This window comes from Trichosurus vulpecula, chromosome 6 (assembly GCF_011100635.1).
Source record: "Trichosurus vulpecula isolate mTriVul1 chromosome 6, mTriVul1.pri, whole genome shotgun sequence".
NCBI classification, from domain to species: Eukaryota; Metazoa; Chordata; class Mammalia; order Diprotodontia; family Phalangeridae; genus Trichosurus; species Trichosurus vulpecula.
The window spans coordinates 95,357,853-95,845,617 of NC_050578.1; the positions used below are offsets into that span (position 1 = coordinate 95,357,853).

General features: G+C 36.2%; 1 protein-coding gene across 1 annotated transcript; it reads left to right on the forward strand.

Moving 5' to 3' along the window:
- Positions 1–143,934: 143,934 nt before the first annotated feature.
- Positions 143,935–387,064, forward strand: PDGFC (platelet derived growth factor C). The gene is made up of 6 exons (XM_036762213.1): positions 143,935–144,272; positions 278,822–279,017; positions 316,685–316,865; positions 376,052–376,259; positions 381,435–381,652; positions 385,469–387,064. The coding sequence occupies exons 1-6, from the start codon at positions 144,155–144,157 to the stop codon at positions 385,583–385,585; spliced, it is 1,038 nt and encodes a 345-aa protein (XP_036618108.1). The 5' UTR covers positions 143,935–144,154; the 3' UTR covers positions 385,586–387,064.
- The last annotated feature ends 100,701 nt before the right edge of the window (positions 387,065–487,765 follow it).

Here is a 487,765-nt window from a genome sequence, read left to right on the forward strand (position 1 = left end):
TACTAAAACACACACCCGTTTGATTTGGGGATTTAAATGCTGCATTAAAGATTCTCATCCAACAAGGTGTCTCCTATATATATACATATATATATATATATATATATATATATATATATATATACACATATATATGGAGAAATAGTATAAGATCTACAGGATCATTGATTTATAGGTAGAAATGATCCTAGAGTCCAATAAACTACTCATTTTACATAAAGAAACTGAGGCACAAAGCGGTTAACTATCATGCTTAGGATTACTTAAGCAATAAGTATCTGAGTCAAGAATTTAACTCAGGTCTTCCTGACTCCAAGTCCAGTACCATATACACTATGCCATTCTGTCTCCTCATTTTTCAAAGATATAACAATTGAGAAGCAAGACCATTTACCTTCTCCTTAATAACATTGACCTAGGAATAAAACAGGGAAACGTGATCATCAAAGATGGGACAGTCATGTAGTGCAAGCAAGGAAGAATTAACATATTTCCCACGTGCTTTATACAATACCAAAAAAAAAAAAAACATGAGCAAAGTGCTCCCAACCCCCCATCCTCAGAATGCTGCATGTACCATCTGTTAAAGGTTTGAGTGAAGACATACACAAGAGTCATATAGGCTGGGCAGGCAAATGATCTACACTCTTGAAAGGAATGTCTACTTCAATGAGATGGTAATACTCATTGGAGTATTTATATATTTTATGTGTCTATGTATTTGGATTATTCCTTGAGTGATTATTTATGGATTCAGACTTTGGAGAGGATAGGCTGGATTTTATAACTATTTGAGTAGTTATTTATTTGTAATTTATAACACTATATTGATAGTTAATACTACATCATATATTTTGCAAATACATTGCATGAATTCAGTGATTTCTCCATAAAAATCATAAAATATACTTTCTTAAGATATTTGATTTAGGCATAAAATTTAGCAGAGCTATATCTACACATTGAAAATTACTTTGAAAAGCCTACATTTTTGGAGTCACCTACTTTCAAAGAGCTAAAAGCATTTGCATATAATAAATCATCAACTATAATATATTAATGAATGTCTTATTTCTTGAACTTTATTCTGTTTATCTCCTATTACTGTCTAACAGATGGAATTGTGACAAGAGGAGATTTAAACACAGATAGTGGTGCTATCCATATCATTAGTGAGTTAATTGGTTTATATTTGTTTGAAAACAGTGTGGGTGTGCACTAGTATGTGTGAGGTGCTGCTTGTCATTTTAATAGCATCCAAGAATGAAGATAAAGAAGAGAATGTTCCACATCACTCATGAATTTCTTCTTTCCTTTATACTCCAGGAATTGTTAGAGCCTGTTTGGAAATGTTTTCTTTTTATGCCTTGTCTACCTCATCTGTGCGCTCTTACATCATCCATGGCTCAAAGGAGAAAACTGTCATGAACTAGAATCATCTACTAGAGAAAAAAAAGGTAATTATAGGCCCTTAAATCTGACTATTCCAAAAAATAGTCAAAGGCTGTCTATTGATCATTGCCACAGAAGAAAACATTCGCTCTATAAATTCCATGATGGTATGTTTTATTCACTTACCACTTTCTGTAAGGAATTGTAAATGCTTTCTACTCTCATTTTTCACTGATTCGTGTCAAATTATAATTTTATGTCATATTCAAACTAAATATAATCCTAACAATATGGTTTCTTGTGCAGGCACTCCCAAGATTCCCCAGAGGCAGGATAAAAGTTTTGAAGCAGTAGTCAAAAGGCCTTGGTTATATTCCTAACTCTGATAATGACCAGACCAAGACTTAATTTAAGAAGGGAATTGATAAGCTAGAGAAAATCCAGAGAGGGGTCAAGAGGATGGTGAGTGGCCTTCAGTCCATTTTGTCTAAGAACTAGTTGAAACGATTTGCTACAAATATTTGGAGAAAAGAAGGCTTGTGAAGGACATGAGAGTTATTTTCAACTATTTAAATGGTTGTTATGTGAAGGGATTTTATTTCTTTGCCCCCGTGAGGGAGAGCCAGAAAGACAGAAGAAGTTGTAGAGAGGTACATTTAGCTTGCTGTAGAGAAAAAGGTCCTAACAATTAGAGTTGAACAAAATTGAAATGGGGTCCCTCAACAAGTGGTGGCCCCTCCTTGGAAATCTTCAAGCAAAAGCTGGCTGATGACTAGTCAGGTATGTTATGGTGGGAATTCTTTTCCTGTAAGAGTTCAACTTGATAGTACCTGAGGTCCTTCCCAACTCTGAAAATCTGTGATTATATAGGACTTAAATGTCTTGCATGTCAGTTGTGTCATCTATAAAATGGGGGTAATAAAATTTGTCCCTTTTTGCCTGGCCATAGAAATTGGGTAGAATTAAATGAATGAATAAACAATGAACAGCTTAGCATCAGGGCAATCTAAAGACTGGGGAGTCAGGATTAAGTAACTAACTTTGTTGATGGTCAATTATCTCTCCAACATCATCTCTCAAAACCTGTGTCTTTCCTCTTAAATGAGGAGGTTGAATTAGGGTACCTTCTAGAACATTTATTACTTTATATAAACACTCTGGTCCCACAGAATCAAAGTATTGTAAATCTATGGTACAGTTTTAGTTTTAGTCAAAGAGAATTTATTTCAAGCTACAAAAGCACAAAATTGTCTGTTTTCTATAAGCAAGAAAATTCAATACTTCCATCACTTTTACAACATGGCGTGTGTGGGGGGGGTGTCAAAAGTCTATTTTTCTAATATTTCAGTCAAATTTACAACTAATACATACTTTTAAGGATGATATTTGAAAGAAAATTATACCAAAGGGTAAACCTTAAAGATCTATATAGGATTGTATACAAAATAGTGCTGTCAACAAAATACTGTCACCAAAATGATATCAAGTAATAGGATTTCTGTGAGTTTGTCTGTAATATATACTGCAAAAGGTTTTTGTTGTTTAATTTACCATTGTATGGTGTCCTGCCCCCTTTAGATACTGCCCTTTTATATGGAGCTGTTTGGTGTTCCACATGGCAGGAAAATTATTTCTTCTAAAGAAAAGAATAAATTATGTAAGGTAAGGATATAAGATATTGCCCAATTCATAAGTGAATAGTTTTATGCCTCAAAGAACTGGAAAATCTCTTTGGTTTAAAAACAAGAACAACAACTTTAAATTCATATGTAAATAAATAGATTTCTAATGGGAAATGAGAGATTTGGCTCAGAAAATTAACTATGGCTTAAGTATAAAAGCTTGAATCACTTTGTAAGGGATGTAAATGCCTCTTTTGCATATGAGCTGTCTAGTGTTCAAAGGATCAGAAAAAAAAATCTTCATTAATGATTCATAAATATAAAGAAAATTTGTTTTTAAAACAGCCTATGGAAGAGGATTGCCTTGAAATTGGGGACAGTGATATTCACTAAGGCTAAAGAGAATATTGGCCCCTTAGCTCATTTATATTTAATTGCTCTAAGATCTAGAAGGGTAAAACTAACACAGTGAAAAGCCATCTAAGTGTCTAGAGATGAAAGAATGAGCAGAGAAGAACTGTGGATTTCATAGGGGAAAAACGATGTTTTTCCTCATACAAGTCCAGTCACTACAAGAGGCCATGATTTAAGCTATTGAAAGCTTAGTTGAAGAGGTAGAAGAAACCTGCCTAGATTGGTCAAGTTCAGGAAAAGGAGGGAAGATTCAGCAGGGGGTATACAAAAAAGAGGTCTGTCCATCTGAGTGAAGGCAGACCAGACAGCTTACTTCATCGCTATCAGCCATGAGATGCCTATTCAGTGAAGAAATAAAAAAGCTTATGGCCCTTCAGAGATAGATACATACTTTAAAATGGAGCCTCTCAAAAGTGCCTGATGCTCTCTGCTGCCCTTTTAGGTCTGAGAGAAAAAAGTAATAAGAGGAAAGGTTTTGTAACAATTTTGCAGCTCTAAGAAGGGTTGTTGAGGTCAAATTTGACTGCTCAGCACCCTATTGAGAGATTTACTATCTGAGGTTGTTTTTTCGTTTGGTTTGGTTTTTTATATAGCCCAAAGATATACAGGATGACAAGCTTAAAGGGAACTGCTATCAAAATCAAGAGGCAACAATTTCTTAATACCCTTTTAAGGGTGATTATTTATTAAAAGAATTTATCAGCACAAGAGAAGAGGATATGCCCAGGAGGAGAGCAGTAAGTATGAGAAGGGAGGGAAGTAATTTCATGTGGTATTACAAATATACCAGTGATCAAAGACATCAGGGAGAACTGAGTTCAAAATCAGCTTCAGGCACTAGCTCTGACTCTGGGCGAGTCATTTAACCCCTGTTTGCCTGAGTTTCCTTATCTCTAAAAAGTGGATAATAATAACCCCTACCAAAGCATACAGTCCAGCATTATGAGTTATTCCAGCCACATATAATTTCCTCAATTATGTGCTTTCTGCCAAGTTTCTGCAAATATGTACTCGTTCCCCCCACATGATATTATTTCTTTTTCCTGTATACCTCTGATATTATTATTTATTTTGCCTTTTTGTTAAATAAATAGTTGTGGTCAGGAGGTAAATGCATTATGATTGTAAGTATAAATGGAAACGTATCAGTTGCAGTTTAAGAGCAAAAGTTGTGGTTAGGAGGAATGGTTGACTCTGTGACCCTGGAAGAGTTTGAGTGTAGTTACATGATAGTGGGCCTTCTTAATAACCTATACCTTCTAGTATGAGGGCAGGTTGAAAAGAGCAACTTTTGTGAGAGTGATGACACATTAGAGTGCAGGCAAAGATAACTCACACATGCATGTACATTGTACATAGCCCCCGAGAGAGAGAGACAGAGGGACAGAGACAGAGACAGAGAGAGAATGAATTACATTTGAATGGGAAATTTGTCAAAAAGATTTTTTCTCCTTCCAGGTCATGTGAGCAACAAAGAACTAAACATTTCTCTGATCTCCACAACCTCTCAAACCTCTCCAAAGCATAAATCATGTACCAAAAATAAAGCAACTTCTGCTATCTCCCTGGTCTAGGATACCCAGAATAATTTTTTAAAAGGTTAAAAAAATTTTCCTCCTGTTACATATAATAAATGCCAGCACGTTTTGAACTCTAGTACTTACAGAGTAGACAACAATCAGAAGGGGTACAAAAGATTCCCAGTCCATTTCTTTTCAAGAACAGTATCTATTAGTAGGATTGCAAAGGAAATAGTTTAAATGCATGAGTTCCACTCTCCCTATTACAGGTCTTAAACAGCACATATTGTGACAGTTGTATATTGTTAGCTCAATTGCCAAGGATTTTATACAATGATTATATTTTCTCATTTGGAGATTTTTCTCTTTGGATTACAAATTAGAAAAGAAGAATCAGATCGGTATGATAGGCCATTGAAGTAGGAAAAAAGCAGAGAGATTTGGGAAGCTGCCATTTTCTACATGCTATAACCAAAAAAGAGAGAGTCATTATTTATATAATGTACAACTTACCTGCATCTAAACATTAGAGAATCTGTAGATAGAAAAGACCTCAAAGAACAAATTCTAGTTAAAGCTATGCCTTAACAAAAATGCCTTCTACAACACATTCAACAGGTGTTCATATAGCCTTTTCTTGAAGATATCAGTAATGGGGAACCCATTATTTTTAGGGAACCCATTCCACTTTTAGATATGCTAATTCCTTACATCAAACCAATGCTCCTCACTCCCCCTGAGAAGAAGCCAAGGAGAATAAGTGCAATCCTTTTCCATGTGACAAGCCTTCAGTGATTTTAATATAGCTATCATGACCTCTCAATGTCTTTACTTTTCCTGGCTAACCCATTTCAGTTCCTTCATTACCTTTTCATACAGCATGACCTCTTCAGTGTGAGAACAAGGCTTCAAAATTTATGAAAAACGTCCATTCCATTCAATTCAGTTCAATGCACATTAAGTGTGCCATGCACTATGGTAGGCATCAGGTTCTTATTGTTCACTAGAAAGTGAGTCAGTCAATAAGGACTTAGTGAGCACTTACCATGTGCCAGATACCATGCTAGTGTCAGAACATTTCTGCTGTCCCTGGTATTTGCAGTTATCCATTATGTAATTTCTCATCCATAAAATTTATATGGTTCAGAAGCAAATAAAATTACCTCCATTGATAAACATTTCTCTGCATGTCATAGACAGAATACCCATCAAAGGCAAAAAGTCACATTGTTTATCAAAAAAAAAAATCAAAGTCTTATGAGATCTTAAATACCAAAGTTAGAAGACCAAATAAAAGATTTAATCTCCTTTGGAACATATTCTCTCTTTACAATTTCTGACTGGTTTAAGGATGACAACAGATACTGCTTGTGATGGGCCAAGCTTGAAATCACTCTCAATGACATAAGAGCACATGAGAGGATCCAACATTTTACTTATCACACAAATCTTTTTTAAAATCACACTGGTAATCGTTCAATTAAAAAATAGAGCTGTCTTATGAAGCCCAAGATTCTCCATAAGCAGTATCAAACAAGTCCTATACTGTGAACACACTAGAAATCTCTGTGCATTGTTGGGAAAAAAAGTGGTTATATGAAATGTAAAGAAAAAATTTTCCCAATGCAGGGGGTGATCAATAAATAAGATCAAATGCAAGGGGACTTCATCTAGAGTGATAGAGGATAGTTTTTGTGTAATGGGTGCATTTAAAATGATATTTGCTATAAACATGATCAAGAGTGAGGACAAACCTAAGAATTCATGAGCAATTATTACAGATTAGATCACTTTATTAATTATAATTTTCATAATAACCATTTGAGAATGATATAAAAATTTCTCCTAATTTACAGTTATTCATTAGAAAAAATGAGAATAAAATTGATCATTAGAAGACAAGCATGTCTGACAGTCAAATATGAGGAAAGACTGATACAAAATATTATTTTGATTTTAGAAAAAAATGACTAGAATTTCATGTGGAAGGTGAAATTTCATGCCAAGTACATATTAATATTTATTCTACAAGACTACTACAAGAGTTTTACCTTCTACCTACTCTTACATGGAATTAAGTATATTAATTTACTGTGCCTTAAAGCAATATGCTATCTTGAAGCTTTATAGAACCATGCATTTCAGGTAAGTTGTCTTCAGTTCTTCAAGTGATTTCCATTTGTGTTTTTCAGATGGTACATAGAGCTTACTATAGGTGAGCCTAGTCAATTCTGGTAACAAATAGGTTTTTCAGATTGATCAAGATGAGTCCAACACCCAAAATTCTTCCTGAATAGCTACACGCTCTTCTGTAATCTGTGGAAATATAAGAATGGAATGTAAATATTTATTCCCTTGGTATGGGATCAAAGAACAGCACTAAAACAACTGCACTTATTTTTTACTTGTACAATTAACTCTCCATTATCCATCAGCATATTATCCCTGGGGAACTTGTTAATCTTTAGGACTCTGGAATTCTTTAATTCTTTTAGTAATGTAGTCTGCCTGGGTCTAACAGTACAGCAGAAAATGAATGGGACGGTCTGAATGAACTAAGTTAACTGGCATATTCTGTCACATCTTAACTGGGCTGGGCCTCTGGGAGAATTCTTTTTCTTTTCTAAAAGCAAAAACCCTTGATTACTCCCTTGTGTCCTCTTTATCTATTAGTGATGTTCAATGCCATGCAGAAAGCAAACTTTGATATATAAAAGACACCTGCACTCAGACTCATGCTTCTTGGCACATGATGGTGACAGTCCTGCTGCCCTTCCAAGAAACGGAATGAAGAATAGGAAAAAAACAGCTTTTGATCTTCCTAGCTTGTACCTAAATTTAGGTTTCATTATTTTGTCAGAAGTCATATTAATTTCCAGAATACAAGAAAGAATCATAATAAAATACAAAGGTTAATCTTAAAATCTGAATTTTAATTATTTGGCAGTTGTCTATCACTTGAGGTGCAACATGGTATAGTAGATAGAGGACAAGGTTTCGGATGCATGACAAACTTCTAAATTCAAATCCTGTCTCATACTGACTATGGGCTCATGGGAAGTCATTGAAACTCTTGGTGCACCAGGGAATTTTCTAAGACTATAAACTATAGTCAAGCTGCCTATTTGTATCAGTAAAGGGAGATTACATAATGGAAGTTCTCCACACTATGAAAATCATAGGGCTGTACATCTTCCACCTCCATACACACACATGCATACATAAATGCATACAAACACACAAATACATATGTACACAAATCTGTGCATACATATATATATATGTACATATATGCATATATACAGATGGGGTTCATATACCTATTTCATACACATACACTGTATATGTAATGAAAGAAGTATATGAACCGTATCTGTGTGTGTATGTATTTATTTATTTAGAGCTAACTGTACAATTGTCCTCTAGCAGTCATGACCAAGAGATGATCATAGGCAGAGGGTCACATAGCATTGCTCAATCGATTGACATTATAAGTTAATATTATTCTTCTGATCATGATATTTATGGTTACTGATAATGATTTTACCTTCTTTATGTGGTTATTGCACTGGCCACAACAATCACTCCAGTTAAGTTGAGTTAGGAATGTAGATGACACCAAATGTCATCTTTATTCTCAAGAGTCTTAGACCCTATGAACACAAAAAAAGAAGAAAAGAAAAACTATCAGCACATACAAATGAGTTCTATTCCATATCAACATAAATCTTTCATCATGACTTCAGTAAGAGGCTTCTAGTTAACTCACCTTTATCTCTTGTGAAGATCCTAAAGGGTATCTTCAGCATCATTTCCTGAAAGCCTGAGGTAAATGGAGTATGCATCCTATGCTTCACTTCTGGCTTGGAATTCCTTTGTTGCTCTTTCACAGCATTTGTGTGTGGGTGGGAGGCAGGGGAAGTCAGCTGGTAGTGCCATCAAATTTCAGGAAATAGTTAAGGATGGAATAATAACACCTAGTAGAAATACTGAGGTGTGGTAGCAAGGAAAGTACTCCAGGAAATAGAGTCAGAGCACATCAGTTTCAATCCCAGACTTACCCATTGCTACAAAAATGATGCTGGGCAAGCAATTTAACCTCTCTAGGCCTCAGTTTGTCCATGCATACAATGGGGATTGGATTAATAGTGGGTCCTATTTAGGAGTTCATGCTAAAATTTTCTTTAAGTAGTAAATAATTGAATATAATGAGTAGAATATTAAGTTAGCTTGGGTGTTTACAGCATATTTTGTTGTTGTTGGTGGTGGTGGTGGTAGTTAGAAAGGGTTTGAAGAACAAAAAATGTAGGGAACCACTGTAGGTAGAAGAATTGAGTTTGAGTGCTGTTTCAAACACTTATGTGACCCTGGGCAATGCATTTAACTTTTCTCAGTCTTAGTTTCCTCCTCTACCAGAGGGAGATGATAATAGCACCTACCTTGCAGTTATTATGGAAATCTAATCACAAAACACATCCAAAACATTTTGCAAACCTTAAAGCACTATGTAAATATTACTATTCTTCTTATTATTATCATTATTACTATTATTCCTTTCCAGCTTTAACTCTATAATCTTATGAATAAAGCAAGTACTGCATGCTTATGAAAAGAGCTGAAGTTGAATTTGGATTTAGAAACTATATTAGAAAATCAGACCTGACATGAATATCTTTAAGCAAGTTGGTAGATGCTCATATGACATCTATTAAAAGGAGTATGTGACATACAATGCCATTTCTTAGCAATTGTTCTTTAGGAATAATATATATTTTATGTAATAGCATGCTATGTTGAAGAAACCCAGATAACAATTTAAGTTATCAGAAAGAGTAGAAATTTAAGTGACTGAATAAACCAAATCAATTAAATATTCCATTTTTTAAGTGGCCATGATTTGAGACATGCTAAATCTAACATACACTTTGATGGATCTAAGATTTCATCAGTATAGACATTCCCACCATCAATATTTGAATAATCTTTCTATTCTTTCCAATTATTCTAAGAAATATTGACCCAACTACCTAAAGGGCAAGGGCATCCTCTGATTTTTTAAATATCTCAGGGGTATTAATATGGCATTTGGACTGATCATCTATGGTCTCTCATTCCTATATGACTATTCCATACATATTTGTGTATATGTCTATGTGTTTGTATGTGTGTGTGTGTGTGTGTGTGTATATATACATATGTTTATATGTATATGTGTGTATATGTATAGACATATATAAATAGATAGATATAGAGATATAACATATATTCAGTAATGCATTTTATGTTTCCTCTTGTAAACAAGCCAATGTTGGTATAACGCTAGAGCATACTTACATCCTTTGAATTACTTTAAATTTTGATCCTTCCAAAAACATAACATTCCATGATCTGAATCTATATAACATTACTGAGAGAACACTGGTATAGAAAAGATGAGCTTTTTGGCTAATATGGAAATACACTTTCACATGTATAATCGATATCCTATTCTTTGCCTTCTCCATGGGTATAGAAGGGTCTGGAGGGAGGAAGAGAATTTGGAACTAATCATTTTTGAAATGAATGGTAAAAATAAATAAACATTTTTAAATTAAAAAAATAGAGATAGGCTTTTGTAGCAACAGCTTGGTAATACCCAGAGGGGGAGTAGCCTATTTTAAGGTAATATCTTTTAGATTGTTGAAAGTACTGATAAACTGTGTGGTCTCACAAAAATACATGGTAATCAATTAGAAGTTTGAAAAACTCAAACTCTCTATACCATTTCAATTAAGAACAAATTATGAACAGATGTTCAAGGCAAATGGCAAAGGGATTTAAATAACAACACAGAGAAAGCTGTTCCAGAGTGTAGCAAGATAGCTGGATTAACATGCCTGGTATGCCACTTGTTCCATTGACAGGTATATTTCAATACAAAGAATTTCACAAGGCCTTTGCTGCTGAGATTAACATTTGCTTAGTGTGATGTGGAATCTTCAGGCATGTGAATGGTCTGTTTTCAAGAATGCATGTGAGGTTCAGATGTATCCATCTTTCCTTCAAGATGAACAGCAAAGGTTCAATTTATCCAACATATTCAATTACTGATTTTAATCAATTTGTTACTGTTGTTCTAAATGATGCTCCTGAAATATGATTCCATATTCATATCATTAATTTAAAATTTGACATTAAAAAGTTATCTTCATTCAAGCCTCAGCTCAGGTACCATATTTTTCTTCAATCCTTCCCTGGTCCCTGAATATCATGTATACGCGCACACACACATCACACACATATCATGTACATACATACCTCCTTAAATTTTCTTATGGCTCTTTACACTTATTCTAACCTCACCCACTGTTTTGTATGTATGTGTTAATGAATACTAAGGGATTCCCTGAACTTTGGTTACCATATGTTATATACCTATTGGATTATAAAATCACTAAAGGTAGAGACTATATCATTTTTCACTTGGTATTCCCAGAATCTAACAGGGGGCCTTATGCCTAGTAAGTGCTTAATAAATACTTGTTAAGTTGAATTGAATCGAATCTATAGATATTCAACAGCAAAAAATAAACATTCCACCACCTGGAAAATGGAACTTACACAAGACGAGAACTACATATTGTTGCCGAGATATCACATAATTAATTTAAAAGTACAAATTCTATACAGTTCTTTTATTTTTCTTAACTAGACTCCACATTTAATATAAAACAAGAAAAGCAGAGGTGGAGCCACAATGGCAGAGTAGAAGAAGCATTACCACCAAGCTCTATAAATATTCTCTTCTAAACAAATTAAAAACGATGCCTCAAATCAAATTCTGAAGCAGCAGAGCCAACAAGAGGTCAGGGTGAAACATGCTTCTAGCCCAAGACAACTTAGGAAGTCTGAAGGAGACGCCCATGACATATGAGAACTCTGCCAGAGCCCATGTGGAGGAAACACCTTGGTGGTGACCATAGTATCAGCAGCAGCTTTGGGAGATCTCCAACCAGAGATAGTAAAGGGATCAGGGAAATAGTCAAAAAAGATATTATGAAGGCCCATTGTGCCAGCACTGGGCACAAGGTCAGATGCTGCTTAGCAAATCCATTCTCTACCCCATTACCTGCTCAGAGTTCTGTATTAGGAGGGCAGAGTTTATAATCTCAAAGAGGATCATATATATGTCTGAAAGGTTCGGAACCGCCGGATATAAGAAACTCTCAAAGTAAAAGGCAGAAGAATCAAAACATATATTTAGGCTCCACAGTAACCAACCTATGAACCAGCAACCCCATTTTGATATATTGATAAAAGCTTCCAGGCCCAATAAGTATGCCTTGAAAGAGTAACCAGGAGGCTACAGAGAAGCATGATTGCATAAAGCAAAATCATGCTTCCCCCTCTATGGTAAAAAGATTACCCACTGGCCTGAAGTCCTTGTTCAGCTTCCTCCCATAGGTCAGCTCTGCCACTGGCAGCTCCGGCTTCGGCTGTGGCTGTGGCTGTGGCTGTGGCTGTGGCTGTGGCTATAGCAGCCTCTGGCTCCAACGGGAGCTGCTTTTAACCATCCGGCTTCTGCGGGGGTGTAAGGTACGCTGGGGAAAGCACAGGTTCTTTCAATCTGCTTAAGCAAGGTGAAGGGGTTGACCAGGAAAGCACAGGTTCTTTCCATCAGCTTAAGCAAGGTGAAGGGGTTGACCGGGAAAGCACAGGTTCTTTCCATCAGCTTAAGCAAGGTGAAGGGGTTGACCGGGAAAGCACAGGTTCTTTCCATCAGCTTAAGCAAGGGAAGCAAGGTGAAGGGGCCGACAAGCTTACTCCAGTCCAACATACAAACAGCATTCAGTTCAGGGGAAAAAGCCAAACTAGTCAAGGGCACTTGTTGACTAAGTGCTAAGGAGCCCATTTTTGGTTGCCAACACAAGTTCAAAGGCAGAGAGGAGCATTTTTGGTCATGAAGGAACAACATACCTGAGGAGCATTTTTGCTTACAGTGCCAAGGGAGCAGTGGCTCCTCCTAGGGAAGGACTAGAGTGTAGACTGAAACAGTAGTGACCACAAATCTCCTCAGATCACACAACCTTAGAAGTATAAAAAACTTCCAAAACTCCATAACCAGCACTGAAAACAGCAGTGTAAAAAAATCCTGAAGCTTGTGACAATGTCCCTCAACCCAAGTAACAGAGCCCAACTTTAACATAAAGTTCAAAGTCAAGAAATAGGGTAGAAAATGAGCAAATAACAGCAACAACAAAAGAACTTAAGTAAAAAATACTATAACAGTGACAGGAAAGATCAAGACATAATCTCAGAAAACAATAACATCAAAGGAGCTACTATCAAAGCCTCAAAGAAAAATGTAAATTGGACAGAAGTCCAACAAGAATTCCTGGAAGAGCTAAAAGTTGTTTGCAAAATCAAATAAGAGTGGTAGAAGAAAAAATAAAGAATTAAGAGCAAAGGAAGAAAACTACAAAAAGACAACTTGGTAAAGGAGGAACCAAAAAATAATAAAGAAAATAACACCTTAAAAATAGAATTGGCTAAATGGCAAAAGAAGTACAAAAGCCCACTAAAATAATAATAATAACAAAATCAAAGAATGAAAAAATAGAAGAAAATATGAAATATCTCATTGGAAAAACAATTGGCCTGGGAAATAGATTGAGGAGAGGTAGTTTAAGAATTATTAGGCTACCTGAAATCCATGAGCAAAGAAAGACCCTAGACATCATATTTCAAGAAATTATCACGGAAAATTGCCCTGATATCCTCAAATGAAAGGGTAAAATAGACATTGAAAGAATCAAGCAATCACCATATGATAGAGATAATAAAATGAAAACTTCTAGGAACAGAGCCAAATTCCAGAGCTCTCAGATCAAAGAGAAAATACTTCAAGCAGCCAGAAGGAAACTAGTCAAATACTGTGGAGCTATACAAGATTTATCAGCTACCACATTGAAATGGCAGAGTGCTAGGAAAGTAAAGAAACTAGGAATACTACCAAGAACAACCTACTCGGCAAAACAGAATGTAATCCTTCAAAGGGGAAAATGGATATTTACTGAAATAGAAAATTTCAAGCATGAAAAGGAGGAAGCATAATAGAAAATTTTACTTTCAAATCCAAGACTTAAAAGAAGCATAAAAAGGTAAACATTGGAGAGAAATAATAAAGGACTCAATAAGGTTAAAACAACAAAAGTAGTTAATATTTTAATTATAATTTTCTTTTGCTTCATTGTGTTGTAGAGAAGATCCTGACTTCCTGAAAGGCAAACCAGTATAATGGAAATTCTGGTAATTCTGACCAGGCTGGAAAAGCCTTGAATATGAACCCAAAGACAGATGATAATGCTATCTGTGGTAAATTGGCTTGTACCTAGCAAAGTTTGGACGAGCCAACCATACCGGTTTTAGGACAAGGGTCTTTGATTTGGAGTCTGTGAACTTTTAAATATATATATTTTGATTACTGTTACTCAATATAACTGGTTTCCTTGTATTTCAATATAATTGGTAATCTTTTGTATTTTATTTTATGCATTTAAAAACCTTATTCTTGGAAGGGTCCAAAGGTTTCACCAGACTGTCAAAAGGGTCCATAACATAAACAAAAGTGGTTAAGAACCCTTGCTGCAGGGTGATGATTTTTTCAACCATAGAAACTTCCAAGACTGTCTGTTAAGAAGTAGAGTTGTAATTTGTGACAGTGAAAAAATAACCATGCCAACAAAATGACAAATACCTGAAGTATGAATTATCATCCTCACAGTATAAGCTATTGATATTTTGATTAGTCCATACTGTACTTGAATATGTCAGCCAATCAGTAAGAAGATGAAATTAAATTCAAGTCAATGCATCCTGCTACTTTATGGCAAATCTCTTAGAAATCTGGCACAGAAGGATGTTGCCTGTAATAAATTTTAGGAAGTGTATATTCTTTTCAGGTAGTCTTAGTATTCCTGTGGTACTTTATGACAGAAATTCAGAGTCACTTGCAGTCCAAATATTGTTATAATGTACCTATTAAAAGGGGTATATTATAATTCATTTAGAAAAGAAGATAAAACATTTTTCAATATGGATGTTCGATACATTCCCACAAAAAAAGGAAAGAGTATTAACTCCATTGATTAAGCAGAACAATTCAACTTCTGGGAGCCAATATGGTGGAGTAAGCAATAAGTCGCTCTCACCCTCCCCTCCCTCATAGACCTTTAAAAACCCAGAGAATATTGCCCCAGGAAAAAATCCTAGAATAGTGGAGCCAGAAGAAAGACAAGATAACATAGTCTTTTAACTCAGGAGGCTAGTGGGATTAATGGGAAAGGGCCCTCTTGCTGTGGTTGAAGGGGACCAGTGCAGGACAGGAGGCCTCCCAGCAAGCCACCTCAGTAGACCAGTGGGAGATCCTGAGCCCCAGAATGGAGGAGCAGGCAAGTGCCAACACCAGGCACACACCAACCACCACCATGGGCTCCAGCTCAACACCTGGCAAACAACCAGACCACTACAACTTCCAGCTGCCAGCAACTGAGGCCCCAGGACACAAAACCAGTAATCAGACCCCTATCCCCTAGCACAAAAATCTGGGACAGTGCCCCCTAGGTCCCAGAAGTGGAGATAAAATTTAAAAGTGAGAAAAAGGCAAAGATCATGAACAAAAACAACAAAGAAAAACAAGGACCATAGAGAAGTATCTTGATGACAGGGAAGATCAAAACACAAATTCAGGACAGGACAACATTGTCAATATATCCACATCTGAAACCTCATAGGGGAATATGAACTGGCCTCAGGCCCAAAAAGTCTTCTCAGAAGAGCTGAATAAGGATTTTAAAAGTCAAATGAGATAGGTGGAAGAAAAATTGAACAATGCCTTTAAAAATACAATTGGAATGGGAAAAAAGTACACTAAAGAAAATAACTCTTTAAAAAGTAAAATGGAAAAAGAGGTACAAAAGCTAACTGAAGAAAACAATTTGTTAAAAATTAGAATTGGGCAAGTAGAAGCTAATGAGTCTATGAGACATCAAGAATCAGTCAAACAAAATCAAAAGAATAAAAAAATAAGAAAACATAAAATATCTCATTGGAAAAACAGCTGACCTGGAAAATATATCCAAGAGAGATAATTCAAGAAATATTGGTCTACCTGAAAGTCAATATCAAAAAAAGAACCTGGTCAGCATCTTTCAAGAAATTATCAAGGAAAACTGCCCTGAGGTCCTAGAACCAGATGGTAAAATAGTCATTGAAAGAATCCACTGATCACTTCCTGAAAGAGATCTCAAACTGAAAATGCCAAAGAATATAATAGCCAAATTCCAGGATTATCAGATGAAGGAGAAAATACTGCAAGGAGCCAAAAAGAAACAATTCAGATAGCATGGAACTGCAGTAAGCATTGTGTAGGACCTTGCAGCTTCTATGTTAAAAGATAGGAGGGCTTGGAATATGGTATTCCATAAGGCAAAGGAACTTGGATTACCACCAAGGATCAACTACCCAGTAAAACTGAGCATAATGTTTCAGGGGAAGAAATGGGCATACAATGAAATAGGGGACTTCCAGATTTTCCTGATGAAAAGACCAGAACTCAAAGGAAAATTTGATCTTCAAATACAAGACTCGAGAGGCATAAAAAGGTAAACAGGAAAGGAAAGCAAACAAACATGTCATTCAACAAGGGTAAACTGTTTACATCCCTACATGGGAAGATGATCAAGCAGAACAACTGGTACAAATAAAAACATTATATGTGCCTTTCCATTATACATTCTGCATCTATGGCAAAGCTTAAATAAGAATGGAGTCTATGCCTATAACAGTGGGTAAAAAAAACAAAGTGAAGAATAACTCTCTGTGTCTCTTTCTGTCTCTCTCTTTCTCTGTGTTCTCTGTGTCTCTGTCTCTCTCTCTCTCTCTCTCTCTCTCTCTCTCTCTCTGTCATCTCCATTGTCTCCCTTCCCCTTCCAAAAACATTTTGAACATAGTACAGCCAGGAAAGGCAAGGTTAAAATAAGCTAAGCCAACATTACAGTATGTTACTACAGAAGCAATACTTCTCTAGACCCATCTAAGGACACTTGTCATGCATTGAACATAGACAAAAATGGAAGATGGAATATTCCCAAGCTAAAGTTTCAACATCTAACATGGAGCAATTTAAACATTAGCAGGACTAGGCCCTCAGTTCATGAGCTAGCAATCCCTCTGGAGACTGGAGGAAGGGGAAGGGAAGGAAGGGAATAAGCATTTATATAGTCCCTAGAATGCATACTATTGATATAGTGCCTAATGTTTCCCCTCAACTTTTTGCAAGGCACTGTGCTTAGTGTTTTTTAAAAAATATTATCTCATTTGATCCTCACAAGAACCCTAAGAAGTAGATGCTATTATTCTCATGTTACAAATGAGGAAACAGAGGCAAACAATTGTTAAGTGACTTGCTCAGGTCACACAGCTATTAAGTATCTCAGGTTGCATTTGAACACAGATCTTCCTGACTCTAGGCCCAGCACCCTGTGCACTAATTACACTCCCAAGCTGCCTCTACATAAGGCAACAAAGGTATTGTATCTTCTAGACTTTAACCTAATGATAGAAAATATGTTTCATTAAGTTAGCATGAGTGTTTATGGCTTAGCACAAAGGACAAAGCATGGGAAGTGGAATCAGAGGACCAAGGTTTGAATGTCATTTCTGTGTGACCCTAGGCAAGTCATTTTACCTCTAGAAATTTTAGTTTCTCTATCTGTAAATTGATATGGTTGAAGGAGATGGTCTTTAAGGTCCTTTCTAGATCCAACCCTCAAATGGTTTTCCCTAAGAATAATAAAAACTACCATTTATGTTCTATTTTAGAGTTAAAAGTATCCTTCCTCAGACCTGTCCCATAAAGTAGAGAAAGTCATAATTTTACAGGAAAGAAAGCAGTTTCTAAATCAATAAATGACTTGTGCACAATCATAAAATCTTAGGTGTAACTGAACTGGAACTGGAACCCAAATTCAGGTGTTTTTTTAACTATGTCATGATACTTCTCAGAGAAGTAGAATGCCATTTTATCAGATTCCACTTTTGCCAGAAGCTTTCTCTGATAGTATTCCTCTGTGCTACAACTGGGTAGGAAATACTTAATGACTATTACGCATGAGAATATAGCATAAATGAAGAGGCATACATTTTACAAAGCTATGTAAAATCCATTAGGATTTTTAAATGAGCAAAATACAGTATGTCACATTACAAGTAAATGTTACTGAGCTTATTACTCATGGAATTAATCAGTAACCAGGAAAATAAAAGATAACTTATTTTTTTCAGCTTAAACCAGGAGACTTAACAGTAGATTTAAAAAAAAATTATGCTCTTTTGATTTTTGTTTCACCTCATTTTTTTGTAAATTATATACATACAAGATATTAGAATTGATTGCATATGGCATTACTTAACCATTGCTTCTTTCAATTTTCTTTCATGCAATATTCATTGCATGCATGCAATTGACAATATACTGTAGTGATGAAGCTATAAAGATTAAATAGGACATCATACCTGCTCTTGAGGAGTTTGTACCCTAGTAAGAGGAAAAAACCAATATATGTACTTAAATAACTTCAACACTAGATATAATGTTAATAATCCATCACAGGTACACAATAACATGTAAATTGAAAGCCACAATCACCAAAGAACTTCTGTCTTAAGGACAGAGGAAAGAGGAGAGACAAAAAGGTAGGGTTGGCAGCTGGAATTTCAAATGAGTTTGACAAAATGTATAGAGTTTCAATAGGTAGAAATGACTAGAAAAAAAACTTCTCAAGTGTAGGGACATAACAAAGTTTGGAAGGAGTCTAGAAAGCAGTGAGTCTTCCAGTTTAGTTGATCCATAGGGTTACATAAAGAGTTGTGTGATAAAAAGATAGAAAGTTATATAGGAACGCAGTTAAAGAGGGCCTTAAATGATTCTTTGGACTTTGGATAGTAGGCACTGATTGGGATGGTGTGCGGAGTGGAGGAAGGAGAAAATTGCTGAAAGTTCTTGAATAGAGAAGTGATGTGAACTAAGGTAGATTACCTGTCTTTCTCACTGTTTTCTAATTGGTAAAATACACAAACTAATGCTTAAACTACCTACCTTAAAGGTTAAAGAAATCACTTTGCAAACCTCAAAGTACTACAGGAATGGAAGCTATTAATTATTAAAAAGACAAGAAGCACAATGTTTTCTCCTGCTTTTCAAACTACTGAGATAGGTTATATGAGAAGTCTTCAAGAATTAAAATAAGAAATTTGATAATTATAGATTTGAAAATTAATTTGGAAAGCTTTTCATCAGTTGTAATTTTAGAAGACCTTAAAAAGTATATGAGTTGTATCTTTTTTCCCCATACATAGAAAATAAAATTAAAATTTTAAGCAAATACAATACTAAAGCTAGAGCTATTCCAAAACTGGATAAAATAGGGTTGCCAAGATGGAGGTAATACTTCATAGTCACATGGCTGGAATAAAACTTGAAGTGTTATGATGACTTTCACTGAAGTAAGGATATATTTTATAGTTCCACAACTGGGTCATTGTGATTACATCTAAATACTGCAGACAGCATTCTGGAAAAGAGTCGCTGGGCTTGTAACATATAATACAGAAGGTTGAATGAATAGATCCCAGCTACATTTGGTCTTCTTCTTTTTCTAAATAAAACTTACCAAAAAAGACAATTATTCAAAAAAAGCAAGAATATTAGATGGATGGTCTATATTTTTAATCCTGAATTCTTCGATTGCTAATTTAAGGTTGTCTGGAATCTAAAGCCAAAGTCAACATTTGCCATCTTTCAATTTTATAAATATTTTGAGCTTAGTTAAGGCAAATAACTTCAAAGTCACAAAGTCAAAAAATCCCCATACATCATAATTAAACCAATATGTTTTTAGAATCTTTGTTGAAAAATATGGAGTATTGTGCCAATGGGTCTTGCCTGAAGTGAAAGAATTCTTGTTTCAGAGGATGAGCTCACATAGAAGAGGCAATGCAATAGAAAGGACATTAAAACAACAGTCAGAAGACTGGCATCTGGTTCAAGATTCAGCTCTAGCATTTACCAGTTGTGTGACTTTTAGGAAAAATCACTTAACATCTCTGAGATTCAAGATCAACATCTGTAAAATGAGGAGACCTTTACCTGCCCTGCCAAATGTTTAAGGTCATTGTGAGCCAAATGGGATACAAGATCAAAATGAAAACATTGAAAAAAATATTTTCTTCTTTCACATCAAGATTATTATGCACATGTCTTTTAAAAGCAAGGATTTGGTAAACATATGTGATTTACATCAAGACCAACATTAATATTACAGGCTTGAATTTAAGTAACCCATGCAATTTTTGTGGAGGGCTTTTAATATTTTTTTCAGTTTATGGCCTTTTCAAAAAGTTATTCAAAGTAAAATTTTAAAATTTCATTTGCTCTGTTTTTCTTTGCTAATACAACAAATCACTGGTTTTAGCAATTCACCCAAAAGTCCCAAAGAATCTCTCTACCAAATTTACAGAATACAATTATAAAGTGTTTACATTTCATTAAATACGTAATCATCTGTTTATTACACTATTTCACAGGATAACAGGCAGCATAGTGTGATGGATAGAAAGCCAGCCCTGGAGACAGGAAGACCTGGATTCAAATTCTGCCTCTGACCCATAGCTGCTGTATGAGCCGGTGCAAGTCATTTAACTTCTCTGTGCCCCAGGCAATTCTCTGAGAAGTTAAGTAAAAGAATAGCTGTTGATCTGCATTGGTAGGGGAAGTTCCCTTACTGGAAATTACCTCTATCAACAAAATCACAGGTTCAGACATTTCCTTCCCCTCCAAAAAAAAAATCAAAATTTAATCCTATCAAAAATCAGAAGTGATTATATTATTGTCCGATACAAATTAAGCACATAATCCTTCCTACCATTAATAGGGTTCTTGATCTTTGTGGGTATTCATGTGTTTATATGTATGTGATGAATCCCTTTGTCAATCTGGTAAAGCCCATGGACTTAGAATTTTCTAATTTCTGTTACCTCCATTCATAATTGAAGGAAATGCATTTTAACTAGCAGTTAGTGAAATTAATTTTTTTCTATCCAGAGCACATAGAATAATAGTATAACATGTATGATATCAAAGAACTTTATTTTGTGATCTGGAGCAACTAGACATATTTTATTTAACCATAGCCTAAGAAAGTAAGAGTCCCCTTAAATTCAGAGAAGTGTTCAATGAAAATGAAATCAGAGACTTTCTTAACACTATGGTCAATGCAAAAAGAAGTGACTCCAGTCTATGAAATATTCACACAGGTTTATCACTCTATAGCTACACCTGTATACAGTCATTAACTTTTTAAAATGAGTAATTCTGCAAATGAAATTTTATTCTTCAAATGATATCATCAACTATGTGGCACCTTTTATTGTTCTGAATACAGGCCTACATAAGAATTACCTATGAGTCCCACCAAAACATTTCAAAGTATGGGGATAAGTCATAGCCTCAAAGATCCATTGTCACAAACATAATAAAAATACTAAAGTTGGAGTTTGTCACATGATTTGTCAAAATTTCAAGTTGAGGGTTTTCATAATTACCAAAACAAGGTTATTTCATCTTATATTTACTCAATTTAATTGTAAATTTGTGCCCAACAGATGCTATATTTCCTTAACATATATAATTACCTTTGCATGTGCTATAAAGTAATTTGATAGTTGTGTTTTGAAATGAGACAGAATGTTGGAATATGGCACAATTCCTAAGCAATTATGTAACTATTTACTTGGATAACAAATATATACACACCAAAAACAATCCTCCAAAACACAAATATGATGGTTGTAAGCCATTCCAGGGCCATCAGAGATTTGTAAAGGTTGATGAGAAAAATTCACTAGGACAATATACTGAAAGCTGACCACTTACAAATGAGTTACCATGAAGTGAAAAAATTCATTAACATATATTTACTACGGCACATGGAAATCATAATTGTATACACTTTAAATATTTGCTTAAATAATCCAAACAAGTCTTTTCAAAGAATTGCTGCTTGAGAAGAATAAAACAATGTAAGCACAAACAATAAGAATATACCATCAATTTTCTTCCTTAATGATACAACTGGGCCTGATGATAATGTTAAAATACCCAAAGTAAGAAAGGTTCCCAAAATGCTCGATAAAAGATGAAACTGACTTGTGCCCTGTATAGACAAGGTATCAAACAAGGCACATGAAGAGTATGTAGTGTATCAGTGTCTTATGATTTTTGTTCCTCTTCCATTCTAAAGAGAGTAGAAGAAATTCTGTGAACATTTAAGTCTCCTTTTTTCATTCATTCCCCTTTCCATGAAGCCTCAACCTAGGTGTCACTTCCTATGACACTCCTGAATCTCCTCCTCATTAATACCCAACCCCTCTTCAAATTACCTTGTGTTTACTCATCTGTATACACATTGTCTTCTCTTTTACAATGAGTACTTCTTGGAGGTGGGGAATATTTTTGTTTGTTTGTTTTTGTCTTTGCATCCCAAACACTTATATTACATCGTAGGAATACATTATAAATTCTTGTTGACTTGTTGAACTGAACTACAGTGGAAGGCAATATGATTTGAAGATACAGAAAATTCCCTGAACGCATAGCACATCACCGAAAAGTATATGAATTCAACAACTAACAAGCACTCTTGACTTCAGGCATTTTAGAATTACATATGAAGTGTGTATATACATAGACACATATACACATATGTGTGTATTGTAGATGTATGTATTAAACAATTGGGAAGTATCCCTAGCATTAAGCTTCTTCCCCATAAGTGAAATTGTTCCACATTTTTAGACTTTTACTATATCTCTCTATCTATACATACACATACATGCACATACACATATGCAAACCATATGTGCATTTGCCATGTCTACATGCATAATATATGTGTGTAAATAATATACGTATATATGAATATTCTAGAGCTAGTCCTAAGGTTTTTGTCTTCAAAACGTAGCCTTTCTCACATAGAACACTTTAAAAGAAGGACTCTAACATCTCTTATAGACCTTCAACATAAAAGTCATCAATGTTTTCAAGAAGTGATGACACAGGAAAAATACAATGCTGATGGCAGAATTATGGCATATTTTAAATTCATAATTGGTAATCATTTGATATTTAATACAAATTTAATTCTCATTACAGTTTTACCACACAGGTTATAGAGCTCCGTATAGGACACCTATTCTTCAGCTATTAGATCTTTATTTCACTTATATGGAAGTGAGTTTTTTGGGCAAAGCTCTTTTAGGAGGCTATTATCCAATGCTATTCACTAGTTATGGGAATCATACTAGATTTAAAAAAAAATAGTCAACACGGAAACACAAGTCAGTGCCCCAGTCATTTGTCACTTTAAATTTACATACTGTCATTGATTTAAAAAAACACTCTTCTGGAAACAACCTCATAAACTGATTTTTTCAGCATATTTTCATATATATGTATACATACATATGTGTAACATTAAAATGGTGAGTAAGGTAGCCATGGATATTTCACTGCTTAGGTAAATGCTCATTCATTACCACACACACGTGTATTTATATGCATGTACATATGTACATATATATACACACACATATATGTATGTGCGTAGATAGACGTTACACACACACACCCCACACAGATAGACAGATAGCCAGGCCAACTTTAGCAGACTTATTTTCTGCCCTATTCTAAAGAAATATGGTGCTTCAGTAACCCATGAAAAGCTTCCAATCAGAATAAGGAGGCTATGGCGCCTTTTTTACTGTTTCACAAGAAATTTTAAAGTTTTATAAGCTGATGGCATTTAATTTATAGATTTTTTTTAAATAATGAAAGCTAACCATCCCACTTAACTATCTTTTCACCTTACCTTGTTCTAAATATAAGAGAATCATGTTAAACTCCTAATGAGAAGCATTAGCTTTCATGTTTACAATATGCTCCCTTTAGAGATTAAAAAAATCAATCACAGCTTGTTTCTGCAAATAAAAATATAAACAACATACGATGGGCACAGATACTGCTTCTTTTTCCCTTTCCCTTTCTTGGAAGACTTCTCTTTAGAACAGGCTTCTTCAACCCAGAAGGAGAATAAAATAAGAAAGAGAATCCCCCAAAAGAACTTCATCTTGAATAAAGTCCAGAATGATCTATGAGAGAAAAAATAAAATGTTTACATTAGTGAAGTTAATGGCAAATACCTGAATTTCTATTCCAGCATACCTTATTTGTACCAAAAGAGCCTGTATATTATCTTCTCCTATCTTTAGAGCTCAAACCTCTTCAGTTAAAATATGAGTTCAATTACCGCATGTTATTTTCAGCCTATTTAATCTCTACTCATGAGTGTCATATTGAGAAAAAATACAATGGATGGAATTCACAAGGACTCGTAAAGGACAAGCAATCATCAAATATGTATGAAATTTTATTAATCTTAATTTTAAAATTCTAACAAATATCAGTAAAGCTAAAAGAAAAAAATATTATTGGGATAGTTTCAAACAACACTTCCACTCAAACCTATTCCTACATATAGGCTAAAATCAATATCAATCAATAAAATTTTATTAAGCTCCTACTATGTGCCAGGCACTGTGTTAAGCACGGGATTGTTAAAGTGTTAAATGCAGAAAAAGGTTGTTTTGTTTTCCCAAGGCAGATATTAGTTGGGGAGGACTTTGCCATATAGTACTAAAATAAATCATAAAAAATATTGTTCATATAGTCTCAGGTAACATTAAAGGAGACAATGAAACAACAACCATTCTGGGTCACATGCTTGATCACACTCAGTATTCCTCATGCTGCAGACTGGAGTCACATTTTTGCCCCATAAAGATCAAGATAGCTTCCTGCCTCTGCATCTTTTACTTTCAGTACCATAAACAGCTTCCTCACTGTCTACCCAAGGGTGAAGAAGGCATTCCAATTTCTTTAACGCCTTTCTTTAATGCATTCTTTCCTTTCTGCCTTAGAGATTTTCATGGTCCCTCAGAAAAAAAAAAACATTTAAATGGTCTTTTTTAGCACTGGGCCTTTTCCTTGCCCACTACCCAAGGGGAAATCCAGTAGGCCCTTTTCTTTGCTGCTTTTACAGTAGACATGGCTTATCATGACAACTGCAGGAAGGTCTCAGTTGCCAACTACAGCATTGATGACTCCCTTCCCCCATTCCAGAAGGGGTACAAGTTCATTCTAAGACACCCTCACCTATGCCAGTAGGTCTCACCTTCACTTTCATTCCCTGGGAGCGGGGGGAAGAGGGGACTACCTAAGAGCATCAGGTTGGAATGGAAGCTTTCTTCCTTCAGCTACCAACCCCCAACCTTTCCAAAACCAGCAATAACGTTTGCTGGGGTTTACTAGCAGAAAATTGCTGATGGGACATCCTGCATTCCCATTCCCCAGTCCCTATCCCTTTGCCATTCCCAAATGTGCTCAGTCCCCCCTCCATCAGCACCCCTGGGCAAGGCAGAGCACCGAAGGTGATGGAGATGCAGTGTCTCATCCCCGCAGGCTCTGATGCCCCACAGCTTCTTTCTCCCCTATACCCCTACGCCGCAGTCCTTGCTTCCCCCTACAGAAGCTTACCCCCTTTCCTTGCCCCAGCCTTTCCTTGGTTTATTTAGTCCGGTTCCTAAAACCCAACCAGCTCGCATGCGTCCTCGGCCCAGACAAGCTCTTCTCCTTCCTCTTTCTCCCCCCGCCCCCCCCCCCACCTTCACTTTGCAATGGTACCCTGGTACTCACTCACCTCCAAGGCGCCCCTAGCCCAAGCCGGCCCAGCGAGGGGAAAGCGCGGAGCAAGCAAGCGCGGGGGCCAGTGAACGTGCAGTCGGCGGAGGAGGCGGCAGCCCGGGGTCCTGGCTGGGCTGCGAGCCTAGCCAAGGGGGCAGTTCTCTCCCTGATGGCCCGAGCCCAGCTGCGGCTGACGCGCCTGCTCCGAGCAGCGGAGCCTGCGCCGTAGCGAGAGCGCCCAGCTTCCCGGGCGTCCTCCGGCGCGGTCAGGACCCCGCTGCGGGCATCGCGAAGCTGCAGTCCGGGGAGCAGAGCGAGGATGCAGGAGTGGGAGGAGGAGGGCCAGACTCAGGGCTTCCCTAGCCTAAATGGAGGGAAAGAGGGCTCCAATAGGATTTGGGGCTTTGGCAAGAAGGCAGCACCAAGGATAGCTAAGCTATATGCGGGTGCATAAAAAAGACTGTCATCAGGGGCAGAAAGGCTTGTTTCGGACGGTAGAATTGGGTGGTCTCGGTTTGTGACCGCTCAGCATCCAAAGCAGACAGAAACAGGGTGTTCTCATTTTTTTTTTCACAGTATACCTAGATCAGGGAATTTGCCCTAAATTAATCCCTCAACGTCAGTCCCTAAACGCCCCAAAGATTTTGACAAAGCTTATATCACCTAAGGTCATCCTTATTAAATTGTTCTGTATTTCATTTCATGCTGAGAAGTGAGTTCATGACACAGTGTATGACACCCATGACACCCATGAGGTTTGAACGTGGCCCTTGCTCTCCGAGGGTTGTCAATTCTGTTTGTTTGTTTTTCTAACATTTGGTACCGTTTGAGAGCAGACTGCTTATCAAGGACCCTCAGAGACAAAATGAACTTTTTTCATCCTAACCACGACTTGAGAAGACACAGTGCTTGCTTTACTCTGTCTTTTGTGGTTGAGAATGTATTTCAAGCTCTTTCAGTGTGTCAAGGTCAACATTATGAAAGTCAGTTGGCATTGTACTGGAGAAGCAGAGGAGTTCTGGTTAATAGAGATTTCCAAATGACAGAATACTGGAAAAGGCAGCTTTTCCTAATGACATTATGGCATCTAGGATAATACTCCATAAGCACAGCAAAAATAAATAAAAATAAATCATCTTCTTAAGTTTGACAGAGTACTTCATTAAAATTTCAAGTTCTCCTTGGGGCCCACAAATGAAGTGGACATGACTTTCGACTTTGAAAGTTTCTGAAGGCAACATGCAATAATAATGCTTAGTTGTTGGGATAATAGACCTCATAAGGAAATTCTAAAGGAATTGGGTTTAGAAAACCTTAAAAAAGTAGGTGAGGGAGGGATTTTATTGAAATCATTTAAGTATGTGAAATAATCTTAAGGAATGGGTGAGCAGATCTACAATTCTTAGGCAAGAGAATGAAGGTATTTCAGAAAAAAAATCAGTTTACAATTTGGAAAGAGCTCCCTCACTACAAGAACAGTTTTTTTAATGTCTATTGAGTTACGCCAATAGTCCATTCAAACAATATTATCTCTGACAAGCACCAAAGAATTTTTTCTGGCACATGATTGTGCTCCATGACACAGACTTCAAAAGTTAGAAATATTTCAACAACATCCATTACTTCTTTCTAAATGTCACAAAGCAAATTTAAAAAAAAAAATGAATTCGGGGCAATCAGAAGGAGATTTGGACATTATTGTTTTTAAAATTGCACCTATAAGTTCATGATTTTGTTTAATTCGATGTTTTTATTAATGATTTTCAATAAGCTATATTAAAAGTTCTGAGATTAGAAGCCGACTAGCACCTTAATACTGAGAATACTTTGCATCTATACTTTGTTGTACAATTTACATTATCTTCTTTGATCGTGTGTAAAAAGTAATTATCATTGCCATTTGACAGATGGGGAAACAGAGACTTGAAGGGGTAATATGACATCCAAATTCACACAGTTAATTACTGGATGAATTCACATTTAAACTCAGTTCTTCTGCTGAGAATGCTGCCACTTGCTCAAGAAATTTGCAAAGTTTCTTTCCTCTTTTGTATGCCTTGCATGTTATCCTGCCCAAAAGCAATGGAAGGAGATAGAGGATAAATAACCTTCAAAGGGTTCTTTCAGTTCATTAAATCTTGCATATAGAATTGACAGTGTTTTGCAGGGATAATAAATAATATCCTGACCTTGTTTTAGGAATTTAACTCTAATACTATCTCTTTCCAACACCCCCCAAAAGGAAATAAAAATTATTTAACAAAAAATATAAAATATTTAGTATTATAAAAAGCAGCATGCTCACTTCTAAACTACATCTTGCTTTTCTTATCTCTAAACTAGAGCATGTCTTATTTTCATTCTTATTTTATAGACACTATTCACCATGCACAGATCATACAAGGCTTCTGGTCTCAGTTTCCTCATCTGTAAAATGAAGGGGTCAGAGTTGATGATAAATTTCCTTTTAGTTCTAAATTTCTAGGGATTATATTTTCATCAAGGAGATGTCATTAACTCACTGTACAAATTAAAAAGGGCAAGGAATATATGTCTCATTCCTTCTATCCCTAGCATCTAGCCCAGTTCCTCCAGTAAAATCTGATACCTCAGCAAAGACATGATGTCATTGATTTAACTGTTCCACTAAACTGATACCATCCCTTCAGTCCCTTCACACCCCATGTGACTTTATCCATGTCTTTGCATAAATTCTCCAGAAAAAAATTTAACCAGTGTGCCCAAGGCCTTTTCCTGGTTCTTTTATTGCAGTGTTTTCTCCTTGATCTGGGAGCTCTGGAATTTGGTGACCATGTTCCTAGGAGTTTTCTTTTTGGGATCTTTTTCAGGAGGCAATCAGTGGATTCTTTCATTTTCTATTTTACCCTCTGGCTCCAGAATATCAGGGCAGTTCTCCTTGATAATTTCTTGAAAGATGATATCTAGGCTCTTTTTTGATCATGGCTTTCAGGTAGTCCAATAATTTTTAAATTATCTCTCCTGGATCTATTTTCCAGGGCAGTGGTTTTTCCAAAGGATATTTTTCACATTGTCTTCTACTTTTTCATTTCTTTAGTTCTGTTTTATAATATCTTGATTTCCCATAAAGTCACTAGCTTCCACTTGCTCCAATCTCATTTTTAAGGTAGTATTTTCTTCAGTGGTCTTTTGGACCTCCTTTTCCATTTGGCTAATTCTGCCTTTCAAGGTATTCTTCTCCTCATTGGCTTTTTGGAGCTTTTTTGCCATTGGAGTTAGTCTATTTTTTAAGGTGTTGTTTTCTTCAGTATTTTTTGGGTCTCCTTCAGCAAGTCATTGACTTGTTTTTCATGGTTTTCTCGCATCCTTCTCATTTCTCTTCCCAATTTTTCCTCTACTTCTCTAACTTGCTTTTCCAAATCCTTTTTGAGCTCTTCCATGGCCTGAGACCAGTTTATGTTTTTCTTGGAGGCTTTTGATGTAGGCTTTTTGACTTTGTTGACTTCTTCTGACTGTGTGTTTTGGTCTTCTTTGTCACCAAAGAAAGATTCCAAAGTCTGAGTCTGAATCTGAGTCTGTTTTCACTGCCTGGCCATGTTCCCAGCCAACTACTCGACCCTTGAGTTTTTTGTTGGGGTATGACTGCTTGTAGAGTAGAGAGTACTTTGTTCCAAGCTTGAGGGTATGCGCTGTTGTTTTCAGAGCTATTTCTATACAGCCAGTTGTGCCACACCAGCATTCCTCCTCCCCCACAAACCGCCAACCCTAACAGCAACTCAGATCTTAAGCAGGCTCTGCACTCCCACTCTGATCTGCCAATTAATTCCTCCCACCATGTGGGCCTGGGGCCAGAAGCAACTACAGCTATAGTTCTGTAGCTGCATTACCCTGCTGCCTCTGGGGGGGGGGGGTGGCCAAACCACGAACTCCTTTTTCTCTGTCCCCTGCAGCTTTTCCCACTAACCTTCTCTATTGTCTTTGGTGTTTGTGGGTTGAGAAGTCTGGTAACTGCCACAGCTCGGGGCACTAGGGCCTGTTCCACCCAGCTCCCAGTCTGGTTGGTCCAGGTGCAGGCCACACTAGGCCCTGCTCCTTTCCACTCCCAGCTCTGTGAGCAATAGACCTTACCCAGTGACCATCCAGGCTGTCCTGGGCTGGAGCCCTGCTTCTCTCTGCTCTTTTGTGGGTTCTGCAGTTCTAGTATTTGTTCAGAGCCATTTTTATCGGCGTTTGAAGGGTTCTGGGGGAGAGCCCTAGGCAGGTCCCTGCTTTCCAGCCACCATCTTGGCTCCATCCCCCTTTCTGGTTCTTTTATGTCATACATAGCAATGCACCCCTCAAGCTGCACATCTGTTATCATTTATTCTTGCTACATGACCTGACACTTCCTTTTCAGGTTTGACATATCCTTGATGGTATCTTTTAGAGCACTCCTCATGCACAGGTCACTGTTTATTGATAATGTACCACAGCCTATTTAGAGCCACTGTGTATGTTTGCATCCTCCTTGAGGCCTCCTATTCTTCCAATTCTTGTTTATGTAATATGATATTATATGATTTATAAATGTATAGCATCAGTGGAGAATACTGATTCTAACAGATGAGATTTTTAAGTGGCAAGCATGTCAGGAATTACCAAAAGCATTGTCTAATTTCTCAAATGAAATAATACCCCTTCTCTTTCTACTGTTCAATTTTGGGCCCACTTCATTTTCCATGTGTAGAACCCATACGAGATCTATATTTGGATTGATTAACTCAATGGGCTACCTATTCAACTGTTTGCTGCAATTTTCCCAAAAGTGGATGATTAGGTTCACCAGTTTTTAACTGACTTCACTTAGGAGGTTCTATAGTATTCTAGAATTCAATACAAGCAGCACAATATTATCCCTAGCAGAAGGATCTAGATAACTTCACCATCAATAGAATTTTTTTTATTTGGTAACTATAAGCAACCCTCCATGATATTGATATATTCCAAGTCTTACCTAAACATTAGTATCACTATTGTATATGCATGGATTGACGATGATAACCTATGAATAATGGGTAAATAAAAGTATGTCCATATTTATATCTGACATATAATGTCTCATGATTTTAATTTATATGAATTTGTTGGAAGATAGATTCCAAAGCTTCATTTTAATTTACTGAAACAAAAGTGTTGGGTTTTTTTTGGGGGGGGGAGTATTTTTTTTATCAACAAACAATATAGGCATCAAACTCTTAGGTTTTCTAAGCCTCTCACTCAGACGTGTCATCATGAAGATATAAAAATCATCTATAAAAAAATCTGCCTGATTCTTTTTCATATTTTAATCATGGGTATCTTTAATGCATACTTAGACCATTATCACAAGATTCTATGGAGGTAAGAAACTAGAGTCGTGAGTTGGTAGTTATTGATGTTGTCTGGTAAAAGTGCCAACAGAGATTTTTTTTCTTTCTTTTAAAACCATTCTCTTTATGGTTATTTTAAAAATTGATTCCTGGGGGCGGAGCCAAGATGGTGGCTGGTAAGCACGGACTAGAGTGAGCTCCCTACCCGAGTCCCTCCAAAAACCTATAAAAATGGCTCTGAACCAATTCTAGAACGGCAGAACCCACAGAACAGCAGAGGGAAGCAGGGCTCCAGCCCAGGACAGCCTGCATGGTCTCTGGGTGAGGTCTATTCCACACGGAGCTGGGAGCTGGGAACGGAGTGGAGCAGAGCCCAGCCTGAGCGGCTTGGATGATCCAGACCAGAAGCCGGGTGGAGGGGGCCATAGCGCCCTGAATATGTGAGCTGCGGCAGTTACCAGACCCCTCGACCCACAAACACCAAAGACTGCGGAGAAGGTTAGTGGGAAAAGCTGCAGGAGTGGAAGGAGTTCACGGTTCGGCTTCCAGCCCCGGGGGCAGCGGAGGTGGGGCAGCTACAGCTGTTGTTACTTCCGGCTCCAGGCCCACCTGGTGGGAGGAATTAAGTGGCGGATCAGAGCAGGAGTGCAACAGCCTGCTGAAGATCTAAGCCCAGTCTGGACTGGGGGTCCTTGGGGAAGGAGGAGTGCGGCTCTGACAGAGCTGGCACCTCCCCCCCAAACGTAGAACATAGAACTCGTTATTCTACAAGCAGTCATACCCCACTGAAAAACTCAAGGGTCAAGTTAGTTGGTTGGGAATATGGCCAGGCAGCGAAAACGCGCCCAGATTCAGTCTCAGACTTTGGATTTTTCTTTGGTGACAAAGAAGACCAAAACATACAGCCTAAAGAAGACAACAAAGTCATAGAGCCTACAACCAAAGCCTCCAAGAAAAACATGAACTGGCCCCAGGCCATAGAAGAGCTCAAAAAGGATTTGGAAAAGCAAGTTAGAGAAGTAGAGGAAAAATTGGGAAGAGAAATGAGAAGGATGCGAGAAAACCATGAAAAACAAGTCAATGACTTGCTAAAGGAGACCCAAAAAAATACTGAAAAATACACTGAAGAAAACAACACCTTAAAAAACAGACTAACTCAAATGGCAAAAGAGCTCCAAAAAGCCAATGAGGAGAAGAATGCCTTGAAAGGCAGAATTAGCCAAATGGAAAAGGAGGTCCAAAAGACCACTGAAGAAAATACTACTTTAAAAATTAGATTGGAGCAAGTAGAAGCTAGTGACTTTATGAGAAATCAGGATATTATAAAACAGAACCAGAGGAATGAAAAAATGGAAGACAATGTAAAATATCTCCTTGGAAAAACCACTGACCTGGAAAATAGATCCAGGAGAGATAATTTAAAAATTATTGGACTACCTGAAAGCCATGATCAAAAAAAGAGCCTAGATACCATCTTTCAAGAAATTATCAAGGAGAACTGCCCTGATATTCTAGAGCCACAGGGCAAAATAGAAATTGAAAGAATCCATCGATCGCCTCCTCAAATAGATACCAAAAAGAAATCTCCTAGGAATATTGTTGCCAAATTCCAGAGCTCCCAGATCAAGGAGAAAATACTGCAAGCAGCCAGAAAGAAACAATTTGAGTATTGTGGAAACCCAATCAGAATAACCTAAGATCTGGCAGCTTGTACATTAAGAGATCGAAGGGCTTGGAATACAATATTCCGGAGGTCAATGGAGCTAGGATTAAAACCTAGAATCACCTACCCAGCAAAACTGAGTATCATGTTCCAAGGCAAAATATGGAGTTTCAATAAAATAGAGGACTTTCAAGCTTTCTCAGTGAAAAGACCAGAACTGAATAGAAAATTTGACTTTCAAACACAAGAATCAAGAGAAGCATGAAAAGGTAATCAAGAAACAGAAATTGCAAGGCACTTACTAAAGTTGAACTGTTTTGTTTACATTCCTACATGGAAAGATGATGAGTATGATTCATGAGACCTCAGTATTAGGGTAGTTGAAGGGAATATGCATATATATGTATATGTGTATGTATATATATATATATATGTTTATGTATATATATAAGTGAATGTGTATGTAGGTATATATCTATGTGTATGTGTATGTATGTGTATATATATATATGTGTGTGTGTTTATATATGTATGTATGTATATATATGTAAAAGAGAGAGAGCAGACACAGGGTGAGTTGAAGATGAAGGGAAGATATCTAAAAGAAATAAAAAGAAATTAAGGGATGAGAGAGTAACATACTGAGAGAGGGAGATAGGGAGAGATAGAATGGGGTGGATTATCTCGCATAAAGGTGGCAAGAGGAAGCAGTTCTATGGGAGGAGGGGAGAGGGCAGGTGAGGGGGGAATGAGTGAATCTTGCTCTCATCAGATTTGGCCTGAGGGGGAATACCATACATACTCAGTTGGGTATCTTACCCCACAGGAAAGAAGAGGGAGGAAGATAAAAAAAAAATAAAAAAAAATAAAATAAAATAAAAATTGATTCCTCAGTGTCTGCACAATTATGTCACCTCCAGCACAGATTTGTATGTCTGTGTACTTGGTTAGGTTCAAGGGCTCTTCCTTATTTTATCTTCTTTAGTGTCATTAACAATTTAGAAGTGCAGATCCTTAAATACATTGCATTAGTAAGTAGTAAATAAGTGTTTGTTGAACTGAAATGAATTCAATTCAATTTTCTTAATACAGTATCATTTTAAAAACTGAAGATTCTAAATGACTTTTTTACTTATCCAAATGCAAGTTTTGTATCATCCAGGTACATTGAAAGTATAGATTAAAAGTGTATTTTCTATCTATACTGTCAATCTATCCTCATTTTAATATTAACATTTGATTTTCTAAGAATATATGTGAAAATATTACATAATTTTAAATTGTTTCTCAAAAGTAGGTCTTTCAGAATACTGATATAAAATAAATGAGTGCCTTGTTTTGATCTTCTATTCCCCTTTTTGCATTCTGTAACTCTATTTCTATATCATTCTTTGTTTAAAAAAGAAAAAAATGCTTGATGTTTTTAGGTTAGCTAATATATCATGTAGGTTGTGACTCTTAAAATAGGTCAGACAAAACCAAATAATTTTTCAATATAATACTTTAATATGTAAACTAGATCTAAATAATTTCTAAGCATGTTATATATTTTGGGGATCATTTTTCCTAACTAGGAAAAAGAATTAATGATGTTTTTAATTAATATGGTACTTTAGACCTTTTTTCTTCTATTGTTCCCAGATATGCAAGAATAATTATAGATTTACTATTGTTAGATGGTTCTTAGATCTCACTGGAATGAGTAAATCTCTCCACTTGGCTTCCAAGGAAGCATTTAAATGTGGTATGAATTGTGCAGACTGTTCTTCCTCTGTAGACCACTCACCCAATACCCTACAACATGTTTTGGGTTCTCTGAATTTTTTTTTGTAAAGACTTCATAAAACTCTTAATATCATAATGATTTATATATTTCCTAGTTTCACCTCCACCTGTAACTAATGTAATATGTATATTACTTTTATTATTCATGACTTTTAAAAGAAAAGTTATATTTCATTGGATCTGTGATCTCATCAGTATGAATCTTCTCTCCTCCTTCCCACTCTGACACTCACTTGCACTGGTAAACTGGTGAATCACCAAACCCCCAGATGTGCTTTCTCATTCAACATAATTCCTATCTATGCCCTTCCATAATTCCTCTATTGAGTATCTACCTAACATACTAGAGGTCTTCTTCTAGGCATTTTCATATGTTTTGGATCCCATTTCCACCAATCATTTTGGAAATTTAAAAAAAACCTGTTCAGAAATAACCATCCTTCCTTCATAATAATAGCAGATAGCATTTCTGTATCACTTTAAGGTTTGCCAAAGACTTTACAAATAATCATCTTATTGTATCCTCATGATAATCCTGGATGTTAGGTGTTATCATTGTCATCCCCATTTTATGTATCAGGAAACGAAGATTAAGTAACTTTACCTAGAGTCATATAGCTCCTAAGTGTCCTAGGAAGGACCATGATGCTAGGTTCAACGCTCTATCCACTAAACTCCCTACCTGCCTCATTGAGTGAGACAATGAACACAGTATTTGCCATCTTCCTAGAATACCTTACTGGAAACTAATTAACCTTTAAAATGTTCTTCCATGGAAGATAATCAAATTCCTTTTTTCTTTCTCTTCACCTGAGCTATGCTTCTTACAGCAGTTTTAATGCTGAATGTAATAACCACCCATGTGTTTTTTTGTAAAAGACAGCCTATTAGGTTATGAAGAATGACTATTTTTATATAAGTTCCTGGGAAGCAGTTTAACTTAGACTTCTAAGATAATGGGAGTATAAATCCAAGTGTTTATTTCTATCATAAAGTGTAGAGAGTAGCAGAGGTTGATTAGACAAATGTGTTAAATTAAACGTTCAACATCTGCTATGTACTATTCATGAATATGTGCAGCAAGAAAATATCGTTGTGTTAGGGGATTCTGGGATGTTGTCAGCTCAAATTGGTCAGGATATTTAGGGAAAACCCAGGCATGGATTACCCTGAACCGTATCTCATTCCAAACTTGTCTTTTTCTGACATAGCCCCTGCTGTCTGAAATGTTCTTTCCTTTTTCACTATGTCTTAAATTTTAATCTCTTTCAGGATTCTGAAACTTCATGAGATCTTAGAAGGACCCAGTTCACTTTTCTAAGTCATTCTTTCTCAACTGCCTTTCTTGAACTCCTTTATTTCCACTGTCACAAAGTTCCTTATATAGGTATGCAGCATTTCAAGCTCATTCTTAGCTGACAAAATGATTCTGCTAAAGTATAGGTCTGACCATGCCACCCTCATACTCAGTAAACTCCAATGGATCACTATTATTACCTCCATAATTGAATATATATCTAGTTATTTTCTATATTTTCTCTGACCTTTGAGAATAGGTACTAGCTTTGCCTTTCTATATATCCTTAGAACTTAGCAAAGTTCCAAGCACATAGTAATCACAAATAAATGTTTGTGAAGTTTCTGTCAGAGAGAGAGAGAGGGAGAGAGAGAGAGAGAGAGAGAGAGAGAGAGAGAGAGAGAGAGAGAGAGAGAGAGAGAGAAAAATGCACACATACACATTTAGGAATGTAACCTCACTTTCACCTAAACCTGGGGTGGTTTTCAATGGTGGTACTTATATTGGGGGGGTAGAGCAACATGACTCCCAACAGATGGAGAAAATGTAAGGTATCTGATATCAAAAACAACTGACCTGGGAAACAAATCAAGTAAAGACAATGTAGGAATCATTGGACTCTCTAACAACTATGACTATTTTTTTTCAATCCTGGACATTATGTCACAAGAAATCATAAATTGAGACTGCCCAGATCTTTAGAAAAAGGACAAAGTGAAAAAGAGAAAATAGAAAGAATTCATAAATCACATCCCAAAAGAAACTCCTAATTGAAAAGTCCCAGAAATATCAACCAAAATCTAGAGCTTCCATGTCAAAGAAAAAGAATGTGCCGTAAGCAACCAAAAAGAGAGTTCATGTATCAAGGAACCACAATCAGCATCACTCAAGACCTGGCAGCTTCTACTAAAAATAGGAAGGAGTCTTGGAATACAGTAAGATCTTAGCTTAAACCATGAGAAAGATAATAATCTCATTCAGAGGTGATCCTTTCTCACCTCTAAAACTGCAAATGGAGGAGGACAGGAACATTGATGAAGGCTGGCTTGCTTAAAAACAAATTATACAATAAAACAATACAGGTGTATATACGCATACATACATACACATATATACATGAATACACTAAATGGAATACCATCCAAGAACTTAGAGGAAAAGATAATTGTAGGGAGAAATATATAGCAAAACTATAATTGTTTGGAACCTCACTGGGCCCCATTCACATGGATACAAATTTAACAAAATGGTAAATAAGAAAGAAGTTAAACTGAATAGAATTTTAGAATAAATATGGTATGATAGATATCTAGTAATTACTGAATTGAAATAGAAATAAATATGTGTTCTCAGCTGTGTAAGGCATATTTAGAAAATTGCCCATGTGCTAGGATATAAAATTTTCATAAAGAAATGCAGAAGAATTTTAATTCATTTTGCCCATGTGATTGTTATTAACATTTTGGCAATATGGTTGTGGGAGGGGAAGAAGAGTGACAAAATAATTCTTGCTATTTCCATTTCTACATCTCCTGCTGCCTCCATCACTGAATGACCTCTATTCCTTTGAATTTCATTATATTGAAATTTCATCACCACATGAAAATTCTAGTAGCATTTTACTACTAACCACCAGGACATTCTCTTTCCTTATTGATGAGCTCAGCACCTAGGTCACAGTCTTTCTCTACAACCCAAACTCTTGCCCTCATATTAAGGTGCTTCTACATACATATTGATGCTCCATCAAATCCCTAATTTTACAGTTTCTCAATCTCGTCTTTTCCCAAAACCTCCTTTCCACTGTACCTCAGTTACACACAAAGCGTATCATGCCCTTAATGATTATTACAACACCCAGAGGTATTATTCCACTTCCATTTTCACAAATTCTGAAATTCCTTTACCTCACTATAATCTTTTTTTTCATTCTGTCTTTCTTCTCTTATGATCCTAAACCTATTTTTTTTGTTCTTACCTTGACCTCAAATCCTTGTTTATTTCCCAGGCTATCACCCCTCCACTGGCATATATTCTGATCTTTTACCTATCTCTACCCTTTTGTGAGCCAGTTCAATTCTATAGTGTTATCTGCACTCAAGTCCCTTGGTCTCTTTTCCTATTGCTGTTCCTGCCTAGTCAAGCCCTGGTCTAGTATCACACACACACACACACACACACACACACACACACACACACCCTATCTGCTGCCTTTGGTCCTATCTATGTACCACTGCTTGCTTCTACTACAAATTTATGTTATATAATGTCAACTGAGCCCTCGCTACAGCAAAGCAATCATTTCAGACTATTCAACTGATTCAACATCTTACTTGTTATTGTGAATATTCCATATTTTCTCATCCCTTTCCAAGCTCCCATGGCAATTTATCACTATCTCAGCTTAGGACCTTGCCTCTTATTTCACTGAAAAGATTCACTGAAAAAAATTGAGATTGTTCATCACAATCTTTGTTCATCACCACTTTTCATGTCCTCCTCACTTCAGATCACTGAGCCATCTTCCCTCACTATCTCCTCCTTCACTTTTTGGTCAATGAATAAATGACCCTTCTTGCTATCTCTAAACATACCCACCCATATCTCTTCCTTCCTAAAAAAAGCCTCTCACTTGTCTGACCATCACACACACACACACACACACACACACACACACACACACACAATATCTTTTTCTTCATGGCCAAAGTCCTGGAGGAAGCCATCTACTCTCACTGACTTCACATCCTCTCCCCTCATTCTTTTCTTCTCTTTATCTTCCTTCAGACACCGGTCATTGGTCCACATATGTTCTTTATTTCCTTTTAACACTACCTCCTTTATATTCCTCCCTCTAGAAATGAAGTTTGCTTTGAAAATGTCAATTCCCTCCTTTACTATGCTCTCACACTTCATCCTTGATTTCTCCTTTTCCTGAAAAGGAGTGCCAAGAAACTTGTAAACTGATTTTATATAGCATCATCTTCCCCAAATATGTGACTATATATGATACAAAGTTACTTATGTAACAACAATTACCAATAACGAGTTATTTTTCATTTGAAAACATTAATAGGAAGTTGTTTATGCAGTAGTTGAATTCAGGAGATAGACTAGGGATTGGATTATGTATGTATACTAATTATATAGATCTAGGAGTCATCTACTGATAATTAAACCCAGGAGTTCATGAGATCCAGGAAAAAGATAGAGAGATTGACAGGCAGCCACAGAGAGACAGAGAGACAGGTGGAGACAGAGACAGTTAGAAAAAGAAAAGGTACCAGGTAGGAGTACAACCAAGAAAGAATAGTACCATGAGAAGGAAAGTGAATCTATGAGGAAATAGTGATCAATAGTGTGTAATACTTGAGGGAGTTTAAAAAAAACAAAGATTGAGAAAATATCCAGTAATCACATCTTTGGTTACTTGGAAGACAGCAGTTTTAGTTGAAGGATAAGACTAAAATCTAGCCTACAAAGGGCTAAGAATTGAGTAAAAGAAACCAAGGCAATTAGGGTAAATAGTTTTTTTTTTTAATATATAGGTATATATATATATATATATATATATATATATATATATATATATATATATGTATATATATATATGTAATTTTCAACCTTTTATAAGATTTTAAGTTCTAAACTTTCCCCCCACCTTCCTTTCCCCCTCCCCAAGATGGTATGCAATCTGATATAGCCTATACGTGTACAATCATATTAAACATATTTCCATATAAGTCACGTTGTGAAAGAAGAATCAAAACAAAAGGAAAAAAAACCACAAGAAGGAAAAAAAAGAGAGAAAATATTATGTTTCTGTCTGCATTCAGACTCCATAATTCTTTTTCTGAATGTAGATAGCATTTTCCAGTAAATAGATTTAAAAATAGTTTATGAAAGGGAAGGGGATTACAACTTAGAATAATAGAAGAGTCAACTGAGGGTTTTTTGGTTTGGGTTTTTTTAATGGATAGGTTGCAGTTACAGGTGTGGAGAGGGAGCAAGGAAGTAGCTGATAGAGAGGCCAAGCTTTCAGAGGAGCTGAGAGGGGATCAGATCAAGGTTACTTGTGGGTTTGGCTTTAGTAGGAAGGGCCATCTCTTCCTCAAGAACTGGAGTAAAAGAAAAGAGAAGGGGAGCAGAGAGATGATGCCAAAGAATTTTGAGAAGAACATAATAGAAAGTCCAAGGCAAGCAGCCAATATTTTCTCAATGAAGTATGAATCCGGCTCCTTAACTGAAGAGAGGATGGCAGGGATGGGTAGGAAGTGGTATAGGAGGTTGGAGAAGAAAGTAAGCTTGAAACAGCCTCTAGGGAAAATGTGGGCAGGGAAGAATCCTTTAAGAAAGAATACAAGGATTGCCTTGTGTCAGTAAGGGCCCATTGTGATTAGATAAGACAAATGTGTAGTGTATCTAATCAACTGGATTATGTGGTTTCCTTCAGCTCTATTCAGAAGCAAGTGAGCAGGAGAGGAGAGTGACAAGGAACACTTACACCTCATTTAAAGCTTAACTGAAATATCACCTCCTCCAGGAAACCTCCCCAGATTCCTCCATTTCTATGGGTAATGTTATTTTTCCTTCTTGGAAATTATAGTAGCAAAGGCTGTCTTTTGAACTTTAATGCCAGTTTATGTATCATGGGGCAGACTTGCCCTGTGATTTCATTGCTATTGGGAACTGAACTAACTTCTATGCAACTTGTAGTCTTTTAAGACCTGCCTGGAACAACTCAACCTGTGCTTTAGGTTTACCACCCACCTATTATATAATGTCTTGATCCAACCATAAACATTGAGCTCTCACTTGTCTGACCATTATACCCACGTACACACACACACCACACACACACACACACACACACACACACACAGAATATAATTTTTTTCATGGCCAAAGTCCTGCAAAATTCATTAATAATCTTTAGGCAGATCTTGTACTTGGCTTGATCATTCAACAACCAATATTTATTTTTATAATTACTATCAATGTTATCTTCTTATCTGTCAGTTTCTTCTGCTTGCCACTGTTGTCCTTACTGATAATGATGACTGGGAATGCTGATGGTTGTTGGGCTTATCTTATATTCTGCTATTTTGCTAAGGCTATTCATTATTTCCATTAATTCTTATAGAGTCTTTACTTTCATAAATAAATCATAGTTTCATCTGCAAATAGAAAGATTTCAACATTTTATTTACCTATAGTCATTCCCTTAATTTCTTTTGTTTGCCACACTCATATCAATCAATAAATCAATAAACACTTGCTAAGTGCTTGCTGTATGCCAGGCATCTTGTTAACTGCTGGGGATACAAAAAGAAGCAAAAGATGGTCCCTTCCCTCAAGAAGCTTACAATCTCATGGGGGAGACAATAGGTAAAGCAAGCTATATGCAGGATAAATAGGAAATAATTAAAAGAGGAAAATCACTAGGATTAAGAGAGTGTAGGGAAGCCTTCCCATAGAAAAGATTTTAGTTGGGACTTAAAGGAAGCCAACTAACACATCTAAAATTATGCTGGATACTAATCACAAAATGATACTAAATGCTCCAATTTAACCTCCTTTTTTGCTGGAAAGAACAATAACTCTCCATCATGGATTTTGAGATACCTATTGCCAATATCCGGGGGCAGGTATTCCATCCAAGTTTAGCCTTTTACTCAGGTCTGGGGCTGAGCTTTCCTGATTGGTAGGTGAGTGAAAACTCACTTAACCTAGATCCATTCAGTAAGTAATCTCTTATATTTTAATCTTATGAACCTTATTAATCAAACCTGACTCATTAGTTCTTTGCTCATCAACTTTATCTAAAATATACCACCAAGAAGGGAAATCCCACATATAACAATCTATCATGTATACAAAGTGCTTTATAACCATAGAACATTATTTAAATGAAAGCTAGTATTATAATGCCAAAGATATTTTATTCTTTGCCCCATAGAAAGTTATACACATTCCTTTTGTAAGTGGTGAAAAGAAGTCTAGGAATTTCCAGAAGTTATAATGCATCTAATCACCATTTTGTAGTTAGCAAAATGCCTTGAAATGTAATATAAAATTCCACAAGTTTATTGGTTCATGACGAAAATTGTACTAGTACAAAACACCTCAACTAGGTAACAAAGCAAGTATGTGTGATAGCACTCAACTAGAAACAATTAGGAAATGGGGGTGGAAGATAGAGTGGGAGAATATTCTTATAAAAACAAATTCCATGTATCTCATTTTTACTCATTTCATCATTGTGATCCATGAATTGCAGGATTTTGTTGCTTTGTGTGCATTTGTGTATGTGTTATGTTGTAATCATCATTGCTGTTGTTATTATTTTCACAAGTATCTGAGCACAAATGAGTTCTTCCCAGGAAAGAGGAAGTTAGGACAAACCAAGACATATAAGAAAATCTGCAAAAATTTGAAGAACTTCAGAAGGAACTATGATGTTAACGTAAGTCAAAGAAAGAACATGCCACTTTCTACTTTTCTCTTTTCAAATGCTTTCTAAAAGAAAGATTTTCTATTTTCTTTCAAATTCAGAAAAATAAGTATGATTCCCCTGGGGATCAGCTGCTCCATTTTGATACTCTGGAGTAACTGTTTTACTTGAAGAAATCAAGTTATTGAATTACTTTTCCCCTTTGTCATTGAGTGCATTAAGTCAAAAGGAACTTTCAGTGATCATGTAGATCAGATATCTTTTTTTCTGTGTCAAAAATTCCTTTGGCAGTGTGGCAAAGCCTATGAATCGGATGTCAAAGTGTATAGGAATGTAAAGGAAACGACTTATGATGAAATACTTATCAAATTTTTTTTTAAAAAGACAAGTTCATGGATCCCAAGTAGAACCCTTGAGCTACTTTATATAGGAGAGGAAATAATAAAGCTATCCCAGAAAGCTGGTTAACTGTTGCATTTTTATAAACATAAGGGAAGAAAGTATGTTTCCTCAAAATGTCATTGGCTTCAACAGAAAATACTATTCATAAGTTATCTTTCCATAACCTAAATCTTTTTCTAATAGTTTAAGGAAAATGATGGTTAATATTCTTTAATGTTCCAATGGATCTTTAGTGCTTCACAAGCCAAAATGAAAGAGGAAGAGGAAGAAGTGGAGCCAAGTTCCCACAGCTTTATTAAAAAGATCTAGAAAATACATCAGCCCAAATAAGATTAAAAAAATTCAAGAAAAAATCATAGTGAGCAATTTTCCAAGCCCAGGCTGACATAGGGAGAAAGACAGAAAGGCCTATGGAAACTGGGTTCAGGGTATAGCCAGGAGCATACCTTTCAGAGTAATCCAGCACAACAACTGAAAGAGGACCAAGGCCTTTACCAGGGAAAGAAGACGTCCCAGACTCAAATAAAAAGGCCTGACCCAGTGCAGTGTGAAGAATCCAGTGCCAATTAGTATCTCACTCATTACACCATAGATCAGGTCATAGATCCAGGGCAAACTGGAGAGGGAACCTGGACCTAGGAATAGCAGTCCAGGGTCAGGAGTAGCCATGAAAATTAAGGAAGGAACAAGTTCAGAAGCAAGCAGCAGCTTTGTGGTTGTGAACTCAGAAGAGGAACAGGATCTCAGTTCTGCTCTAGCCCAATCTTAAGCCTTTAGGAGAACATCAGAAGCAGGAATCTCAGATCAAAAGAAAGCCGGCAGTTCTATCACTATGAACCATCAAAGTTCTCCACCTGGCTGATAGTGGCTGAGTCCAACAGTAGTCTACTAGATCTCCAACCAACGACAAGTCCATGTGTGTGTTTCTCAAAGCCAGTCCCAGGTCATAACTTTATAAAACTCAGGACGGAACTACAGGAGGGCAGTGATCATACTTTGCCATGAAGCAGACAACTCTGGGAGTACTGAAAGCTTACAGATCCCCATGCCTGTGACTCAGATCTTGGGATCAAATAATGACTCCTTATAATACCTTCTGGAGTAATAGCATTTTATACCCTTATAAAGACAGCAGAAGGACTGATCTAAGAAGACATCCACTCAGCCCAGATATTCATTCCAAAAGTGAGCCTTAGAATAATTTTGCTAAATTTTGATGATCTTTAAAGAAGAATGGAAAGGGAAAGGGAAATTAAAAATTATCTACAATACAAATGTGGTCTTTATACCTAAACCAGAGAGAGTCAAAATAGACCAATATTCCTAGAGAATATTGATGCAAAAATTTAAATAAAATATTAGCAAGGACACTACAGCAAAAATATAACAAAAATTATATACTATGAGCAAGTCAGATTTATACCAAGAAGGGTAGTCTGCCTCTATACCAGGAAAACAACAAACAAAATTGACCACATTAATAATAGAAACAATAAAAATCATATATCAATAGATGTAGAAAAGCTTTTAGACAAGATACAATAACCCTTCCTGTTAAATATGGTGAAGAATTATAATACTTCCTAAAGGATCCTTTTCATTCATAAAACTGTTATATGCCAAGGCAATCAAGTCAGAAATGATTCAAGTTGTTCCTATTGCTGTCGCAGCTGTTGTTTTTCTTGCTTTATTTTTCCCATTCATCCATGCCTGTGACTCAGATCTTGGGTTCAAATAATGACTCCTTATTATACCTTCAAAACTTCACCCTTAGTGTTGCCTTTAAACCCATTTTCATACTGTCACAGAGAGGAGAATCATAGAAATCTAATCCAAACCTTTTCTTCCAGAGATGAAAGGCTCTATGAGATTAGCTGAATTTGCACAAAATCAAACAGTGAGGTATTGATAGGGTGAGATTAGAAAGAATCCTTCTTGATTCTGAAGTGGTCTTTTCTGCCCCACACTGCCTTCTGAAGTTCTCATTTCCAGGATTTCTCTTATACCCATAAAATAAAATCAGACACTATCAGCCTCAGGAGCCTTAGTCTTCTGCTCTGTTTATGTTCCAAGTAGCTAGAGCTCTACAAGCAATTTAAGTGGTACTGACTACAGAAGTTAAGATTACTTTGTGAAAATGCCCAAAGGCTATGATGAGTACATTCAAAGACTCTAATGAATATCCTTATCCAGAAAACAGGATGACTACTTGATTATATCACCTATAAAAAGCCATGATTAGTAAAGTGTTTTTCCTCAGCTTCAGATTTTCAAATTGTTTAGATTCATATAAGCAGAATTACAAATATTTCATGTTTATTTCTTTATATCCCATTTGATATTTACAGAGGACTTGAGCACTCTTAAAATGCTCTCCTACACATAGTTTCCATCTGATGTACCCAATGATTCTATGAAGCAATTTGTAAGGATTGGAGCCTACAATAAAAACCTAATCATTGCATATATGCATGTGTAAATAATATGTAAATATGTTTGTATGTGACTATGGGCACATGCATATGTACATAATATATACATGCACACTTGAGGGTATGCATATGTATCTATGTGCATATATGGTACCTATGTGTATATAAGAATATTGACTTAGTTTTTAGTTGCAAGCTATACATACTCACATATACAAATATGTCAATAGCTAATACTTATTTAGTAAGTGCCTACTATGTGTCAGGCCTTTTGCAAAGCCCAGAAAGATACAAAGGAAGGTAAAAGAAATTCCTTGCTCTCAAATAGTTCACAATTTAATGGGACAGGAAATATGCAGATAACTATGTGCAATCAAGTGATATATAGGATAAATTGGAAATAATCAACAGAAAGAAGGAATTAGAATTACATATTTATATAATTATATATAATATATAATTAAATATATAATATAACCAATGATGAATATATACATGTAGCATGTAAATATATATTATATATACAATATATGTATGTGTTTGTTTATGACTCTCAGACAGAGAAAATTTCACACTAAATAATAAAGTTTCATTGACCAAGTAGAATTCTATTGCATGTCAGGACCCATGAACTAAAAGTAGTTGAGTCTTAAGAATCTTAAATGTCAAAAGTCGAGAGATGGAGTTTCTTGTTCATTGTGCTGGCAGGATACCAGTGTTACTGAATCTAAGAATATTTGCTGAAGAATAAGGTATAAGAAGACTGGAAAAGTGAGGAACAGACGGGATAGGTTATAAAGGGTTTCTAAAGGGAGAATATTTTATATATGACCCTGGAGTCAATAGGGAGCCACTGGATTTTATTGAGTAGGGGCTGACGATGGTGGGATCTTCACTTTAGGAAAATAGCTTTAGTGGTTGAATGGAAGATTGATTGAAGTAGCAAGAGATTTGAAAAAGCAGAACCACCAGCAGGCTAAGGCAGCAATCCAAACATGAAGTGACGAGGGTCTGCACCAGAGAGGTAGCAGTGTGAGAACAGAGAAGGGAGTATATTTGGTATATGAGGCAAAGGTAAAATAGACAGGCCTTGGTAACAGATTGGGTATGGAGAGTGAGAAACAGTAAAATTACGGATATCTAGGTTATGAGTCTGAAGGAATGGGAGGATGGCATTGCCCTCCACAGTAAATGGGAAGTTAGAAGTGGGAAAGAATTTAGGGTTAAAGATAGTGAGTTCAGTTTTGGATATGTCGAGATTAAAATGCCTTTTGAATATCTAGTTTGAGATGTTTGAAAGCAGACAGAGGTGTGAAATGGAGAGAGATTACAGCAGGAAAGATAGATTTGAGAACTATCAGCATAGAGATGGCAATTAAATCCATGGCAAGTGATGAGATCATCAAATGAAGTATTATAGAAGGAATGGAGGAGAGGTCCAAGGACAGATTTCTGTGGGAAACCTATGGTTAGAAGGCATGATATGGATGAGGATCCAACAAAGCAAGCTGAGAAGTGTTCTGGTATATAGGTGAAGGACCAGGAAGAGTGGAGTCTTGAAAATCTAGAAAAAAAAAGATATTACCAAGTAAGAGAGGGTGATCAACAGTGGTAAAGGCTGCAGAGGGGTTGAGAAGAATGAGGTTGAAGAAAAAGTCATTGGATTTGGCAAGTAAGAAATCAATAGTACCTTTGGAGGGGGGCATTTCAGTGGAATGGTGAGGTCAGGAGCCAGATTGTAAGGGGTTAAGTGAGAAGAGAAAATGTGGATGCACCTGTTGTATAAAGACTTTTATAGGAGTTTAGCCAGGAGAGGCAAAAGAGATATACAGGAATAGTTAGCCAGCAGGGAGGGAAAGATCAAGTCAAAGGGTTTTTTGTTTGTTTCTTTTGTTTTTGTTTTTGTCAAGGTAGGAGAGATATGTGTACAGATAGTAAGGAATGAGCCATTAGACTGGAAGAGATTAAAGATAAGTAAGAGAGTTGGAGGATCACTGGGGTTGGGGGAGGGGCGGGGAATCTTTTGGAAAAAAACGAGATGGAATGGGGATCAGTTGTGCCGGTAGAGGGGTTACCCTCCATGAGTCAGACAGCTTTGTAAGAGATAAGGTTGAAGGAGGAGAAAATAACAGAAAGAATATGAGTGATATGAGATGAGGAAAAGAGGGAGCTTATGGTGAATGATCTCATTTTTTCCTGTAAAATATAAAGCAAGGTTCTTAGCTAAGAGGGGAGGAGTAGGAGAAGCCATGGGAAATAAGAAGACGGATGAAAAGATTTGAAAGAGCCACTCCGGAGAGTCAGATAGTGAGTGAAGCAAGGTATAGAAAGATTGCTTTAGCAGCAGTGACTGCCCAGTTGAGGCTATGTACTACAAATTTGTAGCTGATGCAGTTAGAATGGTTGTGTGTTTTTCTTCACCTTCATTAAGCAGCATGTAGGAGTGAAGGCAATGGATGGTGGGAGTCATTCAAGGCTGAGGCTTAGTAGGGAACAATCTGTGCTATGATGAGGGGGTCTGGAATCTAAGAGAAGAAAACAGTGTACAGTCGATAATCAAAAAGAAATTCTTTTTACGTGTGCAACTGAGGACTATAAAATATATCCTCCCCAGTGGGTGGAGAGTGAAAGGAGCCAAACCAGTCTTCTGTCACCCACATTCCAAAGGTGGGGCCAAAGAAGGTCATGATTATTCTACCAATTCCTTGCAACAGCTTAAAAGGTAATTTTTTTCATCTTCAATCAAATTTCCACTCACTACAGAAATGACCCTCCCAATGTACCCCCACACACATACACACACACAATCTTCTCAACGACCTTCTTAGTACACCCAGAGCAGAGACCATGACCTCAAAGTTTTAACACTTTCATCTCTCAGTTGCCTAATTTAATAACCTTTTCTTAATCCTTATTTTCAACATCTCTAAAACCCTTGAAAGGGCAAGCAAAGTGGGACTTTTCACTGTTTTTTTTTTTTTTCCTTTTGGACAGCTTCTCAGCACCAAAGCAATGGAGTACATTCTATCGGGGTTTGCCTTTGTTTGTAGGAAGGCCCAGAACCTTTTGCTAATTATGTCATAAGAGGTGTGAAGCCCTCAAGAGCTGTGAAGCCCTCAAGGAGTGTGAAGCACTCTGACCCTGAAGAAGTATAAATATACTCTGAGGTTAGCATTTTGTTTGGGGCTCTCACTCACTGGAAGAGAGTCCCCTGGATTAGAAAACCCAGATGTTGATGCTTCTCTTTCTGGTAACTGTATGGATTGCTATACTGAGACAGTTAGAAGCCTGTCTACTGGTTTGTGTTTATTTGCTCTGTTTATATAGTGTATCCTTGTAAGTTCTGTTTGTATTTGCTCTGAAGGTCAGGGTGATGGCTTTTTCCCCTGAACTAAGTGAATTATATATGTACGTTTAATTAAAGTAAGATTGTAAACCCATTAAAGTTGCTTTCCTTAGAAAAGCAGATCAAGGGGTCAGCTAGGTGGCACAGTGAGTAGAGCACCTGCCCTGGAGTCAGGAGGACCCGCATTCAAATCCAGCTTCAGATACTTGACACACTTAACAACTATGTGACCTTGGGCAAGTCGCTTAATCTCAATTGCCCTGCCTTCCCCCCCTCCAAAAAATTAAATAAACAAGAAAAGCAGATCGAAGAAACTGTGCTATCAGCCCTCCTGTGTGCTGGTGTTATTGGCCTTACACCTCCACAGCAGCTGCAAGCAGCACTGTTGTTACAACCCTTCAACTTTTGACACTGATTACCAACATTTTATATTTTATACTCTTCAATTTTTAAAGTTTCATTTTATTTTCAATACAAATGCTCTGCCTCCCCCTCTGCCTCCTCCACACATTGAGAAAGCAGGAAAAACCATAGCCTATGAAATATATATATACATGCATATTTGTGTGTGTGTGTGCGTGTGTGTGTGTGTGTGTGTATAGAGAGAGATACACAGATGTGTTCTTGAAAAACAAATCTCCTCATTGTGTGTATGTATGTGTGTGTGTGTGTGTGTGTGTCGTGTATCTATGTGTGTGTGGAGAGAGACAGAGAGAGAGAAAGAGAGAGAGAGAGAGAGAGAGACTATCTGTAAGTAGATGGCATGTTTCACCATGAGTCTTTTGGAATGATAGTTATGTATTTTCTTGATCAGAGTTGCTATGTCTTTTGAAATTGATTATTTTAAAAACAATGTTTTTTTTAATAAATTGTTCTCCTAGTTCTCTCACTTCACTTTGCATCAGTTCATAGTCTTCCCAGGAATTATTTTTTAAATAGTCCCTTTCATCATTTCTTGCAGTATTCCATCACGTTTGTATGCCATAACTTGTCCATTCATTCCCCAAGTGATAGGCATCCTTTCAATTTCCAATTCTTTGCCACCACAAGAATTGCTACTATATGTATGTTTTTGTAAATATAGGTCTTTTTTTTCTTTATTAATCTCTTTGGGTTATAGACCTAGTAATGACATTTCTAGGGCAAAGGGAAGGTACAATTTAATAGCTTTGGAAGAATAATTCCAAATTACTTTCCCGAATGGTTGAATTAATCCACAGTTTCAGTAACAATGTATTAGTGTACCTGTTTTTCCACAATCCCTCCAGCATTTGTTATTTTCCTTTTCTGTTATGTTAACCAATCTGACAGATTTAAGGTGGTAAATCAGAGTTGTTTTAATTTGCATTTCTCTAGTCAATAATGATTTAGAGCACTTTAAGTGACTATAACTTTGATTTCTTCTTCTGAAAACTGCCTACTCATATGCTTTAACCATTTATTAATTGAGAAATAACTTTTTTAAAAAATAAATTTGGCTTATTTCTCTATATATTTGAGGAATAAATAAGACCTTTATCAGAGAAACTTAATGTAAATTTTTCCTAGTTTCTTGTCTTCCTTCTAATTTTAGCTGTGTCAAGTTCTATCTGTGCAAAAAGTTTATAATTTCATTTCATCAAAATTATCCATTTACTTCCTGTGATCCTTTCTATCTCTTGTTTTGTCATAAACTCATCCCTTATCCATTGATCTAAGAGGTACATTTTTTTCCTTGTTTCCCTAGTTTACTTCTGATATTACACTTTATGTCTAAATCATTTGTCCATTTTGACCTTATCTTGGCATACAATGTGAGAGGTTGATCTTTGCCTAGTTTCTTCCAAACTGGTTTTCTTCTGACTCAACATTTTTTTTTGTCAAATGATGAGTTCTTACCCCAAAAGTTTGGATCTTTGGGTTTATGAAACGTTAGATTACTATAGTAATTTACTGCTGTGTATTTTGTACCTAATCCATTCCACTGATCCACCACTCTATTTCTTAGCCAGCGCCAGATTGTTTTGATGATTGCTAATCTGAAATTTGGAACTGCTAGGCATTCCTTCACTTTTTTATTGATTCCCTTGATATTCTTGACCTTTTGTTCTTCCACATTAACTTTGTTATTTTTTCTAGCTCTATAAAAGAATTCTTTGGTAATTTGATTTTTATGGTACTGAGTAAGTAAATTATCTTAGGTTGAATTGCTATTTTTCCTATATTATTCCATTAAATTACTTTGTAATTCATGAGCAATGAATATTTTTCCACTGTTTAGATCTGTCTTTATTTGGGTGAAAAGTGTTTTTTAATTGTGTTCATATAGTCCCTGGCTTTGTTTTGGCAGGTAGACTCTCAAGTATTTTATGCTGTCTGCAGTTACTTTAAATGAAATTTCTCTTTTTATCTCTTCCTGCTGGGTTTCATTGCTGGCATAGAGAAATGTTGATGATTTTGTGGGTTTATTTTATATCCAGCAATTTTGCTAAAGTTCTTAATTGTTTAGATTAATTTTTAACATGACAGTATACTTACAGGATCCTAGAGAATCAAAAATTAATTGATTCTCTAGGATTCTGTAAGTATACTATCATGTTATTTGCAAAGAGTGATAGGTTTTTTCCACAATGCCTATTTTTATTCTTTAGATTTCTTTTTTCTTATCTTATTTCTATAGCTAGCATTTCTTTTTTTTAAGTTTTTTTTAATTTAAATTTACTTATTTAACATATTTGGTTTTCAGCATTGATTTTCACAACAGTTTGAATTACAAATTTTCTCCCCATTTCTACCCTCCCCCCCACTCCAAGAAGGCTTATATTCTGGTTGCCCTGTTCCCCAGTCAGTCCTCCCCTCTATCACCCCCCTCCCCTCTCATCCCCTTTTCCCTTCCTTTCTTGTAGGGCAAGATAAATTTCTACGCCCCATTGCCTGTGTATCTTATTTTTTAGTTGCATACAAAAACTTTTTTTGTTTTTGAACATCTGATTTTAAAACTTTGAGTTCCAAATTCTCTCCCCTCTTCCCTTCCCACCCACCCTCCCTAAGAAGCCGAGCAATTCAACCTAGGCCACACATGTATCATTATGTATAACCCTTCCACAATACTCATGTTGTGAAAGGCTAACTACATTTTGCTCCTTCCCAACCCATCCCGCTTTATTGAATTTTCTCCCTTGACCCTGTCCCCTTTCCAAAGTGTTTGTTTTGATTACCTCCACCCCCATCTGCCCTCCCCTCCATCATCCCCCCCCTTTTATTTTTTTTTATCTTCCTCCCTCTTCTTTCCTGTGGGGTAAGATACCCAACTGAGTATGTATGGTATTCCCCCTCAGGCCAAATCTGATGAGAGCAAGGTTCACTCATTCCCCCCTCACCTGCCCTCTCCCCTCCTCCCATAGAACTGCTTCCTCTTGCCACCTTTATGCGAGATAATCCACCCCATTCTATCTCTCCCTATCTCCCTCTCTCAGTATGTTGCTCTCTCATCCCTTAATTTCATTTTATTTCTTTTAGATATCTTCCCTTCATCTTCAACTCACCCTGTGTCTGTTCTCTCTCTTTTACATATATATATATATATATATATATATATACACACATATATAAAAACATATATATATATACACATACATACACATACATGCATATACACATAGATATATACATACATACACATTCACTTATATATATACATAAACATATATATATACATAAACATATATATATATATGTGCATATTCCCTTCAACTACCATAATACTGAGGTCTCATGAATCATACACATCATCTTTCCATGTAGGAATGTAAACAAAACAGTTCAACTTTAGCAAGTCCCTTGCAATTTCCGTTTCTTGATTACCTTTTCATGCTTCTCTTGATTCTTGTGTTTGAAAGTCAAATTTTCTATTCAGCTCTGGTCTTTTCACTGAGAAAGCTTGAAAGTCCTCTATTTTATTGAAACTCCATATTTTGCCTTGGAACATGATAGTTTTGCTGGGTAGGTGATTCTAGGTTTTAATCCTAGCTCCATTGACCTCCGGAATATCGCATTCCAAGCCCTTCGATCTCTTAATGTAGAAGCTGCCAGATCTTGGGTTATTCTGATTGGGTTTCCACAATACTCAAATTGTTTCTTTCTGGCTGCTTGCAGTATTTTCTCCTTGATCTGGGAGCTCTGGAATTTGGCGACAATATTCCTAGGAGATTTCTTTTTGGTATCTATTTGAGGAGGCGATCGATGGATTCTTTCAATTTCTATTTTGCCCTGTGGCTCTAGAATATCAGGGCAGTTCTCCTTGATAATTTCTTGAAAGATGGTATCTAGGCTCTTTTTTTGATCATGGCTTTCAGGTAGTCCAATAATTTTTAAATTATCTCTCCTGGATCTATTTTCCAGGTCAGTGGTTTTTCCAAGGAGATATTTCACATTGTCTTCCATTTTTTCATTCCTTTGGTTCTGTTTTATAATATCCTGATTTCTCATCAAGTCACTAGCTTCCACTTGCTCCAATCTAATTTTTAAAGTAGTATTTTCTTCAGTGGTCTTTTGGACCTCCCCTTCCATTTGGCTAATTCTGCCTTTCAAGGCATTCTTCTCCTCATTGGCCTTTTGGAGCTCTTTTGCCATTTGAGTTAGTCTGTTTTTTAAGGTGTTGTTTTCTTCAGTGTATTTTTCAGTATTTTTTTGGGTCTCCTTTAGCAAGTCATTGACTTGTTTTTCATGGTTTTCTCGCATCCTTCTCATTTCTCTTCCCACTTTTTCCTCTACTTCTCTAACTTGCTTTTCCAAATCCTTTTTGAGTTCTTCTATGGCCTGAGGCCAGTTCATGTTTTTCTTGGAGGCTTTTGTTGTAGGCTCTATGACTTTGTTATCTTCTTTAGGCTGTATGTTTTGGTCTTCTTCGTCACCAAAGAAAGAATCCAAAGTCTGAGAGTGAATCTGGGCGCATTTTCGCTGCCTGGCCATATTCCCAACCAACTAACTTGACCCTTGAGTTTTTCAGTGGGGTATGACTGCTTGTAGACTAACGAGTTCTATGTTCCACGTTTGGGGGGGAGGTGCCAGCTCTGTCAGACCCGCACTCCTCCTTTCCCAAGAACCCCCAGTCCAGACTGGGCTTAGATCTTCAGCAGGCTGTTGCACTCCTGCTCTGATCTGCCACTTAATTCCTCCCACCAGGTGGGCCTGGAGCCAGAAGTAACAACAGCTGCAGGTGCCCCACCTCCGCTGCCCCTGGGGCTGGAAGTGGAACTGTTAACTCCTTCCACTCCCGCAGCTTTTCCCACTAACCTTCTCCGCAGTCTTTGGTGTTTGTGCCTCGAGGGGTCCAATAACTGCCACAGCTCACATATTCAGGGTGCTAGGGCCCCCTCCGCCCAGCTTCTGGTTTGGATGGTCCACGCCGCTCAGGCTGGGCTCTGCTCCACTCCGTTCCCAGCTCCCAGCTCCCAGCTCCCAGCTCAGTGTGGAATAGACCTCACCCAGAGACCATCCAGGCTGTCTTGGGCTGGAGCCCTGCTTCCCTCTGCTGTTCTGTGGGTTCTGCCGTTCTAGAATTGGTTCAGAGCCATTTTTATAGGTTTTTGGAGGGACTCGGGTACGGAGCTCACTCTAGTCCCTGCTTACCAGCCGCCATCTTGGCTCTGCCCCCCTATAGCTAGCATTTCTAATAAAGTATTGAATAATAGTGGTGACACCTTGTTTTACTCCTTAGCTTATTGGGAAGGTTTCTAGTCTATACCTATGACAGGTGATGCTTGCTTTTGATATTAAATACCACATATCATTTTTAAAAGCTCCATTTATTCCTATGATTTCTAGTGTTTTTTTAATAGGAATGGGTACAGTAAGTGCTCAATAATTATTTTGTTCATATACATAGATATGCTATGCACTATGTATACAGAGCCATATTATATATGTGATATTTCATGTTGTTACCCATTATTATTGTTTGTTCACTTATTATTTTAACAAAATCCATGTCTTTAGTCTCCTAGTCTAGGAACTCTTTCATCTATATCACATTGCCTTGATTGTAGTTACCTTTCTTAAAGTTATTTCTGAAATGTCTGAAAAACAAAGGTAGTTTATGTCATTATATGGGGAAAAAATGGAAGTGAAAAGTTGGTAAGTCATAGTGGAAAGAGCCATCCATGTGAAGTCAGTGAATATGATTTTAAATTCAAATTCTTCAACGTGCTTTAGTTGTTACTTTAGCTACTTATACTCAGTCGAAATTTTTATTGTTAATGTCTAACATGTTACATCAGAATTTGTCCTGTTTTCCCTAAACTTTTTTCAATACTTAGATATTTTCCTCTTGCATTATTTTAAAATAACAGCTTTAATATCCTGTGCTGTGTGTCAGATGTGCAAAGATTCAAAGATTTTGGTAACTTAAGTATACCTGTGACTTAACACAACATGATTTCCCTGGATTTATTTTTATCTCAATGTAACAAATAGCTGAGATTAATTTTACTGTTAGATTGAATCTGCCCATCTGGATATTGTATCTCAGTCCAGTTGTATATGAATCAAAATTTCTGTGATGTACTTTCATGAATTACCTGCAAATACATACAAAGTTAGGTATAGAAATGGGGCAATTCATTGATTTGCAAAATAAAATCTTCTAATAAATTGTCCCATTAATTAGTGAAAAAACATGTGTCATCTCAATATTTCCTTTAATTACTTGCATATGGTCATTAAGTGGCTAAGAATTCATGTACTTATAATAGCCAAGAATTTGAACCCTTCATCAAATGCCAGAAAGACATGCATAATACAAATAATATACATATCTGTAACTAATAGTTTCCCAACATAACAAGTTCTGCACAGTATTGTGAAATAGATGGATTTTGTCTTTACGCTCTCATCTTTCCTTTCCTCCACACCCCAAATGTTCAATTACTTCATGTGGCCACTACAGTTTTTCACTCAAGTTTCTCCTCCTTCAGCATTGCCTCATGCTAGGAAATTTATCCCTTCTTCCTTCCCATCCATATTTATTTATAGTATTACATCCAATATCTATCATTTAGCTACTGTGTGATTTTTAAGGAAGTATTTAACCACTCTCTTAAGTTTCCTCATCTGTACAATGGAGAAAAAAATACCCATATTGGCCATCTTTAATGGTGGAACTTTTCTCTATGTCAAGCCTACCTGCAGGTTAGAAGACAGATGATTTTTGGGAAATACAGTTAGTTTAGTTTATGACTTATAAGCAATTACCTTTTCAAATGAAGCCAGTCATGCTTTATATCTTTAAAAATCCATAACAAGTACAACAAAGAACCTCTCTTAGAAGGAGAAAATATCCTGGTATCATAGAACTAGAAAGAGAGGGATACTTAGAAATCATCTAATCTCACCACTTGCTTTTACAAAGGAAGAGGTAAAATGACGTACTAAGGTTATATAGCTGGTAAATAACAGAACTTAGGTATGAACTTTGGTATTCTGAAGTCAAATCTACTCTTCTTTCCATCTATGAGAACCTAGGAACTCAGAGATTAAGCAGCCTTTTTATTTCAACTTGGGCCATTTCTTCAAGGATTCAGCTGATAAAATAAGTCCAGAAAGGAAATGAAGTATGTTTCATTTTAAAGTAGAAAATAACTCCTACTTTCCATCATAAAACTAGAGTACTTTTTGGGGAGGAAGGGGAGGTCTCCAAAGAAGTATATTTCTTTCTTCACCAGCTAGAGAAAATATGAAGCTTTGGCTTTGTTTCACATGTTTGAGCCAAATGAAAGCAAACTTCATTTGGATCTGTGGTTTATCTCAAGAGCCTGAACTCTGGGCCAGTCTAGTTTATGAAACTTACTAATTATCTCCAGAAGTCATCCATTTTTTTCTGGGAACTATTTTATCTTTGGATTCTGACTTTCTATAGAGGAATTTCTGTTCACCTTCAATCCTCCATCCCAATCATATGTATGTGTCTCATGTGTGATCTGCATTAGAAGGTCCTCATAGACTTTTCCTGGAAATTTCACTATGAGACTCTTTGATTTTGAATTGCTAATAACTGAGGTTTATCATGTTAGCATCTCAATTATAGGATAAACTATTATTTGTTAAACAAGAGTCTTCCTATCCCTAAGTTCCTACATAGGTACTGTTGGAAATTGAATTTACTCTTCTAGGGCTCTACTATCACTCAATATATTGGAATAGGCACTTAACATTTGTAATTTGAAATAGATCAAATTATCATGTTGTTCATTGTTCAATGATAGAGGAAGAATGGTGTAGTAGGTAGATCCCTGGACTTGGAGTTAGGAAGGCCTATATTCAAATCCAGCCTCAGTTATTCACTTCTTATGTGACCCTCAACAAGTCACTTAACCTCTGTCAACCTCAGTTTCCTCACTCTAAAATAGAGATAACAGTATTCATAGCACTTACCTCACAGAGATGTTGGGGAGACAAAATATGTAATGTGCACAAAATACTTTGCAACCTTTAAAATGTTAAATAAGTATCAATTTTCATTAATATAATTAAATTAAACAAATAGAAAGTACCTACTAGATTCAAGGTACTGCGCCATGTCTTGGTAATACAACGATGAAGATTTCTATAGTATCTGTCCTCAAATTGTTTTCCAAGTTGGAGATTACATGATTATGAATAAATATTACATATGGTAAAATATAATGAGGGCAAAAGGGAAGTCAAGACAAAGTTTTACCCTAAGCAAGTTGAGAAGCAAGATAACACTTTCTTCTGTGGGAATCAGAGAACACTCCTCAGAAATTGTTTTACATGAGTAGAATCTTGGAGATAATGCAAGAAAGAGCAAAGCATCAATGAATATCTGCTAACCTAGATACCACCAAGCATTGATCTATAGATATTTCTTTTATCACACATTTCTAGCAGTAAATTATATATATACACATGCACATATATGTACGCATACATATATATGTACACCCACATAATATGCATATTTAGTTATTTGTGAATTACATTCATGTATATGCAGACAAATTGCAAAAAAGCTTCTGATCTGCATTGACAGAAGTCATTTTCTCACCCCAGAATTATACCAAAGGAATCACAGGTCCCCATCCTTATCCCTAATCCATATACATTTTGCTGTAGCAAATAGTTACAAACATTATAAAATCTTACACTTAATTCCAAAGATGACCGTCTCAACTACTGAATGGGGAAACAAGTAAAACATCAGTTTGTCTGAAAAATATCTGGAGATTTTTATAAACTATGAGTCAGCCATGTGTTTTGGCAGCCAAAAGACCTAATGAAATCTTGAGTTGGATTAAAAGGCATAGCTTCCAGGACTAAGGAGGTAAGAGTCTGTCTGTACTCTGCCCTTGTCAGACCTCATCTGGATTATTGAATTTAGTTCTAGGCACCAAATTTTGAGAAAGGCATTGACAAATGAGAGTGGTTCTAGAGGTCAACTTTGATGTTGCACAGCCTTGGTTCTATGTCATATGAGGTCTGGTTGAAGAAACAGGGGATATTTAGTCTGTATAAAAGAAGATTCAGGGGAAACATGATGGATAAGTTCAAGTATCTGAAGGCTTTTCATGTGAAAAAGGAATTATAGTTTTCTAATTCAGCCCAAGAGGGCAGGACCAAGAGCTATGAGGAGAAAATTCAAATAATCTGATGTCAGGAAGAAAAAATAGATGACAATTCAATCTGTCCAAAAGAGAAATACATGGTCTCAAGAGGTGGTAGGTTCCCTCTCCTGGGAAATCTTTAAGCAGAGGCTAAATGACCAGTTGTCAAGTATGTGGTAGGGAGGAAAACTCCTTTGTGGCATAGATTGAACTTAGTAGCTAATGAGGCCCCTTGCAACTCTCAAAATTCTGTGATTATACAAGAGTTTGTTTATAATAAAGCTTACTGCAGAAAAAAGAAAGGGTAGAAGAGGATAAGGATAGAGATGAGCTGGAAAGGAACAAAAGTGTAAAGTGATGTAACAGTAGAAAATGAGTTTCACCTCAACAAACAAAAGCAATCAATAAGGTATTATGGGAATGAAAAAGTAGGGTTTCATTCTCCCTTAGCTGCACCAATGTTCACTATGACTGTTTGTGGGTAACAGCTATTCAGGCCATGGCCTTAGGTTGCATCCAATTTAATACACTGTTGTTAGATATAACAGACGCATAAATCAACAGCAAAGTGATTTTATTGACATTAAAATAGAACTCATTATATTTCTTCAAAACCCACATATGTCTTCTTATGTCTCTATTTCTGTTGAGTGGACCAGTGTCCTTTCGATTGACCAAGTTTGTAACCTTAGAGTCATTTTCACCTATACACTCTCCCTCACTCTCTATATAGTCAATAAATTGAGAAATTGTGCAGATACTGCCTCTACAACATCTCTCAAGTCCTTCCATTTTTTTTTTACTAGCATGGACACCTATACTGTTAATGCAATGGGAAAATCTTTCCCATTCATTAATATGCCCATGTGACCTGCTTTGAGCCCCTGAGTCATGTAGAAGCCTGAGTCACATGGAGTCTGTGATGGGAAGAGCTTGTGGAATGGCTGCAGCAGGAAGGAGTAGAGCAGGAAGTAAGGGGGTGAGGTAGAGCCGGTAAAGAGAGACAGGAGGCAGAAAAAGAGAGCAAAGCAACAAGGGGGAGTAAGAAGGGGAGTGATTTTACTTAAGAGAGCTTGTTTGACAGAGGCCTGACAGAGGGAAGGCTTGGGGATGGCATTGCCCCTTGCATTAATAATTTGCACAGACTTCTTTATTACTATGTTGGATTTGGCTTTCTAGTGTTTGAATAAATGTCTGGGTTTCATCTTTAATGAAGAGAGTGTGTTATATCTTGCAATTCAAACCTGTGAATACACCTGCATATTCATAGCAGTCACTATGGGTATTGTCCCGGTGATATACCACCATCTTCATCATAAGGGTAATAGCTCCTTAATTGGTCTCCCTGCTTCTGATCTTTCCCCCATCACTCCATCCTGCACATAGATACCTAAGTGATCTTCATAAAGCACAGATCAGACCATATCCAATAAATTCTACTAAAAAAATTCTAATGGCTACTGGTTACTTCTCAAATCAAATACAAACTCCTCTGGTTAACATTCTGAATCCTTCAAAACCTGGTTCCAACCTACGTTTCAGGCATTATAATCTATTCTTCTTCACACATTCTATAATCTTGTCAAGATTACATACTTGCCGTTCTTCACATAAGGCTCTTCATCTCCTGTCCCTGCACCTCTCCCTAAGCTGTCTCTCATGCCTACAAGATACTGCCTCCTCATCTTTGCCTCTTGAAATCCCTAGTTGCCTTAAAAGCCTGGTTAAATCTCCACATTCTTCACCAAGCTTCCCCTGATTCCCCCAAGTTGCTAGTTCCTCACTTCTCCAAAAATTTATTTTTGTATACGTAAATACACACACACACACACACACACACACACACACACATATCCCTTAAGAGACTGTAACAACAATGTTGCTAAGAGCTGTTGTGGGGATGAAAGACTAACAACAAGAGCAATCAGAAGGGCTACTAGCACAGGACCTTTGATCTGCTTATCTAAGGAAAGCAACTTTGAAGGGTTAATAATCTTAGTTTAATTAAACATACATATATCATTCACTTAGTTCAGGGTAAAACATCAGCACCCTGAACTTCAGAGTAAATATAAACAGAAACTACAAACAGATCAACAGACAGGCTTTATTTGATCAAGATATCACATACATAGTTATCAAAAAGAGAATCACCAACATCTGGGTTTTCAAGGCTAGGGGGCTCTTTACAATGGCTACCCAGAGTCTCGTCTGGTCAAATCACACAATGTTCTTCCAGTGAGTGAGAGCCCCCTGGCTTTGAAAACCCAGATTTTGGGGTTTTGGTAACTATGTACGTAAATAGTGCATGCCATTTCATTGATCTATACCACTGCCTATACTCAAAAGAGATTAAAAGGTCTTATATTGAAAAAATATTTATAGTAGCTTTTTTATAGTGACAAAAAACTGGAAACTAAAGGAATGCCCATCAATTGAGTGATGGTTGAATAAGCTGTGGTATGTGAAAGTGATGGAGAACTACTGTACTGTTAGAAATGAGGAAGTATGATTTTAAAAGATATGTAAAAATTATATGAACTGATGCAGACTGAAAATAACAGAACTGTAAGAATAATTCATACTGTAACATTAATATTATAAAAATGAACAATTTTGTGGACATTTAAAAAGTGATAAGGAATGACATTAGTGGAACAAGGAGAACAATTTATTCAATAACAACATTGTAAAAACAAACAACTTTGAATGTTGTAAGAATTATGATCAATACAATGACTTTTTATGATTCTAGAGGATATAATATATAGAATATACTATCATTAAACAGGCCTTGGATTTAGCATGCAAAATGAGATATATATTTATCTAGACAATCATTGAGGTATTTTGTTTTTCTTAGTGCATATTTATTATAAGAAATTTGTTTCACTTTCTTTTTTTAAAATGGGGTAGAGGTAGGAGGGATACAAAGTAAATTTTTCTTAATAGAAAGATGGAGGGGTGCTATAGATGTGTATTGTTGCCTGTACTTTCAGAGGGAATCATAATATAATTAGTTTTACCTAATTTTGTACTACATTACAAGAAACTTTTCATGAAGTGGAAATAATCTGTAAAATGTTTGTAATGTGAAAAAACACATCAATAAAACTTTTTTTTAAAAGTAGATACATCAAGAAATATTACAACTACTTTATTTTTTACTCTTCCAAATGTATCATTCATCAGCTTCATTGCTTCTATTCCCCAGATAGCAATGCAATCAGTAACATAAAGAAAGGATAGATAAACTGGCGAGAGAGCCATTTTAGAAGGTTGAATTTTTAAGCACACTCTAGTAGTGTTTTCTTTTGACCTAGAGGGCTCTTCTTGACTTTTTAATTCTAATAACAGATTTCAAATTTCCTCCCTATCTGTTACAGATGACTATTTTGTAGCTCTTCCCAAATCCACTTGAAGAATCACAATATCTCCCTCTAAACTGACCACCTAGGACAGTGGAGACAACGATGAAGAAAACAAGTTATTGTTCAGATGGAACTGTATCTGTGGCCAAGAACAGCAATGATTTCTCTGGTGCCATTTCTATGATTGGTATTCTTTTTCCTGGCAACTATGCTGTACTGTTTGGAATCTTATTGAACAACAAAAATAGAACTGATGAGCCAACAAAAACCACCCACCATCAGGGATTATAGAAAGTTGGAATAAACAGGGAGGAAAGAATGATTGTTCAATAATGTTAGTGCCTTAGACATTGCACGAAAATGCTTAAGGGCTATCACTTATCAACCTTCTGTATAAACAAATGATAGATTAAAAATTCCTACTAACATCCAGTCTTCCAAAGTCAGATTTGGACAGAGTCCTGGTTTATTATATCAACAAAGAAGAAAGAAGGTGTTTTCCCAATTTTGGACACTTTAGGTACCTATTAATGTTAATTCCACTGTCCTTTGTTCACTTAGAATAACTGTTATAAGCCTAGTTATAGTGTGTCTATCTTCTATCAATAGCAAAACCTTTAGTGCATTTATGCTTTTTTCCATATGACTTGTGAGGTCCTGTCCATTTCTAAATGTATGATTCATGATCCTTTGCCTAAGCTGCCTTTATAGATGGGCTGTGATCAGGCCAAGGACTGGGGGGGTTAGTTCCAGACTACTGAAATTTAGAGGGAATTGGCGATACTGTAATATATGTACTTCAGAAACAAGTGAGTTTAGACCACAGCAATAATGACTTAAAATAGGAAGCCATAAAGTTCCTCTTTGCTCCCTTCCCCTCTACCCACTCAATCAGCAAATGAGCTGCCTCAATGGCCTGGCCTGCCCTGCATTACCCTTCTCCCTAGCCTATGTTTTGAAGGCTGAATTCATTTTAGGATAATATATGTATATGTGTGTGTGTGTGTGTGTGTGTATGTGTGTGTGTGTGAGCATACGTGTATGTGTATATGCATGCATGTGTGTATGTATATATAAATATATGTTCATCGATGTGCATATTTCCATACATACATGTGTCTATTGACACATATACATGTATGTTTGTGTATATGTACTATATATATGTGTACACTACTTGATTAACAAGGTTTATGGTTATTGTTCTATTGCTAGAATTGCTAGTTAAGGATCTCATGTCCCATTGTAATTATACTAAACACATCCCTACCCTGTGTACAGTTTAAGCTGTTACTGATTAAAATGCCAGCAATGTAGCCATCTAGATGATGGTATTACTTTATTAAGGCCAACAATTACTAAGTCAGTGATTAGAGAAACAATATACTAAGAGGTCATTGGTAGAAAGTATGGTTGGTCTGCCAACAACTGTCCTATCAACTTGATTTTTCTCTTACAGAGATGACCATCTGATTGAGTGAGGACATAGCATTTGGATGTCTTCAAACTAGCCAAGACATAGTGGCTGTGTTGTTAATGCTCACCAGAAATAGCAACTCAACCACTAGGACAACTCACTCTAAAGCAAAATAAAGCTTCAGACAATTTCCTCTTAATTTAAGGAGAACGTTCCATTTGAACCATAATGCAAAGGTTTGGACATTAGGAATTAAATTATTCTCAATATTGCACCAGTGTTTTGATTCATTTTAACTGTGGAGCCCTGTCCTTACTCCTTTGCAAGAAGATGAAGCCTACAGGGTTTATATGCCAGGAAGTGAAGTGGAACTGCACATCACAACTAAATAGTCAAAGGCTGAGAGTTCTAACTTCTGCCTGAGGCCTATTCCTAACCAGAGTGATTCAGAACAACTTACCCATTCTTATGTTCTCATCTGTCAAATTAAGAGGTTGATAAGGACCAGCTCACTGCAAAAGGAAACAACATGTTGACAGAATACTATAAAATGCTGAATATAAATGGTAAAATTATTGGCTGTCCTAGAAATGATTCAGAATACCCCTTGAACCAATCAATCTTTCATTCATCTGACTATACAGTTAACCAGAAAAGGAGGGTGGACAGATTTACCCGCTAGGCTCTGCTGTGTTATATACTCCATGTATATTCATTTTCAATGTAGGTACTTCCCTTGGATGGATGCATATGTGAGATGAATGTATTTTTTTTTTGCCAAATCATGAACAGACTGGAATTTGAGAAATACAGATTGAGATTCCTAGCCTATCAGACCCATAGCACAGCCCTCTACTGCCTCCCCCACTCTCCAGTGAACAATTTTGGCATATTAGACACACTGCATACATCTTTTATTTTTGCATGCAAAATATTTTCCTCCATAATGTTTACATGCTCAAAGCATTCTATTATTTTGGGAAAATTAGGCCTTTCCTACATCAATTTAATTGGCCAAATGTATTAGAGAAAATTAGAGAGTGGCAGGTACTGGTAGCGGCTTTCTGACAGCATCAGAGATTGCATGGTGACAAATCCTTAAGAAATATGATGACATAACAAAGTCAGGTCTTTAATTAATTGCTTCAACTCACTGTGATTTCAAATGATCATGGAGCTGGAAAGAAATTTTAGTGGTCATCTAGTCCAACTACCTCGTTTTATAGTTGAAAAAATCAAGGTTCATAGAAGATCTGAACAAGGACTCAACCAAGGACATAAAACTATCAAGTAGGTCATAGGAATTCAAATCCAGGTTGTCTGACTAGAAATCCTATACCTTCACTACTTAGTTTATTAATAATAATTATTAGTCTGGACATATGATTTCATTGACATAGAGAAATCCCCCCTGAGGAAATACTCTTTCTACCAAGCCAGATCAGCAACTATTCTGCAATTTATAGTCTTAGAAAGTTTCCTGGGGCATTGTGTAGTTAAGTGACCTTTCTAGGGACAAATAGATATTATGTATAGAAATTTTACTTAAACCAAGGTCCACCTTACCCATAGGCCAGTAATCTATCCATTATGGTAGGTTTCCTTTTCAATAATAATGTTAATCAAATAACTAATTTTTATAGTGCTTTGTTATTTGTAGAGCACTTTGTATGCATCATTTCATTTGATGCAAGAAGATTGAAAAGATCATACATTTAGAGTTCGGAAAGGCCCTTCAATATTCTGATTCCAACCCCTTCCATTTACAAAGAAAATAAAGCTTAAGTGACTTTCCTTAGGGTCACAAAGTTAGAATATGAAGCAGGATTCAAATGTAGGTCTTCTTCACCTCACATCCAATGCTTTACCTGCTACACTGCTTTCCTTCTTGAAAGTAATGTTCTTTAACAAGTAATGTTATGAGATTTCACATCTAAAGAAGGGAGTATAAAGAACAAGCCAGGGCAAAAAAGAAAGAACTACTTCTGGGTTATTTGGATGACTACCTAGAAGCTATTCAGGATCTGCAGAGTGCTTTGGTTATGTAGGAGTATCCCACTATGGTTATTATTGTATTATATCTGTGTTCTATATATTATATGTGTCATTTTGGGGGATTAGAAAAAAATGCCATGAACTGGTAATGTGTCAATAACTTTCTCTACTTGCTCCTCCTCCCATCAACTTCCAAACAAGGCATTCATCACAATATAACTCTATACCACAAATTTCCCAAGATTTATTAGAAAACTGATGTACTTGTAAGATACAGGTTTTTGTTTTCATCTATTTTTGCAGAAATTTGCATAGATTATTTGACTTCATAGTCTGCGTTTATGTCTCTTTTTAGTGACATTAGGAAAACTTTTTTTATTCCCTTAATTTACAAAATATGCCTAAAACACATAATGCATCATAGCAATGAAGATCTTACTAGATAATATTGAGGCAATTGTCCTAGCTCGTATACATAAGAGTATGACCTTCAAAGGCTCCTGAAAATAGGAAGCTCAGGTTTTCTTTGGTCTCTTCTCTCCCCTACTGCAATGATTCTCCCTACTCTCACATCATCAAAAGCATGTAAGGTGCCTTAGACTTCATGCAGACTTTCCCTATCCCTTTTCTCTTCTGGGTTAGCAAGGATGGTGGTACATACATAAATACATGCATGCATACATACACACATATACACATTATATATGTATATATGTATATGTGTGTATGTATGTATGTATATACCAGGCTATTTCAACAGAAGGAGCTACCCATACTAAAAAAAAATCACTAATCCTCTGTATTTGCATATAATATAGAGATCCTGTTCAGCTGGTTCCACATGGGCTAGAGACCTGCATCACTCTCTATTCGGAATCCAGTCAGTGTGGCTTATGGACTGGGCTCAGAGGGAAGAGAGGCTTCCTCTAATTAGGAGGATGCACCTTTTTCTCGGTTCTGATACCACCACCATCCTTCTATGGACTTTTATCATGTCATGCTCAGACTACTATAATAGCCTGCTTATGAGTCTGTCTGCCTCAAGTCTCTCCCTACTCCGATCCGTCTTTCATTTAGCCACCAAAGTGATTTTCCTAAAGCAGAAGTCCTACCACATCAAATCTTCTCCCCATTCAATAAACTTCAATGACTATCTATTGCCTCCAGGATCAAATACAAAATGCTCTAGCATTCAAAGCCCTTAATATACTGCACACCTCTGACCTTTCCAGTTTTCTTACACCTTACTCCTTACTATCTACTCTTCTGCTCAATAACATTGGCCTCTTTGATGTTCCACAAACAAGATACTCCATCTCTTGCCTCAGAGCATTTTCTCTGGCTGCCCTCCATACCTGAAATGCTTTTCTTCTTCATCTCTACCTATTATCTTCCTTGGTTTCTCTGAGGTCCAACTCAAAGCCCATCTTCCACAGGAAGCCTTTCACAACCCCTCGTACTTCTAATGCCTTCCATCTCTTATTTCCAATTTATCATATATATACTATACAAACATGCATATGTATACATATATGTGTATGTGAGTGCATGTGTTATATATATATATATATATATATATATACATATACATATATATATAAAATTTGTTTTCATGTTGCCTCCTCCATTAGATTGCAAGATCCTTGAGGGCAGGGACTATATTTTACTTTTTTCTATCTTCCCAAAGCATAGCACCATGACTGGTACATTGTCAATGCTTAATAAATGTTTATTAATTTATTGATTGAATCTTCAGCTTGTTAATAATCCTTCTCCCAGTATATTAGGGCAGTTTTACTCATGGTTTAGATTATGGCTTATGTCTGTGTCACTCCAAATTGGAGAGTAAAAGAGGTACTCGGTATACACTGCCTGTAAGATTTAGAACAGGTACCTTATTATTAAATAGATAGAAATGCTAAACATAAAAAGAACTATGGCATGCCTTAACAAAATAACTTATAGAGGATTCAGTACATAACTTATAACTACTATTACAATTAACAGGGAGGTTGGTAGTTAAGCCTCCTCAGGATATATCAAGGTTTGGAAGGCTAGTAATTAGCCTTTTACATTTTGCATTAGCACAGGACAAAGAACTCTGAAGGTAAAACAAGTTGATGTGTTCAAGATGATGTTAACTGGGAGACAGGCCAATCACCTCTTCCTGACTCTTGGAGCACAGATGGAACCAATATACATGCCTCACCACTGGAAAGGGAAGGATCTAGAAAAGCCTATCAGCTTGCTTTTGTACCTCCTCTAAATCATCAGTCCTTGGTATAGCAGCCAATTAGGGAAATTTTTATCATCACACATTACAAACCCCTCAATGATAAGTCATGCACAGTTGGAAGGTGGCCTCTGTCAGGCTGCCATTATCTGCTGCTGTTGTAATGATCTGTACAAGACAGTTCAGGCACATAGTACAAATATTAAGCAGTGTTTTTTCTGTACATCTATTGTATACAGTTAGGTATACCTGTATTCTTCAGTACTTGAAAGACAGAGGTGATTTTATCTCATGAACAGTGGAAACTGGCTTTAACATTCTATATAAAGTTTTTTTTCTAAAATTCTCTCTCTAAAACACTAAATCATGTTTAAAAAAACAACTCCCTAAATCTTCTAATAAAATGGATAAGGGAAAACATGAAAGTTTCTTTTGAATCTCTTAGGCCTCCATGTGATTTCAGAAAAGAAATGCATAAATACATCATCATCAGTTTAAATAAAAAGAAGAAAAGGAAAGAAAAAAGAAAAGAAAAGAAAATCTTCTGAACTGTGTTTGCATCTAAATAGTTTGGGCAAGCTTAAAATGCAATGATATATGATATAAATAAAGGCAAATCCAATAGAAATAAATATTTTATTATTCTTAAAATGCTAGGCAGAGCACTATATAAAACGAACAGCATGGTACACAAAGAAATTTGATGACATAATTAATTAATAAATTATCTGAAAGGATGTTCTACTATCTGCTGAAGAAAATCTTTTAGATTATGTTCTCGGAAAGCTTACTCTTGATTATCCATTGCTTTTAATTAAACAATTTTTGTTTTTTGCTTTTGCTAAACAAACCATAATTTGGCAGATTTTTATAGCAGTCTAGAGTCTAGATCAAAAGTTATTGAGGTCATACAATTTAGTGAGGAAGAATTTATAATATATGTCCAAATGGAAATATTTAGCTTTAGGAAGGGAAACAAATTTACCAACATGACTGAAGAAATTCAAGTTCTAAAACTTTAGACTCATGTGCTACTGTGTAGCTGCTGTGTCAGACAATGTATTTTTAAAGATCACTTGTTTCTCCTCCAGTCTTATATTAAAATCAGGTCTAAAATAATATGAATCAGGAATTATTCAGTTTGCTGAAATTTACAGGTATGTCACTAGCAGATCTTTTCAGTAGCACCTAATTCTTGAAATTCAAGTGATTCAGAACTCAGAAGTATAAGCCCCAAAATTCCTAACTTAGCAATGACATCACTCTAACTTTTCTTTCTTATAATACTGGGAAGAGAATAAAGAAAGCTCCTCTAGACATCATCCTTTACCTTTAGAGGGCTTTACTTTCTGATGTTTGCATGAAGTAATCAATTACCTAGTTCTTCTTTATTGAGCCTTTGCAGACCTGACAAAATAAATTTTCTAAAATAGTGGTTAAAATTCTTCGTTTAATTCAAAGTCTATTTGTTGTTTGAGAATAGTATGTGAAAGTTATGACCAGAGAATTCCTCTAATTGTCACAGAATTATACCTCAAAACTAGGACGGACCTTAGAGGTAAGTCTCATCCTTAATTTAACAGATGGGGAAAATCAGTCCTAGAGGGGGTAAGTGACTTGTTCAAGGTCACATACATGGCAATTACTGATCAGGATTCAAACCTATGTCCTATGGATCTAAACCCAAAGTTCTTTCTATTCTAAAAGCCTTGCTTTGAGATCGACCCCAGCAGCCATCACTGAAGGGAGAAACCTACTGGAGAAGAGAACCAACCATTCCTGCCATCACCAATACCATCCATTGACCAACTGCCACCCATGGATAAGAAAGCATAAGAGCTCCAGGGAAAGCTATGCATATCAGGTTACCAACCTGCTATAAGCCTTGCCCCCATAGACATCATCCATAGGAGGAAGGCTTTTGGAGATGCAATCTAGGCAATGGCTTCAGCAGGTGCTCCAGATCCTCTCTTCTCAGAAGTCACAGAGACTGAATACCCACAAATAAAGTTCTCAGCACCAAAGTCCTTAATACTATCAAACACCTCAGCATCATTCAAAGATATGGTCTTATCAAAGGTAATGACATTAGTAAAGATGCATTAGCATTTGGTTTGTCATGGCAACCTAAAGATCTTAGATATCTGTTTAACTTTCAGCTAAAACCCCTATATTTTCTCCCGCATTTGAATGTGAACTCCATGTCAGAAGGAATTATCTTGCCTTACTCACTGGAGCTCCAGTGCTTCTTACACAGTATATGCTTAATCGATAAATGTTTTTTCATTCATTCATTTATATTGCATCATCACTTTTAACTATTTTCTTATTACATTTTTATTCACCTCTGCTGAAATTTGGAAAAACTGTGATCCTTAATGGTTATATTTACCCATTTAGATACAGTAAACCTGATATTTATTGACAAGATTAAATGAATTATAAAATATCACAGTGTGAAAGGAACTTTCCAAACCCTATATTTAAAAAAATCAATTTAATTGATACCTCCTGTTTTTGGATCCTTGCATTTTCCCCCAAATTTCCACCCAGAGAGTCTTCCCATACAAAAATAATATTTTTAAAGAAAGGAAAAAAAAGAAGAGAAAAATCAATTAGTGAAATCAATTCATACATAAAAATCTAAAAATGTATGCAATTATCTTGACTACTTCTTTCATTCTGTATTCATTCATGTTTTTCCATGCTTCTCTGTATTCATCATATTCCTTGTTTCTTATAGCACAGTAACATTACATTTATTTACTATTTTAGATTAATTAATTTATTTTTAGTTTTCAACATTCATTACCACAAGATTTGGAGTTGCAAATTTTCTCCCTATCTCTCCCCTACCCCCACCCAAAGATGGCATGCATTCTGATTAGTCCTTTCCCTAGTCTGCCCTCCCTTCTATCACCCCACCCCACCCCACTTACCGCCTTTCTCCTTACTTTCTTGTAGGGCAAGATAGATTTCTATACCCCACTGCCTGTATATCTTATTTCACAGCTGCATGTAAAAACAATTTTTAACATTCTTTTTAAAACTTTGAGCTTCAAATTCTCTCCCCTTTTCCCTCCTCACCCCCCCCCCCATTGAGAAGGCAAGCAATTCAATACAGGTTATCTATGTTTTGCTATGCAAAAATATTCCATATAGTCATGTTGTGAAAGAGTAGCTATATTTCCCTCCATCCTAACGTGGCCCCCATTTCTCCTTTTACTCTGTCCCTTTTGAAAAGTGTTTGATTTTCACTCCCTCCTCCCACAATCTGCCCCACCTACTATCCCTCTCATCCTCTTCCCCTCTACATTCCTGTAGGGTAAGATATCCAATTGAGTGTGTATGTTATTCCCTCCTTAAGCCGAATCCCATGGGAGTAAGGTCCACTCATTCCCTTTAACCTCCTCTCTCTTCTCTTCCATTATAACAGCTTTTTTGTCCCTTTTATGTGAAATAATTTATCCCATTCTATCTCTCCCTTTCTCCTTCTCCCAATATATTCTTCTCTCATGGTTTAACTTTATTTTTTAGATATCATCCCTTCATATTCAACTCACCCTGTGCCCTCTGTCTATATATATATATATATATACATATATATATATATATGCATATTCTCTTCAAATACCCTAATAATGAGAAAGACCTCATAAATTACAAATATCATCTTTCCATTTAGGAATGTAGACAGTTCAACTCTAATAAGTCCCTTATGATTTCTCTTTCCTATTTACCTTTTCATTCTTTTCTTGATTTTTCTAGTTGAAAATCAAATTTTCTATTCAGCTCTGATCTTTTCATCAAGAATGCTTAAAAATCCTCTATTTCATTGAATATCCATTTTTCCCTTGAAGTATTATACTTAGTTTTGCTGGGTAGGTGATTCTTGGTTTTATTCCTAGATACTCTGACCTCCAGAATATCATATTCGAAATCCTTCAGTCCCTTAATGTAGAAGCTGCTAGATCTTTGGTTATCCTGATTGTGTTTCCAGAATGCTCAAATTGTTTCTTTCTGGCTGCTTGCAATATTTTCTCCTTGACCTGGGAATTCTGGAATTTTGCTACAATATTCCAAGTTTTCCTTTTGGGATCTTTTTCAAGAGGCTATCACTGGATTCTTTCAATTTCTATTTTAACCTCTGCTTCTAGAATATCAGTGAAGTTTTCCTTGATAATTTTTTGAAAGATGATGTCTAGGCTCTTTTGTTGATCATGGCTTTCAAGTAGTCCAATAATTTTTAAATTCCCTCTCCAGGATCTATTTTCCAGGTCAGTGGTTTTTCCAATGAGATATTTCACATTGTCTTCTTTTTTTCATTCTTTTGGTTCTGTTTTATAATTTCTTGATTTATCATAAAGTCATTAGCTTCCATTTGCTCCATTCTAATTTTTAAGGAATTATTTTCTTCAGTGAGCGTTTGGATCTTTTTTTACATTTAGCCAATGCTGCTTTTAAGGCATTCTTCTCCTCATTGGCTTTTTGGACCTTTTGGACTTTTTTTTCTTTTTCTTCAGTATTTTTGGCTCTCCTTTAGAAAGCTGTTGACTTGTTTTTCATGATTTTCTTGCATCCCTCTCATTTCTTTTCACAATTTTTCCTCTACTTCTCTTACTTGGTTTTCCAAATCCTTTTTGAGCTCTTCCATGGCCTGTGACCAATTCATATTTTTCTTGGAAGCTTTTGATGTAGGATCTTTGACTTTATTGTCTTCTTCTGGTTGTATGTTTTGATCTTCTTTGTCACCAAAATAAGATTCTATAGTCTGAAGTTTTTATACTCTCTGCTCATTTTCCCGGACAATTACTTGACTTTGAGCTCTTTGTCAAGATATTACTCTGCTTGCAGAGTGAAGAGTGTTCTATCCCAAGCTTCAGGGGTTTTATACAACTTTTTTCAGAACTACTTGTAGGCATCTGCAAATTTTCAGTTCTTCTGTGATGGTATGCTCCAAGGAGAGATGTTTACTCCTCTCCTGGCCTGTGCTCTGGTTTGTAAGTGACCTCAAGCACTCTTTTCTGCCTTGGAACTGTGAGGAGGACTCCCTCTCCACAGCCACCACAAGCTCTTCCACACCAGTGCTCCTCCTCATCCCCAGGACTGCCAACCAGGATTGTGATCCAGATCTAAGCAGGGGAAAGCAAGAGAATCCTGACTGAGTACGAGTAAAGAAATTTCTGCAATCACCCTCTGATCTGCCACTTGATCCCCCCACCATACGTGGGACTGGAGCTCTGGAAGTAGCCACTGCTGCTGCCACCACATCTACTGCCAGGCCTCTTCTCTCAACCAGGTCTAACAGAGTTTTCCCACTGACCTGCTAAGTTGTCTTTGGTGTTTGTGGGTTGAGAAATCTGGAAACCATAACAGCCGCCAGTGATTCAGTGCCTTGAGGCCTGGTCTACCCACTCTGCTCCAGCCCTGTCTATGCTGGCAGGGCCCATGCTGGCCTGTGCTCGGCACCCAGCACCATGCAATAGAAATTCCCATTGACCTTCCAGGCTGTCTTGAGCTGGAGACTTGCTTCACTCTGTCATTGTGTGGCTTCCGTAGCTCTAGAATTTGTTTAGAGTCATTTTTATATTAATATGGAGACATTTGGGGGAGAGCTCAAGCAAATCTTTGCTTTTACTCCTCCATCTTGGAACTATGCTTATGTTATATTTATTTACCACCATTTATTTAGCTGTCCCCCAGTTGGTGGGTATTTACTATTTTGCTAGTTCTTTGCTACTATAAAAGTATTTTTTAAAATATTTTGGTGTATTTGAGCGTATTTGGTGTATTTCTTTTTATTGTTGGCCTCCTTGGCATATAAGGCTCATAGGGAAATCTTTGGATCAAAGGATATAGAATTTTTTAGTCATTTGATTTAAATAATTTCAAAGTGCTTTATGGGCACCTAGTTGGCACAGAGGAGAGGATACTGGTCTTAGAATAGGGAAAACTTGTGTTCCTGAGTTAAAAATCTGACCTCAGACATACACTAGCTCTGTGACTCTAGGCCAGTTGCTTAACCCTGTTTGCCTCAGTTCTTCATCTGTATAATGAGCTGGAATAAGAAACAGCAAACTACTTCAGCATCTTCACCAAGAAACCCCCAAACAGTGTCACAGAGTCAGGTATGACTGGAATAACAAAACAAACTGCATTCCAAAACAATTCATAGTTCTACCAATAGTTCATTAGTGTGCCTATTTTTCCCATAACCTCTCTATAACATTAACTATTTCCATCTTTTATTATTTTGCCACTTTGTAGGATGTGAGATAAAACCTTGGCATGTTTTGAATTGTATTTCCATTACTATTAGTGATTTGGAATGATCTTTAATATAGTTTTAATTGTCTTCAATCCTTTAAGAATCATTTGCTAATATCTTTTGAATATGACTTTAGGGGAAAATATGTGTATGTATTTGTGGAGGTGTGTATATGGGGAGAGAGAGAGAGAGAGAGAGAGACAGAGAGACAGAGAGACAGAGAGACAGAGAGAGACAGAGAGAAGAAGAAGGAGGAGGAGGAGGAGTAGGGGAGACTGGGGAAGGGGAAGGGGAGGGGAGGGATCAGAATGGAGGGAGATTTAATTATTTAATTGATCCTGGACAAGTCACTATTTATATAATCATTATATATGATTATATATAATATAGATTATGCGTAATCTATATTATGTATAAAAACACAGATAAAATTAGGTCAGCTAATTATATAATATGAATATTTGCATGACCCAGTATTTTATTATATGTAACATATTCCATATATTATAATTTTATAATGCTATAACAACAATGCTACTTGCCATGACTATGGCTGTGTAAGACCAATAACATCAGCACACAGGAGGGTTGCTAGCACAGGTTCTTTGATCTACTTTTCTAAGAAAAACAACTTTAAAGGGTTTCCAATCTCACTTTAATTAAGCATACATATATCATACACCTAGTTCAGGGAAAAAAGTCAGCACCCTGAACTTCAGAGAAAACACAAACAGAAATTACAAGCAGAAATTATATAAGCAGAGCAAAATATCACAAATCAGCAGACAGGCTTCTAGCTGTCTATCCAAGACATTGCACACGTAGTTACCAGAGAGAGAAGCACCCACATCTTGGTTTTTCAGAGATGGGGGGGGGCTCCTTAACAGCTGCCCAGAGTCTTGTCTGGTCAAAGCACTTGACACTCCTCCAGTGAGTGAGCCCCAAGCAAAATGTAAACCTCAGAGTATATATACACTTCTTCAGGGTCAGAAGGCATCACAACCATGGGACTCAAACTCATGTGACCTAAGCCTTCCTATGACTTAAGAAGATCATCAAAGACTCCTGACTCAATCAAAGACTCTTGATTGAAACAAAGGCAAGACTCAAGGACACTTGATTGCCTTAGCGCTGAAAAGTACTCCAAAACAAAAGACAACAAAAAGTCCCACTTTACTTGTCATTACAAATACATAAATGTATTATAAAAACCACAGATGTAATTACATGCCTTCTATATAATTTAATAAATATTGTGCATGACATAATATTTTATTGTTATATAATATAGTATAATCTGTGTTATACAATCTTCTATGTAAATCTTATAAAATTATATATAAATTTAAAATAGATAGATAACCTTATTTATATGAGGTCCAATGAGAATATTAATAGATCGCATATAACCGTATTTGAAGATTTGAAGAGCCTTTTGTAATATTAGTTTATTTGATTGTCATTAAAGCCATGGAAGGTACTTACTCTAAATTTATATATAAGGAAACTGAGATTCAGAAAAATTGTGACTTGCCCAATTATCACCTAAATGTGGCCAAGGTAATATTCAAATCTTAGTCTCTTTTAAATTCAAAGCCAAAATTCTTTCCACTATGCTTCCTCTTAGAAACAATGAAAAAGAATTCCATTTGCAGTATTTGAGCTTTTAGCTCTTATCCTTTAGACTTAGACTTGAGATTTAAAGTATGAATGTAGAGCATTAATCATGACTCATGGTAACCAAATGGAAAGTATGAACTAGGCAGGGCACTTAAAGTTTAGTTTATTTCTTCTCAGCACCTTTACCAAGGTTTATTCAACACAAATTAGCCATTACAAGATGTTAACAGGTTTTAAGCTCTCTGCTGTAAGCCACTCTTTCTCAGTTGTTAATGTTGTTTATGTGTCCCATTAGTCAGATGTTCTCTGACTATTATACTATCCATCTGTCAGAACTCATTACAATTGGAGGGGTAAGGAGAAAAGATTCAAATATTTCAAAAAGGAATTGTTACCAGCTGAACATGTCCATCAATTTTCTGGACATCAGTTATAGGCAAAATTAGTTACATTGTCATAAAGACACAGAAGGATGCCATTGATGGGAGTGGGAGGAGGCTGTCTATTCACTTAAGCATATCTTAGTAAACGAAGTCATTTCACACATACATCATTTTGTTCTCACAATCACTCAAGGTGGAGCACAGTCTAGGCTCCAGGACTTATCAGGAGAGAAAAGGAACAGATTGAGAAAGCATACCAACGTGCTTATTCTCAGAAGCACACTATCCAAAGAGATTCCCTCTATAATTACCAACAATGATGACCATAATGATTTGCAATTTGCAACTTGGTTTATATGTTATGAGCTCCACTTTTCCCCTCCTTCCTTGTCTGCCTACTTGGAACTAGAAAAAAATAATTCCAGAGAATGTGTCATTGTCAATTGATCAATAATATGAAATTTCAATTATTTGATTTCATTTGCTTATAAGATCATATGTTTGGTACTGAGAGACCTTAGTCTATCTAGTCTAATTTTAATAGAAGAGGAATTGAAGACCCAGAATGGTTAAGGGAATTGCCCAAGATAACATTGGCAGTGAATGGCAGAGCTGGGATTTGAACCCAACTTTATTAATAAGAGATATGAAACTCTTTCTACAATACCACACTGCCTCTTTGTCAGTAAAAGATTAAATGTGGTTACAGAAGTTGTCTTCTGTTTTTCAACCAAAATGGTGAAAACGAAAATAAAACAGTGGGGTTGGAGCGCCAAGTTATACCTCTGCATGCTTAAGTGTGTCTGTCTGCCTATAGCTTATAATTACTTCTTTGTGTCATTATAAAAAAGGGAAAAGTGGGCAGCTAGGTGGCACAGTGAGTAGAGCACCGGCCCTGAAGTCAGGAGGGCCTGAGTTCAAATCCGGCCTCAGGCACTTGACACATTTATTAGCTGTGTGACCTTGAGCAAGTCACTTAACCCCAATTGCTCTGGCTTCCCCCCTGCAAAAAAAAAAAATGTTTAAAAAAGGGAAAAGTGCAACCAGTTGGAGAAAAAAATAAGGCTATCTACATCACATAGAGATGTGAAAATAAAGTAGGGAAACTGGTTACCCAATTCATACATGTAAATTTGTCTTCTATTTTATAATTACAACTTATATACAGTAATTAATGTGTCATAAAAGGATGAGGGAATCATTGACACAATATTTGTTATTCATTTATAGCTTGTTAACTACTGTATATTGAAAGGTCCTAGTATTTACTCTATATAAAAGAGAACCTACAGATGATGATATTCTCCAGATGTTACTACTTGTAGATGATGTATTACTAATTGCATGAAACCCACTAACCTTTCAGAGCTTCTTAAATGAGAGTCATAATCGCCCAAGGGTGGTTAGTCCAGATATGTACAGAGGATAAAATAAGTGAATGAACAACGTCCATTCTCCAAAGCAAAAAATGCATTTGAAGATGGTCCATCATCACATATAACCTGGGTAGATACTACAAATGGATCATGAACTAGGCCAAGAATTAAACAAGCTCTTTTGGAAGAGAACAAGGTGCTGCCTTTGAGAAATAATGTAGTACTGTTAATGAGTTGAGGATTCTCTCAAAAAAAAAGAACAACTAACCTTTTCAATGTCAATATTCTCCAGTGATGCTATAAATCTGAGTCATAGAATATCACAGTATCAAAATAATTCAATCTAAAAACCACTTAACCAACAGTCTAGAAGTATATGGTAGGTATGAGTAAACTGTACCATGTTGCCTACAAAGCACTAGAAATCATAGGAGGAAGAGATTTTGGACCATGAGGACCATGGAACCCAGGATTACATACCAGATGTGGCAGCAAGCCCAGTAGGGAAGTCCTGAGAAGTCAAGGACCTGGAAGATGGAAGAGATTGAGAGGGCTCAAGGGAGATTTTGAACTTGCCAGAACTAATGCTGTGGAGAAACTGAGTTAAGGTATGAACTTAATCCCCTCCCTTATCAAGAAACTAAGGTTCTGTGCATGGGTGGGAGCAGGATTTTTTTTTTGGTGGGGTGAAGGATTTTTTTATGTTTTACTCTTGTTATACCTTTGAAGTAAATATTCATCTGTAAAATCTGTTAACTGGTTAAGAAGAACTACAGCATTTGGTTCCCAGAGTTTGGGAGAACATAACTGGTGGGCTTCTGGCCAGCTGCAGAGAAGACTACCTCCAAAAATCTTAGAGTACCGGACACCTCAGAGTGAAGCATGAAATGTCACACACCTGGCCCTCAGACAATGGTGTTGGAGCACCTAATTTATACTTGTTCAGCGCTTTCCCTATTACGGGCATACTGTCTCCCGATAATAACTGAAATTTATAAAACTAAATTTTGTAAAACACTTTACACATCTTATGCTGTGTAGAAAAGTCTGCAGTGAAGCAGGACAAAGCAAGTTTAGCTAAGATAGAATTGCTTCCTTAAAATGTAAGTCCTCCCATCAGCTTGAGAGAAGAATAAGAATGAGAGAATTGGAATAAAGAAAAACTTTTTCCCTGTCAACAGTATGTCATCGTACTCTCTGAGAATCAATCAATAAACATGCATTAAGTGCCTACTATATGCCAAACACTTGGAAAATTCTATTACAACTTACCCATAATTACACGGGTAGACTGAGGCAGAAAATTTCCCTTCTTAGGGGCATTAAAAAAGAAAGCTTACTAAAAGTCATTTTCTAGTTTTATTAGCAGTCAGTGATTGCTCTTTTTCTAAGTAAATTGCACATTCTATTTCAAGGCTCTTAATTCTTTCTCTTTTGAAGTCAGAGTACTCCTTTTGTGAGTACCAATCCATCTAGTCAGTCAACTAGCATTGATCGTGCCTACTATATGCCAGGACTGGTGTTAAGTATCATATGAAGTAGGAGTGTCTGTTAAACCTTTAAGTCTGAGGCCCTTGCCACATTGTTCCGGCCTCTTCAGCAACTTCCAAGAATAAATAGTAGTAACAGTACTTATTTACATGCTCAGTTCAAATCATAGAATTTTAGAGAGATTTATGAGAAACATTAGAGGTCATGTAGTCTAAAGGTCTTTTTTATATATGGGGAAAATTGAGATCCACAGAGGTGATGAGTTAAGGGAATTGCCAAAGTTATACTTGTCATTATTTACATTGGGCTAAATATTTATTTTATAGGCTCAAATGTTTGAAGTATCTATGCTTTTGTTGATTTGGATTGCCCTCTATAACTTAGTAGTTGACCCTCAGGAATTGTTGGGGCCTCAAATTCATCACCCTGAAGCCCACCTAACTATAAGCCTTTCCAACTCAGTGAGGCTAGTTTCTTGAAATATATAAATTAAGGTGGTCACTAGAATTAGTCAGCCCTCTTATTTTTTTCCACAGGTAAACAGATGAACATTTGCTTCTCCATATAAACAAGTTATAAAGTAATTTGCCTTATTAAAATAGAAATAAAAAGAGGATATTGCAAAACATCTTATAAGACTTCTTATAATTGTAGATATCTAAGTAAAATGGAATTTTTATGGAAAAGAACAGATATGCCCAAAAGTTTGTGCTGCTACATTTCAAATATCTTATTCCTAATGTCAGATAGATTGATATCAATTGGCAACTAGTAGCCTTATATTTAGTTTTTTGAGGCAAGGGAAAATCTTATATCATAGGCATAATTATCTTTAAATGAGATTTACATCTGAAAAGTCATATCAGAATCCTAAGATATTAGTAATGCATTTATGTAGTTTATGAGACAGTACATAAAAGCAATAAATCATTGCTAACAACTTTGGACTGAAGAATAAAGAAGATTTACAAAAACAAATAAAATTTTCCACCATTAAGGAATGGAGAAGCTATTTCTACAGAAATTGCATTAAATATACTTGATACAAAAGGCTCAGCTTGGGAATGAATCCCAAACCTTTCTAATTATATTAAAAGTGTAGAGTTATTCTAGACAGAGAGTTACTTTTTATCTGCTCAATTAGGAATAATCTCACAAGCTGACAAGATATATAAATGTCTAGTTACATAGAATTTTAATGAAGATGTATTTGGATACAAACAAATCTATAGATAAAACTTGTATCTTATGCTTAAATCTGTAAATACCAGCAAAATATTAGAGTATTTTACAGTATCATTAAGTGTAGCAGAATCAAACTGTTTCCAGATAAAATGAGAATTTAGACAGGCAAATGAAAAAAGCCTTTAACAATTGACATCATGAGCTCACCTTTAATTTGGAATAATGGTAGAATAAGAATTTGGTCTTGTGTTGGTGTTTTAGGGGGTTTTTTGTTTGTTTTTGAGGCAATTGGGGTTGAGTGATCTGCCCAGGGTCCCACAGCTAGTATGTATCTGAGGCTAGATTTGAATGAATGTCCTGACTTCAGGGCCAGTGGGCTATCCATTGTGCTACCTAGCTACCCTCATTTGGCCTTATGTTAATAATATATCCCCAAAGCATATTTGTGATGGATTTGATGAAAATGGTAGAGTGCCTTTGATTATGATCGTAGTTCACAATCACTGAAATTTTAATATATGCGTGCACACACTCACAAAAATCAAAATAGAGCTAAAGTCCTGCAGAGCAAAGAATTAACAAGCTAATTAAATAGGAGTGACATTTAGCTATCCATGTATTGTGTCTACATTCTTATAATTCTTGGAAGGACACCTTTGTTCAATTGCAGAATGTTCTCTATGGACCATAACTCCTACCAGGCTATTTTTAGCTTCACTTTGTGATGATTTCATTTAGCACAAACCCTGGTTGAATAGGTTTGCTTCCAGCATGCAGAGTTCAAAATTCTGGGAAGTATTGCAAAGCAAATTGCTACGGGAAGAAGAGAAGTAAGAAAATGGCAGACATAAGAAAATGTCTCCATGGTAGAGCTAGTGTGAGCTACAAAAACAGCGGTTGTGCAGGGGTGGTGAGCACATGTTTATGTTTCCCTGATGACTCCCAAGGGAAAAAAAATACCTTTTAAACTGCTGCTACCATACTTAGAAAGTCAATAGCACCATAGAAAATCCTTTCTGAGAGAAGTTACTGCATCCTGCACTCTAGCTCTTACACCAAGATGAAAAGGGAAACAGAATTATAGATATTAAGTTAGTGGGGTCAAAAGGTACCTAGTCTAAACCTCTCAATGTACAGATAAGGAATCTGAGGCCCAGAGACGTTGGGTAACTTGATCAAGGTCACACAGGTAAATAGGTCACAAAACCAATGTTTGAATCTCAGTAGTCTGACTCTAAAACCAGCATTTCCTCCATTACATCATCCCGTCTCCTTTACTAGTGCTTGCTGCTAGTCCCCAACACCTTTCTGTAAGTAAATTGGGAAAGCATACCCAAATGAGGATTCTCAGACGTACACTATTTAATGAATTTTCCTGTACAGTCACTAATTGTGTACAATTTAAGAACGTATTTATGTGTTGTAAGCTCCAATTACATTTTTTTCTCCTTCATTATCTCTCTACTTATGTCTCCCTCATGTTTTGTTGGTTGGTTTACAGCTAAGATTAGTAGTACCAGGAGATGTAGAGGTACTAACCATTTGGGAATACATGATGAGGACATTTAATACCTAATTCAATTTTTTTCCTATTCCTTGCTCTTCTGTTTCATTAGAGAAGCAAATGAGGTAGTAGACAGAGGACCAGCTTTGTAATCACAGAGACCTGGCTTCAAGGCCTGCTTCTAAGACTTACTGGCTATGTGGCCCTGGGAAAATCACTTAACTTCTTTTCAATGCCTCAGAAAACTCCCTAAGACTATACATTGCAGAAAAGTTGCCCATCTGCATTTGTAAGTTTCCTCACCAGAAGCTTCCTACAGTAATGAAATGTCAGTTGTAGACACTGCTCTCCTCAGAATTCTTTTCTTTAAACACTTTGTTTTGAATTGATGTATTATCTGGCTTAATGCTGTCTAAAAAAAAGAGACAATTCTCAGTTGGAATTTAAATGGATTCCCTAACAGTACCACGAACCAGGTTGCTGAGAAAAGAGCCAAATTAAAGTGACTTATATATATCCTTCTTCTCTGAAATATAATTTTTTGGATTAAATAAGATACCAGACTTGGTTTGCAAAGATCAGCAAATTAAAGCATTGACTGGTCTGAAACTTTGTTATGAAATGTAACATATTAAATGATAATTAAGTTATTATAGTTAATTTATATATATATATATATATATATATATATATATATATACACATAAATTAAATGCACTAATGACTCCAACAAGAATAAAGCATCTTAAAGAATCTACCAACAAGCATTTATTAATCACCTACTCTATACCGGAGGCTACTCTGCCCTAAAGGAACTTCCTAAAGGAAGTCTAGTGAAGGGAGAATACACATACATATACAAAGACATGTAAATATATATGTATGTGTACACATACATAGATACACATTAGAAATACATGCACATGCCTATATATGCACATATATATATGTACATATATTTATATAAATGTCTGTGCATGGATGTGCATATGCATGCATATGCACATACACATACACATATATGCCTATTTACATATATTTACACATGTACATATACATATACAAACATATATGTGCTGCATGTGCACACAAATACATATGTACACGTGCACAAACACTTACATATACCTAAATATGCATATACAAGCATATATAGATACCTATATACATTTACACATACACATATATACGTATATACACATATGTATATAGATATAGACATAGATATAGACATAGAAAAATAGAATAGAAAATATATACAGGATAATGGTGGGAAGGCACTAGCAGCTGGGGACATTAGGAAAGGCTTCATATGATCTATGATGCTTCAGCTGAGTCTTAAAGGAACCTAGGTATTCCAAAGGGTAGAATGGAATAAATTTCAGTCATGGAGGATCGACATTGTGGAGGCACAGAGGAAGGAGATGGGGAATAGTCAGAAGTCTGGTTTGGATGGACCATAAAATGAATGGAGGGGAAACTATGTGAAATCAGCTTGATTGGGGCCAGTTTCTAAAGTGCTTTCAAAGCTAAACAAAGGGGCTTATACTTAATCCTAGAGAAAATAGGGAGTTTAGTGAGTAGGGGACAGCTGTGGTCAGACTTCTACTTTAGTAAAATCACTTTGGCAGATATTTAGAGGATGGATTGGAGTGGGGAGAGACTTGAGGCAGGAAATTCAATTTGCTATTGCAATCATCAAGGCAAGAAGTGATAAGGGCTTGAACTACAGTGGCGGTTGTGTAAGTAGGGAGGGAAGAGATTTCAAGAGAAGGAAACAAGAAGGATTTCAAGAGATTTAGACATAGAAATGACAAGATTTGGCAATAGATTGGATGTGTGGGATAGGAAGTATAAGCAGTCAAGGATAACTCAGTGGTTGGACACTATAGTAACCAATCATTTATTAAGCACTTACTATACACCAAGCACTGTGACCTCAAATGCTACAGGGTCCAATCTTCTCCTGAAAAAGCTCTAATATTCCAAACCAATATGCTTAAGTACCTTCGATGAAGAGGAAGGAACAAACTGCCAGCCAAGATCCCATTCTACCTTTGGATAGCTCATTGTGGTTTGTTTTGTTTTGTTTTGTTTTCTCACAACAAGGCTAATTTGCTCCTGCAACTTCTACCCATTCAATCTATCAGTCAATTGAGATGCTAGGCATTGTGTTAGGTACTAATTCTCCTCCCTGAGACAAAAGAGAACACGTCTAACCCTTCTTCACATGCTAACCCTACCCCTACTGGAACAGTTATCATGTATCCTCTGAGTCTTTTTTCTAGAATCAACATCCACCACCCTTCAGATGATCTTTCTACAGCATAGCCTCAAGGCCCTTCCCATCCTACTTGTCCTTTACTGGACAGTCTCCAATCTGTGCCTGTCCTTCCTCAACTGCATTTCCCAGAACTGAACAAAGCACTCCCAATGCAGTCTGGCCATGGCAGACTCTCAGCTTCTTATTCCTGGAATTTCTGCAACTCAATGAAAGCCAGCATTGCTTTAGCATTTAGCAATTTTTTGGCTATCTTGTTACACTGTTGGTTCATATTGAGCTTGATGTCAACTAAAATCACCAGATTTTTTTTTCTGACAAACTCCATTAGGATAAAATCATAGATTTGGTGTTGTGAAGGGCATTAGAAGAAATTTAATCCAGCACACTAATTTTAGAGACGAGGAAACTGAGGTGACAGAAGGATAGTGACTTGCCCAAGACCCAGGATCACAAAGGTGCTAAGTGAGGAGTCAACAACTGGTGCCATTATTCTCATTTTCCTCTGAACCTTCCTGCATTATCTCTCATCAAATAATCTTTTTGGTCTTGCTTTGTCAATCCTTGAAGGAAAAGCATCTTCCTCCTCAGAATATCCAGCTCCTTCCTCTTCAGGAAAATCTTCCAATTTGCACTGTTGTCTTTTTGTTTCCCTTCTTTTTTGTGACATTTCACTTTTCAACGTTCTTCCAAAGGCTGTTTCCCTTTTGCCATTTATCTTTTTTCCCCACCCACTTCCATGGGATTTTTTAGGAACACATAATTCTCCTTGATAACCTGGAGTGGGTCAAGGCATTCTTCAAGTCTCTCCATCTTTTCTTCTAGGAGAAAACAAAGTTACTCTTGGAAAATATCAGCCACTATTTGGCTGTGGTAGACATAGAAATATTTCAAACTCATTGCACGTCATTGCCAAATCTGACTGCTTTGCTTCCTGATTGAGATTTTCATTCATGTGTATGGGTGTGGGTGTGTTAACTTACTTGAGGATATTTAAACCTCACTTCCTATGTGTCAGAACTTAGAAAGACCTGAGTTCAAACCCTGGCTGACACTTACTAGCTTTGTGACCCTGGGCCCGTAACTTTACCTTTACGTAACTCAGTTTCCTTTATAACCACTTCTAATAACTTGATAGCAAAACTACTTATTTTCAGGGGCAGCTAGGTGGTGCAGTGAGTAGAGCACCGGCCCTGGAGTCAGGAGGACCTAAGTTCAAATCTGGCCTCAGACACCTGACACAGGTACTAGCCGTGTGACCTCGGACAAGTCGCTTAACCCCAATTGCCCTGCCAAAAACAAACAAAAAAAACTTACTTATTTTCCTTTTTCACTAACCTTTTGTTTCACTAACTTCTACTTGTACAACTCACTTGTTTTACTTATCTTCCATTACTTACCCTGCCTTGACAATCAACATTTCCTTATCCTCACCTTGATTTCTTCTCCACTTCATACCTCAGTCCTTCAGATTGAATTTTCATTCAGATTGAGCCATTCTCCCTCAACTCAAATCATTCTCTCGCTTATCTTCCAAGTTTTCCTAACCTCCTTCCCTAAATTCAATCTCTGATCTTTTTACATGCCCAAATCCCTCAAAATCACCTTTAGAATTTCATTTACTTCTTATGCATCTGACATCATCTCCTTTTCTGTTCCATATCTTCCAAACTTCTAATGCACAAACCAAAATTATAAGACTTTTATATAAGGGGGAAGGGCAATTAATATTGCACAAAGAAGGAGACTCTAATTTGGGGGGAAAATGAGTAGATCTCATCAAACTTATAGTGATTTCTGAGGAATCTATCATTAGAAAACCCCATCTAATTTTAAAACATGGTAAGCAGACATTGAAAAACTTAACTCTTTTTAGAAAGTTAGTGAATAATACTGCTACTAGGTGAAACAATGTTTGAACTTCCACTCAGGTGTAATCCTCTAGTACTATCCCTCCTACTCAAGGAATAGGGATATAGGAGATCAATTGCAACAGCCTGAGATCTTTTGGCACCAGCTGCTATGTGATGGGGAATGTATGCAAACCTTGAATGTTTTTTTTCATTCCCAGAGAAGAAATAAGAAGCACGGCTTTTCAGTGGAAGCATTATGAAATAGAGCAGTCAGAGGCTTAATGAGCAGTATGCTGGACATGGGATTAGGTGATCTGAGTTTGAATCCTGTCACTGACACAGAATCATAAACTTAGAGCTGGCTTACTAGAGCTACATGATCATAGGGACAAGTGACTTAACATCTCAGGGATTTGTAATATGATCAGCTCCCCTCCAGCCTGCCACAGATAAATCCATATTTAAAGTTTTGGAATTCAGATACAAGGAGTGCAGTACCAAGACACAATAATGCTGGACCTATAGCAAAGGGATTTCTTAGATCAGGATACTTATATATGCTCTTACCATGGCACATTCTCCTTTCACTCACAGGGAAAATGGGGTTAAATAATGAATAACTATTCCAGTAGAGCACTGCCATATAAAACAAGGGATCACTATGTACTTTCAGAGTACCCTCCCAGTCCAATATTTCAGGATTTCAAGAGTTATAACATACTTCCTTATTTATCTCCCCACCTCTTTCCATTTATAGATTTCAGATGTTGGCAGGTGTTCTTTGGCACTTTGCAGAAGATATCCTCGTATACCTTCCAGCAGGAATACTTCACAGAATCAGCCTATTGACTCTTACCGATTATGCAATATATCAGTCCTGACAGTTCTCGTCTCACTTCCTGGAATGATGAGAATGCATTGTATTAAGTAACTGGCAATCAGTGGCACCAGAATAATACAATTGCTCAGGAAATAGTCTTTGAAGTACTTTAATGTAGTTTCAGCTGCCTTATCCCAACCTGATCTAAATATATTTCAATCTTCTAAGACAACAAAGCAATAGATTACATGATTAGAAAGTATATAGTTATTTCACTGAGGTCTTTCTCTTCATAGGAAGTCAGATTTCTGGCTATGAACCAAGTATAGAAATTTGAATTGAACTTCACAAGACACATGGAGAAAAAAGAGGGGAGAAGGGCAAAAAAGCTTTGTCTCCTGAAAGCACCTGAATTTTACAACCTGAATAACTCCTGAATTTTCTAGTCATACACATTTATTGCCAAAAAGGGCTCAAAAAACAAAAACAGGTACGGTAAGAAATCAGATACTTTATCATTCAAAATGAGATTTCACAGGGCTTATTGGCCCATTCTGCTAAATTTCTTCCAGCAAAGAAATCAATGGCCATGTAAAATAGAAAATGTGGAATTTTTAATAAAGGAGAATTTTTTTTCACTTCCTTTCTTTCAAAATTCAACTACACTGAGGTTTCAAGCAGCAAGGTGGCAAAGAGGATAGAATTATAGGCTTTCAAGGAGGAAAAACTAGTTTCAGACACTTAATAATACCATGACATTGGGCAATTCATTTAACCTCCTCCATCCTCAGTTTCTCTTATCTGTAAAATGGGGATAATAGCAATTGCGAGGATCAGAAGAGATAATATATGTAAAGAAATTTATAAACCTCCAAGTGTTATATTAAATGCTAACAATCATTCTGACCTGCCTTTATGTTTATGTTTCTTTAGTGGGGTGAGGTTAACTTAAGGGTTCATAAGGACAATATACATGTGCTTTTATGAACAAATATATTCCTATGTGCTAATCCTATGCTAGTAATTTTCTTGGCCTATCTAAATCTGCCACTAACTACCCACTGACTTTGACAAAGTCATTTCACTTCTCACGTTGTCTGTTTATCTGAACAATGAAAGGGATAGAGTAGATGATTTCTCGGTTCCTTTTCATCTGTATATACCATGGCTCTAAAATACACAAGGTTAGTTAGCCTAGTTTACACCAAACTGGTTCCCCAGAAGGCAAAATTATGCTATATTAAAGTGGCAACTGCTTTTCCATGGTCAAAGCAAAGTGTGCCTCTGAAAACAGAGGTTGCCTGGTATTCTTTCCTCCACTCATATACAGTCCTATTGGTGACATGCCTTTATGCCTTCTATATAGTGAACTTTCTGTTATCTGCTTTTGATGATTTGTGGTCATAGAATTCCAATCGTTGAGACTGTTTTCCTCACTCTGAGTTACCACACCACACCTATCAGATTGACTAATATGACTGAAAAAGAAAATGATGGATGTTGGAAGATGTGGGGAAATTTGGGAGTTAAAGCACTGTTGGTAGAATTGTGAACTGATCCAACCATTCTGGAGAGCAATTTGGAATTATGCCAAAAGGTATAATAACAGCATTATCATAGGATCGACAACTGTGAAAGACTTAGCTATGCTCAGCAACACAATGATCCAAGACAGTTCTAAAGAATTTATCATGAAAAATGCAGTATACTTCCCCAAGAAAGAGCTAATGGAGTCTGAATGCAGATCAAAGCATACATTTTTTTTCTTTTCTCATTTTTTTAACTTTCTTTTTCTTTTTTCTTCTATTTTTCCTGCAACCTGGCTAACATGGAAATATGTTTTGCCTGACTGCACATGTATAATTTATATCAAATTGCTTGACTTCTCAAAGTGGAGAGAGGGGAAGGAGGAAGTGGGAAAATTTGGAACTCAAAATCTTAAGAAACAAATGTTAAAAATCATTATTACATGGGACTTGAGAAATAAAATAGAATTAAAAAAAACTATTGTCCCAAGATCCTTATTTTATGGGATTTTGTTTGCTAGCAAAATTATTTTTATTCATGGGCCTTATTTATTGCCTTTTGGTAGGAGGCAACTGGTGGGACAGTGGATAAGAATGCCAGATTTGAAGCCAGGAAAACCTGAGTTCAATTCCAGTCTCAAACATTAATTAGATGCATGACCCTGGGCGAGTCATTTGACCTCTGTTGCGGTTTCCTCAACAGTACAACGAGGCTAATAATAGCACCTACCTTGAAGGATTATTGTGAGGGTCAAATGAGATAAAATTTGTAAAAAGTGCTTAGCACAGTGCCTGGCACATAGTTGGTACAATACTAATGCTTATTCCCTCCCTCTCTCTCATTTTTACCTCCAAAGCTATCACGTTGGTGAGGACACAAGGATTGAGAAGCTTCTTATTTATTTCTTTTATGCTTTTGTGTATTTTAAGGAGCAGATATTGGCAAGGAAAGTGAATGGAGAGGAGAAAGGTTTTTGTCTGAGTTTTTGGTTTTTTGTTTGTTTTTGCTAGTGGGAGGTAGATGGGTACAATTTCATTTTCTATTATAAATAGCATTAGAAAGGGAAGAAAACCACAGAGGCTTTCAGTTGTTTTGTTTTTGATTAAACTGATGAAAAGCATTGCTTCCTTTCCATTTCAAGTCCTTATTATGTCCTGTTTTTATTTCACTGTAGTCATCTAACTGAATGCTATCTCTATCCTCCTTGCTGCCAAGTTAATCATAACTAATTAATAATCACTCTACACCCATCACTCCTCCCTTAAACAATCACTATGTGCTAGGCATTTTGCTAAGGACCAGGAATACAAATACAAAGGTAAAGCAATCCCTATCCTCAAGAAGCTTACATTCTAAAGGAGCCAACAATCATGAATATTAAATATATGTAGAACATGTAAATATATGCAAATTAATACATATGGTTTAGAGAGGCAATGCCAGCCTGAACAAATGCACAAAGATGAGAGATAGTGAATCAAGTTAAAAAGACAAGACGTAGGCCAGAATGATGAGGGGAATTATGTATAATAAAACTGGAAAGGTACAAAGGCACCAGATTACGAAAAACATTAAATGTCAAACAGAAGACTTTATTTTTGATCCTAGAGGCAGCAGAGTCATCGATCAGTGGAGTGACATGACCAGGCTAGCACTTTGGGCAAATTTGGCCAATGTGTGAAGGATGGACTAAAGTAAAGAAAAGCAGGGAAACCAAACAAAAAGCTATTGCAAAGGCCACTTGAAAGGTGATAGATTTTAAGTTCTAAATTTTCTCCCCCTCCTTCCCCTCCACCTCCCAAGGTGGTGTGCAATCTGATCTAAGTTCTACTTATAAATTCATATTAAACACATTTTCACATTAGTCATGTTGTAAAGAAGAATTAGAACCATAGAACCAATTGGAAAAAGCACAAGAAAGAAGAAAAAAAAGAGAGAGCAAATAATAGTATGCTTCAATCTACATTCAGATTCCATAGTTCTTTTTCTGGATGTGAATAGCATTTTCCATCATGAATCTTTTAGAGTTGTCTTAGATCTTTGCATTGTCGAGAAGAGCTAAGTCTATCAAAGTTCATCATCCCACAGTGTTGCTGTTACTGTGTACAGTGTTCTCCTGGTTCTGCTCACTTCAGTCAGCAATTAGTTCATCTAAGTTTTTCCAGGTTTTTCTGGTGTGCTTGCTCATCATTTCTTATAGCACAATAGTATTCCATTATGTTCATGTACCATAACTTGTTTAGCCATCACCTAATTGATAGGCATCTCATCAATTCCCAATTCTTTGCCACCGCAAAAAGAGCTGCTATAAATATTTTTGTACATGTGAGTCCTTTTCCCATTTTTATGGTCTCTTTGGGAAACAGACCTAGAAGTGCTATTGCTGGGTCAAAAGGTAGGAATTGCTCTTAATATGCACAGGTAGGGGATAGGTGTTTTGTTAGTCATGTATTTTGATACAAAAAGCACTTCAAATGTTATTTTTCTCATGTCTCACTAACACATGCTGTCAAAAGACGGCAGTCAATAGATTACCACCATTAACTTGGTAGCACCATCCAAACCACTGATTCTAAAACTTTTGGTCTTAGGATGCTTGTAGACTCTTAAAAATTATTGAGGATTCAAAAGGGTTTTTGCTTATGTGAGTCATATCTGTCAATATTTCCATATTAGATATTAAATAGGTAATTTAAAATATTTATTTATTAACTCATTAAAATAATAACAAATCCATTATGTTAAAATACATTTTTTCTTGAAAAAATAACTGTTTTCTAAGACAAAAAGATTTAGAAGAGTGGCATTGTTTTACATTTTTGCATATTTCTTTGTCTAGCTTAATAGAAGACAATTGGATTCTTTTATTTGTTTCTTCATTCAATCTATTGGGTTTTTTGACCATAGTATATTAAGAAATCCCACATGGATATAGATTGGAAAAGTGAGGCATATTTTAAGATAATCTGTCTCTAAAAATAAGTTATATTTTCTGACAATTACATATATTCCTCTTTGATATAACACCAAAATTTGAAAAGTAGTTGTTTCTTAAAAGTCAGTTGTAATATGGAATATGAAATCATATCAGTGGCCTTTTCATTCTCAAATATTTCATTAAAATCCATTAGTATCTCTTGCACCTTGAATGGTATTTTACCAAGGCATGATTTTATAATATCAGGCATTGGTCATTTGTTAAATATTGTTTCACTGAGGCATGCGTATCTTCTATATAACAGCATATTTCATTTCACAAAAATCCACAAATATCCAAAAATCACATTCATTAATATCACTGCCAATGTCATTAGAAAAGTCATTAAGTACTGAGAGTATGTCAGGCTAACAGTAGTGGATGTACATTTTCTAAAATTCTCTTTTTTGCTTGCAAGCTTAATTTTTATCATTGGCAAAAAAAAAAGTCATTTCCCTTGAAGGTTCACTTTGTTGAAGGCTTACATCTTTATCTTTGGGAAAATGTCTGTAAAATTTCCATAGTTTATCAGTTATTCTTTCAGATAAAGACAGTGTTTCTTGAAAAAAAAAACAGAATGGCTCACAACTTAAGCACTTTATTAAAGATGCCTTCCCTCAAGACAACTGTCATACTATATATGGCAGGCACAAAAATGTTCATTGCTTACTTCTATTTTGTCACCCAGAGTATTTTAAAAAGTTGTATACTCAAGGGTCAAGATTTAGTACAATTAATAATTTTTATTACTTCATTAAGGACATTTTAAGCAAAATTGAGATTTTATTTATTTGTGCTATGTATGGAGATGATGAGTACAATGATAACCAGTCCAGTTTGGTACCACTGTCCTGATTCATGCTAAGGTACCAGCAGTTTTATCCACCATTGCTTTTGCACCATCAGCACAAATGTCAAAACAGTTGTTCCAAAATAAACCATGAGATTAAAAAAATGTTATTCAATACTTTAGCTATTTCAGCACCATTTGTGTATATCTCCAAGAATTTGCAGGAAAGATTTTTTGATGATTATTTGGTGCCGGTACCTGGTTTGATAAGCAAAGCAGCAAGTCCAACCATGACTGTAGATTTGTCAATTTTTTAAGGCAAAAGAACATTAGCTATAAATTCACTCTTCATTTTTGTAGCTAAAGCTTTAATTCTCAGGTCATGTTGTGTTGTGCAGCTGTGTTTATCCTGTTTCTAAAGAGGACCATGACATCAGGGAAATGATGACATGACTTGCAGGTGACTTTGATTTGACTAAGGGAGGATGGTGCAAGATCACCAGCCTCACTTTCTTCTCCAAAGTCATCTGGGTCCAGTGGCCAGATATTCATCAGGACAACTGGACATGGCTCAGGATTCAGTGGAAGACCCTGGCCCTTTTAGGGTAAGGACTTTTCAGGTTCTCATTTTAAGTGAATAGGCCTCTTAAAGAAGTGAGTCAAGGGATGGCACCTTTAATAATAATAATAATAATAATAATCAAACTGGGAAGAAGGGAAGACCCTCAGGAATGCCAGTCAAAATAGAAACACTTACTATTGACATTCACTCTGAGCCATGGGGGCCCAAAATATAGCCATTAAATGGTGTTTGGGCAGGGACCTATTGTGATCCAGCCTATAAGCTCCAGAGTGAAATGGGTTTATGGTTTGGGCTTTGAGAAGAAAGAAAGAAAGAAAGAAAGAAAGAAAGAAAGAAAGAAAGAAAGAGAAAAGAAAGAAAAGAAAGAAAGAAAGAAGGAAGGAAGGAAGGAAGGTAAGGAGACTGGGCAGCTTCCAACCATCAAAATTTATCTTCCTTTGGAGAGGAGAAGGAGAAGGAGAGGGAGAGAAAGAGGACAAATTGATTTACCCAACTGGCTGGGTCACCTTGCAGGCAGCTTGGCCTACTCACAGGTTGTGTTTCTCCTTCATTTTCCAGGAGGACTATGACATCAGGTAAATGATGACAGGACTTGCAGTTGACTTTGATTTGAGTGAGAGAGGTCTGTGCAAAGTCATCAGCCTCACTTTCTCCTCCAGAGCCATCTGCTTGCAATGGCCAAATATTGATCAGGAAAACTGGAGATGGCCCCGGATGTAATGGGAGACCCTGGCCTTTCTTTTTCTTTTAAATTAATATATTTTTTTTTAGTTTGCAAGATTCAGTTCCACAAGCTCTTGAGTTCCAAATTTTCAGTCTCTCCCTCTTTTCCACCCTCCCCCCACCCTAAGATGGCATGCAATCCAGTATAGGCTCTTGTTGCAACAATTTGACTAGCAGCTTTTGTGGGGGTGAAAGACCAGCACAAGCCCAACAACAACAATGTTGCCAGCACAGCTTCTTTGATCTGCTTTACCAAGGAAAGTAGCATTAGGGGGTTAAAAATCCTATTTTAATCCAACATATACATACATCGTTCACTTAGTTCAAGGGAATAAGCCAGTACCCTGAACTTCAGAGCAAATACAAACACACTAAAAACATGCATTATAAACAGATCAAATACAATTCATAGTTACCAAGAAACCATCAACATCTGGGTGAGCCAGGAGGCTCTTAGAGCAGCTGGCCAGAGTCCCCTCACCAACGCTCCCCCAGCAGTGAGAGCCTCTGCAAATAACTCTGTTCTCTCTTTTTATACACTCTTTAGCCCTCATGAAATGTCATCTGAGTGACCAGAACTTAGGCTCCTACTATTGTCTCTAGTTGTAGCAACTCCCCTTAGGACCCTGAGGGCTTCACGCCTACATAGGCTTAGCACCTAGTAGATAGGGGTTTGGGCCTGGGGCTTTGCACCTAGTAAGGCTCAATCAAAGACACTTAATTTATCATTCTAAAACAGTAAGAAAGTCCCAACTTAATTGATATTACCAGCTCTACATATACATTCACATTAAACATATTTTCACAATAGTCATGTTGCAAAGAAGAATTATAACCAATGGTATGAACCACAAGAAAGAAGAAACAAAACAAAAAACAGAGAGCAAATAGTTTGTTTCAATCGGCTTTCAGATTCTGTAATTCTTTCTCTGCACATGGATAGCTTTTTTCATTATGAGCCTTTTGGAGTTGTCTTAGAACCTTACATTGTTGAGATGAGCCCAGTTTATCAAAGTCAGTCATTGCACAATGTGCCTATAACTGTGTACAAGGTTCTCCAGGTTCTGCTCCCATCACTCAGCATCAGTTCATATAGGTGTTTTCAGGTTTTTCTGAAGTCTATCTGTTCGTCATTTCTTATAGCACAATACTATTCCATTACATTCATATACCACAACTTGTCCAGCCATTCCCCAATTGATGGGAATCCTCTCAATTTTCAATTATTTGTCACCACAAAAAGAGCTGCAATAAATATTTTTGTACATGTGAGTCCTTTTACCATTTATATGATCTCTTTGGGATCCAGCCCTAGAAGTGGTACTGCTTAGTCAAAGGGTATGCACATTTTTATAGCCCTTTGGGCATAGTTCCAAATTGTTATCCAGAATGGCTGGATCGGCTCACAGCTCCACCAAAAATGAGTACATGTTGCAACTCTCCCAAATCTTTCCAAGAATTTATAATTTTCCCTTTTTCTCATGTTAGCCAATCTGACAGGAGTGATGTAGTACCTCAGAGTTGTTTTGATTTGCATTTCTCTAATCAATACTGATTTAGAGCATTTTTTCATATGACTATAGATATCATTGGTTTTTTCCTCTGAAAATTGCCTGTTCATATCCTTTGACCATTTATCAATTAGGGAATGACTTGTATTCTTATAAATTTGACTCAGTTCTCTATATATTTTGGAAGTGAGGCCTTTATGAGAGACACTGGTTATAAAATTCTTTCCCAGTTTTCTGCATCCCTCCTAATCTTGGTTGTATTGGCTTTGTTTGTACAAAAATTTTTCAATTTAATGTAATCAAAATTATCTATTTTGCATTACATAATGTTCTCTATATCTTGTTTGGTCATAAATTCTTCTATTCTCCATAAATCTGACAGGTAAACTATTCCTTGCTCTCCCAGATTGCTTATAGTATCAACCTTTATATCTAAGTTGTGAACCCATTTTGACCTTATTTTGGTATGTGGTGTAAGATATTGGTCTGTGACCCATTTCTGCCACATTATTTTTCAGTTTTCCCAGCAGCTTTTGTCAAATAGGGAGTTCTTATCACAAAAGCTGGAGTCTTCAGGTTTATCAAACAGTAGATTACTATAGTTATTGACTACTGTGCCTTGTCTACCTAACCTATTCCACTGATCCACCACTCTATTTCTTAGCCAGTACCAAGTAGTTTTGATGATTGCTGCTCTATAATACAGTTTAATAACTGGTATGGCTAGGCTACCTTACCTATCATTTCTTTTCATTAATTCCCTTGATATTTTGGACTTTTTGTTCTTCCAGATGAGTTTTGTTATTGTTTTTTCTAGTTCTTTAAAATATTTTTGGTAGTTTGATTGGTATGGCACTAAATAAGTAAATTAACTTAGATAAAGCTGTCATTTTTATTGTATTAGCTCAGCCTACCCACAAGCAACTGATGTTTTTTCCAATTATTTAGATCTGACTTTATTTTTGTGAAAAAAAATTTGTGTAACTGTGTTCATATAATTCCTGAGTTTGTTTTGGCAGGTAGACTCCCAAATATTTTATAATGTGTACAGTGACTCTAAATGGAATTTCTCTTTCTCTCTTGCTGTTCAGCTTTATTAGTAATATATAGGAATGCCAAGGATTTATATGGGTTTATTTTATATCTAGCAACTTTGCTAAAGATATTTAGTACTTCAAGTAGTTTTTTACTTGATTCTCTAGGATTCTCTAAGTATATCATCATATCACCTTCAAAGAGTGATAACTTAGTGTCTTCTTTCCTATTCCAATTCCTTCCATTTCTTTTCCTCTCTTATTGCTAATGCTAACATTTCTAGTACCAAATTGAATAATAGGGGTGATAATGGACATCTTTGTTTCACCCCCAATCTTATTGGAAATGCTTCTAAGTTATCCCCATTACATATAATACTTGCTTATGGTTTTAGGTAGATGCTACTTGTCATTTTAAGGAAGACTCCATTTATTCCTATGTTCTCGAGTGTTTTGAATAGGAATGAGTGTTGTATTTTGTCAAAAGTTTTTTCTGCATCTATTGAGATAATCATATGGTTTCTGCCAGTTTTGTTGTTGATAAGATCAATTATGTTGATAGTTTTCCTAATATTGAGCCAGCCTTCCATTCCTGGAATAAATCCTACCCGGTCACAGTGTATTATTCTCAAGATATTTTGCTGTAATCTTTTTGCTAAAATTTTATTTACAATTTTTGCATCTATAGTCGTTAGGGAAATTGGTCTATAGTTTTTTTTCTCTGTTTTGAGGCTTCCTGGTTTAGGTATCAGTGCCATAGTGTATTGGTAATTAAGGTGGGACTGTTTTACTGTTTTAGAATGCTAAATTAATTAGATGTCTTTGATTGAGTCTTACCAGGTGCAAAGCTCCAGGCCCACACCCTTTTGCTAAGTGTAAAGCCCAAGGTACATGCCCTTTTGCTGATTAGGTGTGAGTCCTTTGAGCCCTGAACAGAGTATAGAAGCTCAAAGGTTGGTGTTCTGTCTGGGGCTCTCAGTCACTGGAAGAGTGGTGTGGGACTTTGGGCAGCTACTTTAAGAGCCCCCTAGCTCATAAACCCAGATGTTGATGCCTTCCTGGTAACTATGAATTGTGATGTGGTCTGTTTATACTGTGTATGTTTGTAATTTGTTTGTATTTGCTCTGAAGTTCAAGTTCTTTGTCAGAGAAAAAGTACAGTTCAGGAACTTTAGGGGTATGATTCCAGATTGTTCTTCAGAAAGATTGGATCTTCCCATAGCTCTAACAAAGGTACAGGAATATATGCCTGTTTCTCCTCAGTACCTATGGCTTTTTAGAAATTTGTCTCTATCATTTTTATCTGTGGGATGTGTATGAGTTGCTTTAATCTGTATTTCCCTAACTATTAGTGATTTGGCATTTTTATGTGGTTATTGATAGCTTGCATTTGTTCCTTTGGAAATTGCCTGTTTGTATTCTTTTTGGCCATTATTTAATTATGCAATGGTTTTTTGTCATAAATTTGAACATATTTTGACTTAAAAAAGAAATCATACTGGTGCTTGCCAGCAGAGTTGAGGAGAGAAAAGAGATGAGAGAGAAGACAGGAAGGTAAATAAGAAGAACTGGGGAACACTTTGCCCCCAAACCAGGTGGTATTCAGTGGGCCACTGAAAATTATATCAATGAATATCAATGACCCTTGAGCACTCATGAGGCAGGTAGCCAACAAATGCTTATGGCTGCTAATTTTGACTTGGGATTTCCTGATTTGTTTGAAAGGTTTTAAACTATAAACAAGACTAGCGTGGTTTAAGTAAGTCTAGGCTGGTCTAGTCTTCTTAGATTCAGCCCCATTCCCCCCAATGAGTACTCCTTTCTCCTTAAAATGGAAGGGAAATAGGTGGGACATACCAACACCCTGAATATGAGGTCTGACTTGTGTTCTCATGAGACTTCATTCATTTATTTCCTTTTCACCCCACCCCCCAACTTAACTCCTGCCTTTTCTTCTTTTTAATTCATACACTAGGAGAGCCAAAATCAATTCTAAAGAGAATCCAGTGAGCTTCTTGTAGAACGTTACAACTAATATTCTACAACAAATTCCATCTGAAGGACTGCCTATGTTGAATGTTCCTTATAAACCAAAACACAAGGTAATCCAATTAAAATGATAGGAGTTTGTTTTTATGACCTCAATTAGAGAAGAAAGAGTTGAAAAAATGAAGGTTTCTCCTGCCACAAGTTGATGTTTTGTGTTATAATGAGCAGTGAAGATGTTCATCTAACATTGTGTACCTGCTTATGGCAAAACACTGTTTATAGCCAAGCATCTCAAAGTCACCAATAACTATTTTATTTGAGCTCATATTACTTTTACCCTAGAGGACCTTTCTTTGTTCCACACACCAGTTCTTTTCAGAAAAGTGCTCTCTCTAGTGGCTATGTTGATAATTACAAGAGTGAGAATCTTTTCCAAGGTGGAGGTGGGAAGTTAATCTAATCTTATTTGTCAATATAATGTGGAAGACAATACTTTTTATTTTGTATACCTTTTTTCTAATGGGACAATGATGAGAAAGTGAGATAAGTAAACATAATCATTATGTGAATAAATCACATATCTAATGCAACTAATAATTATCAGCAATCTACATATAAAGAATAGTAACCCACCTTGCATCTTTTCATAAGTAGACCCTCATCCAATCATTTAACATATTTTAATAATAGGCATATTAGAATTGACTGCTCCAGCTTTAATAATCTATTGGCCTAAATAAATATTCTCTGATATATCCTAGGATTACCCATAAAACATCTGTTACCAAGAAGCCTCAGTGGCTCCAGGTCAGTAAGCTCTTACTACCTGTGGCGTGATATTTGAAATTATTTTTTAATTGTTACATTTAGCCTCATGTTTCTTAATCATATATTTTCAAATTTAGAAAAGACTTAATCTAGCCAAATCCATGCCCCTAAAAGTATTCCCACTATAGGGACACAGTGGATAAGTCATCAAACAAATTAGAGCAGTCCATTCCAGCCTGTGGATAGCTATAATTCTTTTATTTTATGACATATTTTTATTTATTTTGTTATATATATCCCACTTGCATGTAAAACATTTTAACTTTTTTTTATTTTGAGTTCCAAATTCTTTCTCAACCCTACTCTTTCTTCCCCCTCTTTGAAAATGCAAGCAATTTGATATCGATTATACATAAGAACTCATGCAAAACATTTCCATACAAGCCATGTTCAAAAGAAAACAAAGACAAAAAAGAAGAAAAATAAAGTTTTTTAAAAGTATGTTTCACTCTGCATTCAAAGTTTAGCAGTTCTCTCTCTGGACCTGCACAACATTTTTCATCATGGGTCCTTTGAAATTCTCTTGAATCATTGTGTTGATCAGAATAGCTGTCTTTCACAGTTGATCATCCTTACAATACTGTTTACTATTTACACAATTCTTCTTGTTCTGCTTACTGCACTTTGCATGAGTTCATATTAGTTTTCCTTGGCTTTTCTAAAACCATCCTGCTTATCATTGCTAGTATACCATCACAATCATATATGACAATTTTTTGAGCCATTTCCAAATTAATGGGCATTCCCTTGATTTCCAATTCTTTGCCACTACAAAAAGAACTGCTATAAATATTTTTGTAAAAAGAGGTCTATTTCTCTTTTCTTTCCTCTCTTTGGAATATAGACCTAGTGGTGGTATTGCTAGGTCAAAGGGTATGCATAAGTTTATAACCTTTTAGACATAGTTTGAAATCATTCTCCAGGATGGTAAGACTAGTTCAAAACTCCACCAACAATGCATTAGCATCTCAATTTTTCTACATCTCTTTTAGCACTTGTCATTTTTTTTTCAACATTAGCCAATATGATAGGTTCCATTTGGTGTCTCAGAGTTGTTTTAATTTTCATTTCTCTAATTAGTAGTGATGTAGAACATTTTTATGTGACAATTGATAGCTTTGATTTCTTCTGAAAACTGTCTGTTTATATCCTTTGATTCTTTATCAATTAAACAATGACTTATTTTTGTAAATTTAGCTCAGTTCCCTATGTATTTGAGAAATGAGGCTATTTTTTCCCAGGGGGAGGGGGAATTTGTGTAAAAATGTTTTCAGTTTTCTGTTTTTCTTTTAATTTTGTCTGCATTAGTTTTATTTGTGCAAAAGCTTTTTAATTTCAAGTAATAAAAAATTATTCACTTTTCTTACTGTGATTCTCTCTATCTTTTGCTTGGTCATAAACTCTTTCCTTATCCATAGATCTATCAGGTACATTTTCCATGGTCCCCTAATTTACTTATGATATCATCCTTTTTGACTTTATCTCTGCATACAGTGTGAGATGTTGGTCTATCCCTAATTTCTTCCAAATTGCTTTCTAGTTGTATCAGCATTTTTGTCAAATGGTGAGTTCTTACCCCAAAAGTTTTAATCATTGGATTTATCAAACACTGGATTACTATGGTCATTATGTACCTAATATATTCCATTGATCCAACATTTTATTTCTTAGCCAGTACCAGATAGTTTTGATGATTACCTCTTTGTCATACAGGTTGAAATCTGGTACAGCTAGGCCACATTCCTTCATATTTTTTTCATTGATTCCCTTGATATTCTTGCCTTTTTGTTCTTTCACATGAATTTTGTTATTATTTTTTGTAGTTCTATAAAATAATTTTTTGGTAGTTTGATTGTGATGACACTGGATAAACAAATCAACTTAGGTAGAATTGTCGTTTTTACTATATTACTTCAGCCTACCCATGAGCAATGACTATTTCTCCAATTGTTTAGAACTGTCTTTATTTGTGTGAAAAATATTTTGTAATTGTGTCCATATAGTCCCTGAATTTGTCTTGGCAGGTAGACTCCCAACTATTTTATGTTGTCTGCAGTTAAGATAACTCTAATTCTTAGGAAGTTTTTTTTTTTCCCGTATCTAGGAAAAACCCAAACATACAATTGCCGTTTTGTAACATCTACCTAATGATCTTAATTCTGCCCTCTGGGAATGAATAATTTTAATATTTCAAGTGTTTGGTTAAAGCGATCTAGTCACATTGAGCCACCTCATCTCCAAGCTCAATATTCTTACTTCCTTCAGCTATTCTTCATATAAGGAGAGATTCCAGGCCCTTCACAATTTTCCCCTCCCCCAATACTTTCAAGAGTATTTTTTGCCTAAACTATGCTTCCCAGAATTAAACATAATACTTAAGGTAAGGTCTGACCAGGGTAGAACACACACAATTATCATAGGCACACAGGACCATTTACTAAGCTGAAAAACACCTTAGAGGCCATCTGGTCCAACCCTGCAATTATATAAACGAGGAAACTGAGGCTTAGAGAAGTTGTGATTTCCCCAATGTCACATAGTCTTTCAAAGGCTGAGCTAGGGTCACTAACATCTCATTATTCTTGGAACCTATCCTTTCAATGCAGCCCCCAAACCCACTAGCTTTTATTGCTGCTACATCCCAGAGCTGACTCAGAGCAAGTTTATAGTCCTCAACAATCTCCGCATCTTTTTCATTCAAATTGATATCTAACCATGCCTCCTCGATCTTGCAATTATTAAATTGATTATCTGAACCCAAGATTATGTAAGTGTGCATTTCTTAAATTTCATCTTATTAGTTTTTGTCTAATTTTCTAGCCTTACTTACTCCTTTTGTATCCTAACTCTGTCATTCATTGTGCCAGTTAGCTATCCTTTTGTTCCTCTGATTGGATCTTCCAATTGAAGGGCAGAGCCATGGGCCCCAAGGTCTCTATTTAAAGAGGGGGCTTAGCACAGTTTTTCTCATTTCTCTCCAGCTACAATGCTTTCAGACTTCTTTGGAACTCTCCATCATGCCCTAGCATTGAGTTCCTCCTCCAGTAACCCCACCAGTTTTTCAGTTTCCTTTCTGTATGCTGTATTCTCCAATTAGATTGTAAAGTTTTTAAAAGCAAAGATTATCTTTTTATTTTATTTGAATTTGCATCCTCAGCATTTAGCACAGTGCCTGGCATATAGCAGTACTTAATAAACAGGATGTATGGGGTGTTTAGGGAGGAATAGCACCTCTGGTGTGAGGGCATGCTGAATCCTTTTGGGGGCTGCTTATTTAGTGTCTACCTGTCACCCAACTTTTTCTTACCTGTGGCTCCAAGAAACTGTAGCATGTGCAGAGGCCACACCCTGGCAAAACTGTCTTGGCAGACAGGCTAAACCAGATTGAGAGTGATCGACAAGTTTTAAATCCATCAGTGAGTTAGGGGGATATCTATTCTAAGCATGTGAGGACTTCCCCTGCAGAATGGATGGATGGATGAGAACAATTTGTTCCAAAGGCCATGAAGGAGGTGGAAACAGGTAGTAGGGGGAGTTTAGAACTTGGGTCAGACATCAAAGATGCCAAGGTCATCTATTGGACTTCAATGACTCTGGAAGAGAGAGTGAGGCTGAGGATTTGGTGCAACTCTGCCTCATTTAAATTCAAATCATGCAAGTAAAGATGTCACCCTGTGATGCCATTGGTCCTCTTTGAAAACAAAGGACAAACAACAATTTAATAAATATTTGACTATCACCTATAAATTTAGTAAGCATGTTATCTATTCAAATCATTGATAAAAATATTAAACAGCAAACCACAAATACTTGGTTAACTCCACTGAAGGACTTCTTCCAAATCAACATCCATTCAACAAATTCTGTATTTATTTGGTTATATTATAATCTAGCCTGTATCTCTCCATTTGTTCCACAAAAATAGACTAAGATGCTTTTATCAAGTGCTTTCCTAAAACCTAGGTAAACTATATATTTTGCTCTCCCTAATATAACAGATTAGTAACTACAGCAAAAAGGAAATAAAGTCAGACTGGGATGATATGTGTGTATGTGATTACCTTTTCATTTTTTAGAATTCCACCAACCATCTTTTAATAATTTTTTCCAATATTTTTCTAGGGATATTTGCCTATCTCTAATCCATTGGTGGGCAGGTAGGTAGTACAGTGGATAGAGTGCTGTGCCTGAAGACAAGAACACACCCTTCCTGAGTTCAAATCTAGCCTAAGACATTTACCAGCATGTAACACTGGGAAAGTCACTGAACCCTATTTGCCTCAGTTTCCTCATCTGTAAAAAGAGCTGGAGAAGGAAATGACAAACCACTCTTGTATCTTTGCTGTAAAAACCTCAAATGGAGTCATGAAGAATTCGACACAACTAAAAATTAACTGAACATGTCCATTGTTATCTCTCTTGTCCTCCACAACCATTTTTTCTTTCTCTTACGCTTAAAAATTGCAATTTTATATTGGACTGTATCATATTTTATTGAATTATGAATTTAACAATCACCATTGGACATATTTACCTATATCAAGAAGTATTCAAATATCTCTGGCAATGGTTCAGCGATCACGTATGCCAGCAACTGGCATACTGGAGGTTACAGATTATTTGGGGCAGGTGAATTAAGTTCATCAAGGGCACTGCTCTCGGTGCTTCATATTAACTACTTAATAAATGATTGCTGACTAATTGTTGACTCTTTGTCTATTTACTTATCTTGGGTGTCTACTCTTTATTATCCATTTTCACTTCTTCTTTATAATCCAAAAAGCCATTCTCCTTGGAAGACATAACAGAGGTAAAATGAAAATTGACCAGCACTGTGTTTTCTAATGTTATCAGTTATCATCACTTCTACTTTAAGCAGTGGTCTTATCTCTTCTTGATCCTCCTTTCCCACCAAATAGTTTAAATCACTAGTTCTCAAGTGTGATCTGGGGACCAGACTCTCTCAGGGGATCCACAAGGAAAAAACAAACATCATTCTAAGATGTCTTAATATCCAATACAACAAATATTGATAGATATAAACCCCACAAAAAAGCTGGGGAGGGAGGAGTGGTCTTCAATAACTGAAGAATATGAAGAAATCAAACAATTTGAGAACTGCTAGCTTAAAAAAACAGAACAAAACAAAAGCACTTTGTTCTCTTTAGATGCCTCAATCAGTCTTAGATCATTCTGAGTTTTAACACTCCTGATATTATTTTTAGAAAAGCAATTATTCTGCCTCACACCTATCAGGCTGGGTTACATGACAGAAGAGAAAAATGACAAATGCTAGAGGGGATGTGGAAAAAATGGGACACGAATGCATTGTTGATGGAGTTGGGAACTAGTCCAACCATTCTAGAGAATAACTTGGAACTATGCCCAAAGACCTATAAAACTGCATACCCTTTTGAACCAGCAATACTACTACTAGGGCTATATCCCGAGGAGATCAAAGAAAAGGACTTACTTGTACAGAAATATTTATAGAAATTCTTTTTGTGGTACCAAAGAATTTGAAATACAGAAAATGTTCATCAATTGGGGAATGGCTGAAAAAAATTGTTGTATATGATTGTGATGGAAAACTATTGTGGTATAAGAAATGACAAGTGGGTTGGTTTCAGTATTCTAATATTTTATATTTATAATGTAATGTTATTTCTTATCAATTTATACTTTATATTTATAATAAATATTATTTCTTATCAATTATGTTATTAAAATAATTTAATATTATTAGTTATTGAAATAACATCATAACAACATTCATCTGGGGATTTTGATCATAGAAATTTCAAATTCTGAAATAAAAATTGGCATAGAAAGAATTACCTGCAACCAAAAAAGCTTTACAATTACATGTTGAATTTATAATATACTTTTTAGAAAGAAAAACAGGCTTTAAAAAAGAGAGACTCTCAGTTTCATGGGCAATTAGCTCTCTTCTATTCTACAATGTAATGGGAATGTTCATTTATTTTTGTTTGTTCATAATTTTAAAATGGGAAAATACATATGATATGAAGTATTAATGGTTAAATCATGTATATCAATATGCATATTTATATATAAAAGTAAAAATCATGCATAATCATGACATAATCTAAAAGATTTTTGAAAATGTTATGCCTAAATTTACATATTCAAATTATTTTTGTCTATAAAATAGAACACTCACATGATTCCAATTGCAATTGCTCAAAACATCTTTAGAATCACTTTCAAAAACTCTGCACATTCTTGTGCATATTTTCAATGATGTCACATTTTGAGAGTATGTGTGAGGGTTTATATTTTGATTGGAATTTTGGAAAGTGCTAAAAGTTATATAGAGCCAAATATGGTGAATAAATTAAGCGATCGAGTTGAGTAACCATTTGGGATTAAAGCAAAATCAAGAATAAGGTGTGATTATAAAATAGAGATTAATTTCCTAATGTACTGTGTACACTGGTAATTAAGGCACTCCCCAAGAGGTGTTCTGAAAACATTTCCATATGGACAGTATTATTAGAAAAAATAGCCTCCTAAAACCACTTGGAAAGCAACATACATTTGAATGTACAAGTTCTGATAGACTTGTTTAGAAAATGTAACTATATTACTTTATAGTAACATCACAATTTTTTAAAATTATAGGGGGAGCAGGAGAGTCAGGAGAGGAAAAAGTAGAGGTCCATATCTATGATTTCATCTGTATAGAGAACTCTTGGTTTGGTAATTCACAACACCAGTGTAGGTAGGTCACTCCTTTGAAACTTCTGTTCTTAAAGAGTTCCTTTGGACCAGTGGAAGATTAAGTGACTCACTCATGTTTACATGGCCAATATAGGTTAGGACTAAATGAAAATCTTCCTTACCATAATGCCAAATCTCTACCCACTAAGTTTTGCTTTCTGATAGTAATAATTCACATTTCTGCAGCACTTTGAGGTTTATAAAACACTTCCCTCACTGAAAGCTATGCAGTAAAAGTATTATTTGATGATAGGACCAGACCTTAATACAAGTCCAACTCTGGTGTTTTATCATAGCCTAAAGGTGACCCTGAGCTCTCAAAGGTAATTCTAATGGAACACAAATGTTAGCATATTCTATAGAGCTGGAAAGGTTTCAGACTTTGCCTGCTGGCTAAGAACCAGCCTAGTTAAACATGGAGAGACTCATTACCAGTAAACTAGGCAACCCAACCATGGTAACCCAAGGAATAAAGAAAAAAATGTCCCTTCATTCAATATAACAACCTGCAGTTTCCACAATCAGAGTCATGGAGTGGTAAAAGAGAGGATAGAGTGTCCTAAGAATAATACAGTTTTTAGAAAATCTACAAATATAAGTTTAACTATTAGTATTTTAAATGTGAGCTAATGGTCTCATGCCCAATGAATCACAGTAAATCTTGTTATAAATGAAACCAGAAGATTTAAGTAGCAGCTAAATATGGCTGGTCACTGGTAAATAAAGGACTTAGTAGAATTACTTTTGTCTCATAGTTAAAAGTCAGCAAGAAGAATAACTTCATGGGATACTAATGATGAACATAATCAAAATGATGACTGTGGAGATAATACTAGATAATACATTGCCATGTATTCCAGAGCATGAAGATATTACAGACTTTTAAAAGAGCCTGATAACATCTTCCAAGCCAAGTCCACATATAAGTTGAAAATTGATTAATGTGATGGTGAATTCAGGAGACAACAGTAAACATTATATTGAAAAACATGATTTATAATCTTAAAAAATGAAATGAAGAAAGCCTGTGTATGACTCAGAAAGTATTAATACTTTCTTTAAGAAGAGTTACAAGGCACCAGACATGAGCACAAAATCATATTATAGAAAATGAAAGTAGCAGCATCTTAATGTATAACAAATGGTTGGCTAATAATGCAAGAGTCATTACTTGAAACTATCGACTAGCAAGAGCAAAAATCAAAATTTGTGTCAAATTAGAAGAAAGAATGTCAATTGTGTGCAGTTAGATATTGACAACTCAACCTTTTAAAATACTGAGTTTACTAGAAAAAATGAGGGGAAATAGATAAAAATAAAGATATGAACTCTGTTTACTATCTTAGAAAAGTTTAACCAATGAAAACATCAGTGGTTGAAGATACTTAGAAAGAAATATCTGACAAAGAGTACTGGGAACTTACAGGGGCATAGAAATGCAAAGGCCTCAATCTTTGATGCAGTAGGAGCTGGTTAATATCTTTCTTAGATCAAGGAGAAAAAATTAATCCTTTTCTTTTCCTTGGGAAGAAGTGGAAGAAGATAAGCTTTAGAATGAGGATCATGCTAGAATTTAAGGATGTTGCAAAAGAGGGATAGGTGTGGACTTGAGGTTGTGGGGGCAGGCAATTGTCAATTATTTCCCCAAAATCAAGGAGTTCCAGAGCACTTACTGTTCTTTTTTTAAAGAAGAAAGCTGACCCAGGTGTGATAAAAAAACCACATGTATTAAAAGGTAGTATTGGTGTTGAAAGATTGTAAGTTCGTGAGTCTGTGGGATCTGATCAAAGGAACCTGGAATCAGTTGGATGCTTTATTATTAAAGCTTAGGAAAATGACTCAGTGAAAGAGATCACCAGGTGTGACAGTAAAGAAAGAGCAATTGAATGTATTTGAATATTGAATGGAATTGAATGAGTGTTGGTACTTGCAAGTGTAGAACTAGCTAGTTCTAACCAGACACTCCCACAAGCTCTTCTCTCATACACATGCTACAAAACAATAATAAGAATATCTAATATTTATATAGTGCTTACTGTGTGCTATACACTTTAAAGTTATTATCTCATTTGATCAGCCCTGGGAGGTTCAGTGCTATTATTATACTCATTTTATTGATTATGAAACTGAAGCTGTGGTTGTGGTTGTGGTTCTTTCATTCTTAAAGATGACCATGATGTCAGGAAGATGATGACATGACTTGCAAGTGAATTGGCTTTAAGTGAGGGAGGTCAAAGTCACCAGCTTCACTTTCTCCTCCAGAGCCATCTGGGTCCAGTAGCCAGATATAGAACAGGACAACTGGAAATGGCCCAGGATATAGTGGGAGACCTTGGCCTTTTTAAGCTAAGTTCTCACTTTGAGTGAAGCAATGCTCATTCAGTGATTAAGCCTATTTAAGAAAGGAGTCAAGAGATGACCCCTTTAATTAAAAAAATCAAACTGGGAGGGGAAGACCTTCAGGGTTGCTGCTGAAAGAGAAAAGTACTATTTGCATTCACTCAGAGTCATCAGTGCCCAAAAAATAATCATTGAGTCATGCTTGGGCAGGGACCTACTGATGGCTAGTCAATGAGAGCCAGAGTGAATTGGGACTGGCGATTTTTCTTAGCCCTCCCTCACTTAAATCCAATCTAATTGCAAGTCATGTCATCATCTTCCTGATGTCATGGTACTCTTCTAGAAGGAAGGATAAACCACAACCTGTGAATAGTCTGAGCTACCCCAATGGGGACCCAGCTGGTCAGTTCCAGTGGGCAACTCAGCTCATCCTCTCCTCAACTCTCCTCTCCTCTCCTTTCCTCTGAAACTGAGGCAAACAGAGATTGTGACTTGCCCAGGTTCATATACCTTGTAAGTGTCTGAGATTGGTTTTCCTGGTTTCAGGCTTGGCACTCTATCCAGTGTGGTACCTTGCTGGCCCAATCATATAAGATTCCTTGATTAACGAAAATACAATATTATTTTGTTTATAAACCCTTAGCTGTCAGTATCATATGACACATAAAATGGGAAGACTGCTACTCTGTGTGTGAGTTTTGGAGATCATAGAAGATGGCCTGCCAGAGTTCAAATAGAATAGGAAGCTTTCCTGGATAGTGAGTTCCTCCAGTTGCTCCTATTTGCAGGTAATTCCAGTTCCAGACCTTGTGTATCAGTAAGGCAAGATTCACATTATCGATAGTGACCATGAATATGCCTGTATAGTTCTGAATCACAGAATATGAGACTCTCCATATAGAAGGCAGAAGAAGTGAAACATTTATTCAGATACCAGGTAGTTTTCTTGACCAAAATCCTAACGGTACATTTCAGCTTTGTTATTTTTGTCATAAACTCCACTTTACATAGTCATCTTGCACAGTCACTTGTAATTCCACCTGTCCATTTTGCATAGGCCATAAATCCAGAGCCAACTGTATAGCAGCTTTTCCTTGTTCAAAAGCTGTATTTTGTACAATCAAATTCGTATTTTTCCTATGTAACTTTATACAAAGGTTTCAAAATCTGTCCCGAATATGGAATGTGGTATCTCCAATAACCGAGTAGTCCTATGAACTTCTAGACCTCTTTCTTATTGTCAGGGGCAGGGAAAATCCTGAATTTTTTTTGTTGAACTTGTGGGAGAATTTCTCACAATTCTTTATTCCATTGTATACCCCAAAATTTTGTAGTTTGAGCTGGCCCTTGAATCTTTGCAGGGTTAATTTTCCATCCTTTGCTTTTTACATGCTCAATTCAAAGCTTCAAGTTCTCCTCCACTTCTTTTATATTTTCCTTCTGTACCATAATATCATGTATGTAGTGGGTAAGCTGTACACCAAGTAACTTTAATTCATCTAAATGTTCAGCTAAAATCCTATGACAAATAGGGGGAATATGTAGATATCCTTTTGACAAGCATGTAAACATATATTATTGGTTCTGCCATGTGAAAGCAAAGTAGTCCCATTATTTGGAGTCTATTGGGATCATAAAGAAGGCATTGGTTAAATCAATAATTGTATGCCAAGTCCCATCATATTTCTGGATCCTTTCCATTAAGGATCGTTTTCTAACATATGGTCAGGTTAATATGGGGTTTTTAATCATGCTGTGGAGCGGCCAATTTCCTAGTCTCTCTGAAGGTTTGACTCACTTGGATACAAGGCTTCAAGATTTATAGGATTTGTAGATCTGAAGGGGCTTCTCTTACTTCTCTACTCCATCTACTATTAAGCCCTTTATCTAGGGACATTCTGTACAGTTCATTAGTTGGAATACCATCTATCATTCCAAAATCTACGTCTACTCTCAATAGAGCAGTAAACATTTCTTTTCTTGTCACTCTATTCTGACGTTGAATCTGCTAGCTATTTGCTCTTCTCTCTTGAGGAAATGTATCTTTTCCCCAGTCTCCTAAGTCCCTTACCTATAAAATCTCCTCTAGCAGCTCTGATAGAGGGTACCCTACTTCCCCAATTAGCAGTGTCAGAATCAGGTGTTTTAAGCAGGAGAAGCTGTCTTAACTATTAAATTTCTATGAGAGACTCCCAAGGGAGTATCATAGTATGCATCTGCATTTCCCATCACAATAGCATTCTTCATTACCTCTACCTTTAACTTCCTCATACAGTCTCTAAGTGAATACCAGGTTCTATCCCTGCTGGGCCATATAGAATCAGCAGGATATTCTCTATTACATCCGTTTGCTGCTAAAACTAACAGACTAATATTGTTACTGTCTCCTTCCAGATGATATCCCTAAAAAACTTGCTGCACAAAAGGATTCTCACTAATGCTTATGAATTTCATACAATTCACATTATCAACAGATATTTCTGCAGCCCCTTGATCACTGATTCTCACCATCCAAGATGTTAATGATTCTCTCATTCTCTGGGTAAACCTGCTCAAGATATCTGTGATTTCTTGCTGTGAAAAATCTTCCAGAATTTCCCTAAAAGCTGAATTATCGTTTTGGGTTTCCTTCCTCCTTTTGCAGTATGGGGCACACTTCTGTATAAGAATCTAACAATATCTAATTCTCTGTGTGAGGACATCATGCAACAAAGTATCATCTCATGCCACAACTTCTAACATTGTTTCATTCACTCCTGACTCTCTTCCCTTGTCATTACGGCAACAAGACTGTCAGACTCAACCTGGCCTAAACTGGTTTCCTCTTTCTCCTAGCCATATGAATAGCAAAATCCTCATTCAAGTCAGTAGATTCCTGAACAATAACCTGTTCTTCTGCCACCTGAGATTCCCCATCTTGTTGTGGAATAGAAATATTCCCATTTGTCTCTCTTGACAATCTATGCATTCTTTCATGTGTCAGATGGTAAACTGATAGCAACATTCAGCCTCGCCTAGAGAGTGCTGTTGGCAATTCTCTCCCTGGCTTCTCTCACAAACATCTTCCCTAATCTCTAGGCTCCACCCTCTGTAGCTTCTGTTCCCAGCTTTCAGAGTCCACTGCCTTTATCCCATTCCCTTGCTAGGAAAGAATAGGATAAATCCTCCCATCCTGGGATATTCATCTCTTCCTCTAAAACCCTTCTGCCTTTGAATAGAGATTTTATACCCTGTTATCCCAACCTCATCACCAAGGGTATCAGCGAGGCAAGATTCACGATATCAATGGTAACCATGAATATGCCTGTATAGTTATGAATCACAGAATATAAGAGACTCTCCATATAGAAGGCAGAAGAAGTAAAACATTTATTCAGATACCAGAGGATCAAATCTCAAAACCAACAATTCCAATTTGACATGCAGCAATTGTATCCCAAAACCAGTAAATCCACTTTATTACAACAGCAAGGAAATTCAAACATAATATCACAGGAAGGAGCCAAGCCTTCCTGTAAGCTTCCTCTCTACTGGGCCTCCCTGTAAACATTCATGCACAAATTCTAGCTGTCTGCTTACCTGCCTCCTCTCCTGCCTTTGTTCTGAGAGCTTGCAGTTCTGAGAGCCCTTGCAGTTCTCTCTCTCTTTTGCAGTTCTCTGTCTCTTGTAGTTCTCTCTGTCCTTGAAGTTCTCTCTGTCTCTCACAGTTCTCTCTATCTCTGTCGCTCTGTCTCTCTCTGTCTCTGTCTCTCTGTCTCTGTTTCTCTCTCTCTCTCTCTCTCTCTCTCTCTCTCTCTCTCTCTCTCTCTCCCCTCTCTCTCTCCCCCCCCCCCACTTCTCTCTGAGCTTAATGGCTACCCTAAGGGTACACATACCCTTTTTGAGGGCCTGAGGGTTTTACACCTAATTAGCAAAAGGGTGTGGTCCTGGGCTTCCTACCTCGTTAGCAAAAGGGTGTGGGCCTGCCTACAAACAAGCCTCCCCTAATCAAGTTTCCTTTAACTAGCTCCACCTGAGTCCTATTAAATGGGAGGGGGGCAGGGTGGAATCTTCAACCACAATAACACCACACCTTGATGGAAACAGTACAGTGCAATCTGCAAATAGGAACATGTGAAAGACCTCATCATGTATGATTGAGAAGAAAATGAACAATTAATTCAATGTAGTAAGGGAAAACAGCTTGGAAAGATTCAGGATCTATGCATAATGTAATAATCATTGACCACAACTCCAGAAGATTGAAGATGAAGCCTGCTACTGTGTGGATTTGTTTTAGTTCATGATACTTATTTTTCCCCAAGAGAGGTTTGCTTTCTTGTGTTGTTTTGTTTTTTGTTTTAGGGGTTTTTGGGGGGGGGGCAGAGAGCTGGATTTGGGAACAGGGGAGAACTAGTGATACTAAACATAGTAATACTTTTTTTACTGATACTTTTAAAAAGACAATAAAGAAAAGAGTTCCATTGAATCATTTTTAAGTACATAGAGAAAAAAAAGAGAAGGAAGTTCAGGAGGAGACATAGACAAGCACAATGGGTTTTAAACAAATGTGTTATACTTATTATATACTTTAAAATATTATTAGTAGTATGTTATCAATTTGTGGCTTCATGTAATTCCCCTTTTCTATTTATTCTTTGTTTATAAAAATGTTCATGATCTTAAATTCAGAATAACAGATATATATGTGTATATATATGTATATATATATATATGTATATATATATATATATGTATATAAGAATATGTCCAAGAAAAACAAGATGTGTAAAAGAACACCTCTGATTGCCTAGAATATTAGACATATTTCAATGGGCAACTCATTGAGTTAGTCTGTCATTAGATCAAGCTTGGCTATCAAAGCAAATGGAAAATAAGCTGGGCTTGTAATAGATAGGAAGAAAACAGCAAGCTAGGTTGCATTTGGGAAGTTGCACAGAACATTCTCAACATGCTCCTTGCCACAAAAACCAATCTTTGTAAACAGTATTCTTCCAGGAATCATATATTACTGCCAGTGGCAAAACATCACAGTCTCAGAAAAATCAAAATTGTGGCTACATCAAAGGGCTAGGGAATCATGATCAAGTCACTTAATTTTCCTGAGCTTTAATTTCATCATATGAGTAATAACCAACCAAACCAATCATGAAGCATTTATTACGTTCTGGCTCCATGCCAAGCATTGGGCATGCAAAGAAATGTAAAAGGAGCTCACATTCTAATGGAGGAGACAACATGCCAATAAATTTCTATATGAGATTCATACAAAGTCAATGTAACTTGAGAGGCAAGAGCTTTAGCAACTTAGGAACCTAGGAAAGGTCTATGTTAGAAGATGACATTTGGTCTGGATCTTAAAGGAAAGCAGGGATTCTAAGACACAAAGGTGAGGAGGGAAAGCATTACAGGCATGGGGAAAGTCAGCACAAAGATGAGAGTTGGAGTGTTGTGTATAAGTGGAAGCAAATAGATTAGTATAGCTGGATTGTGTAGAATTCGTGAAGGGGAGTAAAGGGTAAGAACACTGGAAAAGTAGCAAGGGACCAGGTTATAAGGAAATTGCTTGACAAACAAGGACTTTATATTTGATCTTAGAAATAATAGGAAGCCACTAGACTTTATTAATTGGGGTGGGGCCTGAAGGGGCTCTAGGGAAATCAACTAGACAACTGTGTACAGGATGGACTGGAGTAGGGACTAGGGACAAGGAAGGGAAATTAATTAGAAAGTCACTGCAATATGGTCCGAGTGGATAGTGATGAGAGCCTGTGTGTAAAGTGCTTTACAGAGCTTAAAATAAAATTCTATTAACAAAAGTAGGCTGTAATGTGTTACCAATAATGACTTTTGTGGAAGAAGTGACACACGCAAAAATATATTGTCAAGGAAATGTATGCTGATAATATGACACGTGTGGGTCATATGGTAAGACTAAGGTATACCAGATGGATAGATCTGTGCTAACCAGATCTCCAGAAAAATTTATTAAACTTAGAGGAAGAACTCTAACACAGCAAGTCAATGTTTTATGGAGGATTTATAAGAGGACATAGACAAGGGTTAAACAAGACACAAAGATAGAGAATCAAAGTATCAAGGACTTTGAGGATCAGAGATTGAGTGGTGTGACCCAACTAAACAGCAGAACCAGAGGACTAGGACCAAGATCCTCTGACTCCAAAGACAAGTGTTATTTCCACTATACCATTTTATCTCAACTACATTGCATATTTAGTAAAGTATTTTTCTTAGGTTATAATCTCTGCCTCCCCCAAAAAAACTACAATAAAAATTGATAATATTCAATTTTTGTCACCAAACTACAATTGGCTTAAATTGATAGTCATGCTTTTTTTCTGTTGACACCACTCTCCATTTCCATAATCTTCAATGAAATTCCCAGTCTTCTGTTCAAATGGGGAACATACTTATGTCCCTGGCTTCATATTTTTGCAAGAACAAACAAGCAAACAAATACAACTATAACAAACATGACCTCTCTCTTCCAACCACAATTAGGGACATTTTCACACTCTAGGAAAACAATGGATTCTTTTTCTCCCCCTCTGCTGCTACATTACCTTTATCATACCTTCTTTTCTTCATAGTACATGAATGAGTTATCTATAATAGCTAAAAACTGATGATGTCGTAGTGGTTCTGAGAAAGAAAAGTTCCTGTTCTCATTTATTACAAGAATAAGATATTTTCTTTGCCTTAAACTGGAAATTAGAAATAAATCTACTTTAGTCTTGTTGGGTACATTTTCCTTTCACTTACCAACTAAACGTTTATTTTGGAATTTTGAAAAAAATGTCTATCAAACATTTAAAAACTCCAAGTAACAATAAAGTAAGAGATCTAAAATATCATGTATAGTTTAATATTTTCACAAGGTACTCTCCCCACATATACTTCTTTACAATAGCTAACAAATTATGGGGCAGCAAACACATTTTCTCTTCATCCTTTTATATAAATATAGAAAATAAAGAGTGCCTTGTTTTATCAGAGAATTTGGCTGCTGAGGAGCTTTTCATATAACTTTTAGAGCCCTAGACTCAAGCACTTTGATGTGTTTTGATCAGTATTTTCTTCCAAATCAGGGAGGGGAACAGAAGGAGGGCTTTTTCTATTTTAAGTTCCTTAGGGCATGTTTGTGCCGTTCCAAACTTCAAAGGACAAGAAATGTTATCATATTCAAATTCAGAAAAAAAGTATAGCTTTTAACACAGCTAAACGCCAACTGCATTTTATACAAATTGTGAGCAGGAAATAAATTTCTGAAGAATTAATGACACAATTAAAAATCTAGGAAATACTTTAATAAAAAAGAAATATAAATTTAAAATCTTTACTATTCTTCATATTTCTTTTTAGTACTTTTAAAATCACATAGGTAAGAAGACTACATTACAGTAATCATGTGAGTTGATCTCTAATACTGAAAGGATTGACCATACACAATCAAAGTTGTTTTCAGTCAAAGTAGAGTGAGATGATTACCTCCACATAGCAATGGACATTCCCCCCAGGGTGGCTGGCTTGCTTTATTGTGTCCATTCGGTAAGGAGGGCCAGGGTAGAGTGGAGGGAGGGAGCACTAGCAGCTTAGTGCATGTATTTCGATATTCTACCAATTTACTGAGTATCATGTGAACTTGCCAAACCAGTTTTGTGAAAGCTAAAATGCATAAAGCTTTAGAAAGTAAAGTACAAATGTAAGGCATCGTTATAATTATGGACTTTTCCAGAAGAACAAAAAATATGTTCTAAAATGAGTATCAAATGGATACACACATACATACACACATATACATACACAAATATATATATATGTATATATGTATGTAGAGAGAGATATGTCTATATATGTATATGCATTCATATGAATGTAGATGTATGTATGTATGTATTTGTTGAAAAGTATTACACAAAAGTAATTGAGAAGTTTTGACGTGAGGACAGACAGAAGCAATTGATATCCCTGTTTTTGAACTTCATTGTATCTATGTATCTATCTTCTTTTCAGCAGCAAGTTATGTGAAAAAAAAAACCTTAAAATGCAATCATGGAAGGATTTTTTTTTCCCTCTCTTAACTGGTCACCATAACAGTTGGTCACCATAACCTCTCTGTTCCCCCTGGTGTTCCCAATGTGAATAGCAATGAAATGTTTAATCACAGCAAAAGAAAAAAAAATAAATCCACAGCAGAGGAGCATTGGGCAAAATATTTATAACTATGAGGTATAAACAGAGGAAGCTTCTGAATATCCTTTTAAATATGGAAAATATGAATATTCATGTAACATTTATAAATATATATGCATGTATATAGATGAATGGCCTGGGTCATTAATCAAGAGATCTCATAGATGGCTCTTTAAAGTTGAGAACAATACAATCCTGGAGCTACAGAATGCCAGCAGATGTCACACTGGAACTGTGCCACAGATCTTGCAACACAAACACACACACACACACACACACACACACACACTACCAAATGCTACAGCTAGAAAGAATGATTAGAAAAATCACCAGTTGTATACATAGAGAACTTACTTAAATATTTATATTTGTAAATATGTTTGTAAGCAGAAGTATAATTAATAAACTAGATAATGTTACATACATGCCATGAATATTTCACATTAGATTTTTAACCAGAACTTTCTTGCTTCCTTCCTTCCTTTCTTCTGTCCTTCTTCCTTCCTTTCTTCCTTTCTTCCTTCCTTCCTTCTTTTGGCACCTCAGAAATATTTTAAATTCAGAAGTTTATTACTTTGTGATAAAGCATATGCTCTAGTTAGTGGCAGAAATGGAAAGATATTCAAAGGAATGATGAAAAATTTAATGTGCCTTGTGCTCTAAAGACTGTCACTAATTGGAGTCCCCAAAGGTTTGAGAAGTCCTTCATTAAATGATCAGTAAATCCTCTTCTCCATAATCAAAAGTAAGTATGGAGGAAAGAAAATAAGCAATGTATATCTCTGTTATTTTGAAAAATAAATCTGAGATTTAAAGTAAGTCTGTGGACATTCTGCTTTTAAACTATATTAGTGAAGAACATTTACAGCCTGCTTAGGGAATTCTTGTTTCCATTTTCTTCCTCAAGAGAAAAGATTGTTGAGCTACTCTGCATATCATGTTGCTTTGTTCTTGAAAATTCAATGAGTGACATTTAGCCTTTGTGGTGCTAAAGACTGCATGCCATGTTTAAAATGGTGTCAGTGGCACATGCTTGAGTCCATCGTGTAGATTACAAAAAGTACAAGGAGCACAGAGACTGGCAACGTGATAAATAAAATAAAGCATACCTTTTGTCATCATCATCAATACCATTCTAAGTAGAATATGTTTTAATGAACTTGAAGGAACAACAAAATTGGAACTATTGAACACTACTAAAATGAAAGTCTATTAATGCAATAAAGGCTTAGAGTTCTTAATTTTTTTTGGAATTTCATTTATATGAAATAAATGTTTGACCCACACTATATATTTATAATTATTACTTTGGGGGTAAGGGAAATAGGTATACAAAATAGTTTATTTTGATCCTTACAAAGCAATGCCTCTACTTCTGGTATGATTGAATTTAAATTAAATATACTATTTAATTCATTTTTCCTCTATTCTGAAGGTTTATTACTGTGGTCCTCTGGAGTTTTATCAATTACTTCTTTTAATAAAGGATAGATATCAATCAATAGCACGTGCATCACCCATGGGAGCTGTAAAATGATAGGGTAGGTTTTAAAGTTTTTATGGGACAGAAAACTAACAGGCATTGCACCTGAAATCAGATCTGAGTTGGAATCTGTAATTCACATTCACGAACTGTCTCTTAGACACCAGCTTTTATTCCCTCATCTATTAAGTGAGAACAATGATACTTACCCTACCTACCTAGGCTGGTGAGAGAGGTGAAGGGCTGCTCTCTAAATCTTAAATGGTATCAAAATGTGTTATAATAATTAATAAATACCCCAAAATATAACGAAATACTTTGTGAATTACCATATCAGCTCAGTTTACCACATTTTATTTTTATCTCTATGAGAAGATAAAAATGAGGAGCATGTGGCTGATGGTCAGGATTTGCCCAGTGTTAAAGTTCAGGAACTAAACCAGGGACTGTCCAACGCAAGTGCCGTACAATCTCACCAGAACTATGACCGAATTTGTCCTTTACTATGGCAATCTTAGCTATTTTTCAATAGCTAATAGAAATGCCAAACTTTTTTTTCTCATTCACTGTTATTGAATATATTATTTTCTTTCTCTGCATCCTCATAGCACTTTATCCTGTCCTTACAAAACTTATTTTTTGCTTTGCCATATGTATCTCTGTACTTTTGAATCTTGTAATATCATGTCTTGAACTGATCTGAATTACAGGTCCCATCAGTAAGAAATCCCTCACTAAAAGCATATTCATATACACATAATATATATGTAAACATCTAAAAATTTCTTTTCAATTTCAAGTTCCTTTTAAATATATTTTTAAATCATGTATTTATTCAAGTACAAATACAACTTGAAATGTATTTTCTTTGTTACAATAGATTGTTAAATAGATAGAGATTTGTAAATCATCTGTTACACAGGATTTCTCTTTCAAAAAGATATCAATGCATCTACATCAGACAGGGAGTGTTAGTGCAGGCTATCTGCCAGGACATGAAAATAGCCTTGTTACATAGAGCTAAATATTATCTTAGCATTTGGGAAATCCTAAATCTTTTCCATTACCGTTCCATCACATCTCTATACTCTTTTTTTGTCCTTCTTTATGCCTCACAACTTACATACAATAATACACATCCCTTATTTCCTCTGTTGTCAGTGTAACACGTAAGGCTTATCAGAATTACAGTAGAACTAAAATGAGTTTTTCAATAGTTTTTGCTTTTTTCTCTGCAAGATCCCCAACTTGAATTGATAGGCCGGCCAAAAAATGAAGTCTACTTGACTAGTCATTCTAATTAGTTCTAATTAGTTTTATCTCCTCCCACCTACCCATCCCCACCACCACTTCCATGACTGCCTTCATCATGAACTGGCAGTAATCAAACCATTGAAAGTTAAAGGCAGACAGCAGGTACGTGTGTGTGTGTGGGGGGGTGGAGGGGGCATGATTCCTAAACCTCTGACAGAGAGTAAAGAGGTGGCGGCATCTTGCTTCTTACCTAGTAGACAACACATCCCGTTGAGAAGAGAGCCACATAAATCCTCTCTAGTGGGACATAGACACGGAGAGGCAATCTTAAAGGCCTCTACCTCCCTCCAGGATGAAAAGAAGAGTCAACGATTGAAGGGAGAATTGGCCCTGAAAGGGGCTGTCTTACAGAATGCAGAAGATACAGGGAGTCCAACTGAGTAATGTGCTCATCAGCGACACTGTACCCAAGGGGAAAGAGCATGAGAGCACCAGGAGAAAGGAAAGGACATACAAAACCTCTTAATACTAGAGCCTTGCCTTATTTGCCTTGACCACACATGTTTCTTATAAATGTGCGCCACTACCAGTGTGATAGCTAAGTTTGTGCTCACTCTACCCACTGTGTATATTTGTGAGAGAGGGCACCTCAGGTTTTTGAGGAGGAATCCTTTATAGGTACTTACTATGTCTGCTTAGTAAATGCCTTTGCTCTGATCATTTCTAACAGCTAACTATTAAACTCATTGCTAGAGGTTTATGACCTACAATTTTAGGACTGTAGACCTATTGGGTACCTTAAACCAGAGATAATAGCTGCCCTCTGGTGAGCCATTCCCTGAATGTGGGTATGAGTTGGGTTGGTGATTCCTGAAAAGAGTGCTACAAAGGCATCATCGATCACCTTGGAGAAAGCATCTTCAGTTAAGTAGTAGAGCTAGAAGTCAGATCACAAAGTCTGGGAAAATACTGGAAAGTAAAATAGAGGAGGCAATGAGGAAAGACAACTTTTTCTAGGAGTATGGTTGTGAAGAGGAAGAATCATAGGCTAACTCAATAGGATATTAGGGTCAAATGAAAAACATAAGGAGGGGGAGAGACCTGTCCATGTTTGAAGGCAGCTGGAAAGGAGCCAATAGATCAAGAGAAGCTGAAAATTATTTTTAAAAAGGACAATTGAAAGGGGCACCCTGCCAAGAGAGAATAGTGGCATAGATAGATTCGTGTCAGCAAGGATAAAGGCCATCTCATCCTTTAAGATTAAAGTAAAGCAGAAGAGGATCATGCTGAGGAGAACTGAAGTGTAGAATTGGAGTAGGAAGCTCCCCACAGATAGCCTCATTTTTTTTCAGTGTTCTCCTGTACTATGCTTGGCTATGCTATGGAGAATCCACAAATGACTAGAAAAGCAGGTAAAATGACTGTGTAGCACAAATGAAAGACAACAGGTAGACAATAAAAAAGAAGATTAAAGAGTTTAGAGTCTGAAGGGTCCTTATAGATTCACATATTTCCCAACATACATAAACATATCTGGCTTCTTTTTAATTTTTTTATTATGAAATTAATAGTCATAGATAGAAATGAACATTTCAATACACAAAAAACAAGCAAACAAAAAGTGCTTACAAAACTGTGAAACTTTAAGGTACACTTTTTTCCCTTATGACATATGATTTAATTTTTTAAATATAATTCATATTTAACATGGTGGTTACAATATAATACTGCCTTACTTGTCTCTGTTCCTTTCTGAATACCCTTCTGCTTTTATCTGTTTATTGTTAAATGATTCATTAAAAAAATTTTCTTTCTAGTCTTTCACTTTTTAGTATACCTATCACCCCCTCCCAAAGGAGGGAAAAAGAAAAACCCTCCCTTCTAACAAAACTACAGTCATACAATAAAAATATACATGGGATTACTAGAATTTCTATTTCTTTTCCTGTTAATATATATGTTCTATATACAAATATTCATTCTGCTTCACTTAAGCAATAATTTTGTTGGCACTAAATAGGACTATTTTTGACATTTTTTCTTCAACCCCTGTGAATTCTTTTCATTTTTGACATTGGCATTTTAGCCTTCCTCTCTTTTTTCCCCACTTGATAGTACTCTTTTTTTCCAATTACATGTAAAGGTAGTTTTCAACATTCATTTTTGTAAGATTTTGAGTTCCAAGTTTTTCTCCCTCCATTCCTTCCCTCCCCCATCACTAAGACAGCAAGCAATCTGATATAGACTATTCATGTACAATCATGTTAAACATATTTTTCCTCTTTTTTATCAGAGTAGTTAATGTTTTATTTGTCAATTCAATGATTTTTTGTCCATTTCTTCTTGGATTTCTGAAAATTGTTCTTGTTTCTTCCTTCCTTTCTTTCTTTCTCTTTCTTTCTTTTCTTTCTTTCTTCTGATTTGTTGCTTTTCTAGTTCTTCAAGTTGCACGTCCAGTTAATTGATTTGTTCTCTCTCTTATGTTGATGGAAGTGTTTAGAGATATGTTTCTCCCCAAAAGATTGATTTTACTATCCCAACTGTGTTGTGGTATTTTCTAATTGTTGCCATTTTATTTAGAAATAATCTAATAATTATGTTTTATTCTTTAATTCATAAGTAATTAATATTAAATTATTTATTCTCCATTTAAGTTTGAATCCTTTCTTGAAATATCCTTTGTTGATTATAATTTTTATTATGTTATATTGTCAGTAAGTTATGTCTAGTGCTTCTAATTTTTCTCTATTTGTTTATAAGGTTTTTAATGCTCTAGCACATGTAAGTTTTTCAATAATAGTAACTTGTATAGCTGGTGTATACATGTACATGTGTGTGAATACTTCTTGGTATTATTCATTTGGAAATCATCAGAGATCTTATATCTAACCTTTCTAAAATTCTACTTATGGTATTAAGTTCTTTCTGATTCATCTTTTTGTTTGATTATTCTCTTTTAAAAAAGTGACACATTAAAGTCCCAGCAAGTATAATTATACTATTTCCCTCAGTACTTTGATTAACTTTTAATAAGTGTTTCTTAACCTGGAGACCAATGGATGGATTTTAAAGGGTCTGTAAAATTTGTATGGGAAAAAGTTACACATTTGTTTCCATATAATTGGCTTCCTTTGTAACTATTTTTTTTCTATTTTGTATTGAGAGATATTATTTTAAGAAGGGGTTCACACAGATTGCCAGAGATGTCTATGACATGGAAAGGTTTAAGGACCCCTGTTTTAAGTCTTTAGATAATATGACATTCAGTGCATAAGTATTAAATTATTGATATTTTTTCCATTTCAATATGATGTCTTGAAATATAATAGTTTTTCTGCTTATTTTTAAAGGAGTATATTTTTATTGATGCTTTGACTGAAATAATTACAGCTGCTTTTAAAAAAAGTCTAAAGCAAAATAAATTCTGCTCTAGCCCTATACTTTAAATCTGCATGGAATGTTACATTTCTTTTTGTTTGAATTATTGAATTATTATTTATGTATTTAATATTTTTAGTTTTCAGCATTGATTTTCACAAGAGTTTGAATTACAAATTTTCTCCCCATTTCTACCCTCCCGCACACTCCAAGATGGCATATATTCTGATTGCCCCATTCCCCAGTCAGCCCTCCCTTCTGTCACCCCATTCCCCCTCATCCCCTTTTCCCTTACTTTCTTGTAGGACAAGATAGATTTCTATGCCCCGTTGCCTGTATATCTTATTTCCTAGTTGCATGCAAAAGCTTTTTTTTTTAACATTAGCTTTTAAAACTTTGAGTTGCAAATTCTCTCCCCTCTTCCCTCCCCACCCACCCTCCCTAAGAAGGCAAGCAATTCAACATTGCCCACACATGTATCATTATGTAAAACCCTTCCACAATATTCATGCTGTGAAAGACTAACTATATTTTGCTCCTTCCTATCCTATCCCCCTTTATTCAATTTTCTCCCTTGACCCTGTCCATTTTCAAAAATGTTTGCTTTTGATTACCTCCTCCCCCTATCTGCCTTCCCTTCTATCTTCCCCCCTTTTTTATCTCCTTCCTCCTTCTTTCTGGTGGGGTAAGATACCTAATTGAGGGTGTATGTTATTCCTTCCTCAGGTCAAATCCGATGAGAGCAAGATTCACTCACTCCCCCTCACATGCCCCCTCTTCCCTCCCAACAGAACTGCTTTTTCTTGACACTTTTATGTGAGATAATTTACCCCATTCTATATTTCCCTTTCTCCCTCTGTCAATATATTCCTCTCTCATCCTTTAATTTGATTTTATTTTTCATGTATGATCCCTTCATATTCAACTCATCCTGTGCCCTCTGTCTGTATATATCTATATCTATATATACATATATATATATATACATATACATATACATATATGTATATTCCCTTCAGCTACCCTAATACTGAAGTCTCATGAATTATACACAACATCTTTCCATGTAGGAATGTAAACAAAACAGTTCAACTTTAGTAAGTCCCTTGTGATTTCTCTTTCTTGTTTACCTTTTCATGCTTCTCCTCATTCTTGTGTTTGAAAGTCAAATTTTCTATTCAGCTCTGGGCTTTTCACTGAGAAAACTTGAAAGTCCTCTATTTTATTGAAAATCCATATTTTGCCTTGGAGCATGACACTCAGTTTTGCTGGGTAGGTGATTCTTTGTTTTAATCCTAGCTCCATTGACCTCTGGAATATCATATTCCAAGCCCTTTCATCCCTTAATGTAGAAGCTGCTAGATCTTGTGTTATCCTGATTGTGTTTCCACAATACTCAAGTTGTATCTTTCTGGCTGCTGGCAATATTTTCTCCTTGACCTGGGAGCTCTGGAATTTGGCGACAATATTCCTAGGAGTTTTGTTTTTGTGATCTTTTTCAGGAGGTGATCAGTGGATTCTTTCCATTTCTATTTTACCCTCTGGCTCTAGAATATCAGGGCAGTTCTCCTTGATAATTTCTTGAAAGATGATATCTAAGCTCTTTTTTTGATCATGTCTTTCAGGTAGTTCAATAATTTTTAAATTATCTCTCCTGGATCTATTTTCCAGGTCAGCGGTTTTTCCAGTGAGGTATTTCACATTGTCTTACATTTTTTCATTCCTTTGGTTCTGTTTTATAATATCTTGATTTCTCCTCAAGTCACTAGCTTCCACTTGCTCCAATGTCATTTTTAAGGTAGTATTTTCTTCAGTGGTCTTTTGGACCTCCTTTTCCATTTGGCTAATTCTGCCTCTCAAGGCATTCTTCTCCTCATTGGCTTTTTGGATCTCTTTTGACATTTGAGTTACTCTATTTTTTAAGATGTTATTTTCTTCAGTATTTTTTTGGGTCTCCTTTAGCAAGTCATTGACTTGTTTTTCATGGTTTTCTTGCATCCTTCTCATTTCTCTTCCCAATTTTTCCTCTACTTCTCTTACTTACTTTTCCAAATCCCTTTTGAGATCTTCCATGGCTTGAGAGCAGTTCATGTTTTTCTTGGAGGCTTTTGATGTAGGCTCTTTGACTTTGTTGACTTCTTCTGGCTGTATGTTTTGATCTTCTTTGTCACCAAAGAAAGATTCCAAAGTCTGAGTCTGAATCTGAATCCATTTTCACTGCCTGGCCATGTTCCCAGCCAACTACTTGACCCTTGAGTTTTTTGTCAGGGTATAACTGCTTGTAGAGTAGAGAGTACTTTGTCCCAAGCTTGAGGGGCTGTGCTGTTGCTTTCAGAGCTATTTATGCACAGCAAGCTCTGCCACACCAGCACTCCTCCTCCCCCAAGAACCACCAACCCAGACCACGACTCAGATCTAAGCAGGCTTTGCACACCAGCTCTGATTCACCACTTAATTCCTCCTACCAGGTGGGCCTGGGGCCAGATGCAACTGCAGCTGTAGTTCTGTAGCTGCAACTCCTCAGCTGCCTCCAGGGTGGTGGCCGAATGGCGAACTCCTTTTACTCTGTGCCCCGCAGTTTTTCCCACTAACCTTCTCTGTTGTCTTTGGTGTTTGTGGGTTGAGAAATCTGGTAACTGCCACAGCTCACTGATTCAGGGTGCTAGGGCCTGTTCCACCCAGCTGCTGGTCTGGTTGTTCCAGGTGCAGCCAACACTGGGCTCTGCTCCCCTCCGCTCCCAGCTCCATGGAATAGACCTTAACCAGCGACCATCCAGGCTGTCCTGAGCTGGAGCCCTGTTTCCCTCTGCTATTCCGTGGGTTCTGCAGTTCTAGAATTTGTTCATAGCCATTTTTATAGGTTTTTGGAGGGTCCTGGAGGAGAGCCCTAGGCAAGTCCCTGCTTTCCAGCCACCATCTTGTAAAATGTTAAATTTCAAATGTCCCTCTTTTAAACATCATATTATTTGATTCTGTTTTCTAATCCATTTTTTACCCTTCTCCATTTTATGGGTCAGTCTTTTCCATTCATGTTCACTGTTATGATTTCTAGTTAAGTATTCTCCTCCTTAATAATTTCTTATACTTTTCCCCCTTTCACTTCTACCCCCTTCCTTCCAAAGAAGGGTAGAAAAAGAGAAGCAATTCAATCAACATGACTAATGCATAATTGAAGGGGTCTACTTTAATATCTCTGCCCCTCCTCTCTTTACAAGCTCAGATCCTATTCTATTTGTTATGTTTTCTTTTTCCCTTTTTAATCTCTTTATGATCAATTCTTCAAGATAAAATTTGTTTTCCTTTTGTCTGTTTCTTTCCTGCATCTAGTCTGAATGCCTGTTCAATTTAACATGTTTCTATTCCAAATGCCAGGTGCATGAGCATGTTAACCCAACCCAATTCAATCCAACCAACATTTATTAGATGCCTACAATGTTCCAGACATTGTGCTAAGTGTTGAGGATTCAATTAATGAAAACAAAAACAGCCTGCTCTATAAGAGCTTATAGTCTAAAGGGAGAGATAACACACAAAAGGAGGTGGGAAAATGAGCAGGTTGCAGGGAAGGCTAGCACACAAGGGGGCATCTTGTTCTGTGGAGTTAAAACCAGAAAGAGCAGTAAACGTAAAGTGGAATAACCTGAGAGTGCAATTCCTGCTCTCTATGAAGGAAAGCATTGGAAGGAGCTTGTTACTCCACCCTCCAGCCCTCCAGTCTGAGGGTAGAAGAGACTGAGGGAGGTGGTCAATCAAGGTTTGAGTTAGCAGCATGGTAATAAGTTTAGCAGCCATGAGTTTATCCTGAGAGGGTCACTTTGTTCCCTGGAGTTGAAACCAGGTACAGCAGCCGATGCAAAGTGTATGCAATGTATCCAGTTCAGATGAATGAATTCATGAGGCTTCTACTCCACCACTTCAGCCATCTTTGTATACTTTTCCTATAAATTCCACTTATATGAAATATCAAATTCTTCCACCTTCCCTCTTTTTTCCATAATGCATTCATTTCCCCTTCCTTTGTTTCCTATCTTAAAATCAACAAAATAAACACACACACACACACACATATACACACACACACACACACACAACTTCACCTGTGTTTGTCTTATTTCACTTTCTCTGTGACTCTTGAAATCAGTAATACAGATTCTGAAGAGACCCTTGTTCCTTCTCCTTCTATTACAATGGCAACAAACTCAAATAGAAATGAAGTGTGGGAGGGGAAAGGGCATCTTTAATCTTACATAAGAATCCCTGTAGGCTACATAGTGACTTAGAAAAACACATATTAACATTATCTATCTTATATCGTATTTTTACTTATATTGTTGAATATTGCCCAATTGCATTTTAATCTGATTTGGCAGCAAACCAAGGAAGCTAAATTTTTTACACCTTTGGTCTATTAGACTATGACATTATTTAGTTCCTTCCAGTTCCATTGTATTTACCTTTTAACGTTTCTCATAACAACTATGTTTTTATTCAAAGTTTCTACTCAGCTTTGGTTTCTTTGAGATTGCTTGAAAGTGCTCTATTCTATCAACAATCCATTTCTTGCCCTACCTGTAAGATCACTCTTCCTTGTGCAGAGCAAATTATTCTTGGTTGTTAGCCCTTATTTATTTATTTGCTTGTTTGTTTAGTTGCTTTTTGGGATACTGAACTCCATTATTTCTCCTCCTTTATAACGATTATCGCTAATTCAGGTATGGTTCTGAGTATGACTACTTACTACTTCACATTTTTCCTTGTAGCTTTTTACAGAATTATTTTTTTCTTCAGCTTGAAAGCTCTGGGCTTTGGCTATGACATTACTAGTTATTTTCAGTTTAATGTTCTTCTCAGAAGGTTATTGGAAGATTCTATTTTCACTTTGCTCTCCAGCACTAGAAAATTTGCTTAATTTCCTTTACTGATTTCTTGAAATATTCAGATAATTTGTTTTTGATAATTAGTACTTTACATTTTCTTCTATTTTTATTTTTTTAACTTTTCTCTAATATTTCTTATACCATAGGATGAGTTCTCTTTACTCCAGTCATGGAGTCTATTACTTTCTGCCTTCATTTTTAATATATTCATTGACATTTTTTCCTCCCAATTTTTACTTCATTTCTGATTTCATTTTTAAAGAATTTATTGTTTTTCTTTTTTGCTAGATATTCTTGTAGTCTTTATGACCAAGCCTTTCTCCCTCTCCCCTGCCATTCTCCACATTTAGTATCACAATTTATTAACTGTGATGCTACTTTCTCATATGTTTTAACCCCCTGAGATTCTCTTAACACATAACATTTGATGTTTTCTTATATTTACTCATATTTGCAGCCTCAGTTCTTGGACTGAGATTTTGTGCTTGGGCCAATCCTCCTTAACCTCCAAGGCTCCCGAATAAGTTGGGTGGGTGTGGTTTGCTTCTATCCCTTCTTTAATCTTGGTGCCCTGCACTGGGTTAGCTATTAGGCCTGGATTTTTATCTCAGTCTTCTGGTGATCCACTACACATTTTGTATTTTACTCAGACTTTTTTCTTTTTCTTCTTGCCTGATCCTCTTTCAGGAGTCCTGTGCTGTGGCCCTGAAAGGTATCAATGGACTTTAGAGAACGTTTTCCTCAGGCTTCCTCTGGCCTTGGCACCCAAGTTTGGTTTTCAAAGGAATTTCTGGTCAAGTTCTATGTCCTTACAAATTTACTATGAGGGCTAGTCCTGTCCTTGCTGCAATTCTATCAGGCCAGAGTCAGGATAGTTATTAGAGTTTGCCCTGGTTTGCAAAAAACCAAAAAAACAAGAAAAACTGAAGTGTTGCCTAGTTTTAGGGCCATTTGCAAGAGCTCCCTCTGACTTTCCTAGGATGGTTCCCAAATCTGCCTCTTCTTAATTTCACATTTTCCTAAGTTTGCACTGGCATTCCTTTAAGGACCCTTCTACCCAATGCTGCTATTTTCTGGCTAACTTTTTGTTCCATTCTGACCTGAGAGGAGGAGCTTATTTCTTCATCTTTTCTGTTTTCTTTATCTTTAGTCTTTCTGGGGTCCCTGTGCAGATATCCACTGGTTTACGTGGGAAGGCTGAGTTTTCTATAACCTTTATCATTGTCACCTTCATTAAAAGTACCAATACCCTCTTTTTATAACTAAGGAAACTGAGTTTCATAGAAGTGAAGTGATTTGCTCTTGATCACAATGTAATAAACAACATTGTCCAGAATGGAACTGAGGCCCTCTGATTCCAAATTTAGCATCTTTCCCATGATAGCACATTGCCTATAAAGCCTAACAGCTATCAAGATATATCTAAAAGAAATTGGTCTTTTATTGTCCTTGCTGTTTCTCTCAATTTGGATTGGTTTAACCTTATAGGGAATTTTTGCTAGAGGAACATGTAGGATTTAGAGGTAGAATGAATCTTAGAAATTGTCTAATCCAACATTCTCATCTTACAAATGACGAATGGACTCTTAGCACTGGGAAATGACTTGTCCAAGATCATATAGATAAGTGAGTAGCAAAGCTATTATTTGAACTCAGGTTCTAGTTTTAGTGATAGAATAGCTGAAAAAAGGAAAAAGGGAAGCATTTGCAAAAGTGGGGTACCCATGCAAATTCTATACCTACAGTCGGACTTGGGAAGACCAGATGAGTTTTTAAAGACACTTTTAGAGGTATCAGGAGAGTACTGATCCTTTTAGTCTCACAAATAATATAGAAACTGCGGAAGAGGGGAGAAAAATACACGGATTGCATTACTAATTTAAACATCCAAAACAGAATCAGATAAATAATGTTACATACCACCAGTTTCTTCTCGGTCTTTTCTTAAAAAGTAAAATTAAAGCAACACCAACACTCTTAATGTTAACTCCTAGGCAGTGGACTGAGACCACTTAGTATTTTTACAAAGGCCAGCAGTCAAGAAAGAGGCTGGATATGAAACAATGATCACCAAGTGAAAGGGTTTTTCTCCCATGACCTCTGAAAGAAGAGGGTCATCATTCAAGAAAGAAGAAGCTATAGCTGTGCCTTGACCCTTTTACTGTGATTTGTCATGATGGGGACAACAATCCTCATATCCTATAAGTTTATTCAACGGAGACTGGTCCAGAGAAAAATGATGTTTTAGTGACTTGGGGGTGGATTCAGTATGGCTCTCAGTAGTCAGTTGTAGCTGTTCCTGTATCTTAGGGGTGGTGTGTTACTTTTGATAACAGCACAGTTGCCATTATGCATTTCTCCAGGCCAAGTTTGCATTGGCTCTACATAAACATTATCTGTGCTTGGCCAACTAAAGCAGCATTTACTTTCAGAATGTGTTACTGTTTGCAGTCTTTGGGTTACTGTTAGATTTTTGTTTTCTTTCCTAATAATTCTTTAATGTGGCAACCACACTAATAATTTTAGCTTACTTCTTCTGAGAGATGTTATGTTGTTTCTAATTAAGCTTTGACACAGTTGTAATTTATTTTCATTAATATAGCTACACTTGGTATCATTCATATTTATACAACCTTTCTAACAAAATTCATTTGTATAATTACTACCAGTATTATGATTTCACTTGTCAAAGAAAAACAGAACATTAGATCTGGAAAGGGACCCTGGATATGACCTAATCTAATCCTCTCACTTTTTAGATGAGGAGGCATAAAGAAAACAAAGTGACTTATCTAATCCCACAGTGGCATAGTTGGCATTAGAATCCAGGATGATGTCATTTGTGTCATTTTTTGTAAGTAAGTCATCAGATAACTAGCATTATTAATCATTTACTATGTGCCAGGCACTGTGCTAAGTGGCTTTAGCAATTACACTATTACTAATATTCTAGAGTGTAATTATGCTTATCCTTTCATCATCACCTTTATGTCACATACAATTTAGATTTTTCAGATACTGTGAGTCCTTTTTATCAAAGACACATAAAATGACCAGAAGACTATTGTTTTAAAAATGATGGATTTTTATGTGAGTAACAGCTTTGGGGCACAGAAAGCTCTTCACAAACCTGAATATTAAAGGTCATCGCATTAAAAAATGCAAAAGAACAAGATCAGATACCTTCCATTGCTGTGGTTAAACAGTAGTTCAAACAGAAATGATAATAAAACATAAAAGAAATAATTTTGAGGACATGAATTAGAAAAAAAGATTTCATATGAACAAAATTAATGCAGCTAGGACTAGTATAAGTGAATCAGTCAACAAGCATTTGCTAAATAGTCTCTGCTGGGTACTGGGCTAAGCAAAAGGGATTCAAAAAAAGACAAAAGCAGGTCTTGTGCTCAAGGAGCTCATATGCTAACAATTTATAAATTTACAAGAGACAAAAGAAGCCAATAGTAAAAACCACGGATTCTAACATCAATACATAAATACCTTAAGTTCAGGAGACAAACAGGAAGTACTAGAGACTCTAATGAACCAAAGCAAATATGACATTATAGCTATCATTGAAATTTAGTGAAATGGAGGACATGACTAGAATATGACTGGATTCAAAATTCAAATTCAAATTTTCAAAAGAAATTTCTAATTCAATTCAAAATTCAAATGCATTTCAAATTTAAAAGAAATAGGATATATAAGAGGGAGATGGGGAAGCATTGCATATTAAAAAGAAAAAAAAACTTCATATGAAGGAATACAGGAATCAGAGTGAGAAGCATGTTGGAAAACATTTGAGAGAAGACCACTGGAGGTAGAAACAGAAGCAATTAAGTTGTAAGAGTATAGGACAGGCAATTTGGACAGACGGAGGAGAGTCTAAGTATTTGAGAATGTGGCCCTGAAGCATGATGTTGTAGAAATGGGATACGTCACAAGTAAACAGTGGGGGAATCATGATGCAGTAAGCCAAGCCTATCCAGATTGGTCTGATTTCTCAAGTTTGAGACTGGAATGAAATGAAACACTTAGAGAACTATTACCAGTTAACAAATGGAGGTTTATTATTCATAGAAGGGGAAAGATATTCACTGAAAATTCAGCTTTAATTCAGTTGAACATAGCTTCTCAGTATTGGTCATGATTCTGGCCTGGCAGTGAGAAGCCTCAGAGGGGAGTCCCTGACTTTTCCTGCCCTGATTTTTCTTTGTATGACCTGGAAACTTCATTGTCTGGACCTCAGTCCCCTGAGCCATCAAAGTATCAAGGGCATTTTTAATGCCTCCTAAGGGAAAAACAAAACAAAATAAAATTAGTGCCTATTGTGTTGCCAAAAAAAAGGAAAACAAGAGAAAAAACTGCTGTTGAACCATTTTAAAACAAATAAGAACAGAATGAAAGCCTGAAGAAAACACAGAAAATCAAAACACTTTCTAAAGTTTCAAGTTAAATTTATTATATATTGTAATTGAAAGGAAAAACTAAGCTATACATAGTAAACATTCTTTTTCTGTTCTCCTTTATACATGCTTGTTTTAATTAATTTTTTTCTAGAATTTAAAGAAAATTAAATAAATAAATTTTTAAAATTTTCTTCCATCACTCTCATTTCTCTTCCCAATTTTTCTCCTACTTCTCTTACTTGATTTTCAAAATGCTTTTTCAGCTCTTCTGTGGTCTAAGACCAATTCATATTTTTCTTGCTTTGGATGTAGGAGCTTTGACTTTGTTGTCTTCTTCTGAGTGTATGTTTTGATCTTCCTTGTCACCAAAGCAAGTTTATATAGTCTGAGTTTTTTCCCCCATCGTTTGCTCATTTTCCCAGTCTATTTCTTGACTTTTTAACTCTTTGTTAAAAGGTAGTGGCTCCACTTCCAGTGTGGTGGGCTTACTGTCCCAAGCTTCAGGGTTTTTGTGCACGTGTTTTCGGAGACTTTTAGAGACCTGTAAGTTTTCAGTTCTTCCAAGGTAGAATGATCTAAGGACAGGTATTTGCCCCTCTCCTGGCCTGTGCTCTGGTCTATGAGTGACCACAAGCACTCTTTTCTGCCTTGGAATTGTGAGGAGAATCGCCTTTCGACTACTGCCACAAGTTCTGCTATGCCATTGCTCCTCCTCACCCTAGGACCACCACCCAGGACTGTGATTCAGATGCAAATATGGGCAAAGCAACAGAGTCCTGCCCCAGTGCCAGCAAAGAGACCTCTGTAATCTCCTTCTAATTGTTTGATCCCCTGTCTGTGGGCTCAGAGCTCCAGAAACAACCATTATGTTACCATTATGGCTGCCATCGCCATCACCACTGCTGATTCAGTCACTCCCAAGGCTTCCTCCTGGTTTGCTGGGGCTAGGGCTGGACTCTGCTCCTCTCTCACACAGGTCTGACAGATCTTTCCTACTGACTTTCTAAGTTATCTTGGATATTTGTGGGTTGAGAAGACTGGAAACTATCACAACTTCCAATGATGCAGTTCCCCAAGGCCTGCTCTGGGTCTGCTGGGCCCAGGATGCACTGGCAGGGCCTGCTCTGTACTGTGCTCCTTACTCAGAATGGTGCAACAGACCTTTCCCATCAACCTTCCAGGTTGTCTTGGGTTGGAAATTTGTTTCAGTCTGTCTTTTTGTGGGTTCTGCTGCTCTATAATTTGTTTAGAGTCATTTTTACAGGTATTTCGAGGCATTTGGGGGAGAGCTTAAGAAAGTCCCTGCCTTTACTCTGCCATCTTGGCTCTGCCCTTAAATAATTTTTAAAGGAAAAAACTAGTCTAACATTCATAGGGGTAAGGCCTTAGAAAAAGCAAGTCCAGCCTACAGAGCAAGGTTCTGGGAAATATTGTTCCTATCACGTGCAGTTAAACAGCAATTTGTCTGTAATCAAAGACCTGGGGGCTTCAGTGGAATATAAAGCTCAACATGAATCTTCAATGTGATATGGAAGCCCTCCCAAAAAATACAATCTTACAAGAGGCATAGCTTTCATGAATATGGAAGAGATATTTCCACTATACCCTTCCATGGTCAGACCTTCTCTAGTATTGTGTTCAATTCTATATCATATTTTATTTGTGGTAATATTATATTCAACTCATACATTTTGGGAACAACATTGATAAGCTGGTGAGTGTCCAGAGGAAGGCAACAGGAATGGCAAAGGACTCTGATTTCACATTGTATGAGGATCAGTTGCTGGAACTTGAAATATTTAGCTTGGAGAGGGAGATCTCAAGCAAGGTGGGGCAGAATAGCTGTCTTAACATATTTAAATGGTTATCATGAGGAAAAGAGATTAGATGTGTTCATTTTGGCCTAGGGTAGAACCAGAAATAAAGATTCAAAGCTGCAAAAAAAAAAAAAGGTGAATTGAGACTTCTGTAATGGTAATTAAGGTGAGACTTTTTTGTTTACTGTTTTCTCTTTTAGAATGCTAAAGTGATTAAGTCTTGCTAGGTGGGAAGCCCCAGGCCCACACCCTTTTGTTAACTAGGTGTCAATCCCCAGGCCCACAACTTTTTGCTGATTAGGTGTGAAGTATTAGGGCCCTAAGAAAGGTATATAAACTCAGAGGTTAGCATTTTGTTTGGGGCTTTCACTCACTGGAAGAGTGTCATGTGATTTGACCAGACAGACTCTAGGTAGCCATTGTTAAAGAGTCCTGTGGCTTTGAAAACCCAGATGTTGGTGCCTCTCTCTCTCTCTCTCTGGTAACTATGTAATTCTTTGGTCAGACAGCTAGAGGCCTGTCTGTTGATAACTGTGTGTGTGTGTGTGTGTGTGTGTGTGTGTACTCTGTTTATATTATCTCCGTTTGTAATTTCTGTTTGTATTTGCTCTGAAGTTCAGGGTGCTCACTTTCCCCCTGAACTAAGTGAATGATATATGTATGTTTGATTAAACTGGAGATTGTTAACCCCTTAAAGTTACTTTCCTTAGAAAAGGAGATCAAAGAATCTGTACTGGCAGCCTTCTGTGTGCTGGTGTTATTGGCCTTACGCAGCCACAGCAGCGGCAAGCCACATTGTTGTTATAGCTTCATGGAAGGAAAAACTCCATCACATCATCATCCTCATTATAGCTGTCCAATGATGAAACAGACTACCTCCATTTAAGTATTGAGTTTTCTCCTCACTGGAGTCAAGCAGGAAGTGGATGACCACTCGTTTGATGTCTTTTAGTAAAGATTCCTTTTTGGGAATGGGTTGGGCATAACCATTTCCAACTCTGAAGTTCAGTTATTCAGTGGTTTATCCTTCTGTTTTATTCTATGCCCAGCTGTCTCTCAGTACTTCCTGTTACACACACACATACACACACATATAATTATGGACCAACTCAAAGGGCTGCCTATTCACCAGTGTGCATCAGTATGGATAAGAGGAATTTTTCATCCATCTTTTTTTTTTCTCTATGGATCTTTGAACTGACTTAATTTGAATGGCTGTTGAAGGTCAGAAATATTGTAAAACTTGAAGCTATTAGCCCAGATGAGTTCCCAGGTAAGAACATCTGAAAGACTTCACCATCTATAATCAATCTCTCTTCCTTTTAGACACTTTGCATCCCAAATGACAGCATTGAGTCCCTTTAGTGAGTAGAGGTCTCCCTGTTTTATTCTTTGCAAAATATTGATAATCAATAGATCATCTAATAGTTTTCTTTGCCTAAAAGAATATTGTATGATCTTACGATCATGGGAGATGCCTTACAGGAGGACTCTATTTAAAGCTTATCTTTCTATACTAAAATAATTGCTTTTAAGGATTATCTGCAAATAATAAACATATGTAAGGGGGACTGGCCAAGAGGATCCTAGTTCTCCAAGAATGTACAGTATTCTCTGATCTTCCCCAACCCATGTGAGGGGCTGGTAAAGCTGCTTCTGGCTATATCTGATGATAGACAATAACCCTATTACATTTCAGAGCATGCACAGGTATTCAGTGACCGTTTGCTGGATAATTGCTGTGTGATCATAAAAACAAGCAAAAAAAACCCACAATGCTTTTTAATTGGCTACAGAGCCAGAGTTGAGGGTACATATAGGTTTAGTTATTGAAGCTACATCTCACTCTCTTTTTCCATATGTGTTTCAAGTGAGGAGGAGGAGGAACTGCTGTGAGTTTCAGGTTGGAGAAAGAAAAAGGGGAGGAAGGGGGTGGGAAATAAAAGTATTTTCAATGCCTAGATCACACTCTTTTAGGAAAGTCCAAAATAAAAATTAATTTTACAAATAGGATGAAGATAAAATAAGAATTGGTCAGCCAACAAGCATGCATCAAGCTGTTTCTTTGTGCCAAGTAGTCCTGAGGATATAAAAAAAGCAAAAAAAAAAAAAGTAGTCCCTTCTCTCATATTCTAATGGGGGAAACAGCATGCAAAAAACTAGGTAAATAAAGATATATATAAAGAATAGATGGAAAGTACTCTGAAAAGGCAAGGCACCAGCAGCTACAAGGAATGGAAAAGACCTCTTGAGAAAGGTAGATTTGAAGTGAGTCTTATAGGAAGCCAGGAAAACTCAGAGGCAGAGGGCAGAAAGTTAAAGCATTCCCAAAATGGGGAAAGTCAGTGCAATCAATTATGAGAATGGAATCACATGAAAAGAAAAGAGTACATCTAGTCTGGATCAGATATTGTCTGGGGGTAGACTTCCACTATGGAGTCATTCAGAAGGCTCTTGGATGGCTTTGCTGTCAAAACAAAATAGAGACAAGAAAGAAATAATGAACAAAAGGAGAATATTTTGAGGTCGTTTGTCCTTCTACAAATCATAACTGATGCTTATACCTGTCACTCAAGAATAGGATCATCAGGATTTAGAGATGTAAAGCATCTTAATAGTCAAGCAATCCACTTCCATCACTTAAAAGATGATGAAACTGAGGTCCCATGAGGGGGGACCTCATAAGTCTTTAGTTCCTATGTGTTTCATAAATATTGTCATAATAGTCTGTCAACAATATTTGATAAAGACCTACTACGTGCCAGGTACTGTCCTTTGTGTTAGGGATACAAAAACAGGTAAAAGACAGTCATTGTTCTCAAGGAGAATGCAGTCTAGTGGTGGAGACAACTTGCAAACAACCCTGTACAAGCAAGAAATAAACAGGATAAATTTGAGATTTGAAAACAGAGGTGGCATCATTTAAAGAGATAATAATGACCATGATAAATATGGACTGCACCTGTAATTTCATTGCTTCAGAGAATTCTCTGATAAAGAAACTCCCTCTCTCAGTGCAGGTCAATACCTTCTTGGAGACTCAAAATCTAGAGAACTGCCTGGAACACTAACACTAAGTGACTTGTCCAGGGTTACACAGCTATGGCCTAGAGGCAAAATTTGAACTCATGTCTTTCTGGCTTCAAGACCAGCTTTCTATCCATTATACCATCCTGCCAAAGATAATTATAATTTTGCATAATGACATGTTCTACCTTGTAGAGCAATCCATGAAACAAAGACAAATTTTTTTAAAAAAAAGGTTTTCAGTCCTCCCGGACCCTATCTGCTTCTATAGAAATAATGACAGGATGGCAGAAGAATCTATGGTGCAGTACTAAGGATCACACAGTTTTTAGAGCATCTATAAACATTAACTCACCTGTGTATTACAAATATCAGATGCATGTCCAATGATCAATGAAGGGACATTCAACTAGAGGAAATGAATCATGTCAATCCATATAATATAGCTATAAATGAAGCTAGAAGAAAACAATAAAGTTACATGTAAATGAAATGATTACACACTTATTTTCCTTGGAAAGACAAATAAAGGAGCTGGTTTTATTCTCCATGCAAAGCAACAAGAAACATTCTTTCATGGGGTATTCAGGCACTTCATATTTTAGCCTTCATGGCAAATATTTGCAAAAAAAAATCATTGTAGTTTCTGTTTAAAGATCTGCTGCAGTAGGAAAGTTAGATCTCTCAGTGAGATCCTCCAAATTAAATCAAAATGTACTTTTGATATTAGGTGATTTCAATTCAAAAGTTGACATAGGTGACAAAAGCAAAAACAAATAAATAAATAAATAAATGGTGGGAAATCAGTTCAGGAGTAAGAAAGGCATCATAACCTTTCACACTGCACAGAAGCCTCACACATATGCATCAGAAATACTTTCTTCACATAAAGAACTGAAAGGTGTTATACATGGTAAGTATCAGATGTCAAAACAAAAACTGAAACTGATTATATTTTAACAGACTGGAAGTGATTTATTACAAGTCTGGAAATCATTTCTGAATCAGTTGTCTATATATGGTAAGATCACTGACTCACTTGAGCATAGATAGAAATTTATGTAAACAAACTCTTCAAACTGGCCAAGATAAGAAAAAAGAAAAGGATAATGACAAATGTTGGAAAGGCTGTGGGAAAACACGCAAATTAATGCATTTTTTGATAGAGCTGTGAATTGACCTATCCATTTTAGAAAACAATTTGGAATCGTGTCCCAAAAGTTACTAACCTGTGCATACTCTTTGACCCAGTGATATACCACTAGTAGGCTTGTACCCCTAAAAGAGATCAAAAGGAGAAGAAAAGAACCCATGTGTGCAAAAATATTTCTAGCAGTTCTTTTCCTACTATCAAAAACTGGAAACAAATGAGTTATCCCACATTTGAGAAATGGTTAAATAAATTTTAGCAAACAAATGCAACAAAATAATATTCATCATAAGAAATAATGAAAGGTAAAGTTTCCAGAAAACCTGTATGACCTGATGTAGAATGAAGAGAACAATTTATACAGTAACAATGACATAAATTAAAACAACTTTGAAAGACCAAGAACTCTGATCAGTGCAAAGAATAATCATAATTCCAGAGTATCAATGATGAAGCATGCTACCTACCTCCTGACAGAGTGATGTTAGACGCAAGATGCAGAATAAGACACACATTTTTGATATTTGTTGCAAGGGTTTTGTTTCTCTTCTTTTTTAATTTGTAGAAGGAGATAGGAAGTTTTTGTTGTTGTGTTTGTCCTTCTTTTTCAAAGAGGACCGTGGCATCAGGAAAATGATGATATAACTTGCAGTTGACTTTGATTTGAGTGAGGGAGGGCTGTGCAAGGTCACCAGCCTCACTTTCTCCTCCAGAGCCATCTGCATCCAGTGACCAGATATTCATCAGGAGGACTGGAGATGATCCATAATGCAATGAGAGACCCTAGCCCTTTTAGGCTAAGGCCTTTTCATTAGTCACTTAGAGTGAGGTAATGCCCATTCAGTGAATAGGCCTCTTTAAGAAATAAATCAAGGGATGGCCCCTTTAATTAGAAAAAAAAGGATAAAAAAATCAAGCTGGGAGGGGAAGATCCTCAGAGCTGCTACTCTAAAGAGAAATTATTACCACTAACACTCACTTTAAGGCAGGAGGGCCTAAAATACAGCCATTAAGTGGAGCTTGGGCAGGCACCTATTATGGTCCCCTTTCAGGCAGCTCGGTTTACTCACAGGTTGTGTTTGTTCTTCATTTTCGAAGAGGATCATGACATCAGGGAAATGATGACATGACTTGCTGTTGACTTTGATTTGAGTGAGGGCTGTGCAAGGTCACCAGTCTCACTTTCTCTTCCAGAGCCATCTGGATTGGGATAGGAAGTAGAAAGAAATGAAGGATATGGGAAGGCTGGAGGAAATCACAGAGAAGGAGGAAAGCTTTGAGAGTTACTTGATTAATAAAGCAAGCCATATATAATAAAGATTCACAGTTTAATGTACAGACTTCTCCTGTTCTGCAATATATACGGAAATGTTCATTGTATTTGCTGTTCATTGAGGAAAAAATAGGGAAAATTAATATAAAATCAGAAGAATAAAATGCGGGAAAAAATGACATGTAATTGAAACATCTCCAACCTGAGCTATTTAAACTAGGTATGGATGCTAAAAAAATGGGAATGGCTGAATTAATACCAAGTATAATGATTTAATGGAAATTTGGCTACTGAAATTAATTGCCATAATGAGAAGTCCAAAAGGGCATAAGAATGTCTGAATTGGCAAAAAACATTTGATCTCAAATGCTGAGATAAAGAAGGCAAGTACAATACTAGTTTAGAGTATAAACTTTTTTGCAAAGTAAAATAAAAGGAAGAAACATGATAATTTTAAATGAATAAATAAGCATTTATAAAGTGTTTACTATGTGTCATGTAATGTACTTAACATTAGAGACACAAAAGCAAATAAGGCAGTCCCTACCTTCAAGGAATTCAAATTTTAATAGGACCAAAGATTCTTAACATGGGGTCTGTAGACATTTAAAAATTATATTTTGATGACTGTATTTCAAAACAACTTGTTCCTTTAAAAATTCTAGATATCTAATTTTATGTATTTAAAATATTATTCTGAGAAGGGGTCCATAGGATCACTGGACAAGAGGTCCATAACACAAAAAAGGGTTAAGAACCCCTGTCAGAGGGGAAGACAACAAACAGCCAGAATTGGAAGGAGACAGGATATTCACAACAAGGTGATAACTAAAAAAAGTGTGATGCTATAACTGAGACTGGTGAAGAAAAAGTGAGATAATCAAGAATCAGGGCTTAGAATCACAAGGGTGCCACCTTCAATTCCAGAGAGAGGTGAAGGCTGAAGATCAGATGACATGGTAAGAAGATACTCAGGGAGTAAGAACAGTATTGGATCATAAAATAGCAAGAAGCAGAGGAAAAAAGGGACAAGTATAAAAAACAACAACAGCATATGGCAAGGGAGTTCCAAATAAGTCATTCTAATGACATTTAAGGGCAGAACTTCAAAGACCTCAAAACCGATAAAAAGTGAAAAAATCTGTACAAAATGAAGAGAAGAGAAAGAAGGCCAGAAAGAAGTAGAGACAGGGCTATATTCTTTAGGCATCTCAAACTCAGCATGCCCCAAACACAACTCATTATCTTTCTTTTGAAATACTTCCCTTTTCTGAACTTCCTCATTACTGTCTAGAGCAGAGGTAAGCAAACTAAGACCTACCAGCCAAATCTGGCCTACCATCTGTTTTTGAATGGCCAGTGAGATATAAATAGATTTTACATTTTTAATGTAAAAAAGCATTCTTAGTGTGTGAGCTGTAGGCCATAGGGGCTTAGTTTGCAGACCCTGATCAAGAGAGCACTACCTTCTTCCCAGTGACATAGGCCCTTGACATCAGTGTCATCTTCAAGTTGTTAATCTTAATTATGCTATGATATCACCTATATAATTAATATCATATTGTTTGTTTATTATATATTAAATTATACCAGGATATATTACATATATACATACATTACACATGCTTCAACTACATAATATAATAGCTTCTCAAGGGGTGGGGGAGGGGCAGGAGGGATAGAATTTGGAACTCAAAAATTTTTTAAAAGAATGTTAAAAACTTTTTTTTCTTACATGTAATTGGGAAGTATTTAATGAAATAATAAAACTATATTTATTTGAAATCTTATTTATGCCACACATAGAATCCATTACCAAACCTTGTCATTTCTACCTTTAAAATACCCTTCCTGTATGTCCCTTTCTTTCTACTCATACAGCTATTGTTGTTGTGTTTGTCCTTTGTTCTTGAAGAGGACCATGACATCAGGGAGATGATGATGTGACTTGCAGTTGACTTTGATTTGAGTGAGGGAGGGCTGTGCAAGGTCACCAGCCTCACTTTCTCCTCCAGAGCCATCTGGGTCCAGTGACCAGATATTCATCAGGACAACTGGAGACAGCCCAGGATGCAATGGGAGACCCTAGCCCTTTTAGGCTAAGGCCTTTTCATATAGTCACTTAGAGTGAGATAATGCCCATTCAGTGAATAGGCCTCTTTAAGAAGTGAGTCAAGGGATGGCCTCTTTAATTAAAAAAAATCAACCTGGGAAGGGAAGACCCTCAGGATTGTTAGCCAAAAGAGAAACAGTTACTATTTACATTCACACTCAGTCAGGAGGGCCCCAAAATAGCCATTAAATGATGCTTGGGCAGCTAGCTCTTGCTGTCCAATCTCTGAGCTCCAGAGTGAAATGTGTTTAAGGTTTGCTCTTTGAAAAAGAAATCTAGCCAGTAAACCCCAAATTAACTAGACAGCTTTCTGCCATCAAAATTTACCTTCCTTTGCAGAGGAGAGGCAGAGGCAAGTTACCCAACTGGCTTGTTCCCCAATCAGGCAGCTGAGACTACTCACAGGTTGTGTTTGTCCTCCATTCTCAAAGAGGACCATGATATCAGGGAAGTGATGACATGACTTGCAGTTGACTTTGATTTGAATAGGGCTGTGCAAGGTCACCAGTCTCACTTTCTTCTCCAGAGCCATCTGGGTCTAGTGGCCAGATATTCATCAGGATGACTAGAGATAGTCCAGGATACAATGGGAGAGCCTACCCCTTTCAGGCTAAGATATAGTTCAAGTCTTTATCACCTCTTGCCTAGAATCCTGCAATAATCTTCAAACCAGTTTCCCTTCGTCATCTCCCTCAGTTCTAATCTGTCCTTCCCCAGGCTGCCAAGGTTATTTTTTCTATATCAGAAGTGTCACCGTGTCACCCTCCTGCTCAATGACTTCCAATGGCTCCTTATTACTTGTAGCATCAAATATAGTCATCTATTTTCATTCAAAACTCTTCAAAACCTGAGCCCTTCCTAACTTTTCACTTTACTTATGCCTTGCTCCCCTCCATTAATTCCACAATCAAACTACCTTGGCCTACTTAACGTTCCTTAAAAAAACACTTATCTCCAGTCTCCATGACTCGCAATGGCTGTCAGCCATGTCCTGAACAGTACCTCACCTCTCCCTCCTAGTTTCCCTGGCTTCTTTTGGAACTAAGATAAAATTCTACCCTTATAAGGAGGACTTCTCATCTGCCCCCAGCAGCTAATGCCTTCCTCTCCCAGATTACCTTCATCTGATATGTATAAATCACATAGGTATCTGATTATTTACATATTGTCTCATAGACTATACCTTGATGGCAGGGAGGGACTGTTTTTTTGGCTTTCATTGTACCTCCATCACTTACCATGGTAACCGCTATATAGTAAATGCTTAACAAATGCTTTTGACTGACAATACTAGAAAATTAGGAAATTAGTATTTATATTACAAAGGGGCTCTGATTTCTAAAATGAATTCATCACAGTGTCTTAAATAGAAAGTTACTTTATGCCTATAAATGTGACTTGTTTTAACAAAATATATTTTCACAGTTTTATTTGCAAGGACATATATATGTATGGGTATATACATCTATGTGTGTATAACAGGTGCTTTTAGCAGTTTTGAATTTACTAGCTTTTAGCAGTTTTGTTTGCACCCTTTATCCTGACATAAGCATGCTGGACAGCCATCCTCAGTACCCAACATCTGCCTGTCTCCTAATCTCTATGGCTGAATCTCCTATCAAAGAGTCAAAGGACTCCCTTGAATTGTTTACAAATCATTAGTTATCACCTTTGAGGGTTGTATGGAGCAGCTCCATCATTTTCCATCAGGAGCCCTTCAGATCCCATTTCTGCTTCTGGGCAGAATCATTCCAGGGCATAATGGACTCTGCAGCTCTGATATCTCAGACAGTTCTGAGATGCACTCAAGGTCAGTGGCTTGAGCAGCCTATTTGACTCAATTCCTCAGACCCCTCCCAGCAGTTCTCGCTTCTCTTTGCTGCAAAAAACCCCCCAAAAAAACAAAAAAAAAAAAACAAAACTGTGAGATCATGTAAGTTTAGAAATGATCTAATCCACTTCTATTTTACTGACTGAGAAAGCACAGGTGGAGGAGAAGTGATTTGGTCAAGGTCACACATTCTGGGGGACTATAGGGAGGGGTACTATTAAAATTCATGGTCTAGATTCAACTCATAAATCCAATGTGCTTCCAGACATTTAGAAGGTGGGTGGGGGAGCAATTTTAACTACTCTTTCATTCAAATATTCTAGCCAAAGGTCATGAGGGCAGGTTTGGGGATGTCTGTCCCATTCCAATAGCCATGTCGAATTCCAATAGCCATGAGCACTAGGAGACTAGGAAAATAAACAATGAACTAAAAAGATAACCGTAAAAATCAATAAACAGCTGTGGTGACTGGTGGTGGGGGGGGAAGTTGGGCAAAAAGCATGTCCCTGTTTCCATTCTTTTGGTAACAGGATCCCCTTTGCCTTCCATAAACGTGGGGTGGGGTGAGGGAGACACACCAGATAAGAGTGGCTATTTTTTTCTTCCGCCTCCTCACCCAGCAGTACCCCCTTTCTCTTACAGCGCCTGTTGTAAAGCCAGTTGGCAGGGAGGTAGAAGAGAGACAGACAGAGAAGAGGAAGAAGAAGAGGAGGAAGAGGAGAGAGAGAGAAGAAGAAGAAGAAGAAGAAGAAGAAGAAGAGAAGAAGAAGAAGAAGAAGAAGAAGAAGAAGAAGAAGAAGAAGAAGAAGAAGAAGAAGAAGAAGAAGAAGGAGAGAGAGAGGGAGAGAGGGAGGGAGAGAGGGAGGGAGGGAGAGAGGGAGGGAGGGAGGGAGGGAGAGAGGGAGGGAGGGAGGGAGAGAGAGAGAGAGAGACAGAGAGAGAGAGAGCTGCTGCGGCCGCGGTCCCTCCTCTGCACTGCTTCCTCTCTCTCTCTCTCTCCCCCGCCCGCCCTCCTTCTCCCATCTGCCTCCGCAGCAGCAGCAGCAGCAGCAGCCTCTGGACAGGACCGCGCAGCAGCTCCTCAGCCTCTTTGCTGCAGGCTCGCCTCTGCCTGGGGCTCCAGTTTCTGACCTCAGTCAGCAGCTCCGGGCCAGGCACAGCATCCCCTCCTCCTCCTAAGCCGCGGCGGGTGCTGCAAAAGCCACGGGACTGGGGAGAAAAAAAGGGGGAGGAGAAAGCGAGTTTTCTGCATGCAAACTTTTCCTGCTCTCCCTCCCCCAATCTGAAGACAACTGGAGAGGTCCCGAAGTTTTAGACCAGGGGCAAGACGAGTGCCTCGGGGAGCAGGGGTGGGGGCGGGAGGGGGAATGGAGGGGGAGAGAAGCACCATGGGGACCCTGAACTGCTGATTTTTTAAATTTTTTTTCCCCCCTTGGACTTGAGAAGAGAGACTAAGAGGGAGGGAGAAAAAAAGCACATCACCCAAACAAGGTGAACTTTCGTCTCGCAAAACTCAAACCAGGTGCTGGAGTGAGAAGAGAGCGGCCGCTGCTCGCACCGCAGCCGCCTGCCTGGCCCTCCCTGCCGGGGAGTGAGCAGAAGAAGAGGAGTCGTCTTAGTGGGGTGGGGGGGCTGTTGCTTCACTCCGCACCCTGCCATCTGGGACCATCTTCGGCTCGCCTCGCACGCCCGCTGTCCAGCTCCGGCAGACAAACACTGCTACAAAGCCTTTCCCCCCACCACACACACACTTTTTTTTTCCCTCTCCCCCCCCCTTTGGGGGTGGGTGGGGGGGTGGGGCAGGGGCAAGGAGGGGGAGGGGGACGAGGAAGAAAAGCTGCGTGCATCCATTGGCAGCTTTGTTATTGATCAGGATCGGCTCCTTTCAAGCTCTACTTGGTTCCCCAGCTCATCTTTTTCTTGGATTTTCGTCCCTTTCTGGTTCCCAAAGCTGACAGGTGCTTGGGAGTTGTTGCAAGTGACTTGTCTTCTCTTCCCTTCCGCTCCCCCCCCCCCCCTTTACTTTCTCCCGGTCGCGTGTGCATTTTACCAGCCCTCGCCCCCCCGCCCCCCTCCAGTTCGGCACAGCTCTGAATTGTTTAAACCTTGGGAAACTGGTTCAGGTCCAGATTTTGCTTTGATCCTTCAAAACACACACACACACACACACACACACACACACGCACACACACAAAACTGGAGACACAGAAGAGGGCTCTAGGAAAAAAGTTTTGGATGGGATTATGTGGAAACTACCCTGCGATTCTCTGCCGCCAGAGCAGGCTCAGTGCTTTCACCCCAAGGCAGCCTTCTCCTGGTGGTGGTGAAAGAGAATCAGGACTTGACGATCTAAGAGAGCCTGGTGTGTGTGATCTCTCCCCCTAATCAGCCAAATGCACCTCATCGGGGTACTGCTGCTGACATCTGCCCTGGCCAGCCAGAGATATGGAACTCAGGCTGAGTCCAATCTGAGTAGTAAATTCCAGTTCTCCAGCAACAAGGAACAAAACGGTAAGACTTCCCCCCACCCCCCTCCTCTTTCTTTCTTCCCTCCTTCCTTCCTCCCTTTTCCCCCCTTTCTTTTCCCTCCCTTGTTTCTTGGTCTCTTCTCATTAAAATTATGCCTTTTGGTGTGCGTGGGTACGTGCAATACAGGCATGCCCATAAGTGATAGACTATCCATGCAAATGTGCGCGCGGTGCATTGGCACGGGATGTCCGAGGTTACGTGTAGTTTGCAACTTCAGAAGCTGACCAGGCTCTGACAATGTGATGTGAGTGCAACTGCAGCCTAGACAAAATGAGAAAAATGTTAGCAGGACTGTTAACTTTTCATTTAAACTTATTGCAAAACCTTTCGATGGCTGAGGAGAGAGTTTGAGAATCTGTCGTGGAGGCCAAAATGAATGAGACTTGGCAGTTTTGACTTTACTTGAGAGAGAGAGAGACAGAGAGACACAGAGTGAGTGTATATATGTATATATGTGTGTGTGTGTGTATATATATATATACACACACACACACATATATATATATATATATATCATAAGTATGTTACTGTCACTTTAGGAAACTTATCACCCTCATTAAGTAATGCACTATAGTTTTTTTTTTTTTAAGAGTACCAATTAGCTAACCAGAGGAGAGGAAAAAAAATACAGAGGCTTCTTGGAAAGGTTTTAAAAAAATTGAAAATGTCCCCCCCCCCAATTTTAAATGCACCTTTGTACCCTTAAGTCCTTAACTCTCTGGTGTTGTGTTTTTGTATGTGGTGTTGAATGAAGACTGTTTTGTGTGTGTGCTGGAAACGAGTTAATCCTGCATGGGAAATGAGAATTACTTTAAGCTTTCAAGTGTACCTGAAATGTTTAGAAAACTCTCAAAGGCAAGTTCCCTTGGGCTGGGACTGAGCAGAGCTGGAGAAAGGCCCCTTTCATAGAGCCAGGACAGCTTCAGGGTGTGTAATTTGCTTAGCCTCTGAACCCCATATGATTTACATTATTCCGATTTCGAAGCACCTTTTCTCTTGATCTACCATTATGAAGTCATTTTTAAGAACACTCTGTAAATAGAAATATTATACTGCCCATGAAACCACAATGTTAATGCAGACTGTCTAAAATTAGACCATTAAGCACCCTGTTTTCAAGTGGTGACTGGTACTGTTGCAAGAAAAAAAATAGGAATATACATGTTTTATATTAGTTTGTATGACATTTCTTCAGCATGCAGGAATGCCATTACTTCACATTGTCCAGGCCAAACCGACACAAATGCATACCTAGAAAATCAGGGATGGAGTGCATAATAACTTTAAACCACAATAACTGAAAAGACAGTTTAAGTACTGTGGTGACTAAAAACTTCAGCTTTGAACTTGAGACATTAGAAGTGTTTGTCTTCACTGAAGGATGATTCAACACAGTTAGCAAAATTGGATAAAATAAAGAATTTATGGGCCTTTTTGCAGATATTTGAATTAATAGAGTACATGATATAGAAGATTACCAAATTTCACTAGAGAGATTAATATTGTTGTTTCTTACTACTTTCTAATGGAATGACATGTAGCACCTGTCTGAGCTGTTGATCAAAGAGCAACCCAGGGTCAGTCTCTAATCAGAGGAATTGCAAAGGGCTGTGGGAAAAGTGATCAAAAGAATCAGAGACCCAACTATACCCTGAGGAGAATGATATCAGACTAACCTTTGTCCTCAGTTCAGTAGTTCAGTAAAGTACATGTCCCTTTAAAACTATTGAGTCTCATCCAGATAAGTTTTTTCCCCAATTCAAGTGCTCCAAATTCAAAACACTGTTGACCTCTTTTCACTCTATGGGTATGTTTTCCCCCACTCTGCCCTCCACCTGTCACCTAACATCATTTGTCTTTCTTTGTGGCCCTTTCACTGTGATTCACCCATCACTTCAGGGGTGGGGGTAGGGGAGGAGGATAGCTTGTCCTTGTCTGGCCCTTTTCTTCACCTACTATTTTCTGGTTGTTAACATACACAAGGCTATCTGATTCAGGTAAGAGAGGAGTCCATGAAGTCAGGCTACATTCTGCCCCTTCTAGAGGAGACCCAACCATTCTCTGAAGATTCGTGCCCTCTTGTATCCTAATCAGCTGGCAAGTGTTTCTGCTATGTTTAGCTCTTGGGAGTACTAGAAGCAGGGAGGGGGTTTGGAACAGTAGAGCTGGCCTAATGGCCTTTATGGCCCTAGGAGAAGAGGACCTAGGAGCACTAGGGGGCAGTATGGAGCTATTGTCCTGCACATGGTCAGGTGGATTTTCTATTTCATAATTTTAAGTTTTGAAGGGATAACAGGTAGACATCTAAAGAGCATTCTTAAATTGCATAGGCTTCCTTTTAATTTCATATGTTCCCTTTTCTTGCACCAGTGTTTCTGACTGAGCTGTTGATTTATTCCTGGTTATTGCTTTCTTGTGAAACTGATTCAATTCTATAACCACAAAACTCCCTACAGATGTTACTTTGCAAATGACATCAGCTTCCGGCTCTCTATCCTTGCCTCACCCAGTCATTGTCCTGTTCCCTGCGTGTTTTTCAAACCGCCAGACCCTAGAGGGCCATATTGATCCAGAATGGCCATGATGATCCTTTTTTGGCCTTTGTTCATTCTCAACTTCAAGGATCCCCACAAGCTTGGATGTATTCCAATAACTCCCAGGGGTTCTGGTCCCTGCTTGAACTGGCTCCAGGACTACTTCAGTTGCCAGGAAGCAGTAATAGTACATTGGATTTGGAGCCAAAAGACACGGGTTCAAATGCCAGTCCTTCTAATTTTAGTGCCTTATGTGACCTTGATGAACTCTCAGGTCCCACCTACCTGTCAGTCAACCTTATTTCCCAGTCTATACTGGAAGTTTTGTTTTGTTTTGTTTTTGTGGAAAGATGCTATTTGTGATTATCTCTTTGATTTATAGCTCTATTTTGGCTTGTGATTCTTTACCACCTTCCTACAAAAATAAATTCAGTTCCCTTATTGTTGCTTTTTATGCATTTATGGTTTCATTTCATAATACAATTATTTGTGTATTAAAAGCATGGGCTGTATCTTTCCTAAATACTCTTTGTCTCCCAATGCTTGGAAGTCTTCACACAGGTGTTTTATAGGTGATGCATGCTAAATTGAATGGGAAAAGTGACACTTTCAGTTAACTAGTCTATCCTTTCAAGTGCGCAAACTTGAAATTGGCTATTTTATATGCACATATTTCCAAAATATATTCTGTATTCTAACATATAGACTACATTCTTGCTACTTAATGGAAATCATTGAAGACACTTTACTCTTTCCTTGATGACTTAGAGGTCATTATCTATAGCTGAATTATTGTACTATGCATGAATATAGTGATGCCATCAAGGCTCTTTGTGGGCTTAGGACTTTTTATCCTGAAGGTAAATGGTCCCAGGTTCCTAAGGGTTTTACCTTCCTGTGTCTTTTTAATGTTTTGCTTTATTTTCTGCCTTTTCCCTATTGGTCCTTATTGATGCTGTCAATGTACCTGCTTCTGGCTTTGCTCTTCCATTTCCAAATTGCTGCTTACAAACTGTCAGGCTAGGAAACTAGATAACCAAGTTTGTTAGAATGTCTAAATTAAGAGCAAATAGATTCTAAATGGAATCAAGGTACTCTTGCTTGAGGAAATTGGATGGATTTTAAGGGCATGGACTTGTAATATAGTTTTATCTGTTAGGACCCTTTTTTGTGGTTTCTTGATGGGATGCTTCTTACCTCTCTCCAGAGATTTGAGGTTGCCATGTAGTTTGGGTATTACTATATTAAAAAACCTAAACAAAAACCCCTGGAAAAAAGCATGTGTTTTCCCCACAGTCATAAATCTTCTGCCATTCCACCCCAGCTTTCCCCTATTTTGTAGTAAATCTTCTTCTTTTGTTTTTATTAAAAATGCAGAAACTTTTAACATGCATGAAAACTATACTTTTCAATCAATTGATTATGTACTAGAAAAGTTTAACTTTTCACAAATGGCACATGTGCCACTGCGTGATCCCTTTCCACCTTGTGGCTGAAAGCTAAACATACAGCACGTTGGAGGCAGTGCAGCTGCATGCTTGTTTCTTTTCCTTGACCTTGTTACAGCATAGTTTTTAGGACCTCTCTCGTTGCCAATTTCTTTTAGTAGCAAGCAGATATAAAACAGTAGCCAGACATCTAACTTTAGTTATGTTATAGTGTTGTGGATTTTTGAAGTCTGATTAATTTTGTGTAGTTTGCTATCATCCATAAACTACAGACTTGTATGTGTGTATGCCTATATATTCATATCTTCTTCCTTGATAATTAAGAAAATTTAAAATGAATTTAGTTAAATTTTTAATAAATTTCAAAAATCCATTAGAATAGAGGCAAATAGATTTGGGCAAGAAAAGTGCTTTACAGATGCAAATGGACAGTGTCACACTTGTTTTTCTTCTCTCTTCTAGCCCCCTTGGCCAAACACATTTCTCTCCCTTTAAGATGCTTGTGATTTCAGTGAATACAGAATAATGAATCCCATTTTAGTTCTTGATTTCTATAGCAGATATTGATATCATTGGTCATTAATCATAAACTAACATTTGCATAGTGCTTACTCTTAAGTGCTTCAGAGATAAGTGCTTTTATTATCCCCATTTTACAGTTGAGGAAACTGAGGTAAGCAAGGGTAAAGTGACTTGCCCAGTACCATGCAGTGTCTAAAGTCGAATTTGAACTCAGGTCTTCCTGACCCCAGGTAGTCTACTGATTTCGAGACCTAGCTGCCCCAGAGGGTTGAGGTGAAGAAAGCATTGCAAATATAATAGCTGGCAAAATGTAGCACTTTAAAGTTTACCAAATGCCTTTTGGACATTATCTTATCTGATCTTTATGCTGGCTCTGTGAACTCTAAATAGCATAAGCTGATTATTAAATTTTCGGTATGAAGATCAATGCCTCAAAAATTACCAAAGATATATCAGGGCTTGATTTATTGTTTTGTTGATTGTCTAAACTTAGGTGATGAAGAAAATAAATTGTAAGGGCATTTTTCTTCCCAGACAGCTGGTTGTTAAACATTTAACAGCATACAACTTAAAAATAGTTAACTTTATTATACACATTTCCCCCCAGGGGAGGAAACAGATGTAAAGTGGTTTTCATTTGTTCAGTGTCATCCAGATAGTACATGTTCGAGTTGAGATTGTGAATTTCCATGTATCCCCCATATCACTCTCATGAAGTGAGGCTTAAACTAAACACATGACTTTGCTTACTATAAAATAAATATGCAGGTCAATATTGAGAATAGTAGTTTTCTAGTATTAAAAATGCACATTTATACAAAGTAATATTCTTTGTTGGGACCTCTCCACTAGGTATGTATGTTGAATTGGTGGTGTTTTGACTTCTGTGCAATTAATTCTAGGTCAGGCTCAAGTTATCCTATTGGGAACGCCAAGATCCAGGTCTGATGATGAAGGCACAATCACAGCTAGATAGAAAGCTAAGATGGGTGGATCTCTTGAGCTTGGGAGTTCTCAGTTTCAATGTGCTATGCTGACTGGGTATCCTCACTAAATAAGGCATCAATGTTGTGAGGAGAGAGAGAGAGAGAGAGAGAGAGAGAGAGAGAGAGAGAGAGAGAGAGAGAGAAGGAGGGAGGGGGGAGAGAGGGAGAGAGAGAATGAATATGAGAATATGAATATGAATGAGAATGTGGGTCAGGCTGAATGACCACTTGTCTGAACTTTTATATCACTGTAACATGTTTGTGTGGGGATTACTCCATCCATAACTATGATTTAAAGTATGCCAAAGGACCACATCATTCACAAAACATCTCCCATATATCTTAACTAATAACACTCCTTCTATTTGTCTTGGTTAACTTGGTTAAATGATTCTGTTTAGAAAACTGAAGATTTATCTTATTTGTTACCTGGGTAAACTGATGCATTAGGGTGGATGAGTTGATCAGAACAGTCTGTTTTTACCTAGCAGAGAGTAAGGCAATGTGGGGGTGGAGAAGGATGGAAGGCTTATGATCTAGACATGAAAGGGACCTATTTAGAAGAGGAGAAAATTGGGACAAAGAATGAGCAAGGTATTGAGGGATGGCAAGTCAAGGTATGATGCAAATCCAAAATTCAGCTGCAACACCATGTTCCTTCTACTGGACACTTTAAACATGGCTTGGAGGCTGATTCAAGCATTCTCTTTTCATATCTTGCATTTTATATCAAAATATGTCATTGCCAATACACACACTGAAGAGCATACCTTAGGGTTCTATTAATGATCAAGTCACATGTTACGAGGCAGTATGGTGTAGTGATGAACGCATTTGACTTGAATCCAGAAGGTATGGGTCAAATCCTAGCTCTCGCACTTACTGATTATGATTGAAGCTTTCTGTATCTATTTCCTCATTTGTAAAATGAGGGACTGGACTTCATGGCTTCCAGAAGTCCATTCCATCTGTAAATCTGTTAACTTCCCACAAGGTTTATCTGTCTGCCTCTTAGAGGGGGCAGTGTGATGTGGTGAATAGAATATGGACTTGGCTTCTGGAATACCATGATTCTAATCCTGCCTTTACCACATAAAAGCTGTGTGAAGAAAGTATCACATCAGCCCTTTGAGCCTCAGTTTCCTTATCTGCAAATGAGGATAATTGTGCCTGTAGTATAGACCTCACAGAGTTGTGAAACTGAAACGAGGTAATGTATGAAATATATGTGGACACACTGCCAACTTTAAAAAGCTATATAAGTATCAATTATTATTCTTGTCTGATTTGAGTATTTATATTCAATCTGTCCAGGGAGCTACTCTGATGATGGTGATGATGATGATGATGATGATTGTGATTGTTATTGTCATAGAGATTATCTCACATCAACAAATTTCTGTCTGTGACTTTGTACGTAATTAACAGCTAGGAAAATGCATGAGAAGGAGTTGTTTCTCTGAATCCTGCTAACTCAGGAGATGCTATGGTATAATCTCTATACCAAACCACTTTAAATTGCAATTCTACTTTATTTTTCCTTTGGCATGGTTTATTCAATTATATTCATGAGGTAAGTTATAAAATATACTGGATCTATCAAATAGCAGAAGTTTTCATGTTTCATAAGACCTTTTATAAGATCATTTAATTCTGTTGAGCTAAAGGGGAAAAAAGTCAGGCTGAATGGTACAAATGAGTCACATTGGAGTAATCAGATAATAAAAATGTATATTTAAATGACTTCTATCTTTCTGTATCACTGGAAGCAAAAAGAGACAGGATAGTAGAATTTTAGTGAATTGAAAAGCTATGAAAAAGTGTAAAAGGATTACATATTTGTGTCTTATATGTCTGAGAATTCCATACTGTATGCTTAAATGCATAAAAATGCTCCAAAACTTGACCTAATTTTAGATTTTCATTTCCCTTTTTTTCTATGAAGAAATAATAGACCCTCTATAAGACCATCCTTTAAATTACTCCTTTTCCTTTGCTGCTTTTTGTTTGCCTGAACCTTAGCGGTGTGAACTGTAATTTTGACTTTGAACAGGCCCAAAGCCAATGGATCTCTTCTTAACTCTTCAACAACTTTCTTCTATTTTCAAGAGGAAGATCTTGAACGTTTAGAGGACAATTTATTTTGGTCTCACCACATTCCAATTCAAACCAGAGGGTGGCTCCATACATGGTTCTATAAAAGGTAGACATTAAACAAGATCAGAGCCATTATAAAGAGGGGTCTTGAATTACTACCCTGAAAATATTTTAGGGAAATTATCAAAATGCAGCCTCTGAACGAAGCCTGATTTTACTCTTCAGATTAGACAAATTCCAGAAAAGGTGATTTAAGTGGCAAAAAATATATACATGGAATCGTATTTCCTCGTTAATTCTCTATTGTAGTTTTAATCACACTTAGTCGTAGCATTTGCTTCAAAGAACATTGTAGCTTGAATGAACAGGTCACATACATTTAATTCCTTTACATGCCTACTTTATGAAGTGATTCAAAAAGATAATCAATATGAACTTTGTGTATCCATATAGATGCAAATCACAGTACAAGAACATTTATAGTTTTCAGCGATTATCTGGGACATGTTATTTGTAGCCTCATCTTTATATCAGGGGTTTTGTATCATTTGGTTGCTAAACGAGTTTCTTGGAGATTTTTGTCGTTTTTCAGTCATGTTGGAGTCTTCATGACCTCATTTGTGGTTTTCTTGGCAAAAATATTGGAGTGCTTTCCCATTTCCTTTTTCAGCTCATTTTACAGATGAGGAAACTAAGGCAAGCAGGGGTAAGTGACTTGCCCAGGGTCACACAGCTAGCAAGTGTCTGAGGCCAGATTTGAACTCAAGAAGATTAGTTTTCCTGACTTCAAGCTCATCACTCTATCCACTGTGCCACATAGTTATCAATGGAGCTAGAGGATGCCCGTAGGCACTGGCTTGCATTGTTTCTAATGAAGACCTTATTAGTATTAAATGTATGTTTCCCTGACTAGATAACAAGATATCATTTTTGATTTTTCCTTCTTCTGTTTATGCCATAAATATTTAAGTGTCTGTTATGTAAAAAAAACACAGGAGGAGGAGATACAAGATGTGATATAAAACATACTCCTAATAAATTTTCAACCTGGCACGTATGGGAGATATCAAGTAATGTTTGACTCTAGGAAGAATGCGAGAAGTGTGAGCCAAGATTAGAGAGTCAGAAGAGAAGAGCTTTGAATGCGAGGCATAGAAGTTTTTGTTTTATTCTGTAAAAAAAAATAAGGGGCCTTTGAAAGTTGTTATTTTTGTTTGTTTTGTCAAGTGAGAATATCACCAGAACTCTGCATGATGAAGGTTATTTTGACAGCCATGTAAAGTAGAAGTTGGAGAGGAATCTGAAAAGATAGGAAGTCCAATTAGTTTATTCCAGTAGTCTAGAGGAAGAAAGGTGAAGACCTGTGATGTCTTTAGGGGCAATGAAGAGAAGGAAGGTCATGGAATATATTTTGGAGATAGAATTGACAGGACTTGCTAACAGATTGGATTAAGAGAGGGAAAGGTTAGATTCAAGGATGACTGAGGGTTTGAGCCTGAGTGATGGAAAAGAAGGAATGTTCCAGCAGTAGAAAGAGAACTGAGGAGAAAGGGTGGATTTGGGGTGAGAATGAATTCAGATTTTTGGACATATTGTTACTGACTCTGAGGTGTCAGAGGGATTTCAACGTGAAGATATCCACATATCCAGTATTTGGAGATATTGGAATGGAGCAAGCACTAAGCAGAGTTTAAGAAGGGGGCATCATAAAGGTGATGTCTGAAGTTAGGAGCTTGTATGGAATCATGAAGGGCAGAATGAAAAGAGGACAAAGGATGGAAATTTAGGGACATCTGAATTCAAATGTAATAAAGATGATGAATAGCCAGCAAAGTAAGCAGGGAAGAATGGGACAAAAAAGTAGATAGTGTAAATGGAAAGAAAGGGCAGTGTCATGGAAGCCAAGGGAGATGGAATGATAAAAATAAGGAGGGATGCCTGCTTCAGATGAGTCAGAAAAACCAATTAGTATTAAGACAAAAGACCACTGGGGCAGCTAGGTGGTGCAGTGAGTAGAGCATCGGCCCTGGAGTCAGGAGTACCTGAGTTCAAATGTAGCTTCAGACACTTGACATGCTTATGTAATAGTAATTAAGGTGGGACTTTTTGCTGTTGCATTAATAATTCTGGCCTTGGTGTGAATGGGGCAGATAAAGTGGGATGTTTTTGTATTTCTCAGCACTGAGACAATTGGGAGTCATTGATTGATTTGTATCTGATGTGATATTAGGGATGGGGAACTTTACCACGCCCAGCCCGGGTGAGGTCCAGGCTCTCAGGCCCCTGAACAGCATATATAAGCGCAGAGTTTGGTGTTCTCTCCCGGAGCTCTGCGCCACAGCAGGAGTGGCGTGTGACTCTGGGCCAGCCATTGTAATGAGCTTCCCAGCTGAACACTGAGATGTTGGTAACTACAAATTGTATTTGGTCTGTAATTCAGGGTGCTGGTAATTCAGGTAAATGGTATTTGTATGCTGGATTAAAGTAAGATTGTTAACCCCCTAACATTGCTTTTCTTAGTAAAGCAGATCAAAAGGACCTGGGCTTGCAGCATTCTGTGAGCTGGTTGTTGTTGGTTTTACACCCCCACAGCAGCTGCTAGCCAGATTGTTGAAACAACTTACTAGCTGTGTGACCTTGGGCAAGTCACTTAACCCCAATTGCCCTGCCTTCCCCCCTCCAAAAAAAAGACAAAAGACCACCAATGAATTTGGAGTGGCCTGAGAAGAGAGCTTTAGGGACACTGGAAAAAAAGTAGTTCCAATCAATAAGGAGGCCAGTATGTAAAGAATTAAGAAATGAGGGTGGAAAGGAAATGGAATCAGCCACTATAGACTACTTCTATTCTCTTCTTTTTCTTGTTTTGGTTACCAAGCCCTGATATGTTCTCATTCTTTTCCCTAGTCTTATCCACCTCACTGCCACCAAACTTATTTTTTTCCTCCTAAAACACTGATTTCATTATGTCACTTCCTTGCTCAGAAACCTCAAATGACTCAACTCTGCCTAGAGAATGAAATACAAATTCTGCTCCACTTTACAAACCTTTCATCATCTGGATATACTCTCACTGCATGAAGACACTAACCCTATGCTTTAGCTAAGCTGTCCTTCTTACTATCCACAACTTTTTCCCCTTTCCCCGAACAAAAAACTGAGCTCATTAGTGACTCATTAGTGACTTTGCCCATGTTTCCACCCATTCGTGGAATGCATTTCCTTCCCCCTACAACTATTCAAATTCAGCTGAATTCTTACCTCCCCAGCAGGGGTTTTTCCAATTGCACAGTGCATCTATATCTATATATCTATATCTATATCTATATCTATATACACACATAATTACATATATACACATGTGTACATATATATCCATAATATACACACTTACATGTGCACATATACACATGTGTACATGTGTATACACCTATATATACATATATGCGCATGCGTACATGCACATACAGACACATATATATATGTGCGTGTGAGAGTGTGTGTGTGTATGTATTCCCAATGGTAACTTAGAAAGATGGACTACTAAAAGCTCCATTTTTATTCTATTCCAATCAGTTCTACATTTGTCCCACATGTCCAGAGAGAATAGAAATCCACCAAATAAAACAAACAAATATTTCTTTAATGTTTTCATGATTTGTGTTAAATATGCCTATTCAGATATTGTCTATCCTACCTAACTTCCTGTAGACTTCCTAGAAAAAAGGGTTTGAAACTTCATAAAAAGTGTACATCTAGGTGCCATTTTGCCCAAGAAAGAGGTAACTTGAATGATTTTGGCTAAGCAGTTTGAAGTGAGGAACTTGAACACCTCTTGATGAGTAGAACCATTGTAGCTTATGCCAAAGTTACTCTCATTCCCCGAAGGTAATGGAATCTATTTGCCATGTTTGGCAGTCAGTTAATTAGAACAAAACAGCTGTAGGATTTTAGATCTGGAAGGGAGGTTAGAGATAATATCCAACCCCTTCATTTTATAAATCATAGGATCATAGATTTAGAGCTGGAAGGTAACTCAGAGGTCCTCTAGTACAACCCACGCATTTTATAAGTAGTTGAGATTGAGGGCCAAAGAATTGAATCTGTCCGAGGTCACCAAGCTAAGTTATTGGCAGAACTGAGTGCATTTGGCAATGCTGTCAAAAATATACATGGAATACTTTATGAAAGAAAATGTAAGCCACAAACAAAAGTATACCTTTCTTTAAAGAAATTATAAAATATAGACATCCTTCACTTGGGGAAAATCAATACTAAATTTTACCAAAACATAATTTACAAAACAACAATTTTACTAAATGTAAAAAGCTTGGAATAGGTTACTTGAATACTCAATTATGAAAATTTCTCATTGCTTTGGGGTCACACAGCTAACCCACATCAGTAAGACCAGGTTATACAAACACAGTACATAATAGCCACAGGACATTAATTCTGTACTAACAACTACACTTGTAAATTGCTTGTGGAAGGTAAAATCTCCCTTCTTATATTCTACCAGTCTTCTGCTTTACTTTTTTTTTGTCTCATTTTTTAAAGAGTGTGGCAGGTGGGGATTGGTGATCAGGAGAATTGGGGTCAAGAACATATGCTGCATTCATGTGCGAATTGGTGCCTTGTTAGAACTAGGAGGGACCTTAGAAACAATCTATTCTAGTTGCTAATGTGCTTATCACCAAGGTCATTCTACAACCTTGGGCAAGATGTTTCTCTTGTCTGTAAACTGAGTGGTTGCGTGATGGGATCCCTAAGCTTCCTCTCTTTCTGTTCATTTTCTGGTTCTTGAGTATTCTTAGGTTTTCCATTTCTTGGAAACTGAAATTTTAAAGCAGCAGTATTTTATCAAGATGCCAGAGTACTGAAAATGTCTACCCCGTCAAATCATGTTGATACATCTAGAGCCCATCCTATCTACACATTTCATTTTATAAACGAGGAAATTGAAACCCAGGGAAACTTGTCTGAGGTTACTTAGATTTGAACCCAACTTCTCCAGGTCTTGAGCTTTAATACTGCCCTTGTCTACACTATCAAGTGGTGCAAACATTAACTTACAGTCAGTGTTATATTCCAAAGGGCTACTTGGTGTAGTGGGTGAAAAAAGAAAAAATAATTCCAGACTTAGAGGTCAAGGTCTGGCTCTGATATTGACTAGCTATGTGATCTAGGGCAGGCCCATAATAATAATGACTCATTTTTAAATAGCATTTTTAGGTTTATGATGGGCAAAATCCTTAATTTCAAGGTTACAAAAAGCTAAGGAAATTCATTGTTATTAGAAACATGGCCTACTCTGAATAGTGGATTGATTATTGTATCTGTATTTTATTGGTTCTTTGGTATGGTGAACCTTTGACGAGTGCAGGTTTGTCAGTGCCTTGCCTTAAATAATGCTGTTCTGTCTGAGGCCTCATTTGTCCCCTGGGTGATTTAATACGTGCCCTCCCAGCTCAGAGATTCTGTGACTGACTCCAATGAGCTCACTTGCAATAGCCCCTTCCTGTTGCCATGGTGCTGAGTAATCGCTCTAACCACTGCCTGTTTCCTAAAGTAAACGTTCTCCTCCCGGGGTCTGAGTCCCTAATCCTGCTTTCTGGGTACTTTACTTTGGTCTGCCCTTACTTTCTTCTGTTCCAGCTTTCCTTTTTGACTAGTGTTTTATCCTGCCCTAGGGCTAAATGAATACTAGTAAGAGGAAAAGCCTCCTCAGTCCTCTCTCTTTTAGAGAGGGAAAATAAGGGTACTGGGCTGAACTGGGTCAAAAGTAACTACAGCAACAAAGGAAACAAAGAGTACACCTTAATTTGCAAATGCAGTGGTTCAGTATTGCCTCTCCACTTAAACTCCCCAGCATGCCCTACAGGTAGCTAGAAAGAGACCCTTGAGACAAAAAGGGAACTCTAGGGAACCAATCCAAAAATAGTGAGTGCCTCAGGGAAACTAGCTTTTCATAATTTTTTTTTTTTTTTTTTTGCCAAAAAAAAAATGTTCTCCCAGTGAATAAAATGAAGCTTCTCTTTCACTCTAGCTCTCTGACAAGCCCTAATTTGTGGTACTGTATTGTATTTTCAGAGCAGTATTGTATTCACTTCTCACTTAGGTGTCTCCTTTCAATGGAGTTATAATGAATGCGAGTTTTAATTCTGAAACCCTGGAAATTAAATGTTGTCAAACTTGAGAAGTTAAGCAGGTGTTTTTGACTTCAATGTCTGAAAGAATTTGATCACACTAAAACTTACTAAATACTACTGTTATGTTTCAGAAAAAAATGTTTATTTAAAATAAGATATTGAAATCTGTTTCAAATTTTTGAATATAGCCTTCTAGAAATTCAATTAGCAGATGTTTATCAAGGAACTGTCATGTGCAAAGGTGCTGTGATGAGAATGAGTAGGTACAATCTTTATAGGAAATGCTTTGAATGAGATCTTGAAATGATTGATGAAATCTGCAACTTGTGACAGTTTTTAAAGTCCAAAATATTATTTTGCAGTTTAGTGAACCACCCTTTTTTATGGTTGAAGGGAAAATTCAGGATCAATTGATTTGAATGAGCATGTGTATATGTACACATGAATCTAAACTCCTTTTTAGCTTAAAAAAATCAATTCTAAGCACATAGTCCTTCCTTCCTGCCTTCCTTCCTTGCTTTCTTCCTTCCTTTCCCTTCTCTCCCTCCTGCTCTTTCTCAGTTGGAATTTAAGTACAATATAGAAGTATTCTTCTGCACACCTTTTAGTTAGTTCTTGAGGGTCTTTCTTCATGAAAGAAAATGAACACTTTTTAAAGCCCAAAGTCTTCAGGGTTTAGGACTTAAATGTTTAGATTCCAAATGTGATTTGGGTTCTGTGACTCTGTGTGTGTGAGTGTGAGTGTGTGTGTGTGTGTGTGTGTATGTGTGTACTTGGTATTACACATGCACGTGTGTGCTTGATACTACATTTTGAAGATTCTTTAAAAAAATCTTATGATTTCTCATTTTTGCACCTTAAAATATAGCATTTAAATTAAGTCACTTCAACAAATGTATTAAAGCACTATTCAATTCTAATAAAATAAGCATGTATCTTGACCGTTTTTGCAGCTTAGACTTCGCAAGCATTTCTAATAACTAAATGAAACTGTTCTTAGGGATACTAGAGTAACTCTTATAGGTAGCTAAATTGTAACTAGGGTGAAGAAATTAGGACTTTGTCTCAGAGTGCTAGATTTTAGACAGTACCTGTTCTTCAACAGATAGGAAAAACAAAAACATAATAAGCTTAGTTTCTCATTAGCCAGAATAATTAGTTATGATAGGAAGAATGGTAGGAATATGGCTTAAAGATATACATACATACATACATACATACATACATACATATGTCTTCATGGGAACAAAGAGCAGTCTTTACAGAAAATAAACTTTCCTATAGAATACCTCAAGGTGGGTAAGTACCCTTAAGGATGCCCTAGTAGACAGTGACTGCCAATAATAATAATAATGATGAGGAAAATAACAACTAATTTTTATAGCACTTACCATTACTATCTCATTTGATCCGTACAACAACTCTGAAATAGGTACTAGTACTATGTCCGTTTTGCAGGTGAAGAAATTGAGACAAAAAGAGGTTAAAAACTGAGGCAAAGAGGGATGAAGTGACTTGCTTAGGTCACACAGCTAGTAAGTGTATCTTAGGCCAAAACTGAACACAGAGCTTACTGACTTCAGAGCTGTATCAACTTCCTCACCTAGATGCCTATAGATTTTGTTAGCTAATTGAACCTTTTAAAGTGCAAAAACAACATAACACACACACGCACACACAAACACACAATACAATACTAGAAAAAAATGGAGAGATGTCTAGTGAATATTAGTCACTCTCTACATATAATTAATTTAAAAGTACTCTAGCAAGGATTAATCAGACCATTTGCTTAGTACTGGAAAATTATTGCACTGTTTTATCTAAAGGCCTGGAGTGCATGCCCCTACTCTTGGTATATGAGGTATCCTGATGTCATGGCACTTGCATTTTAGGGAAGCCTTGTGCAGTAGTAGAGAGGAGGCTATTCTGAGCAGATCAGTGTTTTCACTCAATGTGCCTCAGCTGGGCTCTACATCTGCCTTTTGATCCACTTCAGAGTCCAGGACTTGTATAAAGAGCAATTGGATTTTACTATTTATCTCATGTTGCTTCTGCTGATTATTTTTGTTGAATATTTCTAGGAACATCATTTGAGAAATGAAAGGTTCCTTATTTCCCTTACAAACATGCATGGTCATAGAACCCAGGGAATTAGAAATGCGAATTGGAGGTCATTAAATTATCATTTCTTTTTAGATGACATTTGAGGATATTTTAATCAGTGAACCCAGTAAGAACATTTCTTAAAATGTGAACAAAATATAGAAAAAGCATCTCCAATTCCCTTATCCTTATTTATTTTAAAGCTGGATTCTCATTATGTTTTCATTAAAAGTTACCGTGAGAGTGTTCGATTTATATTGCTAGAATTCAAAGATAAATGATTACCAGTGGGAGGCAAAATGCCCAAGGATGCAGTAGAAACTCAATACCCTCTGGCACTTAGCAAAGTCCTTATTGGAGCACAATAGTACCTCCAGAGAAGTTCAATCATAATTGTAGTCAGTTATCCCAGGAATATTTGGAACCTTACCCCCAAGAACAGACAAGTTCCAGTATGATCTATGCCAGTAATTCATGGGAATGAGCATTAACAGTAAAACCTTAATAATTTATCAAAGAAACAGAAAACTGTGAATTTTGTATGCATAGGCAGATCATAGAGTGAATACTGGAAGGGACCTCATAAACGATGCTTAGGCAGCCCCTGCAATGCTGGAGGTGGTACACACTCAAAGGAGGGACTAACCTTCTGGAAACAGGTTTATGGTGCAAGCAATTAAAGGATGGGAGGGGGTGGGGGAAGCAGGAGAGTAAGGGGAGTAACAGGCAGGAAGTAGGAGCTCTGTTCTTTCTTTCTTTCTTCTCCAAAAGGTTTAAACTCAGTGGAGCTATACACAGCTGTGCATTTTTATTTTGTTTTGTAACTTTGTTTTATTTTGGGGGATTAATCATAGAAAATTTGGAAAGTGCCTTAGAGATTATCTAATGCGGAGGTCCTTAACCTTTTTTTTTTGTACCATGAATCCCTGGTAAAGCCTATGCACCCCTTATCAGAAAATGATGTTTTTCAATATATAAAATAAAATTCATTGACTATAAAGCAAATTATACTGAAATAACTGTTATCAAAAAAAAATTCTTCATGGGCTCTAGGTTAAGAATCCTCCCAACAACTACTCATTTTCAGAAACTGGGGCTCAACAATAATCCTAATAATGCAACTAGTGATGTTACTGTATCTTTGGGGCCACGCTCTACGATAGAAAAGACTTTGGGGTAGTTGAAGATGCCCAGAATGAAGTTTAGCTTTTTTCACAAATACTTTTAAATGGGATTTCTGACATATTAGAATGAAGTGTTATGGCCTCTCGCTTAGAGCAAGTGTTTATCTGCTTTGCATAGTTTGATGTTCAGCTGCAAAACTGTCTATGTTTTGAAGAAAAGCAGCAGCCCTAAAGCAGCAGCCCTAAAACAGCAAGTGTGTGTAGAATCAGGGATGTTTAGAGATGCAACCACAACACCTGGCTGATAGACTGATGCTTACCTCTGAGCAAGTGGTCACTGCTCTCCTGGGATTTTAGATTTGCTTGAAAGTTACTAGTGTGATTATGAAGGGGGAGCTATGGAATTAAATGATTTCTGGGTTTGAGAAATGAAAGTCCACTTTCATGGAACAAAATTTATGCTTATTCTGTATCAGTAACTTTTAATAGGCATCAGTTGGACACTCCATTAAACTAACTGCTTTAAAAATGGTTTCCTTTAGAAGTAGCATTTATGTGTTAGAAATTAAATTAGTCCATCTGTATTTTGGACTTCTTTGCCAACTCTCCCTTTGCAGGTTTCTGAAAGATCACCCATACCATAGCCAGATATTCTGAGGTGCAAATCTTTGGCAAGAGATTGCCAACACTCAGATTCTCCTTGGAAAATAAGGGGGAAGGGGACTTGTGGAATATCTTTGCTGAAAATTTAGAATGACAGAAGGCACAGGAAATGCTTTTGGTATGGGGAAATGTGTGCCCTTTCCAAACAGCAAACATTGTTCTGAAAATTTCTCCGGTAGTGGTGAGTTATATGAGGCTGCATCCATCTGAGGAGGGCTTGTTTAACTGGCTTGTGGTTCTGGGGCTCATTCAAACACTCTTAAACAAAATAAAGGGAATGGATGTAATAACTTCTTTATGGAAAGGCCATAAAAAGCTACAGGGCCATGTAAACAAATTGGGTCATTTACTAGATGTTTAAGTGATAGATTTGCAGTCCAAATTCAGGGGTGTGTATTATGTTTTACGGGCTCTTGACCATGGTTTACCTTGGGAATAAGGACTGAAACTAGTTTTTTGGTAGTATCTTGAAATCCATTGTTAATGTTTTACTCTTCTGTTGAAAGCAAACAGTTAAACTCGTAAGCATTTAGTGTCATATATTCGCTCCATCTTGGATAACGGTCATCTAGATTTGTCTGTACAACTCCTGTATGAAAATTTGTGTTATATCATAATTTTATAGTAGGACTATGTTGTGTTCCAGGGGAAACAAAATAAAAATATGATGGAAATTGAAATTTTCCTTCTGGGCACAGGCTTGTCTGGACTAATTATAAAATAACTGTCCTGGCATATAGGAGTATGCTCACAACTACAGCTATGCCAAGCAGAAATCCAACAACAGTTAGGACTTCACAGCAGCTATAACAACAGTAGTCTTGCAGTAACTGCTGTTCTAACTAGGCAGGTGTGACATTTATCTGTCATATTTGAAAAAAAAAACATGTGCTATGCCAAAGTGTTTCTGCTCACAGGAAAGCAGTTTCACTGACCTGAGCTATTCCTTTTTATTCTTCAAAGCTTCCTGAAGAGTTCGAAGGAAAAACAAAGAGAAACACAAAAAACTTACAACAAGGGGCATACCAGTGTATGTATTCTATATTCTTAATATGGAGTAGTGAAGATTCTTTCTAATGCTCACCGGCATTCATACAATAAATTCATTGAATGGATGGATCAATCATTTTTAATTGTTTAATATGTTAAAAACACTGTGAGAAGCCTGGGGATACATATGTAAGACAATCTAGCACTCAAAAAACCTCTCATTTTAATGGGGAGGCAACACATACGAATGTTTCATCTACAAGGCAGGTGGAAAAGTCCCATGGCCCTTAGGGAGTAGCACCAAAGCCAATGTTAATTCCTCCTCTTTTAGGTCATTTCTACTGATAAAATGATAAAGACAAAAATACCAACCTACACCTTCCTTCTGTGTAGCAGCAGTGTCACTAATAATAATAGCTACCACTTATATAGATATCCATATGGATCAGGCACTGTGCTAGGGATTTTATTATTTCATTTGATCCATTTAACCGATGAGGAAACTGGGGGGAAGTGACTTGCCCAGGGTCACACAACTAGAAGGTGCCTGAGGCCAAATTTGAACTGAAGTTTTCCTGACTCTAGGCCTTGTGCTCTATTCATTTGTCTCCTAGCTGCCAGAATGGTTTTTCTTCAGTGCTTCTCTATTGCCTTACTCAATCAGATCCAAACTTCTCTGCCTACCATATTGTAAAGGGCTTTTGCATCACGATCTATTTCCATCCGACTATTCAAGATTTCCCTTATAATGTACCCCTCCATGTACCCTGTGCTCCAGTTATAGGGAGAGAGAGAGGTACCTGCTTATTCCTACTAACCCTTTACTTTCCTAGCTCTCTGCCTTTACTCACTGTTTCCTGTACTTAGAAAACCTCAACCTTCTCTTGCTAAAATTCGACTCATCCTTTTAAAACCTTCTCAAATGCTTTCTCCTGTCCCCTGTCAATAATCCCCTTCCCCCTGCCCCATTTTGGACCACACACAGCATGCTATTTACATGAAAAGTACATATAAGTATGGTGTATTATTTTGTATTAGATGTATTTGTATATGTGATGTAAACTCTTCCCCTCCTCCCCCAACAAAGATGTTTTATCTAAACTCTGTGTTTTTCTGAGAACTTGACATAATAGTTGCATAATAAATGTTTGTCCAACGTTATTGAAAGTGAAGATCAGAACTAAGGAAACTCACCAGTTCCTGTCAATACGATAGAATTTACTCACCCTGTAATGTTGTTCAATAATTGTTGGCTCTTCTGTTCATCCTTTAGAGGAAATGATTAATTTTTACCATAGGTTTCTTCCAGTGAGCCTTCAAAGTTTCAAATAGTGATGGCATCATCTTGTACTGGCAGCTTAGTGCTGTGGGAAGTCTGGCAAAGGAAATAACTACAGCAGACTTAAATAAAAAGAAAAACAATGGACATTGATAGATATTACAGCTTTTCTCTGTAATTTGAGACCTAGTTCTTTTTTGAAAAATTAACAAGGGACCATTTAGCTAGACAGATTAAAATTGAAAAACAATTCCAAATTCTCATCTTAGATTTGACTTCTTTTGATCTCAGCAGGAGGCTTGGCATCCTCCTCTTTCAAATTCCCATTTACCTATGCTAGATCAGCCAGTTCATCTTGTGTGTGGAATACCTCCTCTTGTGTAGCACTACCCTAAAGCTCTGGGACAATATAACAAAGGGCAGACATATCCCTGCTCTCAGGGAATATGCATCTAGTGATTGAGGGAACACACACAAAACTGTTAAAGAACATATTTACAGAGTAACATGTCAACAAACTAATATAGGAAAAATCAACTGTTCTGATGACCCTGGGGTAGAAAGTGGAAAAGTGAAAGAAGTTAAGTTACATAAAGAATCTGAAAGAGATACAATTTAAGTTTTGAAAAAGTGAGTAAAATGGCTCGATGGGATGGGAGGCAGCATAGAAAGCAATCAGTGGGGGAAGATTCTTAAATGCTAGACCAAAGCTTTTGCCGTTATTATAGTAAACAAGAGGGTGCTACTCTGGGTGTCCTATGTGGGGAGTAAGATGATGAAAAGAGCATTTGAAAAAGATAACTCCAGAAGCTGAGTTATATGGGACTTGAGGTTACATAAAAGGTTAGTGGAAACTCCAGTAAGATGGATAGCATCTTTAATCAACCTGATTTTTCCCCTTTTGGCTTTGTAGCATATAACATGACTTCACAATCTGCAGGAGGGGGAAAAAACACCACAGGCTTGCCAAATCCTCTGCTGGAAATGGAGACCCTGTCCTCTGAGGCAGCTGGCAAACATAGGTTCCTCAGGAGCTCTTGAAACTGTTTAGGAAATCATGGGAGCAAGCACATGTTAACAGCAACTGTGCACACAAGAGAATAACTAGGTATATGTTCCATATGCATCCAAAACAAAGTCAGGTGCCAAATCTAGTTACAACTTTGCCATCATTTCTAACATCTGCCTCCTCCTCTCTACTCAAAATGAGTACCACTGTAAAGGAGGCCCTTATCACCTCTCACCCAGACTCTTGTAATGGCCTTCCTAATTACACTTTTGGCTTCTCTTTGCTTACCTCAGCAATCCACATAACTGCTAAACTAATTTTCCTGACACACAAATCTGACCATGCCACTCCTCTGCCTTCAGGCATCTAAGAGATCATATAACACAGTCTAACCTCCCTTTGTTTTTAATAAATGAGGAAACTGAGGCCCAATGAAGTGACTTGCTCAACTTTACATAGTTTGTAAGTAGCATGAACCCACATCTTCAGCAATCTACTCTCACCATGTGCCACAGTACTCTCCAGTTTTGAGTAATGCTCTCATTACTGGGATACCATTTAAATTGTTCAGAAATATTTAAAATGGCATCATCGGTATTTGACAAAAACAGCTAGCCCAGAGAAGAATCACTAGCAAATTAGTGAATTAGAGTTCTGTTTCTGTTTTTGGTTGGTTTGTTTATTTGTATTTACAGATAAGTAGTTTTTAAATCTAAAGGCAACTTGGCAAATTATTCATTAAGGCCCAGTTTACACTGCGTGTAAAATTGTGTGTGACCTGTCCACAGCAAGCAAGTAGTAAAGCCTAGATGCTGACCCAGACCTCCTGAATCTTAATTTAGTGCTTCTAAATAGACATCAGTATGGCATATTCTTTGCAAGTCCTACCGCCTACTGCTCTCATCATTGCTTTTGACTTTTAGCTGGGTGTAGCAGGTGTGATCTACAGAAAGAAAAAAAAAGACAATATTTTTTACCGCTCACTACAGATAAACTGTATTATGGGCATGCATGAAAAACACTTAAGTCAGAAATCCATGCCTTAATTTAATTGTACGAGGTCTTTTTCATACATTAACAAAGAAGAATTTTAGTGTCTTTTATATTTTTCCCCAATTAATATATTTTTCTCTATATTAATAATACTACAATAGTGTTTTATACATAATGGTCTTACTACAAGTTCTTGTGTATAGAGAGGGGGGAGGAATTGGTTATCATTGTTATTTTTTGCCAAGAACCTCCTAACACCCTGACCTAGTAAATTTTGCAAGTGAATATAAGTCTCTTAGACCTAGTGAAGCTTTTTATGTATTACTACTCTCTTATGGTGTGATAAATTGCACTTAATAGTCTCTAAAAAGAATCCCATTCCTAATTTCACTACTGGGAGATGTAATTAATGTCTGGCTTCATATTGAATAACTCTAGAGGGCTGGCTCCTTGAATCTTTTTTGCTTGGGCTCAGTAACAGAAGTGTGTAAAGGAGCCCCACTGATAAAATTTTAATGATTGTTTAAAATGTGGTCTTATTACCAAAAACAAAATATGTATAATTTCCAGAAAAATTATTTTTATAAAGGAAGCTATGTGAGTATGGTTTATTGTACAGAGAATGACTATCAGTGTCATTTGTCACTTCAAAAATGTATTGTAAATAGCATTCTCAACAAAAATAAGCCACAATAAAAACAACACAGCATAACCATATGACTAGAAATATTTATGACAAAATATACTTTGATAATAATAGCTTTTTGTTCTCTTTTCATAATTTTATATTTTAGTATGGCTTGCTTCAGTAAGTACACATACTGTTGTAATGTTGTGTTTCTTTGTGCCATTATTTTATATGTCTTTCCATCTTTAAGCAGTATTCCATAGCCTCAACATAAGGTAAAAGTTTAGTCATAACACAGATACATAGGTTTTTCCACGTTTTTAGTTTTACTGATAAAACTCACATATTTTTGTACAAATAGGTATCTTATTTTCTTTTTTCATTATATTATGGCAAAGTCCCCAATAATGTGTCACAGGGTCAAAGGTTATGATCATGATATATTTCTAATTGCTCTCCAGAAAGAAACCATGTCATAGTGTAAAATTTTCCATAATGCTTGACCAGCACTGAGTTTTCTTTCTTTTCTTTTTTGCTAATTTGTTATGTGAAATAGTATATCAAAGTCACTTTTCTTTTGCATTGCCTTGATTATTACAGAGGCCTCACAATTTTCAGATGGTTATTAACAACCCCTATCCTTGCAGTCAATAGATGATTAAGTCACATGAAGAGATTAAAGTTTATAGTTCTTCTTTTGTATTAGTTTCTTACAAATTTGGGCTGTTAGTTTTTTTTACCAGATATGTTAATCACAAATATTTTGCCTTAATTTGTGACTTTATTCATTTTCTTTTGGTTATATTGTACATTACTATACACATTTTTAAAAATGCAATTAAATCCATTAACTTGATGCCCCAAAGTTTTCCATTTGTTTAATAATAATGATAATAAATCTCACAATCATAAGTGAAGGTAACATGTCATTCTGTTTGCTTTTAACTTGTACGGTTTTGTTTCTTAAATAAAATTATCATCTAATTGAATTGATTATGTTGTAGAATAATATAGGGAGATAAGAGTTGGCATCTCTTTTTTATTGCACTGTTGTCCAGTTTTCTCAACATTTTAAAAACTGAGCAGTGATTTATTTCTTGCCTCTTGTTGCATATTGTGATATGCAATAAAATATGCAATAAAAAGTCTCCCTTTTTTGCAATGTGATCATCCGTGTAAACACTGACTATTTTCATGAATGTACATCCAACTGGCTGGCTCCATTTTGGGTTTGGGGGTAATTTGAAATTGCAGATCTCCCCTTAGGGTTTGAAAAGAAACAACTTTGACTTCCTGTCAATGACAGCAAAATGCTTGAGAGGATCTTCATTTTAGCCATCCAATAGTGTGTATATTTCTTTGGGAGCCAAAAAGAGAAGAGAAAAGAAATTAAATTGAGCTTCTCAGCTTTGGATGAGAGGAGACCTTGGGCAAACATCTTTAGTCCTGGCATTTGGACAAAACAGAAGCATACTCTAGAGAGAGAGAGAGTTCTAAACTCAAGGAAAGTACACATTCAATGCTCTGATATTTATGATATCACTTTCAAATTAAAACCATATCCCATACCATCCACTATTTACATAGGATATTTCCCAGGCTGCAAAGTTTATGCCTATATTTCCCTATAAATTTCAGGCAGCACAAACTTTCAGATTCCTTAGGGAAGAGACCCCTTCTTTTCATGTTCATTTAATTCTTTCTACAAGCATAAGTGTTTAGAAAGAGGGAGTACATTGGGAAAGGGGAATGGATATGTTAGTTCCATTTTTGTATATATTATCCTTAGCTGCAATCAACTACTAGAAATGAAAATTCTAAACATCTTACCATTTATTCCTGGATAAGGCTGCTTGGTTTCTGAGATTTACAAAGCATCATGCAGTGACAAGCATAAAAGAAAGTCAATGTATTGAACATTTAATGTAGTTTTTTATGTGAAAGGTTTTATGTGTGTATACATATATATGTGTGTGTGTGTGTGTGTGTGTGTGTACATATATATATGCAGGATATATAGAAATACAAGATACACACACATACACATGAGGGTCATAGGGTTTCAAATCGAAGGATCATTTAAAATAATTTTTTAAAGTTGAAAATGGAAGAGGTAGATAAAATTAACTTTTGGCCAGGGGTAAAAGGGTACCTTCATTTACAAAATAAGAGAATTTTCAAGAATAACTTCTTTAAGCAAATTGATTTTTGACTCTTTAAATTTAATATAATTCAAAAAGCATTTATTTAGTATTGACCGTGTACCAGACATTATACTCGGTGCCAAGGATACCTAAGTTAAGCAGCACCCGTACTTAAGGTTCTGAGGGAAAACACCAAGAGCCTCCAAATCACTGAATCCATTCATCATTCTCCTCCCCCTCTCTGTAGAATTTGATACTGATGACGACCCCTCTCCTTTGTAGACTTCAGGTATGCCATACTCTTGATTATCTTCCTAAGTGTTTTATAGTTCTTCGATGTCTCCTTCTCTTCCTGATTTTTTAATATGAGGGTTTTCCAAGTTCCATTCTTGGGCTTCCTTGTCTTGCCTCTGTTCTAATTAGTGAATTTCTAGCATGGACTTTCATTTTGTGAGGAATGCTTCTCCTTCCACTCGTAGCACTTTTCCTTCTCATCAGTCTTCTCACTCCAGAGATGCCTCCGCCCTAAGACACTGTTGTCTGATTTTCTGATTGGTGAATTTCTGATCTGGGCTTCCATTTCATAAAGTGCCCAAGTCCTTGGCTCCACTCTTGACTCTCCAGGCTTCTGCCCTTCCCTCACCCTTCCTTGCCTTACAACTTCCTTTTATGTGTCGTCCCTTCATTAGAATAAGCTACTTGAAGGTAGAGACTTTCTTTTTTAGCTTGTATTTGTATCATCCCGAGGGTTTAGCATAGTGCCTGACATAGACGTAAATGCTCTGTCTCTGTCTCTCGTATATATGAAGATATCCACATATATACAGATACATATCTACATATGTATCTTCATGACATACATCTAATATATAGAAATGTACAATCTATACATATGTATGTGTGTTTTCCCAGGGCATTGTTTGTGAGCTACTGTTGTTCCTTCTATTTTCTCTATCCTCTCTGGGTATTGTTATATGAAATAAATCAGTGATAGATTTTGATACTTTGACTATTTATATACCCCGTTCTCCATTTCTGCATACCTAGATACAAGGCATATTCAGGGATGGGCTGAGACCATATACTACTCTGCATAGGGACAAAATAAGCCAGAGAGTCTTTTTTGGGTTTTTTTTTGGGTGGACAGTAAGTTCCAATATTAAATTATGTGACATACCAGAGCTTGGGATGCTGGGACATGGGTTATATTATTAAAAGATACAAGTCATTGTGTTAAATTTCTAGATCAGGAGTTTGTTAACTTTTCATGTCACTGTATATTATATTAAGTAATGTTGTTTCTGCTGCTCATGTCATTTAGTACTCATGTTCTTAAAATGATTTTTGTAGGTCAGCATTTTGATATATTATTTTATCTATAAGGGGTTAACTCTAGTGTGGTCATACACGAGCTATATAATTAAAATCTAGAAGAGAGAAAGTCAGTCATCCAGAATTATGGTTATACATGCAGCCGACAATTTGAAATTTTAATTCTGAGAGAAAAGATGTGTTTGTTTGTATGTGTTTGTATGCAAGGTAAGTGAACAAAAGTGGCTTTTGAGGAAGAAACTTCTTAGTACATAAGCTGAGTTCTGTACTGGGAGAAGAATGAAGACTGACTGCCCTGTACTCCTCCACAAAATTAGAGCCCCAGGAGGAACTGACTGATGGGAGAAGAGAGGCTGACCTAATACAGGGATATTCCAGGGTATTAAGGGCACAGAGATTCTGAGATGTTCAAGGGCAAGAAGGTTCCAGGCAGTCAGAAAAGTTTTAGGATGAGACAGCAACTGAGGCAAGAGGGTGGCCAACAGTGTGAACAATTATAGGAAATAGGTGGAGAAAGATGATTTTTGAAAAAAGACTGAGAGATTATTGGTGACTTTGGAGAGGGCCGTTTCAACTGAGTGATAAGATTAGAAGCCAGATTGTAAAGTATCAAGGGGAGGATTGAAAAGAAAAGTGGAAGTAGTAAATGTAAATAACTTTTTAAATGAGTTTGGCTGAAAAAATGGACATGAAAACTACGATGATCACTTGAGAGACGAGAGTGTAATGAAAAATGTTTCGGTGTTTTTGTGTTTTTTTTTAATTGGAGAGACTTGAGCTAGTTTGAAGGTAGTGGGGATGGAACCAGCACAAAAAAAAGTAAGAGGAGAATTTGAAGACTTAAGAGAGGGAAGGGATGAATGAGGAGGCAATCTGCCAGAAAATATGGGAGAATATGGGATAAAGTACACATGTAGAGGGGTTGACCTTGGCAAGGAGAAGGCCAACCTCTTTGTCAGAGACTGGAGGAAAGAAGAGGCTGTTAGAAGATACCACTGGATTTTGAGAAGAAGAGAATGGAAGAAGAAAGGTTTCATGTTGGATCGTTGAAATTAGATAGGAAAGAAGAGAGAATTAAAAGCCAGGCTGTGGGCCCAGGAAAGTACTGAAAGATGGAGATACTGGAGGAATCAATAAAGGTGAAGAATAGTCTTTGGACTTTGAATAACTAGGGAGAGGTAGAATGACACAGGAGGTGATGATCAGTTACAGTAAGATCTGAGTTTAGAGAAGTCAAACACTTGTAAGTATGTGACATCTATATGTGTAACTGAAGTGGGAAAGGAGTAGTCATAGTATTTATTGAAGCTGAGGAATTGGAAAGTTAGGGAGTTTAATGGAGCATGTACATGGACATTAAATTCCCTAGTATGAAGATGTAAAGAAAGCAGTCTAGCATTTTGGCCTTCAAAGAGCTTGCATTTTACTGAGGGCAAATAGCTTGCACACAAATAAATGTGGTATGTTCTATATTAATCTGGTACGTTCCTTGAGATAAAATTTATTTGTAAAGCATTTAGCACCATACCTGACACACAGTAAGGTACTTAATTGATGCTTATTCCCTTTCTCTTCACCCTTTTAATGAAAAATGGTCTTTACATATTGAATTACTGATTCTGCTTTTACCTTCCAATTATCATGTTTCTATTTTGTCTAGTTTTTTAAGCATTTTTTCCTGTGACTTTTTTTTTGTCAATGTGGAATGCTCTATAGAAATTTTAAGAGTATGCCTGAATCTAGGTCTAGTCTTGGTATATTAATCAGATCATAGGTTTTGAACTAGAAGGAACCTCAGAGACCATTTAATCCAGTCCCCTCATTTTTCAGATGAGGAAGCTGAGGCCCAGGAGGTAAAATGACTTTGCCAAAATCATATAGGTCATAATATCATTGGTGAAATTTGAACCCAGATCTTCTGCCTCTAGTGCCTCTATTCTGTCCATTGTTCCACAAGACTACCCAGTCCGACTTGGGTGTGGTTTGTCTGTTTAACCTATTGTTACCATGCAATGAATCTCCTTTTTTTTTTTTTAAGCATTCGTTGCCCAGAAACAGAGGGGGAAAATACATTGACTTTTTTAGGCTTTTCTTGTTTGCCAGTGAACATTACCAGCTGTATTCTCTCTCTATGACCTTCCATACTTCCCTCGATCAAAGTATTATGTCTAGCACTTGAGGGAATACCAGTTGTCCTTGCTTACAGCTTAAGGCTCCTCTAACATGCACCATTATGTAAAGATTCTTAAATACCTCTGGAAATGGCATTTCCAGCACTCCATTTCCATCCCACACTGGGGTGAATTAGTAGACAAAGGTCATTCCATTAAAACTAGTTTTAAATGGAGGGAGGGAGGGGGGGAGGGAGGGGGGAGAGAGAGATAGAGAGACAGAGAGAGAGAAAGAGAGAGAGAAAGAGAGAGAGAGAGAGAGAGAGAAAGAGAAAGAGAATGTTTTCTAAGTTCTTTGGCTAGGTGGAAATTCCTATTTGAACTGCCAGTCCTAACAAAACAGGATTTCTATTCCCTTTTGGATAGGTAGTGGCTTCTTTCCTCAGACATTCTTCTGGGCTTAGCTGCTGTGTAACCTCCTAACCCCTCATTAATAATTTCCTGAGGCTGGTTTGTTATAAAGGAACATTGAAGGGGCAGGCCATTGCGGGAGTGTGTGCGTTTTATTGCTCCATAATGACCAACTTGAATGGTGTTAATGCTCTGAAGGAAAGAAACAAGTGAGCATTAGGTACTTTTCCCATTAGCTTTGCATGTTAATCAAGGAGATTATACTCTTATACCCTTAGGCAGGAGGCAACATATGCTTTTAACTTTTTTTTTCCCCATTCTTCAGATCAAATGGCTCACTTTCTGCACTATATGCATATTTAAATACTTTCCTTATTTAAAAGAAGAATAATGAAACTTTCTAGGATTCCCAATACTGGGGTCTAGGAAAACTAAGTGTGCCTGAGTATGCCTCCTTTCTTTTCTGGCCCTTGACAAAGGAGCTCTCTCTTGAGGAAATAACTAAGGCACCAACCTCGTTTAGATGTGGGTACTAGTGCTTCCACTCTTCCTCATTTAATCCTTTCTCACCTTTCTCATATTTCAGTTGCACATGCCGTTGGCAAATTCTGCACTTGTCCTGTGGCTGGCTAGCAGAGCGATAAACCTCCCTTGGGAGGATCTATTACTCAGACAAAGCCATAGTCATAAAAAACTAGTGATTCCTTACTTGCGGAATACAAGGTTCTGATTTTTTTAAACAGTCCTTTTCTAAAATAACATATTCTAGGTGTAAGATCAATCATTTGACTTCTAAAGCCAGAGAGATGAGAGCCCTGCATGAGTAGTGCTTTGAGCCTAGCCCATCAAGCTCGGCTGGAATACCTACTGGACAATGAAACTTTCAAAGCTGGGAAGGCTGTATTGCCCCAAATTCCACATGGCAGAATCATTGCACCAGTTATCTCTGTTGTTTTTGGCACCTAACAAGAGATACTGTTTTCTCAAGACCTAAGAGTTTTTGGTCTGAGAAGAAAGAAGATAGCTGCCAACATTTGGCACCATATGGGGTCTCCCCCGCCCCACCACACCACACCACATTTTTTCCCGTAGATTAGAATAATTTTAGCTTAATATTTAGCCCACACATCCTACTACTAAGCCTTAAAGATCAAGAAAATATGGCTTTTGTTCAATACTTTTAAACATCTGGAACATGCCATTGAGTTACATACTCTGAGGGTTGTGTTTATAGAAGTATGTGAGTTATGAACCATGAAAAAAAGCTGTTCTTTGCAGAAACATTCTGGGGCAGTCTCTATGGTGTGTAGAGACCTCAACTTGCTTCTTTTATGAGCACGAACAGATGAAGGTGAAGCAAACTAAGCAACAAGATTAATTGGCAATTCAGACAAAATGAAATCATTAGATACTCTAGCACCCAGTGTCTTTTAGAAAATGACCAGAGGTGCTGCAAGGCTGGGGTTTGCCAGAACAAATTCAATTTGACACTAAGACCACACACTCTTATTCTCTGAGGTCACTGGAAATGATGAGCTGGGCTCAAATGTATATCTTTTAGCTGTATTTTGGAAGCCTCTTTTATGAAAATAAAGAAAGATCAAAGTTGCTTCAGATTTCAGACGTTCTGCATAGAAGAAAAGCAGTCTTAAGTAATATGAGGCTGTGTAATGTGGATTCACCCTGCATGTCTGGAAGAAGTAAATACAGTAAATACCCTTCATCAGAACTGCAGTTAGTGGGAGCTGAATGGATGGCTAGTGGTGATGTCTTGACTTTTAGTTTGAGACTGACAGAATTCTGGCTTGAACCAGGCTCTTTGGAATTAGATGAAGAATAAGCCAGCTATCTGTGGTGACATGCGAAATTCCCTTCTGCCTATATTTACAGACAGAATTCCTTTCTTCTAGACCCTTCCTGGGATAGGCTGTCAAAAATCAGGGCTATCCTGAAAAACTAGGATATTTGGTAACACTAATTACAAAAAAGGAAACTATCAGCCAATTTTACAGATTGTTCACAGATATGGTATATTTTTGTGGGAGAATAAATATGAAGTTATTGGCCAAAGTGAGATTTTAAGATCTATGGATTTCATCTTCTCATGCTGGTTTCTTCCTCCATTGCTACATCTTAGTTTTGAAATTAATTTTTGGATTGATACGTATTTAGCAGGATGTCCTAAGCTTATAACAGCTTATGTTCCAAAAATTCATTTCTAATTTGGTTGGAACTCAGAATATGTTTTTTTTTTCCTGTAAAAGTGTTATAGATGATGGATCTTAGAACTGTACACTCCCATCCTCACCCCTACCCCTAGGAAAAAAAAAAAACTTAGCCCACAATGTACTGATCTCCCCGGCTTCTTTTAAGTCTCAGCCAAACTCTCACTTTCTACACTTCCTAACTTCTCTTAATTCTAGTGGCTTCCCTCTGGTAATTTTTTCCTATTTATCCTGCATATTGCTTGTTTTGCATATATTCCTTTACATGTTACCTGTCCCATTTAGATTGTAAACTCCTTGAGGGCAGGGACTATCTTTTGCCTCTTTTTCTATTTCCAACCATTAGCATAGTGCCTGCCCCATAATTGGTGGGGATGGGAGTGAGGAGGATAGATAGCAAAACTATACTCAGGTAATAATGGTTAGGTAGCTTTAAGAGAGGGCTTTCCTGGTCCAGGTTATAAAATGGAGCCTTGTTTGGCAAGGAAGGCAGTAGGGCTGCAGGAGTAGGTGCATGCAGGATTAGGGAAAGAGGCGGGGGTCTGTATCTATGTGGGGAAAGAGCTGGAGGGGACTGGGCAGATTCTCATAATTTAGTGAACAACTTGAGTAATGACTTACAGAGAGAGAGAGAGAGTTTTCGATTATTCCTTATTACACTAGAGCAGATAGCTTTAGCTAAAACAGTCAATCCACGGACAAGCCAATTGAAGCTAGAAGCAGAAATCTCATCTTCCCTGGTCCCTCCCCCTGCTGGTTCCTTCCCTGGGCTATTACCTTCCTTTTACAAAGATCTTATATGTTTGTATTTGTTTGCAGGGACCTTGTTTTTTGCCTTTCTTTGTGTCCTGAGTGCCTGCTTAGCTCAGTGTCTGATGCGTGGTACAAACTTAATCAGGACTTGACCATAAATGCAACACTATTTTAGTGACTCCTAGATTAAATCTGGGGCAACTAGGTGACTCAGTGGGTAAAACATTGGACTGACAGAAAGATCTGAGTTCAAATCTGGCCTCAAACACTTACTAGCTGTGTGACCCTGAGGAAGTCACTTAACTTCTGTCTGCCTTTGTTTCCCCATCTATAAAAAGAGGGTGATGACAGCATCTATGTCCCTGGGTTCTTGTGAATATCAAATGAGGTGATATTTATAAAGCACCTAGCATAGCATCTGGAACATCATAGATAATACATAAATGTAATGATAATAAAAGTTTGGTATCTATTTAATAATAATTACCATTATCCCCAATCACAGTTCTGCATCTTGCCACTTTCATATACTTGACCACATGGCTTCCATATGCACAGTGTGATACAGTGCCAGACCTGGAGTCAGAAAAACTCATCTTTCTGAGTTCGAATTTGGCCTCAGACACTTATTAGCTGTGTGACCCCGGTCAAGTCATTTAATCCTGTTTGCTTCAGTGTCCTCATCTGTAAAATGAGCTGGAGAAAAAAAAAGTAAACCACCTTAGTATCTTTGCCAAGAAAACTCCAAATGGGATCGCAAAGAATAGGACACGACTGAAAAAAACACTGAACAATAACTAGTTAAAATTTTTAAATTTTCCTTTTTAGGAGGGCCTAGATTTTAGAATTATAAGGGACCTTAGTCCAACCCTCATTTGTACAGAGAAGGTAATGGGGGCCTGGGGAAGTAAAAAGAGTTTATTAAGTTCACTTTGTAGGCATATAGATCCCCCGTAACTCCCCCACCCCAGAAAAGGTAGTATAAACAGGATTCAAATACAAATTCTTTGATTCTAAGTCCATTGGGTTTTTTTCCTGTATTACCCTTTACATTTTTTGAACACTTTCAGTGACAGAGGAAATGAAATTTTCAGTGAAATCATGTATCAGTTTTTTTTGGTAAACCTTCATTTTCCATTGCTGTTTTTATGAACTGATTTTGTATTGAATTTCTGTGAATGGGTAGAAACAGGAACAATAAATTTTAAAGAATTATTAATTGCAGTCTTTTTATTTCTGAAATACTGTGCATCCCTTATGTCTAGGTCAAATAATATCTTCATCATTATAATTTTCCCTGATTTATCCCTTCTATTTTTCTCCCCACCCCCATTCCCCAATTCTGTAAAAGAAAACAACCAGAAGTCTTCTCCCTTATTTGAATATTTGTGATACTTGCTTCTTATGTCTTTGGATCTTGTCATATTCTACCTTGTACTATATGATCTTGCTGTCTTGCCCCAGGCACCATCTCATCCTATTCAGATTCTAAGCTCCTTAAGGGAGAGAGTTGTATCTTCACCTTCCTCATATCTTCTGCACTGTTTAGCAAAGTGCATGGCTCTGGCCATCATAAGCTATTCAATAAGTATTTATTGTGTTGAATTGAAAATTAATTGCAGTTAAATTGTAGTTCACATGATATTCCTTGTTCTTTCCTTTATTATAGGACAAGTAATTCTCATGATTTCTATATATAACAATGCTTTTTTAAAGTCTATATTGTGTTATTTTATGAATAACATTTAAATACATTTAGGATATGTTTCATAAAGATCCGAGTATGCTTTATAATAGTTCAAAGAGAAGTCAGATGTATTTTGTAAATGAGTCATGAATATGGGGAAACAGAATATGAGGAAGATGAAGAAACCATTGTTTGATCTCATTAGGTTTTAGTGATTGATTTAGGCTAGATTTGATAAGTGTGTGGTAAAACTAGGAGCTCTCAACCAGGGGTCTTGAACTGGTTTCCTCTGTAATTCTATTATTTTATATTATATGCTTAAAAACATTCTATGAAGGGGGTCTAAGGCTTCATCATAACTGTTTAAGGAATCTATGACATTCATAATGATAACAACAACTATACTTATATAGCGCTTAACATGTACCAGGCACTGAGCTAAGTATTTTAAAATAATCTTATTTGATCCTCACAACAACCCTGAAAGGAAGGTTCTATTATATTCTCCATTTTACAGATGACTTCCCAGGGACACACAAGCTAGTAAGTGTCTGAAGACAGATTTGCACTGAGATCTTCCTGACTCCAGCCTCAGAACTCTCTACTATGCTCCCCAGCTGCCCTTAAAAACCTCTGGGTTTGACCTTTAAGAAAAAGATAGAAACTTCCCAGAAGTGGTACAAGCTATTGAAGGTTATTGAACCAATGTTGGAGTGACGTCCAAAAGAGAAAAGCGCTACTGTGTATATTTTTAAATACAAAAAGACACAACCACTAGTCTATGGACTTATTAAAATTCACATGGTGTTCTTTGTAAGATTATGGGTTGTTAGCATCCTGGCCAAATGAGTAATTACTCTGTCAATTCCCTTCTGCATTTTCATTTGTACAAGGTCATCTCATTTACTTCCTATGGTAAACTGTTGCATTAAGTGATAGTAGCCTTTAACCTAGAAGGGTAACCAATTTCATTAACAAACTCTTGTGAATTTATTATTGTTTCCTATGCATTGAGAGAAAGGAGAATATATTAACCTTTTTATTTTATATCAAATTTGATTTGGATTTTCCAAATCTGTAATTTTGTTTTTGGCTTGGATTCATGACTGAGAGGAAATTAATTATTTCATATGTTTCAATTATGCTTCTTTCTGGAATAATATCTCACTCCCTTTTAAATTATCAGGCAAGAAAAGTAAAGAATATCCATTATCTATCTGTGCTTTTTCTCCATTCTCTTGGGCTCCATCTAGGGTAGCTTTTGCTAGAGAATTTGGCCTTTGTTCTATATGTGACAAATTTTATTCATTTCAGAAGATTTCATGAGATGTGTTGGGACAATAAGCTTCTTATACATTCAAGGAATAGAGACGATCACAAAAAATAAAAGATAATTCTGATGACAAGAAATTGAAAAGTTTTTTCATGAACAAAATTACTTAAAGTATAGTAATAAAGGAATTAATTGCAAAAAATATTTCTTACAAATATTTCTGATGCACGGCTGATATTCTCTCTCATATACACACATATCTATCTGTCAATCAATTAATCTATCGATCTATCTATCTGATACAGGGCTGATGTTCTCTATATGCATAATGTACATATATGTGTATGCATATATTCATACATGCAACTAATAAAAATATAGAAGACAAAAAGCTCTTTCCCATCAGCTAAGTGGACAAGGGATATGAACAAACAAGTGTGAAGAGAATTGCAGGCTAATGACAAACATATAGAAGAATGCTCTAAATAATAAGACAAATTAAAATAAAAACAACTTGGAAGTTTCACTTCATACTCAGAAAATTGCTAAAGATGACAAAAGATGGGGATAATCAGTTTTGAAAGGGACATGAAATAAGAGCACACTAATGGATTTTTGGTGGTGCTGCACATTTTCCAATGATTCTGGAAAGCAATATGTAACAACAGGAAGAAAATAACTACAATTTCCATGTGTGACACAGAGATCCCTGTGTTAGGCATATATACTAGAGGTCAATAATAAAATAAAATGTCGATATACTCCAAAGGATTTACTTTTTTATCATGAAAGTACACTACAGATTAGTCTGTCATCCAGAAACAACTGATAATTTCAATGCATAGTAATAATAGAAATCTTTAAAGATTTATATTGTAATTTTCATTTTAGGAAAAGCAAAGCATCCTATACATTATTGACTTGGCTAAACATTTTCTTTCAGAAGGCAGAAGATACTGAAGGGAACTGCTGCTCTAGATTTCATTCTAACTAACAAACAACTTACTAATAATGTACAAATACCTGGAAACTTAAGAGAAGGTTACTAACACCTAAGCAATAATACTAACATAAGTAAACGAATGAATGAATGCATAAATGAATAAATAAATAAATGGAATATTAGATATAGTTTTTGTGTGTATGTGTATACATATACACGCATACATATGTACATGCACACACACGTATACATATGTATACACATACCTTAGACTTTAGGAAAATGGATTTTTAAAAGTTTCTTGGATAAATTTTCATGATACTATGGATACATACTTTCTAAAAGTAATTGTGACTTATGAGGAATGGGGAGATTAAAAATATTCTTATAGCACAATAATAGAAATTATCAGTAAAATTAAATAAGACTATGACTTTATTAAGGCTCTGTTATACACTTAGATTTTAAAAGTATATATATGTGTGTGTGTATATATATGTACACACACACACACACACACATATATATATATACATATATATATATATATATATATATATATATATATATATATATATAATAGTACAGTGCAGCAAACTTTATGAAGTAGGAAATCTTGCCTCCATTTCACACTTGAAAAAGCAGGCTCGGAGAGGTTGTGACTTGCTAGCATAGCTTGTAAGTGTCTGAGGAGGTTTTTGTGCCCACGTGTTTCTTTATCCAAGTCTTTGACACTGTCTGCTATGCTTCGGTACCTCTAAACCTCCCACCTTTAATTCTTATTATTGCAAACTAGAAAGAGGCCAAAGGATGAAAAAATTAGCAGGGACTTCTAGAAACAGCACCAACAAAGCTAAAACCTAAAATGAGTTCAAGCTCAGGAAAAATGCTAAAATCTATACAAGGCTTTTTAAAAATCATATTCAGGACTTGTTCAGAATTAATATTCATTTAGCACGTTTTTGTTAAGTGCCTACTATATGGAAGTCCTTTGCTAGATTCTGAAGATGTAAAAACAAATTATTTTATAAGTAAGCAACATGGATGTAAGTAAGTGAATACAAAGTAATTTCTAAAAGTAAGCACTAGAAATGTGGATGAGGTGGGGTTGGTTAGTATATACTTCCCGTAGGAAGAGACTCTTGAGTTGAGTCTTGAAGTGAACTAGTGGTTCCAAGAGGCATAAATGTGAAGGAAGAACATTCTAGGCAATGTAAAGACATGGAAGTTGTAGATGCATAGGGGATGTCAAGCAGTCCAGGTTAGCTAGCGTGTAGAGTAGTGAAGGAGGGTGATGTATAATCAGTCTAGAAATCCAAGAAGGAACAAGATTCTGAAGAGCTTTAAATGCCAAACAAAGAAATTTGTATTTTATCTTAGATGCAACATGGATCCAGTGAAGCTTTTTGAGCAGGGAATTGACATGATCAGAACATTTAGAAGGTCCCTTTTTGCAGCTCTATTGAAGATGGATTGTGGAAGTGAATTACTGAATTACAGGGAGACCCATTAGGAGGCCATTGCAGTAGTACAGATGAGAGATGATGAAGGTTTGAAGCAAGGTGGTTGTGTTATGAATATAGAGAAGAGTACAGATGTAATTTATGTTCAGGAGGTAGAATTGGCAAGACTTGGCAATTGATTAAATATGGACAGTGAAGAAATACGGAGTCTAGGGTGACTCCTATATTTTAAATCTATGTGACCAAGAGAATGTTAGTGCCCTCAGCATAAATAAGAAAATTAAGAAGATCAATGGGTGTAGGGGAAAAGATAATGAATTTGGTTTTGGATATGTTTAGCTTGACAAGCCTTTTTGCCATCTAAGTGGAGCAGGCAATTGGAGTGAAGCTCAGGGGAGTGAAGCTTAATTGGATATGTAGATATGTGAGTCACCTGTCTGGCCTTATGGATAGTAGTCGACCTCTGGATCTGAGGACATAACTTAGAAAGGGTATATAGAGAGAAATTCCCATAGTAAAGGGCTTGAGGATACTCATAATTATGCAGTGGATCATGAATAATGATCCGGAGAGCATTAGAGAAGAAACAGAAAGGTAGGGAGAAAATCACAGAAGAGTAACTCAAGGAGTTAAGAGTATCAATTAGCATGGATACACAGTATATCATTTCAGCAAAACATCTGCCAGCCTGTTCTTATTATGTTATGTTCTCTTGAATAATGTGATTTTGATTATAGTATCTGGTTGAGCAGTTATACCCAAAGATTATTCATTATTAATTGGTCAGTCTCAGCCAAGGTGGAGTTGTCCAGTGATAGGCCTCTATGTTCTATTCTTGGTGGTCCAGTATTTTTATCATGGACTTTGAAGTTATGGAAGGGATGCTTAACAAATTTGAAACATTTAAGATCTGGAAAGTCTATTCCTTTACTGATATGAGATTTATGCTTAACAGTAAACTATCCATCACTACATTGCTCTCTGGGCATAACTTTATAGTGTTAAATACATTTTAATATTGTGAGCCATTCACTCTTGGCCAGTGTTATGCAATAAGTCCCATGTATGCAAAGTAACTTTTTTTTGTTTTGTTTCAGTTTTCTGAATCTTCGTTCTTTACACTTGCTAATTCATAAAATTAATCTTAGGATTCCAAATTATTAGTCACTTACATAATTGATAGGGTATTGTGGCAACAGTTGATGTGGCCATTTTCTAGTGTTTTAACACAGATCTAATACCACCAGAAAAAAGTATACTTATGCAAAATGTAAGTTTTCTTTTTCTTTGTTTATTTGTTTTTGTTTTTTGGCAGGGCAATTGGGGTTGTGACTTGCCCAAGGCCACACAGCTAGTACATGTGTCAAGTGTCTGAGGCCAGATTTTAACTCAGGTCCTCCTGACTCCAGGGCCAGTGCTCTACTCACTGCTCCACGTAGCTGCCCCGAGTTTTATTTTTCTTTCTGGGATCTTAATGGGATTAATATTCAAGTGCTTCTTATGATGACATTGGTTGGATTATCATAATCTTATACTTTGTAGATATTGTCATTACTGAAAATAGTATAAATTGGGAAAATGTACCCCATGAAAGATGATCGGAAAAGTTTCAAATTCTATTTGGTTTGAATTGCTGGACTTCCTTATTCTGGCCACTTTTCAGCAGTGCCTGTGAGCACAAAGGAATGGCATGTATGCATGCTTCTGTAAATAAGATCCCATACACTTTTTACTAGAGAACATGCACCCACCCCTTTTATGGGCAATGTGGGATTTTTCTGCCTGCCTTTAGTCTGACCATATGACAAGTGATATTCAAGTATGTACTTTCATACCATAAAAAATGACTTCATAAAAGAGATATTGGTTCCCTTTTTAAAACCTTGGATATGACTCATAACATATATATATATATATACACACACACACACACACACACACACACACACACACACATATACATATATTCACATACATATGTGTGTATATACTTATATATACATTTAAAAATACTCTGTGTCTGCTTTATGCATACTATACACGTGTACACAATATGTGTATATATGTATACACACATGTGTGTATATGTATACATATGTGTATACATGTATGCACACATACATAAGAAACTTGACCTGAGTCATACAGTTCACTGGTGGAAATTTAGTATTGAGTTGAAGTCTTTTAATTCTATATCCAATGATTTTCCTATTATACTATTACTATATATGTTTTATATTATCTAAACCAGGCTATGGATCTGTAAAATAAAGTATTTATAAGCCTTCTCTGTGCCCCTTTCTGATTAGCTTTTCATTAGTGACTTTTAAATTAAGCAGTGCAATTCATTTGGCACATATACATTTCTTGTGTTGCCCTGAGGGCATTGGTAGAAAGGATCTGGAGTCTTGCAATATTGAAAAAATTTAGTACATGTGGTACCACTTCATTGATTTAGTGTTGGTACCTCTCCCCTGCTAACTCTCCCGGAATTCCCATTCCTATTTAGCTCAATGCTACTCCTTACCAGACTATTATTTGTCTTATAATGTAGCACCAGTTACTCTGCCTGTATTGTTAAAAAAAAATCACTTTCTAGTAAATGACCATAGTAATGTAGTATTTGTTAAACCCGAAGATCCAAGTTTTTGGGAAAAGAACTCACTATTTGACCAAAATATCTGGGAAAACTAGAAAGCAGTTTGGCAGAAAATAGGTAGAGACTAACATTTCACACCTTACACTAAGATAAAGTTAAAATGGGTACATGATTTAGGCATAAAGGGTGATAAAAGCAAATTAGGATAGCATGAAAAATTTTACCTGCCACATCTATGCATAAAGGAAGAGTTTATGAGTAAACAAAAGGTAAAGAGGATCAGGGGAAGTATAATGGTTAGTTTTTATTACTTTGAAGTAAAAAGTATTTGCATAAACAAAACTAATGCAGCCAAGATTAGAAGGAAAGCAGGAAATAGAGAAAAAATAGCAAATTTCTCAGATAAAGGTCTCATTTCTCAAATATATAGATAACTGAGTAAAATTTATCAGAATGCAAGTCATTTCACAGTTACAAAGGATTTGGAATTGTAAATTAATAAATGCTCAAAGGATGTGAACAAGCAGTTTTCAGGAAAAAAAATCAAAGCCATCAATAGTCACATAAAAATGCTCTAACTCACTATTGATTAGAGCAATTCAAATGAACACAACTCATATCTATCATATTGGTTAATATGACAGAAAAGAAAAATGACCAACGTTGGAGGGAATGTTGAAAAATTGGGATGCTAATGCACTTTTGGTGGAGTTGTGAACTGATCCAACTATTACAGAGAACAATTTGCAACTGTGCCCAAAGAACTATGAAAACACTTGTACCCTTTGATATATCAATATCACTACAAGGCCTGTAACCTAAAGAGATCAAAGGAAAAAGAAAAAGACCTATCTGTATAGAAATATTAATAGCAGTTCTTTTATTGGTGGCAAAAGATTGGAAATTGAGGGGAAGCCCATCGATTGGGGAATGGATGGGTAAGTTGCGATAGATTGTGATGAGGTACTATTGTGCTATAAGAAATGACAAACAGGATAGTTTCAGAAAGAAAAATAACTGGGGAGATTTATATGAACTGAAACAAAATGAAGTAAGCAGAATCATGAAAACATTGTACACAGTAATAGCAATATTGCAACGATGATCAACTATGAATGTTTTAGCTGTTCGGATCAATACAATGACCCAAGACAATTCTGAAGAACTTTGATTTTAATAATGCTATCCGTGTTCAGAGAAAGAACTAATGAGTCTGAGTACAGATAGAAGCATATTTTTCACTTTATTTTTCTCACATTATTTGGCAGCATGGCTATTATGGAAATACGTTTTGTATCCTTTCACATGTATAGTTGATATGAGTGGGAGGAAGGAAGAAAATTCAGAACTCAACAATTTTTTAAAATGAATGTTAAAAATAAATAAATAATTCATAAAAAGAAACTCCACTTTCATCCTATATCTTTTCCCCACAGTTTTACCTTTATCTTCCAGCACTCTAAGAAACCTGCACTTTTCCTGAAAATTCATCCCTAACCCCTTTTACCCGTACTAGTCATTGGTTTTCTCATGTCCTAAGACACAGGGGCAGGAAGAGGAGTCATATTATTACTTAATTCCCATTTCCACCATCACTCAGCAGACTTTTCTTTTTTGAGATTGGTTCCATCTATTTATATCACCTTGTCCAAATCCTTTTATTTTTCTTACCTACTTCAGACCATTTTCTCACCTTTTTCTACACATTCAGTCCCTAGCTCAGTGTTCCTTTTAAGTCCAATACTTACCCTGGTGTTGATGGTGGAGAAGTTGTTCATCCTTCATTCTTGAGGAGGACCAATGACATCATAAGAGTGTTCCTGACTTGTGTGTGAATTGGATTTAAGTGCGGCAGAGCTGGGCAGGACCATGTACACTTTTACCGTCCATTTAATTAACACTCTTAACTCCTACAACTTACCTTTGCACTCTACCCCAGCCATCTTTCAGAGTGGTTGTACCTCAGACTCTACCATCACTACAAATTATTTTTATCATCAAGATTTTAAATATGGAAATTACCTTCTCTGATCATTCTCCTACTTTCTTTATCTTCATCTAGCTCTTTGTTTTTACCTACCCCTACAGTAACCTTCCAATTTCTGGAAGACCTGCCTTTGTATTATCAATCATTTCTGTCCCTGACTCTTATCTTACATTGTTATCACCCTAGTTTCAGGTTCTACAGGTTGAAATATTATAATAGGTACCTGCCTACTTTTAATTCTTTATAAATTTACTTTCACCTAGTTGTGAAAAATGCTTAAAAGCACAGGTATGACGATGTCACCCCCTGGGTCAGATATCTTCATATGTATTGATTGACATCTATGTACATATGTATGTATGATGATTTAATAGCTTAAGGCTACTCTAAGAATGTTGGAATACTTTGTAACATGATTTCAATGTAATTGGTTTTCTTTGTAGATTTTTTTTTCTTAGTTTATGCACTTAAAATCTATCATAGGCTTTTTTCCAGACTTCCAAAGTGGTCTATGATACCAAAAAGTTTAAATAGATTTCATCAAATCTATACCTTAACAAGGATCCCTAAAAAATAGTCATCCATTTTTTTTTACTCGAGGGGGCAAGAGAGCAATTTACTCACCATCTTCACTTTTACAGCCAAACCAAACAAATTCTCTTTGTTTTGCCCTTATATTGCATAAATCATAGACTACATGGTGCCTTATTTTTTCCTTCCCAGAGCTGTTGATAGTTTTTGTATCTCTAGCTTTCAAATGGAAATTCTCCCTAGAACCACAGTGTCATTTCAGCTATTTCTGCCTTTCTGTACCAAAATCCTTTATTTCTTCAGGGAATTTTTTTTCAAAATTCTTATCCTTCTCACTCCCTTTGTAAGGCTTATTGTATCAATGTGAGAAGAGATTTTAAACTCTCATCAATTTAAGTTAGGCAGTCTCTATTGTATAGACGTCTATAAGTAATTTAACATCAAATAAACCATAGCTATTGTGTGTCAGTATGTCCATCTAAAACGTACCCTAGAGTTTATAATTAACCAAATGCATTTCCTCACACATGTGCCAGTTTCAATCTGTAACTATTGAACACAGACTAACTGTACTTAATCTGGATCTTATAGTGCTTAGCACATATCAGGCACTTAATAAATGCCTACTTACTGACTGCTACTTTTGGTTAGCACTTGCTAGTTCCATTGACTGTGAGGAAATCATTTATGTCAGGAATCATAAAAAGGTTTCCATATTCTAAATATAAACACCACATACTGTATTCTGATATCACATAAAGACAGAGTGGTGGATGCTTCATTTGTAACCTGTCCATGTTTATACATAGTTTGATGGCTTCAATCTCATTCAATATTTAGCACTTATGTGTGACTTTTCCTTAAAGTCATATATGCAGCTCAGGTATGAATGTAGAATTACTCCTACAGATATGTGGGTGTTTGTACAGTATTTTTACTTTCCAAGAGTGAAAGTTATGAAAGTGACCCACACCAGCAGTGTCAAAGGAACTTCAACTCATCTATGATGTTCAGAACAACATACAATGTAATTTCTCCTGAAATAATATGGATATTTTAATGTTTTAGCAAAATTGTTATTTAAATCCAGAATATATTTAATATAAAACATTCTTTATACATTTTTATTTGCTCCATACTGAACTACTGATATAAAGAGGATTTTGTAGTGAAACGAAAACTTTTTTTCCTGAATGTGTGACTTATATAGAAGTCACCTTTTCTCCCACGAAGTGATTTATAAACTTTAACTTTATTTTGAATTTGGTAAAATGGAAAGCCTATAGCAGTAATAATTGAAAACTTTGCTAATGATGATATCCTCAAGTGAAACATTTAGAATGCCCTTTTTTTGTTATTGAGGTTGACTCATTGACCATTAAATTTTTTTTTTGACTGTCAGTACTCACATTGTCAGCATTATAGGTTGTCTGTCAGAAAGAATGTACCAGTGCAAGGGTATGTTAGGTTTTCAATGAGGTTTTGTTTTGCTTTCTAGAACAAATGGATATAATTACAATAATAAGAACAGCTTATATATAGAAATGTTTAGAGGGTGCCTTGTATATCCAAGTAACTGATTCAGAAAAGTAAGTATTTTTAGATTTTAAAATCTCACTGTCTCTAGTTAATGAGTGATCTAGTTCTGGACTTTGCTCAGCCAAACACCATTAGATGACTATTGTAGTACTTTGGTGTAAATTAGAGAGTGAGACTAAACCAAAACAACCAGACCCCGAGGGAGTATGTTTAGCAGTACTTTTAAAGCTCCATTTCTATTATTCATGTCACTTTCTATTTTTTTTAAATAGAGCTCAGAGGCTCTTTTTAAACCAGCTTGCACTTTAAAAATATATACTTATTGTCATACTCAGATGGTTTCCCCAAATATTAGCACATTCCAACATCTAAAGAGAAATCTGAGTGTTTTTTATAGCAAGTTCTACTCATTGGTTTCTTGCCTGCTGACCCTGGTTCTGAAGCTTTTCCTTTCTCTATTCTCTAGAGAACTTGCAGGCAGGGAGGTTTTTGTGCTAAGAAGATTATCCCTGCTACAGCTGTCCCTTCTATTTAAAATGTGGTGGCCTACTCAGGGAATTGTCCAGAAAATCTAGACTTAAAAAGATCTAAACAAACCAAACAGTTTTTTCTGAAACATTTAAGGAGTAAAAGTGTTGTTTTAGTTTAATCACTAAGCATTTATTAAGCATTTACCCTGTGCCGGGCACTGTGGCACACAGGAATATAGACCAAAAAAAACCACCCAAATTCCTTTTCACATAGAGCTTTAATTATAAAGAGAAAAACAAATAAATATATAAGTATATAGAGAATAAATATAGGGATAATTAATAAATATAAATCTTCTGTGGTAGGAACTATAAAAAGACATGGGTTCAGATTTGCCTGCCATTTATTATCTAGGTGATCTTGGGTAAATTAGTTAATCTTCAAAAACCTCAGTTTCTTGATCTGTAAAAGAGGGGAATGGACCAAGGAACTTCTAATATTCTTGTTCTTTCCAGCTTTCAGTTCTGATACTCTGATTTCCTTCTAATCTCTTTGAGGGTGTTTGGAAACAAAAGTAGTTCTTGTTTGGAGTTGAAGTTGAGATAAGAAGAGAAACCACTGTCAGAGGTGCTGTTATACTTGAGTCTGGACCTTTCTACTATTGCCTTTGACATGTCCCAGTTGTACTCTGACGTGTGCAATCTGCCCTTTCCATTATAAATTTTCATGGGACAAGGATTTGGGCTCATGCTAACATAGTATGTATTAATGGTTATTTTTGAAAGCTCCAAGAACCACCCGGTGACTGTATTTCATATTTTCATAACTTGGGGTTTCTTAACCTTATTTGTGTCATGAATCCCTTTGGCAGTCTTAAAGTCTGTGGACTCCTTCTTAGTATGCTTTTAAATGGAAAGAAATGATAAATTTCAGGTATATGTTAGTGAAAAATAAATGTGTACTTTCCCCCATCCAAATTCATGGTTCATGGATCTCAGGTTAAAAATCTCTGCCATAAATCATTGGCAACCTTGCAATTGCATTTTTTCCCTATACAATTTTTAAACATCCTTTTCCTTTTTGCTTTTGTATGACTAGTGCCTAGCACAATGCCTGACAAATAAAGTGCTTAATAAATACTTGTTGACTGACAGATTGACAGGATCAAAGGAATCATACTAGGTTTGACCCTCTCCTACCTGCTTGCCTGTCCATAGATTGTTTTTTTTTTTTTTTTGGCAGGGAGTGTTCTGTTTGTTTGTTTGTTTTTACTGGGCTGAGGAAAAGAAAGCCTGGTATTAGATCATTTGTATTATTTTGCACCTCCTTTTTAGTCTCATTATAATCTACTAAGAGGAGGCATAATGTGAATTGTTTTGTAATTTCTTTGAGGTTGAGGAGAGAAGCAAGGTCTTCATCGTCACAATAACTCACATTTTACAGGATATTTTAAGGTTATAACGTGTTTTGTTTACAACAGTCTTTTTCAGTAAGAATGTAAGTGTTATCTTAATTTTTCAAAATAGGAAACCGAGGGTCAGAAAATTAATTCATTTCCTCATTTGTATCTGTCCATATTATGACTCATGTGCCCTGATGTCTTTGAATTCAGAACTTATTCTTTTATAATTTTCCTCTTTTCCTGTGTGCTAGTTTTAAGAGCTATCCCATTTGTAATCTTGCGTAATGTTTTGATTTATCAGGCACACATGATGCCCTGGTCTTAGGCCACTATTTTCTCACTGCTCTCCTGTATGAAACTATGGTCCTGCCATGATCAGTATTTTTAAACATCTTTCACAAAATTTTCATGCAATTTTCTATCTCTATCTACCTTCCAAAATATAGTCTACATTAACATTGCACTAGGTAAATTTCAAAGAATAAGTGATTGTCTTTGATGTTTTAAAGTTTACTATAACTGTGCAATACTTCCTATTTTGGGGGTGTTTTCTATTTTCTAATAATTGTGATTGCCCTTGCTCTTCCCTTACTCCAAATTCTAGAGGAAGCCATATCCTTCTGCAGGAATAAACTGCAATTCTGAATACAGACCATCACTTTTGTTTCAGGGGGTAGTTAGAATAGCTAATATCTGGGTGGTCTAAAGACTTAGGGGAATTTGAGAATTGAAGGGAAGTAAGGGCAAGGAAGCTTGATTTCCAGTATTAACAGCTTTGCATTTGTCCATTGTGAGTCCTCTGTCATCCTAGCTATAATAAACAGTTAAGGCGTGTTACCCTTCAAGATTCTGTTTTGCCCTAAGACTATTACTCTTGATTGATCATAAAACTTCATCGCCACTTGTTGAACTGAACTCCCGGTGATTTTATATGTCAAGTGTCCTGGAGCGAATGCAGTAACAAAAGAGGTTAATGTGATCTTGGGCAATGGAAGCTTGCATGGATTTGTGCCTGTAATTTAACTGTTCTTTCCAGTAGAAACATAATCCCCTTTGTCCTGTAGCTTGAGGGCACTCTTAACAATCTTTTTATTGTCACTCTATGTAGTTACCTTTGTTGAAGCTGTGCATTAGTCTGGTCAAGGTAATCCCCAAATGTTTTAATAACAGGAAATATTTGCCATTTTCCCCATAATACAAAAGAATTCATGTTTGTGGAGGAGTTGGGTCATACATCTGGTTTCGAGTTCTAAAGGTCAGAATTCTGAGGCTGTTACAGCCTCTGTCTTCACAATTCTTGTCAGTTTTGTCTATTCAGAATCACTTCCCTGCAGTCTCCAATTGCCTGGCAGTGGCTCCTTTTTCTATAGACATTAATAAAAGAGAGCTTGAAATATAATTATGGGTTTGCCAGACAGGGATATTAGAGGCTGTATTATTAAGGTGATAAGCCAGAAGGAGTGACTCAGGATCATTATATTACTGGATAACAGAATTTGATTTTCAGTAGAATTCTAAACCAATAATCTCTTTAGTTACCTGTATTCATCACGGAGAAAGTCAGCAATGGACTGGAGTTTTAAAATATATACAGTGATTTTTGCAATCATATCAATATTTTCATTCTTCTCTTTTAAAAAACAAGAGAAAGATAAGAAAATGTGCCTAGCACTGGACTTATTTTAGGAGGATAATGCCAACCATTTAAAATTCTACGTTTTATTTTATTTTGTTTTTAGAAGTCACATACTTACTTTGCTTTAAAAGTATTTTTAGTGTCTAACAAAATGGGGGGGGTAACTGCATACTTGATGAAGGGACAAATATGACATAGAGGTTTTAAACTTTCAGTCAGTTAAGTTTTGTTCAAGAGCTTGTGAATGTAATATTCACAATTTGTGTATCAGTGCACCACAGGCTCATCATCTAATCAATAACCATTATATCTCATGCAGGTTAGTAGTAATATTTCACTGTCTTATTTGCTTTGTAAGTAGAAATCCTAGGAAATAGGTAAAGAACTCTGGTCAGCAATTACTCTGTTCTTGATTAGAAATACAAAATTTAAAATATTTCCATTATTACATTAAAAATATCAGCCTTTTCAGGTGTTTTTTCCCTTCATGTTCAGAGCTCAAGTGCCATGGTAAGGTTTTTTTTTTAATTGATAACATTAATAACATTTAATTTTATATGTGAATGGGATTTAGATTTTCTCTTAAATATAAATGGTTTGGCTAGATATTACACATTTAAATATGAACCTGCACATTCCATACATGAACTAGCACTTTCAGCTTTTGAATGTTTCATTTAATTCTCTTGTTGCTTAGTTTAAACTCTAAGAGACTGTTTGAATAAGATAAAAATTGACTTAAATTTGAAACTAGGCTTTAGCAACAATAAATATCTGTTGACTTAAATACCGATTGATAAATGCCTGCAGTGTTTATGGCACTTGCTAGTCCCTGTTGATACAGGGATAAAAAATGATAGTACCTTCCTGCCCTCAAAGAGTTGGTTTGGAGTAGGAGGTTTGGAATTCTGCATAAGTATAATACCAAGCCAAATGTGATGAGAGCAAAGTAGAACTTTTGAGTTTGGAGAGATCATTTTTTACCTGGGGACATCAAGGAAGGATGAATTTGGCTTTGAGGAAAAAGAAGTATTTCAGTTTTAGTATTAAGAGATATAGAGAGAACATGGTCTAGGCATAGGGGAAAGGCCTGCGAGAATGCACAGAGACTGTCATTATAGAGAATGAACAGCTCTTTGGTTGATTGTGATGGTGTGTTTGTGTGTGTGTGTGTGTGTGTGTGTGTGTGTGTATTTGCATAACAAAATAAGTAAAATGGAAAATCAAGTGTGCTTTTAAAAAAATAAAGGAAAGATCTCTGTAAGTCCAACAAATCTGGAGTGTAAAGTCATTCAATTTTAAAACAATATATTTGGTAGAAGTTGAAAAAGATAAATGGGAAAATGTTATCTATCACATGGGAAATTAGTGGATTCCAACTTGTGTGGCCTGTCTGGGGAGGGATGATCTCTGAAAAGGGTGGGCTGTGTTGCCTCTGGACAATGGAAGTCTTGAATGTACCTCTGGGAAGAGGGCTGGGCTGGGCTAGGGTATATACCAGGCCTAGCAGAGAAGTGGAGATAAAGAAAGGAATGGCAAGTTGAAGTAAGACTGAGTATATTAAAATGTTGTCAAATGTCCTATAAGTCACTGATACTTAATTGTTGAGGGATACTTTTAGTCCTGTTGTGAATAAAGGTCAAGCACTGGTTCTTTCTATTGCATTCGTTGACCTGTTAACCCTGATTGAATACTTGTCATTACTTATGGGGCACTGAAGAAGGAGAGGGGGAGGAATGGGAAAGATTTTGTCTCTTTGTATGATCCTTTTCTTTTCACAATGTATTTTCAGAGAGGGCATACTAGAAAGAGTTCATGTTCAGACGTCTTGGGCAAACACATTTTTTAAGTGAAATGAGTAGGTGTTTTGTGGGTTATTATCAAGAAAAACAGAGTTCTTGTATGTAGATGAGATCCACCATAAAACCCCTCCATTATTCTATGCAAAATTACCTCCTGTGTCCCAGCTAGTGGGAGTTGACTTTTTTTTATTATTTTTTTCTTTTCTTTTTCTTCATTGCCCATATAAGTTCCACTTTATGTTATTTGATTACTTAGATCATACTTAAAAATAAGTATTTATCAAATAGTAGAAATATTATTATTTAGAAAAGAGTTGACTGGATGAGATTAAACAAACAAACTCAACTAAGATAAATAATAGCATGGAGAGGGTCACGTAAAGTGGTGCGGTTTAACTTTATACCAAATCTGACAACTCTGCAAAGCACAATTCCAGCATGAATAGACACCTTATTTCAGTGTACTTGAAATGTAGCCTACATTTCATGTAAATGGTGTGTCCTATCAATCTGTCTATAGTACCCAGCATTCATCTCAAAATTACCCCTTGCATAGACATATTTATTACCATTATCTGTCTATGCCAAGTACTTATGCATTTTCTTCCCCTTGTGAAAAAAAACAATAAAAAAGGCTTTTGCTTTTGTTGTTGTCGTCTTGCTAAGTTCTCATCTAAATAATAACCATGGATTGTTAGCATGATACATTAAGGACTATTATAGAGATAAACATTTAGTCCTTCAGTAACCACAAATTCTAATATTATGACAACCAATTGGTGAAAAATTGTCTTCTCGTGTAAGTAGTGTTTTGAAGTCGGTCCGTTTGGGTCAAGAGTTCTATTCCTTAGGTACAATGTACTATAAATCCTTTAAATCACTCCATAAAAGGATGTTGCCCATTTTTCTTCAAAATGGCAAGTATGATGTTTAGATATACATTGTTTTCTGTCCTCCATTTCTCTAGTGTATGCCTCATGTTCTGTACTCATAAAATGTGGACCTTCTCCCTTTATAATTTCTTTTGGACTTCTGTTCAATATTCTTCCTCCCCAATCTACGCCTCCATTTCTTCTTTTACCTGGATAGGTTCTAAATGGTCTCTTGGGTCTTAACATCTTCCAGAATGAAGGGATGATGTGTACAGAGTCTTATTCAAAAGGAAGATATAGATACAGTAAAAGATGGAGTATTGTGAAGAGCAGTCTACAATATAAAATAGTGTATCCAAATCATAGTCTGATTACCTTACCTTCCTAATTAAAGCTTTCATAGGCTTATCCTTTCCTTCCATAAACAATGCAGTATTCTAAGTCTGGCATTCAAAACCCTACACAATTTTCTACCTACCTAGGGTGGAAAAATCATTGAATTTGGAGTTAGAGGATTTGGGTTTGAATCTTCAATGCCTTTGTGACTTTGGTGTTCCAAATACTTGATGCCTGGGAAAGGAAACTCCATTTGAAGAGGAAATGTCCATTTTCAGCTGAGTCTCTGAGAACATGCAGACCCTCCTAATGGCAAGAAGAGCCACTGAGAGTTTTTCACTAATCTAGTGACTGGGTTAAGGCTTTTCCTTTCAAAAACAGCCATTGTTTAATCCCTATGCTTTATGATAAAAGCAAAAGATGGCAGAGTCCAGAGGTATATCGCCTTAGCTGAGGACTCTAGCTAAAGTAAGAAGCTGGACAGAGAGGTGGGGGGGAGGGAGAGGAAGAGGTGGGGCGGGGGGAAAGACAAGTGTTCCATAACTGGTACTCAGTGGAGCTATACCTATTTGCCACCAGTGGCAGCTATGGGACCAGTGAACACCTTCATGTAGCAACTGACCATGTAAGGTCAGCAGAAAGCAGTACCCAACAGAACAACATGGAACCTGTCTGGCAGAGACCATAGAGGAAGAAGGCCGAGGGGGAGCAGAGTAATGCCATCGTTGGAAAGCATCAGCAGTCCTGCAGCATAGTGGGTATAGATTGCCTCTTCCACATATAACCTTTAGCCTCCTGTCTTCCTTTCATGCACATTACCTGACCATGTCTCCCCTATATTTGTGACTCTCCATTTGTGTTTCCTATACCCTTTCATTTTAAAATGAATATTTTCTTCATAGGAAAAAATGCTATAACACATACTCGCGTTACTTTGTGATCCTTAAAATCCATAAAAAGTTAAATATGCATAGAAATATAAACACATGTATGTATGTATGTATATGCATCTCATAGCAATTTCTTTTTCCTGTGAAGAAAATGTCCAATCTTATAATGGAAGGCCATGGGGAAATATGATTTGGCATTAAGCTTGCAGACCACTTATTAGAAACATATCTATTTTTTAAGAGAAGGCATAAATGGTAATGTTGTTTTCCTCAGGTTCTTTCAGATACTTTCATATAAATAACAGTTTACGTATTTGTTTTCCAAAATGGAAAACCTTCAAGTCTAGGCCTGGGAATGGACTTCATGAATTCCAGACCACTTCAGTTTGTCTCTGTGTTCCTGATTGACTACCTTCTATGGCCATATCAGCTGCAAAAGGCCACCTAGAGGAGCAGAGGTAACTTCTTAAAGAGGCCTATTCACTAAACGGGCCTTACCTCACTCAGAGTGACAACCTGAAAAGACCTTAGCCTAAAAGGGCCAGGGTCTCCCAATGCATCCTGGGCCATCTCCAGTCATCCTGGTGAATATCAGGCCACTGGACCCAGATGGCTCTGGAGGAGAAAGTGAGGCTGGTTATCTTGAACAGCTCCCTCTCACTCAAATCAAAGTCAACTGCAAGTCATGCCATCATTTTGCTGTCATGATCCTCTTTGAGAATGAAGGACAAACACAAGGGAAGCAGAGAGGGGATTTAGCCCGTGGTGACAAAGGGTATAGCCATACAGTGAATTGAAGGGGCTTGAAGTATTTTTCACTGATTTATGCTGTCTGTTTAGCATTTGGTCTACATTTGGAAGCCATTGGACATTGTTGTGTGGGGCCGAAAAGAGGACATTTTAATTAAGAAGTGATGTTGGAAACAATTCCAAATTTTTAAGAACTAGGAAATCCCATTAGTTCTTTGTTTTTAACTTCATCTCTATATTATAGAATTCATATAGTACCAAAAGCCTTGGACAAATGAAAACTCTTAAAAACTAAAGGCAATTTATGCCAAATGTGGGTGCACATATCAACCATGTTGAGTTTTGAGTCTTCCTTTGAGTGATGACTCAATCTTTATAAAAACTTACATTAAAAATGCATCATTTCCTCACTTTAAATTTAAAATAAGGGAAAGATTTTAGGATTAGACCTATAGTTTCCATAGTATAGGGAAGTCCTGGTGAGTGAATGCCCTCTGCCTATGCAAATTGTCACTTTTCTCTGCAATGTACAGTCTTAGAGCTAGAGGTTAGAATAAAGGGATGTATTAGAAGTGGAACTTGATGCCAGGTTTTTCTAGATCCAAGATTAGTTCTCTATCTACTATACTACTGTCTGTCTCTCGGTCTCTGTCTGTCTCTCCCCTTCCCTCTCTCTCTCTCTTTCTCTCTCCCTCTACTCTCACTTTCTCTGTCTTTTCTTTTTAAAGTAATTTCAAAATTATAAAACTTTAAATAACCAACTGACAGGCAGCATGGCAAAGTGGTTAGAGTGATAGCTTCTTTGCTCTTAGGCCTATTAGCTCTGTGGTTATGTCATTTAAATCTTTGGGCTCAAGCAGCTCTCTAAAACTTTGTCATAGATGATTGGGATTTGCTTAAATGGAGTGATTTCTCACTTCTGAGTTATCAACAAAATGACAGGTCCCTGAATTACTGATGTATTGACTCAGTTGCGAACAGTGATACTTTTAGCATATGAACAGCCAAGGTGAGCCTAGAGGAGAGGGGTCCAACACACTGCGCATGGACAGCACACACTCCACGAGGCAGCTGAACTAGATTAAACTGTATTTGGGAAATTTATGATAAAATAAATTAAAAATAATAAAACATAAATAATATCATATTTTTAACTAGGTCTATATGCGGCCTGGAGGAATCTCTGTATTTGGTTTAGTGGGCCCTGTTCCTATTTGAGATTGACACCAATGGCCTAGAACAATTAATGCTTAAATGTATCATCAGGAGTCAAACAGCTAGTCAGGGACAGGCCTTGAGTTAAGGTCATCTTTACATTTAAAACAGCTCTCTAACCACTAGCCACACTATCTATCCATGTTTATCTTAGCATTTTTTAATTCTTCTGAAGCAAATCATACGAATTTCTAGAGAATGTGACTTTTCCCTTAAATCAGGACTATGAAATGCTGAGATTGTAACACTTCATTTTCATGTTGATATATGTCCCCCGGTGTTCCTAATTGTCTCATAAACTGGGTATCAGCACATAAGACTTGATAGAGGGATAATGACACACCTTTTTAAAATTAATTTTGCCCCAGAGTCACAAATTATTTGTACTAGTTAAGTTGCCAGTCTGTAAACCAATTATTCAAGAATTTCAACATCATGTGGCAGAATTCATACGTCTTTATTTAAAATTTAAACTGTAAGGTCAGGGTTGAAGTAAAAAATAGCCAATATTACCACATTTATTTATCACAATGCTAGAAATTCCAGTTATAACAAAACTATTACTTTTGTAGATGATAAAATGGTCTACATAGAAGACCCTAGTGAGTTACCTTATAAAAAATTTATTATGATAACTAGCAAAGTTACTGTGTATAAGAAGGAACCTGCATAATCAGTGACCTTTCTATATGTGTGTGTGTGTGTGTGTGTGTGTGTGTGTTAGCAACAGAACCCAGTAGGACACGATAGAAAATGAAATTATATTGAAAATAACTGTAGAATGCATAAAATAGTTAGTCAGCAACCTATCAAGGCACACACAGGAACTAGAGAATACAACTACAAAGCACTCTTTACAGAAATAAAGACAGTCCCAAAAAAGTGGACAAATATCAGCTGCTCGTGGTTGTCCTGTGCCAATATAGTAAACATGACAATACTACCTAAATTAATGTGCAGCGGGAGACCTTGGCCTTTTAAAGCTAAGGTCTTTCCCGTCTCTCAGTTTGATTGAGGCAAGGTCATTCAGTGATTAAGGCTAGGTAAGAATTGAGGCAAAGAATGACCTGTTTTACTTAGTCAAAAAACAAAACAAATCTGTTAGGGTTTCTGGCCAAAACAGAAACAATTGCTATTAACTATGAGCCATCATAGTCCAAAAAATGCCTAAGTGAGGCTTGGGCTAGGACCTATTGTTGGCCAATCAATGAGACCCAGACTGATTTTGTGTTTAAGGCATGGTTCTTAGAAAAGAAATCTAACCTGTATCTCCATAATATCTCACCAGCTTTTAGCAATAAAATTTACATTCCTTTGAATAGAGTACCCACAGGTAAGGGTATGATACCCTATGTGAAGAGAGGGAGAGGAGGGACGGAGAGGATGAGGGGAGGGAAAGAAGAAAGGAAGGAAGGAGGGAAGGAGGGAGGTACATTGCCCAACTAGCCAGTTCCAGTTGGGTCCCCAGTGGGGTAACTACTACTACTTTCAGATCATTGTCCTTCGTTCTTGAAGAGGACCATGACATCAGGAAGGTGATGCCATGGTTTGCAATTGAATTGGGTTTAAGTGAGCAAGGGCTGTGCAAAGTCACCAGCCTCACTCTCTCCTCTGGAGTCATGTGGGTCCAGTGGCAAAATATAGATCAGGATGACTGGAGATGGCCCCCATTCTATGCCTATGTGATGGTCTAATCTATAATTAAGTTACCATTTTTATTTAATGTTATTATATCTTTATTTTTAAATGTTACCAAAATATTTAGAAGTGCTGTCTTCATCAAGTCACTAAGTGTTTTATCTCGCAAAAGGATCTGCTGAGTTACGTCCAAGATGCACATATACCTAATAGTGGCACTTTTGTTCCTAAAATGTCCAGGTGCCAAACCCAAAGCCATAACTGGCAGATGTGTACTGGTAGACACAATTTCCTCATCCAGCAGATCCCTGTTAACAATGAAATCCCAGATGTGGTCCCTATCCTCTAAATAAAAATACCATCCCTCCCCCCCCCAAAAAGGTCCATTCATTAGTGTAATGAGAAATAAAATTACTTTTTGCCCAAAGTTCATTCGTAAGGTAAAATGTGCAATACCAGAAACTGAGATAATTATAGCTGACATTTTCATTGCCTTTTATGATTCAAAATGTACTTTGCTCAAAACACTCCAGGGATATGGGTAGGACAACTAATTTTCTAAACTTAAGCGCAAAATCTTGAAATGTTCTTTATTCAGCCTTTTTGGTAGTGTTACACACATATAATAGTCTTATCTCAACCATGTAGCACAGGTAAGTCATGTTCATAGTTGCTTTGTATATATTTTTTTTGCATGTTGTCTTCCCCAGTAGATTGTAAACTCTTTGAAGGCAGTGACTGTCTTTTGCTTCTCTTTGTATTCCCAGTGCTTAGCACAGTGCCTGGCACATAGTATGCTGTTAATATCATTGGCAAGTTAATATTAATTGTTAGTAAATGTTTATTAAATGAATAGATGTATAGTTATAGAGGTGCTTCATCTTCAGAAAATAAGATCAGAGAGAAAATGCAGATTACAAAAATAAATAAGTTGAAAAATATTTCTAAAAAGATTCGATATAGGATCATTTAATGGGTGCCAGGTACATTATTTGTTTACAGAAGTTAGGAGGAGATAGCAGAAAACCATAAAACTGTAGCTTTATCTGGCCTTCTATATTAAGGTTATTTGAAGCTACTAATTTTTAAAATGAAGATAAAACAGAAGGATCTCTGAAGCTATACTTCAATGCAAGCAAAATAAATTATTTGTTATTTTTTAAAATCCCTTTAACTTGTTAAGAGCACATTAGTTGTCTAAAGTCTTTATAGGTTTTGTACAAAACAAATTTAGAACTTTGCATTAACATTGAAATCTAGAACATCCTTCTGGCCCTAAAACATCAAGACTTAGGCTTTGTTTCTTGGTAAATTTGCATGTTTTTTGATGCAGGGAAGACTTTTAAAAATAAATCCATGTAATCTGATTTCTCTATCTTTTCCCTGATATTTTTAACCCTTCTTCTTTTCCCTTTGAGATTCTTGTTCTGCCAATGTATTCTCCTTCCCAGTTTCAGTCATTACTAAAGTAGTTCAACCCTTTCTGAGGATGTGGCACATTTGTCCTCTGATCCTGGAAAGAGTGGTGGGTTTCTGCATCTTTTTTCAAATTAGAGCCTATAAATGCCTTCTGTGTAGAGCCATCATGTAATCTTCTCATTGTCGAATTCTCTTCCAGAACCACAGGAAACAGGGTAAAGAGAGCGATCAGATGAATTCTAAATTCATCAGTAAGTTAAGGTTTATATTGCTGTACATAGTTCACCAATTATGAAATTTTAATGGATAGCCAAGGAAAATTGTATTTATTTTTTTGAATAAAACATGTTGTCCTTATGTACCTATGGCTATCTGCTTCTCTCTAATAGAATATGGCTTCAGAATACTGTCATTGGTTAGATTGACAAGACTCATGAGAACTTTGTACATAGTGATTTCAGCATTTTCTTTTTGTCTTCGTGTAAGTTATATTTTGATGAGAGATTTGACAAAATGGCTATCTAAAGTCTGGTAATAACTCCTCTGTGATGTGAAAGTAACTTATTTTGGGGCAGCTAGGTGGTGCAGTGAGTAGAGCACCTGCCCTGGAGTCAGGAGGACCTGAGTTCAAATCTGGCCTTGGACAGTGGACACATTTATTAGCTGTGTGACCTTGGGCAAGTCACTGAACCCCAATTGCCCTGCCTTCCCCCTTCAAAAAAAAAACAAAAAAAGAAAGTAACTTATTTTACATTTCCTTTTCTTTTTTTCCTTTCACAAAAGACATTATCACAAATTAATTTCCTAAAGAAATATCATTGATAGTGAACTAGCAAATAGAATAGACCTAATTCTAATTTAGAGAGTCATGTATTTGATGGATATTTTATTTGAATAATTCAAGAAGGTTTTTTCTTTCTTTCTGTAACTTGAGATGGATAATCTACTTGTAGGGGTTTCCAAAATTTAAGCATAAAATTTGTCCAAAATAGAACTCATTATATATGCATGCACATGTATACACACATATGTCTATGTTTATATATATTACATATATATATATATATATACACACACACACACACATATATACACACATAAATTGTATCTATCCCTGTATCCTCAATTTGTAGTATAGTACCTGACACTTTTTAAAGAAGCTAGATTTCCTTATTTTTTTGTTTATTTTTTTCTGGTGCAGTGAGCTCCTAGTAAGGAATTTGTTTTTCCAATGGAGATAGGAGTCTTCAAAGCACTTGGGTATTGAAATGGCAGAAAAGGAGCCAAGAGTCACAGATTCATTGTATCTCAGAGGTTAACTTGATTCTGAGGCCAGCTTTCTATCTACTATACCCATCACTGTACCTAGTACCTAGTAATTAATAAGTACCTAGTTAGGCACTTATTGCTTGCTTGTTGCTTCCCTGACTGTTTCTGCCACTGCAATATCTTCTGTAGCTATGGTCTTTCTATTAATATGGCCACTATCCCAATGCAGACCTTCATTATCCTTAGAGCATTGCAACAGCCTCCTAAGAAGTTTTCCCCAAATCCAGTCTATTAACCTCTTTCATTCAATCTTCCATCTACCAATTGATCTTCCTAAAGTAAGGTCATCCCCCTACAGTGGCTCCTTAGTGACTATCACAGGGTGCAGGGTATAGGGGCTATGGCCTCTCTTCATATATCCTAGGAACTAAGAATGATTTTTACATTAAAAAAAACAAAACAATAAGTAGAAACAGATTGTCAGCTGGCTGTCATTTGCTGACCTTTTGTCTGTTGGATAATTTATTAACTCCACTGACATTTAAAGCCCTTCTCAATCTGCTTCCAATCTATCTTTCCAGTCTGATTATGCATGACCATCTTACATGTTGTTTTCTGTTTCCTCTATGCCTTGAAACAGGCTATATCCTGGATTGATGTCCCCTTCTTCATAGCCACCTGGAAGAGGCCCTAACTTCCATCAAAGGGTGATTCAAATGTCACCTGATCCATGATGCCTTTTCTGATCCCCCAGTTATTAGCCCATTCTTTTTTGGGGGGAGGGAATAATTGGGGTTAAGCGACTTGCCCAGAGTCTTACAGTTAATGTGTCTAAGGCAGGGTTTGAACTCAGATCCTCCTGACTGCAAGCCCAGTGCTTTATCCTCTTCATTGCCTAGCTGCCCCTAGCTTATTACTTCATGATATTAGGTTGTATTACTTTCATATCCTTTGTGCTTGCTTTCAGGTGCACATGTTGTACCCCCTCAATAGGATATAAGCTCCTGAAGGCAAAGATTGTTTATTTCTGTCTTTATATTCATAGAACTTAGCCTTGTACATAGTTGATATTAATAAATGCTTGTTGAATTGAATTATGATAAGCTTTTAAATATAACTCCTGAGACTCAATCAGGATTAGAGAAGAAAAAAGAATAGGACACATTTAGAAGTATTATATACATTGTCAAGATAATTTCAAAGTTAATTAGCCAGCTATATTAAAATAAAGTCAGATTTGCATTTCTCTGTATTTTAATGTACCTAGCTAAAGAACAAGTTGATAACGGGAAAGTATTATTATCAGCAAATTCATAAATTAGAGGCCTGCTTATATTTATTTTATTTATGGAACTTGTAAGATAAGCCTTCATTTCCACTTAGAATTTTTTTTAAGTTCAGCAACACACAAAAAAAGGATTGTAAATCAACTCAACTTTTTTCCTCTAAGCTACCTTCTAAGAATTATTAATTATAATGCAGTGGAAAATCCAAGAAGTCACCCTCCATTACTCATTGTCTCCACTCTTAAAAAGACACTTTTGAATTCCATTCTATGTCACATGTTGGAGCAGTAATTATAAAATACAGTAAATCATGGGGGAAAGTAATTCTTTTTACTCTATTTCTCAAAAAAAGCCAAAACAATGTTAAAACACAAAATATTCTCTAAATTTTTAGGTATAAATATGAAATTGAATTACATATTTAACACAATGGAGCTTTTACAGAGGAATCTACTTCCAAACAGTATAATCCCAAATATGGAAACTTATACCCCCCAACATATAGGAGGCATAATCCCCTCCCTCCTTGAACAACCTTAGGGAGTGGAAGGGTATCAGCTTCACAGTTTAGCTCCATTTCAATAGGACACAGAATCTGTTCCAAGTCCAAAACCAACCTTGGGCTAGACTCCCAGACACCCTGACTGCTCAGGGCACCTATGCCTGGGTGGCTCCACCAACTGGCCTACAATCCTGGCTCTAAGGCTAGGATTCTCTGGGAGCACCTCCAACACCTGAAACTGAGGACAAACAACACAAAGCAGAAACAAACACCCCCCAGACCCATTTCTCTGAGCTGGGGTGAGAAAAGGAGAGAAAAGGAAGGACATTCCTTCCCTTCTCATTTGGTTCAGTTTATGGCCTTCAAGCTAGGGCCAGAAGATAGGAGGGCACAGAAGAGAACAAGGCTGAAAACATGTCAGAAAAGAAAACTGGCTGAAAAAGAGGGAACTTCTCAATTTCTCTACTTTAAAGAACCCAGGTAGCCAACTGAAGAGGCTATCCCACCTACGTGGTAGGGGACACAGTGGGTTCCATGTTTGGCAAACTAGGCATGGTCAAAAGCCAGTTACATACTTACAATCTTTTAACTGATGAATTCAATGTAAATCAGTAAGAAAATACCAAGTTTGTTTTTTTTCAGAATTTTAGGAATTTTTAGAAAAATGTCTAACTATTTTGGTTTGTTTTTGAAACAAATAAATGAAAAAACTCAATAATTTTCTGATCAAATAACTCCAGACAAAGTTTTCAGAGTAGTTGGAGTAAAAAGTTTTCAATAGAAGGAATTTCTCCAATCAGAGCCACCTCCATGCATCACTACCTGTCTCTGCTTTGACATCCAACCCTAATATCTTTCCTAAGCATCTCAAACTTATTATCTTTTCCCAAAACCCTTCTCTCTCTCTAACTTCCGTATTACTGTTGACAACATTATTCTCTTAGTTTCCAGGTCTTTAACCTCCGGGTCTTCCTCAACATGCCTGCTAAATCTTGTTTCTACCTTAACAGTTTCTCTCCCATGCATCTCATTCTCTACATTCACACACATAACCTTTATTCAGATCCTTATCTAAATCTCCTGCCAAGTCCTATAGAAAAAGACTTCCAACTGGCCTCCCAGCCTCAACTTTCTCCCCACTGTAATCTATCCTTCTCTCAACTGACAAGGTTATTTTTTTTAGAAGTATAGGTTACTAGTACCTTTCTTTCTGGTTACTTTCCAATTACTCTGTGTTTATCTTGTAGGTGCCTACTCTACAGCAGGGATTGGTTTTTGCATTTTGTCATGCCCGGGCTTAACATAATGCCTGGCATGTAGTATGTGCTCAATAAGTACTTGTTGACTGACTGACTGTTTATGTTGGAAGCTGGAAATGTTTGGAAAAGAAGTTCCCTACCATTTAAAGTTTGCAATTACATAAGAAAGTTATAAGAAATGCTGGCGTGTGTATGCGTGCCATGAGTAGTTCAGAATCAGCCCTGCCATCCAACTTGGCAAGACCTTGGGAGCCTCATTTTACTCTTTAGGTCTCAGTTTCCTAATCTGAAAAATGAAGTAGTTTGAGGGATTATTTTAAAGATGGTTTTTGACTCTAAAATTCTTTTTAAAAAACTCGTTTTTTCCTATATTAGGCAAAAATAAAAGTTTTTTTCTGCACCAGCAGGGACATGGGCTGTCTCAAAGACAGCTTGAGTAAGGCAAGAGGTTTATAGTCTATTATATTTTAACATATGACCCAGTACTCTAACATGCTACCCAGTGATAAAGGATAAGTATCTCTCTGAGACCCGAGGTAAAAACTGATCTGAAAAGTCTTTTTTCATAGTCTGCAAATGTCAAATTAACTTGCCACTGTGGGCTTTTTATTTTATTTTTCATGTCATTCTTGATTCCCTGATGTCTAGGACAGTGACTTGCTAGTAGTTGAACTCTAATAAATATGTTGAATGATATCTGCATCAGAATAGAACTTTTTCATGAGAAATGCCTGAAGGTTTTGTATACACTTTATGGTGTAAGATGAAGTTTCTTTCTTCCCCAGTCAATTTTATGACGGCTAGCTTTTTAATCTTCACCATAAAAATAGGATGAACACTTCTTTCCTTCTTCTTCCTTCCTTCCTTCCTTCCTTCTCATTCCTTCTCCTTCCTTCCTTCCTTCCTTCCTTTCTTCCTTTCTTCCTTTCTTTCTTTCTCTTTCTTTCTTTCTTTCTTTCTTTCTTTCTTTCTTTCTTTCTTTCTTTCTTTCTTTCTTTCTTTCTTTCTTTCTTTCTTTCTTTCTTTCTTTCTTTTTCTCCCTTCCTTTCTCTTTCTTTCTTCCTCTCTCTCTCTCTCTCTCTCTCTCTCTCTCTCTCTCTGTCTCTGTCTCTGTCTCTCTCTCTGTCTCTGTCTTTCAGCACCAAGGCTTTGACTTACTATTTCTGACCTCTGGGCCAGTTTGCCCTTCCATAGGCATCCTGGTGGCCTCCTGTTCCCATGGTCCAACCATATTTAGTACCTGACTTATTGCAGACACATATTTGACTTTAGCCATCCTGTAGGTCAGATCTTTAATGGTAATGCTGTCTCCAGGTTCACCTCTTACTTGTTTGACCTTTCCTTCTCAGTCTTCATTGTAAAACTTTCCTCCTTTTTCTCTATGATCTGTTTTTATGAGCCTATCTGTTTCCATGGGTTCAACTACAATCTCTGTATAGACAATTCCCAAATCTATACTGAGTCTCTTTTCCTGAACTCTAGTTAAGCATTTTCACTGTAATGTCTGATAGCTGTCTCAAACCAACATGTTGCAAACAGAACTCACTATTTTCCTTCCACCTCAACACCTTTTAAACACTTGTTTCTTTCTGTTAAGGACATCTTTATCTTTCCGAACTGGTACTTTTGGAGTCATCATGGATGCTTCCCTCTCCCTGACATCTAATTATTTGCCAAGTCCACACCCATAATATACAAGGTGCCCCAGAGTTTTAATGTTTTTTGAAGCTTTAAGTTACTAAGCTGGGTGATTGAATGGCTAGTGGTATCCTCAGTTTTCAGAATGTGGAGGCATTACGTGTAAATGGCCTTTTCAAGGAGTTCAGCAAAGAAGTAGAGAGGAAAGATACAGGAAAATGGCTAGCATGGATGGTAAGTATGGTAATGATAAGATGAGATTTCTTTTTGTTGTATTTGTTTTAGGATAGGGGAGACATAGGCGTGTTTGTAGGCAGCAGGAAATAGACAGTATATAGGGAAATAACAGGAGATATTGTGTATGATGATAATAGCAATCTCCCGAAGAAGATTGGAAGGGATAGAATAAAGAGTAAAGATACAAGGGTCGACCATGGCAAAAAAGAGGGCACCACTTCACCTGACACTGGAAGTGAAGGACATAGGAGGAGGTGACATCGGATGGATGCAAGATGAAAAGGGAAGAACAGGGAGCTCTGAGCAAATGGCCTCAGTTTGTTTTACTTGTTTTGTTTTCTTTTTCAGTAAAACGTGAAGGGAATTTTGCCAAGAAGAAGCATGTTTCTCTATGTTTGTGATTTGAAATTTTTTTTTTCATGTATTCATATAATTGCCATGAGGTTAATTAACTGCAGGAAACCTGAATAAGTTTCAAGTTGACCTAAACTAAGGATAAACTGATTCCTCACACTAAGTTTCCTTTAACTATTTTGATCGTCTCGCTTTTTAAACCATGCCATCTTCCATTTGTATAACGTCACTAAAGATGCTAGTAGTATTACATTGCTTATAAAAATTGGATTTCCACAGAACTTTTAGCTGTTGCTTTAGAACAAGTGATATTCATCATTATGTTTCATTTTAAATCCCTAATCAGAGAGGATACAAGAAACCTTAACATTTAGCTTTTATACGCATAAGTCTTGATTGGGCAGTATTTTCTCTTGTTCATTTATAGAGTATAACATGCTTTTTACTCATAGCATCCCTTAAATTGACAATTGAATGGTGATGAGAATTAATGAACTCTGTAATAGTCTCTATTGGTTATGAATAGGATACTGAGTCAGGAGCTTTGTAGCCAAAGTGGGTCACGCTTCGATTTCAAGAAATTTGAGTTACAAATCTATGATGATCTCTTGCAATGTAGGCATCTGTATGTAGAATTGCTCATTATTAGAGTGGACTGAAATTTCAGGAGATTGGCAGATGGAATCTTCCCAAGTGAAGAGAAAAGTTGAATTCAGGACAGAAAAACATACTATTTTAGAGTAGAAAATAACTTAAAATATTTGAAACTTCAAAAAATAAGTTTTAGATGAAAACAATGATTTAAAAGACAAATTAAATTTAAGAAAATACCAAAATAATTATGTGAAATAATGACAAAAGTCAAATGAAGCATTTAAATAATTAAAAATTGAGACACTGTTAGCTTTTATTTAAATATTAATTGAATGTACAACATACAAATTAATTTCACTACTTCTGAGGACTGAATCCAGCTTTTCTCTCTACTTGGCAAAACTGCTTGCCATTTTGGAGATAGGTTATCATCTAGGCAGTTTTTTATTTCTATAGACCTTAATGTTTTCCTTATAATTTCTAACTTTGTTTTGCAATTGTGTAGTTTTTTTTTCAGAGGAGTAGATTATTTTGTCTACCAACACTCATTTTTGTGAAATACAGATTCTTCACCTCAGCATTTAAGGACCTCCATAGTCTGGCACCCTACTTTCTAAACTTAATTCATTTCTCTCTTCTTATTATAACATATGTTTTACCCAGACCATTATGCATATAATGTCTCAGATACATGTAATATGTGCATCTGAACATTTTCACAGACTATTCCCATGGTTGGAAAGCACTTCTTCTTCACCCTCACCTTTTAGAATTTCTAGATTTCTTCAAGGCTCAATTCAGGTACCTTCTGTGAGAAGCCTTACTTGATTACCCCACTTCTATTCAACAGATATATACTAAGCCAAGTATTATGCTGGGGGCTAAAAATATAAAGATAAAAATGAAGCAGACTGCTCTGAAGGAGCTTATACTCCACCTTGGGAAAGAAAATATATATAAATAAGTAAATATGAAAATAACTTGGCTTATGGGAAAGACCAGTTGTGAGAAATCAGGAAGGGCATTATGTTGAAGATGGCACTTGGGCTGAACCTTAAAGGGATCAAGGATTTCCAAGAAAAGGAGATAAGATGGGGAGACCGTTCCAAGAATGAGGTTGGGGTACAGGAGGCAGAGATAAAGATATCATAGTAATCTCTGTAAAAGGTGACAAGGACTTCAACTAGGGTGATATCCATGTGAATAGAGAAAAGTATAGCTATAGGAGATGTGGAGTAACAAGGCTTGGGAATTAATTGGAAATGGTGGAGGGCAGGTTTAACTAAAAATGAAAAATTGAGGATAACTTCTGGGTTGCGAACACAGGTGACTAGAAAAGTGGTTATACTTTTCATGGAAATAGGGAAGTTAGGAAAAGGGAAAAGTTTAGGAGGGCAAATAATGACTTGTGTTTTGTATTTATTGAGGTTCATGTGACTATAGGCCATCCAAGTGGAAAGGTCCAGCAGCTAGACTGACACTAAACAGAGAAATAAGGGCTAGCTACTGGACTGGAAGTCATCCACCTAGAAATGATAGGTGAACCATGGATACTGAGATCACCAATAGAAGGTGGGTGTTTTTAGTGTTTTCAAAGTAACTCATATTTACTTATCAGTGATTATACTTCCCCAGTTATATGTAAGCTCTTTGAGGGTAAGGCCCATCTTGATTTTGTCTTCATATCCCCATTACTTTACTACAATGCCCTTGCTCAGATAGTCAGCAAGCATTTCTTTTTGAAATTTTATTTATTCTATTTTTAATTTATGGAATAGGCCAAGCATTTCTATAACATAGTAGAATTTTTAAAAAGAGATGATTGTAAATCTATTATGAACAACTTGGTTTTCCTTTTGAATATATAATAAAGTTATGTATATTTGTTCCTTCCTTCCACCCTAGAGATGGCTACCATTAGACACAAATATGTGTATATACATGTGTGTGTGTGTGTGTGTGTGTGTGTGTGTGTGTGTGTATGAAATCATTCTATACATACTTCTATTTATCAGTTCTATCTCTGGACTCAGTGTTTTCCTCATATATCCTTTATAGTTAATTTGGGATTTTATAAGGGTCAAAATGACTTATTTCCTCAAAGTTGTTCTTAAAACAATATTGCTGTTACTGTATACAATGTTGTCTTGATTCTGTCCATTTCGTTTTTCATTAATTCATGCAAGTCTATCCATGTTTTTCTAAGATCATCAGCAAACATTTATTGAGGGTTTACTAAGTGCCAGGCACTATGCTAAGCTTGGAATATAAGTACCAGCCAGCCCTCAAGGAAGTTACATTCTAACGGGGAAAGACAATGGAAGCTGAAAAGACCAAGAGTAGGGGAAAGATAAGAGACAAAGGGGAGAGTGGGCAGGGAAGTTGGGGTGTGGTAAAGAAAGTCCCAAGGGTGCCTAGGAGAGGACTAAAACATGGCTGCCCTGGCAACATTCCTTAAATGGAAATTCAGAGAGGTCTCATCCACTTAGAGTGAGAGGCTGAAAAGGCAGATGCTACTTCTCAAGTAGGAATCCTAGGGTTGGTAGAGAGCTTCAGAGTTGAAGAACTGGGGCATGGTAAAGGAAGTCCAGAATGCAACCTGGAAAGGACTATCAATTGTTATGGTGCTCAGAGTATAAAATTGTTATCTTGGTCACTGGAATTAAAAAGGTAATATAAGACATAGACGTTCTTGAACTTCTAGCCTACTGGGGCATAAGGTGTATACGCAAACAAATTCACTATAGATTAGAATACACAAACTGCATAGAAAAATGCAGTGTGTTATCGAAGCTTTGAGGAGAGAGATGGTAGGTAGTCGGGTTATAATTTATTATTGGCAAAATTTCAAATCCCAACAGTATTGATGTCTCCTGGTAAAAGGAAGTTTTTTCCAGATGCCAGAAAATCAAGTATTGCTTTTGTTTTACTCAACATTCATATGAAGCAACCTTTAATAGTTTAAAGAGTTTTCCTGGGGAGTTTATGCCAAGAAATCCGGAGCCTTTTCTGCTTGTTAAATACTTTGTTTGCTATAATAATCCCCTGTTTAGTTATTAGATTGAGTGACATTTTCATAGGACACTTTTTTCCTTCTCAACACATCGTTTTGCTGTTAAAACATTTTGGAATTTCCCAGATACTTACCCAGAATTCTGACACCTGTTTTTTCAATGATACCTCAGCTGTAATCCATTTTTTGGCTATCAGAATGAACGCCTTAGAATTTCTTCAGGTTATTCTTGAAGTGTTTAAGATAAACATGGATTTATCTAGCTTTCTATCAAGTGTTTCTTTCATGCCTCTACTGTAGAATGATAATTTGATATCCATAATGCTGACCTCAGGCAGTGAACATTCTTGAAGAGTTTCCTGATTCATCACAGAGACTGAATAATAGTCCATGTAGTTTTTGTGTTATCTATTTTCTTGTGCCTGAGTTTTTTGGAGTATCATAATTTGTGCATGGTATATTGATTTATTTTTTACATATTTTATTGACCAGAAAAATTCATTCATTAAAATAGAAAGTCTTTTTATTTTGCCTTTTTCCTATCCTCTTCTTTAGTTAGAATTTAGTAATATTTTTATATTGACAGTTCTTGTGTGCATTTGTGTTTGTGTGTGCGAGCCTATGTGTGTGTATTGAAGAGTACCTATCAATTATTCTTGGCTTACTCAGTACAAGAGGATTAATTAGTTTTATGACCTGATTTTTTGTTCTATCAGTTCTGTTTAATTAGAGTTTCCTTTTGCATTGAATATGCTGCCTCAGAAATATGGGATTGTATTTCACATTATTCTTTTATGATTTCTACTCTGCAGTGCCTCCATTCTAGTCCTAATATGGATGATGCCCCTTGTGATGTCAAAATGACCCTTAGTTCCTGAAGTTTATTCTTGTAAAACTTAAATGTCACCAGTCCTTGTCAAGCTAGAATTGCAATGAGTATGTGCCAGGGAATTAATGGTTTCTTTTTCATTTAAGAACCAGCTTGGTTAAATTGAGAGAGTTCTATCATTAGAAGGTTGACCACTAGGTTCTGAATCACTTCACTCATAATAATTCATGAAAATCACCTACTATGGTAGTGGGTTGCTTTATCAGAAGAGGCATAAATGCTGATGAAATCAGATCCTTGAAATATTGAAGTTACTGCTAAGCTACATAAATATGTCTTCTATGTTGCTATCTTTGTTATTATAGGTTCTATTCAATAGATTCATATGCTTTTAATTTGAATGTTTAAGATAAATGGTTGGACTCTAGTCATTTCAATAGTTCTTAGTGTCATGTCCTTTTGGAAACAGGTATTGACAGTCTTCCATTAAACCTCTCCTCCAATGCTGCCTTGCAGTGTGAGGGTGGCTTAAGATTCTCAATGGCTCTGCCAACGGAAAACAGTTTCTGGCAGGTTTTACCAAGCTGGAAAGACTGTGAACACAGGCCTAACAATGGACTGTTCCCCTGTCATCTGACAAACCAGCCTAACAAAATTTACAATTTATCACCAGACATGGGAATGTTTCAGTTTGTTCCAGAGAGGGAGGAAATTCAGACATGAAATTACAGTTTACTAAAATGTGGAAGTAGCAGGTTTTTTAAAATCTCTCTCTCTCTCTCTCTCTCTCTCTCTCTCTCTCTCTCTCTCTCAAGGGAGATGGGTTACAAGCTATGATTTTATCCATGAAGAGAGTAGTCATGTGGAAATTCCCTTCGCTTAATATATGGTTTTGCCTGTGGCCCCGAGAACTTGCCTATAATCATATAGGCATCATACATGTGATGAGGCCAAAATTTAAATGCAGGGATCTTTTTGACTCCATGTATTACTCTCTATCCACTCTGCTACACTACTTTTTATCTTTACAATGCTTTCTTGATCTAGCCTTCCTGAATGTATGGGTACATCTATAACTTATTTGTTGTTGTTTAGCTATTTTGCAATGTATTGGTATATCTTCATTGTCTTCAATTCCTCATCAATTGCTCAAAAATTTATCAGTAATTCACTATATGCTCTGCATGATGAAAGGTACTTTGGAGGGTAAAAAGGTACTTTGGAGGGTAAAGAAGCAGTCACTCTAGCTAGATTGAGACGATGAAGATGTCAAGCTCTTAGTGAACAGAAAACAAACAAATGAAAACCAAACAGATTACAAATGTTATTGGATTCCAGAAAAGGAGGAGATCAATAAAGAGTGGACTCATTAAGATAGAGGATAGGGTGACTTGAGCAAGACCTTGAAGGAAGGGTAAGATTTGAATACATGGAGTTAAGCAAGATAGCAAGGAAAAGAAAGCTTCCTTTTGCACATTTTCCATTATCTCATCATCATTCTGAAGAATATCTCACACAACCAAAGGGTGACATCACAGATCTTTAAGTTTAAAGTTATGAAAATAAAGAGACTTTCTGGATAAGAATGATAGCACAGAGTGAATAAATTATGTGTGAGTGACAGCAGCAAAATGGGCTACAGATTGACCTTATTTAACAACATTTCAGTCCAGTTTACACAGGATGAAAAGTAGCATGTGCTTGAGTTGGATCATGATATCATCTTTTCTGAAACTATTAATTCTGCTGGTGCCCTGGGGTTAGATAAATTGTTCTCTTGAGTGTCAGTAATATGACCATATTTAAGTATGCATGGTACAATTTTTTTTTCATTTTGAATGCTTTTTTTTAGTTCTTTTAACTTTTCCCACCCTAGAATTAAGGCCCTGAAAAGTTTATATAATTTTCACTTGTTCCAGCTCTTCATTCATCAAAAGTCTGTAGTTATGATCTTATTTGTTTTTATCAGTGATATGTTAATTTATTAGTAACTCAAGTTAATGAAAGAAAGATCGCATATACCATATGCCTTGGAACTGAATGAACTTACAGGCAATTTTCAAGAAATTCACATAGGGAGAAAACTGTCAGAGAGAATAGAATATTGCATAATTGGCAGATAGTACTATCAGTATATACATGACACTGAGAAACCTCCACAAAGCTCCCAGTCTGTTGAGTGGGCCTCCTCAGGCAAATATGCAAGAAGACACAGACAAAAGCAAGACAGGATGAGTAGGCATGGGTGGTCTGTGGTGTTTATTGTTTGAGGGAGTGCCTGGATAAATGAGATCACAGTATTGAAATAATATTTTTGGTAGAAATTAAAAATTCCATGAATAAGCTGCTAACATCTCTCAAATATTTACATCCTAAAAACAAAACAAGAAGAACCCCTCCTCTTTCATTTACGTCATCTGAAAAGTTCTTCCCCAGGGTGGCCATGTTGGTTCAAACCCCAAAGCCTAGGGACACTGCAGCTGAAGGAACAGAACTTTCCATTCTCAGGGAACTGTCAAGACTCCCCTCCTCCCATAAATATGCCAATAAACTACAGGTATTTGTGTAATCCTCCTGCAAATTATGCTTTCCACTATGAGTCCGCTCATGAGAGGCTAGCTTGTTGAAGGCCTTTCTGCACTCAGGACATGTGCAGGGCCTCTAATTACTGTGGATGGGCCAGTGACAGTGAGCTATATGGATCCCCTCCTTAAAGCCCATCTCACAGCTGGTATTTGTGTAGGGTCTTGGCAGTGTGATGGTGATGGAAATGGTTGAGCCCCTTCCTTCATTCTAGGCATGACTGAAGCTGCTGGAGAACCAGAGGACCTTTGACCAATGCTCTTGCCACACTTAAAGGCCAAGTTGAACTTCTCACTTGGGCAGGTGTACAGGTACTGAACTAGACCAGAATCATATTATGGCCATTTTCTGATGTAGGTTCTCTGTTGTGTGACCCACTGATGAATTGGGGGAAAGACCTCTGTATCATTGGAAGCCTTATAGGATTTCTCTTATGTAAGGATTTATATGTGGGCTCTGCTGGGAAGGGCAAGCACCCTACTAATTATGTTGGAAGCCTAACTGCTGGTGACTTTGGATTTGTAGTGTTATGAATTTCTCTCAAAAGTTTTGGAAGGTCACGTTACTGCAGTACTTTTGGAAGCGGCTTTGGGTGAGCTGAGTTTTGTTCTTACATCATTAAGAACAGGAAATAAAGGGGAGGGGATGATGGAAAATCATGTAGAACCAACTATGTGCAGGCATGAAAAGGAAATGGCAAACCATTCCAGCATCTTTGCCAAGAAAACCCCAAGGACAGTATTGGCATGCTGTGGTCCACAGGGTCATGAAGAGTCGGACACAACTGAACAACAACAAAAATATGCAGGCACTGGGCTAAGCACTTTATAAATATTATCTCATTTTTCTTTTTATAAATATTATCTCACAACAACCATGCAAGGTAGGAGCTATTATCCCTATTTTATAGTTCAAGAAATTGAGACATATAGAGGTTATATGGGGAAGAAAGGAGAAGAAGCATTTATATAGCACCTTCTATGTGCCAGAGACTGTGCTAAGCATTCTATAAATATTATTTCATAAACAACCTGCCAAAGGTCATACACCTAGTAAGTGTCTGAGTCTAAATTTGAACAGATCTTCCTGGCTCCAGGCTCAGTGCTCTACCCACTGCATTACTTATGCTTATAATAACCTTTTCTGATGTCCTAACTATGGTAGTTGCTTTGAACTCCAACCTCAATATTAGTTGCACCAGGGAGAGAAGCCCAATGGGTATAAACATTTTTATACAGTTTCTTATATATGACTTCCTGGGTAATGGGACTTGTTGGAAGTATTGGCTACAGCCCCTTCCACGAACTCTGCTCTTCCTCCCCCAAGGAAAGTTTACAAACTGATAGGTAACCTGTTGTATCTGTAGTGGATACAGAATTGTACCTGGGGGCAGGAAAGAATAGGGTTCAAATCTCATCTTTAATGCAAGCTAGTTGTATAACATAGGGAAGCAATTTAACCTCTTTGAGCCTCTTCATTAAAACAGGAATGCAAGACTATTTTTAACCTACTTCAAAAATTGTTGTACAGGTCAAATTAGTTAATGTGTCTAAAGTTCTATATATAGATGTCAGGTATTATTATTTTCCTAATTCTTATCATTTTTTCCAGTAGTATTAAGATAGAAAATTTTTTCTGAGCTAAGAAAAATCTCTAAATATCTAGATTTCCTTACCTCAAGTTCTTCTATTTTCTAGTTCTTTGTATTTGAGTTTATTTTCCTATATATTCCTTAAACATGAAAACATAATGTTTACATGAAAATTTCAGTACAGTGCCAAAGGATTCATAATGGAAACTGGGTTTTTAAAACAAGTGTTTTTTAAATACTGAATTCTGAAACTAAGATTCTCTGTCTTTTATTCATATTAACAGCTAAACAACCTTAAAGGATGGGAATCATATTTTACTATGGATCACATTACATTTTAAATAGTTTCAGATTTTCGTAAGTGAACGTATTTGCCACAGAAAGCAGAAAGAATGATGGACACCGGGAGTACATTTATTATTTTTATTTTTATGGCAAAAAATATAAACATTAAGTTACCTCACCTTGTTTATTTGTATTCTCTCTCTTTCTCCTAAGAGAAAAAAAATCAACTTGTCAGGCTCTGGTGAGTTTTGTACAGATTGTGAAAATGAGTTGTAAATAGCTCATAGTCATTCTTTAGTTTTGCATGGTAAGGGGATTCACAGAACTCCAAATTTCATTGGTTCCAAGAATATATGAGAATGGAAGCTAGCTTGTTTAAGATTCTACTTTGTGAGATTTCATATCATCTTTTTAGTCAATTAATGTAAAAGCAATAGTAATAACAACTACAATAATGAGTTATCATTAATCATGAGAATTTGATTTTGGAGATCATTTCAGTAATCTTAGTGTGTGGAAAAAGAATTTCAAAGATTTGTCATTTTTCTTCAGACTTTTTGGGCAGGAAAACAAACATAGCTTCTTTTTTAGGCCCTTATGTTTGTGTGCTATCTTCTTATCCCCTTTAAATACAGACAGTGGAAACTATCCTATGGGATATTACAGGGCTGGGGATGGGGAGGAGGCATGTAGGGAACAGAGCCACAAACCTAACACAATGATACCTTTTTATCTGTGGAGAATGCAGAAATGCTTTGGTGAGCACCTTTGAAGTAGAGGCTGATAGGTGAGGGTTATAGGGCATAGCAGACTTTTATTGGAGCCCTTGGTGCCCATCCCTAGAAGATCTTAAATAAATCTAGCAGATTGCTTTTAGTATCTTTTTTCCTAGCATTTTAATACTTCATTAAATCTCATTAATTCTACTTAAGCTTTCTTGTTCATTTAAGGAGTTTCTGTGGTTTTTTTGTGTGTTTATAAGAGTACAAACAAGTATTTGGATAGTGGATAGTGATTCAGGGTAAACAGAGAGACTCTTCCTGAAGTAACAGACATTGATTTATCAGGGAGCCATTTTATGGGTTCTCAAGTCAATCTCTTATGTTTCATAAAATATCATACCTTTTTGGACCAGCTTATGTTATTTCAAATTATTATTTCTCCTATGTGCACTATAATCTGAATGTTTTGCCTTAGAATTATTTGAAACATATAAAATCAGTACCTGAAACAGTGACCCTAAATATTAATCAGTATTTGTTTAATTGACTTAATTCTATTGCACAGATTCAGGATTCTGTAATCTCCTTTGATATTTGACCGTTAAGAGAAAATTTTTATCAATCATTCTACGTACCTCCAATGTTATAGGTTTTGTTGATGTGAAGTGAAAGTCACTTCAAGTGCTGAGTTAGGTCAGATCTGTCTTTATGCAATGTCATTGAGTCTCTTTTCATTTTATACTCCTAATTTTACTTGGAGTTTAACTTGCTGAAGTTGTTTGAAGAGAATTATACTTCACATAGATTAAATGCCATGGTATTACTTGCATTATATTTCTAAGATATATTGCTTTCTTATCTTTCTGGATTGCCTTGGGTAAAGAAAACTGACACTGTAGTCCACTATAACTCGTTTAGTTTCATTGTTTCACCAGAAACTAACTTTGGCTTAATTGAGCATCTATAGTGAATAAACTGGAAGAGAGCAAGGATAAATAATTTAAAAAACTTTGTCCCTATCAAACTGCCTCATAGAAAATCAGGGAGTAAAGGCAGAGACTTGCTTAAGCTGTCCCCCAAAACACTGGAAATACCTATAAAAATTGGAAACAGAACTTACAGAATGACAGAGTGAAACAAATTTCCAGCCCAATACAACCTGGAAGGTACACAGGAAAGGTCTATCATACCAGTCTGAGAGAAGAGCACAATCTAGCGTAGACTGCACAGGCACAGATGGGGCTGGAGCAGGCCTCAGGGGACAGAATCACCAGCAGCTATGGCCATTTCCAGATTTCTCAACCCACAAATGCCAAAGACTACTTAGAAGGTCAGTAGGAAAGGTCTGTCAGACCTAGATGAGAGAGGAGCAAGGTCTGACCCCAGCCCCAGTGTGGTGGCAGTAGCGGTGACTGCTTCCAGAGCTCTCAGGCCACAGACTGTGGGGGGATCAAGCAGTTGATTAGAGGGGGATCTCTTTGCTGGCTCTGAGGCAGGATTCTCTTGCTTTGCCCATGCTTAGATCTGGGTTGCAGTCCTGAGTGAGTCCTGGGTGAGGGGGAATGTTGGCATGGTGGAACTTTTGTTAGCAAGTGGAAAAGGAATCCCCTTCCCAGTTCCAAGGCAGGGAAGTGTGATTGGGGTCACTCACACACCAGAGCACAGATCAGAAGAGGACTAAACATCTCTCTTTATCATACCACCTTTAAAAAGCTGAAAATTTACAAGTCCCTAGAAGTATCAGTGAAAATAGCTGCACAGAACCCCTGAAACATGAAACAGATTGCCCTCCGCCCTGGAAGCACAGTCCTACCTTAATGAAGACCTAAAATGTCAAGTAGGAAAATTTTTCCAGTAGGCTGGGAAAATGAGCAAACAGGGTAAAAAAATCTGACTATAGAATCTTACTTTGGTGACAAAGAAAATCAAAACACACAACCGGAAGAAGACAACAAAATGAAGCTCCTATATCCAAAGCCTCCAAAAAAATATGAATTGGTCTCAGTGCTTAGAAGAGCTCAAAAAGGATTTTGAAAATCAAGCAAGAGACATAGAGGAAATATTGGGAAGAGAAATAAGAGTGATGCAAGAAAGCCATGAAAATGAGTTAATAGCTTGCTAAAAGAGACCCAAAAATGCTGAAGAAAATAATACCTTTAAAAACATACTAACCCAGATGGCAAAAGAGGGCCAAAAAGCCAATGAAGAGAAGAATGCCTTAAAAAGCAGAATTGGCCATATGAAAAAGGAGGTCCAAAAGCTGACTGAAGAAATTAATTCCTTAAAAATTAGAATGGAACAAATTGAAGCTAATGACTTTATGAGAAATCAAGAAACTAGAAAACAAAGCCAAAAGAATGAAAAAAATGGAAGACAATGTGAAATATCTCATTGGAAAAACAACTGACCTGGAAAATAGATCCTGGAAAGGAAATTTAAAAATTATTGGACTACCTGAAAGCCGCGATCAAAAAAAAATAGCCTAGACATCATCTTTCAAGAAATCATCAAGGAAAATTGCCCTGATATTTTAGAACAGGAGGGTAAAATAGAAATTGAAAGAATCTCCTGAAAGAGATCTCAAAAGGAAGACTCCTAGGAATATGGTAGCCAAATTCCAGATTTCCCAGGTCAAGGAGAAAATACTGCAAGCAGCCAAAAAGAAGCAATTCAAATATTGTGGAAACACAATCAAGATAATACAAGATTTAGCAGCTTCTATATTAAGGAACTGGGGGCTTTGGAATATGATATTCCACAGGTCAAAAGAGCTGGAATCACCTACTCAACAAAACTGAGTATAATCCTTCCAGGGGAAAAATAGATATTGAATGAAATAGAAGACTTTCAAGCATTCTTGATGAAAAGACCAGAGCTGAATAGAAAATCTGACTTTCAGATACAAGAATCAAGAGAAGCATGAAAAGGTGAACAGGAAAGAGAATTCATAAGGGACTTATTAAAGTTAAGATGTTCACACTTCTACATGGAAAGATGATATTTATAACTTATGAGACCTTTCTCAGTATCAGGGTAGTTGGAGGGGTGAGTTGAATATGAAGGGATGATATCTAAAAATAAAATTAAGGGGTGAAAGAGAAATGTACTGGGAGAAGGAGAAAGGGAGAAGTAGAATGGGGTAAATTATCTCACATAAAAGAGGCAAGAAAAAGCTTTTACATTGGAGGGGAAGAGGGTGCAGGTGAGAGGGAATGAACGAACCTTACTCTCATCGGATTTGGCTTAAGGAGGGAATAATATACACACACAATTTGGTATGAAAATCTATCTTCTACAGGAAAGTAGGGGGTAAAGCAATAAGAGGGGGGGATGATAGAAGGGAGGGAAAATTGGAGGAAGGGGTAATCAGAAGCAAACACTTTTGAGAAAGGACCGAGTCAAAGGAGAGAATAGAATAAATGGGGGGCAAGATAGGTTGGAGGGAAATATAGTTAATCTTTCACAACATGACTTATGGGTGTGTTCTGCATGAGTACACCTGTATAATCTATATTGAATTGCTTACCTTCTCAATGAGAGTGGTTGGGGAGGGAGGAAAGGAGAGAATGTGGAACTTGAAGTTTTGAAAACAAATGTTAAAAATTGTTTTTCCATGCACCTGGGAAATAAGATATACAGGCAGTCCAGCACAGAAATCTATCTTGCCCTACAGGAAAATAGAAGGAAAGGAGATAAGAGAAGGAGGGGGTGGTGATAGAAGGGAGGGCAGATTGGGGGAAGGGGTAACTAGAAGGCACATTGCAATGGGGGAAGGGGAGAGATGGGGAGAAAATTTGGAACTCAAAATCTCATAGAAGTAAATGTTGAAAACTAAAAATAAATTAATAGGAATAAAAAAGGGGGGAAAGAAAATTAATCAGGCTCAACATGGAAAAATAAAAATTCTGGAGGTGACAATATCAAATTCCATTTTATTTCATCATGTTTGATATTTCTTTTTCATATTTCAGATTCAAAATGAGAAATAATATTCTTTTCCCTTTTCCTACTTAGTTACATTTGAAAAGCTTATTAGTGAATTATTTTACAAAGTTACATAATTTCCAGTGGATCAGTCATCACTTGTCCAGATGCCCATGACTTCTTAACTTGAAACCCATGTGTAAAATGTGATTTTTGCTCCTCAGCATTAGATTTAACACCATCTGAGCCCCTGATTCTTTGCAATAATGATCTGGCCTGAAAATGGAAATCTAAGAGACCCAGGACTTAGGGCTATTATCATTCTTTGGTGTTTGGAGTTTTGTCTGTCACATTCCCAGCTGCAGCCAAATGTCTGCTTTCTGCCTCTGGCATCTTCTGCAAGCATGTAACCAGTGCAAGTGTTATGAAAAGCTTTATCATGATTAGAAAGATAATTTGCTAAATGTAAATTTTGTATTGTTCAGTGGGAAGAAAAGGTATATTTAGAAAATTTTGCATGTGAAGAAAATCAACTACTCAGTCATCTCACTCTAAGAATGTTAGCTGCAACATACTCAAGTCAGAGCCAGAACAAGGTATCTGCAAGCTTTGAGCAAGTTTCCCACTAACTATACCCCTCTAATTTTCCTATCCCCCATATAAAAGACCTGACCACATAACATACAATACACACACATCACATTATTATAGATGATAATATAGTATACATGTTTATAGGGTCACATGTAATATATAAACATAACACAGGGCACACACACATAAACATAGATGAGGTAAAACATATTTACATATTGGTCATATCTGAAAATATATTTCTCATCTCTATCTCTAGTATAATCACTTATTTCTCAATAAATGGGAAGCATGTTTCACATTCAGTCTTCTATAGTTGAAATTTATCATTGAATTTATTGGAGTTCATGTCTTTCCAAATTGCATTCCTTTTCCTTAAGATAGCCAGTATATAAATTGTGCATGTGATTCAGTTTTCTCAAGCCTACCCAGGGTGCTCCAAATACATTAAGTTTTTATTTTAAGTTCAGTAATGTCACATTATATTCATATGGCATAATTTGTTCCTCCATTTCCCAGTCAATGGGCACATGTTTTGTTTCTAGTCTGAGTCCTGTCTTTATGTCTTTGAGATACTTGCCCAATACTTGCTGATCTAGTGACATTTAGAGTATAATTACAATTTGTTTTCCAGAATAGTTTTCATCTCTCCAATAGTTGCCATTTTCCTTTTCATCATCTTTGCCAATCTGATAGGTGTGAGATAGAACTTGAGTTGTTTTAATGGACATTTCTTTTATTGTTATTGATCTGGAGCATGTTTTATACGATCATTGATATTTTTCTATATCTTTTTTGGGGGGAGAGGACATTATTTATTGCAAAGTGACAATGATGTTGAAAAAAGAAAAGAACATCAGTTAATATTATTTATATGATATATATTTAAATGTAGTTGTGGTTCCTGGAAAATGAGATACTTTGTAGCATCTACTTGTAATGTTGATGACTTTGTTTTAGTCTTCATCATCAGGGGGAATACCCAATTCTTCATTTGTCCATTTAGAAGGATCTGGCTATGGAAAATGACCTACTATAGCATTTGAGTCATGCTAAAAATGCCAGAGAATCCAAATCATATTGTAGCACTTAAGAGCTCACCTAGGAATACCTGAGATTTTATTAGTTGGGGATACTGCTGGTAGTAAGATTTAACTGTGTACACCACCTACAGCATGCTGGACTCCTTTGGACCTTCCAGGAAGCACTGGCCTCCCTTCCGCACCAATATGACCACCAGAGTCATAACTATCTGGGCACATTTATTTTTTTTAGAGTAACCTATTCATATGTTTTGACCATTTATCTTTCAGAAATGGCTTCTCTGTATTTGAATTGGTTCTCTATATTGGATATTAGTCTTTTATCAGAGAAACTTGTAATTTTTTGTCAGCTAAACGTTTCCTTTCTAATTTTTATTTTGTTTGTTCAAGTACTGTTTAAAGTTGTGTAATCAGAATTGTTTATTATATCTCCAGTGATTATTTCTATCCCTTGTTTGGTTAAGAACTCTTCCCTATTCATAACTATGAAGGCTACCTCCTTCACTGCTCCTCTAACTTGTTTATGATATGACTTTTTATATTTAGGTCCTCAATCCATTTGTGATATATTGTGGTGTATTCTTAAGATGTTAGTGTAAACCTGTTTTTGCAAGACTGCATTTTACTTTTTCCTCATGGTATAATTGTTCAAGTTTTATTGTTTTTGTTATTGGTGTGGTCTATTATGTTTATAATAGTCCTGATATTGAGCCAGCCCTACATTCTTGGCAGAAATCTAACTAGTCACAACATTATAAGCTTTGAAAATGTTGCTGTAGCCTCTTTGCTAATATTTTATTCAATATTTTGCATCAATGTTCATTAGAGATATGTCTATAATTTTCTTTCTCTAATTTCTCTCTTCCTGGTTTAGGTATTAAGACCATATCTACCCCACAAAAGGGGTTTGGCCAATATAATGTTATAAGCAATTTATGTAATATTGGAATTAATTGCTTCTTAACATTTGATGTATTTCACTTGTAAATTCTGTTCCTATTTTGGGGAAAGAGAACTAATTTACAATTTGTTAAATCTTTTTTTTTTAGCTGATGGTTGGTCATTTGAATTCTCTAATTCTCATTCTGTCAATCTGGGTATTTTATATTTTAGTAAATATTCATCCATTTCATGTATCAGTTAAGTTGGTATGTAGTTGGGAGAATAATTTCTAATAATTTCATTAATTTACTTTTCATCTCTTTTCAAGTCTCCTTTTAAAATTTTTGAATTCATAATTTGAATTCTTAATTTTTAAACAAATATAATTGTTTTAAAAATAGTTCCTTTTTATTTAGTACTTTTTTTGCTTTTTGGAGTTTCCATTTTGTTTTTAATTGGATTTTATTCATATGTTCATTTTTTTTAGTTGATTTGGTTTTGTGCCCTATTCATCAATCCAATCTTTCTCCTTTGCTAATGAAAATGTTTACAGCTGTAAATTAAGATGGCAGTAAAATGCAACATAGACAAGCCAACCAGGTCTTCACATAGCATTCTCATTTCTTTGATGAGCTCCTGGAACATTTATTTGCAGGGTTTGTCTCTCCTTAGTCAGTGGCTCTTGTTAGCTAAGGAGTGCCTAACTAAGCTCTTCACACCTCATTATCCCTCTTTCTCTGATGAGTTCCCAGAAGCTGTAGATCTCTCCTTCAGTCAAAACAATTCCCAGAGCAGTTAAAGACACTGTCTGGAGTAAGCCCAAAGTAGCTGTTCTTACATGCTGATTCTTTGCTTCTCTGCTTCTTTCTAGAGAATTAGGCAGACTCTGTTGTTAGCTTCCTTCTTCAGGTGCCAATGATGTCTTCTCATTCTTCTCATCTCTAGCTTATTATTTCATCCCTTCTGGTTTGTCTTATCTGGCTTCTAATGTCTTGGAATCAGGATCTACTTAGAAATACTGACCCTTGTCTAACTGGTTGAAAACCCCACTATCTACATTATGCATAACATAATATACAATTTTCCCAAAGTTCGTAAACAGTTTTTTGATTTATGGTTTCTTGGCTACATCCTTCAAAACCTTGGAAGGTGGCATATGCCAACAGGCTGATGGATGAAAATGTGTTGCAGCTATCTGCATATCAGTCAATGCTATTGCCTCAGAGCTGAGGTCCTCTCATTTCATTTACATGAAGGGCTATTTTCTCCTCAGGCATTAGAACTGTTTCAAGCTGATTTTCTCACACAAGTGTCCTTCACCTTCCCCCTTTCAGAAACAACATTGTTCACATATGACTGTACCTTATACAGGCTGGACCTCTAGGGCCTTTTTCTATACCAGCCAGCCTAGCTCACCTAGCAGCACCATGCTATCAGGGACCATATGCCACTTAAAGATCCAGTTTTAGCTCTGGGAAGATTCCATCCTAAAGCCAAGAACAGAAGTTGTTATTATAATGCATTGGGTGGTTTGGAGGAAAGCTTCAAAGGAATGGTAACCAAAAATGTAAATATATATTGTGCTATCAAATTGTGTACTTTATTGAAATCTTTGTAAAATTGACATGTTCTTAGTATGAAAATGGCCTTTTCTGGGACACAGACTATACCCACAATAATGTATAGGTGCCCTCCTTCAGGGTGATGCAGATGTGAATATCATTTCTTTTAATTTTATTAATGGTATTTAGAAATTTCTTTTCACTTATTTGAGTGAAACGTTTTGCTAGCATTTGTATATAGCTGCTATATTCAATCCAGGGCAGCAGGGAATGGAAGATACAATTTCCCCTCATTGGACATCCATAGATAAAGCAATGCAGAAAGTCTATCCATAAATATTTTTGTAAGGTTTTATTTTTCATCTGGTATAATGTGAGGGCTTGAAGGACATTTGCAATTATCAGTCATAAAAGCATAGCTCATAGAGTTAAAAACCAAAAGGGCATTAGAAGTATTGTCCTAATACCCTCATCTTTAGGATTACCCAACTGTATGATCCTACAACTTGACCAAGGTCACATGGCTAATAAATTGAAGAAGCAGTAAAGAATCCAGGTCCTCTAGGCTGATCGCCTCATTTCACAAATCAGAAAACTGAGGCCATGAGAATGAAGTGGTATGCCCAAAGTCACACAGGAGAAGTAAATGGCCGATTCAGAATGGGAATCCATATTTTCTGACTCTAAACACACTGTGTGTTTTTGTTTCTGTGGTTTTTTTTACTGCACTATGATATTAATGACCTGCTAAGTTTTGCGACAAAGCAGAGAGGTAGCTTTTCACCCCTCTTCTTTGAAGCCAAGCTTTGTTATAACAATTTCATAACATTAGTTCTGATTGTTTTCTTGTGGTGGTTCTTTCCATTTACATTGTTACATATTGTCTTCCTGATGCTGTTTGTTTTACGTTACATCAGTTGGACCAATTCATATATTTTTCCTATGCTTATCTGTGTTCATTAAATTCATTGTTTCCCATGGCACAACAATATCCCATTACATTCATGTTACAACATCAATGTTCTAGCCTGTCATGGCTTTTTGGTATCCTGTCATTCAATGTGTTACAATAGCTCACTCTTCCAGTTCTGTGTTACATTTACATTGATAAGCATGAAAGTCATTTATAAACACTGTTGAATAGCATAGTCCAAGCAGTGATCCATGGACCACTCCACTAGAGAATATCTCCTTTCAAGTTGACATAGCATCATTAATAACTACTTTTTAAGTCTAGTCATTCAACACTTCTAAATCTCTTGGACTACTGTCAACACATCTATATTGTTCTGTCTTTTGCATAGGGTAGCATGAGAGACTTGAAATCCTTGATAAAATATAATTAATGCCATATTTGTGGCATTTATGGCATTACTTAGATACCCAACTTTAGTTAATGCTGTCAGAAAAGAAAATGAAGTTGGTCTGGTACATCCATTGCTGATCAATTCATTTTAGCTCTTTGTGATCATAATTTCTTTTTCTAGATTTTCACTAATAATCTCCTTAATAATGTGCCCTAGGATTTTTCTTAATAAATGGAATCACTAGCTGTCAGTTGGGAGACTCTTCTCACATTAAAAAAAAATAAAACAAACAGAAAAAAATGGACATTTATCAGACTCCAAGATGTTATCTTCACTGTCCTCCATGATAACTCAAAGGCCAATTGACAGTGCCTCCACAAGCTCCTTTGGTGACCTGGCATAGACTTCCTCTGGGTGGTAGATCTTGCCCTCATGAAGGGGAACTAAGTACTCTTTTTAAAATCTCTTTGTTTATCATTTAACTCTATTGGGCATCAATCTTTAAAACAAGGTTGTCGAACTGGGTGATAACTCAGTTCGTTTTAACTTTTCATTTATTAACCAGTGATCTTGAATATCAGTTCTCTAGTAACCATTTCTTATTTCGTCCTTTCTGTCCAAGATTATTCTGCTTGTTAGAAAAAAAAAAGAAAGAAAAGAAGAAGAAACTGTAACAGCTTAGCACCATTGTCTTTGTCATTCATTAGCATTGGCCTGTCCATCCTTAGGCTCTGTCATAGATAGCCCTTGGTTGTTCCTAATCTTTTCCCCCAAAATAGCTTTTTTGTTTTTAAAAAAGTATACAAAAATGCAATCTTTTTAGTTGTTTTTAGCTTTTTTCACTAACTTAAGCTTTAGCACTCCTGAAATTGTAATTTCAGGACTATAACATGCTTTATGTTTCTTTTTTTCATTAAGAAATTAGCAATCATAACTAACACAAACTGGCCAATATTCAAAAAACAGAGGATTGTATAATAAACTAAACTTTTGTTAGGTAGTGTGTGTGTGCATGTGTATGTATGTGTGTATTATATGTATATGTATACACACATATGAGTATATATATATATATATATGAATGCATGTATGTATACACACCTATAAATGATATATGTGTATGTATACATACACATGTATATGTATGTGTATACGTACACATATATGTTCTATACAATGTGTGTATAGAATTATATATTTATGAAATAGAAATTAGAATTTATATGCATAATTGAATAATTATATATACATACATATATATGTCATGTATACATTAATAATTATATAAATATGTAATTTATAAGATAACAAAAATTACTGTGTTCCCTTTCACTGCTTCTCTTTCTATTTTGTGCTTTCTAAAAAAATTTTTTAAAAAATTAATGACATTCTTTAAAATTTTTTTTACCTATTTGTGTTTTAAATTCATGTGTTTTAAAAATCTGTTCTTGGTTTGTGAATTCCTAATGCACATTAATTCAGTTTCTTTAGACAGTTCTCCCTTCTCCTCCTCATCAGAATTGTCTTGTCTTCAGAATTTCATTCTTGAGAGCTTACTCTTCTTCTTGGTCCTTCTTAGGTTGAATTTTAGACCACAAAAGGATTTGTTTCTCTGAATTCTTTAACATCACCTCTTCAAAAATCCAGGGCACATATCAGACTATTCACAACTTTTCTTTCTTCTGTTACAGTGACTGAAATGGTTTGGTCACTTGGCTCCAAAGTTCTCCTCATTTCTCCCTTAGCAGCCAATTCCTCCCTCTTAATGTTAAAAGTAATAACCAGAACAGAAACTCCCCTTGTTGTTTTTTTTTTTTCCCTAAAGAGAAGGATTAAATTATCAGTAAGTCAATTCAAGAAATTACTTGTTGCTCTGCTTAGAATAGAAAGGGAGCTCCAGCTAGTCAGGATAGTTGAAGCCACCCCATTACTTCTTTAACATGCCTCCAGGCCAGGCTTATGTTTTCTTTCCTGGATTTCTCATCCTGTGTATTTTCTTTCTTTCTGTTTTAGTCCTCTGCAGTTCTCCAATTAAAATATCACTTATGTTTCTGCTTCTGTTGATCTTTACTCAAATGTTCTTTGCCATATCCTCCATTTTCTAGGTTTATATCAAAATGATGTAAAGCAAGTTTGTTTTGCCCGTAGAACTAGTATTTTAATATAGAGCTTTATTCCTAATTAAGGGTAATGAAAACAATATTTTGTACAAATTGTCATAAATCCTACTTTAAAATAAACTATAAATGCTAAACCTGTATACAGCATAGTAGAAGGCCTTCAGTTTAAAAAAAAATCAAATAATAACATACAGTAATTGATCATGTAACTTTAATTTAGTTGTTTTTAAATGTAAATTAGATTTCTTCAGAGAATGACTACCTACAGTGCATGGAGAGAAGTGGAAGCTTCCAGGACCAATATTTTTAGGACAGGGACTGTGCCTAAGGCTGGAAAAAGATCTCTGTAGGTTGAGATCTCCCTAAATTCCAAGCCTAACAAGACAGATAATAATAACATTTTTAATTACTGATATTTTTATAGTATTTTTAATTTGCAAAGTGCTTTAGAAACATTCTCATTTAAGTCACACCATATCCCTGTGAAGTAGCCACTACAGAAATCCAGCACTCTGATATGGAAACTTGTCTATGAAGGATTGGAAACAATATTGAGAAGTCCTTTTGTACTGTGATGCAATATTTGTTCTTTTATAATCTTTTCAATAGCTAAATTTCATTGAAAAAATGAATTTAAAAATGAGACAAAGTACTTATAATTCTAAATTTGGTCCTTTGGATGTTGTTTACTTTATAGCCCATTTGAAGATTTAAAAGTTAAGAAAAATGTTATGTACTCTTTTTGCCTATATGTCCTATTGCTCATCAATACAGTAATTTTGGGATCCCTTATATGATGTGTAGCATGAGTACTCACTGAAGATGAATGTCCTCCAGCATATCACTAAATGTAATTGGTCATTTAACTTACATGATTTTTATTAATATCTTCATTTTATTTTCTTTGATATCTATAACAAGATAGGTTACAGTACAATAGGGTTTAATTGAATGATTTTTAAAATCTTTCATTAATATATCTGACACATGTTGCTTATAGTGATGAGACCATTGGATTTTCTTTGAATGATAATTTTTTCCTACAGATTTTAAAACCTTATGTTTTGTCAACAATAAGTCTTTTCAGGTTTTTCTGAAGTCCTCCTACTCATCATTTCTTATAGCACAATAGTATTCCAATACATTCATATACTACAACTTGTTCAGCCATTCCCCAATTGATGGGCATCCCCTCAATTTCCAATTCTTGGCCGCCACGAAAAGAGCTGCTATAAATATTTTTGTACATGTGTGTCCTTTTCCCGTTTGTATGATCTCTTTGGGATACAGCCCTAGAAGTGCTGGGTCAAAAGGTATGCACATTTTTATAGCCCTTAGGGTGCAGTTCCAAATTGCTCTCCAGAATGGCTGGATCAGTTCACAGATCCACCAACAATGAAACAATGTTCCAGTTTTCCCACATCCTCTCCAGCATTTATCATTTTCCTGTGTTGTCATGTTAGCCTATCTGATAGCAGAGATGTGGTACCTAAGAGTTGATTTGATTTGCATTTCTCCAGTCAATAGTGATTTAGAGCATTTTTTCATATGATTATAGATAGCTTTAATTTATTCCTTTGAAAACTGCCTGTTCATGTCCTTTGACCATTTATAAATTGGGGAATGACTTGTATTCTTCTAAATTTGACTCAGTTATCTATATATTTTAGATATAAGGCCTTTATCAGAGACACTATTTGTAAAAATTCTTTCCCAATTTTCTGCTTCCCTCCTAATGTTGGTTGCATTGCCTTTATTTGTATAAAACCTTTTCAATTTAATGTAATCAAAATTATCCATTTTGCATTTCATGTAATACTCTCTGTCTCTTGTTTGGTCATACATTCTTGCATTCTCCATAAATCTGACAGATAAACTATTCCTTGCTCTCCCAGTTTGGTTACAGTATCAGCCTTCATATCTAAATATTGTGCCCATTTTGACTTTATTGTAAGATACTGGCCTATGCCCAGTTTCTGCCATACTACTTTCTAGTTTTCCCAGCAGTTTTTGTCAAATTGTGAGTTCTTATCCCAGAAGCTGGGGTCTTTGGGTTTATCAAATAGTAGATTACTATAGTCATTGACTTCTGTATCTTGTTTACCAAACCTATTCCACTGATCCACCACTCTATTTTTTAGCCAGTACCAAGTAGTTTTGATGATTGCTGCTTTTTTAAAATTTAAGATCTGGTATGGCTAGGCCACCTTCCCTAGCATTTCTTTTCATTAATTCTCTTGAAATTCTAGACTTTTTGTTCTTCCAGATGAATTTTGTTACTATTTTTTGTAGCTCTATAAAATAATTTTTTGTTAGATTGGTATGGCACTGAATAAATAAATTAAGTAGAACTGTCATTTTTATTATATTAGCTTGGTCTACCCATAAGAATCAGATTTTTTCCAATTATTTAGATCTGACTTTATTTGTGTGAAAAGTGTTTTGGAATTATGTTCATGTATTTCCTGGGTTTGTTTTGGTAGGTAGCTTCCCAATATTTTATAATGTATATGGTAACTTTAAGTAGAATTTCTCTATCTCTTGCTGTTGGGCTTTGTTCTTGATATATAAAATGCATATGATTTATGCTAGTTTATCTTATATCCTGCAACTTTGCTAAATTTGATTATTATTTCACATAGTTTTTTACTTGATTCTCTAGGATTCTCTAAGTGTATCATCATATCATCTGCAAAGAGAGATAGCTTAGTTTCTTCTTTGTCTAGTCTAACAAAATAACATTCTAATAAAATATTCTATTTCAATTTCTTTTCTTTCTCTTATTACTAAAGCTGTTGTTTCTGATAACATATTGAATAACAGTGGTGATAATGGACATCCTTGTTTCACCCCAATCTTATTGGAAATGCTTCTAGCTTATCCCCACTACTTGTAGTGCTTGCTGATGGTTTTAGGTAGATGCTACTTATCATTTTAAGGAGGACTCCTATTCTTGAATATTCCTAAAATTATAAGAAGAAGTGTATAATCTTCCAGAGAAGTGTCAAATCAGTTTAAACCTGGCAATAAGCCTTTCTTGGCAAGCAAAATTCTCTAGAGAATTTCACTTTTGTCAGTTTTAAAAGAATTTAAGGACCAAAAAAACAATGGGCAATCTTCTATGAAACAGTGAAAATTTGGTGATGTCAGTTGTAAAAGAATCTTGTTAAAGCATTTGAAGACCACATAAAGAATGGATAATATCATGTAAGAGTGAATATTTGGTAGTGGTTCAGATGTTTATTATATATAACTGACATGCCCATTTTTATATACACACACTTAAAGATACACATGTATATAACTACCCTTTTGTATACACAAGTGCTCATAGCTACTTTAGTAAAGTCCAACCCCAATGTAACAGGATGGTCATGGGGGCTGACCTATGTTTTATAAGGCTGTGGCAATAGAGAAGAAGCTCTGGTCCGTCCTACCAAGCTCGGAAGATTTTGAGCGTTATCCTGGAGTGGCTATGGAGCAACCTGAGTGTGGAGTGTGGAGAAGCTCTTAAGTGATGGTCATCAGGGGACCTTTTTTTGCTTTTTGGTGACAATAAGATAGAGAGGTTTTGGAAGGAATATTCATTAATACTATTGAAGAAGTTGCTTTCTTGAAGTAAGAAATTATATATATATATATATATATACACACACACACAACACATACATAACATACATATATATATATACACACATGCATGTGTATGGATGTCTATATGTGTATTTGTGAATACACGTAATGAGAAAGCCAATATGACATAGAGAATAAAATGTTAAATTTGAAGGCAGGAAGAAATAGGTTCAAGAACCTCCTCTGTCACTGATGGGTAGTCACTTAACCTTTGTGAGACTTAAGATTTAAGAGTCTTAAGAGACTTAGGAATCTAAGTTATTAGTTGAATTGTGATCTGCATGGTTAGAGATTGAGTTCCTACATAGGTGAAATCATAGGCACTTGACATATTGACCTCTGCATTTTATTAGCCAAATGATTCCAAGGTATTGATTGGTCTCATGGATATTAAATCTTTTATGGTAGTGTTCTAATTTTATCTTGTTTTCCTGGTGCTTTGTTTTACTGGGAAGAGGAGGGATATTTTGTAAGGAAAAGAGCAAGTGGAGTCAAGAAAATCAGATTGTAATATTTCCAGCAACTAGCTATGTGATTGTGGATAGGTCATTTGAACTCTCTATCCCGCTTATCTTATATTGACCTCATAGAATAAAATGCATACGAAACATCTTTGGAAATTATAAAATATTTTGTGATATTAAACATGTTTATTTTCTGTTCACCATTTTAATTTCAATGCCAAATGTATCTATTTTTTGTTGTTGTTGCTTAGTCTTCACTCCTGTCCAATGCTTTGTGACCCCATAAACTATAGGATCTCAGGCCCTTCTGTCCTCCACTATCTCCTGAAGTCTGTCCAAGCTCATGTCAGTTCTTTCCAAGACACTACCTATCCATCTCATTCTCTGCTGTCCCTTTTGCCTTTTGTCTTCAGTCTTTCCCAAGATCAGGGTCTTTTCCAATGAATTCTATCTTTTCATTATGTGGCCAAAGTATTTAAGCTTCAGCCTCAATATTTGACCTTCCAATGAACAATCAGAATTAATTATACTACATTCTTTACTGATAAAGGATTATACCTTTAACAAGAAGTTATTTAGACTACTTGCTTTTTAAAAGACTTTGCTACTTTGGGGCATAGAAAGTTTAGTTTAATGTCTCAAAAAAAGTTGACAGTGAAAAACTGTACGGAATGTCTAGAGTAATTTATTTTCTTTATAGTACCAGTACTGCTTATGTTATAGTGATAATGTTGTATATAGTCCTTTTCTCTTCCATGAAAAAAAAATCATAAAGCTGTTGAAATAGGCCACCCTGTAATACCTGTACTCTCTTAATATTCTAGTTGATACTACACCGTTCCTGATTTTCCAGGAAATATTATAATGCTATTTTTGGTATAGGAGTAGAGATCTTGCTCAAATAATAACACTCCATTTTTGTACATCGTATTAAATTAATCTTGTTAAAATATACTCTGGATTAGTTGCTAGAGTAACATTAAGACAAATAAAATAAAACTAAAGAACATTATAAAACATTCAATTATATTTGATTTTTTGGGGGTAGCATAATTGAAATAAGTAGGCCAATGTTTGAAAATTTGTTATTGTTATCATTGTTTTGGCTATTGTTGATTATGATAAACTTTTAGAGGTTAGAGTATTTGTGTTCACAAGGTAATAAATACAACATCGACGATAATTGTGAATATGCCTATATAGTACTGTATCGCAAAGTATGAGAAACTCTCCATATAGAAGGTAGAAGCAAAACATTTATTCAGACACCAGAGGACCAAATCCCTTAAGCAATAAGTCCAACCCATCCAAGCAGCAAACGACTCCCAAAACCAGTAAGCCCACTTTATCATAACAGCAAGAAACTTAAAACACAATATAGCATCATGGAGCCTCACCATCCCAAAACCATCTGCCCCACAAATACACTCACAGCACAGCCACTACATCTGCTCCCTTCCTCAGGTCTAACTGCTCTCTCTCTCTCTCTGCATTTCTTGTGGCACACTTTCCTTTTCCTCTAGGCAAGCTCCTCCCACCACATGTGACTTAGGCTTCCTGTGATATAAGCAGCTCACATGGCCTATTAATGGGTGGGAAAGATCTTCAAATCTAAATTGTCTTTGTAATATTTCAAGAAAAAATATTTTTAGCACTATTTGACCTGCTAGAGAATTAATGGAGATAAGAATTAAGGACTGAAGAGGATAGAGGTAATAGTGCCTAGGGAATTATGCCCTTTTAGAAAGAACATTCTGGAAATGGTGATAACTAATGGGATTTTGCATTGTTGGTCTTTGAAGTGTTGGTGATAAGGTTCACTTTCTGTGCACTACAGTGGTATGGAGTTAATGTAGAATTCATACTCCTACTCAAATCAATATACAGCAATTAGTCAAGAGGGCCTGGGGTTGTTTCTTTGGACTTTTGGGTAAAGCTATGGCTCTGCTACTAATTAGCTTTGTAATCTTAGGCAAATCAGTTAACCTATACTCCCATTTCCTTGCCAGCAAAATGGAAGTAGTAATGGCTATCTTACTTATCTAATAGAGTATTTGTTGTGAGGTAAATTAGATGACAGATGTAAAATTGATTTAGTCTATTAAAAGCCTTCTGCAAAAAGTATTATGGCATATTTTAGAGTTATGATGATACATCAGTGTCTCTACAATGTCATTTAAAATAATAACTTCCTTTATGTATTGATTCTCATAGACTGTTAAAGAGAGGGACAAAAAAAATCTTCCAGCTGCTAGAAAAAAAAATAATGAGTTTGATTTCATAAGCTGACAGTAGCTTGACAATTAATTAGTATAATGATACTTTTAAATATAAACTGGAAGCTATTCCAGGTAGAGGTAAATTTATATTCTTGTTACCACAGTAGGAAGGCAGAGCTGCTGGTCATAGGATCATAGACATAGAGCTGGAAGCGATCTTATAGGCCTTATAGACCAGTCTCCCCATTTGTCAGAGGAAAAACCGAGACCCAGTCAATTTAAACAACTTGCACAAAGTCAAATAGATAGTAATTCAGAGAGCCAGAATTTGAACTCAGGACCCATGACTTTAAGTCTTGCCTTCTTTACAATGTACCATACTGCTTCTATGTTATTATTTATAAAGACATAAATTCAATGTTTTAAAATATTATGTATGTGTTCTTTATCTGTGATTTCATCAATGTGAGTTCTCTTTCTCCCAACATAAGTTAAAAAGCCCTCTATTTATTAGTTGATGGTCTTCATGAGTTACTATGGCCAAAAGAAATCATCACCTGGTGGAAAGTGTATTGATGTGTTTACCTTTTCTCTACTCACTTAAGTGGTTCTTCAAAAAATAAAAACATCATTTATGTTACCAGATTCATACTTAAAGCCTTTTTAGCTTTATCAGACCTATCTGACCTTAGTTCTGTTGTCTAAATCCATGGCTTCTTCTGCATCTTATTATGGTGACACAAGATGACTTTAGTGGAAGGAAGACCAGTGGGGTGTGATATCTTTCACCCTATTCATCACCAAGGGTGATTTGTTTGACCTGGATAGTATGCAGTATGCCTCCCCCACTTTATCTTTTATGGATCCAAGGACATTCCTCCAGAAACTCTGAGCCTATTTGAAGAAGTTGGTCCTCCCTGACAGACATGTACCATTCTTTGGTTTAGGATATTTTGAGTAGTTCTGTTCTCCTCCTAGAACCTCCAAACACATATTAATTAAATATTTTTCAAATGATTAACATGGCATAGTGGCTTCTGAAATGTACTCTTTTTCTTAATTAATATACAACGTTTAATAATCTCTTTTATTTGCCTTCTATTGAACCACCCAGATGTATTTCCTACAGTTTTGTTAATATAGGGACCACAACGTAAAGATGAGGGTCATAAGGAATACTTAGAAATGTAGAATGAATTCAGATAAAATAAACTAACCTCCTCCATTTGCAAAACAGAACTCGCCTTTGAGGTTAATAAGTGTTCTTGTAAGTTGTGGTTGTTTGCTATTTCCTGCTTCTGGTCAAGTCTCTCTCAGTGGTCAGTACCTGAATCAGTAAAGACAAACATTTTCAAAGAGATTTTTCTCTAAAAATGTAGAAGGAAAACATGTAGATTCCAAAGATTTGGGTAACTGATGAATGAAGGAGGAGAGGCTTATCTAAGGTAAACGTGAATGGGAAACATGTTGAGGCCTACAGAGCCATACTTCTTTTCCAAGAAAACATAGATAAGGTAGTGTACCTTTGCTCTGACAATGAGATGATTGAGTGGGTTTTCATTGCAGTAGGTTATTCGTTTTCTATGAATATATGTGCATGTGTGTATACATTGCTTTCACTTTCAGTGCTGTGGGAGAGAAGCACATATGTAAGCCACAACATGCCTCCAGCTCAGAGCTGCATCATTGTTGAGTTCTGCTTAATTTTTTTCTGGATTTCAATCACTATTACTTTGGCACAGGAGAGGGAGGGAATATGGACAACTATTAATCTGAGGTAGGCATTTTAGAGCTTACACAGCTGTACTGACAGGACAAAACCATCTGTAGTAGATTTTTATTTATTTAGGCTGAACCGTTCCCTAACCACATGTATGAATACAACTTTTGAAGATTGCAGGCATCTGACATCAAAATATTTTGTCTCCATAAAGATTTTTGTACAGATGTAGTATTTATCACTTTGCTCCAGAACTAATTGTTGAAATGCCAATACAAACAGAGTGTGTAGTGTCTATAAATTCCAAGTGCACCATGACCTTCTCAGAACCTTTAGCACCAAAAAGGGATACATTGGGTGGATTGGATTGGAAAGACTAGCACCTCTGCCGTTAAAACCTCCCAGGCTCTTTTCAGGGCTGGTCATCCCCTTCTGGGGATCCCCTGTGGCTCTAAAACAGCAGCCACACCCCAGTAAATTGTCTTGGCAGATGGCCTAAGCCAGGTTGAGGCTAACTGACGGACCTTAAACCTGTTGGTGAGTTAGATTCTACCCCCTAGCATGTGAAGGCTTTTCCCACCGAATGGGTGGATGAGAATAATTTGTTATAAGGCCATAAAGGTGGCTGAAGCAGGTGCTGCAGAGCACTTAGAACTTGGTCAGGCATTAAAGACACCAAGGACATTAATAACTTTAACAGCATGCCATCGCCAGTCATCCTGACTTTTGTTCTGCCACTGGACTTCAGTGTTTTAGGAAGAAAGAGTGAGGCTGACAACTTTGTGCAATTATGTCTCACTTAAATCTAATTCATGCATAAGTCAAGACATCATTCTGTGTGATCATTAGCCCTCTTTGGAAATGAAGGACAAACAACAGCAACCATAACTATTAAAAGAAATAAAAGCAATCTTGTCGATCTAGAGAATTTTGCAAATATTAATTATTATATTGTTTAACCTACTATTTTTATAATTTATAACAATGAATAACATCTAAAACACATTGGTATGATCATATAAATAAATTAGTATGTTGTGAATATTCAAAAACAAGTGAATATTTAGTAATTCTCTTGGAAGTTTTTAATTTGAATTTCTTTAGAGCAGATATGAAGTTATTCATAAGATTGTAAAGATTTTAAGACTGTATTTTAAGACTGAATTTAAGACTGGAATTGAATTTTTTAAAAAAAATTAAAAGGTTGCATTAAATATGAAGAAAATGGCCATTTCATCAGAAGGAAATAAATAATATAGGATTGAGCAGCTAGAATTTGATTGTTTTTATAAATGGGAAAATATTCCTAAACCAAATGTGAAAGCTTAGCTTCATGTGAATTCAATATTGTAAACACTTAGCAATTATCTGCTTACATGCCTGGTATGTAAGCACTGAGGCTACAAAGACAGAACAAACAGACAAAAAAATTCCCTTCCCTCAAGGATGTTACATTCTGCTTGAGGGAAATGAAATGTACACCAACAAGTTAATGCAAAATATGTACAGTAAATATAAAATAATCGAGGGTAGGAACTAACAACGGGGGAGATCAGGAAGAGGCCTGATAAGAGTATCACTATGAGCCACGTCTTGAAGGAGCAGATGGATCTCAGTAGGTACAATGATGGGAACAGAAGAACATTCTAAGCATGAGAGGCAGCCTATGAAAAGGCATGAATGAATACTGGAGATGTAATGATATGTCTTGGAAATAGCAAGTTTGGCTTCAACATAGAGTATGTAAAAGGGAGTAATGTTAAATTTGTCTGGAAAGATATGTTGGAGTCAGACTGTGAAGGGCTTGCTTATTATTTGCTTAAAGAATCAGAATTAAAAGAGACTAAAGATTATACTGGGCAAAATGCTTCCAAACATGGTATTTTGCTTACAGGTACAAATGCCCAGCTGTTTTCTATTGTAAACATGGTTGCAGATGGGTAAGACTTCTATAAACAGACTCATCTGTTTTACAGGTTCTTTAAGATCATTCCACTAAATCAATTCCCTCTCAACTTTTCCACAACTATTTCTGGTGGATCAGGGTAAATAACCATTAGAGTTTACAGTAATTTCCATCTAAAGAGTGATGCCCCTTATTCCCATTTAAGTTCATAAGAAGTGGTATGTAAACGTTTAGGGTATCTTATGCTGAAGTATATGCTTTTGTAATAGAAAGGAAAACATTAAAATTTAAATCTCAAAAACTATAAATATGTATCTATTTTCTTTTATTTTGTTGTTGTGGTGTTTGTCCTTTGTTTTTGAAGAGAACCCATCGGGGAAATGAGTACATAACTTGCAGTTGACTTTGATTTGAATGAGGGAGGGCTGTGCAAGATCACCAGCCTCACTTTCTCCTCTAGAGCCATCTGGATTCAGTGACCAGATATTCATCAGGATGACTGGAGATGACCCAGGATGCAGTGGGGGACCTTGGCCCTTTTTTTTTTGGGTTAAGGCCTTTTCACGCACTCACTTAAAGTGAGGTAACGTGCTTTCAGTGAATAAGTACTGGATGGTATAGGGTGAAGTTATATCTAACAAGGCAAATAACGGGTAGTTATTTATATTTAGTTGAGTGAATTTGGACACTGAATTTAGTAACTACCTTTATTCTTATTTTTAATATTATTCTTATTATTATATATGTATGTAATGAACTCCGTGTCTTTAATTACTTTCAAAGCTGTTCTGCTTATGTATGATTCCTTCTTTTCTCTTCTCCTTTTGTGCGGGTGGAGGAGCGCACCCTGTTCCTAGCTGTCTTCTTCCTCACGTCTCCTCCCAAACTGGGAAAAGAAAAAAGACAAACAGAACTCCTCTTTTTCAGGAGGTAGGGTAACATACCTCATCATCCACATTTTGGAATTCTGATTGGTCATTACATTGATAAAAATTATTAATTCTTCTAAACTTTTTTTTCTTTACCATTTTGTTATTGAATGAATTGCTCTTTTTTTGAGTAGGTTTATCTTTAACCACTTGAAACTCTTACCTTATGGAGAATTCAATTCAGGGAACATGTTTCTGCAAATAGTTGAAGCCACTACCAAAGAGAGGCACTAGAAGAGAAGCTCAAAGGATATCTATGTTTATATACATGGTTGTGCTATTGAGAGAGGTGGCCAACTGCCTCTAAATCACACACACACACAAAATGATAAAGATCCCAGATCAGATTGGGTGGCAGAATTTTTCAGTGATGGGCAGAAAGGCCAGTACAATTTTTTTAAAATGCCACAGACTTGAAAATATCTTGCCATACCCATCCAGAAAGCTCACTGGTGCCAGATAATTTGAAATGTCCAGTAATCAATTGGAGACACAGAGTCAGAGTTCAAAAGTGACTAAGGCCGAATATGTAGCTATCCATCAGAAGTGATGAGATCTCCAACCAAGAGCACAGAGTAAGGGGTCTGTAAGATTGGATATGTGGATTTTTTTTAGTATCTTGATACTTGCATTTTCAATATAATTGGTTTCCTTCATAATCTTATTTTTTTATTTTATGAATTTAAAAACATTTTACTGAGAGAGTCATTAGGCTTCATCAAACAGCAAATGTTCTGTGACACACAAAAAAGTTAAGAACTCCAGAAGAAGATGGCAACTATTAACAAGTCTTGACTGGTTCATAAAGGGCCAAGAGAGAGAGATTTCACCTGTCTCTGCTGGGGAGACTCAGAAATGGCTTATATGATAGTGAAAGGCTTACTTATCCAAGGAAATTGAAGACAGTGCTGATTACTCAGGGGAAAAAAGGTCATTTAGCAAGCATTATGGGTAGAATCCATAGTATAGTGGTTGATTCCATAGTATAGTATGGATTGAGAATGGATTTGAAGCAATGTAAGAAGCGGAAATCCTTTAGTTTCAAGTGAGTTTTTGTAATTAAGAGAAAGAGTTCAACCAAGGTCTGCAGTTGAAAGGTAAATGAATACTGAAGAAAGATGAAGAAATAGTGAGGGTCAGCTGAGCTGGGTAAAAGCAGGATAAGAAACAAAAAAAAAACATGGAAGAGATTCTGTGGCAAATAAACAGATAAATTGAATGCTTACAGATTATCTGAAAAATACTGGTGATGTAAAATAGCACAAGCCTTGGAATTTAAAAAACAACAACTCAGAAAGCCTGGGCTTGAGACCTGCCTTTGCCATTTTCCTACCTCTGTGACCTTGAGTATGTTACTTCATCTCTGTAAGCATCTATTTCCCCAAATATAAAATTGGTTCGGGTTAGATGTTTTTCAAGTGCCCCTCTTGCTCCAAACCCCATGAGTACTACATTCGTGCCCAAGATTCCTTTCACATTATAGGAGAAACAATCTTGCATTCGATTGAACTACGGCTGTTCTTCAGTAGACATGATGGAGATGGGGTAAGGCCATTATCTAGAGAACTTGGAATCCTCTGAAAACTTTTGTCATCGTGATGTTCCTTCTTGTTCAACGTCCCAACTTGTTTTAGGACAATTTACAACATGATGGAGTGGAAAGAGGCCTGGCCTTGGAGGCAAGAGAAACTTAGGTTGTGAATTTCGATCCGTGTATTGTAACAAGGAAGGCATAGCCTTTCTGAGTCTCAGTTCAATTATTAGCAAAATAGGGGTTATATCTGCAATATCTACCTCTCATGTATATTGTCAGCATCAGTGAGTTTATGTAAAGTGCTTTGCAAACCTTAAATAATGTTAGTAATTCAGAGTTTCTACTTTTTAAACTACTTAAAGGATCTGTGATTTCATCAGGGTAGATATTCTGTTTATGGAAAGGTATCACAATGGGTGACAATTTAGTTAACCTCCGCAAAAGGGACAAATACATCAACTCCACCCACCTTCCCTCCTGCTAATCCATCATTGGCCAGACTGGTTATCAACCATTTAGGATGTATAGTGTTTGCTGGGCTTCAGATTGGTGATCTAGAGTGGTTTAAAAGACAGTGTGACCAAATTTCCATCTTAAAAAAAAAAACCCTTTAAGAGTAGCTGCAAGTGTACTGATTGTAAGCTATTCAAGAGCAAGGATTAAGTCTTTTCTGCAAATGATCTCCAAACCTTTTGAGGACCATTATGCTTATTAGCGTGCCCTTAAAATGAATACTTAAGGGGGATTTCATTAGTTGTTCATTTATTGCATCACTAAATTGTGCAATGAGGTTTTTTAAAAATAGGATCCTTTCTTTCAGGTTGATACTTTTGTATATCTTTTGAAAATGTATTTTCTTAAGAGTTTCCTTGGTTCACAGTTCTGTAGAGAAGAAATTCACAATAGTAGATGCCTGAAAGTACAAAATTTGGAGAAATTGGATAATCAAGAAAGTGATTTTCTTAGGACTTGAGTAAATGTATTAGTCATGTCAGTGACAGTGGATTTGTCAGATGCAAAGAGATTAGGGATTTAAATGATATATGTAGTTTCAGACATATTTTACAAAATATCAAAGTAAGTGGACAGCATTTTTTATTTCTATTTTACTTATTCACGATTATGAAGAAATGAATTTTTGCTTTATTTTGAGCCAGTAAAACTCATTTTAATTAAACTTCGAGTGAAAAAAAATATTTATTGCTCTATATAGTCTCAAGGATTATAATGGTAGAGAATGGTAGTTTTTATATGAACCATTTACTCAAGACCTATGGCAATTTAGTTGAAAAATAATTATATTTAGAACTGAGATCATAAACAAATGAATAAAAGATCCAGAGTTACCAATTTTTGGGAAAATCCAGTAACCTATTTGTTTTCATGACATAGATACCTCTCCAACTCAAATTACATACATTATAATATTTAATATACATAACTGACATTTAACTTTTCCAAACTATAAAATTAAATTAATTTTACATTGAAAAGTTTCATGATAATTCATTAGATTACTGAAGATACCCTAGGATTACCTTCGCTATAGGTTATCTTTAAATATATATTTAATATATAATTTTATAATAATATAAAATATAAGATAATATAAATTTAAATATATTTATGTATCATTTATTGTGTATTTAAATATAAAAATATATACACACAATATATACACACATATGCATATGAGTGTGTGTGTGTATGTTTTTTCTGTAATAGCATGTAAAGCTCTTTGAGAACTCGTTTTTGTCTTCATTTCACATAGTGCCTAGCTATATAGTATGCTCTTACTTTGATTGGTTATTTTGTTATGTGTGCACCTCCTGGAATATCTCTTATTCCATGTGGCCTTCTCACCCTGAAAAATTCTTCTGCCTCTATGACGCCATTCTCTCATTGGGTAGTTCCTCTCAGAAGTTACATTTTGAGGAGAGGGTCCTGTGTCCACATTCTTCATTCCTTCCCCAGCTTTGCTTTAAAATCTCTGGACTAGATACCCCATGCATCTTCTTGCCAAAAGGCAATTTTGTAATTTTCAAAATTACAGAGAACATGAAACTGAGCTTTCATATATCTCTGAAATGAAAAAAAAAAGTATAACATCTCTTGAAATTATTGATGAAATCTGTATACTATCCTTTTCAGCAGCTAAGAAAATACTCATAAACTATAATTTAAATATTTTGCTGGGATACTGGAATTTGGAATAAACACCTTGCAGTTTACTGAAAAGATTAAATGAGGTCACTCTGTTAGTTTTATTATTTGCTTTGAATCCAGTATATTCATTGGTTAAACCTATTTTTTTGGGGGGTGCAGTTGTTCTGTCTTGGGAGAATCATATTTTTGTTTCCCTTGTAGGGGAAGATGAGAAATTTGGAGAACAAAAAAAAATTGATAGAGAAATTCATGAGAACTGAATTAATTTTATTTGTTTTGACTTTTGGTCATTAAATATTAGTAATGATTCATTATATAATGTGTTTTGTTGGTGAATAGCCATTAAGATGAGGATTATTGCAGCCTTCTAGAAACAATGTGGTGTCAGGTAAAATAGATATTGTTTTGTGAACTAGATAAAGTAGTTCAAAAGGACAAAAAAATCATTATTTTATTTTAACAAATCATGTAATGAAAAAATAAAATATTACATGAACTTATATTTGTGAAGACAGTTGATGCCTCTATTTATACTTTAAAAATGCTCTATGCTTTTTAATGTGATCTCATTGATGCAGGCAGTCATGCTATTGCATCAGATCATAACCCATCTACGTCTTCCTATCACATGTAGCTGCTGTCCATGTTTTCTTGTAAAACTCCCAGCCTCCTGAGGTCCTGCCTTTACATGAAGTGTAACCACAATACTACTTGCTGCTACTGTGGCTGTGTAAGGCCAATAACACCAGCACACAGGAGGGCTACTAGCATGGGTTCTTTGATCTGCTTTTCTAAGGAAAGGAACTTTAAGGGGTTAGCAACCTTACTTTAATTAAACATACATATATCATTCACTGAGTTTGGGGGGAAAGCTAGTATCCTGAATGTTAGAACAAATACAAACAGAAATTACAAACAGAGACAATATAAAGAGACCGAATCACAATACATAGTTACCAGAGAAGCACCAACATCTGGGTTTTTCAAAGCCAGGGGATTCCAGCAGCTACCCAGAGTCTCATCTGGTCAAATCACAGGACACTCTTCCAGTGAGTGAGCACCCCAAACAAAATGCTAACCTCTGAGTTTATATACCCTGTTCAGAGTCGAAGGGCATCACAAACCTATGTGAACTAGGATTTCTTGTTTCTTAAGCAGGTCAAAGACTCTTGATTCAATCAAAGAAACAAAGACCAGACTCATCAAAGGCACTTGATTACCTCAGTGCTCCAAAAGAGAAAACAGTAAAAAAAGACCCACCCTAATTACCATTACAAGAACTTATTTACTTCTGTGTGTTCTGTTGTTCCATATTTAGTTTTATTCCACATAGTATTAAGTTTATAAGACTCAGAAAACATTTAATGGTAGTAGTGTTCCCTTCATATGAAATAATAATAATGCCTGAAGGAGGACACCTGAAGGAATTCTAACGTGCAAGATTACTTTTCTTCTATACTTTAGTGAAGTCATGTAAACAAACAGCTAAAGCATTGCAGGATTTGTTATTTACAAGGGCAAGCTTAGGATGGTTTTAAGATGCTCCTCTTGACACGATGAGGAAAACCGCTTCAGCCTGCTGTTTCAGGTATAACTCATCATAAATTCTTACTGCTAATATAGTTCTTCAGAAGCCATTTTCAGAAGAGTGATATTATTTCTTTGGGGTGTGTGTGGCAGTTATAGCATGCTACCACTGTTTCTATAAACCCATTTATTGACTGCAACATGCCATGAACTTCAACAGTCCTTATTATCTGCACAAAATGTTTATCTGTCATAAGCTAGGTATTTTAATTATTTTTTTAAATACAAATAGAAAACCAGTGCCAGAGCCACTGAGACCTACTAGATTCAAAGCCATCCTCTGACACGACTGACTATGTGACACAGGTCAGATCACCTGACTTCATATTATTCTCAGCAAATCTCTAAAACTATGAATCATAGAGGTGTCAGCTCTCATTGGTAGGGGGAGTTTTTTTCTCTAGGAGTTTCCTATATCATTAAAATCAACGGGCCAGTCTATATGCCTAGTTTTTCATAATGCCTGTACCTTCCTTTTAAATATTGGTATTTGGTATTACTATAGAACAATTTTGGTATAACTTTAGAATAATTGTGGTATTATTTTAATAATATTTTATTTTTATTTTATTTTTTATCCAATCATATGCAAAAATAATTTTTACATTTTTTTTTAAGTTTTGAGTTCCAAATTCTATCCCTCCCTCCCCTTTTCCCAATATGAGAAGCAATCTGATATAGGTTATACACGTGAAATCATGTAGAGCATTTCAATAGTCACTTTTTTAGAAGAAAACTAACTGAAAGGAAAGAAGGAAGGGAAAAAGTAGTATGCTTTGGTCTGTATTCTGATTCCATCAGTTCTTTCTCTGGAGGTGGATAGCATTTTTCATCATTCATTCTTTGGGATTGTATTGGATCATGGTGTTGCTGAGAATAGCTAAGTCATTCACAGTTGTTCTTCATACAATAGTGCTGTTACTGTGTATGGTGTTCTCCTGGTTCCACTCGCTTCACTTTGTATGAGTTCATGCAAATCTTTCCAGGATTTTCTGAAAACATCTTGTTTGTCATTTCTTATGGCACAATACCATTTCATTATAATCATCTACCATTTATTAATAAATATTTGTTAAACACATACTATGTGCCAGGCACTCTGCTACATTCTGGGGATACAAAAAGAGACAAAAGATAACCCCTAAGTTCAAGGAGCTAACAGTCTAGTGGGAGAGAATATATGTGACTGAGAATCATGGAATATAGTGATCATGGGAGAATGTGAAATGCAGATGATCCCAAGGGAAATGTTGGGTGTGCATAAGCAATACCTGCTCTTAATGATGGTTTGAACCTAAGTACTGGTATAAAAGACATCAACAAGAATCTATGATTAGAGGAAATATGTTCAACCCTTGATGTGGGTGTGAGAAGAGTTAATCAATACCCAAAGAAGTACTATACTGGTACCCATAACATATTCAAAGCTCTGAAAAGGATCTTCCTTTTTGAGGATGTCTTCAGATGAATTTTTTGAAAAGACATAGACAGAAATCGTCTGGGAGGAAATCATCTGGATTAACAGTTGCCTCTTCCAGTGGATGGAGCTACCCTACCTAAGAACTTAGGGATGCATTGAAGGCCTATTATGTATTAATTAAATACCTCTTGCCTCCCCAAGCTCTGTACCCCCAAGGATTGTGTAAGCTAGTAGAGGGCAGTTTTTTTGTACCTCATAGGGCTTTGCATATAGCAATTGTGAAACACACATATACATATATACATATGTATATATAGTTTAAATTTTATCTAATCATATTTTCATATATGTGAAGATGAAAATTTTAAATAGAAGATTTCATTGTCTTCCATAAGCTGTAATAATTAGAAGAAATATTGACTTCTGTTTATTTTTTTTCTTCTTGGCATGACTTAAGTATCATCATTTGAACATGTTACTTGAAATTATCAAGAGATCAGTTTTCATTCTTTTTAGTAAAAGAGTAAAATTAGCTTTCCTTAGATAAGGAGATCTTAACCTTTTTTCATTTTGTTTGTTTGTTTAACTTTGACAGTCAGGGGAAATGTATGGACTCCTCAGAATAATGTTTTTAAAGGCATAAAATGAAATGCATCGGATTACCTTAAAGGAAAGCAGTCATGTTGAAACACAGTTATCAAAATTATCCAAATTAAAGACCCTTGGTTAGATACTTACACTGTTATACATTATTAGTATAAATCTCTTTTCCACAAATGTGAATCAGAGAAATTGAAATATAACCAATGTTTTATTCTTTTTCACTGTTGAAAATCAGCAGAGGTGGGTAGGAAGCTTATATGGATCACTGAGAGAGGTGGCCTTCCTCTTAAACCCTAGGCCTCTGACAAAGCCCAAGAACACTCTGAAGTATGGCATCATTTCCTTGACCTCTTTGTTCTTGCTGTTTGTCTTTTGCTCCTGAAGAGGACCATGATATCAGAAACTTGATGCCATGCCTTGCAAGTTAATTGGACTTAAGTGAGAGAGTGCTGTGCAAAGTTACCAGCCTCACTTTCTCCACTGGACCCCTCTGACTCCAGTGGCAAGATATGGATCAAGACAACTGAAGATGGTCCAGGATGCAGTGGGAGAACTTGGCCTTTAACAGGTCTCAGTTTGACTGAGGCAACACCCATTAGGTGATTAAGGCTCACCTTATACCCTCACATGGAAGAAAGCTGGCAGGAATGGGCCAAATTCCTAACTTCTCTGTATCTTTCATGTGGCTATTCTTTGCACTGTGGAAAGCACAATATAAACACAGCTTCACTGAGTTTTAAACCCTGGTATTTTGACATCACACACAGACAAGATTATTTGCAAAAACTTTCTAGGATGAGAAAGGATTAGTGTCATAATCCATACTTTAAGATGAGGAAACTGGGACTTGTCCAGCTAACCAAGATAATCGTTGGTCTCAAAGGGGGAAAAGCTAAAAACCTTTGCAACAAAAATCACTCACTTGAATTTTTATGTAATTCCTAAAACTTAAGTGGGATTATGAACTTCGGTGATATTTATTGACTGTACCATTTATTTGGTGCTTGCTGTTTACTTCCCTCTTTTGTTAATTGTCTCTTTGAGGTTATAATCTTAATAATTATTGTGTTCTGTCTTTTCAGTTGTGTCCAACTCTTTATGACCCGATTTGAGGTTTTGTCGTCAAAGATACCAGAGTGGTTTGCTGTATCCTTCTCCAGCTCATTTTACAGATGACAAAACTGAGGCAAACAGAGTTAAGAAATTTACCCAGGGTCACACAGCAATTAAATAGCTGAGGCTGGATTTGAACTCATTGTTTAAGCAAGGGTAGTTTACTTCATGGCCGTGGGTACAAAGAGGTGAAGGTGCACCATCCCAAAAATGTATACTTTGCTTAAGTATGCATTTTCTCAACTGATAAAATTAACATTTTCCTTGGGTTCTAAAAGTTTAGGATAATGAATGGGAAAAGATATATAAGTATATGTGTGTATATGTGTGTGTGTGTGTGTGTACATATACACATATAAATACTTACACTATGTGTATGTGTGAGTTATGTAGCATATATAACTTAAGTGGCATTATATGCTTAATTTAAAATTCCAGAACTGGTTAAATTAGTCTCAATGCACAATACCATCACATCAAATTCTCTTATTTGGGATTCTGTTAATGTAAACCTCTTAAAATTATAAAGGGTCTTGATATGCTTTTGCTGGTGCAGTAAGCTCATTGATCAGATGAGGAAATGGAGACGTCTGCTGTTATGACTCTAATAAATACTCGCAGAAGTAGTGATTCAGAGGCAATGTAAGATCCCAAAGAACCTTATGTTTAGAATAGCACAGTATATTAGTATATTGCATTCAACTAAAGGGGAAAACTTATTTATTGATATCTCTCCTTTAATATAGAGAATTGGTATATGAAGCAGCTAAGTTGACCAGTGGAGAGAGTCAGCAAAGTCAGCAAGATGCAAGTCCAAGTCTGCCCTCTGTCACTTACCAGCTGTGAGACTCTGGTCATGTAGATTAAACTCTCTGAGCCTCAGTTTCCTTATCTGTAAAATGTTGATAATCATAACTACCTCACAGTTGTGAAAATAATATGAGAAAACATTTGTAAAGTACTTCATAAAAATATCAAAGTACTAGCTAGTTATTAGCATGATACAATAGAAAGGGCACTTACTATTTGTGTGACCCTGGGGACATTACTGATCCTCCCTTGGCCCAGTTTCTTTGTATATAAAATCAGGAGTTTGGACTAGTCGGCATCTAATATTCCCTTCTAGCTCTAAATTTATAGTGCCATGATGCTACTCCATTCTCTCACCACAAAAGATGAGAATTCATTAATAACAGAAAATCACATGCCATGAGCATCCCGTTTACTGGGGATATGTGCCGAATATAGGTGGCGCTATTAAAATTTAAAAGCTGACTAATGTCCACAGTGGGGAATGACAGTTCACAAAATCGTAAATGACTTCTCTGGCCAGTGCCTCACTTGAGGTGTTAATTCCACATTTCGCAAACACAGTGGATCCCAATTACCGGCTGAGGTTGGGCAAAACCTGGAGTGTTACAGATCTTTTACATGATACCCAGGAAGCCCAGTTCAGTTGACACTTTAATCTGCTGATGTAATGTTTATTTTGGTTAAACTGAGGTTTTAGAAGTAAAATATGAACATGGCAATGAGGGGGTGCCATGGATAGAGTGGTGAACCTGGATTCTAAAAACCTGATTTTAAATCTAAACTTCAGCACTTAGCTGCGAGTCACTTAACCTCTCTCTGCCTCAGTTTTCTCATCTGGACAATGAGGATAACAATAGTATAGTGTCCTACCTCTTAGGCTAAAACGACATAATATTAGAGAAGTGCTTTACAAAATTTAAAGAGCTATATAAATGCTTGCTCTCATCAACATCATTATAAAGGTACCTCATACATTGGGGTTCTTTCAATGAGGGAGTTGGTGGCACAATGGATAATAATAAAAAATAACATTTATATAGCCCTTACTATATGCCAGACACTATGATGTTATTTATAAATATTGCCTTATTTGATCCTCGCAACAACTCTGGGAGTGAGGTGCTAATGTTCCTGTTTTACAGATGAGGAAACTAAGGCAGAGAGAGGTTGCATACTGTCGAAGCCAGATTTGAACTCAGGTCTTCTCTGACTGCAGGACTTGTGCTCTGTCTACTGGTCCATGTAGCATGCTTATTGCTGTTGCTGTTCATTCATTGTTTCCATGATACTATCTGTACATGTCATCCTCTGTCATCTTTTTCTTTTGCCTTCTATCTTTTTTTTGGAGGGGGGGAAGGCAGGGCAATTGGGGTTAAGTGACTTGCCCAAGGTCACACAGCTAGTACATGTGTCAAGTGTCTGAGGCCAGATTTGAACTCAGATCCTCCTGACTCCAGGCCTGGTGCTCTATTCATTGTGCCACCTAGCTGCCCCTCCTTTTGCCTTCTGTCTTTCCCAACATCAGGGTCTTTTCCAATGAGACCCATCTTCTCATTGTGGTTCCAAAGTGTTCAAGCTTCAGTCTTAGTATTTGACCTTCCGGTGAATAACTTGAATTAATTTCTTTAAGTCTTCATTGATTTGACCTCCTTACTATCCAAGGGACTCTCAAAAGTCATTTCTAGCACCAAAATTTGAAAGCATTGATTCTGTGGCACTCAGCTTCCCTTATAGTCTAATTCTTACAGCCGTACATGGCTGTGAGAAAAACCACATCTTCCACTATGGACCTTTGTGAGCAAGGTGATGTCTCTGCTTTTTACTATGCTGTCCAGATCTGCCATAGCTTTCCTTCCAAGGAACAAGCATCTTTTCATTCTTGGGTAGCAGTCACCATGTGCAGTGATCTTTAAGCCCAAGAATATAAAATCTGACACTGCTTCCATTTCTTCTCCTTCTGTTTGCCAAGCAGTACTAGGACCAGTTGCCAAGATCTTAATTTTTTTGATGTTAATATTTAAGCTAGCTTTTATACTCTCCTCTTTCACCCTCATCAAGAGGTTCCATAATTCCTCTTCACTTTCTGCCATCAGAGTTGTATCCTCTGCATCTCTGAGATTTTTGATATTTTTCCTGGCAACCTTCATTCTACCTTTTCATTCATCCATCCTGACATTTCACATGATATATTCAGAGGGTCAATATAGAAATCAGATTGATTATATATGTTGCAGCCAAAGGTGGAGAAGATCCATACTGCCGTCAGTTAAAACAAGACCTGGAGTTGACTGTGGATCAGATAATGAGCTTCTTATGGCAAAATTCAGACTTAATTTGAAGAGAGTTGGGAAAACCATCAGACCATGTAGGTATAAACTAAATAATATCCCTTATGAATATAAAGTGGAGGTGATGAATGCATTTAATAGATTACATCTGGTAAATAGAGTACCTGAAGAACTATGGATAGAGGTTCTCAATATTATACAGGAAGTAGCAATGCAAAACATTCCACGAAAAAACAAAATGGCTTTCTGACGAGGCTTTAGAAATAGCTGAGAAAAAAAGAAAGTTTTCTTATTTTTATTTTATGTATAATGTATACGAATAGATGTAACAACAATGTGGCTAGCAACTACTGTGGCTGGCTGTGTATGACCAATAACACGAGCACACAGAAGGGCTGCAACACAGGTTCTTTGAAATGCTTTTCTAAGGCAAGCAACTTTAAGGGGTTAACAATCTCAGTTTAATTAAACATACATATATGTTATAGTTATGTAACATACATATATGTTAGTTCAGGGGAGAAAGATCAGCACGTTGAACTTCAGAGCAAATACAAGCAGAAATTACAAGTATGCATTATATAAACAGAGCAAATTACACAAATCAGTCTACCCGTAGCAATACGTAGTTACCAGAGAAGCACCAACATCTGGGTTATCAGAGTGGGGGGGTGGCGCTATTTCAACAGCTTGCCCAGAGTCTTGTCACCAACACTCTTTCAATGAGTGTACCCCACAAAGGCAAACCGACAACCTTAGAGCTGTCGTACCGTATTGAGGACCCTGAGGGTTGGGGCCAACTTAACATTTGGGGTGTGGGAAAGTTCTTCAATCTCTAGTACCACATCATATACAAATCAGTGACTCCCGATTGCCTTAGTGCTGAGAAACACTCCAAAACAAAAAGATCTGACTTAACTTGCCCCATTCAAACAAAGGCCAGACTCATTAAAGGCACTTGATAGCCTTAGCATCCCAAAAGAACAGCAAAAAGTCCTGCCCTGATTACCATTACAATAGACAGATAGGAATGACAGATAGACAGACAGATAAATAGATAGATAGACAGACAGATAGTGGAAGATATAGATAGAGAGAGAGATAGAGGAAGTCTTGAGTTCAGATTCAGCCTCAGATATCTATTAGATGTGTGATACTGGGTAAGTCATTTAACTTCTGTTTGCCTCATTTTCTCCTAATGTAAAATGGGAATATTAATAGCACTTCCTAGACTTTTTGTGAGAATCAAATGAGACAATAGCTTTAAAAAGCACTTAGAGTAAGTACCTGGCACGTTTTAGGAGTCTATATAAATACTTCTGTCATTATCATCCATTATTTTTGTATTTGGCAGTGTGGTTGTAGTAATTTATTGTTACTTTAACTGAATCTAGTTTTGTATACTTTTCAATCAATATTATAGCCTCTTGATCATTTAGCCTATTACAAAAGAGCCAGGGAATTAGGCAAGGCAGGTAATGTTATCTCCATTTTATGGCATTAACATGTGATAAATGAGATCATTTTCTGTTACGGGTCAAGTGAAATGTGCTGCGTAGGCCCTTTCAACTCCAAGATTTGTGATAATAACATAGTGGCTTTTCTTTTGAATGAGTCAGTTTTGAGTAGACCTCAGTAAGTACTCTTGAACACCTACTGTGTACCTAGAATTATGGGGCAAATGTTTTGCATATTTGTGTTTCTCTTTAATACAACGAACATTGACTGACTCCTGCTTTGTGCTCCATCTTTGAGAAAACAAAAGGAATCTATAGCATGGTTCTTGGGCTCAAAGAGCCAAGAAGACAATGATAGATACTGGTCCTGTGATAGCATCGTTCAAATTCCACATACCATTTTAGGTTGGCACTTTCTTTCCAACTTACAGCCTTAGTGAGTTTCTAGAGCACCAGACCAGGTATTTCTGACCCTTAGGACAACTCTCTATCTATTATACTACACTGAGAAGATAGGACCTAAAATAAAGGAGAGTAAGACATATAGGCTATTAAATTGCATATTGTGTATTATAAACAAGAAATGCAAATGGGGGTGAGAAAGAAAAAATAATGCACAATGGAATAATTCATGAAGGTTTTATGAACAGTATTGTGTTATTGTATTACAACAGGTATTGTGTTCATTCATCTTTGTTTCTCCCAGTTCTGCACATGGTACCTTGCACAACATAAGAATTTAATAAATATACGTTGAATTTATTTGAGGAGGATTGAGGTGGAATTTTAGATAGGCCTGAAAGAAGAATAGGGTACATATTCTACTTGACAGAGTAGGAAAGTAGAAAAATTAATAATGACAAGGTGTGTGGGTTAGCGAGAGAGAGAGAGAGAGAGAGAGAGAGAGAGAGAGAGAGAGAGAGAGATATGAGGTGAGGTAGTTGCTTGAACTAGGAATTTTTTCACCTCAGGGAAAAAGAGTAGGGGTGGTGGGAGTTGCAGATGGTGGTACTGAGGGTCTAATAAGGGGAGAGGGCCACAAAATTGCAGTCCAGTTTGCAACTGTGCGGGTTGGGGTGGGTAGTGGACCCTGGGAAAGGGGCATGATGGTGATCAGTGATAATGTGAAGTAGCTAGGTGGCACAGTGGATAGAGTGATTTATCTGGAGTTAGAAAGACCAGAGTTCAAATCTAGTTGTGTGATTCTGGGCAGGTCACTTAATGGTTGTCTGCTTCAGTTTCCTCTTTGTGTAAAATAAGATCACACCTACTTGTTAGGGTTGTTATGAGGATAAAATGAGATAATATTTGTACAGTGCTTTGCAAACCTTAAAAAGCAATATTGTTAGTGGTTACTCTCATTGTTATTATAGTAATCATTATTATTAGACCCTGGTGGTAGTGGCCCAAGATCAGTGCTGCTTAGTGGAAGATGAGTTTTAGGGACAATAGTTGCTCCAAAAAGATGTATACTCCTCCAGGACAAAGCCCCGTTTGCCTCACACTAGTTATGGCTACAGTGTTTGCAAAGATTGATAGAGAGACAGCCCGGTATAGTGGATATGGTAGTAGACCAGGGGTTGAGCACATTCTACCTTGGGTTCTTACTCCCCCTGTCACTCTGTGGCAAATCAATTATCCATTCAGCGCCTCGGATTTTGCATCTGTAAACTGAGTGTTGGATTCAGTGACCTCCACCAGTTTTATGTGTATAATCCTATGATTCATCAGATCTGTGTGGGTTTCCAGAGCTTAGCACTCTTTGTAGCTCTTCTCCTTTGCCCTGGAGTCCACTTAGTGATTTCGTTCAGAAGGAATCATCCCATCCAGAACTGCCCCCATTTCAGGTTTTCCCAGAAGCCTCTGTCAACTCCCAGCTGTCCACATCTGTGCCTTCTTTGAAATTGTGCTTCGGTGTCTTCTGAACTAGACACGGATAAAGAATGAATGAAATCAGCTGTTGACTGATGAACTAAAGTGGAGAAATAATAGTTGAGGTGGGTAGAACATTATTTTTTTTTTTTTTGCTATTTTCTCATCTACAAGCCTAAATCAGTTCTTTAGTATTACAGTGTTGTGTGTGTTTGTGTGTGTAGCCTTATTATCAAAAAGTTTCACATAGATGACATTTCTTTTTACCTTGTTCACTATAGTTTTGTTTTCTTTTTAAATTTTATCTGAAGGAGATGACAGGTATGGGGAGCAGAGAAGGGAAGACTATAATCTACCAAAGTCCAAAAGATAGCCTCAAGAATAACGTGGTATGAGAGGAAATAGAATTATAGGCCTAGTCTTGAAAAGCCTAGGATTCTACCTCTTTTCTTTTCTTGAATGTGGCTGGGAATATGCAATTGATTTACAATAATGTTTACAGAAAACTTCTCTCTTACATTAGCTCTCACAAATCCACAGAACCTATTTATCCAAGAATGATAAGATTCCACCCAAATCAAACATATGCTCTTTGTTCAGAAATTTGCTTTAAAAAAAACCCCAAAATTTTCTTAATAACTATGAAACATTAGTATCAAAGTACTAAAAATTGAGGAAGTAGCATTATAATTCACCTTTAAATGGTTTTTCATTTGAATGGCAATATTTTATCTTAATGCAGATGCGGAGATTAAGAATGCATCCATAAAGCATTGAAAATCATTATCACTAAAGGTAATTTGTGACCAAAGGTGGTAGAAATAACAAAAATTGAGATAAATTTAGTGTTTTAAGAGTTACATGAGTTGACATACTTTATCTCTTTTGAACTTCACAACAAAACTGAAATATAGGTACTATGGATATTACTGTTCCCCCGTCTTTTGTGACTAACTACACCTTTGGCTATCTTGAGTTTGTCAAATTCGTAAATAAATAGGAAAAAAAGCCTCCTAAGTAAGGCCTTTTCTTTTTTGATAAGCACAATTGATTTTTCTGCCTGTTTTCGTGACCTCCAGTCATTTCTGTGATTTTCAGATAAAAACCTTCTTGAGTTAAGTCCCTGGTTAAATTTTTCAAATCAGCTTCAACTCCTGTAATTCATTTCCTTTTTATTACCAATATTTGTACTAGGTCTTCCAACATTCCTCTCCCCAAACTCATTAAATTTTGGCCTCTTGTTATGGGAGTAGCAGCTGCTACTATAAAACAGGATTGTTAATAGAAGGCAAAGGATCATGCAGTTTTCCTTTGCACATATACCAAACGGTGCTCACGGTTGAATAAAGCATGAGAAATTGTTATTATTTTTGCCCAGTGCTTTCTCAAACTGTGTACTCACATTATTTGGTATCTTGAAAGTTTCAAGTTATAATCTTTTGAATCTTCTTGTTGCTTTTCATTTTTCCTTTGTGCATATCCTTTAAAGAGATGTTACAACTTTAAAAAAAAAACTCAGTAAGAAACTTATTGTAATAGAAATACCATGAGCAGTATACACAATAAATTTTTGTAATATGTAGTTGATTACCCATGAGGTTATCTGATCATATACCAAGAAAAATAAGATCTTAATCTTACCAGTTTTTCACTTCTTAATCTTACCAATCCATTAAATATGGCTCATGGTGCCCTTTAAGAGCTTACCTGGTTTGCCTTTTCTAAAATAGTTTAATTTGTTGAGTCACATGGGAGATAGACTTTGTAGTATCAAGCACATAAAAAAGGATAAGATTCCAAGATCCAGTCACACAGCACAATTAAGACAGTTTAGCAGGTTATAGTTATAACAAAATATATAGGGGCACTCCTTTGAAGAGGAGAAAGTGAAAATAAAATATTGTTGTGTACTGACAGGGTGGTAGCTAGAGTTGTGGCATAGTAGAGAATTTAAAGTTAAAGGCCTAGAATTTAACCTGGGTGATAATTTTTTAAGTCATTTCTCTCTGAGCTTATGTTTTCTCAATTTTAAAATGAGGTATTGGGGAGAGGAAGAGAGAAGAGCAGGGAGGAGTTAAATCTCAAATAATCTCTGAGATCTAAGATCAGTTCTAGCTCTAAAGTTTGTGATCCTGAGTTCCTTGCAGCCTTATGATTTTACATTTGAGGTAAAACTTTTATATTTATGTGCACATGTGTGCATGCATATATTTTTTCCCTCTTCTTATTTGGTGACTATTTAGGTATCATTAAAGCAAATAAAACAAGATAATAAAGAAATATTCATAATTTTAGACAAAAGGAAAAGAAGTTCATAGGAAAATGGATGGAAAATGGAAAAATGGAAGGTACGGGAAAGTGAAGAAATAAAGACATTTTCAAATCTATTTCATCTTTCCTTTATCCCATGTCCTCAGTTCAAGGAAGGAACATAAATGATATGGGAAGAAAATAGTGCCTGAGTCATACTGCTAAAATCAGGAATGACATTGTCTATCTAGCTTTAGTCCCAATTGATTCTAGTGAATGTACTTGAATCCACTGTGATCTAGGGTGATCACAGACAAATTGACTGATTTTAATTTTTAATTTTAATTTTTCAGTCAATAAAACAGGCTTCTTAATTCTTGCTTCATATATGGCAAATAATATGGTGATTTTTATACAACTTGTGATGTTTTGTGAAAACAGGTTTGTAAATTCAAAGGACTGCTGCCACTTAATTCAGGAGCTATAAAGGTATATTTTTCACATATTCATCATTGTATTAGTGGTGTTTCAGCCCATACACCTTGGGGAGGAAGAGTCTATTGCTGAAAATGCCATCAAATTATACTTTGGAACTATTTTTTCTCCTTCAGAAATAGTAAAGTTTCATGAATGTGCTCATTCAGAGGAAAAACTTTACACTTCGTAGACTGAAATCTCTAAATCAGGGCAGTGTAAACAGAAGTTATCTAAGCTGTTTTTGATTGTATTGATGTATCCTAGTGCTTTCTAGAAAATTTCTTTAGAAGTCAAAAGTCATTTTGATTTAACAATAAGATTGTTTTGACTTTAAAATAGATTTTCCTCTTTGTTCTATTATATATGTTGCAAATATAAGAAAATAATAGGAGCTTAGCTAGTGTCCAAAGCATGAAAAGAGACTCTAATATCCATGAGTCAGAATGTGTATCAAATATTAACACTTAGTTAAGTGTTTTGTAAATTATAAAGCACAAAAAAGTCAGTGATTGCTGTGATTCTACACAGAAATCTTTTTTTTTGTTTGTTTTACAATAAACTCACCAATCAAAAAGTTTTATTGCATAAGTACTATAGACTGGATAATGAATCGTTACAAACTTGTAAGAACATGAGCATGATTGTTTGTTGTCCTGGTGGATTGTGTGATAACAAAGTATGTGTGCATACTTTTTTTCTTTATTCAAAAATTATAGTGTGTATAATCTAGTAAGTAAGAAAAGATTTTAGTAGTATAGTTCAACCAAAAGAGGTATTTATTGATGGGGTTTATAACCAATATTATGAGTGTCCTATTAATATATGAGAACACAAAGATAAAATGTCAACATTTTCCAAAAATGTAAAGAATGTAATATGAAATGCTATTATTAAAAGAAAAAAAATTTCCAAAAGGAAACTGATAATTTCCTAAAATAAGAAACATGATTATTTTCATTTACTTTGTTTCCAGTCATAAACTATTATATTGTGATCTTGGAGGCTTGTTTTATTTTCTTCCTATCAAATGTACACATGTGTTCTTAGGTTTCTCCTAGTTTTTGATACTTTTTGAAATAAACTACTCTGCAAGATGAAACAAAAATCAAATGAAACCTTTATATTGAAAGGAGAAGAAAGTTAGTAGAGGAATAGTGAACCTAAGTAACTTCTAACTAAATGGCATGCAGCTGACATAAAAGAATGAATGAATCAACCTTAGCAACTGATTTCATATGAAGATTGTAATTTGTTGCATTTCAGAGATGTGTGTTTCCGTCATAAGGGCTATCAACATTAGTTGATATTTTTTCATCAATTTCTGTAGCCTGAGAGATTCCTCACCTGGTGTCCAAACTATGAATGAAACTCTAAGACCAACATAATCCAACACTAGGTTTTACAGGCAACAACATATTCTAAAAGGTTAAAAGAGAATAAAGGACAGGTCTTAATATGAATTTGTTGCCAAACTTAATTCATATGTAGAATAAATTATAGTCATAATTATAGAGACTTTTTCTGTATTGTGTTACTGGAGAAGGAGCCTGCAAGTACACATGGTGAAAACAAAACAAACAGACAAAAAACCCATGGGGAATAGAGTCGTAGGGAAATGAGTAGATGTAGCTTCTTTCTTAGTTTGCCTCCAGTAAAGCAGCATTCAGATAACATATAAATAGATTAATGTAACTTAAATGGTAACTTTATTGATGAAAAAGACTCAGCTCATAGAAGACAATTTAGCAAATTATTCATATCAACATGAAATTTTGTTGATGATGATTCATATCAACATGGAATTTTGTTGATGATACCAGTGGTAGGATCACTGAGAAATAGGAGCCCTGTTGTGAATATTTTCAGAAGTGGCAGGCAAGCATTTCTGAAAGCAAATCATGGTGGATTTTTTCCTTCCTCCCTTTTTCTGGACCACTATAGGAAAGTGTTTGTTTTTAATTACGTCCTCCCCCTATCTGCCCTCCCTTCTATCGTCCCCCCTTTTTATCTGCTTCCTTCTTCTTTCCTGTGGGGTAAGATACCCAATTGAGTGTGTGTGTTATTCCCTCCTCAGGTCAAATCCCATGAGAGCAAGATTCACTCATTCCCCCTCACCTGCCCCCTTTTCCCTCCCAACAGAACTGCCTTTTCTTGACACTTTTATGTGAGGTAATTTACCCTATTCTATCTCTCCCTTTCTTCCTCTCTCAATATATTCCTCTTTCATCCCTAAATTTGATTTTTTTTTAGATATCATCCCTTCATATTCAACTCACCCTGTGCCCTCTGTGTATGTGTGTGTGTGTGTATATATATATATATATGTATGTATGTGTGTGTATACACATATACATATACATATATATATACACACACACACATATATATGTATATTCCCTTCAGCTACCATAATATTGAGGTCTCGTGAATTATACACATCAACTTTCTATGTAGGAATGTAAACAAAACAGTTCAACAGTTCAGCCCCTTGTGATTTCTCTTTCTTGTTTACCTTTTCATGCTTCTCTTGATTCTTGTGTTTGAAAGTCAAATTTTCTATTCAACTCTGGTCTTTTCACTGAGAAAGTTTGAAAGTCCTTTATTTTATTGAAAATCTATATTTTGCCTTGGAGCATGATACTCACTTTTGCTGGGTAGGTGATTCTTGGTTTTAATCCTAGCTCCATTGACCTCCAGAATATCATATTCCAATGTTGCTATACAATAAGCAATAGTATTACTTTTTTCATTTAGTTGAAGGGAGAATGTTTCATTCTCTCTAAGTTAAATTCATAATGCAACATGCAACATGAATATTTGAAGGCCACAGTCACACCTTGTTCTGGGTATGGATAGATAAATGATCTTTTCTTTGGCAAAAGGATAAACATTTTTATGTTCAGATAAACAAAGGGAATATTTAAAAATATAATCTGGGGATATTATTTTAAAAATAGACTTTTAAATTTAAAATGCTTTGAAGATTAATAGCTTGATGAATAAACAAAAAGACATTAAATTGCCCTATAATGATTAGCATGGTGACCCAATCCTTTTAGTTTTCATCCCCCCAAAAACAGATAACTAATGCAATATTAAGAGACAGCATAGCCTAATAGAGAGAAAGCTGAACCCAGAGTTTGGAAGGTCTGTGTTCAAGTATTACTTCTGGAACTGGCTGACTGAAACTTTGAATAAATCACTTAATCTCTCTCAGTGCCCCAGACAACTCTGTGAAATACAAAATTGCAGAGAAAGTACTGATCTGCATTGGGAGAAGCAGTTTCTTTATTAGGTATTTACTAAAGTAATGAAATCACAGTATCTGATTTAAAAAAAAAGGTACAGGTATTTCATGGTAAAACCCATGAAAAAGAATTTTTGTCTGAGTGTTTAACATTAGATGGTTATGAAAATTTGTCCTTCTACAGCCCCATTTGGTCAGCATTAAAAATGTGTTTGTATTCCTTGTATGTACCAACTCACAGAAGGCTGCCCACCAGATGAAGGTTTGGTCACAGCAACATGTAGAAGTATTCAGTTGAACAAAGATTTACAAAGTACCTACTGTGTGCAAGGCTGGTCCTAGCATTTTGCATAAAAAGACAACTACAAAATGGTCCCTGCCCTCAAGGAATTTACATTGAAGAGGAGGGTGCAGTAACAATTGGGAGAAATCAGAGAAGGCTTTGTAGGATCCTCGTAGGGAGATGAGATTTTTGAGAGTTGGAGATGAAGAGGAAATGCATTGCTGGCTTTGAAAATTTTATGGCTTGTATGAATGCCTTGGAGGTGAGATAGGAAAGATTAAATTTGGGGAACAATTGATGGTCTAATGTAGAATTTCTGAACAGAAGAAATATGAAATAAGTCTGGAAAGATATGTGGAAACCAGATTGTGGAAGATCTTAAATGCCATACTAAGGTGTCTTTTTCTGTAAGTAATGAGAAATAAATTCAGGTTGAGCAGGGAAGTGACGTGATCATATGAATGCCTTAGAGAAGATTATTTTAGCAGATGTGTGGCAGAAGGATTGGAGAGACAATGGACTGAAATCAGAAAAGCAATATGGAATCTTTTTTAATAGTCCAGAAGAGATGAAATGAAGGTGTGAATTAAATTGTTGTTTGTGAAAGGGATGAGGAGATGAAAGCAAGACATGTGGAGGTACAAATAACAAAGAGAGAGAAAAGTCAAAGATTATTGCAGTGTTATAAACCTGGGTAACTGAGAAGCTACAAAATTATAGTTGATATATTGGGGTTATTAATCCACTCTCTTCAGTGGGTGAGGAGACAGTGACAGTGACTCAGAAATTTGGCTTTCAATTCCATACATTTCTTTACATTACATAGAATATAGTCTTTCTTAAATTTCTTGAACCCACTCTTCTTGGCCAAAGAAGGATAAGTTTGGTGTCACTTACTTTGGTAGTTATAGTTAAGAATAAGTGCTCATAAAAATTCTTTTTTTGTTATGAATGAATTTTTTTTCTCCATTCAGTGCAACTTTTGGTGGGCTACCTTATGGTCCCCAAAATGTATAGCTTTTCTTTTTTACCATTTTCTAACTGTTAGCCACATAAACGTATAAGGCTTTTATTTGTCTACTTAAATTCATGGTATCCTGAGTTATTCTCATTTTTCTTTACATATAAAGTATAAACTATTGCCTTGTCTTACTTTATATAAAGTTCATATTTTCTGTTAAATTTAAGGCTGTCATTTAAATCTCAGATTTACTTCATATTTACCATAGATTACCTTGCATTCTTATGCTTCCTTTCTGCCAAGGGGGCTATGATTTAATTTCAACCCTATATTTAGCATAAAAAGGGATGAGTTGACTAGATTTGAGGAAGGAGGGAGACAAAGAAGTACCCAATGCACAACATCTCCCACATTTGCTGGAGTTTATGCTTTTATAATTGTCTTCTACTTATTTCTCTGTAATATTCAACCAGGAACAAGTGCTTAACTGTCAATATATACTAGATTTACTTATCTTTTGAGTGTAGGAAATGCTACCATTTTAAAATATGTATTTCTCTCTGTTTTTCACACTTCATAGAGATATATAGACATGTAATGATACATCAACATTGACATCTGTAGATATATAAATATATACGCATATATTTATATATGCAAGCACACAGTGTTCCAGAAGGCTTATATTTATGCTTAAGTGTAACATACTTATATATCTATAAGCACTACAATAAAATTATTAAATACCATTTTGGAACCCAGTTGGTAACAGATAGAAAGGCAAGGTAATGGTGGTTAAAAGCACTGAAAATAATTTCAGATTTGTTTTGGAAGATTTATCAGTGATCATTATTTCCTGTATGTCTAGCTCCAGGATATAGCCCAGATAGCCAAAACTTCTCATATATTTGCACCCCACCTAGCCCCATGCTTATCTTTTAGCAGAAACCAAATGATGAGATCATTCATGATCTCTAGAAATTCCTCAGAAAACCAACTTCCAGTATATATCCTGGGAGTCTGTTCATATTCATCTTAGTCTTTTATAATTAATAGTCATAAGGATATTTTACATAATCTTGTTTCATCAAAGAATGATTTTAATTGCTTGTGAAGTCATACTTTTCAAAGAAAAGGTGCTAATATATTCAAAATATTATTTGAAGAAGTTTGAAAGAAAATGATATATTTGTTTAATACTGTAAGCTAGAAATTTTCATTCCCCAAGAATTCTTTGGAATCAAGGTTTTACTCATCTTTTTATATAGATGTTGAAGTGTTTCCAAAGTTACTGGGGCTTTTAAAGTTTCTTTGGGATAGAAAATCTTGTAAAATATGAAATTAAAATGATGGAAGCAGAAGGAGGAGGAGGAGGAGGAGAAAAAGAAGAAGATGAAGAAGAAGAAGATGATGATGATGATGAAGAAGAAGAAGAAGAAGACGATGACAATGACAACGACGATGACGACAACTTAAACATAATTCACTATCTGTCCCAACAACTTGATTCTTTTTTACTACTTTTCAGTTGAATGACAGATGGTAAGCTTGATTGAAAGCTCCAGGAGCTCAGGGACTGTCTTTTTTCCTCATTTTGTATCCCCAGTGTTTAGCACATTACCAGGTGCTTAATAAATGTTTATTGATTGATTGAGAACTTGTTCACGAGGGCGTGAGTTTGCTTGTTGTGAACTTTGTATCCCTAACACCCAGCACAGTCCCAGGCATACATGCTCAATAAATGTTTGTTGATTAAATGAACAGAATGCTCTATTTTCTGTACTACTGACCAAAAACACAGGTTTGCAATATTGCTTCATATGTTTTCTGAAAATTAAACTTCATCAACTAAGTAAAAAAGACAACCCTAGGACCAAGTCATGTTTTTTTTTTCTCCCTGCCTCTGTTCTTTTAAGTGTCAAGTCATATAAGATGCTAGTGTTGTATAATAGTAAATGAAGTATCAGCATTTTAGCATTGTGTATAGAAAAGTTTCTTATAGAAAATCATTGTTTTCCAGTGTATAATTCATTATAGATTACTTTATCCATAACATATAAGTGACATAAGAAATTCTTCTTGTTTAAAGATAAAAAGAATACAATTAAGTCATTTCCTCTCTTCTTGAGAGCAGGAAACTTTTAAATGTATCTTTTTAGCATGAATGAGAATGAGACCCTTGTGGCAATTAAGCCTGTTTTATGGGTGATATTTCCCCACAGAAGTTATTTGTTCTCCCTTTAAGAACATGGCTTGCACATTGCTTTCTGTATTTAAGCTGGCAAATATGTATGAAAAGGGTCAGTGCTCCCACATACAAAAAGCTTTCTGAATCTGTGGCAATCAGCCCTGCATTTGTCACAGATAGGATGCTCTAATCCATGCCATGGCTTACTTTTATGTCATGAATTCCTTTTTTCCCCAAATTGTGGCTATAAATTAATATAATTCTTTGTTCTATGGTTTCCATGTATCTATCAAAAGGGTACCTTGGTTGAAACAGTGGTTTCTGACTTTGCTTATCAGTGCTTTAGCTCAGTATTGTCTGCTTTATAAGAGAAAATTATTTAAGTACTTGAGGACCTTTCTTTAAACTCTTGCTTTATTGGCCTAAAGTAGAAAGAAAATTTCTGAAGTATTCTTTTAAAAATAGAAATCATTACTAAAGAATAGAGTATCATAGATGCTATTTTGACCAATTAGAACAATGGGTGAGAGACAGCGTGACATGTAATGCATGGAGGATTAACTTTGGTGTTAGATAAGAACTGAGTTCAGGCTCTGCCTCCAACACTGCCAGCTATGTGACTTTGGACCAGTCAGTAACTCCTCAGTGCCCCTGCAACTAAGACTATAAATTGTAGAGTTGTCAGGCTTCATCAGTGAAAGGAACTGCCAGTTTAGAAGTTTCCTACACAGATGAAATAATACATCTGTACTCAGAACAAAACAAAACAGATTGATAAGCATGTGTCTCAAAATATTCCAATAGAACTATGTCCTATTCTTTACCTTACTATATTTTCTCCATTTGTGACAATTTGTTATGGTTGATACCCTTGCTGTTTTGTACTTTGCGGATACAGTTCTTCTGTAAGCTGTACAGACTACCTTTTGCTTTTCTTTTCATTAAAAGTCTCCCAAAATGTTAAAGCATCAAGGAATATGTTGTTTAAAGAGACAAATGGTTATTTGCAGATTGGAGGGCTAGAGTAGAAAAGCATTGGGGAATGTATTAAGGAAAGGAGATTCACCTATTCACAAGCTTACATGTGTTTGGAAATGCATGCATCCTAGTTCTGTATGTGTGTGTGTATGTGTGTATGTGTGTGTGTGTGTGTGTGTTTTGTTTTTTTATTTTTCTATCCTGGGAAAACATTTTCACTTTTACCCACTATTTAGCCCAGCCACAAAACTTCCAAATGTTTTACCAAAACAATTCTACATTCAACCATCTTATTGTGAAAGAAAGGTCTCTTGTACACTCACTTGTCAACAAGGAACTAGACTGACCAAAATCAGTATGTCTGTGTAAAGCAGATGCTGAGAGGGAGTTTTGTTTTGTTCTTAAATTTGTTTGTTTTTTTAATAACTGGCTTTTGATCACAAAAGAAACAAGGAGGAGGATTCCTCTCCCAGAACTTGATGTTGCTCACAGGCAATTTGAAGGTTGCCTGAAGCTTTATTATAGAGTTCTCAAGCAATATATTGCAATCATTTCTGTCCCAGGTTTAAGAGTTAATGGTGCCCATATGACACAGAAATAAATTTTAGGATTCTGCAGGAGGCTGAAGCCTATTTTCATGTTACAGAAATATCCCTAATTAAGTCAATTTGAAGCAATGACCTTCAAATAGTAGATGTTTTCTAGGAATCAGTCCAAGTATCACCCTTTGGGTCCACCAAATCAAGGTTGCTCCTTGAAAATATCACCTCATAAACCTGGCATCTTTTTTGAGCACTTTAATGGCTCTTTCCCTTTCACTGATTTTGAAAGGGAAGTCATCTTCAGTCACTTAAAAGAATCATAAGATATCTCAGTCTCCAGTTTTCCACAAATTTATATAGACTTAACAACTTTTTAGGAGGTTTATCCAAATCAGCAAGTTACATCAAGCAAGTACAAACATAGTTGACTTTGACCCTGCTTGTCATCCGTTCCTTTGAGCAACATAGCAGTGGGAGTAGGCAAGATGCTCACAAATTCAAAGCAATCTAGGCAACCCGAGAAGTTTCCTAATGGGTCTTAGAGTTTCTAGAATCCCTGTCAGCAAACCTATTGTAAGGGGGTTTGAGGAGCCTAAGAATACCCTGGTGTTGTGCTATTAAAGAATAAGCAACAAAGGAAGGTTTATTGGTAGTTTAAGAAGTATGAAGATTGTTTGACTTTAAGATACTAATTAGGTATTTACCTCATAGCTTACAAGATATAATCACCAAAAAATAAATTGCCCTTGTGATATCTTGGTAGGATCTGTGAGAATTCTCTTAGAATGGCCTTCAATTATGGGTCCATTTAGAGACAGTTTGTCATTCAAGAATCATTATTAGATTATCCTCAATGTTACAAGATTTTTAACTGAAGCAACTCTTAAAGAACATTTATTAAAAGTGAAATATTCCTTAATGGAAGGAGGGCCCACATTGATCCTTGAGTTAAATTAAATCAATAAATTAAACAAATGATGTAGGAAGTGCGCACATATGCAGGTCAACATCCTAGGTAGGGTTCAAAGAGAAACAAACAAAAACAAAATTGTTTGTAAGGAATAGTATAGTGAAATATTAAGGTAATTATAGACTGCAAAAAGAGGAAAACATGAGAAATTAAATGATTAGATGATTTCTTTTTTGGGGGGAAGGCAATTGATGTTAAGTGACTTGCCCCAGGTCACACAGCTAGTAAGAGTCTGAGGCTGGATTTCACCTCAGGCCCTCCCAACTCCAGGGCTGGTGCTGAGATGTTAGATGATAAATTACCTAAGCCAGAATTATCTGTGACTTCCATCTTGTAAGACCTGCTGATAGGATGGATAGCATATATTCTAATAAAATATAAAATATTCAAATAAAAGTTTAATTTTACTTTACCATTTCAATCATAGTAATTTCTTGAACAAAATGTATTTTCTTCTTGTTTGGTTCTGTGTTTAAAATTTGCTTTTCCATCACATGGCCATGTTAACATCAAGAGATTTGGGGCCATAAATATAAGACAATTTAAAATGCAAATTTATGTGCTGAGGAGGACAGGAGATTGGTATTTACATGTAAAATGCATATTGATTTAAAATTTGAATACTTAACTTTTTCTGAAGTAAAAAACTCATATTATTTGACTAAAAAGTTTTGCAACCACAAGTACATAAATTCATCAGCCTTTGAATCAATACTGAGTGTTCATATTGTCATCAACATTATCAATTATTTACCCAAGTGCCCTTAAAGTTTTGGAAAATGTCAGAAAGAGGAATTATTTTTAAAAAGTGTTGTATTTTATGAATTTTTCCTTCATCAAAAACAGCTGAGGTGTCTATTTGTGCTAATCAGACTAATGTCAGTGTAAAATAAATTGGCCGGAAGTGAATAATTCTTCAACGAAGAAAATGTCAGCGCTCTTGACTTGGCACACTGTTCATATTCACCTTTGTTAGCACCAGAATAGCTGGGATTATACTATCTTCAGAAGATCCATTTCCCTTTTAGTAAAATGGATAGGCATGGACTTTCTGAACTTCTGCTTTGTATGCCTGTGGAGACCATAGGTTTTTGAAGAATGATGAAATGATGTGGGTTTGAAAAGCCAGAGATATCCATGAAAATTGAGTTCTAGAAGTCTCCAGAGCCCCTTTGAATTACTAGTTGGAAGAAGAAACTAGTTTTTTTTTTTCCCTGCTTGAATATGGAACACAACTGAGAACATCACAGAACTACAAAAAATGACATACAACTGTCTGCTAAAATAGAAAAAAAAAGTTTAGCCACCATCTCACCTTTTGTTTAAGTACTATTTTAGTACAAGATGGTTGGGGAGTTGGGAGGAACAAGAATCTGGGAAGACTGAAGAGTCAAGGGAACATATCCTACAAGCTAATGCTCTTTCTTGATTTTTTTTCTATGCCAGCCAAGAATCCCCCCTCCCTAAATGATTAGCCAAAAAAATGATAAGGTAAATTTGATTCAGTTAATCAATTTTTATGCAATTTTTCATGTCTTTTAAATAATTCCAATTGGCTTCTTCAAAGTCTGAAATGAGGATTCTGAACCACCTAAACTAGGATTTGGGGTCACCAAAAGTCTCAATTGTACTATCTCCATCTACTGGCAGGGAGGAACTATATCCAAGCATCTGGACTGGCATAGAAAATAGAAGAAAGAACATTTAAAAGGTAAGCAAAGTCTTTAAAATTATTTTGAAATATAAAATCTGATTTAAAAAAATTGCACCTTCACATAACTCATGGTATAAAGGCACCCCTCTTTACATAGAAATACAACATTCATTTTCTATTAAAGTTAGTATGTGAATTTTTTAAAAAAAAGGGTATGTCAGTTTGACAAGACCTTTAATGAAGTTGAGAAGGGTGAACTTGAATAAATTCCTAATGTAATTCAGTCTTTTTTTTACACACTGTGCTTTCAATTTTTTTTCCAATCAAGTATTAATTCAATGCAACATTCATTTATTACATCAATAATTTATACTGTGTTCATTAGGATAGCTAAAATTCTGACTTTTTTCAAAATAATTTGCCTTTTTCTTGTAAATGCTTTTGATTAATGATTTCGAGAATTCCAAAATTTTGTCATTTTAAAGAAGAGTGGTATACTCCTATTTGCTTTTTAGTCTTGCTTTCTGGTCTTTGGGCCCCAGATTTCCTTTTGATGATGCACTTGTTTCATTTTTCAAAATAATTCATATGTAGAGTCAACTCAGGATGAGTGGTTTCTTGACAAATATGTATGCTAAATAAGCAAGCATAGTATATTTAAGATATACATGTATCTTTGTGTGAGATCTTTATTAGTGATACTGATTAACTTTAATATGAATGAATGTAAAAACATGAAATCAGTTTTGATTAGCCAAAAAAGAAATACAACTGATGATCTACTACATAATGGAGCTTTGCCTTCTTCAATATAAAAATATGCTAAAGAATTTGCAATTAATCCATCTCTCTAAAACTGCCTCTGCAAGCCTAGGTATAAGATTCTATAGTTTATCAACCTCGCTTCAGAGTGCCCAGGCTATTTTTAGGGAATAGCAGTAAGTGCCAAGTGATTGGCTATGTACTTGTCAGATGATAACATTTTGGTTGTTTATATAAAAATACCAAAACAAAATCATGAACAGTTGTAACTTTCTTCGACATAGTCTGTGTCTATACAAGGATAACATTCCATCTTCTGTATCTCAGGGAAAGACTAGACCCATTCCTAGATGGGTATAGCTGTCTGAACAACAAAATGTAATTTTTCTGACAAAAGATTTTAAGGATGAGAACTATGTTAATGGCCTTTTCCAGTTCATGGAGGGGTCATGTTTTTGGCTCCTTAGTCCATTTGCTGATCTGTAGCAATCTAGCAAGACTAGATTATATTCATATAAGCAATTCAAATACCATAAAAGACGGATATCCAGAGCTTCTGTCGCTGCAGGAACTACTTTCTACAAAATGCAAATGAGAAACTGTTTTTCCAAAAATGAATAAGAAAACTGTACTGTGGGGGGAAGCTTCATTCCTAGAATTGGAGCTCCCCTTGAATCCTCAGGTTATTTCAGGCTTAATCTATATTGCCAACCAGATCTTCAACTTGAAACTCTCTTGCCTCAAAAGACTCTATTTATCCCCTCCTTTTGTTTTATACTTTGACTATTGACTTCAACCTGGTGGCTGCTGAGAATTCCTAATGTGGGACATGATTCATTCTATTTCTAAAAAGAAACAGACTTGTACTGTCCATGTGTTTTCTCTTTCTCAGTTTCATTAGCAATCATACAGGTAGTTAAAACAATATGTGCTGAAGCAAAACCAAACCAAGCCTCATAACAACAACTTCATGCTGCATATTGGTCTAGTGGACTATACAATTGCCTTTATTTTGAGAAAATCAACCAGGTTCCTATCATAATCTTGTTTTATTAAAAAAATCAAATGTTTATTAATACTTTTATTTTTTTAAGAAACTTCATATATGCATTTTATATATTCTTAGATGTAGAGTGGGAACAGATCATGTAATGGATATTGCCTGCGTGATAGGCACTATATTGCACATGGTAGGCACCATGTGAATGCTAGCCATTATGTTATTATTATTATACCAGAAACTTGTGAGTTACTAGTCTGATGTCATAGTTTTCTGAGGAAGAGTAATCTTAAGAAAGATCCTATGTCTACATTTCAAGCGTGTGCAGTATTGCTACAGAAATTCAAGTTATGTGAAAAACAAAGCATTCTGTGGGAATTAACGAGTGATGGGGCTAATGTTTCTTTTTATTTTGTTTTGTACTGAACTATGATTTCATAGGTATAAACAACATCAGTTGAGGAAATTCCTTTTACCAGGTGAAGATTTACACCTGCTTTGCAAGTTACAGTCAGAGAGGGTTGCTTGCTCAGAGAAGTTGTGAGCATCCATGATTCTTAACAGAAAAATGGAATGGGGAAGTTTAAGGGTGGAGCTGAAGAACATAGTTTAAACAATATTAGCTTTTTATAAGGACATGATGATAGGTACTATAGCTGAGATTTCATTGGTATATGGAACTGGTAGATAAGGAAACTGCCTACTATCAGTATATACTGGCACCTTGTGTACAATTTATATTCTTAGAGAGTTGCTTAAGGCACTGATAGTTTAAGTGACTTGCCCAGCATCATACAGCCAATGTGTGCCACAGTCAGTACTTAAACCCAGGTCTTCCTATCTACACGGCCAGAGGTCTGTCCATGACTCTATATTGCCTTTAGAAGACACATATAAATTATTTCTTGGTTTCTGTAATGTTCATTTTGCTGTGTCTTTGCTCATTTAATATGTCATTCACATGTACTTATTGCAGATTATTTTAGCTTTGAGGTTTGACTCTGTTATTTCATTGGTGTTAGGAACTCTGAGTGTGGAAACTTCCCTCTTCAAATGTTCGTGAGAACCAACTATAATTTACAGTTTTTAGAGATTACCCTTTGGGTTCTGAGACATTATGTGTCAGAGTTAAACTCAAAAACCATGTCTTCCTGACTCATAAGGCCAGCCCTTCACCCATGATACTTTGTTGCCTCGTTCTCTGCAACTTATTATATATGTACTTTGAAGGTATGTGTACAAGTCTAAAAATGGTGGCTAAACAAACAAGGCTGTTTTAATTTTTCATTAATACTATGTGCTAAATGTAATGATGACTATTATAAAACAATTGTGGGTCTCTATATTTACACATTCATAGGTACGCATATGTACATATATACGCATCCACTAAATTATTAGACTTCAAGCTTTTGTCTTTAAAGAATTTTAATTAGTCATGAAAGGGATGGAGAACCTTGAATTCTTCTACAGAAAGTATAGAATTTAGATTAATCTTGAGTGAACTTCTTTGGGCTTTTTTATTGACTAGACATTTAAGCCTCTTAATAGATATGTTAGCATTGTATTTGGACTTTCAAGTTGGTTGAGTCTTAAGAAGGAGGTACACACTATCAATGATGTTTGGAATTCCTGGGATATTTAAGAGTTAGAAGAATGTGAATTATTGCAAATTAAGTCAAAAGATTCTCTTTTGAAAACTGGTAAATATAATTTTAAAATGGGCATCCATAAAAAGAGGTGAAATACTATTTGAAACTAAATTCTTTTCTCATTAAATAATTGTTAGTTTCATAATATATTTAAAAATTTTGTAATTATAAGCTGTTCTTTATGTAAAATTGATAATTTGCCACAAATTAATGTTTCTTCTACAATTGTGTTTTGAAAAATATGTATATTCACATTGCTTTGTGAATTAGATCATATCTTAAATGTGAGAGAATTACAAAATTGAAGGAAACAATGGTAAATTTTTCAAATAGAAGAATTCTTTTGTAATATGAATAAGCATTCTCGCTTTTCTTTTCCTAAGTTTTTATTTGGAAATTTCAGTTGTTTCTAATGCAAGGCACATGTGTAAGTAATTTAAAATAGTAGTAGCAATATATGTAAACTGTTGTGTCTGTTTGCAACTGCGCCTTCCTTGGAATCATTCAATTTTAAACTTAGAATTCTTAAACTTGGAGACATCTTCTATGATTTATACATTGAGAGTTAAGTTGTTTGTGTCACCTTAAAATAAAAAAAAAATTATGTTCATTTCTCAGGCATAATTCATTCCCAGCAATGGCAAATCATAGTTTAAAAATGGTTTTGCCAAATAACCAAAGGATGAAATTATATAACATTGTTGTATGGTTCCCTTAAGGCATAATTAACCAAATCTTGGCAGTGTTTTTATGCTTTGCTATGTTCTGGTGGTATTTTCAGCACCAAAAGTGTTTTATTGGTATTCCTTCATTGCTAGTCTCAGCTTTTACTGAGACCTTGCCCAGACATGCCTAGACATGCCCATAAACAGTCTTACCCACTGTCAGAGGAGGACTAAAAACATCTTGCTTTATTATCATTTTAAATGAACTTTCGCCAAGGGAAAATAAAATCGTTCTGTAAAACAAAACAAAACTGGAAATCATCTTTTTAGGTTAATCTATAACAATTTAGCTTTCTTTTTCTATATGAAAAATTCTGCATTGTTTACTATGATGACAAATAATGATATGGGGGTTGGGTGTGGGGCAGTGATAACGTTCTGCATCCCACTTCACTTAGTGTCAGGACCAAGACTGTAAAGCAGATTGGTCAGATATATTATTACCATTTTACAGATAAGAAAACTAAGACATAAAGAGTTTATCAAATGGATTTCCTCAGGTCATTCAATGAGTTAAACTCAGAAACAGGACTGGAAGCCAAGAGTCAAGTATCCCTTTTCCTAGTGTGTTTTTGTTTGTTTGCTTGTTTTTGTTTGTTTTTTGTTTTCCCCCATTGCCCTAGCTTTTAAGTGTGGTAAAGTGACTAAAATACTATTAAAATAAGGGATTTAAAATTGGAAAGGTTTTAGAATGGATATTTCGTGTTTTAGGATAATTGTGCTATTTTAAAAAATAATGCTTGATGCTTTCAACCAAAATCATTTGTAAATTCCTGTGACACCATTAAGTGAGATAGTGAATTTAAGTTAGGGGAATTAGACAGAAAAGAAAGTTCATTGGCCAGAGTTTGGAGTCAGATTTGAGTTCAGTTCTCAATTTTCCACTTACTATTCATGTAATTTTGGGAAATTTTCTTAAACTTTCTAGGGAAGAAATTTCTACCTCAGTTTTCTTACCCATTAAAAAAAAAGATTGGATGAGCTGTAAGATCTTTTCCAGTTCTAAATCTGTGATCCCAGGCTTCAGTGAAATGAGGGAGAAGGAAAATTCTAAAGTGTGTATCATTACCAAGTCATCCTGATTCTGCTACTTTTAATAATATATGTCAGAGGTACATGTATTATACATGTAATAGAATTTTATGCCGCACTAGACAGTGAGAAGAATTGCTATTGGAAAAATGATCTGCTTAGCCGAGAATTTTTAACCCCTGCTAAGTAGCTATAATTACTCTTATAGGCATTCTGAAGGTATATATATATATATGTGTGTGTGTGTGTGTGTATACATATATACACACACACACATATATATGTATGTGTATATACATACATACATACATATATATACATATATATACATACATATACATACATATATATACATATATATACATACATATATATATGTATGTATGTATGTATATATATGTATGTATGTATATATATATATATATATCCTTAACCTTTGGAATTGTGGTTTTCAGCTTACTAATCCTTCTTAAAATATATTTTCTCATTTGATCCCCAAGCCCTATGGACTAAGTGCTACTATCCCCACTTTGCATTATCCCCATTTTATAGAGGAGGAAACTGAGGCTGACAGAGTTTAAATAACTTGGCAAGGGTCACACAGCTGTAAGAGTGAGTCATCAGTTGAGAATGGGCTTCTTAACCCCAAGTCTAGTGATTTATCCACTATCCCATGCCTTTTTATCCCCTACTTACCTTCTCAGTAAAATATATTATCAACAAAGACTTGGGTTTTATAGCAGTTTACAACTGCAAAGCATTTTTACATGCATGATATTTTTTGATCCTTGCAACAGTTCTCCATTTTGTTTGCCCACCTAATTAATGCCCACTTTGTTTCAACGTCTTCCCTACAACAAAATTCAGAAATAAATTTTTAATTAAAATTAAAACTATCCATGCATATTGTGGTGATTTGTTTCCTAGTTAAATGGTATTTCACATTGGTAATTTAGAAGTTGTATCATATAAAAAAGAAGTGTTATTTATATTAATAGTAAATATAACCAAATTTGTGAGTTATAGAATCACAAAAGGTCAGAGTTGGAAGATCTTTATCAATCATCCAATCCAGGTCATCCCTGAGAAGGAATCTTGTCTGCAACATCCCTAATAAGTGGTTATCTAATTTCAGGGAGAGTGAACCCACTGATTTAGTCAGTATTGTAGATTCACAGAATTTACTCTCAGGGAGGGACATCAGCCATGATCTAGTTCAACACAAACAGTCCCTAAAAAGGGATGCAATCCAAATTGTGTCTGAAGACCTCTACCATTTATGTAGGTGCCTGCTCCACTTTTGGATCACTGTGTTAGAAAGTTGTGTTGTGTTGTGTTTTTCCCCATACAAAAAGTTGTAAAAAATTGCAATTTCCACCTTTTTTTGTTCCTAGTTCTTCCTTCTGGAACCAGGAACCAGCATAATTTTCTTCTTATATGACACCCATAAAGGTGACAAGTATCATGTTCACCAAAAGTCATTCAGTCAAGCATTTATTAAGCATCTTCTGTATGTCAAGCAAAAATAGTCCCTGCCCTCAAAGAGTTCACAGTCTAATAAGGGAGACAACATGCAAACAACCATGTATAAATAAAATTGGGGCAGGGTGGGAGGGGGGTGAGAGAGAGAGAGAGAGAGAGAGAGAGAGAGAGAGAGAGAGAGAGAGAGAGAGAGGAGAGAGGAGGAGATGAGGAGGAGGAGGAGGAAAAGGAAGAGAAAAGAGCAGTGCATCTTTTTTGTATATAGTTGTTCGCATGTGCTGTCTCCCCTATTGAACTCTGTGTGTGCATTAAGGAGGATTGGGAAAAGCTTCTCACAGAAAGTGGCATTTTAGCTGGCCATCCTTTCTCCAGACCACATGTTCTCATTCCCTTTAAATGGTCCTCATGTTGAATAGACTTAAGGGCTTTTGCCATCCTGGTCACTTTTCACTGGACACGCATTTGTCAATAATCTTCCTAAGATAATAGTACTCAGAACTGAAGCCAAGACTGCAAGTGTACTTGGAGAGGGCAGAGAGGGTGAGCCTCTACCCTCCTTTTCCTTAGGCAACCAGTAATGATCATGTGATCTCTTGCTCCTGTCACTATTAACTCACATTGAAGTTCTAATCCCTTTTCTTCCTCCTTTCTGATTGCCTGCTTTTTTGGGCATTTCACTGTTCACTAATACTTCCTCTATCTAGTCCCTTATTTTCTTCTCATTTTCTAGAAACCAGACAATATAGACAATATAAATGGTACATTGAAGGAAGAAAACATTTTAGAGTATGTATTTCAGTTTGTCATGCTAAATGTGTGTGCATGTGTGTATTTTAACCAGTGTGGCATAGACTGAAGAAACCTCTATGGGATAAGATTACATAATGAGCCAACTAGCAAAAACATGACCTGTTTTAACACACTGGTACTTTTTGGTACTTTTTGAATAGTTAAATAATTCACAGATATGTCCTTTTCTCCAGAAGTTCAGTTATAACTTTAAAAAGTTGGTGCTTAAGTTAATTTAAAAAAAAAGTAAAAGATCCCAATTTGGTCCAATATACTATTGACCTTTGTGCCATTTTGCCTCCCCCCTCACTTTTTTTATTGTGTCCCTAGTTGTTTGGGTTACACACAAGACTTTGACAGTCATCTGTAAATCATATGTATGTCCTGGCAAAACCCACAGAACATTTTGCATGAATCTTTTGTGAGCAGCAATTCAACTTTAGAGAACATTTACAATTCCTTTACCACAAATAAGACTTAGATTTTCAGCCTTTAAATTATGTTTAATTACAGTCTAATGGATTCAGAATTAGAAAGAAAAGGAATATAGTATACACAATTTAAGTATATGCATTCCAGCCATCAACCTTTAACTCAAGATATAAAAATAGAATTGAGAGCCTTTAATAACACTGCAATTTACTAAACTGTAGGTGAAAGAGTAAACCTTTCTGTGTTTGTAAATAGAGAGCCATAGGCATTTAGATATTGATTATAACAGGCAAGCAAAAGCTTAAATATGAAATCACATAAAATCGTCCTGGGGCAAGTAGGAGGGGCACTTGTCCTAAAAAAAACAGTTCATTAGTTTCTTTTGTTTGCTTTAGCCTTTGTCATACATTACTTTCTGAAATAGTTAGACTATTGGAATAGGTGTTCCACAGCAATATTTTCCATAATGCTAAATTTCTCCAGTAATTTGATTTTATTAGTGATATGGGGATGGGGGTGGGATATATCTCATTCTGCAAGAAGGCTTTTTGAGATGAGACAGATTCATTGTTTAAGTTCAAGTGCTTATGATGCCCTTTATCTTAATATATTTTCTTTTGGGGGATGGGAGAAGAAGACTGGGAGTTGTTCTAATTTTATTTTCTTTATGTTTGAGTTCTTCCTTGGTAATAAATTAATAGTTATATTTATTCTTTCAGGTATTATTTAGACTCAGGTAGCAATATCATGGAATCTAGAGTTTTTTAGAGCACAAAAGATTAGATATCACTTAGCCTAATCTTTCATTTCATAGTTGAGAAAACTGAAGTCTGAGAAGTTGTGACCACATATCAATAAGCTTGGAAGAATTTAGTTCTCTTAAATTTTCGTATAATATTCTTTTAATAATTTATTTGGATTCTTTAATGATACCTGATTAGTCAATAGATCATTATCAATAATACCTCAAAAACCAATATCTAGAAGGAATTAATATGACCTAGAATTTACCCAAGTTACTGCCATTGAGTGCCTTAGGTTATAAGGAGAATAAAGTTCAATTATTTGCGTTGAACTTTTAGCTTTGCGATATTTAGGAATTTTATACTAACAATGCTATAACTTTAATGTTTATTGTAAACTGAATAGTCCTTCCAATTAATTATATATAAAATAGTTTGAGAAACATACTCCCTTCCCCCACAAAATCCAATATTTCACAGGCTTTATTGTAAATAATCAATATTTATTAAATCAAAAGTAATAGTGTATCTTTTGCTTTCTTTTTTCTCCCCTTTAGTTTCAGGAATGATTCACCCAACCCTAGCAGTGTACAAAGATGCTCTAGAAAAAAAAATGAGATACAATATCGATGCAAATTTAAGCTGCCTAAAGTTCAAGAAGTTTCTTAGTGCAGCCTTGCTTCCCACTCTAGCATATTCCAGCTAAGACTTGGGAGGCTGTTAATGTCAGCAGTAGTCAGAAATATCACCTAATGGTAACTTCAAACTCAAAACCTGGTTATTTTACTGAAATATTGGTCAGAAAAAAGAAAGGTGGAATCAGAAACTTGTTTTAATCAGGATGGATAGAGAAAACCTTTTACTTGAATGCAAGGAGGGACGTGCTTCAGGAAAGGAAATGGGGAAACAGAAGGAATTAATCTGATTGGATGAAAGGGGAGACAGTCGTATGAGAGAGAAAGGAAAAGACGAAGAAGAAGTTAGAAACACACAAATGTACACTCCCATGCATCCCTATGTGCATGTGGTCTTTATGACTTGGTACCAAGAAGCATAAGAAGTCCAGCCTTTTGATAGTCTTAAATGCTAGATCCCCACATTTCAGATTAAAAATTTTATTTTTAATATGAATAAAGGTATTGATAATATTTGCAAACCCTGTGGTCCATACTAAGTTTGTTGTATTTGTATTTCAGGATCCAATTATACCATACAAGTATATGTGTACAAAACTGGGGGTAGGGAAGGAGGTGAGTGTGTGTATCTTTGTGTGTATGTATGTGCATTGTACATGGGCACATTTTAATACGTATAAAATATTACATCTTCTGTAGCAGGCCTGCAAAATAAAAACCTTGTCATCTACCTTGTAACAACAATGCTGCTAATAGCTACTGTTGGGGCGTAAGACCAATAATGCCAGCACACAGGAGGGCTGCTAGCACAGGTTCTTTGATCTGCTTTTCTAAGGAAAGCAACTTTAAGGGGTTTACAATCTCACTTTTATCAAACATACATATATCATTCATTTAGTTCAGGGGGAAAGGTCAGCACCCTGAACTTCAGAGCAAATACAGTTAACAACAGACAGGCTTCTAGCTGGCTGATGAAAGAATTATATTGTTACCAGAGAGAGAGGCACCAACATCTGGGTGTTCAAAGCCAGGAGATTCCAGAGTCTTGTCTGGTCAAATCACAGGACACTCTTCCAGTGAGTGAGAGCCCCAAACAAAATGCTAACTTCTGAGTTTATATGCCCTGTTCAGGGCCCTGAGGGCTCAGAGCCTACTTAGCAAAAAAGTGTGGGACACTTTTTTAACACTTAGTTAGCAAAAGGGTGTGGACCTGGGGCTTCACAGTGAGTAAGAGTTAATCAAAGGTAATTAATTACTTTAGCATTCTAAAAGAGAAAACAGTAAAAAAAAAAAAAAGTCCCACCTTAATTACCATTACATACCTAGAAAAGATTGCTGGCCCTTTATTTAGAAGATCTGGATTCAAATCCTATTTTTGATGGTTTCAGCCTGTGTGATTTGGGGCAAATTACTTAACTGGTCTTAGTCTCTCCATTTGCAAAATGAGGGTGTGGTGGTAGACTAAATGGCTTCTGATGTCCATTCCCTTATATATTTTGTGTAATTATTATGTATTTGATAAATCCCAGAAATTATGGTTTTAGATTCAATGATTCTAAAGTGAGTCCTTAAGAGTTTAAAAAAAAATAGTTCTTGTTTGATGAGTAATAGAGGAATAGGAAAATAAGTTCATTTGCCTCTCAAAGTAAATATAAACACCTCTCTCATCTATATCCAGCTAAATATGTTTGTCTTTTTTATTTGTCTATATTTAAATATATAAGTATATTTCTATTCAATTTGAGTTTTTAAGCCATATCTAAGGCTAAGTGAAATAAAAGTTTAATAGAATCAATTAATATTTCTTGAGTATATTTCAATGAAGTTTCCAGAGGAAGGGTACTGTAGGGATAGAGAACAAGACTTGGAAACAGGGAAATCTGGGCTCAAGCCCCCTCTCTGTCACAGTAGCTGTGTGATTGTGCGTTAGTCATTTAAATTCTTAGAGACCCAGGTATCTCTCTAAGACTATGAATTACGAATAAGTTGAGGGATATAAAATACTGGAAATCCAATACTGATGAAATCATGTCTGGATCAAAAAATTAACATACAGTGCCTGCCTTTGAGTTGTAATTGTATTTTACTATACCAGTTGAAAAATCTATTTCTACTATATAAAAAATGAATAATGTCTTCAAATAGTTAGAGGGCTGTTAAACTACCGAGTCTTCTATTTTTGACAATATTCTTCTGGTGATGTTGTATGACAGTGAGTCATGGCCTACTACATTAAGATTTGGAAGGGATTTTAGAGGTCATCTAGCCCAACCACTTCCAACTATAGCTAAGGAAATGGAGTCCTAGAGAAGGGAAAAGGGACTTATCCAGGTAATGAGTGGCAAAGCTATGAGTTGGACCCAAGTCAAACAGCAAAAATTAAATTATATACTATCCCCTAGAAATTTGGATCAGTCTACTGAATGTGTCTTTGTGTGTGTATATTTACTTTAGGAGTACAAGATCCCCAGCATGAGAGGATTATTACAGTGACCACAAATGGAAGTATTCACAGCCCCAAGTTCCCTCATACCTACCCAAGAAATACAGTTCTGGTATGGAGATTAGTAACAGCAGAAGAAAACATGTGGATACAACTAACTTTTGATGAAAGATTTGGGCTGGAAGACCCAGAAGATGACATATGCAAGTAAGTTATCAAGTTTAAAATTCAAAAACAATTGAAACAGCTTTGATGACTTGCTATAATAGGCCTTAATTTTGATGTTATATTTATGAATGACAACATTGTCCTGGTATGCTTTTCTGTTGACATAAGACATGCACACCCATGTTCAAAGCTATGTTTGGAGCTTCCATTTAAAAAGACAAAAAAGGAAAGAGAGGGAAAGTGAGCTGTTTAGCCATCCATATGTACACATATCTATTTTCAGACAGAATATTTATCTTTCTGTCCTGACCTATCTTTCTGGCGTTTGTTGTTCAGTCATTTCAGTCATGTCCAACCGTTCATGACTCCATTTGGGGTTTTAGTGGCAAAGATACTGGAGTGGTTTGCCATTTCCTTCTCCAGCCTGTTTTATAGATGAAGAACTGAGGCCAAACACTGTTAAGCATCTTGCCCAGGGTCACACAGATAAGTGTTGGAGGCTTGATTTGAATTGAATTGAAGATGAGTCTTCCTGACTGTTGACCCGACACTCTATCCACTATGCCACCTAGCTGCCCCAACATCTTTCTGGCTACAAACAAAGAAATATTTTATTTCATAAAAGGAAGGATTTTTGACTTGCATATAACAGGTGCTTAATAATTGCATATTGAATTGAATAGTATAGAAGGGGGATAGTATCTGTCCTCTGCTATAGCATTTATATATCTGTCCACCCTGTCTTTCTGGCTACAAACAATGAAATATTTTATTTCATAAAAAATGTCTTTTTGGCTTGCATGTTATATAGGTGCTGAATAATTGCTTATTGAGTTGAATAGTATAGAATGAGGCATGTGGACATAATTGTGCTTTTCTGGGCGGGATTTCATTTTTCTAACTCTCCCAAATGTACTTGTGAACATTATGTCAGCTGGAACATTTCCCATTAGCAGACCACCTACTTACCAGATGCCACACAAATATTGCCCCACATATTTTACACGGGAATGCAGCAATCCAGGTTGGGTGGTCATTCTTTCTCTGAAGTTTTCACTTCACTGGCATTTGTTTATCATGAACATATTTAACTTTAGCTTTTATAAAACATATACTTGATTTTTTTTTCCCTTGTAGATATCTAAGTAGAAACAAAACTTGAAAGGCCTTTTATTTCCCTGTAAATTATTTTTAAATGTTTCTATTTTTACCAAACTTGTTCCCGTCATAATGGATAATAATAAACATCTACATGGGTAAATGTCCTTTAGTTTTTAGATAAGTTGAGATGTTGTATGGTGGTTTAGAGTGTGGTACATTGGAAAGAACACTGGCTGTGGAGTTAGGGGACTTGACTTCAACACCTAATGATTAATGCTTGGGTAACCTGGGGTCAGTTTCAGGATTATAAGAGCATAAGTTTAGAAGGGATGTTAAAGGTCACCTAATTCAAAACTCTGTTTTTACACATGAAGAAACTGAGGTCTAGAGTGGTTAAATGATACCTGTAATACCTTTAATTGGCAGAGCCAGTATTTGTACATATGGATAATGGATGGATGAATTTCAAATCTATCACTCTTTCTAACTCCTCCATCCCGTTGGTTCCTCACCAGTAAAATGAGGAGGTGACACTACTTGAGAGGGGAGGGAACAAGCATTTATTAAACACCTACAATGTGCTAGGAAATTTAAAAATTAGCTTGTTTGATTTTGACAACAACCCTGCTACGTGAGCGCTATCATTATCCCTATCTTACAATTGAGAAAACTGAGGCTAACATCAATTACATGACTTTCCCCAGGGTCACAGAGTTACTGTGTCTGAGGCAGTTGTGAGCTCGATCATTCTGACTCATGGGCAGTTGTTCTACCCATTCCAGCACCTACCTGCCCCCAAGGGGCTCTGAAGCTCTTCCTGTCACTGAGGCTAGATTTCTAAGCTAGATTTGAACTTGGAATGCTGGATTCTGAGTCCTCCTTCTGCATTTTTCTGCTTAATATAGGAAAGACTTGGGCAAGTCACACCAAGTGAAAGAACTGCACTAATAGATAAATAAGGTCTCTTCTAGCTCTAAATCTGCAATGACTTTTGATTTTTTTCCACCTAGAATTATATATTTTTAGAGTTGAAAGGAACCTTAGAGATCATTTAGTCTAATCCCCTCATTTTTCAGATAATAAGAAAAAAAGTGAAGAGATTGGCTCAAAAATCACAAGATTAGTTAGTGACAAAGTTGGAATCAGAAATCAGGTTCTCCTGCCTGCTAGTCTTGGGCAGCTTCTCTAAGGGATATTCAGAACAGGGGGAGTTTGCTCTAATTTCTAATTTGGTGGTGGGGTAGTAATAATGAAAGCATTGGTTTTGTTGTGGATAAACAAGAAGTATTAATACACTTTCCATTCCCTTTCTTCTCCACTTCTTAAACATCTATCCTTTCTCCAAGGTGCTGCTCCTCTATAAAACTAGTATTAACTTTTCCTCCTGATGTTTTCCAGTACATACATAGGTACATATCCACAAGGCAATACAACATATAATATTGTCTTATAGTGTAAGGTATTTGACATCTATGGCATATATGTACATATGTATATATAATATTGACTTGTGGTGTAAGTTATTTGACATGTGGCAGGTACATATGTATATAGTATTTTCTCTCTATTGTGTGTATATATACATATATATATATGTATGTGTGTATGTGTATATATATATGTATATGCATTCTCTCAATCTGCATATCTCTTTCTTTCTGTGTCTTCTCTTTGTCTCTCTCTGTCTCCCCCATCATTACCTTTCCCCATTCCAAACTGCTACCATCTTTAGGTCAGGTCCTTCCAACCTCCTACTTCATCTGTAAAAGGAGAGGATTTGGGTAAATGAACACCATAGTCCCTCTCAGCTCTACTATTCTAATTTATGTTATCACTTTCTTTGTGAAACAAAAATGTCTAGAGAATGCTGTCATCACTTTTTTGAGTCATGGAACTCTTTGGTAGTAGAATGACTCCTATGGACCACTTTTCTGAATGTTTTTAATAATAAAGTATATGGGATTACAAAAGAAACCCGTTATATTGAAGTAGTTCTCAAAATATTTTAAAAATACAGTTTATTTTATTTTCAAATCCAGATTCACTCTCTCTTCCCCACTTCCTTCCCCATCCATTAAGAAGGCAAGAAATTCAAAGCCCATTGCAAATATGAAGTCTTGCAAAACATATTTCCACATTAGATATATTCTTATGAAAATAAAAGAAACAAAGAAAAAGAAAAAAATGTGCTTCAGTCTGCATTCCGAGTTCATCAGTTTTCTATCTGCAGGTGAATATAATTTTTTATCCTGAGTCTTTTGAAAGGGTTCATGGACCTAGTGATCTAGATACTAGCCTAGTTTTCATTAGAGATGTTAAATACTTTTCTTATATAAGCATACTGGAACGTCAGTAAAATTGTTTGTCTTTAATTAATACTTCTGTTTACCAGTGAGAAAGGATTGCTCCCATAGGAGGTGAATATATTTAATGAACTGATATTACTTATGTCAGAGATCAAGAAAGGAAGAAAAGAGAGGTTGAGATGGAGAGAATGTGAAGATTAATATACATTTCATATTAACAAAAGACAGAAGTGGGAAAAATAAGTCTAGTAGAACATAGGATCTAAGAAAAGCCGGGCCTCGATCCATTTTCATTTCATTGAGGTCTTCTGTTGACCATCATTAATAAGCTTTTGAAGAAGTCTGGTAACTTAGTAATTCCCCTGGGCTTTTTATTTTTACATTTCCCTGAAGTGACTAGCAGTAATATGCTCAAAAACTCTCAAAAAGAACGGTTTGCCAAGTTTGTAAATGGGGCGGAGAAGATGAAGTTGAAAGCCAAAATTCTACAACTGGGGAGAGAGCATGGTACAGTGAGAAAAATTAGAATAGCCAGATTTTATATAGCACTTGAAGGTTACAAAGCATTTTACATGACATCTCCTTTGATGTCACAACAACCCTCTGAAATAGTTGCTACTTTACTCTCATTTTTCAGATGAGAAAACTGAGACTGAGAGAAGTGAAGTGACTTGTTGAAGGTCACACAGCTAATAAATATCTGAGCCAAGATTTAAACTCAGGTTTTCTGACTCTGAGTCTCGTAGTCTCTCCCCTGTACTACCTAGCTGCACTGACTTTGGAGTCAGAGATCCATGCTTCAGATCTTGTCTCTGTTGCTTACCACCTGTGAGCAAGTTAATTAAGCTTTGGGTTCTCAGCTCTCTAATCTGTTAAAATGTAGGGGTTAGGCTAACTCTGTGGTACCTTTCAGAACTAGAGCTGTTATCTCATAATGCTATTCTGCAGTGTTCCTGTAAAGTGGAGGGACTCAGGCAAAAGAAAGGTGGGAACAGAAGCCAAGGAAGTAATTAGGTCAACATCTGGGGCTCGAGACAGAACAAAGTAGGACATTGGGAGCTAGCCATGTGTCTCCAGGGATGTGCCAGCAGAAGAGCTGCAGTGTTTGTACTTTCCCACGGTGCTTAATAAATATTTACTGCTGCTTCTGCTGAAGCCGACACCTCCGATTCGAGGTGCAGGAACTAGCCCCAAAGTATACATGGACTAAGTATAAGGCTATGTTATAAAGGGAAATTTATGAGATTAGTTAGTTCCAAAGGTTTAATTTACTGTTGTATCACTTTATAGCTTTGAAGCATACTGCTACGTAATCATTGTAAGTTTTTTTTTTGTTGTTGTTGCTTTTGGTTTTGTTTGTTTTTAGAAGGTAAGGAAGGAATCTTCACTCTGTTTAGGGAGGAAGTGCTCACTTTAAATTTCAAATATATAATGCATTTTAGCAAAACGTATTCTGATGATGAACGTTAAAGCTTTCTTTTTTAAGTAGTATTTTATCTTTTCCAATTACATGTAAAGATAGTATTCAACATTCACTTTTAAAAGATTTTGAGTTCCAAGTTTTCACCCCCTCCCTCATCTCCCCCCCAACCCAAGATATTGTGTAATCTGATATAGACTCTACATGTACATTCATATTAAGCATAGTTCCACCTGAGCCATGTTGTGAAAGAAGAAGCAGAACAAAAGGGGAAAATCAAGAGAAAGAAAAAAACAACAAAAAAGGTGCCTCAATCAGCCTTCAGACTTCACAGTTCTTACTCAGGATGTGGATAGTATTTTCCATCATGAGTCTTTTGGAGAAAGTTAAAGCTTTTAAAGAAATCTTGGAGTATAAATACATTAAATGTTTTTAAAGGACAATACACTACACATATTGTATGCATAATGAATGCCTACTTAATTTTTCTTAATACATAAGAGAAAATTCTAACATTTGGCACTAATTAATTTGCAAAGTGCATATTTTTATGGTTTATTACATTCTGATTTGAATGTACACTTCAGCTATTTCAGAATGGTTGTGTGACCAAAAACAACTTGTAGTTATAATCATTTACCAGTAATTCACTAACATGCTCCTATATATATATAATACATATTTCCAATAATCCTACCAGAAAAGAGGTATGTAGGTATTTATATAGGTATTGGAAAAGGACTTTGTGTGTGAGTTAGTGTGTGTAAACTTTTATTCTTTGCTTTCCAAAGAAAGTAGAAAAAGAAATTAATATTATAGGTTTGTCATTTTTATTGATACTGTTGTATTTCTTATTGTTTGAATCAGGCAAAGGCCAATCCATATCTGTGACTTCCCTAATGTAAGAAACTCTTTTCTTTATAAGGCCTTTTACTAATTCTTGCCATGGAAGCTCACTCCATGGAATGCAGGTCAACAACTAAACTGTAAATTATAGTCTTATGGGAATTGCTTGGGGCAGTGAGAGGTTAGCAGGTGTGTCCATAGTTAACATAGCTGGTACTTGTAGAAGAAAGATGCTGGATGTGGGTCTTCCTAACTCTAATGGGCCTCTAGACCCTACGTTGTGCTTCTCCTCTTCAATTTTGTGGCAAATATGGCAGTTTGTTTTAACAAAGGAATTCAATTGCTCCTCATCCATTATTTTATAAAAGTGGTTTTCCTGCTAATTTGATTGTTATAGCCAACCGTTGTGTGTCTGCTTTTAATTGAATTCAAACTCAGAATTTGTTTCTTTAAGATGATATCCACCTTAAAACAAAACTCCATTTTGTTTCATTAGTTTTATAGTGTTAAAGATTTCAAAGTAAAAAAAAACAAACTAAGTGATTAGAGGCAGGCATGGTATTACCTATAACCCCTGCCACTGGCGAGAGAAGATTGGTAAGTTACGTTGCTTGAACAGAAGAGCTCTGAGTTGCATTAGGGCTGTAGATGATTGGGTATCTGCGCTAAATCCAGTGGCAGTATGGGGAACTTCTAGGAATGTTTAAAGGAAGAGTCTACCAGGTGGCCTAAGAGGAGGTAAACTGGTGCATCATTGAAAAAGGAGCAGGTCAAAGTTCCCATACTCATCAGTAGTGGAATTGGACCTTGATGGTCACTGTTTTTCCAGGCTTGGCAAGTTAGAGAGATCCAGTCTAGTTAAGTAAATAAACAAATGATTTATTTATTTTTTAATTTAAATTTTATTTAATTAACATATTTGGTTTTCAGCATTGATTTTCACAACAGTTTGAATTACAAATTTTCTCCCCATTTCTACCCTTCCCCCCACTCCAAGATGGCATATATTCTGGTTGCCCTGTTCCCCAGTCAGCCCTCCCCTCTATCACCCCCCTCCCCTCTCATCCCCTTTTCGCTTCCTTTCTTGTAGGGCAAGATAAATTTCTACGCCCCATTGCCTGTGTATCTTATTTTTTAGTTGCATACAAAAACTTTTTTTGTTTTTGAACATCTGATTTTAAAACTTTGAGTTCCAAATTCTCTCCCCTCTTCCCTTTCCACCCACCCTCCCTAAGAAGTCGAGCAATTCAACCTAGGCCACACATGTATCATTATGTATAACCCTTCCACAATACTCATGTTGTGAAAGGCTAACTACATTTTGCTCCTTCCCAACCCATCCCGCTTTATTGAATTTTCTCCCTTGACCCTGTCCTCTTTCCAAAGTGTTTGTTTTGATTGCCTCCACCCCCATCTGCCCTTCCTTCCATCATCCCCCCCTTTTATTTTTTTTTATCTTCCTCCCTCTTCTTAACTGTGGGGTAAGATACCCAACTGAGTATGTATGGTATTCCCCCTCAGGCCAAATCTGATGAGAGCAAGGTTCACTCATTCCCCCCTCACCTGCCCTCTCCCCTCCTCCCACAGAACTGCTTCCTCTTGCCACCTTTATGCGAGATAATCCACCCCATTCTATCTTTCCCTATCTCCCTCTCTCAGTATGTTGCTCTCTCATCCCTTAATTTCATTTTATTTCTTTTAGATATCTTCCCTTCATCTTCAACTCACCCTGTGTCTGCTCTCTCTTTTACATATATATCTATATATATATATATACACACACACATAAACACACACACACACATATATATATACACATACATACATATACACATAGATATATACATACATACACATTCACTTATATATATACATAAACATATATATACATATATATATGTATATATATGTATATATATGCATATTCCCTTCAACTACCCTAATACTGAGGTCTCATGAATCATACACATCATCTTTCCATGTAGAAATGTAAACAAAACAGTTCAAATTTAGTAAGTCCCTTGCAATTTCCGTTTCTTGATTACCTTTTCATGCTTCTCTTGATTCTTGTGTTTGAAAGTCAAATTTTCTATTCAGTTCTGGTCTTTTCACTGAGAAAGCTTGAAAGTCCTCTATTTTATTGAAAGTCCATATTTTGCCTTGGAACATGATACTCAGTTTTGCTGGGTAGGTGATTCTAGGTTTTAATCCTAGCTCCATTGACCTCCGGAATATTGCATTCCAAGCCCTTCGATCTCTTAATGTAGAAGCTGCCAGATCTGGGGTTATTGTGATTGGGCTTCCACAATACTCAAATTGTTTCTTTCTGGCTGCTTGCAGTATTTTCTCCTTGATCTGGGAGCTCTGGAATTTGGCGACAATATTCCTGGGAGATTTCTTTTTGGGATCTATTTGAAGAGGCGATCGATGGATTCTTTCAATTTCTACTTTGCCCTGTGGCTCTAGAATATCAGGGCAGTTCTCCTTGATAATTTCTTGAAAGATGATATCTAGGCTCTTTTTTTGATCATGGCTTTCAGGTAGTCTAATAATTTTTAAATTATCTCTCCTGGATCTATTTTCCAGGTCAGTGGTTTTTCCAAGGAGATATTTCACATTGTCTTCCATTTTTTCATTCCTTTGGTTCTATTTTATAATATCCTGATTTCTCATCAAGTCACTAGCTTCCACTTGCTCCAATCTAATTTTTAAAGTAGTATTTTCTTCAGTGGTCTTTTGGACCTCCTTTTCCATTTGGCTAATTCTGCCTTTCAAGGCATTCTTTTCCTCATTGGCTTTTTGGAGCTCTTTTGCCATTTGAGTTAGTCTGTTTTTTAAGGTGGTGTTTTCTTCAGTGTATTTTTCAGTATTTTTTTGGATCTCCTTTAGCAAGTCATTGACTTGTTTTTCATCGTTTTCTCGCATCCTTCTCATTTCTCTTCCCAATTTTTCCTCTACTTCTCTAACTTGCTTTTCCAAATCCTTTTTGAACTCTTCCATGGCCTGGGGCCAGTTCATGTTTTTCTTGGAGGCTTTTGTTGTAGGCTCTATGACTTTGTTGTCTTCTTTAGGCTGTATGTTTTGGTCTTCTTTATCACCAAAGAAAGAATCCAAAGTCTGAGACTGAATCTGGGTGTGCTTTCGCTGCCTGGCCATATTCCCAACCAACTAACTTGACCCTTGAGTTTTTCAGTGGGGTATGACTGCTTGTAGACTAACGAGTTCTATGTTCCACGTTTGGGGGGGAGGTGCTAGCTCTGTCAGACCTGCACTACTCCTTCCCCAAGAACCCCCAGCCCGGGCTGGGCTTAGATCTTCAGCAGGCTGTTGCACTCCTGCTCTGATCTGCCACTTAATTCCTCCCACCAGGTGGGCCTGGGGCCAGAAGCAGCAGCAACTGTAGCTGCCCCACCTCCACTGCCCCCGGGGCTGGAAGCCGAACCTCGAACTCCTTCCACTCCCGCAGCTTTTCCCACTAACCTTCTCTGCAGTCTTTGGTGTTTGTGGGTCGAGGGGTCTGGTAACTGCTGCAGCTCACATATTCAGGGCGCTAGGGGCCCCATCCACCCGACTCCAAGTTTGGTTGTTCCACGCTGCTCAGGCTGGGCTCTGCTCCACTCCGTTCCCAGCTCCCAGCTCCGTGTGGAATAGACCTCACCCAGAGACCATCCGGGCTGTCCTGGGCTGGAGCCCTGCTTCCCTCTGCTGTTCTGTGGGTTCTGCCATTCTAGAATTGGTTCAGAGCCATTTTTTATAGGTTTTTGGAGGGACTCGGTATGGAGCTCATTCTGGTCCCTGCTTACCATCCGCCAAAATTGTCAAAGGCTTGTGTTTTAAGAAAAATATTAAATATAATTGTTAAAAGTTTTAAAACCAAATGAAACAAAGTTTTCAAATTTTAAAGTAAATCATATTCTTATTTTATGACTTGGCTTTCTGGAAGGGACGGGGAAATTTAGGTGAAGTAAAAACAAAAGTTATCTATAAATTTAAAAAAAATCAATTCAGGAAAGGAGTTCTATTTATCATGGAGTAATTAGTCAAAATATTCATTAGCCTAATGGCATGATTCTACTATTTTGATGTTTTTCTAATAGTATATCATTAGTTCTTTATCCACTTTTTATGCTTTCTAAAAATATGTTACTGCTTTAAATAATAAAGCTCTCTTCCTGACTTTCATATGATTTTGTGGGCAAATTAATATGGTACCCATTCAGAAAGTTTAAAAAATTAATTTCTATGTTGTCTTTAATGCAGCTTCTTTTTTGAGAACTCTTAGAAAACCAAAAATTAATATTATCTATGTTGTATTTTTATTTATCTCATCAAATATTTTCCAATTGCATTTTTTCTGTTGCCTGGAAGGAGCCCATAGGACCCCAACCTAAATGACCTCTAAATGACCCTTTACCAGTACTTATATAAATGCATACACACCTATACTCCTCTTTTGGTAGGATTACTGTAAATATGTATTATGTATAGATGTCTCCATAAGTGAAAAAAATTCATGAAATAATACTTTAGTTTCTTTCAAGGACCCACTTAACTGACTTTGGGGAAGTTTATCAAAAACTTGATGGTTGGCAACCAGGGAATGATAGTTTTTCCCACCATAGTAATGAGGCACAGAGCTTAATTAACAATAATTTAATAATTTTATTTAATAATAATTAAATAAGCAAAGCTTCTTATTGCAGCTTATTTTGGTAGAAAGCATTGCCAAACCAAGGCAATCAATGAAGAAAACCTATTAGACAGGTTGAACTTGGTGGGGTGCTTGGGTGCCTGTGCTTGGACCCCAGTTCCAAAATCACATTTCTCCTTAGCCTCAAGACACTGTCTCAGGCAGTTTCTTTCCAGCCCAAGGGCAGCATGCCCTAGCAAAACATTTATCTCTCTTCCTGATACAGTAGCTAGCTGCACCTATAGAATTTATTACTTTGAACTGGCTGTGTACTGTCTGAATTGGCTGTGTACTGGCTCATAAAGATATATACTCACTGACCTATCATATGTATCCTAGACTTAGATACATGTATACTCCCTTATGTTTATATGTTTATTTTGTCTAATAAGACATCGATGGAGGGCAGCCTGAGTATTTCCCAGTCAGTCCTGACCATTAGTTGACTTAATGATGTTTCAGGCCTAAAAATATACCTCCATGTACCTACCCCCCCAACCCTGTGAGCTATTTCCCAGGGAACTCTGGGTAAAATACCTGTGCAGTAGATACAAAAGGTGCATGTTCCTTTAGAACTAATCATTCCTTAACTATTCTCTAATCCCACCATGAACCACCTAGGTAGCATTTTTGGCACATGTCTTACTATAGTTTACCCTATATAAACCTTAACTCTACCCCTCTAAGGTTGCAGCTTCCCAAAAAAATTCTTGCTCACTGAAAAGTGTAACAATAAATCTTTGCCACCTTGACTTAAAAAATGTTTGAGATCATGAATTCATTCCAAATGACCCCATCAAGTACTCTTGTCCTTGAGGGGTACCTCCCCCAACAACTCTGTCTGAGAATTCCATCTTGGGGTTCCTGGACCTCATTAACCTTATAATGCTAAGAAAGGTGGGACTTTTTTTTTAATGTTTTCTCTTTTGGAATGCCAAGGTAATCAAGTACCTTTGAGTCTTGCCTTTTAAATGTAATGGCAAGCAAAGTAGAACTTTTTTGCTGTTTTTTGTTTGAGTGCTTCTCAGCACTGAGGTAATCAAGTGCCTTTGATGAGTCTTGCCTTTGTTTCTTTGATTGAATCAAGAGTCTTTGATGACCTGCGTAAGAAACAAGAAAGCCTAGTTCACATGGGTTTGAGTCACATGGTTGTGACGCCCTCAGACCCTGAGAAGAGTGTATATGATCTAAGGCTGGAGTTTTGTTTGGGGGCTTTCACTCACTGGAAGTGTGTCCTGTGATTTGACCAGATGAGACTCTAGGTAGCCGTTAAGGAGTATACCCTGCAACCTCCCTAGGTTTGAAAACCCAGATGTTGATGCTTCTCTGTCTGGTAACTGTGTGTGTTGCTATAGTTAAACAGTCAGAAGCCTGTCTACTGGTTTGTGTTTGTTTGCTCTGTTTATATAATGTATGCTTGTAATTTCTGTCTGTATTCTCTCTGAAGTTCAGGGTGCTGGCTTTTCCCCCTGAACTAAGTGAATGGTGTATATATGTTTAATTAAAGTGAGATTGTAAACCCCTTAAAGTTTCTTTCCTTAGAAAAGCAGACCAAAGAACCTGTGCTCGTAGCCCTCCTGTGTGCTGGCCTTACACCTCTATAGCAGCTGCAAGTAGCATTGTTGTTAGAAACCCCCATCAAACAGAGGTGTGAATCTTCTACAATCCACTTCATCATTTCCCTGTCACCTCATAAAGGTGGCAGGTACAAGTAAATGATATTTTTCAAGACAGTGGACATTGGTATTAGAAAGCTATAAAAGGGAGGTGCCAATTCATTGTTAAGTTGATTTCATCTAGCCTTGAAAAAATAAGCACCTGAAACAAGCAAGAAGTGATTATTTATCTTTGGGCCAAGTTCATTTAGAATAGATATAAACCTACCTGTACAACTTCATGGTACTTTTCAACTGTAAAGATGTCTATGTAGTCAGTTCACAAATTAGTCTTTTGGTCTGATGGAAAAGCTGAAAAATTAGAATTATGTACTGTACTGCTCTTCTGTATGAAGAAAATTCGGTTTCCCTCAAACACACGTACATGCATATATATATATACACACAGAGAAATAAATCAAATACTAGTGATCTGGCAGGGCTCCAGTAGTGTCTGCTTTACATTCTATAATAGCTAATAAGGTATCCATCATTTCTACTTGTATTGCAAAGGCTGTCTGAACTAATTGCTAGGAGGTAGTCTTGAGTTAACTTCATGCATGTCATTTTGTTATTTCTTCTTTGTTTTTGTTTTGTCAAACCACTTCCCTTCTGGAAACAAACAAACAAAAATCTTCCTAGTTCACTTCTATCAATGAGAAAAACCCGTCAGAGGAACCTAAGATCTTAGAGTTAGGAGAAACCTATCCATTGTAACTCCTGTATTTTACAGGTGAAGAATTATCCTGAATGTGTCCATATGACAAATTTGTAGATTGATTTCCTTCCAATACAAACATGCCTTGGACAAATTTGACTAGGAAAATAATTATGATTGGTCCTATGGAAAATGATAAAATTCTAACATTTTTATTTAACAAGTAACCTGGGTAACATGACACAAACGTCAGAATATTTCTTATTCTTACCTGAAGAAAAGCAGATGATTTGTAGTTTTGTCTTGGTATGAAAAATGTACAATCTTCTCTAACCTCTACAACCTTTAGTCTACCATCTGTATATTCAATATGACCTTATTTCTATTCCCTTAGTTTGTTTCCAAAGCTGAATATGTTTCCATGATCTAGTATCCGGGCTCAAAGTAGGAAATTTTCCTTATGCATTAATTTAGATATGCTACTTCTATTTTTTGTTAAATGCTGAGTCTAAATCTTGGCAGAAGAAAAAAAAACATAGTCCTATGTCCTGAAGAGCTTGGACTGTATGTTTGGTTTATGCCGAAGTATCCTTCATAAACATAAGTTCTGGGAACTGCATATACTTAAGAATGAAGGTCTCTGGGTAATAATGGGATATTTTTAAAGGCTCTTTTAAAGTTCAAGATCTAACTTTATAAACAAATTCAAAATTAGGTGGAAATAGTAAAAATGATAATTCCATAAATATGTGACCCACATTAAAATGACAATGGCATAGGATTCTTTACATAGGTGATCATGACTTTTACAGAGATGTCTGTAGACTAGACAATTTATATGTGTAAGATCTAAAGACAGAGTGCATAAAAGTGAAATATTTATTTTTAAAAATTACAAAATGCAATCTATACAGATTAAATGAGCCATTTAAAAGATCTGCTTCTTAAGTTAGACCATCAGTCTTTTGGATGGTGAGTTAGTCTCAAAATTGAGCAAAAGGAGATAGGATGAACAACGTTCTATCTATCTCAGCATGCTCACTGTCTCACACCCTCCCCCCCCCCCACACTTTCATAACATTATTCTTTCAAACGACTTCAGATCAACTACTGACATGATCTTATAAAAACCAAAATTGTAGATGACTCACAAAGACCATGGTTGATGCAAGCAGGGTATAGAAATTAACTGAGTGATTCACACTGAAAAAAAATGGGGAAAAAGACATATTGTAAGAAAAGTGTGGGGATAGTTATATATTGAGAATGAAAGATATTCTTTACTATCTAGTTACTATACTAGTACCCATGACATATTAAGAGAACCAAAGAAAGGTTTTCAGTGCATTGGGTAGAGGCAGTAGAACATAGGCAAGAAATCTCATGGGATTAAAAGTTATGGTGAAATTGTTATCTTGAGTGGTGAGAGAACTCCATACTCTGACACTATCACAAATCCATTGATGTATTGAATTACAGACAAATAAACTATAGATAGATAGATACATAGATAGGTAAAAACATTTATTAGCATTGGGAATGGGGAAAATTGTGAGGGAGCACAACACAGGGGTACTTGCCAGTCCTTTTTTCTCCACAACAGAGTACTTGGAGATTAAATGGTGTCATTGTCTTCTCATATTTAGGTAATGGAGTGATGAGCTCAGTATTGGTACCTTTTACATTCTGTTTTGCACTACGTTGTTCTCCTACCCCCATTCCTGAGTCTTTGTCTTCTCTTACCAAGGGAACTATTATTGCCAATATGGGGTGATGTGTTTTAATGACCAGAAAATGCATTTTTCTATGAAGTGATTTTATAAATATTGTTTTATTTTGGTTTAAATATTCACAACAGTATATTTCAGGTACGTAATGGAATAAATAGAATTTCAGAGGCAGTGTGGAATGGTGGATAGCTTACTGGTACAGAGAACATGACTACATATCTCAGCTCCAGTATTTTCAGCCTCTATGACTCTTAGTGAATCATTTAGCCCTGCTCTGCTTCATTATCCTTATCTACAAAATGAGCAAATTGGACTAGAGACAGGCATCTGGTGGGACAGTAGATAGAGCACTGGGCCTGGAGTGAGTTCAGATCTATCCTCAGACACTTATTAGCTGTGTCACCCAGGGCAAGTCAATTAACCTTTGTTTGTCATAATACACTGGAGGAAGAAATGGCAAACCACTCTAGTATCTTTGCCAAGAAAACCCCACGGACAACACTGGCATGCTTTGGTCTATGGGGTCATGAAGAGTTGGACATGACTAAATTACAGAACAACAATCATCTTAGGAACAATGAGTGATCCTGATAAAGGCAGGGAGTAAGATTGTCTACCTCAATATCACTGTTTCCTTCAGGAATTAATATTTCTAGTGGTAAGACACATGGGAGGGTCCTACCAAAAATAAATAAAGTAAAAATGCAAGAAGGGAAGGGAGAATAGAGTGAAACCTACAAAAACACTAACAGAAAAGCAGAAGAAGAAGTAGCTCAACTTTTGTTCACCAGAGGCTCTACTCCTCAGGAGAAATTTAGAGAAGACAGAGAGAGAGTGGGAAGATGGAAAGATAAATGAGCAAATATGCATAAAGTGCTTAATATGTGCCAAATATTGTGCTAAACACTTTACTGATATTATTTCATTTGGTCCATACAACAACGCTGTGAAGTAGGCGCTCTTATCATCCCAATTTTACATTTGAGGGAACTGAGATAGAGTAGTGACTTGCCCAAGGACACAGCTAATAAGTGCCTGACGCTGGATTTGAACTCAGCTTGTTCTGATTAAAGACCCAGGGATCTATCCATTGTGTCACCTAGCTGAGAGAATAAAGGGAAAAAAATAGTATATCCTATGAATTGGGAAATAGAATTTGGGTTAGACTACAAGGAGATAGAAACTAGAAGGGAAAAAAGAAGAAAAGAAAAGTTCAGTTCTTCAAAAGACTATTACCTAAACTTCAGGGTCGGAGGGAGTCAGAGAGAAAATTTTGGAATGACAGATAGGAAGAAGTCATAAAAAAGTAAAGGTTATATGAATTGATGAAATGTCAACTAAGTAGAACTGGGAGAAAAAAAAACATACTCAATGACTCCAGTTTAAACAACTAAAACAAAATGAAATTGGATGCTATGCAATTATAATGAACAAGCTCAGCCTACTAGAGTAAATAAGAGCTAGCTAGTGTTTGTATTGGGCTGTAAGTTTTGAAAGGAACTTTAGAAATATTATCCTTACAACAACCCTGTGATGTAGATGCTATTTTTTATTCTCTATATCCTCATTTTGTGGATGAGAAAACAGACTTAGATTATGTGACTTTTCTAGGGTCATTCAGCTAGTATGTATCTGAGGCCTTATTTGAACTCAGGTCTTTCTTACTCCATGCTCTGCACTGTACCTCCTACTCACCTTACACCTGGACTTCTATATAACTTTATAGAATATTATATGATTATTATATAATAGCCTTCTGGTTGGGTTCCCTGACTAGAATCTCTCCATACTTTTCCAATCAGAGCATCTTCTACTCAGCTGTCAGATTGATCTTTCTAAAGCATATGCCTGACCATGCTAATAAACTTCAGTGGCTTCCTGTTATCTCCAAGATAAATATAAAATCCTCCTTCTGTCTTTAAAGCCCTCTTAACTTGATATCTTTCAACCTTACCAGACTTCTTGCACCTCATTGCCAGCTACATATGACATAATTCAGTGATATTGGCATCTATGGCGCACATGACACTCTGTTCCTGACTGGGCATTTTCACAAGCTGTCCCCATTCCTCCAACTCTTGCTCACATTTTCTCTTCCTCCTTGATTTACTGGCTTCCTTTAGATCTCAGTGAAATTCCCCAAAGTGCCTTCCCTCTGGGATTATCTCTATTTAATCCCGTATCTTTCTTGTTTGCGCTCGGTGGTTTGCATGTTAAAACTCCCCGAGAGCAGAGACACTGTTTTTCTTTCTGTGTCCAGCATTTAGCACAGTGCCTGGCACATAGCAAGTGTTTAATAAATGATTGTTAACTTGAGTGGAAAGGAGTCCTTCTGCCATTCCTTGGAAAATTGAGTACTTTAAGTGTGGAAAGTTGTATGTGACATTAGATGCAGTCAATGGATCAGTTGGTTTTGCTTCTTTTGTTTTTAAGAGAGAGTTCATTGCCTTTGGAGAGATGGTTGGGTATATCTGGAAATGACTGGGATGTAAAAACAGGATGTGTCAATAAAACTTTTTTTTAAAGGCAATTAAATCATGGAGATATTGTGACTTGTATTCATGTAGGGCAGATATATCAAAGTATCAATAAAGTTATATGTAAACTAGTAAAATATAAGCCCTAATAATTAGAACCATAAAATGTCAAAATACAAATTCACTACAAAATTTCTCGGAGTCAGTAAAGGATCATTATGTAAAAAGTTATTGAAGTGACGTTGCCCTGATTTGGAAATCAACTTCAGTGATAATTTTTTTTTCTGAAAGTAACTCTCACCCACTTCCCAGCCCCCAGTGTTTCTATGTCTTGTAAATGGTTGGAATAGGTTTTTATTTCCACATCAAGCTATCTGGAAACCACACAATGACTTAATTTCTCAATATTCTTCCCAAAACTAACTCCATTCACTCAATCAAAAAGCATTTATTCAGCACTTACTGTGTACCACATATTTTGCTAAACACTAGGGAGACAAAAAAAGGTAAAAACAATCCCTGCCTTCAGGAAGGTCACAATAACTGAGTGAAAACAAGATGTATACAGAGTAGATACACAGAAAATATTCAAAACTGCCTTCCCATATCAAAGGAATTAATTGAAAAAAATACAAAAGAAGGTGATCTAGCTGTATCAGATCTCAAACAGTAATATAAAGCAATAATCATCAAGACAGTCTGGTACTGGCTAAGAAATAGAGTGGTTGATCAGTGGAATAGACGAGGTACAAATTATATTATAATAAATGACCATAATAATCTAGTATACGATAAACCCAAAGATCCAAGCCTTTGGAACCAGAACTCACTATTTGACAAAAACTGCTGGGAAAACTAGAAAACAATATGGCAGAAACTAGGTATAGGTCAACATCCCATACCCTATGCCAAGATAAGGTCAAAATGGGTACATGATTTACATATAAAGAGTGATACCATAAGCAAATTAAGAAAGCATGAAATAGTTTATCTGCCAGATTTATGAATAAGCAGAGAATTTTGGACCCAAGGAGACATAGAGAACAATACAAAGTATAGAACAGATAATTTTGATTATATAAAATTTAAAAGTTTTTGGACAAACAAAACCAAGGTAACCAAAATTATAAAGAAAGCAGAAAACTGGGAGAAAATTTGCAACAAGTGTCTCTGATAAGGACTCATTTCTCAAATATATAGAAAACTGGGTCAGATTTATAAAAATGCAAGTCATTCTCCAATTAATAAATGGTGAAATGACATGAACAGGCAGTTTTCAGACAAAGAAATCAAAGCTGTCTATAGTGATATGAAAAATGCTTAAGTCACTATTGATTAGAGAAATGCAAATTCAGACAACTCTGAGGTTCCACTTCACACCTATCAGATTGGCTGATATGACAAAAAAGGAAAATGTTGGATGTTGGAGGGGATGTGGGAAAACTGGGACATTAATACACTGCTGGTGGAGCTGTGAACTGATCCAACCATTCTGGTGAGCAGTTTGGAACTTTGCCCAAATAGCTGTAAAACTGTATAGCCTTTGATCCAGCAATACCACTGTTAGGTCTATATCCCAAAGACATCCAAAAAGGGAATTTGCACAAAATTCATACAAAAATATTTATAGCAATTCTTTTTGTAGTGTCTAAGAATGAAAAATTGTAGGGATGCCTATCAATTGGGGAACATCTAAACAAGCTATGATTTATGATTGTAATGGAATATTATTGTGATATAAGAAATTACAAACAGGATGATTTAAGAAAAACCTGGAAATACTTACATGAACTGATGCATATTGAAAAGAACAGAACCAGAATAATGTTGTACACAGTAACAGCAATATTGTTTGATGAAGAATTGTGAATGAATTAGCTCTTCTCAGCAATACAGTGATCCAAGACAATCTCAAAGGACTAATGATGAAGAACTGATATTATTTGAATACAGACTAACTCATGCTATTTTCCATTTTTTTTCTTTTGTTTTCCTTTTACTCTAGCCTTCTAGTACAAAATGACTAATGTGGAAATGTTTTGCATAATTGCACATGTATAACCTATATCTGATTGCTTACCATTTCAGGAAGGAGGACAGAGAGGGAGGGAGGACTAAAATTTGAAACTCAAAACTTTAAATAAAAATTTTAAAAAATTTAAAAAAAACCCCTACCTTCTCTAGTACTCTACATTTCAAATTAATTAAGTGATCTAGGTCACAGTATTAAGACAGTTGGGTCATTCTAACAGGTTCTAATTTATTAATAGTTCATAAAAATGTTACATAATTCTTGTTAGTTATGCAACCTGTGAAATTAGGGTTAGTCTCTGAAAAGAGAAAGTAGTTTTATCACATTTTATCTAAGGATACTTTGGGAACAATAATCTGATGTGATGTTTCTGCAGTTGAACAGCTATGGACATTACAAGTAAATAAATGCTACAAATTTAGAATAAAACACAAATTTTATTCTATTGTGTTTTATAAAATGCAGACACTTACCTGTACGATTCATAATACCTTAAAATCAAGAGTATCCTGAAGGTTCAGGAATGAAGCCCAACAGCATACTTCCCCCCACCCAGCCACTATAAATTCCAAGGGCTGTGTTCCTTGTGGAGAGCACATGCCCTTTTACATACTTTCTTGTTACTATAAAAAATGTATAGAGTAGTCATCAAGTTTCCAAGAATCTTTTATTTGTAGCACTAGCAGGTGTAATCAGCTGTTCCATTCTTACTGAGAGGGATTCCTTCTCTCTTTTTAACAATAATCATCTATTTACTATATCCCAGAGATTTTTTTCTTAGCTGTTCCATTTGTCAAATATACTGCAACAATACGAAACACTCCATTAAATTCCAATGCTTCAATATGATATGGAAGTGATCCTATATTCTAAAAACCGTATTCCAGGGGACAATCATCTCTCATGGCTAAAAAGCCCTGAGTTTAATGTTCCACTTTTAGCCCTGTCACTTCTTGGACAAGTCACTTAACTTTTGTGAGCCTCATGTTCCTCATAAAATGGAGGAGAAAGGGCTGAACTAGCTAGGCTTTGAAGGCTCTTCTAACTGTAAATTTATGATTCCATGTTAGTGGGACTGTTGCTTGTTGATTGTCCTAGTTAAGGTGATTTTTTTTATAGCCACATCAACTATTAAGGGTTTGTCATCTGGTTTTGTGAAGGGAACTCTAGTAGAGATAAGGCCAAAGATCTTTTAAAGGGTTAAGTTAAAAATATCATATAATCTTTCACTATTAACAGAGTAAAATGGTGAGGACTTTCTGTCACATTAGTAATAGATACTACATGTATAGATCTTTTGTAGGCCTCTCACAATTAAAAATAGAGAGAAGGATGGATGGATGGATAGATGGATGGATGAATGGATAAAGCATTGTTCTTCTTCCTGTACAAGAGTATAAAGAGTTAACTGGATGCTACAGATACTGTTGGTCATATTATTGCTTTTGTTCTATTTATATTTTGATAATTCTGATAAAGGAAAAATGTCTGGCTTACTAAATATGTATTAGCAAATCCCAGGCTACACAGCACAGAAGAAATGTGTTTCTCATACCTATGAAATAGATGTCTAAACAAGCTTTAACTTTTCTGATGCCTATTACCCAGTTGGTGGGTAGAAAGAGCAATGAATTTGGAATCACCAGAGGCAAGGGTTAGAATTATGCTTTTGATATGAGTCAGTTAACAATGGAAAAGATATTTAGTTTTCCTGCGCCTGTTTCCTTATCTGTTAAGGGCAATAAAAATAACTATATTTCATATATCATATGCCATAAGGATTAATGTTGTGTGATTATGTTTTTAAAACACTTGAGAACTTTAAAATACTTTGTATATGTCATTTTCATTATCAACTATTGGTCATTCAGTACTTTAGAAATTCAGAAATGTGGTAAAGCAGGAAAAAATTTCGTATAACTGTGTAAGTATATATACATGTATATGAACGTGTTCATATATACACACATATACATTGGCACACAGGGTATACCAAAAGTCTTAGTGAACTTTTAAGCTTTAATATAATGTAAAGTAATATAACTTTAGCATATGAATGACTAGCAAAAATAGATAAATTTTGTATTTTTTGTGTTAAATGCTATGTCTGTATATATGTCAATGATGGTCAAATACACTGGCTTGGAAAATATTAGTCATTATTTGATGGTGAAAAATGTGTTCCTGTCCTGTGACAAGGATATTATTCCAGGAATTGCTGCAAGAAAATTGGATGGTTTTTGCCATCTGGCTACAATGCTGTCTTTCAAGTTCAGAAATCATGTCAGTCTAAACCATCCAAGTAGCCGATGATTATGCTTGACCCACAGTTGTCACGTACATGGGAAATCATCTTTTTTTTTCACAGAGAAGCCCTGAAAGGAAAGTCTCTGTAATAATCAGTAAAATTATAGCCATATTATTGCTTAAAAATTTTTAAAAAGAGAGAAAGTTAAGACCATTGCAGGAGCCTTAAAATACTTACTAGCAGGACTAGCACCTCTGGTGTGAGCACTGCCAAGTTCTTTTCAGGAACATTTTCCATCTTTGATGTCCAACCTGTCTCCCAACTCTCACTTGGGGTTCCAAGAAGCCATAGCATGTGTAGCGGCCACACCCCAGTAAAACCCTCTTGACAGATGGGCTAAATCAGGTTGGGGTGATCGACAGGCCTCAAACCCATCAGTGAGTTAGGGGGTTATTTGCCCCAAGCATGTGAAGATTTCTCTTGGAAGAATGGACAGTTGAGAACAATTTGTTCTAACTGCCATAAATGCAGCTGAAGCAAGTGCTGTGGAGCACTTAGAGCTTGGTCAGACATTGAAGATGCCAAAGTCATCCACCGCATCCTGGACCATCGCCAGGCATCTTGTCTTTTATGTTGCTGCTGGACTTTGGTGACTCTGAAAGAAATAGTGAAGGTGATGACTTTGTGCAGCTGTGCCTCACTTAAATTGCTTACGTCAAGATATTACCCTGATATTACCCAGTGGCAATTGGTCCTCCTCAAAACAAAGAACAAACAGCAGCAACAGCAGCAACAAACAACAACAGTAAGACTACTTCATCTATCAGCTCCACAATATGGAATAGATCCAGTAAAAGCTATTGAATTTTATTTTATTTTTTTTAATTTATTTATTTGTTTTTAGTTTACAACATTCAGTTCCACAAGCTTTTGAATTTTAAATTTTCTCTCCCTCCCTCCCCAAGATGGTGTGTAATCTGATACAGGCTTTACATATACATTGAATTAAATTTATATTCACATTAGTCATATTATAAAGAAGAATTGGAGCTAAGGAAATGAACAACAGGAAAGAAGAAATAAAACAAAAAAGAGAGAGAAAACAAATAGTATGGTTCAATATGCATTCAGACTCCATAATTCTCTCTCTGAATATGGATAGCACTTTCCCATCATGAGCCTTTTGGAGTTGTTTTAGAACCTTGCATTGCTGAGAAGAGCCAAGTCTATAAAAGTTAGTCATTATACGATGTGTCTATAGCTGTGTACAGTATTCTCCTGGTTCTGCTCCCATCACTCATCATCAGTTCATATGAGTCTTTCCAGGGTTTCTGAAGTCCACCTGCTCATCATTTCTTATAGCATAATAGTATTTCATTACATTCATATACCACAACTTCTTCAGCCATTCCCCAATTGATGGGCATCTCTTCAATTTCCAGTTCTTTGCCACCACAAAAAGAACTACTATAAATATTTTTGTATGTGTTGGTTCTTTTCCCATTTGTATGATCTCTTTGGGATATAGCCCTAGAAGTGATATTGCTGGGTCAAAAGATATGCACATTTTTAGAGCCCTTTGGGGATAGTTCCAAATTGCTCTCCAAAATGTTTGCATCAGTTCACAGCTCCACCAACAATGCATTAATGTTCCAATTTTCCCACATTTTCTCTAGCACTAATAGTTTTCCTGTTTTGTCATGTTAGCCGATTGGATAGGTATGATGTGATATCTAAGAGTTGTTTTGATTTGCATTTCTCTAATCAATAGTGATTTAAAGTATTTTTTCATATGACTATAGATATCTTTAATTTCTTCCTCAGAAAACTGCCCGTTCAATTGGGGAATGACTTGTATTCTAATAAATTAGACACAGTTCTGTATATATTTTAGAAATGAGGCCTTTATCAGAGACACTGGTTGTAAAAAATTCTTTCCCAGTTTTCTACTTCCCTCATGATCTTGGTTGTGTATTGGCTTTGTTTGTACAACACTTTCCAAATTAATGCAATCAAAATTATCTATTTTGCATTTTATAATATTCTCTATCTCTTGTTTGGTCATAAATTCTTCCCTTTTCCATAAATCTGACAGGTAAACTATTCCTTGCTCTCCTAGTTTGCTTCTAGTGTCAGCCTTTATAGCTAAATTGTGTAGCCATTTTGATTTTATTTTGGTGTATGGTGAATTTTATTATATCTGTTGAATGATATCCATGTCAGTAAATGTACCTATGAGTAGATATGCATTTTTTATATTTTATGTTTATTCAAGTTTGTATAAGTGCATGAATGTAAATGTGGTATCCGACTTTGTTATTTTATTTGCAGGTGACATGAGGGTTAAATTATAAATTGGGACATCAATTTGTTGTTGCATCTCGATTTTGTCCACACATTTAAAACAATATGGAGTTTTCATGTAAAGTTTTTTCTATCTTTTCAAGATAGTATTTTCATATAAATCTCTGCAGGAAGGGACGTCTGCTGATTTCTTTTGGAAGCTTTTTTCTTGTTTGTTCTTTTAAATTGTTGAGTCATTTCCCTCAAGTGGAAGAGAGGCTGATGTAGCTGAGATGAGTAGGGGCCACCCACCATTCTTAAACAATTCTGCACACTTAATTTTATTTTCTAGTTAACCTGTAAGTGGTAAGTAAATGACATGATTGTTGTTTATAGGTAGAGAAATCGAGCAGAGGAAGGTTAAGTTTGCTAAGGTTACAATTTATGAGGGTCTGAGTAGCAAACATGAGATAAACTCACTGAACCATGTTCCTCTTCCTTTCTTCTCAAGGAGAGAGATCTTTAAGAATCAAGTTTGGAGAAAGGAGGAAATAGAGATGATGTTGAACTTTCAGCTGTAATAAGACACTGTATTTTCTGGTAGCAGAGGAACCTATTAAAGGGTTTGGCATGAACATTGGAAGCCAAAACACCTTGAAGGGCTAGTATTAACAAGGTGAGGAAAGGAAGAAATGCAGAGTGAGAGAAGAATTTTAAAAGAAAAAAGAGGAAAATAAAATAAAACTAATGCCAAAATCCCTGCCTTGGCGTGCTGCCCTAGAAGATACACTTATCCAAAGAGGCACTATTCCAGTTCTTTTTTTTTTTCTCTCCTCTTTCTAATGCCATAAAATGTGAGGTAATTGCTGTAGCAAGGTTCATTACAGTGACCAAATCAGCCAACAATTTCAAATGTTGCTTTTTGTATGAGACACTTTTCTCATTTTATTTCATGAAAAAAATAATGAACTTTTTGTGACAAATTCCAGAATGTTGTTCTGTAGAAATTATAATCCTGCAAATCCTTATGCCATCCTTAATTTTATTTTTCAATGAAAATAGAAATAATAGGTGACCCTAGATTTAAAGTTAATTTATTATTATAAGCATATTCAAATCATTTTACAGAGTAACTTGTTTTTTTAAACCTTTTCTCTGAACAGTGAAGGTACAAAGTCACAGGTTCCTTAAGTTTTCCTTGATAGTGTTTAAAAAACAGGTTTCTTCATGAAAAGACATGATGTGGCTGAGGGGGGAAATACAACTAATTTTTGCTCGCAGTGAGTGTGCATGAAATACTTTTGTTGTCACTAGCATTTTGGAACACCTTTCGTTATATTATGCTTCCCACCACTTCACTTCATGCTTCAGTTCACTTAAAAATCTGAGAGGAAAGGTTACAGATCTAGAATTCTAATTATAACTTTCTTTCCGAGGTTCTATGGCTTGTACGATTAACTCACGTTCTCATGTTGTTCTAAAGATGAATTGAAACCTAATGAATGCCTTTCAAAGGAATTTATGCTTGTTTTTTTAAAAAAGTATATAGATTTAAATTTGGTAGAAATCCTTTCTGAACTATAATATATTCCCTATTGTAGTCCAGACCAGCAGAAAAGGTGTTTGTACTAATCAGTCTGTGTACTATGTGCTGAACATAGTCCTAGATGATGAGGGCACAACGACAAAAGAGAAACTGTGCCATCACTGAAGGAACTTACATTCTAACAGGGAAGAAAAGGCGTGTGTGTGTGTGTGTGTGTGTGTGTGTGTGTGTGTGTGTGTGTGTGTTTTAGTGTAAGAGTAGGGTGGAATCAGTTACCTCACTCCATATAACGTAACTACCTTAATGGGGCAAGAACACTTAATCATCCATCAATAAATGAGAAGCATTAAAGTAGGTATAAGAAGTCCTTAATACATTTGGAAAGGAAGGAAAGCCATTGAATGAAAAGAAATGATGTCATACATGAAATTTCTTAGGATTAGCTGAAACAACTCTAATGCCCTGTGAGACTTGAATAAAATGGCAATCTAAATGGGAATCCTGGCGTTTTAATGGCACAGGCACCTAGAGGAGAAAGCAGTTCTAGTCACCCTGAGAGTGAATCTCATCGGGAAGGGACCAACAAGAGGGAAGTAGGAAAAGAACATCTATCTTTTCCTTCTCCCTTAACCAGAAGATAAATAACCTTGTACACTTCAAAAACTCAGACATTTCACACATTTCATTTGTGTCTTAGCACTATTCATGAATACCTAGAACAGTAGTGCCTGTCATATCTTATGTGAAAGGTAGTATTTAATCAGAATTTTGAGAGAAATTAGGATTTTGAGAAGGAAGGTATCCCTTCTCCACATAGGCGACAGCCAGGGCCAAGGCTGGAAACATAAACCAGGGCCAGGTTTCAAAGAGCTTTATATGTGAAACAAAGGGGTTTATATTTGATCTAGAGATAAGAAGGAACTATTTTCAAAGTTTCATTGAGATGGAGTCACCTATTCAGACCTGTACTTTAAGAAAATCACTTTGGTAGTAGTGTGGAAAATTCACTGGATTCTGAAGAGACAAGACAGGAACACCAATTAGGAGCCTGTTCCAATACCCTAGGTGAGAAGCATTGAGGGCCCAAATAAAGAAGGAAGTAAAGGTAGCTGTGTGAGTGGAGAGATGGGATATATGTGAGTGTTGTTAGGGAGACAGAAATAGCTGTGAGAAGCCATAGATGAATCCAAGGTAATAGACCTGTGTGAATAAAAGGGTGGCAGTAACCTTGACATGGACAATTATAATGAAGTACAAAAAAGTACAAAAGAGGTTTTTGGTTTTTTGTTTATTTTTTGAGGGGGAGGAGAAAATGCTAGTGTGTTCTGTTTGTGTAGTTTGATATGGGTTACCCAAGGGGAAAGGTCTGGTTGAAGATGTAGGATAAGGGCTCTGGAAAGAAACATACATACATACATGCATACATACATAATTATCTTTGTAAAGATAATAATTGAACCTATGGGAGTTGATTAGATCATCAAATGAGAGAAAAGAGAAGAGAGCTTAGGGCATTGCTTTTTTGTTTATGCACAGTTAGTGGACGTGACATAAATTCTAATCCCAGAATGAAATCTGAGAAAGAAGGGTCAGATAGGTGGGAGGAGAACCATAAAAGAACAATGTCATGTAAACTCATACTGGAGACAATATACAGAAGGGAGAAGTAAAGAAGCTTGAGGATTGAAACACTCTATATATATATATATATATATATCATTAGATATATCAATTAAGGAATAAATTTGTAACTTGGACAAGATTAGTTTCAGTCAAATGACAAGGCAGGAAGCAAAATTAAAGCAGGTTGAGATGAAAATGACAGCAGAAAAAGTAGAGGCAAGTACGTAGAATTTTTATAAGGGCTTTAGGCAATATCTCAACCCAGTTAATATTAGGCCAAGGAAGGGAGTAAACTCAGGGAAATACTATGAGATTTTTATCCTAGAAAAAAAAATGGTTGAGTTTAGCTTATCAATGTGTTCTATGTCACATTCACATTAGGTTAAACTTTCATGAGAAAATCCTACTAGGTCAAGGATTCTTAGTAATCTGTTGTGTCATGTGCTCCTTTGCCAGCCTGGTAAAGCTTATGGACCCCTTCTCAAAATTATGTTTCTAAATAATGGAAGGACATGCTAAATTTTAGTCGGAGGTTAGTAAAAATAAGTTTGTATCTTTTCCCCATCCAAGTTCATGGGCCTCTTGAATTTTTTTTTTTTTTTACAGAAGAACCCCTGATCTAAAGGTTAAATCATTAGTAAATGCACTGAGCCCTAGAATACTTGAGGGGATGGGATATTTGCCCTGTGATAAGGACCATTCTAGGAGCACCTGAAATGGCTATGGGATTCCCATATCAGTCTATCATCATGACAGAAGTAGGAATTTTAAAGAGATTGGTGAAAGGAGGACATCTTTTATATCCCTGAATTACAGGTAGAATAGAAATACCCAATCTCACTTCTCCTTTGCCTCACAGGCATCTTCAATCTAAGCCTTGCACATTATTGGGCAGATTGTACGAAAACCACACTTGTATTAGCTGGTGGTTATAGGCATTTAAAATCTAACTATCTTTCCAATGGGACCTCTAAATCCCCCCTTTTCTGAGTATTTTTTCTTTAATTTTTTTTTTGCTAAAAATTTTATAACTGTGTCTTTGAGGTTATTGATTTAAATGAATATTTAACTGTACAGAAATGTGTTTTCTGGAAATAAGTAATTTATGAGCCTCTTGGAAAAAACAAAACAAACGAAAGTTTCTGTAAAATACTATGGTGGGAATATTCTAATAAAGTTTTCTGTGCATCTATTAAGTAACATACTATATAGCCACACAGATAAAAGGAATTCTGGTTTGATTTTTGAATCCTTGGGGTCATTTTAATATTTAAGTCTTTGTTAGCTATTTGGCGCTTTAAGATAATACCCAATTCAACTTCAACTATTAAAATACCTTGCTGTTTTGCTCTGGAGATGTTACCACAGGGAAAATATTCTTTCAAAAGTCACTAATGACCGACCTCTTGATCACTAAATCCAGTAAACCTTTCTCAGGCCTGAGTGTCCCTGACCTCTATTTGACAATGTTTGCTTTCCTGGATACTCACCTCTTATTACTATTTTCATGGAGTATTCCTAATAGGACTTTTTGTCTTCAGTCTTTGTCTTCCAAAACCCATTCTTCTCACCACCGATAGACTTAATTTTCTTTATGCATACATTGTCATATTATTTCACTGCTTAAAAATCTTCAGGCTATACCAGACATATATCTGATTTTTGTGTACATATATATGTGTATATATATATATATATATGTATATATTAATGAATGAGCTCTTTAAAGGTAACATAATACAGAATATAACAAAACTGGAAATGAATCATAGATAAGGGACGCTATACTGGGGAAACCAGTTGGGAAGCTATGAATTTACTGTGGAATAAAATTCACTTCTAATTTTAAATCAATAGTATCAATGTCATTTTTCTTTTTGTGCAAAAGAGCAAGAAGTCAGAATAAAAGTTTATAGATCCAATTAAGTAACTTATTTTGCCTAGTCAGAGTAGTTGTTCAATCCTGTCCAACTCTTCATGACCCTGTGGACCATCCTGCCCATGGGATTTTCTTGGCAAAGATAATGAAGTGATTTGCCATTTTCTTCTCCATCGGATTAAGGCAAACAGAGGTTAAGTGACTTGTCCAGGATCACGCAACTAGTAGATATCTGAGGATTGAACTCAGATCTCCTTGACTCCAGGCACAGCACTCTATCCCCTGAGCCACCTAGCTGCCTCCAGTCATAATAGATAAATTAAATCATTATTCTTGTAAGCATTACCAATCTACTAGAATAAATGAGAATTAAGCTTAGCATAAGTCCCCAGCATTATTCGATGAAACTGCCTTTAGCTACTTGCTAGTAGAACAAATGTGTATTTGGAAAACAGTAAGATAAACAAATTAGGAGTTAAATGTTCATTTAGTAAATAGTTAGCAATTATGCCTTACATACCAACCTCATCCTTCTCCACCTTCTTATTTTGCTGAACCTAGGACCTGTTTTTTGAATTCTTCTTTTTCTCTCTTCTGGGCCAGGACTAATTCAGCCTAGTCTGGTGATTCACGTTCAGGATTAAACACAATAACATATTCTTCGACTTGGAAATATTGTATGAAGAGAAGTTTACTTAACTATAGAGAGAGTCAATAGGATAACACATTGATTCAGGTGGAGGTGGCTCCTCTCTTCTCTGCACCTCCAAGGGTGGTACATGTTTTCCAGATGAAGACTGGAAGGAAAATGGGAACTACTCTGTGAAGCCCAAAGGACCTGTACTCTTAGGATAAGCTTTTTATATCTCATGCTACCTAGAAGCCATGGTAGTGGTCTAAGTCTAAATTCCCCCCCAAATTAATCATACCCAGAGCCAGACCTCCTTCTTCCCATTAGAGAGAAGCTGTTTTGTGTTTGTTGTTGTTGGTTTTGTTTTTTCACTGCACCCTCCTTTCCCTCTCAACCTCTTTGAAGTTAAGGACAGAGTTAATCTTTTTTTACATCCATTAATACATGGCACATCATAGGTACATCATCCATATCTATTAATTTTATTTGGAGAGTATTACCCCATACATGGTCAACAAAAAGTCATAGATGACAGGTAATTTCTTGCCTTTAAAGTGTTAGGAAGAACTAAGGTTTTTTTTTTAGGACATGACTTTGAACCCTAGCTCCTGGTATATATCATCATCTTTTCAGGTTGCCCTCTGTTACCTTTGACTTGGTTTCCAGATAAGTAACAGAGGGACAAGAAGTAACAGAAGTAGCTGGTATTAGCTCTTCAATTATTTTGGGAAGGGAAATAGTTTAGTAGTTGTAACAACAATGTGGCTTGCCACTACTATGGCTGTGTAAGACCAAGAACACCAGCACACAGAACAGCTGCCAGCACAGATTCTTTGATCTGCTTTTCTAAGGAAAGCAACTTTAAGGGGTTAACAATCTCATTTTAATCAAACATACATATATCGTTCACTTAGCTCAGGGGGAAAAGCCAGAACCCTGAACTTCAGAGCAAATACAAACGGAAATTACAAACAGAGAAAATATAAACAGAGCAAATAACACAAATCAACAGACAGGCTTCTAACTGTCTGACAAAGCTATACATACATAGTTACCAGAGAGAGAAGCACCAAAATCTGGGTTTTCAAAGCTGGGGGGTTCCAGTGGCTACCCAGAGTCGAGTCTTGTCAAATCACAGGACACTCTTCCAGGGACCTGAGGGCTCAGAGCCTACTTAGCAAAAAGACCTGGGGCCTGGGGCTTTCTTGTTCCTTAGGCAGGTCAAAGACTCTTGATTCAATCAAAGAAAGAAAAGACAACAAAAAGTCCACTTTCTTTGCCATTACATTTGAAAGGCAAGACTCATCAAAGGTACTTGAGTACCTTAGCATTCAAAAAGAGCAAACAAAAAAGTCCCATCCTAATTACCACAATAGTCATTAACAGGCTCATTGTATTCACCTTGAGCAATAACTTGATTTAATGACATTACCTTTTGTTTGTATAATGCTTAAAATTTCATACATTAATTCTTGAATATAAGCCTAAAAGGGCTTTTTTTTTTCCTCTCTTTCCCTCTCCTCTCCTCCCTTCTCCTCTCTTTTCTCCCCACCTTTTCCCTCCCCATATCCTGATAAACTAATGGAAATATATATGTATGAACTATGGCAGCAACTGGCCTGGAGAGTATACCCTGACTTATTGCTTTGCTTTGTAGCTTTTGTTTGATACATTCATAAATTCATCAAGATAGTCTTCCTCCTCAAACACCCTGGAATGGGTACATGCACAATAGGACAATCCCTGCTGAAAAATTAAGTGCCTACTAATAGAGAATTTATAATGAAATATTTTCCCCATGTGTTCCTAATTTGAAATAAGAAATTTTAGTCAGAAGAAACCTCAGTCCCTTCTAGAACATTCCAGATATGTTATCATTAGCTTCTCCTTGAGCGCCTTCAGTGGCATTTGATACTTTGTGCTATGCTAAGAGTCAAAAGAGTTTCCCTCTAGTCTGATCTCTACCACTTGCTACTTCTGTCACTTTAGAGGTTTAATATCTATATCTGTAAAATGGGGATAATACTTTTATTACATACCTCACAAGATTGTTGTGAGCATTAATTATGATGATGGTGGTTTATGTGCTTCTCAGACTCAAGTGAAGCATGATATAAAGCATCTTCATCATCATCATCATTATTTAATCTACTCTATTAAGGTTTTATGTACTTATCACATAATAAGATAATTTGTTATAGCTGGAAGAAGCCTTAGGAATCATTTAGACTAACTATTATCTTACTGATGAGGAAATTAAAACACGTAGAACCTTACTTATAAGTATATAAGATAACATACCAGGGAAATGAGAGGGCCAAAACTAGCTCTCCAGTCTTTACTAAAATGCATTTATGGAAATTGGCCCATTTATAATTGATGATGATGATGACAATTATAATACTAATAATGAACATTCACATAGTTCTTTAAAGCTTACAAATCACTTTAAAGTTATCTCAAAAAAATAATAAATGATGTTAGTATAATCACTTTACAAATAGGAAACATTCATACAAGTTGACCTTGCTTATATATAGCAAAAAAATTAATAATAATTATAAGATAGTGCCGGAGCATTAAACTTCTTACCTCCAGTGTCAAAGTAGCAGAATAAACAGCTCCTTGCTTAAGTAGGAGTTATTTAGGCTATCTTTCCTATTCAAAAGAGTCATTTTCTCAAAGCCTCCCAACTACTTTTATTCAGTTTCCTTTGGTTGTTACACTTCTGTGAGAAGGCAAAATCATGCTTTCATTTGACCTCAGGTCCCTTTAAAGCAGTTGAAACGTCCTTTCATTTTAAAGGACTCATATCTATCTTCTTCATGTATTTGAAGGAATGTTATATGGAAGAGAGTTTGAATTTGTTCTGCTGGGCTTCAGTGGGCCCAGGAAGGAGTAATAGGTAGTAGATACTTCAGAGAAATAGATTAGCACTTCATGTAACTTCTGAACGATCAGAGCTGTCCAAAAATAACATTGGCTACCCCTTTACTAAAAGTTACCAGGACAATTGTCAATGATCACTTGTAAGGGATTTTACCCAGAACAGAAATGTCAAAGACACGGTGGTCCCATATGACCCAAAACACTCTCATATGAAGTCCAAAGCAGACTGAAATGTAACTGTAATTAAGTGTAAATTGTAAATAAAATGTAATATATTTAACAAAATAAATGAAAATACAGTGAAACATAGATAATGTTAATATGCAATTTTCCAAGTCAATGTGTACTCGTTACTATTTGAGTTCGATACCACTAACTTCAAGGATTTCTGTACGGCTTTAAGTTAAATTGCTTAGCTATCCCTTCCAACTTTAATATTCTGTGGCTCTAATTTGATGAGAGGCAGTTGGTCTGTTTGTAGATAAACACATCTTCCTAATCATAACACTTTTCTCTTGGGCACTGGAATGCAGATACAGGAAGCTGTCATGGTAAAAAAAAAAATACGACAATCAATTTCTGGTGCTGTTTTAGAGGAAAGTAAAATGAATGAATAAACATGACCAAGGATTTGATTTAACAGCAAGCTTTTATTGAAGTTAAAATCATTTTTTAGAGTATCCCACAACATGTGCAATGATTTATTGGCTGTCGCTGCCTTTTTGTTCTCAGATTTAATTGACAAATCTCTGCATGTGGCAACAATTGAGGTTTTGTAGGCAGAGATCTGTGACAGCAGTCGGTTCACATGGAGGCCTGGAATTAGGCTCTGCTACAGGGCAGCATGAGCCTGATCTCCTGTAGAACTACTTTTCACAGAAGTTCGGAATCGAGTAGACTCTCTCCTTGCTAGGGCTTCTTAGAACCACATCTAAACCTGCTGGCAGGTTTTCACAGTATCGTCAGCTCAGATGACTTATGGGGATAAAACTAATTGACAGAATTTCAGTGAGACTAGAAATAGCCTATTTTGAGAGATTGGTTTATTTTTATGAAGCCGGCAGGATGCCCAGAGATTCTTGTTTTTATCGGTGGTGAATTTATTTTTCTTGAATACTCCTTGTGATTCTACTTAAGACCAAGAAAACTGCCCTCATCGCTTTTAAATTCCCACATGAGAACCAAAATTGTGTCTACAACACCAGACTTGTTTGTTGAACATAAAAGAACATAAATCCTCTATAGGTCCCCAGGGAGATGTTAGAGAAAGAAGTAATCATTATAAACTACTTAGCGCTGTATGTACTGTATCATGTTGCCGTGAGAAAGTTATGTTTGATTGGCTCATAAAACAGGTTTAGTAAATCCTTTAAATAGTGATTTGGGCAATTGTGCACACTGGAATATAATACCTGAGAGCGTATTAGAAGGATTACAGCGTCTTCAGAATAGTCACCTGGGGACATGGAGTTTTTAAGTTTTAAGGGTGATAGTGTTTTCTGTTTTCACATTTGTGTGTCAAGTATTGGAGAGTTTTATTGCCTCCCTTTTGTGGTGTTGTGGCCTATGTAATTTCTTCTATGATTGTTTCTCTTAGTTTGGGCCTTGATTGTTTCATACCGTTTCACCAGAAACAACTTTCCAGGATTTGCTGCAAATTCTCACCATTGCAACATATTACGGATTTACAGGCGCTGACTCAAAAAGTGACTGTGGAGAATGACTAAATCAAATAGCAAGTACGAATTTGACTCGAACTTCACAGATCACATAGGAGTCAAATCTAGGCAAGAAATTTCCTTTTCTTGCTTAAGGTTGAAAATCAAAGGTAATCCATAGGGCAGGCTAAATTACAGGTAACCCTGTAATCTGTTTTAGGTTTGTATAAACTTATAAACTTAAACTAGACATTTTTAGTCAACAGTTGGTTTTCGATGCCACTCTCCTAAAAAGAGAAGACTTGTTGCTTTATGAGAGGGGCAGTCCTTCATGTTCTGACCATAAAAGGGAGGCAAAGTATATATTAAGTAGTATGTAGAATTCTTACATTTCATGTGCATTCTGTTGTTTTTACTATAAAAGAACATCGATGGTGCAGTGGATGGATAGATTCAGGAATTAGATGGTTATCATATGACATTGTGATTTGGAATATCATCAGGTTTAAAAGTTGAGGCAATTAGTGGCACCTGTTGAATTCAACTTAGATTTCAAATCAAAGTGCATAGTAGTCCTTCAATAATTATATTCATATGATTTATATTTAATAAAATACAAAAATATACCGATTCTTTAAGCAGAGATAATAAATGCATGAGCCAGACCTGCACAAACATGTAACACAAGAATTTATTGCCAGCTGTCTAGTTAGAGATCTGGGAATCGTTATAAAGATTAAGTTTACCAAGGGGGGGAAGAAAAAAAATGACACAACTTTAGTAGAAAATTGGTATAAAGTAATAATTTACACATTAAACATTGCCTGACTTATTTGGAAGAATGTGTCTTTTTATATCTGAGTGTTAGTTACGTCAAGGGTTGCACTGTTTGTTCCTTGGAGAAGATTTTAATCTCATGTGACATTTACAATCTCAAGTTTTGCTTATATGGGGAAACACCTTTTAATATTTTCTGAAGAACAACATGCATGTTCTTAAGAAGAATTGGTGCTAGGTCAAAATGTTACAAGGGAAAACAACACAGCCTTTGGAGTTTGTGTTTTAGGTTCCAGCTGTATTTCTCTCTACAACTCAAGAGGTTTTTTTTCCCCCGGGGGGGTGGGGTTGGGGAGGGGTTGGGGGGGAATTGGTCTTTTTTTTTTTTTAGTAACTCCATAAGAAAACTTTACAAAGTCACATGTGGATACAAGTTGCTAGTCACGCCTGAAATCTAGTTGGCCTTGAACTAATGAGAGCTCAGTCTCAGATTAGCCTAGCTTTACCTGCCAAGTTCTGAACAAATAGTAGTTTTATGAATAGCAGCCTTGTACTGCTTGTAAATAATCGAGATATAAACACCACTCTTAGATAAAGGTAGCAATTGACAATGCTTACTCAAATCAGTTTGAGCTCAAATATTTTTCTATTTCCTGTTATCTCTTTTGTTCCACCTCCCTTCCTGAAGTCTTGAAAAAATTACAATAGTTGGCTTTAATATTAGTGACTTTGCTAAGTAATATAGTGAAATGATCTTTCATTTGTGTGCATATATATATATATATACACACACACATATATACATAATTATATGTCTAAACTAGTGTAAATTGGAATTAGCTCAAAGCTATGATAACCAGGATTTCAACAGCCAGAAAAAATATATACTTAGCATGTTATATGTTACGTGTTATATGCTTAGCATTTACTATAATTTTAGGTCAGACTAGAGAGTCAAAACAGTTAAACTAGAGAGTCAAAATTCACCAGATAATTACTGTGAAGCTGTCTGTGATAAGAGCACTTCTTCCCTGGGTCCCTGCCATAAAGGCTAGGCTAGTTGTCTTTGTTTTGTTTTCCCTTAAAAAGCAAAAAAGCTGTCCCCAACATAATATGTGTGGTCTAGGGATTAAAGCGTACGCTTCTTGAACTGGATTTCCAGTCACCTAGAGGAATAAAAAAGGCTAGTGCGTAGTGCCTCAGACTTGGAAAATGTTTCACTACCCTGGGGTTCTAAGCCCATTTCTATATGTAGACAAGGGAATCTAGACTAATTTTCTATATGAAGACAAGGGCCATACCTCCCAAACTCTTGCTCTATGCTTGGTGAGTATCCTTTCCATGCTATGGCTAAGTAAACCTCACTTCGTCAACAGTTTAGACAAGCGCAAATGTCTCATTTAGTTCTAATCTTGAACCTAAACTCCAAGACACTCCCCTTTCCCCATTAATCAACAGGGATGTTATGTAATACCCACTGATAGAAAAGCACTGTGTTAGATTCTGTTATTCTGTTAGGGTTATAGAGAATTATGAAACTGACCTTGTGGAGATTAGATTGTATATGGCTTTAGTGAATGGGACACTGAATTTAGCATCCAGAGTACCTAGGTTTGAATCATGGCTCTTCTCTCCTGTGATATGATTCCCCTTTCTCTCCTTTTTATCTCTTCTGTGACGAAGAGTTGACCTTTCCAGTTGACAAGACCCACCTCCTACATTTACCTTTGTACCTAACTCCTTCTCCTCTAGCAAAATGCCTCCATATTCATCCCTCTCTCATCTAATCTATAATTTCTTCCTATTTGATGGCTTTTATCTTCCAGCTACTTCAGAAAATGACTAGCCTTACCCCCAAAAATAATAAAAAAGGAAAATTTAAGCTCCTTCTTGACCCTGTCATCCCCTCAAGCTTTCATCCTGCATCTCCCCTGTCACAGTTAAACTCCTAGGAAAAGAGATTGTACTCTCATTTCTACCACTTCCTTTCTTCTTGTTCATTCTCTATGTGTTCTCTTTTTTGTGTGCATATTTTTTGTACTTACTTATTTATATACAGGCAATTTACCCCCCCCCCCCCCAGACAAAAATATCTAAGTTTATTGATGGAGGACACTGTTTCATTTTTATCTCTATATCGCCGGGACCTATCACAGTGGCTGGTGCTTAATTAAAGGCTTTCTGATTGATTTGTTTTACTCATTTCCTTTAAAAAAAATTCAACTTGGACAAGTCACTCAAACCATCCAGTGCTTAATACAGTGCCTGGTTAATAGTACATGCTTAAAAATATTTATTGATTGATTATTTCTCAGCTTTATCATCTGTAAAATGCATGGTTGAACTATATGTTTAATGCAATTCTAATGCTTTTCTATTCTGTTTCAGTACTCTTCTGATCACATTTGTGTATGTGTATATAAATATATGTGTGCATGTACATGTGTATATGTATGTGCATATATATATGCATCGACATACACATACAAAAACCCTAGTAATGAATATATAGTAGTATATAATAGTATATTAATATATATAGTAGTATATATAGTGGTATATAATAGTATATATATATATATAGCATATATATAAAAAATATAATTGTCAAATGAGCAAGCAAGGTAGTAGGTACAGTTAGATTTCAAGCAAAAGAAAGGTCACTATGGGTTGAGAAGTCTAATCTAGACCTTGAAGGATGTGAGGGTAAGATTTTGGATAGATCATGACAGGTTTCATGATTCAGATCAGAAGAATGGTCCTTTCAGTAATGGATGGTAGAGGATGGCATAAGTCATTTGGAGAAACCTTGTATAGGCTAGCCTGACTGCAACAAAACATGTATTTATAGGCACAGTAGGAAATAAGATTAGAAAGTTAGAGTGGGGTCAGATTATCAGCATCAGATGGCCACATAGGAAATAAGGGAAATGCTCAAGAATTAAGGACGGGCTGAGTTCTTATGGCTTTCGTATAAGAGCAAAGTAGACAGTTGGCAAACATCTGCTAAATTTGGTCCTTGTAAGCAGCCAAGTTCAAAAAGTCAAGAGCAAAGACTCATATTCCTCTCCCGAATGTAAACTCATCTTTAATGTTTCCTTTTTTGGAATACGTAGCTCTGTGTTTAACCTAGTAGAAGTTAGGATTAGCTCATAGTTTTGGTAACTGGGTTTTTAGGATCAAAAGATGTGAATTAACATTGCCCAAATCATGTAGCACACACCTGTGTCAATTTTCTTTTTTTTTTCTCTTTACAGGTATGACTTTGTAGAAATTGAGGAGCCCAGTGATGGGACTATTTTAGGGCGCTGGTGTGGCTCCAGTGCTGTGCCAGGGAAACAGATCTCCAAAGGAAATCAAATCAGGATAAGATTTGTCTCTGATGAATACTTTCCTTCTGAGCCTGGATTTTGCATCCATTACACCCTTCTTGCACCAGTAAGTAACATAATTTCAGGGCCCGTCTATTGTGGGGAAGTGCAGAGGGCAAGGTTGGCTTTGAGATGGCCCTTAAGCAATTAAGGTCAATTACTTATTTCAAATGTTTTCTTTAAAAAAATTCCTTGTTTGGAATATAGTTCCTGTTCTCTGTACTTTATAAATGCCGTTGTGGTTTTTGTGGATAACCTGGATTGGGATAGTATAGATAGACTTATAAATGTTGGAACAACAATAAATAAATTATTATTGCAGAAAAAAGAGATTATTTTTATTATCATTTGAAAAGAATGTAGGTGGAGGTGGGAAGGAGAGAATTCTTACCCAAAAATATAACAAAATTGAATTAAAAAGAATATTGAAAGACAAGCAACTCTACTGTCTATCTGATAAAAATATGACATTTCAGAGTTGGTAGGAAAAGCAACATTTCCCCAGCGGGAAGATGAAGAATAATTGCACATTTACTTTGTGAATTTACTAACAATAACTCACATTTCTATGGTACTTTGCAGTTTGTGAACCACTTTCTTCACTCTAATCCTATGGGATAGGTTAAATGCAAATATTATTATCTGACTCTCCAAGAGGTAGAATGATGCCTGACTTGCCAAAGTTCAGGCAGCAGCTAAGGGCTGGAGCCAAGATTGTAGGCCAGGTCTGCTGAGTTCACATTCACTGCTCCTCCTCTATTACGCCATGGCTGCCTCATAATCCTTGTGTACTGTTTTACAATTGACAGACTTCTTTGCTCACAGCAGCATCCTGAGCTAGGTAGTGGAAGTAAGGTTATTATCATTTCACAAAGGAGAAAAATAAGGCTCAGAGAAGTCATTTGATTTGGTCAAGTTTACAAAGCTGTTAATTGTCCCAACTCAGACTTAAATTCAGGTGCAACACCAAGGTCTATATTTAATAGACCTGCATATCCTGCGGCCCATGGGCCTGGGTGCTAATTTCTGAGCACCAAAGGATTTCCTCCATATACAAAGAATATTTTTCTCTACATTTTTCACAGGCTTCCAGGAATTTTTTGGCATGCTGCGACTGACCAGAGGGCCATAAGTGGCCTGTGGGCCCCAGGTTGTGCAGGCTTGGTCTATAATCTCTTTGAATTAATTTCAGGCTTGAGCCCCATTTTAGGGGTATGTGAAAGAGAGAAAGAGGGAGAGAAAGAAAGAGAGAGAGAAAGAGTAAAAGAGAGAGGGTGTGTTTCAGCACTCTCCCCATTGCTTCAAATGACCCTTGTTCTTCTGGTGCATTAGTCAAAACTTACTTTGTCTTTAAAAAATATTGAAGATAATCAATAGCCCTCCACTTTGTTTTAAAATGTTAACTTTGATTTATGCTAAAAACACCACAGTAGAATATAGCATGTAAGGGATGTCTGTCTGTCTCTCCATATATGTGTGTGTGTGTATGTGTACATATGTACGTATATGTATATATGTCTTATTATTCAATACAATGGAAAGAAAGATTATTGTGTGTTTGTGTAAAACCTATGGTACAGAGCAATTAGTATAGAAACAACAAAGCAAATCAACTAATTAGTAGAATAAAAGGTGGGAACACACGTGTAACAACATATCTTCCAATGTGGTTTTATACACTGATACAAACACATACACATACATGTATAACCAATTGGAATATATGTTGTTATACTTGTAATAACATATGTGTGTATGTCTGTGTGTGTATTTATATACACACATGCATATATATGTGTGTATGTATGTATCTTCTATAGATATTACCCTGGAGTCATTTTCTCCTTAAAATACCTGTTTTTAAAAAATTTATCACCTCTATTTTATTCAGCCATATAAACATATCCTCTGTTCTACTTCACTCTGCATTGAAAAAAAAATGCCAAATTCTGATATTCTTGATTTATGTAACTTATATAAAAGTAATGTGGCATAATAGTTAGAGGGCAGAGCTGGGACACACTGCTTCATCTTCACTTTTATTTTTTTCATTCTCACAGTGGGCATTAGCAAACTTTCCAAAGTGTTTTTGTTTTCCCTTTTTGTTGCCTTAAGGGTAGCAGTGGATTAGGAGCTGGATTCAAAAATAGGAACACCTGGGTTCAAGTGCTGTATCAGACACATACTGTATCTGTGTGACTCTGAGCAAATAACCTCTGTATGCTGTAAAAAAAAAAAAAAGTATTTGGTAAATGAATGAATGAATGAATAAATAAATAAATAAATAAAGCCTAGATAACATTACATTAGGTCAGTATGCAGCCTTCAGGGATCATGGACCCTCGTTTCTATTCTAATTTGATGCTGCTGCCTGCTCTAGGGAGCCCGATAGGATTATATGCGGTAGAGGACATACAAACTTGCTTTAGTAGAGGGAGTTTCCTCACTTAAGAATTCACTATACCAGCTCAATTACTAAAAATCCAGTCACCATCCTTTTCTCTATTATCTGAAGTCTTTGGAACTGTTTTAGACAATGCAATCTAATGAAGAGTAGCATTCATGATAAATGGGGCATTTCTGAATTGGGTTCCTTAATCCATCCTCCTTACTATTGTCATGTTTGAAACTTATGTAAACTCATGTATTGATCATGGAATGCTTATTCTATGATGAGTTTTAGACAATGGGTAAGTGGATGAATTTTAGCTGTTGGCTAAGAATTCAGCCATAACAAAGAAATGATGAGGGCTTGGTGGAAGTGGGCGCGTTTTGATTTTTTATTTCATTGGTATAGGAAACTTCTGGTGCAGGAATTCCCTCTACCAACATAGAAATTCTTCTGTCCTTTATAGACACAAAAAATTGCCTGAGGCATTGGGAGATTGTGTCACTCTGCCCTAGTAAAATATTATGTGTCAAGGGCAGAACTAGAGTAGAAAGCTTCCTGGTTCTGATGCCTTGCCTTCTATCTATTACGTGCCATGGGCCCTCTCTGATTTAATGAGAACATATGTTCTTATGTGAGCAGAGAAAAACTTCTAAGAGGTTCTAGGTAGTTGGAAAAACATGAGTAGAGAGCCAATAGTGCCTGACATCTAAAGACCAACAACTACATTCTGAGAAGCTTATCACCGTATTGACTGCAGGGGATGAAGTTTTTCAGCCCCAGCACTTCTAAAAGACCACCTACTCAACAATAGAGGAGTTAGGTTTTTAATTGGTAGTACCCACGTGGATCAAATCATAGATCATCAAAGTATTGAAGTGGTCCATTTTTCTTTCAAGGATCAGTGACTTCATCAATGGGCGCACTCCATCCATCACATCAGATTTCATCTACTAGTACATTTTAGTAGATTATTTCATGTCTACTATTTCAAGGTAATGGGAAAAAAATGAACAACATGGTGGCCAATGCTCTGATGATAAGCCCCTCTGACCATATTGTTTGCTGGTTCTTTGATGGCAGGCATTTAGTCTTCTGATAGTTCTGCATTTGAGGCCTTTTTGCATTGTAGGACCCTCCAGAGCTTTCCTTCTCCTCATATGAACTTAGCTAACCTACCATCATGAAGCATCAGAGTAGGGCTTTGATGGAGGCCTCAGATTTATGCTTTGTGTTGGCATTGTAAAAGCTGATAAATGTACTTGTGTGTATTATTCAGGGTGTTTGTGGAATAGTTTTAGAAAAAAACATTGTTAAAAAAATATATGGATAAATTTTAATGTATTAGTATAGACTCTCAACATCATCCTCCTGGATTTCATAACTAAAATGTGCCTACTTGTGTATATGTAATAATTGTAAATAAAAGTGGAATATAATTAAGATAAGGAACAGAATTTTAGAGGAAGCATGTTGGTATTTCTTTGATTATAGATATGAAATACTAAGTGGACATTAAAGACAAAGTTAAAGTCAGGGAGGTAAAAGGGAAAGATTCTTGGATTTGGAATGTAAAGATCTAGATTCGTATCTAAATCTGCAGTTTGCTACCCCTGTGAACTTGAGGTGGTTAATTAACCACTCTCTATCTCAGTTCATCTGTACAGTGAGAGATTGCACAATGATATCTCTAAGATCCCTTCCAGCACAAAATCTAGGAACCACAGGTGATTTTTTGATTCCTGGAAGTTATGAGATTGGCTAATGCTGGTTAAAGTTACATGTAAGATTGGCAACAACATTTTTTTTTCTTTAGCTATAGCCCATACAGAAAGCAACATCTTCTTTCTTAGAACAAATGAGATTTAATTATAGATTTTAACCATGGTATGACATTGTAGATACCCAAGTGACCTGTCATTCACGAGCGACTTTTCTAGTTACTGTGATGAATAAATGTTGATTCTTAGGAGATTTCAAAATTTCAAACAGGTTGTCCATAGCTTACTTAAATAATATATAATAGTTTAATTCTTATCACAGAATAAATTCATAAAATGCATGAGGTTTATCTGATGGAAGAGTGATTGGGCCTTAATTATTCTTGGCTCATTTTTTTTTTGCTACCAACTTGCCATTTTATTAAGAAAAAAAATCCGATATATGAAACCAAAGGTAATATCCATTGTTTTCATTATAGCCCTCAGACCCATTTTCTTTTCTGTCTGAAAAGATTTAGTAAAAAACAGCCACACTGTCCTCCATATAACCTATATAATCCACAGCAAAGTTGTGCCACTATAATAAAAGTGATAATACTAACAGTTAATTTACGGTTTTAATGTTATGCCAGCCAGATTATTAAAGGGATATATACACATACCTACATGTGTGTGTATATATATATATATATATATATGTGTGTGTGTGTGTGTGTGTGTGTGTGTGTGTATGTGTGTGTGTGTGTATACACACACACACACATATATATATATATACACATATATATGTGTATATATATATATGTATATAACTTAGTGGGAAATATTCATTTGGAAAATGAAAGATCTGGAATATAAAAGGAAATAATGAAAATATAAAAAGGAAAAATTAAAGGATAGTAGTATTTCCATATTTCTAACTATATGATAAAGCACCAGTCTTCAAAATCATTTGGTATTGGTTAAGAAATACAGGGGTGGATCAGTGAACAGACTAGGCAAAGGAGAGTCAGGAACAATGGCACTTAGTCACCTAGTGTTTGATAAACCAGAAAACAAAAATCCCTTGGGTAAGAACTCTTTCTTTGTTAAAAATTTTGGGGAAAACTGGAAAGCAAAAATTAGGCTTAAACCAGCACCATATACCATATTTCATAATACAAGCTTCATGGACACATGACTTTAACATTAAAGTTCATAATATTAGAAAGTTTAACATGCCTCTCAGCACTATGGAATATGTATTCTTAACCAAACAAGGGATGTTGACTATTAGAAAAGATAATATAAATTTTGTTAAATGGAATTGTTATCTTTCTGTAAAATTCAAATTAATGTACCTAGGTTAAAAAGGGAAGTGGTCAAGCAGAGAAGAAAAAAAATCTTTGTATCAAAAGGTTATAAACAAACAGTTCTCAAAAGAATTTCAAAGTATTTACAATATGAAAAAGTTCTCCAAATCATTAACAATAAGAGATACGTAAATTTTAAAACCCTGAAATTTTGTCTCACATCCTAAAAATTGACAAAGAAGACGTTATGAGAATAGTCAACATCGGAAGGGGTGTGTGAGAAGATCGTTGAATTGTTGCTGGAGATGTAAATCATTATAGCCATTTTGGAAAGCAATTTGGAATAATTTAAATAAAGTCACTAAAATGTTCATAGTCTTGGACCCAGAGATTCTATTACAAAGCTTACAGCCAAAGAATACATTGATAAATAGAAAGTCCCCAAATATACCAACATATTTCTGTCAGCAGGTTTTGGGGGTTTTTCATGTGTGTGTGTGTGTGTGTGTGTGTGTGTGCGTGTGTGTGATAACAAGGAATTAGAAATAAAGCAAATGCATAGTGATAGAAACTAATTGTGGTTTATTAATATTATGAAACATTACTATGAAATAAGAAATAAAGAATATGATGAATATGGAGAAGCATCAAAAGCTCTCCATAAACTGATGCAGATTAAAGTAGATAATAAGACAATATACATAATGGCTACAGCTATGTAACTATAAAGAACAACCACAAAAAACCAAAAGTTAATTTTGCAAAATGATAAGGAATAAACATGGCTCAAAATAAGATATGAGAAGCTATCCACATCCCACCCCTTTGCATAGGTAGGATATCCACAATTGCTATACACATGTTCATACTTTTGGGAGTATATCAATGATTTATTTTGATTTTTTTCCTTTTTTAATTTTGTCTTTAAAAGTATTATTTGTTCTACAGGGTTGCTCTCTGGGAGAAAAATGTTGATGGAAATTGTAGTTATGTAAAAAAAAAGACAAACAGAAACATAAAAATATATTTTATTAATGCCTTGTGTCTTCCTGTCATAATCATATCACTCTTGTTCCAGATTGAATGTACTCTTGTGCAAGTTTTTTTTGTGAGTTTGAAAAAATATTCACGTTAAAGGTCTTGGATAGATAGAAGGAACTAGACAAATATAAGATATTACTGATGTCTAACACACAGTAGCTACTTACGGTCTGAATGAAATTGAATTGCAGAAATAAAGGAATCATAGATGGTAAGGATTTTAGACTATTCCCTTAGCATTACTGTCAGACTTATTTTTTGGTTTTCATTCCTTAGAACATACACGTCTTTTTGTTTATATATTACCTATATTTTGAATCTATAACTATGTAGTAATTATGTGGTAATTTCCACTTAGGCAGTCTTTGATGACTCCCTGTCATATGGCAAGAAATTCTACGTGGCAGATGTGTTATGTGCAATACAATGTTTGCAACTGTATGCATGAAGAGGCAAAGTGAATCTAGAAACTGGATTACCCAGGGGATACTTGAAAGTGTCACTATGAGGCTGCTAGGTGGTGTAGTGAATAAGGTTCTGGACTTGGAGTTATAAAGACTAGAGTTCAAATCCTGCCTCAGATACTTACTGGTTTTATGACCCTCAGCAAGATACTTATCTTCTGTTCATTTTTTTCTTTAACTGTGAAAGGGGAATAGTAACAGCATCTACCTCCTTGGTTGTTGTGAGAATCAAATTATATAATACTTATAAAATCACTTAAGATGGCACCTGGATCATAATAGGTGCTTAATAAATATTTATCTTTCTCTTTCCCCTTAGAGAGAGATGTACCAGTGCCAGTTTAGAATACAAATTTATTTTCAAATGGTATGAAAGAGGATGAAAGAAAATTATGTATGATATGTCCTTATAAACCAAGGGAAAGCAGTGGAAAGATAAACAAGTCTAAATAAAATTTGTTGTGTCACATAAATGAGCCACATTGTCCCAAGAGCATTCATAGATGAAACTGGTATGAAAACAACAAATAGATTTAAAAATGGAACACATTTATCATTTTTCTATAAATATTCTCCTTTTATCATCAAGGACAGTGGAATCACCATGTTTGGACCCTAACATGTCTCTCCCTGATATGCTGCTATAGGACAAAGATGAAATGAGATTTGAGACAAAGTCAACAAGAAGGGCTGGATTCTATGGAAACTGAGCACAGCTGTGTCTGTGGTACAGTCTTGAAAACATTGAGGAATTGATTTTTAGGCTATTTCTGGAAAGGGAAGATAAGAAAGAATGGAAAAAAAATTAAACAATACTATTAGCCCCAAAAGGTGATTGAGGGGATAGAATTACTGATTCTGTGCCTATTATTTCATATTGAAAAAAATCTTTGTGAAAATTATCTATAAACATATTTTATATATCTTTGATGAAAATAGTAAAAAGGAAAAAGCAAGCTTTTGCAAATAATTGTTTACAGCAGACTACCAATTCATTATCCTATAATATTATGGTATTATTATATGATAATATAATAATTGGTACAGAAAATAGATTCTACTGTGTTTCTTGTTATTGTTTACAAAAATATATATTTGTTGAGTCATTACAGCAAAAAAAAAAAATCTTAATGGCTTCCCTCCCCCCCCCACCAAAAAATAAAGTGTCTCCGATGCATTCATTAAGATGTCACAAGTTTCACCACAGAGATAAATTTGTTCCACGATATTTAGAACACTGATTCTGGAATCAGTGGACCAGTATTACAACTTACCTTTGACAGTTATTATATGTGTGGCCTCTGGAAAATGTTTTTTAACCCCTGTGGATCTCATTTTCCTTATCTGTAAAATTAGGATTTAGGACTAGATTGCCTCAGGGCCTTTCCCTTCTGTCTCTTCTATCTCTAGATAGATATAATTGTCAAGTTGATTATGAATTGATTATGAAAGTCAGATGTGGCATAAAATAGGGGGATGAGTGTTCTCCACTGTCGTGGAGGATAGCCTACACTGAACCCAAGTACAAGAGAGGTGACCTGTATATAATGAGGCTGTCCAGATACTCTTCTTTGTGGATGGAATCATGGCGTTTGCATCAAACCACACAGAATGCTATAGAGTCTTTTCATGGGAACTCAAAATTATTCAAAAGAGATCTGCTTAACAATGCCGTAGAGAAAACTAAATGCATAAATAGTGCTTATTGTCCAGACTAAAACACTCAGTTGGAAGACCAGTTCATTGCTTTGCTTTGCTACATTAATGCATGTATCTGGGGCATGCATGATAAAGGGAGAGGTTGTTGGGCCAGAGTTGAATGGGAGGAAGAGAACAGACCAGATCACACATATGGAATTTTGTAAATCTCTCCATTAAAGTCAAGCCATTCCCCAACCTGTGTGGTACAGTGGGAAGACCACTGGCTCTGGAGTCAGAAGTTGTTGTTACTGCTATTCAGTTGTGTCCAGCTCTTCATGACCCTCTTTGTGGTTTTCTTGGCAAAGATAATGGAGTGGTTTGCCATTTTCTTCTCTAGCTCATTTTACAGATGAGGAAAGGGAGGCAAACAGGGTTAAGTGACTTGACCAGGGTCACACAGCTGGTAAGTATCTGAGACTGGATTTGAACTCAGAAAAATTAGTCTTCCTGACTCCATGCCCAGCACTCTGTCCACTGTGCCACCAGCATAGGAAAACTTGGCTTCAAATGTAGCTGCGGGCAAGTCATTTAACCTCCATGGGCTTCACTTTTTCCATTTGTAAAATGAAGTGGCTAGACAAGATGATCTCTGAGATCTCTTCTAGTTTTAAATCTACGCTTCCTCTTAACACAAATATTCTCTTACTAATTGCCTATGACTAAAAATCTTGGAATGGTATAGTATCTTAAGAATAAGAGCCACATCGGGCAGCTAGGTGGTACAGTGGATAGACCACTGGCCCTGGATTAGGAGGACCTGAGTTCAAGTCAGGCCTCAGACACCTTTAAGCCTAACCCTTACTAGCTGTGTGACCCTGGACAAGTCACTTCGCCCTGACTGCCTCACAAAAAATTAAATAAAGTAAGACTCAAAGGTACAGGTAGGAGATACATGAACATGATAGAATATAAACTCTTTGAAAAAAATAACCTCTTCTATTGTTTTTTTGTCTTTGCCTGGTACCTTGTAACTAATATATTGTTATTAATTTAATTATATGCTACATACAAGTATGAATTTAGGGATATCACTGAAGATACATGCAACTTGAAAAGAAAGTCGATTGTTTTTGTAGCTGAACTGGAGTACAGATATATAGCCCAAGCGTTATACCATTACTCCCCAAAATAAAATAATCAAAAGGAAGACGACAATGTGCAAATGTTACTATATACGTACATATAAATATATGCACACATATATACATATGTACAGATATGAATATACAGTAGGGATATCCACATTTGTAAGATCACAGGTTAATTGAAGTAAGAGGAGAGAAATAAGAGCCACCCATGGAAAATTCGAGCTCTTCTTAGTTCTTTGACCAAAATGAATTAAGAGCCTGGGTTGACTCTGCTTTGTAGGCTTTTAGGGTAGCACTGACAGCCTGACCTTCCTTATGACAAGGAGAGAAATTAAATTGCTCAGAGAAGGGCCTTCCCAGAACTGAGGATGTATTTAAATTTACAGTAAACTCGAGGAACCCCTAAATTGCCTGATCAACAAGTGATTTTTATTTTAATAAATCATGTCTTAGAAAAATGCATTCAACTCATATTTAAACCTATTTTAAATGGATTTCTTTGGTCTCCAAATGTCCTTAGGCTATTGCTGAGCACTGCTGACAGTTTGGCTTATTTCTGTAACCAATTCTTTTTCTCAATGAACCTTAGTACCTTCACATTTGTTCTAATAATGGTTTAAATTCTAATTACTTGTAATTAATGGTACAAACCTTTACATATCCTCAATTTTTTGAATATTCAAGCTAAAAAGTACCTCCAAGATCATTTAGTCCAAGACTTTTATTTTGTGGGAAGATACTCAGTTTACCTGAATTGTCCAAAATCACATAACTAACTTAGTGATGCAGCCAAAATTAGAGCCCCAGTAATTTGAACTTGCCAGCTAGACAGTTTTTGTTTCCTTTTGTTTTGCTATACTGCATTTTCACAGAAGTATGTAATATGTTCTATAGTCTTTCAAAAAGACAGAATTTGAGGAGTGAGCATAAATCACAAAGGACTATACCTTTATGTCATCAGTAACCTTTGAAAACTTGGCAAATTTCTTTTTGCCCCTTTTAACCAACCACCCCCACATAAATTTTTGTAGTTCACTAATCTGTTAGTCAAGTCCACATCAGACTTAGATAGCATACAGTTGCCAAAGGCAGAAGGTTTATCCATTTTTAGTCTGCTCTGAGGTTTAAATTGATGAATCTTCTCCCTTTCATGAAATAAATGGGCTCATTAGTTTTTCAGTATACAGGTGTTAGAGGTGTGGCCTTTGGATGGGCTTATTCCTGAATTTATTTTTTGGCATGTGTCTCTTTGTAGTTCAAGCTCCGTATATTTATTTGTGCCCTCTGTAGGGAACTGACATGACAAATATATTGGCTCAGAGGTAGTGGTTTCTTCAATTTAAATCCACCAGGGTTAAACAAGCCCTTAGTGCTCCCTAGCCACAAATGCTAAGTTCATTTTATAATAATAATAACATAATAACAAAAGATGCTGTCAGTTCGTATTGTGTTTACTTTGTGGACTTTAGCGCTATTTGTTATTGGTACTATTAAAAATGTTCCCATAGAGTTGACTGTAAAAATCAGTCTCATTTTTTTTGTACATGGCTTTAAATGAGATTTGTGTTCAAAGCACTTTCCTTGTAAAATGGATTAAAGCAAAGAGGAAATTATTTTGAGTAAATTTGTATCATTTTAGTTACCAAAATCTTAATTCTTCCCATGAGAAAAAAATGTACATAAATGTCCTATGTTATCTTGTACTACCTTGGTGTGGTTTCATAAATAACAGATTAGTAGGACCTTATTTCTGCATCTTTAAATGCACTGGGCCACATACAAAGGAGCATGATAGGCCCAGCAATGTAATTAGACTTCTGTTCCTTATGGAATCCTACTAGACAATGTAGGAGGAAAAGGGAAATGCATCTTGTCAGCCCTGTGCCCCCTCTTCTCTGTATACTTCCTTACTCATCAGCCCCTATTGGTTTAATTATTGTCTCTATGTAGATAGCCATCCCTAATCATTCTCTTTAGGTCCAGTGTCACATCTCAAACTGCTTATTGGACATTTCCAACTGGATGTTATATAAAGATCTACAAAATAGAAGGCATGATCATCCCCTCAAAGCCCAACCTAGTTTGAACTTCTCTATATTTGTCAAGGCCATAGAAATCCTCCTACCCAACCTATATGGGTCATCAGCTGCTGGCATGGACCATACCACTACTGCTGTTACTCTGCTTCGTTCTTGCTTAGGTGCTGGGAAAAGGAAAGATGGTAGCTCTCACAAGGCGTCAAGCTGACTTCTTGCCTTAGCAACTGGAGATTTAGCAGAAGACATTGTAATGGTAGTGGTCTATTTCAAAGGATATGACAAAACAGTCAATATAGGATAACAGCAACTTCTGAAATCATAATCCCTGAAGATAAAGGTAGTACTAGTCATGGAATCTATAAGGGTACCAATCCATGGAGCCCATTAAAGAACTCTAGAAATGCCTATGGACTCTACAAAGAGGTAAAAGGACTTCAAGGAAACAGAAGCTATGTTATTCCTTTTATATTTGCCTTTTACTTTTCTACATGTTAAGTACAAATGTCCCATTTATTACTATAACCTTTCAAGTATGCAAGCTATGATGAGCATGGATTTTTGTATCCCTAAAATATACATTACAGTTCACCTAGAGTACACTATCTGAACTCTTTTCTCCCACATTTTTTCTTTTATTCAGATCTCAGCCGCTTGCCTTATTCTGATATGTGTCCAGACAACTCAACTGAGATCTTTATGGATTATGGTCCATAGGATAAGAATTTCCTGTTGGCCTAAAAACCCTCAGTAATTAATACCAAGTGCTTAATCTTATTTTGGGAGCCCCATCCATCTTTGGGATTTTCTGAGTTTATTTTCCTTTAAAGTTAACCTGCTTGTCAAGAAGAAGGAGTTAGGAATTCATCTGGATTGCCCAAATGCACTGGCAGAGATCCTTTCAGAAAATTTAAGGTATCTTATAATACAGGGACTCAGAGAAGATTTGTGTCTGGCTGTTTACTGGGAATGTCCTAAATGTCAAAGAGAATCATGGAAGAATTTTCACCCAGGAGAGTTTAATTTCTCTCCTGAAGATGAGGAGTCCACTTGACCTCTGTTCCCCAGTTCTTGTGGGGAAGCTCTGCTTGTTCCTAAAGTTCTGTAGGGACCAAGTTTTCTTTCTAGGATGGGCACTTTTTTTCCCCTTTTCTTTGTTGTTTTGGGTTGAGGAAAGCTTTTTGTAAACACTAAGAGAGGAAGTCACACATTAGAACTTTGTAAAATGCTGTTCTACCACCAGCTATCCACAATTAGGTTCAGTGGACTTTGCCAAAAGCACTCCACTCAGCTTTCTAGGGACAACAAATATTTAACTGTATAGACAGTTGGAAGGATAGGGTTTCACTCCCCAGATAGATACACCTCCAAGAATGAAACCACAAAAGTCGTAAAATGGCTAGATTGAATCAGTCTGTAAAGAACGTAAATGAGAAGTATATAAATCCTCAATTTGAGAGGACTGGATAAAGATAGATCATGTGACGTAAGAAACATTTTATAATTGTCCAAAAGAGTCAGGCTTACCTCTGGATGTATGTTCAGAATAACATAATACAGTAGCAGGCCAATCTGGTGCCGGAAGGGCTTCAGTCAACCCTCTCAGGAGAATTCAGTTGGTATGAGAAGTTTCTCCCTCTTCATATTCCTCAAGTAACTGAGAGGTTTTAAGAAATCCTAACATCCCATCAGAAGTTCCCTGAGTGACTAAGTCCACTAGAACTAATAGTAATAGCCACAGGATTTGAGAGGTGACAAAGCACCTAGTTGCTTTGTAGGGTTTGCGAGGTCTGAAGAGATGACAGGTCAAGAGCTGAGTATCCTACTACTTCATCAGCCAGATTTAGTGAGAAGCTGGCTCATCAGCCAAGTGACTTTCTTAGATTAGCCAAGAGAAATTCTTCTCCATTACTTTTTCGTCACCCCAGTGGATCTGTTTATCTATAACTGATGTCATACCCTTCCCTTATGAGAATTCCACAAAAATAGAAAAGGACTTCCCAGTAACCAGGAATTGTATTGGTCACATGGACCTTACTGCTCTTATCTGCTAAGTTCGAACCCATTCTCCCCAGGAAACTTTGTGTGTGTTGAGGTAGAGAAAAGCCCCGACATTGGGGGAATTTATTTGCACTGTTTTTACCTACTTATATACCTACCTATCGACTTGCATAAATGCTTTTGCTAAAAGCTAATTGAGTTAATGGCTGATAAACGGTATAGAGTACACCACTAAGGACTCATGGACAAAAGTACTAAGCTCCTTGGGATTAATTTATAGATTGCTGAAGGTATAGTGATGATCATCCCCTGGGGACCTAGGACCTATTAAACCAAGTAGGAGTTGGCAAAGTGACTCTAGAAAGGACTTCTGTATTACTACATCTATTGTATACGTGTGTGTGCTACTCATGTGCATGGTGTCTCCCCCAGTTATCAGCCCCTTTGAATTATCGGCACAGTGTCTGGATATAGTAGGTATTCAGTACCAATGATTGTTGATTAAATTGTGGCTGTCAAGATGGTATTCACCCCGAGCTCTCATGACCCAATCCTTTTGTTTGCTTATTTGTTTCTTTGGAGGGCCATAAATACTATTTTAAAAAATCAATTATGATTCTTTCTTCCCTATTCCAAGATGCTAAATAACCCTTGAAAGGAAGTCCAAGGAGATCTTAGAAGTTAGAAGAAAATATATTTTGGTTAAATTAGTTTTTTAATTACTTTTTTCCATTTTAAAATACTATCTGTTCTCAGAGTCACATTACAACACTGAAGTCAGGGTTGATGAATGCTTTTAAATTTGCAAAATGCTTTACACATGCTACTTTATTTAATCCTTGCTACAACCCTGTGAGATAGTTGTTATCATTATCCCCACTTTACAGAGGGGGTAAAGAAGGCTTAGCTAATTCAAATGGCTTCTAAGGTTCACACAGCTATTCTGCAGAAATCATTGAATTACCATCTTTCCAACTCCAGGTCCAGTACCAGGTCCACTGCACCACTTAGCTGCTTCTAACTCTTTGTTTGGGAGTCTAAAATAGATTCAATTTATTCCAAAATCTGCCCTAAATGGATGCTGTTGTAATTAGCGTGTTTGGTTTCTATTACAACTTTTTATAACAAATGGCAAGAGTTAAGAGGATACAATGCCATCAGTCATCAACTACTTTGTCAATATTGTTCATAAATGGCGGATACTCAAATGTGTTCTCCTAAATCAAGATAATTACATTTTGAGAGTAAGTCTGTATGTGCATGAGAGAGTTTTGAGTTGTTAGAATACATTACCAAAGGAAATAGGTAAAACAAAAGCAAAAAAACTTTGAACTTTAAGATAATAAAAACAGCAAACTAGAATTCACATCTACTATTTTATCTAAAGACAAGGAAAATCTTCTTGATACTCTCTAGCTTCAAGATTACACACCTGAGATGAACACACTGCAAGGGGATGCTTTAAAGAATAAATAAAACTATCATCTGATAATAGCCTGGTTTAAATAAATGACTAGTAAAACTACATTATTTCCGCATATCTTTGTCTATTATTTTGATGCATCTAAGGACCTATAATGTTATCAATGAAGGTATTTTTTGGCTCAACACAGATTGAAACCTCCCCGAATTGTACTGGTCTAGCCCATGGTTTCTAGTAAGTGCTGTAATGCAGTTCTAGATAAAGTTCCTAAATCTTTCAGGAGGATCTTTTGACATGATTAAAATAAATCTGGTTCAGATTACACATAAATTTTAATAAAGGATGCTGTGACATCTAATTGAGGATTAATAAGCCAATTTAATCCACTAAATATTTATTAAGCTCTTATTACATGTTATGTATAGAATGCCAAGCCTGGAGGCAGGAGATTACAGCAAATTATTATGAGAATAATACACTGTTACTGGGTGGGATTTACACCAGGAATGCAGGGCTGGTACAATATTAGGAAAACTATCAGCATAATTGACCATATCCATAACAAAGCAAACAGAAATTGCATGATTATCTCAGTAGATGCAGAAAAAGCTTTTGAAAAAATACAGCACACCTTCCTATTAAAAAGAGAGCATAGGAATAAATTGAGATTTCCTTAAAATGGTAAGTTGTATCTGTCTAAAACCATTAGCAAACATTGTCTGTAATGGGGTTAACCTAGAAGCCTTACCAGTAACATCGGGGTGAAACAAGGATGCCCATTTTCTCTACTATTACTCAATATTGTAGTAGAAATGTTAGCCTTAGCAATAAGAGAAGAAAAAGAAATTGAAGGAATTAGAATAATCAATGAGGAAACAAAACTTGCCTTAGAGAATCCTAGAGAATCAACTGTGAAACTTCTTGAAAGAATTACACAGCTTTAGCAAAGTCGCAGAATACAAAATAAACTCACATAAATCATCAGCATTTCTACATATTACCAACACAGTTTAGCAGCAAGAGATAGAAAAAGAAATTCCATTTAAAATAACTGTAGATAATGGAAAATATTTGAGAATCTGCCTGCCAAGACAAACCCAGGAACTATATGAACATAATTGCAAAACACTTTTCACACAAATAATGTCAGATCTAAACAATTGGAAAAAAAAAAGTGGGTACTCAGGGTAAGCCTAGCTAATATAATAAAAATGACAATTCTACCTAATTTACTTATTTAGTGCCATACCAATTAATCTACCAAAAACTATTTTACAGAGCTAGAAAAATAGTAGCAAAATTCATCTAGGAGAACAGAAGGTCAAGAATATCAAGGGAATTAATGGAAAAAAATGCAAATGAAATAGACTAGCCATACTAGATCAATCATCAAAACTACTTGGTACTGGCTAAGAAATGGAGTGGCGGATCAGTGGAATAGATTAGGTATGCAAGACATAGTAGTAAATGACTATAGTAATCTATTGTTTCATAAACGCAAAGACTCTATCTTCTGGGATAAGAAGTCATTATGTAACAAAAACTGCTAGAAAAACTGGAAAATGGTAGGGCAGCTGCTAGGCATAGACCAACCTCTCATAACATGTACCAATATAAGGTCAAAATGTGTACACGATTTAGAAATAAAGGCTGCTGCTATAAGCAAACTAGGAGAGCAAGGAATAGTTTACCTGTCATATCTATGAAGAGGGAAGGAATTTATGACAAAATAAGAGATAGGGAACATTATGCAAAAGGAATAATTTTGATTAATTAAATTAAAAAGTTTTTGCACAAGCAAAAGCCAATGCAACTGAGATTGGAAGGAAAGCAGAAAGCTGGGAAACATTTTTTTTTACAGCAAGTGTTTCTGATAAAGACCTCATTTCTAAAATATGTAATGAAATGAGTCAAATTTACTAGCATACAAGCCATTCCCCAGTTGATTAATGGTCAAAGAATATGAACAGGTAGTTTTCAAAGGAAGAAATCAAGGCTCTCTATAGGCATAGGAAGATGTGCTTTAAATCACTTTTAGTTAGAGAAATTCAAATTAAAACAACTCTGAAGTACTACCTCATATCTATAAGATTGGCTAATAGGAAAGAAAAGGAAAATGATAAATGTTGGAGAAGATGAGGGACAATTGGGACACTAATGCATTGTTCGTGGAGTTGTGAACTGATTCAACCATTCTGGAGAACAATTTGGAACTATGCCCAAAGAGCATTCAAACTCTGCATACCCTTTGATCCAGCAATACTACTACTAAGTCTGTATCTCAAAGAGATCTTAAAAATGAGGAAAGGACCTATATGTACAAAAATATTTATAGCAGCTTTTTTTGCGATGGCAAAGGATTGGAAATTGAGGGAATATCCACCAATTGGTGAATGACTGCACCAGTAGTGGTATATGAATGTAATGGAACACTATTGTGCTATAAGAAATGATGAGCAGTTGGATTTTAGAAAAACCTTGAAAGACTTACATGAATTGATGCTGTGTAAAGTGAGCAGAACCAAGAGAATATTATGAACAGTAACAGTAACACTGTGTAATAAAGTCAACTATGATTAACTTAGCTTTTCTCAGCAATACAATGATCCAACATAGTTCCAAAAGATTCACAATGGAAAATGTAATCCACATCCAGAGAAAGAACTATGGAGTCTGAATGTGGATCAAACCATATCATTTTTACTTTTTTGTGGCTTTTCCCTTTTATTCTGTTTTTTACAACATGACTAATGTGGAAATATGTTTCCATAATTGCACATGTATAACCTATATCAGATTGCTTACCATCTTGGGGAGGGAAGAGGGAGGGAAGTGAGGGAGAAAAATTTGGAACTCATAATCTTATAAAAGTGAATGTTAAAACTATCTTTACATGTAATTGGAAAAAATACTATTTACCAGAATAAATTAAAAAGCACCATATACATGCTAAGTATCATAATCATCATTTTGTTAGTATTAATATTAAATTCAAGGCACTGTGCTAGGGATAATGAAAAAATATAGTAGTCCATCCCACAAAAACAGTCAATTCTAGCTTAAAAGATATTTCAAAATTCCAAAAATATTCAAATATATATATATATATATATAATACATATTTGTAAAATTATGTATATTATTGCCTTCTTATTTTGAGGATGTTATTTCATTACAGCTATTTTGGTCACAGTCTTCCTATGCCTCAGAAGACTTCATGAGTTGCTATACTGAACATGCTAAATTTCATAATTTCTATGGCTTTGAAGAAAACCTCTAAATGAAGTCTTTCACTTACCTTTAATTATGTTATGGATTGTTTTGTACTCTTAGCCCAACTCTGCAAAACTTATATAAATTATATCTATTTGTGTTTTTTTTTCCCATGAAAATCACAAGTTTGGCTACATAACATTTTAGTGTTGTTTCAGACTGTGATTTGGTAAAACAGAAACTTCTCTAGTTATGCAACCTCTTTAGTAATTATAAATAATAAAAACTGATATTTAATCCTATCTGTCCTAGTGTTATGATTTTTCCTGAGGAGTTAATGCCTTGATATTTTTTCCCCCTTCATACCATAAGAGAAGAAAGTCTGGTAGATTAGCAGTGAGAGATTGTTTGGGGAGACATGAAGCAAACCTGAAATAAAGCAGTCCAAGCTTGTTTCTGTTTGGAGCCCACACACAGTGAGGACAGAAGACACAATCAGATCTCTTAGAAAGGGTACAACGTTTCTGTTTAATTCTGGAAAAACCTATAATAGATTGTTTTACTGTTGCCTAAGCAACATTTTTGAAGTTGTTATCTAATATCTATCTTGTGCTTAATACTGTTGGAAGATAATATTAGAAGTTTTTTTTTTCTATTATTGTTATACCATCCTGAATAGAAGTATACAGTTTTGCGTATTTGTATATTAGAACAATATATAGATTGTTTTAAACAGAAAAAAAATTCATAGTATTTAAGATGCTTAGGTAATTCTAACCTCTTTTTTTCTTCAAACTGACTAATTCTAAGCAAGTTAAATTTAGCATTTTTAGTATATTTTATTCTCTGTATTTAATATTTGTCTAATTAGATTGGTTCATGTTGATTATTTATAGAAAATGGTAATATTTGAAAGCTGTTAGTGTAGTAATCAGTGAGTATAAAAGTGATTTTTAAAAAATGACTGAAAGTTATAGTTTAAAAGAATTTTATTACCTATCTACATTAAGGAATGTATTAGTTTATTTTGGTTTTAAAAGGTAGAATTATAAATCCAGTATACTACGGAATAAAATATACATCTAAGACTCCTGTCTCTATTTTATTAGGGAGGTAGAACAGGGCAGGAATCTGAAGGGAAATGTCCCTATACCTTAATAAAAATAACATTTCCTTTCAAGGATTTTCCAGTTTTGTTATTTAAGATTTTGGTTGATTTTTCGGATGATGGTCTCATAAGTTTTGTTTTCCACATTCAAGTACAAAATATGAAACATTAGGTCCTGAATGTCTTTTATTCATTATTATTTCCCACTCTTATCTTTATTTTTGGAAGTATATTTTCATCTTGTGAATTAAAATGCAATTTTATTAGCAGTCATATTAGTCATAGTGGCATTATTATTATTATAAAATTATAGGAATTTTATATACCACAACTTACATTATTTGGAGGGAATGAAAGTTAGTTACTTATCTTTCCTTAAATCAGTTTGACAGAGATTGTTCCATGTAGCATGTCCTGTTGTTAGTTCTGGGAGGGGATGGTCAGAACATTTGATGCCGGAGGTGCCAGTAAAGAATGCATGACTGATTCTCAAAGTAGTTATTAATTATGCGGGGTATAGAGAACAAAGCAGTTCAGGGAACATTGAGGTTGGGGGCATCATATTTTCCCCCTCTCTTGACATATGTTAGTGTGCTATTTGTCAGTCAATATCATGTTACATCTTTACAGGAAGCAAGGTTGACTTGTTGAGGTTAAGAAAATCTGAATTATTTTAAAATGAGTTATTCATCATTAGTTCCAAGGCCAAGAGAAGAGAGAAGTTGCCTACTTGGAAGTAATATCATAATATACTAGTCTTGTGGAAGTCAAGATTAGTACCCACATCCTTAATGTAAAATGCATTCACCATTATTTTTTTTATTTTATTTATTTCTCAATTACATGGGAAACTTTTAAACATTTTTTTAAAATTTTGAATTTTGAATTTTTAAATTTCCAAATTATCTCCCTCCCTTGCATCCCTCTTCCTTGAGGAGGCAAGACATTTTATATAGATTATACATGTGCAGTCATGCAAAACATTACCATATTAGCCATGTTACAAAAGAAAAGAAACAAAATAACAACAAACAAACAGAAAAATAAAGAAAGTTTAAAAAATGCCTCAATCTGCATTCAGACTCCATTAATTCTTTCCCTGGAGGTGGAGGAAAATAGCTAAGTCATTCACAGTTGATCATTGTACAATACCAGTGCTACTGTATATAGTGTTCTGGTTCTGCTTATTTCACTTTGCATCAGTTCATGTAAGCCTTCCCAGGTTTTTCTGAAACCATCCTGCTCATTATTTCTTATTGCCAATAGTATTCCATCACAATCATATGCCCCAACTTGTTCAGCCATTCCCCAGTGGATTGTCATCCCCTCGATTTCTAATTCTTTGCCAACACAAAAAGAGCTGCTGTAAATATTTTTGTACATATATGTTCTTTTCTTTTTTTATTTGATCTCTTTGAGATACAGACCTAGTGCTGATATTGCTAGATCAAAGGATATGCACAGTTGTATAGCCTTTTGGGCAGATTATTTTGATTATTACCATTTTATAATACAGCTCAAAATCTGATACTATCAGCCATCTTCATTTTTTTCATTGATTCTCTTGATATTCTTGACCCTTTGTTTTTCCAACTGAATTGTATTTTTTCTAGCTCTATAAAATAATTTTATGGAGTTTGATTGGTATGACACTGAATAAGTAAATTAATTTAGATAGAATTGTCATTTTTATTATATTGGCTTGGCCTGTCCATGAACAACTGATATTTTCCCAGTTGTTTAGATCTGACTGTATTTGTGTGAGAAGTGTTTTGTAATTGTGTTCATATAGTTCCTGGCAGGTACACCCCTAAGTATTTTATATTGTCTAACATTGTTTTAAATGGAATTTCTCTTTCTATTTCTTGTTGCTATAGAGATTCAGAGAACAGAACAGATGTTTTGTGAGGCAGTGTTCTGTAGAAAGTTGGTACTCAAATCTGATGTGGTATTGCACAGTTGTAACTTCTGCTACGGGGAAGGCTGAGGCTCATAGATCATTCAAGTTCAGGAGTTCTTAGCTGAAATAGGGCTAGAAACTGGGTGTCCACGCCAAGCCTGGCACCAAAATAGTGACCCCCTAACAGCAGGGGATTGTGAAGCTGCCTAAGCATAGGAAAACTGGCCCAGGTCAGAAACTGAACAGGTCATAGCTTTCATGCTAGTCAACAGTGAACAGGGCTCAGCAGTGTCAAGTGCACCTCCAGTCTAGACCACATGGAAGGAAGGAATGAAGGGGGGAGAAAAGGAAGAAAGCAAGGAAAGAAAGAAGGAGGGAAGGGAGGGAGAAAGAAGGTGAAAGGAAGGAAGAAAGAAAGGAAGAAGGGAAAGAAGGAGGGAAGGAGGAAGGAAAGGAGTCAAGACAATGTGAGTGAATATATTCTTATAAAATAAATCTCTGATATATTTGCATGTTCCCAATAAATCTTGTTTCTGTGTTTATTTTTATCTCAGAGGTTATTTTCATAATGGTCACAGAATCTAAATTCATATTTTGCCAAAAGTTGTTATAGTCCAAGCTAATTCAGACAGTCAAGTGGTATTGTGGATTGAGGGCTTATCCGGATGTTACAACCATCTGAGTTCAAATACAGCCTCAGAGACATATTTAGTTATGTGACCCTAGAAAGCAATTTAACCTCTGTCTGACTCAGTTTCTTTAACTGTAAAATGATCATAATAATAGCACCTACTTTCCAGGGTTGATGTGAGAATCAACTGAGATAATGTTTGTAAAGTGCCTAGTGCAGTCCTTGTACTTAGTAGGTGCATAATCAATGCTTGTTTGCCCCTAATTACAGTCTTGTATTAACTAATTATTTTCCTGCATAGAGGCAGCTAGGCAGCGTTGGTAGGTATGGTAATGGGCCTGGATTCAGGAAAACCTGGGTTTAAATCCAGCCTCAGCACTTATTACTCACTCTCACTGAGCAAGCCATTAACCACCATTAGCTTCAGTTTCCTCAATTATAAAGTAGAGATAATAACAACATCTAATTCATGGGGTAGTCGTGAAGATCATCAAATTTATAAAGCACTTCGCACAATGCCAGGCTCGTTATAGGTACTTAATAAATGTTTGTTTCCTTCCCTTCCCCTGTTTTCAAAGCCCAAGTGGATTAAGAATGTGGAGATGTTCTGTATGTCTGTGTGAGTCAAAATAAAAGACATTTCAGCTAAAAAAAAACATGCAGCTAAGTGGTGCGGTGGATAGCGTGCCAAGTCTGCAGTCAGGAAGACTCCCCGCCCTGAATTTGCAGGTGATCTCAGACACTTCCTAGCTGTGTAACGCTGGGCAAGTCACTTAACCCTGCTTGCCTCAGTTTCCTCATCTGTAAAATGAGCTGGAGAAGGAAATGGCAAATCACTCCAGTATCTTTGCCAAGAAAATCCTAAATGAGATCATGAACAAAACTGAACAACAGCAAAAACAAAAGAAGTTCATTCAGAGGGAGTAACCTGAGTAGAAACAGGAAGGCACAAGCTGTGTCCTGGGCCAGTAGGCCAGTTTGGCTGGGTCAGAATGCTCATATAGGACAGTAGGGAATGGCATGCCAAGTTATCATAGTCATAAGTATATTTACTATCCCGCTTTCTTCCAAATTAATGTAGCATTGCTCTCACACGTTGGTTCTGCCCAGAAAGGCTACTACAGGTCCAAGGTAATTACTACAATTTTGTTTTTTCAACATCAGAATTCATAAGCCCCCACTGATGTGTTTGATATTCCTGGTCATGTGTTGGAAATCGTTAACTAAAGCCAAAGGTATTTAATAAAATGTCGTAGTAAGTAAAGTATCAATAGAATATTTTCATCATAAATCAGAGACAAACTTCTCATACATACACATAGCATCAGTGGGTAGATTGGATATACTTAGAGAACACACGTTAAGAGGCACACAGAGCACATGTGTGGAAAGGCAATTCACATCCCTTGTTGTTGTTAGGTCTGGTGATTGATCATCACTTGGGCTTAGGATGGCCTAGGTTCAAATCCTGTCTCACACTAGTGTGGAGATCCTGGCAATGCCTCTTAAACTCACTGACATTCATTTTCCTTGCCTATAAAGTGGAGATTATAAATAACAGCATCTATCTCACAAGGCTATGCAAATTAAGATCATATACATAAAGAGATTTGCAAACTTTAAAGTACTATTTAAATAATTAAACATTTAGCACAGTGTACTTATTCCTCATTATACTCAATTTTAAGGAAATATAAGCTTCCAAATTGTTTGGGTTAGCTGCAGAAATTAACCACCCCTTGACTCTCCTTTGACAAAGGATTGTAAATCAGAATACTTGGCTCAGCATTCTACCCTTAGGTAATAATTAGACCAGCCCCCTTTCTCTGCATTTTCATGCCTTTTCCCATAGCTCTTCACTAGTGTCAAGGGTGTGGTGTTAGGCCAGATAAATGCAGAACTAAAGCACCCCAGTCTTTCCTCCTGAATTTCTACCTGGGGCTTCTGATGTATACATAAATCATTATATAAATAAAGTATACTTTCCCTCATTCTGTCAGTTTCATCCTTCTATTAACTGGCGCTCCCTTTCTTTTCCAGTAAGAGGAAGAGAAGGGAATTAACATTTCTATGGCATCTACTATGTGCCCAGTAAGTCTGCTAGGCACTTTTTACAAATAGTATCTCACTGGATCCTCACAAAGAGTTAAGTATCATTAGTATCCACATTTCACTGTTGCAGAAACTGAGGCAAAGAGAGGTTAAGTGACTAGCCCAGGGTCAAATAGCTAATAAGTGTATGAGGCAGAATTTGAACACAGGTGCATGATGTGAGGTCTCATAGAGATTTCTGAATTATATTTTGAAAAGAAAAAAAAAACTTAAAGCATGTTATGAATAATTTTCAAAAAAGTAATTAATTTCTTCTTTACGCTTTGAAAAGTGGCCCATGTGCATTAATTCATTTTCTACTAATCAAAATACCTGTAACTAAGACATAAAAACACTACCATGGCAAATAAGACAGTTTGTAGTCCTGCAGTGAAAATTATTACATGTTATAACACACTGTTACAACTGGATACCTCAAGAACTGTATGTAGGTGATATAAAAGTGAAAGTTAGCAATAAAATATTAATTTGTGGTTTTCTAAGTCAATATGCAGCCCCTAGGCATCTGTTTTGACTTGAATTTGAAGCTGCTGCCCTGGGCAACTCTCTAAGGTGCTGAGAAGGTGAATTGGCACACCTGCATTGGTAGAAGGAGTTTCCTCTTTTAGGAATCCCCTATGCCAATGAACTCACAGGTTCGGCATCTGGCTTTAAGAGAGAATAATCCAGTCTTCGTTATACTTATATCAGTGAGATAGAATGGCATGACACAATAGAAGAATGTTGAATCTGAAATTAGGAGAGAGAGCCTCTCATACTTACAAAGTGTAAAGCCTTGAGCAAGTTATTTAATCCCACCGAACCTCAATTCCCCCGCTCCATTTTACAAAATAGAGGAGCAAGGGTAGACGTAATGATACCTTTGGTCCCTACCTTACAGCATTGTTATGGGATTCAAATGGAAAGCACTGTGAAAATATCATTCCATCACTTGTGTAGAACTTTCCTTTTAGCTACTGATACGTTGTCAAACTTTAATGAATTTAAATAGATAATTAATAGGTTCTTGCAATTGTTGATAATTTAAATGAAATTTCAAAAAAATTTATCAAGAGCAAAAGGAAGCAGGTTATAATTTGCCTACAGGAAAATGCAATTGGGTAATTAAACTCAAATAACCTTGTCACTAATGAAACCTAAAATGTGCTTAATTAAAGAAAAGACAGTGGAAGTGCTGCTTTTTTAGAATTGTTAATAAACTACTCTCTAAGTGAAGTGGAGTATGTATTACCAAAAGCAATGAGAATATTCATACCATAAAATTGCATCTCATTTTGAGTAATATGTTTCAGAATGTATTAAGCTGAGTTGCAGGTAAATCTGTTTGATTTACTTGCTGACGTTTTTTTTCTACCTTGTTCTACTGTCCTGCTCTTCATTACTCTGCTAAGTTAAAAGTTAGAGAACTAATTTAAATGGAAATTTACATAGAATTTTGATAGTGAATATTGACAAAAACTTACTCTATACAATATTCATATGTGTGTATATATGCACACATATAAGTATGTGCATGTATATGTGTGTATATACATACATACATACATATAGATATAGATATAAAACTTTGGTCTTTTGCCCAGAAATATTCACTATAATTTAGGAAAAATATCAATACTTAAAAAAGTCATTATAAAGTAAGCAACCTAAAAATGCAAGAAACTACTAGGCATTCCCAATATTTCACTTGTCAGTCTAATTTTCATAGGTGTCAAAACATTGCTGCCTAAATTGTTGACAGCTTCATGCCCAATTATGAGCAGCATATTAGCATCAAAGAGCTTTCCCAAAATGGATTGTGAAAGGCTGAAATTGAAGAGAGGGAAGTTGAAAATAAAACTGAAAAATAAATATAGTGAAGCTGAAAAAATGCACTAATGAGCCCTGGCCCTGCTGAATGTGCATATGCAGGATATAAAATATTAGTGTAGAACAGAGGTTTTAAATCTTTTTTGTGATGTGCAGCCCTTTTGTAGCCTGGTAAAGCCTAGGGATCCTTTCTCAGAATATTGGTTTTAAATACATAAAATACATAGAATTACAAATAAAATCAATTATTAAAATATTTTTAAAACATATTGAAATATCAAATATTATCTAAAAAGATAAATCCCCTAAGTATTGGATCTTAGATGAAGAACCCCTTATATAAAGCATGAATTTGAGAATAGCAAGCTCATGGAGAAAGCTAATGACCCTAACCCTAGTCATGTGGGATGAGGTATTACAGATGTTTTTTGCAGCTTGCTGTAGACTACTGCAAGCACTGAAGTTCTGAAGAAGAGTAATTCTTGGCCCTGAAACAACACTGTGATCTGGCTGAGGGTCCAGTATCTGGTCTTCGTATATGTCATTCAGCTCTTGTTAATAGAAGCCTTTCTATTGTTTAAGAGCAGATGGATGTGAACCATTATGGAAATAACTGGATTGTACCTTCCTTTGCTTTTAAATGTGGCCCCTAGCTATTCAGAAGAGGGATTAAGAACTGTCATCTCCTCACCTTGAAAGAATATTTGAGTTACCCCAAATGCTAATAAATCAGGTCTGGCTAAGGGAGCTGAAGATTTATGCTAAAGTCATTTTTTTTTCCTTTGTGGAAGGCAAATGCGGCTGTTGTGTCTGTGGTCATCTTAGAACACAAAGAAGTGAGGCCAAATTGGAAGGAATTCTGGTTGGCCCCAAATCTTCCAAACGGTGCTGTTTGTTAACTGATGATGAGACTGAGAATGTCCTTTTATAATAGCTAATAAATATGAAAATAAGAGGCTAGAAGGGCATTAAAAAAAAAGATCCCTGATTCATTGTCAGAAGTGTGTATTCTACTTGGTAATACTCAGATGAAATCATGGAAAATGTAATTAGGAGTTTTATGAGGGAGGGGGAGAGTATGTGAAAGCCATTGAATTGTTAAAGAGAGCCAAGATTCATGCCAAAACTTGACTTTCCAGTACCTGAAAGTGGAGGTATTAAAGTAGATGACACATCTTTTGGGAGAGACTCTTCAAAAGCAATCCTGAGTAGTATTCTGACACAATTATTTTCCTTTCTATCTGGAATTTGATGAGTGATGATTTGAAGGTGTTTTAATCCTCTCACTGATAAAAGAATAAAAGCAACTACCAAAGTTGTCCAAATATCCCATATTTTTTAACAGTAGGGGAATTTCCCTCCCAGGCTTTCCATTCCTTAGTGTTCTGTCTCCTCAATATCTTCATCGTTTATGTGCCAACGGCAAATTTATGCAATTATGTCTTACTGGTAAGTGTCAGAATTTAGACCTTTTGGGGGAGTTATTTTAATGTTGGCCATTGTATATAGAAAACTAAGTTCTCTTAATGCTTGATTAAATTGCTTCTCATTCTATTGTTCGTCTTATTCTCCCATTGATTTTCTGTTTTATTTCTTTCTCCATTAAGGTTATTCCTGGAAAAAAAAAAAAAAGGTTTTCATGCCAATAACTGCTTCTTTGGTCTGGCCCACTGGGCATACTGCAACAAAGTGTACAAACTCAAGAATTTTGTTGACCTATGTGAAGGTTACAATACCTTTATTTCTGATATTGGACATTTTGTTATAGTGCCCTTCAGATGAGGTTTACTTCCTTGTTCATTTTTGAGAAGTAGGTGTAACTGAATTTTAGTGTAACAATAATCAATTATTTCATTTAAGAATACATATATATGTATATATACACATATATACATATATATGTCTCTCTATAATGTGTGTGCTATATATATATGTGTGTGTATATATACATATGTACATATATACATGCACATTTTAAAAAAAATTGTGACCTTAGATTTGTATTTTATGTACTGAAAAACAAACACCCTTTGAAATATTAAATAAAAACAACAAATGACAGTTTAGTTACATATAGTGACATGTTAGCTTGAAAAATATGAGGCTGTTGGGAAATGTGAAAATATATAAATTCAAAAATCTAATTTCAGTTCTTATATTGCTTCTAGTTATATACACTAATAATAATAATAATATTCACACAGCTAGTATTTATATATCACTTTGAGTACTTTATACACATCTCACTTTATGTTCACAACAACCCTGTGAGACAGATAATTATTATCCACATTTTACAGATTAAGTGACTTACCCAGGGTTACAAAGCTCATAACAGTCTAAAGCTGTATTTGAAATTGGGTCTTCCTGATCCCAGGTTCAGCATTGTATTTACTGTACCACCTAGCACTTATAAAGAAAGCTGTCATTTAAGCCTTACCACAACTTTTGGGTAGGTACTACCATTATACCATTTTATCCCCATTTTACAGATGAAAAACCTGAAGCTCATAAAGGTTGTGATTTGTCTATGGTTAAAGCTGTAGCAGTTGTCAGAGATGAGATTCAATACAGATGGCTCCTTGGAATCTATTTCCAGTGTTCTTTATAAGAGCTTGGATTGTGATTAATTTTTTCCCCAATGGAAAAAAAATAATTTCATTGATGATATATATTTTCCCATTTCTATTCAGCTTGCCTATATTTTTTTTCGACAGGTGTAAGTTTCGGCTATGGAATAGAAGGATAAAGTATTCCACTAGAAATAAGTCCAGCTAAGCATCTTTCTTGCTGATATCCAGCCAGAGACATTTATATATCAGTTTAAGTTCATTGAAAATAGGAAAACTATTGGCTAAACCATTTGGAATTAGAGGAAGAATCAAATTGTTATTATTTGGGGATTTACTTTTACTTTTTATTTATTTCCTGTAAGCAGTTTCTTAGCTTAGATTATTTTACCATTCAGTGTTTTGAAGCTGTATTTTGACTATACAGTCTCAAGGTGTTCAGCCAAATAGGCAACATCTCATATTTTCACTCCTTTTCATTTAAAAAGATTCTTGTTTCCAGTAATAATACAAGCCCAGCATACAAAGATTCAGAGATACTCCTCTTGGTGTTGGGACCCATAGGTGTTCACATGAGTCCTAAGGCGGTCCTAACCGGTGGTCTTGCCTCTTGTGTGGCAAATATTTTTTGAGCACATCATACATTGTGCCTTAGTAAAGGTATTGTGGGCATTACTGACAAACAAATAAGGCATGATTGCTACCCACATGCAGCACGTGTTCTACCTACACATAGTTGGGAAGCTAAGGCATATGGGAATGATCATCTTATAAATGGATTGTATCCAAAAGTTCTTTTGTAAGTAACTCATTTAAGGCTCAAAATACATTTTCATATGGAGACAGTGTTTGATATGGCTATTAAGTTGCCTAGGCCAGTTCACGAGCAACTCATTGATAATTTAGTTGAAATAAATTTATACTTTTCCTCTGCTTCCTCCTGCTTCCATTGCCTTCATAAAATGTTCTTTCTTTTAATTCTTTGATTTTTCCACTTCCTCCTTTTTTTTTTAATCTTTTCCATTTATTTTCTTCCATTTCTTCTAGCTTTCAGGTCATAATAAGAAGTGTTGCATTCTGGAGAGAAAAGTTGCCTCAAAGCCATGAAGCCCAGGGTTCAAATGCTGCCTAGGACACTTACATAATTATGTAAGGTCCTACACAAGTCACTTAACCACTTGTTGCCTTAGGCAATTCTCTAAGACTTAAAATGCAGAGAAGGTACTGACTGTCTTATTTTGGTAGAGAGAGTTTTCTCACTCAGAAGTTCCTTATATCAATGAAATTACATGTTGAATCCCTTTTCTAGGTTATAGAAAACAGGTCTTGTTTTTTATCTTTAAAATGGTTTCAGATAATATAGCAAGCAGGGAACTAAGCAGCACTAGAACCATGATTGGCTTTCTTCTTCTCCAATTCAGATTTTAAGCATGGATAGAAAATTGTCTGTTGATTCATGGAGCATTTTTTTTTGCCCTCCAGAATTTTTGGGAAAGCCATCTCCAAACATGTTTGTACTAAAGTTTGGTGCTGATATACTGGAAAGCAGTTTGGCATATAAAACACAGCGTGGTATAGTGGGGGGAAGCAGTAAACTGGGAATTAGTAGACCTAGGTTCCAGTTCCAACACTGCACATATAACTGCAATACCTTGGCCAAAGGACCTAACCTTTCCTGGAAGTGATTTCCTCATTTACAAAATGAATAAGTTGGACCAAGCCATCAAGGTCCTCTTATTTTTTTCTGAAGCTAAGAAAATTATTAACAAGTGATACAAAACAGTTTCTCCAAGCTCAATCTATTGCAGGTGTTCTTAATTTTTATTTTTTTTCCTTTATTTATTTTATATTTTTAGTTTTCAGCATTGATTTTCACAAGAGTTTGAATTACAAATTTTCTCTCCATTTCTACCCTCCCTCCACTCCAAGATGGCATATATTCTGGTTGCCCCTTTCCCCAGTCAGCCCTCCCTTCTGTCACCCCACTCCCTGCCCCACCCCATCCCCTTTTCCCTTACTTTCTTGTAGGGCAAGATAGATTTCTATGCCCCATTGCCTGTATATCTTATTTCCTAGTTGCATGCATGGACTCCTTTGTCCATCTGATTAAGCCTATGGAACCCCTATACCTCCTTTAACACCTACATTCCAAATGGAAAGACATGGTATATTTCAGTTGGAGGTTAAGGCAAATAAATACATAATTTCTCCCATCTAAGTTCACAGACTTCCTTGAAATTTACCTTGGTGGAGAACCCCTGGACCAGATTAGTCTAATTTACTTACCCTTTTCATTATGGCAGAACAACTTAGTCCAATTTAGTAACCTGAAGTAGCTTATGTTGAATCTAAACTCTTTAGAGTAGTGTATGAGGAACTCTAACACTCATTCCTCTCTCTCTCTCTCTCTCTCCCCTCTCCCCCTCTCCCCCTCTCGCTCTTCCTCCTTCCCTTCCTCCCTCCCTCTTTCTCTCTCCCTCCCTCTCCCTCTCTCTGTCTCCTTCTCACATCTCTTCCCTCCTCCCTCTCCTTCTCCACTCTCTCTCCCTTTGCTCCCCCTTCTTCTCCCTCTCCTTCATCATCTCTGTCCTCTCTACTTCCCAATAGAACCTATGTTTCAGCCAAATCTGCATTTTTTTATCTGCCAGAGTATTTCCTTTTCCCTAGAAATGTCCTCTTCTTTCCTTTATGCCTATGCCTGTATCTATATGGATATCTATCTATCTATCTATTTATCTATCTGTCTGTCTACCTACCTATCTACCTCTCTGTCTTTCTATCTATCTGTCTATCTATCTAATATGGATATAGGCATAGATGTTAAAGGAGGTGAGTAGACTTATCTCTATAAATATATAGATATAAATGTAGAAATATAGATAAATCTATCTCAACTCCTTTAACATCTACTCATAACTTACCTCCTCCAACAATCTTTTTCTTGACTATTCCTATCCCTGTCACTTCCTGTTATCACTGCCCTTTTAGCAGTGATATACATATGTATATACATATATTCCAACTTTGTCCCATTATTTTATATTTTCCCGTATTGGTCCTTTCTCTCCAGTTCTTTAAAGTAATGATAGTTGTCCTCTAGATAAATTGTGTAAGAGGCATAGTGTGTAAAGAACTGGCCTTGTAGCCAGGAAGATCAGAATTCAAATCCCATCTTGACATATACTTGCATTGTGACTTTGGGTAAATCACTTAACCTCTCATTACTCTAAGATAAAAAGTTGCAGAGAAGGTGCTGACCTAAATTGGTTGATAAAATTTCTCACCAGGGACCCTTTACACCAATGAAATCATAGCTCCATTCCCTTTTCCTCTCATCATCAGAAAGATGATATGCTTGGCATGTGTGGCAGTGCTGCTTTTCTACTCCCAGAGTCAAGTGAATGGTTCTGGACACATAAGGTGTGCTCCAATAATTACTTGTTTAATCAACAAAGCAGTACCATCAAGATTTATTTTGGTGTGATGCAGGCAAGCTGCAGGTGAAAAAAATTTTGCCTGCCTTTAAAATTTCCCCTTTCACTAAGAAAGATGCTATAACCACAGTCTGTACTATAATCCAAATCCCTCCCAATTCATTAGTATTACAAATATAATTTTATTCAGAATGACAATACATTTATATAGTCATATATTTACATATATTAGGCACATGTATTGTACCTAATAGTGTATAAGCTAGACTCCAAGGAATGTCATTTAAGATCTTGGCTTAAGAATGTTTCCCAAGTTTTAGGTAGCATGCCTATACCAACATATTCCAGACTTTTACATATTGATGTTAAGAATGACTATCTGTTCTATTAGTGATGTTCGAGAATTGATAAGGAGAGTAAACCTTGTTTTTCCTAGACCCTTATGCCCAAGGAATTAAGTGAGGATATTTGTAGATGTTGACCAGAAAGTATCTGCCTTTCATAAATTTCTTTGTGCTTAATCAATGGGAGAATTTCATTAGGCAGTCACAGAAGAATCTTATAAAGTTTAGTCAAATGACAATTTAGGATTTTAGGAGCACTTCTCTCATGAGCTGAAGCTTTCTAATCATATATTGAATCTTTCTAGTTAAGTCATTATTATTGAGCATGCCTGTGTTTTTCCCCCCATACATTGAATAAAGTTCTGTGAAAATATGTATACATAGACACATATATTTGTGTGTATGTGTGAATATGTATACACACATTTATATGTCTGTGTGTGTATATTCTCTGGACCAGAAGTTCTTAATATTGATTGCGTGTGTGTGTGTGTGTGTGTGTGTGTGTGTGTGTGTGTGTGTTTGTGTGTGTGTTAGATCCCTTTGGCCATCTGGTAAAACCTATGGATCCCTCTCAGAATAATGTTTTTAATACATAAAATAAAACACATAGGGTTACAAAGGAAGTCATTTATATTGAGATAACCATTATTTAAAAAAAATAAGCTCACAGAACCCAGATTAAGGATCCCTATATTTACCTTATATCTTTATTTAAATTTCCTTTTTCTTTAAACTCTTCTAAGCAAAATATGAGTGTCCTTATCCAGTCTTCACTACATGTTCTTGTGGTCTTAGTAAATTTAATGGTGTTATATGTGGTATAAATAGTAGCCACAGACTTTTATCATACATATATTAAATTGTCCTCAAAAATATTTAGCTAAATTATGATCAGTAAATGATACCTTGCTTTTCATTGCAGTTTTTCAAAGTTTTATTTTACCTCTAACTAGAATTTACTTTGAATGATCAAGCCTTTACTTTTTCTATAATATAATTTTCTCATATTTCATTTTTTAGCATCCAAACCCTGTTTTGTGCAATCCCCTTCTGGGACATATTTTTACATATTCCTTGCATCTTTTCCTCATGTTGTTTTGCTTAGGATTTCCTGTAAAAATTTTGCATGTAATATTGGTTAAGACCAAATTTATGTCTGAGGTTTCAAGAAACAGGAATAATGTGTCATAATCCTTAAATATCCTTGCTTCTTTGAATGACCAAACTAGGTATTGTCGGAAATGACCCAGTAACCAGTAATGAGAATTGCTGGTATCTAGCGTCCCTCTGGAGTTTTCCAGGAGAGGCAACTGGGATTAATTCAAGTTAGGGAGCACATGGCATAATGTTTGTGGCATTTTCATTCTCCTGATGTTGTAGCAAATGTGCTACTTGGCTGTCCTTTAGCTGGTCTACCAACAAATATCCTGTTAGCCTTACTGGTAACACTCAGAGCTGAAAAGGGGATAACTGTGGGATAATAGAAAGTATACCACACTGAAAATTATGAGCATACCATTCTCCAGCAGGGTATGCCCTCCTGTTTTCAGCTTGGATAAATAACTACATTTCTTTGTCCCACCATTTTTCTTCTGAGTTACATGTAAGTTCCAGCATGTAGCTTTTACTTTAGGTTTCTGTGCTAATAGTAATTAAGTACAAGTTTCTAAAAACACTATGAACCGTTTTACAATGGATACTTATCAAAAAAGATTTTTAAAATTTGTATTTCAAAATATATAATTTTATTGATCTTTTGTTTTACATATTTCCCCATATATCCATTTCTTCTCCTCTTCTCAGGGAACCCCCTCCTCCTCACTTCTCTAGGTTCCACTAAAGACCTCAATATAACTTCATTATTTTCTTAACAGCTCATGACAATGTCTCTGTTGGTTCATGTTATCCATTTCCCTTATTAATAAATAAGGTCAGTAAAGCTCAGAGCTCCCAGATTAGGGAAGACATCATTTCTTAACAGAACTGTTGAACAGACATTGTTTTTTCTGCCCTTTAGTTTACTCTGTAAATTCCTATTAGTCATTGCACTCCCTCCTCACCACACCCTCTACAACAAACACTTAGAATGCAATAAAAATTAGCTTATATTTATCTGGAGACAAAACTCATTACAAATAAAAATAGCAAATAAATATAATGTAAGAGAGCAGAAAAAAAAAAAACTCCAAAAAGTACATGATATTGATTTACCTGGCAGATACTAGGTTGGAAGTGGGGGGGAGATAGGACACTGGGTACAGGGTACAGGAAATTGAATGGAGAGTGAATAAATTCACTAGGTTTCAGCAGCAGCATGTGGTATATACAGCAGGGCAAGTTTTGGCCAAGATTCGTCTTATGACTCCATAAGGGGTTCAGCAAACAAAGGAAGGCACAGCTGCTCACACTTATGCTTAGTCTGGGATAGCAGTATACTCTACTTTTGATTCACTGTTGCTGCATGTCATATCAGTAATTGAGGCGGTACTTTTTGCTGTTCTTCTCTAAAGTGCCTTTAATGATTCTGGCCTTTGTTTGAATGGGGCAGGTAAAATGGAATCTTTTTTGCCTTTGGAGCGGTTCTCCTCCCTAAGACAATGTAATGGTAAACAGGGCAGGACTTTTTTTGTCTTCTCCTTTGGAATGCTGAGGTGATTAAGTACCTTTGAGAAGTCTTGCCTTTCAAGTGTAATGGCCAGCAAAATGGGATTTTTCACTGTTCTTTGTTTGTGTGCTTCTCAGCACTGAGGTAAGCAAGTGCCCCAGGGCTCTGGTGTTTGACTTTTGGGTCTCACTCATGGAAGGAGTGTTGAGACTCTGGCCAAGCCATTGTAGCCATCTGTGTTGGTAAGCAAAATAGGCTCCTTAGCACTTAGTTCAACAAGTCCCCTTGAATAGTTTGGCTTTTGTTCCCTTTGAGTAATTCACTGAGCCTTACTAGGTGCTAAGCCCCAGGCCCAAACCACTATTATGTGTAAAACCTTAGTGGGTGTGGATTGACAACTAAGGTGGGGCCCAAGGTGGGACTAACTCCAGGGAGGGCCTAGTTGAGTGTCGAGAGAGCAGAGGCTCTCAGACCATGTGGGTTTAAGTCCATCTCTTTGTGAGGATTCTAGGTCACATGGGTGAGTCTCATGTGTGACTCACCCCTGATGCTGAAAAAATATAAAAACCGGGGGTTGGCTGTCTGTTTTTGGAGCTTTCTTACCCACAGCAGTGGTGGTGCGTGACTGGGCCAGCCCTTGTTCTGAGCTCCCGGGCTGAACCTAGACATTGGTAACTATGAATTGTATTGGGTCTGTCTGTTTCTAATTTGTTTAAGGGCTCTCGAGATGGTGTTGATGAGGGGACTCCGGGCAGCTGTAGCTAAGGAGCCCTCCAGCTTGTAAATCTGGATGCTGAAACTTTGTTGAGCTCTGGTAACTATGTATTAGGATTTGAATCAGACAAGGTCTGTCTGTTGATGTTTGTAATTTGTTTGTATTTTGTTCTGAAGTTCAGGGTGCTGGATTTTTCCTCTGAACTAAGTGAATGATATTTGTATGCTGAATTAAAGTAAGCTTGTCAACCCCTTCACCTTGCTTTCCTTAGTTAAGCAGATCAAAAGAACCTGTGCTGTTGGCAGCTTTCTGGGCGCTGGCTGTGGGTGGATTTTGCACCCCCGCAGAAGCTGCTAGCCGGATTGTTGAAACACCGTCCCCCTGCTTTGCTAACCCAGATCCATTGGTTCTTCTTTGGTAACTGAATTGTGATTTGGTCTGTTTATATTGTCTCTGTTTGTAATTTGTTTATATTTACTCTGAAGTTCAGGGTGCTGGCTTTTCCTCCCAAACTGAGTTATGTTTGTATGTTGGATTAAAGTGAGATTGTTAACCCCTTAAAATTACTTTCCTTAGTAAAGCAGATCAAAAAACCTGTGTTAGCGGCTTCTGTGTGCTGGTTGTTGGTTTTGCACAGGCACAGGAGCTGCTAGCAAGATCGTTGCTACACGTATACTCCTTCCTTCACATCCCATGCTGTTTCTCCACAGAGAGCTTCAACATTTCTGGACTCTTTCTATCCCTTGTGAATTTTATGGTCATTCAGTCTCTTTTTAGGATAGGAAAGCCACAATTCCTAAAAACTCATATGGCAATTTATATACATACACACACACACACACACACACACATATATGTATTGTGTATGGATATATGTGTGTATGTGTATGTATATGTGTCTATATGTGGGTATATGTATATTTATAATTACTTTTTAAAGAAAGAGGGAAAGCAGTTCCTCAAAACTAAGTCTAACATTATATACAGTGTTCTAATAGTCTCTTACCTTTATAAAATTATCATATCTCCTCTTTACAGTCAAGCTTGGTCATGATAGTTTCACAGAATTCCATTTTGACTGTTGTTTATTTAATTTATATCATTGTAGTGGTGTGTATTGTTTTCTTGCTTCTGCTTGTTTCACTTAGCATCAATTCATACATCTCTCCATGCTTACCTGTATATATCATATCCATTGTTCGTTAAAGCACAAAACTATTGCGTTTATATTCATGTGTTACATCTTATTTAGTCAATCCAAATCTATAGGCATCAATCTTCAAGGAAACAATTTTCACAAGATTTGAAACTAATAATGACCTATGAATATGTGTTTCAAATCCGTATTAGTAAACAAAAAAAGTAGAAGGAGGAAGAAAACGGAGGAAAAAGAGGAACAGAAGGAAAAAGGAGGAGGTGTTTGGTGGTGAGGTTTCACCTGAATCCATGCAAATTTGACAACGTGGAAATAAAAGGTGAAATTGCCTTTAAGACACTATTGTCAGTGGAAAGTATTTAAAAGGATGCACTGCTTGATAAAAGGAACATTTTCTCTGGCTTCTGTGAGGGAAAGAGGGGTTCTCTAGGTTACTGCTCACCCCTGAATCTTTATAAAGTGGGTTTTTATCTGGTTTGGTTTAGTTTTTTTCTTTTTTTAAGTAATTACAGTTTCTGCTTTGCATGGGTTTCATTACTATCTGTTTTTTGAAGATATCTCAACAGGATAACAAAGTATGAGAACTTTAAAAAATGTACAGAATCCGTGTAAAGTTGCAGTTTTGAAAGGCTGATGTTTAAAATGTAAATCTCTATTGAGTTGGGCAGAAAATATGTGAAATTGAGAAATCAAATACTGTTTTCTCTCCCTAAAAGTCTTATAAGCATTAAGGAACTACTCATTTTTTTGTGATCATTGAACAAGGAAGTGATATAATTGAGTTATACATTCAAAAGATGACTTTGGCAGTACGTGAAGGATGAATTAGACACTAGAAAAGATATGCAATCTCATTGATGTGAACAATGGTAAAGATAGAGCACACGGTCTAACCATCAGTTAGTCCTCACTTTCACTAAATGGCTTAGCCACTTTCTTTTCTGGTCATAAATTTCCTGAAATGAATGCTAGCATATTGCTTTACTCAACCCGTAGTTTGGCTGTCTAGGAAAACTATAAGGCAGAATTATCTTTCTGCCATTTAATATTGAGATTTAACAAGTCTTTTTTAAGTCCTAAACTATATCTGATAGTCTGACATGTACTTACATGTACATGTTTTAAATGCCAATTTTGATCTAAGAAACCAATACGCATATTGATAGAAGTTTAATATATATGTATATGCAAATTATGTGTACATATGTATATATATATATATATATGCACACATATATAGTAGCATGCCTACATGTTAATATGAAATCATTTCCTCCAGTAAATATAAATGCAAGCTATTCATAAGTTTCAAGTGGAAAAATTGCATAGGTACATAGCTATGAATAAGAGGGGTTAAGAGCAGTGGTGTGAAGGGTAGATAAGAGGGGAAGAGTGGGGGAAGGAAGGAAGATAAGTGAAGCAGGTACTCCACTGCATTTCCACAAGCATTTATTAAATGACTTCTCTGTACTAGCTATTGCGATAATCCAAGGAAATGCTAATGAGAGCTTAAACCTTCGCATTGGTGGTGGAAATAGAAAGGAAAGAAGAGACATTGAAAAGGTAGCATCAACAAAATCTGGTTATTGATTCCATGGGGAAGATGAGGAAAAGTCCAATATAATACCCTACTTTCCTTTATAAGAAACTTAATAAATGTTGGCTGGATAATGAAGTCAGAAATTACTGCTATTTGGAGCAAAGCCAGGAGACTTGGTTCTGGCCTTTTTGTCTTTAAGATGTCTTCCCTAACTTCTCCATGTTGGAGATGTATATATAGAACTTGGGGCAGATTCAAGAGAGAGGTATATTTGTGAGCCATGTGGAGGGTAGCCATAGTTCAGGCTGTGAGAAGGAATGAGATTAATGAAAGAGAGGAGCTTCTAAGGGCAGAACTTTGGAGGATACTTCAATTTACGTAGGAGGAAGAAGAAAAATAGTGGAAAACGAAGCAGAGGAGTAGTTAGAGGGGTAAATGAACTAGAATAGGATAGTGTTTTACCAACCAAAGAAAAAGAGGAGAAAGATGGTTAACAATAAGAACTGTGACTTCCTGTTGGGTGTGGAACTTGATGAAAATGTTAAGTTGGTCGAAGGTTAAATTCAGTGGAATATGGTAAAGAATTCTTAGAACTGTATCTATAGCTGTGAACTACAGAAATGCTGTAGATGTGTTTTATCCTGCATCTACCTAAAGATGGATCTAACTGTACAGGGATCCAACAGAACACCCTTAGTAATGGTGGAGTAAACAGAATTATAATCAGATTCTCTGAGCTGAGACACAGACAATGGGCATAAGTAGCAAAGCAAGCAACTCCCCAAATGTACTTTTTTTTTTTCCTGTAGGGCAGGATATAAACTTTCTAAACATAGTATTTCTTGGTCTCCTCACCATTAGATACCACTTTATATTCAGTGACGTTCTTTCTTGGCATTATACAATGTCATTCCCACTTCTTAGCAAATTTTAAAACTTCACCAAATTTTCTATACTTGTTTAACAATAAATAAACACCGTGGTTATTGCAGTTCATTTTATATTTAAGGTTTCTGGAGGTGAGATGTATTTCCCTTTATCTTGGTTTGTACATTATTGGCAGTGGTGTTGGAATACTATGTTCTAGACATCGTGATGAGTGTTTTTTTAAACAAATATTACATTCTGTTCTAAACAAGAAAATATTTTGTTTCCAAATTATTTCAAAGGATTTGAACCCTTCCACAGAGTAAATGTTCATATAATTTCAGACACTGCCAATTTTCAAAAGTAATTAAGTGAAAGCCATTTGAAAGTGAATATTCATTTGATTATTAGGAGCATAGTATGTAGAGTAGATGGGTGAGACTTCAGAGATCATCTAGTCCAAGGAAATGAAACTGAGGCCAAGACATTGAACTTGGCTTACCCAAATTCAGAGAATAAATAGAAGAATCCAGAATCAAAAATAGGTATTCTGCAATTCAGTGGCCTTTCCAATACACTTAGCTGGTTCTATTAAGAATGATATGTGCTTAGTTAATATCCTTTGGCAATCTGATTAACTATTCCTGATGAATAAGAGTCATCACTTCCAGTGAATTCATAATACTCAGAGCTCGTATCTGCTAGTATTTTAATGTTCACATAATTTTAGAATGTTGTAATGGTCACAGACCCTGTTACTAGCTACTCCCCATTATCTAGTTAAAGAAATATTCTTTTCCTTTGCTCTGTACATGTGGTATACTTCCATTGAATAAGTGAGCTCTGTGCATGGAGGTCAAGGGCAGTCTACTGAGTGATTGCCATTTTGGTGGCAAGCCTTCTCCTTCTGATTGCATTTGATTTTTGCATTTTTGTGAGTCATTTTATATAATAATAGTCTTTTATATAGTGCTTTATGGCATGCAAAATGCTTTACATATTTTATCTCATTTATTTCTGATGTGATGAATTGAACAAGACATAGAATTTAGCACCAATGGTGTCTCATGTTTGCAGTCCCTGTTGCTAGGAAGCCTGAGGCTGGTAGATATCGTAGGCTCTGAAATTCTGAGCCATGGGCTAAGCTGATTGGGTATCCCACACTAATTTAGTTCAGCATTAATATCGCAAGCCCTCCAGAGTGAGTTGTTACCAGGTTTCCTAACAAGGGGCAAACAAGTTGGAAACAAGTTTCCAAGTTGGAAACAGAGCAACTCCAAACTCCCTGTGAATATCTGGGATCAAGCCCATGACTGGCCTCTGCATTTCTAGCCTGAGCAAGACAGGAAGACTAGGTCTTTTTTAGATATTTAATGGCATTTAGATAAGCATTCTCAAAAACAAATTCATATGTTTTAACAAAATAAAGTTTTCAAGAGAGAATTATGTTCCTCAACCTCATTTTGAATTACATGACTGTTTTAGTGGTATTTCAGAGATTTATTTTCCCATAGTTCCATTCAAGATTCATAAAGTTTTTCTCTCTCCCTCTGTGTTTGATTAAAGGGGGAAACCCATGCCTTGCCAGCTTCCTTCGATCTGTTTAGTGTGTGTGCAATGAATACCTTCAGTCTGTACCACTGGACTCAATAGAATCCTGAAACATTTGCAAAGTTCACTGTGAAACAGCTTTGCTCGGTTACTAAAGTATTATGCCATCTTTGTTTTAAATACCAATGGAAAGAGGTTAATGCAATTGTCATAGATTTTGTTATTTTGAACTTAAAACTAAAAAACAAAAGTAACCACTTCCTAGATTATGAATGACAGCAGCCCAAGCTGAAACCACAGTTCACCAGAGCATATAAAAACCACAATTTTGCCGGTATGGGTATATAATTATTTCCATATATTCTACATAAAATCATCACAAGGCATCCAGTACATCTGCATCAGTGAACAGGAAAATAAGAAATTTAGAAGAATAAAATACCTTAAAATGTAAATAATTTATGGGAAAAGGCAGAAGCCATTTCAGAGAGAGCCTTCACAATATGAATATTCACTTTCAAATGGCTTCCACTTAATTGATTTTGAAAATTGGCAGTGTCTGAAATTATATGAACATTTACTCTGTGGAAGGGTTCAAATCCTTTGTTTGAAATCATTTGGAAACAAAATATTTTCTTGTTTAGAATAGAAATTGTTTAGTAAATGAGCTAATATTAATGCTGCTGTCAGTACTTGTATTTTTATTAATGGAATGGTCAGTGGTGAAATTCATGAGACCAGGGCGAGGCTATAGATCCAGGTCTCAAAAGGACCTTTATGGCTATCTGTTCTTTCTTTATACACGTGAGGAAATTGAAGAGATTAAGGAGATTGTTCAAGTTCAGATCAACAGTGAAGAGCTAGGTCTTTTGACTTCAAATAAGGAATGCTTTTCTGTAACAACACACTGTTTGACTGTTGAACTGAGTAGTTAGTGAAACTTCGTATTTCCAAGGAATAAGATAAGAATCAATCTAATTTTCTTATTAACTGAGGAATTCGTGGTTCAGTTTCTAAAGGTATAAGTGAAGGAACTGTAAATATTTAACCTGAGAAAATATTAGGGAAGATGTAATATTTCTGTTCAAGAGTTTGAAGGTCAACAAATTAAAGGAGGGATTAGATTTATTCCATATTGGTCCAAAGGGGAAAATCAGGACCATGGGAAATTCTACATGGGAAGATTTTGGTTTAACACAAGAACTTTCCTAAATATGAAAAGTGTCCCCAAGGGGAGAAGGGCACTGTGCAAAATCATAAACTCCTTGTTCCTGGAAGTGTTCAAGCAGAGAAAGAGTGACCCGCCTGTCAGGGATGTTATAGAAGAGATTCCATTGTTAGATCAGAAGCCGGAGCATGGACTAGATGTCCCTCAAATCCCTTGGAGCACGTAGATCCTGTAATTCTGTGAATTCTTTGAATTCCACAACCGTCTCTGTTTCAAACTATGTCACTGAACATTTTATCCAAATGTGCTTCTGTATTTTCCCAATTTAGCATAGTGTAATGGACAACTTTTCCTAGAAATTCTCTCTTACCGAAAAAAATCATTGAATTAGTAGCACTCAATGCTGGCTATGCCTATGAAAAGTGCTCAGACCTGTGTGGGATGAAATAATCCACTCACCCATTCATAGTCCAAGTCCGTGTAATTTGTGCAGTTGATGATGGCTAAATATTGAATCCTCTAGCCTACCTAATATCTCTTCACAACACCCAATGGCTGCTATTCCAGGAAAATGGATTGTAGCATAATGGCTCAATGCACGATTTTTCTCTTCATCCGATGTCCAGAGATTCTAGAATGCAGGCATGGGGTCAGGGACAGGGGTCCTGGTATTTCATATGATACCTTTCTTCTACACAGAGAAGATTCTCTCTACAACTGTGATATTTCATCAGTCAGGTACAGCTTTCACTAGTTTCTGTTGAGGGTGATGGTAGCAATTTTCATTAAGCGGCTTCTTGAACTCTAGCCGGATAGAGGATGTCCATATCCTCATCGATGATCCTTTTATGGTGGTTCTCACTTCAGTAAGTCCTGTCTTAAAAGGAAATGGTTATTTAGCTATGACGTTCAAAGCCATTTCAAGTGTAGGTGTCTGGGGTATGTATGCACCCATACGATGGGTGCAACTGTGTGCACTTGTGCGACATTCACGGAAGAATGGAGGATATAATGACACAGCAGCACATTGGGAATTTCTACTAATGGTGATAGAGATCAGGGGAAATGCTATCAATTTGGCCATGGAGAACTGCTAAGGATTGTGTGGGGGAATGAATACATTTAATGCTAAAGAGAATTCTACAAAATTCAGACTTGTAGGGTCGTGTAATGTGGGATAGTGAAGGAATGTTGGAGTCAGGAAGATACAGGTTCAAATTCTGCCTGAGACACTTGCTGAATGTGTGGCCCTGGGCAAGTCACTTGGCCTATTTCTGCCTCAGTTTCCTACTCTGTAAAATGGGGATAATAGTAGTGCTTAGCGCAGCGTACGGCACATTTATTGTTTGTTCACTTGTGTCCAATTCTTCAGGACCCCGTGGATCAATTGTCTGGAGCTTTCTTGGACAAAGAGACTGAAGTACTTTGCTATTTCCTTCTCCAGTTTTATGCAGGCAGAGGTTAAGCAACTTGGCTAGGGTCACACAGCTAGTAAGTGTCTGAGGCCAAATTGAACTCTGGTCTTTCTGATTCCAGGCCCAATGCTCTATCCACTGTGCCACTTCACTGCCCACATGGTACATCACAAGTGCTATATATTATTATTGTCTGTAAAGTAGGAACAATAAGAGTACCTACCTCCAAGAGTTACGAGGGTAAAAGAATACAGTGTTTACAGTTTTTTGTAAGCCTCGAAGCATTATATAAACTATAATGAGAATGATATTACCTCAGGTGTACATGGTACTCTACAATTAATAAAACAGACTCCTAAGAGGAAACTTTGCAAGTACTAGCATCTCCATATTATCAGTGGAACACAGGACAGTTAAGAAACTTACCAAAAGCCACATAGCTTAGTAAGTGGCGAAACTAGAATTTAAACACCAGGCTTCTTACACTATCCAGCATAGGGAGGAGATTATATAAATGGAGACCTTCTGGGTCCTCAAAGTTCTTATGGTGCTTCCCACTGCACATAATGGGGACTGAACTTCTCCTGTTGGTTGCATGATATGAGTCTTTGCCAGGGTCAGAGTTCATTTAGACATTTTGAGCTTTCTAGGTCCCTATCCTCATTTGTATTCTCATTCTTTCATTTCTTAGCACTGGTCAGCAGTTGTTAATGTTATTGTCTATTCTTTTTTCTACCCTTGGCAAAGTTAGACCATTTACTAAGAGTCAGCTAGATGGTGCAGGGAGTAGAGTGCAATAGAGTGCAGGGTCTGGGGTCAGGAAGACCTGAGTTTAAACTCAACTTCAGATATTTAGTAGCTGGGTAACCATGGGCAAGTCACTTAAACTCTTTTTGCTTCAGTTTCTTCAACTGTGAAAGGGGGCTAATAATAGCACCTACCTCCTGGGGTGGTTGTAAGGATCCAGAGCATTTGTAAAGCATTTGGCCCCTGGCACATAGTAGACTCTTCATAAATGTGTCTCTTCCTCCCTCTTTTCCTCCCTTCTTCTTTTCTTCCTTTTCTTCCTCCCTCCCTCCCTCCCTCCCTTCCTTCCTTCCTCACTAAGTATAACTGACATGTTCAGTTGATTCATATTCTTGTTGTGTGAACATAGATAACGCAGCACACCTCTCAGAGGTGGTTTTGTTTTATTGTACTTTATGTTTCACCTGTAGTGTTCTAATAGCCAGGGAGTTCATCTGTGGCTCATTTATTGCTCATTGAAAACTTCTCACAAAAGAAGGGACACTTAACCTAGTGTCCAAAGGTTCCTGCTATCCAAAGGATCCATAGATTTCGGAGCTGGGGGTAGAGGGGAAAGCAGGTCCAAATACATCTTTGTTTTTTCTAACCTGTCTCTGAAACGTAGCATTTCTTTGATTTAATATTTAATGATTTCCTTGATTTAAAAACATAATTCTGAGAAGGGGTCCATAGGATTTACCAACTGCCATGACTGCCAGACTGTTCATGACACAAAGAAGAGTAAGAACCCTGGTCATAAAAGATAGGAATCATGTGAGTTAAATATTCTGTCTAAAAAACTTTTCATAGTGTTGGAGAATTGCATTAGATGAATTTGTAGTTTAATCCTTATTTCTCTCCTTATTACCTCCCCCCACCTGACACATACACCTTCCCAGACAACTGCTATGTATAAATCTATTTTAGTGGGGGAAAAATAGTTTGTTCAAAGATTTTCCCTGCAGGGCAGGACAAGCTGTGATATGCCGTGTCTGTGTTACAAGAATGTTGGGTGTGTTTATCATTGAAAACTGAGTAACATACATAGGTAATGTCACTCCACTTACATACCAAAATAAATCATGAAATGAAATTTCTTGATGTGTGTTATACCAAAAATAGTTACCCCTGCATAACAGAATTTAAGCTATATGTGTATGTCTTTATGCTTTATACACACATATATACACATTGTTTATTAATGTATTATGTTTTATTTATTTATTTTATATATATTATATGCTTGTAACTGAAGCTTATATGTATAAAACTATATATGTATATGTAACTTAAGCTTATATATAATACATATATACTTGTAACTGAAGCTTATAAATACACATGCATCATACCTACATACATAGTTATATATGCATGTCTGTATGTATGTGTGTGGATAACAGATGGAATCTCTTATTTTACTAGAATAGGAAACTTCCTCTACCATAGCAAGCACCATGTTCTCTTCAAGCTAAGCTGGGAGTTTAAGTGACTTTCTCAACAAATAATCCTGTTGTCAGAGGTACAGAATTGAACCCAGTTCACATCAGTCAATGTTTAAAGAAATTCATTTAGGCTACTCAATGAAAGATCAAGTACTGAAGCTGAAGCTTAAGTACCTTGACCACATAATGAGAAGACTGGACTCATTAGAAAAGAGCTCTCTGTTTGTTGGATGGGAGAGAATAGGTTTGCATATATATGATTAGCAGTGAGTTTATAATATTTGTAACCGCGCCTGACATCAGGTGCTTAAGGAAGTAACAGCATGTTCAAAATCTGGCCACTTAGAACTGCTATGTCCAGTGGCAAATTGATGTGTAGACTTGATAAAGACTAAAGCTTAGAAATGCTTGGCAAATTGATTCATGTTCTAGAGTAGTTACCTCCTCAGAATAAATAAGAAGACCTTGAAATCCGGCACAAAACTAGAGTGATTTTTGAATTGCTGTAATTAACATTAGCTCTGTTGAGCAAAAAGATTTATTAGGGAGTCTATCTATTGATCAAGTGATTGCAGATTGCTATTGCTTTTGTGGGGTGGGGTGGGTATATTTGGAAATGGTACTAATTTAATCTATAAATATAATTAGTTTAAAGTGGTAGGATGGTTTCATTCTAACTGAAATTCAGTCAGTAAGAACTCTTTGGCCCATCATTTTTTTCCAACAAGGAAGTGAATTCAAAATGACTGATAGGTGGATCATCATACTTTTATTTAGAACATAGTTTTCCTCAAATACTTTCAGATTCCCTCTACCCTTTTCCCACTATTTAATCCAAGATAATAACATTTCTGTTATTCAAGGCCTGCCCAAGGCCCGAAGGCCTTTGAACTTAACTTTCAGTTTTGATTTGAAGAAACCAGAGGAACCTCAAAATTATGAGTTTAAGTGTTGTCTGTTGCACATTATTCTGTATCATCATGCCTCATCAATAACACCTTGTGTATAGGCTATTTTGTTTTATATTCTTATTTAACTTAGGTGAAAATCTCTCAAAGATTAGAACTTCATGTCAGCCCAGTTGTGCATCATGCCCAAGATTTATCACCTGGAGGGTCATGATCTTCATTTCCCCCAAATACATGTCCCCAAAATGAATTAAAACACTTCTGCTTGTTTGAGATTTTATGAGTTTCCTTTTTCTGTGTTTGTATAAAAATAGTATTAAAATATTACCCGGCCTATTCCGGACAACCTCGGGGAAGTTTTCTTGTAAGAAAAGGGTGAAGGTGAGGACAAAGAACCATCTCTGAGGACATTCTTCCAGGGTACTCCTGTGTCTCTGCAAAACCTCTTGTTGATTTATCCTGGCAGCCATTTCTGTAAGTGTGCCCTGTCTGATTCTTAAGCTCTTTAAAATGCAGATACATGTACAGTATAACAGCTTGACAGAACTTAAATGAGATTAGATACACCTTTAAGAGGTGGTATGACACAATAGGGGACATTCTTCCCCCCCCACCTCCTGGATTAACATTTTTTTTAACTGCAACAGTAAAGTCTAATCTGCATTCCTAACCCTTCTGGTAGGTATGCATGAGAGGAAAGGCTTCTTATCAGTTTCAAATGTATTGTATGAGGTTGGCTAAGAAAGCTGCAGCATAAATCTTTGTGGGGCCTAAATATTTTGCAGCTGTTGCTATGATACCCAAGGTAAACGTTTGTGTGGTGTATATTTGTCTAAGGAAGATTCATTGTAAATGGGATATTTTTAAAATTGTACTAGCCACAAAAATTCTAATAAAAAGAAAAGATATGCTTCTCCAGAGATAAGGAAACCATAGCCTTTGAAAAATTAACAATACTTTAGAATGTAAAGTTTTGATCCTATGTAGTATCCTAAACAGAATGTCAACTTTTCTTCTGAGAAAAAGCAAGAAACTTACTCTTAAAACATCTTGACCACACTAAACCAAAAACACACAAAAATGTTGATTTAGAAGGGTAACTTTGGAGGAGAAATAAGTTAGGAAACTGGTTTTGGCAGTAAACTTTGTTGCCTTGAGCTTCCAGATGTCATCCAGGGCTGTGTTTTGCCTGGTGATCACAAGGGTGAATTTTTTTTTTTCCATAAATAAAAGTAGGAATACATCCTGCAGGTTAGGCTAACCCTTGAAGAATCTGATCTGTTGGCAATCATTTTGCACTAGATGTTTTTTCTAAACCCTGGTTTAAAGTGGCAAGTTCTTGATTTACTTTTTTTTTTTTTTGACAAGAGAGAATATTGAGCTTTATGACTAAAATTTATTCTGCTTATAGGGATGAAGATCAGATCTTTGATGTAGAACAGCAAAGACTGTTTAGTAGTGTTTCCTAATGTTAGGTCTGTGAATTAGCTTTTTAAAATATTTTGATATTTGCATTTCAATATTAATTGTTTTTCTTTGTAATACTATGTATTTTATTCTATTCTAGTTAAAAATAATATTCTACCCAAGAATGTGCAGCTATTTCTATCAGCTGAGGTTTATTAGCAACAAGCACCTGCCCGTTTTGTACTTATAGAACCAGAAGTTCTAATGATGCATCAGAGATTAATGCACAAATACAATCCTGACATTCATAAAAATGGTAGAAACAAATCTTCAGTCAAAAGTAGGCGTCCTGGATGCCCACCAGCTTTACTTGGAAAAGATGTGCCTCCCTTACCTACCAATCCACATAAATCTAAGCTTTCTCTAGCAATTCAGTCAAAGTCATTGCAGCCAGAGAAAGCTAAGCAGTGCCCACCCTTGCTGAGCAAAGTTCTGCTTTCTACAGGAATAGACTCTAGCACTTTAACCCCAAGTAAGAGAAGATATCTGTAGGCTTTACCAGGCTGTCAAAGTAATTTATGATACAAAATAGTGAAGAATCCTTATATAGTTTGACCATTTGAGAAATTAAGAAACCAAGTCCTAAGGTCAATCAGGCAATGAAATATACAGACAATATCCAGGTGAAAATTATAAGATTTAAAACAGGAAGAGACTTTAGAACATCTAGTCCCAATGCGCCCCCCCAATTTTTTACAGATAAAGAAAATGACTTTCCCAAGATCACATAGGTAGCAAGTGACAAATACAGTATCAAATCTAGGTCTACTGACTATGAATCCAGTATTATTTATACTATATTCTGTTGTCTCCATATTTTGGTATCTGTTTTAAATCCTTCTTAAAGCAATACTCTGAACATAAACCTCTTCTGTTCTGATGTTTAAGACCACGTGAAACTTGCTCACAAGTTAATTATTGCCATTTGGTTTATAGATGCTTGAGAAAATTAAATTATGTTTAATCTACCCTTATGACAACCAAGTCCACATTCTAGTGTGATATTTGTGGACCTTTTCAGAGTGCTACATAATTATGTCATATTTTATATTCACATAGTGGTCTCCTCAATTTGAATGTCCCTATGCATGCTTTTGGAGACAGCTAGGTGGCTCAGTGGACAGAGTGCTGGGCCTGGAGTCAGGAAAACCCCAAATCATCTCTGGCCTCACATACTTATTAGCTAGGTCACCCTGGATAAAGTACTCTATTTGCCTCAGTTTCCCCATCTGTAAGATGAGCTAGTGAAGAAAATGGCAAACCATTCCAATATCTTTGCCAAGAAAACTCCATGAACAATACTGTTATGCTATGGTCCGTGATGTCACAGTCAAACATAACTGAATGCCTTAACAACAACAACAATGCATACCTGTCCATCTTATGTGGCTCTTGCTAATGTCCTCCCATAAGTTAGTCTCAAGGGGCCCACCCAATATACTGAAAATCTTCTCCAACATTTCCTGGATACCAGTGGAGTTTTTGAGCCAGCTGTTATCTCTCACCCTTGCAGTGGGACCAGCTCATCTTTTTTCAGAGGTACAGAGGTGAAATGATTTGTCCTTGGTCACACGTGCAGTGGTGGAAAAGCCAGTTTGCAAACCCAGGTCCTATTTTATCTCTCTACTGTACCATTGCAACCACAAGAAGTTCTTTAGCCTCAAGCACATTTCTTTGATAATATCTTCCCTTATTGTTCTTCTTTCAAGTTTTCTCTTTATTACATGTTGTAGCATGTGTTCGTATCTCCTGTCCATCTCTTCCTTACCCTCTATGTGATGCTTATTTTCAAATCTTCAGAAATTGCTATGTTCCTTGCCTCACAGCCATGTAAGAACACATAGTGATATTAAAACTATTGAACTTTGTGGGACAGAGCCAAGATGGCGGGGTAGAAGCAGGGACCTGTTTGAGTTCTCCCCTCAAACCCCTCAAAAGCAGATTTCTAGCCCAAGAAAATCTGGAAGGCCGACAGGAAGGGTCTGTTGCACTGGGCTCAGAGCGGAGCACAGCCTCACCTGGGCCATGCTGGCATAGATAGGACTGGAGCAGGCCTCTCTGGCAGCTGCCTTGGTTTCCAGAGTTCTCAACCCACAAATGACAAAGACAGCTTCAAAGGCCAGTGTGAAAGGTCTCTCACCTGGGTGAGAGGGGAATGTGGTTGGACTCCATCCCTAGTTCCAGCCCCAGCATGGGGGCTGCTGCAGCTGCTTCTGGAGCTCTCGGCCTACAGACAGTGGGGGAATCCAATGGCTGATCTGGGTCACAGTCCTGGGTAGCGGTCCTGGGGTGAGGAGGAGCCCTAGTGTGGCAGAGCTGGTGGCAGCTGTGGAGAAGGAGTCCTCCTCACAGTTCCAGGGCAAAAAAGAATCCTTGTGGTTGCTCACAGACCAGAGTGCAGGCCAGGAGAGGAGTGGACATCGCTCCTTTGATCATACCACTTTTGAGGAACTGAGAATTTATAGATCCCTAGAGATATCTCTGAAAACAGCTGAAAGCAGCATAAAACCCCTGAAGCTTGGGGCAGTATATCCTCCACCTAACAAAGAGTTCAGAGGTCAAATAACTGGCTGGGAAAATGAGCAAACAGGGGAGAAAAATAAGACTATAGAAGGTTATTTTCTTGGTGAAAAGGTATTTTCTTACATTCTTAGTGATGAGGAAGATCAAGGCATACAGCCAGAGGAAGACAACAAGGTGAAGGCTCCTACATCCAAAGCCTCCAACAAAAATATGAAATGGTCTCAGACCATGGAAGAGCTCAGAAAGGATTTTGAAAATCAAGTAAGAGAAGTAGAGGAAAAATTGGGAAGAGAAATGACAGCAATGCAAGAAAATCATGAAAAACAAGTCAACAGCTTGCTAAAAGAGACCTCAAAAAATGCTAAAGAAAAGAACACCTTTAAAAATAGACTAATCCAAATGACAAAAGACGGCCAAAAAGCCAATGAAGCAGAATTAGCCAAATGGAAAAGGAGGTCCCAAAGCTCCCTAAAGAAAATAATTCCTTAAAAATTAGAATGGAGCAAATGAAAGCTAATGACTTTACGATAAATCAATAAATTATTAAACAGAACCAAAAGAATAAAAAAAATAGAAGACAATGTGAAATATCTCATTGGAAAAACCACTGACCTGTAAAATAGATCCTGGAGAAGAAATTTAAAAATTATTAGACTACCTGAAAGCCATTATCAAAAAAGAGCCTAGACATCATCTTTCACAAAATTATTAAGGAAAACTGTTCTGATATTCTAGAACCAGAGGGTAAAATAGAAATTGAAAGAATCCACTGATTGCCTCTTGAAAAAGATCCCAAAAAGAAAACTCGTAGGAATATTGTCGCCAAATTTCAGAGCCAGGTCAAGGAGAAAATACTTCAAGCAGCCAGAAAGAAACAATTTGAGTTTTGTGGAAACACAATCAGTGTGTAACACAAGATCTAGCAGCTTCTACACTGAAAGATCAGAGGGCTTGGAATATGATATTCCAGAGGTCAAAGGAGGTAGGATTAAAACCAAGAATCACCTACCCAGCAAAACTGAATATGATATTTGTATTGGTAATTAAGGTGGGACTCTATTTTTTACTGTTTTCTCTTTTAGAATGCTAAAGTAATCAAGTGCCTTTGATTAAGTCTTGCTAGTTGCTAAGCCCCAGGCCCATACCCTTTTGCTGATTAGGTGTGAAGCCTTCTGGCCCTAAGAAGGGTATATAAACTCAGAGGTTAGCATTTTGCTTTGGGCTCCCAGTCACTGGAAGAGTGTTGTGTGATTTGATTAGATGAGAGTCTGGGCAGCTGTTGTTAAGTGCCCCACCCTCCCCACTTGAAAATTCAGATGTTGATGCTTCCCTGGTAACTATGTACTGAGATGTTGGACAGAAAACTAGAAACCATCTACTGGTTTTTATTATTTGCTCTATTTATAATGTATGCTTGTAATTTCTGTGTGTATTTGCTCTGAAGTTCAGGGTGCTGACTTTTCCCCCTGAACTAAGTGAATGATATATGAATATTTGATTAAAGTGAGATTGTTAACCCCTTAAGGTTGCTTTCCTTAGAAAAGCACTTCAAAGAACCTATGTTGGCAGCTTTTTTCTGAGCTGGTGTTGTTGGTCTTACATAGCCACAGCAGTGGCAAGCCATATTGTTGTTACAATATTTCAGGGAAAAATGGAATTTCAATGAAGTAGAGGACTTCTAAGCATTCTTGTTGAAAAGACCAGAGCTGAATAAAAACTTTGACTTTCAAATACAACAATCAAGAGAGACATGAAAAGTTAAACAGGAAAGAGAAGCCATAAGGGACTTATTAAAGTTGAACTGTTTACATTTCTGCATGGAAAGATGATATTTCTAACTCAAGAGTATTTCTCAGTATTAGGGTAGTTAGAGGGAATACATATACACATATGTATATATATGTATGTGTATATATGGATGCATGTATGTGTGTGTATGTAGATATGCATATATATATATACACACACACATATTAGCATATGTGCGTGTGCATGTGTGTGCATTTATAGTCAAAGGACGCAGGCTGAGCTCAATATGAAGGGATAATACCTAAAAAATAAAATTAAATGTTGAGAGGAATATACTGGAAGAGAAAGGGAGAGGTAGAATATAGTAAATCATCTCACATAAAAGAGGCAAGAAAGAGGAGAAGGGGGGAGGTGAGAGGGAATAAGTGAGACTCTCATTGGATTTGGCTTAAAGAGGGAATGACATATACACTCAGTTGGGTATGGAAATCTTTCTTACTCTACAGGATAATAGGAAGGATGGCAGAAGCAAACCCTTTTGTGGAGGGACAGGTCAAAGGAGATAATAGAATAAATGGAGGGCAGGACAGGATAGAGGGCAATATAGTTAATCTTTCACAACATGACTGTAATGGAAGTGTTTTGCATGACTACACATGTGTAACCTATATCAAATTGCTTAATTGCTCAGTGAGGGTGGGAGGGAGGAAGGGAGAGAATGTGGAACTCAAAGCTTTAAAAATGAATGTTAAAAATTATTTTTACATGCAACTGGGAAATAAGATATAGGCAATGGGGTATAGAAATCTCTCTTGCTCTACAGGAAAATAGAAGGGAAGAAGATAAGAGAGGAGGGTGGGGTAATAGAAGGGAGGGCTGATTGGAGGAAGGGGTAATAAGAATGCCCACTGTCCTGGGGGGAGGGGAGGGGAGAGATGGGGAGAAAATTTGGAATTCAAAATCTTGCTGAAATGAATGTTGAAAACTGAAAATAAATAAATTAAAAAAAAATAAAACTATGGAACTTTGTTTCTTGGAGAAGCTTGGGATCATTAAAACAGTTTTCTAGTTTCCTGAAGGCAACCCAGCCTGAAATATGCTCCTAATTAATTCTGGGCCTAAGACTTTTTCTATTTGTGTACTCTCTCTCCCATGTGTGCATATGGATAGACAGGCTTCCTAGGTTGTTCATTCATTCTATGATACAATGTGGGTAGCTGACATCCCCAATTCTGTCCCTTATGGATCACCACCAGGAGCCTCTTTAGAATTCTGTGGTTTGAAACATCTACTTGCAAGTGGATGACATTGTGCTATTTGAATCTGTAAGATCTCACCATCCACACGGAAACCCTGTCCAGCTTGGAATGTGTGCTGGATCTCCTTCATTGGGCAGACATCTTTGTTGAACATAAGTCTCTGCATTTTATGACTCACCTGATGTTTATTATCTGAGAGGTTGTTGAACAGGGTTATCTCTATTGTGGCTTTCAAGGAATCTTGAATGATGTGGGGATATGGAAAGGAGAGAATTTGGAATTAGGACTCATAGGAGGAATTTTGTTCTACTGAATCAAATGTGCTTTAAAAAATAGTGAATAAAAGTTGAATAGATTCTTGTATTCTCTATATCTTTTAGTAAATTGTGTGATGATAAAGATGTGGTCAACTTGAATGTCAGTTGCAAAAACAAGTTATCTACGAAGAATACTCTCACCAAAGATGCTGTTAATAATATGTGCTGAGATGAATATCATAAAAGCTTTATATCAGCAATCCCTGTACAGATTAGTAGTTAGCAGTGTTTTGTGAGTTGTTGTTAGTGTTTTCAATTGATCAAGGCCTGGGAACTTTTCTACCCCTTTGGTTTCTTCTTCTTTAGATGCCTTGTGGGTAGATACCTCAATGCCCTTACGATTGTGTCGTCTCTTCTATGTATACGTGGTCTAATCTGACTATTTTCCTCATCTTTGAGCTCTTTAGTTTCAATTCTCTTTTCTCTTTTAGTCCGTGTGATATTAAAACTGAAATGCAGCAGTTCCATTATTCTTGAGGAAGGATAACAGTTTGTGACAAAACTGTTTGCAGATATTTTCTCCCTTTTAAAGCTTTATTTGTTGTCCTCTTTCCCTTCCATTTTAAATGCTCTCATGATCAATTAGTTAAGTCTCTCATCGAACTTTCTTTTTTCATCCAGGGCTTCTCTCTGTTTTATGAGACACTAATGCACATGATCTTCCAACTCCTTCATCGGATATCACAAAAGAGTTTATATTCTAAAGTCATATTGTTTTTGGCTTCTATGAACTTTTACTTGGCAAGTGTGTAAAGAGTTGGCTTAGACTCTTTCAGTCTTGTTATTTAAATTAATTTACATCAGTTAAACTTTTGTACAGAACTGCTGCTATTGGTGTAGCAGGTTGTTCTTTCTTAGTCTTGTTGTTCAGTCATTTTCTCAGCTGTGTCCAACTTTTTGTGACCCCATTTGGGGTTTTCTTGGCAAAGATACTGTAGTGGTTTGCCATTTCCTTCTCTAGTTCATTTTATAGATGAGGAAGCTGAGTCAAACAGGGTTAAGTAACTTGCCGAGGGTCACAGAGCTAGTAAGTGTCTGAGGCTGGATTTGAACTCACAAAGATGAGTCTTTCTGACTCCAGACCTGACACTCTATCCCCTGCACCATCCAGCTGCCCGCTGTCTTTTCTACCATCCATTAACTATTTTTCATCGTCAATAATTTCTTTAAGTGGTTCAAGATTGAATTGTTTCAAATACACATCATATATTGTTTTCCTCACTATATTCTTCTTGTAGCTTTATATTAATTTTGATTTTAGCTCAAACAAGTCAGTCATCTGACTATAATCAGACCGATAATTCAGGAATGATTCCCATATCAGTAATCAGCCTTTTCCTGTCTGTTCAGATATAATCAATTTCATTCTGTGATGTTATTTGGTGCTTTCCATGTCCGTGCCTGCTGATTCTTTTCTTGAAGAAAGTATTCAAAATGTATAAGCATGAGATTTATATGCAATTTAGCATTGGGCCTTCCTCATTCACAGCCTTCCCACTCCCCTCTCTACCATTTTGCAGATGAGGGGATACAGATAGGGAAGAGACAAAAAACTGAGGACCAGAAAGGTTCAATGACTGCCCCATGGTCACACAGTTATTGGCCTGGTTGAACACACTTGCCTAGGCTCTTAATTCACAGTCAGTACTCTTTCTGTTGTCCCCTAATGCTCCTCTAGGTGGATCTTGTTAAGAAGAAAAATAAAAAGGTACAAGTTTTAACTTTCTATTCCACGTGATCAGACTCTATATCTATCTATCTATCTATCTGTCTGTCTGTCTATCTATCTATCTATCTGTGATCATAGGCTTTAAAACTGGAAAGGACTTCATAGATCATTCTAATCCCCTATTTTACAGGTGAGGAAATTGTTGAATAGAGAGTTTAAGTCTTTTTTCAAACAGATAAGAGTCAGGATTTGGCCTGGAGTCCTCTGCCTCTAGATTCTGTATTCTTTCAAAACACATCATATTGCCTCTCTGTACAAAACCTCTTCATAGATACTCCTATGATCTATCCACCTTCTTTTTTGTAGAATCATAAAGTGGGAATGAATAGACCTTCAGAGTTTGTATGTGTTGGAGAGAACAGTATGGTATTTTTTCCTGAATAGTAATGACTGATATTAAGGAGCAACTTGAATAACATAGCACTAAGCTGAGAAATTAAATCTTGAAATGTGCTTATTACTGTGAATTCTATTATTATATAATGTGAAATTGTTTCATTCTTGGGACAATCAAATGATAATGAATATTTTGATGATCTTCAAAATGGAAATAGTCATAATAATGAAAATTGAAACACAGCTTGGTAAGGGTAGTAAATCTAAGTGTTGACACACTTCTAGATCTAATTAGCTAACTAATAATGCATGGTAACACATTCAATGTTTTAAAAACAAAAATGCACCAAGTTGCAATGTTCTAGGAGAGGAACAGGAGAAGGGGGAAAAGGATTCTAGGAAACTCATGAGGCATCACTGATCAATGACATTTTGTTAGAGGAAGGAAAGCAAAAGAAATAAGGGTAGACATTTCTTTGTATTTCCTTTCTTTCCACTCCCTTTCTCCTTTGCTTTGGTATTTTCCCTTCTTAGAAAAGAAGAACTTACAAAAGGAACCAGCTTATTCTTCCTTCTAAATGGGTGGGGCAAGGAGTCATGAGAATGTCCTTTAATAGTTTCAACTGTTTTCAATGTCCGGTCTCACTGCACTGATTCTGAAATTCCAACAAAATTGATTTATTTGGTAGATAGTTTAGAAATATTCATATATGTAGATTTTTAAATCTTAAGTGTTTGATTTTTCTGTCAGTGAACCATTTCCTGAATGTGGTAACACATACCAAATGATTCATCCGGATCCCAACAATTGAACTTCTGCTATCTTGAGGCCCTGAGGCCTGAGCACACACAAGGAAAAGAATCCTTGAATGTCAAATATTTCTAGGAACTTTTCTCTTCCCCCTCATATCGAATTGTACCACATTGGAGGTCAGTCTCATTTGAGAGTTTACACTGCTTTAGAAGGAGTTTTCTATAGGAATGAGATTTTATTTTAAAATGTTGCTCTTTTTAAGGGGTACTTTAACCTTTGTGTGTGTCATGGGCCCCTTTGATAGTCTGGTTAAGCTTATAGGCCCCTTCTCAGAATAATATTTTTAAATGTATAAACATATATTTTTTATGAAAAAAATAAGTCAATGACAAAATAACCATCAAAAAAACCTATTTCATTCAAAATATTATGCTAGACATTAGAAATATAAAGAAAGATATGACATAGAACCTGTTCTTATCATCTCTTAACCTAGATTGGGATAGGGTCTGGGAGGAGGTAGTTTATACATAAGCATCTGTGATAAAAGAGCACATTTTAAGTTCAAAGGAAAAGTTGTGGGAAAGTGCTGTTAAGAAATATTCTCAGCACAAGAAAACATCTAGTCTAGCTGAGATAGGAAAACATCATGCTTAATGTCATGAACTGGGTCCTGACAGCAAAAATGGGACTCCAAGAGATGGGAAAGTCCATTCTAAATATGGGGAGGGAAAAATACAAAGGTAGAAGATGGTAAAACAAAAATGAGTTGTGAAGAGTAATCTAGTTGGATTGAAACATAAGAGTAACAAGCAAGGGAATGGTATGAGATAGAGGTGGAAAGAAAGTTTGGAGCCTCCCTGTAGAGGTCTTAGAATGCCAGGATCAGAAGTTGATAACTTATTCAACAGGCAGTGGAGAGCCACCAAAAGTTCTTGAGTGGAGGACTGGCATAGGCAGAGCAGTGTATTTCAGATTGCCCAAATAGCATTGTGCCTTGGAGAATAGTTAATGAATGTAAATGATATCAATTTTAATTCTAGTTTAGCTACTGTATTTGTGTTGCTCTAAATTTATAATGTCTGATAAAGTATGAGGGCAGTCGCTGGCAAAATACAGTACTGGAACCAAAGTAGTTTTCTTTCAGATCTAAATTTCTTTAATTCTATTAATGCATATACCTATAAACTTGATAATTATTAGCAATGATGCCCAAAGATTTCTACTTGGAAACAAGTATGCTAATAGAATTCAGTAGGTTTAAATTACATTTCTAGTTCTTGAATCTTTAAAAGTAAACATTGTGGTGGAGATTTTTTTTTTTTTTTTGTAAATGGCTGTTTGGTTGATTCTCTAGATAATACAAAAACCTGGCTAAGCCTTGTCTTTCCAGCTTTTTTTCTGGGACTTTGTCAAATGGTTTAATATGTGAAGGAAGTCAGTAAGTCTAATTCTAACTGAGGTAACAGGGTTGTAGTATTTTATAAAAACTGCTTTGACTTTGCAAGAAATGAAAGGATGGGCAGTTCTCTTTTCTAGCTACTATGCGTTTCTATAGTTAACATTGTCAAGCCTATAGTCATAAAGTGAAATCTTGACTGCAGGTGGGAGTTGGACTGTGCAAGCTCCAAGGGCGCTTTCAGCTCTAAATCATAGTTTGGTGAATGCCATTAAGGGAGAGCAATTTTGAGAAATGCTGTAGCAGCATTTGGACTTTCGTAGGTACCAGCTGGAAGAGTTTCAGTGGAAGGAGGCATGGAGTAGGAATGGATTAGAGTCCTAACTCTAAAAATGATTTGCTATGTGGCCCTGGACCTTAGTAGACCTTGGTAGTGCACTAGACTCTGGACCCTGTAGACCTTAGTTTTTTTTATCTACAAATGATCTTCAAGGAGGAGCTGAATAACTACTTGTGATATGCTAATTTAGAGTGCCTAATTAGAATGAACAGATTGGGAAGTTTTAGTAGATATCAAAACTTTACATTCCAACTTATCCCTCTCCTTAACTACCTTTCCACCTTAATCACTTTATTGGCAGAATTCTCATTCCACCAAGGTACTCCACTGCCTATTGGATGAGCTAATACCTTCATGGAAATGAAAAAGTAACCCCTATTCAAAAGCCTAGGATGCTTTTATTACTCCATGACCTTTACTTATCCACAGTTGAGAACTGGAAAGTTTTGTGTTTTCCATTTGAACATCAACTATCCCCATCTGCCTTAGTTTGTGAAGATTAAAGTTTATGATCCTGGGCAGCATGGTGGTATAGAAAAAGTGCAAGATTTTGAGTCAGGAGGACTGGGTTCAAATCCCAGCTCCTATACTAGCTGGCAGTTCATCTGTGGGCAAATGACTTGATATCTCTGAATTGGACTGCTTATTCATCTGCAAAAAGGAACTACATTATTGTACGACACTTACATTAGAGATATTGCAAGGAAAACACTTAGGAAATTGTTAAGTGTTAGGTAAATATCATCATTATTGCTGTGGTCATTAACACCATCGAAGAGGAGAATTAAGGATCAACTCAAATCTTTCAAAAACATTACAGCTGATTTCTCATTAGTGTCACTTACCAATACTTACTCTTTCAGTTTGAGTACAAATGCAAAAGAATAGGTGTTACAATATCGAATTACTGGGAAGAGTTAATGAATGGTTTGTTTCCTTTTCAGCACCACACAGAAGCTCTAAGTCCTTCAGTGTTACCCCCCTCAGCATTGCCACTAGACTTGCTTAACAATGCTATCGCTGCCTTCGGTACCTTGGAAGAACTGATTCGCTACCTGGAACCCGACAGATGGCAACTGGACCTGGAAGACTTATACAGGCCAACATGGCAACTCCTTGGAAAAGCTTATGTTCTTGGACGAAAATCCCGAGGTAACCTCTCTTATTACATATCAAGCCTCATATGTTTCCTAATCACTGCTCTAGCTCTAAGGAATGAATATGAAAAAGAAGTACTTAAAATAACTCAGAGATTAGAGTAAAGATGATATGTTTGCTTTAGTGCCTGACTACCATCTCCTTTCCTTTGGAAGTTGGACTCAGATGACTCCTCCTATTCTATTCTCTTAAAAGCCCTAGTTATTCAGAAATCATATTCTAGGACTAACTTGTGCTGCAGAGGGTTAGAGGAATCCCTGGCAGTCATAAGCTGGACCTGGAGAGAGGGGAAGAAAAACTAGAACTTCATGTTCTAGATCACTTAAGCAGGGGATCAGGTTAAGTTTGTAATTATTGCTGTTTCTTAAGCTTAGATAATTGGAATCCAAAAATTAATAAAAATGAACAGAAGTAGTCTCTCAATAAAATTGCTACTGAGGCCATGCATGAATATAAAGCTAGTAATAACAAAAGCTATCTCCTTCAGAGAATATTAGCACCAGGGATGATAGTCTTTTTTTCTATATATAACCTCACACTGAGAAGGAGATGAAAAAGAGTTGTCAAATCATTCATTATTTCCAAGGATTTATATCATTTACTGAACAGAATGAGAATGAGAAAAAAGTAGGAATATCTGGTGTTTACATTATCAAAAATGATTTCTGACTATTGTCATCACTGAGTCTTTCAGAAAGGCACATAGAGTAACCCCAGAGAATGAATAGTGGTCAGAACCATTCATGTGAGAGGCACAGTTTTTTTGTTTATCTGAGTTATTTGCATGAGCAAATTGTACCTGGACAGTTCATCTAAACCCTGCTATAAAGCAACCACATTCCTGTCCTATGCTGCATTGACAGTTGGAGTTTATTTGGATCAGTGAGTTATAACCTCAACAAACCATGTTCAGACTTGCCCAACTAGAAAACTTTGTTTAAGCCAAGAGGCATGGTTTCCTTTTTTCTGGTATTTGAAATTGGTGTTCAAGTACACAGCCAGGCAAATCTCATCCAGATGCTGAAAGTTGTTACATATTTATAAGATCTGATGATGAATAGCACATAGACAACACTTCCCTTCCTTCCCACTGTAGAACAAGAAAATGAAGATCTGCAAACATAGCTGAAACATGGATGAATACAGCCCAACTTTGGCAAATTTGAAGTAGATTATCCTTTAAATCGGCCAGAAGGAGATGGGGATGAAATGGTTCTTAACTCAAGTCTAGTTTTGTTTTTGTTTTCTGACAGCTGATCCCTGGATCAGAGCCCACCAACCTCCCTTCTAGCTCTGTCTTTATTACTGCAGCTATGCACACTGTAGCTAGCTGAAGATTTGGCCAGAGGGTAGGCTAAAGTGAAGAGCTTCCAACTCTGCACCAGAGCTTTCAAATATTCATTTAGCACTTTCCACATTGAAGCACTATGCAGTTTGCCAAAAGCATTAACATTTTCAGCATACAGTAGGTGTGATAAAAGTAGTGTATATTTTTGGAACCTTACGTAAACTAAAATGCAGGTGTGGGATAACATCTATATAGACAAACCCAGCTCCCTCTCTGACAGTCATTTCTACAAAGGAGCTAAGAGGAGACCTTTGAAAGGCTTCTAATTAGACATTGAAATAGATTTTTCCACTGAATAAACAGATCATAGTGTTACCACATTCATCTTAAAAGGACCACCCTCAGATTGCATTACTGAGAGTGTAATATAATAGCCTAGAGCTCAGTATGTATACCAGTAGTCTGAATAGAATGAACAATGGGAAAAATAGAATATTTCTAAATGTAGCCTTTATATTAAAGAGTCTGAGAACATGCTATATACTAAACTGATATCTATGATTTTTAGTGAATTGGAATTAAAGAATTAAATATTAAATAGTCAGAAATCAATTTTGATAGCACAAACACCAGAAATTTCTACTTTTTTCTCAGTGTCTACTTATTCTGGTCAGAAAATAATATAAATCCCTGGAAGTAAGCGTGAATGATCTGACAACTCTTTTTCATCTTCTCAGTGTGAGGTTTTTATATATATAATGAAAGTTTCTTTATTTCCATCCATGTTCTTAGTAGTGGTATGGCCAAGATCACATATTCTTAGAGAAATGGACATGTGTGTATGCATAATATGTAAACAAATATATATTTAAATAAACATATTTAAATAAATATATAAATATACATACATACACACACACATATATATTAAATACATATATATGTAATACATGGATCAAATATGTCTGTACATATTTCCTAGAAATTTCTCTTTCTTCATTTCCTAGATAGTCTGAAGGTATTGTTTTAACTCAGTGATTCTTTTTTCTGAAGGAAATGTTCAGTTCTCTTCCATTCCATAAAGCTGACACTGACTGTTCTCTTTGAGTTAAAAAAAAATCTATTGCTGAATAAATAAAATATTCTTTTGCATAGAGGTTGAGATTGTTCTGTTTACAAATTATTATCAAATCCTATAAATTTGAAGACTCAGAAATGATAACAGCAGAGATTTCAAGGATGAAATAAACTTTTTTTTAAAACCATGGTTCTATATTAAAGCAGTAGGTTCCTACATTGCCATTTGTCTGTTCCTTTTCTCTACCCTCCTTCCTCTGGTTCAGTGGTTTTCATTCATACCTTGCTACTGCAAGAAAACACAGCATATTTTCCGAGTAAGCCTTAGCTAGTACTTAAAAAGGGCTTTTGACTTTTGTGTCAAACATGATAAATGAGTGGAAGCTAAGTTGAAAGTATGTTTAAATTTTCACATTGTAGCAGGTACCGTAACTTAGCTCACTTGGGAAATCTATCTAACCTTTTATTGTGGTTAAGTAAACATTTTAAAGTGAACATATACAGTCATTTTTTCTACTTTCATGATATAGTGTGTTTAAATCCAGTTGAGATAGATGAATGTCCTTTGAAAGCTAAGAGCTTCATTCACACTCCAAAGAAGTATGGTTTTTAAATAAGCATTGGACAAGTTTTGCTTCAGGGCTTTCTTTTTCCCTCTTCAAATGGGAGTCTTCAGTCTAGATTCTCACAGCCAGATTTACATGGACAAAATTAAATATAGTGATAAGAATGAAAGAGAGCTTATGATTTATATATGTATATGTCTGTATATGTATACCTATAAAATAATTATAGCTCCTCCCTACAAATAATAAAAGTGTTTTCAAGTTCTAGTTGTTAGCCCACTTATTTCTGCCAATAGTAGATATGGCCCAATTTGAATACAAGGAAAAACCTTTGGAATATAGTTAAGTGACTTTAAAATGGGGCATTAAATGTAATTGTATGTATTGTGGAAGAGTTCTCCTTTATTGGTCCAAGCACCTCACCGTTCTCTCACATCATGATGGCTAAATATTCCATGTAACTAAAGTCAATTAACTCACTTAGCACATCATACTACTAAATTTGGCATACCATAGTCCAAAGAAGAAGTCTAGTTGTCTTTAAATCTTTAAAACTTGAATTTTCCTCACAAAGGAGATTTTCTAAATGAAAATCAGCCTTTACATTTAAGATACAGCCATAAGTTTGTTTTTGTTTTTGCTTTCTTATCTTTTTTTTTTTTTTTAACAAAGCAAATTCAGGATAACTGGACCAAAATGGTCAACAGGGCCAGAAGTCCTTACTAACTCTTTGCTAGCCTGTGCCTGCTCTATTTGCTAACTCAACAGGGCATGCAATTCAATGTATTTTAAGGAAAAATTTTAGGAGTTCAGTTGGCCCCTTTCAACATGGTAGATGCTACTTGATCATTTATGAAATTATAATAGAGACATAAGGTCAACTCTTTCTCTTTTCTTTTATCTTCATCTAAGACCTAAGTGAAATTTCAAAATCAGTTTATATGAAGATACACATTCAGAAAAAGTATTCATTAACCATACAAATCACCCATCATTTACTTATGTCTCTTTTTTCTTCAAATTGTGTTTTCAGTGTATCTATAATATAACATTTAATGATAATAATTCAGTTATTTTTTGCATATAGATTCTTAGACCACATGAACGGATCACTTACCATATTCCAAAGGTTTTTAATTGTATTCGAATTGGGGTGTATCTAATATTGGCAAGAATAAGTGGACTAACAGCTAGAACTTGAAAACATTTTCATCATTTAGGAGTGATAATTATTTTAACATGTACATATATTTGTATATATGTAAACATATGTATGTTATAGACCAGCATGTCTATAACATGCACACATATACATATATACCATATACCACATGGATAGCATATATTCACTGCTATGTTTGTGTGGTTGATATAATTCACTAAAATTGTACTGACGCAATAGGAGTTTTTGGCAGTGAAGGACAATAGTTCTTTCAAAATTTACTGACAGTCTGATGAAAGGCTATTTTGTTTGGTCTTCATAAGTATGGGTTCTTTTAAGGAATAAAGAACAATTTTGTTAACCAACTGACTAAAAGAATAGATACAATGGTAATCAATTAGACATTCCTTTTGTCCCTGAAAAAAGAATAGAGGTCTGAAAAAGTCAGATTCAAATTTGAGAAACTTTGGTTTTTCTATCAGTTCTAGACTGTGTCACTTATCTAAAAGTTCTAGTCTGTATCACTTCCATTCAAATCCCTCAAATGTCTTGAAATTATGTTCCCGATTTCCTTTATGTTCTATAGCTTGTATTTCCAAAAAAGTTCTTTCAAAATTTTCATTTGCTTAATTTCCATAAATTGTTCATTAATTACAGGCATGTCAGTAATCCACTTTAAAGGTCACAGTGTTTTTTTATCAAAGTGTTTATCATTTTACATAAGTCTGCCCTTGCCCCAAGCTCTCCTAGTCTCTATTTCAGTGGGGTTAAAAGGTGTAGCCCTCTTTTTCTCTATAAAGATTCCTATTTATAGCTCTCAAATGTTTTGTTGGCTCTCCTTTTCATATTGCACAATGGTATCTCTTTATTGGTTACTCAGTTATAATGAAGCTTTGTTAATGGCAAAATGGACTTGTGAACCATAGAGCCTTGAAATAAAGCTACAATAAGGAGGGACTTTGTTAGAGATATTGTTCATGAAATAACTAGCTTTCTGATGAAAGGAAAGCAGTGAAGCCCATTCAGAATCAAAGCATGAACATTTATATATTTATGGTTTCTTTTATACCCTCCAGTGGTGGATCTGAACCTCTTAAAAGAGGAGGTAAGACTTTACAGCTGCACTCCTCGAAACTTCTCCGTGTCCCTAAGGGAGGAACTCAAGAGAACTGATACCATTTTCTGGCCTGGCTGCCTCCTGGTAAAGCGCTGTGGTGGAAATTGTGCCTGCTGTCAACACAATTGTAATGAATGTCAGTGCATCCCAAGCAAAGTCACTAAAAAATACCATGAGGTGGGTTCACAACTGTCTTTTCAACTTTTCTTTTGAAATATTTTGTGTGTTTTCTACACAACAACAAGACATTAAAACACAAATTAGGATAACTATTGAATTCTAAAATTAATTCTGTAAGTTTTGTTTTGGGAAGGAGGAACAAGATTAAAATGCAGTACATGGAAGCGTTACTTGCTTTCAATCTTTTCACATTAGCAAAGTTTGTTTTTTTGTTTGTGTATATGTGTGTATGTATATGTGCTTGTGTTTTATGAAAGTCCCTTAGTGACTCCACAATCTTCCACTCCCTAAATTTAAAGAACATTTTTGATAATCGGTGAGATTCTCCACACCCCAAAGTCCCCAGTGAAAATTACTTTCAGTACTCTTGAAAGAATCTTTCACACTTATTAACACATTGAGAAAAGAATACAGTGAGATCTTAAGTAGTCTGAATAATGTGTTCCATGGAGTAGCCCTGAGTATTTGAATTTGTGATTTGAAGTTATAATGAAGAAAAATATGGCATTTGGCTCCAGCATTACTACTACTACTAGCTAACATTTATGTAGCACTTACTTTGTGGCAGGCACTGTGTTAAGTTATCTAATCTTAATATTCCATTTGATCATCATAACAGTCTTGGGAGATAGATGCTATTATTATCATCATTTTGTGGATAAGGAAACTGAGGCAAACAGAGGTTAAGCGATATGCGCATGATCACTTAAATAATAAGTATATCAGTCTGGATTTGAATTCAAGTCTTCCTTGCTCCAGAGCTGGTGCTTTATCCAGTGTGTCATCTAGCTGCCCATGTAGCTACACTAATCAGGACCTAGCCGTAGAAATAGATGTAGATGTATAGATAGTCATAGAAATATAGATAGATTATTGTAAATAGCCACAGATTAAGATATATACACATATATACATATGTGTATATGTGTGCATACATATATATATATATTTTATAACATATAAATATACACACACATACACATATCGTTATTTTTTGTTGTTGTTTGTCCTTCATTCTGGAAGAGGACCATGACATTAGGGAAGTGATGCCATGACGTGCAAGTGAATTGGATTTAGCTTAGAGAGTGCTTTGCAAAGTCACCAGTCTCACTTTCTCCTCTAAAGTCATCTGCGTCCAATGGCAAGATATAGATCAGGATGATTCGAGATGGCCCTGAATGTAGTGGGAGACCTTGGCCTTTTTAAGCAAACCTTTAACAGGTCTCAGTTTGGCTGAGGCAATGACCATTCAGTGATTAAGGCTAGGTAAGAAATGAGGCAAGGAATGGTCTATTTACTTGATAAATAGTCCTTCAGCCTCTTGTTGGAGACTCAGGGACAGAGAGTTCATGATCCTACGAGGCAGTACTTATTGAACCAATATATCTGTTAAAATCTTCTTTCCCTTTTATCCTAATCCATCCTACTGGAGGAACACAATTTTTAAAAATTCACTGTGTGGTACAGTTGCTTGTTACTTCTCTGAGTCTCAGTTTTATCATCAATAAAATGATGCAGATCTTAAAAAGTTATGACATAGGGCAGAGGCAGGCAGGAGTTATCGACCCTGAGAGAAGAAGTAGCCAGAGTAGGAAAAGGTGGTGAAGAATATGGAGTTTTCACAAGAGAGCCCTATTTCTATTAGTTCTAGGAAGCGATAGGGATATAGAAGGAAAAGGTCAGGATTTGTTGATGGAAGAGGAGGATGCAATAGGAGGGAGAGGGGAGAAGGATGTAGGGACTCTGGATGGGGAGGACTGAGATGACTGAAAGGAGTTTTGGGAAGAAGGCAAATTTTTCGGCTAGAATGGGTTTTTGCTTTGTGTGGTGGAGATCAAGGAATTGGAATCAAGGATAAACTGGGCAGAGGGGGAGGCATTTGGAAAAGAGTGAAGTGGAAAGAGTCCCAACTTCTGAGTTGAAGGATCTGATTTCTAATCTCATCTCTGTTACTTATTACCCAATGTGACCTTGGGCAGATAACTTAATCTCTTCAGGCCTTAGTTTCCTCATTAGTTAACCATCATAAGGAGGATAGACTAGGTGGACTCTGAGTCCTCTCTACTTTATACCTATCGTCTTATATCTCTGTGAACCTTTGAAAGTATGGAGTTGTTTGAAGGTTATAGAGTAAACCAGCCAGGAGTTTCTGGGAAGCATCCATCTTCTCTATTTATGGATAAGGCAGAGTTGGTAGCTTTGGCCCTTGGGGTAGGGAAGGGCAGGCTGGACATTGCACTGATATTACATCTTCCTGAAGTGGTCCTTCAGGTGGGTTGAGTAGCTTGCTTTGTATCAGGGGTATATAGGATGACTTTGGCTTCTAAGAATCAGATTAAAGACATTTTAAGCCTACTAGTAGTCAGTGGGGAAAGCAAGATCAGATAACAGCTCTGGTGTCTGAATATCTAGTCTGGTGTTCTTCCCACTATAGAATATTTCCTTTATAACTGAACTGAAGCATAATGCTTTAACCTCTAATAGTAATTTTAAAGGTGATTCCGTTTTGTGATCAAAATAAAAGCCACTCAATAAATTCTAGGCTATGAGTAAGGTTGGCTTCAGTCTGTTTACACAAATTATTAGTATCTGGGGATGCTTATAACTCAGAACTTGAATTTAACTTTAAGAGCCAGTATAAGAAATTCTGGCATGCCAAAATAAGTTCTCATTGAAGTTGGGACTTAGTTTTATGAGCATTTCCACTTCTGGCTCTGATTGGAAACTGGAAGTGAGAAATAATGTCTGTTTGTCCATTTCAAAACCTCAGACTGGGGCTGGCTTTTCTCCAGGCCATAAACTGGACACAGGCTCTTCATGAGGCACCCTTTCTCTGAATTTGCCTCAGATTTAGCTCTGAAGTGCAAAGTGTCACAAGATGAAGCACGTGCTGTCCTGTGATGGTGCAAGTTTCCAGAAACAGTAGCTTCTGGAAGCTGCTGTGTATAGTTCTCAGATCTGGACACCCAAGGGAACAGTGAAGCAATCTTCCTTTTCATATTTATGGAGTTGTCCCAGAGTATGAAACTTTGTCCAGAACGTGAACAAGATGTGCTTCCTGCTAACTCAGTTGATATCCTGAAACATATAAAATGAATGGATTGGAAGCATTTAGGTAAAACTGGTTTTGTTGTGTATTATTATTATTACTAAATTACTTATGGATTAAAATGACCAGTCTATTTTTTATGGTTCTTGCTATTATGGAGTCAAAAGTGAAGAAATTAAACCTCAAACTCCTTTTTCCACAATTAATTACAATAATTCTCCCTCCCCAATACCTCCTCCTCCTCTTCCTTCTCTCCCTCCCTCTCCCTCTTCCCCCCCCCACTTTCTCTCACACACCCATACACACATACATACACACACACACACACACACACACACACACACACACACACACAGCAACGGAAAGTCCATATTATTTTATCTGATAGAGATGGTCTTGTTATTATCAGACTATCATTGTTGGCGAATTTTTTGTTCCAGTTTCCTACTGCAACTAGTGCCATTTTAATACTAAATCCTTAAATCAGGTAACATACTCTTTCAAAATCACATACAGCTGCAATGAAGCTAGCTTTTGCTGAAACTGATGTCTATGCTGTATATTTCAGTGAGCTTCACAAAGATTGATGACTTGATGTTTAAGCCAAAAAAAGTTAATAATAATGAGTAGCACAGTGCCTGGCACATAGTAGGTACTTAATAAATGTTTACTGATATTTGCTGAATAAATGAAGCTTAACCTCACTTATAGCTAGTATGCTTGTTGATTTATTTTAAAGTTTAACTTAAATTATCTTCTTTCAGGTACTTCAGTTGAAGCCAAGGATTGGTGTAAGGGGACTGCATAAATCACTGACAGACGTGCTCCTGGAACATCATGAAGAGTGTGACTGTGTGTGCAAAGGGAACACGGAAGGATAATGTAATGAAACATGCTGCCTTTTTTTTCCCCCAGAGCACATTCAATCAATGGCCGATTCTATTAATGGGGCTTGTGCATTCTCTCCATCTCTAATCTCAGTTGTTTGCTTTGGGAACCTTCCATCTTCAGGACTTAAAATGTGTTTTCAAGAAGAGACACCAAACAGCGACCATGAGTTGTGCAACAGCTCTGATGTGAGAAGACCGAATCAAAGGACAGGAAAATGCCACCAATCATTGGAAAATTTAAATACTGTAGGTAGCTAGCTAGTTACATCGATACTATGTATCTACTGAGCTATCTCTGTCTTATATTTAAGTTGTCTTGTCATTACATGGGTTAAAATTAGAATAGAACACCTGTGTGCATGTATGAAGACCTAACCCTGCTGGCTGCCTTAAATCTAGAACTCCACATGCCTGGCCTAAAGGTCACAACATCTGGAATATTTTTTTTTCTGTCCTCAGCTATCTAAATCAGCATGTTCTATGTTTTAAAAACTTGGTCTTTAAATGAACTTTCCTATTGTGGATTAAACTTAATTTGTTTGATGCTGATAGAAAAGACTGGATTTTTCCCTACTGATTACTAAACTTCCTACCATTTGGAAGAGAAGATTGGACAGCACATGATTTGGAAGAGACAAACTTTAAGAACAGTGGCCTTATCCTTACTATGACCTTTGAATTGGTTTATTTGTTTTATTGTGTACATTTTTATACTCTTTTTGACAGTATAACTATTTGCTTTTCTAATCTTGTTAAATATATCTATTTTTACCAAAGGTATTTAATATTCTTTTTTATTACAAACTAGATCAACTATTTTTTAGCTTGATAAGATTTTAAACCAGAGATGATATAGCCAGAGGAACAAAGATATGGTCACTCTGACTAAAACAGCGTGCTATGATGTGATCTCTTTGAGATGCTTGAATTTTCAAGTCCAGAGTGGAATTTTAAAAGTGGATCAAACCTGTAATTTTCCAATTCTCTCATAGTAGAAGTGCTAGGAAAAAAAAAGGAAAACAAAAACAACGCCTATTTGGAGGTAGTTGTTCAAACCCATTTCATTGTTATTCCTTTCCTGAATAAAATGGGCTGTGTAGTCCATTCTCCCCCAATTTCCCCTCAAGAACTAGAGAATGTAAAGTTTCGTGAGGAAACTAAACAACAACTTCCTGGCAAAGTATGCTAGGCACAAATCTTGTTTCACACAAATGGCATCTTGGGAACAATGTGGTCATTGGAAGATTTCAAACTCTGTTCCATATACTTTTTATAAAATCCAAGGATGTTTTCTTTTGTACAGTATGTTGTTTAAATAATTCACTTACAACTCCCTTTGGCAATTGAAAAGAAAACAGTAAAGTATTTTGCTTGTAAAATGCTTAACATTGTACCTAGTTCATTTTGTGAGTATTTGGATTTGCAGAATGTAATGAATCACCAAATAAAGGAATAAGGATAGTTTGGGGAGAAACGTGTGTGTGCAAAGCTATATCTCCTGAAAATCAGAAAAAGAAAAGTGTCTCAAAATGGCTTTAAAAAAACAATACCACCACCAGTATTTGTCTGGGAAAAAGTACAGTTCACATGAATTATCCAATAGATGGTGTTCAGGCATTTTTCAGCTGTATCTCACTTTCTGTGACTCCATTTGTTTCTTTTTTGTTTGTTTGTTTTGGCAAACATCCTGGAGCAATTCGCTGTTTTCTTCTCTAGTTCATTTTACAGATGAGGAAACTGAGGCAAATAAGTTGAAGTGTTCCAATAGGTAAAGCTCCCTAATTTGGATTTTGCTGTTTCATCTACTGATTGTGAAAAGTTATTTTCAACTGGATTTTCTATTGGAGATGATGCTGATGAGAATTGGGAACAAATTTTAAAAGCCAAAAAGGGATGATTTCTGGAAACATTTACAGAAGTGGTATTTGTTGTGAAACCATGTGGGTAGCTAGAGAAATTGTTACCTTTGACTCCTTATTTATTTTTCCAGATACTAAAGGTGGTTAGGATGAATTGTGGAGATTAATCCATTTGAAATATGGATTCTGGAATTCATTCCTATAAATAGGTAGGTTGTATATAGCACTAAGCAGAATTGTGAAATAGGTGAAGTTTTCTCCAGCACATATTATCATCATATATATTTGTAGAAATGATGTTTCTGGCTGTCATGGGACTCATCCTCCATCCCTACAGACCTGACCTCCCTGGAATCAACTCTTTCTAGGTCCTATTTTTTACTTCCTTTTACAATAACCATGTAAATTGTTAAGTTCTTCATAAATGTGAACTATTTTTATTAGTAAAACTGGTTGGTGCTTTCTCTCATTTGTAGCTCTTTGGCAAGCTACCCCAAATAATTTGTCTGTGCTAATTGCTGATACTAAGATAATGTGATTACTTTTATTATATATCATATTGTATAGTGTGATACCTCAAGTTATATTAAGAAGGACCTATTAAGCTCAATCTGCTCAACAAACAAGCACCTGTTAAGTGCTTATTATGTTCAATGTACTGCGCTAAGTGCTGGAAATAAAAAGATAGGGAAAAACATAGTCTTTGTCCCCAGGGAGCTCACATTCTTATGGAGGAGACAATATGCAAACAACTATTTATACCTAAGAAATGAACCATTTCATTTGAAAGCTGTCTCAGAGACCAAATCACTAAGAGTGGGGAGGACCCAGAAAGGCCTTTTTTAGAAAGTGGGATTTCACTTTAGTCTTTAAAGAGACTAGGGAAGCAAGGAAGATTTGGTGAGGAGGAAGAACATTCCAGGCATAGGGAACAGCCATTGAAATGACTCTGAGTGTGAAGAATCCAAAGCACAGTGTCATTAAGACATAGAGGAGAGTAAAGTATAAACCTTGAAAGAGCCAGATTGTGAGGGGCTTTACAAGCTAAATGACAGGTTTTATATTTGATTCAGGAAGTTATAAGGAATCCCCAGAGTCTACTGAGTGGAGAGGGGAGTCACACAATCAGACCTGAAATTTAGTAGGAAATCACCAAGCACGCATCAAGAGCCTACCATGTACAAGGCACATTCCTAAGTGCCAGAGACCCAAAGACAAAAATGAAACAAGCCCTGAATTCAAGAAACTTAGATTATATTAAGAGATATAACATAGATCCAGATAAATATAAAGTAACTGAGCAAGGAAACATTACCTAATTGGGGTGGGTCTAGCAAAAGTTTCTTGGAGGAAAAAAATACCTGAATTGAGCCTTGAAGTATGTTAAAGATTCTGAGAGGCCAAAGTGAGGAGGAAGGAGTCTATATTATATACTTCAGGGAAATCTCATATGAATATAATTTATGGAAAGTAGAATGCCAAGTTCTGAGAAGAGCAAAAAAAGACTAACTGAATTGGAGCAGAAAGGATATGAATGGAAAAAAAAATCTATAAAGGTAAGTTGAAACCAATATTGAAGTGAGTTTTAAGTCCAAGGCTCAGAAGTATGCATTCTATACCATAAATCATAGGGTGCCATAAGCATGTGAGGCCAAATCAGGTCTTCCCAACTCTAGGCTTGGCATTCTATTGACTGGTCATTATAAAAGTTTGGCTGTGATGTAATACAATAACTGGAGGGGTTTAGGATTGTGTTAAAAAAGTTTTTTTTTTAAATGTGCCTGTATTGTTTGTTTTATTTTTGTTTATTGACTTTTAGGATCAGGGAGACTTGGACCTGTTTATAATGGTTGGGAAGATGAGAATAAGTGATGATGGGGCTCTTAACTATGGGAAACTGGATGGAATTAGATCAAGGGCATGATGAGAGGAATTGAACTCTTGAGGAAGAAGGGACATTTATTCCAACAAATAAAGGAGGGAAAGATTGGTAAAAAAAAAAAAATGGAGTTTTTTTTGTGGTATGGGTTGAGGGAAATAAGTTCTTAGAATCAATTTCGTCTTCTGAGATGGAATATCTGTGGTTAAAGGGGCTTGATGGAAGAGATCTGGAACAGTTGCTGAAAGGAACAATATGTAGAGTCAATCAGAAGGATTTTTAAAATATTATATAGCAATGAGAGCCAACTTGAGATTAAATAACCTGATTTTGCAATGGAAATATTTCCTTTGTTTGTATAACTTACTTTTAATAGGTGTTGGAGTAGAAAAGATTGATAATAGAGATTATTCATAGTTGAGCCTGGTGAAGACATACATGTTAGTTAAGAAGAGAAGTATTCAAATATGGCAACCAGTGTATTGAATTGGTTAGAAGTACTAAAAGCAAAAAAACTGAAAAAAAAAACCTAAAGTAAGATTGATGAGTCCAGGAAAGAGGGGAATGTACTAGGAAAACAGAAAGAGGAAGAGGCCTGAAGTTCTCTAAAGAGATGGATGAGTAAGCATGAAGAATAGAGACACGGTTATGAACAGAGAATTTCAGAGTTTGGAGTCTTGTAAGTATCATAGTTTGGGGTGTTGGCAAGATCTGAGGAATGACCACCCCTGTGGATATCTAAAGTGAAATAGTTAAGTGATGGCAAATCAAATGGTGGGATTGGGAGGCCAGAGGTTTTTGGAAAACCTCAGGATTGCAGAGGTTCTCATGTATAAGTGCAGGGGACAGGATGGCTATTAGATAATGATCTCCTTAAGAAAAGAGAGTGCCTTGGAAGGTGTTTTATGAAGAGCTTCTGGACAGGATGATATAAAGTGATGGAGTAAACCCTCAAAGGAGAAGAGATTTCTAAATATTTTTTTCTATTAATACATTTTCTCTGCCTTCCCCTCCTCTTTCCTCAATAGGGAAAAAAGAAAGAAAAACAAAACCCACTGAAACAAATACGTATAATCAAACAAAACAAATTCCCATTTTGGTCATGCCAAAAAACTAAAAGACAGTGCTTATCATTTCTGCATCTTTGGTCCATTATACCTTAGGAGGTGGGTTTATTGGTCAGAGTTCTAAAGTTTGGAAAAGACATTTCAGAGCAATTGTAATAACAGGAAGGTTGGGAAATGGTAGTGGGGAGCAAGCAGGATGTGACAAGGCATCAGAGAAGAAGGGACCAACCCTTGTGGGGGGGCGGTATAAGTAGCCAGAGATGTCAACCAGAGAGCCAGGACTCTTCAAGGGATAAAATATAGAAATTCCCGAAGAAATCTAGAATGAAGTGATGAAGAAAAGAGATTCTAAAGGGCTAATAAAATGGGAAGGCAGAGGGGATGTTAAGGGGCTGGAGAGGGCTGGTACTGAGCTGGATGGGGCTAAACAGAGAGAAGAGGGAGTAGGAGAAGAAAGTTCAACTGTCTGGAGAGAGACAGTCAGTGGAAATAGGGGAGTAAGAGTGAGGGTTTGTTTATCTCAATTGATTGAGGCCACCAACCTCATAGGTCTCAGGATAATTGCATCTATTGTCTTTGGGAACATTTATAGTGGGTGCTCTGTCTAAATACTGGGCACCTGAGATTGAAGGGAGTATTAAGTTTCAAGCAGTAGCTGATGAATGGATCCTCAAGGACGTGCTTCATACTAGGCAAGTGCTCTGTAACCTCATTACAAGTTATCAACTGATGAAGAACACTCAGAAGATTCCAACACTTGGATCACGCCCTTAGCTACTACATAGGTCATCCCTGGGCCTGGGCAATTTAGGGTCTTGTGTCTGAAGTCCAGATAGAGACACATGATACAATAATGCTTCCTGTAGTCCTGAGTGGGTCCTAGCTGAGTAGAACCTGATGGTAGAGGTTCCTAGGCAGACTTGAAGAATCCCAGATTCCAAAAGGACTCTAGGATTGTCTTGTTCAACGCTTACATAAACAAGAATATAGCTATCAACAGAAGATTGCTAATGGAGAAACCACTATTTCTACTTTTAGATATCTCTAAATGTTAGGCTTTCTCCCCTATGCCAAGATTAATCTGCCTCTCAGCAACATTTTTAGTGCTGCTGGTTCCATTCTCTGAGGCCTGGCAAAACTAGCTTAACCTTCTTCCACACAACAGCCTTTAAAATGCTTGAAGACAGTTATGCCTCCTATCTCTAAGTTTCCTTTGTTGAATTTAAACATCACCAGTTCCTTTAGCCAATCCTCATAGAATATGGTAGAAATAATGCTATCCTTGTCACCCTTTTAAAATAGTCATGATCTACCCAAGATAATGGGAGGTATATTTCAAAGGTCTCAGAGGTAGAATGAGCAGAGTCCCAATAATAAAGGATCGAAAGGATTGCAAAAAAACAAAATTAACAATTTTTATCACATAAAAGTAAAAATGGCTTTCTGCAAACAAATCTAATGCAGCTAATATTAGAAGGAAACCAGTTAACTAGGAAATAATTTTTGCAGTGAATTTCTATGATAAAAACCTCAGCTCCAAAATAGACAAGGAACTGATTCAAATTTTTAAGAATAAGATTCTTATTCTGTCCAAATTATAATGGCTAAAGGAAATGCATAGGCAGTTCTCAAGGGAAGAATTTCAAGTCATTTATAGTTTTATGAAAAAAATGCTCCAAAATACTAATATTCAAGAAAATGCAAATTAAAACAATACTGGGGTTCTGCCTCATCTATCACATTGGCCAAGTTTAATGCAAAGGAAAATGACAAACATTGAAAGAACTATGGGGGAAAGGGCACACTAATGTATTATTGTTGGTACTGACATTCTAAAGAGCAATTTGGAACTATGTTAAAAAAAATTACAAGCATACAGAGAGAGATAAAAGCATAGATAATATGCTTATCAAATCTGCTGTTGACAGTGTTAAGAGGAACAGGAAACACACTGCATCAGAGAGACAAAATCATCATCATAAAAATTGATGGATGATGATGATGATGATGACAACGATGATGATAAAAATCATGGAAAGCTAGAGCTTTGGATTTCATCTAATAATATGGAATTCAGTCAAGTTAAATGAAAAGTCTTTCACATGGATTAAAAAATCAACTTTTTCAAGTACAATATGGCAAAAGTATTATGGCAGAAGACAATAATTGTACTAAAACGATCTAGAGATTTTAGTGGACCATATGCTGACTCTAGCCAGTATTGTGATATGACAGTCAAAAAAAGCCAATGTGACTTGGGTTGATTTAGAGATGCATAGCTTCCAACAGCAAGGAGGTTATAGCTCCTCTGTGTTCTGCCCTGGTCAGACTATACTTGGAATATTTTGTTTAGTTCTGGATAGCATGGGTTAGGATAAGTCAGATATGGATAAGTTAGAATGTTTAGAGCCCAGCAACCAGGATAGTCAGGACATCACATTTGTGCTATTTAAGGATGGTCTGAAAAGCACAAAACAAAATAAATAAAACAACTGGAATTTTAGCCTGAAGAAGAGAAGACTTGGGCTATATGTGATAGTTGTCAAATACTTTAAAAAGCTGTATACAAAAGAGGGCGTCTATTCGCTCCATTTGGCTCCAAAGGACAGGTAGAAATTGCATTGACCATTAGAACTATCCATAAAATGGGCTAATTATGAAGGGAGTGAGATCTTCAAGGAGAGCCTGGATAGTAACTTAGGTAAGATTCCTTTCACGTAGGGCTTGGACTGGGTGGTCCCTTATGTCTCTTCTATCTCTAAAATTCTGGGATTCTGGGAATCTCTAAAAGATCTTCAGCTTATCAATATCCTTCCTGAAATGTTGTAAACATAAATGAATACTGTAATACTTCAGATGTGAGCTTACTTTGGCAAAGAAGGGCAAGAGCATCACCTCCTAGTGCTGGGGATAATGCTTCACCATGTAGCCTAAAATAACATTAGCTTTCTTATTACAATACTTACACATATATTGTGCTAGTTGAACACAAAAACTACTACCTTTCTTGATTCTGATCATTTTCCCTGGCTGTGTTCCATGCCCAGGAACTGTCTCTCCTTGTCTCTACTCCTAGATTCTAGGCTTTCCTCAGGTCTTTGTTAAAAATTCATCAGCAACAAGCTTTTCCCAATTCCCCCTTAATCATAGTGCCTTCCCAAAACTACCTTCAATTCATCCTGCATATATTTTGTTTGTATATAGTTATTTGCAGTCTCCCCTCTTCAACTGTGAGCTCCTTAAGAGCAGAAATTAGGTTGTCTTTTTTTGTATCCCCAGTAGCTAGAATAGTGCCTGACAAAATAGGAGCATAATAAATGCTTGTTTATAGAGTGATTTATCTTCTTGAAAAAAAAGTTTCCAAACAATATCTGTGAAGTCAGTGTGAACTATTCAATGCATAATTTCCTATATTCCTTTGTGTTCTTCATATACATTACTAGTCTATATAATACATGGTATTAGTTTATGTGATAAATGTTATTAGTTTTCATGTTATTTTATATAATAATATGTATGAGGGACAGATGGCATGTGCAATGGCTACAGCATGGGACTTAGATTCTGAAAGATACGAGTTTGAATCTCGCTTCAGACAATAATTAGATATGTTACCCTGGGCATCACTTAACTTCTTCCTGACTAAGTTTTATCATTTCTAAAGTGGGAATAGTAATAGAACCTACTTCACAGGACTGTTGTGAGGGTCATGTATATAGTATATACAAAGCACTTTGCAAATCATAGAGTGCCAGATAAATGTTAGCTATTCATTTATCACCTCTACCACTCTATCAATGCATGTACTTTAATTTACTTAGCTCATTAATTGGACACATAATTCATTTCTCACTTTTTCTATTATAAATAATGCTGTCATGAATATTTTATGCAAATAATTCCTTCCTATCACTAACCTCCTTAGAATATAAATTTTAAAATGAAATTACTGTCAAAGGGTAGAAGGATAATTGTATTTTCTGTTTTCTAATTCATTATTGATTATGAAAATGCTAGAAATATTTCACGGCTGTGACAGTAATTAATAGAATACCTATTTTGCCACATCATAGCTAACATAGATTTATATCACCTATTTATTATCATATTTGCTGGTTTGATAATTTTAAAATTTTGTATTTCTCTGATTAGTGATTTTGAACACTTTTTAAAAAGCAGGCACTGGTAGTTAATGTTTATTTCAAAAAAAAATCTACTTTTAGAGAATGATATTCTATAAATCTATGTCATTTTCTTATTGATTTTGTATGTCAGAATTTAACAGGAAAGATTTAACCCAAAGATTCCCCCTAGGCAATATCTTTTTTTCTTATTCAATATGCATCATTTGTGTTTTTGTAAATATTGTTATTTCACGTAATCAAAATCATCTTTTAAAATATTTCTGTAACTCAAGACAAATTAAGAATTATTTCCTTGAATGTGGATTGAAAGGACATAGATTCTCATTCTTTTCTAACCTTTTAAGATACAACATGCCCTTTTTATTTAGATTGCTGATCAAATATTACAGTTTATGGCATTAGCCTTAAGACCATTGGTCTAGGGGTTATATAACTAATAATAGGGAAGATTACTCAATTTTCCTAATTCGCTCCAATTCAAAAGAATTATACACCAGATGTAGAGTAATTATAGCTATATCCAGTCAATCAACAAGCATTTGATATGTACCCATCACAGTGCCAACCACAGAAGCTTATATATCATCCTGGCAGTAATAGAGAGATATTTGAGTTCATTGAGCAAGAGAATGATGTGGTTAGATCTGCACATTAGAAAAGTCACCATGACAATTGAATGGAAGTTAGAGTGGAGTAGGGAGATAGTTGAGGCAGGGCTACAAGTAAGAAGGGAATTGCATTAGTTCAGACAAAGGGTAATAAGGGCCTGAAGAAGTATGGCGTTTATGTGTGAGTTGAGAGAAGGTGATTTATGAGGGGGGTGTCATGAAGGGAGCAACAAGATTTGGCAATGGATTAGATATCTGGGGTAAGTGAGAGTCCAAGGAGAGCAGGATGACACTGAGGTTGAGATCTGGGGTGACTGGAAGGATGGTCATGTCCTTAATTGTAATACAGAATTTTGGAGGAGAGATGAATTTGGGGAGAAAGATAATGAATTTTGTTTTGGATATGTTGAATCCAAGATATCTGTAGCACATGTGTTTTGAAATGTATAAAAGGCAATTGATGGTCCATGACTATATGTCAGAAGAGAGACTAAGGCCAAATAATATATGGATCTGGGAATTATTTACATATAGATGATAACTGAACCCATGGTTTTGAAGAGATCAGTAAGTGAAATAGTGTAGAGGGAAAAGAGAAGGCCAAGGATAGAAGTTTGAAGGACATCCACAGTCAGCCAGTCCAAAAGATTGGGCAATAAAGAGTGCATTGTTGCCTTTGGAGGGGGAGATTTTAGTTGAGTGATAGAAGGAATAACTGATCCGAAACACAAAAATACTGAAGTGAAGTCTGGCAAGAGAGAAGCAAAAAGCAACAACATCAAAATACCACATGGATAAGTCGATATGACTGACTGAAGTCATACATAGGCTACATAGGCTCCATAGAAGTAAATTAAGGATCATAGCTATCCAAGATAATAGAACATAAAAAAGCTTATCACAAATATTAAAAAATATCAATGTCTAACAAAAAAGACATATTTGAGGCATTCCTGTACCCCCAAAACAAATTGCAAACAGAACCCAAAACAAATGATAAACAAAATATGATTCACGCATTTCTCAAAAAGCTGAGAAAAGATAAATATGCACAATTATCAAGAGAGTAATGATAAAATTAATTATCTCATTCTCATATTTGGCGATTGTTATTTAAAAGAAAGTACAAGAGAGACAAAGATAGGGATTTGAAGACAAAAACAGGGAAAGAAAAGAGAGATATAGGACAATAGACAGAGAAGGGAGAGAGACAGGGAAAGAGATGGAATAGAGAGAAAGGGAGAGAGAGAAAAAGGATGAAAGAAAGAGGGAGAGAGAAAGACAGAGAGAGAGAGAGAGAGAGAGAGAGAGAGAGAGAGAGAGAGAGAGAGAAAGAAACAGTGACAGATGTCAGACCAATCCCATTTTCTACCCATTTTCCCATGTGTTTGTTAAATAAGCTTCTCCAGTAATTCATGTTCCTGAGTTCATTAAGCACTAGACTATTGAATACTGTGCATTTCATTCTAAACCTTGCTTATCTAACTTGTTTCACTGATTTATTTTTTCTGGGTTTTTTTTTATCCAATTGCAATTAGTCGTGATAATTATCAGGTTGTGCCACATAACAAATTAGGAATTGCATAGGATAGTAATATAAAGGATATTATAAACAAAATATACAAGTAATGAATAAAAATATGGACCAGTATTTTAGAAATAATGAAAGATAATTGATTTCACAGAGTTGTTTCGAGGATCAAATGAAATCTAAAATGGTTTGCCCATCCTAATGTGCTATTTAAAATAAGTGCCATTGGCATCCATTCAAGGTCAAACGAATGAAAGAACAAAGTCCCCATGTTGGGTTGGTCTGTGCTAGTTTACTTACAGGAGGATATGGAAAAGGATTATATAGGGTTTGCAGGTGTGACTACATTGTGTTCAGCATTGATAGAGGGACTATGAACCTCAGTAAGACTGTAGTTTCCCTGAAGTTCTGGAGTAATGTGTAGACACACTGATAAATGTTTGAGTTTATTTTGTATCTTACCACTCTGCTGGGATTTTTCCCCAGATCTTTTTCAAGTGAACTATTTCTAGTTACAATTCCCACATCTTCTACTTATGAAGATAATTGATTGAATCTAAAAGTTACTACTTTGAATGTTTCCCTACTAAGTTTAATCTTCTTAGATTTGACATGATGTTCTAGATGGTCAAGAGCTTTTTGGATTTTGACTCCATCATCCAACATGTTAGCCATCATTTCCAGCACTGTGGCATTGATTTATTTGCTAATGTTATCTATGTTTGATTCAGATTTTTGGCAAGAATTGTAGCAAAGAAATAGACTGCTGTCAGGATGGTTGTCAGGGTGGATTTGTCTTAGCCTCTCCCTTTCTTCAAAATAGCAATAAATGTGCCAAATAAAATAACTAAAAGTTCAGCAAAAAAAGAGAGAAATGAAACTAATTTTCATAGGGCAAACCTCCTCCAAAGACTGGTTGTGAGACTAAAGAAATGACTAAGCAAAACACACACACACACACACACACACACAAAAACACACACACACGCACACACACACCTCACAAAACTTCATTATCACCTAATAAAACCAGTAAATATTCTGAAACAGAAGAAAGGCATGAGAAATCTCCAGAAGAAAGCAACAATACTAAAATAACAACCAAATATCCAGTAGAAAAAATAAAATGACCTCTAAAGCTCTGAGTAGTTTCAGAAGCTCAATAAAAGAAGTAAAGAAAGGGAAAAAATGATGGACGTTAGAGCTTCCTAAGAAGAATATAAAAATGCAAGGGAATCAACTGCTCAGAACAGATGGTGGAAAATCTTAATACATCATGGGACTCTCTAAAAGGAACAATCAGAGATGGAAAACAGAAATGCCATGATAGAAAAAAAATGGGGAAATGAAAAAAGTGGCAAAACTCTTTGGTTACATTCTACAAAAGAGGAGACAAAGCTATTATGCTTTACAAGTCCAAAATCAACAGAGCACTATTGAGCAGAAGAAAAGATAACTGAATGCTATGAAGGGATAGCGAGACAGAAGTATCCTAGAGTAATGAAGGAGATGAACAGATACAACAGGTGAATGGCTGTTCTTGAAAAAAAAAATGTGAACATCATTCAAAAAAAGAGAAGGGGAATGGGGAGGGGACCTCCCAAATGATGCTTCTCTGAGCTGAGCAAAGATTTCATACATATATGCATACATATGTGCATACATGCATATAAATATAGACACTTAGACATATACAAAGTGTACATATGCACAGATATACACATACGTGTATATGCCAGTATATTGTATATTCATTATGTGTGTGTGTGTCTGTAATATTCCATAATTTAGAAAATTAGGAGAACTGAATAAAAGGTAAAACTCATTGGTCACATGTTGCAAAAAGAGACAAAACTGCAATAATTTTTACATTTGCACGTTAAAAGTATAACTAGCAACCAAATATCTGAGTATTTGAGGTTAAGTTTAGGGGAAGGGAGAGGGGAGTATCTGTATGGAAGAGTGGAAATCCTTTCAAATAAAAGAGTGTGCTGATTTTTAAGGTAATATTAAAGAAATAAAGGGGCAAATTTAATAATTATAAGGATTATTCTAATACAATAATTATAATATAATATTGACTGAACTCACAAATCTGAAGAGAGTTGCAGAATGGATTAGAAAATTAAAAATTAGAAAATTAAATTGGATTAGAAATTTATGGATAAATAAAAAAATGGATTAGAAAATTAAAAATTAGAAAAAAGAAAATTTAAAAAAAATTAAGTAAAAATACTTAATATAGGATACATTTTAAATACTGACATATATAGATATAAAGGGAGAGGGTAGAATAAAATTGATTATGCTTCTTTTGGATATTTCTAAAAATCCAGGAGTAAGGATCAATATTACTGATAAGGAAAGAGTAAAATAGATACTTTCTTTTATTAATATTTCTTTCTTTTTAGTTTACAACATTCAGTTCCAGAAGCTTTAGAGTTTTAAATTTTCTCCCCCACCCTCCCCTCCCCCTGCCCAAGACAGCATGTAATCTGATATAGGCTCTACATATACATTCATATTAAACATATTTTCACATTAACCATGTTGTGATAACCGATGGAATGAACCCTGAGAAAGAAGAAATAAAGCAAAACAAAAAAGAGAGAGAGGAAATACTATATTTTGATCTGCATTCAGACTCCATAATTCTTTCTCTGGATGCAGATAGCATTTTCCATCATGAGCCTTTTGGAGTTGTTTTAGAACCTTGCATTGCTGAGAAGAACCAAGTCAATCAAAGTTAGTGATCATACAATGTGTCTGTAACTGTGTACAATGTTCTCCTAGTTCTGCTCCCCTCACTCAGCATCAGTTCATATGTCTTTCCAGGTTTTGCTGAAGTCTGCCTGCTCATCATAAAATAGATAATTTCAAGAAAAAAATGAAAATCTAAATTATATTCAAAGGTGCCATAATGAAACATCAAGAACATGTGTGTATGTATATGTATATATATATATATATATATATGTATATATATATATGTGTGTGTCTGTGCATGCATATGCATACATAAAATACATATATAACTCTAAAAAGACTATACTTGTGTGTAGGTGTGTATATACAGAAATAATACTATATAATGATATGGCATGTGAGTACATAAAAACTAGTTGAATTTCAAAAGACATAGTAAGGCAATAATTATATGAACATTCAGTAATTGCAAGAATTGTTTTATATTTGACAAAATTATCAGAAAGATAAAAACATGTTCTTTGAAAATAGAAAACTAGTTATGAAAGATGCAGTGATTATTGAATGGTAATGTCAGAGTCAACTTATTTCTAATTATTATATATTACCTTTTTAAGAAATTAAGCACGTGCTATGGTATAAAGAACCTATAAATAAAAACGCAATGTGTAAATATTAAATCATTTACAGGTCATTACACAAGAAAATCATAATTGATGGAGTCGACATGATTTGTAAATATGAACTTCAGTGGAAATTAACTCACTTAGACTGTCATTGGGTTTTAAAACAAATTGTTGAAATAAAAAATACAAAAGAAGTGAGACAACATACTAGAATCTATGGAATTGAATCCAATCTGGCATGAATTTATTAAGCACCTACTCTGTATAAGGCACAATGCTAGACGTTATGCATACGAAGGTAAAAAGAAAAACAGCTGCATTTCTCAAAGAGCCTACACTCTGGGTTGGGGGGAGGGGCAGAGGGGGCAAAGCGTATAGAGAAGTACATACCTAACTATTGGAAGAGGGAGAGAACATGAACAGCTAGAAAGATCAGCAAAGGTTTCTTGTAGGAAGTGCAGCTGGCAACACCCGAGAATGCAGAGAATTTTAACTTCTTGAATTCACTAGGTTGCCACCAAGGCTAGAAACATCAGGCTTCATATTCATTCAGCTATGCTTAGAAAAGGAAAACAAAATGGAGGAATCAATTTTGAATTCTAGTCTCAACCCACCTAGACCAGTTCAAGTCTTAGCTGCCATGTGCAAGTCCGTTGTTCTTTCTGGGGCAGAGAATGATCAATTGTTCATCCCTCACCCCTCTAGGGGACGCTTTATGAATATTGAGATACTCATTGGAGAGAGAGAGGGGGAGAGGGAGAGAGAGAGAGAGAGAGAGGGAGAGAGAGAGAGACAGAAACAGAGAGACAGAGACAGAGAGAAACAGAGAAAGACAGAGACAGAGAGACAGAGACAGAAAGAGAGACAGAGACAGAGAAAGAATACCTGAAGTTTCCTTCTGGAAATATCCCAATATATTTGGGTTTTGGTTTCCACAATTGTGATTAAAAAGCTATTCAAAATTACATAGCCTATCAGATAGAGGATGACTTTTATTTTGCTTCACAGAAAATTCAGCAGATGAAAAAGACTCACATGAACTCATAAACATATACCAAAAACACATAAAGCACTCACAATAGCTCATAAACTCCTTTCAGAAGTAGACCGAACTTGTGCTTGCCATTACAGTAACATTTGACATTCTAGTGAAATTTCCTCCCTCACCCAGAATCCTACATAGTATTTCAGACTCATTGTTCCATTTTATGTTTTAATCTCCCTCAGACAGGCAAACATACTTTTGGGTTGATGAACAAGCAATCTTGATTCCCACTGGAACTCGCTATATCTGTGGGTAGTAAATCCTGAACTCTCGCTTCCCTCCACATTGTGGCTTTAGTCCTTCAGCTATAGGTTTCATTTATATTCCTTTCTCCAACCTTGCTATTTGAAGTTCGGGGAGAAAAGAGAAATTGGAAAGTGATTGGAAAGCACATGGAGTGGTATGGACACCAAAACCAATGCTCCCCAAAAGCCACAGAACCATAAAGTGAGACAATCAGAGGAAGCCAGCAAATGTAGGAGATGTTTTTGAGTGACACTGTATAATAAACCAGCTTCTCTTAAAACTATTGAAAGCTATAGTGCTAGAATTCCTATGGCTGAGGAGCTAGAGGGCTCTGAGAAATCTTCCCCTTTGTACTACCTCTTTGAATTTGAGTGGGGAGAGTAAACACCCTTTTTATGATGCAGAAGTGTCACCAAGGTTCACAATCCAAGATTCTTTCCCAAATCTTCACACACGTGCACCCCATCCTTATCAATGAATTGCCAATTTTCATTGGTTCCACCTCCTCAGCATCTCATATACAATGCTTTTCTCTACTTTCACAATTGCCCTAATTCAGTACCTCATCATCTCTTCCCTGGATTATTATAATAGGTTTTTAACTGATTTCCCTTTAATTAGTCTTCTCCTTTTCCAATCCATCCTCCACAAAGATGAAGATGGTTCACTTCATTTAAGGTACTTCTGACTCCTATTACTCCCTTATTTAAGAAACTTCTCTGGCTGCTACTTGTTCATAGGTTAAAATACAAGTTCCTTTGTTTGGAACTCAAAGCTCTTCACAATCTGGCTCCAACCTATTTTTCCAAGATTATTGCACATAGCTACCTCTCACAATGCTACATTTGAAATGACTGGGCCTGATTATTCTTTCTCATATACAGCATTCTATTCCCTTTCTCCATGCCTTTGTTTGCCAACACTCCTATCACTTGGAACCATAACTTCCTTCAAAGGTTAGTTCAAGTTTCGCCTCCTTCCACAGATCTTTCCTAATTAACTCAGTGATACATACCACCCACCATCATTATTGTTTCTGGTTATGTATGTTATATTATATGGGAATGTTTCCCCATAGTAGACTGTGAGCTAGTGTCTCACTCAAATTTGCATTTGCGCATTGATTGCTCTTATGGCCAGTGGGGATGATGAAATCTCTTAGGAGTCTTACACAGGCACCACTAACTGATAAAACCTGAATTAATGACACAAGAGCAGCACCACCTGGTTGGCAATCCAGATGTTTTACTTATCTAAATGAAATGCCTTGCTGGAAAATTAATGCAATAACATTTTGTCTGCTTGTTGGCTTAAGGAGGGTAGCAGTCAAGTAATGTAACCAAAAGACCAGTGTAGGATCCCATGTCATGTTGCTTTTTAGAAAGAAAATTAATACAAAAATATTTTTCCAAGCACATTATGTTGTAAGGTAGTGTGATTCAGTAGAAAGTTCTCTGAATTTGAAGTTGGAGAACTTGAATTCAAGTTATTAAATGGTTTGTCCATTTAATTCCTCTCTGGTATTCAGGAACAAAAATGTCTCTGGGGCTCATTACCATAATATGTAAAATGGCAGGGTTGGACAACATACCCTTCCCAAGTCCTTTCTGTGTGTGGATGTGGGTATGGGTGTGGGTGTGGGTGTGTACTGCCTCCTTTACTTTACTTACCTCCCCTGCCTTGCTAAACAGAAATCATAGAAGGATATAAAATTGATAGTGTGGACTTAAATCTGTTAAAAGTGCACAATTTGGAAGTATACAATATTAAACTCTTTTTATACATTACTGTACTATGCAAGTCATGCTTTAGATACAGGGTTCTGATCCTGTATCTGTTTGGAATCATTTACGAGTCAGACAAAAACATCTTGCTGTTATATTTATTTTTTCAGTCAATACAAAAAGAATCTACTGAGACCTGGTCCTGAAATGAATATTTTAACATTTTATTGTAGCCATCCAAAAAAGCATCAGAGTATGCTTTCTGAAAGACAACCAGGTCCACTTCTATCCCCAAGTAGAACCAGAGGGGAGGAAGTCTCCAAATACATTTTCCATTAAAAAACACTCTAGTCAGTCAATCAATATACATTTATTAAGTGCTTATTACACACCAGTAAAAGTGCTAAATGCTAGGGATACAAAGAAAGGCAGCAAAACAGTCCCTCCCCTCAAAATGCTCTCATTCTTATGGGAGAAAGCAGCACATTAGTACCTAAGTTTACAAGAATATACAGAATTGATGGAAGGTAAGTTCAGAGGATAAGGCACTAGCAACTATTGGGAATTAGAAAAGTCATCCTCCAGAACGTAATGTTTAAGGAGAGTCTTGAAGGAAGCCAGGAAAACTCCAAGGCAGAAGTGAGGAGGGAGAACATTCCATGTATGTGTCAATGTCACACATAAAAAAATAATAAAAATAACGTATCAAAAGATGCCTTTATGGTTGTCTAGAGACAAATTTTGAGTGTTACTAATGCCGACAGACTATTTGGCAAATATGACATATTCGTGTGTCTCCATGTTTTAATCTGAAATGGAAAATACAATTATAATTTTTAGTCATCTTAGAGATCCTGATGCTAATCTTAAGGGAAAAAAAAAAGCAGACAGACAATATTTGCTTTGTCTTCCACATTTCCAGGCTAGGAATTTTAATTGCAAATGAGTTTTCGTTGGTCTGCAAAAAAACATGTGGTATCATGTATATAGAGCTTAGAAAAACTGACACAAGGAGGCAAAAATTGCATGAATTATTCACAGAGAGTGGATGTGCTTTGTGTTTAGTTTCTACAGCTGGAAGCAGATGATTGTCTTCAACTTTGCCAACATTTGCACTGAATCAGAAAGGAAGGGTGAATTGAGTATGTTTCCCCTGAGTTTAACTAATCAAAACATCTGGAGACTGAGCAGCTACTGTACTCCACCACTGTAAATGATAGACTGATGATTTAAAAAAAAAAAAAAAACCTTTGAAAGCAATGGCTTAAGTGGGTTAGTTCTACATTGAGTCTCAATTGAAGACTTTCGTCCGAGACAACTTAACTAATTGTATATAATTTGGATAAGTCAGTGGATTCTGGTTTATATCCTGTTCTGTGGCTACACATCTTATCCTCTCACTCTTATTTCTTGTTATATTTCATGGACTAGTCAATTAATTTTCTAAGTCATCACTTGACTTTTATTGCAATGGACTTATCTGTTCTAATCTGTTATAATATGTTATAATATGTTTTTCTGGTATTGCAGAAGTAGTGTGGTATGGTGGAAAGTGCAATGATTAAAGTAAGTACTTTGGTTAAAATTTCACTGTTGCTAGTTACCACGTGCATGACCTTGGGCAAGTCACTTAACATTTCTTCATCTGCAAAGGGATGGATTAAGATAAATAGCTTCTGAGTCCCTTCCAGATTTAGATCTATAATTCTATGATCATGGGATAAAAACATAGGAAAAATTATATTACTGATAAGAAATGAGCCTTTTAACTGGATCAATAATAAAACATGGCCCTTTGATCATAACATAGCATCTTAAGATCTTTAAATGATGTGCAGACCTTACATGTGGTAAGTTTTTAAATCTCCATTTTCCTAGCTGGATATTTGAGTCACCAAACAAGACATGACATGAATCAGTCAACAGGCACGAGTGAATTATGGCTTTAACATTCTAGACAGATAAAAATGTTTGGGAAAAAATCACAAAGCCTGCATTGTCTATGTATTCAAACAGAGTTTGGAGATTCATATTTCCCTGTACAGTTATCCAGTTTTGACTGGCTACAGAAAGCATCTACTTAGGTTCTCCTTTACTTAAAAAAAAACATCTAATGTCTTCCTTACTCCATCATGGAGAATCCATGATGAGTTCCAACAAACTCACTTAAAGAAGAGGAGAATAAGGCTCTAAAAAATAAGATGACTTGTTAACTAGTAGATAACAGAATTGGAACTCAAATTTCTAACTTCTAATTCCAGATTAGTTGCTATCATTACCATCTCCATCATCATCATCATCATCACATCACCATCATCATCATGACCACCACCACCATCATCTCCATCATCATTATTGCCGTCATCATCATCTACACCATCATCACCATCACCATCATTATCACCATCACCATCATCATCATCATCATCATCAATCGTCTTAGACCTGTGATGTTGACGGTGTTGAGGTGGAACTTTTCCTAGGAAACTCACCTAATTCATGCAGATCTGCAGCTTTTCTGAAACTTTGAAAATTAACCAGGTAAATCAGCAAAATAACTTAGCCCTCTCATACAGCTAGTATGTGTTAGGAATAGCACTCAATTCAGATCTTCCTAGTCCTAAGGCTCATGCTATAATGATCAAATGACAACAAATATATACGTATTTTGTTTTCTTCCCTGTCTGTAGTCTAAACTCCAGGTGAAACTCAACTAACTCAATGAATTGCCTCCACCTCTCACATACACATCCTATACACTGCTCATACCATGCCCTATGTCTGAAATATTTCCCCTTACCCCTATTGTTTTCTGGCCCCCAATCTTTGTTTGCTGAATACCACCCACTTAAACATCAAATATCAGTTTATTTTCTTGAAACCATTGCAATGCCTCCCTTTTAGGCCTCATACTGCACTTTGTATATATCACTCTTAGGTATTTGTTAGGTAGTCAGTCAGTAAACAAATACTTACTATGTGCTGTTTAATAGCTTACTTATTACTTACTATGGATGAGAATACAAATACAAGCAAGAAGACAGTCCCACCCTCAAGGAGCTTACATTCTAATGGCAAAAGACAAAACATTAAAGGATACTGAAAGGGGGTAGGGAGTAGGGTGGGAAGTTTGGAGGGAGTGAAAGGTAACCAGTCTGTGTCCATAGTAGAGAAAGTACTATGGAAAGGAATGACTCCTCCTTTAAAAAAAAATGTAGGTTTTGGGAAGAACCAGACAGGTAGAAGGAGAAGCTGCAGGGGTGGGGTGGAGGTGGGGAGCACTTCCAATGTGAATTGTCCAGAAGTGGAGTGTGCTTCCAGGGCAAAGACTTTTCTGTGGCATGGTAGACCAAGTGCTGGGAAGATCAGTAAGCAATATAGCCTGGAGAAGGATATTTGAAAGTCATGTATGTATTTATCACTTCCTTCTACTTGACTATAAACTCCATGAGGACAATTATGGTGTCTTATTCCCCCACTTCCTGGTATGGTAATCTGTAATCTGTAATGGTAATCTGGAGCTCATAGATTGGACAATAGGTCCCTGCCCTCCTAGCACAGAGTGAATGTAAATACCAAATGGTAACTGTTTATCTTTTGGCCAGGAACTCTCAGGGTCTTTCCCACCCAGTTTGATTTTCTGTTTGTTAATATGATAAGATTATGTGATAAAGATTAGAAATTGTATGTGATATGATATGCTGTGATATGGTTTGTGATAAGTTTATATCCAATAGTGTTAGCTGAGGATAAGGATCTAGCAGAAGGTTAATGAAAACTTTTAAATTAGGTAAATTTTTTAAAAATATTACATTTAGCTATTAGCCATGAAATGATACTGACTTCATTTTAATATCCAAATCTACAAAGCAACACCGCATATATGGATATAAAACAAAATCTCAGTAAAATAGATACGTTGGTAGTAAGGCAAGTCAGAAGTAGTGATGTTTAAATGATAAATTTTCTCTCTTTTTGCAGAAATATAGTTTTCCATATAGTTTTTAAGACTTGATCTCTTTTATTTTTTCATCTCCTCCTGTTTCCAATATATCCTTTCCCTTACCCCCTGCTCTGCCTCAACCATTACTTTTAACAAAGAATAAAAAGGGAAAAAAGCAGTTCACCAAAATTAAACACATTAACCAAGCTCAACATTATATTAGGGTATACAATCATTACCACAGCATGATGATTCACATCAGAATTTTCGTTCTGAATAACTAAACAGTTTGTTATAATAAAACATGGTAACACTTTAAAATACATATGTATATTATATATCATATATAATAAATATTTGTATATAATATGAATTAAAAATGACTAAAATATTCACATAACCCTATATAAAGAAAACAACTGCTCATTTCTCAGATAAAGATAAAAATACTTAATTTCAGCTAAAATGATATACATAATAAAAGAGAATCATCTACTTTAAATTATCTTTATTCTATAAACTCTCTCATACCAATGACATGCTCAGTGTATTTATATCTCTCTGTCTGTCTGTCTATCTATCATCTACATAGCTATTTAAATTCTTCACCTGATCTAGTGTCTTGCACTATTAGTTTTCTCAAAAGCATACAGTACTTCTGACTACTTTTGCATTTAGATAGCACAGCATGTTTGCTTGAGTCTCAACCTCCCAAAGCCCCACTGTCACTGCATTATTACATACTTTTTATTTCTTCTTTGGCCAGATACTGGCATTCTATTTGATTTTTTTTCAATTTTGCCAACTTTGGCTGACTTAATATATGTTTTCAAAAGGCATAATGACATCAGTGACAATAAAGGCATGATTCTTATGAGAGAAAATTACACGGACTAGTTGAAGCATTTTCTACAACCTCAGAACAGTCAGGTTTGCTTGAACTTCATTGGTTTTTGGCATGATGGTGACTATTAGTCAGGGTCATGCTTAATTCTGTTAATTATTTATTCTTAATTCTCACCATGTCACTATGGAAATGGTGAGAAAGCATTTCCAGGTTCACTGAAGCAAGTAACTTCACCCCTTTGACCACCTGTCCAATATACAGTGCTATCACTTGTGGCAACAAATTCACTTCCTCCATTTTATATGAGAGATAGAAGGGTTTAATGCTGGCTCTTTGAGGGAGGTTCAGCTGTTTCTTAGCACTCTTTTAAACTGTTCTATTCAAAAGGTAAGGATATTCTTGGGTACCATATTATTTTTAAAATGAAAAGAAATACAGAATAAGATAAAAGCATTCACTGCTTGATCTGTGCCAAGTTTCAAGATTCGACCTATTCGTTAGTTCCAAATCGTAGGTCATATTAAGTATGATATTATTGACTGAATTTGTGGTGTGGTACAACCTGCCACAGAGGTATTTATTCTCCTCTAATATCACAGAAATCCCTTAGTTTTGAACTTCAATAAATAAGGATACACATTTTGTCCTATTAAAATGTAGTTCTGCTGATGCGGCAAAGCAATACAACCTCATTCATATTATCCAGCGTTTTAAAAGGAGAACTCAAGGTGTCAGCTATTATGACTACACAGTCTGCATATGATAGGACTACAGCCTAACCTTGTTTTCATCAAGGAATGGATTAGCAGTTCCAGGGTTGAATGAAAAATTATAGGACTCAAAGAACAACCTTGTCTTACACCTCCACAAATGTCACTATTCAGTGAAAGGCTATCCTTGGAAAGGACAGAAGTCTTACTGCCCCAACAATTTTTGTATTCCTTTAAAGGCCTTGTCATACAAGCTGGTCCATTTCAGAACCAACCAGATGGTAGTAGGTGGCACAGAGCCAAATGAGTTTGTCAGATCAAACCAGGCCACTCCGTGTATTCTCTTTTTATGTTTGTCATCATCCATGACAGACTGCAGTAGGAAATTATGTTCACAGCAGACATTGGTTGGCAGGAAGCCCTTCTGGCCCCTGTTGATGTGTTCATTCCTCATGCTCCAGTCCCCTATTTTTTAAAAAAATAAAACTGAGGTATATATCTTGGCCATAATGTTACCTAAAAACATGGGTCTCTAGTCAAAGGGCAGATTCTTATCTCCTTTCTTGTAGATTAAAATGTTATTAAACATCTCCCACTCCTTCAGCACATCGTTATATTTATGTGAAGTATTAAAAATAGATATTAAAATATGTCCCACTGAATCAACATTTGCTCCATATATAGAACCAAAAGCTATGTGATCTGGGAGCCACATTACTTCAGTGCCTCAGAACAGTCCATATCTTAGTGTATACAAATGGGTCCAAAAAAATTTCTACATTAGCTGGAATATTACAGTTTGATACCAACAGATATAAAACTGGGAGAAAATTGGTGCTAGGTCTAAATAGCCATTGTCCCCCATTTCTGAAAGGAAGGGAAGAGGGACACATTCACCTATCTTTTCTTTACAGCCAAACTTTTCTTCATATTTTCACAACAAGTAATTTCGGTGTTGTGTAGTGATTGTTTTATTTACATTGTTGTGGTCATTGTATATATTGCCATCCTGGTTATACTAACTTCACTTTACATCACTTCATATAAGTCTTCCCATACTTCACTCTATCAATCATATTTGTTTCACAAGAATATCCCATTATATTTGTGTACCACAATTGTGTTTATCCATCCCCCAACAGATAAATATCTACTTTGTTTACAATGCTTTGCTACTTCAGAATGTTTTGCTATAAATATTTTATGATATATGTGACCTTTATTCTGATTTTCAAAGGGAATAGTTTTAGATGATATCGTCATTTCTTTGACTGTTTTAGCATAATTTCAAATTTAAATTTCAAATCAGCTAAAAAGGCTGAGTCAATTTACAAATCCATCAACAACATATTTGTATTTGTATCTTTTGTGTGATCACTCCAATACTGACTATGTCTATCTTTTGTCATCTTTGCCAATTTGCTGGGTGTGAATTGAAACCTCAGAATTCTTTTGATAGTTTCCTACTTTCAAGTGCACCCAATGCCTTTCAAGGACGTATTTTCAAAAAGTTTCAATGAGGTGATTTCTAATGAATGACTGTTTCATGCGCAGCCCCCATTTGGTTACAAATATTCAGGGGAAATTTGCCCTCCAGTAAGTTAAAAATTGCCCTTTGAGATGGCATTTATACAGTGAATATAGTTGGCAGGGTCACTATTCATAGTGGTACAAAGATAAACAAGCAAAGAACTGAAAAAGTCCTGGAAATTATGAAAGAGTAAAGTTTGATGTAATGAATTTTCCCTGGACTTTTAGAATTTTCATCTTCTGGTTACAAATTCACTGAGTAGTATTACTTCAACTCCTGCCATGTGCCAGTACTTTGCTGGTCTTTGTTTTTCATTTTTAGGACATTTTCAAGTTAAAATGAAATTACTCCATGTGTTATTGTTTCCTGATTATTTTCTTCTTGCACAGGATCTCAGTGTGACAGAATCCCTTGACACAGGAAAAGGAGATTCATCTGAAGCAAAAGGAAGAGGGAAAGTAAAGATGTCATTGAACTGAATTTCATTTCCAGTACAACTTCATTAAGAGTACTAAAGATTTCTGGAAAGAGGCCAATGTTAAAAAAAATTGAAAGAAGAGGGAAAATAGATATAAGAAATTATATAATTATTATTGAATGAATTTTTGCTGACCCCACCTGAAATCCTGAAATATTTCTTCAGGAAGATGAGGTATCCTATCTCAACAGCAAACAAGTGATAGGTTCAACACAGTATTTTCAATATGCTATTGAAGTTAATAAATATTATTTGATACTGTTTTCTTAGATTTATAGTTTTTTTAAGCATCTCCATATGATTTCTTGAAATCAGCTTTCCCCCATTATCACATATCTCTAAAAATACAACCTAATTCGTAAGGAAACATAATTCATTTTGTAGCATTTATATTGTTATATGATTATATGACAAATTAATTTTTTGTTCAAAATGTTCCTTTCCAATGGAATAATCTTAAAGAATATTCTTTGCTTATTTTCACACCTAAAGGACGGTTCCTAGTAAAACGGAGAAGTTGTATAAAGGTCGCTGCAGAATGATGGATAGGAATAAACCTGTTTCAATAGTTAAGCTATATACCCTTATGAATCTGTTGGTGGTGGCCACACAAGCAGCAAGAAGACTTGTTTCAGCTAGATCATCTCTCTTATCAACATTGCAGTTGGTAAATAGTATTTTAGTCACAGTGAAAACAGACCCCACAAATCAGTGCCCATGGGAATCAGGCCCACCATCTAACTACACTTTTAAATCCACAGTTCAAGGATGCCTCTGTCTGCCTACCTACAGCAAGGTGAAATTGACCTGAAATACTATGGGAAGGTTCTCATGGATTAAGTTGCCAGATGCATGTCAAAGATAATTACTAAGAAAGAAAACAGAACCTTCCTTGCTGAAATTATGGGAGAGATGACAGAGAGAGCAGCAAAAGCTTAAGCACATTAACCTCTGGTCAACGTCGGACTTACCTCCAACATTGTGACTACCTCGCTTTCCTATGCTGATCTTGCATCACATGGTGAAACCCTGTACCTCCCACACCCGAAATCCAACCCCCATCGTGTCCTGAGAAAAAAAACACATGGCCCAGACAACATACTCCTTATGTAGACAAACATACAATGGGAAAAGCACATTCTTCTCTGGAACATTGCCCCAATAAGTTAACAAATTATTAGTAAACTAATTGTGTCCCTCATCAATTTTTTTTTTCTGAATTTAGACTTCTATTAAGTATATATAAAAATATTAAACTCCCCCAAAACCCAAACAAAACAACACGCCCAAAGAAAATTCAGCAAGAGAAATCTTAGGAAATATTTAGATAGTTTAATTAATTGACATGGAGAAATTTGATATGAATAAGAAATATTTTCTTATTGCCACTATACCAACATTTCAATGAGATGTTAATTCATATTTTTGAGCCATTAATCTATTCTATATGTAGTATGTTTTATATTTTTTATAATATGGGTCAACTTTTGAGTAGTGATTTCTTTGCCCTTCTATGTATCATAAAAAACAAACAAGTCCTTTCATTCTGGATTATATTATAGAATGACCCAGGGTGGGCAGAAATTGGATCCTTACTGTATGAGATAAAATTTATGAACACATAGTACAGTGCCTGGCACTTAATAAATGCTTTTTCCCTCTTCCTTCCTTGGTGTTTTCACAGTGCCTTGATCTAGCAGACTCAATAAGTATCTGTTGAATCTAATAAAATTTACCTCTTTAGGAAGATTCAGTGAACTACAGCAATATACATTTAAAAGGTACAATAATTGATATTCTTGCCATTAACAGGTATGGGGTGTTTGTTTTTGTTTTTTATAATGACTATATTAATGGCTCACACCAGTAGATTATTTACATAAAGGAGGTATAAAGAAGTATATGGAAGTTTTCCTTGACAATGATTACAAAGTATAGAGGAATTTTCTAAACAATTTAATAATAAAACAGTATAATGGCCATTGTTAGTGACTGGTTAAATTGATCATTAATTCCTAATGGGATTATAGGGCATTTGACATTAGATGAAAGCAAATGAATGGATACAAAGAATTTCTAGTGATTGTCTATCCAAAGATTCAGGCACACTCCTACCTTTTTGCCTTTAAAAAGAAAGAGAAAGGTCTGAGGAAGGAGTTCACACTATATTTTCTGATGGTCCTCCTAAAGAGAGCACAAAGCAAAGGACTTTAGTGAATTGACATAGTAAGGAAAGTAATAAAACATCTCGCCCGTGATCTGAAATATATTTTCCGCAAATATAGTGTTTATGGGAAGGGTGGATGCATACCAAGGTCACAAGTGGAGAGGTCCACAAAGAGCAAATACTTATGATGAAGGCAACTCATATATCCAGTGCTATGGGTCCCCTCCAAAGCATCTTCTTGTGATCATTTTGTGCTCATTCTGTGCTTATTGGTATAAGATCTCTGTGGGGCAAGTATTTCCACTAGGCTTTGGACTCAGGTGAAATTCTGACCTAGGGTTTTTGCAATGTACTTTTGGAAAGACCAGTACCCGTATCCTAGGTCCAATGGGAGTTTCAACTTTAGACACTGCCATCCATCAATTAGAATTTCAGAACTGGGTTCTTGATTATTCTTTCCACTTGACTCAACAACACATTTAAATTTGTCTCTACTGGAGTGTCAGGTGACTCTGTTGCAAGGTGGTATTGCTGATGGGGCATGGAGGAAGAGAGGTGACAAGAAAGTAATCTCTTCCCCTTACCTTGCTGTACTCTTCATTCAAGTTCAAGTAGAAAGCCAGTGAGGATGCATCATGCACACACAACAGCAAACAGTAGATTAATTTTAAAATACATAATTTTGTTCTAATGTGTTGGTAAGCCTCTTGTTACACATGAATTGGTTTTTCCTATGCTTTCTGTGGCTTTAGACTATAAACCATTCCTTCTAGGAGCCATTTTCCTTTGCCTTAAATTTCGTACTGCATTAAAGTCAACATCATGCATGGAAAATGCTAGTCAGAGAGTATTTGTATAGACTTCTTTATAAACTTGTCTTTTGGTATGCTACCATGTTTCATTCCTTTTATATTTTGGAAAAACAAAATTAGAACTATCTCCCTTTGAAAATATCTTCACTGAATACACACATTAATAGCCAGGTAAGGTTTCCTGGAATCTATGATACCTGACTTGAACTTTGAAAAAAGAGATGATTCAGATATATGAAAAGGCACAGAGGTACTTAATAAATGCTTAATGAGTAAGTGGCTTGGGTAGAGTAGAAGTTTAATAAATGCTTGTTGAATTTTATTGGCTTGGATTACAAAACATGTTCAGGGAACAGCTTGATATGTCATAGATCTATTTGCGATATATGTATGCCCATGTTAGGAAAATCTGGTGTTGTTGATGACAACTAATTTTTTTTAATTAATTGAAACATCTTTAAGTAATATATGCATATGATTTATAATTATTGCTATTTCTTCCCTCTGTGTCCATTGCAAGGATTTTTCAACCTGGCTCTCTTTTCACTGATGAAGGGCATAATCTAACCAGAAATAGCAAAGACTCATGACATCAGTTTGAAAGTGTTCCTTTAGCCAAACAGAAATGGATTGTAAAATCTCAAAGAAAATGAAGCAAAGTGAGAGCTTAGACCACAATCAAAAGCAACCTTCAGTGATGAAAAATTGATTTCAGAAATCTTGGTTATTTTGCATTTAGCAAGAGGTTATGCTAATGCCCAGATAATCTACATTTGTTTATTTGCTTTTTTTTATAGATAGTCATGAGAAATAAGAATTGTTCTCTGAGTATATTGATATACTGACAGTTTGCAGAAGAGAAAAACTAAGCCTCCTCCCTGATTTCTTCCCTCTACCCCCTGCAAAACGCGCACACACACACACGTACACACAAACACATGTGTGCACGCACAAACACATGTACACACCAACATATGCACACATATGCACATACACATGGGCACACACACACACATATACACTGCCCTAGTAAAAAAGAAATAGATGTAGTCACAATTGTGTAATTCTAAAGTTCAGTCCAATGGGACCTTATTTGGAAGCTGGAAAACAAATAAAGTAGAAAATTTCTTGAGAGAAATTAAATTCACTGTACTTTATAATCATGCAGTTTCAAAATTTCAGAGTTGAAGGGACTTTACAGGCCCGTTAATTAATTCATTCAACAAGAATTTATTAGACACCTACTATGGGACAGGCACTTTACTGGAGATACGAAGACAAAAGGAAAAACAGCATATACCCTAAAATTTACAGCAAATGCTGGTTTTCCTCTAGGATATTACACTTTATCGAGATAAAACATATACTCATATTTATAAATACAAAGTGATTTGGCAGGGGTCGAGGGGACTAACAACTAGGAGGCAATCAGGAAATGCTGAGTATAAACTGTGGCCCTTAATCTGAATTTAGAAGAAAGCTAAGCTCAAATTCATTAAAAAACAAAAAGCACAAAAACAAAAATGGTGTAGAGGGAGAGCACTGTAGGCATAGAAGACAGCCTATACAAAGGCTCCTAGGTGGGAAACAGAATTTCTTGTATGAGGAACAAGTAGGTTAGTTTTTCTAGAATGTTGTATACACAAAGAAGAGTAATATGTAATAGCTTAAGCCATATTATTGTTTTGTCATTTCAGTTGTATCCAACTTTCCACGACCCAATTTTTTTTGGTGGGGGGGTTTCTTGGCAAAGCTACTGGAGTGGTTTGCCATTTCCATCTCCAGCTCATTTTACAGATGAGGAACTGAGGCAAACAAGGTCAAGTGACTTGCCCAGGGTCACACAGCTGGTAAGTGTCTGAGGCCAGATTTCAACTCAGGTACTACAGATTCTAGGGCAGGCACCACCTAACTGCCCCAGATAAGCCAGATTGTGAAAGACTTTAAATGCTTAATAGATGAATTATTTAATAATTATATTTTCTATATTATATAATATCCTATATAATATATAATAATTTTATACTAGGAGCAATACAGAGTCACCCCTTTCTTGAGCAGGGGAATAGCATGGTCAGACCTAGAAAATCACTGTGGCAGTTTTGGAGCAGGGTAAGACTTGAGACATGGATAACAGTTAGGAAGCAATTGTAACAGTCTGGACCTGTGGTAAAGAGGGTTCAAACACAGATCCTCCAGCTCCATAGCTCATGTTATTTATATCTGAAAGGGAAGTTAAACAGAATATTATACTGTTGAACCCCTACCTTTTACACATGGGGTAACAAAGACTCAGAAAGAGGAAGTCTGTTTATTGTGCTGTGGGAAAAGATTTGGAGCCTAAGCCCCAAGGGAACATATCTCTCTTTGACACCTTATACTTTTATTCCAATGTTTATTCCTGGGAAATCTGCAAAATAGTGCTTAAATAAAGACCCTGTCCAGGTTTCCCCATATATTTCCATACAGGCACTCAAGGTAACAATATGAGTAGGATAACTGACAGCTGAAAAGTAATTACATCTACAATATACCTGACAAGTGGTTATCCAGTCTTCGCTTGAAGACTTTAAATGAGGGAGAAGTTCCAGGAACGTGTTGGAGTAAGCTCAAATTGGTTTGTGACAGATGATTGTTAAACTTTCAGTGTGAGTATTAATACCTCAGAAATTGGCAAATACTATACATCAGGGCATGATTTAGTGATTTGTTGTTTGTTTAGTCTTAAGAAAGTGATACTGAATATGCTAATAATGCAGTTTAAATTTAAAAGTGTATTATGTGAGTGGACAGAGCACTGGCCTCTGGAGGACCTGAGTTCATATCTGACCTCAGGCACTTACTAGCTGTGTCACCCTAGACAGGTCTCTTAACCCAGATTGCCTCCAAAAAAAGTGTATCATGTGTACTTTTTTTTTTTCTCCAGGTTATTTGTTAAACATTTACCAGCACACCGCTGAGGAGTACCTGTGATCATCTGATCAGCTCATTCAACTTTTGGCTAACTGATTTTTAGGAAGTTCTTCCTTTCGTCAAGCCTGAATTTGCCTTTTGATTACTCCTAACTATGCTTCCTAGTTCTGGCCAGTTAAGAAGACCAATCCTTTTCCATATGATTGGCTCCTCAAGCACTTCGTCTGTCACGTCCTCCCTAAAAATCTCTTCTTCAGACCAAACGTCTCCATGGCACTTTAAGGTTTCCAAAGTACTTTACACACGTTTTCTCTACTGATCCTCAGAGGAAGTGTAGAAGGTAGGTACTGCGAGTATTTTTTACCACATTTAAGCAGATGGGTGTACAGAGATTGAAGCTTAGAGATAGTAAAATGGAAACTTGCCCATGGTCACACAATACTAATTATTCACCAACAGACATTAGACTTGGGTTTCCCCTTACTCCAAACCGAAGGCTCTTCCTACTCTACCAACTCGTTGCCTCCTTGTACTTAGACTCTGATTCTAACAGAGAAAATATTCTGAAACATGGGAGTTTTGAATTGTTTTGCAATGTTGCCCACAACATTATTGTGTATTTCTGAGCAATTCCCCATCGTCTGAATACTGCCTTTGTTCAGACATACAGATTAGTCTGGCCCCACAATTCTCAATTCCAGCTGGGCCCTTGAATAGCAGGCGCTTCTCAAAATAATGTGGGCTTTGCCTCACTCCACCTAGGATTCTTTCCTGCAAGGAAATTGTATATCCTGTTTTAAATCTTATGTGCACATTCTACATGCAGAAATAAGGCACTGTTTTGACATCCGTCCCAATTTGCCTTTTTTCTTTCTCTCCCATTGTTCTGGTAACCAAAAGGGGGATAGCAGATAGGAATAGAAGTATAATACAAACATTATAATTAATATACTTTCCATATATAACAGCTCATCATGGTTCATAATCATGGGGAATAGATTAAAATGACTATGATTTTGTTATTAACAAAATATCTTTTCTTCCTACGTGCTCTAATGATAGCTAAGATTTCTATAACCCCTTTGAAAGACGTTTGGGAGCTTAGTGCTGGCCTCTGTTGGAATTTTTCAGCTTGGGAGTTCAATACTTTTTTTTTAAACTCCAGTTTTAATATTGTCAAGAACATGAGTAAAAAATATTCTTTTAATGACTTGTCTGTGAATGGAATCAAGCCTGAATTGTTGGCCATCAAAGCAGAAAATGCATTCAAATAAATAATAAACTGGGTTCATTCAATCTAGATGGCAGAACATAAGTTCCTTGAGGGAATTAGTTATTTAATTTTTTGCTTTCTATTCCCAGAATCCAGAACAGTGTTTCAAAAATAAGAGGAGCTTAAGAAACATTTGTTGATTGATTGACAGCAGGATACCACTGCTTCACGGTAGAAATGGGTGAGAAAGAATATTGGAAGATACGTATACAGTTTCTTGAAATAATAAAAATGCTATGTGAAGTGCAAAACATTTTTATTGACCATTCTGATGCTAGTGCATATAATGTCTACTCTTTTTCTTAATCTTTTTTTTTAGGAATTTCCTTGGTATTTCAAAAGAAGGTGTTGGACTAGAACAAGGATTCTTAACTTTTGTGGGTATGTCATGGATCCCTTTGGAAGTTTCATGAAACTTATGGATTGTTTCTCATAGTAATGTTTCTTATCTACATTCTTAATGGAAGAAAATGCTAAATTGCAATTAAAAGTTGATGAAAGTAAATATATATATATATATATATATATATGTGTGTGTGTGTGTGTGTGTGTGTGTGTGTGTGTGTGTGTGTGTACATACACACATATTTCCCATCCAAAATCATAGATTCTTGAGGGGCTGTGGACCCAAGATTAAGAATCCCTGGATTGGATGATCTTTAAAGTTCTTCCTTTGACTCTCCAAATCCTATGGTGCTAAGGAGTATTTTATAAAGGATGGAGACAAGAAAGTCTACCACTGTTGTTTTTAGCTATTTTCTCTTCCTGAAGGTCTCAATGCTACATAGTCAAGCTCTAAGGTACAAATAGTTAGGTGGCCTATATTTAGTCCTAGTTTATAAACTTCAAGGGAATATGGGATTTCTTTTCGACATTATAACCCCATCCAACATTATTGGTCACCATGAAAGTCTACAGGAAAAAAAAAAGCTTTTTTTAGAGGAGACATTCAAGTAAACTGGCATAATGGTAACAGTTCATTTGTAGTTTAGTACTTGGTACATGGTAAATACTTGATATTTTCCCATTCAATTAATATATTCATTCATAAGGTAATTTTTAGGTCTGTAGATGTTTCAAACAAAACCTTGTGATATAGGTAATGCAAGCAGTATTTTGTAGTCTAGGAACCTGGGAGATCAAGAAGTTAAGTAACTTGCCCACATACACACATGACTAAAAAATGTGTGAACTGGGATACAAATTATGCTCTTCTAACACCAAGATCATTTTTCTTTCTACTGTTCCATGGAATTTCATAGATACATGCTAGACAAGGATTCTAAGAAAAAGCCAAACTAAAGACAAAGATAGCTCCCTAGATAAAAATTGGTGGCATTACAAACTGAATGCTGAAGTTGAACTTTTTCACGTTAGTCAATTAACAAAATATGAAGACAGGGAACTATTTATTTGATAGATTTCTGTATGTTAATGCATTAAAAAACATTACCAATATAATGACATGTTTTTCCTTATAAATACAATTCATTCAGGAAAACATAGCCAAAATGTTAATTTCAGATACCTGTATTCTTCTTCTATCCCAATACAAAAAAATGGAGAAAAACATGCAAAAACTCTTCTCTTAAAGATGGCTTCCTATTACTTAACACTACATGATTAAAAACAAGTGAGTATTTCCCTCATTTCTGAATCTTATGAATCTATGAGGACTCCCTTTTTTCTTGTTATACCCCAATGTAGACTGACTCCTTTACCAAATGTGTTCCATAATCTTCTTGAAAGCTCTATCCTCCTGGTGTCTCACCTGTTCTAGGCTTTATTTTACCATTGGTATATACACCTATATGCATATATATGTATATGTGTGTAATATGTATGTGTATATGTGTATATGTATGTATAGACATATATGTATGCGTGTACATATGTATATAAACATTTGTGAAGCCTGAACTTTACCTGCTCATTAGTTGGTGCTTCTCTACTTCCTAGTACAAGCCTATTTCAAGGCTAAAGAACTTAACTGCCACATCACTACTAAAAGGCAAACCTGAATAAAATTAGGCCCATATTGTGGAGCAAAAGGCAGTCTAATTGGTTAAAATTCTCTTCTAGTATTTAGCTAGTTGTATGGTAGAACAAGGCTCCCATGTGGGATGACGTAGAATGCCTTTAATGCCTAGAGGGGCTTTATGGTTTTGTGGCATTTCTAAAGGTAAACTCTACATTTTATTATGGCTGGTGTTAGGCATGATGGAAGTAGAAAGAAGATATTTTAGGAAATGGAAATGGAAGATATTTTCCTAATCTATATTAGGAGGATTATTCTGAAGACTCAGGCATCTAGACCCAAAACATGGGCTGTCAGCTCAGAGAAAGGAGCACCAAATAGATGTTAAGTAGCTGGATTGTATATAAACTACTCATGAGAATAATAGAACTTGAATGGAGAAGGCAGAGCTTGGCACATACTTTCCTGTTCAGTGATGGAAAGGGTGCCTTGTGGGAAGAAGTTTCTTTGGTGTTTTTGCCTTAAAAACATACTAGCATGCATGTGATTTTGCCCCTTGGGATCAAAAAACCAAATATTTATTTAAACTACGGTGTAATTGCCTTTACCACGATTTTAAGATTGCACTTAAATCAAGAAGTGCAGCATTCCTTCTGGCCCAAAAGCTAGAACAAGACTTGCTGTATAAATATTTTGCTCTATAAAGTACTAGCACTAACATATCACTGCTATGCTAACAATACTCAATCATGTCAAGCCACTTGGTGTCAGCAGTTGGGCACTGCCTTGAACATGGTAGCTAAAGTTTAAATTGTTGTAAACAAAAAAAATAGGTTTCAAGGTTTCCACTGCCTCAAAAGGTGGCAGGGAATGCCCTTTTCTGGTACAAATTCCTTCTTCAGCCTTGACACCTGGAAGTCAAAACAACAAAAAGTAAACACTGAAACATTTCTGGGTGAAAGTAAAAGCTGGCCTGTGGACATTTTGCCATTATAGTCCATCAAAGCTATGAAGTTCCAGAGATGGCCAAAGTCAAGCCTGGTTAAATGAGGAAGCATTAAGTGCTTACTATATGCCAGATACTGTGCTAAACTCTGGAGATACTAAGTGAGGCCAAAACACAGTTCATGCTCTCAAGGAGCCAAGTGTCTTATTTTCAGAAGACAATGGGAACACCCATCAATGTGTTTAGTGGCTCTTCTGAAGTGAGGATGACCCAGTTTTGGAGCCCTGAAGGACTCACATGCCATGGTTTTGCCCGATGGCCACAACCCTCTTCCCTCAATGTTCTCCAAATTTTGGGGCACTGGAGTTCAAGTTGGAGGAATTTGTGTTTGCATCCAAGTTCTACTCTTCACTCCCTGTGTGGTCTGGGGGAAGGTACCTCAACTCTCATGGCTTGAGTATCTTCCACTATAAAATTATTAGGATGAAATTGACAATATCTAAGGTCACGTTTAGCTCTAAAGTCCATGAATTATGATGATAATCTTGATGCTTTAAGCGCAAGATATATTTGCTGCTGACTCCTACAGTTCATTGGTAGGAGATCATTATATCATTTAAATGAAAATGTCTGTTTCTCAAAATTTTACTCTCCTTAATGTGTGCTATGACAATCCAATCCAATAAACGTTTGTTAAGTACCTACTATGTGTCAGCACTGGGAATTAGTAAAAGAGTGCTTGCCATCAAGGAGCTTACAATCCAATGCAGGGAGGACACACAAAAGAAGGCAGGAAACTGCAGGTAAGGGGGAGGGTACGTGAAGAGGTATCTTGTTCTGTAGAGTTGAAACCAGACAGAATAGCAGATGCAAAGCAGAGCAAATTGGAGTTTCTGTCCTCTATAAAGAAAGGCATTGGGAGGAGTTCGATAGTCTGCCCGCCTGCGCCCCAGCCCTCCAATAAGAAGAGAGAAGATGCTGAAGGAGGTAGTGTCAATCACAGCTTGCCTTAGAAGCATGATAATGAATTTAGAAGTGATGAGATTGTCCTGGAAGGGGCATCTTGATCGACAGAGTTAAAACAAAGCAAAGCAGCACATGCAAATCTAAGTCAATTTTAGAAGAGAACAATTCTCTTCTCCTTCCAGATTGGCTTAGCCTTTTCATGGTCCCATTTCAAGGCTTCTTTGATAGCTTTCGTAATCATAGTATTTTTGGTTAAGGACTAGCAAGCACAAAATTGCTCTATAAATGCACATATGCTTTAGTCAACAGCTTATTTTTGTATTATCAAAATTATGTTAGCATATTATTACATATAGATATGAATAGATATGAATACTATCAACTTTTGAGAACAAAAGTTTTTATATTTTTATATTTCCTTTTTATCCAACTCATCTTCCAAGTCAATAAATATTCATATAATCAATTTAGGATGCAATCTTGAAATGTATGTCTCCACGTGTTTATGTGTTGTGGTAGCAGTGGTGGTGGGACAGGGAGGTTTCGAGTTCACATTTTTTTTTACCCCTCACTTGTATCATCCAGGACTTTGAAAATTTGCTGGATATGTGGTCTCATTTATGTCAATATTTACTCTAAACATGCGGAATACAAGGCTCCATATTGTCCTACCTTACATGAGTTTTCCAATTGACATGTTCTTCCTGGGGCTTCTGCTTTGTGGAAGGGTCCAGGCCAGCCAACATTTGCACCTGACTTTCTGGACTTTAAATCCATACCCCTGTTCTGGGTACCTTTATTGCTTTATCTTCTTTTTCTTCTCCACTCAACTTTTCAGTTCCCATTTGTGGGTTTTCTTTCTGAATTAGAATATAAATTCCTTGAGAGCAGAGACTTTTCCCCCCCTTTTTGTTGCATTGTATTCCCAGTGCTTAGTACAATGCCTGGTATGTAGTAAACACTTACTAACTGGTTTTCTTCTTCCTTACTCCTTCCCTCCTTGTCTCTTTATAGGAAGAAGACAGGTGTAATTTTCTGATTCATAAATTTCTTCCCCCTTCCCTTTCTCCCTCCCTCCTTTCCTTCCTTCCTTCCTCATTATCCCTTGTCCATGCCCTCCCATAGATTCCCCACAGCAGGCTCACCTAGTGTTCTGTGGGATTTCCTGTACTTCTTTGGTCATTTGATATATACAAATGGAACATTTAAGCTGTCTAATAATTCCTTCTCATCATACTCTTTTTTTTCCTGGTCCAGTAGCTCTTTCATTACATTATTTGTGTCACTTTTATTTTACCATTCTTAATTGGTCATCTGTTGTAGCCTAGTCATTCTTACCATGTACCTTTTCATTGTTATTTAAGTGAACCTGAACATTTAACTTGCTTTTATAATCCAGAATATTGCAGTTATTTTCCCCATGGATTTATATAAAACCTGAATTTAACCTATAATTAGAATGCTTTGTTATTGTTTTTTCTTTTAGAGTTGTTATCTATTTTTAGGAGTATGGTCAGCATTTGGAGATGGTATGAATTTGGACTCATAGTATATATCCAAGGGCCTTAGAAAATTCTATTATGAGTTTTGTGTTTCAAATAATTTTTATGTTTTAGATACAATTAGTAATACATTTATTAAGTCAATATTGTGCATAGTGCACTTGATAGTTACCAGAGATACTCAGACAGTCTCTGTTCCTAAAAAGCTTAAAAGGTGTAATACCAACTAATATTAACTTGGTGGTCGTATCACCAAAACCCAGCCCATTCCTATTTATATTTGCAAATGGCCTGTTGACGTTCAAACTGTATATACTTACTGAAACATCCAAAATGCACTTGGAGACATAACAAAGAAAATAGAAATAATTGCATAGAATCATTTGATAATGTACACACTGCTGACAATGTCTTTTATTTTTCCAGGTTTACTAAGTTTGTTTGTTTGTTTGTTTGGCTTCTCCTCATATCTATCCCTATGACTCAGGGCCTGTGTAATTAACTAGTCAGTCTGTTAGCGTTCTCCTAGTTGAGCCCTATAATTCAATCTCAGAGGCATAGGAAAGTGATGGTTCTATAGTGGTAACTGTTAATTTACTCAGTTCTGAAACTGTCATCGATATTAACTAAAGAAACATACTACATCTTTGTTTTCAAATGTTTTTAGGTATCTTACTGCATCTAAGAGGAGGATAAAAATTTTAGAGTGGTTTCACCAGGAATGAAAAATGAAACATAGATGCAAAAGTCATTATAAGGGAAGAATCAATCGCATTTTGTGACTAATTAGAGTTTGTGAATAATGGAGAGAATTGGAGCCAAGTCTTGGTCTAAATTTGAGTGGTATGGAAAATAGTGTCATTTTGAAAGAGAATAAACTTTTTTGATATGCTCAAAATTGATATTAGAAGAGTCTAGAACACATACATGTATCATCCTTTTGTCAGTCTCCCTCCTGCCATGCAGGGTATAGGTATACTTGGGGAATCTCTCATTTCTCTGTTTTCTTGCACCCACCCAAGTGACCTATTTACTTCACTATCTGGAACTCATTAAATCCAACTACTATGTCACCTTGCAAGCACCCTAGTTCACAAGGCTCAAAATAGGAACAGTTTGATGTATAAAATGATGGAACTCAATCTCAAATCAAAGCCTATGCCCTGAGGAGCAACCACCCCCAGAAATCTCTACAATATGTGTGATTTGCAATACATCCCTTGGCAATGCAGTCAAATTCTGTTGCTCTGCATGTCTGATATATTCCACAGCACCTCTCTTTGTAACCCTTTGCTTGCTGCCTGCAATTCCTCTCTGTCCGTCCCACAATCAAGTGACAGTGCTTCCTGTCAGCACTCCCATCTGCTATCCTCTATTTGCCCATTGCAGGACCAACCCCTCAGCTCTCAGCAAGTGTTGATCCTCTTAGTCCTTAGTGTTCCTCAAAGCCTCTCCCTTCTGCCACTTCTTTCACCCTGAGATTTTACAACTCCAGTTTGGCTTTCTTGTAGCAGATAATGCTTGTCCATCATCTGTTTTCTACTACTAGTCTTACTTGCCATCTGCATTTCTTGCAACTTCTCTCAGAAATGGTGATTTTTTTGTAAGTTGTTATAGATAGAACATTGGATCAGAAATCAGAAAGCCTCAAGGAATCTTGCCTCTGACACTTTCACTAGCTGGGTAAACCTGGGCAAATCACTTAAACTATAACAACTTTAATATCCTCATTTGTTAAATGGCACAATAAAAACAATACCTACCTCCCAAGGTTGTGGTGAATATTAAATTAGATAACAATAACATATGTCAGGTGCTTTCCAAATATTAAAAACTATATAGATGAGAAGCACTAATCCCATTCCCAGGGGACCAGATCTCTAACCTGTCTTATAAAGGATAAGTCTCAGAGAGTATATGTTGTTTTTTTGTTTACAGCTCTGAAAGACATTCCTCCTTTATTCCTGAGCATTATTTTGTAAATAGTCGCAACAAATGTCACACGGGAGACTTATGAGAGAGTGAGGGGAGGAGGGATATTTGAGAACTTTTCCTTGTATATCATGCAGGAAGTCCATCTTTGCTACCATGGAAGCTTCTGGTGAGTCACAACATCCACATATAGGCAGTGAGGTTCCTCTTTTTGTTAGGAATTCTTCCCTTCCCCACTCCCTGTTGGGTGTCAGAGATCAAGAGAGCCCTCCGTTCTCTCCTTGATCATTCCTCCCTTTCCTCTAACCCTGCCATTGTCTTTTCTTAGGGCAGCTGGGCTGAGTTACTCAAATTAACTTGAACCATTTCTAGAAAGGAGTCACCAACTCTTCACGGAATAGTTGTCAAGATATTTGTAGTCCCTACTAGGTATGTTTCCTCAGACCATTTAGAACTCTCTCTGAAACTTGTTTCTTACTATACATTACTTTGTTCAGTAAAACCATCTTCTCATTGACAGAGTTGTTGTTCTCTTGTATAGCACAAAACTTGGGAATATGTGGACTTTTTCTCATTCTCTTTTAAGTGCCATCTGGTAGACTCATGTAGCATCCGAGCCCCTTCCAAATTACTGCCACAAATGGAGTGTATAAAGAAGGCTTTCAAAGAGTAAACTTTAACCATGCCTAGAGTTGGCATGATTTCTGTGCACGTGAGGCCAGCACTTGGAGAGCCAGTGTCTTGAAATGGAGAATCATTTAAGAGACAAGTTGAGGCACTTCCCATAGTAATGGGCTGCCATTGGGGAAACAGACCTCATGCATGATTTTCAGACCATTGTTTGTAGCATTCCATGTTAGAGTTCTTGGCACTGGTTTTCACTTGTGTTTTATTTTATTTTTACTACCAGAGTAGAGCAGCACTTTAAGTAATCTGAGACATTTAATTTTCCAGCATTCTGAACTCTGTTTCCTTTTATTAGTAGTGCAGTAAGCTGTTTACCAGAAACTAAGCTCCCATAAGATCTCTTGATAAGGCATATGTACAAAAAAAGAAAGGAATGCTCCATGTTTAGGCAGGGTGGGGAAAGAGGAGAAAAATCTGAACATGTATTTTCTTAAAAGAATTCTAATTAGAAACTTACTTTGATCTATTCCATTTTTTTCTTCTAGTTCTTCAGTTGACCAACTTAATGTCTCTTCTAAACATTATTTATTGATTTTATGTTTCTCTCCCAAGTATTTATAACTTCGCTGGCTTGAGTATTTCCTTCACAAAGGAAAATCAAAACGTCTCTGCACTTTGGTAGATAGTCTTCATGGGTTGCTGTGTCTGATTAACACATTCACTTGCAGACAAACTGAGGATGATCCCTTTTGAACATAGGTGTTAGTCTCAAGTTAGTCTTAAGCATAAGTCATTTGAGCCATTTCTAGGACCATATCAGAAACTTTTTTCAGCATGTTGTAAGATCTGCCAGAGTATGTGCTCTTAATCTATATATGACTTCAGTGGATCTTCAAATCAATGAAAAATTGTTCATTGAACTACAAAGAACACATTGTCTTAGGTGCGAAAGGGAGATAATAAAATATAAGATATAGTCCCTGCTTCCAAGAAGCACATGATGTGATGTCGGAAGTCAAACCATACTCATGAAAAAAAATAACATGCAAGTGTCCTATGAGTGGTACATAGTTAATTCTTTTTTTATACCTCTTTTTTATAATTTAATTTAATTTATTTAATATATTTAGTTTTCAGCATTGATTTTCACAAGAGCTTGAATTACAAATTTTTTCCTCATTTCTATCCCACCTCCACTCCAAGATGGTGTATATTCTGGTTGCCCTGTTCCCCAGTCAGCCCCCCCTCCCATCCCCTTTTCCCTTCCTTTCTTGTAGGGCAAGATAAATTTCTACACCCCATTACCTGTGTATCTTATTTTCTAGTTGCATGCAAAAACTTTTTTTTTGTTTTTCAACATCTATTTTTAAAACTTTGATTTCCAAATTCTCTCCCCTCTTCCCTTTCCACCCACCCTCCCTAAGAAGTCAAGCAATTCAACATAGGCCACATGTGTATCATTTTGTATAACCCTTCCACAATACTCATGTTGTGAGAGACTAACTATATTTTGCTCCTTCCTAACCTATCCCCATTTATCCAATTTTCTCCCTTGACCCTGTCCCTTTTCAAAAGTGTTTGTTTTTGATTACCTCCTCCCCCAACTGCCCTCCCTTCTATCATCCCCCCTTTTTTATCTTCTTCCTCCTTCTTACCTCTGGGGTAAGATACCCAATTGAGTGTGTATGGTATTCCCTCCTCAGGTCAAATCTGATGAGAGCAAGATTCACTCATTCCCTCTCACCTGCCTTCTCTTCTCTTCCTGTAGAACTGCTTTTTCTTGCCACTTTTATGCGAGATAATTTACCCCATTCTATTCTCCCTCTCTCAATATATTCCTCTCTCATCCCTTAATTTGATTTTATTTCTTTTAGATATCATCCCTTCATCTTCAACTGACCCTGTGCCCTCTCTCTCTCTCTCTCTCTCTCTCTCTATATATATATATATATATACACACATACATATATACATACATAGACACACATATATACATATATATACATACATACACACACACCCACATATATATATCTATTTGAGGAGGCGATGGATGGATTCTTTCAATTTCTATTTTGCCCTGTGGCTCTAGAATATCAGGGCAGTTCTCCTTGATAATTTCTTGAAAGATGGTGTCTAGACTCTTTTTTTGATCATGGCTTTCAGGTAGTCCAATAATTTTTAAATTATCTCTCCTGGATCTATTTTCCAGGTCAGTGGTTTTTCTGGTGAGATATTTCACATTGTGTTCCACTTTTTCATTCCTTTGGTTCTGTTTTATAATATCTTGATTTCTCATCAAGTCACTAGCTCCCACTTGCTCCAATCTAATTTTTAAAGTAGTATTTTCTTCAGTGGTGTTTTGAACCTCCTTTTCCATTTGGCTAATTCTGGCTTTCAAGGCATTCTTCTCCTCATTGGCTTTTTGGAGCTCTTTTGCCATTTGAGTTAGTCTTTTTTTTAAGGTGTTGTTTTCTTCAGTATATTTTTCAGTATTTTTTTGGGTCTCCTTTAGCAAGTCATTGACTTGTTTTTAATGGTTTTTTCGCATCCTTCTCATTTCTGTTCCCAATTTTTCCTCTACTTCTCTAACTTGCTTTTCCAACTCCTTTTTGAGCTCTTCCATGGCCTGAGACCAGTTCATGTTTTCCTTGGAGGCTTTTGTTGTAGGCTCTTTGACTTTGTTGACTTCTGTCTTTATGTTTTGGTCTTCTTTGTCACCAAAGAAAGCTTCCAAAGTCTGTGACTGAATCTGGATGCGTTTTAACTGCCTGGCCATGTTCCCAGCCAACTTACTTGACCCTTGAGTTTTTCAGCAGGGTATGACTGCTTGTGGAGTGAAGAATACTATGTTCCAAGCTTGGGAGGATGAGCTGTTGATTTCAGAGCTCTTACAGCCCACTCTGCCACACCAGCACTCCTCCTTCCCCAAGAACCCCCAACCCGGACTGGACTTAGATCTTCAGCAGGCTCTGCACTCCTGCTCTGATCTGCCACCCAACTCCTCCCACCAGGTGGGCCCGGGGCCAGAAGCAACTGCAGCTGTAATTCTGTAGCTGCCCCACCTCCACTGCCCCCAGGGCGGTGGCTGAACCTTGAACTCCTTCCAATCCTCTCAGCTTTTCCCACTAACCTTCTCTGTTGTCTTTGGTGTTTGTGGGTTGAGAAGTCTGGTAACTGCCGCAGCTCACTGATTCAGGGAGCTAGGGCACACTCCGCCCGGCTCCTGGTCTGGTTGGTCCACGCTGCCCACGCTGGACTCTGCTCCGCTTCCAGCTCCGTGTGGGAAAGACCTCACCCAGCAACCATCCAGGCTGTCCTGGGCTGCAGCCCTGCTTCTCTCTGCTATTTTGTGGGTTCTGCAGTTCTAGAATTGGTTCAGAGCCATTTTTTATAGGTTTTTGGAGGGACTTGGCAGGGAGCTCACGCTAGTCCCTGCTTTCCAGCCGTCATCTTAGCTCTGCCCCCTTCATAGTTAATTCTAAAGTAGCTCAGACTAAGGTAGTCAGGGAAAGATATATGGAAGAAGTAAGTCTGAGCTAGACCTTGAAGGATAGGTAATATTTGAACAGGTGGAGAGGATAGAGGACAGAGTGAGATGAGATGCCAGCAAAATCCACAGAGGTGGGAAATCAAAATATATTTTCCAAGATAGCTAGGGGACCAGGATAGTATAGAGTCACTAAGATCAAGAAAGGAGAAAAGTCCAAGCAATAGCCAAAGATAAATCAGTCATGAGGATATGCCAGGGAAGGTAGATTAAAGAAGGTATGGTGAAAATGTAGTGGAAACATGTTGAATTTGAAGTAAGCAGCTTGGATTCCACTCTTGGCTCTGCTACTTACTACTGGTTTGATCTTGAGCAAGTCACCTGCCACATCTGAGTTTCAGTTTCTCCAGGTACAAAATGAATATATTAGCTAAGGTCTCTTATAGCCATAAATCCTATGACTCTAAAAATAGATTATTACAGGCTGTAATAGGAGTTTTGTTTTGATATTATCCAAAGGGAAAAGGAAAAGAGAGGCATACTAAATGACATTGAGGAGAGGGTGATATCAACAAAGTAATATGTAAGAAAAATTAGGCTAGAGAAGAGATCATCCAAGTGGTTGAGTGGGATCAAGAAGTATAGCTTGTTACCCCACATGCAATCCAACAAATTTCCAGAAAATTGTCCAGACCAGTTTGTGATCAGAAAATCTAAGGGAAAATCACTATGAGTCATTTTCTAGACCAAGTTGGCATAAAGACGTGGAGGTCTGCTGAAACTGGGGATGGGGACTAGCTGGCAGAATACTTCCCTGAACCTTCCAGCATAAGAAATGAACTTAGGCTATGCCCCTAGGGCAAGATAAGGTCCAGTATAAGGTCTATTGCTTATATACTAGAACTGGATCACAGGGCCAGTGTTGATTGAGAAGGGAACTTATACTTAAGAGTGGCAGACCAGGGCAAGTGACATTCACAGGTATGAATCTGCATACTGGGCAAATAGCAGAAGCTATGTGATTCTGACCACAGAACAGAGCAAAGTCTCAGATCCAGCCCATGGGCTAGTCTGAAACTTAGACCAAAAAGAAGCTTATAGATTTCTTGCTCTGATGAGCAACCTGTAGAGCATCATTCCATCTAACTTTTGGTGGTTGAGTACAACAGCAGTGTAATGAAACTCTAATCAAGGGCAAGCCAAATGTTGTGTTGCTCAGATACAAGTCCTTATCAAAGACTATAGCGGACTGATTCAAATTTGAAAGAAAAAGAGCCATTTCCCAGCTGATATACAGTAAAAGGCTATGAATAGCTAGTTTTCAGAAGAAGAAATATAAGTAATCAGTAGCATATGAAATGAATTGATTTTCCCATGGCCATACAGATAGTTAGTGATAGAGGTCAGGATTTGATTCAAAACAATTTGGAATTCTGTTCCAAAAGTTAATATATTTACCTTTTAACCTAGCAAAAAACTACTGGTTCTATACCCTAAAGAAATAAAAGAAACGGGGGACATATCCACTTGTACAAAACTCTTTGTAACAGCTCTTTTTTGTGTTGTCAATGAATTTTAAACTAAGAGTGTTTCCATCGATTGGGGAATGGTTGAACAAATTTGGGATAATATTTTGCTGTAAGAAATTATTTAGGGGATGGTTTTAGAGAAAACTGGGAATACATTTAATAGAAGCAAGACAAAGTGAGCAGAAGTAAGAGAACAACTTATAAATATGTATATGCCTTTCATATTACCATACTGAATGATGAAATCAAGAGAGCAGATGAGATCCCTGGGAAAGAAAATGTAGAAATAAAAGAGCAGAAGGGGTGAAACAGCATTGTGTAGTGGAAAGAAGTTTGGAGTTGGTGTCAGAGGAATTGAATTCAAAACCTATCTGTGTCTTCTATTATGTATGTAAATTCAGGCAAATCATTTTTACTTCTATTTTATCTGTAAAGTAAGTGAGTTAAGTTAAGATTGACTCCAAGCTTCCCCCTATCCATAAATCTATGATTGTCCGTGATCTTCTTCATACTATACCTTAGGGAATATCCACATGTAGGGGATAAAAAGAGGTTTAGGAGAACAAAGATTGGGGAAAATAGTCACTGGTTTTATTAAGAGGTCAATAATGATTTTTGAGAGTGCAATTTAAGTAGAGTAGGGAAATCACAAGTCAATTTCAAGGAGTTAGACAGCAAGGGGTAAAGAAATTCAGTAGATCATTCTTTCAGAAGCTTCATCAGTCAAAGAAAGGAGACGTTGAATGGTGGGTAAATGTTGGCAATAGCATAAAGTCAAAGTTTTTCAAGATAAGGAATGTGCTTTTAGGCAGAAGGCAAGAAGTCACCAGTGAAGGACAGATTTAAAATGCTAGCCAGAGAAAGGATAAGGTCTTTGGCTAGGTGAAAATTTACAGGACTGAAACCACAGATGGAAGGATTAGCTAAGAAGAAAAGGAGTCATTTTCCTCCTAGACAGAAGAGAAGGAAGATAAAGTTTGTCAGAACCATTCTGAGACACAGAGAATGGATGATGTGAGAGCTCACAGGTGATGGCCTCAATCTTCTCAATAAAATAAAATGTCATTTGAAGTGTTGTACTGGGCATTTACCATAAAAGCTTCATTGGCCGATAAGGATCATAATCATTATCTGTGCCTTTCTTGCTTTGAGAAATTATATTTCATTCTGCACCTCAGGAAGTACAGAACTCATCTTCTCCATAGCTGCTGCACCATGAGAAGGCGATATTTGCCTTCTCCACATTTATTATATACTGTCCACCCAGTGAGAAAAGAATGTGACAGTTTAGGGACTTTGTCTTGCTCTGTAGAGTTCAAGGCCTCCGTTATCATTCACAGCAGTCAGATTTCTATCATGATTCTGACTCATATATAAGAAATTTATAATTTAAAAATTAGAATGTAACTATATTCTCTACCGCCCGCCCCCTCTCCCCTGACCTAGAATACACACCCTACATTTCCTCCTTATGGAATCTTGATTTCCTTTAAAACCCAGAACGAGTATCTTTTTTTTTTTTTTTTTTTTGCACAAGTCCTTTCCTGTCCCACCCTTCCACTGATGTTGCCAGGTCTTATTTCCTGAGGTTACCCTGTATTTCCGTTTGGCTTTATTTCATGTGTACCTATTTCTATGCATGTTGCCTCCCTGTCAGAATGTATGCTCCTTGAAAGCAGTAACTGTTTCACTTGTGTCCTTGTTTACTTAGTATCTAGAGCAGAGTCCAGGATATAGTAGACGCTTGCATGCTTAATGATTGAAAGATTGACTGAATCTTAAGCTATGTGTCAGAGCCTGGGCTTAGGATAAATAATGACTTGAAGATCCTTCAGAGTCCTTCTAGCACTCTCTAAATGCTTTATTTTATGAAGTGCTGTACAAATATAAAGTATTATAATCTTAATTTTTTTATCTTTGAGCATCCTTTCTCTTTTACTTCCTAGCCTTCCTCTCTCCATCTTTTCCCAGTATTCCTTATGTGTCATTCTACTAAATGACCCGTCAGGAATTAGTGTGTTTTAGAACTTTCCTGCCCCATCTCCCCCATCCAAAACTCCTCTCCAATGCTTCCTTCCCTCTACATTTAGCCGGCTGATGGGCATTTGATAAATTAACTCAAGTTTTCAACAACTGATAATGGCTTAATTTCCTACACTGGATATTATACACATTTTGATAGATATCTTCAGGGCTCTGTTGTCTAGTGAAGTTAGAACTATGACAATTTGGTGCACTTAGATGGCCATTATGGGGAAGTAATTTTTAGTGAAGTGGCCTTTTGGCATTATACCACATACATGTCTACTTGCCTCATCTGAGTCATATGTAAAGCTAACTTGCTCTTTATATCACAAAGAATATGAATTAGGAGACCTTCCTTTGGCTATTTATTCTATTCCTTTCAAAGTGATCATTAACTTTCAGCTATTAAAAAACAAAACAAAACTTTAGATCAGGTTGTTGACCTGGAGTCCACTTAACTCCACAGGGTCTGTGGATAGACATCGAAGGGTCAATGGACTTCAGTAATTATTTCACTATATTTGGTTTCATTTGTAATTCTATATGTTTTATTTTATGCATTTAAAAACATTATTTTGAGAAGGCTTTGCCACATTGCCATAAGAGTCCATGACACATAAAAAAAGATTAAGAACCTTGGCCCTAGATATACATCCTCCTTGAAGCCTCCTAGGGCTTACTCCGGGGATTAAAATACTAAAATACTCACATTATCCATTATCTCTTCTCTGTGGCATTTGGCTCCAAATTTTACAAACTATTGTTGCCTGGCCATCTTGTCAGTAACTTCTTATGCATTCACCAGGGTCATCCATCCAAATCCCTCCTTCCTTTCCCCCTAATATTAGATTTATCTTAAGAACACAGAAAGCACTATGTTTATTCTTTTCTTTTTAAAAAGAAATTAATTAATTTTTAGTTTTCAACATTCATTTTTATAAGATTTTGAGTTACAAATCCCTTCCCCCTTCCTCCATGCCCCTCTCCCTAAGACAGCATGCAATCTGATATAGGCTTTACATGCATGACAATATTAAACATATTTCCATATTAGTGATGTCATGAAAGAAGAATCAGAACAGGAGGGAAAAACCATGAGAAAGAAAAACAAAACAAAACAACAAAAAGAGGAAATAGTATGTTTTGGTCAGCATTGGGAAACTATAGTACTTTCTCTGGATATAGATAGCATTTTTCATCAAGAGTCTTTTGGAACTATCTTAGATCATTGCATTGCTCAGAAGGACTAAGTCTAGCAAAGTCATATCACTATGTTGCTATTACTGTGTACAATGTTCTCCTGGTTCTGCTCATTTCACTCAGCATTACTTCATGTATGTCTTTCCATATTTTTCTGAAATCTGCCTGCTTACCATTTCTTATGGAACAATAGCATTTCATTACATTCATATACCACAAATTGTTTAACCATTCCCCAACTGATGGGCATCTCCTCAACTTCCAATTCTTGGCTAACACAAAAAGAACTGCTATAAATATTTTTGTACATGCAGGTCCTTTTCCCTTTTTTCTGATCTCTCTGGGATACAGACCTAGTATTGCTGGATCCAATGGTATGAACAGTTTTATAGCCCTTTGGGCATAGTTCCAAATTGCTTTCCAGAAAGGTTGGAACAGTTCACAATTCCATCAACAATGCATTAAGATCCCAATTTTCCCACATCTTCTCCAACATTTATCATTTTTCTTTTTTGTCATGTTAATCTGATAGGTGTGATATGGTACCTAAGAGTTGTTTTAATTTGCATTTCTCTAATCAATGATAATTTAGAGCATTTTTTCATATGATTATAGATAGCTTTAATTTTTTCATCTTAAAATTGCCTATTCATATCCTTTGGCCATTTAGAAACTGGGTAATGGTTTGTATTCTTATAGATTTGACTCAGTTCTCTATATATTTTAGAAATGATGCCTTTATCAGAGACACTGGCTCTAAAAAGTATTTCCCAGCTTTCTGCTTTCCTTCTAATCTTTGTTGCATTGACTTTGGGCAAAACCTTTTTTTAATTTAATGAAATCAAAATTGTCCATTTTGCATTTCATAATGTTCTCTATTTCTTGTTTGGTCATACATTATTCCTTTATCTATAAATCTGACAGGTAAACCATTCCTTGTTCTCTTAATTTGCTTTTAGTTTCACCTTTTATGTATAAATCACGTAGGCATTTTGACCTTATCTTGGTATATGTTAGTCTATGCCAAGTTTCTGCCATGCCATCTTCCAGCTGTCCTAAAGGTTTTTTGACAAATTGTGAGTTCTTATCCCAAAAGCTGGAGTTGGATTTATCAAACTTGATTAATGCTCATTGACTGCTATGTCTTGCATACCTAACCTATTCCACTGATCCACCACTCTTATTTCTTAGCCAGTACCTAGGAGTTTTGATGATTGCTAATTGACTACTATAAAATACAGTTTTACATCTGGTAAAGCTAGGGCACCTTCCCTTGCATTTTTTTCCATTAATTCCCTTGATATTGTTGGCCTTTTGTTCTTCCAGATGAATTGTATTATTCTTTTTTTCCAGCTCTATCAAATAATTTTTGGTTGTTTGATTTTATGGCATTGAATAAGCAAATTAATTTTATCATATTAGGTCAGCCTACCCACAAGCAACTGATATGTTTCCAATTATTTAGATATAACTTTATTTGTGTGAAAAGTATTTTGTAATTGTGTTCATATAGTTCCTGGGTTTGTCTTGGTGAATTGACTCCCAAATATTTTATATTGTCTACAGTTACTTTAAATGAAATTTCCCTTTCTATCTCCTGCTGTTGGGCTTTGTTAGTAATATAGCAATATATAGAAATGCCAATGATTTATGTGATCTTATTTTGTATCTTGCAACTTTGTTAAATTTGTTTATTATTTCAAGTAGTTTTTTACTTGATTCTCTGGTGTTCTCTAAGTATACCATCATATCATCTGCAAAGAGTGATAGTTTTGTTTCCTCAATGCCTATTCTAATTCCTTCAATTTTTTTCTTCTCTTATATCAAAAGTTAGTATTTGTAATACAATATTGAATAACAATGCTGACATACTTGCTTCACTCCTTTTAATGTAGAAGCTGCTAAACCTTGTGTAATCTCAACCGTGATTCCACAATATTTAAATTGTTTCTTTGCTTGCAGTATTTTCTCCTTGACCTGATAATTCTGGAATTTGGCTACAATATTTCTTGGAGTTTTCATTTTGGGATCTCTGTTAGGAGGTGATCACTGGATTCTTTCATGACTATTTCACCCTCTAATTCTAGGACCTCAGGCAGTTTTCCTTGATAATTTCTTAAAAGATGTTCTTGGAGAGGATTCTGGGAAGACGAGGAATAGGTCATAAAATTTCAAGCTCTCAAGATTTTCCTCCACAGAAAGAGCTAAAATAGACCTTTAGGTGAACATAGAGCAGTGAAAACAAATAAGAGTAGTGGCAGAACATGGGTCCTCTTGGGACAATCAGAGAAGACCTGAAGAAAAATTCCAGGATTAGATCTCCCTCCTGCAAAGAGTAAACACCTCCAGGCTAGGGTCCATTTTAATAACAACTTGCAAGCCCTGGGGTTAGTTGGTTTGGGAGACTGCTTCAGGCCTGCCACAGGAAATTTTAAACCTCCCCTTACCCCACAATAGTGAGGGGAGTTGGGCACCTGACCTGGGGAAGATTTAGGGAACGTTTCCTGACAAGGAATGCCAGAATGCTGTGCTGCAGAGAGTGGCAGGGGCTGTAAGGAACCAGCACACAGTGGCGTAGGGACTCTGCTGGCTAGAAGTCTTGATCTGAGTTCAAGGTCAGAGGGGAGAAATGATGAGGATCAGAGGCTAGAGGCACCATCCCCCATACCCTAGGACTAGAGGTGATTATAAAAACTAAATTATCACACACACACACACACACACACACACACACACACACACACACACAAATGTGGAGGCAAAGGAGAAAGAATCCAACCATAGAGAGCTTTTACAGGAATAGAGAAGACCAGGGTTCATCTTCAGAAGAGGATACTGAAATGAAGAAACCCTCTTCTACCCCAAAGAGTAATGTCAAATGGTCACCTGCCCAAAAAGGATTCATTGAAAAATTTAAAAAGGGACTTTAAGAATCAAATTATTGAAAAATTTAAAAAGAAAAAATACAAGAAAAACAAGAAGATTATGACAAGAAAGTCAACCAATTAGAAAAGGAGATCCAGACTCTTAAGGAAGAAAATGAAAATTCTTGAAAATCAGAATTGGGCAAAGGGAAGCCAGCAAAGTTATAAGAGATGAAGAAATTAATATATACATATATATACATATATATATACATATATATATACATATACATAAAGAATGAAAAATGTGAGAGAATGAAACATCTCATAAGAAAAACAATGGGTCTAGAAAACAGATCAAGAAGAGAAAACATAAGAATAATTAGACTACCTGAAAGTTCTAATAAAAAGTTCTGATAAAAAAACTTGATACAATAATAAAAGAAATAATTAAAGAAAATTGTCCTGAAGCATTAGAACAAGAGGGGAAAGTAGAAATAGAAAAAAGGAAAAAAAGTAAACTCACAGGAATATTATAAATTCTGAAACCCCCATTTCAAGGACAAAATATTATAAGCATCAAGAAAAAAACAGTTTACAAAAGATGGTAACACAATTACAATTACACAAGATCTAGCTTTGACAACACTAAAAGATCTCAGGTCTTGAACACTATATATAAAAAAGCAAAAGAACTGGCCTCCAGCTGAAAATATACCCAGCAAAGCTAGGCATAACTTGAACAGAAAAAAATGGACATTTCATTAACTGTCAGACTTTCAGGACTGTTAAAAAAGACAAACCCTGAACTCAATAGAAGATTTGACATAGAAGAGCTAAGAGGAATATCAGGTATATACCAGTGAACAATTACAAGGGACCGAATAGGGATAGAATGTTTATCTTTTATGTATGGAAAATGTAAAAGTTGTGTTCAAGATTGTTACTTGTAATTAGTTAGCTTATAAGAAAGATTGGGATAGATCTGAGTATGATATGACTTTATAAAGTAGAACCATTCAAGAACAGCTTTAGAGTAATTACCTTATACAAATGAGGTGCAAGAGGAAGAATCAATACAGAGGATTTAGATGGGGGAGGGGGGCTGTTCTAGAAACCTTTCCTTCAGAATAGGTTTAAAGGGGGAAATACACACACACACGCACACACATGTAGAAGAGTATAAAAGTCTTCTAAATTTAAAAAAAGGAATAAAACTCTAATCTGATAGGGAGAGAGGAGAAGATAAGGGAGGGACTTTTAGAAGAGAGGGTGAAGGATTAGGTTAAAGGGGGGGTATAGAAGGGTGTTTAGATTCGGTGGAATGTGAAGATGAGGGAGGGAGCTTTAGAGGGGAGGGGGACAGAATAGGTCAAAGGGGTGTACAAAAGGGTGTTTAGATTTAGAGCCATGGGAGGATAAGGGAGGGATTGTTAGAGTGGGGGTAAGTTAAATAATAGAAGGGTAAGGTAGCAGGTAGAAGTAGAGAAGTTAGGAGAGGTAGAAAAAAAGCATATACACAAACATAAATCAAGATTAGGCGTAGAATCTCTTTGGGAAAGTATATGATTATATATATGTGTATATATATATTTGCATACATATATGTTTTTATATATATACACACACATATATACACAAATATGTATGTATGAATATATATGTATATGTCTATATATATAATATATATATGTATATCAATACCTGTATATGAATATATCCATGATCAATTGTAGCCTTGGGGTGGCAGGTAGGGGAGGAGGAAAGGTGAAAGAAGAACAAAGTAAAAAATATACAGCAGAGAACAACTTTCTTGAAATGATAAGTTATCGCTATATATTTTGAATCCTCTCCTTTGTTCTGCTGTGACCATGACATGCTTTTTTTCTTTTCTTATTTTATATTTGTTTTAATGTTTCTTTTTCACTATGTATTTAAGTTTTGGTATTTGTCTAAAAGAAAAAAAAAAGATGCCTCAAATATTAGAAAAAAAGGAAAAAAAAAGAAAAATGCTCTCCAGACTCTTTTTTGATCATGGCTTTTAGGTAGTCCAACAACTCTCACATTATCTCTCCTGAATCTATTTTCCAGGTTAATTGTTTTTTCAATGAGGTATTTTACGTTTTCTTCTATTTTTTCATTCTTTTCATTTTATTTGACTGACTCTTTGTCTTATAGAGTCATTAGCTTCCACTCGCCCAATTGTAATTTTTAAGAGATTATTTTCTTCAGTCAATTTTTGTCCTTCTTTTTCCAAGCCATTGACTCTCTCTTACATATGTCTTACTTATTTTCCCAAGTTTTCTTCTGCCTCTCCTGTTAGACTTTTAAAATCCTTCTTTAGCTCTCCCAAGAAGGCTTTTGGGGCTTGAGACCAATTCATATTCCCCTTTGGGGTTTCAGATGTAGGTATATTGACAGTGTTGCCTCCTCTGTGTTTGTATTTTGATCTTCCCTGTCACCATAAAAGTTCTCTGTGGTCAAGATTCTTTTTTGCTTTTTGCTCATGATCTTTGCCTATTTCCTGGCTTTTAAAGTTTAAAAGCTCTCCTGCTGGAGCACAGGGGGCACAGTCCCAAGCTTCTTGTGCTGGGCACCTGGGGCCTGGTCACTAGCTTTGTGCCCTGGAGCCTCAGGTGCTAGCAGCTGGAGGCTGTAGGGGTTTGGCAGTTTACTGGGTGCTGACCTGGGGTCCTAGTGGTGGCATCTGGTTTGTGCTGAGTCCAGGTGGGATTTTTCTGTGTTTCCCCGGTGATGCACTGAAGCATGGGGAGGTCTGGCTGCTGGAAGACACCTACCTGCTCCGGGCTGCAGTGACTCACATAGTGGTTGTCTGAGCTGGAGTCTGCTGGTTCCTCTGGCTGTACTAAGGCACGTGGGGAGTCCTGGTGTTAGTATTTCCCCGCTCCACCACATTGGGGCTCAGGATCTCCTGCTGGTTTGCTGAGTTGGAGCCCAGGGCTGGCTTGCTGGGCTGTCTCCTGCCCTGGACTGTGCTCCCCTCTAACCTGAGTGATACAGACCTTATCTGTTGATCCTTTAAGTCTCCTGGATCAAAAGACTGTTCCACCCCGTATTTCTGCTGGCTCCTTTCTTCCAGGATCTGTTCTGGGGTGCTATTTTATGTATATTTGGGGATGAGAACAGGAGAGGGATAGCAATCTACTGCTTACTGTGCCATCTTTCTTCCCAGAAGTTCTTTTCTGTTCACTCTTGTCTGAGACTTCCAGGAAATATGAGGTTAAAGGGGGGGTATGTTTGAGGAGAGACAACTATAAAGAAATATGTGGTATCAGTGAGAAGTTTAGTATTTCAGTGGGCATTTTTCTTCAGTTTGAGTTGGTAGTTAGGCAAAGGCAAAGGTAGATATTTAAAGTCCTTGACTTGTGGGTGTTAACATTAGCTTTGTAAACTAATGTCAACTTGAGTGATTATATTTTGTCTCAAGGTAAGCACTTGTGAGTACAAATTATGACTGAGAATATTCAACATTTAATCTGAGAAGTGTATTTTTCTATGATAGTTTAAGTAGCCAAATCTCCAAGAGAAACTGCTTACAATCAGAAATTATACTTTGGTTTCCTCCCTTGGACAATGAGGGTGTTTAGGCTAGATGATCTCTCAATTTCTTTACAGATCTAAATGTCTTATTTCTGAGACTGACCACTATTGATTTTTTAGCTATGTGGCCCAATGGATAGAGGGCTGGCTTTCTAGTCAGGAATACCTTAGTGTAAAACTAGCCTCAGAGAGCCTTACCTCTGTGAGTCACTTTCTCCCCTTCCTCCTCCCCTAGCAAAATTCAGTATAAGATTGGTCTTTCTTTGGTGACACTGATCTAGAGTCATTTGTTCCTAAAGCAACAGAATCACAGAAATTGAAAATTGGAAGGAAACTCAGACATCAGTTAGCCCAACCCAGATGCAAAAAAAAAAATTTCCACTGCAACCTATATGACAAGTAACCATTCAGGGAAGCAGAGGTCCACTATCTTTGGGAGCAGTTAATCCCATTTTTGAGCTCTAATTTTAGAGGAACTTTTCCTGACATCAAACCTAAATTTGTCTCTGAAACTTCCATCTGTTGTTCCTGAACCTTCTTTCTGGGACTGAATGGAGCAAGTTTCATTCCTCTTGGATGTGACAAACATTCAAGTACTTGAAACCAGCTACCATGTCTCCCCTTAGTCTTCATTTGTTCAGGTCCTCTCCAATAATCTTCATATAACATAAACTCTAGTTCCTCTACAATCTTGGTTGTCCTCTTGACATGTTATTTTCTCATTGTCCTTCTAATATTGTGGCCCTGTAGCCAGAATGGACTTTGTTTTCTTTGAATGACTCAGCTCGCCTGGACGCTGGGGCTTGCTCTTCTGGGGCAGGACCAGAGCTTCCTGTGTGATGAGTTGTGGCGCTGGCTGAGGGGAGGTGTGTTAACGTGGTCTACGCTGGGGGAGGGGCCAAGTCAAGAACCAATCAGCCCTGGTCGTTCAGGCGGCGCTTGATGATGTCAAAAACTCTATAAGAGGGGAGAGGACAGCTTGAAGATCCTCCTTTCCTTTTCCGGTTGGAGCCAGAGACGCCTACAGCCGAAGCTGAGCTGCCGGTAGCAGAGCTGACTGGAGGCTAGTGGGTAATCTTCTCACCGTAGAGGGGAAGCATGTATACGATTTTGCCTTATACCATCTCGCTTCTCTGTGGCCTCTTGGTTACCCTTGTGAGGCGGACTTATTGGGCCTGGAAGCTTTTGATGAAAATATCAAAATGGGGACGCTGGTTTGTGGGATTGTTACTGTGGAGTGTAAATACATGCTTTAGTTCTCCTGCCTTCTGCCTAGAGAATTCCTTATATCCTGCGGTTCCGGACCTTTTAGGCACATATGAGATTCTCTTTGAAATCATAAATTCTTCCTTCCTAATATAGGCCCTTAGAACTTGAATACAAGGTGTGTTTCTTCTTTCTGAAGGGCTTCGCCTTTTAGTAAGTACCTCATTTCTTGAAACCCTTCTGCTCATGCGGAGACTCTGATAATAAATAGTAAGGAGTTTCATAGTGATCAAATTAGAACTAAAAAGGAAACAAAATGAAGTACATTCTTGAGTATAAATTGCTTTCCAGAAATTTATTTAAGAACTGGAAATTTCTACAAAGGGAAATGATATATGAAACAAACAAATTATAAAAATGACTACAGTTTTCAAACTTCCAGGGGTCTATATTTCACAATTAATATGCACAAAAATGTAGAATTCACACCACCTTGAGAAAGTTTTATTCAATTATACTCAAAAAATCCTCTCACACCTGGCTCCTTATGCATGGCTGAGATCTCAGAGTCAAGATTATGCAGTAATTCTTCAAATCCAATAGGTATTAACTCCAAAGTCAGAAATATTGCTTTGTTCTTAGGTGGCAAAAGATCAATTCCCATCAAAAGAGAGAGGATCAGCATGTTACTTAATGGACTTCTCTGGTGTACCTAGGCACTTATTTGTAGGGGTCCTCCCCATATGTGTATATCTTTCTCCTCTTTTAAAATCTGGTTTTGCAAGATTATGTGAAAGACATGGTTTCAAAACACTTAGCAAATTGCCTTCCCTTCCTCCTCCTCTCACTTCCATGGAAGGATTTTATCTCAAGGCAACACTACAAAAATAGCTAAGAAACAATTCAAATATTGTTGGTGGAGTTGTAACCATACTCTCACATGCGTAGATTTCATATGACTTGATCAACTGATTCAACTTCCCTACATGAAGAACCTGTGAAGCTTGTTTCCAGAAATTATCATGAAGGCTTTCCAAGGAAAGCCTTGGAAAGACAGTAGGAGGCAAAGGCAGGATGGTGGAGGAAAAGCTAGCAATTTTGCCTTAGCTCCCCCACAATCTCCTCCACAATGACTGAAAAAATACTCCAGAGTGGATTCTGAGTGAGAAAGACAAGGAGCAAAATTAATCATTTTTCCAGACCAGGACAGTTTAAAAAGATACATCTACACACACTAGGGTGAGGGTTGGCCATGAGTGTACAGAAGGCAGAAGAGACCCAATGAGCTGTGTGGCAGCAACAACTGAAGTGGTGAGTACTCCAGAACCCAGGAAAGATAAGTGGATGGACAGATTCCAGGGGACCCTTGTTGTCACTGTGAACAAGAACAGGTGCCATTTGGCAGCTCTCCTGCTCTTTACCCAGTTCTGGGTTAGACTTCCAAGGTGGAGAGAAGGCATTATGAGGAAATAGGAGCCTTATTTTTGTAAAAAGCAAGGTACAAGTTCCAGAAACAGCTGTGTAGTGCTGGGCCCAAGAGCAGGGTGAGGACTCAGTTCTAATTTTTAGCCCCATGCATAAGTGTACAGTAGAATAAACCAGGGCAGGAGACCAAAAACAAAGACCTAAATGTTCAATTGCTCTGAACCTGCAGAACCTCCCAGCAGGTTAACCATGACTTAGTCCTACAGGAGTCTAGAAAAACTCTACCACAAACAAGCCAACAGACACAAACTGGACCAGGAATTTTCAGAGCACAGAACAGGAGGAGGAATGCAGTGAACAAATCTCTTTGGATCACTTTTTTAGAAGTGACAAAAATGTGTAGGCCCCCAGATTGATTTGTGAAAGCAGCAGAAGAATATAAAAGACAGATCAGGTCAGACAATCTCCATTTTCCCTCCTAGAGATGAAGAGATCCCAATACTAACTCAAAATCCAAAGTCAAGAAGTAGAGAAGGCAAAAAAGCAAACAACAACAAAAAAAAGCTCCTAACCACAAAAATCTACTATGGAGACAGGGAAGTCAACAACACAAACACAGAAGAAGAAAATGATTTAAAAATACATCCAAGCAAAACCTCAAAGAAAAAAGTCTTGACATAAGCTCACCAAAAATTCCTAGAAAAGCTAAAGAGAAATTAAAAAAAAAACATGCAAAATAATTTTAAAAATCAAATGAATGGTAGAGAAATAAATTGGAAAGAAATGAGATTTGTGCAAAAAAGTAATGAAGAAAGAATTAACAGCTTGATAAAAGAGGCACAAAAATATTTAAGGAAATAATTCTTTAAGCATAAGAATTGGACAAATGCTGAAAGAGGTACTGAAGAAAATAGCTTTTGTTTAGTTTTTTTATCATTTTTATTTAATATTTTAGTTTTCAACATTGATTTCCACAAGATTTTGAGTTACAAATTTTCTCCCCATTTCCACCCTCCCCCATATTACAAGATGGCATATATTCTGATTGCCTTGTTCCCCAGTCAGCCCTCCCTTCTTTCACCCCACTCCCCACCCCATCCCGTTTCCCCTTTCTTTCTTGTAGGGCAGGATAGATTTCTATGCCGAATTCCCTGTATATCATGTTTCTGAGCTGCATGCAAAAAACAACTCTTTTTAAAGCATCTGCTTTTAAAACTTTGAGTTCCAATTTCTCTCTCCTCCTCCCTTCCCACCCACCCTCCCTAGGAAGGCAAGCAATTAAACATATATAACACATATATCATTATATAAAACACTTCCACAATGCTCCTGTTGTGAAAGGCTAACTATATTTCCTTCCATCTTGTCTTGTCCTCCTTTATTCAGTTTTCTCCCTTGACCTTGCCCCTTTTCAAAAGTGTTTGCTTTTGATTACCTCCTCCCCCATCTGCCCTCCCTTCTATCATCCCTCCTTTTTTAATCCCCTTACCCTTACTTTCTTGTGGAATAAGATAACCAGTTGAGTGTGTATGCAACCCAATTGAGTGTGTACGTTTTTCCCTCCTCAAGTTGAATCCGATGAGAGTAAGATTCACTCATTCCCCCTCACCTTCCCCCTCTTCCCTTCCAACAGAACTGCTTTTTCTTGACACTTTTATGTGAGATAATTTACCCCATTCTATCTCTCCCTTTCTCTCTCTCTCTCTCAATATATTCCTCTCACCCATTAAATTTATTTCATTTTTTTAGATATTATCCCTTCATATTCAACTCATCCTGTACCCTCTGTCTATATTCCCTTCAACTCCCCTAATACTGAGAAAGGTCTCATGAATTACACACACCATCTTGCCATGTAAATATAACAGTTCAACTTTAGTAAGTCCCTTATGAATTCTCTTTCCTGTTTACCTTTTCATGCTTCTCTTGATTCTTGTGTTTGAAAGTCAAATTTTCTATTCAGCTCTGGTCTTTTCATTGAGAAAGCTTGAAAGTCCTCTATTTTATTGAAAATCCATATTTTGCCTTGGAGCATTATACACAGTTTTGCTGGGTAGGTGATTCTTGGTTTTAATTCTAGCTTCTTTGATCTCTGGAATACCATATTCCAAACCCTTTGATCCCTTAATATAGAAGCTACTAGATCTTGTATTATCCTGATTGTGTTTCCACAATACTCAAATTGTTTCTTTCTGGCTGCTTACAGGATTTTCTCCTTGACTCAGGAATTTGGCAACAATATTCCTAGGAGTTTTCTTTTTGGGATCTTTTTCAAGAGGCAATTGGTGGATTCTTTCAATTTCTGTTTTACCCTCTGGTTCTAGAATATCGGGGAAGTTTTCCTTGATACTATCTTGAAAGATGATGTCTAGGCTCTTTTTTTGATGATGGCTTTCAAGTAGTCCGATAATTTTTAAACTGTCTCTCCTGGATCTATTCTCCAGGTCAGTGGTTTTTCAAATGAGATATTTCACATTGTCTTCCATTTTTTCATTCCTTTGGTTGTGTTTTATGATATCTTGATTTCTCATAAAGTCACTAGCTTCCACTTGCTCCAATCTAAGTTTGAAGGTGGTATTTTCTTCTGTGGTCTTTTGGACCTCCTTTTCCATTTAGCTAATTCTGCCTTTCAAGGCATTCTTCTCCTCATTGATTTTTTGGAGCTCTTTTGATATTTGGGTTAGTCTATTCTTTAAGGTGTTATTTCCTTCAGTATTTTTTGGGCCTTCTTTAGCAAACTGTTGACTTGTTTTTCATGGTTTTCTTGCATCACTCTCATTTCTTTTCCCAATTTTTCCTCTACTTCATTTACTTGCTTTTCCAAATCCTTTTTGAGCTCTTCTATGGCCTGAGACCAATTCATATTTTTCTTGGAGGCTTTTGATGTAGGCTCTTGTAGGCTCTTTGACTTTGTTGATTTGATCTTCTTTGTCACCAAGAAAGGAATCTAGAGTTTGAGTTTGAGTCTGAGTTCATTTTCACTGCCTGTTCATGTTCCCAGCCAACTACTTGACCCTTGAGCTTTTTGTCATGGTATGACTGCTTGTAGAGTAGACAGTACTTTGTCCCAAGTTTTCAGAGCTACTTGTACTCCACCATCACCCCAGGCTCTGTCACAGCAGTGCTCCTCCTCCCCCAAGAACTGCCAACTAGGACTGCAATCCAAATCTAAGCAGGGCACAGCAAGACAATCTGTCTTTGTGCCCACAGAACGCTCCTTGCACTCCCACTCTGATCTGCTGCTAGATTCCTCCTGCCATGTGAGCCAGGGACTCAGGAAGCAGCTGACACTGGAGCTCTGGAAGCTGCCTCAGGAGCTTTCTGCTGCTGCCACCACCATGGCTGCACTACTTCCACCACCCCCTGGGCTGGTGGCCAGATCTCTCTGAACTCGATCCTGCAGTTTTCCACTAACCTGCCCTTTGGTGTTTGTGGGGTGAGAAGTCTGGTAACTGCCACAGCTCACCGATTCATAGCCCCAAGACCTGTTCCAGCTGGCTGACTCCAGGTCTGGTCTGTCCCAGCGTGGTCCACACTAGGCTGTGCTCTTCTCCCAGCACCGTGACAATAGACCCTTTCAGTGACCATCCAGACTCTCTTGGGCTGGAGACCTGCTTCCCTCTGTTATTTCATGGGTACTGCAGCTCTAGAATTTGTTCAGAGACATTTTTTGCAGGTGATTGGAGGGATTTGGGGGAGAGCTTAAGCAAGTCCCTGCTTTACAGCTGCCATCTTTGCTCCACCCCTGAAAATAGCTTCTTAAAAATTAGAATTGGCCAAGTGGAAAGTAGTGACTCCATGAAACATCAAGAAACAAAACAAAGTCAAAAGACTGAAAAAATAGATGAAAATGTGAAATATCTTATAGGAAAAACAACTGACCTCAAAAATAGATTGAGGAAAAATAACTTAAGAATTATTGAACTATTTGAAAAATATTAATAAGAAAGAGCCAGACATCATATTTCAAGAAATTATAAAGGAAAACTATGCAGATATCTTGGAAGCAGAGGGAAAGTAGAAATTGAAAGGGTCTACTGGTCACCTTATGAAAGAAACCCCCAAATGGAAAACTTCCAGGAATATCACAGCAAATATCCAGAACTCCTAGATCAAGATGCCAAGGAGCACAAGGTACTAGACAATATGCATGAAAACCTAAAATGAAAAAGTCTTTGCCTTCAATGAGTTCCCATTTTAACAGTAACACATAAACAAATATACACACACACATACATATGTGTGTATGTGTGTAGCCATTTGAGGAATCAGGAGAAAACTGAAAAGCAGAAGATCAGGAAAGGCACAAGAGCTGAGTAGGCAGTGCATTTCCAACAAGGATGGCAGCCGATGTAAAATTTTGAAGCTGGGAGAGGGAGTAGAAGATCAAGGTAACAGCAAGTAATAGAATTTGGTTGAAAGAAAAATTGTTTGGAGAGGGATGAGCTAGAGAATACATTATGATCAGATCTGTGCTTTCGAATAATTATTTTGCTATGTGGGTGGAGTATTATATTTGGATTTCTGCATCATATGCTAATTTGGAATTAATTTTTCCTGAACTAATCTCCTCTTTGCATGTCAATTACCTTGGAAATGACACTAACCCTTTCAGTCCAGTGCATAGAATTTAGTGATCAAGTACTGAGAAGTTATAACTTTCCTGAATAAAAATAACCTTCTGGATTGAAAAAAAAAATAGTGCAGCTTCTAAAGATGTATTCTGAAGATCAGAGAGTGTCTCAATCACTAGGGGAGTCTGGATCATTAAATATTATAGAATGTATATCTTGATGTTGTAAACTCTCAGGAAACAGAATCAAACACATATAATATGCATAGACATAATGGAATTCTTAAAACATGAAACAATCCAATATGATAAATTTTGTTTCTTAATTTAAAAAATGAATTGGGAAACAGAGGAGTTTCAGGAATAAAAATCCAAACTGTAGGATTATATACAGATTTGACTACTTACTACTTAAATGCCATTTGCCTTTCTTTTCTCTTAAAAATGTCACTTCTTTTTTTCCTAAAGCTGAATTCTTATTATAGTCAGCCCAGTCCTTCATGGATAATGAGATCCTGAGACCTGTGGGGAGTGCTGTTAACACTTCAACCCTCCAAGGGAAGCATTTACTGCTCTTGGAATAGTCATTCTCTGGTTACTGCCAGGAAGTAATTTACATACTAAGAAAAAAAAGTGGATTGACCATTGTTTAGCTTCATATTTTTGGTTTGGTCATTTTTTTTCACAGAGCAATGATTTATGAGTTCTTCAAGATGTTTTTGGAGGAAAAATTAAAAAAAAACTTTAAAATGAATTCTGAAATAGTCTTTCCTTTAGCTCTTATAGGTTATAAGCATTTGGAACTGGAAGTAATGTTCTTTAGATGTGATTATCTATCCATTTTATAGAAGAATTAGAGGATGAGGGAGTTTAGTTACCTGTTCATGCTGTCATGACTGGTTAGGGGCAGAGCTGAGACTGGATTCTGGGCCATCTGACTCTTGGTTCAGTGTTCTTTCCAAAACACCAGGGTCTCCTTACCCCCATGGATCATCGATTTGTTTTTTTAAAAAAGTTGATAATTGCATTTCAGTATAACTGGTTTGATCTATAATCCTATATATTTTATTTTGTACACTTAAAAACATTATTCTGAGAAGGGCTTCATTGGTTTCAATAGATTGCCATAGGGGTCCATGATTCCAAAAAAATTAATTGGCATAAATTATGTCATTCTACCTCCTTATTATTATTTATAGTTGTGGGATTCTTATAAGTGTAGTAATGTTGTGTTGCTAAACATACAGCTCTCAGTTGCTCGAGGTACACCAGCCCCTCTCCAATGCCCCCTCTCCCCACCCCCCAGAGAGAAAGCCGCACAAATGAAACAGCTTAGGCTTTCAGTGAATGGTTAAATTGTGACAAAGATATTGATGGAGAAAGCTCCCCACTGAGAATTCCATCCATTGATGAAATCATATGTCTATTTAAAATAAATTACTCTATTATTAATTTTTTACAACTTAGTAACTTTTGTACCTCTTAACTCATAATTATTTCTGAAAATAGATGTATAAGTGAGGATGGTGGATAACTGAATTCCAGAGATAATAGAAAAATCTCATTTGGATGACTATTTCAGCCACACACTTACCAAACAAGAAAACAAGCAAAACAAGTCATAGACTACATAACCTTTCTTTTATTGATCTAAATTAGGTGGGTTATTGGTTTCTGTCCAAATCTTATCCGTTTTAAGGTCTAGTTAAAGGCTTTCTGTGCCACACTAATGGGGAAGAATATGGAAAAGGAATAATCATTTATAAAGTGCTACTGATATCTCATTTTATACTCACAGCAATCCTGTGAGATAGATGTGGATATTATCCCCATTTTACAGTTTAGTAAACTGAGGCATACAGAGGTTAAGTGATTGCTCAGGATTACACAGCTAGGGAGGGTCTGAAGCTGGATTTGAACTTAGTTCTCCTTGCCTACAGGCCTAGCTCTGAATCCATCATTTATTAAGCTCCTTTTATGTGCCAGGCGCTTAGCTTCCTCTATGTCAAAATAGTAGTTCTCTCTACCATGTATTGTCTATACGACTCATTGGACATGTACATGTATTGCCATTAATTCAACATACATTTATTAAGTGCCTATATTTTCCAAGGGTCTGTGTTAAGTGCTGCTAAGGGGAATGAGGGGGAAAAATGATCCAGTCATGCATCCCTGACCTGTAAGTTATCTTTTTATTATTATGTCTTCTCTATCTCCTTAAATAGATTTTATTCTTGAAGTTTTTTTTTTCTGAAGTGGGATGTTAGCCTCCTTATCGATGCATTGACATCCTGATATAGCTTTGTTTATCCTGTTTGAATTTCAAGATTTTAAGTACCTGGAAAAATGGTTGTGACCTACCATGTAGGATAGTATTAATTTTTTGAAAGAAAAAGAGAGGGATTCTATAATACCTCAGACAGAGTTTATCCCTGTTACTCTGGGACTTTGACATAAAACTGTCAGATAGTGGTTCCACATGGGTGTTGGAGTCTGGAACATTTGATCACCAACTTATTTGAGTAGTAGGATTATAGCACCAGACCAAAGCACAGCGTAATTTCAGATTCAGGGAAGAAGCATTCCTGAGATCCAAAAGACCCCATCCTGCTTTCCTAGTTCCTTTAAAGGGCTGTGATCATGGGAAATGCCCAAGTTTCTGCAACATTTTATAAATTGATTTATCATTTGTATATAGTTTGAATTTTGCAATGATTTAGGGTCAATCAATACTTAACAAATCAACCAATAAGCATTTATTAAGCACCCACTATGTGTCAGACACTGTGCTAGTGCTAAATAATTATTATGAGGTGCTAATTGCTGTATTTTCATATCTTTAACCTTTGTGTATATGCTATAGCTAGGAGTTGGAGAGGGACTCCAATCTGACTGATTTGTTTTGCCTTTTTTCCTATTGTAGGGCTGAAAAGAAAGTCACTATTTATGATAAATGTGCCTGTTGTTTTCATATTTATATATTTATATTTAGCTTGTAACTTTTATTAAATGCTATATAAAAAGAATATACATGAGTCAGAACAATTTTTAAAAATTCTTCTTGAATTCATTTGTTCGTGATCATGTGGTCCATAGTATGACAGAATTAGGAATTTTGAAGCATCTTAGAATTATATACCTAGAACTAGAAAATACCATAAAGGTCATCCATTCTACTTCTCATTTTCTAGAAAATGGATCTGAGTTTCAGAGTCATTAAGTGACTTGCCCAGTGTCCCTCAAGCAGTAAACAGCAGAGCTGGGTTTTGAACTCCAGTTCTCTCTCTTCAAATAAAATGAAGTTTCTACTGTACTATAATAACCCCAAATGTGTTGCTGTTTTGGTTTTTTCCTAAGCTTTCTTGACCCTGAAATATTCTCAAACTATTAGAAATGGATTTCATTGACCCTGACATCTATGCAAATAGATGTCATGGAGTCAAACCAAATCTGTTGCCTGGTTCTTCTTGGTTTCTTTTCAGTTATGTAGTTAAAGTGTCAGACAGGGGTATCTTACCTAATAATAATTTTTTTCTTCAAAATTAACATTTATTTCAAAGCTCCAATGTACCCTCATTGTACATATCTTTGCCATAAGTTTCGACTAACATACCCCAAACTTGTTGCTCCTTACATTGTGTGCTGCATAAACATTTAACTGAAAATGAAAACCAATGTCTTGTCATTTTTAATACATATGGTGCCTGTGGTGCAGATAACTATCACTTTGCCCCACCAAGACCCTGGGTTCACATGAATTAAGTCTTGGAGATCTATTCTAGAGTTACTTTCTTTTCCTTGGCTCATTATGCACCCATCTCATAGTTTACTCCCGCGGAATTTCTAAAATAAAGCTTAGACATAACTCATGTCTAGATTTCCCCTAATGTGGATAGTTGCCACCTGTATTTCAATCCAAAGAAGACACAAAGGATTCACAGAAGACCATAAATAAACACAGGAAATACATAAAAAAACTCAAAGGACTCACAGAAGATTATAAATAAAAACAGACAAACACACACACCTACTGTACTTCTAAGATTCTAGTGACTCTCTTTAATCCATAGAAATCTGCTGAGAGGTTGGACTACCCTGGAAGGGAAACTTTTGTTTTGTTTTGTTTTGGAGTAGCAAAATGGCAATATACCATCCCCTTGGGTTTACATTATTACAATGATGTTCTAGTGCTAAATAATTACATAATTACAATGATGAGGTCTAGCTTCGTTTCCCCAAGTCCCTTTCACTGTTCCTCCAGTCTCAGGGACCATGTGGGTGATCCTCATCCTTCTCAAAGAGGCAAAATTGTTCAGGAAATTCCTTTTCTCTCTAGTAGACCTTGAACTTTGGTTCACCCATGAGACAGCTTCCAAGATTGATGCTTTGCATGAAGCTGAGGAATTCAACTTTGCGTAGGAATTAAAAATCCCTTTTCCCCTACATGATGTAAACGGAGCATTTCACACTAGCACTCCCAATAAAAGTGCAGGATGTTAGGGTTCATAAGCACTGTCCATTAACTTTGCTGTTGTCCAAGAGGCATGTACATGTGTGCTTTGGTTAAGTGTTTCTGTGGGAATTATATGCCATTTCTTTGGGTGGGAAAATCCACTCCCAGGCAGGCCATGTGCAAGCGCCTGTCAATTTCCTTCAAGGATGAGCTCAAAATATGGTTTTCCTGGTCTGCCCCACCTGCTAATAATGTTTCCTCAGCTGCATCACCTTATTTCTATTTTGCATATGCCTATAAAAATATATATTGTCTCCCCTAGCAAGACTCAGCTCATTGAGGGCAGGAATTATTTTAATTTTCTACAGCAGAGTACCTGGAACATAGTAAGCACTTCATAAATGTGTGTGGTTTGTCCTTCATTCCCAAAGAGGACCATGACATCAGGGAGATGATGACATGACTTGCAACTGACTTTGATTTGAGTGAGGGAGGGCTGTGCAAAGTCACCAGCCTCACTTTCTCCTCCATGGTCATCTGGGTCCATTGGCCAGTTATTGATCAGGTTGACTGGAGATGGCCCAGGATGCAGTGGGAGACCCTGGCCCTTCTAGGCTAAGGTCTTTTCAGGTTCTCACCTTGAGTGAGGCAATGCCCATTCAGTGAAGGGCCCTTTAATAAATGAGTAAAGGGATGGCTCCTTTAATCAAAATCTCTGGAGGAGAAAGGGAGGCTGGTGACTTTGCACAGCTCTCCCTCACTCAAACAGAAGTCAATTGCAAGTCATGTCATCATGTCCCTGATATTCTGGTCCTCTTGGAGAACTAAGGATAAACCACAGTCTGTGAGTAATCTGAGCTGCCTGAATGGGGACCCAGCAGCCATTTCCAGTATGGAAATTCAGCTCATCATCTCCTCCTCGCCTCCCCTCCCCTCCCCTCCCCTCCCCTCCCCTCCCCTGCCCTTCTCTCCTCTCCTCTCCTCTCCTCTCCTCTCCTCTCCTCTCCTCTCCTCTCCTCTCCTCTCCTCTCCTCTCCTCTCCTCTCCTCTCCTCTCCTTTCCTCTCCTCTCTATCCACTTACCTGAAAGTGCTCTGCCCAAAGGAAGGTAAATTTGGATGGCTGAAAGGCACCTAGTTAACTTGTGTTTTATATTTGCCTTCTAGCTCTCTTTTCCTTTGGGATTTAGTTTAGTCACCATCTTCCACAGGAAGCCTGAAAGATCTCATTAACTCCTAGTAGCCTTTCTCCTAACCTACACTGAATGCATTTGCTCCATGTATGTATGTTTGAGTACATATACATATATTTATTAACTTTATATTTATGTTATACACATTTTTATATAAACTTCTCCCCTTCATTGGAATGTAAGAATCTTTTCGATATTAAATGCTAAGTAAATACTTGATTTACTGATTAGATATATGCCTAACAGTGTAATATCTGTTTCAAAGAATATAGACATATATTAGCATAATTTAACATGGTTGTCCAGAAGAATTAGGTCAATTCATAGCTCTCAGGGCATTTGCGTGCCTATATTTCTATTACTTCTCCAACATTGACTTGTCACATATTTTAACATATTTTCAATTTACTTAATATTAGGTAAAACATTACAATTGCTTTGATTTATAATTCTTTCATTATTGATGATTCGAAGCCATGTCTCATTTGCTTGACAGTAGTTTGTAATTCTTCTCCTGAGAACCACTTGTCCATATCTTTTTACTATTTGTCTGTTGGGGAATAGAATTTGATCTTATATATTTCTGTTAGTTGACTATATTTCTTGTATGGCAGACTCTTTTCAGAACTATTTAATAGAAAGTTTTTTCTCCCTTGAGGAGACTATTTCCCTTCTTATTTTATTTACATTGATTTTGTTCTCACAAAAGCTTTTCTTTTTTTAATGTTTTTTAATTTTAGACTTGAATACTAAGACTTAAATACATAATAAGAAAAGAAAAAAGTTATAAACTTGAACAGTAAAAAATATATAAAATAAGAAAAGAAAAAAATGTCATGTGCACAACAGAATGTGAAAAGCTTTTGAATTCAATGTAATGTATCTATTTCAGTTTGGTGATTAACCATATCCATTGTTTGGTAGAAAACTCACCCCCTAGCCACAGTAATGAAAGGTATGATTGTGAAAGGTACCCAATCTGAATTTCTTCTAATTAAAAAAAGTTTAGACTTTTAAAATTCAAGGTATATGTTCATTCTGATTTTATTATGGCACATGGTACAAGATGCTGGTCCTAATCTAATTTCTGCTAAATTTCTCCCTAGTTGTCCCAGAATTTCTTGTCAAATGGGAGTTATTCCCCAGGTAATTTTTATTTGAGGTCAGACCCCCTAATACTTCTTTAAGTAGTCTCTTTCAAAGATTTATTTCTCAATTTTAATAGTATTATATTTTATTTTTTTTTCCCAAATACATGTCAAGACAACATTTAGCATTCATTCTTACAAGATTTTGAGTTCCAAATTTTTTCCCTCCCTCCCTACCTCTCTTCCTAAAATAGTAGGCTATTTGGTATAAGTTATACATATGCTATCATGTAATAAGCTCTATTTCCATATTAGTCACAGTCATAAAAGAAGACACAGATCAAAAGAAAAAAAACAAGAAAAAGAATAAAGTAAGTGAAAAAAATATGCTTTCATCTGCATTCAGAGTCCCTCAGTTCTTCATCTGGATGTGGATAGCATTTTCCTTCATGATTCCTTTGTACTTGTCTTGAGTCATTGTGTTGGTGAGGAAAGCTGAGTCATGCATAGGTGATCATCACAAATGTTGCTGATATAGTGTACAATGTTTTCCTGCTTCTGCTCATTTCACTTTGCATCAGTTCATGCAAGTCTTTCCAGGTTTTTCTGAAACCTGCCTGTTCATCATTTCTTATTGCACAATAGTTTTCCATTATATTCCCCAACTAATGGGCAACTCCTCAATTTCCAATATTTTGCCACCAGGAAAGGGGCTGCTATTAATATTTTTGCACATATGGGTCCCTTTCCCTTTTTTGTGATCTCTTTGGGATGTAGAACTAGTGGTAGTATTGTTGTGTCAAAATGCATGCATAGTTTGGTTTCCCTTTGGGCATAGTTCCAGACTACTCTCTAGAATGGTTGGATCAGTTCACAACTCCACCAACAGTGCACCAGTGTCCCATTTTTCCTCACATCCTCTCCAACTTTCATCATTTTTCTTTTATTTTTGTCGTATTAGCCAATCTGATAGGTGTGATATGTTTCCTCAGAGTGGTTTTAATTTATATTTCTCTAATCAATAGTGATTATTGAGAGCACTTCTTCATATGCCCATAGAGAGGTTTTTTTTTATTCGATAACTGCCTCTTTATGTCCTTTGACCATTTATCAACTGGGAAATGGCTTACATTCTTATAAATTTGACTTTGTTTTCTATATATTTGAGAAAGGAGGTACTTATCAGATACACTTGTTGTAGAGATTATTTCCCAGCTTTCTACTTTCCTTCTAATCTTAGTTGAATTAGTTTTGTTTGTACAAAAGCTTTTTATTTTAATATAATCAAAATTATCTATTATATATTTTGTAATACAGTGTTGTTTAGTCATGAATTCTTCTCTTCCCCATAGATCTGACAGGTAGACTATTCCTTGCTCTTCTAATTTGCTTATGGTGTCAACCTTTATGTCAAAATCATGCACATATTCTGACCTTATCTTGGTATATGGTATAAAATGTTGCTCTATACCTAGTTTGTGTCTTACTTTTTTCCAGTTTTCCCAGCAGTTTTTGTCAAATTGTGAGTTCTTTCCCAAAAGTCTGGCTTCTTTGAGTTTGTCAAATTTTAGGTTACTTTGGTCATTGACTGCTGTGTCTTGTGTACCTGATCTATTCCACTGATCCACCACTATTTTTTAGCCAGTACCATGTATTCTGATGATTACCACTTTATAATATAGCCTGAGATCTGGTTATTTCTTAATTTTTAAATCAGTATTAAACAATTCTCTTGCCATTTTTGGTCTTATTGATATTTTATTTTCACATTACATATTTACAGATTTCTCCCACTTCATGAGAGGTTTCTTTTTGAAAAAATTGAAATAATTAAGTAAAATTAATAATACTATTACCTCATCTGAAAGTATATGCAACATTTCACATATGTATCACTACCTCTATATTTAAAAATAGTAACAGAAATCTAGTGTTCTTTAATATATTTTGAGGTCTAAATGTGCAATTTTGCTTTCATTTTTACTATTTTTATTATTTTCTTTGACATTCCATGTCTTTTTTTTTCAAAAATAATTTTACTATTTTGTCTACCCCTATGAACTATCCCTGATTATTTTGTGTTAATATTAAAACTGTAAATTAACTTTGATAGCCAACTCTTTCTTTTCTATATATGCTTTTTATTATATATAAAAAAGGGTCTTGCTTTGCCAGGTTTTAGGATAAAGGAGTATTGCATTTTGTCAAAGGCTTTCCCCCCCCTGTACCTATGAGTATAATCATGTAATTTGGATATATTTGTTTTTAAAGAAATTAATTGTTTTCCTAACATTGAAGTTAGAGATATCCTTGCATTCTGGTAGGCAAATCCAACTTGGTCATAGTAAATATTTTTTGATAAGTCTAGGCCTTAGATACTTTCCCAGTTTTTGAGAATAATTTGTGTAGTATACATATTCATTGTTCATTGTTCTTTGACAATTTGTTAAAACTATCTGTAAATCTAGGCCAAGTCCTTATTTGTTGTTGTTGTTGTTTTTGCTTTGGTACTTTCATTAGAGCTGGTTCAATTTCATTTTCTGACATTGGTTAATTTAAAATCGTTATTTTGTGTTCTGTTAATTTGGGTATTTCATATTTTCGTAGGTTCCTATGTCAGGTTCTTCAATAAATTAATTCTAATGTTGAATTCCTTTTCCTTTTAGCGACTTAAATAACTTTCTTCCTGACTTTCCATAATTTACCTTTTGCCTAAAAGCTCACAACTTCCCAAATTTTCCCTATCAAATCAAGCCTTCTATTTCATCATGCCACAATTTCCAAATGTTGTTTCTCATTTGTTTATTCTTACCAACTTTCGTCTCAAAACACATAGGCAAATGAACTGAGATACCCATTATACTTGGAGCTCTAAAGGCTTCATTGAGGTTATTAATTTCTTTGGTGACTCTGAAATTGTTTTTTTAATAGTCAAATCTTTCTAATTTTTAATAAAAAAGAGATATTTATCTGCCTTTCCATAATGTTAAAATATTCCCAATGCAAATGAGGCATTATTCTGTATTGTTCATAAGGAAATTTATGCTTTGTAATTTTCATTTCTGAAATTCTTTAGAAGGGTTTGTTAAAGGGAGTGATATGGAAGCCATAAAGTGCTATATAAGTAACAGCATCCGTTATTTTTTGCATTCATGACCCCACCCACTCCATAATCTGTGGTGTCAGGACTCCTTAAAGGAGCTGTCAGGCTAGTTCTCTCCCTTCACTGACACTCTGCCTTCCCCACAAAGACCTCACCCATCCTTCCTTATTTCAAGACCTCTTCCTGCTTTTTCTTACTGAAGTTATTAGTGCTTTGTTTTTCTTCCTTGGTCCTAGCCAGCTGGACAGCTTTCTAGGTTTGGCCTATTATTATCTGTAAGAACAAATATGAAGTAGAGGAAAGAGCACCAGGTTTAGAGTCAGAAGACCTTGGTTCATGTTCTAGCTTTGGTACTTATGAGCTTTGTGTCTTTGGGCAAGTTAATTTACCACTCTATGCCTCAGTTTCCTCACTTGTAATAGGGATAGTTATACCTGAACTACCTACTTTTAGGAACTGTTAGGTAAAAAGCAATTTGTCACCTCTACAGTGGTCCCTAAACATGAGCTATTATTCCCCCAACTTCCATATAAGTGATGGTGAAAAGATGGGGGAAAATAAAAATTTAGACATAGGTTTGGAAATCTTTTCCTTGATAAATTAAAAATCAAAAGTTTAATGCACCAGAAAATGTAACCGTTTTTGCAATTTGGAATTTTGTGAATGAGTTGAGGTAGGTATAATTTCTGTATTGGCCAAGGCTAGTTATGGCTGCTTACTACTCTCTTCCTTCTCTGAACTCCTAGTGTACTGATAGCCTCCAGAACTTAGTGTTGTAATTATATACTGTCATTTATTATTCCCTTGTATTCCTCTTGGCTGCCTTCCTTGTTTCCTTTCTTGTAGGTGGAGCTTGTATCTTGTACTCTTTTGTGGTCCCTTCAGAATGCCAAATACTTCTGGGTATGCAGGCTATCAAGAAATATTTGTCAAATGATTATTAAAAATCAGAATCTTACAGCTGGAAGAGAAGGCAGTGGTTATGTAGTCCAACATCCTCATCTTGGAACAATTCCTTGATGCATTTAAAGGAGCTAAAAACCCAAGGTCAAGGTCAAGTACTCTTTTTTTTTAATCCCCGATGTTTAGCACAAAGTCTGGTAGGTACATTGTTATTGTTTCATCATTTCAGTCGTGTTTGATGCTTTGTGATCCCATTTGAGGTTTTCTTGGCAAAGATACTGGAATGGTTTGCTTTTTCCTTCTCCAGCTCAATTTATAGATGAGGAACTGAGGCAAATAGGGTTAAGTTACTTGCTCAGGGTCACATAGCTAATAAATGTTTGAGGCTGGATTTGAATTCTGATTCCAAGCCAAGTACTCTATCCACTGAGCCACCTAGCTGCCCCTCGTAGGTACATGGTGGATGTTTCATAATATCTTGTTGAATTGTATTGAATTTATAGAAGGAACTTGCTCTAAACAGTAGACTACTAGCTATGGAGTCATAAAGATCCAGTATCACATCAGGTTCCTGATTATTTTTTTTAGCTATGTTACCCTGGAAAAGTCCCTTAGCCTCTACGTGTCTCAGGCAACTCCCTGTCATTTAGCTACTAAAATCATAGTTGGGCTTTGTTAGAGAGAATTCCCATGCTGGGGAGTTTCATAACCTGAGGACCTAGATTCCTCTTCTTTTATTTGGGCCAATGATTTCTAAGTTGAAGCAGATTCTGCTTATCTCACTTTATGCTTTTAGACAAAAAAAGTATTGTTGTAAGTATGTTATAAGTATTCGAAATATATGACTTCTCACTACTTATTATTACATATTTATGAGTTAAATTTCTGAGTCAGGTATTTCTTAAATTCATGATTTGTAAAACATTTATGGTAGATAGTGGTACAGAGACAATCATGTGCTCTAAATATGCAGGATGTCACTGTCCTTTTCTACTTGGCCAAAACTTAAATTTCAAACTATTCTTGCTACTCATGTCATACCTTCAGTTCCTTATTTTTTTTTGTCTGAGAGTTTCTATTTCATGAACTAATGTTCTCTTCTTTATATGGATGACAGACAAAACTTAAATTCTGAGTTCTTATAAATATTTAAAAAAATAAGAACTCTCTTCTATACACCATACTTTTCTGCCTGTGAGCACAAAGAAATATTTGCATGATCATATTCTTAGTAACTTGATGATGCAATCTTGCTGAAACCAAAAGGCTTTGGAGGGAATCTTTTTCACTTCCTAGAAGAGAAATAAAATCCTAACCAAATGTTACATTTAAAGTTTGAAGATTTTTCAACTCCAAATTATATTTTTATTTACAGAGTTACTATTATAATAGACTTTTATTATAATGAGTACATATATGCCCCTGAGATAGCCCACAGTTAATAATCTTAAAAAAAATTTAGCTCAGTGTGGTGAATGATGCCTGCAGTTCATGTGGTTCAGAAAGCTAAACCTGTTGGATCAATTGACCTTGGAGTAAAACTAATGCTAATTATGTGTCTGAACTAAGTTTGTCACTAATATGGGGGAGAGGAGGGCAGGCTCCCTAAGAAAGAATGATGGTTCCTGCAAAGGTTGGAAAAATGGAGCAGGTTAAAGTATTGGTCCGAACAAGTGGCCCCACCCCGTACTTCCAGCTTGAGTGACATAGAGAGAACTGGCCTAAAAAATCATTTTGGTGAAATTTAACTCAAAAGAAACTACCCATAGTAGTTAGTACTTTGCTATGAAAAAGTTTTAATAATGAGCTAACATCTCATGAACAATTTAGGACAATATTTGTCCTATTCATTATCTACATGCTAGTTGAAAAATAAATATATAACATATAATTAAAATAATTTAACACCTAATAGATGTATATTGAATGAATGCCTTGCGAAAAGTTTACCACAATATCTATTCTCTCCATTCATTACCTGTATGACAGTCAGATACTACAATGAAAATAGCTTAACCTCCATCCTCATTCTAAGATGAAAGCTTAAATGACTTGTATGATTTTAAATGGCCATGTCTGGCATCCTCCTAGCTGTCACATGAGAGATAAGAAAAAGAACAACAATCTAGTGACCTTGAGTACAAATGCAACCACCTGCAATGAAACCTGTGGCCTCCCCTCCCCTACTTGTAGCCTTTGTTTACTATACTTCACCCTAAGTTTCTCCTTTAACCTTGCATTGTGTGAGCTAAAACAGTGGAGTGACAAAGACCTATTGTTTTTTTTTTACCAGCCTGTCTGATTCTTTTCTGAAAAGATTAACTCTCCCAACAACTGAAAGATTCTAGACAGTTACTGGAGAATATACTGCATTGTTCCCTTTCCCTATATATCCCTTTTTTTCCCCTCCAATAGTTCTTCCAACTAAAGCATTTTACTCACTTTCTAGGAAATTATGCTATGGCTCTGATCTCTTAGGTTACACTTTTAACCTCTAAGTATCTAAATTTTCTTATCTACAAAATTAGGGGAATAGGACTCATGGGTCCTTCCATCACAATGAGTCTAAAATTCCAAGCCCCTAGGAAACCCTTTCCCTAAGGAATTTCTAGGACACATTTGTTCGTCTGAAGACTAAGGAAATACATAGAGTGGAGTAAGAAGTTGGTTCCTGAAAAACAATGCACCCCCCCTTGGGTCAGTGTCCAAATTCTTTGAAGACTTCTGGTGGTCTTTAAAAAAATAAATCTTCAACCTCTGTGTGTCTGGTAAGATAGGTAAGAATGGGGTGTGGGGGTGGGGGGTCAAGATAGTAGAGTGAGAATTACTTCTAGAAATAATTATAACAATGAAATTCCATTACAAAAAATAATTTTGGCAACCCGGGTGGGTTAATTGTGGGAAGGTAAATGTAGAACCTACATTTAATTACATGCTGTCTTGTGGGGGAAAGGGAAGGAGAGGGAGAAAAAAATTGGAACCCCAAAATTTGTGGAACTGAGTGTTGTAAATTAAAAATAAAAAATAAATTTATTTTAAAAAATTTTGACATTAAGGTGTTAAAATAGAAATTATGTTACTTGTCACTGAACCACTAAAATGGGGGGAGCATAGCTAGTGGGGTAGGAGGCAATGGCAACAAAAGGGGATAGATACTCCAAACCCTTCAGGGTGCCAGAGAACCTTGGGAAGTGGGAAGAGGAATATAACTGGCCTAGCCTTGGAGAGTGGGACTAGAGTCAAACACATCATACTAAGAAGGAAGTGTTTTATATGACTTGTGTTGGATTCTTCTCACAGAGACTTGTCCGCTTTAACAAAGTTCTATAGTTCAAAGTACCAGTTTTTATTAAAGCTTTTGATAAAGTATAAGACTGACTGTTGCAAAGATAACTCAACTCATTTCAGCAAGTGAACTACCTTGCCCAATCCTGACTATGTTGCTCATGACTGTGTTCACAATGACTGCGAGCAGTTTATTTCCTATGGGTATCTCATTTTTGGTATCTCCCCTCTTTCTTGGATAAAAATAAAATTTGGGCAAATAGGAAACACAGGTCCCTCCTTTTGTCATATTTTTACCAGAACTTTAATAGCAATGTTAGACCATTTTCAAAAAGTTAATGAAGGGGGTATGGATTTGGAACATTGACTTTACTTTGGATTACTAGAAATAGGAAAGCTTTAAAGTTTTTAGGGGTATTAAAATCTAATTACATCACTGGAAGCACAGCTTTTGAAAGGACTTTGGATTATGTGGCAAGAGAAGAAAGACCATGCTAATTCTTTCTTCCTCTGTTATCCACAGTTCAAAACTAGTTATCTATAGTCCTAGCAATGAAAGAAAGCAACCTTATAATTTACTCATGCATTTTCTACTTTCCATAATCTCCTGAAATGAGTGTAACCCTATCTCTACTTGGTTCTAGTCTTTTTCCCAGTTGTAGTGCCTGTAATCTTTCCTTAAATGTTCATTTCCATGGTTTTCAGTCACCTTTGTGCCTCTTTTTATGGGATAGGTTGGAGCTAGTCATTAAAATTTATTCTAATTTGCTTAGGCACATTATTATTTTTCCTGAGATACTAATTTGTATCAGCTAGTTGAGAAAGGCTTACTGTGTAAGAAAGGTTCAAAGCTTAAAGAACACTTCAGAAAGGGCCATAAGAATATAAAAGCTTTAACGTTCAAAACAATCAAAACATTATCCTACTTGATGTCGTCTTACTTAAAAGAATGTATTGGTTAGTAAGTCTAAATATATATATTTCGAAAGGCTTTAATTGTGTTTTTAATTCATGGATCCTAAGTTCATAGATTTTTGCGTTGGAAGGGCCATTAGAGGGGTTATACTCTGACACCATCATTATACAGATTATGAAACAGAAACCAAGAGATTAGGTCACTTACTCAAAATCTGACAAGTTGCAAGTAGCAAAGAGCATAAAGTAACGTTTAGCTGATTTTCAGAAATATGGTGAAATAAACCTACAGGTAGCCTGTTGATTACATAGAGTCAGCATGACTTCATCAATAAGTCAAGAACCAGGCATACCAGACTAATCTAAAGTTCCTATTTTGACAAGATTATTAAAGTAGGAAATGAGGGAATTGCTATGGATATAGTTTTTCCTAGACCTTATTAAGGGTTTTGATAAAGTATATTATATTATTCCTGAAAAAAGGGATAGAGATATGGAATAGATACAATCAGATGGAATAAAAGAAATTGTTGAATGGCTGAATTGTCACCACAGCAGGAGGTCTTTGGTGATGTACCCCAGGAATTCATAATTGTCCCTGTGTTTTTTTAATATATTTTTTATTAGTGAGTTGGATTTTAAGATTGCATTCTCATCAAATTGTATATAATACAAAGCTTGAAGGGATATTTAGCATAGTGGATAGCAGTCAGGATCCAAAAGTCAAAACATTGGGCTGAGTCTAAGATGGGATTCAATAGGGTTAAATGTAAAGTCTTCTACCTAGGCACAAAAACTTAAGTTCCCAAGTATAAAGTCGGGAAGGTATGAACAGACATTTTAGTCAAATACAAGGTAAATATGATTCATTGATATGATGCGGCAGCCAGAAAACCTAATTGAATGTCGGACTAAATTAAGATAGGCAAAGCTTCTAGGAATAGGGAGGCAGTAGGTAGCATTATTCTCTGTCCTTGTCAGACTTTATCTGGAGTATTCTGATCAGTTTCTGGAACAATGGTTTATAGGGACACATTGAAAACTAGAGAGAGTCCAGAGAAATACAACTGGGATGGTGAAGAGTCTTCATTCTACGACACCTGATTTTCTGTTAAAAAACTTTGTTATATTTAGCCTAGAGAAAAGAAGTCCCATGGGGACATGATAGCTGTCTTTAAACATTTGAAGGGCTGTCTTGTGGCACAGGGATTAGAATTGCTCTGTTTGGTACCAAAGAACACTAAGGCAATCAAGTGTCTTTGATTGAGTTCTGCATTCATTTGTAGGAAGGCCCATACCCTTTTGCTAATTAGGTCATGAGACATGTGAAGCCCTTGAGAGGTGTGAAGCTCTCTGACCCTGAATAAGTGTATATATGTTCTGAGGTTAGCATTTTGTTTGGGGCTCACTCACTGGAAGAATGTCATGTGATTTGACAAGATGAGACTCTGGGTAGCTGTTGGAGCCCCCCTGGCTTTGAAAAACCCAGATTTTGGTGCTTCTCTCTCTAGTAACTATGTATGTATTGCTATGGATAGATGGTTAGAAGCCTGTCTGTTGATTTGTGGTATTTTGCTCTGTTTATATAATTTATGCTTGTAATTTCTGTTTGTGTTTTCTCTGAAGTTCAAGGTGCTGACTTTTCACCTTGAACTAAGTCAATTATATATATATATATATATATATATATATATATATTTAATTAAAATGAGATTGTAAACCCCTTAAAGTTATTTTCCTTAGAAAAGCAAATCAAAGAACCTGTGCTAGCAGCCCTCCTACGGTCTGGTGTTATTGGTCTTATACAGCCACAGTAGTGACAAGTAACATTGTCATTACAATAGAACGCTGGACTTGAAGTCAGGAAGACCTAAGTTCATACCAGGCTTCTGATATTTATTAGCTGCATGACCCTATAGCCAACTCATCTAACTTCTTCTTGCCTCAGTTTCCTCATCTTTAAAATGGGGATAAAAATAGCACCTACCTCCAAGGGCTGTTATGGGGATCAAATGAGGTAATAATTATAAAGACCTTAGCATGATGCCTGGCACATAATAAGCACTTTATTAAAGGCTAGCTATTGTTATGTTATAGTTAGACACAAGACCTGGGTTTTGGAATATTCTACTGGTTTCCCACAACTGTCATTTTTGTTAGTATTCCTAAGGTTCCCTTATCTCAGCTCTCCACTGAGAATGTTGCATCCCTTCTTCCCACCCCCTTCCACTCCTCTCAAAAATCTTCCCATTACTCAGAAAGTGGCATGCCATTGTCTTAAGTGTTTTTGTTTCGCTTTTGTGCAAGGCAATTGGGGTTAAGCAACTTGCCGAAGGTCACACAGCTAGTTAAGTGTCAAGTGTTTGTGGTCAGATTTGAACTCAGGTCCTCCTGCCTCTGGGGCCAACACTCTAACCACTTCACCACCTAGATGCTTCTCTCCTAAGTGTTTTAAAAGTGGGGTTACCGTCAAACACAAAGAAAGAATATAGAAGTGTATAAATGTATGCAACAGAGAAGACTGTGGTCCTGGAGTCAGTAGAACTGTCTTCAAGTCACAGCTCCCATTTTTACTATTTGTGTGAGACCTGTGCTAGTCACTGTACTATTTCTGAGTTTTAGTTTCCTTACCTCCTAAAGAAAATATAACCCACAAGACAGTTATTGTAAAGAACTTCATAATTCTCAAATGCCTATACGAGTAATTCTTTTGTATATAGAACTTTGGAGTTAACAATGTGCTTCCCTCTCTGCAACTCTGTGACATAGGTACAGGGAGCTTTACATTATACAGATGGGAAAACTGAGGGTCAGAGAGGGTGAGACTTTGCCACAGTCAATAGCTAGTAAGCAGAAGAGCTAACTTTCATTCCAACTAAAGAATTCTGACTCATGGCCGGTGATATTTTTACTTTACTGTGCTGCTTTCATTAACACATTGTCAGCCTGTGTCCAATAGTTGGGCAAGAACACTACACCAAAGAAAACAAGCTAAATAATTTTAGCTTTGGGGAAAGATAGGAATGTGATTTTTAAAAAATGTCCATTGAATAAAAACATAAATCATGTTGCTTAATATTGGCTTTGTGCTCTCATACGAACCTGAATTTGTTACCTTTTTCCTCCTCTTTCAATGCCTTTTCTCCCCTTATCTCTCCGTCCTGTCAGTGGGGAATGGACATATGGTGCTTGGGGCCAAGTCTACCTTTTCTCCACACTTTCATGGTTTTTCCATTGTTAACTACAAAAAGCCATGTAATTTCTGGTGGGCTCCATCAGGAACAAAAGGTGAAAGATGTGAAGGTTGGGATTTATCAGCAATTGATATTTACCTGTACTAAGGAAGGGGAATTTTTTTTTCTCTAAAAAAAATGGAGCTTCATTGTCATAGTATTTAAGCTACTCCACTTACTAGATTATCTTGAAACTTCAGAAACTTGAAAGCATAGTAAATGCGAAATGGAGTACAGATAAACCTCCTGACTTCAGTTAGAAAGAAAGTAAAAAGGAAATCTGATACCCCAATAGTATTAACTTGTATTTACAGCTGCTGCTGCTGCCCACATGAAGAAATGTTCCCCAAGGGCTGAGATCAAAGCTGGGAGCCACAGTATGGTGTGGTATGGGTTTATGCTATAACAATTTTACAGATTTAACAGAATGTTTCAAATGAGAGTGCATGTGATATAAACTGCAGGTGTTCATAAACAGATTGCAGGATTAAATCTTTTCAACAGTTGGGTTGGAACTGGAATATACAGATGTACAGTAGCCTTATCAATTTCTCCTATAGTTATGTCCAAGTGAACAAATGGTAACTGACTCACACTTTCATGCATATTTCATTCATATTGTATTTATGCATGTATATATAATATATATACACATATATAGATATAATTGTGTGTAATAATATACATTGTAATATAGGCTGTAATATATTATTGCACACCACACTGACATGTATATATATGCATACATACATATATAAAACATAATATGGATCAGAGACATTTCATTTAATTGTTGTGGGAAATTCCTACTGGAGAAACCATTGTTTTCAACAACTCTTCTTTAATTTATAGTCTTAGAAACTCATTTGAAACACTGAGAAATTAACTTGCTCATGACCCTACAGTCTGTATATGTCAAATGCATATTGACCCTCTATTCCTGTCTCCAAAGCCTGTCCTCAGCACTTTCAATAGTATGTCATAAGCCTCACCATAATTTGTAATAATGTAATGTATGGTAGCATTACTGTGAACTTGTACGTGTTATAAGATGACACACTAATTATATATATATATAAATGTATGTATGTATACATACATACACATATATACATACATATGTTTATATATATGTGTGTGTGTGTAGCACATTTGATTGGCAGTCTAATTGATAGAGGACTGGTTCCAGACACAGGGAGTTAGAAACTCAACTCTTGCCTTTGACACATAATCGCTATATAGTCCTGGAAAAATCATTCAAGTCAACTCCACCAGGCAAGCTTCCCCAAACTCTAAGTTGCAGAATAGTCGTTGATCTTTGGCATTACACATATTTTATATATCACAAAAATATGCAAAGATGTATTTATAATAATGATATAGTATATCATATATTAAATATACAAATGTAATACCCATGTATTATATAATAATAACTAACATGGCACAAAATGTAGAGATTTGGGCTTTTCACCAAAAAAGACTTGGTGTAAGACCTACCTTTTGACACATGCATACTGACTGTATGACCCTGGGCAAATCACTTAAAATTCTCAGTATTCTGGGCATTTCTCTGAGACATTAAGTCGTAGAAAATATGTAGACCTGAATTGGTAGAAGAAGTCCCTCAATGTGAGCTTCCTATCTCAATGAAGTCACAGATTTTATTTTCCCTATTTCTATCCCTCTATAATATAATAAATGATATGATATATGTATTGTAATATAATGTAATAAAATGATTATATACCATGTCCCCAAAGTTTTAGTGAAATTTTAAGTTTGAATAAATTCAGAAATATAAATGCTACAGATATACAAAATAACACATGAAAGAAAAATTATTTAACATTTTAAAATGTTGATAGTTTTAAAAATTAATATAATATATCATGATAACTACAACTATCATCTTGTGCTATAAATCTCTCTAGTTGATTTTATATTTTGTAAAAACTTTCATCCTCTGATGGTCAGTGACTTTAGGGATTGCTTTCCTAGTATTAGCCTTAAGATCATCCACTAATTAGGTTTTGATGCATACATAGCAGTTTTGACCCCACAAGAAAGACTGATGTAGATAGGTGAGATGATTGATGTGGCCAAGCCTCTACTGATCCACTGGTCTTAGAAAATGTTATCCAGAAACTGTCAAACTCTCAATGAATAATGGCAGTGTTTCCCATCTTGTTACAATTAAAACTTAACAGTTTCTTATTCAAAATTCACCAAACTATGTGTAAAAGAATTGAGTATTAAACTTTCAAATGATACTTATACTCATGAGATTGTTAAAGTTTAAAGCTACGTATAAATGTGTATGTTTGAATCTCACAACCATCTTCATCTTTTAGAATGTATATGAAAATTCTTTGGCATCTATCCTCTCTTCCTTGTATTTTAACTTCCTCTACATGTAGAATCAAAATGTAATTTGGCTTTATGGAAAATTCTGCTCTCAAAATGAGCAGGGAAACATTTTTGAAATTTTGTTCCATAGAGCTAAGAGAAAATGATAGAATTTGTACTTGTACTTGTACTGAGGTCTCCTGACTTCCAGTCCAGTACTCTTCTCATTATCTTTACAGTCTTTGATGGAGTCTTTGGCTACAGTTAAAAGTAAGCTCCATAACATGAGGGGCCCTTTCATTTTGTCCTTGCAACCGTGGCACCCAGCATAGGGCCCGGCACATAGGCCTGCTTAATAAATGGTTAATGATTAATCTGATTTTTACTCTGTAATCTAATTTGTTCCCATCAGCTAAAGAATTCTTATTGATTCCCTTCATACTGGCATGCATGGGACCTCCCCTATTTTCAGTGAATTTTCTACCTGCCATTAGGTGACTTTCAGAGCACCTTCTGTCTCAGCCCTGGTTTTTCTCTTCTCTTAAACAAGCTGAGTACTGGTTTTCTTTTCAAAGGTGCCTTTACAAGAAGCGGTGGGATAATAGAACAGTTGAAAGTCATATAATAAGCTAATTAAAATAAAAATGCTAATAGTTTCCTATTTACTGTGTACCAATAACTATTATCCCTAAGTAGAAGAAGAGAGATGTATGTTATAATAGTTTGCCCAAACTGGGAAATACATCACAAGTTACTAAAATCTACCTAAAAGTAATAAAATCAAAGACATTTTATAGTTACAGAGATGGAAAAGTTCTAGTAAGTAATCTGGCTGATTTCTCTGCCAAAGCCTCATTGTTTCTACTGTGCATTTTCCACTGCATCGTCAAATTCATTTTTAAACCTAAAGTGATGGAGTTTCCACCATTTCCTGGAGGCAAGTGTTCCATTGTCTTGGAGGACTTTTCCCTCTGATTTTATCCTAACTCATTTCTTAATTATGTCCTGATGGGGAAAAAATCTTAACTTGATAAAAATTAAGATGTGTTTGCCTTCACTAACAATTATATTTACAGTTGTTTTTTAAAATGGAATATATGATGCAACATAAATTTCCAAGCTGAGTTCTTTCTATAGTTAGCTTGAAAGAGAAAAAGAAAAGTGTTCAGATAAAGTAAATTTACTTACCAAATATTTCCATTGGACTGTAGCATTTTGGCAGAGCTGCAAAATAATTCTTGATTTTTTGTTTATGAATTGTCTACATTTATTGAAAACTCTAATTTGCATTTATAATATCCTTGGAAGCATAATATATCTAGGAGAAATATTTTTGCCTTAACCTTTCATATTTGTTATCTCTGTGTGTTTATTTCAGTGGATCTATTATCTAATTCCTGCGGGCACTCCCTCCTATGATACAGATTGCATCCATCCAGAACTAGCCATTCTGTGATTCTTATTTGTCCTTCCACGAAAGTATCACAAAGAGTCTATTCATTTATTGGATGCCTTTTTCTTTCTACAAATTTCTTGATATCATGTGTTTAGTAATGGAGCAAAGGGGCTGTTCTTTGGTTATTTCTTACTCTATCACAAAAATGTATGTTTCTTTATGATTAAAAATGTATAATTTCTATTGAATATTTTAAATTTAAAAATGAGTTGGAAGGAGGAAAATGTCTTTAAGTTATAGTATTTTAAAATAGTACAATTTTCCCCAAAATATACTAGACACATCTCTCTATTTGCTATGGATAATTTTGGCTAAAAGGATATTTTTTGTGAAAACATCTATGCTAATATTTTCATTTATAAAACCACAAAGAGTGACAATTGATGGGTAATAGTTCATAATAGTGCAGTTAATTTTACTTTTGTAGATTTAGTTTAGAATGAGAACGAAGTTCAGGAAATAAAAGCAAGGCTCTATTGCAAATTTATTTTTGTCAGACATGAGAAAATCCATTAGAAATAGCAAAACCGGATATTTTCATTTGTGAAGGAATAGTCATAATACATTAATGTCTCTGTCTTTTTCAGTTTCCCACAGGAATCACAAGTTTAGTATAAGAAGTCAGTTTGGAAACTGAGAAAATGTATGTCTATTTTTATATTTCTTCATTCTGGTTGACTAAGCTTGTGAAATGTGACCTAAAATATTTTAAATTCTAGCAGAACAGTAAAAGAGATTTTCAAAAGGCAGGTGATGGATCACTGCATATGTTCATTTGTATCATACTTTCAACAACCTGACAGAAATGGGATGGTTAAGCAGAACTTATCCCACAAAATTAAGGACTTTTAAGGCATGGGAAGAAGGCTTTCTATGTGGTTTGGTGAATTCCCCAACTGTAGAAAGCTGCCAAAAGGCAGATAAAAGATAGTGTGGAGGAGTTAAATTCTATGCACATGATGGAATAATTCATTATTTTGTTTTCCATTAAATGGTGTAAACTTTAATATAAGCAATTCTCCATAAGGGGAGAGCTCCCCCACGTGCCTCCAGTTCCCTTCTTTCAAAGGACTGCTTGATATCCATAGAGATGCCAGGATAATACTCTTTTCTCCCCAAGAATGCATAACTTTTGGGCAGGGGTGAAGTTTGCTCTCTTAATCCTCAATCTATATATGACTGCACCACAGCCTACTGACTCTTTATAAAGAATGAGGGTCAAACAATCATGAAAGGAACAATAATTTGTTACAAATAAAAAAATGCAAAACTTGAGCAAGCATTAGCCCACTAATAACTAATGATCCCAGGGTCCTTGATTTTTAGAAATTTCATATCAACAAATTTATATTCTTGTCCCCCTCATCCAACCCCTCACTTCCCTATCATTGGACAGATTACTGTATCATTGAAAAAAATGGCCTATTCAATATCCAAAGCACAACTCGTCATGTTTCTCATTATGAGGCAAGAAGAGAAAAATTCAGAGATCATCTCTTTTGGCATTCACTGTGAAAGGCTATTTGCAACCATCTCTCCTTCATTGCCACCCCAAATGCCAAAAACATCTATGAATTATTTTATTTCTTAAACATGATGAGGAAAACAAATGCTTTCATATATACATGATATGAAAATCAATTATTTTGCTATCCTTTCAAAAGCATATTATCGAAGTTTCTTGTCTTCACTTTACAGATAGGGAAACTGTGACAAAAAGATTTATTGAATTCCTAATGATGGAAAATCCCTAATGAAATTTCCATTGAATTATTGTTACTTGTATCTTTGAATTTTTTTAAAATTTCTCCAATGGATTATCTTTGTTTAAATTCATTTTAATGAATACTAAATTTGAAATAAAATACTAATTGGAGACCATATAAAGGAGGATCAAAAGATCGAGAGATGAAAAGAACATTGGCAATAGTCTTGCCAAATTTTTTTTTATATATGTTATGTTGCTAGGCACAAAAATGCTTATTTATTTCATATAATAAGACAGGATAAGATTTGGAAAAGAAAATTAGCACAATTAATTTGTAAAAATTATTCCTATTATTGAACCAGTTTTCTGTATATATATTTATTATTTCAGTTTTCACTATCTCTCTTGCTGAGCTTGCAAGTCACAAAATGGGCCAGCTATGGCACATTTAAACTCACTGTCACACTATTTCCCACTGTTCTGCCTTGGCCACTGATGAGTGTTCATGATGCTCCTTAAACAATATAGCCAACAGTGTGGACTCTTGTGTGATACATTCTACTATATCCTGAACTATTCCATGAACATAAGTTTGGAATATATAAAAACTGTGCGGTTATTCAATACCCTAAAGGAATAACCTAATTTGGTTGTATCTAAAAATGGTTTATGCATATTCTAAAGATTTGCTATCATGAACTTTCTGAATCACAGAATTTTTGAATAGTAGAGACCTTAGTAATCAACTATTCTAACACATGCAACAAAAGAAATTCCCACTATAATATACCAAACATCCAACGTCTGCTTGAAAACCTTTAATGAGGGGGAATTCACTCTCTCCCAGGGAAGCCAATTCCATTTTTTGGATACCTTTAATTATTGAAAAGTTTCATTTGTTTGTTTTCCGACATCAAACTGGAATTTACCTCTTGGAAACTTCCATCCACTGGTTCCAGTTTTGCCCCCTGAGACCAAACAGAACAAGTCTTATCCTTCTTTCATATGATAGCTTTCAAATACTTGAAGACAGCTGACATATGACCTCCACTTTAGGCTAAACATCACAATTCCATCAGCCAGTTTTCAAATTTCAGATTCAAGAACGTTTACCATCTTAGTTGCCTTTCTTTGGACCTTTTCCAGCTTATCAATGTCATTCCTAAACTGAGGTGCCCAGAACTGAATGAAATACTCCATATGTGGGCCAACTGGGATAAGGTAGAAAGGTACTACTATGTTAGCTCCTGGGAGCCAGCCTTTTCTTAATGCTGTCCATGATGGCTTAATTGTTTTGTCTAAGACATCACATTGTTGACTCCTAACAAGATTAGAGTCATCTAAAACCCTCAGATCTTTTTCAAACTGCCAGGGCTCTATGCAATCTGTATTTTGTATATACGAAGTTGATTTTTGAAACTCAAGTATATAACTACTGTAAGGATTAAGGAATAGAGACTATGGTTCATTGCCTTTGGGAAAAGAAGGAAAGAGAGTAAGACAGTATCTCCAGTTTCATGGGAGAACTACAAAGAAGCTTCTCTGTAAGGTGGTGATACTTCTGCAATTCGGGAATGCTATGTAGCCAGTCTATCTATGTCTTAGGAACTTTTAATGGGATTTGATAGAGTTGGAAGCATTTTCCTTTTGGTTCTGATTTTTTTGTCTTAAACTTTAAGTAAACTACCTTGACTTACAAACTTAAGGAAGTTTTTTTTGGAATTTATTTTTGTAGAGAAGTGTTTGTCTGGGCTTTTTTCCAAATCATCTTTGCAGTAGCTGTAGTTTTAATTTATGGAGATATATGACTAGGGTTATGCCTAGTTGTTAATGACATAAATAAATTCTTGAATCTCCAAAGCCCATTGTTCACATACGTGCATTGGAGATTAGTGTTCAAATAGATATCGCTTTTATTCTTTATGATCCACTTAAAAATACTACCTTTTCAAGTTGCCTTGAACATTAGAAGTAATTCAAATGGACATGCTCAATGAGCATTGGTGAGTGCAGTTTCTTACTAGGGGATAGAGAAATTGATCATGTATCCTTCTCTCTCCCCTTTCAAATATCCTTCTTTGAAATACTTGGATCAGAAAAGAGATTGAATTCCTCAAAGTGGCAGGCAGCCACTATTATTGGAATAAAATATGTAGGGCAAAAATGTTGGCCAGAATTTCCCTAAAAATGTGTATCTTATGAACTTATCAATATAGAAACTTGAGCATGAGAGTGGGTGCATTATAACATATCTGTTCTACATGAGGAGGTGCAAAGCATAATACTTTCTCTTTAACTCAGAAGAATACCTTTCCACAGCTAGGTCAAGGTAGATATGATATAGTATTTAGTTTCAGGCACTACGGGTTTTCCAAGATTTAAATATACAATATGATTGAAAATGGTAGTTAGATTTACATTTGTCATCCTAACTAGAGTTAAATTACTTTAATTTCATCCTAGTGGACTTCTGCCAATGTTACCAAAGTACAGGATATGTAACCAAGTAGCAATTTATTTATATGCTAAAAATTGAATGAACACAAAAAAGCCACCAATATTTTTTCTCCTATCTATGTTTCTGGTTGACACGATTCCAAGAAAGAGTTGATAAGGCAATTTACAAGACTCTGTATAAGGATACTTTACAAGTTGGGGAGAAGTATATGTTTTAAGAATGAATAGATTGCAATGGGATGAGCAACTATCAATTCAGTTAATCTTTTCTAAACTAAATACACTCAAAAAATTTCTAGGAAATGAATTTTGGACATTGGGTAAATTTAGTTTGAATAGATGCCAAGTCCAAGCAGCATTTGAGACAAGGATTTTGATTTTTGAAAGAAATGACAAACTAAAATGTCTTACTGTGGGTCATTTTCTACTTATTCCATCTTTTTTTCAAGCAGAAAAATAAAAATAGTAAGAATAACCTAGAAGTTGCTTGCAAATTGATTAGAGGTAATAAAATAGATCTTTTTATAATGAGGTAATAACTTCTTAAATGTCATGATCAGGCCAGAGAAAATATTTCAGAACTACCCTGAATATGACAGCTGTTTAGAAAGGGGAAAAAAAGCAGACTTGGAAAAACAGCTGGAATTCCATTAAGAATGGAACATGGGGTTGACTAATATCAAAAGCTACAAAAACATATTTTTAGACATGGTTGTCCAGGAATAGCATTAGTTTGAATTTGAATTGTCTCCTTGTTGGATGTTGCCTGGAATGATGACAAAGCTGGGGAAGGCTTAAGTTTTCTCTGAAGGATAATTACAATGTTCCAACTCAATTATGAATAATTGTAGTGAAAGAAATCTTTGGTTGAAATAAAAGATTCTTTCTGTGGCAGTTTATCCCTCAATCTGCAGTGTCTCCAAAAGTATCTTGAAATTCTATTTGAAGAATTCAAGATTCTAACCCCCAAGGGATCCCTTAAGTTCAGTATAAAATAGTAACTTCAAGTAAGAATTAAATAATGTTCACAGTCATGGAGAATTGAATCATCCTGGCATTGCATCATTATCAATGGAATTTATTGCATTGTTTGGGGGAAAAGAAATAACAAACAAACAAGTAAAACTAAGAGTTTTAGAAAATTTGGCTTTATTTTCACAAGTAGGATGTTCAGACTTCATGGAAGCAGATTTTCTGTTCCTTTATGGTTCTATGGTTACTTATCTCCAGATAATGAAGGAGTCTTCTTTTAGTTAAATCATTCACCCCCTTCTAATGAAAAAGAGACTGTTGAGAATATTTAAAGTCATGGTTGAGGTAATTACCTCCCTTTACAATTCCGTAGTCAATACATTCCTCCTTTAACTTTTTCCACATTTGAATTTTCTGGGTTTTTTTTCTAAAATTAATTTCTCATTTAATTTGCCAGGTGTAGATGCTTACAGTTATCTGTTTTCTGTGTATTTTGGAAGTGATTGGGGGATATCTTGCTTTTAGATTTCTTTTCCAAAATAGAGGCTTAGTTGAATATCACAGAACAACTTGCTAATGGATTGCTTGTTTGATGTACAAAGATTTAACTTATCATAAGGGTAAATTTTTTTTCAGATTTCTTTGGTCATTCTGTCTTTGCACAGCTGATTTAATACTAGAAAATAGGAGTGGTGGGGTATCATGGTAATTAGAGTGAGACTTTTTTACTGTTTTCTCTTTTGGAGCACTGAGGTGCCTTTGATGGGTCTGGCCTTTGTTTCTTTATTGGATCAAGAGTCTTTGACCTGCTTAAGAAACAAGAAATACTAGTTCACATAGGGTTGTGATGCCCTTTGACTCTGAACAGGGTATACAAATTCAGAGGTTAGCATTTTGTTTGGGGCTCTCATTCACTGCAAGAGTGTCATGTGATTTGACCAGATGAGACTCTGGGTAGCCACTGCAGCCCCCCGGCTTTGAAAACCCAGATGTTGGTGCTTCTCTGTCTGGTAACTATGTAATTCCTTGATCAGACATCTAGAGACCTGTCTGTTGATAGCAGTGTATATTTACTCTCTTTATATTCTGTTTGTAATTTCTGTTTGTATTTGCTCTGAAGTTCAGGGTTCTGGCTTTCCCCCTGAACTAAGTGAATGATATACGTATGTTTGATTAAAATGAGATTGTTAACCCCTTAAAGGTGCTTTCCTTAGAATAGAAGATCAAAGAACCTGTGCTGGCAGCCTTCTGTGTGGTGGTGTTGTTGATCTCACACAGCCACAGCAGCTGTTAGCAACATTGTTGTTATATGGGGTGGATAACAAAAATAGTGAAATTTTAATGAGTTAACGAAGATCAAAAGCATGAAAATGCCATCATCCTTTTGGGATCCCTTTGGGAAGTATGAAAACATATCTTCCGGATGGAATTAAAGTTGGTACCTAATTGTGCTAATACTCTTCCATCCCTTTATACAGTGTTAAGGGATTTTCAGTTGTCAAATTGAAAAAGGTGATGCTACTGGCTGCACTGAGATGAGCCATGCCCTTGTGGCATGGCTTAAAAAGCTGAGCTAGCCAGCTCTGATGATCAATAAGCAACTTCAAGGAGTGTGGGTGGCCCCTAGCAGCAGAGAAGAGAATTGGGTATGGATTCAAAGGAGAACTAGTGCTGACAGTCAAGATTCAAGCTTCAGAAAGGGAATCCCTGTGAGACCAGCTAAGCAATCTATCCAGTAGAGAAGCTCTTCTCATGGGAGATGTGAATGAGTACTCCACAAGGAGAGATAGAGCATCAAAGTCCTGAAATAGTGAAGGTGTGAATTATCTTGACCACGTGTGCTCTTTACATGTGTGTGTAAGTATCATTGTACTCTAAGTTTGTGCCCACTCTTGCAAATGAATGGGCCCCAGATTTACTGGGAAAGTATTTTGTACTACTATTTTTAGTATGTTATTTTAGTAAATGCCATTGCTTTGAGCTAATAGTGTCTGCTGGCTGACTTAATAGGGAAAACTCACTGATAGGGGTTCTTGAATTATAGTTTTAGAAGTGCAGACCTAAGGTAATTCTGGGACTTGGGAGTAATAGTTGGCTTTTGGAGAGCTAGCCCAGAAGGGATGATACACATAAGTTTGTTAGTATAACATACAGGCACATCTTTTGGCCTATTCGATTTGACAATTAAGTCAGTTTCCTTGTTTATAGTTTAAATCATTTGAGACACAAATATACTTTCTATTTCATAGGGTTTTTGAGATTACAGATTTGATCTTTCCTCTTGGTGAAACATGGCCCTGAGTATTGGAATTTATGCAATGATATATAGAATTCAATAAATATTTGTTGAATTGATTAAAGTGTCAGAGTAGGGAAGAAATCATATGGAATAAATTATCTAAGTCAAGAATTTTGCTTTAATGGATGCCCCAGGCATAGTTATGTGGCACATAGAAATAAGTAACTACGAAGGGGATTTCCATCTCAGGCTGAGGCAAACCAAAATGGAACAAGGCCCCATGTAGTTTTAGCCATGGATAATTGACACCTTTTAAACTCAGGAAGAAGATGGGAGGCTCCCAATGTTATGACATGCCTCTCTTCTAATATTCTCTATCTATGTCAGCAGTTCTTTAAAAATTGTAATTAGAATATACCTTTGTCCATGGACATTTTAATGGTGATATAAAATATATTTAATCTCTCAATTCTCATTCATTACAATCTTGTGCTATGGAGATATGGAGGTGAAGGGAGCCAAAGAGATCATCTGCTCCAATCCTGAACAAGAATCCCCTCTCCATATACCTGATTACTAGTTAATCAGATTTTGCTTCAAGACTTTCAGGGGGAGGGAGAATCGTACTTGCTCCAGGGAAAATTCATTCTACTTTAGGATCACTTGAAGCTTAAAGACTATGGAATAAATTTCCTGGTCAGCATAAAAGAACTCAAATTCACATTGAACATGTTTTTGCCTTTCTTTATGTCCTTAAAGCTTAGCCTAGTGCCTAGTAAAACACACTTAATGCTTGTTGACTAACAACAGCATTGGGAGGTAGTCTGTCCATCATCTCATTTTATGAATGAGGGAACTAAAGCAAATAGAGATTAAGTAAGTTGACTGTGATAAGAGAGCTAGAAAGTGGTAGTATGAAAGATTTGAACTTGGGACCTATGTCTCTTTTGATTTTGAGTTTAATACCTTTTCCAATGCACAAATGGCATATGGAGGGGTTACAACTTCTAGTAATTACAAGACCTTGGAAATGTGTTGGATATTAGTACACATAACTAGTATGAAACGTTTTTCACAACCTCTAGGGTCTTCCATTCTGCTATCATAGATATGCACCACCAGACTGTAGCAGCATAGACACACAATTCCTTTTTCTGGAAACAAATGGTGAGTTTGAATGAATTTACACATGAATTTATCTGCTTTCTCTTGTCAGGAAACAAACAAACAGTAACAACAGCTACAAAAAACCCAAACAGGTAGCCCAATGTGACTGCCTTTTGTCTGAAGGTGTCAGGCAACATAGAAACAAGTCTATTTCCTTTGTCTTCTAATCTACTCAATTCAAACGGTTGAAAACTTCTATTCCTGTTTTCTTCAGGTTTTTTTTTTTTTGGTCCTTCAAAACCTACTTTACATTTCTATACTCATTACAAATTATTCCTCTCAAACTCTCTCTGGTTTAGCCAAACCCCTCCCTCCTTACTATTTCTCACATACAACATTCAATTTCCAGGCTCTGATCCTATTCATAGGCTATTCCTCACCTCAAGAATGCACTCCTTCCTTAGCTACACTTCCAGAATTCTTGGCCCCCTTTAAATCTTGGCTCACCTCACTTCTACATGAGATGGTTCCTGCTCTCCCTAGGTCTCAGTGACCTCACCCTGTGAAATTGCCATGTATTTATACAGATACACCTTAGTTCTCCCAGTATGATGTAAACTTCTTGAGAGAGGGGGCTATTTAATTTTTGACTATGTATTAAACACAATATTGTTATTTGGTCATTTGGGAAGTTGAGGACCTTACTTTTTCAGTGACTTTGTCAAGCTTCTATGGGTAATAAGTAGCAGAAGCTTCTCTGACCCCAGAGCCAGTGCTCATACACTAGAGCCCATAGCACCATGTTGTCTCCTATCCTTCATTCCCTTTCAGGCTCAAGTGCTGTTCCCTGTTGCAGTTCAGTCACTTTTAGTCATGTTTGACTCCTTGTGACCTCTTTTGTGGTTTTCTTGGCATAGATACTAGAGTAGTTCGTGATTTCCTTCTTCAGCTCATTTCACAGTTGAGGAAATGGAGGCAAACAGTGTTAAGGGACCTGCCCAGGGTCATACAACTAGTAAATATCTGAGGCCAGATTTGAGTTCAGGTCTTCCTGATGCCCAGCACTCTATCCACGGAGCCAAGTTTGCTGTCTGAGAATTGATTAACTGCAGTCCTTTTGAATATTTTAAGTCATATATGTAAAGCTGTGCTGCCAAATGTTTAACAACTGACTCCCTCCTCAAAAAATGTACACCAGACACACTTTTAAATTTAATATACATTATTGACATTTTCTCTATCACTTTCTTAAGTCTAGACAAATCAAATAAACAATAACTTAAGCCCTTGTTTTTCACATTTCCTGATTTCCTAGGTGTAAATACTCACACTGAATATTTAGCATCTGCTTCCTGGTTTGAGCTGATTCCAGCATACCTCTGAGTCAAATATGGGTTTGTGTTGTTATATGAATATGCAACTATGCATTCTTAATTCTCATAATGAAAAAGAAAAATAATTTAATTGCAATTTTGCTCATAAACTCTATTATAAAATACTTATTATCTTAGAAAAAATAATATTCTAAAAAGACAACTTATCTGCCTTACATGGATTAACTTATCAGGTTTCACTCAACCCATGATCCAACAGTAAATTATAAAACAAAAACACAACGACAATAACAAAGGATACAAACTCAAGATGTACAGATGAGCTAGTAATAGAGAATCCTTTTTCTGTTATCAACTGAATCACAGACTAATATTTGTATGAATATTTGTTAGGTTTAAAAATATATCTCCATTTTACCATAGCAATCTTGTAGCCTGATTTGACACTTAACAAACCATTACATGGTAATATCTATCACACAGGTTAAGGTGAGTTTTTCCTTCAGTCTTGTTTGATCTCATGGCAGGCTACATGACTTCCCCACAAACCCATAAAATATTGAATAGCTTACATGGTGTCCCACCCCCAAAGAGTAATGTAGGAGTTTGGGGGTTCTTTACCTCTGCATGAAAGTTGGGTAAAATCAATTATTTCAGCACTATAAAGAAAGGGCTTGAGTCTCAGACAACGATTACAAAGCAGACACACTTTAACACCCAGGACAGCCATCTGGATCGTGTTGAGTTCTTTACCATGGTGAAAGGGGTGAATGAAATATAATTCCTGCCTGCTGATGTCATGGGGATTCCTTCAATCTGTGAGCAGCTGGAGTTCCCAGTCCCAAAGCATTTCACTGTATTTTTAAATGCTACAGATGTTATGTATAAAGTCTCACCATAGCTTTCATTAACGTGATCCCAAGATCGATCGTTTTACCTACTGTATCTGCAAAGGTCTTCTGTACTTAAAACTCTGAATTTGCACAAAATGATGAAATGGCAGTGTTCAGAAAAAGGAAAGTATGATGCTTTTTATTGTATTCCAGCACTGTGGATATGGTGTGGGGGGAAAAATACAATAACACACAATTGGGATGTGATTTTAATGGACAATCTTTTTTTTTTTAATCAGAAGAAAAAATTCCCCATTCTGTCAATTTTTAAAAGATGAAGTTTACTGTGCTTGGTTTCTTGGTGGTGTGACTCCTCCAGGCTTTAATTTGTAGTCAGATAGGTAAATTATTTTATAATAAATAGATCTTAGAATGGTTTTTAAAAAAAGAAAACTTCTGAGACAAAACAGAAGCAGTCTGTGTTTCAGTGGTGTTACAAAAAGGATTGGGTAATGAAACCTTAGGAAAAAAGGTTAGTGTGTAAAAACAATCCATTTTTGGATCTCTTCTAGGGGAGATTATCACTAGTTTAGTGGCTTTGAAATCTAATAATCAGATAGCACTCTGCTCAAAGCAGTGGAAGCTTTTTGTGCTGGCAGTATTTACTTTATGGATCAGCTTGAAGTGATAGATCAAGATGAAGGTACATTTCAAAGAAGAATGCCTCCCCAAACAAACTATAGTCATTACTGATTAATCAGAATGTCCTCTCAGGCATGAGGAGCAGATTGTAAAGAACAGGACTTTATGGACCAAGAACACACTTGGTTTCCCGTGGAATTTGGCGATGTCTTAAAAAGCAAGGTAGCTGCATGATCAGACTGGCAATCAAGAAAAATTTTCAGCTTTAACTATGACATGTTCACAACTGAGTTTCTTCTGACTTAAATGTTTTTAGCGCATTCTGATTTTGACTTCACAGGAAAAAAAAAACCTTTTTTTTCATTTTAAAAGCAAGATGGCAACATGTAGTAAAAGCCACAAAGCTGTTCATACCCCCAGATCAGATGACTTGGATCATACAGCAAGATTGTTTTTGACTTTTACATTAATGCTGCTAGGAATATTTTTGTACAGGTATGCTCCCCTACTCCCAACTTACGCAATTTTTTTCCTTTTTCCTAGAAGTCCATAAGCAACAATTTAATCACCATTTGTTGAGTATATTGCAGAAAGGATTTTTATTTAGGCAGGAATTGAATCTTCTGGCCTCTGAGGTCTTTTAAAAAGCTAAAATCTTGTGATTCCATAAAAATATGGCCTTTCAATACCAAAAAATATTTTTACTAGCATATTTTATAGTAGCAAAAACAAACAAATCCTGATGACTGGATAAAACTGAACAATATATTGAATATTATTAGACCATAAGTGACAGCATGATATAGTTAAAAAAAAAAAAAGAACTGGCCTTGGAATCAGAAATACCTGTGTTCAAGTTCTGTCTCTGACATGTACCAGGTATATGACCCTAGACTGGCAATTAATTTTTAAGAATCCTAAGCAGCTCCTTAGAACTATACATTGCATCATAGTTGCTGATCTACACTGATAGAGTGAATTTCCTCACAAAGAGTTCACTTCACCAACAAAATGATTGTTCTAGCCCCTCCCCAAAAGATATAAAAATATAATGAATACAAAAACAACTATAGCGATGCTCAGAGGAAATGATAAAGAATGAGGTGAGCCGAATCAAAACAAAAATATATATACTAACAACTATGTCAAATGTAATAATAATTAATAAGCATTTATAATCTACTGGGCACTGTACTTAGTTACTGGAGATACAAATAAGTGACAAACCGTTCTGTCAAATGTGTCCTGTTGGGGAAATATAACAGCAACAAACAGAAAAAAATACAGACATGAAAAACTTCAAAGGAAGATATGAAAATAAAATTTTAATTAGTGTGATAATATACATGCAGAATATAGTATAGAGTTTCCTATGTGATCCTTTTATACGTGTGTATATATAAAATTCTGTATGTTTTGTTGTTTTTGTTGATGATTGTTAGCATATAGAATAAATAAGTCTTTAAACAACCAAACTCATACATTCTTTTATGGTAGGAAACCAAAGGTAAAACACAGTTAAGCTTACCTCCTTTCGGCTGTGGATGATATAATAAAGGCAACATGAATTTCTTCATTTGAACCCAATAATACAGGATTGGTAAGTTCTTCTCCAACGCTGGTATGGAGTAATCTGGTGAAATCATGTTAAAAAAAGATACTCATATATAGATTTAGCCCAGTTGCAAGCCAAAATACACAGGAGAAGCTTGAGGTTCACAAAAGGAATCTGAAGTAGGAGAACATTTTAGATTTGAGCAGTGGCCCAGACTCAGTTGCTGTTTTAGATGACCAATACATTGGACAAAAATTCCAAAAAGGATTAGTTTGTTAGACCACTGGATTTAAATACTCATGTTTGTGTGTAAATAGATGTGGGGGCTAAGGGTTAGAGATATTTAGAGTGGACAATTCATTTGTGATTACCTTTTGGGTGTAATGATGTCCTGGTCTCTGGTTGGGACCATTGCCCTAAGGTCTGGATTGCTTTCATTACTACTTCAGAGTATTGACTTTTGATGATCCCCTTTTCTGCTAGTGATTGTACCTAGAAAATGAGATTCATGAGTCCTTCCACTGCGGATAGGGGTAAGGAGAATCTATTCAGCTTTTGTTTGTATAAATGTGGTTACCTTACATATGTAACAAGTTCAGAATATTTAGTGTGAGGGGAAAGGAGAGCATATGAATAGAATGAAATGGAGATAATTTAGATTTAGACTTTAGCTTTGCACCACCCCTTCTGGATTACATTTTATAAAGAAAGGAACATACCTAATTCAATGACAAAATAGTTATTGACGTTAAAAATTGAACCGATGCTGGAGAATGTACAATTTATAATTTGATGATATGAACTGATCTCAGATTCTTTATATGAAAAATTTGGAGTAAATAGGAGCATATTCCTTTTTAGTTTAATTGCAGATTCTTCTGTAGAGAGGGAGGGAAACCCCTGGAGTAAGAGTAATTCTAGTTCTAGCGAGCAAGGTCTATTTTGTTTATCCATATCATCGATACTCAGATATACTTTAATCAGTTATCCCCCATAGTCCTTATCTACATACTCTGAATCAGACTCTTAATTATTTTGGTCTTTCATCACCCAGAAGTCCTTCATTTTACTCAATTTTGCCATTAAGAGATGCTTGGGCAGGGACCTATTGTTTCCCAATCCAGGAGATCCAGAGAGAATTGGGGTTAAGGCTTGGTCTTGGTGAAAGAAATCTATCCAGTAAACCCCAAATTAACAAGGTAGCTTTTGACCATCAAAATTTACCTTCCTTTGGGCAGAACACCCTCAGGGAAGAGAAGAAGAGGGGAGAAGAAGAGAGAGAAAAGAAGGGGAGGAGAGTAAAAGAAAGAGGAGGGGAGAGGAGAAGAGGAGAGGCAAGAATGTGAATATACATCAAAGCTAGTTTACCCAAAGTATTCTTCCTTATTTTATAGTTTTCAGTTCCCAGGGATCCCTTTTGTCATCTACAATTAAGCAGATGAAAATACTCATCATATCTTTATTCCGAATCTTTTGCTCAAGTGTACAGTTTTACATTTCTAATGTCAAAATTATGCTCAAGATAGGACTTTTTTTCTTTAAAGTTGCTAGAAAAACAGTATTCTGTATTATTTCAATACAGAAATAACATAAACAGTTTAGATAAAGATCCCCGAGGTATTTTATATGATTGAATTAGCCTATAAAACCTGGAGGGGGCAAAACATGCCACACAAACACAGGTGGGTATTTGAAGGCTGTTACAGTAGAAGCCAAAGGGGAACAGGGAAAATTTGTTAATGAGTCAGAGCTGGAACTTCAGTGTGATATCTTCATGTGGTTCTTGGATCACAGGAGAAGGAGGTCCTCTTGCTAAGAGAGTCATTCACAAACAATATACATTGTGACCATTCAAAATTTGCTAAAACAAACAAGCAAACAAACAAACCAGACATTTAAAGACCTAAAGGTAGAGATTCAAAAATAGAAGGCTTGATGTGTGGCCTCACTAGAAACTATATCCAACTGAAAATTGCTATTTCATTGTGCATAGAGAACTGAACAGGAAAGTGTGAAAATGAAGACATTTTTAATGCATATTTTACTGGATGATTTTTCAAATCTAGTAGTAGCACTATCATGGGATTTTCCTCAGATCAGAATAAGAGGCTCCCTAGCTTGCTTGATCCAATGCAACTATCTTCTCCTATCCTTCAAAAAATATAACTGAATGCCAATGTATATCTGGAGTGCGTGGCAGACACAAAAGTAAGGCAGTAGATGAATACTTAACAAATGGACCAAACTTGGCGTTTAGTAAAGAAATGAAGTGGGGGAAAAGCCACCATCTTTTTTAAAGACTTCTATTGTTCTCTGTTGCCATCTCACTCCAAGCCAGTAGGGTGTGCTCATGAATCAACATTCTACTTGTAGCACCCCACCCTGACCTCATAATGTTCTATTAAATATAAACAGAGATAACATAAATTGTAAGAGGTAAAATGCTCCATTTGCACTTTGCACTTGCAAGCTGTTTTCATGCCTCATTAAAGTGACATGTTAAAATATACTTCACGTATCTCAGTTCTCCTGGTAGAACATCATTCAATCCTTTCTCCAATTCCTTCACCTTTCTTGGGTAGGAATCTCTTAATCTAGGCTCCAGTTACTACTGCATTTTATGTTAGGTCTCTTGAATCTCTGTTCTGGACAGCTGGCATCCTTCAGAGTTGGCATTGTAGCTCTCTCCAGTGAGTAAACAGTTTCCTGACTGAAAGAAAATTAATTTATTTTACTAAATCATGTCTACAGAGTCACTTTGTGCTGTTTAAGGGAAGGCTTTAGGAGCATTGCACAGTTATTTATTTCATTGTTTGCCATAGTGTAGGAGCTGAAGACATCTATCTTTCTACTAAGCAAATACAGGGTAAGCGCAGTCTGGTTAAAAACAAAAAAAAACCACAAAACACAAAGTAGAGCGAAAACAAAGGAAGCAAGAGAAGCAAACAGACCAAGCTAAAAAATGGTCATTTGTGATTAGTACTGGTATCCTTCATTTGATGTCCTCTGGTGCCAAAATGGCCTAAAAATCTATAAAAAGAGTACTATGAACTTAATCCAGATGAATGTATTTGTATAACTGACACACACAATTAACTACAGGACTTTGTAAAGTTATAGGCTGGGGTTGCTCAGTCCAGAGAAAGCTTGTGTACCAGAAAGGAAACCAGTCTGGGAATCAGGTTGATTGTGTGCTGCTAACCAACTGTGAGATCTGGAACAATTCATACTGTCTTTCTGAGACTTGGTTTCTCCATTTATAAAATGAAGGGTTGGACAAAGTGAACCCTAAGCTCTCTTTAGCTCTAAGTCCATGACTCAAAGCTGCACCTGGCTCAGCTAGAAACAGTGGGCACATGAATTCCAAGACAAACCTTGTCTTGGATTGATATTAAAGCTATTCTGTCTTTTGATAGATCCTGAGGTGGCTGAGCCATTCTAGCTAGGGGCTTAGAGGGATCTTATCCATCTGAGTCTGGATTGGTGGAAACCGATCCCTTTACTTGTAACATAAAATCAAAAACACATGAAAACACAGGATACCACATAATGAATGAGTCATCATGTTTGCTAATGCTTTTTTTGAACAAAGAACTCACTGAGATTACCTTCTTATCATAAACAAGTCTATCCAGAGTATGGATCTCTGGCCAAATCCTGGGCATATGAAAAACAGTGACTGAGAGTTTTCCTTAGTGTCTGGCAAGGGCCATTGAAATAAACACTCCCTTCCTGACCCTCATCATCTGTTTTACACCCTTGGTTCAGAAACCCAGCTCTACAAGGGTATAAGGAAGTCTGTGAGAACAGTTGATCCCTGTAAGGAGTGAATCACAGTGCTATCAAATTAAGATAGAAGCTATTTTCAATATGACAGACATCATATTTAATTTATATTTAATTTTCTGATTAGGAGGGTTGCTTTCTCCCTCCCCCAGCTCTTTAAGCAGAATTTGATTTTTGGGAGAAGATTCTCTGTGAGTACTGACATATTCATACCCAGCTGTTGATTTGAGCACCAACATGATCACCTGAGCCTGTTATTGTCAAAATAATTGTGGCAAATTATTAGTTAATCCTTCAATTCACTCTTGTATTTGTTTTTAGTTTAGGCACAGAGCCCAAGCTAATAAATAAAACAATTTATTTCAGTGAAACATTGAAAATGCCCTAGTAACCAGAGACAATGCCATGTCCATCCACAGGTACCTCTTAACCTACAGCCAGGGAATTCCATTTTTACCGAGAAAGTTTGGCTCTAAGCCTTCTATTTTATTAATGCAATGCAGGAGCCCTCAAAACAATTTAGTTTGAAACTGAAAATAATGAAATTCATTCAGATCCGCTCCTTTGGATTAAAAATCAACCTATGAAAAATAGAATGGCTGAAAAATATTTGAGTCATTTGATGTAGTGAAAACTATAATAAGAGTCAGAAGACCTGGTTTCTTATCCTTGTTCAACCATCAACTAGCTGCATGATGTTGGAAAACCGGCCTTACTTGGTCCACTTTAATTCAGCAAGCATTTTTATTTTCCTATCGTGGCACTGTGCTAGGCAATAAGGGTACAAAGAGAAAAGGAAAAGGCCCCTATCCTCAAGGAGTTTCTATTTTATTGGGGAAAATATGTACATAGATAAATATATTATATATACAAAATAGTTTTGAGGGATGCAAAGAGATAACTAATGACTGGGAAATCAGGAAAGGTTTCTTGTAGGAAGTGGAGGTAGGTGGCACAGGGGATAAAAAGCCCCGCCTGGAGTCAGGAAACTTGATCAAAAACAACTGAACAACAACAGGAAGTGGCACTTGAGCCTCATTAGGGACAGGAGGCAAGTTGGTGCTATGGAATGAGTGCTAGTTCTGGTGACAGAGAAGCCTTTGCCTCTTATTGCCCACAGGAGCTTGAGAAAGTCACTTAAAAACTAGGGTCCTCAACTTCGTAATCTGAAAATGGAGAGGGGAGGGTTGATGACCTCTGAAATTTCTTCCAGTTCTAGATCTCTGATCATAAAATTCTAAGAGTTGGCGAAGAGGAGGAAGAATAGTCCATATATGGAGAGGGGGGAAGCCTGTGTATCATCACCATGAAGATATGGATATGATAGCATATACAGGTGAGGGTGGGGTGAAGAAAGGTGTAACATGAAATGAACTTGGTGATATAGTTTGGAGCCTCTTAAAGCCTATTTATTCATTCAATCAGCTGTGTAAGGTAAGGCTTAGTTTCCACGTCTGCAAAATAAAGTATTCAAGCATTTTTATCTCAATGGTTCCTTCTAGCTACAAGAATCTCACCAAAACTTTCTCCCTGTGGAGCCAAAAAGAAATTGAGAGGTAGATTTACGCTTGATGAGATGACATACTTCCTAATAATGAAATATTCCATAGGTCCACTGTCCCTGGAAA

Bases quoted from the DNA above. Each gene is read 5' to 3' on its own strand.
- PDGFC (XM_036762213.1), top strand. From the start codon at position 144,155: ATGCACCTCATCGGGGTACTGCTGCTGACATCTGCCCTGGCCAGCCAG. The intron at 279,018-316,684 runs GTAAGTTATCAA...TTCTCTTTACAG, and splicing joins CCAGAAGATGACATATGCAA to GTATGACTTTGTAGAAATTG. The intron at 381,653-385,468 runs GTGGGTTCACAA...ATCTTCTTTCAG, and splicing joins TCACTAAAAAATACCATGAG to GTACTTCAGTTGAAGCCAAG.